At 41.7% G+C, this 415,357-nt stretch overlaps 8 protein-coding genes and 5 long non-coding RNA genes across 42 annotated transcripts in view; 7 read left to right on the top strand and 6 right to left on the bottom strand.

The window, feature by feature from the left end:
• ANKRD40 (ankyrin repeat domain 40) overlaps window positions 1-5,053 on the bottom strand; it is a 42,159-nt gene extending 37,106 nt beyond the window's left edge. Inside the window, exon 1 of the mRNA XM_038372105.2 lies at window positions 4,751-5,053. Coding sequence (XP_038228033.1) covers window positions 4,751-4,884 — 134 coding nt within the window. The 5' untranslated portion in view covers window positions 4,885-5,053. The remainder of the gene's footprint in view (window positions 1-4,750) is intronic.
• A 19,320-nt stretch (window positions 5,054-24,373) lies between these two features.
• WFIKKN2 (WAP, follistatin/kazal, immunoglobulin, kunitz and netrin domain containing 2) lies at window positions 24,374-30,933 on the top strand. The gene is made up of 2 exons (XM_038372188.2): window positions 24,374-25,794; window positions 27,304-30,933. The coding sequence occupies exons 1-2, from the start codon at window positions 25,594-25,596 to the stop codon at window positions 28,813-28,815; spliced, it is 1,713 nt and encodes a 570-aa protein (XP_038228116.1). The 5' UTR covers window positions 24,374-25,593; the 3' UTR covers window positions 28,816-30,933.
• A 35,262-nt stretch (window positions 30,934-66,195) lies between these two features.
• On the bottom strand, window positions 66,196-71,629 carry TOB1 (transducer of ERBB2, 1). The gene is made up of 2 exons (XM_038372344.2): window positions 71,413-71,629; window positions 66,196-68,142 (listed from the first exon to the last, which is right to left on the bottom strand). Exon 2 carries the CDS (start codon window positions 68,004-68,006, stop codon window positions 67,035-67,037), a length of 972 nt encoding a protein of 323 aa, XP_038228272.1. The 5' UTR covers window positions 68,007-68,142; window positions 71,413-71,629; the 3' UTR covers window positions 66,196-67,034.
• Window positions 71,630-115,888: 44,259 nt separating this feature from the next.
• On the top strand, window positions 115,889-133,690 carry LOC122456741. 2 transcript variants are annotated; one of them, XR_006275775.1, is made up of 3 exons: window positions 115,889-116,508; window positions 131,049-131,155; window positions 132,885-133,690. It is a non-coding gene; the product is annotated as an uncharacterized LOC122456741 (long non-coding RNA). The 2 variants fall into 2 exon arrangements; XR_006275776.1 differs by lacking the exon at window positions 115,889-116,508 and adding an exon at window positions 117,859-118,079 and having other exon boundaries at window positions 132,885-133,466.
• Window positions 121,649-183,967, bottom strand: LOC119843112. Its single transcript, XR_005288862.2, has 3 exons — window positions 183,267-183,967; window positions 125,586-125,666; window positions 121,649-123,574 (listed from the first exon to the last, which is right to left on the bottom strand). It is a non-coding gene; the product is annotated as an uncharacterized LOC119843112 (long non-coding RNA).
• Window positions 163,913-165,455, top strand: LOC122456740. The gene is made up of 2 exons (XR_006275774.1): window positions 163,913-164,494; window positions 165,378-165,455. It is a non-coding gene; the product is annotated as an uncharacterized LOC122456740 (long non-coding RNA).
• Window positions 180,452-203,808, top strand: LOC122456742. Its single transcript, XR_006275777.1, has 3 exons — window positions 180,452-180,607; window positions 188,059-188,192; window positions 203,454-203,808. It is a non-coding gene; the product is annotated as an uncharacterized LOC122456742 (long non-coding RNA).
• Window positions 196,137-297,536, bottom strand: SPAG9 (sperm associated antigen 9). 20 transcript variants are annotated; one of them, XM_043497590.1, is made up of 32 exons: window positions 296,992-297,536; window positions 288,224-288,344; window positions 266,983-267,053; window positions 262,802-262,834; window positions 255,857-255,951; window positions 249,954-250,107; window positions 239,337-239,547; window positions 238,444-238,543; window positions 237,269-237,390; window positions 234,778-234,789; window positions 232,866-232,923; window positions 231,284-231,436; window positions 231,147-231,198; window positions 230,574-230,704; window positions 227,771-227,827; window positions 226,492-226,665; window positions 223,822-223,951; window positions 223,237-223,329; window positions 222,620-222,787; window positions 221,572-221,743; window positions 219,744-219,971; window positions 218,994-219,189; window positions 218,018-218,140; window positions 217,401-217,481; window positions 216,807-216,874; window positions 213,776-213,924; window positions 211,959-212,130; window positions 210,873-210,986; window positions 208,809-208,847; window positions 207,746-207,919; window positions 201,300-201,437; window positions 196,137-199,820 (listed from the first exon to the last, which is right to left on the bottom strand). In XM_043497590.1, the coding sequence occupies exons 1-32, from the start codon at window positions 297,295-297,297 to the stop codon at window positions 199,705-199,707; spliced, it is 4,011 nt and encodes a 1,336-aa protein (XP_043353525.1). In that variant the 5' UTR covers window positions 297,298-297,536; the 3' UTR covers window positions 196,137-199,704. The 20 variants fall into 20 exon arrangements, with proteins under 20 accessions (XP_043353525.1, XP_043353526.1, XP_043353528.1 ...); XM_043497591.1 differs by having other exon boundaries at window positions 218,018-218,137; XM_043497593.1 differs by lacking the exon at window positions 208,809-208,847.
• Window positions 297,537-305,830: 8,294 nt separating this feature from the next.
• LOC122456728 lies at window positions 305,831-307,281 on the bottom strand. The gene is made up of 2 exons (XR_006275749.1): window positions 306,842-307,281; window positions 305,831-306,295 (listed from the first exon to the last, which is right to left on the bottom strand). It is a non-coding gene; the product is annotated as an uncharacterized LOC122456728 (long non-coding RNA).
• Window positions 307,265-311,471, top strand: LOC119842715 (nucleoside diphosphate kinase A). 2 transcript variants are annotated; one of them, XM_038371159.2, is made up of 5 exons: window positions 307,265-307,605; window positions 308,655-308,787; window positions 309,311-309,412; window positions 310,136-310,248; window positions 310,998-311,471. In XM_038371159.2, exons 2-5 carry the CDS (start codon window positions 308,656-308,658, stop codon window positions 311,107-311,109), a joined length of 459 nt encoding a protein of 152 aa, XP_038227087.1. In that variant the 5' UTR covers window positions 307,265-307,605; window position 308,655; the 3' UTR covers window positions 311,110-311,471. The 2 variants fall into 2 exon arrangements, with proteins under 2 accessions (XP_038227087.1, XP_038227085.1); XM_038371157.2 differs by lacking the exon at window positions 307,265-307,605 and adding an exon at window positions 307,621-307,642.
• Window positions 311,472-320,837: 9,366 nt separating this feature from the next.
• LOC119842713 (nucleoside diphosphate kinase) lies at window positions 320,838-324,988 on the top strand. Its single transcript, XM_038371156.2, has 5 exons — window positions 320,838-321,032; window positions 321,605-321,737; window positions 322,698-322,799; window positions 323,942-324,054; window positions 324,736-324,988. Exons 2-5 carry the CDS (start codon window positions 321,609-321,611, stop codon window positions 324,851-324,853), a joined length of 462 nt encoding a protein of 153 aa, XP_038227084.1. The 5' UTR covers window positions 320,838-321,032; window positions 321,605-321,608; the 3' UTR covers window positions 324,854-324,988.
• Window positions 324,989-330,263: 5,275 nt separating this feature from the next.
• Window positions 330,264-384,509, bottom strand: MBTD1 (mbt domain containing 1). 8 transcript variants are annotated; one of them, XM_038371143.2, is made up of 16 exons: window positions 384,366-384,509; window positions 373,446-373,647; window positions 372,100-372,239; window positions 370,505-370,619; window positions 370,322-370,407; window positions 362,908-363,025; window positions 361,595-361,729; window positions 360,070-360,158; window positions 358,577-358,811; window positions 357,017-357,072; window positions 356,612-356,716; window positions 355,550-355,697; window positions 352,560-352,642; window positions 351,830-352,064; window positions 350,306-350,383; window positions 330,264-332,014 (listed from the first exon to the last, which is right to left on the bottom strand). In XM_038371143.2, the coding sequence occupies exons 2-16, from the start codon at window positions 373,597-373,599 to the stop codon at window positions 331,896-331,898; spliced, it is 1,896 nt and encodes a 631-aa protein (XP_038227071.1). In that variant the 5' UTR covers window positions 373,600-373,647; window positions 384,366-384,509; the 3' UTR covers window positions 330,264-331,895. The 8 variants fall into 8 exon arrangements, with proteins under 8 accessions (XP_038227071.1, XP_043353447.1, XP_038227068.1 ...); XM_043497512.1 differs by having other exon boundaries at window positions 372,106-372,239; window positions 384,366-384,508; XM_038371140.2 differs by lacking the exon at window positions 384,366-384,509 and adding an exon at window positions 383,986-384,214 and having other exon boundaries at window positions 370,322-370,404; window positions 372,106-372,239.
• UTP18 (UTP18 small subunit processome component) lies at window positions 384,280-410,764 on the top strand. Of its 2 annotated transcripts, XM_043497513.1 has the most exons (15): window positions 384,280-384,405; window positions 384,615-384,926; window positions 391,968-392,101; window positions 392,285-392,380; window positions 393,529-393,605; window positions 393,876-393,961; window positions 395,190-395,315; window positions 395,634-395,808; window positions 396,351-396,451; window positions 398,356-398,446; window positions 400,134-400,257; window positions 404,478-404,652; window positions 408,033-408,175; window positions 409,013-409,077; window positions 410,595-410,764. In XM_043497513.1, exons 2-14 carry the CDS (start codon window positions 384,654-384,656, stop codon window positions 409,035-409,037), a joined length of 1,626 nt encoding a protein of 541 aa, XP_043353448.1. In that variant the 5' UTR covers window positions 384,280-384,405; window positions 384,615-384,653; the 3' UTR covers window positions 409,038-409,077; window positions 410,595-410,764. The 2 variants fall into 2 exon arrangements, with proteins under 2 accessions (XP_043353448.1, XP_038227078.1); XM_038371150.2 differs by lacking the exon at window positions 384,280-384,405 and having other exon boundaries at window positions 384,580-384,926.
• The last annotated feature ends 4,593 nt before the right edge of the window (window positions 410,765-415,357 follow it).

The following is a 415,357-nucleotide window of genomic DNA, read 5'->3' as shown; positions in this document are numbered from 1 at the left end:
TGGAACAGCGGGGGGGGCGAAGGTGGTTATAGCTCCGGGGGGGGAGGAGACTGGAACAGCCGGGGGGGGCGCAGGTGGTATAGCTCCGGGGGGGGAGGAGACTGGAACAGCGGGGGGGGCGCAGGTGGTTATAGCTCGGGGGGGGAGGAGAGACTGGAACAGCCGGGGGGGGGCGCGCAGGTGGTTATAGCTCCGGGGGGGGGCAGGAGACTGTAACAGCCGGGGGGGGGGCGCAGGTGGTTATAGCTCCGGGGGGGGAGGAGACTGGAACAGGCGGGGGGGCGCAGGTGGTTATAGCTCCGGGGGGGGGAGGAGACTGGAACAGGCGGGGGGGGCGCAGGTGGTATAGCTCCGGGGGGGGGTGCAGGAACGGGAACAGGCGGGGGGGCGCAGGTGGTTATAGCTCCGGGGGGGAGGAGACTGGAACAGGCGGGGGGGGCGCAGGTGGTTATAGCTCCGGGGGTGGGAGGAGACTGAACAGGCGGGGGGGGCGCAGGTTGGTTATAGCTCCGGGGGGGGAGGAGACTGGAACAGGCGGGGGGGGCGCGCAGGTGGTTATAGCTCCGGGGGGGGGGTGCAGGAGACTGGAACAGCCGGGGGGGGGCGCGCAGGTGGTTATAGCAGCCCGGGGGGGGGAGACTGGAACAGGCGGGGGGGGCGCAGGTGGTTATAGCTCCGGGGGGGGGTGCAGGACACTGTAACAGCCTTGGGGGGCGCAGGTGGTTATAGCTCCGGGGGGGGGAGACTGGAAACAGCCGGGGGGGCGCAGGTGGTATAGCTCCGGGGGGGGGTGCAGGAGACTGGAACAGCCGGGGGGGGCGCAGGTGGTTATAGCTCCGGGGGGGGTGCAGGAGACTGGAACAGGCGGGGGGGGGCGCAGGTGGTTATAGCTCCGGGGGGGAGGGAGACTGGAACAGGCGGGGGGGCGCAGGTGGTTATAGCTCCGGGGGGGGAGGAGACTGGAACAGCCGGGGGGGGCGCAGGTGGTTATAGCTCCGGGGGGGGGTGCAGGAGACTGTAACAGCCGGGGGGGGCGCAGGTGGTTATAGCTCCGGGGGGGGGAGACTGTAACAGCGGGGGGGGCGCAGGTGGTTATAGCTCCGGGGGGGGAGGAGACTGGAACAGGCGGGGGGGGCGCAGGTGGTTATAGCTCCGGGGGGGGGGGAGACTGGAACAGCCGGGGGGGCGCAGGTGGTTATAGCCTCCGGGGGGGGGGAGACTGGAACAGCCGGGGGGGGCGCAGGTGGTTATAGCTCCGGGGGGGGTGCAGGAGACTGGAACAGGCGGGGGGGGCGCAGGTGGTTATAGCTCCGGGGGGGGAGGAGACTGGAACAGCCGGGGGGGGCGCAGGTGGTTATAGCTCCGGGGGGGGAGGAGACTGGAACAGCCGGGGGGGGCGCAGGTGGTTATAGCTCCGGGGGGGGGGAGACTGGAACAGCCGGGGGGGGCGCAGGTGGTTATAGCTCCGGGGGGGGGTGCAGGAGACTGGAACAGGCGGGGGGGGGCGCAGGTGGTTATAGCTCCGGGGGGGTGCAGGAGACTGGAACAGGCGGGGGGGGCGCAGGTGGTTATAGCTCCGGGGGGGGGAGACTGGAACAGGCGGGGGGGGCGCAGGTGGTTATAGCTCCGGGGGGGGGAGGAGACTGGAACAGGCGGGGGGGGCGCAGGTGGTTATAGCTCCGGGGGGGGTGCAGGAGACTGGAACAGCCGGGGGGGGGCGCAGGTGGTTATAGCTCCGGGGGGGGGAGACTGGAACAGCCGGGGGGGGCGCAGGTGGTTATAGCTCCGGGGGTGCAGGAGACTGGAACAGCCGGGGGGGGCGCAGGTGGTTATAGCTCCGGGGGGGGGGTGCAGGAGACTGGAACAGCCGGGGGGGGCGCAGGTGGTTATAGCTCCGGGGGGGGAGGAGACTGGAACAGCCGGGGGGGGCGCAGGTGGTTATAGCTCCGGGGGGGGGTGCAGGAGACTGTAACAGGCGGGGGGGGCGCAGGTGGTTATAGCTCCGGGGGGGGGAGACTGGAACAGGCGGGGGGGGGCGCAGGTGGTTATAGCTCCGGGGGGGGGGGAGACTGGAACAGCCGGGGGGGCGCAGGTGGTTATAGCTCCGGGGGGGGGAGGAGACTGGAACAGCCGGGGGGGGGCGCAGGTGGTTATAGCTCCGGGGGGGGAGGAGACTGGAACAGCCGGGGGGGGCGCAGGTGGTTATAGCTCCGGGGGGGGAGGAGACTGGAACAGCCGGGGGGGGCGCAGGTGGTTATAGCTCCGGGGGGGGGGAGACTGGAACAGCCGGGGGGGGCGCAGGTGGTTATAGCTCCGGGGGGGGTGCAGGAGACTGGAACAGCCGGGGGGGGCGCAGGTGGTTATAGCTCCGGGGGGGGTGCAGGAGACTGGAACAGCCGGGGGGGGCGCAGGTGGTTATAGCTCCGGGGGGGGAGGAGACTGGAACAGCCGGGGGGGGCGCAGGTGGTTATAGCTCCGGGGGGGGGGAGACTGGAACAGCCGGGGGGGGGCGCAGGTGGTTATAGCTCCGGGGGGGGGAGGAGACTGGAACAGCCGGGGGGGGCGCAGGTGGTTATAGCTCCGGGGGGGGAGGAGACTGGAACAGGCGGGGGGGGCGCAGGTGGTTATAGCTCCGGGGGGGGTGCAGGAGACTGGAACAGCCGGGGGGGGCGCAGGTGGTTATAGCTCCGGGGGGGGAGGAGACTGGAACAGGCGGGGGGGGCGCAGGTGGTTATAGCTCCGGGGGGGGAGGAGACTGGAACAGCCGGGGGGGGCGCAGGTGGTTATAGCTCCGGGGGGGGGTGCAGGAGATTGTAACAGCCGGGGGGGGCGCGCAGGTGGTTATAGCTCCGGGGGGGGAGGAGACTGTAACAGGCGGGGGGGGGGCGCAGGTGGTTATAGCTCCGGGGGGGGAGGAGACTGGAACAGCCGGGGGGGGGCGCAGGTGGTTATAGCTCCGGGGGGGGGTGCAGGAGACTGGAACAGCCGGGGGGGGCGCAGGTGGTTATAGCTCCGGGGGGGGGAGACTGGAACAGCCGGGGGGGGGGCGCAGGTGGTTATAGCTCCGGGGGCGGGTGCAGGAGACTGGAACAGGCGGGGGGGCGCAGGTGGTTATAGCTCCGGGGGGGGGAGACTGGAACAGCCGGGGGGGGCGCAGGTGGTTATAGCTCCGGGGGGGGAGGAGACTGGAACAGGCGGGGGGGGGCGCAGGTGGTTATAGCTCCGGGGGGGGAGGAGACTGGAACAGGCGGGGGGGGGCGCGCAGGTGGTTATAGCAGCCCGGGGGGGGGAGACTGGAACAGCCGGGGGGGGCGCGCAGGTGGTTATAGCTCCGGGGGGGGGTGCAGGAGACTGGAACAGCCGGGGGGGGGCGCAGGTGGTTATAGCTCCGGGGGGGGGAGACTGGAACAGCCGGGGGGGGCGCAGGTGGTTATAGCTCCGGGGGGGGGGAGACTGGAACAGGCGGGGGGGGCGCAGGTGGTTATAGCTCCGGGGGGGGAGGAGACTGGAACAGCCGGGGGGGCGCAGGTGGTTATAGCTCCGGGGGGGGTGCAGGAGACTGTAACAGCCGGGGGGGGCGCAGGTGGTTATAGCTCCGGGGGGGGAGACTGGAACAGGCGGGGGGGGCGCAGGTGGTTATAGCTCCGGGGGGGGAGGAGACTGGAACAGGCGGGGGGGGCGCAGGTGGTTATAGCTCCGGGGGGGGAGGAGACTGGAACAGCCGGGGGGGGCGCGCAGGTGGTTATAGCTCCGGGGGGGGGTGCAGGAGACTGGAACAGCCGGGGGGGGCGCAGGTGGTTATAGCAGCCCGGGGGGGAGGAGACTGGAACAGCCGGGGGGGGCGCGCAGGTGGTTATAGCTCCGGGGGGGGTGCAGGAGACTGTAACAGCCGGGGGGGGCGCAGGTGGTTATAGCTCCGGGGGGGGGAGGAGACTGGAACAGCCGGGGGGGGGCGCAGGTGGTTATAGCTCCGGGGGGGGGAGACTGGAACAGCCGGGGGGGGCGCAGGTGGTTATAGCTCCGGGGGGGAGGAGACTGGAACAGGCGGGGGGGGCGCAGGTGGTTATAGCTCCGGGGGGGGAGACTGTAACAGGCGGGGGGGGCGCAGGTGGTTATAGCTCCGGGGGGGGGGGTGCAGGAGACTGTAACAGGCGGGGGGGGCGCAGGTGGTTATAGCTCCGGGGGGGGAGGAGACTGGAACAGGCGGGGGGGGCGCAGGTGGTTATAGCTCCGGGGGGGGGGAGACTGGAACAGGCGGGGGGGGCGCAGGTGGTTATAGCTCCGGGGGGGGGGAGACTGGAACAGCCGGGGGGGGGCGCAGGTGGTTATAGCTCCGGGGGGGGGGTGCAGGAGACTGGAACAGCCGGGGGGGGCGCAGGTGGTTATAGCTCCGGGGGGGGAGGAGACTGGAACAGGCGGGGGGGGCGCGCAGGTGGTTATAGCAGCCCGGGGGGGGAGACTGGAACAGGCGGGGGGGGCGCAGGTGGTTATAGCTCCGGGGGGGGAGGAGACTGGAACAGCCGGGGGGGCGCAGGTGGTTATAGCTCCGGGGGGGGAGGAGACTGGAACAGCCGGGGGGGGCGCAGGTGGTTATAGCTCCGGGGGGGGGAGGAGACTGGAACAGGCGGGGGGCGCGCAGGTGGTTATAGCTCCGGGGGGGGAGGAGACTGGAACAGCCGGGGGGGGCGCAGGTGGTTATAGCTCCGGGGGGGGGGAGACTGGAACAGGCGGGGGGGGGACGGGCACGTACCAGCCGTTGATCTCGTTGGGGGAGTTGACGTCCGCCCCGCTCCGCAGCAGGCGCCGCACCTCCTCCAGGTCCCCCAGAGCGGCCGCTTCCCGCAGCCTCTCCTGCAGCTCCCGCTCCTCCAGGCGGCCGCTCATCGCCCTCCCGCCCGGGCCCAGGGCCCTTCCCGCCCCCCGGGAGCGGCCTGGCCGCCAGCCGCTGCGGAGCGCGCCTCGCAGGGCCCCTATTCTCCGTGACACCCCGCGCCCGGCCCTTTGGTTCCTAGCCCGTCACAGGCCCTCGGGCCGCCAGAGCAGCCCCGCGCCTGGCTGTGGGGAGGGACGCGGTGATCCCCCGCCGTCCCCACGCCCGGGCTGGTGCTGAGGCTCCCTGTTCAGGCGGCAGTTTGCAGCGCCCACCCTTTGGGTTGCCAACCCCTTAGCAAGTGTTCAGAAGTCGGCTCCCCAGCCCCCAAAACAGAATGACGAGCTGGGCTTAAAATCATGAGCTTTTAAATAATAATCGTCATAGGATACCAGGGACCTCAGGAGGTCATCCAGTCCAACCCCCTGCTCAGGGCAGGGCCAATCCCCCATTTTTGCCCCAGATCCTCAATGGCCCCCTCAAGGATTTGAACTCACAACCTTGGGTTTAGCAGGCCAATGCTCAAACCAGGGAACTATCCCTCCCCTGCCTTAATTAATAATAATTAATAAAGCTTTAGGCTCTTTTTATTCACCTTCTGATTATCTCAATGTTGAGTGACTTTTCCAAGGCCACACAACAAGTCAGTCTAGAAACAGAACCCTGGTCACCTACTCCTGTACCCCTTGCAGTGAACTTCATTGCCACGTGTATCTGTTAAGTCTGGCTCACAGGCTTGTGCATTAAAATTTGACTTTCACGTTGGCCCAGTGATTCAATTCCACAGTTCCAACACTTTGTCAGACCGTTTCAGACAGCTGAGCGGATGGCCCTCAATGTTTCCGACATAATTCGATACCCCATGTACACAAAATGAAGTTTAAAATTTAAGGCAATAGTGGGAATAAATGTTAATTCCTAACATCAAATACTTTCTGGGGCGCTCTCAAAACGCAAGAAATCTGAACATATATGGGCCTGGAAAATCCATAAAGATGAGGGCAGAATTACTGCTCCATCCAAAAGGAACAAAGGACAGAAGGCCCTATTCTAAAAGGTCTCCCTCTGTGTTACTCCCATTGACATCAAGGGGGATTCTGTGTGTGGAAGGCTTACGTGAGTGGGCCCCGAATAATCAACAGCTTTATTAGTAAAAATATATTGACAGGTTTCAGAGTAGCAGCCGTGTTAGTCTGTATTCGCAAAAAGAAAAGGAGTACTTGTGGCACCTTAGAGACTAACAAATTTATTAGAGCATAAGCTTTCGTGAGCTACACGAAAGCTTATGCTCTAATAAATTTGTTAGTCTCTAAGGTGCCACAAGTACTCCTTTTCTTTTTAAAAATATATTGTGACACTAGGGGTCGCAGTAGAACAACAATAAGAGCTTTAGAGGCCAGTTTTGCACTTGTGTACTGTAATACTCTGTCATATGCCTTTAATGCAAAAAACAAACAAAACCCAACAGCCTTAGCATTTTCACAGAGCAGATTTCAAAGCACTTCTCAGTAAAGAGCATATTACGCGACGTTTTAAAAATGGGGGAAATTGAGGCACAGAGCAGTTCCCTGGCTGCCCAAGTTCAGAATTCTGTTTCATTCTACTCAAGGTTTTATACCACACCCATCATATCATTCGTGGTATCTGAGCACTTCAGGTCAGCAGGTCACTGAGCAAGACAGTTTTCCAGCTGGGACTAAAGCCTAGACCCTCAATGGTATTTAGGTGCGTAACTCCAAATGATTTCAATTGGTGTTAGGTGCCTATAATAGTCCTTTGAGAATCTGGAGCTAGAACCCTCATCTCTGGTCCTTATGCCCAAATTACTATGTCTATACTTAAATGCTACACAGGTTCACCACCCCATAATTACACAGTGTTCTTTAGAGTGTTGAGACTGGTTCTCTCATGAAAGTCTATGTAAGAGAGGATTAGCTGAGAGTTTATTTGCCTCCAGCCTGTCACCGCTAGCCTTCCCTCTTTTCCCCATGTACTCTGGATTTTCTGACTCATCTAATACCCCTAAACACTGGAACTAACAAAATGTATGCCAGAAAAACCAGACCAAATCACATGCTCCCCCAACCCCCCTACCCCTGTATTACATCCATTTGTAGCGCAAGCCTATCAAGTGCTGAGCTCATCCACGATCTGGTTCTCCACTGATTTCTGCAGGGTGAATGTAAAATCCTACCATTGCTGGGAGTGGAGCGGTCTGGTCTGAGAGCATTTGGCACAGGAATAAATGGTAATACAATGTAGCAGAGAATCAGGCTCTGTGTAAAGTTCTGAATACCCTGCACTCCCCTGGAAACTTTTGTGACTTGAGGGTATGTAACACACTTGCACCGTGTGCCTTGTGTCCCACTCCAATGGCTAGTCTGCACAAAGGATAGAAGCCTACTGCAGTTACACACTAATGGTGATATTCCTTTGGTTCAAGTGGTAGAGATCTGTGCTATGAATCATAAGGTTCTGGTTCCAAGTCCTGACAACACTTGCAAGTGGTGCAGCAGAAAAAGACCAGCAACTGCAGCCTCCAGCTCGGCTCCTCCTGGCACCTGTGCACAACCTAAACGTGTTGCAGCGGATGCTGGCCCAGCACCTGAGTCCCTGGGTTCTCTGCAGTATCCAGAGCTGGAGAGAGAGAACCCCTAGAAAACATAGGGTTGGGGGGGGAGGGACTTGCCCCCAGAGGTTCAAGTCAAGCTTGGAGACATCTGAGGTCTGGTCCATATTTTTTACATATAATGTTGACAACTCCATTAATAAAACCATACAGCTCTTCTGTATAACCTTGGGAGCAACATTCAGGCCCTGATCCTGCAAACACTTAACCACGTGCTTAACTTTATGCACGTGAGTAGTTGCATTGACATCAGTAGGACTACTCACCTACTTAAACAGATGGGTAAGTATTCACAGGATCAGGGCCTTAGTTTTTGCCTTTTCTGGTCTGAGATCAAGGCTCCTGGATTTGTTGTTTGATTGTTTCTTACTTTCACATCTTCTATGAACTACTTAATGTAATTCAAACTCTGTATCAATTGCTTTAAAAATGAAGCAGCCTCACTGAATCATTTTCTGTTCCTTGTATAAGCCTTTTTGGAAAACCATGACCTATTGTTTTGAAAATAGCATTTGAAGTCTTTTCCCTTCCCCCTTTTCACATCTCAATTCTAATTCCCCAACACCCTTAGTCAAATCCTCAGTAGTTTAGAATTGTTGTTAAATGTCTTTCTGAGGATTATGATTGTTTTATTCCTGATTACACAGGGAACGTATATATCTCTGTATAATCGCATTTGAAACATATAATCCCCCCAACCCACCCCAAATGATGTTTATAACAATTTGAACATGCCCCAGGTTGGTTAAGGCGATTAGAAATATGATTTAGGTAAAGCCAGGGACCTTAAAATTTATACTTTTAAAAAACATTTTTAAAGCTCTTATGGCTTTAAGGCTGGGAGGGATGAAGGGTTTGGTGGGGAGAAGAGGGGAGGAGCTAAAATCAATGCCCAGATTAAAACATGCATTTAACCTGATTGGTGCTGCCAAGTTTGAGTGTTTGAAGAAACTTGAGTGTTTGAATAAAGAGGGGTCAGAGGAAGATGGGGTACTTCCCTGTCCCCATCACTCCTGTGGTTTTCCCAGAAAGCTCTCTGCAGGAAAATCTAAACTCCGTTGGGGAGTTTGGTTAAAAATCTAATGAGTGACAGAGACAGAGTCAATGTAAGCAGCAAAGATTTACACATGTGCTTAACTTTGCAGCCTAAATATGGATATTACTGCCTATCTTTAGGCAGCCAGGTTTGAAAATTTTTGCTATATCCTCGTCGCACCCCATTTTGCCCATTCCTAAAACCAGTAAAAAGGAGACATGTTCCAGTTTTACCCTCTTCCCACTGTTCCTGGGTCACTTTTCTTAGATCATTAGCTCAGCGGGGCTGGAGTTGTGTCTATCTTTGTGTTTTGTACAGCACCTCATGCAATGGGCCTTTGATTGTGATTGGCACCTGTGGCTGCTACCTTAATGTAAGTATTAAACAATCATAATAATACCTCCCTGTGGTGTTGTGAAGCTTAATTAATGAAGGTGTGAGTGTGGCCATCTTGTGGACCATGAAGGTATGTAGCAGGAAATTAACTACAAAGAAAGTGGAGTCAGTCAGTTTAGGGGCTCTCTGAGTAAAATATTTAATTCATTTTCATCTATGATGTCATTTATGTGATTATTAAATAAAAGCACTTCACTGAAACCAAAGATTTCCTTCTTGTATCTTAAGTTCCTCAACTGGAATGCACTATGGCAGTGCTAAGTAGTATCACCCAATAGTATGATTGACAAACCACTGATCTTCAAAACAGGTCATTGTCAGTCTGAAACTTTTCAAGTTTTGTGTTTATCCAGTGCGGGGCCAAAAGTCTTCTAATGAGTTATGTTGGCTCGATTTAGTCACCTCTGCTGTTTGCTTCATCTCCATCTCAAGTGAAAGTCCAAATACATGAGGCTTAGGTGCCACTTCAGTCCCACTTATGCCTGGTTTAAACAGTGCCAGTTCTCTACACGAGGGTGGATTTCACTTGGATTTTCACAAGTGCCTGGTATTGACCTGCCTCTTCTCCCACTCAAGATAATGAGAGTTCTGCCATGGCACCAATGGGAGCAGGGTTAGGCCCGTGATGAGTGCTTTTAAAATTCCCACTCTAAAACTTTTGAGGATGTCCATCCTGTCTCACTCCATCCCATTAATTTAGTGTGGTAAACCCACCATACCTTCTGCCATGCTATTTTCCACTAAAAGCTGCTACTGCCTGCTTGTTCTCAGAGGGACTTTGACTTGAGGTAACGTTTCTAATATGAGGTGCAGATGCTGGTCATTCACCACATATTTTTTTGGATATTCTTTTTTAATCCATGCGTGCAAACCAACCCAAAAAAATAAATCCTGCTGTGACCTCTAGCTGCTCCAATCTGGTCTAAAACAAACCCATAAATCCCCTAGTTTTGCCTTGGTAGTGACACAGTGTTTATCAATTAGACCATAAACACAAGCTGAGATATGGAGGCTCTAAGTTGGCATTGATTAATGGCCTCCACGTTCCACTATGCTATGGTTCTCTGATTCCTTTCAACCTAAATAACAATACAGTATAATGACAGGTTTCAGAGTAGCAGCCGTGTTAGTCTGTATCCGCAAAAAGAAAAGGAGGACTTGTGGCACCTTGTAGAGACTAACAAATTTATTTGAGCATAAGCTTTCGTGAGCTACAGCTCACGTCATTGGATGCAATCAGTGGAAAATACAGTGGGGAGATGTATATAACAGAGAACATAAAACAATGGGTGTTACCATACAGACTGTAACAAGAGTGATCAGGTATGGTGAGCTATTAACAGCAGGAGAGTGCGAGGGGGGGGGGGAACACCTTTTGTAGTGATAATCAAGGTGGGCCATTTCCAGCGGTTGACAAGAACATCTGAGGAACAGTGGGGGGGGGGGCGGGGGAGGAGGGAATAGTTTTACTTTGTATAATGACACATCCACTCCCAGTCTTTATTCAAGCCTAAGTTAATTGTATCCAGTTTGCAAATTAATTCCAATTAAGCAGTCTCTCGCTGGAGTCTGTTTTTGAAGTTTTTTTGTTGAAGAATTGCCACTTTTAGTTCTTATTACGCTCAAATAAATTTGTTTGTCTCTAAGGTGCCACAAGTACTCCTTTTCTTTTTGTGGGTGCAGTATAAGTTGCTATTGCTTAGAGAAACTTTGAATAGAGCTGGTCAAAAACCTGTTTTAGGAAGGAAGGGGGAAATCAAAATTTCTAAGTTGTTTTCCTTCCAAAGTGTTTTAAATAAACAAAGTTGTTTTTTCTATATTTTTTTCCAATATTCTTTTCCAAAGTTTTGTGTGGTTGAATTGTGACATCATATGTGACTCAGCCAATCAACATTCAGTTGATCTTAATTCATTTGTATACAGAACTCTGGCTAAAATGTGAGAGCTGTTTGAGATTTTTTTACACTTTAAAACTGTCTTATTTCACAGCTGTGATGTCACAGCCACCACATGTAACCAGATACTCTTGTGACGAGCATAACATAAGAACCTGTATAGAATAGATTTCTGATTACATCAGACTCGTGAAATTGACACATCTTGCGATGGGACATGTAGTTGAAGCCAGGTCCTACACTCCTTCCAGAGGTATAATTCCCATTGACTTTAAGGGGAATTTTGCTTATGTAAGGACTGCAGTGTTGGGAAGAACATCACTGCACAAGTAACTACTATGAATGTATGCATATATCATTCAATCATATTCTCAGTTGGCCTTGTGATTTTATTATTGTCTTATCTACATCAGTGCTCAATCTGCACACTTGGAAATGTTTGTACTAAGTGCGGCGGAATGAGTCACTTAGCACTGCTGTTCTTTGGGGTGTGCACTGATAATTTCTGAACCACCAAGGCAGGGAATTTGGAACCCAAGGGTAGTGGTACATCAGCTCAGAGGCTCATGTTAAGAAGTCCAACAAGTTTGGATAACAACTGAAAATTGTTCAGTGGATTAATATCTAAAACTGGGTTGGCTCAGACTCATAGCAAGTCTCAGCTGCAATGTACGGATCCCAACCCCTCTCAGAGTTATTATTATTATTTATTTGCATTTCAGTAGCACCTAGGAGCCCCAGTAATGGACCAGTATCCCCTTATGCTAGGTGCTGTATGCACGCAGAATAAAAAGATGGATCATGAGTTCATGGGGGGAGGGGTTGGCAGAGACCCATCGCTAGTTCTGACATTATTTTGTCCCTCCCTCCCCCCGAGACTGCCTTCCCTCATTGGACTCTCTCAAGCCATATATGACAGCCATCACGGCAACAAATGACTAAGGGCTAAATCCATCCCTGGCTTTTGATGTTGTGGAGGGCCAAGACTATAACAGGGTTAAAAAAAGAACTAGGTAAGTTCATGGAGGATAGATCCATCAATGGCTATTAGCCAGGATGGGCAGGGATGGTGTCCCTAGCCTCAGTTTGCCAGAAGCTGAGAATGGGTGACAGGGAATGGATCACTTGATGATTACCTGTTCCATTCATTCCCTCTGGGGCACCTGGCACTGGCCACTGTCAGAAGACAGGACACTGGGCTAGATGAACCTTTGGTCTGATCCAATATGGCTGTTCTTATGATTACACCGGGAGTTGTAGCTTCTTATAACAAGGACAGGGCCTCAATTCAGCAATGCATTTCAGCACATGCATAAAGTTAAGCAACTGCTTAAGTACTTTGCTGAGGTGAGGCCTAAATTTGATTCAACTGGTTTATTTTCTTTACATGAAACTGACCCCCTGTGCAGAAGGTCAGGGTGAGATTCATGCACCACGTAAGCCTTATTTGTCTGCATACAGCAAAGACCACTTCACCTTTTCAGGTGAGTGTGCAAAACTATCACAAATGTGAATTAAATTTTAGTGTTTTAAATTTATGGAATATACCTCTATGTCTGATATTCCTCTCCATGTTCTTGATACATGGCCAATGAAATCAATAGGAATCTTTCCATTGACTAGACTGGCCTTTGGATCAGACCCTATACCATTCAATACAGTAATCAGCAAAGCTGTAACTAAAGGGTCTCCTTGGTGATTGACAGCATTACCTTCCTGCTGGTACAGTCCCTGTGTCCTATTTCAAAGTTGTTTTTGCTGTCACCCTTGCTCGAGTCCATAACGTTAGCTAAATCTTTCAATATGTGTGATACATCAAAGCAGTTGTGTGTGGGGAGGCAGAGGGGTAGAAATAATCCAATGCCATGAGGAGGGAAACAAACTGTTTAGAACAATATGATTGGCGTTCCTAGAACGGGATTAGACAGAGTAGCGCCTCTGCCTGCCTGTCACTTGCAAATTCTTGCTAATACTTTAGGAGCTTATCGGAGGTCAGCACCAAACACCCAAACAGACTAATCTGTATTATAGACACATAATCAAAGTCACAAGGTTTTACATAATATATATTGGTGACACAAGACGTGTTTGTTCGAGTAGTTTTGTCATCAAGATTAGAGACCATGAAAGCTTCTACTGTGCATTAACTTGGTTTTATGTGCCACCCCATTGGTACAGCAGAAATTCCTCAAAAAAATCAGGAAGGAACTGGGAACTTAGAAACCAAATGTACATTCTGAGCATATGTCTACACTGCAATTGAACACAGGCAGCTGGCCTACGTCAGCTGGCTTGGGCTAAGGGGCTGTTTAATTATGGTATAGACATTTAGGTTGGAGCTGGAGCCCGGACTCTAGGACACCCCTTCCCTTCCCCCACCCATCTTGTGGGGGTCTGGAGCCTGCTCCATCCCAAGCATCTACACTGTAGTGTAATTAAACAGTCCTGTAGCCAAAACCAGTACACACGGGCTGGCCACCAGCATTTAATTGCAGTGTAGATATACCCTTAGATGCTACCGCCATTAGGTTCCCAGAGCTTGAGGAATATTGGTTAAGTTAAAAAACATAATGGGGAAGGTAGGGTTGTGATTGTAATGCTAATCATTGTAAAGGTGCTGGGAACTTTGGAATGCAAATGCTTTCTGTGTAACTACCCATTGGTAACCAAAATCAGTTCAAATCTCTCTATAAAATATAAGAAATGCTGAGCAATGGATATGGATATTATGAAAAAAAATTTTGGGGATGAGAGTGAGAGACTGTTTATATTTTTGCTTCCACTGCCTGAATTTCTGGAACAGCAACAAGAAGGAATATAAAATACCAAGTCCAGTCATTGTACGTTTACAATTTATGTGATAGTGTAACATCCCCATTATAGAGAGGAGGAAACTGCAGCACAGAGACTAAGGAGCTTGCCCAAGGTCACAGACTGAGTCAGTGGCAGAGACAGGAAGGGTACCCAGGAGTCATCCCACCAAGTTAGGCACTATAACTAATACTACTACTAATAAAATTACTATCCATATCACCACACCATCCAAGAGCCATAACCATGGAACAGGACCCCCGTGTGCTGGGCACTCTGCAAATGCAGAACAAATTGATGTAGTTGGACACTGATTTTGACCCATCGGCTACTTTTGTTCTCTCTCCCATCTGCATTCCTTCTCTTAATAGTGATTTACAAGGATCGTGATTTTTGGGGGGCATAGATTGTCATTTTTCAGTATTTTTATAATATATCATTTTTTAAAAAAACTATTTGGTGAGTAAAATCTGTCAAATTTCCATAAATAAAATTTGGTGGGTTTTTTTTAGAAAAAAACAACCAAACTTTTGTTTGCTCTGTGTGTTTGTATTTGATAGAGATAGAAGTAGTTTGAATTCACGATTTACAATGGAAGGAAGAATGATTACAGCCCAAATTATAGGAGACACAGAAAGCAAATACATGATGATATCATATAGGGTTTTATTGACAGGAGTTTAGGATGTGTGAGAAAGGCAGGAATGATTTATGTAGGGCATCTGAGTTGTTTATACCACACCACAGCATCAGGTATTCTATATGCAATCCATAGGATTCAGAAAAGTAGAGATTTTAACACAGTATGAGCCTGATTCTCATTTTACATCAAGACCACTCTGGTAGTGTAACAGGACACTTTTAAGGCCCTCTCTATATCACCATAGCACTGTAAGGAGGCCTTTGTGTAAATGAGAGTCAAGCTCTATGGATGGGATTTTCAGGAGGGCTCAGCAGTAGCCTAATGCCCCCATTCAAGTCAATGGGAGTCTTATCATTTGACATGAATGGGGGCAAAATTAGGCCAATACAGAGCGCTTTTGCAAAACTCACTCTCTGATTATACTATTTTTGTATCTGTCCACTCACAAAGACTTGCTGCTCTGATCATTAAAATACAAGGCTACCACCTGGATAGATTATTAATACTGTCAGCCCATGGTACAGACCTTGGAGGCAGAGAAAAATTATAACTAATAAAGTGTAAGACCCTTTCAAATATTATTGAAAATAGCTTCTCCATAAACTATGACCATCATGATGTCAAGGTCTGATTTCTTGGAACTTTCCAGGGTAGAAGAAAGTGCTGAAAGCAACAGATCATTCAAAACTGCAATGATACTTTCTGAAAATTGACCAGACATGCTATAAATAATAAGCAATTAAAATAAAAGATTAGTTTAATTATCTGAAAATTGAAAACAGCAACTTTGTTAAGGGCCTTTAAATGCTAGACTACTGATAAATATCTTATAACCAGAGCATTTAGGATTATCTCACTAATGTAGTGGTCAATCAAAATATATCAAAATTGACTGGTAGCAATACATGTAAAACCCCCAGGCCACCTTCAGATCTGGTGTCAATGGAGAAACACCAGATCTGAATTTGGTCCTCTTTGTGTATTATTGCTCTCCAGGTCTTGCGGAGCCTGAACAGATTTGCTAACTGTTTCTGACAGCCTTCATCTGGGTTTGTGTTATGCTGAGAATGTGAAGTCTTGGTGTCTGATGGCGAAAAGGTATGCAGGGTTCTTGCAAACTGAAACAAAATAGCTTACAGGATGAAGACACCTCTTGGAAAGGCTAGGAATATGTTCAACTTACCAGTTATGGGGATCATTACTCCCAGAGTACATACTGTGAGCATGATCAGAAGCAGAGAGCTGAGTGTGTTTGTTGTGCAACTGATACAGAAATACTAACAAGGAGGAAAGCCTAAGGGAATGTAATAACTCTTTAGTGAAAAAGATTTTGACCACATTTATATTTAAATCTGAGACGATGGAACGTAGTCTAAAAGGATCCCATGACATTTGCAGAAATTGAAATATTTCCTTTTGATGCAAACTAGTTATTGTTTAAGGCTTGGATTGGGGTATCTAACTCCCTTAGGCTGCTTTGAAAACCCTAGCCTAGCTATATAAAAATATGTGCTCACTGTTCATATTTTGGTGCTAAGCCCAATCACTCAGAATGATGCGTGTGATATGCCCAAGCTACAATGTTTGAATCCAAAGCTGGTTCCCAACTTTTCCAAAATTCAGGGGAGTTTGGGTCCAGTGGTTTGGTACAAGCCAGTCTCTAGTTCCCACTGGAGATGAGGTTGCAGTGAAACACAAAACCAGGCAAAAATCTGCCGGTTTTGTCTTTCATTACAAACATACAACTCAGACCACATTCATTAAAAGGTTCAGAAACCTTTCAAGGGAACAAGAGGGCCCAGTCTGGAGTGAATCTGGGATGATTTATAGTTATTGTATCTAAATTATATGAAATTCTCAGTTACAAAGCAAAATGAGGTTAAACTGTTGGGTTTTAATTAGAAAAGGGAGGAAAGGTGAGAGTTTTAAAGATGGAGACATTAAAGAATAGATACTTGCATTAGATAATATCATATCACAAATAACCAGCATGGCAATTGTATTTGCAACTCATAAGCTCTGAAGAAGGAAAGTAGTGTGTCAAGTGCTTGGAAGCAGGAGTCTTTCTAAAGCTGCCATTATGTCTCACTGAACAAGTCACTTAAAATGTCAGCTTCCCTCACTGCGAGTACCTGTAAATAGACAGAAGTGATCAGATACTGCATCCATAAGGGCCATTTGAGTATCCAGACTGAACTGCAAAATGGGTTAATAATAATCACGGCTCTGCTTCAGACTAAATTAATGCATATCTGGAGAGTGCCCTGATTTGCTTGGATGAAAGATGCTATAAAAGTGCATGGCACTGTTCTAATGCTACAGATCATATTGCAAAAAAAACCCACATTAAAATAACCAAAGGACATTTACATTAAAAAAATCATTAAAATAACATTATGCATTTTGGCTTAAGTTCACTAAAGCACTACAGCTCATATTCAAACCCCAGATCATTGCTCAAAACAAGGTAGCGTCTTTAACATTATCTACAGTAGCTGATCCCCTGTTGTGTTTTGATACAGAAGGGCTGATATTTAACCTTGAATTCCCATACTTTCCTGTGTTTCAGGCTTTGTCTACACCATGCAACTTTTAGCGACACGGCAGTGCCACTATAGCCGTGCTGCTAAAAGCCATGCAGTGTAGCTGCTGTTTGTCGGCAGGAGAGAGCTCTTCTGCTGACAAAAAACTTCCACCCCCCATGAGCAGCAGCAGCTTTGTTGGCAGGAGAGCGCTCCTGCTGACAAAGCGCTGTTCACAGTGGCGCTTTTCATTGATAAAACGTTTGTCGTTCAGGGGCTGTGTGTGTGTGTTTTTTTAACACCCCTGAATGAATAAAGTTTTGCCGACAAAGTTCCAGTGTAGACAAAGTCTTAGACAGACCTCAACACTCTTTTCATTTACCTTGGTACAGTATGTAAATAACTATTGTGAGTGTCTAGCACAATGGGGCCCTGTTTCAATTACAGACCATTGGCACTACTATAGAACAAGTAATGTGTATTATTATTGTTTATTGTTGATAGTCTAAGAGTATCTGGAATTATATTGTGGTAATTGCTGTGTAATGATATATAGGGTGTAACAGTGAGAGGGGCCTAGAAAATTTTCTTTCATGTTTTTTCTTTATTTTTCCTGTACAGCTGAATGACAAATTCACAACTGATGATTTCTTAGGCAAATTCAGTCTCTTTTTCTGTCCACATTACATTCACAAACAGGTTGTGTTTTCCTCTGATTTAATTATTAATAAAATTTTAAGTTTACTATCTTTTCAAAAATACTTTACTTTAGGGGTTTATTGGGGTCATTTGAAATTTGTACCGTATTGCTTAGTTGTGATTGGTCACATTAGACACATAGTATTGTTTCTGTTTCCTGATTGGGCAAGTGAGCAAGTGCTTCCAGAGGAAATATCTATATTTGCTAGTGTCAGATTGCTGAATACTTGCACCTAAAATCTTGACATTTGGCATTTCTGCCAGTAAAATTCACTTGGTGAAACACAGATGAGGCAAGGTCAAGACTGAAACAAATTCATGGGAAGGTACAAACCAAGCATTTGTTGAACATATTTTCCATGATTTGCTCAGCATTAATTTTCTCTTAATCAAATAATAATACTTAGCACTTATATAGCACCTTACCAAGCAAAGTAAACCCCTTTACTCCTCAAAGGCAGCATAGTCTAATGGCTAGGACACTGGATCAGGGGTAGAAGACGTTCATTCTATTCTTGGCTCCTCCACTAACTTGCTGGATGACCTTGGCAAGTCATTTCATGGCTCTGTGACTCAGTTTTCCCATCAGTTAAATGAAGATTTATTTGTAAAGCCTTTTGAAATCTAAAGGAGAAAAGCAATTTTCTGATTATTATTGTTATTTAAAACACATTAAGTTCAATGGATTGTTTCCTGAGCTACTGGGAGTTGAAGAAACCTTCCTCAGAAGAGATGCAGAAGGGAAGAGTGCTACCTCCACAGAAACTCCACTACTCTACTTGAGTTCTGTAGGATTTTAAGAGCGAGGTTGATAGGGAGCGGGTCAGGGGACCAGACATTCCCCATGGCATTATCCCTTGGTGAGCTCATAGATTTCCCTGTGAAAATCCAATGGGAAGCTAATGTGCAGCAAATAGGTAGCGTGCAGAAAGAGCTTTGCTGCTGGTGGGGGATGGGAAAAAGAGTTGTGGGAAGAGGGTTCAGATGGGAAACCTGCCTTCTGCATGGATGCGCCTGCCATCAGAGATGCAGGCCTCCCTTCCCTGCAGATTTCCTACAAGGTGAGGCTGTGTCCCCCCACCATCTGAAGCAACAATCACTGGAGAAAGGCTACAAAGCCAAGCCAACATTATGGAATTCCCATACCCCTCAGCCCTTCTGTTGCAGGCTTTTCCCTAGGAGGAACCAGTTTGACCCTTCACTATTAATTTTGCTTCCCACCACCATTGCCCCCGTAGTTCTCCTTTCCAAGTCTGGCGTTTCAGGTCTACTTTGGAGTGCTTACGGTTTCCTTAAACACCAAAAACCTAATCAAAGGGCCATTTCCCATCATTGGCCTGTGCGAGAAATTCCCATGGAGGTTGACAGGAGCTTTGGCATGAAAACTAGAGCTGGGTGAAAAACCGAGTTTTCATTTTGTGGTGCACACTGAAAAACAAAATTAATTTTGAGTCCACCTAAAATGACAATCACCAACACACAAAAAACAAAACATTTTTATTCACATCATTTGGGGTATTTCATGCACCTTTTTTCTTTTCTTTTATTTTTTTATTTAACTCTAGTTCCTCAGAATGTCATTTTGAATAGAGTCAAAACATTTTTGTTTCGAAAATATTGAAATGAAATGTTTTGACTTTGTCAGAATTTTTTCCCCATTTTTTTCAGTCAAAACTATTCTCTGAATTCAACCCCAAAAGTGTATTTTCTATTACCCCCCCTTTGTTTTTTGTTTTTTTTGGGGGGGGGCCAGCTGTAAACAAAACAAAGAGAAATATGATGGCCTGGTAACTTGGAATTTCTTCTGAGCCCAGCTTTCCCACATATCTCATTGATAAGTGGTTGATTATCTTCTTTTGGTTTCAGAGTAGCAGCCATGTTAGTCTGTATTCGCAAAAAGAAAAGGAGTACTTGTGGCACCTTAGAGACTAACACATTTATTTGAGCATACGCTTTCATGAGCTACAGCTCACTTCATCGGATGCATTCATTCTTTTATCTTCTTTTGTACTCTCTTCACCTCTTGCTGTGCTGTTTCAGACAGAATAAACCCAGGAATAATGAACCATCATCAGAGTGCAATTGCTTCCTGCCCCACTTGCATTAGTAAAGAAAGAGAAAGCAAGTGATGATTAGTCATATGTCTGCACTCAAAGATAAATTCCCCTGAGCAAAAGCCATCTGGTGAAGCATAAAATAACAATTCTAGCACTAGTGTGGACTTACTGCAATGTTAATAGATCCTGCTGAAGTGTAACATAATACAGGCCTAATGCTGAGTTCTAGCAGGTGGCCCATAACCCTGTAATAAATTCCCTGACGTTATTGATTTTTCCCCCAAACTGAGCCCTGTTGTCTAACTATATTAACTTCTGCTTACTGAGCATCAGAACACGCACAAACATCAGCCTCATTTCAGTGAGCAATTGCAGCTCTAAAACATGTCCCCGTTCCCACCGTTTGTCCTCACACCATTATCCGCTGAGATTAGTTATTTTAGAATTCAGAAACAAATATTATTAGCTATGGGCACTAACAGCCAACACTTGCAAAATCTGAAATGTGGGGATTTTGAAATATGCTTCTGTCACTAATTATACATGCAAATAGCCTCAGAAATATGGCCCAGACACACTATTCCTATTGTGTATATTGGGCCCAAATCTGCCCTCAGTTACAAATGTGCCATTTCAGTGGGGACCTTCAAACACGGACCTTCATGAGTCTCCCATGCTTCCCCACACACATGGGAGGGCTCCCTGTCACCATCCACAAAGCTGAAGTTCATCTCTCATTTAAAGCGATTGTAGCTCCCTCACCATCTCTGTGCTCCAGGAGGTCTCTGGCAGTGTCATTTTCTATGAGTGCCTGAGCAATCAGATTCACCATTAACATGCAATAAAATGATCATATAAAACAGAACATGTTTAATTTTTAAATGAGCTAAAGAGTTTTTTTTTTAAATATTTTTTTTCTCCAAAGTCTTTTTAGGCCTTAAACTTTCATCTGCTCTCTATTCTTTCTGTGCACTAAACTGGACCACCACCAAAGGGCAAACTCTTCGGAGGCATCCAAACTAGAGTGGAGAACTGAGGGGTGCCTGGGGCCTTCTGCACGTGCAAGGAGAGGATGGCTCCCCAGAGCCAAGAGGGAAATGTGTTCTACAGCCGTCCATCACTGCTGATGAGGCAGGTGCAGGAAGGCTGGAGGCCCAGTCACACTGCTGGGCTGGCTGGGCATACCGCTAGGGACCATCCAGCTCATTCATCATCTCCTCACCTAGTTCTCCAGAAAATGCTAGTTCCTCATCTTTCCCTGCTCTTGCCCAGATAGGGATAGAGAGGGAGATTTCACCTGGGCCCTCTTCTGCCCCACTTCCCCTACACTCCAGAGCATCAGTGAGAAACAGGCCAGATCTTTGCCCTAAGCAGGTATACTGACGGCAAAATACGTAGGACATGCTGCATATGTTCTTCTCCGCTGTCCTCAGCCCCTTCTCACTGTATGTGAGTCCTCGGGAGCAGATACACAGGTCAAGCTCTCTTGATACTACCTGTGTAGCCCATCCATCATTACCTGGGGGCTGGTGCCTCCTCACTTAAAGGAGAAAGGAATATTTATCTGGCGACTCCATGAATGTAAAGAGGGAGAAAATCCATATTAGGATTCCCCAGTTATGGTGCAGATTGAAGAAACTTTGTGGATATGAAAGAGGGTATTCAAGCTTTCGGAGAGGTGGGGGACATTTGGAAAGCATTGAGGAAGGTATAATTGCAACTGCTGACATTACAGCTATGGAGTTTCAAACGCACTCCCTGGGGTGAGGATTACTGGCTAACGTAAGAAGCCGTGGAATTGGGAGTAACCTAGAATTTTGGTCAGAATAAATATGGCTCCATATCAGGAGCGGGAAAGCAGCTTTTCTGGCTGGACCGAGGTCACAAGTGGAGAGCCACAAGGGCCGTCTTAGGGATCTTGTTTCCAAACAACACAGAGAAATGATTTGCATCGTAATGGACCCCTGAGGATCAGCCTGTTCTCCTTCCTCCACTTTTTTGCCCCTTCCTGTCTTTGACAGCCATTGTATTACAGGTCCAGTCTACCCTTAAATTTAAGGTCAACATAGCTATAATGTGCAGAGATATGAAAAATCCACACAACTGAGCACCACAGCTATGTCGACCTAACCCATGAAGTACACACAGCTAGCTGGATGGCAGAACACTTCCATTGACCTAGCTACCATCACTCGGGAAGGTGGTGTTCCTACGGCAATCAAGTGTTGAGTAGGGAGTTTTGATGTTCCAGCATGAAATGTCTTGCAAAGATCCCCTCTAGATTCATGACCAACAAATGAAGAGACCACTCTCCGCATATGACCATCCTAATTTTTTACACATCACCTGGAGTATGCTGGGAAGGGACTATGGGGAGGCTTAGTTGGTACTGGATAGATGCCCAAGTAGTGCAGACCTGCTCAACAGAACTCATCACTACTCTGCCACCGAGCCTAAGGGCCTGATCCAAAGCCCAAGACAGACAACAGGAGACATACCATTGATGTCAATGGCCTTTGGGTCACTCTGTTAGTGCATCTCTATTATTGCTCCAGTCCAGCAGGGGAAAAATCAGCTGAGATATAGATCCAAGAGCTGTCAGCTCATGTAAGTCTAAGTAGAAGATGCTCAGCATCTTAGAGGAATGGGCTGTGAGTTGATTCTCTCACAGGTTCCCTTTGTAAAAGCTTTCCAAAAAAAGGCTGATTTCTCAGCAAACACCTATTTTCTATACTTCATTTACAACATTAGTGCTGCAGCCCACAAGATCATGGGCATAAATACATCAAGTGTAGACATTTTAATGGACTTTCCTTGAAAATTTCAATAAACTTGCAACAGACAATCAGCTAAGTCAGCTGGGTTGGATATTTGATACAATCATCGCATCAAATAGAGTCATAGATCTTTAGAATTTTTTCAAGTCATTCCCAAAACATTCCATAGAATTCTTCTGTGTATTACGGAGTTCCATCTAATCTCTCTAGCTGTATAGCTCAGTCTCTCTATTTATGCATTTTTAATACACTAGTAGTATCTGGACACCTCTAAGAAGAATGAAATATTTCCCAGAGATATAATTCATTATGGCAGTAGAGTATTTTCAGAAACTCTATGGGAGACATAGGATTTGCCACAATGAAGTAGACTCAACCAAGTCTGGCATCCACTGGCCAATGCCTGATTCTTTAGAGGACTGTACACTTTCTGCCTCTCCCCAAACCACAGATTATGCTCTTGGGCAGGACTGTATATGGAAGAAATTTTATTCCTTCCTATTCTCAGGAAGTGATCAGTTTGTACCCTGGACTGGGACATTTGGGCACCATAAAAGTTAAATATAGCATCTCCAAACATAGGGTGAAATTCACTCCTGTGCAGAAGACCAACACAAGGTCTAGGCACTTATTGTCATTGTTTGTTTTACAGGAGCCCCACTGTGCTAAGCAGGGTACAGACACATTGTCAGAGACAGTCCTTTTCCCAGAGAGTTTATAGGTTAAACAGACAAGGCAGTCAAAGGGTAGCAGCTGAAACTGAGCATGGAAAGGTGAGATAACTTACCCAAGGTTATACATCAGGGCAGAGCCAGAAACCTTCAAGTTTTCCAATCTATTGCTCTATCCTCAAACCACTCTTAAATCCCACTTAAACTCTCCTGTTTGTATGACTAGGTGAGAAGGGAGCCAAATCTCATTGGCGTCATCTAGGTGGCCCTGTAATAGAACTCATAATTATTATACTTTTTTCTAGTTCTGCATATAAACATCAGTCTCAAAGCTTACTAAAAGGAGTACTTGTGGCACCTTAGAGACTAACAAATTTTTTAGAGCATAAGTTTTCGTGAAGCGAGCTGTAGCTCACGACAGCTTATGCTCTAATAAATTTGTTAGTCTCTAAGGTGCCACGAGTACTCCTTTTCTTTTTACGGATACAGATTACCACAGCTGCTACTCTGAAACAAAGCTTACCAAGTTTCCTTCCTGACTCAGTTTTACAATATAAAGTGTCTTTGTTTAGTCAACAGAAGCACTAATACAAGTGATTTTGTTGTTAATAGAGCTGGAAGAATTTTAAGTACCGCTTGGTACTTTTCTCTTAGAAGTGTGTCATTTTCAGTTGGCTTTTCTAGACATCACAGGGTGTCGTACTAGTCTTTGTAAACGACTAGTGAATAAAACATTTTGATCCCAGCCACGTTTTGTACAAACATGTAGGTTTGTAAAGTTTCAGAGGGAATAAATCAAATGTAAAATGTTGTATGACAGTTGACTTAGTTACTCGTGAATATCTAATTTAGAAAAAAAAACACTTCTTTCTGAATATTCAGAAATTCAGATCTTATGCATATCATCAAGAGGCCTTGCATAATCCATAACAGATAGAACTGTTTACTAGGAATGGGGAAGAACAAGCATTTCACAGCTGTGTCTTATTTTATTTTTTCCAATTTGCTTTTTCCTCCTTCCCCTTTTTAAAAAAAAAAATTAAGCCAGCTCCTCAACTAGTGCAAACAGATACTGCTCCATTCAAGACAACAGAGCTCTGCTGATGTACAAAAGCTGAAGAGCAGACCCTGTGTTTACTGGGCAGCTTGCCTATATTCAGGAGTAACACCACAGAGATCGCGTTCGATTGGTGTGAAACCAGTGTAAGCAAGAGGAGAATCAGACACAACTGTACACTGAAAAACTACATCCGGGTGGTAAGTCCCATAGAAAAACCTACTGACACAGGACCTTATGCTGCTCTCATTAGCAGCAACATAAAGCAGGAGTAACGTAACTGAAGTCAAAGGGGTTACAACACTAAGTCTGGTAGAGGGGTACAATCTTGCATATCCTGAGAGTCCTCCTCAGCCACTGAAATCAAATGGGAGTTAAGGGCCTCCCAAGTGCTCAGGATCTTGCAGGATCAGGTCCTAAGCAAGACAAGAATCTTGCCCCAAAAGGGTCTAATTCTACAAAGTGCTGAGCAACCTCATCCCCCATGGACTTCCACGACTCCCCTTTAGCTCTTGGCAGGTGTTCGGCATTTTGCAGGATCAGCCCCTTACTGTAATAATTAAGGAACTATGACCGTAGCTGGATTGCATTTTTTCCCCTATGCAAAAATGCTGTACATTCCTTTACGTAGGTTTCCATAGAGTTGAACTGTTACTCTTTTTTTTTCTTTTTCTTTTTTTTTTTTTTGTTAAAGAGGTCAGCAAAGCTCTGTACAATGCGATTTCACTTTTATGAAATGTGGAGGAATTCAGAGAAACTTTTAATGGCTAGATGGTGGGGTTGGAGTGCAGTATAAAAAAAGCACACTGGAAATCCCAGTGCTGCAAAAAAGAAAGAAGCTTAGGAGTCCAGGGGCAATTAGCAAAGACATATTGTTTTGCAGATACTAAGTTTAAATATGTTATTTTTCCTTCCGCTTCCTTTGTTAAAATGTGATATCCTAGCTTTAATTGCTTCAATCCTATTAGTTGTTCTTTTAAACACGTGATTGTGTATTCCTTTAGTGTACAGAAATCCCTCTGATTGTGGCTTCATATTATTTAGACAAGCACTCTTTCAGTAGTAAATGCCATTCCTAGCGTAGGGAAGTACTTTAGGTCTAAAGGGGTTAAGAAGGCCTCCTTGCATTCAGAAACATGCTGGGGTCCCACCGTGCCAGTTCCAGCCTTTTAAACTCTTTCCAGCTTTTTTTTCTTGCAACAAATCTGCCTGACTGCCACCAGGATATAGGAAACGTGTGCCTGTCAAAGAAATCAAGTTTACCTTTTCCGACTTGTTAAACGGAGGCAGGGTATAAATACCGCTAACTCTGTACGGACTATTAGCATTTCTCTTAAAATAAGGGGTTGCTTCCTAAGACCTTTAATCCAGTGCGGTCTAGACCAGACTGCACTACCAACAAAGACAGAAAGGAAACCTGCGGAAGTTTGATAGAGGACAGGTGGATTTGGACTTCTTTGAAAATATAAGGCACACAAAAAAAACCCAAACCCAACCCAATTGTTGACATTTCTCTGGAGAAGTTCTGAGATGTTGTTGGCATTATTCACTCGGTGGATGTGGATCTTGCTGGGGAAGACCACTGTCCTGTTGCTTCTGGAGGTTCCCCTAGAGGGTAAAGCTTTACCTCCAATACGGTATTCTCACGCTGGGATATGTCCAAATGAGATGAACCCCAATCTGTGGGTAGATGCCCAGAGCACCTGCAAGAGAGAGTGTGATACAGACCTGGTGAGTGATGCACATTTTTGTATGCTTCGTCATGGGAAATGGAGTTTTTGTTGGTTGGCTTGTTAGTTTGTTTACTCCATGATGTTGCAGTCTATTTCAATTATAAATGGAAGAGCATTGATAATGTGTACATGATCCAATCCAGACAACTCATGTGTTTAATTGAAACTGTGTTTATAAAAATGTTTGATGACCTGTTGGTTAAGTCAAGAGGTATTTTAATGGAGTCACTTCTTTAACTGACCATATGACTTTGTGACTACGTGGCTTTCATAGTTCATCCTTCTCACTCACTGCCTGACCAAAGAGAACCTCAACAGCTTAGACTCGGGAATTTGACATGTTATTGGGCCAGCTCACTGCATTTTAGCATTTTCACCAACCTCATCATTCTTCACTGCCATCATCAAGTGCTATGTTTCCCAAGAGAGAGTTCTGTATGATGCCTATTGGTTGGCATACACATCACCAGACTTTGCTACACTTGAAACGTATGTCTGACTGTAGTTCAAAAAATAACATGGTAAAAATAACCATGCAGATGTTCTCTCATATGATGCCCCCAGATCAAAATGCACATAGCTTACAAGTCAAAAGGTCATTTTTAAAACTGCCCGCATAGCCACTCAATGGCATCTGAAAATCCATGCTTGCTCTTCCTGATTCTTACAACTTCCCCAGCAGGAAAGATTTTTGCAGTCAGAACCAAGCGGACAGTCATGATGCAGGAAAAGATTCAGCTCACTTTCCACTACCTGGATCATTTCTGCAGTTCTAAAAGTAGCAAAAACTTATTGTCAATTAAGCAGATATTGTTTAAAGACAAAAAAGGAGCTGATATATTAAGATGTTATTTTTATATTACTTTTCTGATTACAATGGCATATTAAGTTGCCTTTTAAATTCAACCATCAGGTACGCTAAAGAATGATTACTACTCTCTTTCAAAAGTTGTGGGCATTCCAAATAATACTCTACATACTTCTGAGGACAATAAAAGGGATTAATGACTATAACCGTATGATAAGACTTTCCATCTGCTCTTACTTCAGGAGGCTTGTCCTTTGGCACTAAAAGAGGATTCATTTGGGTTTGCTGTTACTTCTATAACCAAATGTTCGATATGATTTTGTGAAGGATTTACTATGGCTTTAGATGCTTAGAAATAATGATACATTGCCCTTCTCACACCTTCCATTCAAAGATCTCAAAACACTTGACAAATCCTATTAATGTAATCTCACAGCATCCCCACTGAGATAGAGAAGTGATGCTATTCCTATACTCCTGATGGGCAAGTGGAGATTCAAATAAATGAAATGACTTACCTTAGGTCATACAAGATGTCTTCAGCAGAACTGGGAATAGAACCCACGTCCTCTGGAGCCTAGCCCTTTGATTTAACCACAAGAGCACCCTGTCACCACAAGAAGGAATTTCTCCATCTGTTTGTAGTTCTCAAATGATAAACCATCCCAATAACAGTTTGGTTGTTTTGTTTTGTCTTAGGAATGCGAGACCTTTGAGAAGTGCTGTCCTAATGTCTGTGGGACAAAGAGTTGTGTGGCAGCTCGGTACATGGACATCAAGGGGAAGAAAGGACCCGTCGGGATGCCCAAAGAGGCAACTTGTGACCGTTTCATGTGTATCCAGCAAGGCTCAGAGTGTGATATTTGGGATGGACAGCCTGTATGCAAATGCAAAGATAGGTGTGAAAAAGAGCCCAGCTTTACCTGTGCCTCCGATGGACTCACCTATTACAACAAGTGTTATATGGATGCAGAAGCTTGCACCAAAGGCATTACTCTAAATGTAGTCACTTGTCGGTACCATCTGACCTGGCCAAATACCAGCCCTATCCCACCAGAGACTACAGTGCGCCCTACCACAGCCTATTCAGAGACAACCATCATTGATATCCTGCCACCTGCTCTAGTTAACAATCCAGTCCATCAGTCAGTGTATGTGGGAGAGACCGTTAGCTTTCTTTGCGATGTCACAGGCAGACCCAAACCAGAAATTACTTGGGAGAAGCAAATAGACAGTAAGGAAAAAATCATTATGAGGCCGAATCATGTCAGGGGGAATGTCGTGGTTACCAACATTGCCCAGCTGGTAATCTACAACACCCAGCTGCAAGATGCAGGCATTTACACATGCACTGCAAAAAACATTGGTGGCCTTCTCAGGGTTGATTTCCCATTGTCAGTCGTCAAAGGAGAACCTACATCAAAAGAAGCATCCCAAAACAAAACCCATTTCCCAACCGATGAGTGTCTGAAGCAGCCAGACAGCGAAGACTGTGGGGAAGAGCAGACCAGGTGGTATTATGATGCAAAGAAAAACAACTGTTTTACATTCATCTATGGGAACTGTAATAGCAACCTGAACCACTTTGAGACCTATGAGAACTGTATGTTAACGTGTATGAATGGCCCAATCAACATCTGCAACCTGCCAGCCCTTCAAGGTCATTGCAAAGCCTATGAACCCAGATGGGCATACAACAGTTTGACAAAGCAATGCCAATCTTTCATTTATGGTGGCTGCGGAGGCAATGAGAATAATTTTGAGAGCAAAGAGGCCTGCGAAGAGATGTGCCCTTTCCCTAAGAACACGCACTGCAAAGCCTGCAAACCTCGCCAAAAGCTGGTGACGAGCTTCTGCAAAAGCGACTTTGTTATCCTGGGCCATATAACGGAACTAACCGAAGATCAAGACTCGGGACATGCCTTGGTGACAGTGGAGGAGATTCTAAAAGATGAAAAAATGGGATTAAAATTCCTGGGGAAGGAACCTCTAGAAATCACCCTTTTAAATATGGACTGGAGCTGCCCATGCCCCAATATGACCACGGTGGATGGTCAGCTTATCATCATGGGTGATGTCCACAATGGGATGGCCGTCCTGCAGCCAGACAGCTTTGTGGGCATCTCCAGTGTCCGGCGTGTACGAAAACTCCGTGAAGTCATCCACAAGAAAACCTGTGAGCTTCTGAAAGAATTCTTAGGACTACACTAACCTTACTTACGTGAGTCAGCCTTTCAGCTCTGTGTATTGTATAGGGCTAACAAAAGCAAGGCTAGTGTGGAAACTAAAGACAAGCTACTGTCTGAAGATAAATTGTATGTAATATGCAGAATCCTTATTTTAATCCATTAATGATTCTTAGCAACAATGTAGTATGCTCTTTGGCAATCACATAAAATATCAATGAATGGCTATTAATCTTACTTTGAAATCAACCTGTTTATATAGAATTGCCATTTAACTAGCTGATTTACTGCAATAATTATATAATTCTTGTGTAGTTTCCAACATAAAGGACCAAATTCGTAGCGTTTTCGTAGCTAATTGATACACCGCTAAATTGCACATACTGTCAATTAATCTATCTCACTTACAGCATGGAAATGTTATGATAAATCATTAAAAATAAATCACAAACTTTTGTTTCCTCATGGTAACATTAAGTACATGACAAGAGACAAAACTGTTAATTATTGTCTATATTGACTATAATTATACACGTCAAGTCAATCTATGCATTATGAATGTGCTCACCTTTTCATAGAAATCCACAAAGGAATTTTCTCTGGATTGTGCCAATTTTGAATACAATGAATACAAGCCCTGCAGTCCTTACTCAAGGGAAAAAAAACATTGACGTAAACTAGGCAATCATCCTGGGTCTAATAGCCACAAAAACAAATACATGTCCAAAGCCAAAACCACAATTTCACAATGTTTTGAGTCCAACATCAACACCACTCATTTCAATGCACGTTCCTATTTTTGTTTTAAATAAATGTGGTGTAAAGCTAACGTAAAGAGTCTTTGGAAGTGGGATGTCTGCTATCTTAGTTTTGGAAGGCCATTGCATCTGAGCATGTGTGGGGGTCTATTGCTTAAATGTTAACATGCCTGATTTTCCAGGTAATAGAGTAGAATTATAGAAGTCAAATAAAATTAAAGATAGAAAAGTGCCATATACATTCTAACGATTATGTGACATACACAGAGAGAAAAACAGAGCAGTATACACACATTATAGATACATTCATAAACAAACACACATTGGGTGCACTTTAAAAGCTTCAATTAATCTGAACTCCCCCCATTCTAAACAGTGTTCCCCATTATATATATAGGAAATCTCTCTCAAATCAGTTAAAACATTCTAAATGTGGCCACTATATATACGTGTATGTATAATTACACATACAGCAAGAGAAAGAAATATGCATGTGTGTATAAACAATATTTATCATTACTAATACTTATGTGTCTAAAAGGTAAAATTTGCATATCCACAATTTTGAAATAACAAAAAGGGTGATCTCAGAAATACCCTGCCTCTGTTAAGGAATGTCAGTGAACTGAGATTATGAGTGTATATGCTTACAGATGTCATTCTTATCATTATTACTAGTCTCTTTGTTCAGTTGTTTAAGTGAGCTCCAGCAATAGCATCTACTGTTGCACAAAAAAACAGTTCAAGCAATGGTCTGGGTCGAGAAATGTTTTAGCTTAAAGGTAAGAGGGTGTTGTTAATATTACTTTGTGGTGCCATCTACTGGCTAATCCAAGAGCCAGCAGGAGATAGCTAAAGCCTTACATTCCAGATGGTAAAAGGTATGCGCATGCATGCACGCACGCACACACACCACACACACAGGTGTATATTGGGTCTGATTATGAATGAGACATGGAGGAGTCCATGTAAAAAGTTTACCTGCTTAGATGCTGGGTTTAAGCACTTCACTGGAGACTCCTAATCCCTAAGGCCCACATATATTGTATATTTTGCAAGTGGCAACAAATACTTCAAGGATGAAATTTAATGGCCAATAAGAATGTTTTAAATATGGCCTGACGTAACTTTTAAATATAGCCCTGACTCATTTACACTAAGGCTCCTTTACGCTACTCTGGCAATATGAAGATGCCTTAAAGATGCCATTCAAAGATCACCCCCTCCTTAAGTCTTCTGAGCAGTGTAAAGGGGCTTTCGTGTAAGTGAGAATCAAATCCTTTTGTTTTACCCTGGTCTGGGATACAATTCATCAACAAGCACATTTTAAGCAAAGCCTGATAGAAGAGTTTCAAAAAACAGTCAGTATTAAAGCTCTTCTTAGCTACCAAATTTTTAAAAAGCCAAGTGTGCTATTAGTCTTTACTGCGGCACATTGTCCAGCACAATAACTGTATGATTTTTGTTGTCTCTTTCTTCAATGGATGTAAGAAGAATTACAATAAAAACGTAATAACATTTACATATATTTCTGTGATGATCGTATTATGGGCTGGGCTATGCCAATGTCTGTCATGCTTTGCATTCCACTGGAGTTCTTCACCTACTGTAGGTAATTTTGCTGTGTGTCATTCACCAACATTACTGCAGCTTGTTTGTCATTTTTCAGGCAGCCAGGAAATAAGGTCTGACATATTTCTTCCAGACTGAATCGCCTTTTATGACATGAAGGAATTTAAGTATGAATGTTTAATAAAGGCTGGGTTTCTACAGTTATTTTCTCCAGGAGCTTAGAGGATTTCTTTGCAAATAGGGGAATGATCAAACGACTCTGGAGACAGACTCTGAAAGGTGAAAATGTACTGAGTAGCAAATATCAGGTAATTGTTTCTGCCTTCAGGTAGTAAATTAAAGCCCTGAAATCTGGTGTCAGAACCAATCTCAGGATCACTATTCAGGAAAGCACTTAAACACATGCTTAATCTTAGGTCACATTGAAGTCAATGGGACTTAAGCACATACCTAATAGTTAAGTATGTGCATAAAGTGCATGTGTGCAAAGTGCACTCTGCTGAATAGGAGTGGACTGATGAATCAGCATCATAAAAATGATAACACCGATTACCTTATTCCATGAATCATAGAATCATAGAATCATAGAATATCAGGGTTGGAAGGGACCCCAGAAGGTCATCTAGTCCAACCCCCTGCTCAAAGCAGGACCAAGTCCCAGTTAAATCATCCCAGCCAGGGCTTTGTCAAGCCTGACCTTAAAAACCTCTAAGGAAGGAGATTCTACCACCTCCCTAGGTAACGCATTCCAGTGTTTCACCACCCTCTTAGTGAAAAAGTTTTTCCTAATATCCAATCTAAACCTCCCCCATTGCAACTTGAGACCATTACTCCTCGTTCTGTCATCTGCTACCATTGAGAACAGTCTAGAGCCATCCTCTTTGAAACCCCCTTTCAGGTAGTTGAAAGCAGCTATCAAATCCCCCCTCATTCTTCTCTTCTGCAGACTAAACAATCCCAGCTCCCTCAGCCTCTCCTCATAAGTCATGTGCTCTAGACCCCTAATCATTTTCGTTGCCCTTCGTTGTACTCTTTCCAATTTATCCACATCCTTCCTGTAGTGTGGGGCCCAAAACTGGACACAGTACTCCAGATGAGGCCTCACCAGTGTCGAATAGAGGGGAACGATCACGTCCCTCGATCTGCTCGCTATGCCCCTACTTATACATCCCAAAATGCCATTGGCCTTCTTGGCAACAAGGGCACACTGCTGACTCATATCCAGCTTCTCGTCCACTGTCACCCCTAGGTCCTTTTCCGCAGAACTGCTGCCGAGCCATTCGGTCCCTAGTCTGTAGCGGTGCATTGGATTCTTCCATCCTAAGTGCAGGACCCTGCACTTATCCTTATTGAACCTCATTAGATTTCTTTTGGCCCAATCCTCCAATTTGTCTAGGTCCTTCTGTATCCTATCCCTCCCCTCCAGCGTATCTACCACTCCTCCCAGTTTAGTATCATCCGCAAATTTGCTGAGAGTGCAATCCACACCATCCTCCAGATCATTTATGAAGATATTGAACAAAACGGGCCCCAGGACCGACCCCTGGGGCACTCCACTTGACACCGGCTGCCAACTAGACATGGAGCCATTGATCACTACCCGTTGAGCCCGACAATCTAGCCAGCTTTCTACCCACCTTATAGTGCATTCATCCAGCCCATACTTCCTTAACTTGCTGACAAGAATGCTGTGGGAGACCGTGTCAAAAGCTTTGCTAAAGTCAAGAAACAATACATCCACTGCTTTCCCTTCATCCACAGAACCAGTAATCTCATCATAAAAGGCGATTAGATTAGTCAGGCATGACCTTCCCTTGGTGAATCCATGCTGACTGTTCCTGATCACTTTCCTCTCCTCTAAGTGCTTCAGGATTGATTCTTTGAGGACCTGCTCCATGATTTTTCCAGGGACTGAGGTGAGGCTGACCGGCCTGTAGTTCCCAGGATCCTCCTTCTTCCCTTTTTTAAAGATGGGCACTACATTAGCCTTTTTCCAGTCATCCGGGACTTCCCCCGTTCGCCACGAGTTTTCAAAGATAATGGCCAAGGGCTCTGCAATCACAGCCGCCAATTCCTTCAGCACTCTCGGATGCAATTCGTCCGGCCCCATGGACTTGTGCACGTCCAGCTTTTCTAAATAGTCCCTAACCACCTCTATCTCTACAGAGGGCTGGCCATCTCTTCCCCATTTTGTGTTGCCCAGCACAGCAGTCTGGGAGCTGACCTTGTTAGTGAAAACAGAAGCAAAAAAAGCACTGAGTACATTAGCTTTTTCCACATCCTCTGTCACTAGCTTGCCTCCCTCATTCAGTAAGGGGCCCACACTTTCCTTGGCTTTCTTCTTGTTGCCAACATACCTGAAGAAACCCTTCTTGTTACTCTTGACATCTCTTGCTAGCTGCAGCTCCAGGTGCGATTTGGCCCTCCTGATATCTTTCCTACATGCCCGAGCAATATTTTTATACTCTTCCCTGGTCATATGTCCAACCTTCCACTTCTTATAAGCTCCATTTGAATAGCTCCATTGAAATCAAATGGAGCAAAAACATGAGTATTAAAAATAACATTCAGCATTTATCCTAATTGTTTCCACCCCTCTCCTCCATACAGGCATGCATTATGGGATAATTCAGTTTCTGGTTGCTAAGGGACAGACTGTGTAAGTAAATCTGGCCTGCAGTGTGAGCAGCGTGGAGGTGCACCACATCAGTGTGAGTGCAGGTGGCACGGTCCCTATGCCAGCATGTAGAAGTGTTCTGGTTTACCCACCCCTTGATTTGGTATGGCCTGCTCCATCTGGCCTACCCACCAGCTCTACTGCTCAGGATACAGAGGGGATGTGGCCCATCTCCTCTTGTCGCCCTCTGGGGCATAGTGCTGCCAAGGGGGGGTGCAAAGAGTGAACGTAGTTCCTGTGCTCCCAGACTCTGATTGATGCTTACCCTTGCATAGGGTGCACCGGGGAAAGTCCCCTTGAAACCCTTCCCCCGCTGCATACCCATACAATGGTCACAACAGGCCATCGAAGGGAGTGACCAAAATTCTGCATGAGACAGAATTAAAACAAAGTCCATACAAGGCCCATGTGACAGTAAAATGAACACTGAAAGCTGTGGGTGTCATTCAGAGAGCAATATCAACTGGTTATTTCAAAGTGACAGGAGTTGCCATGATCAAAATATGAGGGAGGCTGCACTGCAGTAGGTTTTGTATAATTTCATCTGTGGAGATATTTATTTATTTTTTAATTACAAACCTGCTGGCAGGGTGCAGATCTGGATATGCACCAAAGCAAATGGAATACACCCACTTTTCCTTTCAGGATTATGCCCCTTTCTGACAGTTATTAAAAAAGATAAAAGGCTATCATGTCTCCTGGCTACCCCATCTTTGGGCAAGAAGAGAACATCATTATGACATACTGCGGATATCAGAAAAGGGGTGCAATCCACTAATAATACTTAGCACTGGAATGAGCCATTGCATCTCATCTGAAGATCTCAATACACTTCCCAAACATTAGTTAATTGAACTTCACAACACTCCGCTGTGCGTAGATAAGGGATCTATCAAGATCAGGTCACCTACCAACAAAGTGCTGTCCACTGTGAGGGACAGTTTGGCAGCTGTTTAATGTTTCTATGTGCTGTTAGACAACAGTTTAGGCCAGAACATGAGGAGTAGTACTGTATCCAGCTAAGGCCTAGTCTACACCAAACAGCTTTTGCACTTGTATAACTAAGTTGGTTGATACAGCTATACTGATACAACCCCTAGTATGCACACAGTTTTTAGGGTTGTCACCTCTGACGTACAAAAAAAAACAGGACATCCAGGATGATCCTGAGCCCATAGAACTGGACAACTGGCAGTTTCTATAGGATTGCCACTTCCAAGATGCAGAAAAACTACCCACTGGCCAACCCTCCACGAATAAAAACAGCCATTAGCCGTACTCCAATCTCCCCTAAGAAAAAGGGTCCTAGTGCCAACTATAGCTAATTACTACTACAATGTGAGAACTATTTTACACACACACACACACACACACACACACACACACACACACACACACACAGTATTTTTATGTTATCATTTTTCTTACCTTTTCCTACTAATGGCACTGCAGTCTGGACCATGGGGGTATGAGCTTTAGAACACTGTAATGTGTCCCCAGTGAAACAAAACCCCCAGCACTTACAAAAACTGGCCAGGTGTCAACCCTAAGTGTGTACTGAGCACCCTTACATATGTCCCAGGACAGCTTCCTCAAAAGAGGGACAATCCTAGGAAAACCTGGACACATTACCATTTTAATAGTTATCCTGGCTAATGGTATCTTATAATGGTATTGCTTGTGCCCCTTTCTTTCTGGGAATAGCTATACTGGTATAAAGAATCTTTATACTGACATAACTGTATCCCCACTAGGGAGCTTGCACTGCTTTAACTGGGTTGGTATAGATTGCTCTATACTGGAATGGACTGGTTTAGTTAAGGCAGTATGGCTTTTGAGTGAAGGCAAGGCCTGAAACTGTTGGGCAAGTTAAGAGAGGCAGAATGTAACTGACTGAGTTAAAATTGGAAAGGAAATCTAGGTTTAGCATCCCTGTTCTTCCAAAAGTGCCACGGGGACCTTCTACAACCACAAGGTCAGGACTTACAGGATTGCCAACTCTTTCAATTTTATTGTGACTTTAGTGATTCTGGGGTTTTTTTAACCCTGTTTCGTAAACATGACGAAAGGCTCATGAATTTTCCCTTAGTCTTGAGTGGCAGGCAGGATGATGGGATTGTCCACAGTGTTCGAGAAAGGGGATAGCAGGGCAGGCTTTGGGGGAAGATTAAGAACTCTGTTTTAGCCATGTTGAACTTGAGATGTTGGCTGGAATTCATGAAGGGATATCAGAGAGAGAGAGGCTGAGATTTTAATATGCACAGAAAGAAGACAGGTCTAGGGTAGAGAGATAGATGTGAGAGTCATCAGCATAGAGATGGTAGCTATATTTGTGATTGTGGTTGAGATTACTCAGAAATAAGGTGCAGAAGGAGACCAAGAACAGAGTTCTGTGGAACCTCTGTTGACAATTGGAGGCGGATCTGAAGAGGACTCTCCAAAGGACACGCTATAGGAGCAATTAGAGAGGTAGGAGGAGAACCAAAATCAGACAGAGTAATGGACGCCAGTGATACTTACTCACCTCCTACTCCATTGCGAGGATGAGAAGGGCAATACATTATGCCTCACACAATGAGCCTACAGTTATATGGAAGCCAACCAGCATATGAATCAGAAAATGACAGTCTCAAGAAGTAGACTGAAGAGCAAACATCTCTCAAAATGCATTAGAACCATGGAATAAGTCACTAGGGAAGGTGATTGAAACAAAGAACATGAATGACTTCAACAGGCACATAGATGTACTTCTGCAGAAGAAAGAGGTCTGGTAAGGTAAAATTGAAATGAGCATGTCAGAGCAGAATGGGGCATTGAAGCTTGGGGTGTATGCAGTGTGAATTTGTCCAACATTTCCAAACTTGGGTGCCTAAGGCCAGACTTCATGGAACATGGTTTTCAAAGGTGCTGAGATCCCAGATCAACCTCTGAAGTCAAATGACAGCCATTTCTGAAAATGAGGCCACTTAATCAGGCACCTAAATATGAATTTAGGGGTGAGATTTTCATGGACTTTTAGTGGGATTTGGGTACCTAGCTACCTTAGGCACCTAAGGTGGGATTTTCAGAAGTATCTATCTCTGGGTGTCCAGGTTTGAAAATTTGCGGACCCAATCCTCTGAACTCTTGAATTCTAATGCAGGAAAAAACTCTCAGAGATCAATGGGATTGTGCTTGAATAAAAACAGAGGCCCAGATTCCATCAGTCTTCCACTAAGCTGTATTTCACTCTCCAAGTAATGTCAAGAATTGCTTTCAGTGGGACCACTCATGGAGCACCATGCTATTCAGTGTGAGTATGGGTGAAAGAACCTGACCCTGAGGTCTGGTCTACACTTAAAATACTGGCATAGCTGTGTTACCTAGAGGGTGTGATTTTTTTTTAGCTGACATATCTATGATGGCGTAAACCCTAGCTTTAGAGCACTTACATCATCCTAAACAGTGGTTTTGCTGGTATGTCTCTTGGGCCGGATTTACATTACAAAGTTTGGCTACCTCCCTGCTTACACTTCCTACCTGGAAGAACTATGCCATTAGAACCCACAGTGTAGACACAATTATGCCAACTGAAGCGTGCTTCTGTTGGCATAGCCAAAATTGTTTGGGGGATATGGGGTAGCTTGTCGGCAAAAGAACTCCTGCCTGCTTACACTGTGGCTACACTAGTGGGCTCTACTGGTATAACTATAGTGGCCAAGGCTCTGTAGTATAGACAAGCCTTCAGGGAACTGGTGTAAACTATGCCAGCAGGAGCACTTTTATGCTTGTATAAGCTGTATTTGCCAATATAACTATACTGGTATAGCTAAGCCAGCAAAGCTTTTCTAGTGTAGACAAGGCCTCATCAGTGAGACCTTCAGGTTTAGGCCCTGTGCTTTAAAGTCAAATATTACATATTTCCCCCAAAGCAGGCTGTAGTTAATGATTGACTACACCTGACCTCCAACTGCCTTATTGATTTACTGTTGCTGTCAGAGAACAAAAAATGAAACCCAGGCCCAGATGCTGAGACGTGTTCTGAATGGAAATTATACAACTGAATCAAAGTTCTGCCCACTTTCTAAATCTCATCAAAAATATCAGCTCCAGGTCCTGACCCACTAATGCAAACACCGGTGGGATACGAAGATAACACCACAATGTTACTGCATATATCTATTAGCAAAAATCAGCACAGTCTGTTTAATTCACAGCTATTTATGACTGGACAAATGATGCGATTCTGTGGGTTCTGCAGGGGCCACAGCAAAGGTGACATTCATTAGAACAGAGGATGAATATAACCTCTCCTGCTTCAGAGCATAGGTCAGCCACTGCCTGTTTGGAGTTAGGAAGAAACTTCCCCAATGAGTATTTTATTGCAGAATTTTCCATTTTGGGGCATTTTGCACCTTCCTCTGCAGCATATGGTTTTGGCCACTGTCAGAGACAGCATACAGGACTGTAAAGGCCATGGATCTGGTCTAGTAATATCTATACTCTTATTGGTGTCTGATTTTACTAAAGACACAAAGCAATGCAGGTGGAAGGGGAAAGGGTGGGGAGCAAGAGAGACAGAGGAAGTCAGTGATCCATCCTGAAAGAAATCTCAGGCTCTCCAATTACTCATTGTGGACTGGCTTGGCAAAGCACTTTAGAGTCAGGCTGAGCTGACTACATGCAGACAGAAAAGGAACTTGGAAAGAAACTAACAATATAGAGTTTCAGGCCTGTTCTCTTTCTCTCTCTCTCTCTCTCAGCCCAAGCATACTAGACCTGAATCATGAAGGGCTCAGTGCTCTGAATGGAAGAGTAGCTGCTGATTTGATTACCATATCCAAAAGGGATTAGGATCGTAAAGGGCCATCTTGTTTCTGTGCATTACTACCCTCTACTGGATAGAATATAACCAAGCAGTGTTCAGCCGATCCAGCTGTGCAGGCTGAAGAAGTGAGGCCCTAATAATCACAACTCTGAGGGCCACTCCGAATACTTGCTGAGAACCTGAGGGCTACAATTAGTATGTATAGAAATGTACAGACTTTGTTAAAAAACAGCATACAAACACCACTTGGTTAAAAAAAATCATCCTCGGATTCTCAAACTTGTATCCGTTTTGAAGCTAAATAAAAAATGGCTTGGTTTTGGAGTTTGGTGGCTTTAAAGACTGTCAGCTGACAACACTGAGCCATGAAATTTGAATTAGATTCATACTGACTCTCTACAAGGTTTGTTCGGGTTTGGATCAGGAGTTCTGGTTTGGATCCGTCTTTTGAGATGAGCTTCAGCCACAAAGTTCACATGCAGTTTCATATATGACTTCATGCATCCGATGAAGTGAGCTGTAGCTCATGAAAGCTTATGCTCTAATAAATTTGTTAGTCTCTAAGGTGCCACAAGTACTCCTTTTCTTTTTCCTGAAAGACTGAATTCAATTGACTAATTTGGAGTCAGTCCAGATTGACCCAGAGTAACCTTGAGCAGAATTGGGCCCCATGTTTCTTTCAGGTCACTTGGGTGACCTGATTTTCAGATTTTCAGATTTTCAAAGGTGTATAGGCACCTAAATATGCAGAAGAGTGCCTACTGGAATTTTCAAAAGTGCCTATGCAGACTAGGTACTCAACATCTATCTTCATCCCATTGATTTTCACTCAACATCTATCTTCATCTTTCAGCATCTAAACACCTTTGTAAAACTAGCCCGGGAGCCTTTTGTCTGCACCTCTCTGCAGTGCTGGCAGGTCAGACATTGCAGTTCATTGCACTGCTTCTCTATGTGAAGAGATGTCGACACATCTAGTCTTTGTAGCATCATCTCAGAGGAGAAAATCCATCCATGCTGTAGGTCCACTGCAGTCCATGAAGTTACATGAGGGTTGAATCTGACCCATGCTGTTTATCATAGTATCTGCCCTTACATTAAGCTATTTATTTTCAATCTCTCACCCTTCTGTGAAACTTACACATCTGCATATTGTACTCCGCACACTTCAGTTTGTGACCAACTCTGTCAGAAAACATGAGAACAAAGACAAGCTGAGAACATGCACAAATAACTTGTATTTTCAGAACAACAAATATCCTGCCCTTCAGGAAAAGAAAAGCTTGTGCTGGAGTCCCACACAGGAATGAAACCACAAGACTCCCACAAACTGCAAATTTACTTTCTGGCATGCCAATGTATAAATGTTTCCCTTCATGCTCTGCAACATCATGGTCCCTGCAGGCATGCAAAGAGGGAAGGACTCTTATAGCAGGGGTTCTCAAACTGTGGGTCGGGACCCCTCAGGGGGTTGTGAGGTTATTACATGGGGGGGTTCATAAAATCATAGAATATGAGGGTTGGAAGGGACCTCAGGAGGTCATCTAGTCCAACCCCCTGCTCAAAGCAGGACCAATCCCCAACTAAATCATCCCAGCCAGGGCTTTCTCAAGCCTGACCTTAAAAACTTCTAAGGAAGGAGATTCCATCACCTCCCTAGGTAACGCATTCCAGTGTTTTACCACCCTCCTAGTGAAAAAGTTTTTCCTAATATCCAACCTAAACCTCCCCCACTGCAACTTGAGACCATTACTCCTCGTTCTGTCATCTGCTACCACTGAGAACAGTCTAGATCCATCCTCTTTGGAACCCCCTTTCAGGTAGTTGAAAGCAGCTATCAAATCCCCCCTCATTCTTCTCTTCTGCAGACTAAACAATCCCAGTTCCCTCAGCCTCTCCTCATAAGTCATGTGTTCCAGTCTCCTAATCATTTTTGTTGCCCTCCACTGGACGTTTTCCAATTTTTCCACATCTTTCTTGTAGCGTGGGGCCCAAAACTGGACGCAGTACTCCAGATGAGGCTCACCAATGTCGAATAGAGGGGAACGATCACATCCCTCAATCTGCTGGCAATGCCCCTACTTATACAGCCCAAAATGCCATTGGCCTTCTTGGCAACAACTGCACACTGTTGACTCATATCCAGCTTCTCGTCCACTGTAACCCCAGGTCCTTTTCTGCAGAACTGCTGCCTAGCCATTCGGTCTCTAGTCTGTAGCGGTGCATGGGATTCTTCCATCCTAAGTGCAAGACTCTGCACTTGTCCTTGTTGAACCTCATCAGATTTCTTTTGGCCCAATCCTCTAATTTGTCTAGGTCCCTCTGTATCCTATCCCTACCCTCCAGTGTATCTACCTCTCATCACAGTTTAGTGTAATCTGCAAACTTGCTGAGGGTACAATCCACACCATCCTTCAGATCATTAATGAAGATATTGAACAAAACCGGCCCTAGGACCAACCCTTGGGGCATTCCACTTGATACCAGCTGCCAACTAGACATGGAGCCATTGATCACTACCCACTGAGCCCGACAATCTAGCCAGCTTTCTATCCACCTTATCGTCCATTCATCCCGCCCATACCTCTTTAACTTACTGGCAAGAATACTGTGGGAGACCGTGTCAAAAGCTTTGCTAAAGTCAAGGAACAACACATCCACTGCTTTCCCCTCATCCACAGAGCCAGTTATCTCGTCATAGAAGGCAATTAGATGAGTCAGGCATGACTTGCCCTTGGTGTATCCATGCTGAATGTTCCTGATCACTTTCCTCTCCTCTAAGTGCTTCAGAATTGATTCCTTGAGGACCTGCTCCATGATTTTTCCAGGGACTGAGGTGAGGCTGACTGGCCTGTAGTTCCCAGTATCCTCCTTCTTCCCTTTTTTTAAAGATGGGCACTACATTAGCCTTTTTCCAGTCACCCGGGACCTCCCCCGATCGCCATGAGTTTTCAAAGATAATGGCCAATGGCTCTGCAATCACATCCGCCAACTCCTTTAGCAGCGCATCCAGCCCTACGGACTTGTGCTCGTCCAGCTTTTCTAAATAGTCCCGAACCACTTCTTTCTCCACAGAAGGCTGGTCACTTCCTTCCCATGCTGTGCTGCCCAGTGCAGCAGTCTGGGAGCTGACCTTGTTCATGAAGACGGAGGCAAAAAAAGCATTGAGTACATTAGCTTTTTCCACATCCTCTGTCACTAGGTTGCCTCCCTCATTCAGTAAGGGGCCCACACTTTCCTTGACTTTCTTCTTGTTGCTATCATACCTGAAGAAACCGTTCTTGTTACTCTTAACATCTCTTGCTAGCTGTACCTGCAGGTGTGATTTGGCCTTCCTGATTTCACTCCTGCATGCCCAAGCAATATGTTTATACTCTTCCCTGGTCATTTGTCCAATCTTCCACTTCTTGTAAGCTTCTTTTTTGTGTTTAAGATCAGCAAGGATTTCACAGTTAAGCCAAGCTAGTCGCCTGCCATATTTACTATTCTTTCTACACATAGGGATGGTTTGTCCCTGTAACCTCAATAAGGATTCTTTAAAATACAGCCAGCTCTCCTGGACTCCTTTCCCCCTCATGTTATTCTCCCAGGGGATTCTGCCCCTCAGATCCCTGAGGTTGTCAAAGTCTGCTTTTCTGAAGTCCACCCCAAATCCCACTTTGCCTCCAGCATTTATAATGGTGTTAAATATATAAACAAGTGTTTTTAATTTATAAGGGGGTCGCACTCAAAGGCTTGCTATGTGAAAGGAATCACTTGTACAATAGTTTGAAAACCACTGCCTTATAGCATGAAGAGCCCATTCCCCATTGTGTCAGAGATGGTTCAGCCTGTGGAGTCCACATGTATTTCTCTGTAGCTGAACCATTTGCAGAGGAGAGGAGCTGTTGTCATGGAAGAAGGAAAAAAAACCTCTCATATGGTTTCACTTTATCCCACAATTCACCCTCCCAGGGCTTTGGCTGCACTAGGCTTTTGTGCCGTTTTACCAGCTGCTGTACTCTCATACATGCAAATTCTCTTGGAGAAGTACAGTCTATCCTGCACCTAATGCCAGTTTTACTGAGAATTGTATGTACATATCTACACATAGAATCCATATATTCTGAGAATAAACTGTGAGGCTCAGCAAGCGTGTGGGGGGGGGGGTGCGGCGCATACGTCTCTGGGTGTGTGCGTGAGTCAAGGAGAGAGAATTCAGAGCTAGTGAAAGATGTCAGACTATCAGCTCTGTCATTCTCTGTTTATCCACAGTAAGTTGTGCCATCCTATGAGTATGGCACAGAACTAGGGGTGACCATTGTACTCCAGAGCCTCAGCTCGTGAACACCAAGCTTTTCACCGAAGGGATGGACTGAATCACACTGAATGGGGAACATGTGGTAGAGGAAGAAGAATGCAGACTGCAATGCTCTCTACCAGCCCCCAGCACTGATATTCATAGGAACAGGAGTAAAGTTGTTCTCAGTGGAGACCTGAAGGGAACAATGCAACAACTACAGCTGTATGAGAGCAGGGCCAGCTTTTGGAATGTGGGTGCCCCCCAATAAGGTCACTTGTGATGTGCAACTCACCTCCAAACTCTCTTTCCCTCCTCAAATCTTTACTCTGTTTCAGATCGGCTGCAGCTGATAGATCTGCTACACAGCTGGATCTGCTGAACATGGTTCAATGATATTCCATCCAGTAGAGGCTAGTAATGAACAGAGACAAATCTGAGCAGACAGAGACCATACAGTTCCACATCCTGTCGGGGGCTGTCCAGCAAACTGGGATTCCCTTAAAAATTGGGGACAGCTTTATCCATGAGTTTTTCGAATCCCATAAAGTTCAATTCTGCTAAAGGCAAAATCTCTTACCACGCTGTCCTCCCTGTCCCCAAAAATGCAATACACATATTACAGCTAGAGGAAAGGGAATGGCAATAGCCATGCTCACACAAGCTTCAAACTCTGGAGCCCTCAGTCTAACATGACCAGATCACACCATAGGGTATGTCTTATGTTGGGCAGAGCTGGAACTAGGTGTTTGAAGACCTGGGTTCTCCTCCCAGTTCTGCTAAATCACATTGCAAGTCAAGTCACTTCATCTCTCCACCATCAGATGGAGTTACTTATCTCCATACAGGGGTGTTCTGAGTTTTAATCCATTTTTAAAGATCGTTGGATGAAAAGCACGCTAGAAGCACAAAGTATTATCATCACCTTGTAGAGAAGGTGCTGCCTGATGAGTGTGTGATAGGTACAAACAAGCGGAGGAATATGGATCCTTGTCCTAACCACCCCTTCCTATGCTGTGAGGTCATTTTGGACCCAATCCTGAAACCCTTGACTAATCCCATTAAGGTTAATGGGACTAGTCATATGAATAAAAATAGGTAGGATTAGACTCTTGGTCTGTCTAACAAAATCTAACCACTTATGACTTCAGTTACTTATGTCAAAATACAATGCCATCAGCTGAAAAATGTGATGTGCAGTTACTACAGCAAATATGATCCCAGCATATTGGAGGCCCAAGTCCCCAGAACAGCTAAAAATTCCTTTCTGCAACTCTGGAAAAAAATTAAACGTGGTACTGCTACTTTATTAAAATTACACCCCATGGTGCTCAAGAGGCAATATCCTGTTGCTGTGCCTAAAACTAACACCAGGTGGCACTTGACATCACAGTATGAATTGCTAACAAGACCTTTTCTTTTTTTAATTGTTGACTTTGTATTTGTTTATTTAATTAGCCCTTTAAAGTGAAGATTGTTTTTTATTGTGAATAGATTTGTCTTGCTTTAATCAATTGAACTGATATTTAGATACTCTGCTGAATTATTTATACTTTCAGGGCAAAATCCTGGCCCCATTGAAATCAGTGGCAAAACTCCCCCCACTTCATTGACTTTATTTTTAGCTGCTCTGTAATATGGAATGAGAGATTCGGGGTATATTGTGAAAACACTCATTAGAAAGTACAATGAGCCAATCAAACATTTCTAGAGATGCGGAAATAATCCACAATGAATAATTTATTTCTGAACAGAGGGGGAGGCAAAAAGTATCAAATTTTTCTGAGAACGGGTAGTAAAATATCTAATTGTATTGGCCCAGATATTCATGAATCACTTCAGTGAATAATCTTGGAGCTGCAAATCATCTGAAAGATGAACACTGCAATCAAATTCACAATTCCTGGTACAACTTATTATAGCTAACAGATGTGTCTGACTCAGGTAATTAACTAACACACCATGACTTTCAAATTGGATATTTGGTTGTAATATTTGCAACTCACAATTTGCACTGTGTTAGTGAGTTAAAAGAGTCCTCTAATCAGGATATGGATACAGTATCTTGTGTCTGATGTAACTAACCAGATCGGGGTAAATGGCAAAGACAAAAGTCTCCATTTGGTTTTGGCACGCAAGGTAAAAAGGAGCTTTTCAGAAGTATTAATGAAAGCAAAGCTCCAGTGCTTGAACGTTCATGTGGTGATCACAGCCAAACAAATCAGATCTACCCTAGTCATTTGTTTTATGGCATAAAACAGGATTTAAACACAGTTCTGCTAAGATGACTGGGCCACTAGCACAGGGTGTCACATTTTCAAGATTTTTTTGCAACCACAAGGGCTACACACACTTTTTTAAATGAAAGCTGAGATTCTTATCTAGTCACATGACTCCAGCAGCTGGAGCTTTCAAAAACCCACCAAATATCACAAGATATACCTTATAAAAAAATCACAAAGGTTAGCAACATTGTGCCCTCCTCTCTGCCTCTGGACTTTATATTATCTTTTAAAAAAGTTTTAATTTAAGATTCTGTGTGCCTTTTTTCCCCCTTCACTCTTTGGACAGGGTCTTCCTGATCTGGCTTTTATCCTGCAAAATTATAACCTTCAGTGGTCTAGTCCTGCATGACAGTCACAAACACACCCATACATCTAGACAGCTGACACAAACACACACCGTCACACACACACACAGTCATTCATTCATGGGTTGGTGTAATTTATTCATCCCAAGATGCACCTGAACACCAGCTACTTATTAATTTTATTTTTCAGGTTTAGCTGTACAACTTTTTAAGCAGGCAAAAGGAAGAAACATTCAGGAGGAGCTGCTGCTGCTGCTACTGCTGCTGTTGGGTGGTGAGATTTGCTCACTAGCAAGTGATGTGTAACAAATGAAGTATTTGACAAATTTAGTCTGTTTTCTTATTCACACATAGCCATTGGATTTTGGGGGGAGATTTGTTTGTTTTGTCTTTCTACAGCTTTGTTTTATTTGTTTGTTTGTCTTATTTTCTATAGCTGTATTTTAAATTATTCCATGTGTGTTTTATGGAGACATATTACCGTCCATGGGCTATTCTCAGGCTATTTAGAATGTAAGCACTTTTGGACAGAGATTGCCTTTTATTACATAAACCTACAGCACCTAACACAATAAGACTCTGATCTCTAATTTGGACCACCGGGCACTACTAGATTGTAAAGAATAAAATAATCATAATAACCATAATGAGGACCATTTCAACTGTTTGATATTCACTTTACCTACTGTTTCAACTGGACTGGCTTCTTTTGTCTGACTGGATGAGCATCACTTTTTGGATCACATTTACAGTGTAAATGATCACAACTGTGAATTTGAAATTTAATTTCCAGAAACATTCTGAACTAAACAGAAAAAATGTGCTGTTTCCACAAATAGCCCAGCCAGGAAACTAGTTTCCCAGAATATTTGTGGAAAGCCAATGCTGCAGGGGCACTAAGAGTCAGCCAAACATCTGCAGATAGTATTTTGCACCCTTTGCTCAGCTCCAGTTCAAGCTAGGGGACATGACTTCAGTAAGAGCTGAATGTTCAGAGTAGCCCACATTACTACCATAGGGAACAACATCCCCCCTCTAGTGGCTGGATCAGTCTGCTACAGCTGCCTCCTACAGTACTTAGTTCTTTAGCAGTGGAGGTCTATGCTTTTATAGAGTGTGATGTTCTGGGTTCAATTCCCACTGACAACTCAGCACTTTGCAGGATCAGGCTCTAAGTTATCAGTTGGTAACTTTTTTAATCACTCCTTATGTTTCTCATTTTGTAGCCCAAATATTTTCTCCTTTCCTCTGAAGCTTCTCATTTACTGCACCCTGAGAAGAAAGGTATCTATACTCACTTGCAGTGATTAGATATTAGATCTAGTTGGCCTATGTTCATTTGTATTTTGGAGTTTTCCTTCACTTATAGGCTGTAGCTAGCTAGGAATTAGCACCAGTCCTGGAGCTACAAGAAGCTCCATTCTGCAGGAGTCATATAAAATTAAGTGTGCATTGTTACAGTTTTATAGACTGCCTATTAAAATATCACAGGACTTTTAAAAACTTTATATCTCTGCTCTAATCCAAACAACATTAGATGCTGCACAGGTGACAATGCAAATCCCTATCATCAGTGTGTGTGTGTGTGTGTGTGTTGTGAATTGATTTATGTGAATCATGCTATCTATGCAGAACTCATCGGACTGTGAACTGAGCAAATACACAATCATTTTGTGAATCCATTATTGGTAATAGGAGATGGGTTTGTGGCTAATATAAATGCGTTTGCAAACTCTGTTGGTTTTGCTTTCAAACATGTTAGTTTGTTTGTATAATGTATTCAGGCCAGAACCTGCATTCATCCAAAACTGCTACTGGCTTGGAGTTTCAGTTCACTTAGTTTTCATGCAGGGTATATTGGTTTGTCTAAAAATTAAATTTGTTTGTTCAAATGTGGATCTAGAACCACTATGTATTTGTAATGTTTACATAAAGCATTAGTGGTTTATGTGCAAGGCAGTTGTTTCATTTAATATTAATTTGAATCTGCGATAATATGTTGCTCTGCCTGTCAGTACAAAATGGGTTTGGGTGAAAACAGATTGGTCTGATTCTGCAAACACTGAAGTGGAGAGCAAATTTACTCACACAAGCAGACCCATTGATCTAAACTGGACTGATCACGTGAGTAAAGATAGTCACATGGGACTTCCATTAAAGTCCAGAGGGTGTTACACACACGAAACTGAAGGCAGAATTTTGTGCTGGTGTATTTATTTTGGAGGAGAGGGATTTTTTGAGTTGTGGATTGGAGAAGGCTTCAACTAGCCATATCCAGGGAGTAAAATAAAGAGGAGGAGAAACAACATTTTCCCCACCCCCAAAAAAGCAACTGAAAAAAGAAATCCCATCAGCTGATAAAGGGCCAGAGCGGAAACATGTTTGAGTATGTTTCTCTCTTCTTTTTTGTGGCTGAAAATTCTGGTCTTTATGGTTTTTTCAATCAGCATTGGAGCTAAATGGCCACTCAAATAGCACAGATCAGTAGTGGCTGCAAAACAGAGGTTCTGCTCTCTGGGATGTGTGAAAGCTGAAATGCCACAAGATATTACTGAGGGGCAAATAGCTTAGTACGTTTTTTTAAAAGAGGATCAGAGATTTATATGAACAGCAGCATCTGCAGTTATAGGAGCTAGGATAAAATTGAGACCTATCCATGCTTATGCTCCAGGCAGGCTGTTAGCTCATCACTGGCTGGGGTTCAAAGAAATGGGTTTGGGAGGGGGTGATTTTAGAGGGAGCCATAATACTCCATCTTTCCAACCCTGAAGCAGCATGCTACAGCACTGTATACAGAGGAGGGAAGTGGCTTCCTAGAAATCACGACCCCTACCCCAGCCACTACACCCCTTTCTAACCAACCCCCACTCACAAAGTAAAAGAACAGATGGGCCTTGCAGAATACCTTAGAATTCAACAGAATACACACCTCTGATCCTCCTTGGGAACAGAGGTGCTGGAACAATTTGTATAGCGGGGGTGCTGACAGTCATTGAACCAAACTGTAAATCCTGTATATAATGGAAACCACTTCAAGCCAGGGGGTGCGGCAGCACCCTTAGTTCCAACACCTATGCCTTGGAATGCCCTGCCTGCAGCCCCACTCACATTAAACCACTTTCAGCTTGAGTGTCCTAGTTAATCTTGGCTGCTGAGGGGTTGCAATATCTGGCATTGGTGGCCAGACAAGATGGTCCCTTACTCCAATGGCTCTCAACCTTCCCAGACTACTTTAAGGAGTCTGATTTGTCTTGTGTACCCCCAAGTTACACATCACTTAAAATCTGCTTGCTTACAAAATCAGACATAAAAATACAAAAAAGTGTCACAGCACACTATTCCTGAAAAATTGCTGACTTTCTCATTTTTACCATATAGTTATAAAATAAATCAATTGGAATATAAATATTGTACTTACATTTCAGTGTATAGTATGTAGACCAGTATAAACAAGTCATTGTCTGTATGAAATTTAGGTTCGTACTGACTTTGGGGGTGCTTTTCATGTAGCCTGTAGTAAAACTAGGCAAATATCTAGATCAATTGATGTACCCCCTGGAAGACCTTTGCATACCACCAGGGGTACGCTTACCCCTGGTTGAGAACCACTGCCTTACTCTGTTTAGATACGGCTGTTCCTCAGGCTGCATTGTACCATGCCACTGCCATCTTCCTACAACAATCCCAAAGTCAGCGGGCTTAGAAAAAAAACAACAACAAAAAACCCTGATTTGGGAGGGTGTCCCAGGGTGCACTCCCTAACTCTGGAATTCTTTTTGCCAGCAGTCCTCACACACTCTTATGTCAGTTCACCACAGTGTACTTTATTTACCAACATCTTATGCAGCTTCAGGCCCTATCATCATCAGGCTTTTCCCAAGCTTCAGCGTGCCCCTGGTGGGGGTGCCCAAAGGGGGTGGCAGAGAGGGGCAAAGCCCCCCAACACATGTGGTAAAATTTTGTCCTCCGGCCAGTAGTGCTGCTGCTGCGGTGGCCTCAGAGGCAACATGGTGCCAAGCCACCACCGGCGGGTCTCCTCCCTCTACCCATAGAGAATGGAAGTGGCAGAGGAACTCAGGCTGCTACTGCTGCCAGCTGGCGGGGATGGCACGGCCTCTCTGGGGCTGCCTGTGCGGGAGGGGGGATGCTGAGCACTCGATGCTGCCTCTGAGGATGCTGTGGGCAAGGCCGAGGAGCTGGCTCATGGAGGAGCAGTGGTTGCCAAGGGAACAGCATTGCCACTGCCAGGCCTTGCATCGCAGCCTGCACAGGCCCCACCGAGGAGCCCATGCTCCGCCACCATCTCCTAACAACGCCTGGGGCGGGGCGGGGCCGGGCTTGCTCAGTGCCAGGCATGTAGCTGGAGCAAAGGGCCCAGCCCAGCCACCAGGGGGCACTAGGGTGGAGAAGAGGGATGGCACAGAGAAGCACCAACCCCACTCAGCAACTCAACCTCCTGGCTCAGGATCAGACCTAGCAAAGCCTGTCCCCCGAGTGCTTTCTTCATAGACTGCAGAATTCCTGTGCTAGCTTGCAAAATTGATATTATTCAGTAAAATTTCAGGAAATATTTAATACGTTTTTTCACCTTCACCCGATTGCCAGCATTCTAGGGTATTTCAAAAATAAGGACCTGTTTTCTTAGCACCCTCCCCAACCAATATGATCATCATCATCATTAATAATAAAACTAAGCAGCATTCACCTACATTCGGCAGGCATATTTCTTGCTACTTTTTGCAGCACTCAGCAACTCCCGATCTTGTTGTAGAGATGAAAAAATACAGGAGGTCCCTTGTAATAAGGGCCTGTTGGCAACCTCCCCACCAACTGCTTGTGAGACCCCAATGGTGCTCCTGCCCCTGTGACACAGGGGAGGGGAGGGAGGTCTTACCTCTCTGAAATCTCTGCTTCCTTACCCTTGCTTTCAACCTCCCTCTTTCTCTTCCCATCTCCCATTTAACAGTCCCCACTGACAGCTGAATCCCTCTGTTAACTAATTAATCACCCAGTCCTAATCAGTTATCTCCCAATTTGGCCCATGCAGAATGATGGGAGGGATGGGCATTACAGAGTGCACAGAGTGGTGAGCCAACCCTAGCTTACTGTCACACAGTGGTGTGGAAACACAGAGCTACCTCCTTCTCCCCCAACCCCCACATGCCCATGAATCCATCACCAGGCTTCTCCGGCATCACACAACTACTGTCTATTTTCTTTCCATGACATAGATCCAGAGGGTCTGAAGCTGTTTCCACTGAGGTCAATGCAAAATTTGTCACTGCCTTTGTCACTGGTGTATGTTCAGGCCCATGGGACCAAGTCCTAGGCAGTAGCATGCAGCCCAAGTATCTGCTCTGTTCCACAGGGGTAAAAGTCTCTGCAGCCTCAATGCGCATTCTCCATGGAGCAGGAGGAGAATGTAAGCTTTGCTGGAGGTGGGCTGCAGAGGCTATGAGCAGGCAGAGCTTGGACTCTTGCTCCTCTACCCAGGGGTTGGCACCCCAGGTAGGACCATTCTCTCTCCTGTCCCATTTAGAGAACAGAGCATCCTAGATGGCATTGACCCTCATATGAACCCAATTCTCCATCCTCCATCATCAGTCTCTTTCTTTGGCTGAAAAAGCCAGTTCACATACAAGAACACACTGCAATTCATTAATATTCATAAAATGCCCTATTGAAGGGCTAGGTCACTGTATTATCCAGTGGCTGGTCAGCTGTCTGCATCAAATGTGCTGGTGGTTTCAACCCCATTCCTAATGCACAAATGTAGACAACACATTCAAAAAAATCTTCTGGCTGGACACCCTTGTTGGCTGTCGTAGGACAGGCATGCAAACTGAACTATGCTCTCACCCCTAGAAGTGGAAGCTCCAGCCCAGAGAAGTGGGGAAAGCTTGCACTGTCTCCTTTGCCTGTGCTGTGGATAGACAGGGGACTACAGCTCCCGAGCTAAAGTCCGTTAAGTCAATGAGAGTCTTTCCAGGCCCTTAGTAGACCAGGCCCTTAGTCTGCAGAGCTGTCAATCCAACACTTTTCCTTGACATTACATTTTTATTAATGTTGTAAAAAAATAATAAAAAAAGAAAGGAATAAACGAGTTTCACTAAAGAGGAAGCTTAGGCAAATGCTGGGGAAATTTCCCCTCTTCTCTATTTCCTCTATATTTCTTTCCTTTGTTAGTTCTTTTCTCTCTCTTTCTTTAGTTTCCTTCACCACATGCTTAATGCGGTTATCCCTGACTAAAAAAAAAACCAAAAACGTCTAGTCACTTTTATTTGTTTATGAAGCTTTGTATAATTTTAGAGCAATTAGGGTTTTTTTAAAAAAAAGGAAAAGTGAAGGAAATATTTTCTCCCTTATCTTTCTGCAATATCAGGGCATGACTGAACAATCGTTTATACCAATACATTACAACAACTAATGGGACAGCTGTATCTCAGCGAATGAGTTGTTGATACAGCAAAGGCTACCATGGACATTTGTCACATATGTTTTGGTGTTGCTCTGCATCTCAACCAGGTCTCAGACTAGCATTCGGTATTAATAGCCTTTTCAAAAGGCTCAGCCTAAAAAACATCATGTGTCATTTTTTAAATATAGGGGAAAATATCCAAAGAGAAAAGTGGTTGCATGAATCCCTGTTTCACAGGCCTTTCAGGTTCTTCTCATTCACTAACAAAATGTGAACTAGAGAAACATATGGTCATCAAGGCTTCTGCTGTTGTTAGTGCTTTGCTTAGCGTCACTGGCACCTGATCTACGTAAAAACAAACAGCTCTTATGCCGCAAACAGCAAAAGGTCAGTGCTGGCTGGCAACATGAGAACAAACCAGACACCACAGAATGCCTTTAACTGAGACAGCTGATTGCACTGACTGAGTGGCCATTTAAAAGAAACCATTTAAAAAAAAAAGTCAAAAAAGGACTTCAAATGGGTGAAAATAATGTTAACAGAATTCCAGTTTTCTTTAATCTCTTCTTCGTTTAATCTGTTCTTACCAACCTCTGTACGGAAAAGCTGGAGTTTAGAGTTACATACCGATGTAACACTTCATCAGGTGTTAAATCAGCCCTTGGCACCATGCAGCCAAATGTGTCCCTGTTGAGAAGAATTTATGCTACTATTGTCTGAGTTAAGCAGCAGTCATTGCCATTAACTCATTAGGCGCTACATCCATTCCCATGAAGCTGTCCCAATAAAGCACCTCCTGATTAAGTGGAGTATACTGTACAGTTGAAAAACAAATTAATAGTGTCACTTCTATAGTCACTTTTGGAAGGATGGGATACTTAATAGAACTTTGGATGGGACTCACCATGCAAAGGTTCAATGCCTAGCTAAGTAACTGACTTCCTAGGTGATCTTTGGCCTACCCTTAATCTTCCCAGTTCCTCATCTGTAAAATGGGGAGATTGCTACTACTTCATAGTGTTGTTGTAAGGATAAAATCCATTAATGATTGTGAGGTGCTCCGATACTATGATGATGAGAGTCATATAAGTACCTCATATAGATAGATTTCACTTTGAGGGCAAACATTAAGTGAACCTCACAACACCTCTGTGAAGCAGGTAAATATTATTATACCCTTGTTGTAATGATGGGGAAATTGAGGCAGAGTGAGGTGAAGGACAGTAGCAGATACTGAGCTTTGTGCTCAAATCAATAGACCATATCCTTTCATCCCTAAGTGGCAGTCCTGTCTCCACAGAAAGATTGATTATATAGCTAAGAAAAAAATATGTAAAGAAAGAAAAAACTGCCAGAAGATTATTCAGTCTTTGCTGCCCATTTGATTTCAAACCTCTAAAATAAATGGAATTACAGAGAAGGCTGAAGAATATGATCCAGGAGCACGAGTGGGGAGTGAAAGAAGAGTCTATGGATCAAACAGATAATTACAGCAGTAATTTGACAAATGTCAACAGCTATGGGCATTTTCCATCTGGCTATGAAAGAGTTATATGATCCTCACCGCCTTCCAAAAAACAACCCTATTCCAGCTACTGGATGACTTGTTGCTAGCAAATATAGCTAACTACATCTGACAAATGACAAAAATATCTGACGCAACAAAGTCCTATAGAGGGACACTCTCCAAAGCTATTCAAAGCTGAGTACTCTAGCACAGCTAGTTGTTTCCAGAAAGCCAACTGGGAATCAAGTGAAAAGAGAGCCCCTCCCAGTGCACCCAGTTAAAATGAACCCTTTTGTTCAAGCAAATGCAGATATAAAGATTCCAGAGCCAAAGCCCAGGAATGCTGGATTTGGATCAGAACGGCATGGTTTAGGCCTACCTCTATAATGGGCCGCATGAGGACATTCGATCCAAATACCCTGAATTTTGCAGCACGTCAGAGTCAAATCTACTTCACATATCATCCCCACTCCTCTTATACATAGCTCATCTCCTATTTCAGCACAGGAACCACAGTCCAAAGTTTAAGCGTGAGGAAGCAGCTTGTGCATCAATCAAAATACCAAATTCAAATGAGATCTCAAACCAAACCCTGACCTCTTATTAAAAAATCCTGCACCAAAACTCATTTTAAGAGGAGGGGCATTAATCTCAGTGTCCTAGGCAAATACCAACGTGAATAGCTATATTTTGACTCCCTAAATTCACTCCAGCAGTTCCAAGTAGATATAGTTAACTTCACTTCCTGTCAGAAACTGTTGTATCACGTTGCTCTGTATTGCGGCATTCCACCCACAAGATGGCTGCATTTCAGTAGCTGGCATCATAATTCCCATATATATATAGTTTGTGAATCTGTTTGCAAAGTGCTTTGGGATGCTCTGGGATGGAAGGAGTTATATAAATACAAGAGATTATTATGCCATGATTATGTGATTAATTAATTATATCATGTAAACAGTATTGCTTATAACAGTCATTCTTGCAGCATTTGTTCCTTGAACTGTGTTAACGAGAGCACAGATTACTGAGGAGAGTTTGTTCACTTCTCTATGTCTTCCCTAATAGACCTGCTGAGGTGTACACAGGGCTCTGGAAATAGAGGAAGATCCCTGCTCTGAGGAGTTTACAGTCCAGCTCAGACAAAACTAGTACAAACTGTAAGTGATCAGGCACAAATTATGGAGCTAGTGTGGTATGGGGAGAGGGGCTTGGTTTCGGAAACTTAAGTAAAAGGAGTGATATTTAGGAAAGAATTCGTGGAAGAGAGGGAGGAGGCATTGAAGGTGGCATAAAATCCAGAGAGGGGAAAAGAAGGAGAGCTGGATGATTTGAAACATGCAAGAATAACCAGAAGAAAGAACAGTTAAGCATATAAACATATTAGAGAAAGGCCCAAAGGTTAGAACTAGACTCTGAATTCCTCCAAAGTTTTTTTTTTAATCTCATGATTGTTAAAATAATCTGATGATTTGCAGGGCCCTATCGTGATTTTTGATTGGTTGGCAATACTGAAATGATGAGTCTTTAAGGACAGCATTGTAATGGTCTAATGAACTAACAGAGAATATCATCATTCGGACTGCAGATTTGTCACAGCATCTTTTATCTAAAATTTTGGAGCAGTCATGGTAAATTTTTAAAAGTCACAGGTTTAGAGACCTCTCCATGATTTTTTATTTAAAAAAAAGAAAAGAAAAGAAAAAGAAAAAAAGCCCTGACAAATGAGGGGGAACTGACTACCTGCAGTAGACCCCTTTGCCACGGCACTGCAACATGAATCCCAACCCAGCCAGTGTGGGGAGGGGAGGGATCTTGAGAGTGAGTCCACCCCACACTTACCTTGAGCACAGAGAGCAACAGCTCTTGCATGTCACAGGCTAGGCTAGCTGGCTCTCACTTTTGGGCATTGTAATTTGTGACCTTGTGTGCCAGGTCGCACAGCTCTTTAGCATTTGCTCAGCCCCTTGTCATATGGAGGGGCAGCTGGGCCAAGCCTGAGTGGCAATGCAACCACACATGCAGGGTTGCAACACCTGGAGCAAGGAGCCAGGCCCAGCCCCATGACAGGAGCCTCAGGAGCCACTGCTGTGGGGTGAGTCAGGGAAACACAAAAAGCCAGGACCAATGGGAAAATCAGGGTCTGTAATTTTTTTCCCTTCTGTGACAAACTTGCAGCCGTAATCATCATGCACTGCACACTAAAGAAATTGTGCTTAAGGTAAACAGCACCTTTCATCCAAGAAGCTCAAAGCACTTTACAAATCGCATGCTTCCAGGCTTCAGCTTGTCACCTGCAGAGGTCAGGAAGGTTTTTTCCCCTCCTTTTTCCTCTGAAGCATCAGATATGATCACAGCTGGAGATGGGATAGTGGATGGGATGGACCAGGGCTCTGCAATGGCACCAATTAGCTTCTCTCTCAGGCGCTTAGCTGGCTGGATCCTGCTCAGGGCATAACTAATCACCAAATGTGGGGATGAGAAGAAATTTTCTCCTGGGTCAGGTTGGCAGTGACTTTGGGTTTTTTTCAGCTTCCTCTGTAGTATGATCCTGATCATTTGCCAGGATCATCCGGATATATCTGACTTTATCAATTCCTGCCTTTGCAGTGGGCCTCAGGTGTTGGTGCACCTTGGTCCCTCATAGTCTCTGCCTCTACGTGGGCTATAATACTTTGGACTAATTTTGGCATTAAACTCTGTGACTTTGTGTAATGTGAGATTCACAAATCCCTGTAAAGCAGGCGTTACCTCCAGATGAGTAACATTTTCAAATCTGGCCTCTAATTTTACATGCCATAATTTTGGGATACCCAATCTGAGATGCTTTAAATATCTGATTTTGAGAATTTCTGAGAACCCGCAGCTCCCTTTGACTTTGACAGGAGTTGAGGGTGCCCAGCACTTCTGAAAATCAGGTTCAGATTGGATGCCCAAAAATCATAGGCAACTTTTGACAATGGGTCAAATACCTTGCTTAAGATCATGCAGGGAGGTAATAGCGGAGCCAGCAATTGAACTCAAGAGTCCTGACTCCCTGTTCTGTGCCCACATGTGGGGCAACACCTTAAGAATCTCATATAAGTCACAAGGTTTTTTGTTTTTCCTTTTACTCTGCAAAATGTTCGTGTGAGTTTAATCTTTGATTGTCTGGAGGTGGTTTCAGTATATATGCTGGTGCAGGAGTTTCACACAATTTATCTTGAAATATTTGTACTGATTGTTTCATGTAGTACATGCTAGGTAAAAACATGAGATCTCCATGTTTCTTAAACTAAACTGGCTCTTTATTAAGAGAACTATTTACAGAGATGCTGCAGCTGCAGTTAGCATTCAAGCCATGTCCATACAGACTAACTTCATGATACCTCCTCCAAGCCTTTCCCCCCTGTAATCTGTGCTCCTCCCTCCAAGTTCCATACAGGTTGCTACACTTGTATACATAAAGGTGCATGCATGTGCACACACAAATGCTCATAAATATAGGTACAAAACAGACATGTCAGATCCTGCTACTGTGGGAGCTTTCCTGCTCCACTGGTGGATGAGTCAGGCTCTTGCACATGACAAATGATGGAAGTCAAGTGCTTTGCTTATTTTGTGCATTTCTTGTTTTGAACACTAAAAGTCATCTTAATGTACTGAACTGCAGGATGCAAAATAGACCATCAAAGGCCATAAAACTTAAAGGAGACAAAAGCAGAGAATGCCAGGCTGGCCTCTGAGGAAATGTACTGGGTATTTAGAAAACTGGACAAGCTCAATACAAGGTAACTACTGACGGCAGAAAAGTACTAATAATATAATACTAAGCTCTTATATAGAATTTTTATCAGTACATCTCAAAATGCTTTACACAAGAGGTCAAAAGGAAAAGGAGTACTTGTGGCACCTTAGAGACTAACAAAATAAGCTTTCGTGAGCTACAGCTCACTTCATTGGATGCATTTGGTGGAAAAACCTTTTTCCACCAAATGCATCCGATGAAGTGAGCTGTAGCTCACGAAAGCTTATGCTCTAATAAATTTGTTAGTCTCTAAGGTGCCACAAGTACTCCTTTTCTTTTTGCAAATACAGACTAACATGGCTACTACTCTGAAACAAGAGGTCAGTACCATTATATATATTTTACAGATGGGGAAACAGAGGAACAAGAGAGGTGAATTGGCTTACCCAAGGTCATCCAACAGGCCAGTGGCAGATCCAGGACTCCTGAGTCCCAGTCCAGTGTTCTATACACTATGCCACACTGCCTCCCTTGATTTGTCTCAGCATTAATAGGAAGGGTGCCCAGACAGCAACTGTGAAAAATTGGGACAGGGGTTGGGAGGTAATAGGCACTTATATAAGGCAAAGCCCCAAATATCGGAACATCTGGTCACCCTATCAATAGGGAACTCACAGATACTTGAATGGGCCCTTTCATTTATAGGTAAGGTTAAGATTATGTCTGTGACATTTTCTGCTTCAGCCCTGGGGCAGCAAGGCTAGAGTGGTCAGCTGGTGGGGGCCCTGGAGCTCTGAGCCACCATGGGTGGTGGGGGCCCCTGCAGCTCTCAGCTGCCGTGGTGGGACCCGGAGCTCCAACCCGGAGCAGATGGGGGGGGACCCCAGAGCTCTGAGGCACCAGCCCCAGAGCTCTGAGACATCAAGTGCACTTGGGCTTTATATCAGTGACACACAGAGCACTCATCATGTCTGTACATACCTTAATTCTACCACGCTTGCCATGTATTATCCTTATAAGCTTGCGTTGATTTTTGCTTTGTTTTTACTGAGGGGAGTGCTGGTGAGTGGATGCTCTCTCAACAGCTGAGAAACTGAAGTCCACTGTGCCTCAACTTGGAGGAAATGGGAGGAGAGTGTGGCTCAGGCTCCCTGGGCCAGTTAATGCCAGGCCTCTTGCTGATGCTGCTAGTCGGGGTTGAAACAGTTTCTGATATGGATGTGTGGGACTGGCAGGACATTTGGTTTTAAGAGATGAGAATGGGATGAAATGGTGCATAAAAGAGGTCTGGATGAGCAGAGTCGCAGGTTAAGCAGAGCAACTGGAGATCAGTTACTGCATGAGAGAAGCACCAGACCAGCAGGTCCTTACTGGGGTGGGGAGGGAGAGGCAGAGAAGCAAGAGAAGACATTTGAGTGGAAGAGCCAGGAATTAACATATTGTTAAACAGGAATGAAGTTCTGGAACAGCCTTCCAAGGGGAGCAGTGGGGGCAAAAACCTACCTTGTTTCAAGACTGAGCTTGATAAGTTTATGGAGGGGATGGTATGATGGTACTACCTACTATGGCGTGTGGCCTATTGGTGACTGCTAGTAGCAAAAATCCCCAACAGCCAGAGATGGGGAACTAGAGGGGGAGGGCTCTGAGTTACTACAGAGAATTCTTTCCCAGGTGTCTGGCTGGTGGGTCTTGCTGACAGGCTTAGTATTCACCTGATTACCATATTCGGGGTTGGGAAGGAATTTTCCCCCAAGTCAGATTGATAGACACCCTGGGGGGCTTTCTTCTTCCTCTGCAGCATGGGGCCAGGTCTCTTGCTGTTTTAAACTAGAGTAAATGGTGGAATCTCTGTAACTTGAAGTCTTTAAATCATGATTTGAGGACTTTCGTAACTCAGCCAGAGATGATAGGTCTATTACAGGAGCGGGTGGGTGAGATTCTGTGGTCTGCGATGTGCAGATCAGAGTAGATGATCACCATGGTACCTTCTGACCTTAAAGTCTATGAGGTCAAGGAACTTAAATGCATTGCCCAGATCTGTTGACATAATAACCCACTCATAGAAACTGATATGGATGCTGAGCTAACTCCAACAATCAGCTTCCACCCAAGGTGCCACTGTTCTCCTTTAGCTTTCTTCTTGGGAATGAAAGAAAATGCAGTTATGTAAACAGTATGAAGGCATGTAGATAAGTTAGTTTTAAAATAGCCACGGTGAACAACTGGAGGAGGAGCAGGTCACCCCAGTCTGTTACTCTGATGAAGTCTCACAGATATCATCAAATATACACAATAAAACACGGCAAGTTCCATAAAATCTACAAACATCAATATTCCATGAGTTATTTTTTAATAAAAATAAGAATATAGGAAAAAGGCGTAGTGGTCTGCATTATATGCCAAGGTTTTTCTCAAAATATTTTACACCTGTTCTCAGTTGTGCACATCAATCATATTTTATCAGTGAGGTAAAGAACTCATACTGCCAAAAGGAATGCAGTTTATCTATATAAGTCTTAAATATTTTTCCCTTCTGTAATGCAAACCTCCTTACTACCTGCACTAAAATAAAACCAGCAGGACAAAAGCCACACATGCTGCCACAGTAACGGTGTTAACTATTCCCATTACTGTTTTCTGGAAACAATCTCTTCAGCAGGATTTTACAATTCTGGCACTTCAATTTAGCAAAGTTTTTATGCTGCTTGTGAAAGGAATGCAGCCAACATTGTACACTCAATTTAAATCAACTTGCTGATGATATGAAAAAAGAGTGCTGAACTGTCAGTTTGCTTCATCTGCTTCAAAACTAGGAATACAAACTGAGGTAATTATTACTGAAACATTAATAGAACAGTCTAGGGTATCAGAGCTCTAAAGTGAACTCTGATTTGGTCCCATGTTGGTGCAAACAGCTGATTTAACAACTAGTTGTTTGGTTACTTGATATTTCAGAAATGCAACTGGATGGTTTGCTAGTCACAGCTTTTTTTTTTATATAAACATTTCCACCAAAGCAGTGGCACAGACAAAGTACTAGACTGTTGGCCATGTGACTTTCCTATAGCAGCCAGGGGTAATCATCTACCATGGCTGTCTGGCCACACCGAAAGCTATTTTGTGTAGCAGCCTAAGATTATATGAAATAAAATGGAAAGGAATATATAGGTGGAGGGTCCCAATGTGCATGCGGGACTGATCCTCAATGTGTGGATCATCATTATATTTCAAATCAATTGTAGTCAGTGGAGCTACAACTAGGGTTCCTAATTTTGGTTGGAGGTATTCCTGGAGCTTTCATCACATGACATAACCTTCAATTAAAGATTAATCTTTAATTCCTGGAGACATCAAGACAATCATGGAGGGTTAGCAACTCTAGTTACAACAATTTATACCAGCTGAGGATCTGGCTTGCTGTATCTACCATGCCACTCAATTCCCTCTTTATTCACAGAGTGCCATATCCACACTTGGTTCACACTATTGATTTCAGAATGGATTGGAAGATACTGTAACAACAATGGCTAGAGTCCCCAAGAAGTCATGTGACATACCACCTAGTAACTTCTTGTCTGAGTAGCTGCATATATGCTGGAACTAGAGGTACTGGCACATCTTCTGGCTTGAAGTAGTACTAACAACCCAAATACATGGTTTCTGCCTTCAGCACCCCCACTATAAAAATTGGGAAGTTTTTTTTTTTTGCGAATACAGACTAATACAACTGCTACTCTGAAAACTATAAAAAATTGTTCCAGCACCACAGAATAACTGTATGATTAGCAAATGAGCTGAATCTCCTTCTTAGCAAAACTAAAAATCAGGAGAATTGTGCTGGTGAAAGGTGCTGGATTTCAGCCCAAAAGAGTAAAATCCTTTATCCAAGTGGCATAACTACACATCAGTTGTGGAACCTTCTATACCCTGCTATGCCAATGAGCCTCTAACCTCATTTCACAAATACCTCAGATGTGACTTTTTAAATGCTATCATCCTGGACTGGACCGAGATAAGACTTAAAAATGAAAGCTTGTGTCTGCTATTACCAGTTCCTAAACCCATCAGCTACAAGTTAATCTGAATTTAAACTTACTGATTTGATTTTTTTAAACATTTGCTACAATATTGATGGCACTAGTCTGTCTCAGCTAACAACTGTTCATTGCCTTTGTGCAGCTGGCCAAGTTTGTTGTTCTGGTCAAATTATATAAATGCTTTGTGTCACATTTATTGCAAATTTATTCTGTTTGCTCACATTTGATACTTACTTTTGTCTGATCCTATGCTATACAAATAAAGCATGAATAGCTTTTATATTTACTGTATTGTGAAAGGAAAAGACACTGGTAAATAGCAATTTTGCAAAAATGCAAAATAAATCATTTGGATAAGGTAGCTTTACACATAGAGGCCTACCAAATTCATGGTCCATTTTGGTCTATTTCACAGTAATAGGATTTTAAAAATGCTACTGGTGAGGTGCTGCGTTCAGACCTGGTCACCGAGTCAACAGTTGCCGCCCTCCAGCCACCCAGCTCTGAAGGCATCACAGAGGTAAGGGTGGCAATACTGCAATCCCCCTCCCTGCAGCAACCCCTTATTGGATCAGAACCCCCAGTTTGAGAAATGCTGGTCTCCCCCATGAAATCTGTGTAGAATAGGGTAAAAGCACACAAGACCAGCTTTGGCAGAGGTTAGAAGGGGAGACCAGATTTCACGGTCCATGACGCATTTTTCATGGCCATGATGAATTTGTTAGAGCCCTATTTATACAGCATCTCTTAAAAGATATGCAGTAGCTTGATGCAAAAATTATAGGATGAGGTTCTTTGGCATAATGCTCCTTTCCAATTTTAGAGTCTATAACTTTCTAAATCAAAAATATTTTCAATGACTAAATCAAAAACATTGCAAAAATGTGCAGCAATTTTTTAAATTAACTTTTAAAAAATGCCCTCAAAATTATTTCTCCATTTACAATACTATTAAATGGGGTGAAATTCTGTCCTGAAAATATTTTCCCCACTAGGTTCTGGTTTCATTATGAAATTCTGTAGAACACTTACATTTATGCCAGAATTTCCACTATAAACCTTGAAATTGTAGGTTTAGCGTCAGAATTCTTTTAAAAAACTTGTGGCTAAAATTTTTAACCAAGATCCATTTAATAAAATAAAGGCTTCAGACCTTTACTCATTTTGAGTTATTGCACAAACAAAAAACACAAGTAAAATGTGAGGAATTCTTGCCAAGCCCCAGCCTAAAAGCTTATTTTTAAAAAGACTAAAATATTATGTAGGCTTGTCTTAAAGTTAAAAGAAAATTAAGGGTGGTCATGCTGGATACTTGCTACTGTCCTGAACCTATTGCCACTGGGGTTTTGCAATTGATTTTAACAGGAACAGATTCACATTATAAGGGGAAAATACCGTGTCCAGCCCAAGTAACTGAGCCAAGCAGATATTTGGGGGCAGGAGAAGGAAATCCTCCTGCAGCAGCCCCCACAACCTACTCCATCGCCAAAACCCACTCACCATGGAAGATCTGGGAGTAGAGTCTGTATCCATCTCATATGGGCCTGCACGCCCTTGCCACACAGTAGGACCGTAGAGCTTTGCTTCACACTGCATAAAGGGGTGGAGCACCCTCACCCCTCAAATCATTTCCCACCTTGTGTAGTAAAGACAGCCTTTGAGAGCCTGAAGGCTAGGACAGGATTTGCTCCTAACTGCTGTGTGCTGTGCAACAATAATCTTACTTCAGCTCTTTGTCACTCTGAAGTCTAGGCTCTATTTAAACTAGAAATTTAATCCGAGTTAACGTTATGTTAAGTAACGGAAAGTAAAATGCTAGATATTTGAAATGAACTAAAGTCATTAAAAAAAACACGCAAGATTGAGAAAAGAGTGCAAATAAAACAAAAATCTGTTTTAAAGCACTCCTAAGGAGCAGAGTGAAAAAATGCCATAGCTCCAACTGCGGTACTGCAGAATGCCCTTTGTGGGCACTTTGCAGCACATGATACTCTAGCAGTGGGTGATCTCATTTACACCACAGCAGCTCCTGTAACTTCAATGGAGATAACACCAGTACATCTGGAGTTATTTCACGTACTTTGATACAGTACAGGTTTACACCGGGGTAACCATCTGATTGCATAACTGCTATCCGACTCTGGTCCCAGTTGTACAAAACAAGCACAACATTGATCTAAATAAAGACACACCAGGTGCTCAACCTGAAGGACAGGGATGGCAAAATGGGTAATTTAGAGTAATTGAGATTTCCTACTAATATGTGAGGATGGGTGTTCTATTTTTATCTCCACACATCAGATTAATCTTCATTGCTTGATCTTGTGATCAAGTCCTACAATCTGTTGTCTATAACAAAAGATACTATTCTAGGTGAGCAAGGATATAAGTATCACATGTGCAATGCCTGCATTATTTTCTGCTTGGGGAGGTGCTTTGTATCTCCACATATTTTATGCCTGTGTGATCATAGAAAAATATGTACAGCCTGTCAGTATTTTATAAAGGACTATTAAAATAAATTGCACTTAAATGTCACAAATGGTGATTATGCAACTATTAATTAGTGCATATTCAATTCAAAAAATCAAGACAATTACAAACCTGCACAATTTATAAAACTTAATTCTAAGGACTCTATTATCTTGGATTGGTTTAAGATTTTAAGGACATTGGAATTTTTTTTCAACTTGTGTTGTGTGCTATCTCAAAGGAAGAGCAGGAATTACTCATGCATAGAGGAAAGAAGCAGACTTACATTTTTGCCCCTTTCTTCAGTGTCAAAGGCATCTTTGGGAGTTAAATGCTGGCGATTTTAAAGGAATAAATTGCACGTTCAGAAGAGAAAATATGAAGAACTTGCTTCCATGGGCAAATTCTCCCCCCACCCCAATAGCTTTTGGCCATTTCTCTCCCTGTATTCACAAGGAAGTATTTCTGTGATGAGAGAATACTGGGTATGTGTAAACTGAACAGGAAAAGATTTACTTGGCACTCATTTAGGACAGAATTTTGCAATGTAAATGTTTGAGGCAACATTGAACTCCAAGACTTTAGTGCATGATCAACTAAGTGGATAAAATAGGCCGCATACCGGATTTTTAAAAAAGGGTCTCTCCTTCCTGCAGATTATTCCTCACCTGGTATCATCCTCCATCTATAAAACACCAGAGATGGATACTATGAAAGTGAATGACTTGGAATGGGCAGAGGATAAGCAATGAAAGAAGAAACCCAATAGCCTGTAATAGGAAAGATCACGTATTTAAAACATGGGGAATGAAAAAACTCTGGACTATATACTATGATCCCAGTTATCCAAGGCTCCTAAACCAGCTGCACGTTTCCCCACCTTAGTCTTAGAGAGCTCAGATAATCATCATCGTGCAGGCTGAATGTTTGGACAATTTTTTTTTTAAACAATTAAGTCTAGACACATGAACACCAACAACATAACAGCATTATTAGGTTAAAGAGCATATTTTTCAGGGTATTATTTACTTGACATTTTCCAGATTTGAATTTGAACACCTTTCAAAGTTACTTACTTCCTTTTTAAAATAAAAGCCTTAATTTTAAATTAAGCTACTTACTAAGCTGTAGAATTTCATTTATACTTGTTCATTGTTGCTTGATTAATGTCAAGGTAAGCCAGATGGTGAACTCAATACAAACACGCTAGTTAAACACAGGGAGGAATGAATGCCTAAAAAAACCACACACACTATTGCTGTGTTTGAACTTTAGTCATCATGGGACTTAGGATAGCATTGTCAGTCCTGCATCTCTGACAAATCCCTTTGCTAGCCCAATACTTCTTCACAGCCCCATTCTCTCCACTGCAGGCCAAACACCTCTCCTTGTTTTTACTTCCAGTACTGTACTTGGCTACTCCCAGAAAAAGCTAGACTCTTCTACTCAAAACAAACCATGTGGTGATTTTGTGCCTAAGTCTTGTAAACTCAAGTGGGCTAGGATCAAGCCTCATTCACAAAGGCCGGTTTTAGAAAAATCAAGGTTCAGACAAATTTAACTACTGAGTTTTAGTTTAAAATGCATTTTTAATATGAGGCACTATACTGTCAATTATACTTCCATTAACTTACTCCCATTGTAAAACTGGAATTACAGTGAGCAGTTTGAACAAACTGTTGCTTCTGTTAGCTGCTTTAAGGATTAAAAATAAGGCAAGACAGTTCCAGTACCCCTCAAGAAAATCAATGAACATCAGTGCTCAAAAGAACATGCAAGAATGGGGGAAGTACCTCCAAAATATTCTGTCAGTCAACCTGTTTTGTCAGCTCAAGGCAGCAGGCTAGTCAAACAGCCTCTGAATTTTCTTCCAGACACTCATATGGACAACTCAAGTAAAATGTTCATGGTTTGGAAGCCCAGTAAATTAGAACAGCAGCTGTTCCATCTATTTCTGGAATATAATTTATTCATTGTCAAATACTGTAGTTACATTAATTTTTTAAATAGATTATAAGATGAAAGTTTAAAAATCAGTTTGACTGTAAATCAAAAATTTTATTCACTCTACTTTCTGAGCTATTACTTGTTAACACAGAAACATAATGCTGATGCATTGGTCTATGACCTCTAGAGATAATAGTTCAAATCCACTCAGATTACATGGGAAGTGAATTTCACTGCAATACCTGAGTCCTTTCTAGATATGTCATATCACACAGTAACTCAACATTAAAAAAAAACAACTTGTAATCTTAATTCTCAAGGGTAAACTAAAAAAACCACCACCTGATCCAGTTGTAAAGGACTGCACATGTGGAAAACTTGTTTGTGAATGTTTGTTCAAATAATGCTAGCCAAGTATTTAATCAAGCTGTGTGCTTTGCAAGAACTATTTTAGGTAAAGCAACCTATTATCGCGGTGTGTCAAGTACAGCAACCACTTTCCATCATTCCTTTGTGATGCACTGAGTCAGACCTTTCTGCATCATTAGCATTTACAACACGACTGCAGTGCTCTTATCCTCAGCACAATACTAAAACAAAGACCACAACAGCCATTTAATTTTAAAGAATTTTAATACAAACTTAATATAAACTATTTCAGTCCCTCTTAACATGTAAGACACTGACTCAAAATACTTTTATACCATTTTTTCAAGTATTGCACAATGTAGGTACAAAATTAATATATACGATTACATTTTCTTCCATAATATATAGCAAAAATCTTTAAACTTTAACAGAAAATACAATTTGTGTTTCTTTTTGAAAAAAGCAAATATTTTGTACATTTTAATTCCACCACTAAGGAATATTCTGTACACTTTAAATTTTTTTTTTTTAGAATAATTGATGTCTAAGATGGATATTTTACAATTTCAGTAAAAAAAATACAACATGAAGCTGCTGCAGCTCTCACAGATCACTGTAGTAAAAAGATATAAATGCAATACCATGTTGTAGAAACAATATATATACTCTGATATTTTACAAACTTTGTACTAAATTAAATTATACAATTAGAAAAAGACCAATAAACCCACTTATTAGTGCGCGCGCGTGTGTATGTGTGTATATATATATATATATATATATATATATATATATATATATATATATATATATATAAAATCAGCCATGTCCTTGCTATATCTTAAATACTGTAAGAGGCCATATTTTGAGTATATTTTTTTAATGTACAGTCAGTATAAAATAACTTTGTGCTTGGCTGGCAAATGAAAAAAGATGCATGTTGTATTTATCTAACCAAGCTTGAATGTATTCATACTACAAGCTTTAAAAAAGTCGCAAGAAGTGGAAAAAAAGATACACCCTTGGGTACGTGCATTTGAACTTGTACAATAGGATTTATTTGCATTTCATTTTTGTTTTATTTTTAGTTAGCCATAACAGGCTGGAATTGCTGGTTAGAATACTGCATGTTGTTTAAGCTAAAATTCAAGCCATCAACAAAAGACTTCTCATTTAGACCCCCATAGGCTGCAAACATATCAAAGGCATTACTGTACTGGAGAGGACTGAGGTTAAGGGGGCTGTCACCAGGAAATATGCTACTGGTATTACCTTGACCCTGCATGTTAGGGAAAATGAACTCCTTTGCATTAGGAGAAAGGGCAGAAGTCTTCTGCTGTTGCTGCTGCTGACTGCCTAGGCCAAGCCCATAGAGCGAGTGCATGGAGGAGGAAAGGGCTTTCTGCTTCAACAAGTCATTGACATTCAAGCCAAGGTTGGTGGGAGAAGTGCGGGCGACCTTGTTGCTACGGCCGCTATTCTTCATTTTGGTCGAGCCAAACTTGGTGGCAGCAAATGTGGCAGTGGTGAAGGTTAAAGGCTGAGTGGAGCGGGGCATGAAAGTTGGGCTCACAGCAGCAGAGTGACCAAAGGGAGGAGAAGGAGAGCTAGACACTGAAGATACTGGGTCACTAATTGGCATGAACACCTGGGCCTCTGGGTTAAAGCTGTTCTTGATTTCCTTATCCAACTCACATCCATTTTCATTATCATCCACATAAAGCACTTTCACTGGTCCCTTTTCACCAATTTGATATGAAACCTCAAATGGGTCAATCCAAACACTAAGATCCTGAGGCAGGTTGCCGCGAACATCATCAATGTCCAAACCACTCTCTTTGGATGCTTGTTCTATGACTGGGTCCACTTTCTCCCCTACATGTATACATCTATACCCTGATCCTTTGTATGGCTTTTCCGGATACCAATGCCCTTCATACTTCTTTTTAAGAAGTCTTTCAAGCTCTTCACCAAAAATGTTGACACGTCGTCTGGGAAGCTTATTGTACAAATATGAAATAATAAAATTGAGTGCTACTTGGATTTCAACCTGCATAGCTGCTATGCCAAAGTTTAATGTCTGTTTCAAAACCCAAAGAAAAAAAAGTGTTCAAGATGCCACAGGGAACAAAATTTCATTCAAAGTGCTGATTCTAGTAGATTATTATCCTTCACCTTGAGTGTTCTTGTTCCTTTAAGAAAAAACAAAAGCAAATATATCCAAATAAGGAAAGCATAAGATCAGGCTCCAAAGCCTAATATTTTGGTGTCTCACTCTTCCAAGAATAGGTTATTTCCCAGCGGAAGACATTTGTAACATATTGCCTTTAACCATGACTGTTAAAACAGAGGACCTCAAATACATTTTGCAGAACTTATAAACAATACTATGGAAGATGCATTAGGAAGGTGTTTAATGAGTACAGCATAAGTCATTTCAAAATCATCTGAGCTTGCAGTTCAGCCCTTAAGTTATTTGCAAAGCAGCAAATGTGTGTCTAGGACATCATAGCAATGCTAACCGTGCCAGGCCTGTCAGGGGTTCAATTACCAACCCCCTATTCTGGGTGATTTATAGAACTCAGCTGCAAAATTTAGCACCACGCTATTAATTTAGCGTAAAAGGTCTCAGTCAAAGAACCAGTTCTCATTTTAAGGTTTGCAAACATATCAGTTGGGCTGTAAGTTACAGATATACTAAAAAAATATCTACTGGTTGTTTTAGATGCATTTTGGCACTTGTATAATTTAACTATGCCACATATATCTTTTTAAGTCAAAGCCAAACACCTACACCAACTGTGCATTTGATGGAAAATACAAGTGAAAAAAGTGTCTACTGACCAAGGGCAGGTATTCTTTTCCTCTCCCTCTAGAACTATTATAAGAATACTTTACACACACACTGTGCACACACAATAGAGCAAATACACATTTTCAGTCTTAATTATGGCTGGTAGTAAAGGTCAATTAATCCATTCCTATCCACTGGTTCAAAAATTTTCATCTTCTATAAAACTGCTTAAATATCAGCTAAATGCACATTTTAAAACAAATCAACATATATGGGAATTTTATAAAGCTATTATAGCCAATAGGATCAATTCTCATTTTCATGAGATTGCCTCTCTCCCTTTTCAGATTTTATACTATATATAAAATGGAGCCATGGAAGTCACTCCTTCATTAAGGATATAACAGAAATTCACATAAATATACAGTTAAAACAAGGGACAAGAGCAATATATAAAATAACATGCCTCAACTGAAAATCCTGCAATACCTTAGTATAACAGTCTGATTTAAAGATGGAGTTTCAATCATAGCTTAAGCAAAAAAAACAATACATTTTGAGTTAACACCTACAGCAGTATTTTACCTAAAGGTTTTTTGTTTGGTACAGCATGACAATTATTTACAAAATTTAGTAAATCAGTCATTAAGGAACTGGAAAAGTCAAAGCCAATTTCCAAATTCTGCAATCCCTTTTTATTTCCTGCCCCAATTGGGTAGTTTTGCAAAGTTTAACCCCATTTTTAAAGCCTCCTTTAATCTCCCCCCTCTTCCCCCTCAACATGATATGGGAACAGCCTGAGAGGCTGTATGATAAGGCGACCTTTAAACATTTGCTGGATCAGCACTGGGCGGGGATAAAGAAAGATCAAGGGCAAACAGAAGATATTTACAAAAGGGGACTAATTTGGTATGGAAAAAGTTGATTGGGGTAGTTAAAAGGGACACTAAAAATGATTTATTAATCCATCTGTTTCATCTCTCTTTCCCAATGTCCTTTAGGATAAAATGATTCTCAAAAACACTGAGCAGAAACTACAAATTCTTGTAAGCCCCAAAATTGAGCAGTGGTACAAGCAACTGAATAAACCAAACAGCTTGAACAGTGCAAACTGGGGTTTTTGTGTTTTTTTTTTAAAAGGAGGATGACATTTCTAAGGTATCTAAGCATGTTAATTATTCTAATGGCAATGGCGGTGGGGGTTAAAAACAAGAGCCTTAAGCACTGTGTGGGGAGTTACATAACCAGACAGTTGGGTCTCATTAGATTTCTGCTCACAGCCCTGGGAGCTCTACCAGCAGCAGCAGCAAGAGAAGGAGGAAGAGCATTTTCTAAGCCCACAAGAGACAAAATGAAGGGGAAGAGGGATGACTGGAGAGAAAGGGGATAAGCCAGGCACTCTCTCCTGCACTAGCAAGGCCAATACCCAGTTCTCCTGTGTACCCCACTCCCAGTGACACCCCTCAACCTTCTCTTGATTAGGCAGGGCCCTAGAGGCTGTTAGTGCTGGTTAAAATGCCCAAGCACAACGATATATATGAGTCAGTTTATGCAAAACTCACTCCTCTGAACTATAATGTGTAAAATGAACCCCTTTGGGAGGGTCCTTGAACCCCACGCCATGGCTTTGCCACTGACAAAGTACCTCTATGCAATTTTGTCAGGCCCTACCCACATTCTCTTTGCCCCGATTCCCCCCCCCCCCACAGGGCTGGGTCAATCCCCCCTCACCACCATAGGCCTGTTCCAATCCCACTCCCCTGGTCCTGCTCCTTCTCCCCCATGGGTCTGTGCCAACCCCCCCCAGCTCGGATCCACAGCCCCTCCCCACACCGGGCCATGCCAACCCCCCCAATCCAGCTCCATAGCCGCCCCCACGGGGCCATGCCAATCCCCCACTCCTGCTCCACAGCCCCCCCAACCAGGGGGACATGCCAACCCCCCCTCACTCCAGCTCCATAGTCCTCCCCCTCATGGGGCCATGCCAACCCCCCTCTCCAGCTCCACTGGGCTGTGCCAAAACCCCCCAGCTCCACCTCCCCCCACACAGGGCTGTGCCAACCCCCCCCTGCCCTCCCCTCCCGGGTGCCAACCCCCCCTCTCCCCCCACTGCCCTCCCCTCCCGGGTGCCAACCCCCCCTCTCCCCCCACTGCCCTCCCCTCCCGGGTGCCAACCCCCCCTCTCCCCCCACTGCCCTCCCCTCCCGGGTGCCAACCCCCCCTCTCCCCCCACTGCCCTCCCCTCCCGGGTGCCAACCCCCCCTCTCCCCCCACTGCCCTCCCCTCCCGGGTGCCAACCCCCTCTCTCCCCCCACTGCCCTCCCCTCCCGGGTGCCAACCCCCTCTCTCCCCCCCACTGCCCTCCCTCCCGGGTGCCAACCCCCTCTCTCCCCCCACTGCCCTCCCCTCCCGGGTGCCAACCCCCTCTCTCCCCCCACTGCCCTCCCCTCCCGGGTGCCAACCCCCTCTCTCCCCCCACTGCTCTCCCCTCCCGGGTGCCAACCCCCTCTCTCCCCCCACTGCCCTCCCCCCCGCTCTACTGCCCCTCCCGGGCATTCACAGCCACCTCACCGCGTCTGTTCCCCGCCCCGGACCCTAGCGAGCCCGCCCAGCCGGCACTCGCCCCCGAGCCGGCGGCTGGAGAGCGGCCCCGGCGAGCGGTACTCACCCGGGGTGGGTGTAGGGGTAGTGCAAACAGTCCCTGTGAGCGTGCGGGGGGGCTCAGTGCCGAAGCCCCATGTCCGAGAGCCGGCTCGCTGCGGGAAAGGGGGCGGGGGGGGGCTGCCTTGCTCACACCCCGGGACGGGCGCGCTCCGCCGCAACAGCTTCACTCCTTCTCCAGCGGGGGGACTCCCACCGCACCCATATATATCGCCTCCCTTCCCCCGCCCCCCGTCCGGCCCCGCCCCCTGCGCACTGCCGTGGCTGCGTGTCCCCCCGCCCCGCCCTCTCAATTCCCTACCCCTGCCCATCCCTCGCACCCCCAACCTGCCTGGCCCCTTCTCCTCCCACCCCATCTGCCCCCTCCTGCTCCCATCCCCCTGCCTGCCCCTCCCTCTCAATTCCCTACCCCTGCCCATCCCTCGCACCCCCAACCTGCCTGGCCCCTTCTCCTCCCACCCCATCTGCCCCCCTCCTGTTCCCATCCCCCTGCCTGCCCCTCCCTCTCTATTCCCTACCCCTGCCCATCCCTCACACCCCCAACCTGCCTGGCCCCTTCTCCTCCCACCCCACCTGCCCCCCTCCTGCTCCCATCCCCCTGCCTGCCCCTCCCTCTCAATTCCCTACCCCTGCCCATCCCTCGCACCCCCAACCTGCCTGGCCCCTTCTCCTCCCACCCCATCTGCCCCCCTCCTGTTCCCATCCCCCTGCCTGCCCCTCCCTCTCAATTCCCTACCCCTGCCCATCCCTCACACCCCCAACCTGCCTGGCCCCTTCTCCTCCCACCCCATCTGCCCCCTCCTGCTCCCATCCCCTGCCTGCCCCTCCCTCTCAATTCCCTACCCCTGCCCATCCCTCACACCCCCAACCTGCCTGGCCCCTTCTCCTCCCACCCCATCTGCCCCCTCCTGCTCCCATCCCCCTGCCTGCCCCTCCCTCTCAATTCCCTACCCCTGCCCATCCCTCACACCCCTAACCTGCCTGGCCCCTTCTCCTCCCACCCCACCTGCCCCCCTCCTGCTCCCATCCCCCTGCCTGCCCCTCCCTCTCAATTCCCTACCCCTGCCCATCCCTCACACCCCCAACCTGCCTGGCCCCTTCTCCTCCCACCCCATCTGCCCCCCCTCCTGCTCCCATCCCCCTGCCTGCCCCTCCCTCTCAATTCCCTACCCCTGCCCATCCCTCACACCCCCAACCTGCCTGGCCCCTTCTCCTCCCAACCCCTCTGCCCCCCCTCCTGTTCCCATCCCCCTGCCTGCCCCTCCCTCTCAATTCCCTACCCCTGCCCATCCCTCACACCCCCAACCTGCCTGGCCCCTTCTCCTCCCACCCCATCTGCCCCCCTCCTGCTCCCATCCCCCTGCCTGCCCCTCCCTCTCAATTCCCTACCCCTGCCCATCCCTCACACCCCCAACCTGCCTGGCCCCTTCTCCTCCCACCCCATCTGCCCCCCTCCTGTTCCCATCCCCCTGCCTGCCCCTCCCTCTCAATTCCCTACCCCTGCCCATCCCTCACACCCCCAACCTGCCTGGCCCCTTCTCCTCCCACCCCATCTGCCCCCCTCCTGCTCCCATCCCCCTGCCTGCCCCTCCCTCTCTATTCCCTACCCCTGCCCATCCCTCACACCCCCAACCTGCCTGGCCCCTTCTCCTCCCACCCCATCTGCCCCCTCCTGTTCCCATCCCCCTGCCTGCCCCTCCCTCTCAATTCCCTACCCTGCCTACACCCCTGCCCATCCCTCACACCCCCAACCTGCCTGGCCCCTTCTCCTCCCAACCCATCTGCCCCCCTCCTGTTCCCATCCCCCTGCCTGCCCCTCCCTCTCAATTCCCTACCCCTGCCTACACCCCTGCCCATCCCTCACACCCCCAACCTGCCTGGCCCCTTCTCCTCCCACCCCACCTGCCCCCTCCTGCTCCCATCCCCCTGCCTGCCCCTCCCTCTCAAATCCCTACCCCTGCCCATCCCTCACACCCCCAACCTGCCTGGCCCCTTCTCCTCCCACCCCACCTGCCCCCCTCCTGCTCCCATCCCCCTGCCTGCCCCTCCCTCTCAAATCCCTACCCCTGCCCATCCCTCACACCCCAACCTGCCTGGCCCTTCTCCTCCCACCCCATCTGCCCCCCTCCTGCTCCCATCCCCCTGCCTGCCCCTCCCTCTCAAATCCCTACCCCTGCCCATCCCTCACACCCCCCAACCTGCCTGGCCCCTTCTCCTCCCACCCCATCTGCCCCCCTCCTGCTCCCATCCCCCTGCCTGCCCCTCCCTCTCAATTCCCTACCCCTGCCCATCCCTCACACCCCCAACCTGCCTGGCCCCTTCTCCTCCCACCCCCATCTGCCCCCTCCTGTTCCCATCCCCCTGCCTGCCCCTCCCTCTCAATTCCCTACCCCTGCCCATCCCACACACCCCCAACCTGCCTGGCCCCTTCTCCTCCCACCCCATCTGCCCCCTCCTGTTCCCATCCCCCTGCCTGCCCCTCCCTCTCAATTCCCTACCCCTGCCCATCCCTCACACCCCCAACCTGCCTGGCCCCTTCTCCTCCCAACCCATCTGCCCCCTCCTGTTCCCATCCCCCTGCCTGCCCCTCCCTCTCAATTCCCTACCCCTGCCTACACCCCTGCCCATCCCTCACACCCCCAACCTGCCTGGCCTCTTCTCCTCCCAACCCATCTGCCCCCTCCTGTTCCCATCCCCCTGCCTGCCCCTCCCTCTCAATTCCCTACCCCTGCCCATCCCTCACACCCCTAACCTGCCTGGCCCCTTCCCCCTCCCACCCCACCTGCCCCCCTCCTGCTCCCATCCCCCTGCCTGCCCCTCCCTCTCAATTCCCTACCCCTGCCCATCCCTCACACCCCCAACCTGCCTGGCCCCTTCTCCTCCCACCCCATCTGCCCCCTCCTGCTCCCATCCCCCTGCCTGCCCCTCCCTCTCAATTCCCTACCCCTGCCCATCCCTCACACCCCCAACCTGCCTGGCCCCTTCTCCTCCCACCCCATCTGCCCCCTCCTGCTCCCATCCCCCTGCCTGCCCCTCCCTCTCAATTCCCTACCCCTGCCCATCCCTCACACCCCCAACCTGCCTGGCCCCTTCTCCTCCCACCCCATCTGCCCCCTCCTGCTCCCATCCCCCTGCCTGCCCCTCCCTCTCAATTCCCTACCCCTGCCCATCCCTCACACCCCCAACCTGCCTGGCTCCTTCTCCTCCCACCCCATCTGCCCCCCTCCTGCTCCCATCCCCCTGCCTGCCCCTCCCTCTCAATTCCCTACCCCTCCCCATCCCTCACACCCCCAATCTGCCTGGCCTCTTCTCCTTCCAACCCATCTGCCCCCCTCCTGCTCCCATCCCCCTGCCTGCCCCTCCCTCTCAATTCCCTACCCCTGCCCATCCCTCACACCCCCAACCTGCCTGGCCCCGTCGACGCCCACCCCATCTGCCCCCCTCCTGCTCCCATCCCCCTGCCTGCCCCTCCCTCTCAATTCCCTACCCCTGCCCATCCCTCACAACCCCCAACCTGCCTGGCCCCTTCTCCTCCCAACCCATCTGCCCCCTCCTGTTCCCATCCCCCTGCCTGCCCCTCCCTCTCAATTCCTACCCCTGCCCATCCCTCACACCCCCAACCTGCCTGGCCCCTTCTCCTCCCACCCCACCTGCCCCCCTCCTGCTCCCATCCCCCTGCCTGCCCCTCCCTCTCAATTCCCTACCCCTGCCCATCCCTCACACCCCCAACCTGCCTGGCCCCTTCTCCTCCCACCCCATCTGCCCCCCTCCTGTTCCCATCCCCCTGCCTGCCCCTCCCTCTCAATTCCCTACCCCTGCCCATCCCTCACACCCCCAACCTGCCTGGCCCCTTCTCCTCCCACCCCATCTGCCCCCTCCTGCTCCCATCCCCCTGCCTGCCCCTCCCTCTCAATTCCCTACCCCTGCCCATCCCTCACACCCCCAACCTGCCTGGCCCCTTCTCCTCCCACCCCATCTGCCCCCTCCTGCTCCCATCCCCCTGCCTGCCCCTCCCTCTCAATTCCCTACCCTGCCCATCCCTCACACCCCTAACCTGCCTGGCCCCTTCTCCTCCCACCCCACCTGCCCCCCTCCTGCTCCCATCCCCCTGCCTGCCCCTCCCTCTCAATTCCCTACCCCTGCCCATCCCTCACACCCCCCAACCTGCCTGGCCCCTTCTCCTCCCACCCCATCTGCCCCCCTCCTGCTCCCATCCCCCTGCCTGCCCCTCCCTCTCAATTCCCTACCCCTGCCCATCCCTCACACCCCCAACCTGCTGGCCCCTTCTCCTCCCAACCCATCTGGCCCCCCTCCTGTTCCCATCCCCCTGCCTGCCCCTCCCTCTCAATTCCCTACCCCTGCCCATCCCTCACACCCCCAACCTGCCTGGCCCCTTCTCCTCCCACCCCATCTGCCCCCCTCCTGCTCCCATCCCCCTGCCTGCCCCTCCCTCTCAATTCCCTACCCCTGCCCATCCCTCACACCCCCTGCCTGCCCCTCCCTCTCAATTCCCTACCCCTGCCCATCCCTCACACCCCCAACCTGCCTGCCCCTTCTCCTCCCACCCCATCTGCCCCCTCCTGCTCCCATCCCCCCTGCCTGCCCCTCCCTCTCTATTCCCTACCCCTGCCCATCCCTCACAACCCCCAACCTGCCTGGCCCCTTCTCCTCCCACCCCATCTGCCCCCTCCTGTTCCCATCCCCCTGCCTTCCCCTCCCTCTCAATTCCCTACCCCTGCCTACACCCCTGCCCATCCCTCACACCCCCAACCTGCCTGGCCCCTTCTCCTCCCAACCCATCTGCCCCCCTCCTGTTCCCATCCCCCTGCCTGCCCCTCCCTCTCAATTCCCTACCCCTGCCTACACCCCTGCCCATCCCTCACACCCCCAACCTGCCTGGCCCCTTCTCCTCCCACCCCACCTGCCCCCTCCTGCTCCCATCCCCCTGCCTGCCCTCCCTCTCAAATCCCTACCCCTGCCCATCCCTCACACCCCCAACCTGCCTGGCCCCTTCTCCTCCCACCCCACCTGCCCCCCTCCTGCTCCCATCCCCCTGCCTGCCCCTCCCTCTCAAATCCCTACCCCTGCCCATCCCTCACACCCCCCTGCCTGCCCCTTCTCCTCCCACCCCATCTGGCCCCCCTCCTGCTCCCATCCCCCTGCCTGCCCCTCCTCTCAAATCCCTACCCCTGCCCATCCCTCACACCCCCAACCTGCCTGCCCCTTCTCCTCCCACCCCATCTGCCCCCCTCCTGCTCCCATCCCCCTGCCTGCCCCTCCCTCTCAATTCCCTACCCCTGCCCATCCCTCACACCCCCAACCTGCCTGGCCCCTTCTCCTCCCACCCCATCTGCCCCCTCCTGTTCCCATCCCCCTGCCTGCCCCTCCCTCTCAATTCCCTACCCCTGCCCATCCCTCACACCCCCAACCTGCCTGGCCCCTTCTCCTCCCACCCCATCTGCCCCTCCTGTTCCCATCCCCCTGCCTGCCCCTCCCTCTCATTCCCTACCCCTGCCCATCCCTCACAGCCCCCAACCTGCCTGGCCCCTTCTCCTCCCAACCCTCTGCCCCCTCCTGTTCCCATCCCCCTGCCTGCCCCTCCCTCTCAATTCCCTACCCCTGCCTACACCCCTGCCCATCCCTCACACCCCCAACCTGCCTGGCCTCTTCTCCTCCCAACCCATCTGCCCCCTCCGGTTCCCATCCCCCTGCCTGCCCCTCCCTCTCAATTCCCTACCCCTGCCCATCCCTCACACCCCTAACCTGCCTGGCCCCTTCTCCTCCCACCCCACCTGCCCCCCTCCTGCTCCCATCCCCCTGCCTGCCCCTCCCTCTCAATTCCCTACCCCTGCCCATCCCTCACACCCCCAACCTGCCTGGCCCCCTTCTCCTCCCACCCCATCTGCCCCCCCTCCTGCTCCCATCCCCCTGCCTGCCCCTCCCTCTCAATTCCCTACCCCTGCCCATCCCTCACACCCCCAACCTGCCTGGCCCATTCTCCTCCCACCCCATCTGCCCCTCCTGCTCCCATCCCCCTGCCTGCCCCTCCCTCTCAATTCCCTACCCCTGCCCATCCCTCACACCCCCCAACCTGCCTGGCCCCTTCTCCCCCACCCCATCTGCCCCCCTGTTCCCATCCCCCTGCCGCCCCTCCCTCTCAATTCCCTACCCCTGCCCATCCCTCACACCCCCAACCTGCCTGGCTCCTTCTCCTCCCACCCATCTGCCCCCTCCTGCTCCCATCCCCCTGCCTGCCCCTCCCTCTCAATTCCCTACCCCCTCCCCATCCCTCACACCCCCAATCCTGCCTGAGCCTCTTCTCCTCCAACCCTCTGCCCCCGCCTGCTCCCATCCCCCTGCCTGCCCCTCCCTCTCAATTCCCACCCTGCCCATCCCCACCCCCCAACCTGCCTGGCCTCTCCTCCCACCCTCTGCCCCCTCCTGCTCCCATCCCCTGCCTGCCCCTCCCCTCAATTCCCTACCCCTGCCCATCCCTCACACCCCAACCTGCCTGCCCCTTCTCCTCCCAACCCATCTGCCCCCTCCTGTTCCCATCCCCCTGCCTGCCCCTCCCTCTCAATTCCTACCCCTGCCCATCCCTCACACCCCCAACCTGCCTGGCCCCTTCTCCTCCCACCCCATCTGCCCCCTCCTGTTCCCATCCCCCTGCCTGCCCCTCCCTCTCAATTCCCTACCCCTGCCCATCCCTCACAGACCCCCAACCTGCCTGGCCCCTTCTCCTCCCACCCCATCTGCCCCCCTCCTGCTCCCATCCCCCTGCCTGCCCCTCCCTCTCAATTCCCTACCCCCTGCCCATCCCTCACACCCCCAACCTGCCTGGCCCCTTCTCCTCCCACCCCATCTGCCCCCCTCCTGCTCCCATCCCCCTGCCTGCCCCTCCCTCTCAATTCCCTAACCCTGCCCATCCCTCACACCCCCAACCTGCCTGGCCCCTTCTCCTCCCACCCCATCTGCCCCTCCTGTTCCCATCCCCCTGCCTGCCCCTCCCTCTCAATTCCCTACCCCCTGCCCATCCCTCACACCCCCAACCTGCCTGGCCCCTTCTCCTCCCACCCCATCTTGCCCCCCTCCTGCTCCCATCCCCCTGCCTGCCCCTCCCTCTCAATTCCCTACCCCTGCCCATCCCTCACACCCCCAACCTGCCTGGCCCCTTCTCCTCCCAACCCATCTGCCCCTCCTGTTCCCATCCCCCTGCCTGCCCCTCCCTCTCAATTCCCTACCCCTGCCCATCCCTCACACCCCCAACCTGCCTGGCCCCTTCTCCTCCCACCCCATCTGCCCCCTCCTGTTCCCATCCCCCTGCCTGCCCCTCCCTCTCAATTCCCTACCCCTGCCTACACCCCTGCCCATCCCTCACACCCCCAACCTGCCTGGCCCCTTCTCCTCCCACCCCATCTGCCCCCCTCCTGTTCCCATCCCCCTGCCTGCCCCTCCCTCTCAATTCCCTACCCCTGCCATCCCTCACACCCCCAACCTGCCTGGCCCGTTCTCCTCCACCCATCTGCCCCCTCCTGTTCCCATCCCCCTGCCTGCCCCTCCCTCTCAATTCCCTACCACTGCCCATCCCTCACACCCCCAACCTGCCTGGCCCCTTCTCCTCCCACCCCATCTGCCCCCTCCTGTTCCCATCCCCCTGCCTGCCCCTCCCTCTCAATTCCCTACCCCTGCCCATCCCTCACACCCCCAACCTGCCTGGCCCCTTCTCCTCCCACCCATCTGCCCCCTCCTGTTCCCATCCCCCTGCCTGCCCCTCCCTCTCAATTCCCTACCCTTGCCCATCCCTCACACCCCCAACCTGCCTGGCCCCTTCTCCTCCCAACCCATCTGCCCCCCTCCTGTTCCCATCCCCCTGCCTGCCCCTCCCTCTCAATTCCCTACCCCTGCCCATCCCTCACACCCCCAAACCTGCCTGGCCCCTTCTCCTCCCACCCCATCTGCCCCCTCCTGTTCCCATCCCCCTGCCTGCCCCTCCCTCTCAATTCCCTACCCCTGCCCATCCCTCACACCCCAACCTGCCTGGCCCCTTCTCCTCCCAACCCATCTGCCCCCTCCTGTTCCCATCCCCTGCCTGCCCCTCCCTCTCAATTCCCTACCCCTGCCCATCCCTCACACCCCCAACCTGCCTGGCCCCTTCTCCTCCCACCCCATCTGCCCCCTCCTGTTCCCATCCCCCTGCCTGCCCCTCCCTCTCAATTCCCTACCCCTGCCTACACCCCTGCCCATCCCTCACACCCCCAACCTGCCTGGCCCCTTCTCCTCCCACCCATCTGCCCCCTCCTGCTCCCATCCCCCTGCCTGCCCCTCCCTCTCAATTCCCTACCCCTGCCCATCCCTCACACCCCCAACCTGCCTGGCCCCTTCTCCTCCCACCCCATCTGCCCCTCCTGTTCCCATCCCCCTGCCTGCCCCTCCCTCAATTCCCTACCCCTGCCCATCCCTCACACCCCCAACCTGCCTGGCCCTTCTCCTCCCACCCCATCTGCCCCCTCCTGTTCCCATCCCACTGCCTGCCCTCCCTCTCAATTCCCTACCCCTGCCCATCCCTCACACCCCCAACCTGCCTGGCCCCTTCTCCTCCCACCCCATCTGCCCCCCTCCTGCTCCCATCCCCCTGCCTGCCCCTCCCTCTCAATTCCCTACCCCTGCCCACACCCCTGCCCATCCCTCACACCCCCAACCTGCCTGGCCCCTTCTCCTCCCACCCCATCTGCCTCCCTCCTGTTCCCATCCCCCTGCCTGCCCCTCCCTCTCAATTCCCTACCCCTGCCCATCCCTCACACCCCCACCTGCCTGGCCCCTTCTCCTCCCACCCCATCTGCCCCCCTCCTGCTCCCATCCCCCTGCCTGCCCCTCCCTCTCAATTCCCTACCCCTGCCCATCCCTCACACCCCCAACCTGCCTGGCCCCTTCTCCTCCCAACCCATCTGCCCCCTCCTGCTCCCATCCCCCTGCCTGCCCCTCCCTCTCAATTCCCTACCCCTGCCCATCCCTCACACCCCCAACCTGCCTGGCCCCTTCTCCTCCCACCCCATCTCCCCCCTCCTGCTCCCATCCCACTGCCTGCCCCTCCCTCTCAATTCCCTACCCCTGCCCATCCCTCACACACCCCCAACCTGCCTGGCCCCTTCTCCTCCCACCCCATCTGCCCCCCTCCTGCTCCCATCCCACTGCCTGCCCCTCCCTCTCAATTCCCTACCCCTGCCCATCCCTCACACCCCCAACCTGCCTGGCCCCTTCTCCTCCAACCCATCTGCCCCCCTCCTGCTCCCATCCCCCTGCCTGCCCCTCCCTCTCAATTCCCTACCCTGCCCATCCCTCACACCCCCAACCTGCCTTGCCCCTTCTCCTCCCACCCCATCTGCCCCCTCCTGTTCCCATACCCCTGCCTGCCCCTCCCTCTCAATTCCCTATCCCTGCCCATCCCTCACACCCCCAACCTGCCTGGCCTCTTCTCCTCCACCCCATCTGCCCCCTCTTGTTCCCATCCCCCTGCCTGCCCCTCCCTCCAATTCCCTACCCCTGCCCATCCCTCACACCCCCCACCTGCCTGGCCCCTTCTCCTCCCACCCCATCTGCCCCCTCCTGTTCCCATCCCCCATGCCCTGCCCCTCCCTCTCAATTCCCTACCCCTGCCCATCCCTCACACCCCCAACCTGCCTGGCCTCTTTCTCCTCCCACCCCATCTGCCCCCTCCTGTTCCCATCCCCCTGCCTGCCCCTCCCTCTCAATCCCTACCCCTGCCCATCCCTCACACCCCCAACCTGCCTGGCCTCTTCTCCTCCCACCCCATCTGCCCCCTCCTGTTCCCATCCCCCTGCCTGCCCCTCCCTCTCAATTCCCTACCCCTGCCTACACCCCTGCCCATCCCTCACACCCCCAACCTGCCTGGCCTCTTCTCCTCCCAACCCATCTGCCCCCTCCTGTTCCCATCCCCCTGCCTGCCCCTCCCTCTCAATTCCCTACCCCTGCCCATCCCTCACACCCCCAACCTGCCTGGCCTCTTCTCCTCCCAACCCATCTGCCCCCCTCCTGCTCCCATCCCCCTGCCTGCCCCTCCCTCTCAATTCCCTACCCCTGCCCATCCCTCACACCCCCAACCTGCCTGGCCCCTTCTCCTCCCACCCCATCTGCCCCCCTCCTGCTCCCATCCCCCTCCCACCACTCTACCTGGCCCCTTCTTCTACCAACCCTGCTGATGCTGCCTACCCCCTCCCTCTCTCCCATATACCTGTTTGTCCCACCCAACGCCCTCCCGCTCCCGAGCCCCTTCTCCGCCCAACCCTTATACCCCATGCCTATTCCTTCCTTCTCCGGTATACCTGCCTTTTGCATCCAACACCCACCCCCCTCCCTTACCTCTGCCTGACCCCTCCCATGCTCCTCCTTTCCACACCTTGATTGATTTCTCCTGCCCTATTCCCCCTCCCACTGCCCTGCCTGGCCCTTCCTCACCTGCCATTCCCCTGCCTCCTCCATCTTCCTTCCCCCTACAACCTTCCTTTCCCTATTGCTTTCCCTTGATTATCCCCTAATTCCTCCATATATACCCCTCTCTCCCATCCCTACTGCTGTGCATCCCATCCTCCCCACGTCTCTTCCTAGCTCTTTATCCCCTCCCCTTCTCCATACATTCTCTCCCATCCCCATCCCGTTCTCTACTACCTTCCTGTATAGCCCCCCCAGCTCTCTCCTTCCCCCTAAATCTATCTAATCGAGCTATCTACCTACTCCTCCCTATGCTTCCCCCCAAGTTCCATATACCCTCCCCCCCATCCCCTTTGTGTCCCATCCCCCCCCCATCTCAGGGGCCAGGGAGGAGCGTCCGCCCTCTACGTCAACTCGTTCACCCCCTGCCCCCCCCTTTCTCCCCTCCCATTCTCAGAGCCTGGTTGCAGCAACACCCTACGTCACCCCCTTCAGTAATGGAGGCAGCCTGCGTGGAACTACATCTCCCATGGTCTCTGGGGTGCCAGGGAAGGAAGCGCCCTGGAAGGCAGCGGGAGGGGAGAACCGATGGGGGGGGAGGGCGCTGGTGAGGCGAATGTGGCACAGTAAAGCGTTAATACACCCCCTCGCCCCAGAGACGTGTTAGTGCAGAGGCTGCCTGCTAGGGTCACCCTATCCCCCTTTGTGGCCACCTCAAGGGCGAGGGGGCTAGCTGGGCCTGCCCCCTCCACTCCCTAAATTCCCACTCCACAGGGATGGGGCATGATGCAGGGAGCAGGATACCTCCTGCTCTCCTGCCACTGGTTGCCAGAGGTGTCAGTCACCAAGGGCCAGGCCTAGCACCACCCACTGGTGTCACCGCCTCCAAGTGAGCTGTAGCTCACGAAAGCTGATGCTCAAATAAATTTGTTAGTCTCTAAGGTGCCACAAGTCCTCCTGTTCTTTGTACTGCCACTGAGTCACGGGCGGGGGGGGCAAAGAGAGAAGAAAAGGGAGGGTGAGGAAAGGAGGAAGAGAGGCAGAGGGAGGCAGGAGGGAGCGGGGGAGGAGTTAGAAGGGGGAGACAAGGTGGGAGGGGAGGAAGGGAAAGAAGGATAGAGAAGGTGGGAAGGGCTATCCTTGAAAAGCCATTGGGTGAAGAAAAGTGTCACTCAGAGAGAAGAGGCTGGGAGGAAAGGGATGACAAAAGAAAAGGGAGGGCAGGCAGAGATCCTGTTTCTGTATGAGTGACAGATGAGCCACACTAGGCCAGGCTCACTGCAGCTGATACCCCTCTCCTGGGGGTGGGGAGAGTTACATCCCCAGAAGTGTAGGGAGAGTGGGATGGGCAGAGTATTCAAAACCAGTTTTTGGGAGGGGTGGAGGAGCAGCCACAACCAGCACCCAGGAACACACCAGGGGATTGGAATGTAATTGTCTTCTGTATTTCTTTTTCTCCTTCTCCTCTTTTTTTTTCCCTGCTAAAAATATTACCCACAGGTAGCAACGATGACCGATTGGCTAGATTCACTCCTTAGTAACCATCTGATTGGTCATTCAGTATCCAGGAGGAATACGTCAAACTCCAGTTTGGAGGGGAAATAATTAAGGGGGGGGGGGGAGAAAGAAAGAAAGAAAGAAAGGAGCAGTGAATGGAGAAGCCATCTCCTCACTTCCCCTATTCAGTGGCATTACCATGGAAAAACACCAGGCACAGGGCTGACTTGCCCAGGAGCAAGGAAAGCAGCACACAGCTGGTTAAGAAAGTTAAGCAGCAGCTAATCTAAAATGAGCTGTGTGCTCTAGTGAAAACAGACAGATGCCAAAATGTTTGTAGAGAGCTTAATACAATGGGGCCCAGATCCTGATTTGGGCCCTTGGGCACTACCCACAAAAGAAATAGTAAAACAGAGCACTTGTTTACCTCTTAACTGGATAAAGACTAATGCGAGAGGCATATGATTTTAGATGGGGCCTTGCCACAACTAAAAACAAAAAAAAATCATTGCATGTAACAAAGAATGAGCACTGGTTCTGGGCTTCAGGAATGTCAAGAGTCCAAATATTCAGAAGCTGTTTCTCCTCACACACCAATGGAAATCAGGAATAGTTTAATTTAATTCAATGGAGTCATGTCAGATTAAAACCATTCTATGTGAGTGGAGAATCAGGCCCTCAGTATGCAGGCTCCTTAAAAGTCAGTTCACTGTTTTGTTTTTTAATATCAGTTGTGTGTATTATTAGGCTGCAATTGTGGTTTTAAACCTAGTTTTTATGGCTAGCTTCAAACCAGACAATAAGACAAATGAGCAGGAACAGGCTTTAGAAAACAAAATATAAACTGCCCCCTCCCCCTCCTTCTCTGTGTTTGTGTAATAATACAGAATTTTGGCATGAAGGCTGCATGAGTTCCAGGAGAAATCTGAAAGTACTGGTCAGAGGAAACACCAGGACTCTTAACTCTTTGGAGTCTAGAAGTTGGGATTCTCATGTTATCACAAGACTCCAGGAACTGGGGTTTTAAAAAATCATCAAATATCACAAGACTCATGATAATATTGCAAGCATTTGCAATATTGGTACGGCTCCCATGAGTAATCGTTGCAGGATCTAGTCCCCAGATGTGACTTAGGGACAATGTGGTTTTGTTTGTTTTTTTGGGGGGGGCAGATTATTATTTTTACAATTTGATTTTAAAATAATGTGAAATAATTGCAAAAAGCTATTTCAAGTAAAAAAACAAAGCTATATTTTTTAAATTAAAATATCATTGGGGTACTTGGGGCAACAACAAAAAAAGAAATAGATTGTTTTTGCCAAAGAGTAGCAGGTGTCAATTGCTTCAATAAACATTCCATCATGTTATTTTGCTTAAGAGTCTAGTCTCAAAGGAGATGGAAGTAGGAGTTTTCCCCATCTAAGCAGCTTGTTGGGGAGCAGTAAAAAGCTACACACAACTTCATGGATCAGGTAATGGAAATGGCTTCTTTTCAGGTCCAAACAAAGCACCTATACGTATGCTCTAGGGAAATCTTTTTAAAATAAAACCAATAAAAATATGTCCAGTAGCGAAACTTCATCCACATTACTAAGATTATCCAACCAGATGATTAATTTTAAGAGAAAACATGTATAGTGCCTTTTCCTTCCTAGCCCACCTTCTTCCCTACCAGACCAGCACAATATGAGCAATTTCAGACCAATGTGGGGAGGGAGAGTCAAAGGCCACAGGGGAGGCCCTATCAGCAGTTCCCTCTCTGTTAAATCGAAGTGGGGAGCTCCATCTTGAGCCCAGCCACCAATCACAACAGTGGTGGCAGTACCATGTGGTGGCTGCCATCTTGGCCAACACCAGAGATTGAATCAGGGACCTCTAAAGCTAAAATAAATGAATCGCTACAGCCTGAACTAAAAAGCTGAGCTCTATAGTGGAGAGTGGTAACAGACTCACATCTTCAGAAGGGAGCATGTAATGTACAGCGACCAATGAGTTACAGTAGCATAGGGAGAGAGGTGGTCTCTGAAATGGCAGGACCCAAGCTATATGACAGGGGAACTTGGGGGTTCATTTACTTACAGCAAATGGCAACAAAGGAAACTGAAAAGAACTCCAATGAAATAATATGGAATCTCAGCAGAGCCAGCTTAATACACTAGGCTTGATTCTCCACTGCCTTGCTCTTGTGTAGTCATTTCCATCTGTGAAAAGTGAGGGCAAAGAGCTACAACATCACAATGATTTTACACCCAATTTGCACAAGATGTAAATAATTCTATGACATACAAGGAAGGGGAGAATCAAGCTCACAGTGTGTATCCACCTTTATTTTCAATATTGATTTACAAACATGGCTGCAGCAAACATACTTTTCTAGAACACAGGCTTGCTGGATAAAGCTTTATCTTCAGGGAGATCTTTTGTTTGTTTTTTGTTAAATAAAGGACATTGTCAATGAGAGATACTATCACCACCATTAATTATTTAGGCCCCAGTTTAGGAAAACATCTCGATTCAGGACTCCATTTAAGCACTTGCTTAACTTGAAGCCAGTGGTATTTAAGCACATGCAGAAGTGCTGTCCTGAATAGGGATAGATTTAAATAGACACCTAAGGGCTTTTACTCTTCACCTTTCCAACGTGTGTACTTTTTACATTTCACTCAAACTGGACAAACTATAAGTAAATAGATTGGTTAGATTTAGGATCAGGTCCTACTCTCACATAGAGCCCCAGAGATTCGGCAAGGGCACAGTGCTCTACCCACATACATTCAGTTGAAGTATCTGCCGCTTTGTTTGTTTCTAGTCCTGTTCACTTTCCAGTGCACACACTGGCCTAGTGCTGTTTGGCTTCACATAACACAGCAAAGGAATGTGTACATTTAGAACAAAAATATCTACCTTTTTTTCCCCAAAAAACAATCTAAATTTGGTACCTAAAATAATTGATAGTGCACCTTTTACATAAAATATTAATTAATATTAAAGGTACTTGTGGGGTGGTTATAGCGTTCTGGGTCCTCACTGGTAAACCCATAAGTACCAAATTACAATTTAAAAGATTTACACTATCTTGGAAAATGTATTACTAGTACTGTATAAATACAGCTAGCTTAAGTGAAGTAACATATTGAGAATTATCAGTATATTGATATACACACAGAATTTATTCTCACTATCCACACCTTCAGTGACTATTTCTTTTGATCTTCTCCTGTGAGTGAATGCTGCCTTTTGCAGAGTATATAATATTAATGCTGACAATGAAACAAAGCTTTGTAGGGTACAGGACTGAAGCAGACACAGTCTCTTTTTAAATGCTTTTCTTTGTGGAAGCAAATCTCTCCTTTCAGCTGGGACTGGGGCTTGGATTTGGAAAATATTGAATGTATTTCCCCTGTATGCCCCCCCCAACACACACATTTCTACCCTTGCAGCAGCTTTTAACACACTTATCCCTATTATCTAAAACGTGACCAACGTCATGCATCATGATTGCTCTCCCACACATTTCTCCTGTTACTGTGATCCTGAAATGTGGAGTAGATTCTCTTATATTTAACTTTATCAACTCAGGCAATAACTTCTCCATAAACGTGACTGCATCAGATGCTGCTTAACTTTAAAAGATCTTTGACCACCGCTTCCAAAGGACTTCGATCAGGCTCAGTCAGTGGAAGAACCTTATTGTAAAACTGCTTTAACAAAGTGAAAAATCAGGCCTATAAAATGTGGAATAACTATCATATATAATATATAATATCAGTGGAGAAGTTCAGACAAAGTGGTGATGTTCTAGGGCTTTGAGGTGGACTGCATGAGACAAGTCCTGACTTTATTGTGAGATCCATTCTTAGGTCTTTGCTGGTGTTAGTAGCCATGGTGATAATGAAGTAGGAACTGAGATAAATAAAGACAGTCTCTGGAATGTGGAAAAAGTGATTTTTCGGTAGCTGTCACTAAAGATTTCACCAGCAGGTCTGATGAGTAATGAAGACATCATTTTCTATAGATAATTTGAGTGGTCACTCAAACAAGTAATTCAAAGTGATTGGATTCTGTTGCAGAGATCATTATTTGGGTCTGTAAACAATTTATTTCAGGGTCTTCTTCAGGTTAAGATTCATATTTGGGTTTTATATTGGGTTATTGTATCCAAAAGAGAACAAATTACCTTTGTCCTGTGTCTAGAAGCTCTGGAGTCCTGTTCCAAAATCCAATGAAGTTAATGAGAGTCTTTCATTGGTTCACATTCTAGATGCATTGATACCAAGACTTGAGCTTGAATATCAAGGGTCAGGAGTCAACACGCCAGTATGGTTACATCCAGCCCCTTGCAATCAGTTCACTATGGAAAAACTTCTCCAAACCTGTGTTGTCTTTGCAGGATAGGCACAACTGATTTTTATAAAATGGCATTAAACACCACTAAGGAATATGCTCTGTTTTACAAAGCACTGCTGTGCCTACAAGGAAAAGGTGATCTGTCATTCAGCAGCAATGTGCTGGGGCGGGAGGGGTCTCTGTTAATCTAAAGTGAGATGGTATCAAAGTTGCCTCCTCCTTGGGAAAAATCACTAGAGTCTTGAATGAATAGCAAAAAAACAAAAACAAAAAAAATATCTGTAGAAAATGAGGAAAACAAGCCAAGAAAGAAAGTAAGTTTTTTTTAAAAACACTTCTAGAAGGCTTGCTATTTAAATGTTTTATACACTAGATTGGCCAGCATCTAAAAAAATTTTTATTAAAACTCAGGATACTTTTTCTCCTACAGTGCACCTTTTAAATGGAAGAATGACAGTTTATGGTCATTTAGTTCCATGGTACCTGATTATAGGCCAAATTATGGAGTTGTGACTGTCTAACTGTTACTTAGTGAGCAAAAAACGGCACAATCCCCATTTCTTGTCTCTTCTTCCTTTCAGATCACCTTTAAAGGGAACCAGGGGTTGTTAGTCAGTTTTTCAACATTATGAATACAGGTCTTATCTACCCTGTATTTTGCTGGAAGACCCTCTTTTCCTGGAAAAATAGTAAGTTTATCAGAGATATTAAGGTTGTGAAACTTGAGTAAACTGAGAGAAAAAGTGATTTTCATTCAGACTGTTTAAACTCTTTGGTTTCTGTTTGTTTTTAAACAGCTGTTTAGCACAAAGTCCTGACAAACAGAAGAGAAAGAAGCTCTTCTGTTAAAGTTTTAACACCCTAGTCTCTTCATTTAAAAACAGTGAGCTTTCAGTCCACACTTCTGGATCCTCTATGAGAGACCTAGAACAAACAGACAAGACATGATATTCCTTCCATTTCTAAGGTGTTTTTTTTTAAAGCAGAACCTCTCCTTTTTCAGAAAAGTAAAACAAGCAAAGAGTATTAAATAATACGAATAAAAGTCTTCAACAGTTCTTTACTATCTGATCCTGTAAACCGCGAGTCTGAATTTGTTCCCATTGAAGCCAATAGCAATGTTCCCATAAAGCCCGTGGGAAGAGGATCAGCCCCTCCTTGTTCTCTAGTCTTTCAGGAAAAACAAGGTAAATATGTCCTGAATTTGTCATGTTAAAAAAAAAAGGTAACCTTTTGGTTGTATAAGAAGGGGAGAACCCCAACCTTTCTGGCCTTATTCATCTTGGTAAGAAAGGAGGGAAAAACTGCTATTTCTTCCCCCCCTATCCTTTTCACGTCACTTTTAAATGGAAGCATTGCTTGTTCGTCAACTGCTCCTGTAGTGTAGTCTGTAAAAGAGACACCTTGTTTGAACTGCTTTTATGACCTTTTTCTAAGCACTGATGACTGAATTCTTGCTGTACAGTGTTTATTTAAAAGAAAAAAAGTCTAAAGCAAAAACATTTTTTGTAATGTCCGTGGGAGATCCCGTCACATTCCTGATCAATATCTTAGAAAAAGCATTAATGATGGAGCCCCTAAAGAATTAATCCTGTATTTTACGTGGATTGTAAGATCTCTGGGGCAAATACCATCTTTTGGTTCTTTGTTTTTATAGCACCTAGCACAATGCAATGTCCTGGTCCATGACTGGGGCTCTTAAATGCTATTGCAATTCAAATAATAAATAATAATAATTAATAGTGTTTTGCATACAGCCCAGTGTGTGCTGGAACAGGAATTTGGTAGCTTAGTTAGTCCTTAATAGATACCATGCAGAGTAGACATAGTCAGTAAAGCTGATAGTTACATTCATTAATACTGAGTCTTAGAGCATTAATTCAAGAAGCCTCCAGTAACCTGCTGTGCTGTCAAGCTGTGACAATATAAATGATGGTGACTTCAAAGTAGAGTGAGTTTGAATGTCAATGTCTCGTTAAAACACACAGCATGTACATTGGCCAAACCGGACAGTCTCTATGTAAAGGAATAAATGGACACAAATCAGATGTCAAGAATTATAACATTAAAAAACCAGTCGGAGAACACTTCAGTCTCTCTGGACACTCGATTACAGACCTAAAAGTCGCAATATTACAACAACAAAACTTCAGAAACAGACTCCAACGAGAAACTGCTGAATTGGAATTAATTTGAAAACTAGACACCATTAAATTAGGCTTGAATAAAGACTGGGAGTGGATGTGTCATTACACAAAGTAAAACTATTTCCCCATGTTTATTTTTTCCCCCACTGTTCCTCACACGTTCTTGTCAACTGCTAGAAATGGTCCACATTGATTATCACTACAAAAGGTTTTTTTTCTCTCCTGCTGGTAATATTACCTGATCACTCTCGTTGCAGTGTGTACGGTAACACCTACTGTTTCATGTTCTCTGTGTATATAAAATCCCCCTACTATATTTTCCACTGCATGCATCCAATTAAGTGAGCTGTAGCTCATGAAAGCTTATGCTCAAATAAATTTGTTAGTCTCTAAGGTGCCACAAGTACTCCTTTTCTTTTTGCAGATACAGACTAACACGGTTGCTACTCTGAAGCATGGAAATTGTTTTCACAAGAGGAACAGGCTTTCAAAGCTGCCTTAAATGAGTAAGTCTCCATCCAGATAAAGTGAGATTTGACCTTGGGGCACTACATTTCAAAGGACAATTCCTCCAAGACTGAACATCACTTAAGACTCCTTTGTAGGTACTATCTTTTCCCCCTGGTGTGAACCCACCAAACTTTTCCACCTCCAAAGAGGATAGTAGCTTTAGGAGAGACTAACTGGAATCTCTGCTTTAAAAAAAAAAAGTTGCATTTGAGGAGAAATTTGAAACCATTCCAGTTAAAATGTACCTGTGTTAGAGGGCTGTACAGATAAAACAGATTGCAGAAGGAAATGAGTGGGGGATAGAGAAAGAAATTCCAGATGCCTGAAATAACCACTGCAGACATAAAGATCCAGCTGAACCCAATAGAGCTACACCAGTTTACAACAGCTGAGGATTTGGTCCCAGTCCTTTAAGGATCTGACCCAAAGCCCCAGGAAGTGAATGGGAATCTCCTGTTGACTTCAATGGGTTTCGGATCTGGCCACAATTCAGCTTTTATTAAAAAAAATGGAGTTACACAGATGTGAAACTAGTGTAATGGAGAGAAGACTCAGGTCCTATGTTTCTTCCTGAGAGGTGGAAAGCAGGTTCTAACACGGTCCAATTTCCCCATTTCTTTTTGCGAATACAGACTAACACGGCTGCTACTCTGAAACCTGTCATACAGGAGGACTGAATCTGTCACTGCTCACTCAAAATAAATCATCCACTTATTACAACAATTCCAAAGCATAGTAAACCTACCGACTCTCTTCTCCAACCCCTTAATTCCTTCCTTTTGGTGGGCACACTTTTTCTAAAATAACATAGTGCTGTATTTACCTTGCCAGATTGGACAAATGGTCCGTCTAACCCTGTACCAACCTCTGGTAATGGCAATACATTATGTCAAATCTGTTGCGACCAGTCTAGTTCTCCCAGGATTTTAAGACTACCATTTTGCATATTATGGCTACTCGGTACTTCCGTGGCAGAGAGGATAAAACTCAGATCCCCCGGCTCCAAAAATCACAGGTCCTTACCATTTCAACCAAAGAAGAATATTTTTTGCCATTAATAGTAAAGAGCCTATAATACATAGTTGAGCAATTCTGAATCTACCCAGTGCAAGGCAGTGATACATGTATGTACACACACACAAACAAGCCAGTTCATTCTTTACAACAGAATATTTTCTCTTGAATTAACAAGCAAGTAGAAACTATTATACTGTACATTTTTTATTAATAAGCAAGATTATAGATTTTATCTTGAACACAGTAGCAATTGCTATATTGTTAACAGACTAATGGCCAGTCTAGTCCAATATTATGTATCTAACGGTAGCCACAAGCATATAAAAAACAAAAGAACGGTCATACTGGGTCAGACCAAAGGTCCATCTAGCCCAGTATCCTGTCTTCAGACAGTGGCCAATGCCAGGTGCCCCAGAGGAAATGAACAGAACCGTAATCATCAAATGATCCATTCCTTATCACACATTCCCAGCTTCTGGCAAACAGAAGCTAGGGACACCATCCCTGCCCATCCTGGCTAATAACCATTGATGGACCTATTCTCCATGAATTTATCTAGTTCTTTTTTGAACCCTGTTATAGTCTTGGCCTTCACAACATCCTCTGGCAAGGAGTTCCGCAGGTTGACCGTGCATTGTGTGAAAAAATACTTCATTTTGTTTGTTTCAATTCTGCTGCCTATTAATTTTATTTGGTAACCCCTAGTTCTTGTGTTATGAGAAGAAGTAAATAACTCTTCCTTATTCACTTTCTCCACATCAGTCATGATTTTATAGACCTCTATTATATCCCCACTTAGTCATCTTTTTTTCCAAACTGAAAAGTCCCAGTTTTATTAATCTCTCCTCATATGGCAGCCGTTCCATATCCCTAATAATCTTTGTTGCCCTTTTCTGAACCTTTTCCAACTCCAATATATCTTTTTTAAGATGGGACAACCACATCTGCACACAGTATTCAATATGTGGGGCGTACCATGGATTTATATAGAGGCAACATGATATTTTCTGTCTTATTATCTATCCCTTTCTTAATGATTCCCAACATTTTGTTTACTTTTTGACTGCCGCTGCACATTGAGTGGATGTTTTCAGAGAACCATCCACAGTGACTATATACTTCAGAGGAAGGCATATAAACCCTATGATGCACTACCAGACCAGGTTTGGAGATGGAAGAGAGAATTTTCTTCCTGACCCCTTATGATGATTAGCTTATGCATTGGAGCATTAGGATTGAGAGCCACATAATTTTTATTTTAGCTAATATATCTCAGCTTTTGTCAAGAAGATGATTCTGCCATATGACCATATTATCTCAACTGCTTTGTCACCAACACATAGAAAATGGAATACAAAATTGGATGAACATAATTGAGTACTGACTCACCCTCTGATTAGGGTGAATGGTGGAGCATTTTAAACTGCCTTGGAACTTTTTTGAGACTCACGTTCAGAGTTGAAAGCTCTTGATTTAGCTATCTGTACTCCAAATAAGTAAATCTACTATTTACTTTCACCATAGTCCTATTTCCACTTCTTGGGGCTAGATGCTACAAATCCACCTGTTGTCACAAGACTTCACTTTCCTTCTGCATTAACTTGATCAATTTTCTGCTGCAACCTTATATGTTCATTTATCTGTCGTCTTGACAAGTGCAGTTCCCCCCACTGTGGTCTTTCAAATTCCCAACTCTCTAAACTCATCTCCCTTCCCTGGACTCTGACTCATAACCCTCTAGTAACTAAGACTTTATGAATGTCAACATTTAATTCTTTTCCCTAGAAATTCTAATAGTTTCATTTTGGTTGATTTTGAGTCACATAATTTTTAATTTGTGAAACTTCTCATAATGCATTTGTTCTGTTTGAAAGCAGGTAAAAATGCAAATACATTTCCAAATATTTTCATTGGAAATATCCTTTGCTTGAAAATAATCCTGTATTTTGAGACATAATACGTGTGAATATTTTGCATGAGTACTTTTCATGAATCAGGACAGTTTTGCAATGAAATGTGAGGAGGCACAAAGTACCACCATACACAAATGAGAGGTTTTGGTGAGTGGATGAGACTCAAGTAAGAACTTGAGTTAATTTTGCAGTGAAAACCAGCCCTTGGAAAGAAATTCTTCAAATATACAGGGGAACACACAGAGCAAAAAGGGTAAGGTCTCGTCCCAGGGAGGTCTTAGAGCAGTGAGGAATCCAGTTAAATTAAGTTCCAGGAGAGAATGTCCTCCAAATCAATGTCCTCCATAGCAAACAGAAGAAAAGGCAGCACAATCCAGATGAAGTAATGCATTTAAAATAAGTGCTGCAGAAACAATGGCAGCACTAGTAGTAGCATTTCTTAGTAAGGATTTAGGAGGTTATTAGGCTTTTTGCAGCAGTATCCACAGAATGAAATGAGTGCAACTGCTTTGGTTATGGTATGATGGGATAATGGGATTTTGGTAAGTAATTGATCTTTAAATATTCAGGGTAAATAGGCCAAATCCCCTGAGATGGGATATTAGATGGATGGGATCTGAGTTACTATAGAAAATTCTTTCCTGGATATCTGGCTGGTGAATCTTGCCCAAATGCTCAGGGTTTAGCTGATTGCCATATTTGGGGTCGGGAAGGAATTTTCCTCCAGGGCAGATTGGAGAGGCCCTGGAGGTTTTTCGCCTTCCTCTGTAGCATGGGGCATGGTTGACTTGAGGGAGGCTTCTCTGCTCCTTGAAGTCTTTGAACCATGATTTAAGGACTTCAATAGCTCAGACATGGGTGAGGTTTTTCATAGGAGTGGGTGGGTGAGATTCTGTGGCCTGCGCTGTGCAGAAGGTCGGACTAGATGATCAGAATGGTCCCTTCTGACCTTAGTATCTATGAATCTATGAATCTATAAGGAATAATCTTACTGGCCAGGATGAAAAATATATTCAGCGCACCCCCAAAAAATCACACTCTTCTGCACTGTAAAGGAGTGACACAGATGAGTCTTGGCTGTTGTATACAGCAGTCAATCTAAAAAATCAGGCCCAATGTGTCTCAAGTTGGACACCCAAACATTAAATACATGAGGCAGCCAAATCAATGGCCACTTTTGAAAAACTGTCTGTATGTGATTTGCTCAAAAGCATGCAAATGATTGTGGCAGACCTGACTTAGCACTCAGAAGCGTGTGGCTCCTAAGTCAGTAATCAGTGCCTTCACTCAGCTGTGTAAACTGTCTAAGCTGGTGGTGGCTGGGGCATAATTTTCCATTGGTCCTTGGTTTAAATTTACATTTGATAATCTAGATGATTTAGGTGTTTATTATTACCATGTAATTTGCCAATCAGCACTACTTTAGCTGAGTCATCCAATGTTTCAATCTGGTGCTCTGTTAAGGTGTCACCTTTACCTGATTGAATTGAAAACTTATATCCTTGAGAAACAGAAAAATGGCAAACGTATATTTGGCTGACTGATCTCTGAAGACAAATCTTTTAAAGTTTAGATTAAACAATCTTTTAATGAAACAAAAGAAACCATGCCATCTGTATCTGCAGCTAGAAATAAATAGAAACAAGGCAAACATAAAAGACAGTCTTACTGAGCAATGTCAGTCCTAAGTGACTGTCTAAGGATGGCAATATGGCTGGCTTTGAAAAACACAAGAGTTTAATAAGCCTTTGTCAGCCGTCTGGCAAATCTTCCAAAATATATTTTACTAAAACCACCCTAAATTGCTACTTTTTTTAGTAATTCACAGTTGCCACTGCTCTGCGCATCACACCAGCCAGAACTTCATGGCAATATCAGTGACAGAACACACATCCTCCTGCTCCAAAAGCACAGGCTTTTGTCATTTGAACTGAAGGAAAATCATCTTTAGTTGTGTATATGTCTTATGTCAAACAGCTGAGCAGTTTGGACTCCACACAGTAGAGGGCAGTGGTAAACATAATCACTAGCCAATTCATTGTAATACACTGTAGCGTAGAACAAACGAACGAACAAACAAATAAATCAACCTGCTGGGCACCTTTAAAAAAATCCCACTCTAGAAAATTAAAAATTACTTCCATAGTACCGCCATGTGTTAACAGAAGCTCCTTCCTCTTGTGTTCATTATCTCCTCCTACTTGGCCCACGATCTACTATATTTATGACATTGCGATCAATTCCATGAAACTTGTGAACTGATATCCAGCATGATGGCCTGTGGCCATAATATTGGGAGTATCGGAATGTGTGTAACTCTCACATAAGCTGCCTGGGAGGCAGCTGTAGTTCCTATCTGGTGACGAGATGTTTCTGTGTTACAATGTGCAGTCTGTAAAAGTTATTTTCAGCTTTTGTGATCTTGTTTGTTTAACATGGTGGCAGGTGGAGTGGGTCCTCAGCTCAGAGATATAAGCCAGGTGTCCAGGGGTAATAAGAGAAGTGGGAAGCTGATTAAAGGAGAGCTGCTCTTCTACAAACAAAATTAACTTGAAAATATGCACTGATGAGAAAGGGAATGCAGAAAAATTATTGGGCTGTTGTATCAGTAGCTATTGGAGACAGTTTGTAATCCTGAACCATTTTGAGGGACCAGGGCTAGACAATAAGGACCCGTCTCTTAGCAGCACTCCTGTGTGTCTTACCTTTATTACAGCTGGTAAACTGGGTATTAGTCAAATCAATTTTGTTATTAGCTTGGGTTTGTTTTAACTTTTCTTACGTCTGGCAGTAGCTCTTTAACAAACTGCTGCCAGGAGACCTTTATAGGACAGTGGAAACCAGTACAAGGAAATAATTATAGCATTTCCACCTACAGTACGTCTGCTTAAGGGGAGGTATAAATAGATCTTTAAGTGTTTGTTCACTCAGAAGAGAGTTCAGTCTAACAGCATTCTCGATTGCCAGCAATGGGTTTGATGGTTGGATTCTTTTTTTCTTAAAAGTGAAGGCGAAGTTCTACTAAATATCACCTTCTTTTCTTCCATGCTACAAGTAGTGTTTAAAGTCTCCCACAATTGTACCAAAACCCAGATGTAGGATGTGTCAAAATAAGGCAGGGAAATTTTTCAAAGCCATTACACTTGTTTGGGTAAGGAGGGATAATTAGATCAGAAACGCAGTTCAGTTTCAGAACTGGGGAATGAATGCAAATAAAATGTGTTATTATTTCATTCACTGAGAACACACAGGATGGACAAAAAGCCTTTCAAGTAAAATATGCAAACAGCACAAAGTTCCCTTGTGGAAGGTCCAGCCAAGCTTTGAGATACTGCTCACTACAGTTCCTAAAAATGCTGCTCTTCTTCATCCACAGACAGCCAAGCAGGAATTGCTGGAGAACAAATGCAAAGTAGAAACCACTGAGATGAGACTGAAGCAGAACTGGCTAGGGGATCTGTCTCTAAGACATACAGCTATATGCTTGCTTTCAGCTTCAGAGCTGGAGAAGCCCAGAAATATCACATCTGCCCCAAAGCATGGAAATGAAGGGTCCATTTGTTACCACATCCACTTATTTGAAGGAGAGAAAGCAGAGGAGTAACAGCCCAGCTGCCAGTATCACTATCACAGCAAACAAAATTCCAGGTTTCAGAGTAGCAGCCGTGTTAGTCTTTTAGCAAACAAAATGACTCCCTTGAATCTCCTTAGTGCAGTAGCACTCCCACAGCACCATCTACTGTTCCTGCAGCATCAACAGATGACAGACACAGAACGCCTGTGAAGTGCTGCATTGTTTATTGGTAACATTCAGATTTTCGTTCAAGAAACATTTTAAATAATATTTCCCCTAGACACTCTTTTGAGGTCCAAGTAATGAAACAAACTTTATTTTATTTAGTGTATTGGTATAATTTTTTAAAGCACATGTTATAATGGCATTATTAGCCTTCTAGGCCCATTTACAGTACTCTGCCTTCAGTCTGGCAGGTAAACACTCACCTGGGTATAGTCCACCAGGCACAATAAGCACATTAAGCACGTATCCTGTCATAGGCCATTGTTCAAGCTACAGGTACTATATTTTATCAAACAATAGCTAATAAACAAAAGCTATTTTAAGTGTTTTATGAGGGCCACAGAGCAGGTGTCCATTGAATGCCAAGTGCTAGTTTTGTTCTGTCATGTCTACTGTACTGACAGTGAGAGTCCTGAGTTCTAGTCACTCATAAAGGCCCAATGCAAAAAGAAAAAAAGAGCGGGGCAAACAAATCTAATGTGGGAATAAAAACAACAGATGGATCATAAAAACAAAAGGTACACATATTCCAACAGAGAGATGCAAAATTTAAGGATACCAAGCAGGCTAGTTGCAATAATACTGCGCCAATAGCAGGATTAGTCACTCTGGGCTCCTGACACCTTACTCAAGCCAACCCCTTTGAATGTAGACAAGATTTAGACTTTTAACACTAGGGATTATAGGTGGTATTAGTTACCTGAGTTTCAGGCTTGAATTAAACCACCCTTTGGCATCCCCAGATATGAGATGCAGGGCCTTGACTCTCCATTGCCTTGCACCAGTTAAGCAGGGCTAGTTTAAGGCATAGCCATGGTAGGCAGTATCAAAGGCTGCTGGAGTCATGTGGTTACATCAGAATCTCAACTTTCACTTTAAAACTTCACAGCGTGCACAGAGCGTAACCAATACAGCGATATCTGACTGAGTCTGCAGACAGCCTGAAACGATAGTTCAGAGGTATGAGCTTCCCCATGCATCTCAATGGGGTGTTAATGCCCAGATCTACTGCTCTGGGGCTCCCCACCCAAACCACCCCAGGAGAGAACTCTGTGCATGGCCAAAAGAGAAGAATGCAACAGGCCTGGCGCACCCATTAAAACAAATACTCTCCAAAATGCTGCAGCAAGAGGTGGAGCCTCTTGTTGCCACCTTTGCCTCCCCAGGGGATTAGAGGGGACCCCTGCTGCCACCTCTGCTATGCCTCAGGGGAAGTCAGCCTGTGCTGTCACTTCTGGGCATAGAAAGGACCCCATGCTGTTGCCCAGGCCTCTCTGGGAGAGGAGGAGCGCTCATGATTTTAGAGTGCTTAGGGTTAGCAAAACTGAGCCTACTAAAGTGACTCAGCCCTGAAAAAGGAGGGACCAATTCTAAGACTGGTTCTGTGCCCAGTAAGTTCCTGTTCTCTCTTGATCTGCTTGATCCTAAATTCACAGACACAGGCTATCCTCAGAGATTGTCCTATCAAAATCAGTTTACTCTGCATGAAAACACCAGCCCAGATACTTGTTTCCAAATACACACAGCAACCTACAGGTTAGTTCATCTTTGATAAGGACAGAGACTTCTGAGAAATGCTGCTGAGAGCAAGTTAATATTTTTAAGACGGAGAACTCTGGTATTTTTAAATACCTAGAAGCACTAATATTTTTAAATCTACAAGACGCTGCTAACATTTGCAAGTTGTTGCAACCAGAATCCATTTTCCAATCCAAATGGAGATAAAAGGCTGATATTTTTCACATACACTTAAGATACTGACAATTTTCTCATTTTCTGATATGACAGGGGATTCCCCCCAACTCCCAAGGCAGAAATGACGGTTATTAAATGTTGCCACGGAGGGAGATGAGAATTTCACAAAAAGAGGCATCACATTTTTACACATCCATGGCTAGAGGAAAGCAATAATTGTCCTAATACCCAGGCAATAATTCTGAGAAACGGCTGTTGATTTTATTTCAGGGAGCCACCATTGGCAAAATTGCCAAGCATGTCTTTCTGAACTGAACTGCCTACTGGGGTTGGTTAAGACAACCAGCACTGCCTGTCTGTCACATTTTCTGTGCAGGGAGATTCCTCAGCCAATCTTGTCTATGATAGGCGTAGCTGATAATTTGGGAACTAGATCCTCATCTATTGCAAATTGGTATAGCTTCACTGCAGTCTAGACCAGGGGAGCATCTGGCCCTTAGTTTTTAGCTCAGAAAGTGGCATTCAGCACCAATGCTGATTTTTTTTTATCCCCAGGCACCAATCATGGAGAATGAAGTCCTAAGCAGATGCCAATTTGACCTTTCACTCTTTCTCAATAAAAATTGCTGGCTGTTACCAGTTTTACTGCGTCTATGAGCTGACCATGGAGCTACAATGAGCTGCACTCTGTGGCAACAACTGGAAGGGGGGGAAGGGGAAAAGAGTTTCCTAAGTCACTCCTGTGCTCCATGTATTTTGGGACAGCTAGAGATTCTACTTGGCCAGTGCTTAATTTGTGCCAGGATTTGCCAGGGCTGGGCCCTGGCACCTCTAGGCTTGGCAGTTCATAGCCTGGCACCTCTGGGCTTGCTGCATCAGTTATGAAAGTAAAAAAAATTGCTTGAGCCCTGGTACCTCTTTCATCACAAATTAAGCACTGTGCTTGGCCCTGGAGCAATCTGAGGCTGCTCTAATTTATGCTCTGCTTCAGAGAAGCAGCCAAGGATAACCATAGTGCAATGAGCTCCTTCCCATCCAGTCTCCTGGACCACCCTTGATATGTCCCCTATACCAACATATAGCCCTTCTGCCAGCTCTATGCCAGTTAGGAAGGTGCTTGCCCAAGAGATATTCTCAGTATCCTGTTTCTGTCTCCTTTATAATGACAGGTTTCAGTGTAGCAGCCGTGTTAGTCTGTATTCGCAAAAAGAAAAGGAGTACTTGTGGCACCTTAGAGACTAACAAATTTATTAGAGCATAAGCTTTCGTGAGCTAGTGAGCTGTAGCTCACGAAAGCTTATGTTCTAATAAATTTGTTAGTCTCTAAGGTGCCACAAGTACTCCTTTTCTTTTTGTCTCCTTTATGTTTCCAGAGAGCAATGAAAAGTTGCACAATAGAGAATGAGACTCATGGAGCTGAGTCAGGAGAGCTGGGTGCTCTGCTCAGCTCTGCCATTGAACCCTGTGTGACTTTGGGTAAGTCACTTAACTTCTCCCTGCTTCAGTTTCGCCATCTGCAAATGGGGATCATAATACTTGCCTATCTCCCACGGGAGTTGTGAGAATTAACCCATTTATGTTTGTTAAGCACTTTGAGGACCTCGAGCAGAAAATGCCAGGTAAGTGCACACTATGGTTACTATTCCATGTTTTTCTTGTCTATGTTGGCTCCTTGCTCCCAAGCCTCTGCCAGTTTGCCTCTCTCTCACCTTGTGCAAGATGGGATGTCTTCAGTTATTATGTAGAACCTCTGATTGCTACACAAACTGTATATGTGCAGTATACTTTGTCCACTATTTGGCTGGAGCTTGTAGCTGGTACAGATATTTCATTGGCTAACACAAATCTATAGTTTATACTTCATTCCTTTTCTCCTCCCACTCTCCTCTCCTAGCTGCTCCCTGTGCCTTCTCTCACTCTCTGTATCTCATGTTCTTCCAGTGGTGCTGTAACAATTTTTTTTACTTAGGGTACTGAAGGTGGAAACCATGTATTTGGGTTACTACTTCAAGCCAGGGGGTGCAGCAGCACCCCCAGCACTCCTAGTTCCAGCACCCATGTGTTCTTCCATGCTATTGCCAAGTATCCTCTTTCCAAATCCCTCTTTAAACCCCACCTCTTTTGCAAAGCCTTTCTGTATTGATCACCAGGACAGTCTTTGTCCCCTTGTTATCTTGCTTCTCCATGTGCTTCTATTTTTCCATTGAAGTCACAGGCAAAGAACTCATCGACTTCAATGGGTAGAGGATTAGACCCTTATAATAAGTTCAAGGATCATGGTTTGCATGTGGTTCTAAACTACCATGCGCGTGTACTGCTCTGAATGCATTAGAATGGCAAGATTGCCCACTCGAGCAGTAAAACCTAGAGAGGAGGAAGGAAGGAGGCGTCAAAGAGGAAAAACCCATGAGAATCCCCTAGGAAAGCTTCTCCTTGATCCCTCTAATGGATTTGGGAGGGCTTCCCAGCTGAGGAATGAATCATAGGATCAACAAACCTGCAGATCCTGTCATTTGGCCAGGAAGCAGGAGCAATCCACATGGAGGTTCTGAGCTCTAGCATCCACCCCCTGAGAGCACGGCCCGCTGGCGTTGCACTAGCAGGGATTTCTGGCTGCTGCTGCTCAGGGACCCTTCTTATACCACGGTTCTCCAGCATGGAGGAAATTCTATGGAACAAGTAACACAGCCCCAGGGGCTGAAAGAGGGGCTCGTGTATCAGAGACAGTAGGATTTTTACCCAGTGCTGTGTCCAAGATCCGAAGGTACTTTGCACACGGCAGACTTCCCTCCCCATTTTCAAATGGTTTCAGATTCCACTGCTCTTGTGTGTGTTCAGACTTTTCATTTGAATAGAAAACTGACAAAGTAAACAGACCCTGCTGTCATATGCCAGGAACAGTGCTCCAAGGAGCAAGGAACATACATGCTATAAAGCTATTTCTTTCCACATGGAAGGATACATTGTATGGACAGTATATACACTTACATTTAAAGAAAGAAAAGGAGCTGATAAGAGATTCCTATAGCTACTGTAATAGCGGAGCCCAGTGGGAAGAGCACTGGACTGGGACTCAGGAGGCCAAATGGGTGATATTCCTGGGTCTAGCACTGACCTATAATGCAATATTGGGCAAGTCTCTTCACCTCTGCGTGCCACTGTAAGTTCTTCAGGACAGGAACCGTCTCTTATTATGGGGCTGTACAGCACCTAGCACATTCTTCGCTGGGGCCTCTAGGCACCACTGTAATACAAATAATAATTTTTAACCAATAATGGCAGCTCGGGACAGTTTTTACATTGAAAACTATGTGAACTATGAATCTGTCCCTGCCCCAAAGGCTTCACAATCTAATAAATAATATATTTTACTCCAGTCCTCCTAATAAGCACTGTCACTGGGTTTTATTCACACTGGTCAGCACTTACACAACTAACCCCAAGGAAGTCAATGGAACTACTTGTGTGAGTAACGGTTCACCAACCAAGCAAGGGTTGTATAGTCTAGCCCTGAATAATCACAGAGCTTAGGCTTGGCGATGGTGTAGTGTGGCAAAAGACCCCTCTGAAAGTTTGCTTCAGCTGTTTTTGGGGGAGTGGGGCATGGGTGACTTAGCATATGGGGCTCGGCTGAGTTGTATGTATCCACCAAAATATTGTGTATATATAACGTAAATCAGAAAACTGAAAATGTACAGTTTCCCAGCTCTAAGCTGGCAGTTGATTTTTCTTTATCAAGATTTGTATTTATTGATTCTCACTCCATTCCCCCATCCCCTGTCTTCAGTACCATTTTTCTTTGCAAGTGAAAAATACACCCTGAGTCACAGCAAGTTATTTCCACTTGTCAAGACAAAGGTTAATTAAATATCAGCAACTAAATCTAAAATCTAGCTCTGTGTCTATCTAGGGGTTTCAGAGTTTATAGGGGTTTATATGACATGTTGAACTGCACCACCTAAGCCTAAATAAGGCTGCGATTCAAAAATGACAGGCCAGGAAATTCACAATTAAGGTAGCTGATATTCTGCCCTTCACCGCACCCCTACACTCCTGTAGGAGGACATAAAAGACACCCACACAATTTGTACAAGTGAGAGCCAAGATTTATTCCAACACACCAAACAGGTTCTGCAGGATTGCAGTATTTAAATAACTTCCCTCCCACCCCCGCCAAATATTTTCTAGCTCTGGGTAAATTGCTACTTGGATATTTGTTTTTGCTGAAAGGGTACAGGACACATAGGGGATTTAGATGCATCATATGCATACATCTTTGTATATCTACCTCCAGAGAGATTAGTATTATGGGTACACAGAGAACTTTACATATTTTCTGCAAAAGGTTTCTGCCTAGAATGTGAACTGAAGGGATAGGGACTGTCGGGCATAGCACTGTAAAGCTTTTTGCAGTGTAAAGATTTGGAAATCAATAAGTATGGTGTAAAGTAACTTGACTAAGAGCCCAAATTGGCTCCAGTTGGCACCAAGGACAAAATCCCCATTGAAGTTAAGAGGAGCAGTAACCAGATTCTACAACTATGTACTTGTAATCACTGGTGATGCACAGATTGTGTGTGAATTTGCTTACTTTTTATTTATTTATTTAAGAGAAGTCGAGCCAATATGTGCAATGAGTATTAGAAACCACTGTTTGGGGTGACTCATGAGATTGGCATGTGGAGTTTTTCCATTAATACTGGCTTGAATGCATGCCAAGGAGGACTTCCCAAATTCACAGTCAGTTATTGCTTGTCATGGAGATTAAAAATCCTATAGTACTTTATTCCACTCCAAGGGACTGCCCAAAAATATATATGGGGGGAGGGGAAGAGCGAGAGAGATGGCCCCTAACTTTATAATGGGCCAAATAAAAACACTGGGGTATTTGGAATCCAGATCTTAAGTTTACAATGTGCGCCCATGTTTTGTATTTACAGGTGAGCTGCAAAAGAAAAAAAAAAAAAGGCTAGTACTTTTAAAAAAAACCTTCTTTTTGATAGACAAAAAAAGCTTGAAAGTGTTTTTTAAATTTTTTTTTCAATTTGCTTTTTCACTTTAGAGACTTATGTCCAGACTAGCAGGAAAGACTCTGATGACTGGAGGTCTTCTGAAATGATTATGTCAACAGCCAAGTAAGTGAAAGTAGAGTTGCTGAAAGGAGAAGAGATTTGTAATCACTGTTTAAAATTTGTTGATTTTTGTTTGATTAAGTTAGCACGTATTTAACTTCAAATTTTAATGGACCATTTGGAGAAAGTAAGTCTTTGTTACAGAAGCAATTCTGTCCTTTCAATTAAAATGTGAGGGTTAACAATATAAATTTTAAATATACATCCTCTGGGAATCTCAACAAGTCTCTGAACAAAAGCAGAATTGGCAGACCAAAGCTGGCATTCCTGAGCTTTCCAAGGTCAAAAATTAGCAGAAAAAAACGCATTTTTTAAAAAAAAGAAGCAAAAAAAAAAAATGGCACCAGCCCGTTAAAAAATCATTAGCAATTTAAAAAAAAAAAGAACATGTATTTTTCTATCAGCTTTTTTTTTTTTTTTTAAACTTTGCCCACTAGATGGCTGTAATTGTTTCCGTCGTGTTCCCTCCCACCCCAGGTTCTTGTCTTTAAGATGTTGTAGTCCTCATTTTGTTATTTTTAATTCTGTCCTGTTAACCTCTGGTTTGTTATTTGAAGTGAGAGGTTGATGACTTTGCAATGTAACTGTAACACAGCAAAATGGTTCAATGTCCCACATTTGTATCATGTTTGGGAAACAAAAACCTCTATTTACAAGCCTGCAGTGGAAACTTATTTTTCTTTATTGTAAGAAACGGTTTTGATTTCTGACAGTAGCAAAAAATTATCAAAGACTAAATGATTCCTGGCCAAGGCTTTTCAGATGGTAAATCATTTCATGCATGTAGTTTGCAATGATTCTCAAATATCGCAAACATTTTGCAAATCTTGTGGATGAAAGATCAGAAGATGGAACTAAGTATGAGGTTGGGTACAATGGCCACCTGTATCATAGACATTGCTGATGCATGAATGTGGATGCAGCGAGGAGGCATGGCCTTCCTCAGGGAGCGACAAGGAGGGACCGCAACACATTCCCTGGTGGGCCAAACCAGAAGAGTCACATCTGCCCCGCCCAAAAAGGAAGGACGGGACAGGAAGGGGAAGTACAAAAGGTGGGCCCTGTAGCTCAGTTGGGTGGGAGCTGCCACAGGAGACGGATGCATCCTGCCGAGGAACTCCTGGGGCTGCCTCCTGAGGATTGGTCAGAACTCCCAGGACTGCTGGCTGGCGACGGTGCTGAGGAGCTGCCGGTGCTGCCCTGGCTGGATCACCCGGGCTGCCAGCCGTTTGAGACACCGATTCGCTGTTGGGGCTGCTGCCTGGCCCGCGTCCCCCGAGACAACGGACACAGGTACATCTGAGGGGGAGAGTAAGAAGCAGCCCATGGAAACCAGGCAACCATCTGGCTGGGAAATGGCCAGATCACAAGGTCAGCGTGTTGTGGATGGATTCCCTGCTCATCCAGTGGCAGGCCACTCCACCATTGTTAGGGCCCTGGGCTGGGACGTGGTGGAGTTGGGCAGGTCCATGTCCCCCCTGCACCTCACTCTGGGGATGGCAGTACTCCCCCCTCCTTAGGCCTGGAGGCCTGTGCTCCTCGGGGCCCTGTGTCTGAGCCCCTAGACTTTATTGGTGCGCTGCCCTGACTGGGCCTGAGGCTCATAGACTGCTTAGTCACTGTGCCCTGCTGGCAGGTCAGAGCCTACTAATTTTTGGCTGCTGTACTGTTCTGCCCTGCTGGCGGGCCAGCACACTCGGTGTAGCTAATTCCCCCCCCCTTCAAGCTCACCTTTGCAGGTATGTGACAGCGAGGAGGCTGTCAAGGAGGGATGACCACTCAGCCTACAGTGGCAAAGAGCCAGGATTCAGCTATAACGAATATAAATGCAATAATTTATTTATGCACCTGGACACAGATAGGACCCCACAGCTCTTTTGATTCTCCAGCTCCCAAACTAGCTACACACAATCTATGCTGCTTGGTGTCATCAACATACAGGGTCTCTCTAAGACCTACCATAGACTCAACAACGGTGGAATGAAATGACTGCACTGCAGGTGAGAAAACAACAAAGCGAGGCAAGCTGGAAGTCCTCTTGTCAATTATTTTCATAACCAAATAGATGGTGACTGTTGCAGGTAATGGACATGGAGTGGGGCCTACATGAAAAGAGATATCTATTTCAGGGGACAGTGTTAGACAGACACATAAGCTAGCATTCAGGACTACGAGAATCTCTAGTTGCCTATTACAGTTATAGACATATGAAAAAGATTAAGAGATGAGACCTCCACTTCTCATGTTGTTTTCCTGTCGCCATCTACCCTTTTTTAACATATAACCTTTCTCATGCCTATTCTGGTGCTTTACCATTTGGGGTTTTATGAAGCAGCACTTCCCAGTAAAACCATAAAGAAAAAGGAACTGGCCCTGAGCAATGTTGCCAATCTCTGGTGTGTTTTCACATCTGGCTTTAGGCCCCGATTAAGCAAAGCACTTAAACACATGCTTAACTTTAAGTATATGTATTAAATCCCATTGGCTTCAATTACACTTAAGCATGAGATTAAGTGCTTTGCTGAATTGGGGCCCTAGGTTAGTGAACCAAACTGTTTATATTGGTATAAAGCAGTGGTGGGCAACCTGCAGCTTGCGGGCTGCATGCAGCCAATAAGGGTATTCCGTTGGCGAGCCACAAGACATTTTGTTTACATTGACCATCCGCAGGCATAGCCTCCCACAGCTCCCAGTGGCCGCGGTTCACCGTTCCCAGCCAATGGGAGCTGTGGGAAGTGGCAGGCCGCAGGGACGTGCTGGCCACTGTTTCCTGCAGCTCCCATTGGCTGGGAATGGCAAACTGCAGCCACTGGGGGCTGCGGGGGACCGTGCCTGCGGATGGCCAATGTAAACAAAATGTCTCATGGCCCACCAGAGGATTACCGTGATGGGCCGGGTATAGGCCGAAGGTTGCCCACCACTCGTATAAAGGCATTCACACGAGGTAATTGTCTCGCTTTAACAGTATTAAGTTTCTAAACCAAGATAGTTAAAGCAGTGTGTGCACAGACAAGTTCTTAGAAGGAAGAGTGCCACCTATTAACCTAGTCATCAGGACTTTCTACACCACCCTGGGGCAACCAACCAAATACTGACCACACCTGACTACCTAGCTTATGAGATCACAATTCAAGGTGTTTCCTTTAGCCTCCACCCATGACTCAGTAGTTTTATTTTTTTGGGAGAGTGCGTTCCTAGGTCTGAGTGTATCACCCTTCATGGTATGCATGCACCTTATCTGTCTAGGTATTTAAACCGCACTTGTCATGCTGATATATATGAAATAAAATCTAACATAACATAAAATCTAAAATCTAACATATAATCCCTCTAGTTTCTTAGAAGAAAAGTTTCTCTAAGTAAAGTGACTCTTCCATGTTATCTTGATTATTTATAAGTCCTTCTTTTAATGTATAGAGAAACATTTACACTTCAGCTGCTATGAGACGGTTTGGCTGTCTTGTCTATTATCTAATATGATTCTCTCTCTTACCTTTCCCTTGAAAATATTTACGATGATCATCTTTTTGGGCCAATAGGTATGTTTTGATAGAATTCAGACACACACCTGCTGCTGGTCCTCCTTTGTGGGTCCATTTCTGCAGTACACCTTGTTGAACAGGTTTTATTAAAACAATCCCTATGCAAACATCATGCAAATAGACCAGTTCTACTTCCTGCAGACAGGGACTGATCCCACTGAAGTCAATGGGAGCCTTTCCTATAATTCTCTAACAGGAGTTTCAAATTTTCTCACTTAGGGTTCTGAAGTGGTTTGTAATTTTATTTTTACCATACAGTTTGAAGTAGCTACAATAATAATGCAAAAACCATACTCTACAGGGGTTGCAAAAAAAGAGCTTGGTCCATCTCATGACAAGTACAAAGCTATGGAGGCCAACATTTTCAAAAGTGGCCTCTGATTTTGAATGCCTAACTTGAGACAATTTGGGCCTAATTTTCAGAGATGCCAAGCACTTGTAGCTCCCATTAACTTCTGATGGAGTTGTGGATGCTCCTCACTTTCTGATAATCATACTCAAGGTGTCTCAAGTTGAGTGCCCAAGAACTGAGGCACCCAAAATTACTAAACTTTTTTAATAACATGGACTTGGTTTGCATAGGAAACAGAACATTCTTGGGGCTGGTCCAAACTGTGGAACCACTTCTGCAGGAAGTAGAAACTACCTCAAACCTCAACACTTTCCAGTCCAAATGCAAAAGACCCTTCCTCCACCTTGTCTTCACAAATAAAAGTGCATATCACATAGAACCAGGGGCAGCAGATTTGTATAATTTTTGGTGGTGCCCAGAATGTGTCCAAGTCCTACCCCCCTCCACACACACACCTGTCTAAGGCTCTGGGAGGAAGTTGGGGTGCGGGCTCTGGGACGGTGTTTGGGTCCTGGGTGCAGGCTCTGGGCTGGGGCAGGGGGTTGGGGTGCAGGGCATGGTGTTGGGCCAGGGATGAGGAGTTTTTGGTGCAGCAGGCAGATTGCCCTGGGGCTGGGGTGGGGGGGCCAGAGAGGACTCCCCCTAGCTCTCTCCCCACCACCAGCAGCGAGCTCTGCGGGAGAGGAGGTCCCTCCCCAGCATAAACACTCACCCAAGCTTCCCCCAGGCTGCTGCTCAGGAGGTCAAGCCAGGATAAGCCACCCCCTCAGAGCCAACTCGGAGTTGCCAGCCAGGGGGTTGAGAGGAGCTGCCACGCGCCCCCTCCTTTCCCCCCTCTGCAGGCATAGCAGCCGTCCCAGCCTGCTCCTGGCATCGCTCCCTTGTAACCGGCAGCGACTGGCGACGGAGCACAGTGCAGAGCTGCAGGGAGCAGCCACCCGTTGCCCCGCGCAGGCAGAGACACTCGGGGGAGGTGTGTGGGGGCAGCAGTCGGGGCCGGGGACACTAAGAAGAGGCGCGTGGGGATGGAGGATGCTCTGGGAGAGATGCGTGGGGGCAGCAGGTGGGGCCGGGGGAGAGACCCAGCCCCAGCCCCAAACATTGGTGTAGTCAGGCCCCCCAGGCCCTGAATTTATGAGAGCCCAGGCACCACGGGCCCATATAACTTGCCGCCCCTACATGGAATATCACCTTTAACAAAAAGACAGGCAAGCAGTATATCATTCTATGGAGAGGAATGGAAACAGAACTGTATATGACAGTATTCCTCACATTGTATAACTCATCATGAGTGCTTAGATATCCTGGAGTCAGGCAAGTATAAGAACCTGAATAGAGATGTGTTTTACTGCATCTGATAGTTCTCTGAATTCTGATAAAGATATCCAAGTTTAAGCAAAAATAGCCTGAGGAAGTTAATAATGCTGAGGCCAAAGGATATTCACTCAGATGGCTGCTCTCTTTCTCAGATGCGGGGGATCAGACATGTTATCTCCCAGGGCCTGAGCAAAAGTCCTCTGAAGCCAATGGAAAAACTCCCATTGACTTCAATGAGCTTTCGATCAGGTCACCACTGCAGACGCCAGGCCATATTTTCTGAGAATGTTATGTTTGTCAGATTTATTAAGATTATCTGTGTGTCTTTCTCTGTACCAAAATATCTCATTCGCATGAACAAACCTGCCAGAAAGCTTTCAGTGGTCAATTTTTTGCATAATCCAGTTTTATTTTGCATGATTTCTGACCCCCCTAATAAAAATATTTCCTTTGACTTTGCTTCCTCTCTTAGAAGCTATATATTCCAAACTCAGCTGTTCTGCCACTATTTAGCCGGGTAAGCATGAGGCCATTTAAAATACAGAACTAGAGCATTAGCAAAACATTTGTCTCATCCAAGGCCAACCAGGGAGGCTATACCATTGAGGTGCAACCTTGGATGTCCCTTGGAGCTTTTTTGTCTGCACCATGTGGGTCTGTGCTGAATTTAAGGCACCTAGGGATGAAATCTGTGACAAAATCGGACAGGGTTTTAGAAGCATTATTTTACAGCCTCAAGTATTTACATTTTTTTGGCTCTCTGTATTGATCACTGTGTGGTCAGCAGTTTAATTATTTACCATGATATATTGTATCATTTAGTCATCAAAGCATACATTTTTATAATGCGAAGGTAGCTTCTTTTTCCCCCAGCTGCAAATCGTGTTCTGCTGGGAGAAGCAATCATAGCTCTGCTTGGCTGGCTTTCTGCCATCTAACTGCTCCTTTAAAAAAACATACCTCCCGTTCAAGGAACTCAATGTCCTGTTATCAGGGCAGGACGTCAGTGTTTCTATGGAAACTCTTCCCTAAGAGTCTTTCTCCGCGCTGCTGCTACGTATTGTATGACCAGCTTTGTATACCGCAATTCATTACAGGGATTGTGACGAAAAGAGAGCAGGTTTTGCCTGAAGGGAAAATATTAATAAAACAAACCACTAAAACTGAAGGCCCTAAAGCCATTTGGTTTGTGAGTTGTGAATGGAATCTGCTGTCCTGTATAATACTGAGAGTGAGAAATATCAACGCCTGAATAATTAGCTCAGCTGAAAAAGCTTATTAATTGTACAGAGGGGCCTTTCTCTACCAAGTATCGGGGGGGGAAGGGAGGGGGAGGGTGCTATCCAACAATCACAAGCTCATCACCATGCTATTTGAGAAACTTGGAGTTTAGAGCTGGGCCTGAATCAAAACACTCTGATACTAACTGCCTTGAGCTTAGGGGCAGTTCAGACCTAGATCCAAATTTTGCAGCTGAATTAACCTCTGTGCATGGTGCATGAAATTATAATGAAGGTAAATTAAGGTTAGTGTCCCAAGTTCCCCAACAATAGAGCAACCATGGACCCAACAGAGAATTGTTTGTATGGCATTTAAATATGAACTCCACTTGCTAGTACTACAGATAGCCACTAGTCACATTCAAAGAACCCATATTTGTTCCATTTCTGTAACTGAGTGCAGTGGGTAAGGCACTGGACTGGGAATCTGAAGACCTTGATTCTATTCCCAGCTCTGTCATGGATTTGTTTTGTGACCTTCTATTCAAAAGTGTTTGCTCATTTTGGAAAGGTGGAATGTTTAAGATACTCATCTTGAGACACCTGGGACCCAACTTTCAGAACTGCTGAGCAGCCACAACTCCCGTTGACATCAATGGGAGTGCTGGATGCTCAGCATCTCAGAAATCAGGCCTCAAGCATCTCAAGGTGGGTACCTAAATAACGATGTGTCTAATATTAGTGGACACTGTTGAAAATGTGAAGCCTTAACCACTCTGCAGTTCAGTCTGCAAAAAATGTGTTAAAATTTGAGATCTATGGATGAAAAGCAAAAATAGATAGATAAATAGATTAGGGATTCAGATACTATGCAGACGAGCAATATATAAAAACCTGAGTAAAAGAGAAAAGAAGCATTTTATTATAAAAATATATTATTATATTTTATTATTATATTAGGAATATCCCAGAAGCTTTGGGTTTTTTGTTTTTAGTTTTCTAGGGAAGCAAAGAGGGTTAGGAGACTTAAGTATTTTAAACTATTCCAGCTTCCTGATGCTGTGGTAAAGAATCCTATTAACTTTAATTGATGTTTCTGAGTATATTCTCATTGATTCAACACAAATTCACTCTTTATGCAGAGAACATTCTATTCTCAGAGTATAATCTAGAATATTTTACACCCATTCAAACATTATAGACATTTCCTGATAACATAATTTAGAAAGACGATCTAATTACTGCCTGTGGTGTACACACAGCACTCACATGCTTGCCAACATACAATGAACCTTTGCCCCCTTTCAAAGTATACACAGAGAGAAACTCTAAAAGCTTTGGATGCAGTTCTTGTTTTGCTGAAAGCCTTTTCCATCTCTTTCATGATTCTGGCCCTCATGCCATTGCTTTTGTATCTGTACCTTCACAGTAATGTGTTACCCTGAAATTATCTAGAAGGATCTCAAAGCATTTTACAAAAGACATTCAGGAATCAATTCATGCAGCACTGAAATTCATCTATTCGGTGGTGGAGAATAGCAGCCAGATGAACAATTGGCACATGGCATGCTGCATAACGGTGGGGAGTGGTCAGGGGAATTTTAGCTGTGGCAAAATTCTCAACTTAAAAAAAGTGCCATGGATCTTTAATGTCCATATAGAGCAGACAGGATCTCAGTTTTTAAGAGCTTGTCTTAATGCTCCAAAGCATGGGTTGAAATTCATCTGATGTATTTTAAAAGTACCATATATACTCATTCATTAGCCCGTTCATTTATAAGCCGACCCCCCAAGATGGATAGGTAAAAATAGTAAAAACTGTATGACCCTTTCATAAGCCGACCCTTATTTCAGGGGTTGGGAAACTTTGGCTCCTGGCCCATTAGGGTAAGCCGCTGGCGGGTTGGGACGTTTTGTTTGCCTGGAGCATTCACAGGCATGGAGCCCCTCAGCTCCCAGTGGCCGTGGTTTGCTGTTCCCAGCCAATGAGAGCTGCGGGAAGTGGTGCGCCACTTCCCACAGCTCCCATTGGCTGGGAACGGTGAACCATGGCCACAGGGAACTGAGGAGCTCCATGTCTGCAGATGCTCCAGGTAGACAAAACGACAATGTATTAGATATTCAATTCAATGATTTCATAGAGTTTAAAATCATCACATTTTGGTGTAGACCCATTTATAAGCCAATCCCTGCTCTTTGATGCGTCACTTTTTTACCAAAAATATTTGGCTTATGAACGAGTATATACGGTATGTCCTATTCTGTAAATGTAATTGTGATGGTCCTATTGTTATGGCTCAAGATTGATGTTTTGAAGCACTTTGATCATGTAAATCAGCACACAAGCGCTGTGTTACATCATGATCGCAAGGGGGTGGGAGAAAGTATAGCATGGAACATTAGAGTCTCAACTTTTCACATCCAAGTCACTGGTTCAAATCTGCCTGAATTCAGTAGTGACTGGAATATTTTTCTCCATAATGGCAGCTTATGTGAAATAAGCAAGCAGTCCTTGCTGTGTTTCGTAGTCAATAGATCCCTGCATCACAAAAAAGAAAAAAGAAAAAAAAATCACCCCTGCAATTATGCCCTAGTCAGCAGCCTCAGCTGAGAAGTCAATGATTGAACTGGTCATGAAGACTTAACTACCTTCTCGTCTAGAAAGTGGTCCCTTCACAATACATTTTTCCTCATTACAAAGTCACTGCATAATGGAACAATTTAGCTCAGCTCTCAGTCTCAGCTAAAGATAGGTCTGGAACTGTAATAGGAGATAGGAGAGATGCAAGTTAGGACTAAGAAGCCTTGGCAGAGCAGTCAATAGGAACTGTGCCCACACTTATGGGAGTTTTGCCATCGACTTCACTAAGAGCAGAATCAGACTTTAAGCCTTATGCAATACTCTTTTGTATGTTGGGTCCCTGTTTATCTGAGAATCTGGCTCTCTCCATGTTATACTGCAACAGTGGAGGTCAGCTTCGGTGGTGGAATGGACAGTCACATTGGATGGCTACATCTTGGGGCTGGAGACAGTGGAAGGCCCTGAACTCTAGAATTTGCTTTCTCATGTAGGTCCAAATTTTGCCACATTGCAAACACCCACCTATTAAACTAGGCTTTTCCTGAGGGATTGGGGTGGAGAAAGTCTTAGTTGTTGGTGGCTGGGGGTATTTTAGCTGGCAGTGTGTTAATGATGGGAATTAGGTAAAAAACATTTTTATTACTACACCTCTACCCTGATACAACGCAACCCAATATAACACGAATTTGGATATAATGCAGTAAAGCAGCGCTCTGGGGGGGGCGGGGCTGTGCGCTCCGGTGGATTAGCGCATCTGGCTCTGACACACTGCTCTGAGCGGCATGTTAAGGGTGCCAGGCCGGGGCTGGATAAGGGACAGAGGGTCTCGAGGGGCGGTCAGGGGACGGGGGGGTTGGATGGTTCGGAGGTTCTGGGAGCGGGGTGGTCAGGGGATGGGGCCATTAGATAGGGCGTGGGAGTACTGGGGGGTCTGTCAGGGGGCGGGGGTGTGGATAGGGGTTGGGGCAGTCAGGGGACAGGGAGCGGGGTGGGGGTTGGACGGGTCGGAGGTTCTGAGGGGTCAGTCAGTGGGCAGGAAGTGACTATTAATAACGGAAATGCTCGAGGCCAAAGCAAGTTCGATATAACGCAGTTTCACCTATAACGTGGTAAGATTTTTTGGCTCCCGAGGACCACGTTATATCTGGGTAGAGGTGTAATTGTCCATAGAAAATAATAAATAAAATGATTGTGTATCCCTCACTCTTGTGGGAACCACATTTACATACGATTAAAGCAGAGGAAGGGATGGAGTTTCCATCACAGGCCTTGTGTACAGTAGGGCTAAAACAGTACTAACTAAACTGGTTTCAAATACTGCTTAAGATTGGCTTGGCTCCCATAGCTTGCCTGCACACCACAATATCAGTATCAGAGGGGTAGCTGTGTTAGTCTGGATCTGTGAAAGCGGCAAAGAGCCGCTACCACCATATCAGAACTCTTTAAAAATAAAAAAAATCACACTCTGGACTAGGCCCCCGATCCTGAAAAGGGATCCACACACACACATAGGCCATTCACTAGGAAGCTGATAGGGCTCTGCATAGGAGTAAGGGTTTGTGTAGGCACAGCCAGAGGTGAAAGTAAGCCGGTACGGCGTACCGATAAGAGCCGGTGTGCCTTACCAGGACTGGCTTTCCGAGAGGGCAATTTAAAGCCCTTGGGTAGTGGCGGCGGGGCTGCAGCGGGGATTTAAAGGGCCCCGGAGCTCCAGCTGCTGCTACCTCCCCTGGGGCCCTTTAAATCCCAGCCTGAGCCCAGCAGCCCGAGCCTTGGGGTAGCGGCAGCGGGGCTCCAGAGGGGATTTAAAGGGCCGGGGCGGTAGCAGCGGCTGGAGCCCCAAGCCCTTTACGTCCCTGCCTGAGCCCTGCTGCCCGAGCCCTGGGGTAGGGGTGAGGGGGGGCTCTGGCGGGGATTGAAAGTGCCCCGGAGCTCTAGCCACCACTACTGCCCCGGCCCTTTAAATCCCTGCCGCCAAAGCCCTGGGGTAGCAGCGGTAGGGCTCCGGCGGGCATTTAAAGGGCCGGGGCAGTAGAGGTGGCTGGAGCCCCGGGGCACTTAAAATCCCCGATGGAGCCTGGCCATCGCTACCCCAGGGCTCGGGCAGCAGGGCTCAGGCAGGGATTTAAAGGGTTTGGGGCTCCAGCAGCTGCTACCATAGTGGAGCCCCAGGCCTTTTAAAGCTCTGCCAGAGCCCAGAGCCCCAGGGTAGCAGTGGCAGCCGGGAGCCCCCAAGGCTCCTCAGTAATTTAAATGGCCCGGGGCTCCGCTGCAGTAGTGGCAGCTGGAGCCCTGGGCCCTTTAAATCGCCCCCGAGCCCCAGGGCTCCCAGCTGCCTCTGCAGCTGGTACCTCGGGGGTGATTTAAAGGGCCCCGGGCTCCCAGCTACCACTACAGCAGCTGGAGCCCTGGCACTTTAAATCAAGATTTAAGGGATTTAAGGCCCTGCCTCTTCCGGTTGAGGCCATGCCCCTGCTCAGGACTGCAGTGTACTGGTAAGTCCTCTAACTTACCAAGCATGTGAGTTGATATAGAAAAGGCCTAGGTGGTGAACTAGGAGTGCTAGGGAGAGGCCTGGAGGGGAGGACCATGAGGAGGAAGGACTTTTACAAGCAAGATGCTGCTTGTGCAAACAATACCCTCCAAGATTACAGTCTTGCAGCCCCTCATATTACCAGTACATGTACCAAGGGCTGTAATTCATGTCAGCTCTAGAGAGAGAGAAGCAGAGAATGGAGAGTGCAGAGGAAACTTGGTGAGGAGAAAGAAAGGGAATAATTCAGATGGGTTGGGGGGAAGCAGGAGAACGAGAGCGCAAAGGAAGTGTAAAAAGAAAAGGAGTACCCGTGGCACCTTAGAGACTAACAAATTTATTAGAGCATAAGCTTTCGTGAGCTACAGCTCACTTCATCGGGAAGTGTGAGACTGGAACTGGCCTCCTTGCCACAGCACATGTACATTAAATGAAGCTGGTATATTAGGGACAGGCACCTCCTGCGTAGAAATCAGTATCTCTAACACTGGGGCTATGCTGCTGTTTTTTTAAACTAGCAGCCCCTTCTATCCTAGGCTTCTGTGACCCAGGGCAGTCTCTAAACAAACAGTAACTGGCAACTGTGAGGTCATTAGTGCTAACTCAAGCAACCTGTGCTGTTTGTAACTCCCTGACCTTGGGCCCAGGCAGGGCTTAGGAAGCTGTATTTTACCAGTGCAGCAGGAGTCTGACTGGGACAAGGGGAAGGTGAAAGGATTATGAGCAGAGCTTGAATAATGGGAAAAAGTGTTTGCGTGTGGGGGGGAGACTGAATGTCAAGTGTCTTGCTTTAATTTAAACAGTAACCAGAAGTAAGAGGTCCAGGAGACAGAAGTGAGGTAGCCCTTAAAAGTAATAAGGGGGCCTGGCCTTTGTAAGCACCCTCTCCCCACTGTAATTTACACAGTGGTTATGAATTTAGTGATTGTTAACAGTAATTCTTAGGCTGTGCTCATTGGCTTCATCTTACCACTGGGAGCTTGGGAGAAAAGGGATGCTAACCCGAAGGAAAATATAAGCAACTGAATGCTACCCTGCTTAGCAGAAAAGAAAGGTCTTGTTTGAACACGAGGGAACTACTGGTGGTCCTTATGGTACTAACCCTTCTTTTGCCTTAATGCCTATAGGGTACTGTCCCAAATCCCCAGTCTGCACTGGGCCAGGAACTGTCTGATGAACCTGGTTTAAAACTGGTTCAGGCTAAATCTGCTGCTATGTGAATTGGCTGCCCAGTGTAGACAGGCCCAAAACTATACAGTTTCTAAATACAGTTTAAGTACAGTTTTAACTCTGTCCGTGCTAACTGGCTAAACTTGTTTTAAACCATGCTTAAATATAGAACAACAAATGCAGTTTCTAGATGGGGCCACAGAGGGGATAAATATTGAGTAGGAAAAATTAGGGGGAGGAGGGGATACAGACAAGAGAAGGGAAAAAATCTAAACATCTTTGGAAAATATTACTATACAGAACTCAGCAAGACATTCAATTTATAAAGTACCTGGTTTTTGAATGAGAAAATTGAGATTAAAATACTAATCTCTGGTGATTTCATTGTGGAGCAACAAAAATGAGGGTGGCTGAAAGGATTGACCTATGAGAAATGATTAAAAGAGCTAAATATGTATAGCTTGGCTAAGCAACAGCAGGGGATGAGGAACATATCTGCAGTGTGGAAACACAGAAGAGGGAGGATTATTACTTAGGGAGGCACAAGGAATTTGAGTAGTGGTAGGAAGAAATTAAATTGTTTAGGGTGAATGCTACAAAAAAAAAACCTCCCCTAAGACAGTGACATATCTCAAAAAATAAGTAATGAAAGCACTACTGCTTGGAACATTTAACATTGGACTAAACCCTGGAGCCAATATTTTAAAAAGTGACTAGTGATTTTAAACACTTCCATTCCTGAGTATCCAACCTGAGACACCTTAAAAAGGGCTTCATTTGCAAAAGTGGGTGCTCAGTTCTTTCTGTAAATTTGGCCCCTTTAAGGTTTCTCAGGTTGGGCACCCAACATCGCTAGTCACAATATTTTGGCCTATGCCAATCTGGGATTCCTCGACATAGGGGAAATCGTCCCCTGGGCAGCTATGTTGGTTTTAGAACAGCTCTGCAAAGGCTTTACTAAGGCTGCTCTGAGACTTTGCTTATAAAAACAAAACCAAGAAACTGAATACCTTGGTATTTGAGTTAACTGAAATGGACTGAGAAAGCCCAGTCCTCTTCCCTTCCCCCACCTGAACAGCTGAGTACACATAATTATCAGTGAAGTCTGAGTAAAAGCAAAATCTGCAAAAAAAAAATAAAAATAAAAATAAAAATTCAGCTGCTTAGCAGATGTAGCCTAACGATATAGTGAGCTGATTGCCTAAGATGGCTATTCCCATTGGAAATGGTTCCCAATGCAGGTGTCATATATCAGCTGTTCTTCAAAACCTGTTCAAAAGAAGTCAACTACATCGAGGTCAGCTGACACTGGAATTTAATGGTGATGAAGGAAACTACTTGACTCTTTCAGCTTTCTGAGCTGACAAAAGCTGGGTTCTTCACTGCTTTACTAGCTTCATCAATAGGTTTGGGCATGAGGGGAATGATTAGATTGGAAGAGTATTCCCTATAAGGGTAAGAGACACATGGGCAAAAATTAAAATGTGACCTGTTCTATCATCCATAATCTCTGCCTGTCCTAACTTTGTGGCATTATTACCAGCTTCTGAATACGGTGCTGCCTTGTCTCAAAGATCATACTCAGTGGTAGAATAATGCAAAATATACTGAGGACCAATCTTACAAATGGCAAGCACTTAATGAAAATACTTAGGCTTGCTCATCAACCTAAGCTTCCTCCTCCAATAACACTAATCTAATAGTAGAGACTGACAAAAAAGGGGTGGCCAGTCAGGTTTTACAGAACCAGAAATAGCTTGGAACCTGTTTCCATTTTATCTGAACTCCCAAAGCTCCTAGTGGTTTGGATGAATGGTTCTGGTTTTGATCCATCTATCTGTCCAGATTTTCAAAGTGCATTTCGTTTGCGCATGTGAAAAAATGCCTACCACCGGGAAGCAAACATAGAATATGCAATGGCTTAATTACAGTGAGCGTTACCAGTCTGTATAGAGGGGTTCTGATGATGTGGGTTATGTAACTAGATTGTTAATGCTCTTTATATGTTGGCAGAATTGAAATTAAAAGAGGAAATTATTCTCCTGATGCTCAACTCTAATCCCCATCTGTCTGTGTTTTTACTTTTCTGCACTTGCAAAGCTCCCTGATCAAAAGGTCTTGAACAGATTCCAGATTTCCAGTTTCGTTTGCTTATGCAACCAAAAATATTGTGGCAGAGTTTCCTAGGGGTGATGAAACATATATTTTCAGTTCCTCTGATTCTCTCGGTCTCAGGATTGCTAAAAATGGCAACGATTTAGCTCATTTCATAGTATTAACACCACAACCAGCTTTTTTATTTTAAGGGTTGTTGGGTTTTGTTTTTGTTTTTTTTTTTTTTTAAAGATAGACATAGCCTCAAGTTTTGCAATGAGGCAATATGTCATAAACTGAGACTTGCTGAATGTACCTTGTCTTTCACCAGAAAGACAAGGGCCCTGTCTTAATAAAACCAAGGCAAACAACAGGAGACTAGTCAAAAGTGGAGATGGAGCCTAAATTGCAAACCGGGGAAGCCTGGACACAAAAAGTTCAAGGATATTTGGATCTAGGGCTCAGAGAGATAAGGATCCAAGGCTAATAGAGATAAGGGTCAGCTGCAAGGCTGGAAATGAATTAGCAAGGCCATTGGCCTACTTAATCTTCCTTCCGCTCCTGCTACCCACAGGCCTTTCTTTGGTTTTGGAGACCTTTGTTAGTGCTAGAGTTGCATGGCCATTGCCAGGTTTGCTTCATGGGTGTTGATGGAAATCTTACTGTGGGTTTTCCATGGAGTTCCATATTTTGTGCTTGGAATGAACCCAAAGCACAGCTGAAATCGGTGCATTTTGTCTTGGTTTGGTGGTGGATATTGTTGGGTTCATATTCTGCTTTGAAGTGGGAAGAGGATGGCAAAAGAAGCAATGAGTGTGAAGGGGAAATTAAGTGGGACAGAGAAAAAGCATAAAGTGTAGCAGAAAGCAGGGCAGAGAGAAAGAAGGAAAACAAGGGAGAGAGAAAATCTACTGAATAATAGCTATTATATAAATCTTTCTCTTGCAACACTGGCTAATCTCATTAACATTAGAAGTGCAGGGGAAAGACCCCCTGAGGGGTCTCAGACAGTAGTACTGTTGCTATTACAGGAAGAACATCAGATCCTGAGCTCAGACGTTGGCACTAGCAAGTGAACACCTTTCAGTTCACATCTCACGTTTGCCGTATGTTTCTAAAGTGGGACAATGGGGACAATTAATACCATTTTGCATATGAGGATATGCTTGCAACATTCATCCACACAGTCCAGGATTTCAAAATTGGAGCAGATGGCAGGAAGGATGTCTTGTGCTATTTGTGCTGGGGGTGCAGTTAATAAAGAGATTTTTAATACAGAAGAAAATCTTCAGTTATCCATGCATTGACATGCATACCCATTTACATACTGTGCCTTTCAGTTTCTACTTACTATCGCAGTTACAGATATGCCGGACAAGAATATGTAGGGGGACACATCTTCATGGCCAGTGCAGTCATGTTTCTGCTGTCTGTTAGCAATAGGCTTTGTGCTGCAATTTTTTATTTAAAAGTTTGAACCACAAATTTTCTTTTGAAAACAACATCCTTAACTCAGTTAAGGAAGGGCCAAGAGATTACATATAAAACCACAGAAGGAAAACATTACTAACAGTCCATGAAATCTGAGTCGGCTACCATATTTAGACCCTGACCCTGCAAGTGGATCTTGATGAGTGTCTCTGATGCCTGCCCAGAGCCCCGTTGACTTCAGTGGCTCGTCACATGGACATTGGGGCAATATCAGAGCCCTCGTTATTATACCTACTAATGAATAAAGCTATGTAGTAGCTGAAACCACTCACCTAGTTTCAGGATTCACTGGAATTCAGATCAAGTTCACTGAACAGTTTCAAGCACACATAACAGACAGACCAAAACTTTTCCCGCCACCCCAGATTTGAAAGCATCTTGTCCCCTTATTGGTCCTTTTGGTCAGGTGCCAGCCAGGTTACCTGAGCTTCTTAACCCTTTACAGGTAAAAGGATTTTGTGCCTCTGGCCAGGAGGGATTTTATAGTACTGTATACAGAAAGGTTGTTACCCTTCCCTTTATATTTATGACACACTGTAATCAGGTTTATTGCTATTAGTAAGGTGGCCCTTCTTTGGCAGTTTTACGATATAATCTCTCTTCCACTGAGTTGGGTTCTTTACGTCTTTCCATATTCTATCTAAAAACACAATGAAAGTCTGGAGGTCTCATTCATCATGTGCTTTATCCTCTCTCATTGCTTTCCTATTTTTGAGTTTTTGATGTTTTTTCTAACTTTTTCCATTTTAATATCTCCTAAATCAATATCAAGCTCGAGTGCTAGGTCTTCATCACGTATTTGTAGTAATTGACTAGCACTTGGTCTATTTAAAACAGCCTGAAAATGTTTTGCCATCTTTTCTTTTGCTCTTCTTCTGTATTAAGAGTTTCCATTTCCATATTTAATAGGGGATCCAGTACTGCTAAAGTTTCCTGTTCGTTGTTTCATTGTCTTATACCAGGTTATAAAGTCACCTCTTTGGCTAGCATCCTCAGCCTCTTGTAGCACTCCTTTTTACCTCTGTTTATTCTCCTTGCCACTTGTTTGTCTCTTTACATCTTAGCATCCATGAGGTTTTGCTTCTTTTCCATTTCTGCCAAAGTCCATTCTCCCCTTTAAGATGGTTTTGTTCATTAAAACTTTCTTAGTACATTTTAGATGGCACATTCTGTTTTTCCACAGCATATCAATGTCATGGTTTTCTTCAGTTTAACTCCATTGGAACGCTGAACCAGTTCTTCAGTTCAAGCTGAAAAGCAATTTTTGTGTTTTGGGTCTTTTAGTTGTGCCCTATTGATGCGTGGTCTTGATCCTACCATCTGCAATAACTGGAGAGGAAACATATTACTCTCAGTGTCTGGAGAAAATCATGTGCAACATCACCCTGGAACATATCAAGAAACAAATAGACCTTCAACTTCTAGAGGAACAAGCGGGATTTAGACTACTGAGATCATGTGCAGACCATATTGTTGTTCTCAGACATATTATAGGACCAAGTGTGATGGAAAACACCTCTTGTGATAAATTGTATAGGTTTCCAGAAGTCTTTTGACCGCATACACAAAGGTGGTCTCTGGAGAATTATGGCATAGTGCAGGCAAAAATAATTAGAATCATCATATGATAATGTGGAATGTGCAGTCACCGATGGTGATGTCCGCCAATGGTTTATAGAGACAACTGGAATAAGGCAAGGGTGAATTATGTCCCCACTATTGTTTGCACTGGTCATTGACTATGCCATGAGGAAAGTAACCACAGAAGGCAACCAAGAAATTTGTATGGACAAATGATAAAGCACCATTGGATGGCCTCATTTTTACTGATGACATTGCCCTGTTTAGGTCAACACATTACTTAATGGAAGCTTTTGGCCGATACAACAAAACAAGTTGGTTTGCTCATCAACAAGGGAAAGACTAAGTCTCTGGCCATCATTAGAGTGGATAAAGAAACACCAGAAGAAGTAAGTCACTTTACCTACTTAGGGGGAGAGAGGTGTGGTGATGGAGACATTATGCTAAATAGCACTCCCCCCACCCAAAAAAAAAAAAAGCAACCAACTTTCATATACTTGAAAAGATTTGGAAAAGTAGTCTGATTGGTACAGACACACAAATGTGATATTTTTAAATTTATTTTTATTGTTTTAAACATTGGCATCATGTCTGTTCTCTTTTATATAGAGCAGTCTCATGGAAATCTACAACAGAAATTAATAAAAAGATCAACTCATTCCAAAGTAAATGCCTGTGGAATATCTTCAGAGTTCATTAGAAACAGTGCATTACAACATCAGAAATTCTCAGAGCACACCAATCTACAGCATCAAATATGGTAAGACAATGATGGAAATATTTAGGTCATGCTTTAAGGATGCCACCAACATGACTACCCCAACAAGTGATAATATGGACACTACCTGGAAAAAGAGAGAGAGGGAGACCTAGAGAAACATTATGCAGAACAATACAGAAAGAAAACAAATCCATCAACATGACACTCAGAAGCCTGAACAGAGCAGTACAAGACCAAAATAAGTGTCAGAATGGATGCCCTATGCACTGAAAGGGTGCAGTAGGATAAGAAAGAAGAATTGGAATTTAGCTGCTTTGTGGAGTTTTGATTGTTTCAACAGAGTTTCACATTGAGATGTCACATTCACTGCAACTGAACTGAAAGAAAACATCTGCATGAATCTGTGAAAAATTAAAACTTGAGTTTTGCCTGATTTTCTTGTTCTGTTGCAATAACTTACGTTAGTGTGCTGTCCAGATGGCCACCTAAGGCTTGACCAATTTGGATGATATAGATGTGTTGAGAATTCACTGGCATTGTATAGCACAGGCAATATTGTCATAAGAAACACCAGTTATGGAAAAAGCAAGCAAATTTTTCTATGAGAAGATAATATTGGAGTTTCCAAAGGACATGGAAAAAGAATCCCCAAAAGCTAAGGCAAGATATAAAAGTAAAAGTACCACAGGCGATTCTAAATCCAAAGATTTCCCATACAAGGTAAAGGCTTGGCTCCACCTCTACTGCTGCAGCAATTTTAAGTGACTAATGAATAGAGCTGGGTGGCAAATGATCATTCCATTTTGTGGAGGATTTTGAGACTTCAAAATTTTTCATTCTGATTTGGAATGAAAACAAAACTTTGAAATTCTCCAAAGCACAAATCTGAAAAAGAAAGAACAAAACAAATACTTAGTGTCTTGTTCTGATATTTTGCCACTCTGTGGCAGCCTGCTGGGATTTCAGGCAGCCAGTTCTCAGGAGTCAGGGCAGGTAACCTGGCAGAGTTGCCCCACAGCCTCCAACCTTGAGTCCCCAGGCATGGATTAATCCAGCAGGTAGGCTGTGGAGAAAACAGATGGGCAAGTTGGCAGAAAACCAGGCAGGGTTCTGTCAGAGCTTCATTGAAACTGAACAGTCTCCACAATGTTTTGAATCCACAAATTCCAACAGTATTTTGCCAGAATTTTCCCAACCTGTTTTACTAATGAGGTCCTACACTGAAACACACAAGTAATATAAATGCTTAAACAAATGCTGCATTACAGGAGAGTACCCCCACAACAGGCAATTCCAGCAAAGGGGTAAAGGATCAAACAAACCACTTATTTATATTTCAGTAGTGCCTGCAAGCCATAGTCGTGGCCCCAGGATACCTCATGATGTTAGGTGCTGTATAAACACAAACACTGTCCCTGCCCCAAGGAGCTTATAGTCACTTGAGACTGAATGATCACTGCCTGGGGACAGTTCCTCCATGTCAGGGTTGAGGATGGGTGGATGGAAGTTTGCACTTCTATTGCTTTTGCCAGACCTGTTCTCCAGCAAAATAGGATCTTGTTTACGCTGAGACTTTTATGAAATTTTCCCTTTGTTGCTGTAGTGATGCTAGCAATGGTGAGGGAGGTAGTATAGACAGACAGCCAGTGTGTTTTGGGCCCTAAGCATGTGCTTAAGTCCCATTGAATTAACCATGGGCTTAACATTAATTGTGAAGTGCTTTGCTGAATAGGAATGGATTTAAGTCCATGCATAGTCTTAAGTAAATGCTTTGGTGCTTTGTGGAATCATCCTGAAGGATAAGCACATGCTTTAGCATTTTGCTGAATTGGGGCCCAAGTATTACTCAGAACCTAGTAGCAAGATCTCCAAGGCCCGGCATCTTTCACAAGCAGTAAATTCAAAACACACATTTAGAAAATACAGTTCTAGAAAGTGGTTTAAAAAAAAAAGTTGAGAGAAGAGAAAGAAAAACAGCCCCTGAGGAAATAATTAAACTGAGGGCAAGACATCTGTGGGGTTTAAAAAAGAAAATGTTACTAGCACTAGTTTAGCATTTGGATACGGATGAAAGATGCTTTAGATACACAGAGCTGATTCTGGCCTTTTTTTTTTTTTTTTTAAGTTTTATCACTGATGCCATTGAATTGCTGCCTAGAGTCAGACAACTTCTGCCTCACACGTTTAGCCCTCTGGTAAGGTCCTGAAAGGAGGCTGTTCTGCTGGTGCAGAATGGAGGTTTAACTGCTGGTGATCAATGCATTCTGGGGGTTTTGTGCATGAAAAGGGTCACTGATCAAATGTTGCTGTTCTCAGCAGTGAGCACCTGGTTTATAAATAACTCCAGATATAGTTACCTCATGACCTTCATTTCTCAGCACTGGCAAACCAACTCTGAGCCAATCAAAAGTTATCATTCTCACCCACTCCCTGAACAAATAACACTCTGTCTTATGACAGGTTTCAGAGTAGCAGCCGTGTTAGTCTGTATCCGCAAAAAGAAAAGGAGTACTTGTGGCACCTTAGAAACTAACAAATTATGGATTCCTATCCCAACACATCTGTGATAATGCGTGCCCTCTGTAGGAAACCAGCATGTTTACATTCAGTCTGCACGGCTTCTTTGATCAGACACTGCCACGTACAAGCAAGGAGCATGGTGCTGGTTTTGAGATGATTAAATAAAATCTGATCTTTCATAGAAGTACACTGGCAGTGAGCTTCCCTAGGAAAAGATATCCCGATCTTCCCTCTTGTGTACCAATGAGTATTCATTTTATATATGCTGCATTCTTAACTTTTCACTGTTTGGGCATATATACAGGCTTTTGTCCTGTATATAAAATGTGACATACAAGACTAGCAAACGTTCATGTAATTTAATGCAAAATAGTTACATTTAGATTGGTTAGATATGAAATTGATCAGTGCTTTATAATTGGTTACATATTTTTACATGCTTTTTATGAAAGATCAAGCTATTGTAAATGAACACTTGCCACCTCCATCTGTGTACCATGCAACACTTTCATAATGGAACTAAAACAAGCAGGCAAAAATCTCTGGTTACTCACACTTCAAAATCTCAGGCCAGATTGCCAGCGTTTCAAGGAAATCTGGGCTGATGTGAAGCTTGGAGGGAAAGACTCGGTGACCTGAAACGAAACAAAACGTGGCTGTTCCAGGATTTGTTTTAACCTAGTACATAATGTTTTTGTGGCAATTGGGTCAGTAGTTAACTCCTGGCTGAAAGAAACCCTAATCGGTTCTTCCAGCAACTTTCCTTCTGTACTGTATCTCCTGACGTAGAGTAAATAGGCAAGGTATAAATACCTGCAGAATTGTCCCAACTTGGGGGGGGAAGGAGGGCAATTAGAGGCAAAAGTCCTAGGCCAAATTCATGTCTTGCCACATGTGTCGTCTTACTCTGATGCTCTGATCTCTTACTCTTTCCTGTAACACTAGGACTATGACTCTGATATAGACTCAGGCAGAGGAAGAATATTCTTATTTCTTTAAAAAGAAACTTACATTTATTATTATCTATTGCTTGACTAATAATGCATAACTAATAACTTCTCTGATCTCGCCTTTTTTCTGGTTTCAGAGTAGCAGCCGTGTTAGTCTGTATTCGCAAAAAGAAAAGGAGTACTTGTGGCACCTTAGAGACTAACAAATTTATTAGAGCATAAGCTTTCGTGAGCTACAGCTCCGATGAAAGTGAGCTGTAGCTCACGAAAGCTTATGCTCTAATAAATTTGTTAGTCTCTAAGGTGCCACAAGTATTCCTCACCTTTTTTCTGATTGAGAATTATCTGCCAATAGATCTGTTTTCTCAAAATTTGCTTTTGAAATTTTACCAAAGGACTACTGTGAAAAATTCTTGGTGTGGAGTTCATTTGTGAGTGGTTTGTTGTGAATATTTGATATTATCAAAATGATCTTTGTGATTAGAAACATAACATGCAGCTTAGGGTTACCATTCCTTGACTGGCTGGACATAAATCTTAGAATTGGGTTTTCTTGCATGGATGCTTGTGGAATGCAAACTTAAATTTGCTTCACATCAATATTTTCTAGTATTCATTTTAAAACTCACTGCTCCCACAAACATCCTGTCAGTAAACTTGCTCACTAGACTGTTTTGTGGAAGGCAAACACAAAAGGGGCCTGTTCAGTTAGTTATTTAAATATTCATGGATTTCTTTCAGTACTCTTCATCTCTACTAGGAGCAAAGTAAATTGCTTGTGTACATTTTTCACATTTGCCAGGGTACGAAGTCCCTTTTGCACCGTCTTATGGAAAAGATTTTGAAAACCATACTTATCAGGGATAGCTCTGCTTGTTTAGTGCATTTTACCTGCCTCTAGCTTTTCAGTGACTGTCTCTGTAGGGGTCATGTGCATGAAAACAAAGTCTGTTTCATAAACATATTAGCTCCTGTCCACTACCTGATAATAACATAGTCCTTCATCATCCACATCATCTCTGTTAACAAATTGTGGCTGCTAAGGTTATGTTATAAATAGTAAACAGAAGAACTCTAAAGAAAGTTTGTGTAAAAGTAAATCTAACATGAACAAATGGAGAAAGAAATACACAGAACTATTGAAATACAGTATCAATAGAATGGCTTTGAAAGATTTGCAGGCGGTTACAGAGTTTGTGTTTTAAGGCTTTTGCTAATGCATATACTCGTTATACGTGGTTAATCCCAGGTCAGGGAATCTTTACAAATGGGCAGCATAGCTGAGTGTGTAGATCCACCGTTTGTCAGGGTGAAATTAAAACCCTTTCCCTGAAGAGAAAGCTGCAGCAGATGGCAGCTTTTCTCTCTGCTGACATTTCTTGAAGGTTTAAAAGCTTTGCTTTATTTTAAAATGCCTCTTTCAGCAGAGGCAATGCTCACTGACACTTGTAAACTAACATAAATCTCAAAGTTTCTAAAAATCTGTCAAGGATTCCCTTCCTCAGATGGATGGAATCCAAGATGGTGGGTGCTGCGTGGATAGGCATAGTCCCCATAAATCATAGCAACTTTGCAATTCAGCGTGACAAGACCACCACACTTTCAGATAACTGCATAACTGGATCATTAGACAATTGTCTGTTTATTAATTGAGAGACATAGGGTAAAAATTTCAAAATGACCAAATCCCATTTTCAAAAGTGACTTAGGAGCTCAAGTCACTTGAAAATTTTGCCCTTTGTCAATTTCAGACTAGAGTTGTGTTTTGCTCTAGAAGTGCCATGGTTCTAACAAATAACCTACAGAATCAGTTCATGAAAACTTCATTTGTGTTTTAAGTGTAAACCATAATTTGCGTTCTCACTGTCTCTGGGTTTGACCTTCAACACTACATCATATTGATCTGCTGCTAAAAAGTGGGTGGCCATCTAGGTATTAATTAATTAATTTGTTCTGCAATTTAGAAACCATTTTTAACTGTGGGACTTCTTGAACTATTTGGGATCCGCAATGGGAATGCTAGCTCACCTAAAAATGTTTGTCACCGCTCATTCTGACCATCCTGTAAGCCCTAGAGGTCTAACAGATTCAGCAGGTTTTTCTTTTGCTAGCTTGCCAAAGTAGATGTCACTATAGAGATCCTGTAATTTTCACTGATTTGTAACTTTCATTGCTTGCACAGGGATCAGGTAAAAGGTTGGCAGAGCTATGGAAATATTTACACATTACACTGACTAGATTGTAAAGGATGTAGTAATAAATCATTTAACCATGCCCAAGTTGACATACGTTAAATTTCTTACACAGTCACCACTAAATTCAAAGAATTACCACTGTATGGAAACCTCGTTCTGTTATAACCTGTGGAAAAAACATAGTTTGGATCTGATTTTTGCATGTCTGGAACAGTAGTTGCACATTTCTGCATAGGACATTTCACGTGGAGAAGTACCTCTCAAAGAGCAAGATTTAGGATGCTGAGGTAGTGTAACAAGGCTGCCAAGAGAAGAGATGTTTTCTTCAGCCTCTCTCCCTCTAGGTCACCAGTTTTAATTTCTCTCAGCCTGGCAGGGACCAAAAACTTGTCATGATTGGCTTGCCATTTGGCAGTCTATATGAAATGTGATGTTAATAACTCCCCAGTTCCTTGGAGATGGCTGTCAGTATCATAGAAACTCAAGGCTGGGGCTGTAGAGTTGTTTTTTAATCTGTTTGAAACTGGTATGGTTAAAGCGATATAACCCTTACAGTGGACACTGGGTTTTTTTGTTTTGTTTTAATATCTGTGTGAGAATATTTTCTGCCTGGTGAGAAAATATACCAGGATGTCATATCCCCAGAAACTAAACAGTCCATTAAGGAAATACAATTGTTTGTTCTCTGCTACAATCCTGGATAACTTTAAATCGGATTATGCTTTCTTTTCAAAACATTCTTCCATAAAAATGTTGCTCCTGCTAATGTTTCCGTTATAGAACTTTCCAAATTTGCTGTTAAGCAATAAAAGATACTTAGACTTATGATTACTCAACAAAAGGTTCATGATGTAATAAGGGATTGCTTTTCTTTATAGAGTGATAGCATTTAAAGTCAGTTCTGGTTTGATGTGGCTAAAAATTCTAGGCATTACTATCAAGGCCTGGTGCCACTCATCATATTGGTGTATCTCCAAGTCTAATTCTGGTTATTGTTATATTTATACACTAGTTTCTACTGATGGGTGAACTCAAAGGGTCAGAATTCAGGCTGTTTGGATACTTATTTGAACTATGCGAACCTTGAATTTGCAAAATTCGATTCCAAACCTCACAGGAAGAGGCTCTCATAGCAATAACTTTAGACTGTGGTGTCTAATATATCTTTAACACTTTGTACCCCTCAGGCAGATCCCTACTCTTTTCCGTGCCACATTGACAGTCAATGAAATTTTTTTTTTTTAAACAAGCCTTAGCTGAAATCTAATGTTAACACAGATAGCCTGGGGAAAAACTAGACTCCAAGGGGCAGTTTACAACTGAGACAACACAGAGTCAGTGTACTAATTCAGAGTGCACTTGGATTGTGGCTTGCACGTTTGCCAGCTCTTGAGTGTTGTTTTGCTGCAACAACGCAACACATATGGGACCATCTACTGAAAGGTATTATGGCCCTACGGTGCAGGGAGGGAATTCACACAATTATTTCCACACTACCATCCTACCATGATGCTAAACTGTGCAGTACATGAGTAGCTAACAACTGGTCTCTTTTAGAGCTTGGGGAAACAAGTGAACAACTTTCTGCAAAGCTTCTTGCATATCAGGCAGTGCCCTTTTGTTTCATGCCTGTCAAGTTAAATTTTTCTACCAAATTTGACACAGTGGTGCTTTTCTCTATTTGCAACAAAATGGGTTTAACACTAACTTTTGATTAAGTGATCCCATTTCCATGGGGAGGGGAGGAGGATGGCAGAATGTGTCAAGCTTGAGGGTGAAATTTTCAGTTCCTAATTTCTCAGACTTCACCTCTTCTATGGTATGTATTTTGCAGGCTGCCATAGCTATGGGGCACAGCGAGAGTACTGCTACAAGAGCACAAGCAGGTAGCTAAGAAGCCTGCTACTCTGCTTGGTTCCGGAGCTCAGGCCCTCTAGCTAAAGGGCTCTGGCACACAGGATAGATTATTGTTGATCAGAAGAAACGCCTGCTCTTTTTTGCAGCTCAGTTCCTTGTTTCCTTAGTAACTCTTGGTAAAAGTAAATGCACCTGAGTGCAGCTTTAACAATGTGAAATTTCTACATACATTGCCTGATCCAAGTCCACCCACTCTCAGCATCTCCCACAATCAACCTGCCATTACACACTATACTGTACGATCACTAGCAGAGTGGGTGCAATCGGAGACTGAGAAGCATGTTAACAAAAGTCCTGGTGAAGAACAAAAATAACCCCCCTACCAGTCACCATAGCAAATGTTGCTCCCGAGAGATAGGAAAAAATTATATACTGAGATGTATGTGGCGTAAGCCTGCCTACACCCTGTGTGGGAAGGAGCTTTAATAAAGCACTGAGAGCCTGCAAGTTGGTGGAGAGAAAAACAAATGTTAACGGTTCCTTTTGTTGTCCTGGATAGCATGATAGAGAATGGAGAGTGAAGGGAAAGCTCCCCTTGTTCTGAAGAGATACAGACTCATTGTGATAACTGCAGAGACACTAGTAAACTGCCACACTTGCCACTGCTTTTTTTCCCCCTAGGGTTACTTGGTCCTGCTTCCGTACTGGGGACTGGACTTGATCACTTCTGACAGTCCCTTCCAGCCCCACATTTCTATGATCTACTGCAGCAACGTTATGGGGATCAGTGTCCTTTTGAGAGCTCATGCTTCACTCTTCTTTCCTGGAAAAGGGGTATGCTGAATTGTACTATGCCCTTGCATACATAATAGCTCCAAACATAGCTGGGTCTCCTTTGCAGGCAGAATGGCTGTGGTTGCATTCATGGCTTGTGAACTGGCTGGTAAACCAGACACATGTCATTTTGCTTAGGGAAGCAGAAAGTAGGATGGGCTTTGTGTCCTCCCTCCCCCAGGTAGCAGCAGCTGGACACAGTGACCAGACAATGTTTAATGGGAGCCTCTGAGCAGGACCCCAGTGGGAAGGGAGAGTCCCGGACAAGTGGATTGCAGTTTCATGCAGGTAACTAAAAAGTACAAAAGTTCCCCTTCCTAGAATTGGCCACGGAATGAAGCTAGGTGTAAGTATATGAAACTAGGTCTCCAGGAGGCTGGAAGGGGCCTGTAAAGGTGGTCCCTGAGCACCCTCTTGCAGCCCTGTGCACCTTAATGTCTCCAAATGGAGCAGCAATAGGTTTCAGTTTAACAGCTCAGGGCCAGGGAGAAGCCAATACATATTAACAAACTACCATCTCCTTTTAACTGGATGTCAGACCAGGAATCCTTACAACACGCATTTCATTGGGTTCTGGGTTCACAGCTCCCAAACTTATAGTCTACATCAAGCCTCTGAATCAGATTAGGCTTGTCTCCACATACCCGAGAGCGCACCTGCTGCAGCCCACCAGGTTCAGGCTCCTGCTCTCTTTCCTTGTTCTGCTTCCTGTTCCTGTTAATATAGCTCAGATCCCAGGGCAGGGTGGCCTTGATTATCCTCAGGCTATACACTCCAGCCTGTTCCTTAAAGGGGTAATACCGTTTCCCCCTCTCTGTTTCACAGGGCAGTATAAATAAGTCACCACGTTAGACAAGCACAAGTCGTTGGGCCATGTGGTTGCATTTAATAACTTGAATTATATGCAATCCAGTTTCATAATCAGAAATTGAAATTAGGAATGGATGCCATGCATCCTAGCTGTGGAGTGAGGGGTACTCCTGGCATTCCCTGAGTTGGGAAGCTCATTGAATGCAGACGGCCTGCAGGCACAAGTTCCAAATCAGAAACTACAGCTGAGGAGGAAGAATAGTCATGGGAGTAAGGCACTGGACCAGGACTTCGGTGAGCTAAGTTCAATTCCTGGATTTGCTGCAGGCTTCTCACATGACTCCGGCTAATCATTTTTATTTATATTTTGGTAGCATCTAGGGGCCCTGATCATGGCTCAGAGCACCACTGTACTAGGCATTTTTCAGAGTAGCAGCCGTGTTAGTCTGTATTCGCAAAAAGAAAAGGAGTACTTGTGGCACCTTAGAGACTAACAAATTTATTAGAGCATAAGCTTTCGTGAGCTACAGCTCACTTCATCGGATGCATTTGGTAGCAAACTTGTACTAGGCATTGTAACACAGTGTCTCTGACCAGAAGTGCTTCCAGTCTTACTAAGGGCTAGTCTACTCTAAAAGCGCTACATTGGCGCAGCTGTGCTGCTGTAGCACGTCTGGTGAAGACTTTGTAGGCTGATGGAAGAGCACTCTCCCGTCAGTACAGTAAATCCATTCTGCCAGAGGCAGTAGCTATTTTGGCAGGAGAAGTTTTCCCACCAACCTAGCGCTGTCCGCACTGGCGCTTAGGTCGGGATAACTTATGTCACTCGGGGTGGGTGGGGGTGGCTTATTCACACCCTTGAGTGATGTAAGTTATACCGAAGTAAGTGGTAGTGTAGACCTGGCCTATGTCACTAACTCTCTATGCTTATGTACTATGGGGATAAAACCTGCCTCATAGGATGATTGAAAGAATAAAGCTACAAATACTCCAGAGGTGTTCAGATATTACCGTGGTGGGCACCGTTAAGAATATAGCTAAAACCCCTAGATGTGGCTTTTCTATAAATGTTCATGTTGCAAAGCTGCTATTGGGCAATCTCCCTATCCCTGTTCAGACGCGTCCTGTACAGTATCGTATCTTGGTCACCCAAACTCAGCAAGAAGTCGAACTACTGTTATCTTGCCTTTCTTTCTTCCTTTGACAGGAATAAATGCGATGCCCCCTGAAAACTCATATGAATGAACGTCTCATAAATTTTGCACTCGAGAAAATCTGCTGTATCCTGTGGTCATAAAAAAGAAATTAAATCTGCATATAACATTCAGGAACCTGTAATTCTGCTGCACAGCTTTATGCCTACATAAATCAGTGCCTGTCATGAATATTGCACAGTATCTGCAGCTGCCTGACCCACATGATTTTAAAAAGATAAATAAAATGAAAACAAAGCAATATTCACAGAAAGTCTTCACAAACAGCACCTGCTTTTTGAAAGCTTGAAAGGCCACAAATAGCAAACTAGGAAAGGCACAGAACATAAAGGTCTGTTAAAGCCTAAAGGTTGTGCATATGTTTATTTTCCTCTTGCAACAGTGGGAGAGTGCTAGGAGTTCTAATACACGGAATATCCTCCGTGGGTATTGTAATGGGGAAGAAGGCATGATGACCATCAAGCCTTGCAGAGGGCAAGGATCTATGGGAAAAGCTATGCTATAGATTTTGGGGAGAGGGCATTACCTGTAGATAGAGCTAGTCAGGAATTCATCGTTGGAACGTTTTTTTCAGAATCTGCTGATTCATTGAAACCAAAATTGTTTGTGGGAAAGCATATGTTTTGACAAATCTCTCACTTCCAAAGGTTTTGAGAAAAAGTTTCAAAATTGTCTAAATGTCCCATTTTGATACTTTGAAATTTTCATTTTCTGCTTCAAAATGACTGTTCCAAGATGTTAGTTACTTTTTTTAACACTATAAATTTAAAATCAAAATTAAGTGCCTTGATTGACATGATCTGAACCTTTTTTGGATTATTGGTTTGTGAAAATTTTACTTTTTATCCCAATTCAGAGTGGGGAAAAGTCTTCAAAATCATTCTCGTAGGATGGGAAAAGCACAGGCACCTCTTCTCCCCTTATCTTTGGAAACCAAGAGTCATGCTGCTGCTGGCTTTTTCCTCCAGGGCTGTGGCTACCCCTTACTGCCTCAGGGGGCTAGAAAATACCCACAACTCTCCCACACCCACTAACTCTCCTGCAGATTTCTACAAAGAAAATCCAGTGGATTGGTGGGGATCATGCTGCATAGAGGCCCTGTTCTGCTGCCTCATCTTAAATGACTTTGTTTGCTGCCCCAACAAGTTTCCCAGAAACCATGGACTTGTGTGGAAGGGTACCCACCAGTTTTAGGGAAGAAGAAAACATGCCATTTTGGCTCCATTCTTCTCCCTTCTAGAGTGCTAGGGGCCTTTCAACCCTTCCCCGCCCCCCTTTGTTTTTCTCATAGGCTTCTAGTGTCTGAGAACCCAAGGTCCTTCGGCAGCAAGTTAATACCATAGCAAATAAATGCAGCTCTCACACATGTGGCACCTTGGGAAAAGTACAGTAAGGGTTTGGAATAAATTATGAGTAGGTGAACTTGTTCAGAAACAGCATGAACGCTCTCTTCTCGCAAACTATTGTTCATTGTCAGGTTCGGTTTGGGTCTGGTTTTATTTAAAAGCTTCAGCAATACAGGTGCTGTACTGAAAGTTTGAAATACTTAGAGACAGAACTTAAAGCAGAAGGCAGGAGCAGGGCAAGCCTCCCCCATGCTGTATCATCAGTATGCCTCTATCATAATTGTCTTCACCCCATACGCACTCAGTCCTATATTGTTCAGCTAAGACTGCAGAGGGGACAGTGTGTGGAAGGAAATTAGGCAGGGAGCTCAACTGGTGCCAACTAGACTGAGCTCCAAACTCATCACCCCATAGGCCACTGCTGAGTCATTGGAATGCAGCAATTTTTAGTTTGTTTCAGTCCAGCAGGAAATATTTTCTTTGTAAGCTGAAATGCTCTGGTGCAAGATAAAAATCAAATTTCCTTTTAGGAGAAAAAAAATACACTCTTTGCTTAACCTAAAGGAGGAATTTGGCACATTGTTTTTTAAAAAGTTCTGTTCGGAGACCTGTCCAGGGACCCTTTTGGTGCGCTGAGAACTGGGCCCTGTGTGATGAAAGTACACAATCCCACAACCTCCCTCCACCAAAAGAGAGGCTCACTTGATTAATCAAAGGGCTGGGAGTCAGGAGGTTCTGTTCCTCATTCTGTCACTCCCTGTGTGACCTCAGGTAAAGGATTTCACTTGTGCTTGTTTTCCCCATCTGTAAAATGGGGCAATCGCTTAACCACCTTCATAAAATGCTTTGAGATCTACAGGTGAAAGAACTCGGGAAGCTGCAAACAGTTTCCAGTGCCATGTTAATCTATGGTTTACACTGATTTGGTCCTTGTTATCCTCTCATTTAAATAAAGAGGATTTAAAAACATAAAAACCCAACACACAGCAATCCCATTATTGTTTACTCACATCCACCCAGCCTGTACTTTCTCCTATAGCAACCCAGAAATACAAAACATTGTGCTTTTTTTTCTGCACGCTTTGCTGTACTGCAAAATCCTGCAGTTTTAAACATTAAGCAAAGTCTTTGTATTACAGCTGATGCATGCTATTAAAAGGGTTCTGAATGCTTTTCCCACTGGCATTAATTGAGTGAAGGGAAAACAGACTCCAACACTGTCATATGGTATCAAAATAATTAGCTCAGCTATAAATAGCTTGGCTTGTTCAGTTTTTTTTTTTTTAAGGTCAGCTGTAACTGAAAAGATTAGTGGCACATCACTGTGCATGCAACTGTGCCTTCTGCAACGACTCATGAATGTTAGTGCTGAGAGGGAAGTGCATTCTCAATCAATGATCCTAAAGCCACACAAACTATTTAATGCACTATTGGACAAACAACAAGTCACAGTTTAGACTGGGAAAGCGGTGTTAGCTAGTGATTTGATTGCAAGGCCTTGTCTACACAAATTTATCCCAGTTTAACTAAAAGTGGTGTGTTTTTTTCCCAATCCAACTTTAGTTAAACTGATGCAAGCCCCTTGCAGGGAAACACTTGAGCTGAAGAATGCATCCTATCAAATTATCTTGCATTGATTCCTTACCAACTTCAGCTAAAATATAGGGCACTCCTAATATGAAATAAGTGTCTACACAGGAGGGTTCATCAATTTAATTAGTTTCTAAATCAGCTTAGTTTAAAAAAAAAAGTGAAACTTTCTTGAGTAGACAAGGCCCAAGAATGGCAGCTAGGAAACCTTTGTTCTAATTCTGGCTGTCACTAATCCTGTCCTGACCTTTATATCCTTGAATGCTGATTAGGGTCTGTCTGTACAAAGAATAGACTAGGAAAAAAGGTGTTTAAAATGCCACCTGTTACAACTGTTCATTTTGTGTTGAATCTAGGCTCCCATTAGTGACAATCAGCTAAACTTACTATAAAGTTGTTTAAACTGCGTCCATGCTAAATCATGTTGGCCAACTCATTTTTTAAAAAGCACCTTTGCCCCAATCTATTCCTAGTGTAATTTAATATTTAAACTGCCTGTCCATTTCCTCCTCTACAACAAGGGGGTGATACTGACCTACTTCACAGGAATAAGGAAGGCTACTGACTATTTTAAATGTGCTGTAAGATAAAGTATGTGAGTGTTAATTGTTTTATTAATAAAGCTAAACTTTCAGTTCTCATCTAGCTTTCATGTTCTGCATGTAATTTTGCAATTACTTTAGTTAGAAGACGCCCTTGAAGCTCAGTGGGTCTGCAGTAAAGCTGAATACAAAGCAGCTTGTGTCAGTCTACAGTTCTGCTTTAAAACTACATGCATTCCCCCCCCCCCCCGAAAAACCATGATGTCTTGTGACTGCAGTTCAGTGGTAAAATCTCCTTTAACTGGTGGTTATTTTGAATAAGGCAGCTTAAATTCTAATTGCAGTTGCTCTGTGTTTAGGATTGCACAACATATTGGGCTAGAAAGTAGCCAAGCAACACGTTTAGGTCCATATCTAGCTATTGTGTGTACTTTGATATATACGTTTTCCTCCCCCACATATTATTCAACTCTTCTTTAATTTATCAGAAATCTAAGACTTTAATTGTCACTAAGCTACTAAAATGGCCACAAAACGTTATGGCAGCCATGTAGACTTGGGATAGAAGTCTGCTCCTTCTGCTTCAAGCTAAAGGAGAATTTTTCTCAGCTATTACTAGGCTAGGCCATGAGTAAGGCCCTACTTCATTCGTGATATTGCGAATCCCACAATATTAGGCTTTCACCGCAGTTTGATTTTAATTAGCTTACTTTCCATAGTCCACAGTTTTGCATACAATTTGAATATGCAACTAGTACTGCACTAATAATCAATGTCTGTAAAATGTAATGCATCCAATGAAGTGAGCTGTAGCTCACGAAAGCTTATGCTCTAATAAATTTGTTAGTCTCTAAGGTGCCACAAGTACTCCTTTTCTTTTTTGTAAAATGTAAAAGACTAAAGTGACTGGAGTTGATTTTCTACTCCAGTTGTGTTTTAGTCTTCTGAATTTTATACTGTACTGGTCACTTTTTTTTTTTAAATGAAAGTAATACAATTGCAGCAAAAAGTCTGGTTATTTAAAAAAAAGAAAATTAGCAGGCATAACATAATACTTGAGTGTTTATTTCATTCCAGCAAGTTTTTCTTGAACAAATAGGTCTACTCTGGCTTTTCCAAATTACCACTATTAATAAAGGTCCATTATTACTTTTCCATGTCTTGTCCACAACTCAGCTGCAGTTATTTGGAGATTATCCCTCAATTCAAGTAGGGCCTTAGTTCCAAGTCTATCTTTGGGTCTGAGATTTTCATAGGAGCCTAACGGAGTTAGATGTCTAACTCACACTGAAATTCAATGGGAGTTGGACATAAAATTCCCTTAATCCCTTTTGACAATCCCAGCCTTAGTACCTAGTAATAAAGACACACTGAAAATTACACAGAAGGGGAACTGTTTCTAAATAAAATTCACCACCTTTTTTGGAGTAGTCATGTTGGATCAAACCATTGGTCCCTCAAGCCCAATATACGGGGAAGTTTGATGCAGTAGTTAGGGCATTAGGATGGGATTTAGACGAGAGTCAAATTTCCTGCTCTGCCACTTCCAATGGCCTGGTCTACACTTAAAAAATTAGATCAACCTAGCTGTGTCACTCAGGGCTGTAGACAATTTTGCATCCTGAGCGCCCTAGTTAGATCGATCTATCCCTGTGGTAAACACATATAGGTCCACAGACTAATTTCTCCAGCAACTTTCTAGCCATCACTTTTTGTGGAGGTGGATTCACTACAACAACAGAACAAACCCTTCTGTTGATGTAGGAACCATCTAGGCTACGGTGCTACAGCAGCAGTACTGTAACAAGGCTGTTGTAGCAGCTATAGTATAAACATGGCCTATGTGCCCTTAAGTGAGGCACTAGTCCAGGGGTAGGCAAACTACAGCCCGTCGGACCTTTTAATCCGGCCCTCGAGCTCCCGCCGGGGAGCGGGATTGGGAGCTTTCCCCACTCTGCTGCTCCAGCCAGGGAGTGGAGCGGTGGGCTTGCTTTGCTCCACTCTGCATGTGCAGCAGCTCTGCCCAGCTCCCAGAAGCAGGGACAGCCAGGGGGCTCCGCACGCTGCCCCCACCCCACGTGCCGGCTCTGCAGCTCCCGTTGGCCAGGAACTGCGGCCAATGGGAGCTGCAGGGCTGGTGCCTGCGGACGGGGCAGCGCGTAGAGTGGCATGGCTCCGCCTCCACATGGGAGCCAGAGGGGGAACAGGCTGCTGTTTCCAGGAATCGCTTCAGGTAAACGCTGCCCAGATCATGAACCCCTGAGCTTCCCCCCACACCCAACCCCCTGCCCTAGCCCTGATTACCCTCCAAACCCTTTGATCCCAGCCTGGAGCCCCCTCCTGCACCCCAAGCCCCTCAGCCCCACCCCAGAGTCTGCACCCCCAGTTGGAGCCTCAACCCCCCTGTGTGCTCCTGCCCCAGCTGAGAGCCCCTCTGAACCCCTTCATCCCAGCCCGGAGTACTCTCCTACACCCTAAACCCCAGACCCACTCCAGAGTCTGCACCCCCAGCTGGAGCACTCATCTCACCCCCCCCATGCACCTCAATCCCCTGCCCCAGCTGGCCCTCCATACAATTTCCATATCGAGATGTGGCCCTCAGGCTAAAAAGTTTGCCCACCCCTGCACTAGTCTCTCTCTTTGCCTCAGTTTTCCATCTGTAAAGTGGAATAATAGCACTTGCCTAACTCACAGCACCGCTGCGATGATAAATACATTAAAAATTGAGGCACTAGGATAGTACAGTAATAGAGGCCATATAAGTACCTTAGGTAGACACAATATCCTGCTGTGGGAAAAGGCCAATACTTGATGCTTCAGAGGAGGGTTAAGAGCCAAGCCCCCACGCACTATTGCACATAGGTTATGACCCAAAGTACAGAGAAGTAGAGATTATTCCATTGATTTCAAAGGACTTTAAATCAGACCTATAGCCAGTTGTACAGTTCTACAGATAGGGGTGAAGGATTCCTACCTGATCCCATTGGCAAATCAGTTTACAAACTGAGGCATGGGATTTGAATACAGGTCTTGTAACTCATATCCATATACTTGCCTTGACTGTATGAAGGAATGAGATACAGGCTAGGTCTTAAGCCCAAGAATGGGCCAACATCGCAACCAGTGAGGTTGCCAAAGGCACAGCCATATGAGCAGATGCAAGTGTGCTTGTGAAGGATAAGATGATAGTGCAGAATCTAGACTATCTTTACTCCCAGACACTCTTGTGAATCTGTTTTTGGTATATGGTTTTAAAGTGTAAGCAGATGAAGCTCTTCCCAATTAGAAATGGAGGTAGGATATACTGAACAAGAACCCAGAGGATTATGAAATGAGAAAGACAAGTATACAGAAATAGATTGCAAGCATTCTTAAAGGTTAGTGGGTTGATTTGTCTCATTAAAACATCTAGTGGAATGGAAAGCTTTGAATATTTCTCAGGTACTCTGTCTTCTTAGGTTTGGGACACAGAATACGCTGCCTACACTTAATGATATTTCGGAAGCGCCAGTGGAAACTAGATTAATCATTTTATGTGGGTCTACATGAGGTTCTCCAGAAATCCCTGAGTGTTAAAATTATATTTTACTGTCTCAACAATACAGTCCCTGCTCTGCTATTAGTGTGAAGGACCAGTGACATCCAGTGGCAAGTTGGAGTGACTGAATTCCTTACAATTCTGCCAGAGCATAAGTACTTTATTTTCACATGGGTTGATAGCAACTCTGTCCCGTTGTTCTAGAATCATTATTACTAAAAACATATCTTGTCTCTAGTTTAGGGTGACCAGATGTTCCAATTTTATAGGCACAGTCCCAATTTTTGGGTCTTTTTCTTATATAGGCTCCTATGACCCCCTCCTGATTTTTCATATTTGCCGTCTGGTCTCCCTACTCTAGCTTCTTACTCCAGGCCAACTTCTGTGGTAGCTGGGCACCTACTGAGCATGATCCGTTTACTAGTCTTGTGAATTACATATAGTTCTATATTTGTTTTAACTTTGGTTGCATGGGTACTTCAATGTGAGCTTCATTGGGAACAATGGCCATAAAACTCAAAATTCTCTAGCAATGACATTCCACATAAACATAACCAGGGAGAAATTTGACCTTGGGAGAGGCAATGTGCCTAAAATACATGACTTGGTTAAGGATACTATGAAATATTTTTCTAACACTTAGGGTACAGAAAGAGACTGAGCACTCAGCTATAGCACTGACTTATTTTAGAGGGAGTGAAGATTGTTCTCCTCTTTCTCCCTCCCTCCCCTCCCCCTCCCCTTAGGAAGAAATTCTGACCATTGTACAAAGATTGTTTACCAAACCTCCAAGAACTTCTCTTAAAGATCAGTAACAGAATGTAGGTGTGTATTGTAAATTACATTTTGGAGAATGCTATATTTCAAAAACAGTTCTTCCTTTTGTTCACTGTCTAGTTCTGGATTCCCTTTTCCTTGCAAGAGTCGATCTCTAGTATTCACTTGAACTAAAGATGCAATCCTCACTGAATGAGTGAAAGAATAAATGTCATTTATAGTCTGGGTGGGAAATATTTGAACTTGGAAGCGGTTATTAGCCAAGTTTAAAAAAAAATCTGAAATCTGTTCACAATGTTGAAAGTACAGAATGGAGAATTATTTTGTTTAAAATACAAAGTAATTCATAAAAAATCATAACATGACTTGTGACAGAAGAGACCATATGAATTGCAGATCCTCTGGTAATCTTAATATTAGAGGGGCTTTTATTAAAGAGAAATAGAATAGAATGATTTACTGCTTGTGTTTAGATGCACTGAACTCTGCACCCCTTTGTGTAAAAAATACATCACTGATAACCTTAATAAGGTTGTGTATTTACTGTAACCCATAACTTGCATTACGTGAACTGTACTTCATCCTCTGTATCTGCCACAATCTTTTACTCGTATACTGTCAACCACTGGTTAATAACAAAGCTAAAATTAAACACACCAATTGGTAAGAGGATCAGATTAAATATTGTCACTAGCAAAGTTTAGTATCATTAAAAGCTCTCTAAGGACTCTGTAATAGTACCAAATATGTGGACAGTATTATTTAAAACAAAACATTGAGCTATTAGTTTTCCTTTATACACACACACACACACACACACACACACACACACACACACACACACACACTTTTCCTACTAGGATGGGATGGGATGGGCTACAGGCAGGGCTGGCTCTAGGTTTTTTGCCACCACAAGCTCCAAGAGCGCAACTGCCTAAGCAAAAAGGGTGGCCGGAATGCCGCCCCTGGAATTGTGCCACCCCAAGCACTTGCTTGCTTTGCTGGTGACTAGAGTCGGTCCTGGCTACAGGACCCTCCTTCGGGAAACTCAATTGCCAATGACCTTAAACCCAGTATTACCAACTTGAAGCATTCAAACATGAGTCAGAATGGAAAAAACATGTGATTTTAAAAATATAGTAAAATTTGGTGTGGGGTTTTTTCTTTTGAGTCTTTAGTGTGCACTCGGGTCACCTTTTCAAGCCTTTCTCCCCAAATGAAGGCTAGAATTTTATTTTTTTAAAAACAAAAGCTGAGATTCATACTTGACTCTCTGAACTGGGAACTGAAGACTCATGATTTTAAAAACATGAGTTGGCAATACTGTTCACCCACTGCCCAACTAGCCTAAACCTGGAATATTCTTTAGTTCTTTTTTCACCTGGGGAAAATACATTGTTGATACTAAACTCATGAACATTCACAGTTAAACTGTACAGATATCTTTACTTTATGGATGTGTGAAAATACCCAGTGAGCACATATAACTGATGAAAGCCTTACCTATGTTAATTGGTTAATGTTACTTTTCATACTGTGATGTGATCTATATATAAAGATAGGGAAAGGATAACTAGATAAAGTGTGTCAGACATACAGACAAGAATATTACTTTCAGTTACAAACTAGGCACTATATATTCAGTAGTCATAGATATGTCCAATTCAATTTCTAGTACACTATGTAGACTTCAAATGGACCCACACCACAGGAACCGTCTCTTTTACAGTAATGAGAGGAAAGGGAAGCTTAATATTATTTTCAATTACAAACTAATTTTGTAACTCAGACTGTAAATGCCTCAGGGCAAGGCCTTTTGGTTTGGGTCCGGCACAAAGCTCAGCAGTGTCAGCGCTTTAACATTTTCTAGTTCAGTTATTTTATTTTTTAGCTTACATAGTAACTAAAATTAGCCTGCTTCAGTCTTGTCTCAAGAGGACGACAGAGTTGCCACTGTTGCTTCAGGTTTCTTGGCTTTAAAATAAATAAATAAAAAATCTCAGTCTCCTTAGAAGATAAAAATATCCTTCATAGTTCACTCTCCTCTTGACTGAGTACTGCACTCTTGAGGTGACACTCAGGTCTCAAAGCTGTCTTTTAGCATCAGCAAAAGCCTCATTCTGAGCAAAGGAGAATGTAATAGAGATATATAATAACCCATGATCCCTGAAACTTCACCTTTTCAGTCTAATTTTTAGAAAATAGTTGATTGGGGAGAGTGTTTTGCAAGCCATCAGGCCCATCTTCCTTGGAGCCGGGTGCAGTGAAGCCTCTCTAAGGAAACAACTTAGTCATCATAAGAGACCGATTTTTCTGAAAACTCCAAAGGGCATGGTAGATCTGAAAGCTGCTCTGAAATGGGGAGGGAGGAAGAAAAAGAGGGGGCGGGGAACAAACAAGCTGCACACACCACACCTCAATGCATCAGTCTTCTCAGAATTGCTTTCTTATTCTTATTTGTCCATTGGATTGATTCTAGGAGTTATTACTGGATCCTTAGTTGCTTAGCATCCACATGTGTCTTCACTGTATAAGGTTCACTGTCTCACTGTATTGCTACTGCAGTCTCTAAATCCAGTTTCTCTAACAACAACAACAAAAAAACTAGCTCTTGTATAGCTCTCAAAGCACTTTATAAAAGGTCAGTATCATTAACCCCATTTTACAGATGGGAAAACTGAGGCATGGAGGGAAATTATTTTCCCAAGGTTCCCCAGCAAAGCAGCTGCAGAGTCAGACCCAGATCTCGAGTCCCAGTCTTGTACTCTGTCCACTAGGCTACATTGCCGCCCATAGAGGAAAAATAAAGAATAGACCCCACACTTCCATCTTTACTCCTCCTGATGCGCTATTTGCTGGTTTTCACAAGAGCTCACATTAATTTAACATGAGACATCTGTTGTGGACTATAGGAGAATTCAATAGCAACAGACCAGTTTATCGATTACATGGTGCTTTTCAACCTCAGATGCTGGTGGTTGCTTCTCTTTCACCTAGTTGTAAATAATAATTCAGTTGTATAATAGGATTGTTTTCAACTTCTTGTTGTATTACTGAGTACATACTGTTGTGTGTACTATTGCTTTCAACTAGATTAATTCTGAATAGCTCAACTGTGTGTCATAGATCTTATACTGCTAACAGCTAATGGAGATCTTCCTGTAATTCTAGTGGTAGGGTTAGAAAAAGGAAAAGAGCAGGAAAAACAGAGTTCTATTTCCAGTCACTATGAAGTTCCAAGTAGCCATGGTGTGAAGTTTTAGATGATCCCAGATTTAAGATACCAGTAGAAACATACAAAACTAACTTATTCTAGCAATGTCCCAGTTAAGTATTGATTACTGATTTTTATGCAAATGAAAGTCTGCAACCAATTTTGTTTTGTGCTATGTTGTAAAAATTAAGGATTATCTTTTTAAAATACATTTTAATTATTTTTATTTGCTAATTATGTGTCTTATGGGATAACTCAACAGTATTGACCAAAGTGGGATAGTGTTCTGGCTGGTTGCAGTTAGGAACAGAAAGCTCTATGACATGAAAACTGATGATACTGTGGTGAACTTTTGACCTGATGTAGAAACTTGATTGTCACCTTTCCATGTTTTCTTTTTAACTTCAGTTCTACACAGAAAAACAAATCTATCTTGATTTTTGTAGGCAAGTTTCCTCACACTTCACCACTGAAGTTTTATATGGTCTAAAATAAATAGGCCAGCCTTTGAAGGTAAAACTTATAAGTGGCTAAGTGAGATCTATGGTGTCTTACAGTGTCTCTGGCTTTAACGTGTAAATCTAAAACTAATGTGACTGGGCCATCTAAGGAAAGTGAGAAGCTACCTTGTCCAACTTTGTGGCGTAAACAGAGTAAAATACTGAAACAGATATTACTGGACTTTTTTTCCCATGGCATTTGGAAGCTAAATTGATGGGCTATACAACTTACTAAAGTCAGTAAGGTTATGTCTCCACACCACACTAAGCCCAGAGGCTAAATCAGGTTTAAGCTCAAGCCCCTCCTTCCATCCCCACAGAAATCAGCCTGATTCAGGCTAGGAACTTCTCTGGACTTGAGCCCACGGACCCTTCTAGGAAGGTGGGTCAGAGCCCGAATCCTCCTGTGATGTGGATGGGAGGCCAGAGTGCAGTGTGAATGGAGCTCAAGCCCAAGTTGTGAGACTTGGGTCTGGAGAGTCCTCCAACACTATTCCACAATCCCTTAGAGCTGTGCTTCCCAGCCCTTCCATCCCAAAACTTTCCATTTGCTTCCCAGGAATTGGAAGCAACCTACTAGTTCAAATGCAACTACTTAGTGTTTAACCCTTCATTTCCGCATGGACTGCTCAACTAGAAACACAGTCATCCTGCCAGTGTATCAGCTTGGTCAGCACTCAGAAGTCATCTTGCATTAAGTGAGTTGCTAGCTGGCCAGACGAACACAGCTGGATTCTGGTTAACTTCCGATATGAGGCAAGCAAGACTTAACTTCGGTAAGAGCACAAGAAACGTCTACAAAGCTATCTCCGAGTGGCTGGCAGAGTTGAGTATCAACCGGACAGCAGAATACGGAGAACGAATCAAGTGGCTGAAGACAGACTACCACAAAGTCAAGGATGCTAATAGCACCTCTGGGAATGCCCCATCTTCCTGCCTCTTTTACAAGGAATTCGACTGGGTGATGGGAAATGTAATAAGGATTGAGCCCGCAGAGGTGCATGTCAACCTGCTGAGGGGGGATGGCACCCTGAAACCCTGCAGTCATACGCACCACCAGAGGAGAAGAAGTTACCTGATGCTGAGGCCAGTAACCGAAGAGGCTATGCCACCAAAGCGACTACAGCACATCCTGGGTCTGTACTCAGAGGAGTTGTTTGGAGATCGCCCTGTGGAGTAGCAGGCTGCAGAACTGGCATCAGAGCAAGCCCCGGAGCTGAAGCCTGGTACATTTGTTTGTTTGTATTAATATGTAGATGGGAGATTTCCAGTTTCTGGTCCTAGTAAGTTATTAACACAAACTGTGGGTTTGGTGTGCTTCCATTCAGGGGGAACATTCTCCTTCCGCCCTCTCCTGTTTCTCTTACACCACATAGATTCAAAATGGACACCGTGAAAAGGGGGGGGGGAACTAAACAAGCATTTATCATGAAATGTGTACTAGCTACTTACTGATTGTTATAAGTATGGTTTGGGGCTTCATAATTAGTAGCTTCACATATCCCTCCTGTCTATTCAGCACACTTTATAAGCCAGCCATGACCTCATTGTAACTCTCAGATCCTCTCTCCCCCACCATTCTGAGATGTGCTGGTCCGTCACAAGACCCTAAATATGTCCTTAGTGCATATGGATGGTTGTCCTGGAACTGAAACTCACACTTCCACTTTAGGACCTCCAGAATATCAATATTCTCCAGAGCTTCCCCTGCCTAACAGGATTGAAAAACCATAGCTCGTGACTAGGCCACTCATAATTCTCCTCTCCCCCGCTCACACACACCAAAAATGAAGAGGTTGTAGAAATCATTTCAATTGAATTTTTACCATGATTTGTGATGGCTTTCACTGCTGCTCCAAAGGACATCTGAAGTGTCTGGTGTTTTGTGTGAATAAAATAAAGCTCATTATTTTTTTTAAATCAATCATCTTTTGACCTTGAATTAAAGCGGTCTGAGTCCTCTCTACATTATCGTGTCCTGCAGACTATGTAGCCTTTGGACAATTCGGGAAGTAGCTGGACCTTGTCACATGCAATGAACAGTAGCATATGGAATGGACAGATGTACCCTGTGCGTTCATCCACTCCTGTCTATTTGTGGCCCACACATGCAAAATGTACCAGAAGGACCAAGGAGAACAGAGGGACGGGGACATCCAGGAATAGCTGGATATGTTTGGGAACATTCACCTTTCACTGTTTTGGCAGTGAGCTGATTATGTTGTACGTTTTGACGGCAGCTGGTCTGCTTTTCTGGTTCTTACATTGGTATGTAAATATTCGTATACAATGTGTAAAATAAAAATGTTGAATTTGCACACAAGGATACAATAGAAAGTTTATTATGTCTAATGTTAAAAGTGGCACAAATTGTACTGAATGTCATCATGTGCCCATGCTCAACAAATTTCCTTATAAATATTTACAAAATGAGATCAGAGTAACCCATAAACTGTGAGTTGTAGCACATGGCCAGTATTTATAAAATGCACAACACATCTCCAGACATTTCATGAAAGCGTTTACAAAATTAATAATAGATAATACCAACACATTTAAAAAACACCCCACAGCTGCTGCATCCATACACAGTATCTCCTTAAATACCATTTTATTCTCCCTCATGCATGGGACCGTGCAAACCCATTATGTGGGGACACAAAGCATCCCTGATTTCTGTGTGTGTGTGTGGATTCGGCACTGGTCATGACAGGTGCACTGTCTAGCTGTGTATACCAGTTCAGAAATCCAGCAGTATCTTGAGGCCACTCCTGGTGAAAAGGGCTTCCCCCTTGTCCTTGCAGACAGTGTGCAGAACACAGCAGGCCACAATAACGCAGACTGCATTGATGACACTGACATCCAAAACAGTTTTGAAGGCAGTCCCAACAGGATTTCGGTCTGCCAAATGCATGTTCCACCACCATCCTACAGCTACTGACCATGTAGCTGAACTTGCTGTTTTGCCAGGTCTTCTGAAAGAAGGATCTGGTTTCATAAACCTGGCAGCAGGGGTTGGCGGGGGTCCCCTAGAACAACAGTGGGGACAGTGACTCTGTTTCTAACAATAAAAAGAAAAGGAGAACTTGTGGCACCTTAGAGACTAACAAATTTACTAGAGCATAAGCTTTCGTGAGCTACAGCTCACTTCATCTAACAATGCCATTCGGTGGGAATAATGTCTCAGCTTGTCCATGAAGGTCAAGTCCTGATCTCTGGAAAACCCTCGTACCATGCACCCTGCCAGTACATCCCACATTAGTGTCTATGAATCTGCCCTGTGGTCAGCCAGGGCCTGCACAATGATGGAATAGTACCCTCTGTAGTTTATATATTCATGTGCTCCTTGCTACATCAGTGGTCCCAGCAACTATTTCAGGAACATTTGTAACACCCATCGCCTCTGGATATATCACAGTCCTGATCGCCTCACAAGCCTCTGTTACAGCCACCCCCACAACTGATTTGTCAACTCCATACTGGTTACCCACAGACCTATAACAGTCTGGGAGAAACCAGCTTCCAGATGGCTATAAAGACCGGCTTCTGAATTGGCCTGGTCTCCCTCACTGGGGGGTTGGTGCAAGCTGATCACAAACCTCCAGGAATGCCTGCTTCTTTAGACGTTGGTCATCCCAAGTCCATGTGATGACATGGTCCCACCTGTCTATGCTTGTGGCCCCGCTCCAGAAGCACCGGTCTACAAAGGGGGAATGTGACAAAGACAACAGGCATGACCAGCATCAGTTACGTAGCAGCTGGCATGTCAGTATCCTCCTCTAAGAGGTGCCTTTGGCAGTTCAGAAACTGCCAGTGAAATGTCCACCAGCATCTTGCAGATAGTCTGCGTGTTTCCCAAAATAGGACAGAGCATAAGTGGAGAAGTTCTTCCATTGGGTCAGGATCCATCTTGGACTGTGCCTGCTGGGGGCATGCAGATGCAAAATGGCTTGACAGCGTGTTTGCAGGCTAGACATACTTCCGGTCAACTCTCTCAGGACAAGTTCTCCCACAACCCACCAAGGGTGCCAGGACTCTTGAGATATGATGGTATATGTCCAAAGAAGCTGAAGTTCTGACTCAAGTCTGCATTGTGCAGTATGGATGCACCAGCATGGTTATAAGGCCCAGGTTTCCCATGCAGTGTGGATGCTCAAAGGCAGGCTTAGAAATATCAAGTGTGCAGGCACAGGTCATGTGGGCCCACGTTTAGTATGCTGTGTACACATATCCTAGTTACTAATTGACAACCTTGGCCACATTCTCTGCTTCTGGTGCAAATTTAGGGCTAAATTGTGAAGTCTTTATGCAGTCCTGAACTATAGCAAAAACTTCTACTGTTGGAAGTAAGGTCAAGTAACTGCCAAATCACCAAAGGGCTTAAAGATTACTGGTGAGAAGTGACATCTGCTGATAGATAACTGTGGTGAAAGAACCCAGTAATAAGAATTCTGTCCCAATTATCACCACGGCAAAATGGCCAATTTGGGCCTACATCCTAGTACTTTACATGTTGCCATCTTTTAATGGCAAAAGAGGTGACTGCTGTTATAGTGGAAAAGCCCTAAGCCACCTAGTATGTGGCTAAACTGGATCTCATTTTATATAGCTCTTTGAGAAAATCTGTTTCAGAACTTCGCTATCCACATGTGTTGATACTGAGTTTCTTATTCAGAAAGGATTACCACATTCTATAGCTTTTTCAGCTTCCTCCCTCCCCCAGTGACCTGTCACATAGTGTTCTATCACATACATAAGTAATCCTTTGTCCACAAGCAACCCTTCCTCCCATACACATCCCTCAGCTCTTTACCAGGGGCTTCTCAGTTATTCTGTCTGTATTTCACACAGTCCCCTGTCTGCAGTTGTGTATTTTCTATCTTTTCTGCTTTTTCAGATGCACTGTTTATTTCCATGACTGCAGCATTTTGCTGTTCTGTGAGCTGGCATTGTTTGATTATGATGCATTGATGTGATTTCTCATTTAAGGAGCAATCTAAACTGGGAAAATTACAAATCTCTTAATTTACATGTTTAAAAAGACTTTTCCCATCAAAACTGCAGAACCGCCTAAACTCCTCTTAAAATTTAAAATATTTGAATTGATTTGAATCCCTTTTTCTATAAGGGCTCCATTTAACTTTCCATATCTGTGGACAGGTCCAATATTATTACAATGAAAGTGTTGTCTAGCAGTTAGAGCAAGGGACTGGGAGGCCACTCCAGCATTTGATTTCCCCTCTCTGAAACTGTTTGCATGTCGCTTACACCTGAAATTCAAAGCCACTGAGCTCCTGCATGCTCTGAATGCATCCAATGAAGTGAGCTGTAGCTCACGAAAGCTTATGCTCAAATAAATTTGTTAGTCTCTAAGGTGCCACGAGTACTCCTTTTCTTTTTGAGCTCCTGCAGCAACCATTGATTTCGATTGCAACTACAGATGTCCAGCAGTCCTGAAGAATCAAATTCTTTATCTCTCTGCAGCACTGTCTCCCTGTCTGAAAACGAAGCACAACTACCACCAACCGGTGGCGAGAGGCTTAATTAATGAATATCCATGGGTGGAAGGTGCTATAGAACTGCAAGTTATTAAGTTTGCTTTGTTAGATTAGCTTATCTTCAGCATGATTCCTGACCTGTTTAGAAACATGGATAGAGCCTCATTCTTCAATTCAGCAGTCTGGCTCATTTAAGCATGTGCTTAACTTTAGATAGCTAAGTGATTTGTTGAGTAGAGAAGAACTGCTGAATTGGAGAATGGAGTCAGTTGCTGAGGTCTGAGGAAGAGACTGTTCCTCTCCACATTTCTAATGTGCTGAAGATCTGTCAATTCGACTTAAGCATGCAATATTTTGTTGAATTGGTACCTTTTGTCAGTGTGGTCCCAGGGCGGAACCTGAATAAAGGCCATTAGAGAAGGAATTCCAGAAACAGCACCACGGGACCTGGGGGTGTGATGGGATGGAATAAGCAGCAAGGGAGCTGGCAAATGAGAGACTAGACGATCCAAAGGAAAGAGGGATTGCAGCTGGCTCAACCTCTGTGGCTTAGGAGGAATTTCCTTCTTAGAACCTTGCCAACATTGTGAGGAATGTGTTCACTTTCCTAAGCAGAAGCCAGTAAAAAAATCAACAGAGGTCAAGAACAAAAGGCACTCACCTGTGCTGCTCTGTTCTCATCAAGATGCAGTCCCATTCATGTTTTGACTTTTGTTGTTTGAAATAGTTAGCTTGCTTTGACCATTTAAAAGAATAAACTGCACATCTACCAAGTTTCTGTGATCAGCACTAATTAGAAGATTCCTAAGAATACTGGGGAGTCTGCAATATTGTCTTCTGTAGTCTAGAATAAAATAGAAATTGGATATGGTCCCATGGAGTTTAAGATTAGATTTTGGGCTGGTGTCTAAGTGAGCTTGGACCAAAGAGCCTCCAACTAACAAGTCATGGGCATCAGGATACCCAACCTGGGAAAACAAACAATAGTCCTGAGTCTGTGGCTTGTCTGAACCCATAATAACCAAACCAGCCTCCTAAGATGAGTCTTTAATATTAGAAAGGTAGGCAAGCTATGCTCTATTTTGGTAAATGTGATTACATTTTCATGTTCAAGGCACTTTACCAACAATTCTCTCAACACTCCTGTGAGCCAGGTAATTCTTAGCCACATTTTGTAGAGGGAGAAACGGAGGCAGAAGGGTTTAGACTTCCTCAGAGTCAGAGGGAGTCCATGTTGGAACCAGCATTCATTCCTCACTACCAGTCCCATATTCAGTCCAGCAATTCATATCTTCTCTCCTTATATATTTTCCCCACCTTCAACAGCTATAATTTCCATCTTCTAAGAGGTCTCTCTATGGACCATGATTAGAGAGCCACTGTTCAATGAACATCAGTCTTCCTACCTACCTATCATTGCCTTCTTACAGTTCAACAGTCTATCTACTGAGGCACCCCAAAGTGGACACCTGTTCCAAGTACAGTTCCACAATATCAACCTTTTGTGCTGTGCCATATTTAACTCTTCTCCCTTTTGCCTTTTCTACAGTTTACACATCCCAGCATCCTATTTCTTTCCTTAACATATGGACAAAAGTCACCCTCTTCCCCTTTAGAAGATAAGCAACCGTGCTCCTTCTCCACTGTGTTTGAATGAAGGCCTTGGTGGAGCTGAGCCCAAAGCATGAACTGCTTATGAGAATTTGGTTTACTCACAGTTAGACATGTCTCTGGCATCATCAGAAGTTCGAGTTGTTGGGGCTTCCCCATTTTGCTGTCTGCCTGCTAGAGCAAAGGTTAAAAGCTCTCCAGACTTATCAGTTCTTGGAGTTTAGCGTTAGCATTGTCCTGAAATGGTAAGCTTTATTTAAGAGAGTATGTTTAAACAGCTTTCCCCCCCCCCACTAGGCTACAGCTTTAGAGGAGGCTGGACTAGAGAGCTGGACCAAGTTTACTACGTATAATGCAGCTTGTAAACATTCTCCATTATATGGCCGTTGTGAGGAGTTTTAGTATGAAAGTGCTCTTCGCGTGCTTGGAGCTGTACAAACCAGAGCAAGACATGGTTCCTTCCTCATGGAGCTTGTAGTCTGACTGTCACTGAACCAATAAAGCACTTATTTTTTCTCCTTCCCACCACCCCTGTTATGCAAAGTACATGTGGTGTATCCAATGTGTCAAATTAACTGGAAAATTTTCTTGCACTGTATATGAAGAGCTGTGCTAGTTACTTCACTCTTCAAGGACCCTTTCTCTGGAGGTTCTCAATGTGTCTTACGAATATTGTGAATTGGGCTCAGCCAGGGCTACCCTTCCCCACAGCATTCCTCCCAGACCCAGAATTGTGCAAGGGAGATCCCACCCTCATTCCACTCTGGGAAAAGTAGGACCCAAGAGATGCCTGCCCTCCCTCCCCCACAAACCATGTGACCTTGTGGAATAAGTGCAGAGAAACACTTGCGAAATTCCAGCCTGCATGAACAGCTGCAGAACAAACCAACAAAGGGGCCTTCAGAGAACTTTCTATAGTTTTGACTGGACCTTCTCTGCCCTGTGCTGATTGGCTGTTTGCTCCAACTCTCCCCCTCCCTCACAGTCTTCACCTCATCTTCACTCTATAGCTGCCCCCTGCCTCCTCAGTTCCCTTCCCTATCTCCTCTTCCTTAACTTTTCTTTCCATTTAGATTGCCCTCTCCTAGCTACACCCTCCCAAAAAACAAAACAAAACATGGAAACAGCATGTTGCTGCCATTCACTCTGCTAGTGTGTTCTTCTCCTTCCTTCGCCTTGTGTCTGTCTGGTCTATTTAGATTAGTCTCTGCTCTGAAGAGACTAAACTACTACTCTGTACGGTGCCTAGCACAATGGGGCCCTATTCTTGCTTGATCCTTCAGCATTTCTGAAATAACCCAGATTATTATTAATATTAAATAATAATGTGCCTTGCAACACCTCGTGAATTAGGAATATTAGCCTCCTTCTACAGATGAGTAAATTGAGTCATAGAAACAGAAAGCTACTTGTCCAGATTTCATATGCAATCAGTAGCAGTGATCGGAAGAGATATCCTGGCCTTTCACTATTGACTGTTGAGCTAATTTTATTATGTGGTGAAAATACACTGACATCCTTCCATGATCATAGATATACTTACTACTGACTAAACAAATCTGGCTGACTTGTAACTTAAAATTGATTCATTCATTGTACTTTGGTTACACTACATGGTGCTGTTCTATGTAACAAAGACCACAATATATAGAGTACAGGGCAGCAACATTAAGTGGTCTGGCTTGCAGCCAACTAAATCTATAGAGTAGTTTTTTTTTAAATGCACCTCCTGTAAGTTGCCTAGCAATGCGAGACTCTCTCATCCTTAGTTTTAGACTATAGATGATGGACAGGATAGTGGAAAAGTCTGACCTTCCAAACCTGGGATTGAGATTCAAGCCTAGTCAGCTATCACATAGTCATTTGAGTGCAGAGTTCAACTGCCAGGACGCAAGGTCTTAAGGACAACTCCAGTTGATCTAGTTTTGCCTCAAAGATTCAAAGTCATTTGTATGCCAGCCTGTGTAGTACATTGAGTCAGGCAGCTATCAGTTCATTATTACATCAAAGATTACAAGTCATCATGAGGAGAGAACCTTCCTTCATAATCAGTGTCCCCTGGAATACTAGTGAAAAACCTGAACTGCTGAAACTCACCATCTGTTTCAATTCAAACATATCAAAGAAAACCTGAACAGTAAGCCCGATGCCCAGTAAAATCATTATCCTAGAGTGTATTTTTGCATTATGATGTTACTCATTCATATCTATCTTTCTGATTGCGCTTCAAAATAGTTCTCATTACTTCTGTGTTCTAGTCCTTTTGAGGAGCCTGACTTGTTTAACAACATCCCAAACAGACATTTAATCCTGAATGCTGTTAAAGGTCACATGGCCCTGAGCTTTTAGAGAACAGATACTTCTTAAATGCTGTCATAGGTATACCCTCCCCTCTGTGCATACATGCTGAGTGAGTGCATCTATTTATCTGTGGTTTCCTTTTCAGGAGAATCAATGTGTTGCCAATGAACACTGTTTGTTTGATATTTTACAGTTATAGAAGGCTGCTTATTGTTCCTCTGTGCCTGTAATGGTATCATTATTAGGCCATTTTAACTGACTTTTTTTACTTCTGCCAGCTCTTAGGATTCACTTTGAAATTGTTGTGCTATTTTTATGTTTTGATTTAAGAACATAAGAACAGCCATAATGGGTCCCATCAATGGTCCATCTAGGCCAGTATCCTGTCTTCAAACAGTAGCTAGTGCCAGATACTTTCAAGAATCAAAAGGAATTTTGTATCACCTGAAAACTTTGCCACCTCACTGTTTACCCCTTTTTCCAGACCATTTATGGAGATGTTGAACAGCACTGGTCCCAGTACAGATAACTGAGGGTCCCCACTATTTACCTCTCTCCATTGTGAAAATTGACAATTCACTCCTACTTTGTATTTTCTGCCTTTTAACCAGTTACTGAGCCATGAGAGAACCTTCCCTCTTATCCTATGACTATTTACTTTGTTTAAGAGCCTTTGGTGAAGCTTTAAACCAAGTTAAAATGGCTTAAAAGTGAACTAGAATGCTGCACTTATATGACATGCCCCACGGAACAGAACCATGACACTCAAGTTTATTCAGTACTAGTACAGAAGAATTAGTACACTATCCACTGGCTAAATACATAACCTACCTTCCTGGGAATCCATAAGTACCCTAGTAAAACCCACCTCTTTGTAGCAAAGTCCTTCAAAGAATTATCCTCATACAGCCCTTGTGACATAATAGTACCTAATTTGTGTATACAGTAGTACATAGGTAAGTGGTGTTAGTCCAATATTAACGATGGGCAAGAGGTTAGCTGACCCAAAAGTACATAATGGCAGAGGTGGGGCTGAACAGATCACCCATTCCTAGTCCCATGTCTAACCTTGGGTATATGCTGCCTCTCACATGTTTGTGCCCATTTTTTGTGGGTTTATTTTTTTCCCTCTGTACAGTCAAGGGATTTGAGTTTGCCAGCAGATGTTTGCAAAAAGTGAAATCTGAAGAACGTTTCAGGATAAACCTCCAGAATAGGGTTGCCAACTTCCTAATTGCACAAAACGGAATATCCTTGCCCTGCCCTGCCCCTTCTCAGAGGCCCTGTCCCCTGCTCACTCCACACACGCACACACCCGTTGCTTGCTCTCCCCCATCCTCACTCACTCCTTTTTACTGGACTGGAACAGAGGGTTGGGTACAGGAGGGGGTGGGGGTTCCACTGAAATCTACCTGTTTATGAAAAATACCTACTAATAACTGAGACTGCACCCACAAGAATGAGGGTTTGTTAGCAAAACCTGTTATTCCAAAATATAAAGGGCCTAATTCAAAGTCTACTTATATCAACAGGAAAATTCCAATTGACATCAATGGGTTTAGGTGGCTTTTGAAGATTTGTACTCATTGCCCACAACATGTATAACACTTTATTCTCTGTAAAGACACAATCCCAACCCCAAGGAGTGTGGAGTCTAGGTACTGCATTATATATAGTTTCCTTTCAATTCAGAAAAGCTACTGCAGTTTGAGAGTCTGCTGGAAGACAAAAGGGGAGGGGGAAATGACTAATTGTCCTGTGGTCTCTTCACTCATCCATTTTCATGCCTCTTCCTCTCAATCCACTCCAAGTCAGGCAAACAGCATGTGCAATGTCCAGCAGATGGGCTGGAGCTAGCCTGCATGGCAGCTGTGTCTCTCCAGCATTCAGATCAGCAATCAGACACTGGGACTAGAGGGGGAATTGGGATTATCATTAAAAAGAGATTAATCAACCCATCACTACCAGTCTGACTTGGAAAATGTCTATAAATAAATTATTAAAATGAGTCCTGCTGATGCCCTATCAGCTCATCAGCTGAAATGTAAATTAGGATGTATAATTCAGATGGGTTCCACTTTTCTAAAATTCTATAATGCCCAATTCTATTCTACATAGATTCTTATGTTACCCTCATCACTACAATATTCTGAGCGCCTTCCAGTCGTGACAAATGTTATTCATGTCACTTAATGCACTTGTTCCTCATCCTCTCCACAAGGGGAGAATTGTGTGTGTAATGTTTGGTTGGGTAGGGTTTGTCGGTCTTTAAAATGGGGAACATACTATCTACCTACTTCCCAGTGGTGTTGTAAAGATCAGTCAGTGCTTGTAAAGCACTCTGAAGGGGTGCTGGAAAATGCAAGTTATTTTATGCAATGTGAAATATGGTTTGTTTTTAAAGTAAAGTAAGGAAAAGATGGAGACCATAATCCTAAATGTAGACATTATATGCCATTTTATTCCTTATTCATATCCCCCCTCCCTAATGTTGTTTCTAATTTGGTGGCATGTGTGCAGTTTTATTTATAATATTGAAAGTTGAAATCAGTCAGGGGGAGAGAAGTTAACAAATGACTCCTGTTTTCCTTCTGATGGGGTTGCAGGAATATGGAGATGGAGAATCACATATCCACAAATTAGAACTTCATATGGAGTGGAATATACTTGTGGTTTTTCTGCTCAGAGAAACTAGCACCTGTGCTTTACCACCATTACTGTTCTGTGCTGGTTGCTGCACTCCTGAGCTCTGATGCAGCCAAAAGCCTTGGTGAGCACAGATGTGCCAAACTAAAAATAAGTTTAAGTTGGGAGGGGCGTTTTTAAACGTTTTCCTTCCCCTCTCAGGCAACCAGCAAGCTGCAGTCCACCTGCTTCTTCACAAACTTTATATAATCCAACCCTCAAGATCATTAACTAAATAGTAGTTTTGAGAAGATACTAGCCCTTCTTGAAGGTTTTTCCTCCCTGGAGCCACAGATGAGATGTTAGCAACAAACAGTGTCTGACCATAGGCAGAGCTAGGTTGCTTACATGACACAGATGGTGGCTTCTAAAGAGGATGGGAAGCCTTTACCAGTTTAATCTCTTTTCCTTCCACCTCAAACATGTGGCTTATGCCAAACAACATTGGTGGCCAGTACCGTACTTGGCAGGCAGGCAGGGAGGACCAAAAAGTCATCCCCAGTCTTGTTAGTGTTCTTTTCAAACCTACTTCCCTCTTTAAAGTTGGAATTCACTTTCCAACCAGCCAGGAACAAAGCCCAGAAGCAAGACCTGATAACTTCTTCTGCTGGATCATCATCTGTTACTAACTCACTATATAATTATCCTCCCCCACAAATAAATTAGGGTAGTTTTATTTCCGTGTTCAATGTGGAAAACTTATCTCCCTTTTGTATGTAAAGATTGTCTGGGATTTTTCAAACGAGACTAAAAGGAGTTTGGTGCTCAATTCCTATTGAGTTTTAGTTGGATTTGGATGCATAACACTTGGCTCCTTGGAAAATTCCAGCTACTAAATATGCAGTCTCAGATGGAGGCAATTTTCAGGTTATCCATAGTAGCAGACACTTGTTTGAGGTTTACTATGGTACCAATTAGAGGTTATTTATCTCCTTCATAAAACTGTCTCATTCTAGTTATTCATTTTCTCTGAAAAGCCAAAAGAGTTGGATTCATAAAACTTGTCTGGACTAAATTCTTCACTCAAAAGTCATGCTTGGTTTGGAAATAATACCTAGAGAAATCTTTTTCCATGGACACTCATCATACATCTGAAGTAAATGGCTCCATATTAAACAGACACAGATCCACATTTCACCACCATTCAGAGAAAGCCAGATCTAGGATTTTGGGTTGGCTCACCATAGAGAGCCTGAGCAAACACCTCCAAAAATCTCAGGGCTGCTTGAAACGAGTGGGTTGCTCTGGCCACAGCTTTGTCTTAAGAAATGCGAACAGTATGAAGTGCAAAGTCAGTTCTTAAGTAGCATCACGGTGATGTTTGGTGAGAAACATTTACACTAGTAATTGGCTGGGTAAATATATGAAATGAGACCCATTATGATACAGAAAACTGTTTTGGATTTGGATTTTGCTGACCAGTGTTCATTCTGAAGTTTTGAGCACTGTCTAAGCTATCCTTCCAAATATTTGCATTCTGTGACTTGCTACAGTCCCATTGGATAGCTGAAATTATAGGTAAACAGTTCACTATTCTTAATGTTGAAAGCTGCAAGTGTTTCCTGAACTGTCCTATCACTCTTATGTGTTTAACTTACTCTTTCTGGTGACATACAGCACAGTTGCTTGCGATGATGACAAGAGAAAAAGAGACTTGTGGAATTTGTATATCACGCTATTTGAGCCAAGAAGACACAGCTGACTAAACAGCAAGCACTGAGAGGCACTGCTCATGCTGTCTGTAAAAGGACATTTGATTTGGGGGGAAGGGAGTTAGAGAAAGAATATCTAAACAAACCAACCATATCCCACTTTGATGATATGGTAAAACTTCCATTGCAGGAGGCCTTGATTAGAGACCATGCTAGGGCCAGATCAGGCCAGACTAATTATAACTTTGACCAATGAGCTGGAGGAGGCTTGCCTGAGAGTCTTTAGCAGAACTTGGCTTTTGGGACTTGAAGGAAAATGTCACTCAAAAAAAAAAAAAAGCAGCTTGTTTTCTTACAAAGATAATCCTGAAAATATGCCTTGGTCACGGGGTTGAAAGGAAAAGAGCGACTAGGTTTCATTTCTCAGCTGAGAGCATTCAGAAGTCATGAGTCAGGCCTCCTGATAACGGAGACTTAAAATGAGTTCCGGGTTTTTATTTGCCTTCCGTTTTGAGCCTTGGACATTCTTGTTTTCAAGATTTCTCTCTCTAACCATGATGGCTAGGAACTAGCTTAAAAATAAAAGCAGAGATTCTGATGCAGTCACATGATTCCAGGAGCTAGAGCTTTAAGAAAATCTATTGAGACCCTCATGATAAACGTTGTTACACTGATTTTTTTGCAAGCTCTCTCTTTTTACATACACACATCCCCTTTTATATAAGATATGTCAATCAAGGTTAAGGGTATCCCAAAGAAAAGCATGTTTACTGAGCCAGAATGTATGTTTAAGTTCCACTCTTGAGGGTTGAATTATTGTTTTCCACAGCACTTGTCCACTAGGTATCAGGTAGCTATGAGAGCTCTTGGAGTCAGGGATCCTAGTGGAATGGATTCCTCCTACCCTGCTCTTCAAAGGACTCATAGGTGAGCCAATTATTGCTATTTAGGTGCTGGTTTTATCCACCACTGCTTTACCTCCTCCTCAGTCAAGTTCTCAAAACTTGCTCTCTGTCTGAGACACTAACATGACTAGAGATAACTAATGTTGGAGTAGAGTAACGGATGAAGTCTGGCTCTGACTCAAATTCAGCAACACTCAGAAATATGGCGTTAGACAGACTGGTTTAGAATATGCCTTATGCTCAATAACACATGCAAAAAAAAATCTTAATTAGAATGCATTTTGATAGTTATTTTTTATTTGAAAAGAGGTTAGGGATGAAGGGTGTGCATGTGCTTAATAGGTATTGTGGGTTCAGTTAATGTTTCTTTGAAGATCAATGCTATACTAAATCTCTCTCATTTGCTCTACGTGCTAAGTAGTTGGTTCTATTCTGGATGAAAGCATGGAGTTATTTATCAGTAACCATTTCCTTTCAAGATGTGTGTTTTCATCTTACTCGTTGATTAAAAATAGCTGACTTGCTTCATTTTCTGCCTCTGCTTTGGTAGCGAGAAGTTTAACTAGATCTTGCTGGGTCATTCTCAAAGGTTTCAGACAAAAGTCCAAGTTGGGAAGCTCTTATGAGCTATCAGCAGAACTGGGGGTGAAACTAACCCAGGAGATTTCTAGTACTTCCTGGTCAAGCTGGTTGCTTGTTTGTTTACTGTTTTTTCCTTCCCACTCTTCCAATCTCTGGTTTCATCCAGTATCTGGAAGTGGCTCATGCAAGAAGCAGAGTTAAATCTACTCTACAAAAAAGTTTTATGTTGGCATTTAGAGCAAAATTTTGTGGTGAGATGTGCAGCACGTTTTGTGTTTTACCTGAAATAGTTTCCCCATTCCTATTGGGAACATCATCATCTGTTAATTCTGTTCATTAACCTAGCTTGTAAGTTCTTAGAAGAAGGGGACAGTCTTTCTACTATGTTGAATGCATCGTCCAATGTGGTCCTAGATGCTACTACAGTACAAATAAATCTGATATTTATCAGCATTTTTCAGACTGTTCTTCAAACAAATTCTTAGGAGACGACAATGCATATAGTGAACATTATGTTGTGCCACCCAAAAGGACCTATTGTTCTGTCTATTGTAAGGACCTCATAGTGAAGTGAAGTTGAGATAAAGGAACTACCCACGGACTTAGATTTTACCAATTTCAGCTCTTTGCGCCTGTTTCCTCTTCTGCAAAATTATGGGTCTTGCCTATTTTGATTGTATCTCTTTGGGGCAAGGATTATATGGTGTGTTTATATAGTGCCTAGCATAATGGTGTCCACGTCTTAGTTGGTGCCTATTGGTGCTATAAATAAGTTTGCAGTTTTAATAGGGTTAATATCAGTATCACTCAAATATATTTAAACTCCTTAATTGGCAATTACAGAGTCATTGATAAGTCTGATTAAGTGTCCTTTAATGCATATAGTATGTGCAGCCACTGTTTTCTATCATGTATTGTGATAGAATGGATGTGCTTCACTCAAAAAATTATTCTAAGCTAGCTAAAGAAACAGACTTTCCAAAGCTTATACAGGAAGTCTTCTTGAAGTGTTGTTATACATTTGGAGAGGACTCAACTTTTGTTGCTTGTTACCCATGCATGTACAGATTGTCTTGTCTACCCACTTAAGCCATTATTTTTTTTCTGTTGTGCTTTGGTGCTGAAACCAGGTGCATGTAATTGTACATGTGCAAAAATGCAAGTGCAGCTGCACACCTGATTTGTTTGTGCAGTTACTATAATAATGGGCACAAACATGACGTTCCTGTGCATAATTCCCCAATGTGTAAAATGGTTAATTATGCATAGGAATGGCTAGTTACATGTCTTGCGGTTTGTCCACACTTAAATTTGTTCAATCCGACCGCAGAAATTGCAAACACAAAACAACAATTGTACATGAACCTAATTTTAAAAATTAGGTTCCATACTGCACAAGTGTCCACTTACAACTTTTCAGACTGATATTTCTGTAAACACACACAAGAGTCTATATATAGCAATATACACTAATGGTGTTTAGGTTTTTGTACTGTAAAATTTTATAGCAAGATTTCAGCCTGCCCCTCAGTCCTGCATATTTAGCACCCAGAAACTTGTATAGACCAGAGGAGATGCTTTGGGTCTGTACAAAAAATTCTCATTCCACAGCCAATGTCTTAAATCTTTTTAGAAATTTTCAGATGAACTTCTGTCCTGAGAGTGGGGAATTGTGGGGTGAGGCGTGAAAGAACCTTACAGTGCAATTGCAGAAGGGATCTTAGAAGCAATGGGTAAAAGAGACTGGCAACCATGGAGATGGGTTAGGGAAGCAATTGGGAGGACTGGTGGAAAATGGATGGGAACCAGACTGGAGGGTCAGGTGAATATTGGAGAGGGGCACTTTCTTTACATAGGAGGTTCCCCCCCCCCACCATGTATGAGACAAGCCACCCACCCCATACCATAGGGTTACTTGTGTGTTATGATACTTGCAGATATTTCAGTACTGTGCATCAGTGGCATAGCAGGGTATTCCTTTTCCATTCCCATCTCTTTTGCCCTTAGCTTGGGTTTCCTGATCTCATCCAGCACAGCTTCTCGGGCCTATGCCAAGGGTCCTAACATCCTGGAGGCAATGACTCAGCATTGAGGTAACTTGCTTGAGTTGGGACAATGGGAGTGGCAGTGTTCAAAAACATTGACCATCCCCTATTTCTCCCTCACAAAATCCAATGCACTGGTCACAGCCTGCTGCTGTATTTGCCCTACAGCTGGGAGGAAAGGCAGACCTACATGTCCCTGGCAGTGTAGTACAGAGAAAGTTGCAGTGTTTGCCAAGGAAGTGTATCAGCCCAAGCTATTACAGTAAATAAATAAAAATTCCTGACCTCTTCGTTTCAGCCCAGTGCAATTGGAAACAGCCAAGACCAACACACCACAAATCTCTAGGTTTCCAACAGAAACTATTCAGCCTTGGAGACAGCTAAGTTTAGATACAGTTAGTGGCCTCTGCAGCTGAGAAACTAAGTTTGCTCTTCTTATTAAATTAGACAGCAGAACAGACTTGAATGTTTGGAACCTGCACTGCACTTGGGCTTTTGCTAAGTCCACTTCAGCTCTTATTTTGGATCTACCTGCTACCACAGTGAGAGCTCAGCTGCTTGTCTCACTGATGTCTAAGCCACTGAACCCCTCATTCCCCCCCCACTCCCCTCAAAGCAATCTAGTTTAGCTTTGCAGAGACTAAAATACTTTACCAGCTGCTGACCACCTGGTGCTTTTCATGACTTTAGGAAAAGAGAATAAGAAACTGAAAATAAACTGCACAGGACCAAAAAGACAAAATACAGGCCACACACTAGAAGTGAGAGAACCAAAAATAACGATGACATGATCCATTTAATACTGTAGTTCAGAATTAACCACTTGAGTGTCTTAGGACATCTAGCAAGTGTCTATCTAGCAATAGGAAAGTCACATGGTTTTAATGACCTAGACAGTGTGTCCTGGGCTTCTGACATTCCATGGCTGAAAATAGACTACATATGGCTGGGCCCCAAGCCTGCTGATATCAAGCATCAACACCGACTCCAGGCAGCATGACAGAACAAGCATTTCCTTCCCTCCCCCACCAGTCTCCTTAATTTCATTTGTGAATCACCACACTTGCTTAATTCTTCTAGCACTGGGAATCAGGACTTACCACGGAGATGAGCTAATCTAATGCATTGATTCCAGGCTGCTGACACTCCTAGGAGTTAATTGGAGGGGTGAGTAAGAGCCAGGGTGAATTTGGCAGGTTCCACTGCCGAGGGGAATTCACTTTTTCAGCCCAAGCACAGGCCAGCTGCCTTTTGCTATTAAAAGTGCTCAAAAATGCAAGTCTTGTGTCCCATGTTAACTGGAGAAAAGCAAGTAAAATAAGCCTGAGCCAGCCCATTTGCTTTTGTGAATACTTCCTAAGCCTCAGGTACGCGGATGTTTGTTTTACTGTGATTTGGAATGCAGAAATCACAGTGCTGGCCAGCATTCAAGTGTGGTTACTTGGAAGCAGTGTGGTTGGTGCCTCCTAGAATGCCAATATTCCAGGTAGCAAATATTTCCAAGTTTTTAGACCATACAAACCCACCCAACCCTCATGCAAAACCGAAGGGTTGCTGGGTTTTTTAAACTCAGCTTTTTGTTGAAACACAAGTTACTGTTCAAGTAATTGAAGCAAACAAAAAATTTAAACCAGTTAACATTTTAAAGAGACATGTAAACTGAAAAAAACCAAGATGAGTTCTGGGCTAAGGTGGTCACTGCCTGACATGTCCAGACAGTCTTCTTGCATATATGGTATATATCAGGCAAACTTTCAGTCCCTTGCACATCCAGCTGAGAGAACAAATGAAACAGCAGTATCTATAATCTCTCCAGCAAAAATTCTGCCATAACTGGCACTCCATGATGCACAAAACACTGCTGTAGTGAATTATAAACCCTTTTGGAAAGGTGGCAGTATTTAAACATAGGAGCAACTGCCATCCCCTCAACTCAAATGTTTAGCCTGCCACACTTTCTACAGAGAACTGCAGCGTGGATATGAGAACTAACTCTAAACTTCTAGGTATGGAGCAGGATTTTAGCTTCGTAGCTCCCATTAAAAAGTCATTTGGAGTTGTGATTAAAGACCCCTGAAGTTCTTTGAAAATTCCATAATCCTGGGTAGTAGGGGGTGGCTTTGGGGGTGGAAAAATGCTTTGTCCTTGGAGTGAGCAGCGGTGGCTGAAGTATTAAAAGATAGCTGCTCAGACTGTCCCACCAGTCACTCAAAAATCATGATTACGCAATGTGGTTACGCGTGGACAGGCCTAGACGGTTGTGAAGGAAGAAAAGCTGCTAGACCAGTGGTTCTCAACCTATTTACCATTGTGGGCTGCATATGCAACTCTCTATGTGTTATGTGAGCCACATCCACACAATATATATATTACCTGTATGTCTGAGGATGTCACATAGGCTGCAGCTGCGTGCTGATTGGGCCGCAAGCAGGCTGCGGATTAAGAATCACTGTGCTAGACAGACACAGACTGAAGAGTTATAGTCAGTAATTTGGGTGTTCCAAAGTCATGAAATTTGCTAACAAACTCTCCCCCTAGTTGCAGAATCATGCTCCAGAACCAGACTTCAAAAAAAAAAAAAAAAAAAAATTCTAGCCCCTACAATTGCAGGGAGCTTCAAACATGAGCTGAGCGCAAACTGTACAGTGTCATCTGCAGAGACCCTGAAACAAGCGTTCTGAGAGGTATGACCTGCCCCATTTATTTCAAATCACAGCCTTGCAGACTTGACAATTCCATGGAGCCAGCAGCAGGGCGTGGGAGCAAAAGCTACAGTCCAGTATGCAACCAAGGCGTAGAGGAGACAAATGCAAGCTGGTAAGCTAAGTAGCTTGGAGAACAGAGCAGCAGCTGAGATACGGGGAGATAAACTGCTGAAGTCACCCACAAACTACCCTGGAATATATGGGGTACATCTACACTGTAGCTGGGAAAATGCTCCCCAGCTCTGCTCAAGCTGGCATGCTAAAAACAGAAGTGTAGCTGGGTGTAGCATGAGCTGACACCTCTACCTACACTGCTATATTTAGCACATTAGCTCGAGCAGAGCTAGCACATCTGTCTACTGTTTCCACCTACAGTGTAGATGTACCCAAGGTTGAAGAAGGTAGTTCTCAGGTGGCCTGACTGGTCAATATCATGGGAGCAGAGGCCTAGGGAGTGGAGCTATGGCACATCCTCCTTTATCGTGGCAGAAAAATCAATCAGCAGGTTTTAGGTCAATGACTATTCAGCTAGGTGCATGTGTGATGGGGAGAGGAACAGGAACAAGAGGCATTTTATGGCAATAGAATAAATTAAGATTGCTGTGGAATTCAGGAGCTACTGCCACAGAATTTGGCCCCATTGGGATGTAGAGTATGTAGGGTCCATATTACAAATGGTTATGACGACTGTGCCTCCAGCTAGTCATGTATCTGTGGTAGTTACATGGGTGGTCTCTGACTGTCTGCAAAATATCAGTGTTAATAAGGAGACACAGTGAGGTCAATTTAGGCCCCATTTTAGGTTTTTTAAATACATGATTTAACATATCATTAAATGTTTAAATTAAATGTTTCCACTTCACTTCCAGTGGAAGCCAACTTATTAAACCAAACAGCATAGCTTAAACTCGGACATTGCAGCATTGTGCCAGATCATGAGAAATGAAACATAAAAACAAGTGAAATTGACTAATACATTTCCTTTGTTAAAGCAGAGAGAAGTACAAGAACTTGAGGCATGGATGAGGGGCTATGTTTGAAATCCTTTCAGTTTTAATAGTAGGTGATGGTTTTAAAAAAAAAAAAAAGAGAAAGAAAGAAAAAGATTTTTAAAAACAAAAGAGATGCTATTTAACCTGCCGTGTCCCCAAGGAACATTTGCTTATGACATAGGAACTTATATGGCAAAGTTCAGGCTGAGTTTTATAGAAACACTGAGTTCCTTCAGTAGCATAAAGGCCAGTGACCATCCAGGTCAATGGGAACTGAGAGTGCTGAGCAACTTTGAAAAAATCAGGCTGCAAGAGCAATTTTGAGATTTGTGTGCCCCACTCTATAAAAGTAAATCTAGTTTAAATACGAGGATAGTGTTGCTCTCAATGGCACTTCCATTCACTTAGAAAAAGGATTCAATCTTCAACTGCAGAAATGGTAGAACAAATTTAGAACTCTCCATTACCGACTATAGAGTGAGTGTGACCATATCCCACAAGGGAGAAGAAATAGAACAAGAATTCAGCAGCTCCTTTTGTTTCGAGGTATATCTTTCTGGGCAAAGATGACACCAGTACTTTTTGATCTGCACTGATTGCCTATCCAATACCAGACAGGAGTGCCAACCCAAAAAGTGGGAGTCAAACCCCAAAAGTCACGATTGAATCTTTAATATCCTATTTTGGTCTGCCTTTTTTTTTTTTTAAATCTCTTCTTGCCAACTCCCTATATGTGTCACAGTGAGCAGCTTTGAGACTAAGCTTGGGTAACATTTTCAAAAGTGCCCAAGTCTTATTTTCAGAAGTGATTTAAGGACTTTAGAAAATGTTACCCTTAGGTTCTTAAGTGCCTGTGGGTAAGTCCACACTGCATTTTAAAACCAGCAGCAGAGAGTCTCAGAGCCTGGATCTACAGACTCCATTTCGTGCTAAGGCCCTAAAAACAGCTGTATAAAATGATGAAGCTCAGGCTCCAAAGCCGGGGAGGCAGGTTGGATTTGGCACTGTTCAGCTGAGTAAAATGTTTACAACTCTCAAAGAGAGAGGACCTGATTCTCCTTCCACTTACACTAGTGGGAATCAGGAATTCCACTAAAAATCAATGTGTTACCTAGATGTAAAACTGAGATCAGTCTTTAAAAAAAAGAAAGTTAACCCATACAGCCTCTTACCAGAAAAGCCTCTTTACTGCTTCTCTGCAGCATCCCTGTCTGCATCACAGAGGGACAGTCTTGAACTTGCTCAGTGGAGTCCACTAATGATGCAGGAGTTGGCCATTGTCACTGGGTGGAAGGGGGAAGACAAATTGGAGGGGGCATGTTAGACCAAATTCTAAGTTTGCAAGGAGCCATGACTATGAGTGTTCTTGAATCTCAATTGGCCAAAGTAATGGGAGTAAAAATTACACAGTCTGAGTCTAGTGTAGATCTAGGAGATCCAAGTTATTCACAATAGAATATAAATCATATGCTGCGTGGCAATCTACATAACGTAAAGCGGCAACCCACAATTGTGTCTTAAATTTTAAGCTTGTGATAACCTTACTCAATGAAATTGTGTCCGCTTTCTTCATACAGACTTGCAGAAAATTCATAGAGTTTTAGACTAGAAGGGACTATTAGATCATCAAGTCTGACTTCCTGTTTAACACAGGCCATTACATTTCACCCAGTTATTCTTGTATTGAGCAGCCCAATAACATGTTTGGCTAAATCATAACTTGTTTGGCTAAAGCATAGCTTCCAGAAAGGCACCCAGTCATGACTTGAAGACATCAAAAAATGGAAAATCCACCACCTCCTTTGGTAGTTTGTTCCAATAGTTAAAACAAACACCAACCACCACAACCCCACCTCCTTACTCCTGCTCACTATTCCCGTTTTTACATCCAAGGATCACATAGCCCATTTTGCCACAAAAATCTTACTGTGAGCTCATCATGCTCAATTGCTTGTCCACTTTGACTCTTAAATCCTTTTCAGAGTCACTGCTTTCCAGGAAAGAGTACCACATTCTGTAGGAATGCCCTGTGTTCCTTATTCCTAGATATGTGACTTTACACTTGACTGTATTTAAAAAAAAAAAACAAAAACAAAAACAAAACCACCACCACATTTTGTTTGAATGGGCCCAGCTTACAAAATGATACAGATCACTCTATATGACTGCCCTGTCATTATTTACCACTCTGTCAGTCTGTGTGTCATCCACAGATTTTTATCAGCAGTGTTTTTTCAGATAATTAAAGAAAACATTGAATAGCATTCAGCCTAGTACAAATACTGCGGAACACCTCTAGAAATACCCTCTTACAATGATAATTCCCCATTGACCCTACTTTGAGATGTGTTAGCCATTTCTTGATCGAAGCACATGTGTTTTGTATAGTGGTAATTTTTAATAAAGGGGAAAGCTAAACAGAACACATCCAGTAAGAAAGCAAGCATTTGATTTCGGGGAAAGCATTTAGAACCAGAAGGTAAATGACAAGTACTCACTCCTGCTTATTTAAGTGGTGTCCAATAAAGGTTGACCTGGGACAGAGATGTTAGAGCTCCCTCTAAAGGGCATCTCATGGAAATGTTATTTAAACTAAGCAGTGGACACAGCTATTGATCAACTTCAGGTTTCAGAGTAGCAGCCGTGTTATTCTGTATTCGCAAAAAGAAAAGGAGTACTTGTGGCACCTTTTGTTTGATCAACTTCAGTGTATCAGGCTTTAACTTATAGAAATTATTTTTGTTTCTTCACTCTCAGTGATTGTTTTAAAAAGACTATACTCCTGAGCCAAGAGTTTAGGTGTAAATACCTGGAGTATGTTCTCTAATGACAGCTCATGCTCATTTAAATTAATTAGCTGACTATTGGGGAAATCTATTAAACTGTGGAATAGTATCCCTAGGGAAGTGACAAAAGACCCGTGAATGGGGACTTGCAACATTAGAGTGAACAAAATAGTAACTGTGCTTTAAGAAAGCAGCACTCTGCATTGGTAGTGAAGATGGAAGAGCACTAGTAGATTTTCTAGTCCGTATCAAGTTTCTGTTGGGACCTATATAATGCAACTTATTTCTTCTACTTTCCTTGTGCAGCGGAATAGTCCAGGGGTTCTCAACCTTCTTCTTTCTGTGGCTTCCCCAACATGCTATAAAAACTCCCCGGCCCACCTGTGTCACAACTGATTTTCTGCATATAAAATCCAGGGCCGGTATTAGGGGGTAGCAAGCTGGGCAATTGCCCAGGGCACCATGCCACAGGAGCCCCCTCAAAGCTATATTGATCAGGCTTCAGCTTCAGCCCCAGATTGCGGGGCTTAGGGCCCCAGGCTTCAACCTCATACAGTGGGGCTTTGGCTTTCTGCCCTGGGCCCTAGCGAGTCTAATACTGGCCTGGCTTGGCAACCACCCGAGACCTGCTCACAGCTCCCCAGACAGTGATGAGCTGCCAAAATCTTAACAACCGGTTCCCTATAAAAAGTTCTGATTTAAGGGATGTGCCCCAGTATGTATTTTTTGTACCAACAGGGTTACCATATGTCTGTATTTTCCCAGGAGGAATCACCCTCCCAGACAGCGATTTAAGAACCAAAAAGCCTTACCTGTCCGGGAAAATACAGATGTATGTTAACTCTGCCTAAAGTTCTTTTTTTAAAAAGATGGGCCTAAACTAAAGATGAGCTCCGTTTCACATGTGTGGGTCCCTGCCACTCCCTGGGGGTATGCTAGGGTGACCAGATGTCCCGATTTTATAGGGACAATCCCGATTTTGGGGTCTTTTTCTTATATAGGCTCCTATTACCCCCCAACCCCTATCCAGATTTTTCACACTTGCTGTCTGGTCACCCTAGGGTGTGCACCTGTGTGGGTCTCAGCAGCTCCCTGCCCCCCTCATTGAAGCAGGTGTGCAGGGTTACTGCCCTGGGAACTGCAGGGCACCAGTGGACGTGGGGCCAGCTGCAGACAGGGACATGGGGTAGGGCTAGCTGGAGGCAGGGGGTGCAGGGCTAGCTGCAGGCAAGGCAGGGGGTGCGGGGCTGGCTGGAGGCAAGGATCAGGGGGTGTGGGGCTGGCTGGAGGCAAGGGTCAGGGGGTGCGTGCGGCAGGGCAGGGAGTGCGGCAGGGGGTGCACGGCGGGCTGGAGACAGGGCAGGGGGTGTGTGCAGCAGGGGCTGGCTGCGGGCAGGGCAGGGGGCGCTCGCGGCAGGGGCTGGCTGCGGGCAGGGCAGGGGGCGCTCGCGGGGAGAGCAGCGGAACGCAGCCCCGGCCCAGCAGAGCAGCCGGGGACCCACCAGGCAGCAGTGGGAGCCCCAGGGCCAGGGGAGCAGCAGCAACAGGGCTCGTGCCCAGGGCCAGGCAGCAGCCCACATGGCTCCCGCAGCGCAGCACCCCCGGCGGTCCCCCGGAGGAGGAATTACATCACTTCCCAGCCGGAGCCCATCAAAGTCTCAGTGCCCCCTACAGGGAAGCAGGTAAACAACCGGTTCTAAAAGTGGTTCAAAATTTAACAACCAGTTCACGCAAACCGGTGAGAACCGGCTCCAGCTCACCACTGCCCCCAGGGGAACCTGTACCCCTGGTTTAGAACCACTGGAATAGTCTATCCAATAGGTCATGAATGCTATGCTGGGTTTTATATTTTATTCCTTGGCACACAAGAACAAAAAGACAAAGTTGTCAAAAGAAGTTTTAAAAGCTTAAATTTTGTTTTAGCAAATGTTAGTAGTCCATTTTGACAGGGAGTTTTCCAATACATATTTTGTGAATTAAGGTAGATTGGGAGACCAAGGCAGGAACTATCTGTTTACTTGGTGTTGTACAAGACCTAGGACAATCCGCTGAGCTAGAGTTCAGTACCTCTAGAAAACATCTCACTCTTTAGGTCATACCTTTAGGCGCCTACCTTTGAACAGTTTTGGCCTAATCATATCTCTGAGAGCAGGTTTGGCTGACCAGGAACAAAATAGGTATTCTAATATTTATGTACTGACTTTTGCCAAGTTACTGTCCAGATGTACTCTCAATTCCAGAAAATAAAAGGTCACCTCTGTATTTCAGCTGCTAATTTGAGAACTTTAGAGTTTTGCTTTTTATTGAAAGACGGTTGGTCTCAGCACCTTTTGTCCATAATACAGTGCTACCAGATGATGGCAGCTCTCTAGAAGCAATAGTAAACTAGGCTAAAAATTAATTTAGGCCAAGATTTTCAAGAGTGACTCGTGATTTTGGGTGCCAGCTTGACACCTTAGAGGACCTGTTTTTCCCCAAATGGGCAAGATCTTAGCACCTTCTAAGAGTCAGATCTCCTTTAAGATGTTTTAATTTGGATACCCCAAAATCATTCATTAATTTTGAAAGGCTTAGTTTTTAGCACATTCAGTCAGCTATGTTAATGCATATTTACCTCTTATAGAGAGTGATTAGGCTGGACTAACCTGCCCTATTTATGGCTATTCCCCTGATAAGTGAAAGTAACACACCTCCTATCTCAGCAAATGCTCTTCATTAGCATTTTGGAGAAGAATAACTCCTCCATATGACCTGTTAAGAAGCTTGACATGGCTCAAGTTGGACATGTGGTTGAGATTATGGAAGGTAGCATTGGTTATTCCAATGGCTTGCCTGTCACTGAACCACAGCACTTCACAATGAATAAGTGTATGTCTCAGTATTTCTCCCTCTATAAGTCCCTTTGGGAAGGAACACCGCTTCACCACATTTCACAACAGGTATACATGATTATATCTGCTCTAGGAATCAATCTGGGGAAGTCCTATCACCTGTAGGTGATCAGACTAGATGATCACAAGGTCCCTTCCCCCCTGTCCCCCCCAAAAAAAAGTTTTTAGGTTTAAAATTGCCATTGCTGTACTCATCCTCCTGTCTAGATGAGAGAGAAATCCCCACTTCCAAGATTGACGCCAATGCTACTCTGAATCAGCCAACAAATTGTATTCTTAGATCAAACCTTACCTCCCCTTTTCTCTCATGTGTCCCTGTGCTGAAGCTTGGAGAATTATGCCTGATCCTGCAAACACTTAAAGCACACACTTAACTTTAACCACAAAGAGTCCCACTGAAGTCAAGTGCTTAAACTTTAAGTGTGTGCTCAAGTCTTTTCAGGATTGAGGCTCAAAAGTCCAGAGATGTCTACTGACCTTGGGTCACTTTCGTGGGAGCACATCTGCTGCCCTTCAGCACAAGGTTGAAAAGCTTCTATCTAGAAGTTATGCATGTGTTGGAACCCCCTGTGGGATACTTTGAGAACTGCAATGTAGGTGGTCTCAACTGGAAGCAACTATCCCGGGTTTCTAGTCAGATCTCCCACTCCCCCTCACCCAAAACCAACAGATTTCCCTGTTCAAATTTTGACTAATTTTCATTTGACTCCCTAGCATCTGTAACAGCAAAAGCCATTGTTTATAACATATACCTCTTCTTTGTTTACCTTCTTTGCTTCCAATCCTTTGCTATTGATATCTCTCAGTTTACAGGAAGTGCCTGCTTATGGGGAAAACCCATTATACATATTTATATGTTAGTAGACTGAGTGGACAACTGAGTTTTTTTTAGAATGGAATTTGTATCTATAAACAAGAGTACAGACTTTGAGGCTTATTCCAGTCACATAGTATCTTTTTTTAACAGAAGCTATAAAATCCAGGAAATAAGTGTGGATTTATGGCCCATAAAAGGCTTAGTTTGAGCTATGACCTACTAGGTTATGTAACTTTATTTATTATTGGCCTTGGATGAAGTTCCTTTTCAAGTAACCCCTCTAAGCCTATATTATAGCATTCTTTTTATATAGGCTATGTTAAAAATGCAACAGTGTTAATCATTTAGTTATTTCAAAGACCTTGTTGTGGGAGGGAACATAGACTTGCTTTCCAAGGGGCAGTTACAGCCAGAGAGATTCAACGCTTTGAGCTTCAGGGGGAAAAAAATTGGATATGCTGGGGGGAAAATAAATCCTTATCCACTCAGTTTATTGTAAATATAGACTTGTTAAAGTTAGAGATGGGATGAACTATTTATCTCAATATTCCTGCAAGCCTTCAATGTGAACTTGAAACAGATTTTCCTGAAGGGTTCAATAGGGGGATGGTTGGGTTCAAACCTCCACTGGTGCCCCTTCTCTGGCTCTTTAAGAGCTCACATACACTTTGAGACTCTGCGTAAGAGCGCTTCATGGAATTAGCTTCCTTGATCAGATCCTTCCTAAGTAATTGGGAGAACTGATGGACACTACACATGCACATCTTGGTTTATATAGGGCAGATCAATCCAGCATTGCTCAATTGCCTACTCATCTATTCTCTGTTGGTAGCACATCACCTCACCCCCTGGGACAATCTGTTATGGTGTGATTCTCTTTCACTCACAAGTGTTTCTAGTTGCATGTGAATGCTCTGAAAGTGTAATTGTCCCATCCATTTCAGGGCAGTCCCACAGAATCTGGGACTGGAGGCAACCCTGTCCTAACCACATACAGGAGAGGGGTAGACTGGTCCTCAATTCATTACTGCTTTGGATAGGATTTTTCAAAGAAGCTTAGGGGAGCTAGGGAGATTTGAACACCAAACTTTAGATTAGATCAGATCAAGATAAATTTGATACACAAGGCAGAGTGCCATCATGATGGATATATGATCAGTAGGTAACAGATCTGCACCTTTGCGTCCTGTTGGCCAGATATAGCACAAAGGCCCGAAGTAGAGAACTTGAGAAAGTTAGTGGTGCAGAAAGCTTAAAGTGATCCTCTTGAAGGAAGGAGGACAACTAATTCCTTTAGCAGAAAGAAAGACAGCAATTTCCACAACCTCCCTCTGGGGTGATGCATTTTGAATGTAAGTGCCCATCAACAGACTGTCCTAGACTTTGCAGTTTTGCCTTAGACCATGAAACACGGAGACCAATCTTAGCCGACTCCTCCTCCATATGCTGGAGTGCCTCATGAAACCTGTCGGGGCTCTGTACTAAAAGAGCAACACCATCAGCATAGTCAAGATCTGTGAGCGAGAGATCACTGATCTCAATGCCTACAGACCTGACGGAATGCTGCAGAGTGGGTCAGAGCAATGATCCCTTTAGCCCAGTATCCTGTCTTCCAACAGAAGCTAGTGCTAGCTGCTTCAGAGGGAATGAACAGAACAGGGCAATGATCCAGCCCCTGTTGTCCTCTCCCAGCTCTGGCAGTCAGAGGTTTAATAATACCTGGAGCAGGGGGTTGCATCCCTGACCATCTTGGCTAACAGCTATTGATGAACCTATCCTTCATGAACTTCAGATTCTTTTTTTTGAACCCAGTTATACTTTTGCGTTCACAACATCCCCTGGCAATGAGTTCCACAGAGTGACTTATGTTGATTTTAAACCTGCTCCTATTAATTTCATCAGGTGACCACTGGTTCTTGTGTTATGTGAAGGGATAAACAACATTTCCTTATTCACTGTTTCCACACCATTCATGATTTTATAGACTATCCTCTTCCCCCTTTGTTGTCTCTTTTCTAAGCAAAGAATTCCAGTCTTTTTGATCTCTCCTTTGCAGCTCTTAAGTAACATTCTGAAATCCTGGGCTACATGGCGCTAAGGTGATAGCCATACTTACCAAAGAATGGAACACAAGGTGTAAAGTCAACACTATATATATTTAAAAAACAAAACAAAACAAAAAAAACTTTCAGCTTTGAGCCTCAGTGTCACTCCCTTCCCCTATCTATGGGCAATACTTGCCTACCTTTGTAAAGTGCTTTGAAGTCCTCTAGAAGACTCTATACAACTGCAAAGCATTAGTTAGAGGTATATGACTATTGCAAAGAACAAAACACCCCCCCCAAAAACCCCACACCAACCCATGAATATGGAAATAGCAAATATTGTGGGTGAAATACATACCTGTGTAGGACTGGCGCCTGCTTAGTACCACTTGGTCCCATAGCAGGACTTGAGCTGGTTTTTGGCATGCAATGAAGATTGCAGAATTTTGGCAGAAAGTAGATATTGAATGGGTACCTGTAAGCATTTGCACTGAAGCCCGGATTCTAATACATACACTCATCCAGCTGGGGAACAGAAATAAGACATGTGAGCTCTGTACCCTGGACAAAATAGCTCAGACTTTGAATAATCAGAAACTGCTTCTTGAATGAGCAGCTGACCAAGATCTAGTTACACAAAATTACGTGGCAAATAACTTCAAGCCAATGAATTTGAGAAAGTTGCTATCTTCTCATATGATCCATGGCTGGGAAAAAAAGTTAAAATTCATTGGATAGATAATTTATTAACCAACTTTATTTATTTGGATTTAAAAGTATGGTAAAGAGATGCCTCTCTCATGTGCATGTGGCACCCCGAGGGTTATTTTAAAAACACAATCACTATAAAGAGAAAGGAACTTGCAGCAACCACAAAGTCTCACAATAAAAATAAATAACTCTCCTCCCTCAGCACTGGGGCATCTCCCGTAGAAAGGCAAACCCATAGAAAGGCAGGGCAGTGCCCTGAAGGTAAATAAACTTAGCATTCATAGAGGCAGAAATTATGGAACAGCTGAAAAGCTTAGGCTGAAGAACAGCACCTTTTAAAAAAAAAAACCCAAAATGGTTGATTTATGCACAGTGTGTGTAGTAATTATTTTGATTAGCTTTTTATCTCTGAATTTTCCTTTTTGAGCTCAGCCTGACTGTAGATCTATAATTTATGACACCTACATACCAGCCTAAAGCAACATTCTGTGCAAGCAGTAAAAAGTTCGTTCCTGCTTCTCATCTGAAAGCCCAGCCACTTTGGCACAGAGACCAAGCAAGTCTGTTTTAATCATGAGTAGCTGCTTGGAAGTGAAATACTGTTACATCAGCAATATAAGCTAAGCAATACCATAGGACTTCTTCTCAGGGCTGGAGATATTCTTTTATGAGCTATTCAGATTTAATTCCCTTTTTCCTTTATCTCATTTGAGATCACACCTTGCAGTGCTTAAAAAAAGTCACAAAACTAGAACACTTTCTACATGGAAGTGTCACTGTGAGGCTGAAATATTACTCCCAGCTCAAGCTGAGGCTTATTAAAATCTCTTTCTTCCCCATAAATTTCTTCCTTGCTGCCCGTTTCAACATTTTAAAATCCTTTGTGTCATTTTTGAGCTGGATAACTAGCAAGGACATGCCCTGATCTCCTCTTTAAAGGAAATACTACAAAGACAGCCATGACAAGTTGCTTCTGGATTCTTTTATTGGCTAGAGCTGCGTGAACTCAGTATTTGCTGCTTATGGGTTTAGGCCCTTCACGCTAAGACTTTAGGGTTGGAGACTTTGGAAGTTTGCAAAAGTGTAGCTACACCCATGTGTTTGTATTGGTGCAAATGCGTAATGTAAACCTATTGCAGCAGAGTGTTTCAGCCCTGTAAATTACCAGCTAACTTATTTAGTGCAAGTAGTGCAAGGTAATGCAAAGACACCCAGTGTGGACAGGGCCTTTCTAGGGGTGAGAGAGTCGGGTGAGAACACGTGCCAGGTAGGTAGGGTGAAGGCACATTGTCACCCTCCTGCAATGTTGTAGCAATATGTGCACTTACACAGCTATGTTTGATCAGTCCCAATCTGGAATTGGGACCCCACTGTGCTAGGCACTATACACAGATAATGAAAGGACAGTCCTTGGCCCAGGAGATCACAATCTAGATAACATTTACTTCTGCTTAAAACTGGGGAAAACTCTACTGGTTCAAATCATGGCTTTCCTTGCCTATAGTTGAGGGCTGTTCTTGTGTAGGTACATTGAAGTCTGGTCATTGGTTACTGAACAAATTCCTAAAAGAAATGAGGCCTTTGTCTGGGACCTGAGCAGTGTTGAAAAGCTGCTAGGAAAGTGGTGTCTGTGGCCTGGTTACAACTCCCTACCACCACCAATGGAAGTAGTCTTGTTAATGAAAGTGAAGCACTCTGCTAGGAAAATTCTAGTGAGCACTTTGTGGGCTCTTCACTACATAAAAGTCATTTGTCTGAGCAACAAAATGGGTGAGCGTATTACAAAGCAACAGGGCTGACTGGCTGTGCCTCCCTTCCATATCTGCATAACAGCAGGTGTCTAGCTTCCTCCTGAAAAAAGTTACAGTTTCTTTGAAAAAAGAAAAGGAGTACTTGTGGCACCTTAGAGACTAACAAATTTATTAGAGCATAAGCTTTCATGAGCTACAGCTCACTTCATCGGATGCAGCTCACGAAAGCTTATGCTCTAATAAATTTGTTAGTTTCTAAGGTGCCACAAGTACTCCTTTTCTTTTTGCGAATACAGACTAACACGGCTGCTACTCTGAAACCTGTCAGTTTCTTTGAAGGAATTCAATATGGGACTTCCATTACCAGGCATTTGAACCAAAACTCATATGGATAGCAGATGAAATGGCAGGCTCTCTATTCCCAGCCAGCACACTGCAGAGGTTAAACCATTACTTTAGCCAAAGTCAATGTATGTTTCTGGCTTTGTTACAGATCAAAGTTGCCATGGTGAACTGACCTTTTAAGCACCTTGAAAAGTTCAGCGATTTGGCTGAGAAGCAGCTAGCCTTCAATGCTGCTTGCAAAAGCCAATCATCTGACTTGTTATTCTAGCAGAGAGCAGGGCACTTTGACAGAGTGCCTCACCCTGGAGGTAGCAAAACTATTTCCCTGCCCCCATTCCCAATTACAGAGTTTTTACCCTCTGCCCTAGTGTTTTATAGCAAAGTTATTGCCAGTGGTCAGTGCAGGATGCAAAGCTCATTGTTCTAATATCAACCACAGAGGCTACTAACTCCATCTGATTCGAGCGTAATATAGAAACAGAAGAAGTGGAGTTGCAGCAATTTTATTTTTTTTATGGGGTTATGATTAACAGAACTTCAATCCGAATGCCAATCGTCCGTAATCCCCTTCATCCCCTACTGAGCTGTGTCTGTGTTAGGAAACAAAGAACAAAACCCCTTATGTTGTCTTTGAGGCATAACACATGGAGGCAACATGTCTAAAATTAGCTGCTTACTGCTCACCACTTAGACACCCACTCGTGTAATATTGCTGACCGCACAGCAGACACTTGGCTTTTTTCCTTAAAATCAGGAGTGTGGGGCCCACACAACATTAAGCTTTGGGGATCAGTCCAGTGGTGGCCAGATATGGGGTTTGGGTGAGACCCATCTGTGTTATTTATATGAACAAAGGTTTATTTTTTTTCCTCTTGATCAAAATCCTTTAGCAGAGTTACACTGTATACTCAAAAAGAAAAGGAGTACTTGTGGCACCTTAGAGACTAACAAATTTATTAGAGCATAAGCTTTTGTGAGCTACAGCTCACTTCATCGGATGCATCCGATGAAGTGAGCTGTAGCTCACGAAAGCTTATGCTCTAATAAATTTGTTAGTCTCTAAGGTGCCACAAGTACTCCTTTTCTTTTTGAGTATACAGACTAACACGGCTGCTACTCTGAAACTGTATACTCAGGAGCGGTGGCTTGTAGACCAGGCATCAGATGTATTTAGAAGATATTGAGGGAATCCCGTATGGGGGAGCAACAATTGCCCCCCTCTTTTCCAGATGGCTCCTATCACCTTCCTCCTGAAGGTAAACTCTGTTACTACCATTCCCAGTCCTAGCACGTAACATGCAGAGGGGCATCCAGGGCAAAATGACACCATGTGACTGCTCTGTTTGCACAGCCTAGGACTAAATCTTCTTTCTGGCAGCAGCAAAACTGTGCAAAAGAGAAGTCCTAGGTAATTGTAATTCCCATACTTGGAGCAGTTGGGCTGCAGCCCCACTGACTTGCTCTGAGAGACGCACTATTTTGCCCAGAAATCTAATAACCAAGATGTAAAAGGGATGGATGAGATGGGTCAGGGGACTAGTATTGGGTTATAGTCTGTCTCCAGATGAAATCCTGCCCAAGTCAATACATGATCCATAGCTGCTACTGTCTGATGTCTGGTGGCCTATGTGAAGTGATTTTGGGAGGTCTCAACCTAGTTCCACTGCTACATTTGACAGTAACTGCCAGCTCTGTTGGCAAACTCAGAGGCCAAGAATGTGACATGGCATGTAGGAGCTTGGTCTCCAGGGCCATCAGTTCGGAGTTCTGTCCCCCTCCCCCCCCTTACTTGAAGGGACAGACCTTTGGTTGCATTGGTGGGCTCTGCCCACCAATCCTAGTTATCAGCTAGGCTGGCACCTCCCTAGGGTGACCAGATGTCCTGATTTTATAGGGACAGTCTTGATTTTTGGGTCTTTTTCTTATATAGGCTCTTATTACCCCCCACCCCCCTGTCCCATTTTTCACATTTGCTGTCTGGTCACCCGACCTCTGCCCAGTATTAATGCACTTTGATACTCACCACTTACTGATGGAGCTGGTAGAATCGGATGTTTTAGAAGTTTGCTTGGAAAATTACCCAATAAATGTGCATTTGGTTCTTGTAAAGTGGTGCTGGACTCTTCATTTTTGGCCTGTGCCATTCTTGCCATCAGAAACAGAGCTGAAATCACCAGCAAATAGCCCGCTGCTTGCCACTTTGCAAATCAGCAAATAGTTTGGAGAGATGACACGTGCAAAGTTCACAGAAATAGGGACCAGTAGGACAGAATAAATGGGAGGAGTTGGAATTCTTTGGGCCTGGTTCTCCTTGCACAAGTTTTACATTGGGGTAACCCCACTGACTGCTACTGGGCTACTCCCAATTTATATCTAAATGACAGGATGGTCTAGCCCTGGAGCTTTACCGCAAAACCATATTGTAGCGTAGACTATTTTCAGTGTCTCCACCTAGATCAGAAGTTTAATTTTAAATTCTTAGCTTCACCATTCATTATTATGTTTCCACCAACATGCATAGCATAGTCATACTATGGTTGTGTTTCTTATTGCTTCAATTATTTGCATAGTGGCAGAACTGGGCAAGGTGTTCAAACTGCAAGCGACAGGTCACAGTCCCAAGGAACTTTAATTTAAACTAAGCTTTTACAACCTAAATCCTGTAAGTCTCCTGATTGAATGGAATCCTTAATGAAGAGTTAGTGGTGTTCCCTTTTCATGAGCCCAGAGCAGAAGTTCACCCAACCACCGTTCACAGTACCCATCTGCACTTTCACAGCCAGAGATTTATGCTGATCTTGTGTGCCATACAATTGCGTAATAGTTCACCAGCTTTACAGCACTGATGGCACCTACACCATCCTGACAGAAATAGTAAGAGTAGAAGTACAGCCACTGACATAAGAATTTAAAACAAAACAACAACCATCCCATGAACTCTGGATTTGTGCTACAGTTGAAATGAAACCTCTTTAAAACCAAAAACAAAATCTTTCTTCATAAAGCAGGGGTGCAGAGAGCCATTGAACCAAACTGTAAACCCTGTATATGATGGAAACCACTTCCAACGAGGGGGTGCAGCAGCACATCCTGCACCCCTAGTCCCAGCACCTGTGTCATGAAGGATACCATAGTGTGTGTGTGTGTTTGCTCTCTCTCTCTCTCTCTCTCTCTCTCTCTCTCACACACACACACACACACACACACCCCTCCCTCCCCCCCATCATGCTGACCAATATTGTCTCATTGTTCATTTGTACTCCGCTATCCATTTACATCCCTCTGTTGTCTCTTACTTAGATTGTAAGCCCCTTGGGGCAGGGACCATCTAGTTGGTCTGTTTGTACAGCACCTAGCACAATGGGGGCATGGGCCAGGACTAGGACTCTGAGGCCATATGAACTTACAGGTTTCCGGTCAAAGTTCTCTGGTGCCTAGAACTGTAGCATTCCCCTTTTAATTGGGAAATTCAAGATAAGCGTCTCTTCAAAATGCACAAGAGATTTCTGCTGGTTGGCACCCACACAGACCAAGTATTATTTGCAAGCTGAGTCATCCCCTACTCTAACCGTTTTGTATGTGACGTTCAAGTCTCCTCTTCTACGTCTCAGGGGTTTTCATCATTTATTGGGCAATTTTGACAAGAATTCTATTTTCCCTGCCCACACAGGCATCCTGCCATTCTCTCTCTGAACAATTCAATTTGAAGCCAAGAAAGCCCCTGCATCCTCTCTCCTCTGTATATTCAGTCCTCTTCAGATCAGTCTCTAACAACGTTTCCCCAGGTGGTTATCCGAGGGATCTATTAACGTGCAACTGCTAATGGATTTGATTCCTTCCTCTCCCCACTCCAAATGTAGCATCACAATCTCCAGGGCCATGACCTGGTCAGTCTGTAATAAACCTGCTGCCCCTGTAGACTGGCTCAGCTTTGTATCTTCAGTAGCAACTGTCTCTCTGCAGGTTTCCGATTATTTTTCTCCCCTCCCACCCTCACAGAGAGTTTGTCTATCAGAACCACCAGCCAAAAGTGCTACTGAAGATTGTTGGGAGAGAAAGTAAATGGTGGTTTAAATAAAGCTCAGGGTCAGGGAGGCTGCAGAGTAAACCCCTTCAGCAGCCTGGGAGTTTCTGGCACCACATAGTCCCATTGCCAGGGCAAATCCTGCCCCCACTTGACTCCACAGGTATGGACGGACCTGCCTGCTGCAGAGGGTCTGCTGCACAGGGCAAAAAGAAAAGGAGGACTTGTGGCACCTTAGAGACTAACAAATTTATTAGAGCATAAGCTTTCGTGAGCTACACCTGAAGTGTAGCTCATGAAAGCTTATGCTCTAATAAATTTGTTAGTCTCTAAGGTGCCACAAGTCCTCCTTTTCTTTTTACGGATACAGACTAACATGGCTGCTATTCTGAAACTTGTCATTATGCACAGGGCAAGAGGCTAGTAACTTGCATTCCAATAGGTCAGGATACAGCTCCCAGTACAGGGGGAGAGATCTAGGGATGGTAGTGGAGGAGGAGCGGGGATAAGAGTAGATCCTCATCTATATATTTATTGGCCAACCCTCTCCCATCCTGCAGAATTGGGTGCAACAGACTGCCTAGGAATTCAGCAGGGTTAGAACTCGGGGCCTCTCACACCAGGAACCACTGGTCCCTACCACATGAACTGTAGCAATGTGGGGGCTCATTGATACACTTAAGCAGGTGTGACATTCCACTTGGAGGGTAGTGGTAATAGTATTGTAAATACAGCCCCGCTGTCTCTCTCAGGTGCACATGCTCTAGTAGAGACTAGCATTCTCATGATTAACTCTGACCATTTGAGTTTTCATCCTGATTTGTGCACTCTTTAGTGCCTAGTTTTTCCTCCCAACTCTCCCCCGTCAGTGTTTCTCATGCAGGTGCCTCCTAGAGCTCTTTGCAAACCTTTACTTCTGCTACTGCACCTAACTGCAGGCTGCCAAAGCTACATCTTGCATTTTGCAGTCTGCATGATGTAATATTTGGAATAGGCTTATTTGAAAGGTGATTAGTAAATAAAAGCAGAGAAGGCTGTGGTACAATTCAGGCCCTGTATCTGAGTGTACCCCAACATTCATTCTCCATCCCAAAATGCAAAGCATGCTATAGAAATAGACTCAGTGCACACACCCCAACATTCCCCAGCCATTTGATTATCCTCAGCATGACAATGTCAGCACAGCTGTGAGATAGCTGGGAGGACTATTCCAGGCAACAACACAGAAATCAGCACACCAAGTTCTCACCTGCCACATGTTATGGGACCTGCTTACAGCATGGGTCAGTTCTGGCTACGGTAAATCATGAACCATGACAGAATTAAAAGCCATGTTGTAACCAGCTCCCTCAAGAGTTGTTGGGTTTGTTTTTAAACCCAGCTGTGTTTGAGTTCCTGTAGTGAGTACTGCCACAAGAAGTAGCTTTCTGAAGTGTAGTTGGGTTTGTATACCCGCACGTGCAGCTATGTGTCTTATATAAAGATGTAGTTGTGAAAAAAAGCTAATTTCATTCTTGCGTATATTAGCAGGAGTGTCATATGTAAAACAAGAGAGATACAGCATTAGGCAAAACTCTCACTGTAAGGGTGGTTAAGCACTGGCTTCCGAAGGAAGTTGTGGAATTCCCATTTAGAATTTTTTTTTTTTAAAAAAGCAGGTCGGACAAACATCTATCAGGGATGGTCTAGGTTCACTTGGTCCTGCCACAGCTCTGGGGGCTGGACTTGACCTCTCGAGAGCTTTTCCAGCCCTCCAGTTCTATGAGTCTAAGGTTGTCAGGAAGGTGATCAACCCAGAAACCACAGTCATTTTTAAAAAGCTCTAGTAAAACCTAGAACAGCAATTGTGCATGATCATCTCTATCAGAATCTAATTGTGTTACCTCATGATAGATCACCCCACCTTTTGTTAATACAATTATCACAGCCTTGGTGCCTAACAATGATTCAGAGGCATTAAATAGCATGCTGTGGAGATGGGCGGATACTGGGCTGCCAGCTGCAAACCCTGATTTTCCTATTGAAAACACCTTTACTGGGCTAGTGACAGACTTGCCACCCTGATTGCACCCAATCTCATCTGATCTAAGAAGATAAGCAGGGATGGGCCTGGTTAATGCTTGGGTATGAGACAATGTGGGAAGACTGTGTGCTGTAGGTTAGGCACTTAGATACCAGGATGTTGGTAAAAATCTTCATAAAACCTAGATGGGATGATTTTTCTCTTTCAAAACAGAAAAACCAATCACAGTGGCAACATCTTTATTCTCTTAAGCCTCTTCCTACCTACTTAGATAAACTAGGGCCCAAACCCTGCACCTCAAACTCAAAGGAAGCTTTGCCGTTGACTTAGCGATTCAGACCACAGTTCTGCATTGCTTGTCCACACCAGAATTCCCACTGAAGTAAATGGATGCAAAGGAGCATGGCTCTTGCTGAGCATGCATCACCAGAGACGTACTGTGTGGAAAGGGATTCTATAACTGTAATAGCCACAAACCCAGACTGTAGCAGCGACTTACCTAGTCAGATGACAGGAGACTGGTGCCTCATCCACACCTCAGGTACTTGGCAAGTTAGTGCTTTGGGCCTGCTGCTGAGCCAAAAAGTGCCCCCTTTCTTGGGTAATTGACTCAGAGTCCAACCAAAGTGGGGGAAAAAAAAAGACACCAACTCTTCCTCCAGTCTCTACTGGGTCTGCCCTACAGCCAGAGCTTCCCCACCTTCTCCTTTTTGCAGGGTGCAATAGCATTTGCCCTCTCTGAACCACAGCTTCCTTCCCCTAGTTTGTAGAAGTGCCCATGCCACCTCTAGATATCACTGCAGGGGGGCCCAGATTCAGGCCCTGCAAATTGTATACCACGATGGGTTGCTGCCCCCAAACTCCCAACCCTATCATACTTCTCACCAGACCACTTTCTACATTATCTGTCTGTAGGCTTTCTCCCTGGGTCTCTGATACTTGGCTACTCTTCTCCCAGGTATCTCTGGACCCAGGTGAGATACCTTAAACACCATTCTTACCTCAATTTTCATCTCACCTGGAATGAGTAAAGAGCTTACTTTATGTAGTCCTGCCCCCATTTTCCAGCAGGAATGCCAGCTTGGTCCCAAAATGCCTGTCCTTAAAGGGTTATAGCCTTGGAACAGGGTTGGCTGGCCTCAAGTCTGCCCAGTCAAAAGGACTGTTGGCATAGCTAAGACCCTTCTGCTCCTAATGAACTCTCCCTTTTCACCCAGCTGTATAGAAGATAGAAAAGGGAGGCTGACAGGAAGGATTTGTGAGCTCTGAAAATGGCTGTAGACTGAATATCCTTAGAGAGAGCGAGTGAGCTCCAAAAAGGGGGCCTGACCAAGACGACCCAGCTCTTTTGTAGCCAGTGGCCTTTGTCTTCACTGTGTTTTGATATGATAATCGCTATGTTTCCATATGGCATCAACAAATGCACATCTGTGACTCCGTCTCCCGAGTGTTTTGCCAAATCAACTACCCACCCCTTCCTGCAGACTAGCTCCTGTTACATTGCATCACCCAAGCTGTATTTAGGGTCAGCCAGATCCATTGGTAAATGCTTTTGGGATTCTCCCTTCCAGGCCTCTTCAGAGATCTACTTCAGTGCTGCCAAATTAGGCAATTTCTTTTTTTCTAATAGCTGAACCATAACGTCAGTTACTCAGCCCAAGATGTGTTTCTGTATTCCTCACCCCACCAGCAAGAAGCAGGCAGTTCAGTCAGCCTGCCCAGTGCTACCACAAGCAAGCTGTGTACTTGTTACCCACAAGAAATTGTCCAAAAAAAAGGGGGGAAACCCAAATTCTGCAAGTTTCAGAGTAGCAGCCGTGTTAGTCTGTATTCGCAAAAAGAAAAGGAGTACTTGTGGCACCTTAGAGACTAACAAATTTATTAGAGCATAAGCTGAAGTGAGCTGTAGCTCACGAAAGCTTATGCTCTAATAAATTTGTTAGTCTCTAAGGTGCCACAAGTACTCCTTTTCTTTTTCCAAATTCTGCACTGTTACACCAGTGAGTTGTGAACGATCCCATTGGAAATTGACAGCTGTAACTGAGAGCAGAACTTGGTTCTGAGTTGCTGGGATATGCACTAAATTTTTTGTCCCTTCAGTGCTTAGTTCCCCTGCACAGAGATGGGGGGAAGAGACACAGACACCCAAAGGAGAGCACCTGTATACTGTGCTGTCTCTTCCTCTGCATCCTTCATCCCTTAGCTAACTCAGCCTAAGTGAAATGGAATATGGGCTATGCTGCAGATGGCCCGACCCTATGTATCTATCTGGCATACAGGTGACTATGTCCTGGCCAAGTAGGTAGGGAGGCACAAATTGTTCCACAGAAATTGAGAGAGAGAAAGGGACCTCAGGACTGTTGTAAAAATTCCTTATTCTTCCCCCTGTACCTTCTTGTGCAGCCTTGTGTGCTGACAGGTGGAAATGAAAAGCAGGTGTGGAATCTGGGAAGCTTTCTAAATTAATCTTTATTATAAAATAAGTAATAATCCTCTGAGAGATATTCTATCATCAGTAGAACAGGATGGGCAACTTGAGCAACGAAATACAAGGCTTGCTAATGCCAGCCACCTGGCCTGGATCCCCACCCGAGTCTTTCAACATGGAAAATATGGGTACGTTCATAAGTTCTTGTCATGTATTAGTTCTTGTACTAGGCCCTGGGAGTTTATTTTGTGGTGGGGGACGAATTGCAAAGGAGCATGGGGCCTGTGCTACTGCTGCTTGATAGCTTGACAGCCCCTTCCGTAGTCCTGGCTTCCTCAGCATCTCAACCAGAGTGGTCATTGTGCAGCCCTTCTTCCAGAGACATCCTTTACATGGCTGCTCCGAGTACAATACTGAAGCCAAGCTGCCGTGTGGTGCTCTTAGCGATAGTGGGAAAACAATAGAGCATGGCAATAGCACGTGCAGCTAGTTGACAGGGGAAGGATGTTAGGGCGGGTCAAAAAATGATCTGTCAAAACTGTGCTTCAAACTGAAAAATGAGGTTTCTGACTAAACAGATTTTTTTGGTGAGAATTATCTGCTTTTTCTGTGGAATATTTCGGTTTCTTGTTAGAAAAGTGAATGCCTAAACAGCGAAAAACATGGGCCAAAAATTTTTCTGTGGTGCTGCAGTGCCTTCTGGGAGTTGTAGTTTGCCTGTTTCATGTCCCCATTCTCCTGTATGGGCTGGGCTCACCAGACAGATTACATCTTCCTCATGCGCGAGGGCCAGGGACTCCCATCTTGGAGAGGGGAGACAGTGCATCATGGCAGATGTAGGCCAACCAGAGAGCCCAGCTTATAAAGGAGAATGTTAACAGGTGGTGCCCAAACTTAAACTCCCATGAGACACTGGGGCAGCATGTCTGAATTGAAAATTTTGGGTTTAGGACTAAATTTTTTGGCATTCAAACTTTTAACAACAACAACAACAACAAATTTCTACAGGAATCCACTCCTCCCATTTTGTAGCTAGCTCTAGGTGGGCCCCATTTTTCTCTTATATATGAATATGGGTTCAGTTCCTGCCAGGGAAAAAGATTTTATTTTTCTTAAATTATTGTTTCCCGCTTTTTTAAAAAGACCCTATGTTTTAGAGTGAGAACATACTGGGTGAGCCAGTTTGTAGTAAGGGTGGGTGTCATGCCATCCAGAGAAGGGGAGACCCAGTAGGGGGATTTGCAGCATACAGCATATTCAAGAGAGGCCTGGATGGAAGTTCCCCTTCTCCCCAACCCTAATGCCGGCACCGCTGTTATAGTCACTATTCTGCTTATATTCAGCTTCTTTGTGTGTTGGTCTGCAGAAGAATGCTGCCATGGGGACCAGGGGAAGTTCACAGTGGAGAGGAAATTCCATGCTAGCTTTGGCAGGTTTAACTAACATGTCCGTTTCTGAGAAAAGTGATAGTCTGGCCAATTATCTCTTGTAACCCCACCCTCTCTAAGTAATCCAACCTCCACTCCTTTGAGGAGGCAGCGGCTCTAGACTTGCACATGGTTTCCACAGTACAAGAATCCAGGCGTATGATGCTTTAGACCAGAGATAATTTAAGTGCCCGCCTTGAGCAAACTAATGTGTAAACCTCCATAAAAGGCCCTTGGTGTGGCACATGCAACCATTGGATGAAATGTTGCACTCCTCCCACTTGGCATAGTGTGTTGCTAACCTCCAGCCCTCCCAGCTGCAGTGCGGATGTACCCCCTAGGAAGGCAGCCAGGAGATGGGAGGAAGATATATTTTTCAAAGGGTGAAATTCATCTCTATGCATAAAGCCAGCCCGAGTGTTACACCTCAATTTGAATCCCTTATTTCAGGAACTGAAGTGTTGCCAAGCCCTTTGGGCGGCCCTCTGCATGGGGGTGAATTCCTTTAATGGGAAAATATTAATCCTCAGAAGAGAGAGAGAGAGAAAATAATCAAACCCTGTTCATAGTTAGCCTAGTAAGAGATGGCATGGCAGTGTGACCTTCCTGGATATCTTTAATGTCCCGTTTCTCAGCAGCCAGTGCTCTAGGCCCAGTGAGATCTTGGCACAGAACTGTATCAACTCTGCATCTCTGATACTGCACAGTAATAGCTAGACTGGATCAGATCACTGGCCCATGGAGTTTGGCGCCATGCCTGAAGTAGTGCTTTTGAAGCAGACAAACACCTATAATGTATCGAGCAAACAGCAGACTGCAGTATAGAGGGAGAATTCCTTCCTGACCCCCTATGGCAAACAACGAAGACCCTGATGATGAGAGAGGATTCCCCTTCTCTTATGTAAAAAGAAAAGGAGTACTTGTGGCACCTTAGAGACTAACACAGGTACTCCTTTTCTTTTTGCAGATACAGATTAATACAGCTGCAACTCTGAAACCTTCTCTTATGTGTGATTACTGAGCACAGGATAGTTACAACTGTCTCACCTGGACCAGTACTTAGGAGAGGAAATCTATAACCTGAGACGTTACAGAAGTAAATAAGAAGGTAGGGAGGGGAAACGTGCAGCCCCATGATATATATTTTCCCCTTTATATCTTCATGTTGTCTCTGAAATTGTAATGGTGCCATCTTGTGTTCAAAATGCAAGTCAGCTCTTCAAACTGTGGATTTTGTTTGATTTTTCCATTACGAATCTGGAACAGTCACCGAATATCATGATCAATAATTCACATGATCTGTTCCCTTTTTCATTGCTTCACTATAAATATTGCAAAAAACAGGAAGCCATGCCTTCCCAAATCTTAGTTTATTGGCTGAAAATAAGAGTTTTTTTTTAATTAAAAATAATTATGTCCCCACATGGTTACAACAGGCCCAGACAGGCTGTCGAGTAAAGCTTCTGCATGTGCCAGGAATATCCTAAAGTGCCATGAATTTCATGGGAATGCTTAGAAGAATTACGGTCACACCTAGAGGCCACAACTGCAATCAGGGACCCACCCTAAGGTATTGAATATACTGTGCTAAGTATTGTATACACAAGTCTTAGGAGAGAGCTGCTTCCCCAAATCACTTACAATCCAAGTAGATGAGCCAAACAAAGGTTAGGAGACAAAACAGAGGCACAGAGAGGTGAAGTGAGTTGCCCAAGGTCACACAAGAGATCAGTGGCAGAGCCAAGAATAGACCCCTCCCCTTCTCTCCTGACTCTCTGGCCAGTATCCTGGCCACACTGCCTCTCTGAACACTTAATTTCAATAATATCTATTTTAGCAATGTATTTTTTTAAAGTTATAAAGCTGCCACCATTAGCAAGGCAGCCAAGCTGCTCTATAATGTAATAAAATAAACAAATAATATAAAATAATATAAAATAAAATACCCCCCCCCTTTTAACACTCAATCAGATAAAACAGGGGGGATGATCCGGGCTCATGGTGATGGCACCATTGTAAGTAGTACAGGGTGTGGAGGTCACTACAAAAAGGCAAGGGAGAAAATGAAGGCTCAAGATAAGAAGTGACTTTTCCAATGTCCAAACAGTAAATTGGGGGTGGCACTAGTTGTTTCTGGCTCCCATCCCATACTAAGGCCTTTCAGGTGTAGTAAGAGGGATCTTTACCATCAGTTCAGATGTTACAGTTATAGTCACCGTAGAAATGCCTATGAAAGTATAATCTGTGGAGCCACTCATGTTTTCCAAGTAAAGAACATAATGTGCTTAGCTGCTCCATTCTAGCAGTCAGTCCTGACTCGCATTCATTTTAAAATCGACCTAACACAGCTAAATTCGACCTAACCCCATAATGTAGACCAGGGCTCAGTCGCTTGCTCTCATAGGTTCTATTCCCAATTCTTCTACTCACTGGAAAGGGAACACAGTAAGAAAATTAGATCATATTTATAAACTATAAATAAAACCCAGTGAATTTATCCTAACAGTTACTTGCCTTGCAAGCAAAATTTATAATAAAGTCATATGTACAATGTATGAGAGCCACAATCCAGAGACGTGCACAGGAATAAAAATTTGGCCACCTGGGAAGAGGCACGTTCTGTGCCCGCCATGGCCAGAGGAGCTGCCTCTCCCTCTCCACCTTTCATGGCTGGAGGAGCTGCCTTTCCCCCAACCCCCATGGCCACAGGAGCTACCTCTTCCAGCCCCAGCCCTGGTGGAGTTGGCTCGCTCTCCCTCCCGCCCTATGTGGCCCTGGGGCCAGTGGAGCTCACTCTCCCTCAGCATCCAGAGGAGCTGACTCTCCCTTTGCAGCTCCAGGGCTGGAGGACTTGTCATCTCCCCCACTAGCCTGGGGCCCGAGGAGCTCGCTCTCCTCACCCTGGTCCCAGAGGAGTTCTCTGGCCCATATCCCTGCTTGCCCCCCCCTTTGTACACACCCCTGCCACAATCAGAACATGAAAGTGTTTATCAACCCACCCCAGTCACACAAGGGCATAGAACTTTTACTGTTCAGGCACCAGCTTGTCCCCCCAGATGTCTAAAAACCACAGGAAAGAACTTTTTGCAAGCAAATTTCTGTAAGGATTTCTCTGGGGGAGAGTCCCCCCAAAATTGTTCCATCCCAGGGGCAGAGTTTGTACCCTTAAAAGAAATATTATTTCTGGCTGCCAACCTTCATAGTGTTTGACTTAACCTTTTATCAAACCCTCACTTCATTCTCAACGATTAGGTTTGAGAAACACCTCTATTCTGGTGGTCAGCATCTAAGTATACATTTTGCAGTCTGTGTTCATTGTATGAAGAGAGAGTTTTGCTGGTGCTAAACTGAGTGACAACTCCATCACCCAAGTCTGTTAGCAACTCCTACTAAAGTTCTCAGGACTCTGCCAGCCCTTACTTTGCCTTGTTGGTAACACTTGGTGCCTCCCCATTCATCAGCCTCCTAGAACAGTGTTCCCCTGGAGTATCCAGCCTCTGGCACTGGACACTCATAGAAATGACCAAATTTACTATCTCCAAAAGAGACAAACATACACACCATCTTGTTTGATTTTCTAAGAATTCATACTTTACTTAATAGTACAGCTCTGAGGTCTACTTATGTTAAAACAAAGAGAAGTTCATTAACAAAGATAGAGCTTTAAGTGTTATAAAACAAGGATAAGGGAAACAGAATTGATTACCAAGGAAGCAAAAATATAACACGCTTCCAAGAGACTACACATAATTTTAGCAGGCTACGCTCCTTTGGCTAAAGCAGTTTTCTTACCCTCTATGTTTTTCTGTAGAGCTTGTTGATTTTCAGTCAAATCAGGATCCAGATTTTCATGATTCCCCATATCCTGGCAGGGGGTCTCCTCAGTAAATCGATAACCAAGTGTCCTTTTCCTTCACTCTATGCTTCCCAGAGTTCATTGTCTTTGTTTCTAGACTCAGGATGGGACTCCAGTGTCTTCCCATGCTGATTTCACATCTCCCTGTCCATTTGGCTTTTCCTGTTGACTTCGATGCAAATGCAGCTCCCATTGTACTTGGTTCCACACTAGCTCAAATTGCACTGGAGACATGGAAATAACTCCCTTCCCCCTGTCTGGAAGAAAACCTGTTTGTTCCTTTGGTTACAAACTTCAAAGCATAATATCAATCAGTAGTGATATTCCTCATTCTGTATTAATACATAAGTTTCATAATTATCCATCAACACTGGTACCAGCTTTCATTCAATACCTTAGAAGACAATATAGATAAAGATAACAGCAATGCATTGGGTGTAGTGAGTTTGTCAGGCCTGGTAAGCGTTGTTGTTACAGGATTGTGAATCCTTTGCCGGTTGGCATGGAGGGGGGGGAAGGGGGTCAGACTGTTAAATAGGTCATATAAAGTCTACCTAATATACGAGTATGGCCCAAAATATACACTGCAGCGGCTTCTGTAGGTCTAAGATTCTACTACGTGGTTTGATTTGAAATGAGGTACATTGTTTTATAAGACCACCACAGCTAAAGATCCTCTTTTGGGGGGTTTGACAGTCATTGCTGGCGATCGCTGCATCTCAGACTGTCATTACTGACATCCTAGTCTTTCCCTTTTACAATATTCTTAATGGGTTAACTGCCCTGACAACAGTAGGTAATTATCCCCATTTTATCAGTGTGGAAATTGAAAGATTAAGTGACTTGCCTAAAGTCATTCGTCACTGCCAGAGCTGGGAGAACTCATGCTCCTAGCGTCAAAGTCCAAGGTGGAACCTGGCATGCATTTGTGTCCAGTGGATACCAGTGATTGTGCTTGCACAGTGGTAAGTGCTCCAGGAAAAGGGAACTTTGGCAGCAAATCACAGTTTCAGAGATGAAAAGCTGAAAAATCTTTGTAAAACAAGCTTCAGGGAACATTTCAACCCTGTAGCACCAAAACTGATTTGCCTCAGATATTATGCAGGGAAATATATCATCTACCCTGCATTGAACATGGCATGTGGAAGTTGCAGGGAGGAAGTAAAAATTAGGCTTGTAATGGGGAGGCTTCATCTTAACTAGCAACTATCCTATAAGGCGTTACAGCAGGGATGGGCAAACTTTTTGGCCCAAGGGTCACATCTGGGTATGGAAATTGTATGGCGGGGCATGAATGCTCACAAAATTGGGGGTTGGGGTGAGGACTCTGGGGTGGGGCCAGAAATTAGGAGTTCAAGGTGCGGGAGGGTGCTCCAGGCTGGGCCAGGGTGTTGGGGTGTGTGTGTGGGGGGGGAGGAGTTGGGGGTGCAGGAGGGTGCTTTGGACTGGGACCAAGGGGTTCGGAGGGGGATCAGGGCTGGAGCAGGGGTGCAGGCTCCAGATGGCACTTACCTCAAGCAGCTCCCAACGGGAGCTGCAGGGGGCGGCAGCAGCATGTGGAGCCCCTTGGCTACCTTTAGACGTAGGAGCCAGAGAAGGGACATACCACTGCTTCTGGGAGCTGTGTGGATTGGGGCAAGCCCCAGATCCCACTCCCCGGCGGGAGCTCGAGAGCCAGATTAAAACATCTACAGGATTAGATGTGGCCCCCAGGCCATAGTTTGCTCATCCCTGCTTTACATTGTGAAAGTGCTATAATGAAAGATGACCAAAGGACCAGTTTTGAAAAGCCACTCACAGCTTTAGCACGTGTTGCTCTCCTGTTTTTTTCCCACATAGAGACACTGCAGGAGGGAGTCTGAGTCCACGTAGCAAGTAACTCCACCTTGTAAGGGAGATTGCCAGACATTGAATTGAGGGTCATAGCAAAAAACAAAAAACCCCAAACAAACAAAAAAAACCCCAAACCAACTCTCCCCCCCGCTACCCCAAAAACCAACAAAAACTAACCTTCCTCCCCCCAAAAAACAGGTAATACAAAAGTTTAGAAACAAGAGACATGGCAGACCTACACATTGGCCTTTTTTGTTTGATCCCAATCCTCCCTTCCTGCTTTTTAACTATCCCTCTTAATGCTCTCTCTTTTGTCACAAAAGAATGTGTAAAAATTTATTAACAGTTTGAACTTCAGTAATCTTCCCTTGTAACTTGATCTATAAGATTCTTTTCTTTGAGAACCAATTCTCGCTACATGTATTTCATTCTAGTTTCAAATACTCAGCACTGTCTTAAGGAGGCCAATTCTAAATGGACGTTCATTGGCAAAAGGTTGTTCCAAGAAACTTTCCAGTTTTTAAAATGCTGGTGAGTAAAGCCACACTGTGGAAATTTTCTGAGCCATAGACTGTTTTACGCCAGAACACACACTTCAGTTTAGGCATGGTGGTGTAATCCTAGCAAGCCTTAGCACCTTGCTGCACTTCTCAGCTGTAGCTCAGTGTTATCCCAGATGGGGAAATGGGGCACAGATTACTTGCTTGTGCTCTAGCTGCTTTAGCATAGGCTCATTTATCTACCAGAGACAGGTAACAGTTGATAGTGGGGGGGGGGGGGGGGGAAGGGAGAAGGCAGTGCACAATTTAAATGTTCTGGGAGGGCACCTGACCACCCCATATGTCACCTCTGCTGCCCACCCATCAGTTGTTTGCATACTTCCCTGGCCAGCACCCCAGGAAAGCCCAAGACCCTCCCGCACAGGTCACTGCCCAGGAGGAGCCAAGCCCTATGCATGCAAAAGCCGCCTAGAGCAATGCCAGCTTAGGGGAGGCCTCTCCATCCCTCAGATAAGTGCTAGAGTGAGGTGAAGGAAGTGATTTCCAGCCTGTTCCCGCCCCAAACTTGCAGGCTCTACAGAAGCACCCTGGGCAAGGACTTAGAGCCCTCTTCACTCCTCTACTCTCCCGCTCAGCATTGAGCTGCTCTGTTTCCTAGGCTTTGTGAGTGAGGCAGCAGCCACATATGGTGCTGCTCCTTCTGCTGCTGGGGGTGCCCCCTTTGCTGAGCCACCTCTGGCTGGGTTCCACAGCTGCTGAAGTCCCTCCAGAGCCTGACACCTGCAGCTAGTTCAAGGAAAATGGGGATGGGATCTGCTAGTTCCCTGCACCAGCTCAGCTCCCCACTGCTGGGCACCAGCAGTAGCCCTGCCCTACCTGCTCCAAAGGCCCTGCCTGGCCTCACCATGCTGCCCAGCTGGATGGTCCCTCAATGGAGCACCTTGGGACTCAGCCGCTCCTCCTGAGCCCCTAGGACTGCGATGGCTCTGACCTGAAAGCCCCTCCCAAGTCTAGTGGATGCTTGGCTAGAAATGGAAGGCAGAAAGCTAGGTGGCACATGACCCCACGTCTCCCCACCTGTTATCTACCATAAAATGTTTACAGGACCGGTGTATCTTTTAAGTATGTATAGTCACTTTATGTAGGTTCTACAATGGATTGTGCTGAACTGCCCTGTCCTTAGCTGTAGCCTTCATTGGCAGGGAAATGGATTAGATGATGTAACTAGTGTTAGAACTATAGCCACGTTGCCTTGTGTCCCATGCTGCTTTGGGGGGGGGGTGTATTTTCAACTTTCTAGCAGGCCATTAAAAATATTAAATAGTTTTAAAAGACTTACAGAAGAGTAAACTGAGGCGGCCATTTGTTAAAAACCAACTAAGCCACACATCTAACAGAGTGCTAAACAGGAGCAGGTAAGCTAGCAAAAGTTGGAAGCTGACTAGTTGAATATTGTGTCCATGAATGAAGAATGAATCTCTTGGAATTATCTCTCTTCTCTTTCCTCCTACCTTTATAATTCATTAAGTATTTCCTTTGTGTCTGGGCTCGAATAGCTCCACTTGTGTTTTGGCTTGAAAGAGTCAAGTCAGATACTTTGGCAAGGTGAAAAGAAAACTTGGAAAATACAGTCCAGTGCCAGAAACTATTTTATCTGAGCTGCAATCATAAGTGGAAATCCTCTAGATTCTTAACATATGAATTATAGGTTGATTTTTGCCTGTGACTAGAGCCAGCTTTTAAAAACAAAACAAAAACTATGATTAGGAAGTGAATAAGGCACTAAAAAAGTCTCTTAAAAAGGGAGGAAAAGTTAACCAGGGAAGTCAAACAATAAAGAACAAGAACTGGCTATAGCTAACAAAGTGAGCTAGTTTTCATCCGTGTTCCCAAGTCCAGAAGGAAAATGCCAAGAAAAAAAAACAAGACTAAAAAAGTCTTTAAGCCACCCCATCTGAACAAGCCGTGGGTAAAAAAGTTCAATGAAAGACAGCCCTAGCATGGAGGAGCTACAACTTAAAATCCACCAAAACCAGCCAGACTACATTAACAGGCTCCCTGAAGGACTGAGTGGGAGGCGAGACCATACCTTTGTGATGTCAAGGTTAAGCATGAGCAACTTGCTGTACTTGAAACTCACTTAGAACTTGTCTTCACTGCAGTTAACTTGTGTTGCCCCTAACCGTCCGTCCACACACAGAAACCCTACATTTGAATGTGGTGATGTTTTACACTAGAGTTGACTGGCCTATCAGGTACTGCACTACAGTCGGAGTCTGGGAGGGGGAGGTACTGAGACTTTGTGTAGGGGTGGTGAGAGGGCTTCAGGTGGAAAAAAAAAATGTCCTGGGGGTTCCTACCTGCTGCTCCCAGGTCAGGCCCAATCCTGGGCCTCATTGTGACAGCTCCAGCCTTGCTGGGGCCCACTCTTCCTTTCCTCCCCTGGACATGAACAAGTTTAAATATTTCTATTGCAGGCACTAGCCCCTTTGGCTAGAGTTGAAGTACAATTCTAAGTTAGCTGGTCATCCAGTCATCACTGCACCTGGAATTTTGTATCCCACTGTGGCTGCTCTCTTGAGCTAAGCTAACATCAGAGGAGTTGACTCAAATTAACTCTCCCATGAAGACAAGCTTGGAAGCTTAAACTATTGTAGAATAGGGATGGCTGTGTCAAATAGAGCAGGGCAGTCATTACACTTGTGCTTGATACTCTGTACTAAATCTTTCTAGATGAAAATCAAGATCCTGGCTACTATGTACAAAACCCCAAAGGTCTAGTGCTCCATAGGGACCAGTAGCCCCGTGAGAGTGGGAGGCAGGGCCACAAGGTTGCCATCTCCCAGCCAATCCAGAGAGATGCTTTTTGGAAAAGTGAATGATCAAGCCAATTTCTGAACGCCTTCCCAACACCCACCCTGAAGTGGAGAACTCCACATTTACCAAGCTGCTGAATAGCTGTGGTCAGGAAAGGTACAGGGGCCACCAGGAAGCCAGAACTGGTGTTGAAAGACCAGGGCACTCGCAGTGTCATGAGATTTGTGAATGGATTCAATTATTTCCACTGAGAGGTAAATGCTGTCTGCCCACCCACCATGCAGCAATCAATGAGAAACTCCATGAAGAGTTTCATTAGCCCCCTCTTGCTGGTTTTACCATGGGAGAATGCAACCTAGCTCTTGAGTTACAGATATTACACATTTACATCAATTACTTAAGATGAAGTTATTTGGCTGTTAATTTAAAACTATTTGACAATTGTCTTCTGGTACCAATTGTTACACATGTTTAGCATGAGTCTACAAAGAAAACACCAAATCCATTGCATGTTTCATATACATATTTATATATATTTCATGTACAAAGTTACATTCTGAACCCCAAGGATTCAATAGAAATAAATACTGAAATAACTACACTGCTATATGAGCTTTCTTGCTCACAGAAAAGCCTTGAGTTTTAACAGACAGCAAGTTGAACGCTGTAGTATCCATCTCAGATTACAGAGGCAATAAAATTCAGCGTAAAGTGTCTAACAGACAAAACTGTCAAATTACAGACCATAAAATATTTAAAATAGGTTTAAAAGGTTGAGAAATGTGCAACAAAATTAATAAAGGAAACTTAATTTTTGTTAGAGGCTGGGACAGACATTTAGTGTATAGAAAAATGCTCTGAGGTGCAACATACGTTGTTAGAATATGGCATAACCCTGTTAGAAAAAATATTTAACTTCCGCATAGAGCTGTAGTTTATTATTATTATTATTATTTTTTTTTTACTGTGTCTCATTTTACAGACAAGGGTCACTTACAAGAGTGCTAAATCAAGTTTAATCCTTTGGTAACTTTTATAATACTCACATGGAAATAAATATTCAGTTACACACCATTTTAAAGACGTACGTTCTTTAGAACAGTTAGTATAATAAAACAGTTTAACATTTGTTTGTTACGAAGGCAGCCTATGATAAAGTGTCTACACTCTGCCAGCTCTATCTGATCCAACGCAGGAAGACCTTTACAAGAAATGAACAATACAGCAGCTTATACAAGTCATTTTACCTTTACCATGCAAACACACTTATCCAGACAAGTAATGTGCTGCATATTTTGTGCTCGAAATGTTTTCAAACTATTAACAAGCTGTAGCTATCAAGAAATTTATTCCTTTTTATAGGATGTTTAAACCACAAGTCTGTGATGCATAAACACATTGAGATTTAGATTTTTAGGAGTTTGTCATCTTGATGCATGGGGTTTTTACGTGCTTTACCCACCCTTCAAAGTGATCTGGAATTTATAAATCCCAGTGCATTGTGAGAAGAATAAGTATGCCCTTAACCTACTGTTCCTTAGAACAGGGGATAAATTTTAAAATGAATAACGCAGAGTAGTGTGCAACTCCCTCTTCTACACCCACAGTTGTACTGTAGTGACAGGCCGTATTTCCTTTAAAACCCCTCCACTATTGGACACAAACACTTCTGTCTCTGCAGCCATTTTTGCAAGAGCTGGTCCACTGAAGTGAATAGAATGGCACAGTGTACCAGACACATTTGATTTGGCAAAAAAGACTAGGGATGCACTTGCCAGACACATCTGCTCTATTTGACAGCAGTGAAGCAGTTCAGAGAAACAGTTAATAATTACAAATAAAATGCTATACAAGATTTAAGGAACAGAATTGTGCGTTCTTTCTGAGAATACATGAATGTGAAAATCCACTGGCGCATAAAGCTTATAGAATGTTTTCCTAATAGCCAATAAGTTAAATTTAAAAGGAAAGATGGCAGGAGGAGCAATAAAACTGTACCAATTGTAGTGATGTTTGCATTACTGTTGAAGTTTAGTCAGCATTTTTCTCAGACACCAATTTCATGAGATATAACTCAAATGTGCTTGAAGTTCAGCATACATATATATTTTTAAATAGGTCTTTCTTATAACAATGTTTAAGACAGTCTGATTTTATGTACTTTTGTGTGTATATATATATTTTTGAAGTTCCCAGATTTCATATTTAAGCCAAAGCAATTCAAGATAGATTTTAAAAATGAAAATTTGGAAAGTGATTTGTGAACAACAATCACCATGTTTGGCATTCTGGAGAGAAAATACACCACCAAGATATTAGGCATTTTTAATAAGGATTTTTACTATATAGCCTATGTCCTAAATACATATTTACGAGAGTGGAACAGGTGTGTACAAAATATGCTGTTTAAAAAGTATTTATACATATAAATCTAACCAATAGACCTGAATGGAGTTTTTCTGGTTTATCAGATATGATATGCATTTGAAAAAAGCTGCCTAAATATATATTTACACAATAGACCTCAGCTAAATGTGTTTTTAAAAAATTAAGAAAAATATATAAACACGTTTGCCTGATAGACCAGAACTGCTCCTATTGCATAAAAATGTTTAGGCAGTTTTAAAAAAAAGTTTGTCTATATTTATTCCTTTGAAACTGTTCCATTCTGTCACTTAAACAGATTGCTCAGACAGTCCCAGTCTTTTGGGGATACATGCTGAATGTTCAGATTTTTAAAAATGTCTATTGTTCAGAGACTAAATTAAGGAACAAACTGGCTAATGTTATACATTTTACAGAAACTCTACAGAAAGTGTTGAACTCAGTTTTGATACCAACTCAGGAAATTCAAAGCAAAAGGAAGACACTCAATCCTGAACTCACTCTATTGTGGTTAAAAAAATATATGGTGAGTAGACAGAATGTCCGCCTTGATATTAGACTCTCCTGGCTTCTGTCAGTTAACTCGATCTTAATGTTACTTAATCTGTTAATGTGTTTTTCTTTTCTCTAAACAACATAGTATTTCACTACCTAAACAGGGATATGAAACAATTGTGTGTTTTTTTGCCTAATTATAGAGCTGAAAGTTCCTTTACAATTTCATTTGGGCAGAATGTATTTTCTTTTTTGTCAGTCAGTTCTTTTGCTCTGTTTGAGGTCTTTAACCTCCATAACAGTTACTCATGAGTTTGACTAGCTAAGCAGAGAAGATTGCTCTAGGGTCTAAGAAAAGATATGTGGATTTAAGTCATGAAGCAAATGAATGTATCCCCTGCTCAAGGATTTTACAACTTTTCAGTTTTATAATCATCCCAATGTCTAAGTGTCCTTTGGAAATTACAAGACATTGCCAATTGACAAGGAAAAAGTGAGAAAACTGTTCTCCATACAGTTCGTTATTGAGGGTAGCAGTTCTCAAATTTTAGACTTCTTCAGCAGTCAAACATGAAATTTTATTTAAATATTGTTGTTTTAAGTTCTTCTATACAATCCCCTCTTCCCCCAGAAGTTTTGATGAAAACCATAAACAAAACTGTATACACTATATAAACAAGATTTGTCAGGTTTGAAAATAAAAGTTAAAATTTACAATTCACTTTAGCCCTCACTGAATGTATACATGAATCTTGATAATTCATCTGATATTAGCTTGTCAATGTTATAATACACTGGGAATAACTTTGCTGTTTCACTCAATATGTTGTACAGATAAATTAATCTCAGCTGTAATGAAGTTTAACTCAATTAGTGATAGAGCGCGACACTAGCAAAAGAAGTGAACTACATTAGATTGTTGTGGTACAGTAAACTGTCTGGATTGCTTACCAGTGGTCACCAGTCTTAAGGAAACACTTTGATTTCTTCATTATACTGATCTTACCTATGTAACACTGGTGCAGTAAAACAGCACAAGCTAATTCCTGTATTGTTAAGGTCTGACAGATTTGCAATATAAAGTTAAACAGCAAACAAATGCTTCAACACCATGTAGTGAAACAGATTCCACAAAAATAAAAAACCAAAAAACATGCAGAAGCCTTTTTTCAGCCTCCAGCTGCTTCTTAGTGGGTTCACTCATTGCCATACATTACTTGCCACACTATTAGGTGACTCCTCTCAGCTTTGGCTACAGAAGGTTCAAGTTGCAGAGCTTCTCCAGGAAGTTCAGATTCCTCACCTTCATCACCTGAGAAACGACAGCTTAGATTCAGCTGAACATACCAATGAAAATAAACTGGCATTAGCACTATACACCAGGAAGGGTCAGTGTAGTAACTAGCAAGAATACACAATAAAAGACAGTTGCCATCTGCCCCTAGAGCAGCAGCACATTCAAAACCCTTAACAAAAAACTAAGTTAGCAAGCTGGAAACTTGGGACTACAAATATTCCACAACATTGCATTTTAATGACCATATTTATTAATACTAGCCCTAGCTTAAACTAACTAACTTATAAATGTCTCATTTATTTTCTGAGAATTTAAGGTTTGACGCTAGGGTACATAAAGCAAAATAGAAAAGGGACACAATGTTTACCCTGCATATCATCCAAGTGGAAGTGTTGATATGAGTGGGATTGCAACAGAGAGGAAGAGCTTGCAGACCTACTTTTATAAAATTTTGGCTAGAAGGGGCAAGGGATTGTATATTGTTAACTGTTTTGTAATGGTTACACCTATTAACTCTTACACTTCTCATTCATGTATTTCTTTCCTAAAGCAAAGGCTTTTTGATTAAGTAAACCCTTGTTTATATGGTAAATGTATACCAAAAGTCTATACAGGTGGGATCAATGCAAGAGAGTGTTACCAGAACAGGAACCGTTACAAGCTTCTACATGAAAAAAAGAGCAAGCAAAGATATGAACTGATTTTCTTTTTTCTTATAAAAAGGAAAATTAAGATTTCTGGACAAAGACTCATGCAATCTTTAAAAATCAGGTTTATTAAGCCAAGGGCACATGTCCAGCAATGTAAGATATTAACACAAAAGCACTTAATGCCTTGTTGTCAAAGTAGTCCAAGAAATACAGTAACATGGCCCAGGGCTTGAAAAATGGGGTCTGAATGACTATTTGTATGCAGATTGCATTAGTCTTGACAAAGACTTGACTAAAATCTTTTCACTTTATGCAGCTCTTCTCCACAGCCCGAGTTCAAATGTATCACTGACCTATTTGCCCATTAATGAAAATGAGAAGACTTCTGCCACTCCCCAAATAAAAGCCTATTTGTCCTAGTTTAGGTAGTGCAGATATTAAACAGCTGTTGGGTTTTATCCCAAAGGTGGCTGCATTCCAGAAGTGGGTGAGTGAAGAGATTCCTAGATAGTCAATATATGAGCTACAGTGTATCGAAATGTATGAAAGCATTCTGAAATCCTTTTGGATGAAAGGCACTAAGACTAATATAACTCATTTTCAGAAAGAACATGGTTACAGTTACAGTTCAGTCTTCTATTAAATCCATACAGGGCTAATATTTATCCAAACAAATTCAGATACCAGAAACTTTCCTAAATCACTGTCCCCTTCCTTAGAAGCCTCATAACAGATTTAGCTTTTAAATAGGAAAACAGATTAAGTCATTAACTCTATCATAAAGCACTTTCACTGCATTATACAAAGGTAATGAAAACACATTTTGCAAGATCCAACTTCTTACCCATCCTGAAGTCAATATATCCCTCTCCTCCACTTATCACCAACATAGATTTTAAGGGAGTTTGACTGAAGAATTCTTGGGCAGATTTATCACCTGATAGTTCTGTTCCACCACTGTTGGCTGGGCAAACAACTTGACCTGTATTTCAGAAAGACATGGTTTTTATTCTGCACCTTGAACATGAAATACCTTCAAAGTAACTGATTAGGGACTAATAGCGCAGTGGCTTTGCTAGACATATATTTTATGGCCAACCATGCATTCAGCTACTCTCAGCCTTGATGCTAGACCCCATTAGCAAGAGACAGATGCTGGCCATGCTAAGATTATCCCCCAACTCTTTATAGAGATGTCAGATATAAAGGTTACTTACCTGTAACTGGAGGCTCTTTGAGAGGAGTGGCCCCTATCTGTATTTCACATGTGGGTATGTGTATGTACCATGTACCTGAGATTGGAAAATCTTGCAAGTAGTGTCTTTTGATCCATGCCTGTGCCCTGGAGCTCCTCATACTCAACACTCAGGGTATAAAGGGAGGAGCAGATGGATCGCTTCGCCGGTTATTTCTCTACCATGAATCCTGTCATGATCTAAAGCAGAGAAGGAGGAGGGCAGGTAGTGGAATACAATAGGGACCATACATCTCAAAGAACCTCCAGTTACAAATAAGTAACCCTCCATTTCTTCGAGTGCTGGTCTCTGTGTATTTCACATGAGTGACAGGTAAGAGGTAGTCAAATAGGAGGGGGATGCAAGGATGCACACAGTACAGATGTCTAATACCGCCATTCCAACGGCTGCATCTTCAGAAGAGGCTTGGACTAAAGTGTAATAAGGGTGTCGCTGGAACTCCTGGTTGTTGCCTTACAAGTGTCCAGCATCGGCATTGCTTGAAGAGATACCACTGAAGTTGCCTGTGCTCTAATGGAATGGGCCCTCACCTCATCTTGGGAAGGGAGATGCGCTGATATCAACTGAGTATAAACCAAAAACCCACGTAGTCTCTGAGCAGATACCACTTGTTTGCATTCTTGCTCTGTTATACCAATTGTCTTGCCATTTTTCTAATTGGTTTCATACTTTGCAGGTAGAACGCTTTGCAAAGAATACTGTTAAGTGAATTGATTGATTTATATGCAACTCTGAAATTACCTTACCGAAAAATTTTGGGTGCAGGCAAAAGGATACCTTTTTCTTTAAGAAAAGTAGCGTATAGTGGGTCAGCCAGAAGTGCCCACAGCTTGCTCACCCTTTTGGCTGACATGATGGTGACAAAGACGACAACCTTCATGGATAGGTGGGACATCGAGCATGTGTCCAGTGATTTGGTGAATTAGTCCCAGGATGGCATTCCCCACTGAGTGATGATTTCATTTTGCATTGAATTGTGTATCTCCCACTCATGGTCGGTGAAGAAGTGCTTGCTGAGATTGTCCACCTCTGAGTTTTGTGCACCGGGGAGGTATGTCACAGAGTGTGCTGTGATTCCAGATACACCAGTTCCCTAGGAGGATTGACTCTACGCACAGAAGAGGAGATTTCATCACTCCTTATTTGTTTATACAGAAGACAGTCATCAAGTTGTCCACCATTATCCAGTCAGGTTGGGACTGTATAAGTGGGAGGAATGCATTGCAGGCCTAGTCTGGCTGCTCTTAGTTCCAGGAGACTGATGAGCATTCTGGCCTCTGAAGGTGTCAATGCACCTTGTGTTGTGTGGTCACCTGTGTGGACTCCCTAGCCTATGAGGGATGCCTCTGTGATTATGATTGTGTCAGATGTGGGAGGAAGGAAAGGGACTCCAGCACACACTTGCTCTGGGCTCATCCACCAGGAGAGGGAAGCCCTGACATTGGTGGGGACTGTCACTTCGGTATTCATACTGTCTGTTTAGTAAAAATACCAAAGCCAGGCCATTAGGCAATGGAGATGAAGCCTGCCAAACAGCACTATGCAAGTATAAGAGACCATGTTGCCTAGTAAGGAAAGACAGACCTTGACAGTAGTTGGAGGTCTGCGAGTGATGTCTTATCAGGCCGCTCATGGCCTCGAATCTGTCCATAAGGAGACATGCCCTTGCTGAGGTCAAGGCTAGGATTGCTCCTATTAAGTCTACGGTCTGAGAGTCAGTAAACTTCTCCATGTTCATGCAGATTCCCAAAGATGCCAGGAGGCAAAGCAAAGATGAACTCTGCAGCTGGATCTTCCTGTTTGGAGCAAGTCCATGTCTCGGAAGATGGTGTAGCAGTTTTGTCTCATCTGTGCAACTCCACTGAGAAGACCCTTGTGAAGACCCTGAGTACTGTTGCCAAACAGGAGTACCTGGAACTGGTCGTGTTCCTGTCCTACTAGAAATCTGAGAAACCTTCTGTGTCATGGGTGAACATTCACATGAAAGTAATCTTTCATGCTGAAAGCAACAAACCATGCGTCTTCTTCCAGAAATGAAATTATCAGTGCCAATATAACTATGCCGAATTTGCAAATAAAAATATTTAGTTGATGCAAGTCAAGAATGGGCCTCCATCCTTTCTTGGGATCTATGAAATATGAATAGAACTCTTTCCCTTGATGTTGAGGCAGCACTTGCTCTATAGCCCCTCACTCGAGAAAAAAGTGTCCACCTCTTGTCAGAGGATCTCCTCATGAGACTGATCCCTAAAGAAGGGCTGGGAAGGTCGTTTCTGGGGAGGCGGAGAAAGAATCTCGACAGTGTAACCGAAGTGGATCATATCTAGTACCCATTTTTCCATGATTATAGCCCTCCAGTTGTGGGTGAATAATGCTGTGCAGGGGATGGCATCTGTGATGGTTCGCAACTCCTGAGTGTTCCATCAAAAGTAACCTTTACCAGTGGCTGACAGTGAGGTGGATGGGGTTGCATATCTTAGTCTTTGCAACTTCTGCCACTTCATATGGGTCAATGACAGACAGGCTGTGGAAGAAACCTTGGTTTATATATCTGTTTAGGGTAGGTCTTCTTCCAAGCCAGGGTATAAATGAACAGGAAGCACAGGCTTGACCTGGAGTCTTAAAAAGTGTAAAAAGACTAATCTGTCAGATTTTTATCAGAGATTAGTTGGGTCAAACTACACCTTGATGGTGTTCTGGGGAACCCCCAAGAGGGAAGCCACAAATGTATGCCTCATTACTATTGCAGTTGCTATAGCTATAGATGCAACATCAGCCACATCAATTGTGGCTTGAAGTGAAGTTTTTGCCACGAGTCTACCCGCATCGACAAAGGTTTGTAATTGGGCCCTTTCCTCCTGAGAAATTTATTTTTAAGCTCCAAGAACTTTAAATAGTTCATTAAAAAAAAATCATACTTTAGAATCACTGTTTACCAGGCGCAGTTAGTAAACTGGAGGCTGGTGGATCCTTCCTCCTGAGGAGGTCAAGATGTTTAGTGCCCTTGTCCACAGGAGGCATCCTGTTGTCTGGATCTTTCCATAGCTGTTTGTACTACTGGGGGAGTTGGAAGTGGGGGGGAGGGGTGAACACAAATTCTGCCCCTTTTGGAGGGATCTCTCTCAGCTACTTTGGGAGTAGGGGTGTATGATGCAGGTGTGCGCCATATCACCATGGCTAGTGCCACAATAGCCTCATTTACTAGGAGAGCTATGTGGTTTATAGTATATCCAAAAACTTATGGTCTGTCATGAGCTTCCTCAAATGGGATCTAAAGTTCAGTTGCCACCCACTGCAAGAGGTTTTAGGTGGCATTAGGTGGGGATGGGGTGATTGCTTCATCAGGGAGGAGGAGGATATGCTTGTCAGTACCCTGATACCAGTAGATCCAGCTCAACGTCCTCCTACTCCTCCTCATATGCTGGTAGAGCCAGTTGCTGTTGCCTAGGAGAAGGCAGCTGGTGAAACTCTTTCATGGATCCAGGGTGCTGTGCGTAGTGATCCATGGACCCCAACAGGGCCAGTATGATGGTTTGAAGGCTAGTTGAGGGGAGTGGCAAGACATCAGGTACCAGCAGTTCCTGGGAGGGTAATCATCTGGTCAAAGAATGGATTCAGGACAGTCTAGAAGCCTTGTCTGGTCCTTTGTGGGGGCAATGGTTTGTCCTGAATATCAGATTCAGCTGATGAAATGGTGAGATCCAGTTCCATCTGTGGTACCGTTGATGCTGGTGGATGGAGACACCGGCTTGTGGACAGAGCAGGAGAGCAGCTCTTGTTCCTCAAGGTGGATTCCTTTTCTGGTGTTGAAATGTCTCTCGGAAGGACTGGACCTGAAAGCAGAGCAAAATGTGGCTATGGGAAGGTGAAGATATCCTCCAGGGAGGTTAACTCTCAGTCCATTCCTGAGCACGAGGGATCCCAGGAGTTGGTACTGTCGGAACAGGCACATCCACAGGCTTAGTAGTTGGTGGGTCCTTATGAGATTGGGCTGGTACTGTTGGAGGAAAAAAGAGTCCCATCTGGAGCTCTTGGCCAGTGCTGGTGATGGCGATTTTTTGGCTTACTAGCTGGTACTGAATTGGTAACATTGGATCCTTGCGGTCAGGAGGATTAAGTGGATCTAAAGTCTTTAGGACCTGAGTACAAGGACCCACCCAATTTGGAAGGAGTCAGGTGGGATCCTCTCTCTTGGGAGCAGATCACTGAAAGGGATCTGTTTCTGTGTCAGTATCCATTACTCTCATGAGAGGACAGGTCTTTGGTTTTTATCAGATCTGGCCTCTGCTTTGGAGCTTGTACTTAGAGCGGAGATGCTTGAGGGCTGAGGCCAATGTATTGTGTGGAGGGCTCTCCCCAGCCTGGATCTGACTGGGGTCTCATGGCTTTCTACAGAAGGTACTTGCTCTCATCTTACTTGGGCCTGGGGAGAGAAGGAGCAGCAGATACTGCACTTGGAGGAGACATGGGCCTCCCCCAAGGCAGCAAAGACAGCACTGGTGGTCATCACTGGCCGAGAAGGAGCAAGGCAGAGAAAACAATTCTTGAACCCCAGAACTCTGGGCACAGTCCTTCCCGTAAGGAGGGAAATGGAAAGGGTCCCTGAAGTCAGGAAAACTAATTTACACTAATTATAAAGAGATGACAAACCACTAAACTCTATATGCCATTATGTTTACAGATAAAGACCCTGCAAAGTTAGCTTCAGACAGAGAATTCCAGCTCAGGCTATGTGGCAATAAGAAGGAACTGGAGAGGCGGTCAGTCTGCACCTCCCTTTATACCCTCAGTACTGAGCCTGGGGAGCTCTAGTGTGCAGGTGTGGACCAAGAGACACTACTTGCAAGATTTTCTGGTCTTGGGTGCACATGTACCCATCTGTGGAAAACACACAGGAACCAGTGCTCATAGAATTTTAGCTTCCATCTGAACAGTTTGATTGGACAGACAGAAAGATCTCTTTTTAACCACTCACTTGTCAAATCACATCTGCTGCTTCCTGACTGGTAGAGCTATAATGCTGATAGTAAACTTATTGCTGAACAGGAGGAGAGAAATGGTCTAAGGCAAACTGGAATACCAGTGAACAAACAGTCTCTTTCTAAGGAACATCTAATCCAAACAGGTTCAGTTTCTCGTGAAAGGCTTGAAGCAAAACATGGGTAGAGTATATTCGCATATATCTTGTGTTTTACTCCCCTCGTTTTAGGGAGAGGAAAAATTGATGCAGGTTGCTTGAATTTGGGTATGAATAATTTGTTTAGTGTAAATTAATTAAAGAATGCAACAAGTCTAGTTTGGTTACTTGATACTAAAGTGTAAAGCCAATTCTGTTTCAGTACAACAGTTAAAACCAATTTCAACAGTGACTTTAGAAAAAAGAGCAGAACAATTGGAACTCTTTACATATCATTAAAGCACTGTCACCTTTTAAAGCAAATAATCTAACTCCTGCCTTCCTGGGGCCAACTCGTCTGTGTGTATGCACATTCAATATGGGCATGCATCTGGCATTCTAGTTTCTAAAAAAAAGTGGGCTTGACTTTTTGAACCAAGATTTTACACAATGGGGCATTCTCTATCAATTGTGCTTCATTCATACAGGACGTCCCTTGAGGACAGGAACTGGGCTGGCTAGTGCCAAATTCTTACATCACAGCTGTAACCATCAACCAATTCATTTCACTACCTTTTTAATAGCTAAGTGCTCAACTCCTCCCTTCTTCACCCCTGCATGGCATCTCCTCCCAGATGAAAGCAAAGCATTTTCTCCACTACCAAGCAGACAATTCTCGTACCATTAAACAGGGTGGGGCTTTCTGAACTGAAATGCTGACCCACCATCTCAAAAGCAAGGAGGTCTCTCTCCAAATGCACTATGGTTTGAAGCCTAGAATCCAAATCAGAAGCCCATTTCTGAATATGGGGTTTTCCCCCTCACATTGGCTCCGCCTATCTCAACACTGCATCCACGGAGCAGAGATCTAAAAAAAGGCAAAACCCCACATTTTAAAAACAGGAATACAGAGCTTACCAGGTACTGCAACAAAAAACTTAACAGCATCACGATGCCCATGAAAGCAAAGTTGTGCGTGTGCCATTGAACAATATGGTATGAATGTTCCAGGAGTCACTTTATCACTGTTTTCATCCCCATATACACGTATAACGCTCCCAGGACGGGTTCCAGAGCCTGCTGTTTTATTAGCTGTAAAAAAGAAAACAAAAATGTTTTCCACTTGAAAATTCAGTCTGTAGAAGTGGTTATTTGTTAAGAAACTTTATGGTACTATCTAAAAGCTAAAGCCAATTCAGATAAAATGGAACAGAAGGGCAGAAATGCCAATTCAGGACAGAGCTGGAAAGAAAAAATAAGACTGCATGCTTGGTTATTTGAAGTACATCACAAAATGGAGTAGGATTCTTATTCGTCTAGCATAATTGTCTTAAGATTTACTTTTTAAAAAACCCTAAATTCATGAAGGAAAAATATCTTTAATACACAATACATCTAATTGATGTCTCAATGAACAAATCCTAAATCATTCAAATATATAACTAAATTAAAATGTTAAAGGAAGATTTCCTTAGCATCTGTGATGATAGGGTATCCTATTGCCAGCACAAACCCCACTAAAAATAATCAGCTGTGGGCGGGCATAAAGCAGCTACACCATTATAAACACTTCAGTTTTTGCTGGGATGATTTAAAATCCACTGACAGAAAAGTGCTTCTTATTCATGCTAGACAGACAAGCCATCTCCATTCCAAAGACTATCAAAGGGGTGAAAGAAATGTGATTTGTAATGAGACAAAGTCAACGATGTGGATTAATGACAAAGTTATGAGATATGGTATCAAATTATTGGCTGGAAGAAAAACAGTCTGTATGAAAGTTCAGCTGCAACACAGGATGATACACTCAACTGCTGAGCAGATTGGTGGCCATTTAGCAAACATAAAACTGCTGCAATGCAGTAACTGAGTGGAAAAACATTGAGGAACATACAAAGGGTCAATCTATAGAAGTGGGAAACAGCCTCAAAGTGGCTATTAGAAGCCTGAAAATAAATTTTTGTTCAGGATCTGCACTTACCCCTCAGCCCCAGTAAACGTCCCTGGTGGAGGATTACAGCTAAAGTGAGAAAGGAGGAAAGGGGAAATGGATAGGTATGACAGTAGAGGAGAAGGATTAATGAGAACCTGCCACTTTCATGTTTGAGTATTTGATAAGACAGCATTTTAGATTTTAGCTCCTAACATAAGTTAAAAACCTAGTTAATTAAAGAAGATTCAATAAAAGTAATCAAGAACAATATCTTGTTTTATGGTTTCAGGATAAATGGTCAATGAAGTCCATGTCACTTTAATGTGATATTTTTATTATTGTTAAGTTACATCATTAAATAGTAAAGTTTCCCCTTTCTCTCTCTTCTTAAATGGACACTATCAAAACTGATGGGCAAAACAATGTATAATTAAACATTGTTTTAATATTTCTTCCTCACCCTGAAAAATCCATCAGCTCTAGAAAGTGACTACTATGCATGCGAGATAAGATGTCCAGCTCATCAACTCACCAACAGACCTTGTTTGTAGCTGTGTATGCATGCGAGCTACGTGGTCTGTTCTTGTAATCACGAACATTTACAATGGCAGGGTACTGAAATTTACAAAATCCTGCCTACTCATAAGTACAAAGCAGGGACAGAAGCATCATTGTGTTCATGAACCAGAACATTAGACCTAAAATTAAGCCTACCAGCGTTGATAGGATCCTTTTTTAGGTTCACAGTATTCCAAAAGGAAAATCCCCACCAAACTTTTAAAAAACTGACTTTGCTATAAGCTAAGTGCAACTATTTAATTTTTGGAAGCCTGATGTAACTATTTCAAAACTCGTTATGATTTTAAGTGTTTATGTCTGCTCAATACAAAAATGCAATGCAAAAAAACCAAACAATTACTTAATGGATGATCAATGTAATGGAACAGTATGAGAAACAATGCATGTGCTCTTAAAGGAATTAAGACATGAAGATTTACCACCAGCAAATTTAAAAGAAAGATCTTCCTCAGGATTGATTTACAGTCAAACCTTAAAAATCTTATACAGTAGGATGTTTAACATCACAATTGATACTATATTTAAAGTTGCCAGCTTTTCCTTTCAGAAACCTTTCTTCAAGCATTTTCTGTTATTAAAAGCTTTGATGCAAATTTAATCAATGAAGTCTCTAGTGGGGAGCTTTTTTTTTGGTCAAAATTTTAGGGAATGAATTTAAATAGATGTTTGGATTTCAAGACAAAATTGTCATTCATAGCACTTGAATTAACAGTGGTTTATTTCTTGAGGGAGGGAAGGGGGGGGAAGGAGAGGAGGTTGATAGTTCTATTAGCCTTTATAAAGGCTAACTGCTTTTCCTAGAATGCAAGTATTTCATTTTTACATGTCCCACCAGCATATGGCAAAAACTCAACTTTTTTTTAAGCATACAGACTTTTTGAATAACCAGTGGCTGAATTTTATCCACCACTGAACTCCTCTATTTGAAAAATGTGGTTACAACTCATATACCCTGGTGCAATGGCCTTTAAAAGCAGCTCAGTTTCACCCCATCTAGTCACGGACACCAAGGAGACATTATCGATTGTGTTGGATACTGAGAAAACAAGGCCATTTGACTTGTGTTAACTATACCTTTACTGCCAAAATAAGTTTTAAAATGTGAATTTAGAGCTCATGGGATGTGCCAAATTGTCATGACTGAAAAGCTGAAATCCTCTATTCGCAAGCGGTGCAACACAGGCAGCACTATCAAACTTATACAGATCACTGCCAACATTCCGACATTCTTTAAGGGTACAAGTCCTAGTGTCCATCCAATCCCTGGCATTCCAAGAGGGCCTTTGGGATGAAGCGTTTTATACGGAGAGATGTCTGCTCAGAGATGGACCAAATGGTACCAATCCATTTTATGCAGGCTAAAAAGCCCTCAGATATTTACTAACCTGGAGCAGATTGAAATCTGGAGATAAGTGTAGCTATATCCTTTACCAAACTCATGGATGACACTTCATATTTTAGTCTTATTTCTACAGTACTTTCATTGACTGTTTTTGGTATTCAGTTACAGACATTCATTCACATTTTACTTACTTTCTGTTAATGGAATGGAGATGATGACACCATTTCCTGTCCCCACCCACAAACGATTACAAGACACCATAAGAGCTGTGATTCTCACAAATGAGAACCCTAGTTTTCCAGTACCTAAAACAAAACAAACGCTTTAGTAAAAATTCTGGGCACCAATAATAATCATCTGTATTTCTAGGGAGCTCAGAGCATTTTATAACTTCAACATCCACATGAGATGAGGGGAATGTCCCCATTTTACATAGAACCAAGGCATAATGGTTGTGTCCAAAGTCGCACTGAATCTAGAGAGGGAACTCATGTGGGCCAATTTCCAGGCCTGTGCTCTAGTCTAATCTTGATTTTGTAAGGAATAAAATACTATACTGATAAGCAGTTAATTTTAAACAATGTCATGATTTTTTAATGCTGCACGTTACAGTAAAATGCTTCTGGGCTTACAAGGCAAAGGCAATGACCTACCCAAAACAAGGAGTTTAACTTAAAGACAAGTTCAAAGACCTCTGACACCGTATTTTTCCTGGCTAGCTAAAAAACAATACTATTTTGGGGGGGGGGGTGATAAAACAGAAGTAAATCTCAAAGATTAATATTAATTAGAGCTATCTGGGGAAAAAAAATGGTAGCAAAAATCAGAAAACAGGTATTCAGTTTTATGAGATGCAAATTATCTGAAGTTTTGCCTCAGTATTCTCCCCCATAAGTACATGACAACTTTTCTAGGCAACCTACAGCCTCCTCCCACATTTACAGGCTGCAAAATCTCAGGGGCTTCATATACTTCTTCCCACTACCATCTTGTCTTCCTAAATAGTTCTAAATTCCTAATGGTTGTCCGCAGTGTCCTTAAGATCAGGAGATTGAACCAAAAGGACCACGATTCTCTATAGTCAGTATCAGACTGTTTGACTAGTGACAGTAGAATCAGATGTGTTGGGGAAGTTAAATTCTATGCCACCATAGGCTTTTGATGTCTTGTTTTAAGTTTCTTCTTTGGTTGAGACAAGCTCCATGGTAGATAAAAGGAGATTCAAGTAACAGGAATGAAAAAAACACTATGGTTAATTTTATTCAACAGCAACTTACCTAGCATTTTGCTTACATAGGGTTCAATGTCCACATCTTGTAGATGCTGATATGTGTGTGCGTGATAGAGTCGGAGCGTGGAATCCAAACGAATAGAGACCCACACCCCATCACCCACCCAGGCAAGCTGTCTCACTTGGCTCTCTTTCCTTGGGTGTGCATCAAACGATTTCTATGGAAGATTGTACTTTGAATTAGATTGATCATGAAAAAGACAAGATAATCTCTCTTCTCAGCCAGATCTTATAAATATTGGTAACTTTTCCGACAAGCTACTAACCTTGCCCGAGTATGTTTTGTCAAGGCTTGGCATAGTGTCTCGCAACATACATCTCTACAGTCATTTGCTACTGCATCCCCATTTATGAGCCATTATGATCTACCAACCTTTCTCGGTAGAGAGAGAGAGAGAGAGAGAGAGAGAGAGAGAGAGAGAGAGAGAGCGAGCGAGCACGCGAGACAGAGAGATCAAAAATATATTTATATTTTTGTAATTAGGTTCGCTGATACAGTTTGAGACATTTGCCTAAAAATTATCTGGCTCTTTCCACTGCTATCTTGTCCTCTTGTGTACAATTAAATCAAGGGTAGGCAACCTATGGCATGCGAGCTGATTTTCAGTGGCACTCACACTGCCCGGGTCGGCGGCGGGGGGCTCTGCATTTTAATTTAATTTTAAATGAACATTCTTAAACATTTTAAAAACCTTATTTACTTTACATACAACAATAGTTTAGTTATATATCACAGACTTATAGAAAGAGACCTTCTAAAAACGTTCATGTATTACTGGCACACGAAACCTTAAATTAGAGTGAATAAATGAAGACTCGGCACACCAATTCTGAAAGGCTGCCGATCCCTAAATTAAATAAACATAACATACCAAATAATCCTGGAGCTACAAGATGCATGCCAAACCGCAACAATAAGCATTCAGATGAGGCTGCATCAATTCCTTCTGCTCTTCACTTCCTTTTCCCATATATTGCCTAATAGATTGCAAGATGCTCTGAGCAAGGATCTTGGCCAAGATTTCCAGAGTGATTAGTGATTTTCAGAGCCCAACTTGAGACACTTTAAAGAAACCTGGTTTTCCAGAGGTGCTGAGCGCTCAGCCTCTAAAAATCAAGATCCTTTAGTGTGGTCTCAGGTTAGGCACCCAAAAACTAAAGCACCTAAAATCCCTAGTCACCTATGCTGGCTATTTCTTGTATATGAAACATGCCATGTACATGTAGGGCACTGCAGAAACAGCAGCTTAGACCTCTAGGTAAATTTTAAAATTTGCTTGAACTGGATGCCAAACGCCCTCCTAATACTACAAGTTAAAAAAAAATCCATTCCCTAGAAATACAAGTATGGAAAGCCAAATCCTAGAAGAGGCTCCGTGGAAGACCACAAAACGCAGTATATTGTGCACTCCCCCTCTAGGCACCGCAGAAGCTGGTTGGTTACCAGGTTTTATTTCATAGGATCTGTTCAGGGAGAGGAGGGGTTGATGCACAGATTCCACAAAAACTGATGTATTAATTTCAATCACTTTTAAAAACAGATGTGGGATAAGTTTTATACTCAAAGCAAAAAAAGCTGCTTTTTTAAAACCACAATGTGAAATATTAACGTTGAATTTTAGAAGATATTTGACTAATTTCTCTCCAAAAAGATAATGTGTTAATGATGGCTTGTTTCCGTGCTGATGAAAAATGTCTTCTCAGGATCCATGAAAAAAATTGGGTGTGGGAGGAGGGTGTTTAGACAAAAAGACAATGGCAAAAAAATTAATTATAATTTAACTAAAGACTGTTTTAACTTGCCTCTATTTTCATGGCCTTTGGTTGAACAACATAGATTTTGTTCCTGTAGCCACACCAGACTTTATCATGTACAACAGTCATGCATCGGATGGAGTGATGAGGTCGGCCCAGGTCTAAGAGGTGATAGTTTGTCAAGTCCCACTGACCATCTTCAAAACAAACAGGAATAATTCAGAGGTTAATTTGCATGCATATTTGCTTTTAAAATGCTACATCTCTACTTTTAGAAGAGTAAAAACGAGGAATCCTTGTGGCATCTTAGAGACTAACAAATTTGGGCATAAGCTTTTGTGGGCTAAAACCCACTTCATCTGAAACCTTTTAGAAGAGTGTTATTCATATTAAGTTATGATAGACACTATTTGAAAAGTCAATTCAAATTCAGAGTTATACTTTCCATTAAACTGAAACAATTAAGTGTGGGACTGTTATTGTCTAAGGAAATAAGTGCAATTTTTGTTCTTACAGAATGTGATGTTTGTAGATAGTGACTCAGTCAAAGCATGCCAAAGCATTTTAAAAAGCAGTTACATACTGCTAAATGCATTGCTTGGATAGGCATATAACAGGTACAATGAGCACCAGCCTACACATAGCACAGAATATTAGCTGTTTGAGTATGGAAATGCTGGCCAGTGCACTAAGGTTATCCCCTATGTTCTCTAAAGTGTGTTATGACATCTTTAAATGCTGCCTACTATCTGTGTGCTTTTTTTTTTTTTTTTTTTTTTTTTTTTAAAATAGCACATACGACATCACTCACCATTAACTGGAGTTCTCCTCTAGGTTAATCGCCTCCAAAGATCATCATTCTTTGACATATACCTGAGATCCTTCAAGGACCCTGTAGCCATTGGAATTTTAGGTATCTAAAGCGAGAGTATCAGTATCAAGCCAGTTGAGCCTTTCCCTGTATTTGCGTCAGTGCTGCATGCCTGCTTAATTCTGTTAGAAGCTGATCACAAAGATCCGAAGTGCCACAAGGAAGACAGCAAATAAGCAAGGAACCTGTGGTGATGATCCAACAGGAGAATTCCAATTACTGGTAAGTAACACCCCCTTCTCTCCTATTTGAGATCTCCCATACCGAACCTTACTCAGAAGATTGAGAAACAGTGCCTGTCCAGGAATGGTAGGGCTGAGAATATTGAATACAGATTTTCAGAAACAATATTATTAGAAAGACGTTAATGATGGCAGCCACGACCAACTACTAATGCTCACAAAGAGGCAGGGGTATATTGTGTATCTTGTAGACATGACTAATGGGCAGAATAACCTAAAATCTGTTCTGCTTTGATAATTAAGTAGCTTGTGCTACATAGCTTGTATATAGAGACTTCCCCAGCTCTCCCATCTTCTGCCCAAAATATGAATGAGTTTTTAACAACAAACCAGAAGGACAGTGGATTGGTTTCTGTAGAATTCAGAGTAAGCCCTCACTTTCCTCAAATGCCATTAATAAGAACAATGTTTTTTTTATGGAAAAATAATTGATGGGACGAGACTTTTCTGGCCAACATAATAGTCAGAAAAAAGAAAGGAAAAAAAAAAAGAAGGCTATCCTCCTAGAAGCAAGTCTCACAAATACTCAAAGAGCCTGGAAGACTAAACTAAAGTTGTATGGAGGATCTAAATCAATGTGAACGTTTTAAGGAAAAGAGTGGAGAACAAGAGGAAAAACCTGATCCCACCAAGGGCCTGCAACTAAAAATAGACCTCTATGACAGACAGACCAGTTATGAATTGTTATGGAGATTACTTACAGCTCTGGATTATGTATCTGAAACCTCTGCAGCAATGCTAAATTTAGAGAGGAAGATGCAAGCTTGATGAAGTGAGACTGGATAATAAAAAGCTTCCAGAAATTCATGAGACAAGGACAACTTCCAGTTAGAAGACTTCCGATTCCTTTGATTTCAAAGGGAAATATATTAACTCCCAGAGTGTATTTTTTAGTGCTTCTATCGTGCAAAGGTCTTCTGAACTGATGGATGGTTTCTACCATTTGAAGTTAACAGAAAGGTCTTGCAGAACAAGTCAGAATGTTGGCCTTTACATGGCTAAGGATTCAAGGCAGAAAATATATAACAACGTTCAAAAAGCCTTAACTTTGGACACAAGTGGCAGTAAAAAACTGTCCTATATTTATGACCTGATATCAGCATTGGCATAAGACAGAAATAAGCAATCTCACTGCTCAGAGGTGGGAAGAAGTGTGACAACATAAAATACGGATTTTGACAAGAACTAGATTCAGCTACACAGTGTGGCCAGGATCAATAGATAAGCAAGGTTTAATATATACAGTTCTCAAAAGTATAGCGGGGGCCTAAATATGACAAACCCTGTTTTCAAGTAAGGGCATTAAGCATTCTATGACAAACAAGTCTCCGAAGACCAGCCTCAACACCACAATACCCAACTAAAGGAAAAACAAACCAAGCTAATGTTAAGTTTATCTTTTAAAAGAAAGCAGAACTTGAACTAGAGACAGGCATGAGTGAAACCAACATGGAGTTCAGATGACCCAGCTGACTGAAAAAATCTGTACTGAAAGGGTGCGTAACAATGATGGAGATACAGGCAGGGGGTCGACTGGCTTAATGCATGCGCTTTACTTACTGTACCTATAATTCAAAATTTCAATTACTCCACAGTCCTGGAGGCAGCTCAGAAGAACTTCAGAGTGAGGATCCATGGTGGTGATTCCAAGTAGGAGAACTTCTTGGCTATCTACTAGAAAGAAAGGGAGAACAGGGGAATTCCTAATTACTGTAAAATAAGTTGGCCTGAACATATCTAATGCTACACTTCATCAACCAAAATGCTAACAAATTAGTTTGACAAGATACACAAAACATTAAAGAGACTGGAAATGCTTGTTGTATTAACACTGTTTGCAAAAATCAGATAATTCAGTGCATTCATTTTCAAAGTAAAATGATGCATTTTATTTACTCAGTTTCTATCATGAAACATCTCTGTACGGTCACTGATTCTGTTTAAGATCGTTCAGCAGAATGCTTACCAACTCCTCTGTGAAATATGGCTAATGTTCCATCAGCTAGTGCAACTAACACTATTCCTTTTACATGTCTGGGAAAAGAAAGGAGGCAAAAGTATCTCATTAGTGTTTAATTCGTATTATCAATATAAAAATCTAAATAGGACATTTTACAGTAAATATAATTTTACAGTTCAGCATAATTTTACAAATGAAATTCTCATTTGCTCCTAAATATACAGTTCTCTGATTTTTAGAAAATGGTTGATTGAACCGAAGGGGCTGTAATACGCACAGGCTGAAAACAGAAAACTGATAGTAATACATTAGCTAAATAAGTATGTAGGACGCATCTCTAGGAAAATTATAGTTTCCTCTTTATACGAGTCCCCAAAACCTGGAAATACCCTTGATATTTCAGTATCCATAAAATCCCCTTTATTTCCCTGCTCCTCACTATGCTGACTTAACCCACCTCTCCATCTTCCCCAAAAGAATAAAGAAATTTAGCTTTTTAACTACTGTCTCAATGAACTCAGAGTGGAAATCTACATAATCTATAATAACGATTTACTTTAAACTAGCAAAATTTACAAAACATTATTTCAGGCAACTTACACAATACTGAGAATAGAATCTTTAAGTTTAATGGCATGAATACATTTCCTCCACTGGGCCACTGAAGAATGAACATACAAGCTGCAAGGACATAATCGGGATGAATTAAAACATGAATACTTCAACACCATGTTAATGTCTCAGAGATAATACAATAATTTTAATCAATTTTGTCCAGAGTAAAGCTTTAACTAGGAGAAAAAAATATTATCTCACTGATAACTGCAGCATTGCTACAGCTAACCCACTGGCTGCCCAAAACATTACTAAACATCCATCCACAGAGTCTGTAACTGGGATAGTAAATGTTCCTAGTGATCTGATATTCAGCACTACACAATCCTCAGATAGTACCATATTTCTTTCAATAAAAAAAAGCCTTTTCTAGAGAGACATGTCAGAGATAACGGTTTAATTTTGTTTTGAAAAAGATATATTTGTTAAACTCCTACAATATATACTACAGTATATTATACTACAGAATGATACATTCCCTATGTTCTATAATGCCAAGACACTATAAGGCACACTGAAAGGTACTTCTGCAGCTTTGGTTCAGAATTTTCTTCCTTGCTTTCTTATTTAATTTAGTAGTTTTATAATTAGCATTTTCTTACCATCCATTCTGTGCTCCAAGCCACATTGTAGGTAAAAGGCTGCTCATTTTCTGTGCTTCTTCTCTCACTAGATCTTGCTCATTTGGCAATTCTACCACATCTTTACACAAGTCTGACTCACTACTGAGAAAAAACGGTAAAATGATAAAAAATAGTCAGAACAAATGCACACAGACTGCTCAGACTACAACCCAGATACCAAGTTCAAAGCTGTTAAATGTTTAAATATCCAGTGTATTAGAAGTATATCTAAAGCAGAGTAAGAATCCCATTAAGTATAGCAACTATACAAATGAAATGAACACCTTTTTAGAGTCAATTATTTCATGACGATATCTACCTCTTACAAGGAATGAGAAATTGCATTCAGCCCCATTATTCTGCTCCCATACATACACACACCAGGCGGAACCATACATGTGAATAGCTGAAGGCCTTGAAAAATCTCAGAAATGTTCCCACTTTTTTTTATTACATTTATTAATGACTCCTACATTCAAGTTTTCCCTCAACCGTCACAGCTACTGCACAGCAGTTGGCTGGACTGAGAAAGAGGCTCTTCACATTTGAAGAGCCAAGTGACAGACATGAATAATAGAGCAAGTGTGATACCAATGAGTACACCAGGTGCTGACCACCAGCAAGCTTGCTGAAATGGTGGGTTGAAAGGAACAAATCGTTAAAACACAGGATTAACAAACTCCCTTTTGGAGGTACCTGCGCAGAAAACGTAATGAACTTACATTGAAACTACTCTTCATTCTCACTCAAGATGACTTTAGAGAAAGTGGTGCAAGACATTCTGCATAACGATTGTGTAAAGCTTAATCTGCAAACACACCTTGAAACCCTTCAGTTATATAGTGCCTTCCAAATGAAGGCCTCAAGTGTTTTACAAATATCTGAACCTGTGTCTCAATAGTACTCTAAAATGGTATATTTATGAATTTTAATGGTGTGGACATTGACCACGTACCTAGGCTGGTATACTGGGGAACCCTCTGTGGTATTCTGCACCCCCAAAGGGTCTGTGAAGACATGCTCTGTATACACTCCAGTTTGGGCTGAATCAGCTAAATCTTCTCCTGACCCAGCACTGACTTCTGTCGCCTCCGTTGCTTCCTCTGCTGTTGGAACATTTTCATCCACCACATGACTTTCAGCTGCAGTTTCTATGAAACAAATATTTCAGTTAAAAATGAACTTGACACCACTCTGTATAGACACCGTGGCAAGTGCATGGGCAAATGACTATTAATTCTTTGCCTTCTATTTCCCTATGTGATAGGCTATTCCTTCAGCTTCCACTGAATAGCCCATATGAAATAGGAAAGGGTATGTAATTGAAGGACATGAAAAGACAGCTTTTGACTGAACGCACGCTCTCTCCAGGTTTCTCTCAACCCATCTCTCCTCTTATTTTATTTCTCTATCTGAGGTACTTAATGCTATCCCTATTGCCATCTGAACACTTCGCAGCCTTTGGGACATTTAGTCTGCCACCCCTATGAGATAGGGAACTAATACTATTACCATTTTACAGATGGAGAACTGAGGCAAAGAGAGACTACTTGACTTCTTGTGGCAGAGCACATCTCCAGAGGCTGAAGTTAGCATCCTCCTCTTCCTTCAGTGCAGGTCTATTCAATTTGTGTTGATGCTGTTGATAACTTACCCTGTATTCCCACTTAAAACTCTAAACATACATGGATGAATATTTTCATACCTGGCTGTTTATCTGTCACAGATGAGGCACCATTAGCATTTTGCGTTATGAGAGATCCTGTAATACCCTCTGCAGTACAACCAACCACTGTGATTCCTCCTAATAGGCTATCAGTTTCTGCTGAGCTGTTGCTGGTCATACTTCCACACAAAGAGGTCCTGTCCACCTGATTGGAGTCTGTTTCTTGTGACCCTTCCTCTCCTACAGGATAATCTGTTTCTCTAGCCCCTGAAAGGCAGATTAAGCTTCATGTAATTTCTTGGATACAGTGTAAAAGTGCATAATCAAGCAATAAGATCCAAGTTAGACAATAAAAGATATTTACAGTCTACAGATCCTGAGAGTCACATGAGTAGAACATCCTATAAAACCTGCTTTAATGACATAACATGAAAAGGCATCTTAAACCATCCTTTAAATTAAAAGTGGACAAAGTGATTTAAAGAAGCGCTGCACGCTTGTACCTTGTACATCAGGTTTCTGTTTGAGCAAAACTTTGCAGCCAGGTTAAAAGTAGAAACGGATGCTGATAACACGGGGAAAATGCTAACAGACTCATCTAATTCTGTTTGTTCTGATTTAAATTTATGCATATAATAGCTCATTTCCAGAGATAAGAATGTTGCTTTTGTTTTGTATGATACATTGCTTGAAATTAGGGAGAGGGATAGCTCAGTGGTTTGACCATTGTTCTGCTAAACCCAGGGTTGTGAGTTCAATCCTTGAGGGGGCCATTTAGGGGTCTGGAGCAAAAACTGGGGATTGGTCCTGCTTTGAGCAGGGGGTTGGACTAGATCTCCTGAGGTCCCTTCCAACCCTGATATTCTATGATTCTATGAATTAATGCCAAAATACACATCATTCAAGACAATCCCAATAGTAAGAATCATCATATGCAGGCTAATTCAAGAAGCAGTTCCAACAGAGCAAGTTCATCTTCCTGTGACTTTCAAGGTCTACACAACTCCATTCCTCTACTTGCCTTTCTACAGTCTCCAGCGCATTCTGTTCTTCCCAGAATCTCATGTCTAAACACACCCTCCCTTCATCTCCACATGTGCATCTTCATACCTTGCTTCCAGGCTATCACTTGATTTTACTGTGCTACACTGGCACTCTCACTCAAATCTCCACCTCAAAGGAACTTTCTTTTTCAAAGCCTACTAGCACAAACCCTCCACTGGTGGCTAATTTTTAATAGATTTTTATAAATGAGTTAACAGGATGCACACAAAAGCAACCAACCTCACCTCCTGAAGTATAGCATCCATCTAGTTTTCTATACCCTCCCTACACACCTATTGTCTCTTAATTGGATCTTTGGTTAAATGCTAAAAGATAAAGCTCCTTGGGGAGGGAGCTCATAGTCTCTTATAAAAGGTATCATACATCTCTATGGGCTCAATAATTATTATAAAATTAGAACCATACTTAGAATGTGGAGATCTATGGAATATTCCTACTACTGAAGAGACTATTTACCTCTAAACTGGAGTATTGGAGGACAGCGGGCCAGATTATTGGTCCTATTAAGTCACATTCCTGAATTGGTGTTTTAAGGGCTCTCTAACTTATGATAATGGCCAATTCCAGGATCAGAGGTGGTAGAAAATTGGTACAGGACTGACGTAAGATTAAACCCAGTTTCCCCTCAGCTATGTTGTTTGCTATGCTGTCAGCTACAGTATTTTTATCAAGATGATTAATCTCAGAACTTGTATCCTTTTAGCTTGTTGTGTCTAAAATATTCTGGCTCTAATTTTCTGAGATGAACACTCACCACTCCAAGGGAAGTCAACTGGCACCAAGGACAGGCTGATTCTCTTACCTGGAATGCTAGCAATACAAAGAACGTGAGAATTGCAAACAATAAAATTGTCTAGGATATTTCCCGGCTGGTTAGCATCAACAATGATCACTTTTGTAGCAGAGTGTGTGCTAGTACAGATCCAAACTAGACTGGATAATTCTTCCTGATGTTTCAGCTGCTTCTGCTGCTCCTGCAAGAGCAAAAACAAACCAACCAACAGCGGATGTACTAATATACTAGAAGGGGGCAGGTGGCATCAGTTTTAAAGTTATATACCCATATAGTATGTAAAACTCATACTGGACAGCTAGGCATACGTTTAATACGATTACAAAACAAAAGGAAAGTGTACTTGGACTTCCTTTCCTGGATGCACCAGGAAGGTATAAAACTTACGTTCCATACATGAGTAAATGAAAAGTAATGGAACTATACAGAGAACTGTAAGTTTTAACTAGTGACTAATCTAAGACAGGTGGTGCCAGAAGAAGAGTTATTTACATTTCTGCAAGCTCTCAGTATTGCCAACTTCAAGTGTTTAATAATCGTTGAGCCAGGCCCCAAAGCATCATGAGATTCAGTTGAAAAATCATGAGAATTTTAAAAAGTAAGTTGACTTTTCTTTGCTTTCTACTTTGAGGAAATCTTCATGTTTTACTTGCACTCATTCAGGATAGAAACTTTTTTTTAAAATGAAAAGATTCTTGTGCAATCTCTTGATTTCAGAAGCTGGAACTTTAATACACAAAAAAGGTGGACACGATAGAATCGTGAAAGTTGGCAATGCTGGTATCTATCTCAAGTAACTACACAGATTGTGTACAAATATTTAGCTATTTATTTAGATTTACCTCAGAGCCTGTAAACATCAGACAAAACGTGATTTCAGTAAGTGGATTCAATACAAAGCCTCAGGTTTTTTTGTGTTGATCATCATTTCAATTCTACCTGAGAACTTGCTTATCCTTTGCTGAATAGGGGAACTGAATACCAATTAAGTATTATTTAAGGTAATGTTTAAATATGCTCTTAAATATTCAAGATTATATAACAGAACTGATCTTACCTTGAGTTCCTGGTCTAGTCTGTCTAAGCTACTCTGAGATCCTGTTCGGTGCTTGTTCCCATTGGCATCCGAACCTGCTACATCATTGTAGAATACACTGGCACCCACCACAGAGCCTCCATCTCTCGTCTTCCCTCCTGATAAGTTCACCCCAACAGCACACCAAAGCTTGAAAGAGAAGAATTTGAGCCTTTCACTTGCAACACACTTGGCTTTTTTGGCTTATAAAAGTAAGAAAGGAACTAACTATGTAGGATACAACAGTGCAAGAAAATACCAGCACATGGTTAAGAATGCAAGTTGATTTTAGGGGAGTCTACTACAATTTTTTTACAGTACAATTTATGGAAGACATAGCAGCAGAGAAAATGAATCCATTATTCTTAAGAAGGCAATTTTTAGAAAGAGCATGAGTGTAACGTTGCATAAGTATGATTCTGCTGCAGTGTGCATTCTGTATCACACATTTGCTTTAGACACCCAGCTTAATTACCTAAACAGGTAAGAAAAGTCATTCAATATTTTAGGTTTCAGATCAAGAAAGTTACCAGTTCAATGTCTCACTGTCCTCCATCAAGGGCTATATCCTCCAATTCTCATAATTCTAGAAGTCCTACCTTCATAGATGTATCCTTTTCATCTAAGGGTCTCAGATAGACAGGCACGGGTAAATTCTTCATCTTGTTATCACCCTGACCACCATTTGCTACCTAAAAAGAAAAAAAATGTCACTTTCCCCTAAAAAATATTGTTTGTGAACCTTGTCCAGCACACAGAATAATATTTTGCCATGGCTGGGGGCTGGTTTGGTTCATTTCCCATAGTTTGGTCAGCACCACTCAAAGGAAACAAAGATACAGCAAAAACATTCATTGCCTTTTTAAATAAAGTTGAAATCATATTCTCTTTTAAAGGACTGAGCCTGGAGATCCCAGCCTTCCTGAAAATTAAATGTTCTAGTCTTACTAAAGTTTATTAAAAAAAAGTTTTCTACAGAGTTGCCCTTGTCCTTCAGTTGGATAACTAATGCTGCTTTCTCAAGGTACTAATTCAGAAAGCAGACTTCTTAAAAAGCTATCTGACAACTAGCTATAATATACTAACATCAAACACCATAGTTTTATGGAACTTTATTACTTTAACAATAACCATAAATAATAGTTACTGGATAAATACCCTAGAAGAAGTCATAACCACAATACCTGTTTGTATTTTTGAGGCAGACTCCAGCCAAAAGCTTGCACTCTACCATCTTCCTTTTGAACATGTGCTTTCACTTGGCGGTATTGTTCTCGTTTCTGTTCTCTGCGTGAGGCTAAATTGGCTTCAGATCTAGAGCAAAAATGGATTTTTTTTTTCCAAATACAATTCATCCCTCTTCTCCTAATAAGTTATTTTAATGTGTAGGTATACCATAGCAGAAGTTGCTCCCTAAACTACTGAGGGTAAACATAATTCAAACTATTTTCACAGATATTACAGTAAAAAAATGCTACATTTGTTAGTCTGAGCCAAGGATGGTATACTTCTATTTTAACCTGCCTCAGTGCAGTGCAGTGAACTAAATGATCTCTTGAGCTTCCTTCCAGCCCTACAGTTTTCATTACCACTACAAAACTGATTTTTCCTCCCTTGGTATTACTATTTACTACTGTTAATTGAATTGTCTCGTTAAACTGACCTCCCACTTCGTAAGACAACTCCCATCTTTTCATGTGCTGTGTATTTATACCTGCTACTGTATTTTCCACTCCATGCATCTGATGAAGTGGGTTCTAGCCCACAAAAGCTTATGGCCAAATACATCTGTTAGTCTCTAAGGTGCCACAAGGACTCCTCGTTTTTGCTAAGACAGACTAACATGGCTACCTCTCTGAACCCTACAGTTCTATGATTCTATGACAATTAAATCTATTTCTGCTTTCTCGCAATGAGCTTAAAAAGGAATATATTCAAAGACTACTGTGAACTATAAATTGCCAATTTGAGGAGGAGGAGAGGGGATTCAGTTATCTGGTAGAGACCACAGAAACAGTACATCACTAGTTTAAGTTCCTTAAAATGTATAGGGTTTTTTGGTTTCCTGTTCACATTTGGAAGGGTTTTGTTAGCAGTTGAGAGCATCATCAATCTAGTCAAGCCCACTCTTCTTCCTCTTCCTATTTTCCCCCTCTGTGACCCATCCCTGCCCCTTCAGCTTTTAGCTTTCCCACTGCTTTTACTGGTAAACACCCTTTTGCAGAGCTTGGGAAAGGCAAATGAAAGTGACTGTACACAAAATGCTGTCAAATACACCAAGTACATAGTTTTTTTTTTAAAAAGTTTGAATTACAGTAACCTTACTGGTTACTTTTAACAGGTAAATACAACAAAAGAAGAGAAGCAACAGGCCAACTCGACAGCGTCCCCTGTGGGCATGCAAGATGCATCCAGCTAGGGCAAGGGTGAACACAAGAATGGCCATACTTGGTCAGACCAAAGGTCCATCTAGCCCAGTATCCTGTTTTGCGACAGTGGCCAGTGCCAGGTGCCCCAGAGGGAACAAACAGGTAATCAGGCGATCCATCCTGTCACTCATTCCCAGCTTCTGGCACAAAAAACTGTTCTACACAAAATTCATATCAACACTTAAATCATTTCATCTGATGTAAAACAAAAGCTTTACTGGCATAAATTACATAAGCACCAATATATGTTTTTGTTCTGGCTGGTCTCTAATTTTGTCTGTTTTATTATTGTGCTAGTTATGATCACAATATATATACACTGTGATGGGTGCTAAAATTGGATTTTTTTAAACAATGCAGAGATTCTTTTTAATTTCCTAGATTTATCAAATATTTTAATGCTTTGTTTACCTTAAAACCTCCTTGTGCATGGATATTACCAGAACAAATCAGCTATATAAACAAGTCTCTAGAAGTGTACAATATTTAACTGCTTTGATTATATTTTGTTATCCAAGATATTTTCTACTGTAAATTTACAAACTGTGAAATACATTGATCTTTTTATTAGCACTAACATTTTCCCCTTTAATTATATAATCCTTAATTATGAAATTTCTTGTGTAGAGATATATCATTAATTATAAAGACACTGTTGGAATAGTATTTTGTTGAAAGTCATATGATGCTCATATACTAGAAGCTTAAAATTTCACAATGGAGGTTGTTCATAACTGAAATGTTCATAACTGAATAAAACGTTATAGATCTTTCAAAGGTTTACAACTGAACATTGACATAAAATAGCTTTGAAACATCACCATGCAGAAGAAAAACGCTGCTTTTAACCATCTTAATTTAAATGAAAGGAGCACAGAAACAGTTTCCTTACCTTGTCAATTTTTTTTTTTTTTAAACTTTCCTCAGTAGTTTACGATTAATGGTACTGTACTCTATTTGCTTTTTTTCCCCATCTCTGCTGCTGCCTGACTGCATACCTCCAGTTTCAAATGAGGTATGTGGTTGATTGGTCAGTTTGTAACTCTGGAGTTCATAAATGGGAGGTTCTACTGTACTTAAAACATGTTTCTGAGAGCTAAATATTTCTCCATTGCCTAGAGGTCATTTTTTTTGAGGGAGCAACACTAGAAAATAGCAATGTCACCCATGCCATCTCTTACATGTAGCCATCACTCTACACATCACAATTTTCATAATGCTGATTTCATGAGCATCTTCTTTGACATGTTCACTCCAAGAAATAATTGGGTATACTGGCAGTTAACTGTTCACATTAACGCTATTGTTTCTTTTATCCTGTGCCTTTCTGGTGACTTGATATAATCTTTACCTGTATATTTATTATAAATGAACAAATCAGTTTATTAATAAAGGTTACAATGGGAAAATAAAAATGTATCTTACTCTTCACTGAGGAAGTCAAAGGCTTTAGATTTGTCACTAGGTAGTTGAGATAAGGTGCTGCTTCTTTTCTTGACTGATGGAGTAATATGTGAAGTTGGAGCATTATACTTAAGATTAACAGGTGGTTCTGGTTTCTTAGCAGTATTGCTTGATGAACTGAACAGCCTGCTGAAACTGAAAGACAAAAGTGTGACAAGTCTGTATGCATCCAACAAAACTGACCTCCTTTTGTACTAAGGTGACCAGATAACTGTGAAAAATCAGGACCAGGAGGGGAGAAGGGGTAAGAGGTCACCTATATAAGACAAAGCCCCTAATATCAGGACAGTGCTGATACTAGTTGGACATCTGGTCACCCTATTTTGTACACAAGGCATTGTGCATGCTACACTGCTCAAATCAACGTATTACAATGGTTGGAAGGGAGTGGAACCAAACAGAGCAACTATTACGTGCTTAGCAATAGCTTACACAGCCATAATGTGAACCTGTGTTAATAAGAAAAGGCATGTTAATTCAAACAAACAGTGGTATTATCCCATCCTCTTCCTTTAAAGGAAGACTGGATCTTAAGTTTCACTTGAACATCCACCACAAAATGGGCAAAAGGTAGCTTATGTTCTTAGTTGAAGAGAAGTCTTAAAAAGAGTACATTAGCTGTGTGGTGAGGAACTGCAGGTAAGCCCAAATCCTGGTGAATCCACAATCTTCCATTCATGTAAACCCTCTAGCCCAGTGAACCTACAAACCTTCTAGACCAGAGATGAAGTATTACCAGTTAACACTAACATTAACACTTAAATGTTGAAATCCCTGTAAATCTTTTTTTTTTAATCTCCCTTTTTTAGTTTATGTTTATTCTTTAAGTTAAATGTCAAAACAATCAGTAAACATTATTTCAGGGGGAAAATAAAGTGTTGAAATTATATGCAAAACCACAAACAAAATTTCTTTTTTTTTAATCATTGAAGTTGGTTACAAAAATGTTCAGAATCACTGTATTTAGATCTGGTTCATCTTCTGATAAAAAAATATTGTACCCTTACTTTGAAGCACATTAGTCTCTAACTCCAGTAAGTGCACAACCATTCAATATAGGATACAGCTTATGACACATTTTGTCTTTGAGATCAGCCTTACGGAGCTGGCATGCTAGGTACCAAAAAGAGAAGCACTTTAAACATCTTTATTCCCAAAACAATTAAACTGACATACAAAAAGCATTAATATCAACTACTTGGAGATTTTTGGCAGTATCTGCCTGTATTTCAGTACTTACAACTGCCAAATGCTTGATCTCTTCTTTTCTTGCATGGCTGGATTTTCTCTTGATGCTCTAAAGAAAAAGGAATAATAAGTTTACTAAATAAGCAATAATACAAAAGGTAAGGTATATGGGAATACACAAAACTCTGGTATTTAAGTATAAGGCTCTGTCTTGAGTCATGGAGATAGAAGTTGAAGGTGTTAACACCTGCATACATGCAGAAAACTCTCAAGTCAGAGACTAGTTTTCCCATTTAAACTCAGCTGCAATTGAAGAGTGCTCTCCTTTCAGTAAGTTAATAAGCACCCTCCATTCTTACTTTCCTAGTCTTAGATATAAGTTTTATTTATAGTGTTATTCTGTAAGGCACAGTAACAGCAGTGGATACTGCTCCAAGCAACCTTTTGCAAAGGGAAACTTTCAGGTTTGGAGCGGGTTTTATTTTTTTTATTTTTTTATTTTTAAACACTAGTTTTAAAGAATTTGAGATAATTCTCAAATCTTTAGAGAAGACAAAGAACTAGTGTTCACTTTCAGCACAAGAAATCAAAGAACATTGTACTTTATCAATTAGAGTACAACCCCATATATCTGAACCTCTATTATCTGTCTTTCTGTATTAACCAAACCACCAGCACACATACAGGTATATGGGCAACTGACCCTTCAGCCCTGCCGCCTGGGACTGATAGCCTGTGCCCTGGCAGGGGGAGCTTAAGCATGCAACTTAACATTGTGGGGCCACTGTGGTGTGCGGCCCAGGACAATTGCAACAAAAATGTTAACACACACTATAATGTTCAGGATTAAAAAGAGTGTAAAAATGATTAATACGTGTACAGATGGTTAAAAAAACCTCACATCTGTTTTCTTTTTAATACATGAACAAAACATTGTTTGCAAGAACTAGGGATCTGTATAATCTGTTAAGTAGATAAACAGATAAGAAGGGGGGTATGTTTTAATGCTTTTCCAGGAGGGGCCAGCTAATTTAAAAGCAACTACAAATCTTAAAATAACGGATGGAAATCTCTTTGCCCATTCTCCTGATCGTCCAAATTTTTGATCATCCAATCTGGCCCCGTTCCCAACCAGATCAGATAAACAGGGTTCCACTGTAACTTGTAGAAGAGACTCCTTAACAGGAAATTGAGAGAAAGGTGCTTAAATCAATTTTGTACAGATATCAGTGGATCTGAGGAAGCAAAGGGAGGGAAGGGAAGTGATGGAGAGAGAACATACGGAGAGCTCAAAAAGAGCGGTGGGTGCTCTTCACATATTTAAGAGACAAGATTTTGGGGGTAAAGAGCTTACAATGTATATAAAGAAACCACCCAGGTGAAATGCAATAACTTGTTTTTGGGGTTTTTTACTGCAATGATTTTTCTTGGGTTTCCTTTTTAATTTTAGATTTCAACTTTTAATTTTAATTCCTACCTTTTAAACAAAACCCTGCAGTTTGTTTTTAACTTACTTATCAGTGTCTAATTTACTGCTTAGGATTTAGCTGGCGACAAAATGACGTTTTCCTGAAGCAAGCCAACTACTGGGTATGGGAAGGAAGAAGAAAGAGGGAGCAGAATTCCATTACAGAGAGTAGCCATGGAAAAACGAGCCATCCCTACCTGAGGAAATGCTGTTTTCCCACCAAGTTTTGGAGTCAAAATAGCTCACATACTTAATATGTTATAATTAAAGCCCTACTTAAGTTACAGGAGGATTGTCAAAAAATTGCAGCTGACCTGCAATCTGCATGGAAAATTGCAGAAAAGTAATAATGGACCTTATTATTTGCGGGAATAAAGTCTATTGTTTTCCTGCAAATTTTCTGTCATCGACTGCCAGGGATTGAGAGCGGGGGCCTGGAGTGACAGCAGGGGCTCCAGCTCTCAGCTCCAGGGCAGCTGCCACTGTCAGCACCACAATGGGTCTCCTGCTCTCAAAACTGCAGTGAAAACCTAATACTGCGGAATCTGCAATATTGTAAGTTAAATAGAGTCTTAGGCCTGGTCTACACTGCACAGTTAGATCGATGTGAGGCAGCTTACACCGACCTAATTATGTCAGTGTACACACTGCAGCCGTGTCCCACCGATGTAAGTCCCCTACTACACCAACAAAACTCCACCTCCATGAAAGGCTTAGGGCTTATGTCCCTGTAGATAGGGCGACGGAGTGTCTGTCCAGCCAACAGCTGAAGTAATGCAGTGTCTATCTTGTCAATTTCAGGACTTCATGCTGGTATTGATATTGACCAGAAAGCCAGGCAGCTTCTATTTCCCAGTCTTTATTTCTTAAATTTGACAATTCTTGCACCCTTTCAAAAAGGTGTAGTAATTACCTTTTACTTGAGCTGACCAACCAATTCTGATTTAATGATCATATCTGGGCCACAGACCAGACCAATTTTATTTTATTGTTTGTACGCCGTCTTAGAAGACCAGAGTACAAACACACAGCAAGAGAATTCTTCCTGCCCCAAAAACCTTTACAGTTTAAGGCTGAAAAGACTTATGACGCACTTAACATTGCAAGCTCAAAGGAGTCCCTTTGGCTTCAATGGTATGCATTTCATACTTGCTTAAATCTTTACGGGATCAGGATCTAATTTGATAAGAAACAGCAAAAGGGTAAACGGAGGCCCAGAGAGAGGAAGTGACTTGCCCATGGTCACCATAGGTCAGTGGCAAATCTGGCAATAGAATCCAGGTCTCCTAGTTACCACCCAGCGTCCTATCCACCACACCACACTGCTCCCCAGAAATCAATCCGCTAACAATACGAAAGGAATATCAAAGGATCTTAGGTCACTTGCCTTATCATTTCAGTCCATCGCACGGCTTCCTGAAGCTCCATCAGCCTCTCTTTATATTGATTTCTTTCCATCAGGACACGGGCCATTTCAACACGGGTAAAACGTTTCCTCTGAGCAGTGGGAACATCACTCTGCATATACAGAAAAACAAGCTTACAGTACTACAAAGGAATATCGGGGCATGAAGTCAGCCACCACCTTCTGCTTAGAAAACAGGGGAATTAGCTCAAGTGCCTTGGATGACTGCAAGTGCCACTGAACTGCACAAGGCAAGAGCTGGGTAGCCAGGATTCAAACAGTTTTGAGCTCTGTAGGCCTAAGACAACACCATGAACCAGAAATCGATCAATAGCCAGTCAAAACCAGTCACTAAAGGGAACAGGAGGCAGGAAAGGATTAGAGCAGGTTAGTCTAAATAAACTGACATTTTGTTTCCCTCGACTTTTCTTCTCTTTCCCACATGGACAATAGTTTATATCTTGATTAAGCCATGTAAGTTCCATAGAATTAAACCAGTAAGATGGAATATTAGAAAAGGACATGACACAAACTTAGTGTTAAATATATACCTACATCATCATCCTCTTTCGCTTTTTGTCTTGCTTCCTCTGCTTCTGCACGAGCTCTAAAGAAAAAAAAAAGATGAGATAACTAAAAGAATTTTTAGCAGATGTTTCTAAACTTTCATGAGGACAGTACTAAACACTCACTTTCTAAGCTCTTCTTCTAATTCCTTGTTCTTCTCTTCAAGCTTCTGCTTGGCTTGTTTTACAGCTTCTAGTTCTCCATGCAGTACATCCTTCTCACAGGTCAGTTCATCCACTTTTGCTATCAAATCATTCTTTACCACATTCAGCGCATTTCTATGCAACAAACATTTGGAATGCATTTTTATAACAACTCCACTGAAACCTAACAGCACATAGCTTTGTAACACTAGCATAATTTAGTTCCTATACTTGGGAAATCTCCAAATAAATATATCATGTTTTATGCAGCAACTAGAAGTTTCTAAACTTTCTAAAACAAGCTTAAAAAGTACATGACATGCAACACCACCACCATGTTGTGAACAGGTGACTTCACGTGTTACCATCTTCTCTCTAAAGCTGCTAAAAACATGGAAATAAAAATATCCAAATGAAATTAAAGTTCAAATTCAAATAATCTACATAGCGAATACATTCCTATAGCTGGTTTCAATTCCGAATTGGAACACATTATCAGCAACTTGTCAAAACAGGCAGAAAAATAAAAATACTTGACAACAGTCATGCTTGTAATGGAAGTTACAGTAGCCAAGTGGCACTATTGTATTAGAGAACAGACTGGCCAGGTTCCTAGGGCTAAAATATTTTTTTTAAAATACCTTTATTTACACTGTACCTCTTCGCCCTGAAAATTCCTAAAAGAAAGAATATCAGCAAAGCCACACATACTCTGCCAAGAAAACCTACAAAGTAGGTTTGTTAGCAGCTGCTGCTCTTCCCACCACACAGCCTGGACTCCAAAGTAGGTATCAGTGCTGTGCATGGAGGGCAGGGGTGACCTATCTGTCCCCCCCCCCCGCCCTGCTGTGCCCCAATTTCCCCTTGCCAGTGCCTCGCTCTGGGGACCCCCTCTGCTCCACTGTGTCCCGATTTCCCCTTCCTAGCCCCTTGCTCCCCATCCCCGCTCCATGCCCCTGCCGAGCCCTGATTGGACATGCAGGCAGGCTCCATGTCAGCTCCTCCCAGCCCGGCTCTGCAGGTGACAGGCGAGTCCCAGGGGATGGGGGGCAAGCGACAGAAGCAGGTATAGAGAGAGAGAGTGACCAGGGGAGAAGGGCCTCAGGGACAAGGCAAGGGTGTTCAGTTTTCAAGGATTAGAAAGCTGGCACTGCACACTGTTCTTGTTTTGCTCTTGGAAGCTAGTAGATTACTGAAAAGGACAAGATTTCTTGCTCTCCAATTAAAGTTTTTGTATTTTAAATACTCTGCATACTAACAGGAATGGAGGACACTGGCAGAGTGCAATACAAGTCTACCAAGCAAAAGTATAATTAGTAGATTGAAGTGACATTCTAGACAAAAATCAAATACATTGTGCTTCATTCAAAGAGCCAGACATAGTACACATAATTGCGGATAACTCTGAATACTAATATATACCATTTAATGCTAAAGTAAAAGTGTCACCATTTGTCAGTGATCCCATATGGCACAATCCATTTTGGAAAATGATAAAAAGAGTGAGAGCAGAGGGAGTAGGCAGGAAGTATTCCCCAATTAAAAGCTACAGTTTGACACTTACTTAGTCTCCAATAGCTGGGTGTTCTCCAGAATAAGATTTTCAACTTCACGACCCATTCCTTTCCAAGGGAGAGTAAGTGAATGGATTTCAGAAAAAAGAATGGATATTTTTACAACAGAGAAATCAAATTCAAATATTTTATTTAAATATAGTTAATCTACATTTTGTCTTTATCTTCCTAACTAGATGAATATATAAGCACCTCACAGAAGCAAAGTAAATACTCACACTGAGCAAATATCTAAAGCTTTTTGTCCCTTCCTTCTCTACTTAGCTTTGCTTTCATCCTTCCCCAGGTGATGCCCAAAGACAGTTCTGGCTAATGACCAACAAAGCGTCTCCGCTGGTTTTTTCCCCCAAATGAATTGCAGGCTTTATATAAAGGTTAAAGTACTACTAGGTCAAATATAGCATCTATGTCATTCATGGACAATTTTTTTTTAACCATTTACAATGCGCACATTCAACGAAGCATTCTACAAAAGAGGGTACAGAGTATATTTTATGTTCAAAATATGCATTTTTAATACACACAGGATATGCTGAACAAGAAAGCTCAGAGATAGTGTGAAAGCCTTGAAGATCTCCCCAAAGCAGATGGTACCTTACCAAAGAATTTACGGTCTTTATAGCCCATGCATTCCATGTACAGCAAAAACAAGAAGAAACATTTAATGTAAGGAGTAGTATGAGCGAAAAGCAATAACAAATCAAGAGATTTGTAAGCTGTAAGAGTAAGTTAAAAAAAGCCAGCACCGAAAATATGAAATGAAATGTTCTATCATTTGAAGCAGATTGATATGCAAGACAGACAGTAAAATAAATGAGCATCACCAAATGAGTTAGCCAGGCATAAACAAAGCTTTATAATGAACTAAAAGGTAATCTTTTCTTCTGTGACACGATTTAGAAGCATGGTATTTGGAACAAGTGCTAAATCAATCAATGCAAAATTTAGATGAAACAGTAGATTCTGAAAAAAATTCCAAGTTTTGAGTTTAAATGCTTTCAATTGTTTTATGCATCCATAAGGTTCATTCTTATTTCTAGGAAGTTCCTATACATTACTGTCTGCATGCTTATATTATATTTTAAGTAGAATCTACTGTAGAATTTTAAGTACTGTTTTAATTTTTAAAATGAAACAGCAATAATAGTTGTAAGTCTTGTTCAGCAGGTTATTTTCAAGACAACCAGCTCAGCATTATGTACACACTGATAATAGGAGCAATTATGCCAATCAGAGGTTAGCATTACACAGCAAAATAAAAAATCTTAAGGAATTACCCTCATTGAAAGAGCAGTGTGCACGTCTGGTTTTAACAAGTTCCCTAAACACAGTAATATCTTCCAAAATATTTGATAAAGCAAAAAGAAAAAAAAATTAAAAATGAACAAATCTTAATAGTAAAAAGTAACATTTAAAATAGGCATGCAAGTTGAAATTTATTTAATCTTGTGAGTGATTAGTGCATCATATTCCCCTAAAAGAGAAACACCAGGTCTCTCATAGAGCTCACTGGACTTTAGATTGAAAGTAGTAAGTTACCTTTATAATATACAAATTATTTTATCACAGCTATTTTCACTTTGCCAACAGTTGTAGAAAACCAAGGATTGCAATCAGGAGGTTTTGCTTGTTTGAAGAACAGCTTAATTTTTCATACATAATTCAGTTTAATAATAAAAAAAGCAATTTTAAAAGGGTACCTAGGATGATTTGCACTAAATGCAAACAACTGTTGGGATCCCTACATTGTCAAGAATGTGGATAAATCACAGCTGGAAAGCAAGGGCAAAAAAAAATGTTTCCAAGCAGAAAAAATGCAGATAATGTATTATATGAAAGCAGCAGCCAAGAATGCCTAACTGTAGAAGCAGTAGTTTTCAAAGTATTTAAAAGCATACACACCAGAATATTCCCCTGGGTATGCAGCCCAAGAGAAAACAGATTATAGAATCCTGATTAACTAGGTTTTATAGAACTAGAAACTCAATACTAACATTAAATTTAGAATGGAATAATCCACTAAAAACACACTCAATACACTGTAAATAGATGTGGCTTGTGTGTGATGCAACAGTTATGAAAATGTATGCTTCCGAGACAAATATCCATGTGCTGTAATGCTACATAAATGAAACCACCAATATGATCATATCAAGTTAGTAGGTCAACACATTTCCACATAACACATGAGAAGCCTAATTGCATATATTATAGGAATAGACTTAGTAAAAGAATTGTTCTCTAAACATAAGTAATAAAATAAACGTTGCCTAAATAATGAGAAGACTAAAAAGGGTTTTAATTTTTGCTCAAGGAAAACGGGGTGCCCAATACGGGGAGAAGTCTGACAGATTTAAATAACTATTATGTAAGATCTACTACTAGGAGTAGGCACTAAAAATTGCTGCTAATGGGCTATGAAACTTGATCTCAAGGACCCATTTTTGAATGTAGAATGTTAGTAGCAACTAAAAATTACCACTGTATGAGGACATGTGAAGTGAGTGATGGATGCCTACCAAAATTAGGAAGAGATGACCACAGAAAAGAACCACAGTTACCACCATTGCTTGTGGTCTCAGCAAGGAAGTCCAGAGTATGAGGAAAATAACAGAACTATTTTTCCCCCTAGTGGTGTTCTTTCCAGACGAGGGACAATGGCAGCTAACAATAGGTACAACTTGCATTGCTGCTGCCTATTCAAAATGAAATCAGTTCCAGTGCAACTCCGTATCCAGTTTTTCCCACTAAACAAGAAATACTCAGGGAAGTGCACAATATGAATCACCAGAAATTCAGACTATACAAAAATACATGTTTGGTTCTTGCAAATTCTACACCATGCCTCCTAAGATAAGAAGTTTGAGAGTCGGACTGCTCTTAATGCTTTCTACACAGCTCATTTTCAGACTCAAAAATCAGCTGCTTCTAAGAGCTTGTCTACACTACTGCTTAAGGTCGATGTAATTTACATTGCTCAGGGAAATGAAAAAACCACCCCGAGCAACAATTTACATAGACTTAAAATGCTCTCTACACTGCGCTATGTTGGCAGGAGACATTCTCCTGCTGACATAGCTTCCGCCTCTCATTGACAGTGAATAATTACGTTGACAAGGGAGTGCTCTCCCGTCGCCAGTGTCTCTTCACCAAACACACTGCAGCGGCGCTGATTTAGTGAAGACAAGCCCTAAGATACGTTCTATCTACTGCCATCTATTCAATAAAATAAAGTGTGGACGCTGAAAAATGGCTCAGTTTTGCCACAGCAAAAGTTTCATGGCACAGATATCATTACTGAGTTGTTGCTTTTTGTTAAATATTGGGGGATGCTAAAGTGTTTCTAAATGGTTTGGTTCTCAAACACCACCAACTTGTTTCACAATGTAACAGCAATACACAATCTCTTTCATAGGCAAAATTCCAACTATGAATAATATAAAAAGCACAGTGAGGCCAATTTGTTATCCAAAAGGTTTTAAGCAATGTTAATTTGATTGTCCAAAACTGAGAAAGAATTGCTTTGTAAGAAACATATCCTAAATATATGAGGCAGTAGACACATTCTTGTGTCATACCATATACAGAGCAATTCAAATACCAAGCACTTGAAAGAATTTATGAAAGGCTGAATTTTAAAATGTGTGCTTTTAAAAAGTGCTATACCACAGAAAATTCACATTGAACTATGAGATGGTTTCATTTATCAGTACAGGAAAATGGAGCCTTATTCAGGCAGCAGTGACTAGAAGATGTATCCTAAGTGAAGTGAATCAGGGTTTGAACAGTCACCAAGTTTACTATTACATGTGTAATCTTAAAAAGAAAAGGAGTACTTGTGGCACCTTAGAGACTAACAAATTTATTAGAGCATAAGCTTCATCGGATGAAGTGAGCTGTAGCTCACGAAAGCTTATGCTCTAATAAATTTGTTAGTCTCTAAGGTGCCACAAGTACTCCTTTTCTTTTTAAGATAACAGACTAACACGGCTGCTACTCTGAAACATGTGTAATCTTGACTCAGGACCTCAATGAAAATAGAATCTGTCTCCACAAAAAAATTAGGCATCACAACAGAAGCTGGATAGGGCAGTAGAGGTTTAGCAAAAAGTGGACAGACTGATTCCAGTGTTCTTTTTCCTTTCTTGATGCTGACAAAAGTCACTTGAACAAGAAAAAATTTCACACTTAAAGAAACCTAACCAGGAAATGGCACACACATTTATTCTACTAACTTAACTGAACTTTAATACCCTTTCAAGGCCACTGAAATAGGAACTTAATCCAATGAATCAGTGTATATTTCAGGAAATATATTTAAAGGGAGCTGCAACTACCAGAAATATGCTATAAAAACACTAGCATCATAATTTCTTCAACTAACTTGTCTTACCCAATAAATCTGCTCCTTCATCCACATCTCCAATTAGGCCAGAGCCAGCAGAAGACAGCTCTTCAAAGAGAGATTCTGTATTACGATCAAATGCTTTGTTCTCTATACCTTTGGTAGGAGTGCTAAGCAGCAGAATTGAAATTTTTAGAAGTTAGAAAATGGAACCAACTAGCAGTCAAACATTTCACACAGTTGTACAGCAAAGGAAAAATGTGATTTTAGATGGCTGCTCTATGGTTTGGCTTATAGCTCATTCATTAACACAGAAATGAACTCAAAACCTTGCTGGACATTTCTTAAGTACCCATGTTGGAGGCGTGTACCCCACACAGGCCCTGTAGGGGATAATGTGAGCCAGAGAGACCCATTAACATACATGGCAGCACCTGGGAGAGACAGTTTGTAGCAGGAAGTGGGCTGCAGGGACAGAGTCTGCAGTCACTCCCTGCCTTTTCTATCCCCCAGAAAGCAGCCCACGGTGGCAGCAAGGAATCTGAGGGAGTAGATCTTGGCTGCCAGCTACAGGGTCCCTGGACTACAACCAAGAGTAAAGAGGGGGCCTGGATTCCCCTACCAGCCACAAAGGAAGGTAGTGTGTAACCCCCAGAGATAAGGGATGTAAGGACCATGGAACCCAGGGACAGACAGAAGACCTGCTGCAAGGTCACTAGACCATAGCTGGGCTGGAGAGAGTTACCCTGGAAGTGGTGGACTAAAGCATGACCTGGCCAGAGGGCCAAGTTGCAATAAGACAACAGCACCGACAGAGCAACCTCAGCAGGTGGTACCATAGGGGGAGAACAGCTGCTACACTACACTTGACCACAAGGAAGTGCTCATGCAGTGAGAAAACCCCTTTACGGTGCCTAAGTGGCTTACGAGACTAAGAGCTTGTCCACAAAAACTTAGTACTCTCTGAAGTAAGCATACTATGGAACTTTTAGCGCATGATAGCAGGGGGGCTCAGGGCTCAGGATTGAGGGGTGCAAGCAATAAAAACAAAACTTGCTGTTATAAGTAGAATTCTTCAGGGAAGAAAAAAAAAAAAGAGGTCATGGGAACTGATTGTGCAACATGTGCTCTCAATCTGTTAAAACTCCAAAAGTTCAAAATGAATAACTGCGTTACCTTTTGAAACCCTAATCTGTGTACTCAAGTCACAGTATACAATTTACCTTGAACCTTTATATCCACTGAGGTCTTTATCCATATCCAGCTCTGGAGTGGACTCGATAATTGCTTGAACTTCAGACTTCTCTTCATTTTCATTAGCACCTGGGGGTGGAGGTGGGGAAGTAATATTAGTCACATACAAGAAAAGTTCTGTACGTTATTGGCTTAAAGAGAGTCACATGCAGGGGTCCTCCTGACAAATTTCATATATTGTGGCCAAGCCTCTAAATTGTACAGAACTTGAGTTCATATAGTGGTAATTCTATACTGGCCTCACATGTTTAAAAAGTGATGTCATTCATTAAAATGAAAGGACTAATGAACTAATTCTATTTCACTTTAATTTAAAATTCAATTTTACAAGGCCTGGATTTCAGGTTCTTTCTGAAATGGTGCTGAACACAGTACTTGGCTCTGCTTGCTGCTAAATCAGGTTGAGTACTGCTTCAGTTACAACGCATTAGCAATAAGTAAAAAATTCATATTGCAAAGACAAGGCCTTAGACCATGCAATAGTCTCCCAAAGAAAGTGGTGGAAAACCCATTACCTCAAATATTTAAAACCAGACAGAACAAAGAGGTCAAAATATATTGTAAGGGAAAATCATGAAGGGAGATGGAATTAGCTCATTTAGTCTCTTCCTAGTTTTTTTTTTTAAATAACCCTGGAATGTAATTAATACATAGATATACTTCACATTCCATGGAAAATAAGGTGTGAACAGCCCAAGTAGTAAGCAGTGATCCTCATTTCAACATCACCAGTACTCTGCATTCCCAAAAGTATGAACACAAATACTTCTTTCCCTCCAGGCACCATAGACTGACTTTGTACTGCATTGCATTGAATTGCATATCAAGCACATCACACGCCTGAACTGTTACAGCAGCTTACCGATTGACACAGTTCTTGTTTCTTGAGCTACCTGCACTTCAATGTGCTTGCTTACATCTGATTTGTTGTTCAGTGCATCTGCACTCTTTGCAGGCCCTTCATTATCCTCTTTCAGGGGAGTTTCAGCAGATAACACAGGCACATCTGAAGCAGCTGTTGATGCTGGGGTAGTAGATTTTGAGTCTGCTTGACTAATATCAGAAAGTTCATCCTAAAATTTAAAGTTTTATCGTTTACACAATTGTCACAGGCATTAGTTTACACAAGGAGGATTCCAAATGAAGAAAAAGCATTAGTGCACAAACTTATTTCCCATGCTCACTATGTTAATTCCATTCAAGTTAAAGCGCTAATTTAGATGTGGTAGAATATGCGGACTCTCATATGAATTTGAACCATTAGATACATCTCGGTGATTTTAATATTTAGGGTTATGATTTATATGCTTTAATAAGCAGAATGCTAAAAACAACTTGCCTTGCATGGTCAAGAAATAATCTCCAAAAAGGTACTGAAGACAATCAACAGTATGAATGGAACTTTATTTAAGCCTCCTTAGACAACAAACTGCGTGTACCACTTCAAAAAAAAGCATCGATGAAAATGGGTAACACCCTAATTTACAATAGTGATCACTGAACATTAAGCCACACAAAAATTAATATTAATATGTCTAAGGAAAGGAAATCAGTTTGATATGAAAACTAATCTGGTCAAGCTGGTTGCATGAAATCAATCATTTATATTATTGCGTTTTCATTTATCAATTAAGTCCCCACACAGTAGTGTACTAAGGTGGCTAAATCCTACCTGGCAGAGTAAAAAGGACTACTTTGTTATAGGACTTCCCCAATAAAAAAGGCATGTTGAAGCCTTGTCTACATTGAGAACTTTAGGGAAACCTCCCACTGTTACAACTCCAGTGCAGCTCTACCAGTGCTAAGAATAACTAGCACTTCTGGATCCTGTCCAGAACAGCTCTACACAACAATGGTAAGGTTATCCATCACTAGTATACACTACCATTCCCCTGCTAATTTCCCCATAATTCTCAGGGCAGACACTCTTCGGAAACTGCCTGCTAGACATACAGATTCTGAACACACAGAAAGGCACCCAGATTGAGTCGAGTCACCAAACAGACTAAGTGTTCAGTTTTCTACAACAATATCCTGTAGGATTTGGAGCCAGAGATGAGATACTTCATTTACCCAACTTACTTTATATCATGCTTTATTTTCTTTACTAGGCCAAGAATATTTGCTTTTATTCAACCTATGGGGAACTTTGACAATTTGAATTGGGAATATTTCCTAGGTTTTTGTCTAAGCCATAAACCAATTTCTAACCTGAGAGAGGCAAGAATGAGGACTTAGTCAAAGGGGGTTGCAATTAACTTCTCCAAACAGTGCCAAAAGGGACCTTGGGGCAGTCTAGTGCTGATATAGCAAGAGCCAAAATGACAATTCTAAGGCTTTTTACACTGAGTCTAAAGATAAAACATCTTGAGATTGATGCGTATAAAAAGTACATTGATTTAGAGATTACAGTTTAACCTTTCCAAGGCCTTCCAAAACAAAACTGGAAGAATCAAATAGCTGCAAGCAAGCTATTTAAAACAACATAGGAAATATGCCTAAAAGCAAAACACAGATTTGACCTTGGAAATGGTTTTAGATCAAGACACCAAAAACAAAGTCAAGGTTGAAACAAAGTTTACATTTTATGAGGCACAAATTCACTGGCCTAAATCTGTATCTCTAGTGTCCCTTTTTTAAAAGAACACATTGAGGAGAAATGGAATTGGATTATATTAAATGATTATTTAATTAAGCAGCAAATAAAAATGAGCATATATAAATGGACATGCAGCACTACCAAAAAATTTTCACCCATTCTTAACACGCAAAGGAAGTTTAATTGGGATTCCAGTTTTAATATTCATATTTGTAATTTTTTGCAAGATGAGATTTTTAAATTATCATTAAAATAGGGAGAAGCCAAACAATGTGAATATTGCTGCTTACATGGGAATTTTACTGCTGAGGGAATTGAGGGAGAGGAAGACAGTCAAACAAAGCAGCACTCTTGAAAAACAAAATATTACACACTTAGGATACAGTATTTTTCAATGATACCAGAATCTCGGCAGTGCTCAGTATATGTCACTTACCCAGTTTACATACTTAAGGAAAATTACAAAAACAGAGGAAAATGTTACTAGTTTTTGAACATTAAATTATACAAATTGCACAGGATCCTCAAAAAAAATATCTGTATAGCTTCTAAAAAGTAGATGGGCACTGTACATATATAGGAAATTTAAACTAGTGGTTTTTTGTTTTGTTTGATCTCTTACTCACTAGTTACAAGATGGAAAGCCAAATATGATAGCAAGCAGAACATGTAGCTGCATTTTGAAAAAAGACCTTGGGAGGGATGGAGGAGAGATGGTGAGGAGGCTTTAATGCAAAACAATAAACAGTGTTGTAATCGCAAAAAACCTGAGCATTCTTCCCATCGCCATTTAATTTTCTGTACCAATACTTCATGTAACATCCATTGTTTGGCATGTCAATCCAATTCACTTTCTATTCAGAGTGACTGACTGCATGTGAATTTACTGCTGAAATACATTACTGCTAGAGTGTTCAGACATTTATTCTGAATTTTATTCTGTTGTCACTACAATATATGAAATAAACTGAAGAGGAAAACTGGTGTAATATACCGACTATTTATATGCAGAATTATTCAAAATGAAAAAAGTTATATGAAAACAGAAATAAGGTAATTGCACAAAAAACACATAATATACACAAATAAGGTGATACTTTAAATGTAGCTGAAAACCCTTTGCGTATTCACACTGCAGAAATGTTTGATTTTCCTTCAGACATGGACTCAACTGTAATTCTTTGTAGTCTCCAAGAGGTTAACTAGGTGATCAACAACCTCCCCTTTCTTTTAAAGCACATTCTGGATCACAGCTAATAGTTAAACTCAGAATCCAGATCTTATTACGATTACAGATTTTTATTACAGCTGCACCAAAAAGCCCTGCTCAGGATTGTGGCTCCATTTTGCTAAGCACTGTAAAAATACATACGACAACATTCTCCGGTAAAAGAGATGACAATCTAAGAAAAGTGGCCTACAAATGGTGTGAGGGGGATTCCACTGAGTATGTTTAAAATATATACTTTAATACCTATGTACATATGCACATTGTCCCTGAGAATTATAATATAAAGTACCTACTATCCCCATCACCCCTGAAGACATCACCTAAAGGTAAACCCTAGTGATATTTCTGAAGTTGAACCACACAATTTTGATATAAAAATGGAGCTGGCTCTGAAAAAAGCAACACACACTGAATTTAAAATAATTAACTCCACAAGGCTGCCATCTTCCATGTCAAGAGTGCCTCTCTATCACGATTGATCTTCCCAGTTTATGAAACAGTCACTGTGATCCAGGAAGATAAGAATTGCCACATTGTAGCAAATTCGACAAATGGTCAAATCTATTCTAGTATTCCATCTCGCACTGTTGCCAGTACCGGATACTTCAGAAAAAGACAAGTTCTCCATGATGGGCAATTAATGCAGTATCATGCACCAGGAAAATATTTCCTCCTAACTCCAGGCAGTCAGTGACTACCTTACGTCATGAAGCAAGAGGATCAATATCCCTATAATATTTAAGTAATGTAATTGCAGATAGTTTCATTAACCATACATGTCATTGTTTTTTGCCTCCATTTCTTGTGGCAATGAGTTCCAAAGACTGTATTGTGTTAATTTCCTTTTTAAATTGGTCATTTTAACTTTGTTACAGCTGAGTTGGAACAAAGTGGCATAGCTGGAGGTCAACTGTGTCACAATACCCACAAGTCATTACATGTATATATAGACTAGCCCCGAATGGGTTCAAATTAATAGTTTATCTGTCCATTGTGGACAAACTCTACCCCAGTGGTTCCCAACCTTTCAGTGGGAATAGCATATTGCTATTCCCAGAAGACTGTGGCGGGTGCCAGACACCCTGCCGCCGAGAAACGGCAACGCGTCTTGGCACCATTTCAGTGGGCGGTTCTCCGGCATCCGCGCTCAGCAGCACGGTGTCCCATGGGTGCACAAAAATGCCCCGGCAAGCACCATGGTGTCCGCGGGCACAGTGTTGGGGATCACTGCTCCACCCTAACTATGTTTAAAATGTGCTTTCGAGATCCCTAACTAGTCTAGCAAATAGTTTTAACACACTATCTTGTTTGTTCCTGCCACAAATTTGCTTGCTTGAGCAGGTTCAGGAAACAGTTTTAGCCTCAGTTTAGACTGGACCATTGTATACAGGAGTTTTCATACTGAGGACCCTTGGGCTCACAGGTATTTGGGCTTAGGGCCTCCACCTGGATGCTGCTCATTCAATCTTTTTAGTCTTTCAAACACAAATGATGGGTGCTGTATAATAAATATACTTTCAGGTGTATACTTTCAGATGTGCATCTAGATTTATCTAACTCAATGCATCTCAAACATGAAGGCAACACACCTCTCCCCCATACACCACATCTCACTTATGAAATGTACATGTTTATTTGGAATCTACTGTGCAACTACTACTCTGGGCTCCCTCTCATCCTTTTGACTTGACACTTTAGAAAAATAGTCAATAACCAGAATGGCTACACAGCCTTCAGAACAGCAGACATCCAAATACAGCGTTTTTCACATGAGTAACAAGGCTTAAAAAAATTATCCAGAACTTATTAGCCTGGGGACCAAAACTGCTATTCAAGGTGAAATATACCTGTACTGCCATGTTCTGAAACCCAATCTCCCACCCCCCACATTCAAAGGAAAAAATTGTTTATTCGATAAGATGTTCTGCATTTATCTGTAGTATAAATTAAATAGGAACATAACATTCTGTATGTAACTTACTATGCCTCTTGATTTTGTTATATTTCCTTCACTCCCACTTTCTCAGTTCCTTACTACAGACTAAACCTGCTCCTGCATTTGCCACATTATTTCCACTTCTCTCCCGCATATATCCTTTTTGCTTCCCCAACACTGCTTTCTATTATGTCACCTGTATTTTCCATCCCATTTCCACCCCCTCCTCCTCCAAAAATGCTGACTTTGGCTCTTAATTTATTCCTCCGCTCTCTCTGGCACCAACCCTCACCTGCAGAAACACACCACACCCAGCCTTGCCCATCATCCATCCCTTCATACATAAGGCTTGAAAAGTTCACTGCACCCAATAACCAGAAGTCTAAACTAGATCATTTAATTTGATGAAGGGCCTCATTGAATAGGGGCAACATCCTGCTATGAAGCCAACCTCTGCACCAGTTTGTGCTTTGCATTCTTACTACGGTGCACTCCTTGAATCCTGCTCAGAGGTTCCATCCTTTATGGCCTCCACTTAGTGTGAAATCTGAAGCCTTTCCACCTTCCAGCAGCCAGCGGTTTAAGAGGGAGTTCTCTTTCCCCACTCCTAATCCAGAACCTTTAGATTACTGCAAGGGGAGTACATTCTCTACCGAGCTGATCCTATAACAACCTTTTTATAAAGCTCTCCTTTAACCTGCCTCTGTTGCTGCTTACAGCTGTCCCCCAGCCAGCCGCACGAATCTGACCTGATTCACAGTGTCCTTAACAGCAGCAGTAAATTTTACTAGAGGCTTGTTAATTTCACTCTGCAATTGAGCTCTACCCAGCAGCTAAGATGTTGGTGCTGTCTGAGGATTTAGACAGGCAATAGTGCATTAGTTTGTACTCTATTGTTTGGAAGGGGTTCTCTGCAATCATAAGTGAAAAGCAAATCTTACCGTAAATGCATAAATTAATGGTATTTACCCCCAGATCATGAATTTTTCAAGCCCTAATGATTAATTTAGCACTTTTAGGTCCTGCCCCATCAATGATATCAAGCCTCATCTTACCATATTCTTTACTAAATACAGAGTTCACTGTACTGAGTTACATATGTAATACCAAATTTGGATTAGCTGTAAAGTGTCAGATTTTGAACATCTGAAACAACCTGCTGTTAATAAAGTCTCCAATTGTTTGGAAGTGTCAGAATTGCTTGCATTGTCTCCATATACCAATATCCTTAATCACAAATTTAAAAGTGACCAAGATGGGAAGAGTGAATATTTGTTAACCTCACAGTGAGTCAACTGGAGACCATAACACAGCATGTGTAACACCTGACTATTGGACATCACTGACCGATTCCAAGAATATGTACATTTCCCCCCAAAGATACTCAGGAAGCCATGAAGCCCAAAATTAAGGAACTATGGCAAACAATTGAAGTCCATTTTCTAAAAAGGCTATGTTATTAAATATTATAAGTTGCCTTTTTAATGTTAAAAACCACCTGCTGCAAGTTAAGGTTAAAGTTCAACAACTGGATAATGATTCATATTTTAGTAAACAAGTAATGAAGGGAGGAAATTGTACTCTAAGCGAATCCAGAGCTCACCCACAGAAGGAATAAAACCTCAACATGAATGTTGGCTCTGTTCAAACATTTCTCTAACTCTGTATTCCGAATGCATACACTGAAGAATGCAGCACACACTGACCATTGACTTTACCACACAAAAAGCTCCAAACAAATGGCGTGGTTGCCCAACAGAAAGTGGCTGTGAAGAAAAAGGGTTTCAACTGAGTTTGAATCAATTGTTTCCAAAAATTATAAGGGACTGACCAAGGATTTCCGTATAATTCCATTGTTTTGCTATAACTACTTAATTTCTTCCCTTGCATTTGAAAACTGGATTTATCAGTAGATTTAACTGATAGCAATATATGCTCCAGAAATCAGAGAGAGTTACATGTCATTCCATTAAACAGGAGTGAGTCTAAATATCTTCGCCAAATATTTAAAACATTTGAAATAATCAAGTTGTATTTTGTAAGCAATGCCCTTCTGCCATGTACATTGGCCAAACCGGACAGTCTCTACATAAAAGAATAAATGGACAAATCAGACGTCAAGAATTGTAACATTCAAAAACCAGTTGGAGAACACTTCAGTCACCCTGGTCACTCGATTACAGACCTAAAAGTCGCAGTATTACAAAAAAACCCTTCAAAAACAGACTCCAATGAGAGACTGATGAATTTTCAAACTGGACACCATTATATTAGGCTTGAATAAAGACTGGGAGTGGATGTGTCATTACACAAAGTAAAACTATTTCCCATGTTTATTCTCCCCCTCCCCCATACTATTCCTCTCACATTCTTGTCAACTGCTGGAAATGGCCCATCTTGATCATCACTACAAAAGGTCCCCCCCACCGGTAATAGCTCACCTTAACTGAGCACTCTTGTTATAGTGTGTATAACACCCATTGTTTCATGTTCTCTGTGTGTATATATATATGTATCGATAGATTAGATAGATGTTTCTACTGTATTTTCCACTGCATGCATCCGATGGAGAGGGTTTTAGCCCACAAAAGCTTATGCTCAAATAAATTTGTTAGTCTCTAAGGTGCCACAAGTACTCCCGTTCTTTTTGTAAGCAATGTTTCCTAAAGCCTTTTTTTCATGGAACTAAGTTGTGTATTTAAAGTTAGGTCACTAAGTTTGTAGAGATCTAAATAGTGGTTTGTATGCAATGCAATCAGAGTAAGGATAGAAGAAAGCAATACACAACTGCATCTCGTCTTCCAATGGCATCCAATATTGTCCTTACTGTACAAAGTTCCAGACTATCCAGATAAACCCTGGTCTGTGTTGCTCCTGGGCACCAATATGGAGATGTTTTTAGGTGTACCATTGTGCATCCTTCAAATACTACAGCATGAATAAAAATGCAGGTATTTGAAAGCAATAGTACAATACACTGGCAAGATATATGTTAAAAACTATAATAAAGAGAAATTAATATTCAACTCTTAGTAGTGACTGCAGTGCATCATGCCATTCCACAGGATCATTTATTAAATATAAGCACTGTGCTTGGCATTGTGCAAGATAAATAATATCTAACGTACAGAAATGGTCCCTGCCCTAAGGCACTTAGTCTTATAACTAAACTGAGATATGTATATATAGAGCATCACAAATTGTGCATGCAAGGTAGCCATTTAAGTGTGAACAAGTTAATATTTTTAGAAGGACTAATGCCAAAAAGTATAATTTGACAATATGAAATGACAGGTATTTTCTGGAGGGGATAGAATGAGATCAGAAAACCTCCCTTTATAACTCAACTCATCCACTTGGAGTTGGGGTGTCAGGGTGGCCCTTGTAACACCCTGACACCCCAATATCCTAAATATATGACAGTGGTGAATATGTTTTGTACAAAATATATTTTGAGGTATCATTCTAAAAGTCCTGATCTGCTAGACATTAATATCTTGTTGGATTGTGTATGTTACCGTCGTATGTGAAGTTATGAAGTTTGGCTCTGTACATGTTACTGAAACACGTTGTGAGGTTGAAAGCACCCACAAACAGCCTTTCAGTTACAACAGTAAATAGGTCAAACAATGTTAATAGCTTATTGAGGAAAATACACAGAAGCACAAAGATTACCTCAGGAACTGTGTAAAACAGAAACCTCTCATAGATGGCACTACACAATGGGAACTGTTTGACCTAGGTCACAGCAAAAGAGCTTTTCAGCAAATGGGAAGATATAAAAGAGGAACAATGACATCATGAGGAACAGGGGCTCACTCTCCCTGCAACAACACACCTGAAAATATCTGAGGGGCAAGGACTGAACTGTGGGAAGGGATGGTCCCGGGCTAGAAGGATCTTTAGCCTGTATATGAAAACCTGGGAAAACCAAGGAAACTGGTGCCTTAAGAATCTGCCAGCCTGTTTATCACTCAGGGTGATAATTTGCTAATTTATATCCTACCTATCCAGTGTCTTAAGCTCAGTTGAGTTTATTTACTAAGGTAATCTACTTTGATCTGTTTGTAATTAATAAACTTGTTTTTGTTTCTCTAAACCTGTTCGAAATTCATAAATGGGGACAAAAACCTGTGAATACCTTGAGGGAGGGAGCAAATTCCATGAGCTTATGCTGTACTGTTCTCTGTGCAGCACAAGACAATACAATTTTGGGTTTGCATCCCAGAAGGGGAGCATACTTGAGTGCCAGGCAATCCCCTAGCTGAGTTTTCCCATGCAGAGCTGATTTCAGTATCTGTCTTTCTGCAGCTGGGCGGGTCCTTATGTGTGTGCATGCGCTAGAGGCAGCTTGAGGGCCTGGCTCAGCAGGACAGGGTGAGGGAGCCCAGGCTAGTGGAATGGGAGGGCTCAGTGGTACCCCAGTACATCCAGTGGCACCCCGAAGGGGGAGCAACCTGTTACAGCCCTTTCTAATAGGATAGGAGAAAAGGTTAGCCACGTGGTGTAGTCTCAGTCTTGCTCTCACTTCTGGGACTGACAGTAACGGAGGTAGCACACTTAGTCCATCACAGAAGGAGAATCTCACGAATCAATCAGTTTAGGCTCCTGCTTTTTAGACCAATTTAAATTCTCTTGGTTCAAGAATCGAGCATCTAGGGAGCCTTACTCTTCCAAGAAACTGTTGGTGAACTGGGATTAGAGGACAAACCTGTGGGCATAGCAAACCCTACAGGATTAATGATCCTCATCTTCAGGCACTAACAATTAAGGTCTGCTGCCATTTCAATAAAAAGAGCCCAAAGTAAAATACTGAGTAACAGAATTATTTAAAAAAGGACATTCTTCCTTCTGAAATGCTATAATCAGAGGGCCTCTTGACAGAAAGCAGTTGTCAAATCAGGCTATCTGAACTAGAACTGCACAGGTTTTTCCAAATTGTATGCGAGGCAGAAAGCTTATTAGTTCTATAGAGCTTTGATATCAAAGTCCTTTTGAATGCTCCAAAAATTATTACATTATACTGTTTTAGTCTTCCCAAAACACATCTAAAGAGGGAAGGGCCATTCAGATGTTCCTTCATTTTTTATGGCACCCAGTGTGGGATTATGTGGGAATTTTTTAAAAAAGGTTCAAGTGGAGAACATCTCAAATTCATTTGGGATTTTTAAATGTATATAAAAACTGTTTCAGGAATCTCATATTAAAATTAGAAATATTTTCCTCCGAGTCACACCACTAAGTGTTACTGACTTAATATTTTAATTTTAAACTACGAGCACTACAGTTTCACAAATTTTATATACAAATGTACATCACAGTACTTGAATACTCAAAGTTTTTCATGCCATAGAACATTAAATTCCCAAAACTGTTTACACTGTCTATCCAGCCTGTAAGTACAAGAATTGCAGGCCTTAAAAAATTGTACCTATTTAGAAAAGAAAAATCTCTCAAATACCAGGAGACAGATCTTGCATTCCCATCCCATGTTGAAAGTGCAGCCAAAATCCCCATTCACTGAGCACAAAGTTCCTTTAAAAGACAAGACTCAAAGTCACATGCAATAACTGACGTGTTGAGGAGTTTATATAACTGGAGGATGACAGTTCAGCCCTTCTAGTAATGTAATTATCACCAACAATGTACTGAATCCATGGTTTATGATGGCTTCTCATAAGATGCAAAACAAACCTGAAAACCAATAGCTCACCTTTAGGCTGGTGTTGGAGCGTGGCTGGCTTAGCTCATGGAATTTCCAGTGCTCTGACCCAGGTGTTTCCCCTCCTTCTCTCTGAGTCTCAGGTGTAAGCAGTGCATCTCCCGGAGGTAATGGGAAGATGCCCAGTGATATAGGACGCTCTTTTCTGTTGGGGGCGGTGGGGGGGAAGGGGGGAAATTAAACAAAAACACCCAACATTTAATGAGCTTCAAATTTTACACACACTGGCTATGCTATACCTGCTTTTGAATATGGCAAGGAAACAGAGTTTAGATTCAATCATGCATATTGTATTTCCTATTATATACACATGCAAGCATACAGAGTTTGCATTATTTTATTTAGTAATCCCTCAGACTGTTTATGTATTTCAAAAGTTTGAGCACTTTAGACTGTTTTAACTGATTCCAGTTTTGAACAACTTTGTGCAGCATTTATGCTGGACATCCAATAGCCATTCCAGGTGGAGAAGACTAAAAATTTTAAATATGAAATAATTGGACCATGAACATCAGAATCAATGTTTTAAAAGCAAGTTTAATTTTTTTCTTTAATTCAGATGAAGCACTAGCAATCCAATTGCATTCAGAAGCCACTTTGAAAATGCATCTCATTTGCTCAACTGTTGTACAGCACCACAACTTCTGTAATGATCAACTACTAAATCCAGACAAATCTTTTCAACTTTCCCATCCATGTCAAGCAAAAACCCCTTACCTTGAAGTCTAACTCATATCTACTCTTAAAAGCATTTCACATTTACAAGTACAGTTTGTATATCTAAAGAGCACAGTTTGTACTCTGCTTAGCTGTATGTTTGGGTGTGAACAGAAAGACCCATTATCAGAACCTGAGGCTCTGAAAATTATGGGACTATTTTTGGAATGGACTAAATTTAAGATTACAGCTTAGTTTGTATGAGAGAAACTATACAGTTAAACACTCAGATCTTATGGTGATACCACTGAAGAGTTTTCAATCTTGGTGCACTTAGATAATTACAGTTCCCAAATTAACAGATATGAGATGGCAGGAAACCTAAGTTGAGATATGAATTTAGATAGCTTTTTTAGCACAGACACAGATGACAGAAGTTACAGAACTGGATTTTTTTTTTTTTTTTTTTTTTTTTAAATCAACAGTACCAATACTGATAGGACATTGAGAAAGCTGGTAGCAGAGAGGTATGTCATGGGCGTGTGAGCAAGTTCATGGAAGGTTTTAATCCTCATATTACCGGTCATATTACCATAGCTGGCTATTCTATATTCAGCTGTTAAACTAGATAAAACAATCAAAAGTAATCTAAAATACCCCAGAAAGCATACAGAATTCCACAGACTGGCATGAAGTGGGTCCTATCTCTCCCAAGCTCCTTGGGTTATCTGGATAATGGTTCCTTGAAGTGTTAGCACCTGTGCATGGGAACACAGCACCAAAAACTAAATATCACTTTACAACAGAGAAGACTAGTGAAAGCCAAAAGATTTCACCCTCCTCTTCATAAAGACAATTTGGGAGACCCCAAAGGCTCATCTCAAAGAGCCTTCCCAAAATCCCAGGACTGATACTGTGTCCAGTGGTGTGATCACAATAAATAAAACCAGATTACATTTGGGGAAGAGACATAAAAACGTTGTTTAGAAAGTCATTTACAGAGCTGGCCACAGCATTCTGCAGAAGAATGTCAGTACCTGACACTTAACTGAAGAAAGTTAAATACATTTGCTTGGTCAAAACAGCATGATCCCAAAAGAAATGCGTGTAGTTAAGCACCACTGCCAAAAGTAAAGCCATGGTTAGAGATAAGTTTACCAAAGGTAAGAGGTAGAGAAAGTATACAACGACTGAAGAAAATTGTGCTTCGCAATACAAAAGCAGGCAGAAAGTTTAGTCCATAAACCAGTGGGCACCTCTCAATGAGAAAACTAGCGTAACTATTTTCACAATGACAGGTTTCAGAGTAGCAGCCGTGTTAGTCTATATTTGCAAAAAGAAAAGGTGCAAGTGTGGCACCTTAGAGACTAACAAATATGGAGACGCAAGTCTATAGTATTGACTTGTAAAATGATTAGGGCCCTATCTATATTAGCCAGGACAACTTCATAGTCTGCTAACAAGACCTGTGTAGCCAAGGGAAGGTCCACGCTCCTACGTAAAGAGGATGAAGAAAAAGATAGTAAAGATAGTGAAGAAGTGCTTGTACTTGGGGCCCAAGAAGCAATAGGCCCTTTTGAGAACATTCACTATGTCTGGATAAAAATTTTCAAAAAAGATTAAAAACTTTTAGGAAGTTAAAGAAAATGCCTGAACAAGCATCTTGTGAGTACTGATATATGAAAGACTACGATGTACAAGATAACATCTGTATGACTAAATATGCTGTACAAAAATTGATACCAAAGATTCTGCACTAGGAAACTAGTACACACAGGAGGGGTAGGCTCTTAACCAATACAGAAAGACAGCTGGACATTCAATCAGCATTAATACAGTTAAGCACAAATAACGTGATGCAAATGAAAAAAGCAAAAGCAATCAAGTCACATAGATAAAAAGTATTGGAAAATAAAAAGGGTTGGGTTATCCTGGAACAATAACAACTCTGAAGAAAAAACCTTACTAAATAGTTGCAAGACTAAACAAGTTTTTTTCTACAACAGCAGGAGTCTTTGGAATCTATTCAAGTACTTCCTTTGTTTAGCATTCCCACATTTCTAATACACTGGGGGAGGGGGAGGGGAGAGGAGACAGACAGACTTTTCATTTCAAGTATTGATTTTCTGGAAAAAAAAATCCAGTGCCAAAAATCAAGTTGTCCCCTTTCAGTTTAAAAGAGGGCTCGCCTTAAAGCATGCTCTGAGAGGCCCTTAGCTTTGGAAACCACCTTCTGGACGAGTGGTCCAAAGAATCCCAGATCTGTTTCTCTTCAGGGCATGCTGCAAAACTTTTCTATACAGGCTTTTAAGCAGAGGAGGAGTTTAATGGGGAGAATTATGGACTAAGAAGGGAGAGGGGAATCCTCAAAGAAAAATTTTCTTCAGTTGGGCTCACTTTGGGGACGAGGGGGAGAATTAGTTCGACTGTCATTTTAAAAATAATTAATTAGTGACCTAGAGTAAATAGATAGATGTTTTATATGTATGACCTCAAAATCAAAATACATGCAAGGAAGAGGTCATTAAGTTGTAAGGGGGTCTGTCTTCCCTTTTGACAAGCAAGATCTTCTCCCACTAAAAATATCAATTTGTTTGCTTGCTTGCATGTGGGATGGGGAAGAGTCTCCCTTTCAGTTTCCAAGAAATATTTGGAAAGATGTCATTTTGCTGAATTAAAGTCAGATATTAAAGTTTACTCCCTAAACAACCAATAATAAAAGTATCTGTTTAGTCTATTTCTTTTAACAGTGGCCTACTGAAATATTAGAGCTTTAAGTATTTTTGCAGCCACTCTACATTATATATTTTTGATGACAAATATTCCAGTTAATTATTACATATTCAGACCATAATGCTTTTTCAATAGCAATTTTCTACAATTTTTTTTCTAAGCTAAGAAAATCAACAGCACAGCCTTTAAAAAGGCTGGCTTATTTACATACTATAATCATTCTAAAATTTAACCAAAAGGCTCTACTGAAAAAAGACAGCACAGTTTCTGAGAAAGACTTGAAATATAAATATTCACTTGAAAAGTGATGACATGCTACTAAAAGATTTCTTTATCAAGCTGATAGCATTTGTGTAAAGTTTTAGAGTTCAGACTTTTTAAACCTAAAAAAAAAAAAGTAAAATATTTTGCTTTAAGTATAAGGCCTTAGTAATTGATTTTACAAAAAGAAAAGGAGTACTTGTGGCACCTTAGAAACTAACAAATTTATTTGAGCATAAGCTTTCGTGAGCTACAGCTCACTTCATCGAAAGCTTATGCTCAAATAAATTTGTTAGTCTCTAAGGTGCCACAAGTACTCTTTTTTTCGGAAATCTGATTATTCTACAGTAATATATTACCCTATTAAACTTACTAAAATGCCTAAAGTCTACCAAACACTTAAGTCAACTACCCACTACATTTACATATTTGTCACAAAAGATTAAAAAAATGCACTGAAAGCTAGAGACCAAACCCAGGCCATGTGCTACATTGATTCTTTTAAAATCATCTTTCATTAGAACTAATTTTCCGACAATCACATATTTTTAACAAGTATATAAATTTATTTAAGCCAGAGTGATAAATAAATGCCAAGTTCACTAGTTTGAAAGATACAATTTTAAAATGTGGCCCATTGTATTTCATTTAAAACAAACAGTAAAATGTGTCCAAAAAAAAATATTTGTTTGTACTAATGCAGGTCTTCTACTACTCTAGGCAACCAGGACAAACAGCACATAACTCAAGGGAGGAAAGAGTTGGTTGATTGCCATACAAGTATAAAGAGAACGATGAGAGAGGATAACATTTGACTCAACAATAGTGATAGGCTCTTACAGCTCTAATACCCAAATACAAGATTTTTCTTGCAAAGTATTTTAAATTAACAGTATTTTTTTTTTAAAGAAGTAATGTAAAAAAATATTGAAATTATATATTTGAACAGAGTTCCCATTACCTGTATATAAATTGCATAAAGAAAAGGCCTAAACTTACAAATTTAGGACTATATAATATTTAGGACTATATAATATTCGCTAAATACCTTACAACACAATGAGTGCAAGCTCTGTCCACAATGTTTAACAAAGCACCTCTATTCTGTTGGCAAGTTAGTGTCAAAGATTTATTTAACTGCTTTCTAAAGGAAACACTCACCAACTGACCTTGTAATTACTTAAAAAAACCACTAATGCAAATTTCCTTTAACAATTTACAAAACAGTGCCTTGCCTTAGTGTATGAATACTGAATATACAGGACTTCAAATCAGCACTTTATATCCCCTTGCCTCCTTCTATAGATCAAAAGATGAGCAAGAACAAAGAATACAATAAGAAGAGGTTCAGTAGGTCAGAGTACCTGAGTATCCTTGATAGATTCTGCGTCAGAGCTGGCACACCAGTAGAAATAGAAAAGTGCACAAGCAGCAAAACAGAAAGAGATACTAAGATAGCTGAATTAATGACCACCGCCCCGCCAACGAAGCCAAACACAAATAGCAGCATGCATCCAGGACTCATGGTGCTGCGCTGGCATGGTGAAACGCCGGAACCAAGGCTACACGGATGACAAGGGTGTATCTTTGTAGTGAAAGTCTGTCATTCAGCTGCTGCCACAAAAACAATGCCATCAGCAGCAGCTTTCCACTCTCTCCTGCAGCAGCTCCAAACCAATGACATCACTTCTCTCCTCCCCCACCTCAATGAACCATAGAGCTGCTGCTCTTAGCATCTATGCAACAACCCAGAGACACAGCCAGCTTATTACCTATTCTCTCCCCCTTCCAGAGTTCATTGGCAAAAAGCTTTGAGAGCTACATAATATATTCACATAAAGCTCTCTGCACAAGCAGACATTTAGATATGTTCCTTTGTAAACCTGTGTATAAAGCAGCAGAAGCAATGCAATATTATTTAAGTATTTTTAGACTCGTATTTCTGCTGTCTGTTATTTTGAAATTATCCATATCCTGAAAGAAACCCTGTCTAAATTTATAAAAATGTATGCCAAAATTATTGCCCAAGACCAATGTACAGACTATTTATCAACATTTAGTGTTACAAAAGCAATGTTTTTTTCCATGGATTTCTACAGTATTCTCCTACTGCATTCCAATCATCCGACAAATCTTTCTGATTCAGCCAAACTGTTGTTGTAGGATTAAAGAACAGACAGTCTTGCAAACATACATGAATGAATTCTTCTTTTATTTCAGGGTGAGAGCATAATAATGCTTACCTAATTCTATTTTGTGTGATGGATTCTAGCAGATCACCCCCCGTTAGTTGATGAAGTTTGGTTCTTTCCAAGTGTTCCATATAATTGTGAATCATCTGTTTAAAACAAAAGATACTGTAAGACATATTAAGTATCATTTAAATGTATTGCAATAGTGTATTTTACGGCCAATATTTTGCACCACTTCGCAATCCTCCTCTGCATATCTGAAAAAAAGGTATCAGGAGCCCACTCCATTTTACAGTTTAGAGTTAATTTCTTTCAAGAAAGTAAACCAATGTTAGCAAAATATTTGACATTTATGGCCACAAGTCTGAACTGAGACCCTTTCCTTAAAATTTGAGCATTAAAGAACCTTAAGTTATTTTTCAAAAATAAAAATTCAGTTTCACTTTAACCCCTTAAATATATTCCTATATTCATGCACAGGAAATACCTGAATAGCAACATAAATGTCCATGGCATTTCAGACAGAGTTCTGCAACTAAGTGCCCATAAATGGAAATAACGAAACCCCAATTACTGTAACCTGCTGAAGTTTAAACGCATCCATGGAGTAAAGGCAGTGTGTGTGATATTTCTTTGAATGACTGACAACTAAATCTTCTATATGCAGAGATATTTATAAAAACAGAGAAAATAGTATATGCTGAAACATTTTATTGCATTAAGTGTTAATACAGTATAGCAAAAACCAGCATCTATCTAGAATATAGTCACCAAAATAAAATGATATTTTTAAAACTATATTATGTTTACATTTTAAGCAGTTAGTTCCTTTATCAAAAATGTGGCCTAATTTACTAGTTAATACATTAACAAAGAACATGGTAAGTGTCTGGAATTTAGAAAAGTGAAGTGAGATCAGATGTGTGTTTCAGGCTTTCCTTTGACTACGTGTATTCTGGTCAGATCATTATTTTACCAAGAATTGTTAACTTCCCCATCTACACCAAACTGCTCCATAATGAAGATAAATATCAGACACCAGAAGACTGAAAAGAGACACTGAAAAAAGTCCCTATGTAAAAGCAGAACTTGCTTTTTTCTAATTTATTCAATAGAGTCAAAGGAATACCCAAAATCACAGATAGATACTACAATTGCTCATTGTTTTGGTTTTTTGTTACCTCATGTATGGTCTTGCAAATGTATATAGCTTTCTGCAAATAAAATCAGTGTTGAATTTTATGTTCTTTAAATGTGTATTTGTAGTAGAATGTAAAACAGGAATAGGTATATACGCTGTACATGGTAATCTGTATATATTTCAGTGAGGGTTCTATAAAATTGCAATCATGGGGATTTATTGCTAAAAACGAAGTATTTGTAAACAAAAAGTTAAAGAAACAGACAAGCTATTTGAGCTATGGATGTACTATTAACCCATTTTATTTGTTATTGCATAAGTAGCCCTCTGTAAAAAGACAGTTGCATTATTTGTAATAATTATTTCACACCTTGGATAAAATAAGCCACTAACCAGAACGCTTACTAGTTCATTAAAATCTGATCATATCTAGGGTATCCTTTGTCTAGATTTTGACCTGAAAATAAATAAATAAAATAAAGGAACACTGGCTGGTTGGTATCTTAGGTAGTACCCACCATAAACTGATGGGCATATTATCAATACCAAATTTTAGCCAAATTAGATCAATCCCTTCCTTCTGTTACCATTTTCTCATAATTGTGTACATACTTTCCCTTCCCTCCTCCATTCCACAGGAACAAGTTTTGTACCTACAAAATGAGGAAGAAATAAGACATCACAAAAGGCGGTACATTTCAGTTTTAAGCTAGTGAGTAGTTAGAATTTTTTTCTGATCCTTTTAAGATTTATCTTATTTTACTCTTAAGGTTTTCATTAAATCATGCTGTTCTAGCTAGCATTTCACGGTCATTTAGAACAATGCTTAATCTTCAATAGCATGTGTGCTGTTACACTGGAGCACAATAGGGTTTTATAAATCTATCAAGCCAATCAGGAGCATGAGGCATAAGGCTGTGTGCGATTAGAGTGGTAATGATAGAGCCGTCAATTTTATGAAATTGTTTAAATGACAATGGTCATAACTGAAAACAGGCATTAAAACTACAACGATATGTAATAGCAGATTTTATAACGTTAATTCTTCATTATAATCATCATTGTGCAAGGCACCACAGTCATATCAAAATGAACAGGAAATACAACACACAAGTCACTGACCAGCAATCTTCCTCCACATTTTTCATGCACATCTGAGAAGCGTGCCATACTACATCCTGTCCAGTCAGCAAGCCACATCGAGCCACACTTGTCGCAGGTGCGCCCTGCCCCTGCTTCCTGCAAAACTTGCTTTGGCTATCTTGCTCAATTTATAATCCTTGACTATTTTAAAGTACCAAGAGACCATAAACATTAAGGACTTCTGTACAATACGGTTCTGATTGCATTTATAATATAGCCATAGTCTATTTACCAGGTCAGGCCCAAGACCATGGGATGCTGTTGAGAAAAGGTGGGCTGCTGGGAAGACCAGGGGTGCACTTCACCAAGAAGGGGAAGAGCATCTTCGTGCACCAACTCGGCAACCCAGCAAGGAGGGCTTTAAACTAAGTTCAAAGGGGGCAGATGACAAAAGCCATATATTTTATGTATAAAAATATAACCTTAAAAGACTAGATGGGGGTGGGGGTCACATGGAAAATTACATTAGGGTCATTAGCGCAACAAGAGGGAAATCAGTGCAGGAATCTGATTAACATCTTGGATGTCTATACAAATACGTAAGGAGTATGGGGAACAAACAGGACGAACTGAAAGTATTAGTACATAAGCTAAATTTTGAGTTCATTGGTGTTAGAGACTTGGTGGGATAAATCCCATGACCAGAATATTGGTATAGAGGGGTATAGCTTGTTCAGGAAAAACAGGAAGCCTAAAAATGGAGGTGGTGTTGCATTATACATCAAGAATGTGCACACTTGTTCTGACGTTCAAAAGGAGGTCAGAAGCAGACCAGTTAAGAGTCTCTGTGTAAAGATAAAAGGGGTGATATAGTATGGATACTGTAGTCCACCAAATCAAGGAGAGGACGTGCATGAGACATTTCTAGAACAAACAGAAATAAACAAAAACACAAGACCTGGGAGTAATGGTGGACTTTAGCTACCCAGACTTCTGTAGGAAAAGCAGTGAAACAACGTTTCCAACATGTTCTTGGAATGTACTGGGGACAACTTTTTCCTCCCAGAAAGGAGAGGAAACAACAAGGAGGAGAGTCATTTTAGCCTTGATTCTGACCCACAGGGAGGAATTAGTAATGAATCACTCCATTCCTGCCTGCTCCACCACCCCCTCCAGCACTCACACTCCCCGACCCTTGCTCACTTTCACCAGGCTGGGGCAGGAGGTTGGGGTTCAGGGGGGTGCAGGCTCTGGGCTATGGCCGAGCAGTTCGGAGGGGGCTCCAGGCAGAGCCTGGGGCAGGGGGTTGTGGTGTTGGAGGGGGTATGGAGTGCTGGCTCCAGGAGGGAGCTCAGTGCTGGAGATGGAGCTCCCACCAGGGGTGCAGTGGGGCTAAGGAGGACTCCCTACGCTGCTCCCGGAAGCAGCCAATACAACCCTGTGGCGGGGGGTGGGGTGGGTGGGTGTGGCTCCGCATGCTGCTCCTGTCTGCAAGTGCCTCCCCTGCAGCTCCCATTGGCCGCAGTTCCCAGCCAATGGGAGCTACAAGGGCAGCTCTTGCAGGCAGGAGCAGCATGCAGAGATCTCGCTCCCCCAGGGGCTGTGGTGGCGTGCTGGCTGCTTCCAGGAGCAGAGTGGGGCTGGGGAAGGCAGGGAGCCTGCCTTAGCTTCACTGTGCTTCCTGACTTTTAGCAGCTGGAGATAGTAATCGACTGGCAGAGACTCCAGGATCCACCAGTCAATTGTGATGTATGGTTTGATGGTGATGACCACTGATCTACATATATAGGGCAGGAGGAAGGTTATATTTACAGGGCTAAATGATTCAATATATCCTGTCACACTGACATTCTACTCTTTTATTCACCATTACCATTTTTAAATCAAATATTGGTAAGTTATCCATTAGCATCTCATTAGGAAATTAACACATTACAGAAATGCTCCTCTGCTGCAAAAGTTTGAAAAAGAATCCCTCAAGGTCACTGGAATAATCCAAGATTAGTCATCCTGATCAAAGGTTGCCTGTCTCCTTATCACTAATAGGTTTCCTCAGTTTCTTTGTATCCTGTACAGTACTCTATGTTTTCCAAAGAAATGTTTCCTTCTACTTAAAGAGGGAAGGTGTTTGGGAATTGCTATCAGACCATCTCTACTATACATCATTTATAGCACACCACTTTTCTCCAAGCTAATTACAAATTTTGAAAAGTTTCTTCAGCTGTTTGTTCACACAAGTTCTTCCTTCCCAGCTTCCCACACAAGAGATAAGGAGAAAGCTGTCTTTATGGCTTGGCTTTTTAGTACAAGAATATCTTTTTCTGAGTACAGCTATTAGTGTCATTAGACCTCACTTCCAAATGCTATTGCAAGCTTGAAAAAGGTTAAATTTCCTATTTAAATATAAAAGCAGGTAAATGAAGTAGTACAGCGGTTCTCAAACTGTGGGTCATGACCCCATTTTAATGGGGTCACCAGGGCTGGTGTTAAGACTTGCTGGAGCTCAGGGCTGAAGCCCGAGCCCTACCATCTGGGACCAAAGCTGAAGCCCAAGTCCCACCACCTGGGATGGAAGCACAAGGGCTTCAGCCCCAGGCACCAGGGCTCCAGTTACAGGCCCCACTTGGGTTTTGCCCTCCCTGCCCCCCTGAAATGGGCGGGGCTCGGGTGGGCTCAGGCTTCAGTCCCCTTTCTGGGATCATGTAGTAATTTTTATTGTCAGAAGAGGGGCGCAGTGCAGTGCAGTGAAGTTTGAGAACCCCAAAGTTGTAGATTGTGTCATGGCCATTAAAAATATTCAAATTATCATCCCTCTTCTCTCTGCTCTGGTTCATGCACTGCACTGACAAGTCTACTGTACTCTATATGTAGTAGCAGCAGAGAGAAATTTAATAGAATATTGACAGTATATTTCAGTCAGTTTGCAGAAAAGGGCAAAGGTAAGCAGACGAATGGAATGAGATAAAAATAGGAAAAGGAAATGAGCCATAATGTCAAAAAGAGGAAAGGACAAGAGAACACACCAATGAATGAAAGATGGAGAAAAAAAGCTAGACAAGCCTCATACTAAAAAGTGGGATGAGGAGAGAGAGAAAAAAGGATAAGGGGAATCAACAAACAGTAAATAAAGGCAGAGGACGTCAAATGGTTTAGATCAGCGGTTCTCAAACTGTGAGTCAGGACCCCAAAGTGGGTCATGACCCTGTTTTAAGGGGTCACCAGGGCTGGCTTGGACTTGCTGGGCCAGGGGACAAAGCCAAACCCGAGCCACACTGTCTGGGGCCAAAGCCTGAGGGTGTCAGCCTTGGGCAGTGGGGCTGAGATTACAGGCCCCCCTGCCTGGCACTAAAGCCCTTGGGCTTTGGCTCCTGCCCCACCACCCAGGACATTGGGGCTTTGCCCTCCCAACCCAAGGTGGCAGGGATCGGGCATGCTCAGGCTTCGGTCCCCACTCCTGGGGCCATGTAGTAATTTTTTATTTATTTTTGGTCAGAAGGGGGTCGCGGTGCAATGAAGTTTGAGAACCCCAGGTTTAGACAGCTGTCAGAGCTAATCTGCAAGCTTCAAACGCTCCTTTTGTTATTTGATCAACTGACAGGAAAAGTGAGTTATTTCAGTAAGCATCAAGGATTATTTCCAAAGACAAAAGAGAAGCTGATTAAAGAAAGAAGAACAATATTCCTATTTAGAGAGAATGAGAGTAGAAGGTAAGTTCTTGAAACAAATACTGTGGTGAAATCACTCAGCTGAATCAGAGGTTTGATTTCATGCAAAAGACCCTTGAAGGCAACTTCAAAACTACATTAAGCAATCTGTAGAGTGATGTCATCCAAATAATCTTACACTAAATAAAAACAGTGAGTTTACCAGAGCAGAACTAAAACACTAGGAAGGGTAGTGAAGGGGTTAGACAATAAGAAAACTGAGAAAATTCAAGGGAGAAAAGCTGATATCACTGTCTTTTCATTCTATCTGGTTTCTCAGTTTTAATCCACTCCATCATGAATCATTAAACAAAATAAAGACATGTGCATAGGACAGGTGAAGATGGACTCAGTCTTGTACGAGCGTGGCAAGATCATCTATGAGCTACAATATAAAAAGCAAGTGAGGTCTGAGAAGAAGTTCATGTTTTCCAGGATTCCTTAGTGACCCTGTAACTGTGCTAGAAAACCCTACAAATTAAGAGGAGACTATGAATTAGTACCCGGTTATTTCCTCCACTTTTACGTGTATTGCAGTAATGCCTAGAAGTCCCACCAAAGCCCATTATGCCAAGCAAGGTAAACACAGAATGAGACAGTTCCTGTTCCAAACAGCTTACAGTCTAAAAACACACGACAGGCATGGGGTGGAAAGAAAAACACACAACTCAGAATGAATAATGTGACATTTGGCCAATGTCACGTACGATTTTTAGTAAGGGTTTGGGGAGTATTAGGTTGTGAAAGGAGTTACTAAAAGGAGAAAGCCAAGGAAAAGAAAGGAGGGGAACATGGAGTGACACCTAAGTGAAAGTGACTGGAAAGGAGTAGGGTAGAGAAATCCATCAAAAAGCACATCACAGGAAACGGAATGCCCAGAGTAAAAACTGAAAAAGAACTGTGACTTGAAGGGAATGAGACAAGAGCGAGCTGCATTAAATCCTTCTCGTTTGTGGTACAAGATAGTCACCTCAGTGATAATAAAATCTAAGGAAACAACTTTTCCCACCCAAAAGAGTGCATTTTAAATTGTATAAATGTTTGGTAAATTATTTGAATAAACCAAACCTGCATAGCTTGTTGTCCGTTTTGGAAGAAAATCTATATAAAAAACAAGACATTCCAAACATTCTATTAGTGTTCATTAAATCAAGTTCAATTGATTACATACATTTGTTGATCATTTTTGTAAATGTAGTATTGGGGAACGGGGAAGAAAAGTTTAAATGTTTATATTAATTTCTATTATGGTAATGCCTGGAGGCCCCAGTCAGGATCAGGGCCCATTGTGCTAAGTATTGTATAAACATAAAGAGACATGGTCTCTGCTCCAGCGAGTTTACAATTTAAACAAGCAACACAAAAGGGTGCAAGGAAGTGCTTCAAAGTCTGAACATTTTTTTTTAAATATACCACATATATCTTATAGGCAGGGCTGGTTGCACCTCCTATTAAGCAGCTTGCTTGTCACTTCCCATTACAAAACCCTGTTTTCAATTGCTTATAACTTTACCAAACTAATCATTTGGGCTGAATTTTTCTAGACCATGAGTCTGCCTCAGTCTTAAATTTTTTATAAAGTTTCAGACAAAACAGTTCAGCTGTTTCCAAGGATAAAACGAAGGAAAAAAATTGCAATGTTAAAAATAATCCTGATAACCTTTACTTTGAGACTGCAGCACTCCCATGCTTTGGAGCAGAGGTGGTGTCTGTGTCAGGGATGAGCCTTTTACTGTTCCTGTGATAATCCATCTTACTTTGGCCTTTGAAAAAAAAAATCTCAGTTCACATATGCTCAAGTAGAGAAGTGCTAGAGCTGAACAGCTAAAATGCCTGAAGAATCTATGCTCAATGAGCATGCTTCAGTTCCTAGTGCTGGCTAACCTAAGCACGCACCATCCCCACACAGCACCTGAGTATACTCCATTCCCAGAGTGGGGCCAGGCACTGGAACTGAGAGCAGGGAGCCCATATCTCCTGCCTTTATGCTCTCAATGACACGCTGTGGCACCCAGGCAGCCACCTGACTCAAATGCAAAGGAAACAAGTGCTGAACTGGGGATGGGGTGGGTGGGGAAGGCAGCAGGATACTGTGACTGGAAGGGGATGGAAGACAAACTGACTACAAGTTGATGGGAACTGGAGCTGGCGGGCAAAAAGACTAGACTGAGAGGCAGAAGGGGGCGGGGCTGGTATTGGTTGGACTTCAGACCAGAAGCTTAGGGAAGAGGGGACAAGGACTGGGCAAAGCAGGCCAGGAATCAGTGTGGGAGAAACAGGAAACAGATCTGACAAGGAGCAAGGAGGCGAACAGGGACTGGCTAGGCTAAGACACTGGGACAAGGAGCTGGGTGAGGGACAGGGGAAGACAGACTGCTTGAGGAGCCTGGAGACAAAGACTGAGAGCCAGTGTGGGGAGGGGAATGACTGGAGGCCAAGGGAAGATAAGACAGGAATAGGTTAGAAGGGACAGAGCAGAAGTGGGCCAAGTTTTGATGGGGAGCAAGGGAAAAAAGACATTCAGAAGGATCTTGTGGCCACTACAATCCACTACAGAGCCTGGAATGGCCTTGGAATAGTCAAATGGGTAGTAATGTGACAAAATTCTTGTGGACAGCAAAAGGCAAAAGCCAAAATTTGAATTTTAACTGGTTTTGATGTGAAGTTCATTTCCAAGGATTTGTTCAGAAAATTACAACTCAAATTCAACAGCTGGACAGATATCAAAGTTCCGGTTCTGTCTGGGGGACAACTCTATTCAGAGCCAGAAGAACAGGCAATGATGTCTACACAATCTGTTCAAAAGGATAGTGTGGCCTACTTGTAACAATATGAAAGGAGGAATTAAGACTTGTGGGTACTAGTCTTGGCTGTACCACTGACTATCCTTCGAGCATAATTCCACATTCCTCACATACCCTTAACTTTAGAAGCTACAAAAACTTCCCAAAACCAACATCATGGGCTCTCACAGTGCTCTGTCTTAAGTCACCTCTCCTGTTCTTTTATTCCCCTCCCACCCCATCCAGGTTAGGCCTCTCATTTCCTTTACTTTCTCATCCCCACAAAGAAGCCTTTCAGTCCTGTCTTGATTTTTGCTCTGTACAACTCTTTCCCTCCGGTTTGTTTTTTTCTGGTTCTCTTCTCCCCCCTCCCCAGTTTTTTTTTTTTGTGGGGGCGGGACAGTCAGCTTCCTGACTTAACTGAGAGATTTTGAATGTATACTACAAAGACTGGGTACTCACTCTACATTTTCCTGTCTACTAAATGTATGTCAAGTCTACCTCAGTATTGTGAGGCTGATTCTTAAAGCAGAGATCCTTGCATTAAATATAAATTCAAACTACTATTATAGTTTAGGGTCTCAAGCCATTATGCTCTAAGCTTTGCTAAACTAAAACTAGTGGAAGAAGCAGTTACCTACCCCTTAGTGTGGCTTCATTTTCTCCTGTTTCACAATTTTAACTAAGTCTACTTTAGGAGCGTTATTTTTTGGCATTAAACAAAATTTTTTTCTTTGGGAAAAAATTTATGGAAGTCTGTATACATATATAGCCTACTATAATAGACAAGAGCAATATAAAATTAACATTTATACACTACAATAGTATAAACATTTAGAATAAACATGAATGTCTGAAAATACAGTTTCAAGGCTACTATGTTTCATCATACATGCTTCAAAACTTTGTGCACAACCGTAGGCTCAAATTTCCAAGTTAAAAAAACAGGTTAATTAACAGACTAGGGGTAAATTTTCAAAAGTGACTGGCATTTAGGAGCTTAATTCTAAATGAAAATCAATGGAACTTGGGCTGCTAAGTGCCTAAATCATTTGTGAAAATGAGACTTAGAGCCAGATTTTAAAAGTATTTAGGCACTGCTATGCTCAGTGTTGCAATCTAACTGATTTAGGAGTATAAATCTCATTTTCAAAAGCGATTTAGGAACTTAGGAGTCTATATCTGCAGTCAACATTGCAACACCTAAACACCCTTAAAAATATGGGCCTTACGTACTTTTGAAAATTTTATCCTAAACTTTTAAAGTTAACAATAAAAACTCAGTAAAATCTTTAGAATCCTAACATTGAGTTTTATTTTTAAAATTTGGACTTTTTCAAACAGTACAAAATAAGGTGTCAACTGTATGTTTGAAAGCCCCATAAACATTATGGTTCCAGTCCCTTCCTTTCCCTTTCTGCTACTCATTGTCAGGATTGTGATGCCTCAAACTCCTAACTCACATTCATATTGATGAAAACTAAGCTAATGTTACAGGTAACCAAATGTCATGTTTCAAGGCACAATATTTTTCGTTGAAGATGCCAGAACAGAATTGCTCTCACTTTGAAAAACCAAGTATTACCTACTGCTGCTAAGAAAGAACAGGAACGGTAAAGGGCTGGAATCAGAAAATAAGAGGACCAACAAGAAAGATCCTCTCAATACCAGAACATAGCAAATTTAGTTAATTAAAAAGGTACTCAAATTAAAGTTTTATTAGACTGAAATATTCTCACATACACATGAAAACTGGGCCAGGTAGGATCCCTGCCTGCACTAGGAAGATGACTCTTTCCACTGAATGCATCTGATGAAGTGAGCTGTAGCTCACGAAAGCTTATGCTCAAATAAATGTGTTAGTCTCTAAGATGCCACAAGCACACCTTTTCTTTTTGCGAATACAGACTAACACAGCTCCTATTCTGAAATCTTTCCTGACAATGATTGTCAGCACCAACTTGATTTCCTAGGGTAAATGAAATGAACTCAAGGAAGAAAGTAGAACCACTGGCATTGTGGAAAAAGCAGTCAGAACACCAGAAATAAGGGGATTAAGTTACCTTTTTTTTTTTAATCTGTTTGCATTTTTCTACATTTGCTTTGAAAAATTGTTTTGGGGGTATGGGAACTATGAGGATGCTCATGTTTCAACAAGGCCTGAATATGAGAGAATTGTCTATATAGTTGAGTTTTGCACAAGGAAAGTAACTTGGAAAACATATGTACACTCAAACATATATGGCAAATAAAAACTACTAAATGCCAAACAGAGCCTGGGTACAATGGATGTTGGCAACAAAAATGTCAAAATCCATTAACAGAATTTTGTTTTCACTGTTTAGCAAGCTAGGATGGCTAAACATTTTCCACTTTGACATTAACTGCTATACATAGGAAGCTTAAGTTTGCACATGGTGTAAATATTTTTACATTAAAATGCATTAAGAGTACTTAGACACCTACCTCTGTATGTCTTGAATGAAGTGCATTGTATTCTTTCTTCAGTTCTGCCTCCCTCTCCTCAAGTCTGCTAACTGAAAAAAAAAAATTAATTAAGGTTAACCCAAGGAGATTCCATACTAGCTACTGAAAGTCCAGAATTTCATTTCCTGAAGTCTGATTTTCCACAGACCACAACTGTCACTCCAGAGGTCAGGGTATTCCAACTGATGGGTATCAAGCAGCAAGAGTCACTTAATGGAGTTGAGGAAATTCAGCTCTATTATTGTCCTTGTTAAATCCTTCTCACTCCCCCTTCTACTGCTAAAGAAAAACAAACACACTTCCTTCCCCTAAAGATTGCAAATAGCCATATGGAGCTGAATCACATTTTTCACTGACAAGCTAATAGACTATTAAATCATCAGATTTCCAGTTAAAGTTGTTTAAATTTGTCCAGGAAAATTTTCTCCACACCGTGCATAACAAGAGAAAGTAGGAATCGACAGAGACCCTATCACATGCTATACTGTTAATCTTGCTTTCAGAGGTCACGTCTATGAAGAGAAATGCAACCTAAATCTACTGGCATTACCAATAGGAAGTCACACAACATGATCACAATGGTAACTTCTAGCCTTGGAATCTAGAAAACTTTTCTTCTGCATAAACAGGCAGCCAACTCACAGGTCTAAATCAAACCGATATTTCTCAACTGAAGAGTTTTAAATGGTTTTAATCAGAGCAAATATTAACCAGGTATTTTAGATCACTAACATAGCATATTAATAATTTGAATACTTTGAATAATTGAATAATTTGAATACTGTATTCCACATGCCATAACTGACATACTTTATCTTTAAGAGGTCACCCTTGCGCTCCATTGTATATTCAAGTAATGATCCTGCAGATGCAAAACTAATCTTTTCATTTTCTTTGAATGCTTACATTTGAAGACAAATATGTACTGAAATTAATCTCAAGTTTATTAAAATACAATTTAGAAAATTTTTAGCCATCAGTGAAGTCTTAATTAAGAAGATTAAAGATTATAGGGTTTTTAGTTATGGCTTGTCTTCATATACACTACAGCTGCACCACTGTAGAACTTTAGTGAAGACACTACAGTGAGCTAGACTACAGTATAATCACCACTGGGACCCAGCTGTACCGATGTAGCACTGCTAGTGCAGATGCATTATGCTGATCGGAGAGATCTACCTTTGGCATAATTATTCCACCTCCCCAAGCAGCGGTAGCTAGGTCTCTTCCCCACTGACATAGTGCTGTCCACACTGGCGCTTAGGTTGGTATAACTTACATCGCTCGGGGGTGGGTTTTTCAAACCCCTGAGCGACTTAAGTTATACCAATGTAGGTCTGTAGTGTAGACCTGGCCTTAGACCAAGTTATCTCCAAGGTTATGGTATTCCCTATACCACACTTTGCTTCCAAATAGTTCAACAACTCAGTGTTCTCTTTACACTACGTTTTTAGTCTAAAAGTAGAATTCTGAAAGCCAGGCCCATGTTAGAATTAGCTCTCAATTAAAATACTGAGTTTTTTTGGGAGGGGGGGTTGTTTTGTTTTTTAATTTAAAAACCTTCTGGCTACCTTTCAAAGTGCAATTTTTTTTTTTTTTTAAAGTGAGTACTTTAAATTTGCATACTATTGGTATGTCAAAGATATACCAAATTGATCAGCTGCTCCCCTCAACTTCGAAATGGGCTAGAAGTAAAACAAATATGTTTTCTGTCCCATTCTGAAAAGGAATAAAGTACCAGTACAGGATCTTCTGCAGCTCTCAGTAGATAAACCCACGGTTACCCTTGGTTTTAACACTTTAAGCTCCTAACTCAACTGTAATTGGAATTCTCACACTAAACTTTCATAACAAAAAACCTAATTCTAATATTCAATAGAGTGTTAGGAAGGTTCTTAATTCTTTTTTCCAACAAAAATGGTCAGTCATGGCCTTCTGCAGTGTTCATCATGTCATTTCAATACAAGCTGTTAGTGACGACACTTATCTGTTTATTTTCCTGTCTACTTTGCCCTATTTTGCAATTAGTTTATTGAAGGCCTTACCTAAAAGTCTTGTTCCCCCCCACCCCCCCGCCATTATAAGTTTGTCAACTCTAACTTTCAGTTTGTGGAATGTATGTGTTTGTGAGTGTATTGTGTGTTCTTTTGTATTCTTTTGATTTAGGCAAGTGCTCTACATTTTCTAGCTGAGATTTCTTTCACTTGCCCTGTTTAAACCCCTCAAGATGATTTATAATAGTTACCAGTCTGCAGCTGTAGACTCAGTGCCAAACACCACAGTATCGCAAGACCTATGCCAATATTTTCTCCACAATTTGTGCATTTCTACTATTGTCAGCATGCTTCTGTCATCAATATTTCTCAATGCACCTTTTTAGTACCCCACATTTTCAACATTTGCACATAGGATACACTTTATATAGATACTATTCAAACTGAATATTTTAAAACTAGCTTCAAAAGGTAACCATAACCTATAATTGTCTGTGCACTTAGATCAACATTACTCTAATCTCATCTTGCTCTTCTAAGAACATTAAGGTATTTGACAAGACCTTTTGCACTCTAGCTATAAATATCAAACTGCTCAAAAGTATCACATACATATACCCCTATGAACCAATCTTACAACACAGTAAAAAAAAAAAATCTAATGCACATAATGGCATACAATAGCAATAAATACATGAACATTAATTTTGAAAGGCTTGATATAGGATGCAAAATGCTTATTTGTGCGTTTCTAAAGAAATTATCAGTGCACTGTAGAATAAAGCAAATGAGAAGAATCTAATTGGTCAGTCAGAGGCAATGTCCATTCTGAACACTCAGAAGATAAGTGCATGGAAGCTTTGGGTAAGTATACAGAGAAACAGATTTTATTTGAAAAGCCAACTTTTGCCTACGCTATGAGACTGTCTGGACTATTATCTTCTAGTATAGCTGGAATACAGAGTATCAGTTTACAATCCAAGTTAACTAAGCCTTGGTCAGACAAAGATACCGTAGAAATATTTAAAACAAGAAAGACCGGCTCACCTTAGTTTTTCCTGTCACTAATATGTAGGACACATTTGTCAAATCATCAGCTTTAGGACTTTTAAGAGGAAAGGTCTTATGGTCATTTCCTTTTGCCCTCATAGCCAACAACATTTTTCAGGTGCTCAAAAACTACCTCAGTTCAAGCAAGCAGTTTGGAAATCAGGAAGTGGAATTAGCATTGCTAATTGGCTTCATATTTTGGGAGACCTGTTCCCTTCCTTAGAAACAGTTCGCAAATATACTGAAATAGCATCAGGACCTAGATAATGCTAAGTATTAACTAATCATGGCTTGGGTTTGAAATTTTGCTTCTCAGTGCTGGTGAGTAGAAGATTATATTCACTGCAATCACACATGGAGATTAGCACAGAAACCCACACTGATACAAGATTAAGTCCTCTGACTTATGTCTTAACTAGTACTGGCTCATAATGATCTTCCAGAATTCAGCTAAATACACACCACATTTAAATGACTATAGACTATCACTTTACATGAGACTAATTCCCAACACTTCATGTTGATCACAGCAGTCTACAGCATACCTAAATGAAATCAGCAGTAAAATCTGCTTTCTACAATTTACTGTGGTTAATAGTTTAAGATCACTGATGGTATCCTAGCTCTACCCCAAATTAGCCTCCTTCATTGGGCCCATTTTAACAAGAATGGCAGCTCCATAATTCAAGCTATGGGTGACACATTCACTAGATGCAGGCACTAAAGACCCAGGGTGCACATCCACACAGATTTATTTCATAACCATTCTATTTTTTGAACATTTTATTAGAGGAAGGACCTGCAATGTGACTGAAATGGCAAATTCTGGTTTAGTCTAATTTCTAGAGTTTTCCTCAGCAAGATGCCTTCAACTGAATGCCTAGTCTCTTGCTCATGCATTTCATCTTGGGCTTTGCTGGTCAAGCTTGTTACAGCCTTACACTCAACTTGATGGCATTTTTCTGTCTTTCAAAAGTTATTGCATTAGACAGAATGCCACATCTGATCAATTATAGAATTTCATGGAAAGTTCTACGCATCAGTGGCCAAAACCCTATTGATTGTTGGGGAAAACTGGAAACCAGAAGAGGAAAAAGTGAGATACTTGAAGCCCCTGCCAGCTTTTTATCATAGCCTCAAACACCTCTGCAGTTTTCTATAGATCAAAAAAACTGCACAACATTCCAGCATAACAATACTCCCACCTCATTTCAGTCCATCCTCCCAATAAAGTTTAAACATGTTGATGTCCTGAATGACTTACCACCCAAACAGAAAAAAAAAAGGGGGGGGAAGAAGGGGAGAGGGGACAAATTAGGATGTGCACATAGCCCCTGGCAGTTGGGAGAATGGGAGCACACAGGCCCTGCCATGGGGAGAAAATGGGCAAACCCTGGAATGGGGAAAGGAGCCTGTCGACCTTTAGTCAACACTGCAACATCTTCTGAAGGACACTCAAAACCAACAATCCCTTCTACTCAGACATGACTCATCCGCCACAAACCAACAACCCCGTAAAAAGCCAATGAAGCAAAACAAAACCCAAAACACTCCCAACCTCAAGGTATTTTACTTAAAAAGGGAGAATCAGGCACTCCATGCAATCCGTTAGGAACTTCACTCTTACTATCGAATTTTACACAGAGGATGCTCAGATACAAACACTGATAAGCAACAGTATAAAACTAAGATACTGAGTAAGGGTATCAGAATCTGGTCCAAAAAAGAAACATAAAAGGTTAGCAATTAATATGGGTTTACAAATGGGTCTCCTAATCCTAAGAGAAACAGGACATTACCACAGCAACAGACTACATGGCAGTACACAAAGCCCTTTAGATTGGCAAGAATACCACCAGGGCAACAAATTGAAGTCTGAAGGTTGCCTCATTTTGCTCAGCTTGCACATGGAGCAGAGGAGAAGTCTGAAATCATCCAGCTAACATCCATTTTAGTCTACGCTACTTCACAGCCACTGTAAGTGGAGCAAAGCACTGTTGGGGGTAGGCTAACTATAATGCCATTTGGGACAACCTGAAGCCTCACAGGGAAGGGGTTTAAAACAAAAGTGAAGATGATGTTTGAGGTTATATTAAAGAAATGAACGTAAAGCAACTGAAAAAGTTCCTTTTGCACTCCAATGTCTCAGACCCCTATTTCTGGCTAGAAAATTTTTTTTAAAAAGATACCACCACAAGGATGGTGGGATCAAAGAAGCCTACAGAAAAGTTCAAGCAGAGATTAAACAACTTGTTTTGGTCCTTTCATTGAAATAAATACTTAAATTGCTGAAAACAAATCCATTTTCAATTTTCTTACTAGCCAAATACAACTATTCAGATGAATGGAGAGGTTTAACAGTTAGCCTTATACATAATTACATTGACATGTATTTTAAAAAGTTGAGTTGGCAAGATCATTATCTGCTGCCATTTAAGACAGCCAGGAGCATCAAGAATTGAGCAACCTTCATCAGACTTAATCTGTATTAAACTTGGTGTCAGCTATCAAGATTATCTAACCACAAAGAAATAGTCCTTTACTTCAATTACTTCTATTATTTTATATTCTGCATAGATTGAAGTCTAGTTTGGTGATGTGCAAGATCCGAGAATCCCAATTTGAGAAAAAATTAGAATTAGTGAAGTTAACTGAATACCCTCCAAATTCATTGTAGCCCAATTTATCATAGCACATTACAAGTTCAATATTGATTTTGCAATACTTCAGAGTAGATTCTAAAAGGTCCATCTTCCCAGGTATAATACACACCTACTAAACAACACTGTATCTAGCTCATTTAAACAGTGTTTTACACATTGAAAAATACTATCCTGAATGGTAGAAGAATCTGCATTGATCAATTTAAGGAAGTAATTTTTTAAATTTTTTTTTTGGACAATTCAATTTTATACAGAGCTCTAAATCCTCAATGAAGTTCTGCATCTATACCAATATTAGTCAACTTTGAATATAGTATGTAAACCAAGTTGTAAATATTCTAAAAAATCACAACACTAGACTGAAAAGAAAACAGATTCCATTGGAAAAACAAAGCTTCCATGAAAGAAAATGTTCACTTTAATAGACACTCAAGGCCCATCTGCAATCTGATACACAGCACACAGTGAAACAGTATCCAAAGATCTGAAATACTAGTAGTCCATATGAAAACCTATGCCTCCTTGATTTAACTTATCCAGTTCATCTCAAACTGAACCAAGCAAAACAGGAAATTAAGTAAGGGAAGGGAAAATGGGAAAAGGGAAAATGAGGTGAAGCATTTGGAACTTCCACCTCTGTCCTGAGAACAAGTATGAAGGATTGGGCAATAAAAGCTGCCTGCCCTGCCTGTTCAAAAATCAGAGCTTACCTCCCAAGTTTGATGGCTTTTGCCAAGTTTGGAACACCCTTCATCTGTTTGTTGTCCTCTGCCTCAAACTGCTGATTAGCCTAAGGGGGAGAAAGAGAAACAAACCTGCTAGAAAGCCAAATCCAACTGATCAGATGCCTCCTCAAGAGGAATTTTCAATTCCTGCTGTGCAGGCAGGGCAAAGAGATCCCATTTATTAGTGGGCCTTACTTGCATGACACTTAAGCCCATTCTGAAGGTTCTCCTTGGACAATCTTCCTTCAACTGATTCCCTAACAGCATATCTCACATCAACTTTAAAAGATACAGAACACATGTTCTTTAGTGACTACTTAATAGGCTGACCATCCCAACCTTGGCAGGGAAAAACTAAAATTGATTCAACACAAGCGTTTAACTACAAAGCAGTAAGAAAGCTAGACAGAATCTGGGGGTAAAACATACTGTTGAAGACAAGCAGTAACCTCAGTTCCTTGGCAAGAGTTTAAACACCTTCAAATTGTTCACATTTAATACTTGCTCTACACTGTGGTTAAAGTTTTTAAATTGACAAGACTTCCAAGATTACAGAAATACTTGTTCCCGAGTAAATACCAATGTGAACATATTCAGTTTCTTGCTTGCAGAATTCCATAAAATGAACTGACATCTATTACCTTTGGACTTTAAATGTGTCCATTACTGTTGATTTAAGTCCCACTAACTTCCCATCTGAACGAGTAGAAACAATCACTGAAAATCCTTAAACTTGCCAGTGAAATTTTTTAAATAAGCAGTCATCTAAAATCCATGTTATTTTCATTTAATGTTTATATAACAGTGGCACTCTAGGATCCCCCCACGCCCAAGAAGTGAAGCCCTGCTGAGCTACATTATAAAGACACATGCAAAGACAATTTCTGCCACAACAGCTTGAATTTACCACACTGTTTAGCCAACCTACCTCCAAAAGTAATGGAGCATCCTGACAGTGACTACAGGGTGAAAAAAAAGACAAGGTAGTGGTGCAGAAGCAGGGATATAACTAATTGGGGGGGGGGGGGTGGCAGGGCGGGGAGAGAAACAGAGTGAAGAACAGAATCAGGATACAAAATGTTGCTGTTTCTAAAAGAGCTCAATACCAGGAGAAGAGCTAAAACTTCAACGGATTAACTTTATAAAAGCAACAAAGTTACCACCAATGACAAGCCAGAACATAAAATCCAGAAAGACATTTAAAATCTTACACACCCTTTGCTGTAAGCAACTCAACTACAGCAACTGAAGTTTATTTGATAAGCAAAATTTAGAAGGCAGTCTAAAATTTAACAAAGGAGATCCTTAACAAATCTGTAGCTTATCAGGCCTGGGCAGTAGCTAAACCTTTTATTGTTAAAAAGGTAAAGGATTTCTTGTGGCACCTTAGAGACTAAGATTTATTTGAGCATAAGCTTTCGTGAGCTACAGCTCACTTCACTACATGCATCCGATGAAGTGAGCTGTAGCTCATGAAACCTTATGCTCAAATAAATTTGTTAGTCTCTAAGGTGCCACAAGTACTCCTTTTCTTTTTGCGAATACAGACTAACATGGCTGCTACTCTGAAACCTTTTATTGTTAACTTTCCCCTGAGAAATAAGTCAGTGCTGATGTTGGTCAAGTAATGTTTATGACTAATACTGGTTAACTTTAAACCTTCCCCCCCCCCACTCTTAGTTTCATTAATAGGCTTCACATGAGTTGAGCTTAAAGCACATTGATCCATTATGTTGTTGTGATTTTCTACTACATTTGTGTCTCCAGTTCTGTAATGTGACTGACTTCTATGACAAGTTCTCTAACTGTAGCTCTGCTCCATCTAGTGGGCTCTCTATTTTCACAAAATACAGAGGAAGAATCAATGGAGTGCAGTAAGTCAAATAAAGGATTGATATTGAAAACAACAAGGTTTTTCTAGAAAACATTTTAAGTTGATAAAGAAGTTATGCTATTAGACAGTGTCAGCTGGATCCTCATCCTTTTCTGGTGCTATATAAATAATTTTTAATAGAGGTTGAATGCCTTGCTCAAGTGAGTAATACCCAGACTTTGACCATCTGATGTCCAGTTTTGCAATTTATGTGAAATTAGTAGGTGGTTTTCATTCATTCCTAGGAGTCAGTGGGGGGGTCAAACCACAAAGCCATTCCAGCTAGGTCCACCAGTATCAGACTTGCAACAGTTCAAGAGTTGAATGGCATGACACCAAATACCTCACTGCACTATGGGTTGATTCCTCCAGGGGAGGATACACTGTCAAACCAATGGATATGACAGGCAGGGAGAAAACTGCCCTGTAATTGTCTGTGCCTCAATATATCGCAAATAAGACTTCAGCTTCTATTGCTGTAATTCTAGACCGCAACTGAGTTACACTTTTTTTTTTTTAAGTTAGTGCTCAACAAGAATGTTCTGAAGACCCAAGTGTTTTGTAGTTATTTTGTTGCACAATGGGGTTTAATCAATTTTCTACAAAACTAGGCAATGTGATATTTGCTTCATGAGGTTAGTGTTCTAAAGCAGCAGCACTTAGGGTTTATGAATACATACGTTCCAATAGGATATTGTACCCCACAAAATCTAGGCTCTTAAAATTCACATTAAGTGTTAGCTGTAGAAAGTCTTCCAGTTCAAAAAGCAAGAGCTTTTAATACCACGATATACTATATGCAGTCCTATTAATTTAACTGTTACGCGCAATTAGAGAACAGTGTTATTGCCTAACATTCCAGTATTTAGTCATTTAATGGAGATCCAGCCAGCCTCTGTGTAAACAAATTAGAGTTTAAATATGAAAATTTATCACTGGAAATATCATTTAAGCAAGTACGATCTGTAGGTTTTTTTTTTTTTTTTTTGAGAGTAAGCCTCTAAAGATCACGCCAAGATCTTATAGACAAGAGCTAAACTGCAGTTATAGTTAAAACAATGGATAACATGAATTAATTCTACAAAATGTGCTTCTAGTATGATGAAAGCATACAAGACAGTTAATGGTGGATAACTTAGATTAGACAGAATCTACCATCTCAAAACAGTAACAGATATCTAGGGTGGCTCAATTGTCAAAGAAAACGTAACATGATTTGGGCCTTACAGAGGATTTCAGTTAGAAGTAATTTCTGCAGTAGACAATTATTAGGGCCAGATTTACATTCAGTCCCATGGGAACATTCCCATAATAGGGAAGAGAGGTTTCAGAAACAAGACGAATGATTAAGGAGGCATTCTGATATTCAAAACCACAAAGTACAAAGACAAGGCAAGGATGTTTGGGGGGGAAAAAAACAATTTTTAACGTTTTAATGGTCTTATCTAACTCAAAAAAATCTGCAGTCAAACATTACTAAAGAGGGGGATTATATTATTTCTGCACTGTGCAATACTCCTATCCCAAAGCTTAAATTGACACTGGGGATACATGTCAGAGTGAAGTTTAGCATAAAAGAGGTACCTGATCTCACAGAAAGTCATAATGTCGTCTTCAAAGAGTTACCACTCATTTCACATGAAATGAAACGATCACATCCAAGAAAATTGCTATGCAATCAAGCGTGTGAAGGCAATTCCAGGCTAAAACACTTAGTTTCAAGTTGACATCTTAATGAATCTAAAGAATCTTCCCAAATGCTGCAAGGTCTAGTAACAATTATGGTGCACCTTTATCTAAATATAACCTTCCTAAATAAATCAGAAATACAGTAGTCAGAGGCTAAATGGCTTCTTGAATTATATTCCTGTGCTCATACTAACATATACATGAATCCCTCAAAGATCAGTAAATGAAGCCTTGGGCAAAGTTTTGAGAGGAACCAGAGACTTGCAAATGAGAGCATGTGAATACAGAGCAGCTGAGTTGAGATACAAGCATTAAGTGCCAAGCATCAGTATTTTTGACAGTAGAAAACTTGCTAACAGACTGCTCTGTTCCTTTTAAATTGGAAGTAGCAAAACAGTTTTAGACGACTGCCACCTTCATCGGTTTTGAAAATTAACAATGATGAAGATACATAAACCATAAGATTTCTTCCCCCAGTGAACAATCATGAATTTTTATATTATTTTGTTTTGAATTTTCTTGTATTTAGAACATTATTGTACTTAGGCCTGGTGTACGCACAAAGCTCTACCAATATGTCTTAGGATATGCCTATACTATGGAGGCTATACTAGCATAGCTATGTTGCTTGGTTATGACAGCCTACACTGACAAAAGGTGTTTTTCCATCAGTATTGGAACATGACCTTCCCAAATGATGGTAGCTACATGAACAGAAGCATTTTTCTGTCAATACAGCAGTCTCTACATTGGGAGTTAGGTTGGCACATATCAGTCAAGCATGTGGGTTTTTTCCCCACACCCCTGACCAATGTAGCTGTATTGACCTAACCCTTAAGTGCAGGCCAAACAGAATGATCTGATTTTATACTGATTTAATTAAACTAGTGCAACTGTGCATGGTCACTGAGAGCTTGTCTTCACTTACCAGGGTAAGTCAACATAAGTTACACTACTCCAGCTATGTGAAACAACGTAGCTGGAGTCGACATAGCTTAGGTCGACTTACCCCAGTGTCTTCACTGCATTGCATTGACACGAGATGCTCTCCAGTCAACTTCCCTTACACTCCAAGACCCAGAGTATCAGGGTTGACTGGAGAACACTCTGCTATCGAACTAGTGGGTGTTCATTAGACCCATTAAAATCGATCCCTGCTGCATCCATTGCAGCAGCGTTGATCTCCCCTAGCGAAGACCAGCGCTGAGGTATGTCTAAACTACAAGTGCTACAGCTATGCCACTGCAGAGCTGTAGTACACATTTACTACAGTGAGAGAAGGGGCGTTTCTGTCACTGTAGTAAATCCACCCACTTGAGAGGCAGTAGCTAGGTTGACAGAAGAATTCTTCCATCAACCTACCTGCATCTACAGTGTGGTTTAGGTCAACCTAACTATGTCATACGCTGTCTCAAATTTTTCAAATCCCTAGCGATGCAGCAAGGTCAATCTAAGTTTAGGTGTAGACTAGGCCTTACTCTCATTTAAGGCTTGACTACACTTACATTTTATAGCGCTCTAACTTGCTGGCTCAAGGGGGTGAAAAATCCCCTTGTGGAGGTGGATTACCAGGAGCACTGGGAGAGCTCTCCCCCAGCACTCATGCACGACCACACTCGTACTTCAAAGCACTCCAGCGACAGTAGATAGGTAGAGGCAACTGCTAGAAAGTAGGTCCAATATCCCATCAAGATCACTATTGTCATAGAATGTTCCACTGTTCCCAAGAAATATAGCTGCTTTTCCCACCTACTCCGTGAGTTCAAAGATCAACCACACCACAAATTGATTCCTCCTTATTCCAAAAACCTCTGTAACTCCACAATCCATAACTGAGCATGGGAGAGCCCATGGGCCCAAAGGAAAAACCAAAGATTTCTAGCCTCCACAGAATCCAATGACATGCAAGCGGAGATCTGAGTAAAGCTTTTCCCACATTCAGTAATTAAGGGCGTCAGTAGAGCCTGGGCTTCAGATGCTAATGTGACCTTATGGATTTGTGTTGGCCAACTTGTGGACTGCTTCATGTTTCCACTGAAAAATCTTTATTGGTGATGTAAGAGCTAGAAATAACCGTTTGGGGCTTTCCGATTGAAAGGCGAGTTTGCAGGCTGACCAGACAAATATTTTACTTGCAAATTAGTCAAAAAATAGGAAAAGCTGGCAGAAAGTCCTTTAGTTGAGGTTGTCTAAAACTTTCTATTATATAATAGTTTTAAGTCATTTATAACTATGCAAAACTAACTGTTCAGACTAAAAATTTTCCATGCATGTGTCTGCCTCAACCTAAAATCCCTTGAAAACTTCAGCAAAAACAACTCAGCCACTTCTGAGAATGAGGCTAGGGAAAAAAATACATTTTGCCGATGAAATTCTTACAACCATTTTCTTAAGAAAAACTAGCACCTTTGTGATTGAAATTCAGAAAGATGCGTTTCACTGTCCATTTGAAAAATCCACCTACATTTCACCAAGCTCTGGAAAAAAAAAAAGTCATTTGCCCATGCTCAGTAAGTATTTGCTAGAGGCTAACTGTAAAAATCTCAGAAGATTCCATTTGCACTGAACATGCTCCAGAGCAGTTCTGAAAGGGCTGAGCACTATTTTACCTGTCATTTCTCTCTACAGCCACAAGGTACTGTGGACCAGAACTGAGAGCGGAGAGACAGTCTCCTATGCTCCCAATGCTCCCTGGAGGTGTCCAGAAAGTAGAAAGAAGTAGGAATACATAGCAGTGAGAAGCAGAGGGATGGAAAGGCTAGAGGGAACAGGTGCAGAGGTGGAAAGGAGCAGGGAGAATGGAACATAAGAAGGTAGGGACACAAGAGTCTTTAAACACTAGAGTGGACTTGCCCATATAATACAAGAGAACCAAGAATTCCCAAGTCTCAACATTCCTCTACTGTCAAGCAAACTGTGAAACCCACTGGCAAAAGATACGTCTCAGCCTCCTCTAATGGCTGGTCTACCAAGATCGTGACTGAGGGCTTGTCTACACTTCCCCCCAGGATTGGCTGGCAGCGATCAATCTGGCAGGGGTTGATTTATTGGGTCTAGTAGAGACTCGATAAATCCACCACCGAGCGCTCTCCTGTCGACTCCGGTACTCCATCAGAACGAGAAGCGTAAGCAGAGTCGACAGGAGAGCATCAGCGGTAAGTAGATTTAAGTACAACGACTTGAGCTATGGCTATTCACGTAGCTGAAGTTGCTTATCTTAGATTGACCCCGCGCAGTAGTGTAGACAAGCACTTAGTATTGCTACCAGTTACTCCACTGGATGAAATTGTAGTCATCTGTGCTGTGGTCCCTCTTCCAATCCACGAGGAAGTCAATATGGTTCTGCAAGGTTTTTGGCGGTTTTTATTTTTTAAATGTTAAGAGCATTAAGACTACAAATTCAAGTATTCAGAAGTTATAATGTGCTAAAATTCAGATTCCTTTTGAAACTTTAACAAGGCCCCCTAGTGCATGTGTGTTATGATACAGTCTTTAGTTATATGATCACATTCTACTGTCTCCAGGACTAGGGTGACCAGATAGCAACTGTGAAAAAACAGGACAGGGGGTGCGGGGTAATAGGCACCTATATAAGAAAAAGTCCCAAAAACCGGGACTGTCCCTTTAAAAACAGGACATCTGGTCACCTTATCCAGGACTCTGCTTCATTTAGTGCACAGGATGGATGGTGCTCAGGAAAATGAATCAGAGTTGTGGAGTAAATAAGTCGGTTGCCTATATATCCTGCCTTATTTGCAGCAGAAGGTGTATTGTAAATAAGGCTGATAACTACAGGAAGGGAAAGGATATTGTTGTGGTTAAGGCAATTAAATGAATCCTAGAGAACTGAATTCTATCCCTACTCTTCCACAGGTTGCTATGTGATGGCGGGCATATTAAATCAAATCAAATGATGTTTCTCAATTTCCATATATACAACTTGAGGGACCCAATTTGAAGAAGAGCTGAGGATCACAATGAAGCCAAAGTTGATGGGAGCTGTATCTTGAACATGTGAAGTGCTGACAAAATGTTAAGTACTCTTAAAAAAAATTAAGTTCCAAGTTGCTCAAGCTGGGCATCCAAAATTAGTGGTCTCTTAGGATAGTTTACCTTGGTTTCTTTGTTTCTCAATTCCTCCACTGCAGAATGGGAATATCACCACAACCATACACCTCGCAGGAGTGTTGTGAAAATAATTTACTTAATATCTGTAAAGCACTCAGATACTATAGTGATGAGCTCAGTAGAAAAGCCCATGAGGAACCTAAAAAAACCCTGTATTCATTGCAGTATTTGGATGGTATGTGGTAAATAAAACATGAGGCCACACATTATATGATAATTATATGACTAACCATTTGAAGTATGCACTGGATGAGGCAGGGATCCTGCGGAAAGCATACTATATGACCATTTAATTAAATTCACATGCACAAGGGAACCACCTTAATTCTGGCATTTCCTATTTTTTGACTGCTTGACTTTGCAACCTTAATGCTTTTAATGTACATTTTTTATGTAATTTGATAGTAGAAGTCACAGAAATAAGTACAGAATCCATGATTCCCCTTTTATATGGTTACTCTGCAGATCTTAATCAAACCTGAAGTAACTTGCCCAAAGTATAGAAGGAATTAACTGCTGGAATAGAAACTAAGGAGTCCATGTTTTCAGACCTGTTCTCAGCCACCATTAAGATTTGCAGCTAAAATTTCAACCCTCATTTAACCTTTTAAAAAATTATTATACCATACACACTACAGGAGACATTCACGAATCAAGCTTCCAAAAGCGGCCAATGCCCACTGATATTAAGGGCCAATAACAGTAAAAATATTATATCTTAAGTATACTCAGGTCAAATAGTGTTGCCACCTTGGGTTCTTGTGAAGATGAGACAGTAAGGAAACTGATGAGACCTGACTTTGCCTTGTTCAAAAGTTGACTTCATGTCCTTTAGTAATGCTATCACAACAACATCCAATAAGTAATGAAGTGTTACCAAAACTTGCCACGCGATAAGCCCCTTTAAATGCACAGAAAGGAGAGGGAAGCAGGAGAAGAGAGAAAAGGAATGTAGCCAAAAAAGAAGCAGGTAGCAGTATCCAGGGAATTGAAAGGGGACATTGTGTCCCATCCTTTGGTACCATAGGACAGACATCTAAATAGGTGTCTCAGCTAAAATGGGAGAGATGACACTAACAGTATAATTAGTCTACCTTATGAAATGAGAAGAGTTCAGAATGATGGGTATACCAGTACGATTTTCACAATGCCAACCTCTCAAATAATTTTTTGCAATCCACCTGTAATGTGTTATTTGTCAGGCATCAACTGAATTTTTTTTGTCCCATTCCTCTTTTACGCTCACTTTCGATTAATCGTCTGTGGAATGTTTGCAGTCTTGTTTTCAAATTCTCCATGCCAAGTTGGCCACTGATGTAGCAGATGAAAAACTCATTAAAGTTTGATTGGTGCTCTATTTAAGTATTCAAAAACCCAGTATTTCTAGCAAGATGTATACTTCAAAAATTTTAGAAAGGTTTGCTAGTCAAGCTTCTAATCCTTGAATTCTATGTTTCTGATAACTGCTGTTCTAAAAGCAGAATGCAATTCTCTCTCAAAAAAACCCAAACACTTACCAGTACTAAATTCTGCTTCTGGAACAAGCCTTTTTCCAAGCAATTAACATGAATTAACTTCCAAATAGCAACTATTCTGATCTATTAGAAATGGCACTGAAACAGAATGCCAAGCTTGTACTGCCTCCAATAGCCTTAATGTGCCTACTGCATTAGAGATGCCAAATCCCAACAAACATCAGAAGTCTTCACATTAAATGTAGTAAAGCAACCATACATAAACTGATTATAGCAGAGACTAAACAGTATAAAAATGTGGCATTCTATGGTGTTATTTACTGTGAACATGTAACAAATGCATCTGGATTTAAAAAAACATTCCATAGTAAATGTAAGCAAGTCCATTTTTTAAAAATATATTAATGTTTGAGCGCTTTTTAGAAATCCAGGTAACTCAGACTTAAGTTAGATATTCAGCCTTTAATTCTTCAGTTTTTGTAGGTTATTTTAAGGTTAAAAATTTTAAACACACATTAATAGTATTAGTTTGGTAGATCACTTCCAAATATGTGTGCTGAATTTCTACCAAACACCTCATATTTCTTGCCTTAAAGGTGAAACATGGAGCACTCAATTTAGACAACAAAAACTGAATCAGTGCTATAAGAGGCTAAAGTAGAACTAAACTTAAACCACCACTCCTGAGTGTACCACGACTACTGGCTAAAGAAATCCAATATTGTATAAAGATTAGTGAAGTGGCCTGATTTTAAAAGGTGCTGTGGACCTGCGACAACTTTAACAGGAACTGCGGAGTCAGGATGTAATTTAGCATTAAGAAGAGGCCAGACATGAAGCTAGCTTTCTCCATTAAGGCAACAATTTCCTCATGTAACTGCACAAAAAGGAATAAATGGAGTGATCTACCAGTCTAAATGCTAGACTACCACATTTTTTAGACAGATGATAACAGGGGAGGAGTTAAAAGTCCTGAGGTGAGCCTCTTCAGCTATACACAGCTGCAGCTTCTGACAGAGGATATCAGAAAAAAAAAGTTCTGGCAGGCTTATACATACACCCCTGTGCTGCTACAGTTCCACTGCTTTAATATTCAAGCTAGCTAGATCAAAGCTACCTCAAGTATGCCTACACATGGGACAGTCATACCTCTTACTGCAGTGCAGACATATCCAAAAGGAGACCTAACCCCTCAAAGAAACTAGAAAAGGAAGATGGGTTTTGGATGACCTAAGAGAGGCCAACCAGAATGTGTCAGACATTTGGAGACAAGAGGAGAAGGCTAAAAGCCAGGAATGCTCTTTCTCCCAATTAAGAGATGGAGAATAAGCCAAACTCGCCCCAGCTATGGATAGAAAGGTTAAACCTGGGTAATGAAATATGACTATAGGTCTGCTATTTTAAATTCACTCCTCTGTTGCAAACCTTTTGGGCAAAATAAGTCATACCTTCTTTTCAAAAAGCTGTTTGTCTCCCTACAAATGAATGCCATTAGAGGTTCCCAAAAGGAATCCCTTGCCGGGACAAGCTCTCACTGGACCTGCTGTATTAGTCAAGTTGTTGACCTCCTGTTTCCAACTGGGTCTCCAGATTACAACCACTGGGTGAGTGGCTGGATTGCAAGATCTCACTGCAGATAAGTGGAAGCATGGGCTTAGCATTTTAAAGAGATCCACTCAGGGGACTGGAAGAGGGTCTCAGTGGGGAGCAGCCTACCCAGGGTCCATAACACTGAGTTTACTTTGACAATTCCTATAGAAGTCTCTGTTTGAGCATATCCTACATCTGAGGCATGTACTCCTGCAAAACGTACTCTGCTAAGATCCGCCCATAATATTCTAATCCACCGAGGAGCAGGTTCTTTGTCTAATCAAAGATTACACTATAGCAAAACTGGAAACACCACATAACTGTTTTTCTTAAATTGAATACTGGAGTTAAGATTATCTGTATCGCCCTCCTTTTACATGCTTCAGAGCACAACACTACCTAGCTCTTCAATCTCTACCCTTGCTGTAGATGCATGCATGACACTAAAAAAAGCAACATTCTTCCTGTGAGTAAAATTTTTTATGTGAGAGGAGGAAAAGAGAGCTACACATTACTCATGAAGAGAAGACAGCTACACATTACTCATTAGTATTACAGAGAAATCATCCACCATGAAAGAAAGAAAGCTGGCTGAGGAGAGGGAACAAAAGGAGACAGGAAGGAGATGGCACAAGAAGTGTGTTTTGATAAGTAGCATCCTGCTTAAAAGGGTGGAAATTGAGAACCAGTGCCAGGTAACATAGCATCTGGACTGGCAAGGTTGCGTTGTAGCCCAGCATTAGGAACTATATATAGCACTACCTTTTTTAAGTCTTTAATGTAACATTTTTCATCAGCCTAAGCAAAATTTAAAGCACTGCACATCTTGATTTTGATAAGTTAACATTAAAAGAATATTCACATTAACAAGTTTGTAGAGCATTTCTATACCTATGCTATGAACACCACTAGATTAAAACTGTCTTGGGACATTTAACAGTAGTCTAGACAAAACACAAATCAATCTAGCACCAAATATTGTAGATCCTTCATCTTCAGCTTATGATTTGTGGGGAGTATTTTTTGTTTTTTAAAAAACTTTCTGCACTTCAGTTAGCTAAAACAATCAAAGTGAAATTAATTTATTTTCATTTTCATGTAGTCCACAATCTCTTTGTGTTGGAAATAATGCAACAAAAACATAAGCCAAAATTAATTTTTTCAAGTTTTCAGGAAGACATTTCTATTAGTAGGTTGTGAAAAATGTGTAAAAGTGAATTTTGGGGCTAAATTACCAGAAAGTATCCCTCTAAAGTGAAAGTTCTATTTAAAAACTAATTTTCTGTAAATACTAGATCCCTCACTTAGTACAGATAAGTAATTGAGCAATTCCTCTTTTTTCATTATAAAACAGGCTAATCAGGATTAGAGGTAAAGATGCTCTCACTTCTAAAGCCTCAGCTGACATTTCACTTAAAAGTAAACTTATTCCCACATTACTGACTTTAGCACAAAAAACAGCTCTTCTCCTACTCCAACAATATGCCACAACGAAGTTACATCAGTGTTTTAAGGTAATTTTATATAGTAGAGTAAACTAGCATAGAACAAAACATCTCTGCCTCCAGCAGAATAAACTAGACTAAGGAGGATGTTTCATTAGTGGATCTGTACTGGAAGAATGTATATCTGAAAGTTAGTCAAGTGACTAAATAAAGTCTGCATTTAGTACTTCAGCAACTACTCGCAAATGCCATACAATTTTAAAAAGTATATTTCAATTTGTTTATCTTCATGCAATTGAGGATTCTTTAAAATAACCCAAAATATTACATTTTAAGAAAAACAGTAAGTTGAAATAGCTGTTTCCTGGAAAGACAATGGTCTAAGCAGCTCCAAATGTTCCAGCAGACCCTTTTTTATCAATGACTAACACATTTCTGATACTGAATCTTGTAGAAGCCATGGACACACCACATTTGCCCTTCTGGATGCTGCAGAAATACAGAACACCCTCCCATAAAGCATTACTTTGATTATCAGACAGGAAAAATACCAGAATTCAAGGTTTATAATGGTGGTAATAAAAATATTTTCTGTTCATGCCAGGTCCAGCAAACCGGACAAGAAGAAAAATAGATATCTTTAGGGCATCTGTACTTATTGCCAACCTACTGAGGCTGATTTCCCAAACTCTAAAAGGTAGATGGACACACCTAAAATGCCAACAACTTCCAAAGAGCAGCTTGTCAATCCTTGCAAGAGATTCCTGCTCAAGCCTAGACAAGAGGAGAAAAGTAAACTAGGGAGGATTAGGAGTAGTAATTGGAAATGGAAGTGAGGAACTACAGAAGGCCATTTTATGATGAGCATGAACAGGAAAGTAGTCCAATACTTCTCTAGGCTAAATGAAAGCCACCAAGACTACCACATTAAGGAATAAAATGAGACATTGCTCTAGAAAAAATACGGAGTCTCACTCATCTCCTGTTTGGGATTTCAGTGAGTTTCTGATTCTTACATTCCTAAGTTTCAGTCTTTTGTACTTAAGGTATTTTCTCCTCTAATGTAATCATCTTAGGTCCTGTTATCACACATAACACATTTTGCCCTGGGCTCTGAAGGAGGTCAGTCTAGAATTTATTCTATTCTTTCAGGAGGCCACAGGCTAGGGCCCAGCACCAAACATACCCTGAAAGGTCTTCATAGCTAGAGCCTGGGAGAGTGGAAATGCTCTCTCAGCAGACAACTGACGTTCTCAAACAGCAAAGTTGAAGCACGAGATTCCAATGAAGAGCAAAGATGGGGGGAAATTTTCAGATTAAACTTTTTTGCCAAAAATACAAGATTTAGGTCAACCAATCGTTTCAGTCCAAAAAAGTCAGCATGTTTCATTGATATTTTCTAAACAAAATGTTATGACTTCATTTCAAATTTTATTTCAAGTTTATTAAAAAATTATGGAAGGTATAAAAACTGAAAACAAAACCAAAATTTTCATTTTAGGTCAAATGAAACAAATTTTTGACTTGTGTCAAAAAATTCTGAAGTATTTCATTTCACTTCACATCAATACAAAACAAAAACCTTTATTTTTCAGTTCAGTCACCACCACCCACGCAAAAAAAAAATTTGGTTATTTACACATGCCTCACATACTAAGGGTTTGACTACACTACCCACCGGATTGGCAGGCAGCGGGTCAATTTATTGCATCTATATATTGAATTGTCACATCTAGTCTATCGACTGCTGAGCACGCACCCATTGACTACGGTGCTCCACCAGAATGAGAAGCACAAGCCAATTCAATGGGAGAGCTTCAGCTGTCTACTTACTGCAGTGAAGACACCGCCGTAAGTAGATCCAAGTACGTAGCTGAAGTTGTGTACCTTAGATAGGGCTCGTCTACACTACCGTGTGGGGTCTAAGAGTCCTCTTAAAAGCAGCAAAGTGGAAGGAGTCAGTAAACATCAATTTATAGACTGGACTGCGTAACACTTTTTGCACACTAAGGCTATGTCGACACTACCCCTTAGGTCAATATAACTTACGCCGCTTGGGGTGTGAATAACCCACCACCAAATGACATAAGTTACACCAACCTAAGTGCTGATGTAGATAGCGCTATGTCGGGGGAGAGCTTGGCCCATCAGCTTGGCTGACACCGCCCACTGAGGATGGATTAAGTTGACGGGAGAGCACTCTTAGAGCAGCTACACTACAGAGCTTACAGTGGCACAGCTGCACCAATGCAGCTACATCACTGTAAGCTCTCTAGTATAGCAATAGCTTAAGACTTATACCCTGACCTGAAAAAAGTTATGTAAAATGTAGTGTTGTGTCAGAGAGTAGGATGATAAAGGAATCATCAGAATAAAATGCGTTAGCATCTAAACTTCTGTCCTAGTTACAGGTGGAACAACATTTAAAGCTAGTTTAAGTGCGTGTGTCAAGAGTGGTAGACCAGGCATCAGAAAAAGATGCGTCATGTATCACTATTGTAGGTAGGTAAATTAGAGTGAAAATTAACATTCTGAAGTCATAATGTAATCAGAGTGCAGTAACAGCACAATAAGCCATTTCTACTTACTTTGATCAGCATAATTTTTTGCTTTCAGTTCAAGCTGTCGTGTTTGTGATTCTAATGATTCCACTCGAGTCTGTAAGTCCTTTTTTTCTTGTTCTTGAGAATCTTCAAATTCAATGAATTTCTGACAAAAAAACAAAATATTCAATACTGTGGTTAGACACTGAGCAGCAAGGTTAGGATTTTCAAAGAAGCCAAAGTTAGTCCCCTAACGCTCACAAATTCAAACGAAGTGGGTAGCTAATTTCCTCAGGCCCTTTTGAAAATCCTAGCTTAACTTTTATTAAGAAGAATATACAGTAGTTTACTTTATTATAAAAGCAATTAGTAGTTAATTACTTTTCCTGAAACACTAAGCTGCAGAACTTCAAACATTTTAGGTACTGAACAGTAGTTCTAACTAGCGTGCCCATTTTTCAAAGTCTTAAGGTACCTAAATTAGGGTTACCAAATCTGCAAGTTGGGCTCCTCTACTTCCTCTTACCTTTTACATGCAACTATCGACGTTTTTCTTTCTACTCCAACAAAGTGGCTTTTTTGCTTTTAAAGATGTAAACCTTACCACCTTCCTGCCTCTAAATCTGTTCAGTCCTGTCCATATACCAGAAGGAGTGTGAGGGGCTCCATGGGACTTCTAATGCAAGTTTTTCCTTCCCAGCTCCTACTGTAGTACAACACGCAATAACACTCTGATGCATGATAATGCACTGCCCTCTAACTATTAAGCATTCTGTGTCACTTTCAGATCAATACTGAGTCAACACCCATTCTGGATTTACACGAAGTGTAGAAAATTAATCCTATTCTCTTAAGTAGAATAAATTCTTCATAAGCCAACCTGTTTTACAAAAGAGTAAAATATGAAGTATTGGAAACAGTGCCTATTTGTTATATAAGCTATAGAAGACCGAACATGCAACAAGTCTTGAAGACCTGATAAAGAAAGATGAGTAACAATCATCAACAGCTTAATCATCAGCCAGACTATTAGTCCTCATGTTGTAACATCTATTTATGATCCCATAAAGCCATGGTCATGATCCTAGAACAGTTTCATTTCCATAAACTATTCTCAGACTGACTTCTACTCCTGAAGGTAGAAAGCAAACCGTGGGAGCCCAGAAGTTTGCACTTCACAGGAAACTTGTGTAGTAAAGAGTTTATAAAACAGAAGTGAATCTATGAATCACACTTGAATAACATTTACAGTTTAAGTTTATAGTGAGCACACAGCATGCCATTTACCTTATGTAGCATTCCAGTGTTAATTTGGACAGAAAGCTCCAAAAATGAACTTTCCTTGATCACTTGGCCAATAAGGTGTAATCGAAAAAACTTTAGAGCAGTGCCAAGCAGACTAAGATAACTTATTTCAGAGTAGCAGTTGTGTTAGTCTGTATTCGCAAAAAGAAAAGGAGTACTTGTGGCACCTTAGAGACTAACAAATTTATTTGAGCATCCGATGAAGTGAGCTGTAGCTCACGAAAGCTTATACTCAAATTTGTTAGTCTCTTAAGCTGCCACAAGTACTCCTTTTCTTTTTAAGATAACTTAGTCCTCTACAACCACTCTGACCCTTCCTAACCATAGATACTTGCCTTCCAGCACAAAGTATGAACCCACACAGCTACCGAGCATCCTAAAATCCTTTGTAGGAGGGACTGAACACAAGTGGGAGTGGGAAAGAGGAAAAACAGGAAGTGTTAAGGAACAAATGCCAGCAGTACTGCTGCCATCCAGTTAGAATTACATCCAGGAATCAATTTTTTAATTCTAGCCTTTCCATCTAATAGTTATTATTATTCAATAGTCTATGAGCTAAGTTCATGATCTGAGTCCAATTCCTATATAGGCATTTATGCAAAATTAATTTGTATCAGTAGCTTAAAATCCCATGCTGTCATACAGGTGTGGCGGCTAGGCAAAGTAATCCACTATCTGTGTTGTCTCCCTCATACAATGATTAAAAATGGCCAAGTGTACATTATGCTTAATCAACTCTCACATACAACTCTTATTAACTTTAATACTGAGTGGGGAGACGGACACAGCAGTATTAACATGCATAGCGAAGTTTTAAATTGAAAGTTAAAGACATGCAAGCTAAAAGTGTTTAATGAAAGTTAAAATTCTAGTTCAGTTGTTTCAGGTAACGTTAGTCTTCATTGTTCACGCAAATGGGCGCCTGAGTAATTTAAGTATAACGGTACAGTAATGGTATTATATGCAAACTGTGGGAGTTTGTGATGAACCAAGTTGTTGTAGTTCCAATATCAGAAATGTCCAACAAGCAATGCTTTATTGTAGCTACACTGTACATAACACTTTTAAAGTTCTAGCTAACTTGTTTTGTTTCTTTCAGGGATGGCTGAAAAGTAATAATAAAATAGTCCAGTTACTACCTTCATTTCATAGTAACTAATACAATGTATGGTTCCATATTCTAGTATTCAGCATATAGAATAATGAAGATAACAAAAAACAACAAAAAAGCCAAAAAGCTAAAACTGTTCCAGAAAGGGTGCGGTCTTATCTTCTGAAACTGTTCCCCCCACCCCCCATCTCGACTGTGATGTGTGCAAGTGAGATTAGCAGGAGGAAGTAAATCAGATACAGAAGTATGCATAATAAACTAAATTCAAAGCTATGCAGAGAGTGAGCAAAAGACCTGTAGGTCTTTGGCAGTGCATAGGTCTTGTGCTTACCCTCTGCACAGGGTGAAATTCACTCTGTATATTTTGTAGGTAATGGAACTTCAAAAGTCGACGACAAAAAAATGAAAGTGATAGGTGACGTTCTAACTACTCAAAAGTACCTTTTCAGTTCAAATGATTATACTTGAACTGATCCAACTGTCTAAAAAAGGGTGGACTTTAAAAACCACAGAAGTTGCACCTGTAGGGAAAGCATACCACCTCAGAAACCAGACCAAAAAAAGCATGAGAGTCATACCCTTCCCATACGAGAAAGCTGAGTTTTCTCTATATTTCTGATCTAATGACAACAGGAAACAGGGGCCTCTATACGTATGGAGGCTCCTTTCAGTGACAGACTCCTTGACCTCACTGCAAGTTCACTTAAATCATCAATCCTCATGCTGTCACATATCGAGCACTGGTGGCTCAGGGAACTCTTTCTTATGGACTTGAGATGGCAGGTCTTATGGCACTCCTTGTTTCCAATTGCAAAGAGCAGCCAATCTTTACCAATATTACTCATCCACATAAGCAATTGCTGTAGTTGAAAGAGGGATGATATACGACTATGAATGAGATTAACAAGAAGTTGGGAAGACAAGTGGTCCACATGATGATCTATTAAGATGAGGTTGATATAGGACTCCTGTGTGAACAAGTAACTTTTCAAAAATATCATGTCAAAGTTGAGTGTCACTCTTGAGTCTACTCCACACAAATACTGCATTGAAATAGCTTGTTCACAATTCTTTACATCTAACTTTTATGATCTATCATCAAATTTTAGGATTATCTATAAAGGGAAAGAATTCATAACACTTTATAAAAGCACTTTATTTCTACAGACCAATGCAGCAAGAAATTTAATGCAGATCAACCAGCAAGAAATTCTGATTAAGTCAAATTATTTAAATGCACTGTTTTCTGTTCATACTATAAACTTGAAGAAGAGTGCTTTCACATAAGCTGTTACATGGCTATCACAGGACTCAATGCTGTTCATATGACAGCGCTTGGAGCAAAATGCTAAGAGAAGCAAGAACAGCTGATGCTGAAAGACAAGTAAATGTGTTTTGTGGTTCTCAGCTTTAACCAAGGGAGTTCATATTTAAACTTATTAGTTTATACCAGTATTCCTATGAACTGCTGGAAGAGGGAGTTAACAGTTTAACCATTTCCCTTTGTTTTAATAATATTCACTAGTGAAATATATGGTGTAAAAATACGACCGGAAACCAGAAACATACAACTTGCACTTTTGTAACTGCTTCTACCACACCACATTAAAGTAAGCAGAAGAAAATGGGCAAGAATAGGTATAAATACAACTGCAACATCATTGTTAATTTGCTTCTATTTGACTTGATTTCCTGAAGTCACGTGTGTCACACGAGTGCAAAAGATTAGCAACAACTTTATTTCTGAATCAACAGTTGTTTTTATTTCCAATTTAATGTCATCATCGCACATAAAACCAAAATATAGATCAAGTTTTTCATCCTTTTACACAATTTCTTCTGGAGCTGCTCAGGACTTCGTTAAAAAACACACCAATTTTCAAATTAAGGCTGTTTTGTTTGCTTATTTGGTTGTTTTTTTTAACTAGTTAAAAGGTAATTCTCTTGGTCATTCCACTGCTGTTTTAAAGATTTACACTGGACAATCTAAAGAGATGCTAAGGACCCAAGTTCTATTCAAGGGAGAATTATGTTCTATCCAAAACAAAAGAATATTCACCTACAAAACAAAAGAATAATCAAAATAGGTGAAGTTATTCAAAGGGACAGTACCAACTTGCTTCTATTTTTGCCCATATTGTTACAAGTAACACCTAACATGAGCATAACTGGGAGATGAGAGAAATGTCTGTTTTTTCTCTAAAGTTTACTTTTTGCATCTGACAGCACTATGCAGAGTCCAAGTTGCTATTTCCCTGCGTAGTCAGTTTCCCCTGTTTATGCAGATCTTCCACACAGCAAAAGGGGAGGGAATAAAAAACATTTTCAGAAATAGGGATATTATTGCAAAGCCACAGAAATTGGCAAGGCAGCTCAGCTTAAATGACTTCACTTTTAAGAGTGACTAGATTCCAAGATAACATTCCTTTAGAAGTGAACTGACGCTTATGACCAACTTCAACAATTCTATCAAATGACATTTTACAAAATATCAATTTGTAGCAAGCATTCCTCAAAATTTAGATGAACATAACAGCAATTCAACATCCCATGTAAAGCCACTCCTTGGTTTTAGTGATTAAATTACACTAACACTTAATACTTCTTCAAAGCACTTTCTAGGTATTAATCTTCACAACACCCACATAAGGCAGTTATATTTCCCATTCTGCACATTGCAAAATAAAGAAGGTATTTAAGTGACTTGCCCAACACCTCAGAACATCAACAGCAAAACCAGGGGTGGACCATAAGTTCCTGGCACTCAGATTCATGCTCCATTCACTTGATTATTACTTACCACAGATCAAAAATTACACATTGAAAGTATGTGACATTCAAAATGTTAAATCTGGATACAATTTCTACTCTTGTAAAAGTCAGAGTATTTGATTTTGCTCACTGCTGAAATAGAGAGTCATTTTAAATATTTAACACTGTTAACCTGAAATTCTAAGCAGAAAAACTTTAGCCATTGTCTTCCTCGCTATTTCTAATTAGCCTACAATACTTAAACCCATTTAGTGGGAAGCTGGAAACTAATTCCCTTTTCACGCCTACAAAAAAAAAAATGTATGTATTAAAGATGTCAGGTTTCAATAATAGGTTCATTTAATAAGTCTATAAAACTCAAACCCCAGCTAAATGTTTCTTTGCTGAAAGAAATTGCTTGTGGCTGTTGTGCTGTTTTTAAGCCCAGTAGTAACATTAAGCAATCATGTGACTCAAAGCGCCTGTAAAAATTTTCCGCCACCTACCCATAGCTAAACATAGACCTGTGTGCTCCTCCAGGAACTACAATCAGAAATGTATTTATACAAAAGACACAGCAACATAAAAGTTCTTTTCTTCCTCATTTCTTTGTTGCTTGGTACTTTGACTATACTGGAACCTTTATTAACCAATTTTCCTAATGCTCATTTTGTAAATATAAATTGTCACACAGCAGTCACATGCAAAACACTGGCAAAATATCCAGATATCCCATCTTCTCAATTTTCATGTTAAACCAGGAAACTGAACAAACATCACATAAATAAAGTTATGCAGGCAGCTTCTTACTGATTATGAAAACTGATCACATGCATCAGTCATTAAAGACATGACTGGCACCCAAAGAACAGCTAAAAGAAGCAGATTTTAACGTCTCATTTTTGGAAATCATTACCAAAAGAAACCCACAATCACAACTTGCATGTTGTCACACAGTGCTAACAAGGAAGAAATCCAACAAAAATGGGAACTTGCTGATTAAAGAACAGTGAGGCAAAAAAGGTTCTGAGTTAAGAAACAACAAGAATATTCATCATCAAGCTACTCCAAAGAAAAAAAATTCCTATAATGATAGTGAGAAAGGGGAAGAGAATTATTAAGAATAGTCAAAAGTTGGGAAGTCAAGCAATACCAGGTTTTTAGTAGAGAATATGGAAAAATATCCTAAGCATTAGGTCAATGAAGCAACAGAAGAGTTCACCCAAATAAGTCAAAGGACTATCAAAGCCAACCATTTGTTAAAAAAAATTGCCCCTTAAAAGAAAGCAATAGTATGAATCTGTAACTCATGTACCTTCCCCCTCATTTTATTCCTGCTGGTTACCCTTTTGTAGAAGCATCTTTGCATTAGTACCAAATATTAAAAAATGGGTGCTATGACTGCATTTGGAAAAGGCATATACATCTTTGACCATATCATACATTTTTAAATTTATCATGCATGTGCTAATGGAGTAATTGTAAATGGCCTGTGAGTACTACAGGTGTGTGTTCATGTTGAAAGGACAATCAGTGTGTTCACATTTGAAAACATTGCCTTAAAGTTAGTTGCAGTTTCAGCAACTGTCAATAAGGACTTTTGCTGCAATTGGGTAACAATTTTAGTCTACATTATATTGGTCACCTCAATTGTCTTATAGAAATAGACCACTACTATACTGCCATAGAAATACCTACAGATGCGCACCTCTGAAAAGTCCATAAGAGCTGAAACATCAACATCACACTTGGTTCCCGAGCTTTGTTATAGTTTCTGCTCCATGTTGCCGAGACCCTTTTTTTCATATTCCATCTAAGTATGAACCATCCTTGCAATAGTCATGAAACTTTACCAGTCCATGAAAATAAGTCAAATACCCCCTCTTCCTTTTCACCTTGATAATAAAGTGAAATTCAATCACCTATCAATAAATTGATTCGCTTGGAGTTAATGAGCAATTAATTTTGCAAATCTGGTATAGAAATTTATCATTTTTTTTATTGGCTTGGCCAAAAACTAGATGCAAGTCTTTAGAGAAAAAGTGTGTGTATTCATACTGTATTTTTTTATAACTTCATAATAAACATCCTTTGTTTTGTAGTCTTCTTGCCTGTTCAAGTGTGACCTGTAGCAATTTGAACCTTAACCTTTTTTCACACTAATTTAGAACTATTTGCATTGCACTGCAGGGTTAATTTTACTAGGCTTGTAAGACAACTTTTTCTAAGCTAAAAAAAGACACTAGTACAGAAAAAGACTACTTTCAGTAACACTGCTTTTCAGTTTTCAAAACAGAAAGTAAAGAACATGAAGATGAGTGCAGGACAAGAAGCCTATGTCTGGACATGGACTATTTTTAAGGCAGTTGGCTAAATTAAGGATGATGGTTTCACTCCAATTTTGGAGAGATAGTGTGTTGGAGGAAATAATTAAAGCAACAGTGCGGGACAATATTGTTTGATACTTTTACACAAGGGATGCTTTACAAATTTTCAGTCTCTGAAATAAGAAACTGGATGATCTACCTTGACACACCCAACCATGGGGCTTATTATGTGGTATCTTCATTGAAGGACTATGCTACTGAACAATCTCTAGCCACCTGCTGCTCATCTAAAGTTTCCATCCCAGCCCAGAGAGTTACAGCCTGGACAGCACTGCTGATTTCTACACATCACATAATGCATCATTTTCAGTCACACCCACATGATATATTTATAAGGAAGGACAATAAAAATAACTACTGAGCTCCTTAAGTTTAGAAAATTCACAGTGGGGAAGTTTGAGATATGGATTCATTTAATGTTCCTTGATTAACAAATAGTACTCTTCTTCTGTATAACCCATGTGAATAAAAGAAAAACAAACAATCATCTCGCGCTGTTCTAGTCAGTTATTTTAAGAGTCCCAAAGGAGAGCCACATAAAAGAGTGAAAGCTGTGGACCAAGATAAACAGCTCGCTGTAATCAACTCTGTATTGTCATTTTCTAACTCTGCATTATCTAGTCCTAAAAAAGGAATATGATGTACAATACATTCCTCTGATCAGGATGCTATAGGTCAGTACAGTCTGAAAAAAGGGGGAAATGTCTGTTTCCCTACCCCTACAAATAAGCCACCTATTTAGCCATGATATGGCCATCTCTACACCTCAGAAGAGTTGGTACAAAGTTGGGCATCTGTGTGTGACCTACCTTGTACAGGAAGCGGGTGAAGCCAGCCTACTACAGCCTAATACGCTGACACGCTGGGAAGTGGGGTAGCTCCACCGTCCCACCAACATGGGAAGAGGATGTTACAGCTCCCTGCACTTCGCCCTACGAGGTGGAAGCGAGTCCCGGGAGAAGGAGCTCGAAGCCTCCATCCCACTCCCAGGAAAGGAAACTAGGCTTAGGAAACATACAGCCGGCCCCGGACCTCGTCGGCCCGGCCCCATCTCTCACCCTACCGCAACCCCTATATGGCTGTATCCCAGGAGCATCCGAGCCCGGCTCCCCTGCCCTCCCCGGCCTGCTCTCGCGGCACCACCTCCCAAGCCCTGCCGAGCTAGTAGGGCGGCCCGGTCCCCTCAGCTGTGCCACGGGCCAATCCCAGATCCGCCAGCTCGTACCTGTGAGCAGCCCCCGACCCCGCGGCCCCCTCACCTCCTCGGCCTGCTTGCGCAGCGCCTTCTCGCGCTCGTACTGGGTGAGCAGCTGCTCGTTGTCGTCCCGCAGCAGCTCCAGCTCCACGCTGGCCTCCTGGCTGTGCGCGCACACCGAGTCCAGGTTCTCCAGCACCGCCACCACCAGCGGCATCAGCTCGGCCACCACCTCCTCGTCGTAGCGCCCGATCAGCCGCTCGAACTCGCGGTAGATGGAGCCCGCCAGCCCCGACACCCGCTCCGACATCATGGCGGGGCCCGGGCCGCCCGGCTCTTCCTGGTACACCACGCCGTCCGCCAGCTCCATGGCCTCGGTGCGGCCGGCCCGCCTGGCTCCTTCCCTGACAGGGCCCGGGCGGGCGGCGGCTCTCAGCGCCTCCTCCCCACTCTGCAGCGGGGCCTGGCCTACAGCGCGGGCGCACCGCACTGACCTCACCCACAGCGCCGGGGCGGGGCGCGGGGCAGCGCCGTCACCTGGACAGGGCGGGGCCGCATGCGTGAGGGGGGGGAGAGGAGGGGAAGGACGCGCGTGCGTCGCCGGACGCCCCGCGGGGCAGGGGCGGAAGCGCGGGCCACGCCAGAGCGTGTCGGGTGGGGCTTGCGTGAGGGGGCGGGGACCCGCCGGAGACGTGTGGGCGGGAGTGAGGTCCCTGGGGCAAGGGGTAGGGTCTGTGGGGGGAAGGTCGTAGCCGGGGAGGGGAGTGGCTCAGTGGTGCTAGGGAGACAGCCTGGGGGAGGGGCTTAATGAGGATGGGAAAGGAGAGGGCGGGGCCTGTTGGCTGTGGGAGAAAAGGTGGGGGCAATGTGTGTGTGGGGGGGGGGATTGTTAGGGTAGGAACGAAGTGACCTGCAGGAGGAGGCTGCACGAAGGGAAGCGACACCTGTATCAGAGGCTTTATTTAGCCTTTTGGGGGCTAAGGGGTGGGGGAGGGTGAGCTCACTGAAAGGAGAGAGTGGGGCAGGGAGAAGGGATAGGTGGGTCCACACTTAAGTCTTGTGATGTTTTGTATGGGATCCAGTCCAAGAGCCTTGAGTCAGCCTCTGTGTCATATGGGTGGGGCAAGGCGTGGGGAGATAATACATGTGGCACTATTGCACTGTAGCCAGCTCCTGCTTCCTGAACATCTCAGTCAACAAGAAAATGCATTCCAGAAAAATGACATCAACAAGTCATGGAAACTTGAGGCATTTATACTGCTGTATGATGCATAAATGTTCTGAAGTAAATAGTCTGAACTTCAATAAGGACAAATGCACAGTACTCCACTTAGGAAGGAGCAATCAGTTGCACACATACAAAAATCGGAAATGACTCCCTAGCAAGGAGTACTGCAGAAAGGGATCTGGAGGTCTCAAGCTAAATATGAGTCCACAGTGTAACAATGTGGCAAAAAAAAGCAAGTATCTTTCTGGGATGTATTAGCAGGCGTGTTGTAAACCAGATACAAGAAGTTTCAGAGTAGCAGCCGTGTTAGTCTGTATTCGCAAAAAAGAGACTAACAAATTTATTTGAGCATAAGCTTTCGTGAGCTGTAGCTCACTTCATCAGATGCATGTATCCAATGAAATGAGCTGTAGCTCACGAAAGCTTATGCTCAAATAAATTTGTTAGTCTCTAAGGTGCCACAAGTACTCCTTTTCTTTTTTGCAGACACAAGTAATTCTTCCACTCTACTCCACACTGATTAGGCCTCAACTGGAGTACTATGGACAAATTGGAGAAAGTCCAGAAAAGAGTAACAAAAATGATTAAAGGTCTAGGAAACATGACCTATCAAGGAAGATTGAAAAAAAATGGGGGGAGGAGGACATGATAATAGTTTTCAAGTACATAAAAGGTTGTTACAAGAAGGAGGGAGAGAAATTGTTACCTTTTACCTTTGAGGACAGGACAAGAAGCAATGGGCTTAATTTGCAGCAAGGGCAGTTAAGGTTGGGCATTAGGAAAAACTTCTTAACTTTCAGGGTAGTTAAGCACTGGAATAAATTGCCTAGGGAGGTTGTGAAATCTTAATAATTGGAGATTTTTAAGAGCAGGTGTAGACAAATACCTGTAAAGGATGGTCTAGATAATACTTAGTCCTGACTTGAGTGCAGGGTACTAAACTAGAAGACCTCTCAAGGTCCCTTCCAGTCCTATGATTCCATAAAGCACTTGAAACAGCTGTAGGAAACACAGCAGCTTGGCTGGTGGAGCCCAGGTGAATATGCATTTTCTGTAATATGTTTTATTAGCATTTTTCACAGATTATTAGAGGATGAAAAAAATCTCACAATCCCACTCACTGTACATTCTCTAACTCAGGAAATCCTTCAAGAGTTTTGACTGACGAGGTCCTCTGTGTGTTTCTTTGTAGTATGTGTACCACCAGCATCAGTGGTGTTAATTGTTTATACTTTGAGGGCCCTCTGCTGGCTGTGCAGCAGTAGATCTTAACACTGTTTCAGTCTAAATCAGCGGTTCTCAAACTTTTGTATTGGTGACCCCTTTCACATAGTAAGCATCTGAGTGTGATCCCCCACCCCTTATAAATTAAAAACACTTTTTAATATATTTAACACCATTATAAATGCTGGAGGCAAAGAGGGGTTTGGGTGGAGGCTGACAGCTCGTGACCCCCTACGTAATAACCACGTGATCCCCTGAGGGGTCCCAACCCCCAGTTTGAGAACCCCTGGTCTAAATCATAGAATTTTAGGATTACAAGGGACCCCAAGGGTCATCTAGTTTAGTGTTTCTCAATGACTGGTCCGTGGACTGGTGCCTCTCCATTTAGGAAGGCAGCAAGCTGGTCCCTAGTATCAACAAGGTTGAGAAACACTGATATATAGTCTAACCCCATGTCTCGAAAATCCTACAGTAGCAGAAGCTCTTGGAGTTTTGAGGATATTTTTTCTTGGTGCCAACTGGTGGATTTAAAAAAAATTTAAATCTGAAATAAATGTATCTCCAGATTATAACAATTTGAAGGTAGGTCAGATTTTGGGACTTAAGCAGGTTGAACAATTGCTCGTTAATTGTGATAATAATACTTTATTATAAATACATGAATGAGCGAAGCCTCACAATATGCTGGAGAAGCAAGCAAACATTATTATCCACTAATTATATATGAAGAAGTTGAGGCACAAAGAGGTTAAGTGAATTGCTTAAGGTCACATTTTGAGTCAGTGACAGAGCTGGAATTAGAATTCAGTAGCTCATGGTTCCCAGCCCAGTGCTAAGTTCAAGGACTTTGTTCATCTCTTATCATGTAGTTTTATCATGTATTTCAAGGAATTAATATTAGGTATACATTTCATTACTGGTAAAAACTTTTGGAAAAAAATGTACACGTTGATAAAAAATGGTTTATAATGAAAGATCCCAAAAATTTGGAATGATGAGCTCCAATCTGGACATATTATATTCATATATAGAAAAGGAGTACCGGTGGCACCTTAGAGACTAACAAATTTATTAGAGCATAAGCTTTCGTGAGCTACAGCTCACTTCATCGGATGCATTTGGTGGAAAAAACAGAGGAGAGATTTATATACACACACACAGAGAACATGAAACAATGGGTTTATCATACACACTGTAAGGAGAGTGATCACTTAAGATAAGCCATCACCAGCAGCAGGGGGGGGAAAGGAGGAAAACCTTTCATGGTGACAAGCAAGGTAGGCTAATTCCAGCAGTTAACAAGAATATCAGAGGAACAGTGGGGGGTGGGGTGGGAGGGAGAAATACCATGGGGAAATAGTTTTACTTTGTGTAATGACTCATCCATTCCCAGTCTCTATTCAAGCCTAAGTTAATTGTATCCAGTTTGCAAATTAATTCCAATTCAGCAGTCTCTCGTTGGAGTCTGTTTTTGAAGCTTTTTTGTTGAAGTATAGCCACTCTTAGGTCTGTGATCGAGTGACCAGAGAGATTGAAGTGTTCTCCAACTGGTTTTTGAATGTTATAATTCTTGACGTCTGATTTATGTCCATTCATTCTTTTACGTAGAGACTGTCCAGTTTGGCCAATGTACATGGCAGAGGGGCATTGCTGGCACATGATGGCATATATCACATTGGTAGATGCGCAGGTGAACGAGCCTCTGATAGTGTGGCTGATGTGATTAGGCCCTATGATGGTATCCCCTGAATAGATATGTGGACAGAGTTGGCAACGGGCTTTGTTGCAAGGATAGGTTCCTGGGTTAGTGGTTCTGTTGTGTGGTTGCTGGTGAGTATTTGCTTCAGTTTGGGGGGCTGTCTGTAAGCAAGGACTGGTCTGTCTCCCAAGATCTGTGAGAGTGATGGCTCGTCCTTCAGGATAGGTTGTAGATCCTTGATGATGCGTTGGAGAGGTTTTAGTTGGGGGCTGAAGATGATGGCTAGTGGCGTTCTGTTGTATTCTTTGCTGGGCCTGTCCTGTAGTAGGTGACTTCTGGGTACTCTTCTGGCTCTGTCAATCTGTTTCTTCACTTCAGCAGGTGGGTATTGTAGTTGTAGGAATGCATGATAGAGATCTTGTAGGTGTTTGTCTCTGTCTGAGGGGTTGGAGCAAATGCGGTTATATCGTAGCGCTTGGCTGTAGACAATGGATCGAGTGGTATGATCTGGATGAAAGCTAGAGGCATGTAGGTAGGAATAGCGGTCAGTAGGTTTCCGATATAGGGTGGTGGTTATGTGACCATCGCTTATTAGCACCATAGTGTCCAGGAAGTGGATCTGTTGTGTGGACTGGTCCAGGCTGAGGTTGATGGTGGGATGGAAATTGTTGATATCATGGTGGAATTCCTCGAGAGCTTCTTTTCCATGGGTCCAGATGATGAAGATGTCATCAATGTAGCGCAAGTAGAGTAGGGGCATTAGGGGACGAGAGCTGAGGAAGCGTTGTTCTAAGTCAGCCATAAAAATGTTGGCATACTGTGGGGCCATGCGGGTACCCATCGCAGTGCCGCTGATTTGAAGGTATACATTGTCACCAAATGTGAAATAGTTATGGGTCAGGACAAAGTCACAAAGTTCAGCCACCAGGTTAGCCGTGACAGTATCGGGGATACTGTTCCTGACGGCTCGTAGTCCATCTTTGTGTGGAATGTTGGTGTAGAGGGCTTCTACATCCATAGTGGCTAGGATGGTGTTTTTAGGAAGATCACCAATGGACTGTAGTTTCCTCAGGAAATCGGTGGTGTCTCGAAGATAGCTGGGAGTGCTGGTAACGAAGGGCCTGAGGAGGGAGTCTACATAGCCAGACAATCCTGCTGTCAGGGTGCCAATGCCTGAGATGATGAGGCGTCCAGGATTTCCAGGTTTATGGATCTTGGGTAGCAGATAGAATACCCCAGGTCGGGGCTCCAGGGGTGTGTCTGTGCGGATTTGTTCTTGTGCTTTTTCAGGGAGTTTCCTGTTTACAGCAAATGCTGTAGTTTCTTTTGGTAACTCTCAGTGGGATCAGAGGGTAATGGCTTGTAGAAAGTGGTGTTGGAGAGCTGCCTAGTAGCCTCTTGTTCATACTCCGACCTATTCATGATGACGACAGCACCTCCTTTGTCAGCCTTTTTGATTATGATGTCAGAGTTGTTTCTGAGGCTGTGGATGGCACTGTGTTCTGCATGGCTGAGGTTATGGGGTAAGCGATGCTGCTTTTCCACAATTTCAGCTCGTGCACGTCGGCGGAAGCAGTCTATGTAGAAGTCCAGGCTGCTGTTTCGACCTTCAGGAGGAGTCCACCCTGAGTCCTTCTTTTTGTAGTGTTGGTAGGAAGGTCTCTGTGGGTTAATATGTTGGTCAGAGGTGTGTTGGAAATATTCCTTGAGTCTGAGACGTCGAAAATAGGATTCCAGGTCACTATACTATTTTAACATTAGAGACAGAAACAGAGAAACTTAGATTTGAAAAAGTGTTAGATACTCCATATTCCACAATTTTCATCAGCTATTTCAAGATTGTTTTGGAGAATGCCACCACAGAAATTTTCGGTGGATTGTTATGAACTACTGGCTTTCTCTAAGTTTTAATGCTATAATGAACTGTATCACCTGAACTAATATTACTGTTTATATTGCTAAGGTTACTAAGTCTATCAAATTAGCAAATACTATTTCAAAAAATGCAAGAGCTAATCAGGTAGTGAAGATCTAACTAATAGCTATTCCATTAATTTCCACTGGAGAGCAGCGGAGGCTCATACTGTATTTTCATTTGGCCTGGTCCTGAACAATTACTGTACTTAAGACTTGTGTGTTGCACTGTGTATTTAGATACATCAGATCAGCGGGGTTGCATAGATGTAGGTCTAGTTATGACAAGAAGTAGATCCAAGCTACAAGGTGTGTACTCAGACTGGAACTTTCCCAATATTTAGAGTTGTACAGATGTAGGTTTTTAGCTCAGACCACTGTAAAGTAGGGGTCAGAGTCACAAACTTAGGATCCAGACCTGAATTCTCCAAAAAATTGAGGGGAGGTGTTCATTTCAAGGGCTTTGAGTCAGGCCTGTCTCATAAAATTTCAGCCATTTCTGGTGTCAGTGGTTCCCAAACTTGTTCCGCTGCTTGTGCAGGGAAAGCCCCTGGCGGGCCGGGCCGCTTTGTTTACCTGCCGCGTCCGCAGTGGTCGTGGTTCGCTGCGCCAGGCCAATGGGAGCTGCTGGAAGTGGCATGGGCCAAGGGACGTACTGGCCGCCGCTTATGTTAGAGACGGTAATTTTCCCGGCATCCCCACTGCAAATAAATTGTGGAAAATCAGAGGTTCGTGGGCATAAAAATATTTCATTGGACTTAAATTTTACGTAAAAGGAAAGAAGAGAGCATATATCAGGAAATGAGATATGGGTTAAAGGTCAGATGAAAAAAAGGATCAAGGGCATCCACAGGAAAATAAAAAGGTACTAGAAACAAAAATCCAATTAGTGGATTAAAGGTAAAAGGCCAAGGTATAAATAAAACGGTTCTAAGAAAGGATAGTGAAAGGATCAGAACAGGATGAGGTCAGGAGCTAATACTATGTAATTGGGAAGGGAGATTACAAAAGGAGTATATAAAAGAATGAAGTGAAATGAGAGATAAATATACAAGAGAGGAAGGCCTAAACATGAAGGGATAGACCTGCAGAACCTTACCACTTTATTTCACCATTTCCAGAGAGTAGTTTTCAGTGGTTCACAGTCAAGCTAGAAGGGATCAATTCTGGGTCCAGTTCTGTTCAATATCTTCATTGATAATTTAGATAATGGCATAGAGTGTATATTTAGTTTGCAGACAATACCAAGATGGGAGGGAGTACAGGTGCTTTGGAGGATAGAATTAAAATTCAAAAATGATCTGGACAAACTGGAGAAATGCTCTAAAATAAACGGAATGAAATTCAATAAGGACAAATGCAAAGTACTCCACTTAGGAAGGAACAATGAGTTGCACACATACAAAATTGGAAATGACTGCCTAGCAAGGAGTACTGCAGAAAGGGATCTGGGGGTCACAAGCTAAATATAGGTCACAAGATAACTATGAGTCAACAGTGTACTGTTGCCAAAAAAAAGCAAGCATCATTCCTTGACGTATTAGCAGGAGTGTTGTAAGCAACACACAAGAAGAAATTGTTCCACTTACTCCACGCTGATTAGGCCCCAACTGGAGTACTGTGGACAAATTGGAGAAAGTCCAGAAAAGAGTAACAAAAATTATTAAAGGCCTAGGAAACATGACCTATAAGGGAAGATTGAAAAAAATTGAGTTTGCTTAGTCTGGAGAAGACTGAGGGTGGGGACATGATAACAATTTTCAAGTATATGAAAGGTTGTTACAAGGAGGAGGGAGAAAAATTGTTACCTTTAATTTCTGAGGATAGGACAAGAAGCAATGGGTTTAAATTGCAGCAAGGGCGGTTGAGGTTGGGCATTATGAGAAACTTCCTAACTCTCAGGGTAACCACTGGAATAAATTGACTAGGGAGGTTGTGGAATCTCAGTCACTGGAGATTTTTAAGAGCAAGTTAGACAAACCGCTGTGCGGGATGGTCTAGATAATACTTAGTCCTGTCATGAGTGAAGGGAACTGGATGAGATGACCTCTCAAGGTCCCTTCCAGGCCTACGATTCTATGATTATTCCAACATGGGGAGCTACTACCATGATGTGCTTTATACTTGTATACTTAATAGTGTGCACAGAATCGCAGAAATGCTTAATGTGGCATTATTAATGGACTAAAGAGAAATGTTATGATGTGAGCTTAAAAAGAATGGGAAGAGATATAAAGACAGGTGGGGAACAATGAAGAAAAAATTAATCCCACTCATGTCAGAATCATGAAGAGGAGGCTTGGGATGGAGAAGACAGAATGGCTATGAGGTCAGGGGTGGTAGTTGCTGGAAATGCAAAGAAACTTGGAAAACTTTTTTTAACTCGATTTGGAGATAGGTAGAAAGCTAAAGAATGTAATGTTTCAGAGTAGCAGCCGTGTTAGTCTGTAATCCCAAAAAGAAAAGGAGTACTTGTGGCACCTTAGAGACTAACAAATTTATTTGAGCATAAGCTTTCGTGAGCTACAGCTCAAAAAAATTTGTTAGTCTCTAAGGTGCCACAAGTACTCCTTTTCTTTTTTTAAAGAATGTAATGAGGTGGTATGATCTCTGCCTGCTTCCTAGAATGGCACAACAATGGCTTGGCCAAACCACTGTGGACCCTTGACGTTAAAAAATTAGGGGGAAAGACTATGAAAAAGAGGGAGTGTGTATTTAGGATTGGCTGTTCAGATTTCCTATATACTAATTCTAATTAACTGGTGGGAGGGCCCCCCACAACCCAGTTGTCACATAGGCATGTCCAGGCATGTGATATCTGTGTTGTACCATTTTCTCCATATTTATACATTTTATTAAAGCTAATGTTAAAAAAATTATATAATACATAAGTTAAGAAAAGAGTGTCTGTACATCTGGATATACTACTTAGATTATCCACAACGACAAAGTTTGTTTTTAAAGTCATAAGATACATATAGTGCATAATCAGCAATAACCCAAATTTAGGTGAATGAATTTAAGAATACAGTTTAGATGTTTAGCATCCATGCATTCAGATACATTACTCATGAAAAACGTTATACAGAGAGTTGGTGGCAAAAAGCAAAATATATCAAAGAGTGAAGATTGTCCCTCAGTAATTGAGAATTTAGGATAGGCAGGACACTTTCATTGTGGCTTTTTGCTGTTGTTTTAATGCTTCCAAACTGACATAAACGGAGTTGAAAAGACACCCTTGCTCGGGAGTAAGAGCGCTCACATGGGAGTGGTGGGGGTGGCACTACACCAGTATTTGTTAGTCTCTAAGGTGCCACAAGTACTCCTTTTCTTTTTACACCAGGATGTCTATAATCTGTAAAAAGAAAAGGAGTACTTGTGGCACCTTAGAGACTAACAAATTTATTAGAGCATAAGCTTTCGTGAGCTACAGCTCACTTCATCGGATGCATTTGGTGGAAAAAACAGAGGGGAGATTTATATACACACACAGAGAACATGAAACAATGGGTTTATCATACACACTGTAAGGGGAGTGATCACTTAAGATAAGCCATCACCAACAGCAGGGGGGGAAGGAGGAAAACCTTTCATGGTGACAAGCAGGTAGGCTAATTTGGCTTATCTTAAGTGATCACTCCCCTTACAGTGTGTATGATAAACCCATTGTTTCATGTTCTCTGTGTGTGTATATAAATCTCCCCTCTGTTTTTTCCACCAAATGCATCCGATGAAGTGAGCTGTAGCTCACGAAAGCTTATGCTCTAATAAATTTGCTAGTCTCTAAGGTGCCACAAGTACTCCTTTTCTTTTTGCGAATACAGACTAACACGGCTGCTACTCTGAAACCTATAATCTGTAACACTTCCCCCTGTAGACACAACTGCGTGTGTATGACTGGCGGAGCACAGGTCGGTCTAGGTTGACTAGGCAGAAAGTGTGAAAAATCGGGACGGGATGGGGAGCAATAGGCGCCTGTATAAGAAAAAGGCCCATATAGGGCTGTCCCTATAAAATCGGGACATCTGAGATCACCCTAGGGCGGTGACCGCACCCGCTTTGCACCCACTGCGCTTGGTTACAGGGGCGAAGTCTCCTTTGAAACCGTACCAAGGGCTACACGTTTACACCCCGACCCGTGTCTCCCCTGCTGGGAATCCCTGGGGCTGCCCCGCGGCCCCTGCTGGGAAAGCGCCCAGAGCAGCCCCTGGCCGCGCGCCAAGGAGGGGCCGCCGGCCCCGCCCTTCCCTTCCCCGTCCCGCTCCTCCCTGCCATAGAGATGGAGATGCGCAGCAAGAGCGCCGCCCACTTCCCGGCGCCGTTAGGACTCGACGGGACTGGAGTCGCTCTGCTCCCTCCTTAATCTTGCGTCCCGCAGTGTCGGGCTGGAGCGTCGCCTCAGCCCTCCCCGATGGCGTGTCCGCGCCCCGGGAGAAGCGTCCCCGTGGGGTGTGGGGAGGAACACGGGCCCCTCGCGGCTGCCGACCCGGCTCCGGCCCGCCATGCGCTGGGGCAGCGGGGGCGTGTTTAGAGCTGGGTGGTCGCGAGGCTGGGGGCGGCGTTACGGCAGCTACCCGCCGACCCGCAGCAGCGTCCGGGACTGCACGAGGCTGGTGAGAGGGGCGCGCGCTGCGAGGGATGATTGAAGCGGTATGGGAGGGGCGCGCGCTGCGAGGGATGATTGAAGCGGTATGGGAGGGGCGCGCGCTGCGAGGGATGATTGAAGGGGTATGGGAGAGGGGCGCGCAGAGGGGGCTGTGTGGGTCCAGGGCAGCTGCAGTTATGAATTATCCAAGTGACGCAAGCAGGGGACAGGAGTTGTAATTAGATGCCTGCCTGTTTGTCTGAGGGCTGCCATCGGTCCAGGGCTATTGGCAGGGGGAGCATTATTATTAGGTGTTGAATTGCCTTTTTAATTTGAACCCTCTTAGCTCGTTCACAACTGCTCTGGAATGACTAGCTTGTTGTTTCTCAAATGGTTCAGTCTGTGCTATGCTTATAGAAAGCACCATACTTTTAATGTTTATATTCTTAGAGATTAGTTTTTAATGTCTGAAAAATGCTTAATTTTGGTTTTTAAAATGTTGACTATTGTAAACTACAGTGACTGTGTAGCTACTAGAAAAGGAGTACTTGTGGCACCTTAGAGACTAACAAATTTATTAGAGCATAAGCTTTCATGAGCTACAGCTCACTTCATCGGATGCATTAGCTACTGTAGTAGTCAGCTTGTGCCTCTAAAAATGACTCATTGGCTACTCCAGTATGACTTTCATACCTTCCATTCATCACACACATTCTTAGCATACTTCATTACACAACACTGGCTGGCTGTAGATAACTATAGATCAAAGTGATACACCTGGTCTTAGGTTAGCCTCTTTTGTCTTAAATTGCAGGTAGCATCCTATCAGTATGCACCTTGGAATACACTGACCTGCAATACAATCTGTATTTATCGCTTAATATAAAAGCTTTTCATCCTTCGTATGGACTAAATGCTCTCCTCAATATTTATAGGGCTATTATGTTACATTTATTTTTGTAGCACTTTTTGGATATTCTTTGACTTATTAGTTCAGTGCACATAAGCACAATAAGGTTGTGGAAGATTGTTGCCTTCTGGTCCTGGAATACAGAGTCCCTTTTTCTCCTCTTGTAGGATGATGGCATCCATTTGTGAGCGTACTTTCATTGCTGTCAAGCCTGACGGAGTCCAGCGGGGACTAGTGGGAGAAATCATCAAGAGATTTGAACAGAAGGGTTTCAAACTGGTGGCCATGAAATTCATGCAAGTGAGTTTCCCTCATTTCTATATTTCTCCTTTATGTTTGAAATGACATCTTTTAGCAGGCTAGTGTACTCCACTCAGTGAAAAATTTATTGTAATTTTTAAAATGAAATCTTAACAGAAATATCAAATGTCATATTTTGTGTCTGGACATTTTTGGAGACTTTCCAACATCCAGCTGTAGCTAAATGCTTTTGAGAGTTTGAGCAACCTAATTTTAGTCCAAAGGGAATATTCTTATAGATGCCATTTACACTTAATAGGCATCTATTGATCATCTACAGCAAAAAGAGGTTTCTTCTCAAAAGTAGTTAGATATTGATGAAACAATCTTGCTGAGTTAAATTGTGTACTGAAATAATTTTAAATTCATATAAACCAAGCAACACATCTAGCCAGTTGCTGTAATCACTTATTTTTAAGGAGCATGTCTGTTTAAGGATTAATAGTGCTCTGTGGTTAATCTCTTGTGATTTAAAGATACTCTTAAGTTCTTAGCGTAAACTGCTTTTTTTGTGTGTGTGCAGGCCTCTGAAGACCTTCTAAAAGAACACTACATTGATCTGAAAGATCGGCCATTCTACGCTGGTTTGGTTAAATATATGCACTCTGGACCTGTTGTAGCTATGGTAAGCTTTTAAAAATAAAACCTGCTTAAGAAGAACTAAGCAGTTGATGTATCTTTTGTTCATAACTTCATTTGTGTTACATATTGAAAATGACACTAAGAACTTGAAATTAAATACTTAAAAAAATTGATTAAATGTAGTTACAGGTACAACATGTTTCCCTTTAATTTGTGGTTTTACAAGTAAATCTTTCTTTTTTAAAAAAAGCTCTCTTTTCCCCTTTGCAATGTGCTGGGGCGGGTAAACAATGGGAAACTGACAGTGCTGTCAAATACACAAAATAAGCAAACCGGAAAAAAGAACAGTGAAACATTCAATCTTTCAAGTAAAGAAATCATGTGTGTTAGATGTTGATTGTAACAAATGATTGCTACAAGTGTGACTTTTTTTTTTTTTTTTTTTGGTAAAGAGAGTGTATACCTCTAAAATATTTGAGATACCTATGAAGCTTTATGTGTTTAGGAAATTTTGTAATGGTCTGCTTACCTGTTTGTTATACTTAAAGCTATTCAGTACCCTCTCGCTTTGGCTAGCAGTCAGTGAATGACCAGAGCTTGTCGGAGACAGTTTCACTCCAATCCTTCTATGCCTTGCCCATAGATTCTTTGAAAAATGGGACTTAGCAATTGTACCATGATGGGATCAAGTTTGGATAATATTGCCAACTTTTACTGTGTTAGTTACAGTTTGGATTCCGTAATCTTAATAGATTTTATTTTTAAGGTGTGGGAAGGTCTTAATGTGGTGAAGACTGGCAGAGTAATGCTGGGGGAAACTAATCCAGCAGATTCAAAACCTGGCACCATACGTGGTGACTTCTGTGTTCAAGTTGGCAGGTATGTTCTGAAACTGTCTTATCAAAACTAAAGCAGTTTTTAATCATACGCATACTGACCTACTTAGTTAATTGACTTATGATGAAGTTTGGTAATGTGAACACTATATCCAGTTGAAACTGTTGGAAGAATTCAAGCAGCAGAATGTAAATGTTGGAATTTGATCAACCTTATAGTAAGGACATATAGACAAGACCTGAAATACTTTCTACAGAACCTCCATTTTTTCTTGGAGGTATCCCATTTGAGTACTGACAGAATCCTACTTATTTTATGAAAACTAATAAGCTCTCTGCATGATTACTTGCCTCCTGGTCCCTTTCTATAAGACTGTCCTGGTAAACAAGAATATGCCATTTTGTAACATGTATTTTCTAATACTAAATTAGAATGAATGTTAGCTAATAACAGTTGGTACCAAAAGCTGCTAACTGCTGAAAAACCTGTAAGGACATTCAGGCCCTGATTCTACAAACTGATTATACATGGAAAAATCCCCATTAACTTCATCCAGATGCAGGGGTCCACTAGACAGTGTAGAACTGGAGTCAAAGGATGTAAATAGAGATGTGGCTTTCCTTCTCCTTCCCCCATGATCAAACTGATGAGAGAAGAAGCTTGTGTTGCATATTTACGTGTACATTTTATTAATACTTGTAGTCATAGTAACCAGAGAGGTTTTTCTAAAAAGCAAATTCTTGTGCTTTTAATTCTATAATTATTAATGACCTTTCTTTATCTTCTCTTAGGAACATCATTCATGGCAGTGATTCTGCAGAAAGTGCTGAGACAGAGATCAACCTGTGGTTCGCTCCTGAGGAGTTGGTTGAATACACAAGCTGTGTTCATCAGTGGATTTAAGAGCTAGTCTGCTATGGCAGCGCTTTTACGTGGCCTGTGTAATCGGGGCAGAGTGCTGGGAGAGAGCTCCCAGCACTCTAAAAAAACCACTTCCACGAGAGGCTTAGCTACCAGCACTGGTACAGTCTACACTGGCGCTTTACAGCACTGAAACTTGCTGCGCTCAGGGGGGTGTTTTTTCACACCCGAGTGAGAAAGTTGCAGCGCTGTAAAGTGCCAGTGTAGACAAGCCCTCAGAGTAAAACCTGGTCTGTGACTTTTAACATCCACTCATTTCAATGATTATGAACCCAGAAACAGTTCCTATTGCCATTATCCTTTAGTTATTTCAAGGCACTTCTGTATAAACTGGTGGAAATCTCTCTCTCTCTCTCTAATTCGCAAAAAGAAAAAGGAGTACTTGTGGCACCTTAGAGACTAACAAATTTATTTGAGCATAAGCTTTTGTGAGCTACAGCTCACTTCATCGGATCCGATGAAGTGAGCTGTAGCTCACGAAAGCTTATGCTCAAATAAATTTGTTAGTCTCTAAGGTGCCACAAGTACTCCTTTTTCTTTTTGCGAATACAGAGTAATACGGCTGCTACTCTGAAACATCTCTAATTTGTGTTGTGAATATTACATGTAACCAGTGTTAACAACTGCTGCTCTAATTAAAAAGCTATTGAATTATTAATTGGGAAGCTTTCTAACTCTCTGTGTGTAGACAAGAGAAGAGGATTACAATAGGGGAAAGGATCTTTAATTAATGACTAAACACAAAGCATAAACTTTCATGAAATGCTCTGTAACCCCCCGAGAATAACTTGGTATATAGTACACATCAGCACACAGTCTAAAATGGCTTAGTGGCGTTAAAATCTGTTGTCAAACTTTATTAAACCACTAGGTCATACATGTTGCTCTGTAAATAGCAAATATGTAAATCCATAATATCCCTAAAATACAGGAATTAAAGAATGATACAGAAGTAAGGTTAGCAAAAAATAATTTAAAAAACTGTGATAAACAGCAATGGGAAAAATTCAGTTTTTTTTCTCTCCAGAAAAGCAGTGCAGTTATACATAGACTACAGCTTCACTTTTTGAAAATAAGGGTTTTAACTAGATTGCTACTTTAAACTCATCATTTTCCACCTTAGGATCAGTCATTTATGTAGCATTTTAAGGCAGGATTAGCATGGCAGCTTTTTAAAATGGCCTTTTATGAGAAAAGAAGATTGATGTGGAAGGGCTGCTCAGTAAGCTGTACCTCTTGTCACTTCAGTGTAGCATTCTGTTTGACATTAGTAAGCATATCAGCACTGCATTATATCTCCATGCAAACAACTGATGACAGCTCAGGTATATTCTTTCCTTAATTGCTTGAATGGTAAAGTAAACTGCTTGGATAAGCTTTTTCAAAAGTGACTTTGGAACTCAGGAGCCTAAGTTTCAGTAGTAGTCAACGTGCTTCTTAAAACTTTACCCATTGTATTTATACTTATTCATATGACAGTTTTTCTGTAATATTAAACAGGTCCCAGTAGTGCAGTTTAGTTCTAGCCACAAACCTTTCAGCGTCCTGCAGAGTTGCTATGGCTGTATTCAATGTCCAACTGTTGTATTCAGCTCAGGAGCCAGAAATGGTATCTGGCTGAAGAGTGGACACAGCAATAAATGACAGGTTTCAGAGTAGCAGCCGTGTTAGTCTGTATTCGCAAAAAGAAAAGGAGTACTTGTGGCACCTTAGAGACTAACAAATTTATTAGAGCATAAGCTTTCGTGAGCTACATCCGATGAAGTGAGCTGTAGCTCACGAAAGCTTATGCTCTAATAAATTTGTTAGTCTCTAAGGTGCCACAAGCAATAAATGAGTAGCATATTTATTCAATTGTAATAGGATGTTAGTTAAAAAGCAAAACACAACAATAATTATCTGAACACCCTAACATTGCAAATTACCATTAGAAACAAAATTTCCTCTTGTGTTTTGCTAATAACTTGTTGACATCACTCATTCCTAAAACAAAACCTGCACATAAACATTTGCCTTTGATTAAGCAATAGAAATTTAGTAGAATTTCATGTCCAATACCCAAGCATGATGAAAGCATTAAACCCATTTTTTAAAATGATGCTGGCAATTTAAATCTATTCAGAAAATCAGTATTTTTAGAAAAAACTTAATTTTTCTTTAAAAAGTGGACCAATGTACTTCAGCACAGTCTCTGATCAGAATGCTCCTTTGACTGTAATAGATACTTCTACATCACGCTATTTAGATCTGCCTTTTAAAATATTTGATAGCAGTAAAGTGAGTGTTGGAAAAACTCAGCGAAATGATGAGTAGTCTTGCTATAGCCTTATCTCCAAAACTGTACTCTTCCAGAGTCTGTGGCTGTGGGGTGCGAGAGGGAAGGGTAGTGTGAGAGTCAGTCTTCTGGTTTTGAGAAGGAAGAGAGAAATGGTTATTTTCACCGGGAGGTACCAGAAGAAAGTAGAGCCTTGCTCCAACTTGCTAGTCCATTATCATATATGAGCAATAGGAAGAAGTGGCTGAATTAAGTATGCTGCACATACTCCAACAGAGAAGCAGTTCTTTGTAATTGGGCTACATCTGTGTACTTGGAAAATCATAGCGAAAATCAACTGAATATTAATGGTGAATGTATTAGATGGACCATTTTGTGATCTGTTAGCTACATCTTTCAGTTCACATTACTGTTTCTTTAGCTCATGATAGCATGTACAATGTTAAAAAAATGTGAAAAGCATCACATCTTGTTTCTTTCCTTTCTTTGTTACCTATTAATCTCTTCATGATCATGGGCACAGTCATCTTCACTAAGCACAGTGGATATGAGACTACGTAAAAGACTCATTTTCTAAAAATGGCTTAACAGACACTTTGTCCTTTCTGTTTAAATAGATGCACTTAGGCCAGGGATTTTTACACAATTTTTATTCCAGTAGCCCAAGCCTCGCAAGTCTAAGACAGCTGACCCAAGCCAGCCATGCCGTCACTTGCTGTGGGTCTTTTATTGCAGTGTAGATGTATCCTAAGAGTACCTTCTCCCAGCCCCCAAGAAGAGCTCTGTGCGTCTCAAAAGCTTGTCTCTTTCACCAACAGAAGTTGGTCTCAATAAAAGATATTACCACACGTATCTTACACTCTTCCTGACAGCTAACACTTCTCACCACTTTTACCTTAATACAGTCTAAGTTCATATCCATTTCCAAATCTGTCTGTGACTATGGTTGAGGTTCTTTGTACCATTAATTGTGGTTCATGTTTAGAAGTAATCCAATTATGTGATCTAGAGGAAACTCATTTCAAACCCTGTTGTACGTCCACCAGATTAGGAGACAAAATCATTGTGGTAATCACTGAAGTGTATGTGAAATACTTGTTAAAGAGGTAATCCTGAAGGAATTGAGTGTTGCTAGTAGTGATTAATGGCTACCTTGTCACTTATGCATCACATTAAACTGAGACTAGCTCGTGCACCTGCAAACCAATAAACTTTTTTGATGTTTCTGGTGCATTATTACACTAAAAAATTAACTAGAAACAAATAGTTAAATTGCATTTTCAGATCAAGATTTGTATTTTATCGTTAGGGTGTAGGTCAAACATAATTTTGTTCAAAAAGGACAAATTCCATTCAGAAATTTCCATGGAAGATGGGAAATTTAGTGTCATGTTTAACAAAATGTATAATTGTAAATAATCCATAATTTATTTACCAGGATGGGCAATATCAGAAAGACAAAGTTAAGTGTGTCTTGAACCACTTCCCTGAACCCACGATGCTCCAAAAATAATTGTTTTTTGGTAGGGGGAAGAATCATATCCAAACTTTCAGATTAGTCCTTAGCTTAATAATGAGTTTAACCAAAATCCCACATCCAAATATTTCTGAAAAGTTCAGTTCCAGGTTTGGATCTAAACTCTGCAGCTCAGGTCCATCTCTAAAACATGACGTGTTCAAATAGGACCCAATCCACCACCTCCCCTACCCGCCAGTGAGAGAGTATTTCTATTAACTTGAATAGGAGTTGACTCAGGCCCATGAAGAACAGCCCCAAACACAGCACTCTGCCTGCATATCTGCTTTGCTCAAGATTTAACTCCTTGTACTCTTATATTTGATATAGTTTTTGCTTATCAGCTTAAGCAGCAAGATCAACAGAAGTCTGCATGAACATTTAGTGAAATCAGAGTGGATATTTTTTTAAATTCAGCAAAGACTTCCCTATTATCTTCCTTATGGCTATAACAAGTGATTGTGTACTCAAAATAAATGTAAAAGAAAAATAGTGTTACACTGATGCCACAATGTGAATAAAAAAGGAAAATGAAGAGACAGAAAAAACAAGATTACAAATTTGAATAGCAAATTGGCTTAAGGAGCACAACAGGGAAAACAAATCAGCAGACACTGCAAAACACAAATGGGTGAATAATGAGTAATAAAATGTTTTGCACTTTGAATGCATCATATGACTTCAAAGTGTTTTACAAACAACAAATAAATAAACAACACTGTACTTATGGCACTTTTCATTCAAAGATCTCAAAGCACTGTTCAAAATGTAGGGACGTATCATTACCTCCATTTTATCAATGTGGAAAATGAGGCAGAAGTTAAGTGACTTGCATGAAGTCACACAGTAAATCAGAGGCAAATGATGAAGAAAACCTTAGAGTCTTGATCCTCACTAGACCACACTCCTAAACTATGTAATCTATGCCAATGTAGTTCAATGTAATATATTAAGACACAGAAATATGCATATTATAAAATACGGTAAACTCTGTGGAGGGATACAAATGATCAGATTATACAGGTAAACTGAGACAGGAAGGGTTCCCAGAATTTAGTTGAGAATTCAAGGAGAGATCGGATACATCCAGAGAAGGGAACGTTGTCAAAGGGTTTTGAATTGCCTTCCAGCGTCTATAGACAGAAATGAACGAGAAGGGGAGATCAGTGAAGACCAGGTTCTTCTGGAGAAATGGAATACTTGCCACATCTGAGGTGACTGAATTAGCATTTCCAAGTTCATAGTTTAGTAACTGGATTAAGCACATATTTAGATTAGACAGAAATCCGGATTAATCTTGAAAGCAACTAAATATAAACCGATTAAATACTGTAAGTTTATGCAGTATTACAACTGTAATTGGTTAGAGTAAATCTAGGGGTAGAAATGGTGTTTTCTATGTGTTGTAATTATTAAAAATATTTGAAATTATTAATATTAATGAGGGAAACCACAAAACACTAATTTAATTATAAATTCTTTTATTAAATGCAAAGGCTAAATTATACATTAAACATGCCTAAAAAGGCTTAAACAATAAGCAATTTACTACAGCCACAGAGAAACAAAACATTTATAAACGTGATCAATATACTTACAAACTAGCTAAACCCGGAGATGCTTACACCCATATTGGTCAGCTCCAACGTGGTCAGGCAGATATTAAAAATGAACTTTTAAGAATTTATCTATTTTCTTCCCAAGGCCTTTCCTTCCTGCCTTCTTGCTGTTCAACAGTTTTCCCATTGCATCTGGGTTCACATAGGCTTTAACACCTGAGTGTGGGTTGGGGAAGGGCCATGGTGGCTCATTTTAAGCAGTTACCCCCTATATGTCAGGGGCCTTCTTTTTAGAAACTTCCATTTCTCTCATTAGTTATTCTTTGAACCAGACATCTTCCCTACTTTATTCCTTCTAACCTTATCACTTCTTATTTTCAAGGCTTTCCTTTTACTGGCTAGTTAGGGCCTCTGTTGACTTTACAACACATACATTGCTCCTTAACCAAACTTAAATTTACTTTATTGCTTTAAATTTTATACTTATTCTACACTGTCTGTACAGAGCCCAGCAAGAATAACAGTAATTAATAAACTGCAACCTACTGCTAGGTCTATTGGTCTAATCACAGCTGTAGGAACTAGGACCTGATGAGTTCTAGTCCTGGTTCTTACACTTTTCACTATTCTTACTTTTAAACTGCAACTATAGCTTCATTCTCCTATGTGATAACAAAAGAATCTGGACCAGTCCTATCCCTGGCCTCTGGGCACTTGACATTACCTCTTTGTGGATGATGTAATTTCGAGCAATTGTAAGATGCAGTGCTTCTGACAGTGCAATTTGGAAGAAGCAGCTTCACTAAAACAGTGGCAGAAATCAACCATCTCAAAACAAAAGGTGTTAAGAATGCAGGACTGAAATTTCAAGACAAATGTCTATTGTTAAAAGATTGTGCTGGGATAACTGAACAGCCTTTAAACATTTGAAGGTTTGTTGTTGTGAAATCAGATCTTACTGTGGTTCACAGCCATAGCCAGCTCAAGTGCTAGCCTTAGAGAAAGGCATAAGTGACCTCCCAAGCTGAGACCCTCCCTTGTAAGGTTGCTTCATTGTCTGTCCAGGAAAATGTGATTACCATAGGTTTCAGAGTAGCAGCCATGTTAGTCTGTATCTGCAAAAAGAAAAGGAGCACTTGTGGCACCTTAGAGACTAACAAATTTATTTGAGCATAAGCTTTTGTGAGCTACAGCTCACTTCATCGGATGCATGCAGTGGAAAATACAGTGGGGAGATTTTATATACCCAGAAAACATGAAACAATGAGTATTACCATACACACAGTAATGAGAGTGATCAGGTAAGGTAAGCTATTACCAGCAGGAGAGGAAAAAAAACAAAAACAACAACCTTTTGTCATGATAATCAAGGTGGGCCATTTCCAGCAGTTGACAAGAACATGTGAGGAACAGTGGTGGGGGGGAATAAACATGGGGAAATAGTTTTACTTTGTGTAATGACACATCCACTCCCAGTCTTTATTCAAGCCTAATGTAATGGTGTCCAGTTTTCAAATTAATTCCAATTCAGCAGTCTCTTGTTGGAGTATTTTTGAAGTTTTTTTGTTGAAGAATTGCAACTTTTAGACCTGTAATCGAGTGGCCAGAGAGATTGAAGTGTTCTCCGACTGGTTTTTGAATGTTATAATTCTTGACGTCTGATTTGTGTCCATTTGTTCTTTTACGTAGAGACTGTCCAGTTTGGCCAATGTACATGGCAGAGGGGCACTGCTGGCACATGATGGCATTGGTAGATGCGCAGGTGAACGAGCCTCTGATAGTGTGGCTGATGTGATTAGGCCCTATGATGGTGTCTCCTGAATAGATATGTGGACACAGTTGGCAACGGGCTTTGTTGCAAGGATAGGTTCTTGGGTTAGTTTTTGTTGTGTGGCGTGTGGTTGCTGGTGAGTATTTGCTTCAGGTTGGGGGGGCTGTCTGTAAGCAAGGACTAGCCTGTCTCCCAAGATCTGTGAAAGTGATGGGTCATCCTTCAGGATAGGTTGTAGATCCTTGATGATGCACGGGAGAGCTTTTATTTGGGGGCTGAAGGTGATGGCTAGTGGCGTTCTGTTATTTTCTTTATTGGGCCTGTCCTGTAGTAGGTAACTTCTGGGTACTCTTCTGGCTCTGTCAATCTGTTTCTTCACTTCAGCAGGTGGGGACTGTAGTTGTAAGAACACTTGATAGAGATCTGTAGGTGTTTGTCTCTGTCTGAGGGGTCGGAGAAAATGCAGTTGTATTGTAGAGCTTGGCTGTAGACAATGGATTGCATGGTGTCATCTGGATGAAAGCTGGAGGCATATAGGTAAGTATAGCAGTCAGTAGGTTTCCGGTATAGAGTGGTGTTTATGTGACCATCACTTATTAGCACTGTAGTGTCCAGGAAGTGGATCTCTTGAGTGGACTGGTCCAGGCTGAGGTTGATGGTGGGATGGAAATTGTTGAAATCATGGTGGAATTCCTCAAGGGCTTCTTTTCCCTGGGTCCAGATGATGAAGATGTCATCAATGTAGCGCAAGTAGCGTAGGGGCATTAGGGGACGAGAGCTGAGGAAGCGTTGTTCTAAGTCAGCCATAAAAATGTTGGCATACTGTAGGGCCATGCGGGTACCCATAGCAGTGCCGCTGATTTGAAGGTGTACATTGTCCCCAAATGTGAAACAGTTATGGGTGAGGACAAAGTCACGAAGTTCAGCCACCAGGTTTGCCATGACATCATCGGGGATATTGTTCCTGACGGCTTGTGGTCCATCTTTGTGTGGAATGTTGGTGTAGAGGGCTTCTACATCCATAGTGGCCAGGATGGTGTTTTCAGGAAGATCACCAATGGACTGTAGTTTCCTCAGGAAGTCAGTGGTGTCTCAAAGAGTGCTGCTAGCGTAGGGCCTGACGAGGGAGTCTACGTAGCCAGACAATCCTGCTGTCAGGGTGCCAATGCCTGAGATGATGGGGCATCCAGGATTTCCAGGTTTATGGATCTCGAGTAGCAGATACAATACCCCTGCTTGGGGTTCTAGGGGTGTGTCTGTGCAGATTTGTTCTTGTGCTTTTTCAGGGAGTTTCTTGAGCAAATGCTGTAGCTTCTTTTGGTAACCTTCAGTGGGATCAGAGGGTAATGGCTTGTAGAAAGTGGTGTTGGAGAGCTGCCTAGCAGCCTCTGGTTCATATTCCGACCTATTCATGATGACGACAGCACCTCCTTTGTCAGCCTTTTTGATTATGATGTCAGAGTTGTTTCTGAGGCTGTGGATGGCATTGCGTTCTCCACAGCTGAGGTTATGGGGCAAGTGATGCTGCTTTTCCACAGTTTCAGCCTGTGCACGTCGGCGGAAGCACTCTATGTAAAAGTGAAGGAGTACTTGTGGCACCTTAGAGACTAACAAATTTATTAGAGCATAAGCTTTCGTGAGCTACAGCTCACTTCATCGGATGCATTGCATGGAAATGCATCCGATGAAGTGAGCTGTAGCTCACGAAAGCTTATGCTCTAATAAATTTGTTAGTCTCTAAGGTGCCACAAGTACTCCTTTTCTTTTTGCGAATACAGACTAACACGGCTGCTACTCTGAAACCTATGTAAAAGTGCAGTCTGTTGTTTCGACCTTCAGGAGGAGTCCACCCAGAATCCTTCTTTTTGTAGTGTTGGTAAGAAGATCTCTGTGGGTTAGTATGCTGTTCAGAGGTGTGTTGGAAATATTCCTTGAGTCGGAGACATTGAAAATAGGATTCTAGGTCACCAGAGAACAATATCATGTTCATGGGGGTGGAGCGGCAGAAGGAGAGGCCCCGAGATAGGACAGATTCTTCTGCTGGGCTAAGAGTATGGTTGGACAGATTAACAATATTGCTGGGTGGGTTACGGGAACCACTGTTGTGGCCCCTTGTGGCATGCAGTAGTTTAGATAGCTTAGTGTCCTTTTTCTTTTGTAGAAAAGCAAAGTGCGTGTTGTAAATGGCTTTGTCTAGTTTTTGTAAAGTCCACAATCACTATGTGTAGAGTTTCTAGCCAGGCTTTTAGGGTAATGGGGCTATCCCATGCCTGCCTTGTTTCTAGTTCCCCTTCACCCTGCTCCTAGCACCCTTTGTCCTGAGTCTGGCCTCTATCCATCACCCCCTTGGTTTGGTTCTTGTCCCCTCCGGTCAAAGCCTCAGCCCCACGGCCCCACCCCCTTGAGCAGCTGCCAGCCCCCCCAGCCCGCTTCCCCTCCGCCCCTAGTTTAGCCACGACCTTACCCCCTTCGGCCTGGGGTCTCTCTCATCCCCCTTAGCCAGGCGTTTTGGGAGCAGCAGGGTTGTGCTCCGTCGCCAGGCGGGGGGCGGCCCCCACAGCTGCTGGGGGGGGGGGGCAGGTTTCTGTGAAGCCCCAGACCTGCAGGCCTCGCTGGGCATGAGGGCGGGCTCTAAAGGCGCCATGTTCCGCAGGGAGGAAGGCCAGCCCCTCTCCGCCGACGGGGGGTTCCGGCTCCACCCGACCTCGCTCCTCCTCTTTCGCGGTGGAGGCTGAGGCGCAGGCCGGTGTGCAGCTCGGCCGCGGCGTTAGCAGCTCCAGGGAGGTGAGGCCGGGGCTGCGGGGGAAGGAGGCTGAGCCCAGACCTGGAGGGGAGGCGACGCCCCTTGAGCCGGGGCCTGGGCTGCGCGCCAGAGCGGGGCCATCGGAGCAGGGAGCCCGGCGGGGGGCTGAGCGGCCGCCCTTGGGCCGGCTCGCCGGGCCCCCGCTGCGGTGAAGAGGAACGGAGCGGCCGACACGTGGGAAGAAGAGCCGGGGGATCCCAGCTACCACGTGGCCCCTGGGCGGGGGGCGAGAAGGGGAGGGCGCGTCAGTGGCGGTCTGGCTTGTTAAGGCGGGGGGGGGGGCACTGCGGTAAGGACTAAGGGGGCATGGGCGGGAGTGAATGGGGGCCAGGGAGAAGGGGCCAGCAGGGGCTAGCGGGTGGATCGCGCACGTGTCTGGAATCAGAGTCCCGGTAAGTGGCCTCCCTGGGCACTGCCGACCTGGAGGCCACTCCCTGGGCGATTGCAGTCCCCTTCCCGGGCAGGTCTGTTAATCGGGACCCGAGTGCGGCAAAGCTGGCTCCAGCTGCGCTGTCGCCGCCCTTCTCTCACCGCTGCCCGTTTCCTTTCACAGGATAATGGCTTCTAATAGCGAACGCACTTTCATTGCCATCAAGCCTGATGGAGTCCAGAGGGGCCTGGTGGGAGAAATCATCAAACGGTTTGAACAGAAGGGCTTCCGCCTGGTGGCCATGAAATTCATGCATGTAAGGTTCCCCCCCCCCCCTTTTTGTTGTGAGGCTTAATTAGTGTTCCCACAGCTCCCCGCAATTCTTTGCGATATAAGTCCATTTGTTATTAGGATACGTGGCTTTTCTTTCTTTCTTTCTTTCTTTCTTTCTCTTATTTTTACTTGCAAATCCTAGCCCTCAAGATGAACGATACAGAAGCTTCATTCTCCCGCATTGTTTTTCCCGCATCAAGGAGTTGGCAAAGTGAAAACCTGTAGTCCAGTCCTCGCAAGAGTTGACCTGCTTATTGTACCTTTTTTTTCAGATATAAGTACACATACCAGGCCAGATTTTCCCACACATCCATGAAGTGGATGAATGTAACTGAACAGAACAGAAAATGTGAAAGAATTGTATTAATTTAGGCTCTGTCTGGTGTAGCTTCCTTTCATATGTGTCTTGTCATATCAAACCATAACTACACTGGGTCTCTTCTATTTCTTGTGAAACAGAAGGTTGTAGTCATGGTTTGATATGACTAGAGACAACTGAAAGGAAGGTACACCAGACTTGGCCTAAATTAATACAACCTAATGTTAAGTAAGCAAAAATGACCATGACTGGAAGGTTACATCAGGAAATGCAATCTTCCAGATGTCTCGTATTCATACTTATTTTCCACAGCCATAAACTAATATAAAGAAGAAATCATAGTTTAACAAAGAGCTCAAGGTATTGAACATGCCTCAATGTAAATTCTTTATTAAAGTCAATAAAGAAAATTAGACAAAACTTGTTCTGAGTTGTTCTGCATGTAAAATACAGAATGAATGTAATTAGCTTGCAGAAGCAAACTTCTTGCTGTTGATATTTATTTCATGACTGATATGAAGCCATCTCATCATTGATGTTGTAATGGGGTGCTGCTTCTTTTTAAATTTTATTTTTTTTTTTAAACGTTGCTCTCAAAATCTCTCATTCAACTTTTCTTTAAAGGCTTCCGAAAACCTTCTAAAACAACATTACATTGACCTGAAAGATCGGCCATTCTACCCTGGTTTAGTTAAATACATGAATTCTGGACCTGTTGTGGCCATGGTGAGAAGCATTTTATTTACTTAAATATATATTGTGCAGGACATGGCTAGGTATCTTTCTTCTAATTATGTAAACTACTTTTTTAATTGTTAGCATCTGTGGACATTTTACAGCTTTAAAAACAATTTCTTTTTAAATTACACTCTCCCAATATATAAAATAAAGTGGTAAAAGAAAACAAAACAATTTCCACAACATCCAGTGCTGCCCAGAGCACTTCTGAATGGCGGTCTACACACCTGCATTAGTAGAGCTGCGCTGGAAGTGGTGCAGTAGTAAGAAATTTGAAGAAAACTGCTAGTTTATATGTCAATAGTTGTATAGCAGATGAAACAACTGAAGAATACCCCTGGTGGTGTTTATAAAATAGCTATGAAATTTTTATGTAACAGTCTGTTTACAAAACTTGACTTGAAAAGCCTTCCCCACTTCCCATGAGTAGAACATGATGACTTCATTGTGATTACCTGCCATTCATAGTGATTTCTGGATTATAGGGAAACAGGAGGGCTGTATAGAGTCCTGAAATTTGCCTAGCAGGTGAAGTAGTAACTGGTTGAGATTTCCAAGGCAGCCCAGGGGATTTAAACACTTCAGATAACTTTACAATTAGACTACTTTGAAAGTCTCTACCTTAATTCTTAAACAGTTATGTGAACCGATATAACGGTGTGTGTGTTTGAGTTTTCACTGTTTTGTGCCTAATTAGCTCCAGGGAGTCTGAACTATTTAAAGATGCTAATTGCAGGCCACTTCATTAGAGGTTTTCAAGTGGCATCTATGTGAGAGCCACTCAGGAGTGGAAATAAAGTATTCTTCTCTCCGTAAGCTTCTGTTAACTAGATTGGTGTTAACAAGAAGTGTGTCCATTGTTCTTTAGGCCAGACCTTCTTCTCTTGAAAATCTCACTTCTTTCAGATATGTTCTGATAACCAGTAGCCATTCTGATGCTGTCTAATATCATGCCTTATCACAGTGAAAGATAACCAGTGAAACAAATGTAACTTACAAATAATTGTAACCTTTTATTTTATAATTTTCTCTTGTTCCTTGTCTTCCCTTTAGCAATTTAATTTATACAGGTGAATCTTCTGTGATGCCTTGAATGGGTATGGAATAATGTATGTATTTTTTATTTGTAGGTTTGGGAAGGTCTCAATGTGGTTAAAACTGGCAGAGTTATGCTGGGAGAGACTAATCCTGCAGACTCTAAACCTGGTACAATCCGTGGTGACTTCTGCATTCAAGTGGGAAGGTTGGTGCTGAAATTATTATAAAATTGACTTTTCTAAATATTTTTCCACAGTTACAAGATAAGTATATTTACTGCTTTCATTGTAAGCATCATTTGAATAAAAAACTCAAACAAAAATCTTTTAAGAGCAGAAATTGTGCATAGTCAGCAGATAGCTTTCAGGGAAAGACATGAATGGGTATGTTTTCACCTATGCATATACATTATGTATAGAGAAAATAAATCCATGATACATCAAGCTATTTTAATGTGGCTGCACTGTTTCCTTTTTAGTGATCCAGTTTGGCATAGGATGAACTTCATGTTGCCTTCTGGAAAGCTTAGGTACTTAGACATAAGAATCCTAGTCTGAAGTGGAGTTTGGATTGTGTCCTACAAATTAATGAGAAGGTTACTTGTACAGTTAAAAACCCAAGATGCTTTGTATATCAGAACTAGATGAAAAATGATAATCAGGTCACGGTGGTGCTGTTAATAGTTTGTTGTGTTTAGTAGAACTTTCTGTTAGGTCCCGATTCTATTCGGAGAGAGAGCGTGAGTGTGAATTTAAGAGCTTTACCACAAGCTCTAGTTTTTCTGCAGTAGATGAATCTCCAGCTCTTCTGTCCATATGGACAAGTTACTAACAGTTGCTAAAGCTATTGAAACCTTATTTGAAATTTTGATTGGCTTTCTTCACAGGAACATCATTCATGGCAGTGACTCGGTAGAAAGTGCTCAGAAAGAGATCAAGCTGTGGTTTCAGCCCACAGAGCTTGTTGATTTCAAAGCTTGTGCTCATGACTGGATCTATGAGTAAAACGAAATCTCTCTAATGAATTGTGCCTTCTGAACACAGCATCTCATTCCAGCAGCTATTGACCTGGGAGCAACTATTATGATTACCTTTTACATAGTGCTGTAAAGTTGATCAAATAAATAGGTTATGGAAACTTTCTACGTAGTCTGTATTCACTGGAAAAATATACTTAAGTATGCATGGAGTAGTACAACTTTGCTTGTGGGGACAAAATGAAATCCACGTTCAGGAAACTTCTCTGAAAACTTGTTCAAAACGAAACCAAATAACTTACTGTACATCTGTTATGGTGCTGAAAACGTATGTGTCAGCTGCCCACATAAATTTTTCTCATCGCAACCTGAGACGACTCTGAGTCTTCCTTCAGCCTGCCCCTTTGCTCCCCAGCTTTTGCAGTTTGTTGGCTACAGTGAAAGCAGAGGGTGAAGGAAGCACATTAGTTCTCTCTCATGGTATCTACTGATACTTAAAAGCACATATCCTTGCTTATATTAGTTTTACACAAGCTGAGGCACCAGTCAGAAAAATCATTACACTTTTGCCCTGTTTGTCAGTCTGTGTAAACCTGTGTGTAGCATTACTATAGTCTATGCTCTACATTATAGAACTACCACTTCATGAGTGCTTTAAGACAATATTTTAAATTAGACCTCCAAAGACTAAAATAATTCAGTTAATAAACTGATGCTCTATTAGAGGACGTAAAGTGAATACGTAGCATGTGGTAACCAGACTCGTGTGGACATCTGATTGTAATGGCGATTTTTGAAACTAATAGCACATACCTGTTGTGCAGCAAATAATGAGAATAGGATTGAATCTTGACCCATACATTGCATCTGTTTGTAATCTAGTGATGGGGTAAACAACTCAGGAGCTTAACATGAGCTTTCTGAAAGATCTTAATCAATAGTACTAGCAGGCAGGATCAGATACCCTTATCAGAATGGCTAAGGCATGAATTCCCTGCAGTGAGAAGCTGAACCATTACAGCACCATGCTGGCAAAATTACATACAAGACACTGATTTGAAAAGCTCCCAAACTCAGGTATAGAGTGGGTGACAGAAAATTTGCTTGGAGTATCTCATATGGATTGAACAGTTTCTACAGGGGTGATCATACTTATAAGAAAATATTCAAAGGAACAGGTCCATCCACTATACTATGAAGCTGTAGATGTCACAGCACATTGAGTAAAATAAGTATTTCCATTTTATGAGGCACAGGGATAACTGACTCTCTGAAGTGACAGCATATGACCCAAGTCTCTTGACTGCCATTTCAGTGCTCCTGTTCATAGGACCATACTGTCTCCCGTAGGACATAGTTATAGCAGAATAGTATGACATTTGATAAACTTGCCCTGTTCTTATGCTATGATAAAGCCTTATGGCACCCTTAGTAATGAAGGCCAACAGGGAACATGCTGTACTAGCCAACTACATCACTTAAACCATACAGTTAAGGCACTTGGTGATTTAGCTCTAATGGATTTTTCAAGAGATATTTGTAAACCGAACTGGGCTCAAACAATATCAAACAATTTGATGTGACAGCCAATGTCCCATGTATTCTGCAACTATATACTTATGTTTAGTGGTACTCTAGCAGAAATTCTCAATTTTCTAGCACTTTCAAATAAGCGAAGTCTGATAGACTTTAATATGAAAAATCCAGTCAGTATAGTAACTAGTTTACTTTTAATAGTGAATTCAGTTTTTAGACTGTCCCCATATTTTCAGTTTCATGTACTGGTGGACTACCATGTGTAGCTTTTAGAGGAAATAGCCCTCTAGCTGCTTGGAGCAGGTTACATTGCCCAGTTGTTTCAGGGTGCCTGCATAGCCTTGAAGACAATGCTGCACTAAGTTTGTGCTCCCTTCTCCTTTATTTATCTTCACAACTGAGGATACAAACAGCTTTTTTCCTCCAGTGAAAGCTGGAATTTTTTTTTTATAAACAGTTCTGTAGAAACAAGTAAATTCCACAGATTTGCACTTAAGCCATTACTCACCGTCTACACTGCTATTTGTTCCTGTGCTAGTTGGCGGTACAGTATCTCTATTCTACATACCACTGCAAATGCACATGTACCCTACTACATCATGATTAGCACTAGCACAGTCTTACTGCTCCAATGCACCCCACTAGGCTAAGTAGCACTGGTTGCAAATCACACTGCACTAATGTCAATTGTGCTGGCAGTGGTGCAGCTACACTGGTGGCTAAATCACAGTTTAGACAAAACTGGCAAGGACTGCTCAATAGTGTAGAATTGTGAAAGGTCTGATATGACTTGTGGCAACTTTCAAAAGCTTCCCTCTCAAAGATAAAATCCCTCCCCCCTCACAAGTTCCAGCAATGAAACCTGCACTGTGTATATGGTATCTTAAAAGGAAAAGTGATAAGTTTTCATTCCCATTGAAAAGCAAAGTTTTCAAAAATAACTGAGGTGTAACTTAAAGTATATTTAAAAATAGATTTGATTAACTGATTTCTATATTTCAGTTCTGTTATTTGTAATGGGCCAAATAAAGACACCAATGTATTTGAATATATACCTCAATTAAAAAATAAAAAAATTACCATCCAGATGGTCTTATTTTAACATTTTTATTTTGTGTAAAAAAGGCAAATTTAGTGAATTATTTTCATCTTGTACACAAAGTTATAATTTTAATGCTTTTCACATCCATGCTGAAAATCTGCAGTCTGGTAAAAATGAAAGTAACATTAATTTCTCCAAAAGCATTTTTCACTTAGTTATATACATTTCATGAGAAAGTTTTAAAAACTCTCTCATTGACCACACAAATTACCAAGAAAATAAAAGATTAAATTTGTACAGATATTGATCTATATATCAAATACATACAGAAATGATGTAAAAACCCTATTCATTTCATCTTGATTCCCACCCCAATATATTGTCTCAAGGGCAAAAGCTGATGCTTTCTGTTGTATAAATGGCTGTGACCAATTTTTTTAAATATGAAAATTAGAAGGAAAAATTCAGCTTAATCACAGTTTTTTAATCCCTTCCCAATAAAGGATTGTTACCAAATATATATTAGCACCATAGTACAAATATTGGTGGGAGAGGGTATTCACATCACATAAAAACAACAACAATAATAATAATAATAAAAAAAACAAACAAACAATGAAACCCGTGTTAGTATCCGTAAAACAAGAAATTGATAACTGCTTTAGCTTTCCTTATACACAGCAAGGAAAAGGTTAAGAAGTTGCATTTAAAACAACAAAATCAAGGTCAGCAGTAAAATTCTGAGTCATAAAAGAAGGGGGCAGTTACAAGGTAAATTTAGTTATTTGCACTACCCCTTGGTTATAAAAACTTGCTATGCCAAATATTGAAATGACTGTTTGATCCCCAACTTAGACATCAATGGAGATTTAAGACCTCTAACACCTCACCTTTCTTTTAGCCAAGTAACATGGTTCACAGGAGAATGAAAGAAGAAAATTCTTTGAACCATGTTATTAATTAATACTAGTACATATACAGTGAAGCCTGTACTAAAGACACCACTGCCAACAGGTAACCCCACTGTTTTAAGAAATCACTTTAAAAGACCACTGCAAGTATGAATCTGGTACAATGTTGCTCAACTTTTACATAAACAAACCTCTCCCAAGCATGTGATTTTAGGCGATTCCTTATATGCTTTGCTTAGGACAGGTTTCACTGTACTTGACAGGTAGGTGAAGGATTTAAGTATTCTTTGGATTCAGAAACCAGACTTCAGAGTAGCAGCCGTGTTAGTCTGTATTCGCAAAAAGAAAAGGAGTACTTGTGGCACCTTAGAGACTAACAAATAAGCTTTCGTGAGCTACAGCTCACTTCATCGGATGAAAGCTTATGCTCAAATAAATGTGTTAGTCTCTAAGGTGCCACAAGTAATCCTTTCTTTTCGCGAAACCAGACTGAAATTCCACCCTCAAATACACATGAAATTCCCATCAAAGTCAGCATGTGTATCTGGAACGGTGGAATTTGGCTTGCAGATAACTATTTTCAAGGATTATTATAAAGGCTGACAGACTCCCAAAATTCTCCACCCCTCCCCCTACAAGTGCATTTTACTATAAAAAAAAAATCCAAAAAGATTCCCCTTAAAATCTAGCCAAAATCAGGGTTATAATAGTCTGGATAATCCAAGTTCTGAAGATGGGAAACAAACACGAGTCCAGGAATCTGGATTTTTTGCCATCATGATTTGACTTGCTAACTATGGGCCCAATTCCACAACTCCTTTTCACATTAACCCATGTTCATACAACAGTGGTCCTCCTGAAGTCAACTGGGCTACTTGTGTCACTAGGGCTAATCTACACTAATGCTGTAAATCGATCTAAGTTACGCTACTTCAGTTGTAATTTAGGTCAACTTACAAGTGGTGTCTACACTGCACTACGTCAACGGGAGACACACTGCTGCCGACTTACCTTCCGCCTCTCAGGGAAGTGGCATACAGAGTCTGATGGGAGAGCACTTTGCCATCGATGTAGCTTGCCTTCATCAGACCCGCTAAATTGACACTATTGCATCGATCGCAGCAGTGCCAATTTAGCCAGAATACAGACATGGCTTAAATGTTATTCTATGGAAGTAGAGGCTTTATGAAAGCAGATGCATCTCATGCATCCCTTGTGCTCTGCAGACCCAATTCTGCCAGCCTTGCTCACATTGAGTAGTTCTTTATATTACGTGCGACTAGTCCCAGTAAAATCAATGCATTCAAGTACTAACCAACCTGAGGAAGTACCGGCAGAATCTGACTTTTTGATAGGTGACAGAGACCGTACTTGGTGTGACAGAGGCTCACCAAAATGCTTTTGTTTCAAGCATATGTAATCCAAAATCCTGGACTTGCTTTTACATCCCTCTGACCAAGAACTGGGATTGTAAAACTACATTGCAGCCCTTGTTTTGGAAGGCTCCGATTTTTTTTTTTTTTTTTTTTTGCGTTTTAAATAAACTTAAATGAATTGGAGGGACTGGGGACTAAAGGGAGTAAATTTGAAGCTGGTCAACCTTGACAGAGTCCTTTTAATATGGATATTTTAGAGCTAAAATAGCTTTTCCACCTGAACTCACCGATATTTCACACCTGATAACCAGCTTTTGCTCATATGAGAAAACAGTTGTCAAAAAGGGGTCAATATTACAAAAAATTGACTGGGGGAGAGGAGAAAAGGTTTTCATACATTCCTACACTATACAGGACTAGTTTTACTTTCAGTAGTACACATCATCATCATCCCCTCTTGCATAGAATGAGGTAAACCTGTGCATATTAACAATGCTTCTACCCAAAGTTAGAGCAATATTTTAGAAAATAATCAGATTGCTGGTTTTCAACTTTCTATGCATTATTTTTTTAAAGTTCAGAACAATAATATACCAAAAAATGGTCTCCCGGGGCTCTGTGGGCAGATATTGTTAAAGCATTTCTTAGGCTGAAGGACCATAGAAGTTAATAATTTTGATTAATTTCTTCTAAGCCCTACTGTATGGGTCAAGAGTCAGATGATCATTGTACTGCTCTGAAGGGGACCTCCAAAAACCCAGAAGCACTTATAGAACATATTCAGTTTATTCCTGAGAGTTTAGTTAATGAACCTTACTGGTAAAAGCTAAAGCTCTCGATGCCCATTCTTCCAGTCACAACTCTGCAGGGAGTTGGCGGGGGGTGGGAATAATCAGGCTGCTAATCAACTCCAAGAATTAGGCCACCTGCCAAAATCCACAGATTTAAAAATGGGAAGGGGGATTAAATTATTCAGCATTTATTAAAAATCCTCATATTTTGATGTTAGTCACTATAATCTTCTGCTAATATGTCTAAAGAAATCTGTTCAGTTAAAGAGTCAAAAATAATGGGATGATTGAAGTGAAACTGGAAGGATTCCAGTCTTCTAGAACTAAATGAGTCCAATTTACCAAAAAGCAAAATTTTATTTTTTAGATCCCAATTTCATTGTTATATTCTTGGACAGCAGAATACTAAGACCTCTGCAGAACTGAGACTAAATTTTTGCCTTCGTAATAAGTATTTTTCTAGTTCATTTGGTACATCTCTTGAGGATGCCAACATATCCAAGTATTTGAAGATATGGAAAGCAGGAGTCTAGATTTTTCTGGGGAATAAAAACCAGAGAAAAGGCCCTCAGATTCCTTCCTCCCTCAAATATGTTTTCCATCTAAACATAAAACAGGAAAAAGGTCCTGAATTTCTAGTTTAAACACTTAGTTTCATGTAATTTTCCACGAGAGAATCTGGTGAAGTTCCAGTTTAACACGGGGCTCAGTAAACATTTACTTGAGCATCCCAAGATTAAGGGCCCAATCAATCAAAAACCCACTGAAGTCAATGGGTGTTGAATCAGGCCCTAAATGAGTAACCATCTTGAAAAGTTAATACCACACCTCATGAAAGCACCTCCATTAAAATTGGGCTACTCACACAAGTAAGGCTTGGCAGGGCTGGTCCCCTTAAATCATGTATATGTTTTTATGCCCCAAAGTCAGGAGTTCAGTATTTTCACAATGAAAAACCAGAGGTGTGACTCATACAGCTCACAAAAGTCCCAAATCTCCCAACTTGTACCAACAAGGTTCATTTGTAATGACAGTTCATTTGTATTTGCAACTATATCCTCCTCCAACAGTTTCCTATAATCCTGCTAATTAAACTTTCATTTTACCAAAAAATTAGAATTTCAGTTTAAGAATGCACAATAGATCTGAATTTGAAAATATTACAAAATTCTTTCAAAAGCTTCAAATACAACACAAAAATGTCATTTTTTTGTTTAATAAATTGTAAAAATTTTTCACTAAAATAGTTTCCCTGCCCCTCCAAAAATTTTTCAACGGAAGTTTCATCTACAGTTAGCAAAGTGCCCCAAGTACAGCTCTGCAACTGTATCATCGAAATGGGAACAAAATCAGTCAGTCTTGGAGAAAGACTTTTCTATCACCACCACCCTGCCCCTCACATTTCTGAGCTGCCTTATGGTTCTTGTTTGATGTAGTAGCTGGCAGACCCATTGCTTTCCTGATCAGATGCTCCTTGAAGAAAGTTATACTCCTCTCCATCTAGCAACTCCTCCTTCAGCTGCAGTGAAGTCACTAAAAATAAAAGATAAAGACCCATAAAGAATTAAAAATAATTAAGAATTCCCTTCAGTTTAACTAAAACCTAATGTTATTTTTCTTCCCATTAACAATTTTAAACTGAGCATTAAAAAGACTAAAGTTTAGATAAATTTTCAAGAAACAAATATATATAGTAAATAAAATAGCTTCAGCTTGCGGATTTAAAGTGCAGTTATAATCAGAAAAAGGACTGTAAAATGTATAAATGGGGGGGGGGGGAAGGGGTGTTCCACACTAACTGCTTCTCAGTAAGTCTAGATTCAGCTTGTATCAAAAGATGATTTTCATTTACTCCCTGGCTTATAAATTTAACTTGGGATCACGGCCAGGGGAAAAGAACCACCAACCTAACCCAAGATGTACCTTTTACATTATCTCCAGGCTGCATAGTCAGAACTTAGCTGACAAGCTACATGAGGCAAAATAAATTCTGTTCATACCTCTACAGCTGGGTTGTCTCCACAGTTCTAATAGTGAAATGGGCAGATATATCAATCACTAATACACATTACATTACTATAGTGCCTTCCAGTCAAAACCCTAAAGGCACCTCTCTCATCAATGAATCATGAGCTCCCTGGTGAGGCAGGCAGATATTAAACCCATTTCACAGATGGGAAGACTGAGGCAGAGAAAGAGATTAAGAGGTCAAGCATGCCCAAGATCACATTGGAAGCATGTGGTAGAGCTACAGTAGAACCCAGATTTCATGTCTAGTTCTTTGACCAGCCTTCTTCTCTTGGGACTTAGATACTTCACAGGAATCAGATGCTTTGACTTTTCTGACAATAACTGCACTTTAAGTTACACCCTTAACATTACTTCAAAATGATAGAATAACTTTGCTTTAACAAAATGCCCCGATGTTTACTTTTAGCCTCAGTGACCCCATATTAATATCTCTGGTTAAGCTAATGACAAACTGAAAACCGATTACCCACTGTTTAGAAGAACAAATACTGGACAATGATGGAAAACATAGTAAATCCATCTATGTATAGGTCTACACTGCAAAAAAACACCAAAAAAAAAAAACCAAAACAAAAAATTGTAGCAAGTCTCAGAGCCCGGACCTAGAGACTCAGGCTTGTGCTACAGCACTAAAAATAGCAGTGTAGATTTTCCCCACTCTGGCTCTGACACCTGGTGAAGGGGATGAGTCTTAGAGTCTGAGCAGGAACTTCTACACTATTATTTTTTAATGTCATAGTTCAAACCCCATGATTCTGAGTCTCTAGATCCAGGCTCAGAGACTTGATGCTGTGGGTGTTTTTTCTTTTTTTGCAGTGTAGACATACCCTCAAAGGGTCAACCAGTAAGATGTGCAAAAATTAAAGTGATTTCTTAAAATACCAATATCCATGTTTCATATCAAAATAATTTAAGTTCCAAGAGGATTTTTTTTTCTTCTTTACAAAGTCTGCCCTTCTGAGCCATCTGCCTAGAGTAACCATCTTAGTATAAAAGGTCATTTTAAGAAATGGTAAATTAAGTTTCATCTTGTTGCAATGCTGCTTCCACATAGAAGACTAGTGATTGAATTAAGAAGCTCATGTCACTGGAATGCCACATTGTATTTTGATGAGCAAATGTGGCAAGTTTTGTCCAAACAAGAAAAACAGATGTTATTTCAAGCGTGTCACTACTATAATTATTTCTGGCAAAGTGACAGATTGAAATCTGTATGCAATGTTGGTGTAGCTGTATCGGTCCCAGGATATCAGAGAGATAAGGAGGGTGATGTGATATTTTTTATTGGACCAACTTATGCTGATGAGAGGGACAAGTTTTCACAGAGCTCTTCTTCAGATTGAAATCTAACAATTTTCTCAGGGTGCTGGGCTTCAAGAGTGAGAGTGGCCTGCTGTACCTTTAGAACTGATGCACTTTGGCTGATACAGTCTATTCTCTAAACTAGTCAGTTATATACTGACTGCTTATTTGGGACAGTAATTCAGCTTAACTGGGAAAAGTGTAGAGGAGTAAGTAATACTTACATAGGGCTGTCTGGGTTTTTGATGCTTTCAGGCTGATGTGCTTCATCTCCCCCTATAAGTCTTCTGCTTATAAAAGCTGTTTTTAAAAATCACTCAAAGCTAAAGTCTCTTCTAGCTAGCAATATATTACAAGGTTCTCAGAAACTTGGTGGGTATGGATTTAGAATCAGAATATGAGGGTTGGAAGGGAACCTCAGGAGGTCATCTAGTCCAACCCCCTGCTCAAAGCAGGGCCAATCCCCAACTAAATCATCTACCCAGGACTTTATCAAGCCTGACCTTAAAAACCTCAAAAGAAAGGAGATTCCACCACCTCCCTAGGTAACGCATTCCAATACTTCACCACCCTCCTCGTGAAAAAGTTTTTCCTAATATCCAACCTAAACCTCCTCCACTGCAACTTGAGACCATTACTCCTCATTCTGTCATCCCCTACCACTGAGGACAGTCTAGATCCATCCTCTTTGGAAACCCCTTTCAGGCAGTTGAAAGCAGCTATCAAATCCCCCTCATTCTTCTCTTCCGCAGACTGAACAATCCCAGTTCCCTCAGCCTCTCCTCATAAGTCATGTGTTCCAGTCCCCTAATCATTTTTGTTGCCCTCCACTGGACGTTTTCCAATTTTTCCACATCCTTCTTGCAGTGGCAGGCCCAAAACTGGACACAGTACTCCAAATGAGGCCTCACCATTGTCGAATAGAGGAGAACGATCACGTCCCTTGATCTGCTGGCAATGCCCCTACTTATACAGCCCAAAATGCCGTTAGCCTTCTTGGCAACAAGGGCACATTGTTGATTCATATCCAGCTTCTTGTCCACTGTAACCCCTAGGTCCTTTTCTGCAGAACTGCTGCCAAGCCATTCGGTCCCTAGTCTGTAGCGGTGCATGGGATTCTTCCATCCTAAGTGTAGGACTCTGCATTTGTCCTTGTTGAACCTCATCAGATTTCTTTTGGCCCAATCCTCTAATTTGTCTAGGGCCCTCTGTATCCTATCCCTACCCTCCAGCGTATCTACCTCTCCTCCCAGTTTAGTCTAATCTGCAAACTTGCTGAGGGTGCAATCCACACCATCCTCCAGATGATTAATCAAGATATTGAACAAAACTGGCCCCAGGACCGACCCTTGGGGCACTCTGCTTGATACCGGCTGCCAACTAGACATGGAGCCATTCATCACTACCTGTTGTGCCTGACGATCTAGCCAGCTTTCTATCCATCTTATAGTCCATTCATCCAGCCCATACCTCTTTAACTTACTGGCAAGATTATTGTGGGAGACTGTGTCAAAAGCTTTGCTAAAGTCAAGGAATAACACGTCCACTGCTTTCCCCTCATCCACAGAGCCAGTTATCTCGTCATAGAAGGCAATTAGATGAGTCAGGCATGACTTGCCCTTGGTGAATCCATGCTGACTGTTCCTGATCACTTTCCTCTCCTCTAAGTGCTTCAGAATTGATTCCTTGAGGACCTGCTCCATGATTTTTCCAGGGTCTGAGATGAAGCAGACTGAGGTGAGGCTGACTGGCCTGTAGTTCCCAGTATCCTCCTTCTTCCCTTTCTTAAAGATGGACACTACATTAGCCTTTTTCCAGTTATCCGGGATCTTTCCCCGATCGCTATGAGTTTTCAAAGATAATGGCCAATGGCTCTGCAATCACATCCGCCAACTCCTTTAGCACTCTCGGATGCAGCACGTCCGGCCCCATGGACTTGTGCTCGTCCAGCATTTCTAAATAGTCCCAAACCACTTTTCTCCACAGAGGGCTGGTCACCTCCTCCCCATGCTGTGCTGCCCAGTGCAGCAGTCTGGGAGCTGACTTTGTTCGTGAACACAGAGGCAAAAAAAAGCATTGAGTACATTAGCTTTTTCCACATCCTCGGTCACTAGATTGCCTCCCTCATTCAGTAAGGGGCCTGTACTTTCCTTGACTTTCTTCTTGTTGCTAACATACCTGAAGAAACCCTTCTCGTTACTCTTAACATCTCTTGCTAGCTGCAACTCCAGGTGTGATTTGGCCTTCCTGATTTCTCTAGTTCAATTTCATTTCAGCTCATTTTAGAAGGGGGGAAATGTCACTGAGCATTTTTCCTTTAACTTTTCCAGTGGACCAGCACATTTCGCGGCAATCTGAAGGACAATTACAGGTACAAAAAGTGAATGTTTGTGTTTATTACTGTTATTTAATATCTACTACTGTAGTAGCTATCAGAAGCCAATCAGATTGGAGCCCCATCATCCTACGTGCTATACAAATATATAGTAAGTGACAGACCCTATCCCAAAAAGCTTGCAGTCTGGAAAATTCTGCTTACTCAGGATGAGAGGCTGATATACAACCTGTTTGTGTAGGATGTCTTAACATTAATTGGTCCTACAATTAGATCCACTAGCACAGCCCCTTGGATATTAGTGGGTCCGATCGCAGGATTGGGGGGTCTTAATTGTTAAATAAAATGTGAAGAGTCAAATTCTGCCCTGGTATACATGCGTACATCTCCAATGGACTTTAATGGAACGGACAGCTCCAGAAACAGAATTTGTTCCTTAATGTATATATAGCAAGGGAGTTTTGGCTGTTAAACCAGTTTAAAAGGAGAACAGTAATCCACTTTCTCTCATATGCTCAGCTCCTATGATATTGACATAATCAATTCAGTCACTCTTCAGCAAGATGGTTGCCATCAGGAACAGGCTGAGAAATGCAGACTTCAATTAAAACCAGCATTTTAAGTTACTATTCACGGTTCGCATTCAAGGAGAACAGCTTATCTTGTGAACATTAAGATGGATATTTTTTCTCCTTCATCTTCCAAAACAGATGGCTGAATTTAAAAAACTACTTTTACTACAGATGTGTATGTACAGCATTCAGAACCAAGTTACATTATTTTCGTTACTAACTGAAAACCTTAAACCTATAATTTCACTGTTTAATTTCATGCTTTAATTTTTCCTAAGCAGAATTAAACATGTACTATCTTCAGATCACAGACGTCTCATAATTCATTTTCTTTCATGGTCATTTTTGTAAGTGAAAGGCAGGAAAAATTGTTTACAATAGAGGGTTTGCAGCATATTTGCAATTAATTTTTAAGACCCAGGATACGTTTTTAATCTTCTATCTTCCTATTTTAAAAAAAAAATCTGAAACACAAAGAAGAATGATATTATGGATAGCAGTACCAAATAGGTTGTAATTAACCCCGCAATCTGATTGAGTAAGAAAAAAGCGATACTTATCAATATATGAGCATATATGAAAAGCAGGAACACTGAAAAGAAAATATGGCAAAGTTTTCATTAAAGGTGCAGTACCCACATTAAAAGGTTGATTAATATACAAAAACTGATGGCTATCTGATGACCAAATGAATGAGAGAAGCATTAAAAAGTTTCAGTTACTGAATACCAAGTTAACACCACCAATGTTTTTTCAAATGCAAAAATTTGATGTGGTGAAATCTGAAAATAAATCCCAAAACCTGTTGCTATTTGTAATCCTGCTATAAACTTACAAGCCATTTGATTATTCTTTTATTATGGTCCTATATCATCTTCCATGGTGATATACACTCCTGTGCTAAATAAAAAATAAAATTTAAAAAAAACATTAAAATATTTTTAAAAATCGCTAAAAAAGCAGCAGAGCATGATGTAAAACCTACAAAATCAAGCAACCTCACTACCATGGAAACCTATTCCCTCCCTACCCTGCCCCCAAAACCTTGCTTATTTTTGCCTGTCCCTTTGTCACATCTAATGTACAGCAGGGACCTTTTCCTTTATTCATCTGTAGAAGACCACGCACACCTAAGGCATGATATCTTTACATAATATGCAACAACAATCATTAATAGAGAGATGCTGTGCTATCTACTCTAGGAAAATGCTAAAACACAGAGGTTCAAATTGCTTTCCTACAACTTGAAATGCTTTGGTCAAGTTCCCATCCTACCCAGTATTTAAAATAATGCTTGTGGGTTTGCCCAATATTTCAAGTATACCTGGTGAGTTAGTAGGCTTCGCATTTTGTCCTAGATCTGTTCAATTAGCATGAAGATCCTGACAGTTAAATATTTAAACATTTTTCCCTGCTAACAAATCTCCTGAAGAAAAGTTTATCAACACCATGGGTTCAAGCTACACCTATATAATACACCACTTGAATGATAAGCAAAGAGATAAATACTTAGCTATAGTGCCTTAAATCATGAAGCCACTTGATTGAACATCCAGCTGATGAAAGGTTCTGAGCAGAAGGAAAGACACAAGGTGCTCCCTCTCCTCATGAGCTATCTGCAGAGTGCTCTCAGTACCTTGCTACCCAAGAAAGCCACATACTGATCTCCCTTGTACCAGTGTGATGTGATGTCACAAACCTGCCTGCCAGGAATCAGACAACCCTGACTTTAGGGGATAATACGTGTCAATAAAGAAAGTGGGACTGGTTTTGGAAAGCAACTTCTTTCCTTGACAGCCCAGAGATCATGTCTTTCTCAACAAAGAGCTGTCTGAAGGCTACATTTCAATGCTGAGAAGTCATTTCACATACAACTCTTAAAGGTTCAAAATACAGATGAAAAGAAAAAAAACCAGCATGACTGTGCCAGAGAACAAAAGCAATTATTAAAGAAGCAAGATGAAGTATTATTGAATTCTATAGACATAGATGTTGGGATGAGAGGGCAATGGGATTTTTTAAATGAACCTGATGTAGCTTTTCTGATAGAAAATGAACATTCAGAGCAGACTGGATATCAATCAGCAATTCACTGTTTGGAAAAACGAGGGCCTAATCTTGAGAGTTGCTGAGCACTTCTATGGGGTACTGAGTGCCTTCAGTTCCTTGTATGATCAAACCCCAAACATAAAAGTGGCCACAACAACCCAGGGAGAAAACTGCCAGTCAGAAAATGATCTTAGATCAACATCCAAAGCCACATTATCGTGTTCACAGCGTCTCATCTAAGGTGCTTGAATAATATTACCACTAACTGGTGATAGATAGCAAAACTACACCCTAACAGGTGTCAAGGATATTTTGAGTATCTGATACATCTGATTATCCTACGTTTGAAGGGAGACAGTCATGAGGATCTCAGAGCTTTTTTCATCTAACTTCTACTGTCCAGGATTACCTTATACAAACCACAAGACTTGCATAAGAGACTCAGATGGTTTTAATCTGCCAGACCAATATTATTAATAAATGAATTCTTAAAGGGTTTTCCCTATTCACTGATTAAGATGGATAAAACTTCTTTTTGTCAAATAAAACCAGTCTTTTGGTTTTGGAGCAAGCATGCGGTGGGGGGGAGGGAGACACAAACAAACCAGATTTGTTTTAAAAAGGGTAAATCCTTTCAAATTTATTCCTTTTCATACCCAACCATCGTCTGTAGAACACTGAATATAAAAAAGAGACTATTATGCTTAAATTCAAATGACCTCTTTTTCCAAACAGCTGTTCTCTTATGCACAGGCTGTCTGCAAACACAAATTTCTCTCCAGTTACACAGGGTGTCCAAGCCTTTAAGGAATAATGCACAGTGTTCTAACAATGATGTTGGGTTGCATATTACAATGCAGTAAGTTAATTGAAAGTATCTGCACACTTAAAAAGATCTGCCAAAGTGCAGTATGGTAGTTAAATCACAGTGTCCATAAGCCTCAGTGACCTAGAATCCATATATTTGCCCTGGGAACCATTGCCCCCTTATGATGAATTCAGTGAAGTGGACTGATATGGACCAGTGGAAGTGACTATTCCTCCTACTTTACAGGAACAAGTAAACAAGGCAGCATATTTCTTGCCAGACCATGCTTTGTCCCCCACCCTGTTCAGCATTTCCCTCTGCAGTAACCAAGAGACTTTGATGGTGCTCATTACCTGTTTTGAGGCTGGGACTGAACTCTTGGCTAGTCCTGGGAGGCTGGAAGGCCTCCGGGGCTGTCTGTGCTGGAAGGGTTCGATATGGAGGAGGAGTCAACTCTTCATCACCAGAGAAGCTCCTCCGCACCCCACCTGCCATGGGTAGGCTCGACAAACTGACAGGCTTCTTCACAACTGGTATCTTCCTCTCTAAACATCAAGTCAAACTAAAGTAAACGCTTGGGTCAAAGTGAATTAGGTAACTCAGACTGGTCACTGAGAAATGTCTGCCTCATTCTGCTTTGGAATCTGGAAAATAAGGGTCTTGATGTGAAATGGCAAAGTTCACTCATTTCGGGGGATGTTAAAAATCCCAACTCTCAACAACTTCCCCCCCCTCTGCTTTTATTCTCTGAATTCTAGTGATTACTTGGACGGGCTATGAAGCAATCATTAAAGAAAGTGTCCCAGCCCTAATCCTTTTTACCAATAAAATAGGAGCACTTCAAAGTGTTACTGCAGCAGCTGCATTTCACAACCAACACCTGATCTTCTGATCACATACTGAAACAACTTTTGTCTCTAGTTCAGAAGTGCAGTTATTAGATTTACACAATGTGACAGGAATTTTTTTTGTTTGTGAACCAATCCCACTTAAAAAGGAGGAGTTTTTTTTTCTAGTTCACTACATATATCTTAATTATATAGACCACCATCCACTTACTTAGTACTTCTATAGTGCTTTACAAATGTTAATGAATATTCTAATTTGGAAAAACAAACAAACCTGTTTGTTTCTAAAAATTCTTCAAGTTATCGGATACCACATCTTCATTCCATAAGTTGATTTTCCCTCCAAATGCTCAATTTATTCTTGCCTCATCATATAAGAAAACCCTACTTCGTTTTCACCTCCAAACCAAGGCCCTGGTCCTGAAATTATCTCTTGGGGGCAAGCCCCTATGCCTAGGGGAACCTCACTACAGAAACAGGGCCTTAAACGCTATGACAGCATTTCAGCATCACCATTGCTTACACTTATTCTCAAAGCTACGCTGATGAATGCTAAGATATTGCCAGTCTAATCAAGTAAATGTACTTTGGGCTAACATAAAAGAACAGCCCTCAAGAAAGCTTTGAAATCAATGGGACTATTCATGGTAAGAGTTACACATATGATTAAGTTTCTTGTCTAATCAGGGCATAGGCGACTAAGGGTTGGCAGGTCTGGGGCCTCAGTTTGTTCTTCTAGGAAGGAAGTGATACAATCAAGCATCAAGTTGTCTGTATAACCAGAGCTTTAAAAAACAGATGCTCACATCATCTATTAAGTAGCCTCAGAACAAAACCAATTACTAGGAAGCAGCTGGTCCTGGTGGATACTGTAAGCTACCATACTATTCATTAACTGTCAAAGCAAATTGATAACTTGTCATCACTGCGGTCTTTAGCGGCACAAGAAACCAGTACAATATTCCATCCATTTCAAGTTGATACTGAAATCAGAACGGTCTCCAAAACATTACAGGAGCATACACGATGGTTTTAAAGTTTGCAGCATTTTCCTTATTTGGGAATTACTGCAACCTACATCAAAACACACTGGCAAGATCAGAGACAATTAGGAGCAATCCATCGTCTCATAATTACAGGGTCCTGTCCCTTCAAAAATCCTGAGAAATTCTGATATGCTATAGTTCCATTTTAGAACAGAATAACCATCTACCCAAGGTATGTGCACAACAAATCCAACCTGATCTTCCCTACTGTGAATAAAAAGCAAGCATCAGTGATGGATATATTGATAGATGAGAATCTAGTGATTGACCTGAAGATGCAAAACACAATGTAACTGTCACACGTTATTCCACATGCACACAATTACACATAAAACACATTGGATGTTATCACTGTAAAGTAGTGTCACCACAAAATATGAATGCTGGATGTTAGCCTACAGTAGCAGCAGAAAGTTTTGAGGAATTAGAACTATATGACCTGATAAATGGATCTTGCAATGAGCTATACCAATCCTAGAAAGGATAAGAGTCATTTCTTTGTAATCCAGATGTTAGTGAAAGAGCCAATGTTCTCCATTGTAAGCGGTTTGCATAGCAACATACAATTACCAGTAGGTTTATTGAAGGTAAGGCCAAGCAGGATGCTGACTGATTTCTGTTCCCCTTTTGATTATCTCCCTTTTTTAGGATATATTTTTAAAGCCACTTACAGGACTAACTCAGGCTGTATTACTTTACACATCAGTTAAAAAACCCTACAAAAAGCTTAGATTACAACAACTGACATCAAACAGACTCTGAAATCCAATGTCAATGTAGATGTTAAACAATAAAGTTAACATTTTTCCTATGTGCTTCCTTTATATGAAATGGGCAACAAACATAGCAATACATTTTTATATTTTTAGTACTAAATTTGTGCTTATTAACTCCTCGTAAGTCACATTAAAAAAAAATTGCAAGAAGCATTTGAGCATTTATTTTCCCCAACCTAACATTTAAATGTTTTGGAATAAGAGCAAGAATGTAATCTCAGCACCAATGTACTTGCTTTTAGAAGCTTAAAACAAATATCAGAGACTTTATGTAATATTGTTCTGGGAGAAGTATTATACTGTGGGACCCATTTCCAGTTAAATTGCTCCCACCATTCAACACTAAATCAGGGATTCACTAGTACATGTACTACTGTTTGCATTATTAAGATACTCTGGAACAATTTGGGACTTTTACTATTAACAGAGCTTCATTATCTCAGGAGTTCACTATATGCATGTTCAATGGAACCAATACTATTCGCATACTCCTTCCAACCGCATGGACCCATTAAGAATTTGAAATATTGCATCAGAAATATTTCCAATACACATTCAAAACATTCCGCAGAATGACTCAAGCCATTCTGGAGTGCAACGTGAGTAAGTGTGAGTACCATGCATGTAAATAACTCATTGTAGTAAAAAAGTTACTCAGGATGTGTTGTAGTTTCTCGTTTAACCCCAGTATCTTGGCTGTTTTTGCACACTGTGGGGAAAAAAAAACCCCACACTCATATCACATAGATTTGTATGCTTCAAAAATGTTTTCCAAAACAAAATCCACCCCTTCCCCCCAAAAATTACAACCAAAGACTATGGAAAGAATAGTTTCTCCTTGCCATTGATTATTATTTGCTGAGACGCAGCACTTGTGCCACACTAACTTATCTGGCACAAACAAAAAACAGGAGGCAGCCAACAACAAGATGTTTTCATGCCCTTGTCCTCTCCTCCCCTTTTGGCCTATTAAATAGGTTTCTTAGCTAAAGAGCCCATCAGACTCTTCTCCCCACCCTACATCACAAATCCACTCCAGGCTAGTAAGAACAGAAGAATCTCAAACCCCTTAGGGCAAGAGAGTCTGCCCTGGTGGCCTTAGGTGAAGGAAGTTTCCTTTTCTGAGACTCAGTCTATCAGTGTTGTGTGAAGCAATGGTTTCCAAACAGCTTTAGGGAGACTTATGTGGAGAGAGGGACAAAGCAAAAAGGAGGAAGTTTGAACAAATTCTGCCTACCAAGCTCCCTTCAGCCAGGTCTGGAGTTCTCCAAACCGAAGTACATCAAAATGCAGCAAAGAACTTTTAGCGCACAGTAGCCAGGGTCCACACAGCCAGTTAGGGCACAGTAAGCTAGTGCGCTATAGATACACATGCTGCCATGCTGTGCACTAAGTCTCCACATCAACCACCACCTAGAGCTTTTTCCAGACAATAGGAGTCTTTGAAAGCTCCTTGGAGCTTCCTGTTCGCGGGCTGGGCATTTAAAACAAGGCTATGCAAAGATCTTACGGCTGAAGTACGATTTATAAACTAAGTTAATCTAAAAAAAACAAAAACAAAAACAACCCATCATACTGAAGCAGATCTTCAGAACAGTTATGTCACCATGTAACAAAAAATATGGGGGGACAGAAGTAATAATCACCACCAAGACTACTTGAGAGTAGCAAGTTTTAGCAAGTGGATAGAGGAAGGAGATGACAAAACAGCATGGGGGGGGGGGGGGCTGTACCAGTGGTTTGCTATTCCTCCGCTGGCTTCCTGCACTTTGTCCTTTTGGAAGACAAGAGCAGCGAGCTCAGACCTTTAGGGGTTGCCTAGAGATGCCTGCCAGCATCAGCTGCAGATAGAAACCAACAAGACTTGGTCCTCCATTAGAAGGGCCACGAGCAAGCAGAGGTCAATCAGGGCCCAGCAGCCCAGATAAAGAGGGCTGGCTACCTCTTTCAAAGGCCAGTTCTGGATGAGATTGTGACAGGAAAGAAAGGCTTCTCTGTCTTGACCAGGCCCAAGTTTCTTGGGTTAAGGACCCGACAGTATTTTGGTGGATCAGTGAAGGATTATTGTCTTATGTTATGAACTTCAACGCTGACATGGACCTTTAGCATTGTCAATTTATTTTCTGTAAAATTAAGATGAGTCCTCTCTGGGGACACATTCTGGCTCAGGCGAGCCAGTGATAATCGGTACCAGCAATGAGATGTCCAAATCCCCTTTCATCACAAAGAGGATGATGGAAGACTTACTGAGGCTTTCAGTACAACAACAGCAGGCCCAGACTGAACAAGAAGCTCAGTGGACTGCCAGCAGCTAATCCTGGGAAACTTCTCTAGGGAGAAGTCAAGGTCTGAACTTGTTGTTCTGCCCTTCCAAAAAGGGCAGGGTACAACAAAGCAGCAGGGCCTCCAGTAAGGAACAACCAAGTTTTGTGCACCCTGTGACAGGTGTCAGCACCACAGGTTAAGACCTCAGGGAGAAAAATAATGCAGAGTTATGAAATATGCATGTGATGTTAAGGAGGTTATGAAATCCTTTAAGAACTTCCCTCTGTGACTAAGTACACACAATGAGGAAACTGGGAATGAGATCACTCTTCTATTCATCCCAGGAATGAGGAGATCATGGATTGTAATGATGCAGGTTTCTTATGAAGAATTTTTTTGTTCTTGCACTAATTGTACAAGATCATCCAGGTCTTTTAGAAGGCTTTGCATGTCCTAAAGAAATTTCGCCAAAACTTCCTGCAATCTCAGCACCTGTCTGTCACAAGCCAGGCCGTGCATTTGAGAAAATTCTTGGCATCAGAGACTCAGATATTGTTGCAAGAGATCTGGCACTGATGGGAAATGTAACTGATCTTTGAGCACCAAATACTATGAGTTCAGCAGGCCTTATTGGGTGAGAAGATGAATACTCCTCTATTTAGTGCCTTTGTATGCATGGTGATTTATATGTGTACATAAATTCCTGTTGGCAGGCAACTTAAGAGGGCATTAATATGAATAAAAAGATCATTGTTACGTCTCCGGCTGCCTCCCTCAAGGCCTTGAAAACTTGTTTAGATTCTTCAGAGAGACACTTGATCGGACAATTCCATAGGAAGGTAACTGAAGGAAGAGTATATGTAGAGGATCATTCCACCTGATGTAAAAGGCATTTGGTTGTTATATCCCTGTTCACATATCTGATGCAAAACCACTGTACTTTCAAGGTTGCCTTGGGAGGCAAAGACACCTACCTGTAAAATAATCTTAACAACTTAAACAGAGACCAAAGAGATAGCCTCTTTAGGATCCTCTTGTACCAAATGTATGCAGATTCCTTAGAGTGAACCAAACTGCACTAGACAAACACGTGCAAGGCTCTAATATGGTCAATGAATTCCTGTGCTCAGTTAGAAAAGCAAACCTTCCTTCAGAAACATCCTGGATCTTAGGCAGTTAATTTCAAAAATGCTCCCCCTTCCCATGCAGACTCCCATCTGGGGTACAGATTTTTTTTTTTTGTTGTTTCCTGGTGTGTTAGGAAGGAGAAACTATAAAAGACTTGAGTCACTTATCAAAGGATAGGGGTACATAATGCATGTATGCTCTAATCAGGTTAATTCTGTGTCCATGATAAGACCAAGTTTGCAAGGGTTGCCGTCTCCATTCATTGGTAGAGAGGATCTGTTATGTCTTCCTAATAATGCCTCTGCTATTGGCAAAGCTCAGAAAAGCCAATAGACCCAATAGGCCCAGCCAAATATGGTCGTCAATCCTGCTGCAGAAGACTAAACCAGTACCACTAGTTTGAGAACCAAGTCTCAGATTATCACTTGGAATCAGGCTATCTTGCCCTATCTCCACCTATGAGTCCCAACAGTTTAGTTTGTGTCAGCATAGTAATCAGCAAGCTTGATGTCTATGAGCAGAATGAGATACAATTCAAAGCTGAAGAGGTCTGTGGTGAGATGTAGTTATGCCGATGTGATCTCTTGCTTGACAACCTTCTTCGTCCACCTAAATCTTAGATTAACTATGTGGAAACATTTAGCAAATACTATGGCCTATCATGAACTAATCCAAGATAGAATGGTGTCTCTCTATAGACCCTTGTTGTCAATTTTGAGTGAAGACGTTCTTGGCGGCAGTGACTTCAGCTTGTACAGCAAGTTAAGTTCTGGTCCTAGCAACTGAAGTACCTTACATCAGATTTCACAAGGTACAAGATTCCTTGCCACAACGGTGCCAAAGCTTGCTAACATTCTTCCCATACCATTTTCAAGGGAGCATTCTTCTCCATATGCTGAATGGCAGAGTCCTTTGGGTTCTACCTAACCCTTAGAAAGCCCACCTAACTTTTTAACACTCTTACAGGATGACTGGCCCTTTAAAGGGAGATGGGTTCAGCCCCACTTGTGACCCACACAGCTCATCTATTCAGGTGGAGAAAAAGGAACACTATCACATGACAGGGAGGACATGTGGCTAAACGAGATCTTTGGGGTGGAAATAAAACAGAAGCCTGTGGAGAGAAGGAAAGAATCCAGATAGAAAGGAGAGACTCAAAACAGGCAAGAGAGCTGCATGAGCTCTCTTCACAGAGACTCTCCTTAGCTCCCGGGCACAGGGCCTCAGGAGCACAGAGAACAGGTAACAGCTGGGAAAGGTGGAGTGTGGACAGCAAGTCTCCTAGAGGATATCCTCAGCTCGAACAGGACTATGAACCTTGCACTAAGGTTGCGAGCCTGCTAGGAAGGCTGGATGGGAGTTCTTGTGAACTTAGTTAATAAACCCAGACACCAAGAAGGGGTGTTACTTGACACATGGAAGCTTATGCTGAAGTTACTGGGGAGCCCAAGAGTGAGAAACTGTGACAGTGGCTAGTCAGAAGATAGGTGAAGTAGGCAACATTGCTACAGACTCCAATTAATTTAGCAGAGCTGTTGCCAAGAGAATTGCATCTAAATGGATGGATGTTTGTATTTCACACTGTTGTAACATGGCTGGTGTGAAACTAGGGAGCCCATGTCAAGGCTCACTCGTTCTGAAGTGCATTTCCACTGCAGATACCTAAAATGCAGCTGGAAGGCCTTCTCACCACACATTTACAAAACAGTATTGCTTTCATTTGAGAACTCGCCATGCTACAAAGCTTGTTTTCAAGATAGATAAGAGAATTTGAATTCCCCCTTCGAAAGACGTTTATTTCAGGGTGCTCCTCATTTTAAGTTAATTAATCACTGCATGAAGCGTTGGTTATTCATCTCTTTGTACATACTTGAACTCTGTTGTCCATTTGAATGTTTAAGAGATCTCTTAGTCCTCTTTATAGATTAAAAGATTCTTGGCATTGACCTTGTTATGGTTGCCTATTGCAGCCTCACCAACTTTTTCTTCTGGGAGATTCCTCGTCCATGACTCAGTATTTTTGATATCAAGAATCTACAAAAGTGAAATACAAGATTTGGTGTTTAACGGAGATAAACGGGGATTGAAAATCATCTAATTTGTAAACAAATACAGTCAAAACATTGTTTTCTAGTTATTTATTGAAGAGGATTTCAGATAAACTCAAGAGCTGCTCTGCAAATGCAAGCTATGTAAAGAGTCAAATTCAGTAGGTAGGTCTTCTTAACACTGTCCCTTCTCCCATCCCTGCAAACTTGATTTTTCTGCTGAATGAATTTTAAAGGAATATCAGAGGCTCAAGGAGACTAGAAGTTTAAAGTAGGAGGTTACAATCCTCTTTAGTAAGCGTTCAATCAAGTTTTCAAAAAACTTTCTTTGGTGAGCTTGCAGATCATGCCTCACAAAAGGTATTTTACTAAGGTTTGTAAAATTTGCTAAAGATGGCACACCCTATCAGCAAGAAATTAATTTTTGTACATGCTCTTACACAGAAATATTTTGAAATCCAGGTTTTTCCTAGTAAAATCCTAACAATTTCACTTCAGAGTGAAAATGTAGAACCCGACAACCTGAATGGATTGAACTGTGAATTAGAAATGTCTTGTGTCTTTAAGATACAGGTTGTGGCTGCAATAACAGCAGTTAATTTGATTAAAGTAAAGAAAAAATGTTCAAGCTTATTAGGAACTTGCAAGTAGTAATAAGGACCTTTAAAGCATATTTAAAAAAAAAAAAAAAAAAAAAAGTAAAAAACCCAAACACTTCCTTTATCTCCAAAATGGAGGTGCCAAAGGCTAGAGAGTTTTCTTAACTCTAGAAGTATTCAATGCTTCTCACTTAAATGAACTCAAGATTACGAAAAACAATGAACTTGTAACTCCGCAGGAAGAGGTTTGAATAGACCAGAGTCAGACAAGACAGAGCTTAATGGTAGTAAAGGTGTGATGATCAAACTTGCAAATTAAGCTTGGTGATAAACCCTGGAATCAGGGCTTCACACCCTGGATCTCTTCCAGCACTATGTTAAGGACCATCATGCAGTTCTTAACCACCTAAGTCTGCCAACTTGTGGGGAAGCCATGTCCTGTGTCAGCAGAATTACCCACTTCCTAATACAAGGGCCTTGCTCGCAGCCAACATGAAGTCAACAGGACTGCAAAAGAGATGGTGTGCAATCCACAAGGATTAAAAATTGATATATTTGCATTCTGCCTTTTCTTGCAGTTAATTTTGGCCACTATATCTTCAGCACAAAGTATCAGCTGCTATTACAAAACACGTCTCTCCTACACCAAGGAAATACCACCTCTTGCCAAGGAAATATCAAGAAAGTGCATAGTGGCAACGACTTAGTGCTCCAGGCATACCTAGGCTGTCTTCTAACTAGCGTCTCTTATTATGACACTATAGAATCAGCTCTTCATTCTTATTAGGCAGATAAATGAACTCCTCACTGTACGTGGGTTCTTCTCAAACATTTTAAAAATTAAGTGTCAGCTCTGCTTGGATATTCAAGATGTTGTGGCACTTATTTTGTTTTTTTTAAATAAGGAGCTTGCCCTGAGTTCTTGTATAAAATTTACCATCTTGCATAAAAATTTGCCATGCACCATGGGTTGGTGCTATCCTCCACTGCTCTCTTTCAGAAGCGTTCAATCTTTTGAAAAATGCCTTGGCATCCTTTGGAATAAAAGGGGCAATGTAAATTTAAGATAAATATAGATGGATCTGATCTCCAACAAGAAAGGGTAGAAGAAGGCACAAAGTGCTCTTGTGATTGGCTGTCTCTATTCCCTTTGTTACAGACAGAAGAGTCATAGAAATAGGAATAGAGGGGGAAGGGAAGGTTCATTATTGTAACTTAAAAATTAAACAGATTTGTTTGAATTTTTGAAGAAAACAATTTGCTCCCAGGGAGACACTATTAATGTGGAAAGAATCTGGACAGTTGTTAAATCCCTAGTATTTAAAAAAAAAAAATGTAATACTATATACTCATTGACAACAGTAGTCAACTATAGCAATACTACTAAGTACCTTTGTAAGTAACATTATTATTAAGAGCTTCCTACTGTTGCCCCACACCCTAAAAATTGATAAACTTGTCAATTTAAAAATTAGTACTGTTTTGCAAGAGGAGACAAATTTTAGTTTTATAAAGTAACTGAGGACGATAGATCGCCCTCGGTTTTCTACATCTCATTTACCATCTGGTTCAAAACAACCTTGATCTTATTTCTACAGCTTTGCTACAAAAAAAAAAAAAAAAAAAAAGGAGTTAAAAAGTGAACAGCCATGCATATATGAGCATTTTGCTCAAGACCACTTTACTATATCTTCATGCTTATACAGAATTCCTTACCTAAAATTGGTTCTAGGAGTATCAAAAATAATTTAACTTATTTGTCCGTGAACAATATACACAGAAGTAACAATATCAATCCTTTCAAAACCACTTACTTTCCATATGATTATTTTGCTGCAAGTTATAAAAAATAATGTTTCTCAATTAATAAAAGGCCTCCTTTTATGGCATACTGCACCTTTAAGCATAACACTTATTTCACACACAAGCAACGTTTCTAACCAGAATAATTTGAGACAAATTGCACAACTTTCTAACAGCTGGGAAAGGGCATACAAGCAACCACTTTGTCACCCACTTTTCTTGTGTCCTTTGTACTGCTGTGACTTAGCCTTTTTCTTTTGCTTTGATGAACTTGACTGGCTATCTCTTGATGCTGAAAAACATTAAGAATTACAATTTTGAATTAATGCTTTGGGAAAATACTACACAGACTTTCATGCTAAGGAAAATTCACAAGAAAAATGTTTTCCCTCAATGAATGAATGAATGAAGACAGAGCCTATGTTAAACAGAACACATTCACAGAAGAAAAATCTTCTACTTGAGCAGGACCCACTCCAGTAGCCCCTGGAACACAATTACCCATATCATGTTTCCTGACCTAACAGGCTACAAATAGTCATCTCATCCATCATTATGGGACAACACACACCTGCTGCAAGAGCCATAGTTCTGCTCCTTTGAGCAATTAGTTATTCATAGCAATCATTTGCCTGACTGGAAAAGTACAACTGATGTATCGTAAAACTGAGTCTTGCTGCCACTCTGATTTCACGTAAGACAAGAAGAAAGTTGGGAGGAAGGGGAGAAAAAAAAAAGATGGAAACAGAAAAAGATTAGAAAACCAGACACACAAAAAAGATTTACATATGAAAAATGGACACAAACACAAATGAAGCCAGAAATAGAGAGAGAGATCAAAAAATTCAGACTACAAAGAGAGAAATTATGAAAAGAATGGTAAGAGGCAAGATCAAAGAATGAAACAAAAATAAGCACTGGTAAGGCAGACTAATAGGAAAAACACTTGAATAAACGAAAGAAAAACATTCCAAATCAGCCATAACCTGTAATATGCATTTTTATATTACAATTAGTTTATACTCCTCCAGTATGTCTGTCTAAACAAAGAAGAAGAAAAAAAAAACCTGTCAGTTGACAGAACTGATTTCATGTATTCCTGAAAGCCTGCCAACATTTAAAGTATTCAAATCATAAGCTGCCAGCTACACTAAGACAGCATCTGGTGTTTACATATTCACTCTCCAGCTCTGGACAGGTTTATGGGACTGAAAAGCCAGGTATGGACACACAAGCAGGCTGTCTGGGTTCTTTAAATTAAAATCAGTGCATGCTACAAGATCCCATATTGCAAACACTTGTGCATGTGAATAACTGTATGTATATGCAAAGTACCACTGATTTCAATGCATAAAAAAAGTTACTAATACATGTAAAGTGCCATGCAAATTGATTGTGCTATAAATGATGAGTAATGTTATCTAGGCCTGATGCTTAAGCAGTCTGCTTCTTCTCTGGCCCAACAAACATCTGTTAGCCCCAGGATTTAAAATAAACAGAGCACAGCCATGCAAATGCTCCGAAGTGCTTTATCAATTATACAGTGAAACAGATTTGAATGGCGTGCTTCTGAGAATTAGCAAGGGTCTAGTCCATTTTTTGTTGCAGCTGGCTACCCAACCCCAAAAGGGTAAAGTTACGAGAATGACCACACATGTATAAACACTGGAAAGCAACTGGTAAATTTTAGATTTAAAAAGATGCAAGAGGAATCATTTACAAATGCATAGCAAATTACTTTGTGGTGCTGGAGGCTGTAGTTGATATCCAGTTAATTGGCACCACCCTACAGGATAGAGATCAGGGGACTCGCAGTCCACCCACTGATCATATTCTTCTTCCCAGCCATCAAAATGTATCCTCAGTAGACGATGGATGATGCGGGTTACTGTGGCCACACATACAAGGCGTGGTTCCATAAGATCTACAGCCTCCAGTTTCATACGAATGTGAAACCCATGGTTTGGAACTTCCTGAAAAAGGAGAATGAAGCAAGACAGCCAAATATCAGGAAACCAAGTCTAACATCTTACTCTTCATGAAGTTTAAATACTTGATGGGGGCTGCTGTTTCAGTCAAGTTTAATTTCAAATGGCATTATTCAAGATGGTGAAAGTGAACATGATGAAATACCAAGGTATCATCTATGTAATTTAATGTACTCCTATTTTTTTTCCCCATAGTAAGATTTTTTCAGAGTCTGAAATATACAAGCTGAATGCATACAAATTCTAAGAAACAATTTCCCTCCATTTCTACTAGACATTTTTCAAAGCATACTCACATGGACTTTGAAAATCACTGTCTCTGGTTTCACGAACAATTAGCACGTAAATGAAGAAACATATTTAAGACAGCTGAGAAGACTGATTAACCTTATGGGACCAAGCAGGCAGGAATTTACAGCACAAAATCCACTGTAAATAGCACACGTGCGTACAGTTGGCTTTACTAATGATTTATCTTACCTTATTGAAGAGTTTTACAGGTGCTGCTATAGAGTCAGTTTCCCTGAGGTAGTCAAACCATTTGAAAGGGAGTTTTGCATAACCTGTGAATTTTAAATAGTACCTTCGTACATCAACTGCAAACTTAGTTCATTTAAAAACAACACTGTTAGTGCTACATTGTCACTAAAAAAAAAAAAAGCTAGATACTAATATCAAAATATTTTTCTCAATTTGAGTTTTTGCTCCATATTGGGTTCCACACAAATCAAACAGAGAAGAAAGCCTCTTTAAATGCTATAACAGCCTTTTTATAAATGATGTGAGTGACTAAAGACAAATCTGCAAAATCATCTACTCTTTCCTGTGGGAGAAAAATAAATTTTATCCTTGAAAAGTTGTATTTGTTTGGAGAAGACTGGCCAAAACACAATCAATGAAATAATGTTTTTAAAACATAGATCATAAGGTTAGAAAACGCAGCAGCAGAGCTAATGAAGGGCTTCTCTCCACCTTGTAAACTACAGGAGAAAACTGCTTTTCAATAAATGTATTTAACTTTTGTTTAGTCTATTGAACTTTCACAGGATAGAGGACTGTTTTGGAGCAACTTTTCCCTTCCGACAGCTTCTTAGACCAGAAAGTCTCAAATTTTGGCCTGTGGACCAACAATAGTTTGCAGATTTCTTTGTGGTGGTCTGTGGAATTAAACATTCTGAAAACAAAGAGGTGATGGGGGCTTGGAGTGATGGGATGGAAGACAGTCCCCAAAAGATTTCACTTAAAGTGGTGTGCAGAATAATAATTTAAAAAAAAAAAAAAAAAGAGAGAGAGTGCGAGCGAGCGCCGGCCACTGTTTTAGTCCAAGCTGCCACTTTGGGTCACAGCTCAATATGACAGGGCTACATTCCTCAGACATAAATTAAACTTCAACAACAAACTCCGGTCCCAATCCTGAGAGGTTCCAAGTGTGCTTGACTTCCACTGACTTCACTGGGAGCCAAGAGTGCTCTGCGCCTTACAGGATTGAATCCTATGTTTTAAGGCCCCTTTTTTCATACTGTAAAATTTCAAGGTAACAAGGTGAATATGGAAAGGGTGGCAGCAAACCAAGTTCACACCACCCTCATGAACAGACATGTCTGATTGGCTGCAGATTCAAGATAACAAGGCAAGACGTGCACATAAGGATTTTTTTTTTTTGTTAGCATACAGAGATCTTCGAACACACGTTTAATTTTTATTTATTTATTTTAAACAAACGTTATCTAATTAATCCTCACAACAAGCCTATGGGAAAGATGGGAGCAGAAGAAGTCCGTCCCAGAGCTAAGATTAGAACTCAGGACTTCCAATTCCCAGCTCCATAATTTAGCCACTAGAACACACCTCTCACAGGTATTAAAGGGGCTCTGATCATTTTAATAATGCATTTGCTTCAGAAATAATGTAACCTACTAAGCTTAAAGTTCTATAACATTGTTACTGCTGTTTGTTAGTCATACACAAAACAAAATTTTACAAAACTGAATATGATTTATAATAATAGTTTATCAATGGATGATACAGGATTGCTATCAAGAATTCTAAAAAGAGAAAGGGAAGAAATGCAGAAAAGCAAAAAGAAGGAGAGCTGCCACAATATAAGAAACAAGGCAGTATATTAAATGATATCAACAGAAGTTCACCTTCTGTTGTAGGTTCAATGATTAAAGAACAACATTTACTCATGATTCTTCAAAAGACAGGCATCTATCATTTGTAGTGTATTGTCCATTTAAAAGTCTGGTTTTACCAGAGTGTGTACAGACATACATTTTGTCATTATTAAATTTTCATTCTGTAAATGACTCTGAAATCTCTTATTTTTTTGGAGAGGGTAGAAAGCTTTTTTTTTTTTTTTTTTTTTTTAAAAAGGCACATGATGGACTATGTTTTTGGCAGGTCAGATTATCCTCATGATTTTCTCTGCAGTAATTCCACTGAATGTTACAGCTCCAGTGAGCAAGGGTAAATCTGCTCAGCTACGGATTTGCCAAAATGCTAAAAGCCAATAGATTTGTGACAGCTAATGGGAACGCTATGAAATGTGGTTCATTTTGTTGCAGGTACAACTATCAGTACACTCAATATTCAGAAAATCTCTGCACTCACTGCAATAGAAGCTTGCACTTAACCAATAATATAGGCTCTTCCCCTCCCTTCTCCTTCCAATAATTTAGAGATTTTGAATGAATAGGGACAGACACAAAATTCTTACAAAACAAACAAACAAACAATGAGCACGTATCATCTACTATGATGCAATTACCTATGTCACCCTTTATATGTTGCTAAAGCAACATAAAGTTTAGAGATGAAGCCAACAGAAAACCATCTGCAGACACGTATGATGGTGTTCAAGCAGTTTTGCTCACAAAAATAATTCCTTAGGCCTTGTTCAAAAAAATGAACCCCTCCCACTCTGATGGATACCGATATGAAGGATAAATTTATGCGCATTTTAGCAAGAGAGAATAACTCATGCCTGATTAATAAACCTGCAACACTTTGCAACGCTTTTAATATGGACAATTGCTCTGTCACAATTCCAGGCCTCTCTTGGCCCAAGACTCCCTAGCATTGATATTCTTGACATAGCTCTAGAAGTGCTCTGCACATCTCTCCCCCCACCCCCACATTGATTGATGCTGAATATAACTAATTTTCCTCAGTAAGAGTTTAGTTACATAATGGCCATATTATACGTTTAATGTTTTTGTAGTCAAAACAAACCTCATTTTATTTGCCCATGAATTAAAGAAACATTCAATTTGGGCTCTTCTATACATTGAGTTTGACATCCCTGTTTCAGACCATTTTAAAGTAGTGCTGAAGTTTGTTTTTGAAAATCAAGATGGTTCTGAAAATGAAATGAATGCTGCAAAATTATTTAAGAAACAAAGAATCTGATTATATACCATACCACTGAAAAAATCATCAAAATAGAAGTTGGTCGGAATAGCGTGTACCTCTGGGTGGAGTTAGCTCTATCGCATTAATTTCACAGAAACCAACAGGAAAAATAGAAGGGGAGGTGGCATGGTAACAAAACCAGTCAGATCCATCTGCAGCTTCTGAGCCATCAATCCCGATCATTAGATAGCCATCTGCCAACACCTTTGTAAATAAAAACAATATTGAACATTAAGCACCTTTATACTCCGTGAAGGCCAGACTAGAAATTAAGTAGGTCATGTTTCAAAGCAGAGTAAGAAATGAAACAATTGATACACAAATATGTATAAGGAACACTGTCAATTTAAGAAAAAAAGTCACTTCTCTCCAATATTTTTTGTTGTATATGCTATTGTGATCATTAACTGGCAACATTAATAGAAGAGCGAGATTAGAGACTATTTTAGTTTTCAGATTTTTTTCCTTTGTGTATTTGACAGTGCTTTGTATAGCATCAGTTTTGCTCTCTCTTTGTATAGTTAGTTTCCTTTGTAGCTTGTGAGGGTCTTTCACACAGCAAAACAAACAAAAAAAATAAAAAATAAAAACAAAAACTATAAAACCAAAAACATTAGAAGGAATATTTTGGGGCAGATGTATTATCCAAATCTTTTGTGAGGGATTAGATTGTCTACAAAATAGCCAGATGAGAATTAACAAGGAGGTTCCATTGCACATTAATTTCACAGGCATACTGTTTGTCAATCAAAAAGTTCAGGCTGGAATTTTGAACATTCATGAATGCCACATATAGGTACTTTTCATCTGCCACTATATATCAATCATTCTTAATACCCCAGTAACAGGAAAGTAGCTAATTAATGGAAGCCACTGGTAAGCATTCACAAATTGCACACATTATCCTTTTATTGGAAGAGGTGGATGTGGAAGAAGCAGACAGGAGTACATGCTGCTGACCAACACATTGGTTGCTTTTTTAAAATCTTTTTTTAAATAAAATATCAGCCTTTATTAAAAAGCGTTTTTAGCAGCAGTATTGAATACAGAAGACTGAAAATTGGATTAACAGTCTTCATGTCCCGTTCTCCCACAAAAATATAAATTCATTCTCTTACCTTCCTAATGGTTGCAACACATATTGCAGACAGGTTTAAGGGATCGATAGCCTCCAATTTCATTCCCTCCTTGAACCATTCTCCACTTGGATCTACTTCTTTTACCTAAAGATTCACACAACAGCATTACACAGCTAGCTGAGGTGACAAGAACAACTGATGTGTAACACATAACCACACCCATGAAACATAGTTTGCAGCAAAAAGACCAAAATACCTCTCAAACTCAGTCAATTTTACTTGCATCAAAATAATAATATAAAAAAAAATTTCCAAGAGCGACAGACCTTTGTATAGTAATTTGGTATAATTCCTCATTTATGCTTTGCCTTCAAATGATGAAAAATTCCTCTTCAAACTCTGAGTAAACGTAAACGATCTTAGCGTTTTTGTTGGCAATCTTACCTTTGCAAATAAATGCGGGGGTGCATCATAATGTCCATCCTGTTTCTTTGTAATATCTACAAGGAACGATTACATTATTAATCAGTAAATATTTACGAAGAGACTAATAATACCCACCCCCAAAACAAAACACTTTTTCCTGACATTGTACCATTTAAGGAAATCATAGCTTTACAAACATGTCGGCCCGAAGTGTATAAGCAGGCCTTCACAGTATGCCACCTAGACAATTCGGTAATGGAGCTCAAATCGTGCAATTTTGAGGTCACTGGTGGACAAGAGATACGACTGCATTCAGAGAACACTAATACCCAGAAGGCTTGAATATAGCACAAAAAAGTGTCAGTGAAATACATAAGCTTTTGCAGAAGTCTGACAGGTCAAACTAGTTTGCATTCACAGTAGAGTTAAAGCAGAGAACTGACAAATTGAGGACTTATACACATATGTGACTTCAAGGCTTAATATAATTAAATTTTGATTTAAAACATCTTGGTATTCTAGTCATGCTGTTTGTTACCTCATTTGTGTACTAGAAATTCTTATTTTTGCGATACATTTTTGTAGTGTGGTGGGATCCATAGCTCTGATAGGATCCCATAGCAGAGGAGCCGCCTGATCTTTGCAGCAGTTTGCAGCTACTGGTTGGATCCTCTTCTCTGAAATTAATTCCAGCAGCTTTGTGAAAAGCTCTTTTGTCCACTTCCAGGAAGCAGTCTTGAGTATGATTTCTTTTAACTGCATCCCTTTTATTTTTAATATTGATTTCAATGAAGGTTTCCAACCATAAAAAATACTGATATTTTAGTGTCCAAAGCTGATGCAACATGGAGCTTTTTTATTCCTTTTCTATGTTACAGATGAGCGGCTTATGTGCAAAAGAGCAAAGAGAGTCTTAGCAACAGACAATGTTCATTTATCATTAAGAAGATCAGATAAAATATTTTAAAAATAGAAATGGTGTTGATTTTAGTGATAAAAACTCCACTACACATCTGTCAGCCTCTACTTTTCTGTCCCTCTTCTGACAACTTCTACAATGCAGTTACATGTTGCCATACAAAAATATGAAGCACACCCAAAGGCTGAGGTCAGAGCAAAATAAACTGAATAACACAAGCAATACTTGTGCTGACTTTACTGTACCATGTAGTGGCAGCTGGTGGGGCAGTGCTGTGTAATTCCCGGGTGCCAGCAGCAAGACATGCTAAATACATAGAACACTGGGCTTTGTGCACAGAAGCCATTGTTTACTCTAGCCTATATTGCTAACATTCCTAGATATGGTCTCATGGCTGGTGCCTCATTAAAGTTTACCTGAGCTCTTCTAAACCCTGAAGGAAATACCGATGATAGTTTTTAACTAAACCATATGGAGTGGAGACCTAGTGGCTGAAAAGTCTTGATTAGAGCCAATGCATATGTTTTTGAAGATATAATTACTCGAATTCGAAGCTTTTTCAGCCAGATTACTCCTTTTAGCCAAATCATTGCATGAAGTTTCTTTCGAATAAGCCTCTACCCAGCCACTAAGGTATCTTTGCAACACAACTTGCTTACCAGATCTTTTGAAGCGATGTCCTATACTTCGGGACCAACCAATGTGATGAATGAGTGGGCTGTACATATGGCACCAGAAATCATCAGTTTTGTCTTCACTTTCTTCATATACCAATCTTAGTCGTCCTCCAATTACACTGTCTACAACTGCTACCCGTGTTCGACAGAGATGCGTTTTGTCAACAACTTCTACTCTCATGGAAGGTTTGAAAGGATACTGCATACCTTCTGACACCTTAAAATAACAGGGAAAATGTTTAGTCACCTGTCATCTGCTATTAAAGAACCTTCCACTAAATTCAGTCTCCAGTTTCTTGGCTGCAAAAACCACCATGAAAATTTTCTCCTGTCTATATCAGGATGATGTAATAATGGTAAGATCCATAGAGTGAACTTCTCACAAAAAATATCCTGGAATGGTACAGCGATATTATATAAGGAAGGCCCTGATCCAACTCCCACTGAAGTTAATGGAGCGTTTCCATTGACTTTAAGGGGAATTGGCTAGGTCATCAGTGATTGATAACAGTACCTTGCAGAAGAATTAATTTGTAATGCGAGATGAAGACAAACCAGTTTTTGTTTATTTTTTCCTATATATACAAAGTGCAAGGTTTTTTAAATATTATAAAGGAGTCTGGTGACACCTTAAAGACTAAACAGATTTATTTGGGCATAAGCTTTCGTGGGTAAAAAACCCACTTCTTCAGATGCACGAAGTGAAAATTACTGACATAGGCATAAATATATTGGCACGTAAGGTAACTCCTTTCTCTTCACATGCCAGTATATTTATGCCTGCATCTGTAATTTTCACTCCATGCATCTGAAGAAGTGGGTTTTTTACCCATGAAAGCTTATGCCCAATCGATCTGTTAGACTTAAGGTGCCATCGAACTCCTCATTGCGTTTGTGGACCCAGACTAACATGGCTATCCCTCTGATTATACATCACAAGCTTGGACACAGATGTTCTCTATCTAGCCCAGTGGTTCTTAACCTATTTATCATTGTGGGCCGAATATGTGGTTGAGAACCACAGTGTCCCCCACCTCACCCCCTCCCACCTTTCACAAACCCCTATGCTCATCGCCCTCTGCCCAGAAACCTCTCCACAGAGTGAGACCAGGAGCGGAGAGTAGGGCATGGGGCAAGGATCCCAACCCAGACCCTGCTGCGCAGGGACCCTGACTCCCACCATGCAGGCTTGGGGGGCAGCCAGGACCTCAACCCACTGGGCGGGGCTGGGAGCCCAGAGCCCCACTGGATGGCAGGGAGCCCGCGGCCTTTAGCACATAGCTGAGCAGGGCCACAGCAGCGTGCTAATTGGGCTGCACCGTTGACCTAGCCACTAAAGAGGTAAGGCAAAGGGAGTAGCTGCAGTTTTATCTTCCTCCACAAGAGGGGCCAAAGTGCCATTCCAAAACAGTTCAATTCCTCACACAGTAATGAGGTTGTGTTTATATTACATCATTAAAATCACATCACCTTACCTTCTGAGAAAAGTCAGGAGGAAGAGTTTTGGCACCAGTAAGTCGCTTCACTAGAAAAGCTTTCCAGTTCGTGTATTTGTGTTGGATTGCTGTTGCAAATAAAGGGGGTGGGGGGGGAAGTCAATGATTACTAATTAAATTAATCTATTAGAAATACAAAGTTAAAGTCAGTATTTAACAATATAAAATGATTGTTAAAATACTGAATGAAAATATCAGAATAATTAAAACGTATCAAAACCTTAAAGGCTGAATTCTGCTCCAGTTTCACAACTGTATGTAGACACACCACACAACAGAACCACTAACCCAGGAACCTATCCTTGCAACAAAGCCCGTTGCCAACTCTGCCCACATATCTATTCGGGGACACCATCATAGGGCCTAATCACATCAGCCACACTATCAGAGGCTCGTTCACCTGCGCATCTACCAATGTGATATATGCCATCATGTGCCAGCAATGCCCCTCTGCCATGTACATTGGTCAAACTGGATAGTCTCTATGTAAAAGAATAAATGGACACAAATCAGACATCAAGAATTATAACATTCAAAAACCAGTCGGAGAACACTTCAATCTCTCCGGTCACTCGATTACAGACCTGAGGGTGGCTATCCTTCAACAAAAAAAAAAAAAAAAAAAACCTTCAAAAACAGACTCCAGCGAGAGACTGCTGAATTGGAATTAATTTGCAAACTGGATACAATTAACTTAGGCTTGAATAGGGACTGGGAATGGATGAGTCATTACACAAAGTAAAACTATTTCCCCATGGTATTTCTCCCCCCCCACCCCACCCCCCACTGTTCCTCAGACGTTCTTGTTAACTGCTGGAAATGGCCCACCTTGCTTGTCACCATGAAAGGTTTTCCTCCTCCCCCCCTCCTGCTGGTGATGGCTCATCTTAAGTGATCGCTCTCCTTATAGTGTGTATGATGAAACCCATTGTTTCATGTTCTCTCTCTCTCTCTCTCTCTCTCTCTCTCTCTCTCTCTCTCTCTCTCTGTGTGTGTGTGTGTGTGTGTGTGTAAATCTCCCCACTGTATTTTCCACCAAATGCATCCAATGAAGTGAGCTGTAGCTCACGAAAGCTTATGCTCAAATAAATTTGTTTGTCTCTAAGATGCCACAAGTACCCCTTTTCTTTTTGCGAATACAGACTAACACGGCTGCTACTCTGAAAACTATGTGTGTATATCTTGGAGCAGACGCTGGCCTCAGATTTTAATAAAGAATAGATTAAATAAAATAGAGTATGCTTTAGCAACTGATTAATTTAATTACTTAGGATCTGATCTTAATACCCCTTACTCATGTGAATAAGGGTGATTTCCTGAGAAGACAGGCAGGATCAGATCCTCGTTGACCCATAGGCAACAAGATTTATTCACAACTTTAGACATGATTCATAAATGAGAACCAAATCAATTTGATATCTGAATCACAATTAAGTCAGTTAAATACAAAGTGTAGAAGATTACAATCTCTACTACTGAATCAGGAGCGCTAATATTTACATACTTCTAGGTGGGACTAGAGGCTTCCCACTAGTTGCACACCAACCAACTGGATGGATGTCAGACCCACACACGTTACACCAGAAGTCAATGCTTGAATCGTTTTCAAACCCTTCATACCTCAGCAAAGCATTGTAGCCTGAAAAGAGAGCAATCCCATGTTTAAAAGCTATAGCTGAGTGAGGTTATAAAAGATTAGATTTACTATTCCACCCAGCATAATGTATTAAAAAAATTCAGTGGACCATATGATTCAGAAGCCATCTTGCCTGACTTTTAAGGTAATTTAGTATCAATGCAAAAGAATAAAAATGTTATGAGGCACTATACATGTGTATCTGATATAGTAGGAAAATTTGTATATCACATTTAAGATACAATATACGACCTTATAATTAAAGACAGTTGTATTGCAAAAAGTAGTTCAATCATAATTTTCGCAGTCCTTGAGTTTTGAATGTTTAGCTATGTAACCTTTAACTTTGTGTTAACTCGTCTTTTTACTAAGAAAGAAGATCAGTAGTGGAGTTTAGGAGTTCGCTGATCTGGAGCTATTTGATTTCATATGTCCTGATCCTGAATCATCCATGATATGAGGAAGCTGTTCCCTGAAAACTGGGCCAACGCAAAACAGGCCCAACCAGCAGAGTTTAACACCTGAACAAGAGAAAAACTGAGGAGTTTGGAAGCTCGGCAGGTGGGATTCTCTCCCCCTTATTACCTCTGCAAGGATAAAGATTCATACATAATCTGTGTGTGGTGAAAAGCATCTTCAAAGAAAACTGTTGATACTAGAAGCTTTTATATAGACATTTGCTAAAATGCCTAGTTTAAGATCCAGTTCAGTGAAGTAATAAGCACCTTCAATTCCCACTGAAGCCAAATGGAGTTGAAGGGCCACAGCACATCAAAGGAGACAGTTGCAACATCTTACAACATTTATCTTAGTGTTATAGCTCTGAGTGGCAGCCCACTACTGCTCTCAAAGACAATAAAGTTCTCACTGACTTCAACTGGAGGAGTAGCAGGCTTTGTGTTAGTTATTACTTCATATGCATGAATAAACTTTCAGCCAAATCTTTTTCTCTTTTAAAACAACCCTTCCCCACAAACACAAGTACAGATTATAGTACTCAGAGAGAACACTGAATTACTTTCCAGATACTACTATGATAGCTTCTTAAAGCCTGTATTTATCTCTACACATCCTACTTTCTTTTAAAAGAAATTGCTCAGTTCCCTGAATTGTGAATTCTCCAATACAATTATCATTGCAATCATTTTGATACAAATGATCTGGAAAAAAAAAAAGTTAACCTGCTAATTTCACAATTCCAGCTATCCAGAAGACTTTGGTAGGTAGGCTGCAGTCTGTGTTCGGAACTTCTACTCGCACTCCTTCTGAGATATCACCCCAGCACGTCCCCATGGGTGCCTGTCGTTTAAGTTGGGGGAAGGGGGGGGGGGGAAGAGAAATCACATCTCTTTATTCCATTTGAAAGTGAAATATTCATTTTTGTTTTATTAAATCTTTATCAATGACCTTCAAAACTCAATACAAATGATACACACAAACACGCATTTAGAGAATTAGAAGTCTCTCTGAAAAAATCAAGTTTGTTTTTTTTCCCCCCTCACAATTTATAAAGGAATTTTGTTATATAATTACTACTGCTAGAATATTTCAGCAGTCTGTGACTCTCAATTTAATAGCTGCAAAACACAAGCACTAGTAAACCCAGGATATTCCACAACATGTTTCAATCCAAAGCTAGGATCTGATCTCAGGGACACTGTTGTAAATCTTTGGATTTATACATGTGCCACAGATATAACAATCTGGCCAATAGTCTCTACAGCAGTAACTTCTTTTCAGAACATTCCTTGAATCTCTTCTGCAGATTTAATAGGATGGGTTTTATTTCTCACTGGTTAATGCAGTTCACATGCCTTTATAGGAATGGGCTTTCATATGGCCTTCAAGTGATCATCTCATCAGTTAACAATGAGAGATGCAGTCTAATTCATGTGAGTCGTGCAGCTGACTATCAATAGGAATTGCACAGCTGGATTCCTCACTGCTTTGAAAGTTTAGACTGATGTATTAGCAACAACAACAACAACAACAACAACAAAAGGCTGAATGGACTTTAAGGGTTTTTGGAAAATTGTAGATAGAAGCCAAATGTCCTTTTACATTCAGTTCATGCAGGAAAGTTTTATGAGGTTGGACATGAGGAAAAGATATTTGATCGATAACAGACTCTCGAAAGGAGGTGTTGTGGGAACAGTGAAAGTGTATGAAGCTGAACAGTCACAAGAACTTGTAGTTCACTAAGCCAAGGTTATTAGCAGCAGAATCAGAATCTTCCAGGTAGAAAGTTACAGCTTGCAACTATCACATAACGCAACTAGTAGCTATATAGTTATTGAGAACAGTGTCATCACATCACATGAAAATAGAATTGTCTTAAGTTTCTTCTTTAAAAGGACAGCGAGTCCATGTTAAAACTAGAGACTACCCAGAAAACGGTATTCAGATTTTTGAAAATTCAGAATAGTGGCCAAATCCACACCAAAAGACGTACTGAGAAGAACAGACCCTGATCAGTGCAGACAGTATCTAAGCAGATTTTGTGTGGGCAAATGACGGAATTTACTTGTTTTGTACCACATCAGGCAGCAAACATCTTTCATTTAAGGCTCTATGCCTTTTTACTAGTCTCCTTGCAAACACAAAAGGACTTGAACACAATTCACTGGAAAGACCACAGGATTCAGTCCCCAGCCTCTCAGAAGCCAAGCTGTGAAGGAGAGGGGAAGAAGAGTTTCCCTAATTCTGAACACTTAGAATGTGCAAGTCTGGAAGTCTGCTGGAGATCAGCTATGGCCACCTATTAACAGTGAACATCAAATTTTTCACTATGGAGAACACAGGATACCCTTACTACTCAGAATATTGGAGGACAGACATGCATGAACTGTATTCCCCAGTAAGGGAAGACATGTCCATTACAAATATGACAAATTACTTTTTCTTGAAGCCTGGTCTCTTTATGTTCTACTGTATCTCCTACACCATTCTAGACTGTAGGGCTCTCCCTTTGGCCATTTGACACAGAGAAATAACTTGAAGGAAGATTGTTTATACATAAATAATAAACTATGCAATTTTCTGCAGTTAGATTTCTCCATCTAGGAGGATAACCCAATCCAGCTACTGTTTAGTCAGCTCTGAGATATTGTTCTTTCACTTTGACTTTTTAGAGAGCTCTTCTTCTATTTAGTTTTCAATGTGGTCCTACTACATATCCTCTATTAGATCTAAATTTACACCTGTGGCTTTTTAGAAAAGAAAGGGGAAAAAAATGAGATTTTTAAAACTTACATTTATGGATAGCTTGTATACAAGCCTTATATACAAGGCTACAGAAGGGTCCAAAGAGCTGAGAGTGTTAATACCTGAAATGATCTGATATGGTGCACAGCCTTTTGTTTAAAAATAAGTTATATTTTACTAATAGTTTACATTTTTTAGTTGATCCAGAGAACCCAACTACTGAAATTGCCAGGGCTCTTTCTCCTTTCCGCAGGTTAACCGATATCTGAGTTAGCACAAAGATTTTATATTTCTAGATTATGGATTGGTATAGGGGTAAATAGCAGAAAGTTAAATTTGTCCTTGCCTGTGAAAACAGTGGTTCTGCTAGTTTCTCCTACACCAATCCATATGGCTCACCCTTTAGAAGAGAGCCATCCTGGGTAATGATCACTTTATAAGAGCTAGGTATTATTATTGTATTCAATGATGGCATACAATATATCTAATATACTGTACATCTTTTTTCTTTCTCACCTAATGAATGTTCTTAAGGGAGGAAGATTGGGTAATGCAGGGCTATGATAGCCATCTTCCTTCACGTCTTCTCTCTCAATCTGACTAATCAATGTTTGTACAGTGCTTTGAAAAGAATCTTAAAGCACTATGTAAGTTGTAAATCTTATTCATCTGCTTACTGGAAGGGGGGGTAACTCTGAAGTCTGGATTGGCATAGTATGAACTAGCAGAACCATAAATTTACAGCTAAGAACAAATTTACCTTTCAGACTCATGACGAATAAATCCACCTCAGGTTCCTCCCCAATCAAGGAAGATCTGGTTCACAACTTCCTGATCCAGGGACCACTCGTGAAGGTTTATCTGTGAGTGACCGCAGTCGCCTTCCCTGCAAGGTAAGTTGCAATCAGGAAGGTCCTGTTGGACACCATCCAAATTCAAACCTCCAGGGCTTCCTAAGACAAAAAGGCTGACCTTGTGACTCCCTACATGATAAGCATCTCAGATTGGCTATCTAATTTAACAGAAACCTTTTGGGGAACACCTGATTTTTCCAGGCCCAGAATGCCTTCAGGATTGCCCTGCTTCTAATGTGAAACTTGGACTCAGAGGGTTAAATGCAAAGAAATGCTGCGGATATCTGAAATATGTGAGGACAGTATTCTGATACCTTCTGTGTAGATACTAACAAGAGAAAGGATGGGAAAGGAAGATTAGAAATACAGCAGTGCCACCTAGTGTAAAAACTGAGAATGCACCTTTTTAATCAGAGAACTAACAATTGGACTTCTTCTTAATAGGAAAATGAAAATATTGCATTCTAAAATAATATTCATCCGAAAGGGGTTTTGAAACATACCACCAGATAAACTTGTGAGCTTTATATTGGGAACAGGGTGGAAAAAACATGAATATTGATCCTGTTCATTAAATTGCCTAATAGCAAGTATTGATTAGAGACTCAGTTATCCTTGCTCAGCTCACTAGGAACACTGAGGTACACGCTCCCTATTTTTTTTTTTTTTTTTTTTTAAGGCTACTGGAGAAAAGTAAGCTCTTTTCAGAAATCAAGGAAAATAAAACAAGAATTTAGGTTAGTTACAAAAATCAAAAATAGGGAAAAAAAACACAAAAAACCCCAAGCCTATCTAATGATGGACTACACTAAATTACTATTGCTGTAGAGATCCGATAGATTTAAATATCAAACTGGATTTTGCACACTACCAGACACAAAACAGGTATGTCAGAGATTGTGATTCAGTGACTATAGGAAGGAGTCCAGATGCACAAATTCTATTCATGGCTCTGCCAACAACTCACTGTATCACATTAAATACATTACTTCACATCTTTACATCTAAGTTTATTCACCTGTAAAATGGGCATAATACAACGTGTCTGTGAGGCAGATAAGTGAAACATGGAAAAGCTTGGCTATAAAGCAATACAGAAATGCACAGCAGTATTATGAGCATCATTAAACTACACTAAAGATTACAGTTTCCTCTCCATGTGTAGGTAGAACTTCCATTAAAGCAAACAGCACTGAAGGGAAATATTATATTAGGCATTAAATATTGAGCACTGAGTAAGGCAAATTCACACTTGAACTGCTGAAAACTACTGAAACATTAGACAAAAGTACTTCCATACAAAATCATCAACAAGATAAAATGGGATCTAGTAACTGATAATCTGTTGTTTAACCCTGCCCCACCCAACCAGCTAGAGCCCGTGTAACCAGATATTTTCACCTAATAGCAATTTTAAGGACAGATATAGCGAAATCTTACTCTATTGAGTACTCTTCACTTATGTGGTTAGTCCTATTGACCTTAACTGGAACAGGATTAGGCCCTAGATGTATTTAGCTTGGTTTTGTGGATGTGGAATGTGCATTCAAATCCATAACACATAAGTGGTAAGTAAACATGAGCAGATTAGGGTTATGGAGCTGTGTTAATGTACTTTAGGCATAGGAGACTACTAGGACCTAAAGGACAAAATGTTCAAACTTGATTAACTAAAGTCAGTCACCTAAATAAGAGAGGCCTGATTTTCAGATTTCAACTCACATTAAGGAGAGTGGCAGGTGTTTCAAAACCTCTAAGAATCAGGCCTCTTATGTCTTGGGCAATACTAAGCACTTGCTGGAGCTTATATTTGCTTTTAGAATTTATTTTTTGGGTTAACAAACCTAGTCAAGTATTAAGATACATACTTATACAGAAGTCCTACTAAAAAGATGAAATACAAAGAAAAAAAACAAACAGTGCTTAATAACTATTCAGATAAACAAAAAAGTTTTATGTTTTTTGTTATAAATTATTACTGATTAAAAGACTTCTTGATGTCAGGGAGTATATATTCGACACAGTAAAAATAACTGCAGCAGCATCTGCAGCAGCGTTGATCTCCCCATAGTGAAGACTAGCCCTATGAAAGACGTATGATTATTTTGGTTCTGTGTTTATGGAAAGAAAAATTATATGATCCTGTCTGGGGTGGTAAATCATCATCATTTTAAAAGAGCAAACAAAAACAAAAACCAAGCAAACAAACAAACAAACAAACCCCCCCCCCCCCCACAAATCGTAAAAGGACTATATTCCAAAAAGGGAAGAGGAGCAATATGCCTACAGATTCTTTCATGAACAGTTTATACTATATTTTCTTTGAAGAATGGTGTAGAGCAAAACTGAATACCAAATCAGACTTATAGTATGCTGAACAATGCCCAAGAACTCCACTAAGGAAGTGAGAATCTACAAGAGACCTTTCAGGAATGCTGTTAGACTTAAGGAACAGTGAACAAAAAACACTACAGGGCAGGAAGAAATAGGTTTCAGGTACACATACGTATGTGGTAGTATGCGGATTGTTCTTCAGCACTGACACCACACTACATATTGTAAATGTTGTGTAAAATTCAGCACAAGTATGAATATAGTATGTATTTTAAGTTACTGATGTACTATTCTGATTCATCTATGCAGCAGTACGATACCAAAACATAATTAAATCTTTAAAAATTAAGTAGCATAATACTGTGATCAGGCCGTGCTATTATTTCAGAATTTTCCTAAATCGGTTACATTATCCCTGAGCTGTTCCAGAGTATGGAATGAAGCAGTCAAAAACAACAACAGTGCACAGCTTACACTGTTTTACTTACACACACGAGATTTTTCCAATGGAAATGTTCTTCAGTTATATTTGAAAGCACAATTAATTAGATTGCCTGTCATTTAGCATTTGCTGTTAAAAACAGCACAGGTTCATCTTAACTCCCTTTCATTATGCACTAACTAAATTAGTTTTTCTAGCACTTATAGTATTGTGAAACCAGAATGAAGAAATGCTAGTTCAAGCATGTGAATTTTGGCACTCAGTCACAAAGCTACGCTACTCCAGGCCTTTGTTCTGGGCAACAATAAGGCCCATACACACGAAGGGATCAATTCAGCAAGGTGTGAGTGCCCTCAGTTCCCACTGACTTAGGAGCTGCACCTTGCAACATCCAGCGTGAATTTTAGATGTGGGTGGAAAAATGTTTTTAGTTGAAATTTTCCATAGGAGAAAACTAACAATAACCTCCCCTTTTCTCCCCTTAGCCCCGAGCCCACCAAAATAAATCCATCTTCATTGAAAATTTTGACAGAAAATTTTGACTTTTCATGAAAGAAATTAAAATTTAGCTTTCAGCTAAAATATGTTTCACTTTTCCAATATACAAGTAAAATAAACCAGAAGCTATCTAGGAAAGCAGATGCCTTCTATGAAAATTTTCACTCTCTCAAAAACCCAATTTCCATTAAAAACCCCATTTTGACCGAAAATTTGTGACCAGTCCTAATGAATTTATTTTCCAGTAAAATTTATTGCTTTTATATGAAGCAACAAAGAATTTTTAAAAATATGGATTTAACTTGCACATAGAGCTCTTAAAGAATATCTTCCAAAATGAAAAGGAACCTTAGAGACTTGTGGCACCTTAGAGACTAAAAGTCCAGTGGACTTTGGACCACTGAATGCATCCGATGAAGTGAGCTGTAGCTCACGAAAGCTTATGCTCAAATAAATTTGTTAGTCTCTAAGGTGCCGCAAATACTCCTTTTCTTTTTGCGAATACAGACTAAGACGGCTGCTACTCTGAAATCTTCTAAAATGTTTCTGTAACATACAGATGTGCTATCTAAAATATGGATTTAATATTGTGTTATAGGCAAAAAACCCCACATACAGCTGACAGAAGCTTATATCCAAGTTGTTTAATGCATAATTAAGCAATTTTTGTACTTCCATAATGCTACGTACAAAGAAAAAGGAAGTGAAGAATAGCTTTATCTTCATAACTACAAAAATTATCTCCCACCCAAGTAACACAGCTGACAGTAAGAATCCAGTTAAGAAATAAAGAGAAAAACAAACCTAGAGCCAAAAGACCAATTTTATACATTCTGCAAGAGGTATGACTTGGTCTAATATGTAGTTTCCATCTTTATCTATTACTGTGTCTCCAACTGTTTTGGTTTAAATTCTATAAGTTGACAAATCTATGATTGTGCTTTGAATGTGGCATAAATAAGGTCCCAAGGGCTTAAGATACCAGTCTTCTATTTTGTAACTTTGAAACTGATTCATATATATATTATTTATAAATAAATAAATAAATAAAACAGGAGTGGCTGATGACAGTTAGAATAGTTTCAAGTAGAAGAATAAGGCATGCATATTTCCTTCTATAATTTTTATGTAAAAAAAGTGTTTAAATATTAATGTAGTGCTAATTAATTAAATGATAAAGTACTAAGTAACTGATTTGGTTGCTCTTTCTTTATTAAAATAAATTTAAAATGTGTCAGAGAAAAAATAGTGGAGGATACTTACATGTTTAAAACAGGAAACAGGAGCTGCTGTTAAATTATTGCTAGTAATGTAGTTACCCCAACTGAAACCTTCCACAGGGACAGCTGCTAAAAGAAAGTTATTTTGTTTAGGAAGGTGTACAAGGGGTGAATGGCATATCTTACGTTTCCAAGAATTAGTTTCATTTCTATTATACACAGTTACCTGTTTTAGTCTTCACTTGGTTCTGCAATGTAGCCTGGTACTGAGCGTATGCTGCTAGTTTAGCCACTAAAGGTTGTTTCTGGAGAACTTTAGCCTTCTTAGTTGGAGGTTTACCCTAGGACAATAAGAGTTAAGTAAATAAAGCCTTTCAAAACTCCCAACTGGACATTTTCAAAAGCGTGCCTCTCACACTACTACACAAAATCACTTTTAAAAGGTTCAAGAACATTACACAATTAATTTTGTAAACAAAATGCATCTCATGAGGCTATCCTGGTAGGCAAGAATTTTAACAAATAAAACAGAATATGGAAGTTGTCCATTCAAATACCACATGAGCTACACTTAGCATTAGTATAGTTTAAACCCATAAAAGTAGACTCAAGGTAATGTCCGAAACATTATTTTTGCCTAGGTATGGAAACTTGCACAGAACACAGCATCAGCTGCTGTTCTACAGATAATGGGAAAAGGGCCTAGACATCTGTAACTATCAAAAAGATGACAAAGGCAGAATCTTAAATCTAATTCTGAGGGCCAGTCATTAGGCAACATTCCCACAGACGCTGGAGTTCCACGTGAGAGACAATGATAGAATATAACCTTGATCTCCTGCCAGCTGAAGTTTCAGTCTCTATTAGTGTTATTTTTATAACACATCTATGCTAACTAACCTTTTAAATAAACTAATTTAACACAGGGGGAAAAACATGCCAAAGTTAATATAGCTCAATATATGTCAATCTCTATACAGGGTCTTTTAAAAACTATTTGTGAATAAAGTGACAGCAATGGTTTAGCCATTATGATCTGTGAAGCCAACAAGTACTTTGAGGCTAAATCTATGGATTATTCACATGCCACACACTTACATTTAAAGAATTAACCAGCTCTTTCCACTGCAAATGCAGTAGGCCCATGGCAGCAGAGTTTATTTAAATTTCTCTGCACAAGAAAACTAAATACGCACAGGAAGTGCGCCATAAAAGAGTTCCTTGAACAGCACCAGGCAAGGCACAAGTGGACCAGAGCATCAACCTCTGCACAGATCTTCCCTTTGTCCACCTGCCCCCTTGCCTGTGGGCCACAAACTAATTCTGGCTACTCAGTTGATGGAGGGGCAGAAACTCATTTCCCACAATCCCATTCAACATATCTGCATAATCCACTCAGGTTAGATGTTGAGCACAAGATTTGCTCCTCGATCCTTATAGAAGTGTTGATCTCCATTTTTGTTAGGTGAACACATTTCTGAAATCAGCTCTGAGCATTTAATATACCTTGCTTAGTTTAACTTTAGTCATGTTGCTAATGTAACTTTTTTAACTTATTTTCCTGTAAGGGCTAAAAAGACCAAGTTTTAGGTTTAGAATTTACTCAACAGGAAATTTGCACTCAACGTAAACAGCAGATGAATAATCTGATAAATTTTGACTCACAAAACACAGTACATTACTATGAGTTTACTAAAAAAACCCTAATTTAAAAAAAAAAATAAAAAAAAATTCATGAGCTCAGATAAACCAGACCAGACAGATAAATGCTTATTTGCAAAACATGCAAGGATAAATATATAAACAAGCTGGTTTCTGTACCGTTACCTGAAGTCTGGCCAGAATGCTGGCCTTCTTGGAGTTTGACGAGTAACTTCTGGAGCATGAAACACTACAGAAACGCTTTGTCTTAGAGTAAAAAGCATCTCGGACACCGACCATCCCACACATCTCACAGGTAGCTAATCAGAGAAGAGAAAAGGTTCAACTATAAAGCATGATAGAAATTTCAGATTAAAAAAAGAAGTAAAACACAAACATAAGGATTCCATCATGAAGGTCTCGGCTGCAGCCCCGCTTAGCTTCATTTTGACTGTTTAGACACCAAACCATTTCTTAGTCCTTGATCTTACAAAGACTTACAGGTGCTTAACTTCACAAAATGACAAGTCCCACTGACTTCAATGGAACTACTCAAATGCCAAGGTCTTTGTTGAGTCGAGGCTGAAATGGTTCTCTCTCCGCCCAGTTTTCACTAACAGAAATTAATGACTCATCCAAAGCTGATCTTCACTCAGCATGCTACCCAGTTCTAGAGTTAAAGAGACTTCAGGTGTGCATCTGTGAATGCAGACTTCATCTGATGTTTACTACTCCCAACCCAAAAATAAGACTCGTGTCTCTATTTTCCTTTGAATTACACACAAACCTCTCTCATGTATCGTGGCCAGTCAACACCTGCATCCTTCTGGCATTACACATTCTATGTGTTGCACTACCCAGTCAGCTCTAAGACACCCAGAGAAACAGAGGTTGCAGGTGACTTGTGCCACTGTGATGCCTCAAGTGGGTTTTACCACAAAATATTCCCACTGCTGAGCAGTATATCTGTCCTATTGTTTTTCTGTGATGATGAAAGCAATCTTCCCTCTTTCTCACAATAATGTGATTCCAAACATGTGGGACTGAACACTGTATGCTGAAAGAGTGGACTTAATAGCAGTAAAGATTTTTTACAAGCACACAAAGAAAACCAATATAATAAAAGCATTAATGCCCTACAAAGTTATACAGTATAATGCAACTCTGGATTCACCTCCTAAAAATGCTGATGTTAAAAGAGGGTTAACCCAAACTTTTGAGAAGGAAGACTGTCTTAGCACTTTAACAGAAGCCTAAGAACTAAAACGTATTTGAATACAAATTTACTTGATGTAAAAATAAAAATATATACATCACAAATATTTGCATAGTGTCTTTCTTGATAGGCAAATAGGAGTAAAAGTCTTCAACAGATCTTCTTTGTTCTCATAAAGAGTCAACATGTATTCTCAGACCCACACAAATGACACCTCAGCTTGAAATAAAACACAGAATATGGTTATATGAGAGCAATGGGATCCAGCTGAAAACCCACAAACTCAATTCCAGGAAATCTTTGTACTCACCCATGCCAGATTTACCATCTGGATAAGTATAGACCTGTCCATTATTCTTGATAATGGGAAGACTAGATGGTAAGGGAGCAACTTCTTCTTCGCTCTCATCAGAGCTTGAGCTGCTACTAGTGTCCTCACTACAACTATCATAACCGTCAAACATCCCGAATGAGTCACGTCTCTTCCTTTCTGACCGTGAAGAATGCTCAGTCTAAAAAGCAAAACACAAAAACACAAGAAAAATTAGAATACTCTTAATGTAAAGATTTTGGAGATGCAGTAAATTGCAGGGTGAATTAAAGTATCTTCTCTTTATACACAGAGGTATCAGCCACGTACCTGCTAAGAAAATTGTTCAGGACTGAGAACTTCTAGAGGCAGAATTAGCCAGTATTTGATAGTTATATACAAAAAAAAAAAAATCCTGTCTCATAACAGGCTGAAGAGTAATGTAACAAGTCAAATCTCTTCTTTTGTTGATATCTCTTCAGAGTTCAGTAATCCTGGTATCTACAGTATTGATAGCCAGTTAGAGCACATAAGCAAACGCGTGCATGCTAAATGGCTGCAGCCAAGTTCACTAAAAACTTTAATATGCTTGTGTTGAGCTAGTCATAGACCTTAGAAAGGTTTGTTTGATCAAAGAGAAAGTATAGTCTATTGGGTAGGCACTAGTCTAGGATTTGAGAAACCTGTGTCCAAATCCCAGCTCCACCACAGACTTTTTGTGTCACCTTGGACAAATCACTTCGCCACTCTGTGGCTCAGTTCCTTCTGTGTAAAATGTGGTACTTAAGATTGTAAGATGCTCAGATACTATGGTAATGGGGGCCATATAAATAACTTCAATAGAAAGGTGGCTAATTTGTTATGTTACATACAAGAAGAAAATCTTGCCTAATGGTAGCTCTTTTCTTTAATCATGTTATGAGGAAACATACACAAGTGAAGTTCACTGCTAGAATGGAAGAGGTTTCACAAATTTGCAATGAAGACATTCAAAATGTATAAAACAATAAATGTACTGATGTCCTATTTTGCTGAGCATCTAGAATATGTATTTTACATGCCGTCTTTCACCTCAAAGGATCCCCAAGTGCCTCACAGAGAACCACTGAAATATAGCCACTGCCAGAATGGAGAGCAAGAAATTACTGGTTCGGCACGGCGCACAATAATCCAAACATGGAATTTTGGCCAAAGACACCAAGGCCCTATTCATACCCATTTCCCTTAAAGTTCATACAACAGAAGACAGTGGGCCTCATTCTCCTCTCAATTACCACCATTTTTAAATTGGCACAACTCCAATGAGCTGCATTAGTCCCAGTCTACGATGGTGAGAGAAGATTCAGGCCCAGTGTCTGTTTAGTTATTGTTCTGTACTGCTTTCCCTTTCTTTTTGTGTTAACTGCTGAGTGTGATCAAATACTTCTGTGCATCCACTACTCTGCCTGCATTTCTCTCCTACATACTTGCAATCAATCACCAAAGTGGGAGAATCCCAAAGACTAACCATTTGTCTTCCCTTGCACCTGCCAGAGACAGAATCACATTCACAGAAATCACGGACATCTGTGATTCCATGCATGAAGACAATATTTTATGGTAAATATGCATGTTAAAATGTCATAACAAGAGTACATCCCTTGCAGACCACAAAACTGACATGTTACACAAAATAGAAATAAGATGTAGGATTCACATAAGCTATTTCATTAAAAGATCTCAAAGCATTTACAAACATTAATTATGTTTAACACCACCCAGGGAGGTAGATATTGCATTTTATAAAGGGGAAATTGAAGCACAAGGAGATTACTCCAGTTGTCTAAAGTTGGACTGGAAATGTGTGACCAAACCAGGAACAGAATCTAGTCCTCACCAAATTGACTGCTCTCCACCCGCTGGATAGAAATTAATAGGATTTGGTAAGGAGACAGATCAACAAAATAGCATAAAGAAAGAAATTCAATTATTTAAGTGTGGGTTGGGGAAGGGAGTGTTGCAAGATAGCTGAAAAACTCAAAGCTAGGTTTTGTTCCTGATATTTTTGATAAGCCAACCCCGCCTGAAAGTTAGCGTGTTCACTAAGAGACTGGAAGTGATATTAAAAAGACTGGATTTCACTTTCCTTTTTTACACTGGACCTGCTCCCTGTACTACTAGTTTTAAGACTTCTCCACAATAATCCCCCCAAATCTGTTTTCCTGATCAGCATGCTAGGCAACTGTTCCATTGAGAACATATTTATTTTACATTTGCCACCTGCTGGTCCAATCATCTAATCCGGTTGGATCGTCCCTACTCTGCGTGTCTTAGGACATTTGTTTTCAATCTTTCCTCTCTCTCTCTCTTTTAAAATGAAGATCCTCTACTCTTGCCTGGCAATATGCCTAAATCCTGGTATGGAGAGAACTTTTCTAATATTCAGAGAGGAACATAGTTTCCACACCCACCCAGTCCTAGCCTCCCCACCCCCTTAAAACAAAACCACCAATACGTAATGGGGTGAATACACATTTACCTCACTAACAGCTCTCAAACGTCAAAATTGTCAATGCACTGTAAACTACACAGAGATTCCTCAGCTAGTAATTCAAAATTATATTTTAAAAAAAATGACAACCAGGTGAACCAAGGGAATTTCCTTCCAGTCAGCAACTGGCTGAGGAGTGGAGCATTCTTGAACTAGACCCCAATTTGACCCAAACTGAAATCAATGGAAAAACTTGCATTGACTTCAAAAGACCAAGACCAGACCAGATCCTCCCTATCAGGAAAAGCCTCACCTGCAGGCCATTATTTATTGCTATTATAAGCCTAAGAGATGCAAGCTCAGTTATTACCTCCTGTGTGTTAAAATTAAGTTAGCAATTGAACAGGTTGCCATGGATACAGTGTTCTAGTAACAATTCTGGTCAGTTACAGATCAGCACACTAACCAAGAGGAAAGCAAGTCTTCATCCTCAACATTTCATTAGATTTGTAACTTCTTACAGTTAATGTTTAACACTGTATTGACCAAGGCATTCAGTCTAGGCCAACCCCTCTTTGTCAAATCATTCACAGATGAAAGGAAACACACTAAGCAAAAATGTTTTAAATTAATACGTTTCAAGAACACATGGAGCTATCAATCTAGCCATCTTCAAAATGACCATACATATCAAATGTACCTACCAGTAGATACTTGCTCAAGGTGGAATAACATTCCTCCTCCATAAAATCTTTTGCTTGGTCAAGCTGTTCCATTATCTTAACCCACTGAAATGTGGAAGTTTTGGTTTGGAGGGGAAGGGGCTGTCTGTGCAAGTTTAAAAAGAAGACTGTGGCTTCTATAAAGTATTTTTTATTCAGACTTTTGCCAGAAGGTAAATGGCATCTGTGTTTAGGGAAAAATTTGCTTCTAACACTCTTGGAGTTCATTAATATTTGCATTGTATGTGTATGCTCAGGGATTTAGATTAAGTCTCAGGAAAAACTTCCTAACTGTAAGAACAGAAGGACAATGGCACTGACTGCCTCAGGAGGTTGTGGAAGCTTCTTCACTGGAGGTTTTCAAATGAAGGCTGGATAGCCATCTGTCTTGGATGATTTAGACACAACAAATCCTGCATCTGGGCAGGGGGTTAGACTGCTAGATGACCCTTGTAGTCCTTCTAACCCTATGATTCTAGGATTTGTGCAGTGCACAGTTTATAAACTGACAAAACTAGATTTTTCCAAAGGAAAAAAATATATACACTTTCAAAATAGCAACTCTGATGAAGAGTCTTACAGACAAAAATATTTATAGCCCCATAATATTTCATAAGCCCATTCTCACTTGGCCAAATAACTGCAATACATCAATGCAGTTATCCATGCAGCAAGACCCAGATTTTCAGGGAAACATTTTCAGGATATCATCAGAGTGGGGAAGTGCATTTTAAAAGTATACCATAGACAGATATTTATAATGAAAAACGAACATCTGATCTATGCAGAGCTGCTGAACTACATAACAGATGCAGCCTATAAATAATGAGAAATGTGGCAACAAAGGAGTTAAGTCATGCCACAGGAATCTATAACTTACTCCTGCTGTACAGGCAGGGCGATATTTCTGGACTATGTGGTCTAAAAATCTGAAGACACAAAAGGGTATAGATAATAAAAACAATAATATCCCTATTTCAGTGATTCAAATCAGAGATTAATTTGGCCTGGAATAAGATTAATTAAATAAAGGTTTGTTTATATTGGCATCATATTTATTTTTTGTTAGAAGGAACTTACCCACATCTTTCTATTGGGGGAGAAGAAACCAGACCCAGGATGAAGTGTTGGCACCCTTCTCTTTCCTAATCTCGCCCTTTCTTTTTAGGTTTCGATCCTTTTACTTGAACCACTCCAAGATGCCTGCAGCTAGATAAGGAAATGAACTTGCATCATGATTCCACTTCTGTGACTTCGATTCCCTCATGGCATTCAATGACGACCGCTAGACTATTTCATGCTGTCTGGGGGAACCTGCTAAGATACAGGAGCATAATCCTAATTAATTCTCTTGTTATTCCCCATTCTATGAACTAGCACAAGTATATTTCTTCTGTTGTCTCTTCAAGCCAGTTACCACTACTAACAGTAAATCTGACTGGATACAGCTGTGGGGATTTCCTCCCAAACCTACAAGGTGTCTTAGTGTCCAAGAATATTTTCCTTTCCTTAAATCGTCATTTTGTATGCTGACTCCCAGCAATCTCAAAAGCTCTCAGAATTTGCAGGCTTTTGAAGAGGTATATACAACAGACATTTAATGCTGTACAGCCTTAATATTTACTTATTGGACAAGATCCTTAGATCACACTCTAGTAAGTACAGAAATAGGGGAAAGCATATATATTCAGGAGAAATTTAGGGAGACAGTATGCACTGAAACTGGAATTTTGCCAGATCACGTCTAGCACCTCTACTCTTGCAGTGTGCCCCACAGAAGCCCCCTTTTAATACCTTGTTGAAAGACAATCTGCTGCAGCATGAGAGGAGAGTACTAGTTCTAGAACCACTGATATTACTTCCCATAGGACTTGGGTTTGCTTAGATTATAAGACCTGACATCACAAGCCTAGGTGGAGTAACCATAAGCAGAAGGGGACCAAGCATAATGTTCAGATTTGCAATCAAGTACCTTAGTAATAATCAATAAGTGGAAAGGACAGATTGAAAGCACTGATGTTTGGATAACTAACTCTTTTTAAAAGTCTGCCTGAAACTAAAAGCGGTTTTAATTTTCTCAAATGGAATGGTACATAGATATACATGGCATGAACTACACGTACAAAAAGGAAGGATAAACCCAAGCACTTTTTGATGTGGGATTTAACAAGAAGCAGGCTGTAGAAAGTTTGCATCAATGTCTAAATTAGGATAGGATAAAGGCCAGCTAGCTTCACTGATAGTTAATGGAGGGGAGCCCTGCCTATTGGTATCCTTTTGCAAAGCATGCTGGGAATGGGAAGAATCTGGGACTGTATAGAGTTTTTTAACTTCAGTCACTGGGAAGAGTGGTAGCACTGCAGAGAGGAATCTTACTAAAGTAGTGTTGGGGGAAACAGCACCAGAGAAAGGTATGCTAGCACAGGGAAGTCACAGCTGCTAGAAAAAAAGATACTAGATCTGGAACTTCGGGCACATAGGCTGTGGCTTGCTTCCTTAAAGGGATTATGGACTCCTCAGCAGGAAAAGAGTAGCAGCCATGTTAGTCTGTATTCGCAAAAAGAAAAGGAGTACTTGTGGCACCTTAGAGACTAACAAATTTATTTGAGCATAAGTTTAAGAAAGCTTATGCTCAAAATAAATTTGTTAGTTAGTCTCTAAGGTGCCACAAGTACTCCTTTTCTTTCAGCGGGAGAAAAGGTTTTTGGCATACTTGGGACATACAGAGCACTTCAAATTTATGTGGAAATGAGACTGAATGCAGCTGCTGGTGAAATAAATAAATACTTATGGGGCTTTTTAAAGAACAGTTTAATCTGTGCCTTCTACGACATAACTCTCTGACGAGTGAATGCCTAGTGACATACAGCCTATCTGTATGAAATATCTGAAAACATGCAACCATTCTAATCATTGAGTGCTATCACACAAAAAGTTAACACCTTTTCCCCTCCCTAAAGCTGAGCACGCAAATGTGTCTAAATTGGTATGTGCCAATCAGACAAATGGAAATTATAGTCCCTGAAATATGCAATTAATAACTGCATGTAGAAACTAAGCACACCACTGCATGTGTTCTCTGTACACAGTAGTGTGCCTCTTTTTTTTTTTTTTTTAAACTGGGACAATCTACAATGTTATTGATGAAGATACCTTACACAAGCCAGAACTAAGCAAAATAAACGAATTACCGCATCCAGTACATAAATATTTCATAAAAAAAAACTTCCTAAATTGTGTCATTTTGGAGATTGAACTCAAGCAGTGGCAGGCCATCATGGGCAGCAAATTCCAAAAGATTGAAGTCTTCAACTTAGAATGCCCTACTATTGAGCCTGGATAGCTTCACAGCAAGAACATCATGGTCGCACCTACCTGCCATGACAAGATAAGCTTAAAGTGGAGGTGTGAGGGAAGGTCTAGAGAATCCAGGTTCAAGACCATCCAGACTGTTCAAGAGCCACTTATAAAAGAAAACAATGAACCTGCACAGAACTTTGACTATAGTTTATGAGCTAACAAAGGCGTATCCAACATACAGGTTGGCAGCTGCATCCTACTTTAGGTTCAGCCTGCACGTAATGTTCAAACCTAACCCAAAGTACATTGCATATAGAGGAGGTGAATGTGGCATGGACCAACACTCTTGCGTTAAAGGATCAGCATAACCCCTACGTCAGAGGCACATAAGGTCACCACTGCTACCCAGTATCCGGGAGCAGTGACCATTTAAGCAAATATTCTCAACTATCAGACATTATCTCTATGCAACATTTCTTTTCATGTTAGAAGAAGAACACTGCAATGTACACATTTCTTCTAGTCAAGAGACCGTCGACATTATATGCATTTATCGCAGTCCTAGCTCTGGGCTTGATCAAACTCTAAACCAGTGGTTCTCAACCAGGGGTACCGTACTGGGGGCATGTCAACTCTTCTAAACTTTTTCCCAGTTTTACAACAGATTACATAAAAAGCATTAGCGAAGTCAGTATAAACTAAAATTTCATACAGACAATGACTTGTTTATATTGCTCTATACATTGAAATAGTAAGTACAGTATTTATATTCCAATGGATTTATTTTATAATTATATGGTAAAAATGAGAAAATAAGCAATTTTTTGGTAATGTGTGATGTCATTTTTGTATTTTTATGTTTGATTTTGTAAGCAAGTAGTTTTTAACTGCAGTGAAATTTGAGGGTACACAAGACAAATCAGACTCCTGAAAGGGGTACAGTTCTCTGGAAAGGTTGAGAGCCACTGCTCTAAACCACAAAAAAATTAAACTGATTATATTACAACAGTTTTTAAATCAAATCGTGTCAAAACAATTTTCCCTACAGCAACTTATTAAAAATGTAAAGCTTTAGCATAATTGTATCCCCTGTTGCACTGTGAATTTAATACCTTCTCACAACATTACAGCAGTAGGAAATGCAAACAATTAAGCAGCAATCTAAAAGGTAACATGACCAGCTTTTTTTAAAAAAAAAAAAAAAAATTCTGATTCCCTGGAATCCTATAATTTACCGACAAGTTTTGGACAGTGGGTTTTGAGACATTTACAAATATAATTTCTATCTGAATGTTTTAAAAAAGTAACATGTAGAATGACTTGCTGAACAGCTATAGAAATACACTTCTGTATTCAGTGTGTCTATTTGACATCATTCTTTATACTCTGTTTCCCCTGTCCGTTTGGCTTGCTGTTTGCAGTCTCCATTTTATGGGCCTTTTGCACAGCAACAAGGAGAGAAACTGACTTAGCTGCCAGTTGACAGTGCTCAGCACCTTGCAAAATCAGGCCGAATTTTACAGATTAAGAGAAAAAAAATGAAAGACCAGGAGCACGAACCCTTAAACACTTTAACCTATGTTCCCCCATCCAGCCATTAATTTTTATAAAGCAGAAATTAAAGAAATCTTGCCTCCATGCCCCAATCCTGTCCAACTGTGTAAAGTTACTCACATACTTAAGTGTTTTAAGGACCAAAGCCTAAATTATTTGTTCCTTTGTATGTTAAATAACTCCCCAACTAGGAAACTTATCCTTCCTATGTTTTCCAGTAGTCTGTGTTATAACTTGCTCAAAAAAGCTAGTTAAAATAGACTATATACCACTGAATTACAAAGCTGCTATTTTATAGACCAAGCGACCTTCCTTCCCCCCCCTCCCCCCCCACAGCTTGTAAGGCAAGTTTAGCATACAGATTTAATTTTCTTCTAGGTTGGTTACTTAATACAATAAAAAATCTAAAGTATAATTGTTATTTACCTCATTTTGAAGCTTTGAGACCCATGTGTGACTCCCTGACACTAAAAACATCAGCTCACTAGGCTGCTTCTCAAGCTTTAAATGACAACTTCCCTATAAAAAGAATAAAAACTTTTAAAGGGACGCTACCAATTTAAATATGGCCCAACATACATTTTGTAAGAATAAGGTTTTATAAAAGATGACAAACAGAACTGGTTCGTCAATTTTTTTTTAAAAAAGTCTACTATAACCAGCAGCTCTTTAAAACCAAGAATTTTCACGCAGTACCTGGAAATCCAACTGCTACAAACCTGAAAGTGAAACTAGCTTCATAGTCATATTGCTCAAAGGGAGAGAAATGCCAAAAGTAAACCAAATCATAAACCAGGGGTAGGCAACCTATTGCAAACGTTCTAAAGGCGGCACGCGAGTGGATTTTCAGTGGCACTCACACTGCTTGGGTCCTGGCCACTGGTCTGGGGGAGCTCTGCATTTTAATTTAATTTTAAATGAAGCTTATTAAACATTTTTAAAACCTTATATAACTAAACTATTGTTGTATGTAAAGTAAATATTATAGACTTATAGAAAGAGACCTTCTAAAAATGCTAAAATGTATTACCGGCACGCGAAACCTTAACTTAGAGTGAATAAATGAAGACTTGGCACACCACTTCTGAAAGGTTGCCCACCCCTGCAAACTAACACATTGGATTTTTTTAGAAGTAAAAGCATTTTAAAAATCCCAAATTGTCATTAATAACATAGGTAAAGTGACTGCAACATTTGAAAAAAAAATCTAGTGTCTCATTAAACCCTCAGTGCTAAAGCCTTAATTGAAAAAGGGATAATACTATAATAAAAAAGTATTATCCCCAACCCGGCTCCCCCACCAGTGAATGGCAATCAGGGCAGGCCTGAATTGTTCAGGTAAAAACAAAAACAACCCATTGCTATTGTTTCTGGTTGTCAGGAGATCCTGCAGAGACAATAAGGCTACCTGCAGAGACCTGAAACCTACTACAATCTTCTGAAGGAAGAAGGGATCACAACAAAAGGTAACCAGTCTGAGCAGGGTTGTGCTGTCCTCCCCCACATTACCAGTTTCTCTCCTGGTGATGACAGATATTGCAATGTATTTCAGCGAGGTATTAAAGTCTCTCTCATAGCACTGCGAAACACTCCGCTCTACTATGCTCATTCACTGTCCCAGCATGAGTACCTTCTGGTAATTATACATCAACTGTATGCAACCTACTCCGCATTTGCAGCAACCTACTCTGGTTGCATAGTCCGTTCCAGAGCTGCTATGCAGATTAAAGTTGCACGAACAAAACTCCTAGCGCGAGCTCTCACAAGAACTAAGGGAAGCCTGAAAATTACCGCAGGAGGAATCGCAACAAAAGAAAGGCGCGGAGCAGCCCCGGGATCGGAGCTGCAGCCCTCCCTCCCCGCAGGCACACACACGAGGGGGCCGGGAGGGGCGGAGAATCCAGAAAAGAGGAGAGCAAAGTAGCCTAAAGCTCCAGAGCTTGTGACTGCTGCTGCTGCTGCTGCTTTCTTTCCTTCCCGCACAAAGCCCCCAGTGCCGTCTCCGGGCTCTTTCCCCACGTACCCGCGAGCGGCGGAGGCTCCTTCCCCTCCCACATGCCCCCGGGGGAACCTAGGAAAGGCTGCAGCCGCGGCTCCCCGCCAGCTTGCCCCCTGCAAATACATACAAGCGAAACAACAACAACAGAAGCTCGAGGGTGCTCCTGGCTGCTCCCCTCCCACACAAGTGCTGCGGCCAGCACAGCTGCTCTGCTCCCGCCCCCGGACACAAGGAAAGCTCCATCTCCCCCCGCCCTCCTCCCACACTGTTCCCACGCCTGCTGGCTACCCTCCCCACCGAGCAAGCTCCCAACCACTCCCCCCGCCCCGCACTGCCCCGGCACCCCCTCCCCGCAGCCCCAGGGCTGCTCCCCATAAGCACTGCAGGCCCCCCTCCCCCGCGTTCAGCCCCCGCCCTGCACCCCGCCCCCCAGTGAGCCAGGCGAGCCCACCGCAGCGGCGGCTGCCCTGCCTCCCCCGGGGTTGTGCTACTCACCAGGTCCTTTGTGTTTTCCATCAGGCCCTCATGGGCAGGGGATGCCTGCTGCTCTTCCCCCTCCCCTCTGCTCAGCCCCCTCCCTCTCTCTCTCCCCCCCTCCCCTCCGAGGGGCAGGGCCCGGCTGGGACAGGAGGTGGCCTAGAAAGTTCAGCCTCTCACTTAGGCAGAGAAGGAAATTCAACTCCTCTACCCAGAATATCAACAACATTAGCATAACGGCAGCGCGCACGCGCAGCGCCCAGCCCGCCGCGCGCTCTCATTGGGTCCCCGAGCTTTCGGAGCCTCCTCGCTCGCCGTATCCCTCTGGACGAAACCATTTTGTGGAGAAGGGGTGCGAAGCGGCGTGCTAACAGCAGCCTGGCAATTGGCCGGTTCACCTGATTCGCTGCTTCTGAGCCCCGTATTACCGCCCAGAAGATTAGTCGTTATAAGTTGTCCCTTCTGTACGGCAACAGAATAGTCCGGCCTGGGAGGCTATCACGTGGACGGGAAGAATGGGTCATGTGAGAATGTCTTGAGTGAAGGGAACGGCAGTGAATCACGTGAAAGAGGCGGGAGGGGGGGGCTGGTGAAGTAAGTACTTAGTCACGTGGGAGAGAGACCTTTCTCTTTCCGCTTCCGGTTAGCGAGCGGCGCTGCCTGCTTCGGCAATCGGTACGCTAGGCATGAAGAGGAAGCCCGCGGGTTCTGCGGTGGCTAGTCGGAGCCCCGCGCGGAAGCGTGGCCGCGTCCGGGCGGCGAAGAAGAAGCGGCGGCGGCCGTCGCCACGGACGGGAGACTCCGGCGATGGGGGCGAGGAGGTCCGACGCGCCCGGCACTTGAGGGTGCTGGCCGGGAGGCCGGCGGTGGAGCGGTGCCTGGAGGAGCTGGTGTTCGGCGGCAGCCAGGACGCCGAGGAGGAGGAGCTGCTGCAGCGGTTGCGGGGCCCGGGCAAGCAGGTGAGGCGGTGAGGGAGGCGCCCGTCCGGGAGGGCGCTTGAGAGAGGAGGCGGCGATGATGATGATGATGGGGGGGGGCTGGTTTGCGGCGGAGGGAGGCGCTACACTCTCTATATTCCCCTTGCCTGCCCTCCGAGACCTGGGGCCCGAACTGTGATTTCCCTACCCCCCCCCCCCCCAAGTTTTGTGAACTAGTTACATGACAATTTAGTGACTGGACATTTGAATTGAAATTGAAACATGAATACACACTTTAAAAGCATATACACTGTATGATAAAATACGTCTATCTGAAAAAGTATAATAGATTTGAAAAGTATGAACATAGACTAGCTTCCTTGTACAGTTGTTTATGACAATGTCAGTGCATTCATTTCGGTGATGTTGGCCAATCTAATAATTTCAAATTATGATTTTGTAAGCAAAGTCTAAATGAGCTCTCCCTGACAGGTAGTGATGAGCTGTGGAGGAAAGGCTTCAGGACCAGATTGTATTTACATTCACACCTAATATCTAACTAAGTATCCAGCAAACAGAGCTGTGTTGCCCAAGGGATAGATTTTGGCTGGAGTTAGGTTACAAATCACTTGAATGCTGGGGTGGGGGGATGAAATGTTGTTGTTGTTTATGTATGAGTAAAGGGCAGTAGACCTGTCCCTCTCCACTGTTTAAAGACGAAGCTGATTAGGCTCCATAGATAGTCTTTTGTTAAGTAACCGCTACAGCTGAAATCACTGATGATCAGGTCTAAGTGCTTAGACCTGCTGTGGGACAGTATTTCTGTGGAAGACATAGCCCAGCCTGCACTAGCAGCGAGGTTCCCCCACTGAGAGCTCAGCTGAAATCACTGAGAGCTGGGTGGAACCTCAAGAGACCAACTTGCAGAGGTCACAGGTGCAGGTGGCAGCAGAAGGTGACGGCTCAGGGCCGTTGGCAGCAGAGTGATGGAGTGAACAGTGTCACAACAAACAACAGTGGCCAGAGGGAACAGTGAGCAGCTGGAGGAATGAGCAAGGTGCCTCCCCCCCACCTTGGAGGTGAACTCGCGTGAAAGCACCTCTGAACTGAGTCTCCGCTGACCAAGGACAACAGTGGTGAGTGGGGTGCTGTGGAGGGAAAAGTGAGGGGCATGTTAAATAAGCGTTTATTGGACTATATTTTAGTGACTTTGCTCCAGAATGCTAGATTTGTGACTGGGAATGGAAACTTCTATACGTATGTTTCGTAATAGGCCAAGACTTTTAAAATCCATTATTTGCCAAGGTTATCATCTTACATTGTTGCTGTAGTGGTCATTATGTTGGGGAGTTTTTGTACTAAACATTTTTATTACTATAACTAATGTTTTACATATGAGTGGCCAGATTGGGTCAGACTAATGGTCCATATAGCCCAGTATCCTGCCTTCCAACAGTGGTCAAGCCCAGGTGCTTCAGAAAGAATGAGCAGAACAGGTAATCAAGTGATCCATTCCCTGTTGCTCATTCCCAGCTTCTGGCAAACAGGCTAGGGACACTCGGAGCATGGTGTTGCATCCCTCTCCATCCTGGCTAATAGCCAGTGATGGACCTATTGTCCAGGAATGTATCTAGTTCTTTTGTTTAATCCTGTTATAGTTTTGGTCTTCACAGCATCCCCTGGCAAAGAGTTCCATGGGTTGACTTTGTCGTGTGAAGAAATACTTCCTTTTGTTTTTTAAAAACCTGCTGCCTATTAATTTCATTGGGTGACGGCTGGTTCTTGTGTTATGTGAAGGATTAAATAGCATTTCCTTACTCACTTTCTTCATACCAGTCAAAATTTAAAAGATCTCTATCATATCCCCCCTTTGTCTCTTTTTCTAAACTGAAAATTCCCAGTTATTTTAATCATCTCCTGTTTCATATCCCTAATCATTTTAGTTGCCCATCTCTGTACCTTTTCCAATTCCAATATACCTTTTTTGGGATGGGGTGACCAGATCTGCACACAGTATTCAAGGTGTCCACGTACCATGGATTTATATAGAAGCAATAGGATATTTTCTGTCTTATTTATCCCTTTCTTAATGATTCCCAACCTTCTGTTTGCTTTGTTGACTGTCGCTGCACATTGAGTGGATATTTTTAGAGAACCATCTACAATGACTCCAAGATCTTTCTTGAATGTTAACAGCTAATTTAGACCCTATCATTTTGTATGTATAGTTGAGATTGTTTTCCAATGTGCATTACTTTTCAACATTGAATTTCATTTGCTAGTTTTTTTTTCCAGTCATCCAGTTTTGTGAGATCCCTTTCTAACTCTTTGCAGTCTGCTTTGGACTTAACGATCTTGAGTAGTTTTGTATCTGCAAATTTTGCCATCTCACCGTTTACCCATTTTTCCAGATCATTTATGAATATGTTGAACAGTAATGGTCCCAATACCGACCCTTCAGGGATTCCACTATTTATCTCTCTCCATTCTGAAAACTGATAATTTATTCCTACCCTTTGTTTCCCATCTTTTTAACCAGTTACTGATCCATGAGAGGACTTCCCTCTGACCCCATGATGGCTTACTTTTCAAAAGTCAATTTTAAATTTTTTTTTAAATTATATTTTTAAAGAAATCTAGACCTATTATGTGTGTTGGTGTATTTTGCATTATCCTCATGTTAAATTTGCATTATCCTAACAAAACATTTACTTCATTCATATCTTTTATATGTTGCAGGTCAAAGTGAAAATGAATAGATAAAAAACAATACAACAATTTTTCCACTCAAAGGCCTCAAAAACTAACCAAGCTGAAGAACACGTCAAGAACCAAGAATGTATCAACATGTCATCGGAAGGTTCAAGTGGTGTATCTACATCCAACCAGCCCAAAGCACAAATACAACTACCTACTGGAGAAACAGTGTCTCCAAAACCTAAAGGCAGTTCCCCATGTTTGTTGGTCAAAGTCTTCCCATTTATTGAAGTTGCAAAAGATGGCTACTGGTGCACCTCTTGCAAAAAAGCTTACGAAGAAGGAAAGCTTTCTAATGCTATAATTGGTAAAAGTGGAGGAGATTGGTTTGTCAGACCAATCAGCAAAGCCAATGCTGACAAAGTACGTTAAAAGGCAGCAGAAAACCAGGCCTCTGGACTGCATCAACATGCAGAAAGCCTTATAAGCCCACTTTCAAAGCCAATTTTAGAAGTACTTAATGAGGCTGTTAAGAATGCTGGAGACTCAACAGTTTATGCAAACAAACATGGCTGTGGCATCATACTTTCTATTTAAACACGAGATGCTACACAGTACAAACTGGAGGCCAATGTTAAGTGCATTGTCATTTGTTCATCTTGAAGCTGAACACTGGTTCCGAACAAGACCACCAAATGCTTGCTATCTTTCTGCAAGAAACTCAACTGACTGCCTAGATGCATGTGGTGCAACAGTGAAAGACTCAACAGTTGAAAAAGTGAAGAACTTTCTCAGCACATCCAAAAAATTTGGATACATGGCTGACGAATGCGCCAATGCAAATGGTCATCAAGTATTAAGTCATTGTGTACATTATCTTCATGTCAGTTGTAGGCCAGTAGATGCATTTCTAGATCTTCAAGTTATAGAAGACACATTGGCTGCATTTGTTACACCCCACATCTTTAGAGTTAAATGCTTGTCAATTGGACCCCAAACAGATGGCTGCTTGTGCATTTGATGGAGCTGCAAACTTCTCTGGAAGACGTGGCAGAGCACAAGCTTTGCTCAGAGAAAAGTGTAACCCTAATCTCTCCTATACACACTGCAGAGGCCATCTACTCCAACTAGCACGAGTATGAGCTGCATGATCTTCAAAAGACATTAAAAAGGCTATAAATGTAGTGTCTTCGTTATATTTTTTTTTTTCAGCAAGAGTCCAAGAAGACTAAATATCTTGGAAAATATAGAAGATACACTGGGACTGACGTTCAAATTAGTCCAACCTGGAAAAACCTGCTGGCTTTCTCATGAGTGATCCTTGGCTGTTGTCTTAAAATTACTCCAGCCATTATTACTGGCTTTGGAAAGCATCTATGAAGATGAGATGGATCTAAGTAGTGAAACTGATGGATTCCTTTTGCTACTACGTTCAGAGAAAACTTCTGCCATTCTCTCTCTTGTAAGTCTACTGTTGAAACCACTTGGATCATTAAACAAACAATGCCATCCAGGCATCTGCTACAACAGTAGTAGATCTTTGTCCAGCAATAGAAGCTGCATTTGGATCAATCAGAGAGCTGTCCATTGAAAAAATACTGGAAGAAGCAAAGACTTCAGTCCAGAAGTTGACTAACGAAGGCATTTATGTCGAATCCTTAAGTGAAGAGGACAAGAAGTGTTAAGACAACTGAAAAAGTACAGACTTGATTTTTTTAAAAATCTACAGCAGTGACTTCTAGATTCTACTCAACCTCTATGTAGTTTTTACAGATGCCTGTCCTATAAAACACTGACAGCTGAGTGGAGTGAGGCACTACCAGCAATGGTGCTGCGTTGTGATCAGGACAGAATAGAGAATTTGAACACAGGGTGGAATATCATGCAACGAATGAATGAAGATTTGACTAACTTTTTTATTATTGCTAGTAGCTCGACTGATCTTTGTGCTATGTTTTCTGGGCTGAAAGAAGTAGGAATTCATCTCTTGCTACTCCCAGTCACAAGAGCTACAGCTGAGTGTTCTTTTTCATCGTTGAATAGAATTTTATGTTCTGAAAAGTCGCCTTCTGCCTGATCATGTGAATGAACTAATGAGCATATCAGTTGAAGGAATGGAAGTACCAGACACATGAGAAGCCACCAAAGACTAACGCATTGCATTCAAGAAGCTCATTAACAGAGTTGTGCAAAATTATAACAAGAAACCAAGAAGGATGTAGATGTAGTGCTTCATAGAAGGCTTGAGTAGCCAACTTCAATTTGTGTGATGATTTTAAAACATGAGTTAAATCTAATAAAATGGTCATGAAACATTTTTTCAGTTTTTACTATGGTGCCATACAGCCCACCTTCACCCTCAGTCTCATCCCTCATTGGCCCTGACCAACTCTCCCTGTAAATTCAAACACCCCCTCCTCCCCGCCCAATTTCAATTCCTGGGGAAATCACTGGGCCTAAAGCACCTTACGCCGGCTGTTTGCTTAGCCGCGCAGATGCAGAGAGGACCCCCCGGGGGCATCTTCCACCCTTGTGAGCCTGGCACTGCACAGCGCGGCTCCCGCGGACGTGCCTCTGGCAGGGCATCTCTGTTCCTGAGGCTGGCTACGTTTCCCGCGTGTGTGGAGTAAGTGCGTTGCAGTCCCTGTCCCCAGCAATGCATATGGCGAGGCACTGCTTAGGAGAGCAAAGACAGACACAGCAGAACCTGTGAGCATGCACCATAGGTGACTACTCAGCACCCCTCCCAATACACTGCTATTGGTAGTGGTGTAGTGTCCTGCTGCCTCCTCCTGCTAGAACCTTTCAGTGCCATGTGTAGCTAGCTACACACTGCACTGTGGACACAGCCAGCTTTTCACTGCAGTGCATATCCATATGTGCTGCTGTCAACCTAGACCAGGCCGGAGTTTTCAACTGAAGTATGGAGGGGAGGGGGCAGGGGAGCCCTTACTAGAATGGCATAGGGAACTGTCTAAATCTCTTTAAAATTATACATGATTTATTTTCCGGTTTCCGATAGCATAAAACTGCATCAGGTTGTAGTGGCTATTGCTGCAGGCATTTGGATGTAGTGAACATGTGTTTAGAGGCAGAAACAATTCCCAGATCTAGTGGGGAGTTGCCCTTTATTCCCATGGTGCACAGGGCATTAATATGATTGCTCTCTATAAATATATCAGAGGGATAAATACAGGAGAGGGAGAGGAATTATTTCAGCTCAGCACCAATGTGGACACAGGAACAAATGGGTATAAACTGGCCACCAGGAAGTTTAGACTTGAAATCAGACGAAGGTTTTTAACCATCAGAGGAGTGAAGTTTTGGAATAGCCTTCCAAGGGAAGCAGTGGGGGCAAAAGATCTATCTGGCTTTAAGATTCTACTCGATAAGTTTATGGAGGAGATGGTATGATGGGATAATGGGATTTTGGTAAGTAATTGATCTTTAAATATTCAGGGTAAATAGGCCAAATCCCCTGAGATGGGATATTAGATGGATGGGATCTGAGTTACTATAGAAAATTCTTTCCTGGATATCTGGCTGGTGAATCTTGCCCAAATGCTCAGGGTTTAGCTGATTGCCATATTTGGGGTCGGGAAGGGCAGATTGGAGAGGCCCTGGAGGTTTTTCGCTTTCCTCTGTAGCATGGGGCATGGTTGACTTGAGGGAGGCTTCTCTGCTCCTTGAAGTCTTTGAACCATGATTTAAGGACTTCAATAGCTCAGACATGGGTGAGGTTTTTCATAGGAGTGGGTGGGTGAGATTCTGTGGCCTGCGCTGTGCAGGAGGTCGGACTAGATCAGAATGGTCCCTTCTGACCTTAGTATCTATGAATCTATTAACATTATACATTTTTTAATGATTACTGTAATACAAAAATATATCTAGGTTTAAAGATCTGACCTACTTCAATTTTTCATAAGGGGTATGAACATATTTTGAGAACCAAAGGGGGTGCAGGCTGCAGTAAAGGTCAAGAACCCCTGGTTTAGGCTAATTTGTCAGTAGCAAAAGGCAGGTGGCTTTTATTTTATTATGTATTTTCTAGTACAAATAAACTATTTTCTAAACTTTCACCTTTTATGAGAAATAGTGGGGAATGGACTGTGGGAGGGGTGGTAGGTGCCTGTCCCATTCCTATCAGGGAGGGCGCTTGTGGGAGGCGATAGATAAATATCGGGGAAAGGGGGCTGGTTTGCTGTGGAGGAAAGAACTACTCTCTTCATATTCACCTTGGCTGCCTACACAGCCTTCCTTCTGGAAGAGTGGTGGTTTTACTGTTTGTTCTTGATTTTTCTCCCCATGTGGAGAAATGTCTTAAAACTTCCACTGTTTAAAATTGTTATATTTGACCAATGTTTTTTACCATTTTTTTTTTTTAAGCTTGATGATGTAGTCACAGGAAATCTTCTAAAAGAGGACTCCAGTGACTCAGAAGTGGAGAATGAAGCAAAAGATAATTTTCCTCCATCTAAAAAACCAGCATGGGTGGATGATGAAGATGAAGCCGAGGAAATGTGAGTTAAGCTCCTAAGGCTGTAATCCTAGAAATGGGGAAATAGAGGTATTGACTTTAAGTCTCTGTAGAAATACAGGGTTTGTTATTTTTAAATGGCTGCTTCTTGAAGATTTAAAGAAAATAAGGACTGTTAATACACTTTCTGCAAAGCTTTAACATTTAGAATATGTCTGTTTCCTAGAATTGACATGACCCATCGTTATCGGAAAGATATGATGAAAAGTGATGCAGAGAAGAAGCTTACCAAAGAAAATCTTCAAAAGAGACTTCAAGAACAGTAAGAATTGTTAATTCATTATGTTAACATAATTTTGCTGCTAACTTTAGTAACATGAGATTAGATGTGTTGTGGTCAAGTCAGTTTCCCCCTATTAGGAGCATTTAAGATGCCCTTTTCTCCTTTTGACCAAGGAATTCAGGAGAATAACTTCAATTCCTTAAAGCTAGGGCGCCCAACAGCATCAACCATGTTGTTAGGACTTAACAAATAACCAGTATAATGAAAAAAAACTACATTCTTAGCTCATAATTGTGTTGCTTGTGTCCTTGGAGCAGACAGTCTTGTTTCTGTTTCCTTACCATTATTCAACATGGTAGAGCAGATAATATACAAATTTAGGCTTCGTAAAATCTGTCATATGTAAATAGATACGTTGCTTCATCAATCCAATGCATCCAGCCCTAGAGGGGAATGTTAGCTGTCTTTATGTGCAACAGAACAATTGGGAATAAGAGAGAGAGAGACTAATAAATCAATTCACATTGCAGTTTAGGCAGGAAAAAGTGTGTTCTTTAATAAAGACTTGAATTGTGAACCAAACAGAAGTATTATGCAAATAGCATAATATTTAGGTGCCTTTATTATTGCACATGTGTACGTTACCTTACATTTAAGGACCCTTTTGGTATGCATGTGAACTTAACTATGTAGGCAAGTCTGTCTTTAAATTGAATTTTACATAAATGGCTAAGTATTTTGCTCAGATTTAAAATTATCACTGCCCTACTCAAGCATTTGAAAATGTTAACTTCTCATGCAATTAACAAAACTATATTTCCCTAATTTTTTGAGGGAGAGAACATTTTATATATGTATGTCATGGTTTAGGTTTCAGAGTAGCTGCTGTGTTAGTCTGTATTGGCAAAAAAGAAAAGGAGTACTTATGGCATCTTAGAGACTAACTGGTTTAGGTTGTTCAGATTTTTATGTAGTGAATTCAGTTAATGGAAGCTGGAGTAGAAAAGATCTGTTAAAAACAGCAAAGGAAGATTGTGGCTGCTGTATCTAAGTGAGGTGATGCGATTATTGGGAGGGTGTTTTAATGTCTCCCTATTACTGTGTTAAAAATTGCTGAAAAATTTTGGCAGCAAGATATACAGGTTATTAAGAAAGAATGGGCATATGAAAGTTCTCTCTTCTTCTAGGTTTCAGCGAACTATGGGAGGAGTGCCTTTCTGGGCACAGAAAGACAAGAAGAAAGCCAGAAAAAGTGAAAATGATGGTAAATTTATTTAAATGCATTAGGAAAGCGTTCAGTTCTTTCAACATGTTCCTTTATTTTGTGTGACCTCTTAGAGATTCATTCATTGCCTGGCATTTTTCCTATTCTAATTGGAAAACACAGACTGTATACTGGATACCTGCTGCTTTGTGCTCTCTCTGTGCTTCCGCTTATGTGGAGAACACGCAAGATAATTTTAAAGAACATCTATGTGGGGATTCAGGAACAAACTGTACATTCAATAAGCCGTTTTAAATCTGTTTTAATTAGATGACAGTGATGAAGATGATGAGCTGCTCCGCAAGACGGGCAATTTTGTGTCTGCATCAGAGACTTTACCAAGAGGCATTTTACAGGTTAAAAAGTACCCTCTCATTTCCTTCAAAATGTTTGAATATAGTTACTGTTGATCTTGCGTTATAAAATATGTATACGTAGAAGTACCATTCTGCTGCTTGGGCAGCAGTGTTTGCCAGTGGTTCTGTGGATGGCTTACTGAAGGGTTTCCCAAACTCTTGAAAGCTGAAATCCTCCCACTCCCTCTCCAAGAATATGAAGCCAGTTAGTTAGGGTTGTAAGTCTGTCATGTGGTGGTCAAGGCCTACTCATCTCAATTTTTACATCTATACCCCCTGGCTAGTCCTCAGTACTCTTCTCTTCTCTTCTCTCCCACTACCTTGGGAGACACTGGTATAAGTCTTCTTAATAGTTCCCCTCTTTTCTTACATGCTTGGAGCAGTGGAATACCCTAAAGTCAACATTAATTATTATTGGCGTCTGATTTTTTTTTTACACATTTAAATAAATGAGGCATTCCACTCCTCAGAGGTGTTTCAGATTCTCTGCAAGCTCTTCAGTCAGTACTCTTGGTTCACACTTTATAGTTATAATTACAAAGAAAACATTCAAACTTATTTTTTTAATTGAAATTGAGCCTCTGCAGAACAATTCAGAGATTTCTATACCCCCAGTCCTCTGAGGCCCCCTGTGTGGTCCACTCCATGTTGGGAAACACCCTCTTACTGAAACAAGTAGACTGCTTCAGAATATTATATTGTTCCAGATTAGCAGACTGCCAATTTTTAAATTGTGGTAAACTATTTTCTGATTTTTTTTTTCTTTTTAAAGTGTGATGCATTTTGCTATTGTATTAATATAAGAACTTATCTCTACCACTGAGGCTATTGCTCACGGTTGTGCATGTTTAAGTTTGACATTCCTTTGTGGCTTTCAAAAGTTGATGTGGAGGAAAAGCAAAATTATACTTAAAATGGAAGGTCAGTTGAAACTTTATTTACAGCTATTCCGTAGTGTGCTGTGGATGACACTCTTTAATGCACAGAAATATGAAGACTAACTTCAGAATACTTTTATTCTAATGTGTGAACTAGGTGATATTCTACAGTTGCGCTGCATGTTTACAAGGTTAACCCAAGGTCCCTCCTGCACATCTGTGCTGTAAAAGATAAGTGATGCTGAAATCCCTTTAAGCCCTGTTTCCATGAGTAGAGTGAGGGAGACACACACAGTTGGATAGGGAACTAATGCTTGCATTTAAACCAAATTGGTCTGGTCTTTTTCTAGATGAAAAATTGCTTGGATGCTAATAATGAACGTCCTTCTGATGCTAAACTGAGAACTGTGCAGTTCCATCCTTCTGCACAAGTAGTTATGACTGCTGGACTAGATCAGTCTATATCACTGTTTCAGGTGAGCAGCTTGTGTTGAATTTATAAAATGTGAAATGAACAATGAGGTTGTGGATCACTTTTTTTTTTTTAATATGCTTCTAAAGTGTTGGCTTTATTAAACAAGTTTTATTATGCCAAAAATAGCTTTAGATAGGATTGTTGCTGGGATCACCTCTTCATGTGTCGCCATAGGAATTATGGTTGGCTGAGTTGCTTGGCTGGAGTTGGGGTGGTATATTCTTAATCGAAGGCCTCTATCTGGAAACTTTTCTCACCTATGACCTGTTGTACTTTGGCCACATCCGAAAACAAACTTTTTTTTTCTGTCTTCTTGAAGGTGGATGGTAAAACTAATCCAAAGATTCAGAGCATACATCTGGAAAGCTTTCCAGTCTATAAGGCTCATTTCAGTGCTGATGGAGAACAAGTTATAGCTACTGGTACACGCAGTAAACTGTTCTATGTGTATGACATGATGAGTGGAAATATTATTCCTGTTAAACAAATAAGAGGTGAGGTTTTATTGCGATGTTCAATGCTTTTTAAGGTCTACAATTATAAACCTTTTGAAAGAAAAAGTAAAATGCTTAATGGTACCAATCCAGATTTACTATAGATCTCAGTCACTTCTGAATGTAGTAAGTATATACACATGTTGCAATACTTTTAAAAATCTCATTGACTCTGATATGTCAATATTCTAAGGAGACTCTCTGCCAAAATCTTATTTTTAAGCCTGAACTCTTTTAGAGAATATTCTGTTCAAATAAAACTTGAACACAAATCTCTCTAGAATCTGAACTCTTACAAGGTTGGCTATCAGCTGTATCATGCTTAGGCCAGATATAATATGAAACTTGACAAAATATTTAAAGCTTATCAGCCAGCCCGAAGTTATTAATGGAAGAGACAGCTCATCCATATAAGAGAAGTTAAACAGGTGCCTTTATGAGATACAGCTTCACTGTGAAAAGTGTGTACGATACACAAAGTGATAAACTCATTGGTGTAAATTAAAGTTCTGAAAATTTTTTTTTTTTTTTTTTACCTGAAGGAATGCAAGAGAAATTTATCAGAAAGTTTGAAGTATCTCCAGATGGATCGTTCCTGCTGCTTACTGGGACCTCGGGTTATCTTCATTTGTTGACAATGAAGGTAGCTGTTTTGTTTGTCATTAACAGGGGCTCTCAGCCCCTGGGGTATGTTGTCATGGAATCAAGGAGTTGTGATTACCCAGTTCATATTGCTAAGTGGGCATGCTGGGGGGAGTAAGGGGTTGTCCACCACAGAAAAGGCTGAGAACAGCTAGTGTAAAACATCTGTAGCTCTTTGAAAACTGTTAACTCTTGCATCTGCTTAATTTGAAAATACTTCTGAACTTTTAAATGAAGGGGCTTTACCATGACACACTAAATAAGGTGCACTATTTATATGATATAACTGTTGCTTTAAAAAAAGAGTTCTATGTGGCAGAGTTTTTTCTTAAAACAATTTTGTTCATGGTTAGTAGTGGAACTGGATAACTCATGACACTGTTGATGAATATGAAACTTTTCAACTCTGTTTGAAGTCCTATCCATCTGGTAGTGATAGACTGATTTGCAATTTCTTAGTGGGAAAACAGTATTCATGCCAAAAATCACTATCCCAATGGCCCTAATTTTGGCAGAGGTACCTAAAAGTGAGCAGGTAATGAAGACTGAATATACTGTCCATTGCAGTAACCTGTACTATTGTGAGGCACATTAGTGGGCTATGGGTCAACTTGCACTGCTGTTTCACTCTGTAGATTTCTAGACGTTTTCATTTACGTTTCATCCAGCTCTTGTATTCACATTAAAAACACCAATGCACTTTTTTTTGGGGGGAGAAGCACAAAATACCCACGTAAAATCTTGTAAATAACAATGTTTGTCGGAAAAATGGGAGTGTTGAGCTATTTCTGTAGTTCATGGATTTTAATGTCTTCCTGTTGTGTTCATAATTGTCCTGACATATTTTCAATTCACTTAGTGAAGTGTATCTTGCATAGAATATTTTATGTTAAACTACCAACTTCATATTGACAGGTTTCAGAGTAGCAGCCGAATTAGTCTGTATTCGCAAAAAGAAAAGGAGAACTTGTGGCACCTTAGAGACTAACAAATTTATTTGAGCAAATAAATTTGTTAAACTTCATATTATATTTGGAGCAAGCCAAAAACACACAAAGGAGATGAAATACCCTATCAAAAATACGGGGGGGAAAAATGAGTAGGCTGTGCATAGGTTTAAATACTTAATATTTCTTAAAACATGATTAACTTATTAACACTTTTTTTTTTTATGGTATCGCAAAATGGAAGAAAAGAGATTGTCCTTTTTATAGGTGTCCTCCCTGCCCTTGAATATCTGACCGTCAAGAGTGATTACTTTGCCCTTTTGTGGGAGCAAGTTTTGGGAGAGACAGCAGCAGAGAACAATTGTCTTGAACTTATCTAAAAGCATTTAAAGTTACCTGGTTCAGGAGGGCATGTTTTTTCTAACGGATTTGGAAGCTACCTTATATAATCAGCTTGCTTCTAATCCACAAAATGCAGTAGACCCAGTTGTACTCTCCAGTTGAATACTTACAAACAGTTCTGTTGTATTCTTGTATAATTGTGTGTAGTGTATTATGATGGGAATCGGAAAAGGTCCTAAATATCATTCATATATTGCCTGTGAGGAAAATATTTATAGAGAAATTTGCCTCAAATTAAATCTGAAATCATTGGTTAGATGCAATGGCACAAAATAAACTACTCTTATTAATATTCCCTGTGGCCCTGATCTGCAACTGTTTCTGTGCAGAGGGACCCATGTGCCTGTGAAGAGCAAGAGCAGGATTGGAGCCTGAGTTTGTAAAACCCAAGTCCTGCTAGATGCAGCAGGAATCAGATATTTCTTTGATATGTTTATTCTGATGATTAAATATTAGGGTTGGTGGGTGGGAATTCAGGCAATATTTGACTTCCACAAGTGGCAAAGATCTGATTTCTCTTGGTCTTCTGAATAATTGTTACTCTTTGTTCTCCTAGACAAAGGAGCTGATTGGCAGTATGAAAATAAATGGAAAGGCTGTTGCATCAGCATTCTCTCCAGATAGCAGCAAAATTTACACAAATTCTAGTAAGTCAGTTGTGTTTTCTTAAAGAACATTAATTTCAGATTCAATAACTTTGAAGACTAAAGTTTATGGATTTTATTTGTAGTTGATTAGGCTGTTAAAGAGTGGCATTTGGAAATGGTACCCTTAAGCTTCAGACTCCAGGTACCTCACTAAATATGTATATAAACTCTAATTTACTTTAGGGCATATACTGTCATCTGCCACTGATTTCCCAAAAAAGATTAAGGGATTGTTGAATACAGGCTAAAATAACAAGAAGGGAAATGAAAGGAAGTTAGTTTGGTGAGCAGAACAGAAGGATGAACAAGAATTACGTCCAAAATGCTTGACGATCATATACTACTTACAGTTTAGCAAAACTAGATTTTTTGAATCCTATTGAAGTTGCTTTTAAAGAAAAATTATAGGTGAATGCTTGCATCATACTTTGTAATATTTAATGGGAATACTTTACTGGCCTGAATTGACACACTTGCTAATACAAATTTGACCACCATGAAAATGCTTTGCTATTCCTACTGTGGAAGTTATGGCACTTAAGAGGGAAAGAGATACTACTGAAATTTACAATATTCAGCAATGTTTACCCTTTTTGAAACCCTCGAACAAGAAGATGGTATATTCAGCATTCTCCTCTCCTGCTTTGAATCAAATAGCTGCTCGTTATTTATGGTTGAGGATTTATATCTTCCCTCTCTGCTTATCTGCTGTCTGATGTTATGCTGCTGTTGGCTGTGTCGATTTTAGAACACAAAACCAAGTGCACTGTACACTACATATGGAAGACTGAATTCTGGTCAAAACACTGACATTCCTCAATTGTGAACAAACTGAGAAGCTGAAAGCAAGGTGGCACTAATAAACAAAAAATTTAGCAACAATTAGAAGAAAACAATGAATATTAACTTGTACATCCTAGCTGTACCAGAGAATTCTGAGTAAAGTGTACTAACAGCCTTTCTGTACTGGTATGGCATGTTGAAGCATCTGACTATCCTTGCTTTTTGTACTCTTATCCCTTCAAGCTGATCTTGCCTTTCACTCAGGAGGAGGATTTCTGTTAGTTTAACTTAAAAGTTTATTCAGGCCACTGAAGATGGGCTGTGGCAGGGTCTTTTGCTGTGTTTTGACCATATATTATATAACACTTGGGTGGAGAAGACAGACTCACATGGCTTAATGTTTTGGGGACTTGCATTTAAAACAATACTTTTAATATTGGGTAAATCTAGTACATACCAAAGGGGAATGATAGTGGCCTGTAATTCTGACCAGATACGTTTTTACTGGTATCTATGTAGACTCGTGCCTTTTTTTGTACAAAAAAATAGCATCAATAGAAGTGAATTCCCATATTAGGCTAAGTTACTTTCACGTGTGAACTCCTTTATCTTTATTCAAGAATGAACAAACAATTGATTTTTTCAAGTATGAAATTTGAAAGTCAGCCTGTTTTGTTTTTTGTTTTCCAGGTGGGCGGGGGGGGAACCTCGGCTCGGCTTTTCTTACTATTCTGACAAACTTGGAGACCATAGATATTTCTAGACATGCATGGTTCAGATTTCTCTAAAGTAGATCTTAAAAGTAAATTTTGATCGTGCCCAATTTTTTCATGGTTATTTAATTGCTACTAGGTTTTATACAGTAGAATTCATTAACTGTTACTTTTCCTTTGCTCATAATTAGATGAGGGTGAAGTTTTCATTTGGGATGTGAAAAGTAGGCGCTGTCTAAACAGGTTCACTGATGAAGGCTGTTTGCGTGGAACATGTCTTGCTGTATCAAAAAATGGACAGTACGTGGCATGTGGGTAAGTGATAATAAACCAAGCATTTTAAAGGTTTTCAATGTCCTATTTTTTCCTCGGTCATTTTGGTGCTCTTGGGTAAACTGTTCACAATGTGGTAAGTAAAGGAATAGGAGGTCTAGATTAGTCTAGATTTAGAATAGTCTAGATTTAGACTGTCTACACTGCAGATCAGCTGTAATGTCTCCTGTGTAGCCACTCTATGCTGGCGGGAGAAAGCTCTTCTGCTGGCATAATTAAACCACCCTTAACAAGCGGCTGTAACTATGTTGGCGGGAGAGCGCCTCTCACTGACAAAGCACTGTCTATATTGCTGCTTTTTTTTCTGTGAAACTTTTGTCAGTCGGGGTGTTTTTTGTTTTGTGGGGTTTTTTGTTTTTTGTTTTTTTGTTTTTTTTTTTCACACCACTGACTGACAAAAGGGCCAGTGTAGACATAGCCTGAGTTCTAGGTGGGGAGCTGCCTGGACTTAGTTCTTTCTCATGAACACCTAACAATTGTGTTCCATAGGTATCCATAGTACTGTAATATTACCAAATCTCTCCATTTTTCTTCCATTCAAGTCATGTAGCTGTAGGTGAATTGTGATCTGTTAACAAAGATTCTAGTATAGGGATTTTTTCTAAATGCCAGTAACATTTGACTTTCCTGCATATTTTTACTAGTGCAGCCACTGTTAACATGGTCTAACTACAGAGCTGTTAAAATGCAAACTGGATTCCTGTGACCACTTCATGTTGATAAATGTCAGCTCAAGGTTTTTTCCTCCTCAATCTCATCCCAATTCTCTCCTTTCTCTAACAGTTAATTCCTTGTTTGGACTTCTTTTTTTTTTTTTTTTTTTTTTTTTAAATATACCATGGATTTGTAAGGAGGCACATAGATTTGAAAACTGCACTAATAAAAATTGAGTATTTGCTAAGATTTGAAAAAAGCTGATGGCGGGGGGGGGGGGGGGGGGGGGGGGGGGGAGAATGTTTGCTGGCACTTCTTGTGGGGTCAATTTCACTGCTTCCCTAATCAGCCTACCCTTGCTTTAAAAAAAATCCTTAGGTAAAATTTTAACAGGGGAGCAGAAAAAACATTATAAAATACTTTTAAAGGAATTTGAAAAAGACATACTATTTAAAGCCTGGTACATCAAACTGGAATCTTATTGAAATAATGATTTCAGAGTTTAAAAAGTTATTTTGTTTTTTTATACAAACTTTCTTGTAGTCTCTTAATCCCCAATCCAGCAACTGGGGTCTGTCTTTGTTGCTGAGAACCTACTTTTTGTTGGCTTTTAAAGAAATTGAAAGTTTCTGGATCCCTATACTTAGTAAAGTGAAAATACCCCGTTTCTTGTCTGTGCACAAATTTCTAAAACTACAGATTATTCAGTTTGTCTCCTTTATATACCATTTGAAATGCTGAGTTTTTTAATAGACATAATTTTGGGTTTTAATCATTGTTCCTTACTATATCCATTTTAAATGGAGTGCACTCTTCAGCACAGAACTTGTATGAGTTTTTTTTCTTTCATCTTTTTATAATTGTTCAGAGGGCTTAATTCTAAGACCAGACCGAATACAAAAATGAAATTCATTCTGTCTTTTTAATTGATGTAACCGTCAGACTGTTTATGGCTTTGTTACATACAGCTGCAGTGTTAAAGACTCAGGATTAGGACTGCATTTGTTTAAATTGAACAAACATAATATGTGACATTTACCAAAGCATCTGGAGTAGGATATGATTCTTTGCCTTTTTTTAAACTAGTTTATACATAGAGGTAATGACCAATTGATCTTATTTGACCATGGTTTGATTCATCTTGAAGAGAATCACTGGCTCGGTGACAAGATTATTTCAGTAAACGTAGGTTGAACAAGGTGACTTTCCGTGAGGAGGAAATCATTGGGTTTCAGTAGCTGGAATACTAGTAACAGTTTTTGTATTATGTATGGAACTATTGTGGGTCAGACCTGAATACTGTAGTCACAGAAAGGGACCATTAGAATTGTAGGGTTCAAAAAAGAACTAGATAAGCTCATGGAGGATAAGTCCATCAATGGTTATTAGCCAGGATGGGCATGGATGGTGTCCCTAGCTTTCGTTTGCCACAAGCTGGGAATGAGCGACAGGGGATGGATCACTTGATGATTACCTGTTCTCTTCACTCTTTTTGGGGTACCTGGCATTGGCCACTTTCAGGAAAACAGGATACTGAGCTAGATGGACCTTTAGTCTAACCCAATATGGACATTCTTAATTCTCCAGATGTGGTCTAAACCTGAACATATATCCTTTAAATGAGTAATTAGAAAATTTATATTTGTCAGTTGTATGTGTGACAGGTTGGGTCACAGAGACCTCCTTGGCACTGCCACCTGATGTGCTGAGACTACCTCTGAGCCCGTTTTCCATGGCAGCTTGGGACTTCAGTACCCTGTCTTGTTGAGCCAGACACACTAGCCTGCTGCAAACACAGACCCAGGTCTGAACCACATCCCCCAAAAGCTGAAGGCTTAACTGAAAACAGCTTGAGAAGTGCTCCTATTTCCAGCACCCAGATACCCAGTTGGTAATGGGATCCAAACCCAAATACTTTACTCTGTATAAAGCTTATACAGGGTAAATTCCTATATTGTTCGCCCTCTATAACACAGAGAGAGAGAGATGCACAGCTGTTTGCTCCCCCAGGTATGTATTACTTGCTCTGGGTTAATAAGTAAAAAGTGATTTTTATTAAATATAAAAAGTAGGATTTAAATGGTTCCAAGCAGTAACAGATGGAACAAAGTAAATTGCCAAGTAAAATAAAACAAAAACACGCAAGTCTAAGCCTAATACAGTAGGAAACTAAATGCAGGTAAATCTCACCCTCAGATGCTCCATTAAGCTTCTTTCACAGGCTAGACTCCTTCCTAGTCTGGGTCCAGCAATCACTCAACCTCCATAGTTACTGTTCTTTGTGCCAGTTTCTTTCAGGCATATCTTTGGGGTGGAGAGGCTATCTTTTGAGCCAGCTGAAGACAAAATGGAGGCGTTTACAGGGCCTTTTATATTCTCTCTTGTGGGCAGAAACCCCTTTGTTCTCCTGAGTAAAAACACAGCAACAAGATGGAGTCTGTAGCCTCCTGGTCAAGTCACATGTCTATGGATGATTCAGCTTTTTGCAGACCAATGCCATTGTTTACATGTTAGTTTGAATGTTCCCAGGAAAGCTCAGGTGTGGATTGGCATCTCCCAAAGTCCATTGTCAGTTAAGTGTTTCTTGATGGGGCACTTACTGAGAATAGTCCTTTCTCAAGAAGCTGATCAAATGCTTCACTAAGGATACTTAGAATCAAACAAGAACATAGCCAGTATTCATAACTTCACATTCAAAAATGATACATACAGACAGCATAATCATAACCAGCAAACTACAACCTTTCCACAGATACCCCACTTGGCCGCCTCTGTACGAGACCAGGTGCAACCACAGGACCCTGGTTGCAACAATGATCTGTATGGTCACAATTCCTGTCAATAACATCACACCCTCCTCCTGAGCTTACTGTCAGAGACCTGAACACTGTCCATGGTGGAGGCAGTACATGTAAAATCCCTGTTTGTCTCCAGTCACACACCCTCCTCCAAGTTCCTGACAATAATGTCATGTATGACACATCTTTGTTAGCCTGCTTCAGATGAGACTTTCTGAATGGAATAAGTGTCTAGAATTGTGACAAGTAAAGTGAGTAATCATTTGGAAACTAGTAGTTCAGAATGTTCAGTTATTTAATTGTTTATAGCCTTGAATTCAGAATATTTCATCTTTACTGCTATTACTTCTAGGTTACAATACTTAACCTCTTTTATAAAAAGGTATTACACAATCTATGCAGTGTCTTTCATAGACAACCAGGCCAGAAGGGACCATTATTATCCTGTAGTCTGACCTCAGAACTTGGAATTGAACTAGGGACCTCCATAGCTTGAACTAAGGACCCAGGCTCACATTTGAGATTTAATGCTTTGTTTAGCTATTACTGCGGATATTAGTAAATATTCAGCTGGGGGGGAAAAAGGGTTAGGTTTATTTAAATAGTGTATATATAGATATGAAACTGCTTCTGATATAATCTAAAATTTAATTTCACAAACTGAGAATGTTTCTTTTCTACATGGTCTTTTTGAATAGGCTATCAGTTATTTTCCCCGTGCGCTCGCTCTCTCTCTTTTTCTTTCTCTAGTTCCTGTTCGGGAGTTGTGAATGTGTATACCCACGATGTTTGCCTCAGAGAAACCAATCCTAAACCAGTTAAAGCCATAATGAACTTGGTTACAGCTGCTACGTCTCTGACCTTCAATCCCACCACAGAAATTTTGGCAGTGGCCTCCAGTACAGCAGATGATGCAGTCAAGCTGGTAAGTCAAGCCTTTATTCTTTTCAGTAAAGGTTTGCTGTGATACAGATAGCCAAATTGAACAGGATAGTGGCACAGGGAAGTGATTTTATTGTTAATAGTGGTATACACCTATGCCAGCCTCATTCTGCTATCTGATACTAGGTCTATGGAACAAACACCCTAAACTTTTCATTTTTCTTTGTACAGTTGTAGTGCCATGGGGCCCTACTCCCAGTTTCCTTTGCACTGTGCAAATACATAACTTAAAGATGGTCTCTACCTTGAAGAGCCTTACCTAACCTTGATATCTGGTTCACTTCAGTGCCTTCGGGAAACTTTCTTTCCTCTTTGATTAGCTCTACTTGGTTGATGATCAGAACACCAAGGGTAACAATCTGCTAAGTACATAGTAGTTACTCAGACTTCTTTGCTGGCATTTTAATGCAGCCTTTAGTTGTAGCAGTTTCTTCATTATGGATTTTCTTCTCTAGCTCTTTGAGGTTTTTGGTTCTTCCTTTGTGCTCTTTCTCTCTAGCCAGCAATAGAGCTGTCCGTTGATAAATTGGATTAAAAATTGCTTTTTAAAATAGGATTTCCCACACTTAAAAAAAAAATAAAACTGAATTAAATTAAGCAGTATCCAGTGATTAACTGGAAGATACAGTAACACACCCCTACATAGAGTACTCATGTTCTCATAATTACTCAGCAGCTGGGAGGGTTGAACTGAATTCTTGAGAACTTAGTGCAGCTTCTGACTGGCATGAAGATAAGGCTGGTAAAGTAAAGCTCAGCTACCTTCCTTTCTCCATGCTGCTATTATCTGTTTTAGGCAAATAGGGTGGTACCTAATGTACATGTTCTTAACTTAGTAGTTTGAGATGCTACTGAAATTAGCGTAAATTCAAATTGAAAGATGTAGTTTGGTCTGTTGGTTTTGGTTCTGCATATCAGAGATCCTCCACAGTAAATCTGAGGCAAGACTACATGATTTGTATTCATTAGACTAGTACTGTAGTAGCAGTCAAATCACATTAATGCTTAATGGTGCTAAACCTGTTATTTCTAATGAAAAGAAACCAGACATAGTGTCATTAAAATGCTTGACTGGAAGAAAATTGGAAGTTAGCTGACTGGTCTCGGTTTATAAAAATGACTTAAAACTGTTCTATTATCAAATCCATAAAGCTATGAAAGATAAACCCAAGATAATGACATGCACTAAACTAATGAGAGAACAATCAGTATAATTTAAATGCATGTATCTAGTGATGTTGAGGTGAAAATACTGTAGAAGTATATTGGGGATAAGTGAGCACCCAAAACACCTTTTTAATCCGTTTCAAATACAGAAAATGTTTGCTGTTGTGACAAGATGATACCTTGAATTAGTATCTGAGCTGTCGGGGCCTGTTTAGGATTAGTTCTAGACTAGATACAATTTAATCCTCAAAACAAGGAGAAGCTTCTGAAGTCAAGACAAATTGAAAACAATTCTATCAATTAAAAAATATGAACTCGGATTGGGTGGGGTAAAAAGTAGGAGAAGATGTTCAGAAATAGATGCTAATGCATTGTTAACCGGGCTTTCCCTTTGGTACGATAGGCCTTAAAGATGGAGAGAGAGAGGAGATAAAATATTGTCTCATTTTCTGTCCAGTTCATAAATACTTCAGCTGAGGTAAATTCCTGAGCCTCTTTACTTTGAGGCATTCCTGTCCTTATTTTGGTACCAGACCACCTTGCCACAGACTACATCCACAGAAAGGGCTATTTTTCTATGGTTATGCAAGTGCTGGTGGATCACCAGGATGCTTCACTGACATGTTGACTAGTCAGGAAGGGTGCATGATACTCACTCACTTCTTTAAGACCACAGGACTATTCAGAAAGGTACAAGCAGGGGCTTCCTTTCCCGACTAGCTGATTCAAGGGTGCTGGAACAATTTGTACAGTGGGGGGTACTGAACCAAACTGTAAACCCTGTGTATTGTAGAAACCTCTTTAGGCCAGGGAGTACGCCAACACCCCTAGTTCCAGCACCTGTGAGCAGATTACCTTTGGCAATGTTGAAATGCCAGTAGGGGTCCTGGGGGACCCAGTCTACCCCTTGCACTCCAGGCTCATTAAGCTGTACACTGGCCACAACAGCCCAGAGGAAAGATTCAGCTTCCAACTCAGCAGGTGCACAATGATTGAATGTGCTTTTGGTAGATTGAAGAGGCACTGGCGTTTGTTCACTCACAAGATTGAATCTCTGAGAAAATATCCCAATTTTTATAACTGCTTGATGTGTCCTTTGTGATACCTGTGAAGCAGAGGGGTAGTATGAGAGGGGAAATTGCTGCTGGTAGCCTCCAGGTTGAGTAACCATCCTACATAGTCCTAAGTAGATGTCTGATTAAATTTTGAAGCCTTTTGTTCAGTTACTGGAAAGCAGGCAGAAGGATCGCTCCCCCCTCACCCCCCAATCCACAGCCTTGGAATTGATGCTGGATCTCTGTTAATCTAACCTTTCCCAAGCCTCTTAAATCCTCAAATGACTGCCTCTATTGTTGCTCCTCAGTTTCCCAAGCTACAGCAGAATGAATTTGAGCTAATTTCTTGTTTGTTTTTACTGCTGCCTCCTTGTTCCCATCAGCCTGCAGACGTGGGAGGATAATAGTGTAGAATATCACTTAACCTTCAACATGTGATTCTCTGTTTCTCTTCCTGAGCATACAGGCTAGAATAATATTGTAACTTCAATAATAAAAGTTTAGGTTCTGTACAGGCTGATGGCACTTGCTAAGTAATACTTCCTGTCTACCACATGGAAATGGACTTTTTCCGGCCATATTGTGTACTTTTTAGTATTTAGTGTTACTGAACAGTAACAATTATTCGGCTTTCATTTCAACAGTGCTAAGATTTCAACATTTTAGTGAATCAGCTTTTATCAAAGAAATATGTCTATGAAACTTTTTTTAAAGGGCTACTTTCTTAAGGTTGAGTCAATTGAATATTGATGCTTTATTATGAGCTTTAAATGTACCTTAAGTGTTATGTCATTTGAGTTGCTGAATAATAAATTGGTTACTATTAACAAACTCTACAATCCTCTCCAAAATATTAGTCCTTAGTCCTGGTGCTAGGAATCATTTTAAAGTAATCATTATTCATTTTTCTCAAAATAAACTCAATGTGCAAAAAAGGATGTCCTGGAAATGTAATGCTGGTATTAAAATGAAATATATCCCTCTGAAAATAGTTGTTTACAGTGGATATATTGAGGTATCCTGTTCACTTCTTAAACTTTTTTATATTTTTTTTAAACTGCATGGCTTGTGGAAACTTACAATCATTTTTTGTTTTTGTTTTTTACCCAGTTATAATTGATAACTATATCTTTCTCAACAGGTACACATTCCTTCACTTACTGTATTCTCAAACTTCCCTGTGTTCAGAAGAAAGGTCATTTATCTTGCTCAGTCGATGGATTTCTCTCCCAGAAGTGGGTTTTTTTCCATAGGAAACAACAAAGGCAAAGCTTTGTTGTATAGGTGTGTATTAAATTAACCTCAATTTTTTTTGTTTTAAGGACACTTTACTGTATTTAAGAAGGGGAATAAATGGCTACAGAGACTGGTATGGTAAGGATAGTCTTGGATCTCTAGAGCATTGGCTCAAATTGGAGACTCAAGGTAATTAGCTTTTATGCAGTGTATGAAGTATATACTGTGCTTGACAAAACATAAAACACATTGCAAGTTCCAAAGAGCAAATTTTGTCATTTCAATAGATGATGAAATGGGTTTTAGTCCACATATTAGTCAATGTCCATACCAAAAATAGTCTTAGTTGTTTCAGCAGAGGCCAAGGATTGAACAAGGCATAGATTGAATTGTTCTAACCTTTATTTGAGATACAAGTTTAAAAACTCCTCTCTATTTAAAGCTTACTAACTAGAGATTAAAAATCTCACAATTATAAATTCGACTTGATATAGGTTGACAAGTGTTGTGTTGGAGGCGGTTATGAGGATAAGGCTTACAACAGTAAGACTGCAAAAAAAGATAGTTAATGTGTGCATCTTGTCACTTCCTCCTTTAATATGAAATTTGGGAACAGTATATCTGTATTGATTCTTCCTGTGCATCTCTTCCCTGAGCTGTTAACATTTGAATATACTTTGTACAGTCCCACAAACTAGCCTGATATATGATGTAACAAGGCTCTCTGTATTAAAACATACTGTAGGGGGAAATGTTTGGGATTATACATGAGAATACTCATATTTCCAGACACCATAATAATGAAAGTTGTCTGTCTCCTACAATGAGGAGGAGACTGACAACTTGTAAGGCTGTTTGGTTTAAGTGCTTAACTTTTTGTTACAGGTTGAAACATTATTCGGATTTCTAAGAGAGACGGTATGAGGAAAGTTTCTTTGAATCACAAAAATGTAAGTCATTTTGGGTCAGCTATCAATAGCATAATTCTGGGGAAACATAAGTTTTGATCTCGCTCCTCTTCCCTTGATTAAAACTTCACTTTGGTGTGTTTGGGGGGAAATTTTGGGAGGCATTTCATATTTCTTACATTCTCTTTAATAAAAAAAAAAACCCACTTCAGGTTCTGTGTAATACAAGTTACCATGATTTGCGTGTACTTGAGGCAGAATTGAATGATGGTTCACAGCAGGCTCCAATCTCTGCTGCTTTGCTAATGAATCTCTGTAGTCGACATACTACCCCATCAATCATTAATTTCTTGTCACCTTTCTTACCAATAAGACCCTGCTCCTATATATTGCAAATACACCTCTACCTTGATATAACGCAGTCCTCGAGAGACAAAAAAATCTCACCACGTTATAGGTGAGACCACGTTATATCAAACTTGTTTTGCTCCCCCCCCCCCGGTGTGCCCTGACTGCCCCCTCCAGGGATCCCGCCCCCTGACAGGCACTCACCGGTGGCAGAAAGCAAAGCAACGTGGCCCCAGCCCGCTCCACTCTGCCACCTCCCAGCCGCAGCACTCTGCTTCCTGCTGCCGCCGGTGAGTGCGGGGTGGCTGGGGAAAGGACACCCTCCACACTCACTGGCAGCAGGAAGCGGAGCGACGCAGCCCCAGCCCGCTCTGCTTTCCTTGCCCCGGCCCCAGTTGTGTCGCTGGGTGGGGGGGTTGGGGATAGGTCCTGCACTTGCCTGCTGCAGGAAGTGGAGCGCCGTGGCTGGGAGCGGGCCGGGGCTGGGCTGCTCCACTTCAGCTGCTACTGTTGAGTGCGGGGGCAGGGGGAGATCCTTCCCTCAAGCCCCCTCCCCTGAGCGACACGGCTGGGGCCAGGGCGAGGGAAGCGGAGAGGGCTGCTCCAGGCCCCCCAAAATGCCCCCCCCCACAGCTCCTGCCTCTCAGACCCTGTGGGAGGGAGCCCCTGAGTGCCCCCAAGACCCTCTGCCCCATATCCAACCCCCCAGCCCGGCACCCTTAACATGTTCAGAGCAGGGTGTCAGAGCTTTACCGTGTTGTATGCGAACTCGCGTTATATCTGGGTAGAGTTGTACTGTAAATATTCTGGCCTCAATATTATCAAACAATAAAATAGTTACACTGTAGGCTTCAGTGTGGAGATGCATAAATTGGTTTATAGGTGCCATATTGATTTAGCATGATTTGATAACTGACTGATTTAGGTGTCAGAGGTTTAATTTAGACAGTGTCTGTGTTGTATTTATGCCATTTTAACCTGTGTATCTAAGAGGTACAATACAATCTCATCTCACATTTCGTTACACATCGGCTGGGTGGCTTCCACCAGTAACCCAATGCTGTAGATCATTTAACCCAAAGGCCTGGAACAGTGGAAACTGGGAACAATGGCACTGACTTTATATGTAAACGTCAAACAAATATTCACTTTCTCTGGTGTCTAACGTTTTCCAGATACTAATGTATTCCTCTGTACTGTTTTCTCCCCAGATGCTGTAATCTTCAGTTACAAGTATACTGATTTAAAAAAAAAAAAGCACAAACTGCTGATTTTTAAAATACTTTTGTATTTTTTTAATGAAAGTTCGTAAGTTCCAATGTTGTGCTTGTTTGGTGGCTTTTGTGAGTATTCTGTTGCTTAATAAAAGCACCTGATAACACGTTTCTGGATAAGTCTTCCAACTTTTTTTTTTTGCGTAAATATAGTGTTCTTGGAAGCAAGTAGGATTTGAATGGCTGGTGTGCTAATCCCACTCTGTGATCTGTCCCTCTTAAGCAAACACTTAAATTCTTTTTTTAGTTATTCTAGGAGTATCCAGTATTGTAGTGCCAGAGATGAGCTAAACATGTTTGAATTTTAACCAGCTTAATATATTAAGCATTTAAGATATTTTCCAAGCCATTGGAACCCAAGTTGTCCTTAAGGTCCTAAAAATACATCTTTTATAAAAAACTAATTGTACATCTGAATTTTCTTTTTTAATTCTTGGCAGAAACCACTGGCTAATCATAAAATACTTTAGTTTCCTGAGGTGCCACCTATCAGTTTGTTTGACTCTTAAACTTTCTAACTATGAAACTTTTCAGACATGAGTCAACCACCAGGGATAATTTTATAGATGCTGATGCTTCATCACTGGAGGCAAAATATACAGCATTTCTAATTTCACTCCTTGCTTGGTCTGAACTGGTTTCCTAGCTCCTTCCTTTAGTCTGACTCTATGGACAAAGGTGAATAGAAGTCTATTACTGCATAATTGTAGTGATTTGTGATCACGAAGTATTAGCTAACAACTTTAAGTGGAGCAAGGAGGTCTTTTAAATACAATTGCCCACTTTACAGAAGGAAAAAATTAACACCTAACCTTTTTTGAGCCAGTGCACTTTAGAGATCAAAAACTCTACTTCGGTAACAAATCAGTTAGCCATAGAATAGCTCCAATTACTAAAGTAATTGGTAGGTATGGAATCATTGTTAAGCCTCCAGTGAAAGTGGAAGTACAAAAGATGGTATTGAATTCATTTTGAGCATTTTCATCCCTGAAGTAGGGGAAAAATGCAGATTTCAAGTCTTAATGGTTTCAACCTCTTTTGAAGTTATAGCCATCAACCTTTTTTGTAAGCTAAGGGAGGAAATGCTAGAGTGCTTCATACCATATACTGTGGTGTTGTAGCCATGTTGGTCCCAGGATGTTAGAGACTAGGTGGGTGAGGTAATATCTTTGATTGAACCAACTTCTGTTATCTCTCTGACCAACAGAAGTTGCTTCATATATACATATTTAATGGATTTTTTTTAAAACATTGTACTGTTGCCCACAAACTTACTTCTTAGTGTTTTTGTCTAAAACCCTCTGACTGCACAAACCCAAGAGTGATGGAAGAATGAGTTTGCTATCGATGTGTAAAATCAAGAATATCTGAAACATGTTTAATCTCTTATCAAAGTTTGACATTCCAATAAATGTAAATTAAAACTAGTTGATTTAATTCTTCTTCCTGTGGGACTGAAATATGCGCTTAAATAAAATAAGATGACTGCTTGGGGATTATTCTTCCTGTGGCTTAGAAGAAATCTAGCCAAATCTTCTCTGAGTGAAATTTTACTGACTCTTTCAAAGCCAGTCTCACTGAAATAGATTTTTCTAATTATTCACTAGAGGGCAGTATTGTATCACACAAAGCAATGCAGGTCCAAGTCAATATGAGCTTATATTTCAAGCTTGTTCTGTGGCAGTACCTGCATTCAGTTACCAAGAAAGATAATATTAAGCATAGGAAAGTTGTGTTAATTTCTCATATAATTATGTGCATTTTGTTTTCAGAGGACTGGGGAAGCCTAAACACTGGTAGCAATGAAACACTACTTCCAAGGAGGGCATAATAATTGGAGAAATTTAGTGAGTGTGGGTCCTTTTGATTGCAGAATGAAGCAACTTTATAAATGCTTCACTTTTAGCTGGAGGTTTATAAAATCATGACTGGTGTAGAGGAAGTAGATAAGGAAGTGTTTCCTACTTCTCATAACACAAGAACTAGGGGTCACCAAATGAAATTGATAGGCAGCAGGTTTAAAACAAATAAAGGAAGTATTTCTTGACACAATGCACAGTGAACCTGTGGAACTCCTTTCCAGAGGATGTGAAGGCCAAGATCATAAGAGTTCAAAAAAGTAGATAAATTAATAGAGGATAGGTCCATCAATGGCCATTAGTCAGGATGGGCAGGGATGGTGTCCCTAGCCTCTGTTTGCCAGAAGCTGGGAATGAATGACAATTAATGGATCACTTGATTACCTGTTCTGTTAATTTTCTCTGGGGCACCTGGCACTGACCACGTCAAAAGACCGGATACTGGGCTAGATGGACCTTTGGTCTGACCCAGTAGGGCCATTATTATGTTCTTAATGTTAAATCCTTCTAACATCCAATGTGTGGTAAGTAAGTTTCTCCACTTAGCTACCCTCGCTTTGCAGATGGAGAAATCTTAGTGATTCAAAGTCATACAGCAAGTCAGGTTAGCTGATCTGGGGTTGGAAATGGGAGCTCCTGGGTCCCAGTATCATTTAGTTTACTAGGCCACATTGCTTCTGACAGAGTTGTGTTCTGTCTCTCCCTAATGCCCTAACCTGAGATGTGGGTAGTTAGTCATATTAAGAACAAAACAGTAAATGTAAACGTTTTCTGGTAAGCTACAAATTGAAGTAAAAATAATTGAAGTGCAGAAGTTACAAATATTTTAGCTTTAAATTGTGATGGCAACAACTTATGTAAACAGTTTTAAGAGCTACCCCCTGCTATAAGCAAGAATAATTTTTGAAAAATAAAATGCAAAGGACATGCTCTATAAATGGATAATGTGGGGGTGCTGCATGAGCCTGAACTGCATACCAAGAGATGCCTACGAAACTCTATTTCCTGTAAGTGATTAACAAACCAGTGTGTCCAAATATATTCAAAAGCTGTAGCAGTAATATTCTAAAGTTTATGTAAACAGTCCTCTTATGGCTAATTGTTGCACAGAGCTCCTCTTGAAATTGAGAGGAGTCAGATGCAAAAAAGTCAATAGCAGGACTGTGACCCATTGTTCATTAAATGGAAGCTAAATCTGTCTGTGGTGGGATAGGTGGTTTTGCATTGTAGATGAGAATTGTCCATTTCAGCTAAAGTAGTCACTACAGTGGCTTATTGGTAATGACTCAAAGGTGTAGCCAGTTGTCCGAATACAGTCATCATTCATTCATTACAATGTTCAAGATTCCGAATAACCAAATTTAGCCTAATTTATTGTATAAAGGGCAAAATAGTACAATACAAAAAGGAGAGTCTCCTTCCAGGAAGCAATTCTTATCTTGGAGCTTGTTTACGTTATTCCAGAGGTGTGCCTCAAAGATGCATACTTGACCCAGTATATTTATAGTATGACTTTACAAGTTACAAAATGCCTTGCATGTCATGTAAAGTTTAACCCACTAGTTTGGTGCCAGTTTTGTCCCTCTATTTTCCCATATTTCATTTTAAATACTACATTCCAAGTGTTGATGAGCCATGAAAGTACTCCCTAACTGTACTTGGTGAAAAGTATTCATGCCTCTTTCTGTTGACACGTTTCCTGTTTTCTAATGCCAAAGCTGACTTCAGCTGCCACTAGCAGCAGGTTGATTTTTCTTTTTTGGTGGTTCAGGTTCTGTAGTTTCCACATCCGTGTATTGCTCTTTTAAGACTTCTGAAAGCATGCTCCACACCTCGTCCCTCTCAGATTTTGAAAGGCACTTCAGATTCTTAAACCTTGGGTCGAGTGCTGTAGCTGTCTTTAGAAATCTCACATTGGTACCTTCTTTGCGTTTAGTCGCATCTGCAGCAAAAGTGTTCTTAAAATGAACATGCGCTGAGTCATAATCCAAGACAGCTGTAACATTAAATATATGGCAGAATGCTGGTAAAATAGAGCTGGAGACCTGCAATCCTCCCCTAAGGAGTTCAGTTACAAATTTAATTAACACTTTATTTTTTTAATGAATGCGATGAGAACGGAAGCATGTCCTCTGGAATGGTAGCCGAAGCATGCAGGGGCATATGAATGTTTAACATATTTGGCACATAAATACCTTGCAATGCTGGCTACGCAAATCCCATGTGGTAAAGGAGCATTTAAAAGAAGGAGAAAGAGAAGAGCAGTAGATATAAAACTGCTGATTTAAAAAAATTAAATGGCAGAATATGGAAAGGAAAATTATGGCAGGAAGAGGTTAAACAGAGAACCCAGGCCACAATTAACTCTATTACAATAGTACATCTGAATCTCCACCAGCAGTGGGGTCTCCACTGTACAGTTTGCCTATACATTGTACAGAGCTTACTTCCTTTCTCTGTATTGTCTATTTAGCATGTAGCACCCCTTTTTACTGATAGGGAACTGAGGCAGGGAGATATTCAATTCCTTGCTCACACTTTTGCAGTAACTCAATGATTGAGCTGAGGTTTTAACCTGCATCTCTTGAGTGTTCCATGTGTGCCTTCGCCACACAACCACCTCTGCTCTCCTCGTGAACATTTTTTTTTCCTCCCTATAACCCTGCCTTGTTTGTACTGAAATATTTTTAGACACTATGTCATGGTCAGTAAATAGATGTTGTTAAGCATTATTGATAGCTGAAACATATTCTACCAAACTAGAAATCCCTCATTTTTCTCCTCACCCACCCCAAATTCTAGACTGGGTCACCTTCACGAATGACTCTGCAGTTATATCGG

The sequence above is a fragment of the Dermochelys coriacea genome, chromosome 14 (genome assembly GCF_009764565.3).
Source record: "Dermochelys coriacea isolate rDerCor1 chromosome 14, rDerCor1.pri.v4, whole genome shotgun sequence".
Classification (NCBI taxonomy): Eukaryota; Metazoa; Chordata; order Testudines; family Dermochelyidae; genus Dermochelys; species Dermochelys coriacea.
Note: the sequence above shows the minus strand (reverse complement) of the source record. Positions and strands in the feature narration are given on the sequence as shown.

Coding starts and splice junctions, on each gene's coding strand:
- WFIKKN2 (XM_038372188.2), top strand. CDS start 25,594: ATGTTGTTGGCATTATTCACTCGGTGGATGTGGATCTTGCTGGGGAAG. Junction 25,795..27,303: donor GAGAGTGTGATACAGACCTG/GTGAGTGATGCA, acceptor GTTTTGTCTTAG/GAATGCGAGACCTTTGAGAA.
- TOB1 (XM_038372344.2), bottom strand. CDS start 68,006: ATGCAGGTTGAAATCCAAGTAGCACTCAATTTTATTATTTCATATTTG.
- SPAG9 (XM_043497590.1), bottom strand. CDS start 297,297: ATGGAGCTGGCGGACGGCGTGGTGTACCAGGAAGAGCCGGGCGGCCCG. Junction 238,544..239,336: donor AACAAGAACTGTGTCAATCG/GTAAGCTGCTGT, acceptor CTCCACCCCCAG/GTGCTAATGAAAATGAAGAG. Junction 208,848..210,872: donor CTCCATTCCATTAACAGAAA/GTAAGTAAAATG, acceptor TTCTCACTTTAG/CTGTAATCCTCCACCAGGGA.
- LOC119842715 (XM_038371159.2), top strand. CDS start 308,656: ATGATGGCATCCATTTGTGAGCGTACTTTCATTGCTGTCAAGCCTGAC. Junction 308,788..309,310: donor TGGCCATGAAATTCATGCAA/GTGAGTTTCCCT, acceptor GTGTGTGTGCAG/GCCTCTGAAGACCTTCTAAA. Junction 310,249..310,997: donor TTCTGTGTTCAAGTTGGCAG/GTATGTTCTGAA, acceptor ATCTTCTCTTAG/GAACATCATTCATGGCAGTG.
- LOC119842713 (XM_038371156.2), top strand. CDS start 321,609: ATGGCTTCTAATAGCGAACGCACTTTCATTGCCATCAAGCCTGATGGA. Junction 322,800..323,941: donor CTGGACCTGTTGTGGCCATG/GTGAGAAGCATT, acceptor TTTTATTTGTAG/GTTTGGGAAGGTCTCAATGT. Junction 324,055..324,735: donor TTCTGCATTCAAGTGGGAAG/GTTGGTGCTGAA, acceptor CTTTCTTCACAG/GAACATCATTCATGGCAGTG.
- MBTD1 (XM_038371137.2), bottom strand. CDS start 384,006: ATGGAAAACACAAAGGACCTG. Junction 363,026..370,321: donor CTGTTTCCTGTTTTAAACAT/GTAAGTATCCTC, acceptor CTTAAACGACAG/GCACCCATGGGGACGTGCTG. Junction 358,812..360,069: donor CTCCTGACTTTTCTCAGAAG/GTAAGGTGATGT, acceptor TGTTATTTTAAG/GTGTCAGAAGGTATGCAGTA.
- UTP18 (XM_043497513.1), top strand. CDS start 384,654: ATGAAGAGGAAGCCCGCGGGTTCTGCGGTGGCTAGTCGGAGCCCCGCG. Junction 398,447..400,133: donor CAAAATTTACACAAATTCTA/GTAAGTCAGTTG, acceptor GCTCATAATTAG/ATGAGGGTGAAGTTTTCATT. Junction 404,653..408,032: donor CAGATGATGCAGTCAAGCTG/GTAAGTCAAGCC, acceptor CTTTCTCAACAG/GTACACATTCCTTCACTTAC.